This window comes from Panthera leo, chromosome C1 (assembly GCF_018350215.1).
Source record: "Panthera leo isolate Ple1 chromosome C1, P.leo_Ple1_pat1.1, whole genome shotgun sequence".
Taxonomy (NCBI): domain Eukaryota; kingdom Metazoa; phylum Chordata; class Mammalia; order Carnivora; family Felidae; genus Panthera; species Panthera leo.
Genome location: NC_056686.1, coordinates 103,885,098 through 104,454,408, shown reverse-complemented (window position 1 = coordinate 104,454,408; position 569,311 = coordinate 103,885,098). Strand labels below are relative to the sequence as shown.

At 43.3% G+C, this 569,311-nt stretch overlaps 23 protein-coding genes, 6 long non-coding RNA genes, 13 other non-coding genes and 3 pseudogenes across 77 annotated transcripts; 23 read left to right on the top strand and 22 right to left on the bottom strand.

Moving 5' to 3' along the window:
- Positions 1-17,745: 17,745 nt before the first annotated feature.
- Positions 17,746-26,179, bottom strand: PLEKHO1 (pleckstrin homology domain containing O1). The gene is made up of 6 exons (XM_042953819.1): positions 25,964-26,179; positions 25,241-25,387; positions 20,933-21,073; positions 20,111-20,215; positions 19,635-19,736; positions 17,746-18,534 (listed from the first exon to the last, which is right to left on the bottom strand). Exons 1-6 carry the CDS (start codon positions 25,988-25,990, stop codon positions 17,830-17,832), a joined length of 1,227 nt encoding a protein of 408 aa, XP_042809753.1. The 5' UTR covers positions 25,991-26,179; the 3' UTR covers positions 17,746-17,829.
- Positions 26,180-31,637: 5,458 nt separating this feature from the next.
- Positions 31,638-96,674, bottom strand: VPS45 (vacuolar protein sorting 45 homolog). Of its 2 annotated transcripts, none has more exons than XM_042953817.1 (15): positions 96,458-96,673; positions 95,684-95,818; positions 92,712-92,772; positions 89,684-89,763; positions 88,069-88,137; positions 87,814-87,951; positions 87,272-87,382; positions 84,867-85,001; positions 84,188-84,301; positions 83,624-83,791; positions 74,295-74,453; positions 73,984-74,091; positions 73,039-73,160; positions 57,093-57,224; positions 31,638-32,001 (listed from the first exon to the last, which is right to left on the bottom strand). In XM_042953817.1, the coding sequence occupies exons 1-15, from the start codon at positions 96,548-96,550 to the stop codon at positions 31,914-31,916; spliced, it is 1,713 nt and encodes a 570-aa protein (XP_042809751.1). In that variant the 5' UTR covers positions 96,551-96,673; the 3' UTR covers positions 31,638-31,913. The 2 variants fall into 2 exon arrangements, with proteins under 2 accessions (XP_042809751.1, XP_042809752.1); XM_042953818.1 differs by lacking the exon at positions 31,638-32,001 and adding an exon at positions 41,615-42,496 and having other exon boundaries at positions 96,458-96,674.
- A 49,983-nt stretch (positions 96,675-146,657) lies between these two features.
- Positions 146,658-199,621, top strand: OTUD7B (OTU deubiquitinase 7B). Of its 12 annotated transcripts, XM_042953810.1 has the most exons (14): positions 175,205-175,219; positions 175,962-176,017; positions 176,832-176,933; positions 177,665-177,814; positions 182,542-182,730; positions 184,542-184,769; positions 186,223-186,324; positions 187,131-187,258; positions 190,989-191,101; positions 193,016-193,143; positions 193,449-193,598; positions 194,190-194,304; positions 196,087-196,171; positions 197,155-199,621. In XM_042953810.1, exons 4-14 carry the CDS (start codon positions 177,730-177,732, stop codon positions 198,361-198,363), a joined length of 2,532 nt encoding a protein of 843 aa, XP_042809744.1. In that variant the 5' UTR covers positions 175,205-175,219; positions 175,962-176,017; positions 176,832-176,933; positions 177,665-177,729; the 3' UTR covers positions 198,364-199,621. The 12 variants fall into 12 exon arrangements, with proteins under 12 accessions (XP_042809747.1, XP_042809740.1, XP_042809739.1 ...); XM_042953806.1 differs by lacking the exons at positions 175,205-175,219; positions 175,962-176,017; positions 176,832-176,933 and adding exons at positions 152,753-153,551; positions 153,979-154,132; XM_042953805.1 differs by lacking the exons at positions 175,205-175,219; positions 175,962-176,017; positions 176,832-176,933 and adding exons at positions 152,753-153,831; positions 153,979-154,132.
- On the bottom strand, positions 159,068-172,878 carry LOC122228654. The gene is made up of 3 exons (XR_006206699.1): positions 172,712-172,878; positions 162,156-162,198; positions 159,068-159,224 (listed from the first exon to the last, which is right to left on the bottom strand). It is a non-coding gene; the product is annotated as an uncharacterized LOC122228654 (long non-coding RNA).
- Positions 199,622-204,747: 5,126 nt separating the features above from the next.
- Positions 204,748-212,546, top strand: MTMR11 (myotubularin related protein 11). Of its 2 annotated transcripts, none has more exons than XM_042953803.1 (17): positions 204,748-205,011; positions 205,370-205,460; positions 205,878-205,999; positions 206,223-206,283; positions 206,441-206,583; positions 207,053-207,131; positions 207,263-207,398; positions 207,648-207,735; positions 207,892-207,980; positions 208,066-208,190; positions 208,582-208,648; positions 208,896-208,966; positions 209,513-209,679; positions 209,978-210,151; positions 210,403-210,585; positions 211,084-211,377; positions 211,848-211,989. In XM_042953803.1, exons 1-17 carry the CDS (start codon positions 204,946-204,948, stop codon positions 211,908-211,910), a joined length of 2,019 nt encoding a protein of 672 aa, XP_042809737.1. In that variant the 5' UTR covers positions 204,748-204,945; the 3' UTR covers positions 211,911-211,989. The 2 variants fall into 2 exon arrangements, with proteins under 2 accessions (XP_042809737.1, XP_042809736.1); XM_042953802.1 differs by having other exon boundaries at positions 204,751-205,011; positions 211,844-212,546.
- Positions 212,547-213,552: 1,006 nt separating this feature from the next.
- Positions 213,553-218,231, top strand: SF3B4 (splicing factor 3b subunit 4). The gene is made up of 6 exons (XM_042953801.1): positions 213,553-213,653; positions 214,127-214,255; positions 214,726-215,268; positions 215,600-215,806; positions 217,493-217,666; positions 217,875-218,231. The coding sequence occupies exons 1-6, from the start codon at positions 213,620-213,622 to the stop codon at positions 218,060-218,062; spliced, it is 1,275 nt and encodes a 424-aa protein (XP_042809735.1). The 5' UTR covers positions 213,553-213,619; the 3' UTR covers positions 218,063-218,231.
- A 10,103-nt stretch (positions 218,232-228,334) lies between these two features.
- On the top strand, positions 228,335-241,533 carry SV2A (synaptic vesicle glycoprotein 2A). The gene is made up of 13 exons (XM_042953798.1): positions 228,335-228,421; positions 231,971-232,922; positions 234,221-234,401; positions 235,228-235,379; positions 235,494-235,627; positions 236,264-236,353; positions 236,593-236,703; positions 236,874-236,962; positions 237,265-237,429; positions 237,622-237,755; positions 238,672-238,878; positions 239,482-239,641; positions 240,042-241,533. The coding sequence occupies exons 2-13, from the start codon at positions 232,301-232,303 to the stop codon at positions 240,223-240,225; spliced, it is 2,229 nt and encodes a 742-aa protein (XP_042809732.1). The 5' UTR covers positions 228,335-228,421; positions 231,971-232,300; the 3' UTR covers positions 240,226-241,533.
- LOC122228648 lies at positions 232,834-238,858 on the bottom strand. Its single transcript, XR_006206696.1, has 4 exons — positions 238,575-238,858; positions 237,994-238,070; positions 236,602-236,691; positions 232,834-235,621 (listed from the first exon to the last, which is right to left on the bottom strand). It is a non-coding gene; the product is annotated as an uncharacterized LOC122228648 (long non-coding RNA).
- A 3,660-nt stretch (positions 241,534-245,193) lies between the features above and the next one.
- Positions 245,194-246,117, bottom strand: BOLA1 (bolA family member 1). Its single transcript, XM_042953799.1, has 2 exons — positions 246,020-246,117; positions 245,194-245,677 (listed from the first exon to the last, which is right to left on the bottom strand). The coding sequence occupies exon 2, from the start codon at positions 245,672-245,674 to the stop codon at positions 245,261-245,263; it is 414 nt and encodes a 137-aa protein (XP_042809733.1). The 5' UTR covers positions 245,675-245,677; positions 246,020-246,117; the 3' UTR covers positions 245,194-245,260.
- A 10,239-nt stretch (positions 246,118-256,356) lies between these two features.
- LOC122228643 (histone H2A type 2-B) lies at positions 256,357-256,855 on the top strand. The gene has a single exon (XM_042953796.1). It carries the CDS (start codon positions 256,408-256,410, stop codon positions 256,798-256,800), a length of 393 nt encoding a protein of 130 aa, XP_042809730.1. The 5' UTR covers positions 256,357-256,407; the 3' UTR covers positions 256,801-256,855.
- LOC122228642 (histone H2A type 2-C) lies at positions 256,855-257,407 on the bottom strand. The gene has a single exon (XM_042953795.1). The coding sequence runs from the start codon at positions 257,344-257,346 to the stop codon at positions 256,957-256,959; it is 390 nt and encodes a 129-aa protein (XP_042809729.1). The 5' UTR covers positions 257,347-257,407; the 3' UTR covers positions 256,855-256,956.
- A 220-nt stretch (positions 257,408-257,627) lies between these two features.
- On the top strand, positions 257,628-258,144 carry LOC122228644 (histone H2B type 2-E). The gene has a single exon (XM_042953797.1). The coding sequence runs from the start codon at positions 257,674-257,676 to the stop codon at positions 258,052-258,054; it is 381 nt and encodes a 126-aa protein (XP_042809731.1). The 5' UTR covers positions 257,628-257,673; the 3' UTR covers positions 258,055-258,144.
- A 17,917-nt stretch (positions 258,145-276,061) lies between these two features.
- Positions 276,062-280,523, bottom strand: LOC122228633 (annotated as a pseudogene).
- An 11-nt stretch (positions 280,524-280,534) lies between these two features.
- LOC122228634 (histone H3) lies at positions 280,535-281,148 on the bottom strand. The gene has a single exon (XM_042953786.1). The coding sequence runs from the start codon at positions 280,943-280,945 to the stop codon at positions 280,535-280,537; it is 411 nt and encodes a 136-aa protein (XP_042809720.1). The 5' UTR covers positions 280,946-281,148.
- Positions 281,149-281,952: 804 nt separating this feature from the next.
- LOC122228636 (histone H2A type 2-A) lies at positions 281,953-282,454 on the bottom strand. The gene has a single exon (XM_042953788.1). It carries the CDS (start codon positions 282,452-282,454, stop codon positions 282,062-282,064), a length of 393 nt encoding a protein of 130 aa, XP_042809722.1. The 3' UTR covers positions 281,953-282,061.
- A 335-nt stretch (positions 282,455-282,789) lies between these two features.
- Positions 282,790-283,279, top strand: LOC122228639 (histone H2B type 2-E-like). The gene has a single exon (XM_042953792.1). The coding sequence runs from the start codon at positions 282,809-282,811 to the stop codon at positions 283,187-283,189; it is 381 nt and encodes a 126-aa protein (XP_042809726.1). The 5' UTR covers positions 282,790-282,808; the 3' UTR covers positions 283,190-283,279.
- Positions 283,280-292,251: 8,972 nt separating this feature from the next.
- Positions 292,252-292,739, bottom strand: LOC122228638 (histone H2B type 2-E-like). Its single transcript, XM_042953790.1, has one exon. It carries the CDS (start codon positions 292,718-292,720, stop codon positions 292,340-292,342), a length of 381 nt encoding a protein of 126 aa, XP_042809724.1. The 5' UTR covers positions 292,721-292,739; the 3' UTR covers positions 292,252-292,339.
- Positions 292,740-293,074: 335 nt separating this feature from the next.
- On the top strand, positions 293,075-293,576 carry LOC122228635 (histone H2A type 2-A). The gene has a single exon (XM_042953787.1). It carries the CDS (start codon positions 293,075-293,077, stop codon positions 293,465-293,467), a length of 393 nt encoding a protein of 130 aa, XP_042809721.1. The 3' UTR covers positions 293,468-293,576.
- A 798-nt stretch (positions 293,577-294,374) lies between these two features.
- On the top strand, positions 294,375-318,733 carry LOC122225962 (histone H3.v1-like). The gene is made up of 4 exons (XM_042948643.1): positions 294,375-294,980; positions 295,200-295,264; positions 295,468-295,571; positions 317,565-318,733. Exons 1-4 carry the CDS (start codon positions 294,576-294,578, stop codon positions 317,981-317,983), a joined length of 993 nt encoding a protein of 330 aa, XP_042804577.1. The 5' UTR covers positions 294,375-294,575; the 3' UTR covers positions 317,984-318,733.
- On the bottom strand, positions 308,382-309,064 carry LOC122228640 (histone H4). Its single transcript, XM_042953793.1, has one exon. It carries the CDS (start codon positions 308,956-308,958, stop codon positions 308,647-308,649), a length of 312 nt encoding a protein of 103 aa, XP_042809727.1. The 5' UTR covers positions 308,959-309,064; the 3' UTR covers positions 308,382-308,646.
- A 96-nt stretch (positions 318,734-318,829) lies between the features above and the next one.
- LOC122228637 (histone H2B type 2-F) lies at positions 318,830-319,968 on the top strand. The gene has a single exon (XM_042953789.1). It carries the CDS (start codon positions 319,055-319,057, stop codon positions 319,433-319,435), a length of 381 nt encoding a protein of 126 aa, XP_042809723.1. The 5' UTR covers positions 318,830-319,054; the 3' UTR covers positions 319,436-319,968.
- Positions 319,969-341,641: 21,673 nt separating this feature from the next.
- Positions 341,642-370,493, bottom strand: FCGR1A (Fc fragment of IgG receptor Ia). The gene is given in 8 exon segments (XM_042953762.1): positions 341,642-341,871; positions 341,874-342,076; positions 343,068-343,352; positions 344,556-344,807; positions 349,483-349,740; positions 350,476-350,496; positions 350,901-351,068; positions 370,301-370,493. Coding segments are annotated over 7 exon segments (1,128 nt in total). The 5' UTR covers positions 350,932-351,068; positions 370,301-370,493; the 3' UTR covers positions 341,642-341,793.
- Positions 344,737-345,502, top strand: LOC122228621. Its single transcript, XR_006206687.1, has 2 exons — positions 344,737-344,829; positions 345,195-345,502. It is a non-coding gene; the product is annotated as an uncharacterized LOC122228621 (long non-coding RNA).
- On the top strand, positions 363,785-363,855 carry TRNAG-CCC. Its single transcript has one exon. It is a non-coding gene; the product is annotated as a tRNA-Gly (tRNA).
- On the bottom strand, positions 369,794-369,865 carry TRNAE-UUC. The gene has a single exon. It is a non-coding gene; the product is annotated as a tRNA-Glu (tRNA).
- Positions 370,494-370,790: 297 nt separating the features above from the next.
- LOC122228618 (myomegalin) lies at positions 370,791-421,422 on the top strand. Of its 5 annotated transcripts, none has more exons than XM_042953757.1 (7): positions 370,794-371,076; positions 400,904-401,051; positions 411,198-411,433; positions 412,523-412,574; positions 413,616-413,860; positions 418,248-418,481; positions 421,191-421,422. In XM_042953757.1, the coding sequence occupies exons 1-7, from the start codon at positions 371,010-371,012 to the stop codon at positions 421,280-421,282; spliced, it is 1,074 nt and encodes a 357-aa protein (XP_042809691.1). In that variant the 5' UTR covers positions 370,794-371,009; the 3' UTR covers positions 421,283-421,422. The 5 variants fall into 5 exon arrangements, with proteins under 5 accessions (XP_042809695.1, XP_042809694.1, XP_042809691.1 ...); XM_042953756.1 differs by lacking the exon at positions 421,191-421,422 and adding an exon at positions 419,778-419,905 and having other exon boundaries at positions 370,797-371,076; XM_042953759.1 differs by lacking the exon at positions 421,191-421,422 and adding an exon at positions 419,778-419,905 and having other exon boundaries at positions 370,800-371,076; positions 413,616-413,803.
- On the top strand, positions 376,210-377,457 carry LOC122228620 (60S ribosomal protein L35a-like). Its single transcript, XM_042953763.1, has one exon. The coding sequence runs from the start codon at positions 377,095-377,097 to the stop codon at positions 377,425-377,427; it is 333 nt and encodes a 110-aa protein (XP_042809697.1). The 5' UTR covers positions 376,210-377,094; the 3' UTR covers positions 377,428-377,457.
- TRNAH-GUG lies at positions 380,413-380,484 on the bottom strand. Its single transcript has one exon. It is a non-coding gene; the product is annotated as a tRNA-His (tRNA).
- On the top strand, positions 381,488-381,561 carry TRNAN-GUU. Its single transcript has one exon. It is a non-coding gene; the product is annotated as a tRNA-Asn (tRNA).
- Positions 421,423-423,615: 2,193 nt separating the features above from the next.
- LOC122225961 lies at positions 423,616-429,955 on the bottom strand (annotated as a pseudogene).
- Positions 429,956-430,483: 528 nt separating this feature from the next.
- LOC122228616 lies at positions 430,484-438,197 on the bottom strand. 4 transcript variants are annotated; one of them, XR_006206681.1, is made up of 4 exons: positions 435,582-435,805; positions 434,867-435,276; positions 433,582-434,318; positions 430,484-430,706 (listed from the first exon to the last, which is right to left on the bottom strand). It is a non-coding gene; the product is annotated as an uncharacterized LOC122228616 (long non-coding RNA). The 4 variants fall into 4 exon arrangements; XR_006206683.1 differs by lacking the exon at positions 435,582-435,805 and adding an exon at positions 437,997-438,197 and having other exon boundaries at positions 433,582-435,276; XR_006206680.1 differs by having other exon boundaries at positions 433,582-435,276; positions 435,582-435,810.
- On the top strand, positions 435,946-439,946 carry LOC122228617. Of its 3 annotated transcripts, none has more exons than XR_006206685.1 (3): positions 435,946-436,025; positions 437,757-437,868; positions 439,416-439,946. It is a non-coding gene; the product is annotated as an uncharacterized LOC122228617 (long non-coding RNA). The 3 variants fall into 3 exon arrangements; XR_006206684.1 differs by having other exon boundaries at positions 435,954-436,021; positions 437,749-437,868; XR_006206686.1 differs by lacking the exon at positions 435,946-436,025 and adding an exon at positions 436,994-437,182.
- Positions 439,947-453,791: 13,845 nt separating this feature from the next.
- TRNAE-UUC lies at positions 453,792-453,863 on the bottom strand. Its single transcript has one exon. It is a non-coding gene; the product is annotated as a tRNA-Glu (tRNA).
- Positions 453,864-454,306: 443 nt separating this feature from the next.
- LOC122228611 (transcription initiation factor TFIID subunit 4-like) lies at positions 454,307-493,308 on the bottom strand. Of its 7 annotated transcripts, XR_006206674.1 has the most exons (5): positions 493,064-493,308; positions 488,389-488,466; positions 481,264-481,393; positions 477,474-477,548; positions 476,698-477,367 (listed from the first exon to the last, which is right to left on the bottom strand). XR_006206674.1 is itself a non-coding variant. In XM_042953751.1 (3 exons), exons 2-3 carry the CDS (start codon positions 481,366-481,368, stop codon positions 480,718-480,720), a joined length of 543 nt encoding a protein of 180 aa, XP_042809685.1. In that variant the 5' UTR covers positions 481,369-481,393; positions 488,389-488,462; the 3' UTR covers positions 480,656-480,717. The 7 variants fall into 7 exon arrangements, 2 of the variants coding, with proteins under 2 accessions (XP_042809685.1, XP_042809684.1); XR_006206676.1 differs by lacking the exons at positions 476,698-477,367; positions 477,474-477,548 and adding an exon at positions 454,307-455,171; XR_006206677.1 differs by lacking the exon at positions 488,389-488,466.
- On the top strand, positions 456,074-456,146 carry TRNAV-CAC. The gene has a single exon. It is a non-coding gene; the product is annotated as a tRNA-Val (tRNA).
- Positions 458,294-459,006, top strand: LOC122228612 (annotated as a pseudogene).
- On the bottom strand, positions 460,719-460,792 carry TRNAN-GUU. The gene has a single exon. It is a non-coding gene; the product is annotated as a tRNA-Asn (tRNA).
- Positions 461,493-461,564, top strand: TRNAH-GUG. Its single transcript has one exon. It is a non-coding gene; the product is annotated as a tRNA-His (tRNA).
- Positions 467,128-467,201, top strand: TRNAN-GUU. The gene has a single exon. It is a non-coding gene; the product is annotated as a tRNA-Asn (tRNA).
- Positions 480,172-482,094, top strand: LOC122228614. Its single transcript, XR_006206679.1, has 3 exons — positions 480,172-480,580; positions 481,583-481,684; positions 482,055-482,094. It is a non-coding gene; the product is annotated as an uncharacterized LOC122228614 (long non-coding RNA).
- TRNAV-CAC lies at positions 480,660-480,732 on the bottom strand. The gene has a single exon. It is a non-coding gene; the product is annotated as a tRNA-Val (tRNA).
- Positions 493,309-493,404: 96 nt separating the features above from the next.
- LOC122228607 (neuroblastoma breakpoint family member 6-like protein) lies at positions 493,405-520,257 on the top strand. 8 transcript variants are annotated; one of them, XM_042953738.1, is made up of 9 exons: positions 493,405-493,840; positions 503,123-503,331; positions 505,233-505,332; positions 507,589-507,824; positions 511,459-511,510; positions 512,447-512,610; positions 513,254-513,409; positions 514,185-514,304; positions 519,556-519,730. In XM_042953738.1, exons 2-9 carry the CDS (start codon positions 503,154-503,156, stop codon positions 519,687-519,689), a joined length of 1,140 nt encoding a protein of 379 aa, XP_042809672.1. In that variant the 5' UTR covers positions 493,405-493,840; positions 503,123-503,153; the 3' UTR covers positions 519,690-519,730. The 8 variants fall into 8 exon arrangements, with proteins under 8 accessions (XP_042809672.1, XP_042809676.1, XP_042809675.1 ...); XM_042953742.1 differs by lacking the exons at positions 493,405-493,840; positions 519,556-519,730 and adding exons at positions 502,596-502,742; positions 520,220-520,257; XM_042953741.1 differs by lacking the exon at positions 493,405-493,840 and adding an exon at positions 502,596-502,742 and having other exon boundaries at positions 513,305-513,409.
- Positions 520,258-543,259: 23,002 nt separating this feature from the next.
- TRNAE-UUC lies at positions 543,260-543,331 on the bottom strand. The gene has a single exon. It is a non-coding gene; the product is annotated as a tRNA-Glu (tRNA).
- A 4,856-nt stretch (positions 543,332-548,187) lies between these two features.
- TRNAV-CAC lies at positions 548,188-548,260 on the top strand. The gene has a single exon. It is a non-coding gene; the product is annotated as a tRNA-Val (tRNA).
- Positions 548,261-556,130: 7,870 nt separating this feature from the next.
- On the bottom strand, positions 556,131-556,294 carry LOC122229094. The gene has a single exon (XR_006206951.1). It is a non-coding gene; the product is annotated as a U1 spliceosomal RNA (small nuclear RNA).
- Positions 556,295-569,311: the final 13,017 nt, after the last annotated feature.

The window sequence follows — 569,311 nt, the reverse complement described above, 5'->3', positions numbered from 1 at the left end:
TAATGAAAGTCAACCACTATGAATAGTTCTTGCGTACTCTTCTAGACATTTTTGGTGCCAGTATAAGCTTATAGGGGTGTTGCCAGGTGAACTGGGGAGACCCTAGGCCCTGGGGCCTTGACCCAGCCAGAGTAGAAGGAGTGGCTTCTGAAGGTTCTTGGTCTGGTCACAAGAAGGAATTCAAGAACAGACACAAAGCACAGCGGATGAGTAACACCAGCAGAAAGTTTATTAAAGTGACAAGTACACTGGAGATATGAGGGCTGCAAGCTTTTAGAGAGAGAGCTATGTACCCTGGGGTCGGGTTTCTGTTGTTTATTGACAGTCATTAACTAGGGGATAGAACACTTACTACTTGGGGCTGCAAGCAGGGCTTCCCAGTTTTTTTTTTTTTCCTAATTTGGTCAGGGGTTTCCCCATCTTGGCTCCCACCATCTGGGGCCTGTGTGGTTTGATCCGGCTTCTTGTGTGGACTGCCTCTGCCAGGACAGGCCTCTGACCTTGCCAATAGCTGGCCAGCACTTCCTCTTTGCTGACCTCCAGGTGTCCTGTTAGAACCTAACTAACTGCCTGCTCTAACATAGCAGAGATATTGTGGGTTCGGTTATAGATCAGTGCAATAGCACTAGTTCAATGAATTTTTGGTTTCCCAGTGCATCTAAAAGTTATGTCTCTACTATACTGTAGCCCATTAGATGTGTAATAACATTGTGTCAAAAAAAATTGTACATGCCTATGAAAATCCCTTTGGAAACTTCCACTTGACTTTACCTCCCCCAACTCCCAAGTATATAATCAATCTCTCCTCATGGTCCCAGGGCAGCTCTTCCTACCCATGGGTCCTGTCCCCATGCTCTAATGAAATCACCTTTTTTGCACCATCCCCTCCAAAAAAATTATGCATGCCTTAATTAAAAAAAAATTATTGCTAAAAAATACTATCATCTGAGCTTTCAGCAAGTTGTAATCACTGGTCACAGATAACCATAACAAATAATAATGAAAAAGTTTGAAATATTGTGAGGATTACCAAAATGTGATAAAGACAGGAAATGAGCAAACACTGTTGGTAAAATGGCGCCGACAGACTTGCTTGATGTAGGGTCGCCACAAACCTTTAGTCTACAGACTGAAGGCAGTGTTTGTGAAGCACGATGAAATGAGGTATGCCTATTATTTTTAACATTTTGTGAAAATAATATTTATTTGTATTAAGAGAAATATTAAAATATTTTTCTTTTTATAAAATGGGAACACACTATGCATGCTGCTCTCCCTGTACTAAGTCACTTAAACATTATATTGTGGTCCATTGAGTGCATGTGGTCCATTGAGTGCATACCATAATTTATTTATATTGGTCTCCAAACTGATGGACTTTGGGGCTGTTTCCAGTTTTTGATATTTGAATTAGATTTTATCTATTTTTATTTTTATTTTTTTTGTTTTTAAAAATTTCTTTATTTTGAGAGAATGTGTGCGTGAGCAGGGCAGAGGCACAGAGGGAGGGGGGGAGAGAGAGAGAGAGAGAGAGAGAATCTCAAGCAGGCTCTGTGCTGTCACCACAGAGCCCTACAAAGAGGCTCAAGGCAGGGCTGGATTCCATGAACCATGAGATCACAACTTGAGAGCCAACACCAAGAGTTGGATGCTTAACTGATTGAGCCACCCAGGTACCACTAAAATTAGATTTTAAATAAGAACAGCCATATGAATTAACAAAGGAAGAATTCCAGGTGGTGAAAAAAGGTTTATACATAAGTGGGGATCCTAACATTTTTGTGACTGAGGAACTATTCTTGACTTGTCTAAGCCTTAAGGTGCCATATTTATGAGGGTGGAGGTGGGAGAGCAGAGGGCGTTTATGCAGACCTTTAAGTCTACGTGTAGAATTGGAATGTGACTTAAGAGCTGGGCATTTCTTTTTTAACTTAGTTATTTTTATTTTGGAGAGAGAGTGCAAGTGGGGGAGAGGGGCAGAGGGTGAGAGAGGATCTCAAGCAGGCTCCATGCTGTCAGCACAGAGCCCAATGTGGGGCTCAATCCCACGACTCTGGGATCATGACCTGAGCTGAAACCAAGAGTCGGATGCTCAACTGACTGAGCCATCCAGGTGCCCCAAGAGCTGGGCGTTTCTAACAGGCAGTAGCCATTTCTTCACCAACTAAAGATCTTTCAGGGTAGGAGGTGTGAGTGCTGTGGGAACACTGCCCATACTCCCCTGTGGTTAGAAGTGCGTTCTTACCCATCCATAGCTGTCACCCTATTGCACCCTAAATCTGCCTGCTAGCATAATTGTTTCTCTGGGCACCCCAGCCCTCGTGAGAAACAGGAAGGATTTGTAAAAGAAAATAGGTGTGATGACCTGGATAGAAAGCTGTGTCGGGGAGGAAAGAGAAATGGGCCATTTGTGGAAGGCTGCCTCTTTCATTTAAGCACATTTGACTTCTCCCACTGCTGCTGGAAGGGTTTGTTCCCCAAGCACCTAGTTACCACTTGCGTGATTCTGGGAAAGTGTCAACATCTGCAAGTGTCAGTACCCCCATCAGGAAAATGGGCATAATAATTCCTGGTTGGCACAAGCATTGGGAAGGTTGAATAAGCCAATGGGTATCAAAGGGCCTATTGTACTTTTTTCCAAAGACTTGACAGAATGGAGTTTGTAAGGCAATATGTGATCCATTCCAAGACAGTGAAGCATAATCTATTCTTTCCTGGGATGTGCCTGCTGGTGGCCAGTGTAAGCCTCTCATACTCTCAGCCTGTGTGTGTGTTTTAAAGTGTATTTATTTATTTTGAGGGAGAGAGGGAAAGAGAGAGAGAGAGAGAGAGAGAGAGAGTGTGTGTGTGTGTGCATGAGTTGGGGATGGGCAAAGAGAGAGGGAAGAGAGAGAGAATCCCAAGCAGGCTCCACACTCCATGGTGAGCCCAACGGGCTCGATCTCACAACCATGAGATCATGGCCTGAGCTGAAATCAAGAGTCGGACACTTAACCGACTGAGCCACCCAAGAGTCCTCAGCCTGTGTGTTTCATTTAAACCATGCTTGAAAGTTCATCACTTTAGGAAAATATTACCAGATTTCTTTATGTTTGTATATCGCTTTGTGGCTGGCAAAGAGACCTTAGCAACAGTGATCTAATGTGAACCTCCCAGCAAACCATCCGGTGTAAGAAAGGCATGTCTTATTCCCATGTAGCAGGTGGTGTAACTGAGGCTCAGAGAGACTGATATAATGAAACTGAGACTCAGGGAAGACACATAAATAATAAACACTGGAGACCAGGAATAGGTCTCCTCTAGGCTACTTACAGGACTCAGAAGGTGAGAGGTAGCTACCCTGCTCTTTATCGACCTAGGCTTGGAATTCCTGAGTCTGTTTTCCCAATTTTACCCAATCATATTTTATATCCTAGTAAAATGTATGCAACTTTAAAAATAGTTTTTACCCCAAATAGCCAAAGCAATCTTAAAAAAAGCAAAGCAAAGCTGGAGGCATCACAATCCCGGACATCAAGTTGTATTACAAAACTGTAGTCATCAAGACAGTATGGTACTGACACAAAAACAGACACATAGATCAATGGAACAGAATAGAAACCCCAGAAATGGATCCACAACTATATGGCCAACTAATCTTTGACAAAGCAGGAAAGAATATCCAGTGGAAGAAAGACAGCAAATCGTGCTGGGAAAACTGGACAGTGACATGCAGAAGAATGAACCTGGACCACTTTCTTACACCATACACAAAAATAAATTCAAAATGGATGAAGGACCGAAATGTGAGAAGGGAAACCATCAAAATCCTAGAGGAGAACACAGGTAGCAACCTCTTTGACCTCAGCGGGGGCAACTTTGTACTAGATCTGTCTCTAGAGGCAAGGGAAACAAAAGCAAAAATGAACTATTGGGACCTCATCAAGATAAAACGCTTCTGCACAGAGAAAAACAATCAAGAAAACTAAAGGGCAACCTACAGAATGGGAGAAGATATTTGCAAATGACGTGTCTGATAAAGGGTATCTAAAAATCTATAAAGAACTTATCAAACTCAACACCCAAGAAACAAATAATCCAGTTAAGAAATGGGCAGAAGACATGAACAGACATTTTTCCAAAGACATCCAGATGGCCAACAGACACATAAAAAGATGCTCAACATCATCCATCATCAGGGAGATGCAAATCAAAACCGTGATGAGATACCAATTCACACCTGTCAGAATGGCTAACATTAACAACACAGGAAACAACAGATGTTGGTGAGGATGTGGAAAAAAGGGAACCCTCTTACATTGCTGGTGGGAATGCAAACTGGTGCAGCCACCCTGGAAAATAGTATGGCGATTCCTCAGAAAGTTTAAAAATAGACTACCCTATGACCCAGCAATTGCACCACTAGATATTTACCCAAAGGATACAAAAATACTGATTTGAAGGAGCACATGCATTCCAATGTTTATAGCAGTGTTATCAGCAATAGCCAAATTATGGAAAGAGCCCAACTGTCTATTGACTGATGAGTGGATAAAGAAGATGTATATATACAATGGAATATTACTCAGCCATCAAAAAGAATGAAATCTTGCCATTTGCAATGACATGGATGGAGCTAGAGTGTATTATGCTAAGCAAAGTAAGTCAGAGAAAGACAAATACCATATGATTTCACTCATATGTGGAATTTAAGAACAAAACAGATGACATAGGGGAAGGAAGAAAAAAAAGAGAAAGAGGCAAACCATTTGTTTATAGACTCTTATGTTTACGTTTATGTTTATAGACTCTTAGGTTCTCTGATAGAAAACAAACCGAGGATTGCTGGAGGGGTGGTGATTGGGGGGTGGGCTAATTGGGTGACAGGCATTAAGGAGGGCACTTGTTGGGATGAGCACTGGGTGTTACATGTAAGTGATGAATCACTAAATTCTTCTGAAACCAATATTGCACTGTATATTAACTAACTAGAATTTAAATATAAACTTGAAACACAAAAAAATACTTTTTCATTGAAAAAAATAGATACCATTGGCAAGATATTTTAGTTTACACCTTAAACACCTTAAAAATCCATGGACTCATTTGATTCTTACAGTAACCCTACAGGTAAGCAGAACAGACATGAATAATTCCACTTTGCAGATGAGGAAATAGATTTAGGAATTGAGACCTGTCCAAGGTCAAAAACCCAGCAAGGAGCAGAGCCAGAATGGGAACCTGGGTTTTTGGTCAACAACTTCAATGCCTTTTTATATTTTCATTATTGTTATTAGGCTTTTATTATGCTTTTAAAATCAAATAACCTTGTGTAGACATTCATTACAAAACATTATTGAGTACCTTTGTAAACTGCTCAGCATCTAGTTGGGAGAAAAGTAGATAAACAAAGAGTTGCAATAAAAGACAAAACAAAGTTTGCAATTTGGAGATTTCACAAATGGTTTTTAATGACAGCATGATGACAGCTTTTACTCAAAAGGTAATAATCACAGCTGACTTTTGTGAAAAGTGGGAGAAAGAAGCCACACACACATACCCGTGTGTAACTACCCAACCCACCCCAACCCCATCAGTGAAAATCCGAATCTTACATTCCAGGAAGTAAGTGGCATTTTCTTGGCATGTTAATCTGTAGGAAATTACAGGCCGAGGTGTTGTGGTGTATCGGCAGAGAATGTCGAGTAGATTACTGGGTTATGTTAACTTTGATGTCGCTGCCCAGCATTGTTTTGGTCTTTTTCTTGCTAACAGATACATTTACTAGATGTTAGCTTGACAACATCATGTGAAAAAGGGGAATTTACAATAATTTCCTTTGCAAACAGCTTATTTCTTGCTTGATAATAAAGACTTTGCTTATAGAAGTCCCTTTGCTATTTTTAGGGGTAGCTCAGGTGGTTAAGCGGCCAGCTCTTGATTTTGGCTTAGCTCCTCTCTCACAGTTTGTGTGTTCAAGATCTGTGTCGTGCTCCGTACTGACAGTGCAGAGCCTGCTTGGGATTCTCTTTCTCTCTCTCTGCCCCTTGCCCACTCGTGCTCTCTCTCAAAATAAAGAAATAGACTTAAAAGAAGGGGGCACCTGGGTGGCTCAGTTGGTTGAGCGTCTGACTTCGGCTCAGGTCATGATCTCACGGCTTGTGGGTTCGAGCCCTGCATCGGGCTCTGTGCTGATGGCTCAGAGCCTGGAGCCTCTTCACATTCTGTGTCTTTCTCTCTCTCTCTCTGCCCCTCCCCCGCTCACACTCTCTCTCTGTCTCTCAAAAATAAACAAACATTTAAAAAAAAATTTTAAAAAGAAGGCCTCTTGCTATTTTGGGGCCTCAGTTGCTTGTTGGTCTGCTCACCTTCTGAGTTCTCCAGGGTAAATGTGACCTGGAGCAGATTCTAAGAGAGGAGGGGGTGGAGCAAGGCTTTGAGATCAAAGATTAGACAGAATAGTATCTTTGGAACACTAGATTTGGAATTAAAAAAAAAAAAGCAAAACAATCCTGTATAGTGAAGAATTAACTTTTTTAAAGTTTATTTGTTTGAGGGAGAGAGAGAGAGAGAGAGTGCAAGCAGGAGAGGGGCAGAGAGAGAGGGGGAGAGAGAATCCCAAGCAGGCTTCATGCTGTCAGCGCAGAGCCCAATGCAGAGCTCGAACTCAGGAAGTGTGAAATCATGACTTGAGCTGAAATCAAGAGCCAGATGCTTAACTGACTGAGCCACCCAGGCACCCCAAGAATTGACTTTACCCAAAGAGAGGCATGGCTTTTGCCCTCTGCTACTGGGAGGTGATCTCTAGGTACCTAGAATGTCCTGCTTGATAGGAGTGTCTTTGCCCTGGGGGTGGGGGCTGGCTACTGGGCAGTCTGACAATGTGATTTGTGATGGCTTTGAAACATGCTGTATCAGTTCCAACCTCCAGAGGAGCTGGAGACTATGGGTCAGCAGTGTAGGTGGTGTCTGATAGAGCCCCGATAAAAACTCTGGACACCAAAGACTTGGGTAAGTGTCCCTGGTTGGCAACACTCAAGTATTGTCGCACACTGTAGGTGAGAAGAGTATATGCCATCCAGGACTCCACAGGAGATGACCAGAAGCATTATGTTTGGGCCCTTCCCAGATTTCACCCCATCTGTCTGTTTTTTTTTTTTTTTTGGCTGGTTCTGGTTTGTATCCTTGTAATAAAACTTTAATTGTAAGTACAGTGCTTTCCTGGTTCTGTGAGTAGTTCTAGCAAATTATCAAACTTGAGGAGGTAGTGGGAACCTTGAACTTGTGATGAGTGTCTGAAGTGAGGGCACTATGAATTTTGGCCTACCTGTGGTTTACAGCTGGTGTCAGACATCATTGCATTTCCCAAAACCTGATTTTAGATTCAGATTTTGGCACTTTCTAATTTGGTTACTTCTGTCAGCTTCGGTTGTGTGTGTGTGTGTGTGTGTGTGTGTGTTTATCCTTAATTTGGGTATCATCTCTGTTCTATTTTCCACACAGGGTTAATTCTTAAGATCAATAAATAAATAAAGTATGTAAAAGAATATGCTATTTAAAAACTGATGGGCCGTCAAGATATATCAATATCATTACAATGGAAGTAAATGGTGTGGATGAATGTAGCAGAGGTTTGCGTGGGACTTTAATCATTCATTCATTGCACAAATAATTGTTGCATTAAATATTGTGTGCAGCGCACTGGGAGAGAACAGTGAACAAGTCAAGATCCTAGGCAAAAGAAGCAAATAATTAGACTGTGGTAATTGTTGAAGGAATTGAAGGGAGCAAATAGTAATGTGACATGGAGCAAGTCATCTGAAGGGGTACTCCCCCTGGAAGAGACAGAGTGACCAGTAAAGAGCTCTGAGAGCTGACATTTGAATAAAGATTTTAAGGAAGAGAACTAAAATGTTTTCTAGGTAGAAGGAATAGCAGGGGCAAAGGGCCTGAGGTGGGAAGAAGATTGGTGTGTTTGATGAATAGGAAGGAGGTCTGTGCGGCTGGATCAGGATAACATAAGGTGGGAGGTGTGCATGGGTCAGATGACAAAGGGCTTTATTTTCCAGGGAAAGGAGTTTGGATTCTTATTGGATTTTCATTTTAAGAGTGTTGTGAAGCTTGGATGATTTTAAATAGGCAAATTACAAGAATTGCAGGGGCACCTGGGTGGCTTAGTCGGTTAAGCATCTGACTTTGGCTCAGGTCACGATCTCACAGTTTCGTGAGTTCCAGCCCGGCATTTGGCTCACTGCTGTCAGTGCAGAGTCTGCTTCGGATCCTCTCTCTCCCCCTCTCTCTGCCCCTGCCCTGCTTGTTCTCTCCCTCTCTCAAAAACAAATAAATAAACATTTAAAAATAAGTAAGTAAATAAATGCCTTCCTTTAAAAAAAAGTTACAAGGGTTGCTTCCCCAGTTTCTGAATGGGGAAGAGTTGAAGCAGAGACAGAGGTCATCAGGAGACCATGCAGTTATTTGGATGATGACGGCCTGGCAGGGGAGAGATAGAGAAATGGTCAAATACTAGATATGCTTTTAAGGTAGAGCCAAAAGACTTGCACATGGATTGTTGCACATGTTGCACATGTTGGCGCTGAGGAGGTCAAGAGGAAGAAAGGTATGTTGGTTGGGTCCTCTAGGAAGTAGATGCTGAGGAGTGGGGAGTGTAAGAGCTGTAAGGAGGGGGTGTGCCTATGATAGGAAAGGGGAGAGGAAGCAGGCTTGGGCAGGGAGAGCCTCGGTCTGAAATGTAGATGAAACCTTGGGCAACCCACCGGGGAACCCCAGAGCAAAGATTCTCAAGAGAGGAGTTCCCATTGCGCAGAAATGTTCAGGCCCTCACCACCCCTCACTCTGCCGTCAGTCATGGGCACGGGGTGGGGTGGGGGGTGCCAGGAGGGGCGTGCCCTGGCTTGAAAACTGAGACCAAGCCTGAAGCTTCCAGCAGCTGAGGGCTGATAGCTGACTGCCCTTCTTGCAGCTGCTCAGCAAGCTCTTTCCTGAAGGCACATCTAAGCGGGCCACCACAGTCCATCCCTTGTACTGTGTGGACCCACTTTCCAGACACATACGAGGGGTAGTCCTTCCTCCTAGTGAGCTCTCTTCCTAAAGGGACCTAGAAAAGGATGGCTTAACCAGAGGCTGTTGCTGTGGCGGGTCTTGGGCTGCAGCTGGTAATTTATTATCTTTCTCCTCCATTATCCACTGTCATCTCGGCTGGTGTTGATGGCTTACCTGGTGGAGTCACCCTAACCCTGATTCTCGAGGCAGTCTGAGCCCCTGATAACCTCACCCTTCATGGGCTGTGCTGTGCTTGCCATTCACATCACAATTAGACAACAGAGCGCCAAGAGGTGCCCATGTGGATCACCTGAGTTCCATACGTATTCCCGCCCCAGGTGTCGCAGCATTCCACCTCCTTCTGCTGATCAGTCTCGATATCCCTGTCAGTTCCCACTCAAAGCCACAACCTTGTGTGTCACCCAGGATATAGACTGGAGCAGTATTCCTAAGTGTCGAACATGTTGTTTCCAGAACGAAGAGGTCCACCAGGTATCGGGCATGTAAGATGCAGCAGTTTCTTTATAGGGGATGTCCTAGCATGCCTCTGACCACTGGATCCCCCAAACTACTGATGGGGGAGACCCCTAGAATCCTCATAGAGTTTATACCCCACCCTCTTGAGTGAATGTGTCTTACCAAGGCCTCCAGGTGTTAACCACCTATTGCCCATTCTCTACAATCAGCACAATGTTATTGATGCAGTGGATCAATGTGATGTTCTCTAGGATGTCCACGTGGTCCAGATCTTTCCTGAATAGATCATGACATAGATTGGGAGAGTTATTACAGCCTGGGGGAAAAACTAAATGAATGTTGTTGTTCAGTCTGTGCGAGGGCTGTTTCTGGTCCTCTTTCCTGACTGAGATGAAGAAGAATGCAGATGTTAAATCCCTGGCCACATGTCTTGTGCTTTGAAGCCATGTTTATATGCTCTAGCAATGAGACCACATCCAGCACAGTGGCTGCAATCAGGGCTTGACTTGAGTTGGCTGTAGTCTAGTGTCACTCTCCAGGATCCATTTCTTTTCTGCAGGAGCCAGTCTGGCAAATTAACCAGAGGTATGATAGAGACCACTATCCTTTGAGATCCTTAAGGGTGGTGCTGATCTGTCTTTCCTCTCTAACGGGATATATATTTTTTAAATTGAAGTATAGTTGACACACAATGTTATATTAGTTTCAGTGTACGACATGGTGATTTGAATATATGCTATGCTTACTACAAGTGTAGCTACCATCTGTTACCATACAACACTATTACAATACATACCATTGACTACATTCCCTATGCATACCTTTCATCCTTGTGAGCTATTCATTCATAATTGGAAGCCTGTACCCACCCACCCCCACTCCCCTTCACCCATTTTGCCCATCTCCCCCACTCTCTTCCTCTGTGGTAACCACCAGTTTGTTCTGGGATATTGTTTTTTATTTGCCATCATGCTTTGAAATTACGTGAGTGGGGAGAGAGGCACAATTTCAGAAGCTTCCCCACTGTGATAGCTCTTACAGTTTATTTTGAGAGAGAGAGTGTGCATGAGCTGGGGAGGGGCAAGGAGAGAGAGAGAGAGAGAGAGAGAGAGAGAATCCCAAGCAGGCTCTGCACTGCCAGCGTGGAGCCTGATTCAGGGCTGATGGGCTTGAACCCATGGACTGTGAGATCCTGCTCTGAGCCAGATCATGGCCTGAGCTGAAATCGAGAGTTGGATGCTTAATGGACTGAGCCATCCAGGCCTCCCCCTCATCCCACCCCCCGTGACAGCTCTTACAGAAACCAATGACCCAATAATGTAGGGGCTTTCCTAACAGCCAAATATATCAATTGCAGTTACACATTCAGAAACTGGGGCAATGACCACCAGGTGGGGCCATGGGCCCACGGAGCACCTTGAGATGGATGTCAGCCAGGACTCCATTTTGACTGGGCCCATAGTCCATCACTCTAGTGAGGGTCCACAATGACATTTCAGGTCTCGAAATACCAATATCATTTCAGACCTTATGTTGTACTGGATATTCCCTCTCCCCTAGTTTACAGTCACCGAAGTAAATGCCTGTAAGTCCCTTTGAGAGAAGGACTGGTGGAATTATCACAATACATACTTGCTGTAGGGTCCTTCCTCCTGGGGTGGGGGCGGGGGGGTGTGTTCAGCCACTTTTTCATTCAATAGATTTCAGGTCTGAAAACTATTTCAGGTGTAGGAACTGGGCAAGAGATCATGGCATTTTTAAAGTGTCTTTAAAAAATTTTATATTTAACTGAGGTTAACATATATAATAAATATATAATAAAATTTATCATCTTATCCATTTTTAAGTGTGCAGTTCAGTAATGTTAAGCATATTCACAATGTTGTGCAACCCAGCTCTAGAACTTTTTCTTCTTGCAATACTGAAACTCTGTCCCCATCAAACAACTCCCCATTTCCCCCTTCCCCCAGCCCCTGGAAACCACCAGTCTACTTTCTGTTTCTATGAATTTGACTACTTTAGATACCTCATGTAAGGGGAATCATACGGTATTTTTTTTTGTCTGACTTAGCTCATGTAGCATAATGTCCTTGAGGTTCATTCATGTAAGTATATGACAGATTTCCTTCCATTTTAAGGCGGAATACTATTTCATTATATGTATATAGCACATTTTGCTTAGCCATTCATCCTTTGATGGACACTTGAGTTACTTCTATCTCTGACCCATTGTGAATAATGCTACTATAAAGGTGGGTGAGCAGATATCTCTTCAATATCTAGCTTCAGTTCTTTTCGATATATATCAGGAGTGGGATTGCTGGATCATGTGATAATTCTTTTTTTTTTTTTTTGAGGAACCGCCATATTGTTTTCTATAGTTGGACACACCATTTTACATTCTTACCAACAGTGCACAAGGGTTTCAATTTCTCCAGTTTCTTCTGGCTGGAGACTGTTCCTGTCTCTTTATGATTTCCCCCTCAAATTTTGCTTGAAAACTGGTTCCTTTGTTAGTTCCTTTCTCTTTCAATACCTTATCATTTATAGCTAAGAAAAGCATATTGGTATTGTCAACATTCTCCTTGGAAATCCCCTTAGCCACCTCCAACAACTTCATTAGGTACATTTTCTATTTTCCAAGTACCACAGATGATGGTTTCATAAATTATTCCACCACTACATAACACAGGTGACCCTTTCTCGGAGCATCCAACAGCAATTTCATCCCTGTTCATCCAGCCTCTACTAATAGTCTTTTTGCTGCCTGCCCTTATAGCCTCTGTCTGCTCCCTGGTCCCAATGCCAATGCCATGTGTTTTAGGTTTTAATTATGACAGTATCCCACTTCCTCATACCAATTTCTGTTTCCATATCTACTGCTGAATAACAAACCACTTCCAAACTTAGTGGCTTCAGACAACAATGATTTATCAACTTCTCACAATTCTGTGGATTGACTGGAAGGTTGGCCGTCTGGTCTTGCATCATGTGCTACATTTAGCCAGTGTTTGTGTGGAGGCTTGGATGTTGGGATGATTCCATGTGGTTTCAGGACCTCTTTCCCCATGTGGTCTCACATCCTTGAGCTAGCCCAAGCTTCTTACATGCAGCTGAATTTTAAGAAGCCCAGGCTTCTTACATGCAGTGAGGGAACTGCAAGACCTCTTAGGGTCTAAGCTCTGGAACTTACACAATGGCACATTCTATCGGTGAGATCAAGGCAAACCCAGATTCAAATGGCAGTTGGAGAAATCTTGAGCGGAGGATGGTAAACTCACATTGCAAAAGAGCATGGAGGAAGGCTGATTCACCAAGAACCATTGTTTAAAGATCTTCCACATTTATGTTAAGTTTAAGATGCCTGTAGACACTGAAGTAGAGATGTCAGATAGGCACGTGGCTGTAAGTGCCTTTATTTCAGAGGTGGGTTTGGGCCCGGAAGGTAAATCTGGGAGTCCTCCACATATAGACATGCTGCTTCTGTGGGTTGTCCTGCCCACCAAGTACCTGGTTCCTGCGTAAATCTGGACTGTAGATGAGGCAGGATGTGAGCCGAGTGCAGCCCACTGCAGCCAGAGCTGGGTGAGGCTGGGGGAAGAGACACCTGTTCTTGAAGTGACTCCAAGTCCCCTTACCACTTGGGCAGAGCCTTGTCCTTCCCTTCCCATCTCAACAGAGCCACAAGTGCCAGGGATGGGGTTGGGACAACTGGCCCGCACGCAGAGGACATAGGACAGGGAACCTCCCTACTGCCCTGTTTTTGCCACCTAAAGAAAGGAACCCAGGGAATGAGGGCCACATTGCCCTCCATCTTTTTTCCTGTGGTGCTGAGGTTGCTGCCAGGTCGGAAAGCTGCGAAAGCAACCGGATTCTACCACTTCTGACTATTTCTTCTCATTCTTCCTCTAGAAGACAGTAAGTTGGGCATCATCGCCATACTTCGTTAACCCAAACCTGATCGCCTTTGTTTTACTGTGTTTCTTGGGAGGAAGGAGCTGTTTGCTCTCATTGTTTTCATATCTGGAAGAAGGAGGAGCAAGAGTGAGGTGGAATCTAGCATTTCTGAAAGAAAGAGGGGAGTTCAGAGTTACTGCAAACCAGCAGGAAAGATAGGGGAGACAACCCCAACTTGTCTGAAGTAAAGAGGAAGAGGGATGATGAGTTGGAGATGGGTGCAGGCCCAAGATTCCAGTGCTACCCGCCCTTCTGAGTTCCTGGGCTCCGTATTGTCTTTCAAAGAAAGAAAACTGCCAACTGCCTGCCGTATGGCTCTGCACCAACCTCCACCCTACTGATCACTTAAGAGGAGATGGGAATCTGTATTCTTCCCAACTTCAATGCAGTTTTCTGCACGTTTGTCAGCTCTCCAAGATCCTATTTTTAAACTGGTCCTGCTAATCTTTGCCTTCTCCCCTGCCTGCTTCCAAGGCCAGGGTTGAGTTGGGGTGGGGGTGAGGTGCCTACAAGAGTTTCTGGCTCCACCCTTCATTTCCTGGGCTGAGCTGGGTTGCACTAATTGACCTCAAGGGTCTCAGCTGTGCTAAGCTGGGTGTTTGTTAGATCTCGTTAGGCTTGTAATTAGTGCAGAAAATCTAGGTCAGAGGCAACTGGTTGGAGTGATGGTCTCAGGGGGGCGTGAATAAAGGCGGGGAATAGCAAACAGGTTCCTCCTTCTGGGGGGGGGGGGGTGAGCCGGGGACAGGGAGCTGTAGGGCTGGTGTCATCCACACGGAAGAAGGGACACAGGGTCTTGTGCAGAAAGGTGCTCAAACTCTAGGGTGTGTGCGTGTGTGCTGGTGTGTGTGTGTGTGTGTGTGTGTGTGTGTGTGTGTGTGTTTGCTCCCGCATTTACTTGGGTTTCTTTCCAACCTCTCCTTATATGGTGTGGCTCCAGAGCAGGCTGGAGATTGGCTGCCGTGGTTAGGAGCCTGGGAGCTGGGAAGAAAGGAGGAAGAGAAGCGAACCGATGGGGGTGGGGTGGGGGTGGGAATGGAGTGAGAAGGGGAGGGGGCTGGAGCCAAGCTTGGGGGTTACAGACTGGGGCTAGGTCTGCTTGCCTGAGAGGTGTAGAAAAGGGAGAGATCTGGGGTGGGGGGACTGGTTTTTAGGGGAGGCTGAGGGGTAACATACTGTTGACAGAGGGGCTGGGAGAGAGGGCAAGAGCTGTTTCCCTGGGGTTAGAGCTCCAGGCTGGGCATGGCATGGTTTCCAAAGGCTTGGAGTAGTAGTTAGAGAAACTCATGGGGTTGTCTCCTTTTCTTCTCACCCTAAACATCCTATAGCTATGCGAAAGAGCATGCACAGGAACCCATCAACTCTTCAGGTGGACACCTCAGACGTTTTCCTCCTGTTCCCCAAATCCCTACTTAGGTGAATGGAGAAGAACAGGCAGAGTTGAGGAGAATGTCACTGAAATATGAAATGGCATTTTGTTCTTCACCTGTCTTTACTCCTTACTCAGCTTCGACTCGGTGTCCTGGATTTCCTCACCGCCCCATCCTAGGACATCCCAAAAGATTCTCCCTTTTCCAGTTCATTTTTGCAAGAAAAGATGTAGCACACTTGATGGAGGAGAGAAAGGGAGGAACAAGAAATACACATCCTGGAGAATGTCTGTTGGCGACCGTGTAATGAGCAAGTTGGCTCACATCCCCTACTCTGTCTACCCGGTTACCCCAGAACCCAGCAATTGGGAGGGAATGGGAGCAATTCGGCAGGCAAAGAAGTTGGGATGACGGAATGAATGAGGGGAGAGAGGTCCTGGGAGAGGGGGAGCTAGGGTCCCAGCTGTTGTCCTCCTGTCCTTCTGCCTGTGCTTGCTCTGGGTTAAGAGACCTTGCTAGTGCCCACTTTCAGGGTGTGCTTTAAGCTGGGTTTCTAATGGGAAGGCCAGCTTGATGCCAATCTCTGCAGTTCCTGAAGACAGGAGGTCTAGCTTTCCCCCTCTTATCTCCAGCCTTACACAGTCCCTGGCACTCTCCCCTTGAAGAAAGGGTGTGGGCACCGTGTGTGGACTCAGCTGATTTACTAGAACAAAGTGACAGTGATCCACCCCATGCCCCAGGCCTCGTTCCAACTGTCATCTAGCCCTCGTGTGCATAGCCCGAGGAGTCGTTTCACTAATAGCAGCAGCTGCAGCCACAGTGGCCATTTGCTCAGGGCCAGTAGCCTTTCATTGGCCTACAGGCATTTTCCACGTAATGTACGGTCTTTGCCTGGCCCACAATAACTCTCCATTTTGCAGATGAGGAAACTGACCCTCAGAAAGTTGAATGCCTTGCCCAGGGCATCATGACTGAAAAGTCAGAATTGGAACCCCAGATCTGTCTGGTTCCAAAGCTGGGCTTGATTTTACTACCTTGTGGCCTGGAGACAGCAGGAGCCCAGTGTCTGGCTCTTAGTCTCCTGGGGGCCCTGATCTTTCTTTTCTGCTCTCCTCACCTGTCATTCTCCTCCCAGTGTCCCCCTCTGTGCTCTAGCCCCCCTGGGAGCCACAGGTAATTGGCATGTTGGGATATACATGTCCTTCTCGCTCTTGTCTTTTTCTTCATTGTGAGGGAGCAATAAGGAAGAAAAAGAGGAAAAATACTGGTAAGATAAAATTAATACAAAGGTGGGACCTACACAAAGAAAGTAAATTTTCCTGATTTGACAATGGGTAGATCTGCTGAGTTTAGGAGAGGAAGGCCTGTTTGGAGGAAGGCAGGTCTGCAGACTGATTTCCTCCCATGCTACCCCAGGAGATCTTGGGGACAACATTCAGGTGGTGCTCTGGTGCGCTGTCCCTCACTCAAGTAGGATACACATTCCTCAGGGAAGAGACTGGTTGAGAGATGTACAGGCTAGATCTAGGGAAAATCTTCAGGATCACATGGTGCAGGGCTAAAAGCAAGAACTTCTCTTCCACAGAGACCATTTAACTTGGAGACAGTCCCCCATCATACTGATACAGGAGGAGATCATACATACATGATACAGGAGGAACAAATCCCAGAGCAGAAGAATGGGAATTGAAGCGTCTGTGTTCCACCCAGAGGACTCTCCTTTTCTCCTTCCTACCCCATTTTCCTGAATGTCCCAACGGGGCAGACTCATCGCCAAGACCGACAGTCTGTCCCGGTGTTACCCCGTCTTCCTTCTCACCCCCAGAGAGGCTCTAGGTCTTGGAGGCCAGAGATGTAGGGAAGAGGGGCTAGCAAGGGGCACATATACTTCAAAGTGGTTTCTAACCCCTCTACTTGATTCATGAAGCTCTGTCCCCTTCTTGTCAAAAACCACTCTTGCCTTCCCAAGTCTTCTCTGGACCCAGTCACTGTTGCTGACTTGATCTCAGGGACTTCAAAGGAAAGAAGCAAACAAAATACAAGGAGCGTGTGGAATCTACCATTAAGAATGCAGGGGGGCCTGGCCAGGAGGGTGGTGGCACGAGCATAAAGATGTTTTGCCGAAGTTGGGGCTTGATGAGTGTTGGAAGACAGGTTTGAGGAAGGAGAGGGAGAGGCTACAGAAGCCCTAGCTTGGCCAAAAAGAGGAACACGGGCATGCTTTTGGTTTTCCCCTCAATCCTGCCCAGCTCGCATTGCAAATCAGTTTCATTCTTAGTGGGGTTCTTCTGTGGGGTCAGCTGTCCCTAGTTCCCCTGCACTGGGCCCCCCTCACCAAAGGGCCAAACCAATGCCATCTGCCCAGCATTGGATCTTTGAGTCAGTAGTGGGAAGGCTGTGGGAGATTAAAAGGAGAAACCCGGCAAGAGATCCAGACAGCTCAGTGTCATTCAGAGGCTATGAGGCAAGAAGCTGGTGTCTTGTGGGATCCCACACACCCTGATCAGGGCTGGGGCAGATGTCACTTCTGTGTGCACACACAGGTGGCAATGGCTTCCCTATCCCTAGGGCTAGAGCTGGGTAGCTGACATGCCACCCTCTGATAGAAAACTGGGAATGGGACATAGGAGAAAAACCCTTCCCCCAAACTCAGGAGCTTACACATGTCCTCGGGAGCAGGCATTCCCCGCCATGCCTCAGAGGGGTGGTGTGTGTGGATGGCCAGACTATGCCCGTATCCCCCTCTATCTCTCCTCTAGGTGAAAGCTTTTTAGCATTGCTGTAGGGGTCACCTCCTCAACCCTGAGGCAATTTAGGTGTCCGAGAGACAGGGACAGGGAAGGGAAAGAGGGTGGGAAGAGGACTGGGCATCAGCATGCGCAACGAGTTTCTTTTTTTCAACTGAGGTAAATAAAAAAGCTTTATCCTGCAACACTCGGAGATGAGTCTGTGCACCCCCCAAGTCCCGGCCACCGTCCCCCTGCCTTTACATCAGGCTCTTGCGGTACTGACTGTGCTGAGTGCCTGGTGTGAGGTGGGGGCTGGGGGCCTGAAGGTCCATCTGTCTGTACAGGTCCCTCAGCTCCCTGACCTCCTGCAGCACCCTCTTCGCCTGGCTCCAATTGGACGAGGCCTCTCCAAGCAGCCGCTCGGTCTCCAGCAGCCTCTGCTCGGACTCCGAATCGGGAGGGGACCGAGGGGGGTCCTTGGCCTTTCGCTTTCCATCTCCCAGTCCCTGAACCTCTGCCAGCAGCTCCTGAGTCTTCTCCAGTTTCCTGGCTACCAGGTCCTGGATCCGGGACAGCTGCCCCGGAAGGGATGGAATGAAGGCTGGGGGGTCCTCGGCCCGCAGCTGGGGGCTGCGGGCGGGGGCGGCGTCCCGCTGAGACAGGATCTCCTCCAAGGAAGCGCAGCGGCCTTTCTCCGTGGGGGTCAACTTCTTGGGTGCCTGGGGGGTGTAGGTGGCCCCTCTGTCTGGCTTGTCCCAAGCTCGGGGCAGGCCGCTTGCTCGGTCTGAGGAGGGCTGGATACGGTCAGAGTCTGCTCTCCGCCGGCTGCCTGCCAGCGGGGCCACAGACTTGTCCAGGTCAACCCGGAAGCTCTCGGCACAAGAGGTGGGTTCCTCGGGAGAAGGGTCTTCCTCCTGGATCAGGTCCAAGGTCAGCATCCCATCCGAGGTAGAGGTGGAAGCCTGGAGGGGAGAGGGCGGGAATGAAGGGGAAGAATTGCCAGCAGTGGGCCCTTCGGGACTGACTGGGAGAGAGACGCAAACTGGTCACTTCCCTCCTCGACGTGCCTTCCCTGAATGAGAAGCACGCCATCCTCACCAAGCCCTTGGGCTTTTTTACTTTTTCTTACTCCTTTGATGGTGGTTTGAACCTTTCTCTCATTTTTCTGTGATCTAAAGTAGCTTCTGCTGGTTTCCCCAATTCTCCGCTTTACTATGAGTTTCCTGAAGAGTGTCTTTCTCCTCTGTCTAGTGGACTCTAAGCATCGAACTGGGTCTGACACACTCAGGATACTCCACACAGCAAGTAACTGTCCTCCTCCACCTGTACCCTCAGAGCCACACACCTCAACCGCTTCTGCTCCTGACAACCCTGAGCCCCTTGCCTTAAAACAAAACTTGTTCTATTTCCAGAATACTGTAATAAAAAACTGACAGGGGTGTTCGGTACCTCATGTGGATTGATACATAAATTGCTTCAATCCTTCCTCACAGCGACCCTTCAAGGCGGGCACGATTAACCGTCCCGCTTTAAGGGCAGTGACGTGCAGCTTCAGGGAATCACACAGAGAGAGCAAAGCGCAAAGCTAGGCCCCAACCCAGTTCTGCCCGGTTCTACTGTACCCGGCTGGCTCTCTCCCTAGAGACCGAAGGCTCGGACAGGGAAAGGAACCACACTTTGTGTGTTACAGTGGTTCACAGTGAGCCTTCCTCCTGGAGACGACTGCAGTGCTTAATGCTGTCACCGGCCAGAATAGCCAGCCGCTGCGGGGTCGCTTACATTCCCTGGAACAGCATTCACCTCTTCTACTCCTTCACTTTCCTTGTGGGTATATCTCATTTCCCCACAAAGGATGAAATGAGGGCAAGGACTTTTGAACTCATAAGGTGCTAAATATTTTTGATATGGAGGAATCAGGCAGGGGGACGGGTAGAGGGACTGCCCCAGCCTTTGACCTTGGTACCACAAATGCCTCTGGTGGGCGGTCTCAGGTACCATCATGTCTGACATAGATGTGGAACCGGCCCTTCCACAACTTTTACTTTCTTACAATCTTACGTACCACGGCCATTAGGTGTCCCCGCGTTGGGGGGCGGCGGGAGTGTTGGATTTTTGCCCTGTCTCGAGTGGGGTGGGCGAGATAGCTGTCTTCCTCGACGGTGACCTGAAGAGATGCACTGTGAGTCATGGGTGCTCTTCAGAGACTCTGTCCTGACCCAGCAGCCCCTGAGGCCTGCACCTGCCTGGACTGGGAAATAAACCCACCCCATTAACTGCTTCTGAGAAGATCCAAGGGCAAGGCATTTACCGCACATGCGGGGCCTCTGGGGCTGGCCCCATGCATCACAAAGCAGGGAAAGAGGCGTTGTGGCAGAGGGACTTAGAAGGTAGGAGAATGGGGTTTTTAAAGGGAGCTAAAGAAGTGTAGCTGGTGGGGGGAAGCATGTAAGGGGGGGCCGCCCTGTAATCTCCCCCTTTAGTGAGTCACAATTACTGCCTCTGCGCCGGTGTTCCTCCCCTCCGGATGAGCCCCCTGACCTCATCCAAGATACGGTTCTTGGCTCGGGTGATAGCAGAGTTGAGGGCATTGATCCACAATTCCTTCTCTTCTGGACTAACTGCCAGGAAGATGAGGCTGGGAGCCTGTGGGGGAGACATTCGTGGTTCAGCCAGGGCTTTGCGGTTGGTGCCTCACTATGACAGTGAAGAAGTTACTGTCTCGTTCCCTCAGACCCAGCTCCTAGAAGGAGAGGCCTTCTGCTTCTGGAGTCATCCATAACCTAAGGAAACCAGCCTTTCTTCCTAGAAGGGGCCACAGCTTAGAGGTTGCTTTAGAAATGACCAGGGAAGAGTTAAGAAGGGTAATGGATACTAATATGGTGCTGGAGAGAATGAGAGGAGGTTCGGTAAAGGACATGTACCAAAGTAAAGATCTTTAAAGGTCTGAGTAAACAGAATGTGACAGGAACTTCCCTGAGGTCCCTCAGACAAGAGAAACTAGATTCAGAACTTCAACCACCCATCAGGGTACAGGGAAAAGTGATTTTCTCCCAAGAGATGTATGCGTGTGCGTGTGTGCATGCATGCGTGTGTGTGTCTGTGTGAGAGAGAAAGAGAGAGAGAGAGAATGAGAGGAGAGAGAGATATGATCTTTGTGGTCGGACAGTTTAAAGGCTGGCTTGCCCGGAGGGAAGGAAATGGCCAGGATATTCTGGGGTTAAATAACAAAAGTTGGCAGGAGAGCAAGTCCAGCCTCTGAACCTGGAGTGGAGAGGGAGAACCCGCAGAGGGAAGGGTTTCTCCCCTGCCCCCTACACACAAGCGGGCTGAGGTTCCCGGGGCGGAACATACGGGACATACCGTGTTGCCAGGCTGCTTGGAGTGGGCAAGAGTAAACTTGCTATGATTTTTCTTGCTCCTGCTCTTGGATTTCCGGAGCTCTTCGCACTTCTCATAGTCACTCAGGTCAAATACCTCTTGAATATTTTTCTCATCTTTTACCTAGGGGAGGGTTAGAGGGGAGGTGCTGAGGAGAAAATTACTTGGTGCCTCCCCCAGAGTGTTAGTTTAGCCCTAACTTGGGAAGCAGAAGCCTGAGGAGAAGGGAGGGATGACAGGACAGGGGGGCTGTCCTACCCAAGGCCCGCTCGCAGGCCTTGCCCTGACTCCTCAGGCGGGCTTCCGTTTAAACCCCTTATCGGCACTCTCTTCAGCTAAGCTACTTGTTTCCGGAGCCCCACGATGTCACTCTGACCCTGTTTTGTCCTTCAAGACACGGCTTAGACGGCTAGTAGGTTAATCCTATCATCCTGAAGAAAGCAAGACCTGGATAGACGTGGATGCTGATCATCCAGAGGGAGGAGAGACCAGCAGGGCCGGCATCAGGGCATGTCTGGAGGCAAAGGCCGCCTCTGGGCGCCCCCATCTTATTAAACATTTGCACTGCTGCTTTAGTACCTGACCTGACTCCCTCCTCAGATCTACACTATTCTAGAGTCATCCACCTCATTCCTTTCAGGAGCTTCAGCACCACAGAAACAGCGTTCCCCTGTGTTCAGTTTGTTCAGACATGCTGAAAAATACACCTGTAGTTAACCCTCCTTCTTCCCTCCAAGGTACTCTGGCAACCCAACCTAGCCCCTGCAGGCCTCAAAAGCCATTTAAATCATCCACCTCTGGGCACCTGGGTGGCTCAGTCGGTTAAGCGTCTGATGTCGGCTCAGGTCATGATCTCATAGTTGCTGAGCTCTGTGCTGCCAGCTCGGAGCCTGGGGCCTGCTTCTGATTCTCTGTCTCCCTCTCTCTCTGCCCCTTTCCTCTGCTTATGTGCGCACACACTCTCTCTCTCTCAAATTAAGTAAGTAAGACATTAAAAAACAATCCTCTACCTCTCTCTAGACAAAGATGCACTTATACTGTCCCTGGAGGACAAAATTTCAGACTTGTATTCTGCTACTTCTTGCCATTGTTCCAATTTGAGAGCCTAAGCCCCTTACTGCCGGGCAGTTCTTGTGTCTAAACGTAGCCTTTCCTGCATGTGGTATCTATCTGGCACCCTGGTTCTACCCTTAGCAGCTGTAGCCAGCATTTGGCTCTGAACTCTCTTGCGGAAGGTCTAATCAGAGACCACAATCCTATCCATATCCTCTGACCCAACTAGCCTTTGCAGAGTGCCACAAATTCCAGTAACATTTCTGCCAAGGTCTGTTTTATTTTTTCATTATTAAAAAAAATGTTTATTTTGAGAGACAGCAAGTGAGAAGGGGAGGGGCAGAGAGAGAGAGGGAGAGAGAGATTTTCAACGCAGGCCCTGAGCTGCTAGCACGGGAGCCCGACTTGGGCCTCAAACTTATGAATCGTGAGATCATGGCCTGAGCTAAAATCAAGAGTTGGGACACTTAACTGACTGACCCACCCAGGAGCCCCAAAGTCTGTTTTAAGACTTGCTGCAGGCCCAGCGGCTGATGCAGAGGAGGGGGGCTAATTGCACAGCCTCATTTGGGTCAATGACTGCTCGTATATCTGTCTGTTTGCCCTGGCACAGGGCTGTCCCTTTCCCAGGGCTCCCTGGCTTTGGGCCGGGAAGTGACCAGAGGCCTGGGAGGATTGTGGATGGAAGTGAGGAAGATGTCAGCAAGGGGATCCGAGAACAATTCCCAGAAACACGGGGCAGGGAGGCAGGGTGATGCATCAGGTCACCTGCCCTCCCTCCTCAGATTGGAGGCTATCAGCAGAGACCAGAAGCCCTGGAGAGGAAAGTGCTGGGTGTGTATATGCAACCAGGGAAGGAGAGTTACTTGTTCTGTTTCCCTTACAGGAAGGGGAGAAGGGAAGGGCAGGAACACGGCTGACAAGGAGCTCCAGGAAGCAGGGGACAGTGACAGGGGTCGGGCCCTGACAGGGCAGGGGTTCCCAGGGAAGATGGGTAACTCCAAGGCCCTTGTTCTCTGCTGTACGGTTTTTCCTCCGTCAAGTTCCCAAAGCCTCATTTATAATTTCCCATCTTCCAGAGTGAACCTTTCTTTTCCCCGGAGCCTGCAGAAAGGGATTTTCCCTTGCCAAAACAGATGCCCTGAACCCAGTCTCCTCTACCATGAGATCTCCCGAAGATCTAGTTCCTGTTGCTCTACATCAACCCCATGATCATAAGGTGCCCTTTGAGAATGAGGAAAATGATTAATAACAAATACAGAAGGATTTCCTTGGTGCAGGCAGTTGTGGGAGATCCTGCCTTTATGATAAGTAACGAAAAAAAAAAGACCACTGAAAAATCAAGAGGAGAGGGTTAAGAATATTTTTGCACTAACACATAGGTTACAAACATTATACTTTGCATTTCAAACACAGATCTTGAATCTCTTAGCTCCGGAGCTTATGGGAAGTGGACAGAATAGAGCCTAGAATCCTGGGTCAGCTTCACCCTCAGCCCAGGCCCGTTGTGGCACGGACGGGCTCCCAAGAAGAGAGGTGACAGTAGGCTGGTTCCCACTTCTCCTGTGCCTTTCTCAGCAGGAGCAGTGGGCCCCGTGACCAGTCAGATGCTCCTGACTCACAGGACACCAGGCATGGGAGGCTGAGGTCATTCCATCCTTCCCCCTGTCTCCGTACTCCTTCCTCCACACACAAGAAACAAGTATGCTCTTTTGCCCCCCAGACTCTGTTCTTGGGACGAACATAAACAAGAAAAAAAAATGTCTTCTTTCTTCTACCCCTTTCACTGTTCTCATGGTTCCCCTCTGACGTGTAGGAAGTTCTCTCTGACTGCTCACCAGAGTTTCCTGCCATTATGAAGTTTGAGGAAGACAGGAGATACACTTTGACACTTGCTTCTTAGTATTATTTTTTAAACTGGAAAGCCAGCCAATTATGGAAAAACCTTCTATAGGATTTGGGATTGGGTAGAAGTGGCCCTTAAAAATAAATCCTGCAATCAAATTCTTCTCTCACCTCCCTCCATCACCAAGTTCCTGGCTTAGTGTAAACAGTAAGGCTGAAACACCCTGAAGGGGATGTCTCTCTCTGGCCCTGACACAGCTTTGTTCTTCCCTACTTGCCTAGGTAGATGTTCTGTTCGGATGAATACTTTCTCTAGGACTGCGCGTGTGGCTGTTTCAATACCATAAAAGGATTTATTTACCTAAATATAGTCTGCAGAAAGCAGAAGAGGTTAGAACTCAGGGTGGACTCCCAGGAGCCTCCAGGGGTTAGGGAACACGGGATTGGGGGAAGAGGGGCCCATCCTACCAGGGGCGCAGGGGACAGTCTCCCAGGCTATGCTGACACAGTCTCAGAAGGTAGGGGCTGGAATGACTTCTAACTCACGGAGGGGCAACTCAGTTTCTCAAGTGGTACGGGTCTCTCGAATTATAGAGATAAAAAAGAGTCTGGATTCAATGATCTGGGCTCAGGTTCCGAATGTGGACTGTGGGCTTCATTTTAACTCTGCAGAGACTTACAAGAGTTCGTGACTCCATTTGTCTCCTTTCTGATACAAATGGGGGAAGTTGGGAATGGTGGAGAATACGTTCCTTGCCTTTTTTTTTCTTTAAATGGATTAGGAAGCATACTGGCTAGGAACCTTGGCTTCAACAGAAACAACTACACTCACAGATACTCTACCTGAGGTCATGTGAGGATGACCCAGGGCTGTGCATGTTTTCTGTGATTGGGACAGCTGCACTGGTGAGATGACCTGCGTAGACCTTCCTTCTAGAGACAGGAAAAGAGGAGGCTAGCTGGCTTAGGGTTGGGGGGGACAGGAAGGGGTGGAGGAGAAGCTGAATAGAGTTTTTCAGCAGCAGTAGCAAAGAAAAAAAAATCCTACCTTCAGCCAGCTGCCAGGACGGGGTACGGGGCAACAGAGGACACTTAGAACTTTTGGGACCTCTTGCGAGGGGGGTTATTGTCATTGCCAGAAAGGTGTTTGCAAAGAAAATTCATTAAATAAGATGCACACTCAACTTCGAATTCCAACCCGGGTCTTCTAGAGAAGGGGTGACCTCTCTCTGCAGATCTGATGGGGGTAGAGACCAACCGAATTGCTGAACTTGCTTTTGGAACAAAATGGGGGTTGAGGGCAGGGGGAGGACGGAGATAGGGAAGTCCCCTGTGGAGGGACAAAACGGGGAATATGAGAAAACGGGGACAGAGGTGGTAAAGGGCACCTACCTCCTTCTCAGAGATGTACAGCTGGTCCCCCTTCAGCACCACATAGCGGTTTTTCCAAATCTCCCTGAAAATCCCTTTCCCGCAGAATTTCCGGACCCAGCCGACCTTCTCCGGAGGTGCGGACGGATGGTTTCCATCCTGAGGCCCCTGCCCCCGTGCAAGAGCAGAACCGTCCGGTTAGGGGGCTATCGCTTTTCCCTCCTCTCGTTCCGTCCCTCGCGACCCCCCTCGGCTCCCCTCGCCCCTTCTTTCCCGCGACCGCCCCCTCCCCCCACCCCCTCCCCAGGCTGGACTCAGGGAGCCCAACGTTCGCTCCCCACTTCTCGGCAGGTCTGCGCTCGGGGCAACTCTCTCCCCCACGGCCGCCCTCCCTCGTCCCCCAGATAAACAACTCCAAGTGCGAGAGCGGGGGGCCAGGGCCCAGCCTGGGTGGAGGGCAGCCTCGGGATCGCCGCCGGGCCCCCCGCCCCCGCCTGCAGCCTCGGGCCCCGCCACGCCGGGAGAAACGGCGTTTCATTTTCTCTCTCATTGTCTCCTCGCCGCCACAGAGCACACGCAGGAGGCGGCCGGGAGCCCGGGGGAGGGGGCGCCGTGGGGGGGGGGGGGCGGCGGGAGGAAAGTGAGCCAAGTCCGCGCCCCCGAGCCGAGTCCCCGCACGGAAGCCCCCGGGGCGGCGGGGCTGGGGCCCTCGGGGCGGTGGGTGGCGGGCGCGGGCGCACTCACCCTCTTTGCGGAATTGTTCTTCTTCATCGTTCCGGGTGGGCGCGGGCGCGGGGGAAGGGGCGGCTGGCGGAGCTGCCCCCGGCGCCGCCGCCGCTCCGCCCTCCCTCTCCCGGACGCTCCCCTTCTTTGTAGCTCCGGTTACACTAGAGGCCGGCCTCCCTCGCACTCGCACACACACGCACGCCCGCTCCCCGCCCCCCGGCGCCCTCCATCCCGGCGCCCACGCGGCCCGGGCCCCCGCGCGCCCCCGCTGCCTGCTCCCCGGCCCGGCCCGCGCCCTGCCGTTCCATCCGCCGGCCCGCTGACGTTGCGAGTTCAGAATAAAGGGCGAATCGCGGAGCCGGAGATGGTGCGCTCCCCCACCCCCCCTCCTTTGTTTCTGACTCGCTGAGGGTGAAGAAGACGGACCCAAACCCAGCCGGAGAGCGGCTCCCCGGGGAAGGGGGGGCGCGGGACCCACGCTCGCACCTGCGGCCCGAGCGAGAGGTGGGGCCCGGGAGACCCCCACCCGCACCCCCCACCCCGCCGGACCTGCCCGGACAGACCGCGGAGGCAGCCGGAGCGGATAATAGGGAGAGGTTTAGGAAGACCGAGATAACCCAGATCGAGATTGGCTCCCTCCCAAACAGAAAACAAAAACAAGAGCGGGAACTGGCATCTGGAATTCACGATCCTTAGGTGGCAGAGATAGTGGCCTGGGTAGGTCAGACGTTGGGGAAAAGTTTTACGTTCCGGGAGCATGGGGGTGTCGATGTGTAGGGGGACGCGTTGAGAGTGGAATTAATACTAATGCACAATTCTGCCCGTTTACAAAGCCTCGGGCCTTCTTTGAGCCTAAGGATGAAGTGGATAGAATGATCTCCATTGCACACAGAGAAAAGTGAGACTCAGGATGGCTCAGGGATGTGCAGACACACATGCTAATTCCTGGCAGGAGGAGATTTCTCTGTCTCCAAAGCCATTGTCCAGAATATCATGTGGCTTTAAATGTAAGCTCCGGGGGAGGCTTAAACTTCCTACGACCCTGGGTATCTCTTCCCGCCGCACTGACATGTAAACATCCCATCAGAGTCCAGTGGAGGGAAGGGCTCAATGCCCAGAAGATGCTCTGATGACTGGGGGAATGGCTGCTGATGCCTCCTACACCAGATCTGCTTCAGAGCTTACAGACCAACATCTTAGTAACTTCATTCCTCCCCACTCGCCCCCCCCCCCCCCCCATACATATTTAAGGGGAGGAGGCGAGTCAGGAGACCCAGGTTTGGGCACTAGTTTCATCATCACCACTTTGTGGCCTTAGGTCGTGACCGAATTTCTTTAGGCCTCTGTGCCTCCATGTATTAAAAGGTGAGGGATGAACCACCACTTCCATCAACAAGCAAAGGGGACTATCAGAGGTGACCTGTGAAAGTCCTATGAAAATATGCAAGTGTTGCCCTCTAGGGTCAATTATTGAATAACAGCAAGCAGACACATCTCCTGGCGTATGGTAGACACGCAATAACCACTAAATGAATACTAATCCCCGGCACACAGGAGCAGGGAAAAGGAAGAACTCTTTTTTCTGGAGATGTCTCCAGATAAAAGGAAGTATTGGCCAATTTTGTGGTTTGAGGAATGGGGTGGGCTCAGCTTTTTCTGGCATCTGTCAAATGAACAGGGGCTTCTCTCTTTTTCTGGCACCCTCCTTTCCTCCTAATCCAACAATATTCCTCTTAACCTCTTTTCATTTACCATACTAATTAATTCCTCTATTTTAGTCTGATAAAGAAATTTATCCTTGCAAAATGCTCTTGTACATCATTTCTTTAAATCTTTAGTGCCACCTTGTGAGGTATGTAGAATAAATATTATTCCCACTTGGAAAATGAGTAAACTGCTCGGCGAATCAATCGGCTTGCCCAAGTTTACCCAGCACGTTACTGGCTAAATGGATTAGAATCCAGGTTTTCAGACTCCAGCCTACCGTTTAGGCTTTGTACACACACACACCACACCATATACACACACAGCCCCTCTCCCCTTCCCACCATCTGTATTTCTCAAGAATAAGAAAATCCAGGGGTGTCTTCATAATGAGGAAGCAAAATGTCCCAGTGTACTAGCCTGCATGATCTTTTGAGGGCTTGCTGGCCAGATAGATCAGAGCAGTCTGAATTCAGAGTTTAAATAGATTCTGGTGTATGGGAAACATGTAATTCATGACTTGCCCCATCTTCCTTCTTTCCCCTCCTTTTAGTCAACAAATATTTGAGTGTCTTCTCTATGCACGGTAGTGGGGTCCTTGTGTGTGGCATCAGGCAGGTGCTGGAGCCTTGTGGAACATCAGGCAGAGGGACTGCTCGGAAATCAAAACCCTCCAAAGTAATTTTCAGATTCCAGAACAGATGCATGTGGGCTGGAGAACCTTTCTTGCCTATTTGCTCCTTAAGATGTTACATAAATCTCTGGGCTTCTCCCCCCGCCACTAACCTGCACTGCTGTACTGCCTCATGTTATCCTGCCCCTGCCTTCCCACAGTTTTGTCTCCCCTGGTCCTATTACGCACGCCTCTTCCCCTGTGCCATACTCTTCCGGGGCCTATTCTCCAACTGACTTCTCTCCCACCAGGTGATCCTCATGGCACCTGAATTGGGATCTATTGGGATCTATGACTTAGGACTGTTTCCAAAGACCAGTTCTTAAGTGAGAAATCTCAGAGTGAGAACTTATGGGCTCTTTTGCACATTTTCATAGCGCTGTGTCTTCAGTGAGCTTGACACTGCCATACACATAAACCACAAAAATACGTTAATTTCTCTTTTTGGAGATAAGATACTGGGAGGACCTGTGATGGGGTTACCCCACTAACAGCATCACCATGGATAAGATACAACTGCCAGTTTTCATTCTTCAGTTGACTTTTTTTTTTTAAGTTCATTTATTTTGAGAGAGGGAGAGAGAAAGTGTGGGTAGGGGCAGAGAGAGAGAGAGAGAGAGAGTGTCCCAAGCAAGGTCTGCACTGTCAGACAGGAACCTAATGTGGGGATCAAACTCACGAACCATTAGATCATGACCTGAGCTGAAGTCGGATGCTTAATGGACTGAGCCACCCAGGCTTCGGTTGACTGTTTTATAAGCCAGTCCACTTGAGGGAGGAAGAAAGGAGCTCTCACCAGTGAGGATTTGTGAGTTGCTGCCTGCAAGTTTACTGGGCAAAAACTGTCATCCAAAAAGTTGTTCGCCTAAAAGCAGCGCCTCGTCTTTTGTAGAGTAACTGGGACATTTGACTAGGGCATTTCAATCTGTGGAGGAGAGGGCATCAAAAGCACATGAGACTTTAACTAAAATGCTGTTTTTTAAAGGGTAAAAATGAAAGGCCACTAATAATGTGATCAGCTCTGTAAATCTTAAATAAAAATTTAAGTCTTTCATCCTCAATAAATACCAGGGGCGCCTGGGTGGCTCAGTTGGTTAAGCGTCTGACTTGGGCTCAGGTCATGATCTTGCGGTTCGTGGGTTCCAGCCCCGCGTCAGGCTCTGTGCTGACAGCTCAGAGCCTGGAGCCTGCTTTGGATTCTGTGTCTCCCTCTCTCTCTGCCCCTTCCCTGCTTGCACTCTCTCTCTCAAAAATAAACATTAAAAAAAAAAAAAAAAGAAATGCCAACTTCTGGCATCAAACATCCTGAAGTTAAGGCTCTGTCTCTTTCTCTCTTTTTTAAAAATTGTTTATTTATTTATTTTTGAGAGAGAGATATCATGACCTGAGCCAAAGGCAGACGGTTAACCAACTGAACCGCCCAGGAGCCCCTGTAAGGCTCTTTTCTTAGACTTGGCACTGTCAGCTGGGTAGCAGAATGGAAGCGGGCAAATACTCAGGGCAATGGTCTAAGAAAAGTCTCCATTCTTACTCTTCTTATTCCAAAGAGTTATCTTGCCTCGAGGAAAGGAAGCACAGGTCTTCATGCTTGGAGGGAGGGTTCTGTTTATTTGAAAAGACTGTGTAACTTGCTGCATTTAAAATACTGTCTTCCCCAAATGTCATATGACTTCACTCATAGGAGGACTTTAAGACACAGAACAGATGAACACAAGGGAAGGGAAGCAAAAATAATATAAAAACAGGGAGGGGAACAAAACCTAAGACTCTTAAATATGGAGAACAAACAGAGGGTTGCTGGAGGGATTGTGGGAGGGGGGATGGGCTAAATGGGTAAGGGGCACTAAGGAATCTACTCTTGAAATCACTGTTGCACTATATGCTAACTAACTTGGATGTAAATTTAAAAAAATAAAAAATAAAAAATAAAATACTGTCTCCCCAAGTGAAGGCTATCTCCCTTTTTTAGGATTATAAAAATTGGAAAAGTAGAAAAAAGTACCTAAAGTGACCCACCAAAAAAAAAAAAAAAAAAAAGAAAAAAAAAAAAAAAGAAAAGAGAAGTAAGACCTAGCTCTGAGCTATACTACGGCCAAAAGCCTTAGGGCTTCACATGACTGGAAGTTAAAGAAACAATGATGAAAAGGGGGAGGAGGAATGGGAAAAGGGGGATGGATGGAATGACCTTTATTTTCCCTTTTATTTCTTGAGTCCTGATTAGTGCAGTGGGAGGGTTGACAGGAATCCAAACTTTTTATGTAGTGATTTTTTAACCCCAAGTTGGAGATAGGAATCAGTCTTACTGTCCTATTTGTAGTCAAATTTCATTTAGTGTTTACAATGTTCTAAGTGCTTTATATGTATTATCTCATCTAATCCTGACGATCCTATGAGGTAGTTTATCACTTTTACATATATATCATATGTATATTTATATTTATATTTATATTTATATATCATCGCCAAAGTCTGATAATTGTGACAGATTTGAGCCTAGGGTATCTGAGGCTAGAGAATATTTTCGGTTCCACATGAAAGAAAGGTTAAAAAACATATAAAGGGCCTACAGAGAGCCAGAGAGGGATTGTGCTGTGTTTTTGCCATGATCTGAGGATGCTGTAATCTGGCATTAGTGACATCAGCTTCCACTGCTTTCAAGAGAACTGAAATTGACACCAGAACTTATCATCTGCCTTGACATTAATTTTTTGAAGTTTATTTATTTAGAGAGAGAAACAGAGCATGCGTGCGGGGGAGGGGCAGAGAGAGAGGGGAGAGAGAATCCCAAACAGGGTCCGCACTGTCAGCGCAAGAGCCCGATGTGGGGCTTGAACCCACAAACTGTGAGATCATGACCTGAGCCAAAGCCAAGAGCTGGATACTTAATCGCCTGAGCGTTGACATAGTTTAAATATCCTCTGGATAGAAGTGATGCCTTCTCTCTGTTTGGTGTAAAGCCAACTCATGCCTCATCTTGCGAATTCCCATAAACCCCATTAACCCCAAAGAAATAAAAACTTGTATCTTTTCACAAAATGGATTTTTATTGTAGTCATACATGGTTTCTCAGTGCCACAGAAAATTGCAGTGTAGGAACAATTTTTGGATGGCTTTCTACAGAAACATGATGAGTTTTCAAAAATGAGGTGTGCAGGAATGTGGTTAATGAAAAGTAAAAGGGGTCAAGAGAAGGGAGGATGTGTAGTGTGTGCATCAAATGGTTTACTTTTTAAACCCCTCTGAGCTCTGATAACCATTTTCTCAAGTGAGATCCCAACAAAATTCATCAGAAACCAAAGTGATTGTGCTGTCAAATACAAGGAATATATCTGTTTATTTGATAAGGAAACCACGGGAAAGGTGGGTCAGGACCGGCACAGAGTTCTTCTCAACTTGTCCCTGGGAGTGTGGGTGTCTGTGCCTACAGTTCAGGAGTGAGCAGGCTACCTGGAGGTGGGTTATAAGGACAAGCGTGAAACCCAAGGCTCTCCTCCAACACCTGCGGCCGGTGGGGAAAGCCTGCAGGGAGGTTGAGGGCGAGCTGCGCCGGCCTCCTCACCCTGCGCCTCCTCTCCCCGCGCCGGTTCAGGTTCACCGTCTGCTTGTGGACCTCGCTGTAACTTGAGAGCTCTCCTTGCTTCTGCTGTGCAGTCCGGAAGCCAGAACTTCCTCTAGGAAACTGACCGGTAGACTTGAGGTTACTCAAAGGGGGAAAAGAAAAAGCATCTCCAAAATAGAAGATCTTGCCTGTGACTTGTGACTGGATGAAGGAGATCGTGAAGAGTATGCAAGGATTACTGGCCTGGTGTGCGGGGCACTCAGACATCCGGGCTAGGAGAGCCCTCCCTCTGTGCTCCTCCCCAGGGTTCTCATGGGGTTTTTTAGCACTAAATCTGCAAGATCTGGTAAGGCTAAAACTTCCCGTTTGAAATTTCTAGTTAGGAACCCAGGAGTTTTAAGCGCAAGGCTACTGTATTAACTGAGAACCACGTTCCATCAAGCACCTCTTATCTGTACTCTCGACATGGCTTCAGAACTTGGACTGTGTCCCTTCAGTCTCCTCCTCAGCCAGTGTCCTCTGCAAAGTGGCACTAGAATTCATTTTCTAAAATACAGACGATATCCTATTGCATATTTCTGCCTCTTCCACTTGAAGACCTTTCTTTTGCTTACAGAATGACGCACAAGTTAAAACTTGAGGCCCTTCACAATGTGTCCTTGCAATAACTCATACTTGTATTTATTGTGTTCTGAGAACTGTTTTAAGCCATATGTGCATGTGTACATATGTGTGAAATAGACACTATTATCCTTATTTAAAAGATGACAAAATCAAGCTATGGAGAGGTGAAGTGATTTTCCAAGGTCACCACAGCCAGTAAGTGGCTTAGCTGTGACTCAAACCCAGGCTCTGGAACCTGTGCCCTCGGGCCCACATATACTGCCACTGGATTGTTCCCTTGCTCGGCTGACTCCACTTCCCACCCTGCAGCCCCGAGAGCGCCCCAACACTTGCTGTCCCCTAAACACCTCATGTGCGTTCCCACCTGTTTGCTCTTAGGTCCTGTGTCCAAAATGCTAGACAGCCCTTCTCTGTCTGACGAAATCCTGTATATATATTTTTAATGTTTGTTTATTTTTGAGAGAGGGAAAGAGAGAGACAGAGCACTAGTGGGGGAGGGGCAGAGAGAGAGGGAGACACAGAATCTGAAGCAGGCTCCAGGCTCCGAGCTGTCAGCACAGAGCCTGATGCGGGGCTCAAACCCACGAACCATGAGATCATGACCTCAGCTGAAGTCGCACACTCAACTGACTGAGCCACCCAGGCGCCCCTGATGAAATCCTTTAAGGCTAAGGATTAAAAGCCACCTTTTCTGTGAAGCCTTCTCAAACTCCTCCATGCTGGACGGATCCCTCCCACGGCTCTAATCACTTTCTGGTGCTATTTTAGCTCTGTATGATTATTCCATAGGTACTCCTCAGTTATTTCTGTCACACTAGACTGTGAGGTGCTTAGGGTGGGTCTGAGAGTTCTTCGATCTCCAGGGTGGATCTCCAGCATTCACTGAGCACAGATGCTGACTTCTAGCAGGGACCCAATAAAGGTATACTGAATAAGTGAATTCATTTGAATGGCTCCTGTTGGCAAAAGAGCCTTTGCTGTGATATAGGAGCTCTGGGGGCGGTATTTTTAAGTGCCACACTCACGCTCAGGAGACAGACCTGTAGCAGAGGGTTGGGAGGGGTGATGGCCAGGTCCCTTATTATTACTACTGTTTTGCAGTTTTAGACCTGTCAGATTTGGCACTTGGAGGATTTAAATGAAAACTCCTTTGCAAAAGAAAAAAAAAAAGATGAAGTAGAGGGAAAGGAGTAGAAGCTAAATTCATTTATTCCGCTACTGAAATATGGGCACATCTGTCTGGCCTGGTTTTCTGGCCAGTAGGACTGGAGACACGTGGAGGACAGAAAACAAGTGTCAGGAAACGAAGTAGCACTGCTTTCTTGAAAGACAGCACAAGAAGTCTTTGGTCAGTGATGGTTAAGAATGAAACAAACCTGCTGGGAAACCCTACGGGAATTCAGCGGTGACCTTTATTTGCTTCCCTTCAGACTCTGCTACCGGTGCAAAGAAAAGAAGTAACTTAACTGAAATTATACTTAATGATCCTCCTCTGCGTATCAATAAGACCCCACATTTTTGACTGCAAAGAGAAAATACTATTTATATTTGCCAAGTCTAATTTTATTTCCTAGGGCCATTGTGACTTTTAAAAAGTATCTATTTGAGGACTTTGATGAGTCACTGTGGAATGCTTAACAAATTATGGGCGGTGAACATATTGGTATCTATACCCCAAATTTAGACTATGTTTATGAAAAACAACAAAAGAAGGATTTTTCTTTCCTAGCTTTGTTTTAAATCAATTTCGCTTACAAAGCAAACTAAAAAGTCCCCTTCTCCTGTGGTACTATAATCTAATTCAATTCAGCTCAGTTCAATTCAATTTAACAAGTGTTTTACTGAGCATCCGTTATGAGGTAGGTGTTGAGCTGGGTGTACAAAGGATCACTTGTTAGGATTCTTACCTTTAAGGGACTGTCTGAGACAGATACAGTCACAACTCAATGTGAGACAAGATATAAACAAAGATGGTTCCAGAAGCTAACCCAGGAGGTTAATGCTACTGCTCGTCTTGGTTTGTGCTGTCATGATTCCCAACTCTATGGCAAGAAGCAAGGTGGGCAGTAAAAGGCCCCGATTTTAAAGTGAACCTCAAGAAAGGCTTGCATCGCACATTGAGAAGAGTTTCTTCACTTTCTAGTCTTTGGTAAGGAACTAGAGACTATCACTTACAGGATTTTAGATTTTCATTACTAAAGTAATTTCGTTGAACAACTGTGTTCTTAAAGCTACATAGCAAGACTGTCTATCACCTACATCTTCCTCTTTTTTCACTATATTCCACAGGTAGAAATTATATGGGATTTTTTTTTTCTTTTTCTTTTGAGAGAGAGAGACAGAGAGAGAGCATGAGTAGGGGAGAGGGGCAGTGGGAGAGAGAGAGAGAGAGAGACTCTTAAGCAAGCTTCCACACTCAGCCTGGAACCTGATGTGGGGCTCGATCCCGTGACCTGAGCTGAAATCAAGCTCAAATGACTGAGCCACCAGGGTGCCCCTATATGAGTTTCTTAATAATAAGAAAACCAAAGACACCAAAGGAAGCTAGAATCAAATGTGAAGGGGAATAATGAAACAAAATGAATGGAATTTATGGGAAGCAGGAACCTAGAAAAAGACTTTCTGGAAAATAATGAGAAAAAAACTTGAAATGTTTGCCTTAATGGAGTAATAATCTTCTAATTACAGCCAAACACTAGAGATGCTGGAATATAGGAGTGGGTCAGAGAGAAGGATGTGACGGAGCATTTAATAGCCCAGAACACTGAAGTCTTCTCATTTTCCACTGCTTATGGCGCTCAGAGCTGCTCTGATATCTTGTACCTCTTTGCTTTTGCACATTCTATTCCCTCTGCCTGGAGGACTGCCCATTTGTGTCATACTTTATCTGAACTATGCATCTTTTACAACTCAACTCTCATATTATCAATCCTCTAGGAATTCATTTGTCTACATGTCTTTTTTCCACTGAAGTCTATAAGCTTTTTGAGGACACAATACATGAACACATTCTTTTGGTAAAAGTTTTAAATGGTACACATAGAGCTCAGGTCTTCCTGGATTCATCTCTTCCCCATTATTCTTTCCAGAGGACAATTTGATTAGCAAATATTTGTTAAGTGCCTACTATGTGCCAGGCCCTGTTGTGGAAGCTGTGAATATAGCAATAACCAAAGTAAAAAAGTTCTCTCATGGAATTTACATTCCAGTAAGGGAAGGGGAAGACAAAGGAAGTTAATAAGTAAAATACAATAATAATAACACAACAAAAATAATCATGGTGAACTCCTAACACTGTAGGTGAGGTTCTGTTCTGATGAGATAAAAACTATCCCACTTTACAAAGCAACTGAGGTACAGAGAAGCCTAGGTCCTACATCTTGAGAGTGACAGAGTTGGGATACAAACCTAGGCAATCTGGCTTCAGAGTTTATTCTTGTAAGCAGGATACAGTGGTCTGGGGTATGTCAGATAAAGAAAGCGCAATGGGGAAAAATAAAGCAGGTTTGAAAGAGAGGTGGAGGTGGTGTTAGTGGTGTGAGATCTTAAATCCTGTGGTCAAGGAAGGCCTCACTGAGAAACTGACATTTGAGCCATGACCTGAATGAAGCAACAGAGAAGATTATCTGGGGAAAGAGCAAGTGCAAAGGAACCAAGGCCGTGTGTGCTGGGGAACAGAGAGGAGGCCAGTGTGGCTGGAAGTCTGGGTAGTGAGAGAGGAGACAGAAGGAGATGGATGGGAGTAGAAGATGAGATCATGTGAGGCCTGGTAGCTTGCTGTAAGGATTTTGATTTTTACTTTGAGTAAGAAAGAAAACATCTGGAAGTTGTTTATTTATTTATTTTGAGGGGGTGCGGGGGGGGGGGGGGAGAGATTCCTAAGGAGGCTCCACGCTGTCAGCGCACAGCCCGATGTGGGGCTCGAACTCATGAATGGTGAGATGGTGACCTGAGCCAAAATCAAGAGTTGGATGCTTAACCAACTGAGCCACTCAGGCACCTCACATCTGGAGGTTTTTGTGCAGAGATGTGACATGCCCTGAATTACGAATTTTCACAGGGTCACTCTAGTGATACAGAGAAGGTGAGGCAGTTGTAACAATCCAGGTAGAAAATGATGGTGGCATGGACCAGGGCAGTAGTAGTGAGAGCGTGTCAGATTCTAGACACACTTGGAAGCAAAGGATTGTAAGATTTACTGATGAATCAGGATGCAGGTGTGAGAGAAAGAGGGGAGTTGAGGAAACACCCAGGTTTTTGGCCTAAGCATACTAGGAGAAGGATGGTATACAATTAACTGAGGTGGGAAGTCTGAGGGAGGATTAGGTTTAGAAAGATATATCAGAAGCGTGGTCTTGATCATGTTACATATGGATAATTAGACACTCAAACCGAAGTGTCAAGTAGACAGCTGAATATACAAATCTGGAGTTTGGGGAAGAAGTTCAGACTAGAAACAGTAGTTCTCAATGGGGAAAGGGGGGCAGAGAGGTGTCATTTTATCCCCAGGGGATATCCGGCAATGTCTGGAAACATTTTTGGTTGTCGTAACTGGTGCGCTCCGGCATCCAGAGGCTAGTGACGTTGCTGAACATCCCACCGTGCACAGGACAGTTCACTACGACAAAGAATTATCTGGTCCCCAACACTGATAGTGCTGAGGCAGAAACTCTGGACTTGACATACACATTTGGGAGTATGTAGCAGAGAGACTTTAAAGCCATGAGCCTGGAGAAGACTGCCAAGGGAGTGGGTACAGAGGAGAAGACTAAGGACATCTAAGCACTAAGGAAGTCTAAGGACAGTGTTCTAGGGGTTCCAAAAATAGGAAAAATGAACAAAACTGACAGAGCAGGAACGGCCAGCGAGACAGGAAGACCGGGAGACTACAGTTTCTGGAAGCTAAGGGATAAAGGTGTTTCCAAGTGAAGGGACTATTAACTGTGTCAAATGATGTTGACAGGTCAAGTAAAATGAGTGCTAAAAGTTGACTCTGGGTTTAGCCATGTGGAGGTCCCTAGAGACCATAGTGGGAGCAATTCTGGAGAGTGATGGGGGTGAAAACCTGAACAGAGTGAGGTTTAGAAGAATATGTGGGTTCAAGAGAATATGTCAGGAGAGGAATCAGGGACAGTGACTATAAAGAGTTCTTCAAGAATTGTGCTACAAAAGAGAACAGAGAAATGATACAGGACCTGGAAAGAGATAGGAGGCTACCGGAGGGTTTTTAAGGGTGGGGGAAAGTCAGTAAGTTTCTATGAATGATCCACTAGAGTGGGAAAAACTGATTGAGGAGAGAGGAGCCAGTTTGGAGTCATATCCTGGAGTAGGTGAGGGATAAGACCAGGTGCCTATGAGGGGGGCTGAGCTAGGCTAGGAACACTGGTCCCAGGGGACAGGACAGATGGAACTAGCGGGGGAGGGGCAGAGAGAGAGAGAGAGAAGAGAATCCAAAGCAGGCTCTGCGGCGTGCCCAGTCAGTGTGAGCTTGACAATGCGGGGCTCAATCCCACAACCTGAGCGGAAATCAAGAGTCTGACGCTCAACTGACTGAGCCACCCAGGCGCCCTGGAGGCAGTATTTTCTTTAAAAATTTTACTGTTTATTTATTTTTGAGAGAGACAGAGAGAGAGAGAGAGAGAGAGAGAGCGAGCATGCAGGAAGAGGTGGAGAGAGAGGGAGACACAGAATCTGGAGCAGGCTCCAGGCTCCGAGCTGACAACACAGAGCCCGACACGGGGCTCAAACTCACAAACCATGAGATCGTGACCTTAGCTGAAGTTGGACACTTAACCTGTTGAGCCACCCAGGCGCCCAATAAACTAAGTTTATTTTCTAAACTTATTTGGCTATAGAATCCTTTTTTAGTGGAATACCTATCAATACTAAACAAATGCCAAACACATTTTCTATAGGACAGACCTTGGGAAACACTGAATTAAGACAAAATATTTCCTTGATTATAACCACTTCCACTGAGGAATTGACACTTTCTTACAAACAATGTAGCCTATTAAAAAACATAGCTTCTCCTTCCCAGTTCCCACCTTAGCACTAGACACCTGACTTATGGGGAAAAAAACCAAAACCCTAAAAGCAAAGCAAAAGAAAACAAATAAACAGGAGCCCTTGGCTTTATTTTCTCACTGAGAAGAAAGAGGACAAAAGCCACCAGTGGGATTCTGCCTGTAGCCAGCATTGTGCGTATATCATTCACTGGAGGGCCGTGTGAGGAGAAAGTACTACCCTTGGAGTCCACAGGGCAGAAAACAGACTCCTCAGGGACACAACTGCCTGTAATATCAGTTATACAGGGGCCTGAAAGGAGGTTATCAACCGAAAACCAAAAGAGCTAGAGATACACTTTCTCACCACTGGGAACATTCAAGACCACATCAATTTCTCAAAGCAACCACAACTACAGGAGTAGAATGGTGACCACTACAAAAAAATACAAGAAGCAAAGCCCCAAATAACCTGCCTGCAGCAAGCATGGCTGTGGAAGGCTCTGTGCTGGCCTATTAATTACACAGGTGCTGACTCTGGGAGCCTCAAAGGGGACATTTTAAGTGAGCACAAACGGAACCTGAGCTACTAAACATTTTTGTCCTCACAGACCACAACACAAAGGTCATCTGGCAGCTGGGCTACTACCTTCATAGTAAATTTTATCACTGCCCTGGTGTATTCCTACTTGGGATAATAACAGAATTCTGCTCTTGAAGGGTTTCAAAACAAGTGCTTGAAGTATGGGTGATGGCAGAGGTGGTTGATGATGAATATCCAGAGTTCCCCAAATAGAAGAGCAGTTAACAGTAGCAGCAGCAGCAAGTAACAGTTATTGACTGCTTCCCCCACGCCAGATTCTCCTGCAAGCATTTCATATATGTTCTATTATCCGTTCAGCACCACAGTGATGTGAAAGAGCCATTATGGACCTCCATTTTACAGCTGAGACACTGAGGCACAAAAAGGTTAAATAATTTGCATAAAGTCATATAAGTGGACACATGGCAAAACTGGGATTTAAAAAGGTAGTCTTGGCACTGGAGTCCATGCTCTTAAGTGCTATGCGAAACTGCCTTTTTTTTTTTTTTTTTTTTTTTTAAGAGAGGGAGCATGCCTCAGTGGGGCAGAGGGGCAAAGGGAGAGACAGAATCTTAAGCGGGTTCCATGTTCAACGTGGAGCCCCACGCGGAGTCCAACTGGGATCATGACCTGAGCTGAAATCCAGAGTCTGAGTCACCCAGGCACCCCTGTACTGTCTTTTAAAAGATGAAAGGTACCAAAAAGTGATGTGTAAATCACAGGTCCCATTCAACCCCAGAGGCTCTAATGACAATCCCTGTGAAAGAACAGGTGTCCTGGTGGATACATCACTCAGCTGAGGAAGGTAACAGAGTTTTGGCAGAGGAAAGACAACTCAGGGCTGTGCTGACAATAATCAACTACTTGAGTATTTAATAATCTCGGTGACATAAAAATGATAACTTTTAAGAATCTGTAGAACATTTCAGTATTTTTTATCATAAAAAACAGAAATGTAGATCATAAGGGTGCCTGGGTGGCTCAGTCGGTTAAGCATCTGACTCTTGATCATGATCAAGGTCGTGATTTCATGGTTCTTGAGATCGAGCCCCACATCAACACCTGTGCTGACAGCCTGGAGTCTGCCTGGGATTCTCTCTCTCCCTCTCTCTTTCTAAAAATGAATAAATAAACTTAAAAAAAAAGAAATGTAGATAATATATGAAGTAAACAGGTCACTTTTGTGTCACTACACAGTTAGAAGTTTTGAACTTTTCCTTCTATTTTTAACTTTCTATTGTTTAATCCAACAAATCCTGAAACAAATATGCAAATACAGATTGGGTCTTACACACTACACAAAAAGGCATACCCTATAAACTTGTAAACGACGAGAACATTTTTCTAAAATGCAACATCCTGACTATGAGCAACAGAAACTATTCAAACAAGCTTATGTAAAAGAAAAAGGTGTATTAGATGGCGTGGGGCTGGGGGTAAGCTGAAGCGATGGGAGGGAGAAGGGGATCAGTATCTCCCTCTGACTCTCTTGTCTCTATTTGTGTCTCTCTCATTTATTGGTTTCTCAACTTCACAGTGTTTATCTGCTTCTTTCTTCTTTCTCTGATTTGAGTTGAAGTTTTTTTTTTTTAACCAACCTCCATACAAATTGATGATTTTTGATAGTTTTTTTTTTTTTTTTTTTTTTTTTTTTTTTAAGCAGGCTCCTCATCCAACATGGGGCTTGAACTCCCAACCCTGAGATCGAGAGACTGAGCCAGCCAGGCATCCCAAGAATTGAAGATTTTTAAGTTTATTTTTAAGAATCAAGTGCACATAACCTCAGTGTTGCATGGACATGATGTGAAGGTTAAACTGGTAATAAAATCTTTGTGGCTGGAAAATTAGTAATTTAGCATCTTAAAAATATTTGGGGTGCCTGGGTGGCTCAGTCGGTTGGTCATCCATCTCAGGTCGTGATCTCACGGCCTATGAATTCGAGCCCCACGATGGGCTCTGTGCTGACAGCCCAGAGCCTGGAGCCTGCTTCAAATTCTGTGTCTCCCTCTCTCTCTGCCCCCACCCCTCTCACACTCTGTCTCTCTCCCTCACTCTCAAAAATAAATAAGCACTAAAAAATTTTTTTAAAAAATATTTATGTTCTGTGACTCTTGATCTCAGGGTTGTGAATTCAAGCCCCATGGTGGGTGTACAGCTTACTAAAAAAAAAAGTAAAAAAAAAAAAAAGTTTATGCTCTTGGAGGCAGTAATTTCACCTTAACATTGCTAGCAGTGCATGAATCTAGGATCACACAAATTTGAACTTGATTTACAGGTTTGCACTTCCTTGTCGTATGACCTAAGGCAAATTATTTCATTTCTCCATGTTCTTGTTTCTTCATTTTAAAATTGAAATCACAACACTGCCTCTTGGATCACAAAGATTAAATGAGATAATATATGTAATGAAGTCACCAGACTGTCTGGCATCTAGTATATGCTCAATTATTATCTCAAGTGAATGAATGGACAAGTATATAAGGATGTATATAAAATAATGTTTATTACAGCATTATTAATATGATTGAAAAATTATAAACAATTAATACCAAAGAATTTTATCCACCACTGTAACACTTAACACTGTAGTCTTAAGATAGCTCCTGGAACACAGTAGGCACTCAATAAGTGCTGAATGAACAAAAAAGGGTTGGTTGAATAAATTGGGGCACAATCAGACAACAGAATGCTATTCAGTCACTCTAAAAATGACATATGTTGGAATTTTCATTGAAAGTACATGTATAGTACAGTCCTTTTGTTTAAAAATATATGTGTGTACATTAATAGAAAAAGGTCCAAAAGGCTATACATACATCAAGATGTTGACATTTCCTATGGTGGGATTGTGGCAGTATGGATATTTTTATTATCTTATTTTTGCTTAGCTGTATTAAATTTTTTTCCTACGAGTATTATGCATTGATTTTGCAGTGAAAAGCTATTTTTAATTTTAAAAATATATGTTCCAAATGCACAAATAAATTGGAACCAAGAGACAGACCTAGATTTGAATCTTGGTTAAATCCAGTTTTTTCAAAAAGCATCTTATTAGAGTTATTCATTTATATGCTTATTTTCCCATTGGACATCGAAATCCTTAAAAATATGGAACATGTCTCCACGTTTGTCTCTTTGTAGCGCCTTTCACAAAACCTTACATGTTATCAGTGCTCAGTAAATGCTTGTCAGTGACAGGCAATACACCCCACCACAGCTCTTGCAATGGTGTCTAACGCGTTGGTCACAGCAGCAAAGTAACTCCCTCTAGAATCTCTACGGAGATGGTGATGGTTCCAACACTTTTAAAAAACTGATCCTGAAATGCCCATAAGTGAACAAGAGTGTCCTCTGGATTCCTCTTCCTTTGAAATGCAAATTCTGTTACAGGATCCTAATTTTTCTGTAAATAATTCAGAGATCGAACCAACTTGTGGTTACAGGAGAAGGTCCAAGTTTCTAGTGTTACTTGTTTAGGTAGAAATCTATAAAGTACCTGTTGAAGATATTAATCAGCCCCCTCCCAGCTTCACGTTTATTTACAGAAATCCAAAATGCCAAATGTTTTCTAGGCCCTAAAACGTACTCTCTGCAAAAAAAAGTACTCTCTGCACTGTAACTTACTTACTCTGTCAGGATTATATTATTACCAACCCTTAAGTTATCATCTTAGGTAGTGATGAAACTAATTAAGAGTTATAACTAGTTAATCAAGTTAACCATTTTTTATTCAAAGAGCAACACTGTCTTAAATCTCATTCTTAATTATATTTGGATGACAAAAATCTTAAAACAACACTAAATGATTCCTCACTTTTGTACTATTTTTTCCCCTGCTTTGGTTTACAACATATCTTAGTAGGCAGAAAGCTTCACATATTTGTGAATTTGGTAAAAACAAATTCTGCCTACCTTATAAGTGATATTTATAAGCAAGGGATTAGAAAAATCATAGCTAGATAAATCTTAAAATATTCTTTCAGCTAAGTGCTTAGTTGCCCAGACTGGAAACACACCATCTGAGTTCAATTCCAGCTTTGTCGCCTATTAGGTCTATATGACTTTGGATAAGGTTTTCACTTCTCTAAAACCTCAATCTCATCTGGAAAATGAAGTTGATGATAATAATAAAAATATCTACCTCGTTGGGTCGTTACGAGAATTAAACAAAACTGAATGGATAAAGCAGTACTATCCAACAGAAATGTAAAGCAAGTTACAAATGTGAACTGCTATAGGATTCTAAATGTTCTATGACTATATTAGAAAGGTAAAAAGGAAGGTGAGATTAATTTTAATAGCATATTTGGCTTAACCCATATATCCAAAACATTATCAACATCAAAACATTATTAATGAGATTATTTTACATTTCTTGTTTGGTATTAAGTCTTTGCAATTTGATGTATATTTCATATCGGCAGCACACCTCAAATTAGACCAGCCACATTTCAGGCGCTCAGTAGCTACATGTGACTAGTGGCTATCTTCCTGGATAGCACAGGTATAACGTGCTATCTAGTGCATACTATGGCTAAATAAATTTAATTCTTGGTATCATCATAACTCCCTTTTTAGGAATTGCTATGGATTTTTCTCCAAGTATGTGACTCATAACACTAGCTAATATTGGGTGGTTCTGGAACAATGGCGTTAAAAAACACTGAATTACATGGTCAGAAAACTATTCCTTCTAAAATTATTTTTTCATCTTTCTGACCATATTGAGAAAAAAGTGTCAGTTTGATACTACAAAACTTTGTTTTTAAAATTTAAATTTCTTATCGATATATAATTCACAGACACGAAATTTACCAATTTTAAGGGTGTTGTTTGATGATTTTGACAAATGGATACAGTTGTGTAACCACTTCCCTAATCAAGATACAGAACATTTCTATCACCTGGGCCAAGGCTTCTTAAAAGCCAGGAAAACTAGTGCAACCTCAACAACAAGAGCCCTGCAGTCAACCCTGTATCTTTGAATACATACAGACTGCTTTCTGGAAAAGTTCTACCAATGTATATCTCTAAGCAATACTGAAACAGCCTCACTGCACACTTACCTTAAGGAAATAATCAGAGATGGGACAAGGGTTTCTCAATACACAAGATGTTTATTGCCATATTACTTATATCAAATAAAAATTGTAAACAATCTAAATATCTAATAGTAATGGTTAAAGATATATTCTTAAAACTGAAATTATATAGCCATTAAGATTATTTTAAATAATTTTTAATAACATGGGAAAGTGTTCTCAATATAATTAAAAGTAAGAAAACAAGTAGAAAACTGTATAGACAATATGGTCCTAATTATGTCAAAAACAAAACAAAACTCAAAGAACTTTAGGTAAAGAAAAAACCAGAGGGAATATGCCAAAATACTAACAGTGGTTAATTCTAATTGTGGTGTTATGAAAGGTTTTTACTTTAATACTTGAGTTTTTCATTATAATGAGAATGAACTACTTGGTGGAGGGAGCCTATTTTTCTTTATTTGTTTTTACTAGTTAGAAAATAGTTGAAAAATGGGACCATTAATTATTCTGCAGGCGTATAGCTAATGAGGGTTTAACTGAATCCGGTAGCATTACAGAGAACCTACTATGTATAGTCGTTATTATCAGATTGAAAGGGAATTTGGCTGTAAAGGGATTGTTGATCTGGGGTCACCTTCTAGCAGGAAACGTCTTCCTCCTTGTTAAAATTCTTAAGTAGTAAACTGACAGCACTGGAGACTACCGTGCTCTCTTCACCCAAGTTCAAGTGGGGTTCAGGGAAGGGCAGCTACAGCAGGAAACGTAGCTTCCCTGTTCCCCTCCACTTGTATCCTGAATTCCGAGAAGACAGAGGGATTTCTTCTACTGAGAGAACAATTCCATCCGTATGGATCTGGTTCTTGGCCTCTCAGCTCACATGGCTAACTTAAAGTGTCAATTGCGGCCAGCAGGGACTAGAACTCTTTAATATTGATTGACTTGTGAAGTGATAAGGCAAGCCAGCTCAAATCCCTAACCAAGATGCTCATTTATTTGCAAGGTAGGATCATGTGCATTAGAAACACAAGAACAACAGATCAGTCTATTGTAGGTGAATAAATAATGGGTATGGTTCATTTAAATACACCTAGGAATTTGCATTTTTCTATTAACACATGTTTATTTTGAACATTTAAGAGAAATAATACCTCTCTTGAGCATATTAGCTTTTAAACATATTAGCCAGGGTGATCCTGATAAAATATCAGATGTCATGGTTCTGCTTAAAAATCTACAAAACACACAAAAACTTGCACCTAAATGTTTATAGCAGCACTGTTTATAACAGCCAAAAGGTGGAAACAGCTCAAATGTTCATCACTGACAAACAGATAAACAAAATACAGTATAGGCATACAATGAATGTAATGTATGCAGCATTAAAAAGGAAGGAAGTATCGGTATAGGCTACAACATGGAAAACATTATACTAAGTAAAAGAAGCCACTCGCAAAAGGCAATATATATTATATGGTTCCCTTTACATGAAAAGTTCAGAACAGGGAAATCTACAGAAACAGAAAGTAGATTAGTGGTTGCTTAGGCCTGGAGGGGAAAGGGGTTCTTTCTAAGGTCATGAAAATGTTCTAAAGTTGACTGTGGCTAATGGTTGCACATATCTGTGAATACACCCAAACCATTGAATTGTATACTTAAGGGATGAATTGTATGGTTCATACGTTATAGTTCAATAGAACTGTGAAGAAAACCCAAACCCTTCAATGCTAACTTACAGTGCAAACCAGTGCTCGAGACAGTGGACAAGACCTCCCCTGTCAGGTTCCAGATTCCTCTCTGACAGCACATCTCCCTCTCCTTTCTCAGCCTCTCCTGTCTCCTCAGACACACTGCATGACTGTGCCTTAGGACATTAGCTCTGCTGTGCCTGAAATGTTCTTCCCTCCATCTATTTGGTTCACTCCCTCAACCCCTTCAAGTCTTTCCTCAAATCTCTTAATGTGGCCTTTTCTGACACCATGCTGAGGAGGGTAACTTACCTCCCACAGCCCCCATGCAATACCAATTGCCCTTTACCTTGCTTTGCTTTTTTTCTCCCATAGTATTTGTCACCTGATTTACTATCAAGTTTACTTATTAAGTTTATTGTTTATTTCTGTCTCCCTCTGCATTAAAATATAACTTTCACGAGGGCTAGGATCTTTATGTTATTCACGGAAGTATCTCCCATGCTCATTTACTGAGCTGAATTTATTTGCTGAATGAGTGAGTGAACTATGAACTTTATGCTGTTCTCATGTGTTCAATATATATTTATTTATGAATTCTAGAACTCTCAACTAGGGCAATAAGACTTCTGACTGTTCCACACAGATGTTGGCGAAAATCTCGGTTGTGCTATGGAACAACTCATGTCATATACAATTCCTAGAAGTTGAAATTTTGACCCCCACCCACTCCCCGACCAGCAATTGAGGGTATATTAGGCCAGTATGACTAATGAGACAAATGAAGAAGGAAGTTGGTAGTGGTGGTGGTGGTGGGGGGTATTAATTCCTATCATAAGAAGGGAAAACACTGAGACAGGAGACCACAGTGTACACACTGCAAACCTGCATGGACCCCAGAGACACAACGGACTAACCATTCAGGGAAAGCACACCTGTATGTGTTCAGATCTCTGCTAAATCCACTACCCAGATCCTTTTTAGGGCAGGTTCTCTGGAAAGAAGCATGAAAATTATGCCTTTAAAGAGGTCTCTGTGACCGGTTAGTATCTTTTTTTTTTCTTTGTATTTCATTATGCACAAAAAAGAGAAGGGAAAGTAAATCAAAATTCATATTAAACTTCATATGGCTATGGAGAGGAGATAATATTGACTGCCTCTCTTTATCTGGAGGCAATTTTATTAAGAATGTTGCTAAGGAGATAATTAGCTTCTGCAAAATTCCTTGGTGTCTTAGCAGCAAATACATGCCTTCTATTTTAAATGGTGTTTAAATCAGGGCGCCTGGGTGGCTCAGTCAGTTAAGCAACCAACTCTTGATTTCAGTTCAGGCCATGATCTCACCATTCATGGGATAAAGCCTTGTGTGCTGGGCTCTGCACTGAATGTGGAGCCTGCTTGGGATTCTCTCTCTCCCTTTTTCTCTGCCCCTCCCTGACTCTCACTCTCTCTCTCTCAAAGTAAATAGATAAACTTAAAAAAAAGTTTGTTTAATCTTTTAAACAAGATTTAAATCTTGTTTAAACCTAAACAAAGATGATCACAATTACACTTAGAGCAGGACCTATAGAAACAAACCCTGTAACTACAGAAGGCTGTGGAACTCTGCTTCACTGTAACCAGTACTTGAATCACGGAAAAATGTTGTCACAAAAGAATTTTTTTAGAGAAAGAAGATGCTTATATACTACATTAACAAAATGAGAGATAAAAAATGATACGATCAGATCACTTCACTAGATACAGAAAAAGCATTTGACAAAATTCAACATCCATTTTAGATAAAAATTCTTAATAAAGTGGGTGCAGTGGGAATGTACTTCAACATACATAATAAAGGTCATCTATGACAAGCCCACACCCAACATCACAGTTAACGGTGAAAAGCTGAAAAGCTTTTCCTCTAAGATCAGGAACAAGACAAGGATGTCCACTTTCACCACTTTTATTCAACATAGTATTGGAAATCCCTGCCAGAACAATTAAGCAAGAAAAAAAAAAAAAGGCATTCAAATTGGAAAGTCAGAAGTAAAACTGTCACTTTTTGCAGATGACATGATATTATTTACAGAAAACCTAAAGACTCTACCAAAAAAATATTAGAATAATTCAGTGAAGTTGTAGGTTACAAAATCAATAAAAAGAAATCTATTGCATATCTATTCACTAATAATGAACTATCAGAAAGAGAAATTAAAAAAACAATCCCATTTACAGTTATATCAAAAAGAATAAAATACCTAGGAATAAATTTAAGCAAGGAGGTGAAAAGACCTGTACATTGAAAACTATAAGACATTGATGAGAGAAAATGAAGACATAAATAAACGGAAAGATATTCCATACTCATGGATTAAAAGAATTAATATTGTTAAGATATCTACACTACCCAAAGCAATCTACAGATTTAATGCAATCCCCATCAAAACTCCAATGACATTTTTCATAGAAATAGAATAAAAAAATTTGTAACCACAAAAGACCTTGAATAACCAAAGCAATCTTAGGAAAGAAAAGAGCTGGAGACAATGTGCTCCCTGATTTCAAAATATATTACAAGGCTATAGTAATCAAAATAGTATGGTAGTAACACAAACGGATCAATGGAACAGACCAGGGAGTCCAGAAATAAACTCTTGCGTATATGGCCAATTAATTTATGGCAAAGGAGGCAAGAATATACAACGGGGAAAGGATAGTCTCTTCAGTAAATGGTGTTGGGAAAACTGGACAGCCACATGCAAAAGGATGAAACTAGACCACTATCTTATACCACACACAAAAATAAACTCAAAATGGATTAAAGACATGAATATAAGATCTAAAGCCATGGGGCACCAGGATGGCTCAGTTGGTTAAGTGTCCGACCCTTTTTTTTTTTTTTTTAACATTTATTTATTTTTTGAGAGACAGAGAAAGACAGAGCAGGAGCTGGGGAGGGGCAGAGAGAGAGGGAGACACAGAATCCGAAACAGGCTCCAGGCTCTGAACTGTCAGCACAGAGCCCAATGTGGGGCTTGAACTCACTAACTGTGAGATCATGACTTGAGCTGAAGTCGGACACTTAACCGACTGAACCACCCAGGTGCCCCAGTGCCTGACTCTTAATTTTGGCTCAGGTCATGATCTCATGACCTCAGTCATGAGATGGAGCCCTGCATTTGGCTCTGTGCTGGGTGTGGAGCCTGCTTAAGATTCTCTCTCCTCTCCTTCTGCTCCTCCCCTGCCCACATGCACACACGCATGTGCACTCTATCTAAAAAAAAAATAAAATAAAAAAATTAAAAAAAGATCTGAAACCATAAAACTCCTAGAAGAAAACATAAGCAGTAAGCTCCCTGACATTGGTCTTGATGATAATTTTTTGGATTTGATACCAAAAGCAAAGGCAAGAAAAAAAAATAAACAAGTGAGACTGCATCAAACTAAAAAAGCTTCTATACAGCAAAGGAAGTCATCAACAAAATGAAAAACCTACTGAATGGGAGAAAATATTTGCAAATCATACATCCAGTAAGGGGTTAATATCCAAAATTCATAAAGAACTCATATAACTCAATGAAAAAAACAAACAAACAATTCAATTAGGGGTGCCTGGGTGACTCAGTTGGTTAAGCAATCTGACTGCAGCTCAGGTCATGATCCATGGTTCATGGGTTCAAGCCCATGTTGGGTTCTGTGCTGACAGCCCAGAGCCTTGAGCCTGCTTTGGATTCTGTGCCTCCCTCTCTCTCTGCCCCTATCCCATTCATTCTCTCTCTCAAAAATAAACATTAAAAAAAATAATTTGATTAAAAAATGGGCAGAGGATTTGAATAAACATACTTCCAAAGAAGTCATACTGAAGGCCAACAGGTATGTGAAAAGATGTTCAACATCAGTAGTCATCAGGGAAATGCAAATCAAAACCACGATGAGCCATTACCTCACACCTGTTAGAATGGCTATTATCAAAAAGGCAAAAAATAACCAGTGTTGGCAAGGATGTGGAGAAAAGGGAATTCTTATGTACTGTTGAGGGAATGTAAACTGTTGTAGTCTCTATGGAATAGAATATGGAGGTTCCTCAAAAAATTCAAACTAGAACTACCATATGATCCAGCAATTCCACTTCTGGGTATTTATGTAAAGAAAACAAAAACACTAGCTCAAAAAGATATACACACCCCCATGTTCGTTGGAGAATTACTTTCTTTTTTAAAAAAATATTGATTTATTTTGAGAGAGAGAGCATGTGTGCAGGCAGAGACAGAGAGGGAAAGAGAGAATTCCAAGCAGGTTCCATGCTGTCAGCACAGAACCGGGCTTGGGGCTCGATCTCATGAACCATGAGATCATGACCTGAGCCCAAATCAAGAGTCAGATGCTTAACCAACTGAGACATCTAGGCACCCTGCAGAATTATTTTCAATAGCCAAGATAAGAAAACAACCTAAGGGTCCATCCATAGATGGATGGATAAAGAAAATGTGGTGCATATCTATACAATGAAATAATAGCCATAAAAAAAATGGAAAGTTGCCATTTGTGAAAATATAGCTGGATCTTGAGGGCATTATGCTAAGTGAAATAAACCAGACAGAGAAAGACAAATGTTGTATGATCTCACTTATATGTAGACTCTAAACAAAGCAAAACAAAATAAAACAAAACTAAGCTCACAGATACAGAGAAAAGATTGGTAGCTGCCAGAGGCAGTGGGTGGAGGGGTGGGTGAGATGGGTGAAGGGAGTTGAAAGGTGCAAAACTCATTTTATAAAATAAGTAAGTCAGGGAGATATAATGTAAAGCCTGGAAACTCTAGTTAATAATACTACATTGTATATTTGAAAGTTGTGAAGAGAGTAAACCTTAAATGTTCCCGTCACAAGAAAAAACATTTTTTGTAACTATATATGCTGATGGATGTTAACTAGACTTACTGTGGTGATCATTTTGTAATGTACATGCTGTATACTTGAAGCTAATATAATGTTATATATCAATTATACCTCCATTAAAAATAAAGGTACTTGAGAAAGTGCAACTTAAATTATAACTTTTTTAAAAAACTTTTGTGTTTCAGAGTTTATTTATTTATTTTGAGAGAGAGAGAAGCAGAGGGAGAGGGAGAGAGAGAGAATCCCAAGCAGGCTCTGCAGTGTCAGCACAGAGCCCAATGCAGGGCTTGAACTCATGAACTGTGAGATTATAACCTGGGTCAAAACCAAGGGCTGTACGCTTAACTGACTGAGCCACGGAGGCACCCGTAAATTATAACTTTGAATGGCAAGTTGAATTTCAGATTCAACTAATGTATATCTCCATTTAAAATCTTGATGTCTTAGGGCGCCTGGGTGGCTCAGTCAGTTAAGCATCTGACTTCAGCTCAGGTCATGATCTCATGGTTTGTGGGTTTAAGCCCCACATCAGGCTCTGTACTGACAGCTCAGAGCTGGAGCCTGCTTCAGATTCTGTGTCTCCCTCTCTATCTGCCCCTCCCCTGCTTGTGCTCTGTCTCTCTCTCTCAGCAATGAATGTTAAAAAAAAGTTTAAAAAAATCTTGATGTCTTTTAGAAATAGAAGGTATCCCAGGATGAAGATTATTAAAATTGCTACATGAGAGATAAGGTTGCATGTAATTTTCTAGGATGCAGGAGATCATTTTTGACCTACTTACCATTACATTAAGTATCTTGGCCCAAATCATAAACTAGTAAGTGGTGGTATCTGACTACAGAATAAACCTCTATTGATCTAAGGTTTTACTTAAGAGATCAGGGAAATCAAGTGACCTGTATCCCAGAAATATCCTGCAACAGGCATTTCCCACTCTAGAGGGATAGTAGTTCCTCTGTCAGCACATCACACTCCCAGCTATGAGACATGATTTCTTTCCTGTTTATTGAGACATCTATTAATCCATAGCCTTGTGGGGTAGCCCATACCACATCTTACATGATTCCAAGTATAAAAGGAGGGCATTCATCACTCACATCTAAAAGTATACTATCTCCTGATCACTACAATCTCTTAAAATAGTACTTCTGTGCCGTTGAACTCTTGGGGTCAATGCCGTGTGTCACTTATTTCTTTGGACTCTTCCTTAAGAAATAACCCCCATATTACATGGGGAATTGCATAATATACCCCTTCATAAAAATTAAACCCCAACAATTTACAGAAACAAATTATTAAACTTACTCTCCCCCAAATGAAGGTTTTATTGCCAGCTCACAGCAGCCCTACTATATCCAGTTATGAAACTGATTAAAAAAAATATTAACCTAACCTTTCCACTTACTGAGAGTCCAAGATTTCAAAATATATTAAGAGATGTGGACTTATGCAACATGCTTAGCAATACCCAAGGTAGCCCACGTTCATCATGAAAATGGAGCCTTTCCACTAAAAGCTGAAGCTAAGTTGCTTTTGATTATTTAGGCCTTTATGATAATTGATCTCTAAAATACAAATTCCACTATCTTTTTACTGATAATGATAAATTTCACTATCTATTAACTAGAGGTTATATATTTATGAAATATATATGATAAAAACCTGATTGATGATTTTATCATTTTGTAAATGATAAAAACCTGATTTTGGATAATTTTTGTATTGCAAACATTAATTAACTTTTTTTCCAGGTTGGTAGTTACCATAGTAACTCCCTCCTTCTTAAAAAGTTTCATTGGTGGGGTGCCTGGGTGGCTCAGTCGGTTAAGCGTCCGACTTCGGCTCAGGTCATGATCTTGCGGTCCGTGAGTTCGAGCTCCGCGTCGGGCTCTATGCTGACAGCTCAGAGCCTGGAGCCTGTTTCAGATTCTGTGTCTCCCTCTCTCTCTGACCCTCCCCCATTCATGCTCTGTCTCTCTCTGTCTCAAAAATAAATAAACGTTAAAAAAAAAAAAATTTAAAAAAAAAGTTTCATTGGTTAGGGCCAGCAAACAATCCTGTTCAAGATTTTAATGAACCTTCTATTGCTGAGGCTATTAGCTCAAACATAATTCAGTGTACTGCTTAGCACACTGTTAGGTCAGATGAGGAAATACCAAATCTGGCTAGTTGGAAGACTCTAATCTAAAGCTTTTGCAAAAATGCCCCACTTTCTTATTTTTACATAAAAGATTATTTGCTCAGGAACTAGAAAGTATTTTAGGTTATAGAATTAATGTGATTAAAGAAAAATGAGGAATTTGAAAACATGAGGGAAGAAGAAATTAACAAAATATCAAGAAAATTTGAAAAAGAAGCAAAAAGAACTTATAGACATAAAACTATAACCTTTGAAGTTAAAACGTGAATGGACAAATTAAAATAAACACAGATTAGACACAGATGAAGAGAGAATTATTGAAATGGAATACTGATCTGAAAAATTACACAGATCTGCAGCACAGAGAGATATGAATTGATAATATAAATGAAAGGTTAAGAGACAAAACATATCTCATAGGAGTTCCAGAAGGATGGAACAGAGGAAACGGAAAAGCAGCAATGTTAAAAGAAATAATGACTAGAAATTTTCCAATAATTTTGCCAAACATGAGTTTTCATGCCAACTACTATAAATATAAATTCACATTCAGATACATAATACTGAAACAAGAATATCAAAGACAATCTTAAAAGAATCAGAGAAGAATATATTGCCTACAACCCCAAAAAATAATTATATTGAAAGGAGACTTAACAGCAACAATTAAAAATAATATTCCATTTCTTCTGACTTTTAAGTGCTGACAGTAAATTATCAACCTGGATTTCTAAACTTAATAAACTAAGATATTTTTATAAAAAAAATCAAATTGACTAGTAGCTAAAAGAACTACTAAAGGATTTTTAAAAATGTTTTTAATTTTATATTTGAGAGAGAGAGAGAGAGCGTAAGCAGGGGAGACAGACTCTGAAGCAGGCTCCAGGCTCTGAGCTGTCAGCACAGTTTGACGCAGGGCTCAAACCCAAGAGCAGTGAGATCATGACCTGAGCCAGAGTCGGATGCTTAACCGACTGAGCCACCCAGGTGCCCCAAGGATGTTTTTAATAAGAAGAAAATTGGATTAGAAAGAAGGAGCAGAGTGAAAAAGCCAGTGTTGGGGGGCAGGGGAAGCAAATACATAATGACAACTGAAAAATAATGATGATGATTAACCAAATTAATCATAATTATAAAAACAAGATGGAACCAAAATGCTAACTATGATAGCTTGTCAGTTGGGAGGAAGCTGATCAGAGATCCTTCCAATCATTCCAAGATCCTTGTATTATTTGTGAGAAAGGCAGAAATAGATTACTTTTAACCTGTTTCTTCATTCATTCAACAAATATCTTTTAAGGGCAGGTAAAACTAATCTGTGGTGACAGAAGTCAAAATAGTGATTACTTTGTGAGAGTTGTGACAAGGAGGGGACATGAGGCATAAGGGAGACTTCTGGAGATGCTGGTAACATTCTACGACTTGGTTTGGGTAGTAGTGACATAGTTGTATTCACTTTGTCATATTTCATTGAGCTGTCTGCTTATCATTCATACACTTCTCTGTATGTAATGAAGTATGCAAGTATGTATTTCTATAAATTATAAAAGGAAACTACCTCACAATTTACTACAAAATAAAATTTTGATGGATTATAAAGCTATAACTTTAAATGCAAGTCCTAAAAATGGAAAAAATAGAGGTTAGCATTTACATAATTTTGGCTGGGAAAGAACTAAGAATGGCACCAAAGGCAGAAATCACTGGTAGTTTTGACCACATAAAAGTAAAAATAAAATATAATAAAAACTTTTTTTTTAATATATGAATTTTATTGTCAAATTGGTTTCCATACAACACCCAGTGCTCATCCCAAAAGGTGCCCTCCTCAATACCTATCACCCACCCTCCCCTCCCTCCTACCCCCCATCAACCCTCAGTTTGTTCTCAGTTTTTAACAGTCTCTTATGCTTTGGTTCTCTCCCACTCTAACCTCTTTTTAATAAAAACTTTTATACAAAATACTGTGAATACTATAAAACGGATCATCAAACAAGAAAAAAGATTTGCTAAAATATGTAACAAATGGTCAATATCCTTAATTATATAGATATAATTAATAAAAATCATTGGCAAAAAATAACCAAATTGTAAAATGGGCAAAGAATATGAACTGGGCAAGTAAATAAACTTTAAAAAAAAAAAAAAAAAAAGGAGTGCCTGGGTGGCTCAGTCAGTTAAGCATCTGACTCTTGGTTTCAGCTTAGGTCATGATCACACAGTTCATGAGTTTGAGCCCCACGTTGGACTCCGCACTGATAGCGAGAAGCCAGTTTGGGATTCTCTCTCTCCTACTCTCTCTGCCTCCCCCCACCCCCCACACCTGTGTGTGCACACTTGTATGTGCTGTCTCTCTCTCTCTCAATAAATAAATAAACTTAAATAAACTTAAAAAAAAACTTAAAAAAAACCCAATATGAACTAGCAATTCAAAAAGAGCTATATAAATGGCCAGTAAACTCTGGAAAACTGACAAAGCAGTTAAGTAATTTGCCTAAACAGTAAGAGGGAAAGTCAGGATTCAAACTCCGGTAATCTTATCTTTCAATTAATATTTGTTTAATGAATGAATGATTATATACTTAACACTAAAAGATGTATACATCATAGACTACAAAATTCAGGTCATAAAACAGAATGTATAAGATATCCCTTTCTGCTGATACACTCACATAAATCAGGCTCAGAAAAAAAAAGGTCTCACCAGGGTGGCTCAGTTGGTTAAGCATCCGACTCTTGGTTTCAGCTCAGGTTATGATCTCGTGAGTTTAAGCCCTGCATTGGGATTCTTTCCCTCTGCCTGCCCTTCCCCCACTCATGCTTTCTCTCTCTCTCTCTCTCTCTCTCTCTCTCTTAGAATAAATAAGTAAACTTGATTCAGAAAAAAAATGTGCTGGAAAGATCCAAGTGTAACAATGGTTAGATTATAGAAGCTTTTTTTTCCTCTTTATATTTTCTGAATGAAAGAATTTCAGAACAAATACGTATTACTTCCATGATAAAGGGGAAAAGTTATGTTAAAAGGCCAAACAGCAATACAAACACAAAAGGACACAAACACCTCTAAATGACTCCTGATGTATCCATGTGTTCCTGGCTCAGCATGGATAGATCTCTCAGTGCCCCATCGTTAAATTCAACTATCACACCACGGTTCTCCATCTCCTCCTATCTTTCCTACTCTTAGTTTTTTGTTTTTTAAAGTTTATTTATTTAAGAAAGAGAGTGAGAGAGTGTGCACGAGGGGAGGAGGGGCAGAGAGACAGTAGAGAGAATCCCAAGTAGGCTCTGCCCTGTTAGCATGAGCCCAAGGTAGGGCTTGATTTCAAAACCTGTGAGATCATGACCTGAGCCAAAATCAAAAGTCGATGCTTACTTGACTGAGCCACCCAGGTGCCTCTCCTACCCTTAGTTTCCAAATTAATCTTCCTAAAATACTGTGACTCTCTTGTAATTTCTATTGCTTAAATACTTTCAATGATTCTTCATTTTCATTCTCAGCCTGGAATTCAAGGCCTTTCACAATTATAGCATTCAGTCAACGTTTTCACTTATGGTGCACATTCCAGCTGGTTGACTATTTGCTCTTTTCCTATGCATGTTGCCTACAGCTTCTGTAACTTGTTCATGTGGTTAACTCTGCCTAGAATGTATTCTTCCTCTTCGTGTCCGTTTTCCACCCATGGCTCAGCTTATGCACTATCTTCTCCATGAAATATTTGCTAATTTTTCTTAGTCACACTGAGAAGCCATGGCTCTTTAGTCTGTCTCTCCAGGCACTTACTTTGTTATTTTTTTCATGTTCTATCTTTCCTAACAGACAATGACTTCCTTGAAGTAGGATCTGTATCTTATTTATCTTTGTATTCTTCTTACTACTTATTGAATAAATGTAATTAATAAACAAAATAGAAAAACTCATGGAATTCAATACGATTATGCTTTAGTATTTTCAAAGTGCCAGTCTGTGGCTATTAGATTTCTCCTTTTTTGAACATAAGAAATATAAAGTGTTAACAGTACAGGCTAGTCCTTATACTCTAGGTCTCTTGAACTAATTAAGTGATTTATGAACCTAATGGGAGTATAGATCCTTCATTTCACACAAAGTCTAAATTGCTCTATGAACTGGTGCATTTTGGTCTAGAGCAGTTTACTCAACATTGACCTTACCTTTCCTACATAAAAGGAATTTAAGCTTTATTCTCTAGGAAGGGGAACAGAGTTGTAGGATGGAATGTTCTCCCTTACCTTTTTGTGTTATGCACTGTGGTTCCTCCCAGGACAATCCTCACTCCAGGAGTGGTACGGTTCAGGTTATAAACTGTTAGAGCCTCTTCATAGGTGGCTCCTCCAATTATAAACACAACGATATCCTGAGGTCTGCAATAATGAAGGAAAGTCAGTATCATAGGATAAGAGGGGAAAAAGGCAAAGATTTGTTGTTACTATGATATGCACAGTTTTAATTTCTAAATCTTTCATTTTTGGTGGAAGAAGCAGAATTAAAGCAGAATAGAATAAAAGGCTTAAAAAAAGTTTTAATTATCTGAAATTGGCAGGAAACAGAGCAGGAAATGCTGAATAGTGATTTGCTTTCTGTTTTATGAGCGGATGTCTTATAATTTCTGTGCTGTGGATTTCAGAATAGCACAATAGTGTTTGCTAGAACCAAATGTAGAAATATTCTTTTATATTCAAGAGGCTTCAGAGTACTTCACTGTGACATGATATCAATATAGCAGTAATTTATGCTTGTACTACACAACTCCTTTCGTATATAAGCCCTTTATCAAATACTTAGTACAGTGTCATTACAATGGCCTCTGTCCAAGGACCTTAAAGTATTTTGGAAAGTACCGGTATATTAGGATGTTCCCATAAGATGGAAACTAGAAACATTTAGTATTTTGAGTGTAAAAAGAGATTGGGACACATAAATAATGACACTTCTAGGAAATCTACCTCTTTGTAAAATCTTTGTTCTTGAATCCTTTGAAAAACCAAGAAAAAAAAAAAAAACCCTGAAAACAAACAAATGAAAAACTCTTGCGTCTGGTTTTGATACTGGAGATACTGACACATCAACTCAGTCACTTGCCTCACTTACCCACTGTGTGGGTAGCACAGTGTAGTTTTACGTGTTCCAACCTTTATCAGAATGGCTTATAACAAAGTTAAGTGGACCTCGGTGGGGAGGGGGGAAAAAAAGTAAGGACCTCCTATTGGTCCCTTCTGTAGATACTCACAAGAAGGAGACCATATCATTCCAAAACTGTTAAAAGTTTGCCTTGTTTTTTCTCATGCCATCAAAAGAAGATACAATTACTTAATTTTAGTAGGCAAGTAATTTTATTAAATGACTTAACTGCACATTATTTAAAACTACATCAAGCAGAAGCATCCATTTGGAGGTTATAGCACAAAATTAAACAGAAACATCTTTAATCTTATGTGCTTATGTATAAATCGTGAAAAAGAAAACCTACATTTCCTTTCTGTTCATCTCTTTCTAAAACACCATGAAGGAATTAGCTGAGAGAGTATTTATTCTTATGGCACTTCATGGAAACAGAATCAGATATTATGACCATAATTAAAAATGTTCTGAGAATCTGAATTGCAGAGACACCCACTAAGAGGCTCCAGATGATGAAAAGGTAGTTGTTTTGCAACTAATTAGGTAGAGAGTCAATCATGACATTTCTGTGTGAACTTGGAACTTAAAATCATGCCTTTAAATACTAAATTTACTTTTTAAGACAAAATAAACTTCATTTAAGTCTACTTACCTGAAACGATGTACTTAGCACTACAACGCTTTAGGAGTTACTTGCTATTATATATTCTATAATCGTTTTTGTTATTTTAAAATATGCTATTTTAACCTAGATAAATGTTTGCATATGGTATAAAACACAAAAAGGAATACTATAAAAAAAGTGAGTTTCCTCCCTGCCACAGTGCTCTCACACTTCAATTTGTGTAGAGGCAAACACTACTACTTGAATCTTCTGTGTTCTTTCATAGATATTATCTATGGTATATATGCAAATATACACACATATACATATTCACATACATATATATACACACTACATATATATGTATATATATTTATAGCACACACACATAAATAAAAGCATTTTATGTGCACTGTTCTGCTCCTTGCCCTTATCTTGGATCTAGTGTGCATTTTAAAAGCTTATTCATTTATTTGGAGAGAGAGCGAGCACAAGCAGGGGAGGGGCAGAGAGGGAGAAGAGAGAGAATCCCAAGCAGGCTCCGTGCTGTCAGTGCAGAGCCCAACGTGGGGCTCGGTCCCACAAACCATGAGATCATGACCCGAGCCCAAATCAAAGAGTCAGACGCTTTGTCAATTGAGCCACCCAGGCGCCCTTTAGTGTGCATTTTAAACTTTGGTAGATGTCACCAAGCTGCTCCACAGATGTCATTCCGCCAGCAACTCAGCAAAGTGTCTATTTCTCCACAACCTTTCAAGCACCATGTATTATCAAGACTTTTGATCCTTTTTTTTTTTTAATTTTATTTTAGAGAGTGTGTGTGAGCAGGGGAAAGGGTCAGAGGGAGAGAGAGAAAGAAAAAGAAAGAGAATCTCAAGCAGGCTCCATGCTTAGTGCAAAGCCTGACATGGAGCTTGATCCCACGACCTGGGATCGAGCTGAGCTGAAATCAAGAGTTGGACACTTAACCGACTGAGCCACCCAGGCTGCCCAGTCCTTCTAAGTTGACTAAGTTGATCACTTGTTCCTCCTAAATACACTTTCTTCACTTGGTTTCCAGGGCATCACATTCTTGGTTTTCTTCTTACTTCATTAGTTGCTATTTTTCAGTGTTCCTCGATGGCTTCACCTCATCTCCTTGACCTCTTAATGGTGGAATGCCAGAGCCCAGTCACTAGTCCTCCTTTCTTCTTCATCTACACTTACTCTCCAGATCTACTTTGCCCAGTGTAGTTACCACTAGCAACATATGGCTATTTAAATTAATTAAAATAAAATAAGGGTGCCTGGGTGGATCTGTGGGTTAAGTGTCTGACTCTTTGATTTTGGCTCAGGTCACGATCTCATGGTTTGTGAGATCGAGCTCCATATTGGGCTCTGCACTGACAGCAAGGAACTTGCTTGGCATTCTCTCTCTCCCTCTCTGCCCCTCCCCCACTCACACGTGCTCTCTCAAAATAAATAAACATTTAAAAATTAATTAAAATAAAATAAAATAAAATAGTCAGGGAGCACCTGGGTGGCTCAGCTGGTTAAGCATCTGACTCTTGGTTTCGGCTCAGATCATGATCTCACAATTGTGAAATCAAGCCCTGTGTGGGGCTCTGCGCTGAGCATGGAGGCTTCTTAAGATTCTCTTCTTCCCTCTCCCTCTACTCCTCCCCTGCTTGTTCTCTCTTTCTAAAAAAATAATCGGGGGCACCTGAGAGGCTCAGTTGGCTAAACGTCCGACTTCAGTTCAGGTTGTGATCTCACAGTGTGTGAGTTCGAACCCTGCGTTGGGATCTGTGCTGACAGCTCAGAGCCTGGAGCCTGCTTTGGATTCTGTGTTTCCCTCTCTCTCTGCCCCTCCTCTGCTCGTGCTCGGTCTCTCTCTCTCTCTCTCTCTCTCTCTCAAAAATAAATAAAAACATTAAAAAATCAATCAATCAATTAATATTTAGTTCTTCAACAGAACTAGTCACATTTCAAGTACTCAACAGTCACATGTGGCTAATGACTACCTTACAGGACAGCACAGAGCACATTTCCATCACTGTAGAAAGTTCTACTGAGCCTACTGATTATCCCTAGATGATCACACCCAAGTTGTATGGTTTCTAAATACATCTCTCTGCTGATGACTCCCAAATCTCTGTCTCCAGCCCAGACAGACCTCTTTCCTAAATGCCAGCCTTAAATATATATTTACTTGACACTTCTACTTGGATGTTTAATAAATTTCTCAACTCAAATGTTCAAATTCCTAACCTCCCCCAAGCTTGTTTCACCTATAGCTTTCCCCATCTTAGTTGACAGCCAGTCTATTCTTTCAGTTGCTTAGGACAAAAACTGGATTCATCCTAACTCCCCTGTTATGGCTGGAATGAAGCAGATAAATTAGAGACATAGTGAGAGAAAGAGAGGGAGAAGTAAGCATGGGCCAGACCATGGAAGGCCTTGAGTCTTCTAGGCCATGGGGGAGTCACTGAAGGGTTTTAACAGGTACCTTGATCAAATGTGCTTTTTTGAAGGACAATTTTGGCAGTTGTGTGAGAATGGACTGGGGGATGCAGGTAGGAAAAACTGGGAAACAAAAGGCTATTGTAAGACTTCTAGAAAGACATGGTGAAAAATGGAACTAAAGAAATACCAGGAGTGTAGAGAGGGACTGGATATAGAAGACACAAAAAATGAGGACTCTTCAGAATTTGGTCAATGATTAAATGTGGAGGATGAGGATAAAGGGAGAGGACATGATACGTTTAAGTTTTCTGGTTTTGGTGACTAGGTATAGTGGTTTAGGTTTGAGAAAGCAAGCAAGACTGATTTACTGAAAATAAGACAAAAACATGTATTGGAGATACCTGTGGAGCATCCCAACAGAGACGTCCACTAAACATCTATCTGGACATTTAGGCCTAGTGATTTCCCTGAATACAGGTGGCAGCTGAAGCCATGGGAATAGAGGAGTTCTTTTTTTTTTTTTTTTTTAACTTTTGAAGAAAGTTTATTTATTTTGAGAGAGAGGGAGAGAAAGAGAGAGAGGGATAGAGGGTGTGACAGGGGAGGGGCAGAGAGTGAGGGAGAGAGACAATCCCAAGCAAGCCCTGCGCTGTCAGCGCAGAGCCAGACATGGGGCTCAATCCCACGAACTGTAAGATCATGACCTGAGCTGTAACAAAGAGCTGGACGCTTAACTGACTGATTCATCCAGGAGCGAGGAGTTCTACCTAAGGAGGTCGTGTAGTATGAGAAGAGAACCCAAAGACAGAGCTTTGGGGAATCTTTAACATCTACAGGCTAAGCAAGATGAATAGCCAGCAAAGGTAACTGAGAAACTATCAGAAAAGTAGAAGGAGAACCAGAAGGGAGTGGCCAATGGACAAGTGACTTTCAAGAAGAACAGAATGGTTAACAGTGTCAAATGCACAGTGGGTAAGTAAGGTGAGGACTGAAAGAGACCGTGGTGCATGCTGCTGTGATGTGCATTTGTAAGAAAAGTCTTAGTATATTATTTTGGAGTAAGAACCCAGGCTGCATGGATTGAAGAAGTGAAGACAGTGATTTCATTCAAGAAGGCTGGCGGTGAAAGGAAGGAGACAGAGAAGAATGCAGGCTCAAGGGCTTTAGAATTATTGCTTGTTTAATAGGAGAAACCCGAGTATGTTCATAGTCTGTGGGAAAGTAGTTAGACAAGGAGAGGCTGAAAATATAGGAGGGAGGGAAAGAGAAGGAGGGAATCAACATAGGAAGGTCTCAGGAGATGACAGGAGTCTAAGACAAGAGTGTTGACAGAGTGATTAGCTCCAAATAGGAAAAAAGGATGTATTTCCGTTAGAGTGGAGGAAGGACATAAAGGTAGGGATATGTAAATAAGTTTATAAAAATGGGGGCTAGACACTGAGGGAGTTAATGTCTGACAGATTCAACTTTTTTCTCTAGGAAACACTCCTGAGCTCTGGGGTGGATTAGGTAATTTGTAGAGAATGGAAAACATTCAAAACTGATGTGGAGAATGAGACAAAGAGAGAGAATCAAGGGTACATAAAAGTTTGAGTATCTTTCATGTTTAAAAGACACTTTTAAAAGTTTGGTTGGCTCAGTCGGCTGAGCATCTGACTTTGGTTCAGGTCATGATCTCTCGGTTCATGAGTTCAAGCCCCCTATCTGGCTCTGCTGACAGATTTGGATTCTGTGTCTCCATCTCGCACTCTACCCCTCCCCTCTCTCTCTCTCAAAAAATGAATAAATGTCAAAAGAATTTTTTAAAAAAGTTTGAGTGTCCTGGAAGGCCCAAGTGAGTTTAGAAATAATGAATTTGTAGTGGCACTAAGCTATAATTTGTGTTATTTCCTCTAGTATCACAAAGAAGTAGATACCAGCCTTTAGGCTAAGTTATTAATCCAGTATTAATCTAGTGCTTTAGGCTGTAGGGAAAGAGGTTCTTTGTAAACTTGCAGGAAAGCATTACCTGAATCACTAAAATTCTCTATACCATCAAGGTTTTTTCCGTCAAGTCCTTGCCTCCAGTTACTGGCCAGCTTTTTCTTGCAGAGAAAGGTCATTTGCTTAATAAATGCTGTATGATTATGATAGTAATATTTTTTCACCAAATATGATTAGCTCTTAATTATTTGGGGACTGAATATTCAGGCAAAATACAGGTTCTCTTCTTTTTCTCCAACTGACATCAGCTGTTTCAGTTCTGACTAATACTTCTACAGAAGGGGAACATGAACAGCTAAAACTCAAGTTTAGTTCTTGTCAGATCTTTAGGAAAGATTTTTTTCTTTAATTTGTTTTATTATTTTGAGAGAGAGAGAGAGAGAGCACACACATGTACATACACGGGGGAGGGACAGAGAGAGAGGGAGAGAGACAATCCCAAGCAGGCTCCATGCTGTCAGCGGAGAGCCCGATGAGGGGGTCAATCTCATGAACTGTGAGATCATGACATGAGCCGAAATCAAGAGTTGGACAAATCGATTTCTTAAGGGGATCAAATAAGCTACAGTTGGCTATAATTTTAAATATGGACAGGAATCTCTGTAACCTTTATCATAGCATTACCCTCATGGATATACGCAATTTCTTTTTAACACCAAACTATGAAGGATATAAGTTTTTAATTCTTCCCACTATATTGATTCAAGAAGTACCAATGAGCTGAGATAATAATGGCTTCCCAAATACAGTCATTACTGGTTTAATATTCATTAAAGGAAGTGAAGAATTAGTTCTGTGGAGGAAAAAAATCCAGTGTTGGAAGAATGTGCCATCAAAGAGACAGAAGACATTCTGTCAATTGTTTGGTCTATGTTGTAACCATCTGAGGTCAGCCTAGGTGGAAAATGGGTAAAAAAGCAGTTACACTGTTCAGAGAAGTAATAAAATTCTCAAAGCTGAAATGAAATTCCATTCTCAAAAAAATGAATATTTTTTTACAGTGAGACTCTTTACATTGAGGGACAACTCTAGACCTGTTATGCAGTTTATCTTGAGTAAATACTCATGAATTGCACAGATTATTTCATTAAGAAAAAGGGAAGGAAGTTTCTCCCTTGCAGGGAGAAGAACCAGACAGGAACACTTCTGTTTTGAGCTTCTGATCTGATAAGTCAATTTAAAAAGCAGCTGGGCAGACTAATGAGGATCATCCTGGAAAATATTTGTTGATTTTCTATAGCTTCCCTCTATTTACCTCAAGAGTACATCTGTCTCTTATGGAAAAGAAAGGCGAGAACTGGGAAGGAATAAACTCAAGCAGACTCCGAGTAGAGTCTGAGAATTCCACCCTCTAGCCTGACAATTTCAGGGTGCCAAAGTATTTTCGTGTTACTGGAGAGGGAAGAAATGTCACAGACAGTACCTGTGGGTGTAGGTTATATTAACATAAGGACAAAACTTAGATACAGGGATAGACTCTTACAGTCTGACTTAATTGTGTACTTAACAAAGATGACTATGTCACATTTGGTTATGAAAACATTAATAAATGTTTTCCTGAGCCTCCTACTACTTATTCAAACTGGCTTAAGGAGGAACATCAACGGGAAAAAAAAAAAAATCCCTGACATTTTTCATTTTCATTCCTTTCCCTGGTGAATTTTAAAAGTAGATGTTCTGATGGGGCCAACAGTAAAATACACGACAAATCATTTTTATATGATGGTTAGAGCTAAGTGGAATACACAGGTTCAATTCTTTGTACACATTTTGCTGTGCTCTGTAATTCACCATAGCAACCAAAAGCATTAATTAATGCAGGCAACAAACATTAGAATAAACAGCAGTCAGTTCATGCTGTATATAGATATACAAGGATACCTTGAGAACTCAACCAATTTACACCTTATTTTATTAGAAAAATAAACAAAAAATTCTCACATATAGTATTTCTGGAAATCATTACTTCCATACATGAATAAGCTGAGTAGAAAAACTTAAACTTTTAAGAGGCAATATTTTATCTACTTTGTGGACCACTGTGTTTATGGCTAAAATTTAATTTTTTGAATACACTTACAGATAGTAAAGATCTTATGAGAATTTACTGGAAAAAAGGCCAATGTTAAAGGACTGCTGCCTTTATAGAAATAAAAATAAACTGCTACAACAAGATTCTACTAAATTTGTGTAAACGTGAAAAAGTACTTCCGTTTTGAATTGACTATGGAATGCATGACCAGATAGCTCCATTTTCTCACCAAATGTTTAAGTTGCTTGTTTTTATCAGGGACAAGAAGCAATTCTGGAGTGAGAAAGAAAAATGAGCCTGTTAAATAGGCTATGTGGGAGTCCCATCTGCAGAAGAAAGATCAAAACTCAATTTGTAGATATGGCTATACTGCCAAACAGGTAAATCATGAGTTTAATAGCTAAGGGCTAAAACATTTCTACAAGCGTTCCTGGTTTTGCAAAAAAAAAAAAGTTGTATTCTTGCCACATCTCCTTTGATACTTTCTAATAACAACAAAACCAAGGAGCTCTATCATGATGAGACTTAACTTACATAAAGATGACTAAAATCAATGACTCTTCTCAATGTGATGATCCAAGACAGTGGCTACAACTGAGAATGAGGCCAAGTGGAGGCAAAATACTGTGGACAGTTGATGGCAAACTGTAAAAATCTCAATTTTCTGGAAACATCAACCAATTTTATCCTTTAGTTTAAACTTTCCAACTGTAAATCTTGTCATTTCAACTGTTTTAAATGCCTACATAAGAAATTTGACAACATCTATTGGACACCTATTTGTAAAGCACTGTGTTAAATATTGTGAAAAACCCAATATTAATAAAACATAGTTTTTACTTCAAGATTATGATACCTAATGCAATATCTAATGGGAAAGATAGGTATGTATACATCTAACTACTGTCTCAACATCCAGAGGTAACCACTATTAACATTTTCTTCTTAATTCTTCAAGAAATATTTACTGTATACATAAGCATATATGTGCTTGCATATATATTATACATATTATGCATGCCTGTAGCCAAGCAGACTTGTTTATATACACATACGTATATAAACACATTTATGCTTAGATATGTTTTTCTACACAAAAGGGATATTATAGCATCTTGTTTTTCTATCCAATGTATCTTAGAAAGTTTTTGTATCACCCCAAGAAGAGTTACACCATTTTTTAAGAAGAACACATAGCACTGTACTACAATTTAGGTAACAAGTCCTCTACTGATGGATATTTAGCTTGTTTCTGTTTTTCATTTTTAAATGTTTATTATTGTTGAGAGAGAGCGAGTGAGTAGGAGAGGGGCAGAGAGAGAGGGGGACAGAAGATCAGAAGCGGGCTCTGTGACAGCAGAGAGCCTGATGTGGGCTCGAACTCACGAACTGCGAGATCAACACCTGAGCTAAATTCCAACACTTAACTGACTTGAGCCATCCAGGCGCCCCTTGTTTTTTTTTTTTTTTTTTTTCCTTAAGTTATTACAAATAATGTTTTGGTAACTATCCTTGTTTATAGGTGTTTGTGTACTTGCACAATATATCTACATGGAATTGTTCAGTAGGTCTTTTTTTTTTTTTAATTTGTTTTTGAGACAATGCAAGAGACAGAGTGCAATCAGCGGAGGGGCAGACAGAGGGAAACACAGAATCTGAAGCGGGCTCCAGGCTCTGAGCTGTCAGCCCAGAGCCTGATGCGGGGCTCGAACTCACAAACCGTGAGATCATGACCTGAGCCGAGTTGGATGCTTAACCGACTGAGCCACTCAGGCGCCCCTTCAGTAGGTCTTTTTAAGGCCTCTGTAGTCTTCCTTCTGTTAAGCGGGGCCAGAAAGTGACATAGGGATCTTCTGCGCCCTCCTCTGTTGTTGTGTAACCAACTTCCCTGCCTTCTTCAATGTTTCCATTAACCTAGAGGCTCATGATGCAGTTGCAGTGTTTTCTCCTGACCTCTTTTCTTGGTCACTCTCTTATTCCCTAAAGACTTTAGCTCTGATTTATTGTCCTCCTTTTCACTGTTGTTCCTTTCAGGATTTTCAGTGACTTTCACATCAATGTGGATTACTCATCTTCTATCCTGGTCTCCTCATCCAGGATGATCTGTTCTTCCATCCCACATTACCAACATCCATGATTATACACTTGATCTTAACCAAAAGGCCGAGAAGTGATCCAACATCCATGATTATAACACAAACTTTTTTACTACAAGTATGTGCACTGTGAAATCTTGAATCCAAGATCTGTTTCTCCAATAATTACCTCCTTAACTTCTAATTCACTTATACTAATACTTCAACTATAATAATTCTTTGACGTCATCAAGACCTCCAATCCACTCAACAATACTTTATTCACCATCCAATAACCTCCTTCTGTTTTCAGTTCCCCAAATCCTGGTTGGGCCCAGCTATCACCCTTATCCTCATTTATTCATTTAAACTTTATTTTTTAAATTTACATCCAAATTAGTTAGCATATAGTGCAACAATTAGATTCCCTAATGCCCCCCACCCATTTAGCCCATTCCCCCTCCCACAACCCCTCCAGTAACCCTCTGTTTGTTCTCCATATTTATGAGTCTCTTCTGTTTTGTCCCCCTCCCTGTTTTTATACTGTTTTTGCTTCCCTTCCATTATGTTCATCTGTTCTGTGTCTTAAAGTCCTCATATGAGAGAAGTCATATGTTATTTGTCTTTCTCTGACTAATTTCGCTTAGCATAATACCCTCTAGTTCCATCCATGTAGTTGCAAATGGCAAGATTTCATTCTTTTTGATTGCCGAGTAATCCTCCATTGTGTGTGTGTGTGTGTGTGTGTGTGTGTGTGTGTGTGTGTGTGTATCACATCTTCTTTATCCATGCATCCATCGATGGACATTTGGGCTCTTTCCATACTTTGGCTATTGTTGATAGTGCTGCTATAAACATGGGGGTGCATGTGTCCCTTTGAAACGGCACACCTGTATCCCTTGGATAAATACCTGTAGTGCAATTGCTGGGTCATAGGGTGGTTCTATTTTTAATTTTTTGAGGAACCTCCATACTGTTTTCTAGAGTGGCTGCACCAGCTTACATTTCTACCAGCAATGCAAAAGAGATCCTCTTTCTCTGCATCCTCACCAACATCTGTTGTTGCCTGAGTTGTTAACGTTAGCCATTCTGACACGTGTGAGGTGGTATGTCATTGTGGTTTTGATTTGTATTTCCCTGATGATGAGTGATGTTGAGCATTTTTTCATGGTCTTCTTTGGAGAAGTGTCTATTCATGTCTTTTTTTTTTTTTTTTTTCTATTCATGTCTTTTACCCACTTCTTCATTGGATTATTTGGTTTTTGGGTGTTGAGTTTGAGAAGTTCTTTATAGATTTTGGATATTAACCCTTTATACAATATGTCATTTGCAAATATCTTCTCCCATTCTGTAAGTTGCCTTTTAGTTTTGCTGATTGTTCCTTTGCTGTTCAGAAGCTTTTTATTTTGATGAAGTCCCAATAGTTCATTTTTGCTTTTGTTTCCCTTTCCTCTGGAGATGTGTTGAGTAAGAAGTTGCTGCTGCCAAGATCAAAGAGGTTTTTGCCTGTTTTCTCCTCAAGGATTTTGATGGCTTCTGTCTTACACTTAGGTCTTTCATCCATTTTGAGTTTATTTTTGTGTATGGTGTAAGAAAGTGGCCTAGGTTCATTCTTCTGCATGTCGCTGTCCAGTTTTCCCAGCACCACTTGCTGAAGAGACTGTCTTTATTCCACTGGATATTCCTTCCTGCTTTGTCAAAGACTAGTTGGCCATATGCTTCTGGGTAGCCTTATCATTTAATCTAGTATAGCCAAAAGTTGCTGGAGAAAACCACTGGGCTCATGGGCTCTATTTTATTTTATTAAAAAAATTTTTTTTTAATGCTTATTTATTTTTGGGAGAGACAGAGCATGAGTAGGGCAGGGGGAGGGGCAGAGAGAGAGACACACACAGAATCCGAAGCAGGCTCCAGGCTCTGAGCTGTCAGCACAGAGCCGGACGTGGGGCTCGAACTCACAAACCGTGAGATCATGACCTGAGCTGAAGTTGGATGCTTAACCCACTGAGCCACCCAGGCACCCCTCATGGACTCTATTTTAAATTAATGACCACAAAACTCTAATGGGCACTCAATTTGGCTTGAAGTCCTACTTACATTTCCCTAGTAAATTTTATTCCTATCCTGCAAGTTGAGTTTCACAGTATTTTCTTTTTACCCAACCTCAGCTGATCACCTGACATCATGTTTTCCTGAGAAAATACAAGCAATCAGATAAGCTGGCCCCATATTCTCACCATCAAAACTGTTAAGAAGAAAAAAAGTACCTCTGCTTCCAAAGGCTCCTCTGCTTATGCTCTGGATTCCCTATAGGCTTCATTTCAGCTCTTCCTCTTTCTCTTCTGTATTTTCTACTTTTCTTTGCTTAGGATAATTCTTTTTTTTTTTTTAATGTTTATTTATTTTTGACAGAGAGAGAGACGGAGTGCGAGCAGGGAAGGGGCAGAGAGAGAGGGAGACACAAAGAATCCGAAGCAGCTCCAGGCTCTGAGCTGTCAGCACAGAGCCTGACGCGGGGCTCAAACTCACGGACCATGAGATCATGACCTGAACCAAAGTCGGCCGCTTCACTGACTGAGCCACCCAGGCGTGCCTCTTTAGAATAATTCTTATCAGATTCTAATCTCATTAGGAATGCTCTAGCTCTCTTACCCTTGAGCCCACACTCTCTCCTAGCTACCATCTACGTTTCTCTGAGACCTTCATGAAAAAAATTTTTTAAAGTGTTATATACATTTGTTATCTCTATTTTACCTTATATCCCGTAACCCTCACTAATTAGGTTTCCAAGCTCACTGAAACTGGGGAATAGGTCCCCAAAGACCTTCTTCATGTTGCCAAATCTGATGGATTCTTCACTGTTTTCAGCTTTACCTCTTCAGAAGACTAGACTTGGGTTACCACTTACTTCTTGGTCTTTATGACACCATGCTCTCCTGGTTTTCCTTCTACCTTTTTGTCTCCTCCTCAGTGTCTATTTCTGGCTCCACGTCTTCCACTCAATGCTCAGTCCTGGACTCTCTTCTTTTCTCTTTCTATGTTCTCTCCCTAAGTGATCTTATATATCTTATATCCTGTAGCTTTAAATATTACCAAAACCCTGTTGACTCCCAATTTGGTATCTAACATTTCATCTTGGTTATCTAATAGGCATCTGCAACTTAACAACTTGATTCCCCCCAAAACCTGAGAGTTATTCTTGACTTCTCTTTTACCTTGTCCCATCAATCTACTCCATTAAGTAAGTCCATTGAGTTTCTCTCCCAGCCTCCTATCCAAACCTCTTTCACTCCTTACATCGACTATTAAAACTGACTCCTAAGTAGTCTCCCTGCTTCTATTTTTGCCTTTAAAAACCTGTTCTCAAAAAAAAAAAAAAAAAATCCATTCTCATACAAGGTGATCTTTAATAACTAATTCAGTTCATGTCACTTACATGCTAAGCTCTTCAACAGTTCCCTATGACATTTAAAATTTAAAACCCCTCTTAACCAGGGCCTATAAGACCCTATGTCATGCAGCCCCCACTTATTTTTTCCACTTTTTTCCCCCTTCCTCGCTTTGCTCCAACCATACTGGGCTTCATTCTGTTCCATCAACTTGCCAAGTTCTCTCTTCGAGGCCTTTGCTCTGACATTCCCTCTGCTTGGGATGCTTTTTCTCCTAATCATTTTGTGATTAGCTCTGTCTTATAATTCAAAGCTAATCTTAATATCATTGCCTCAGAGAGGTTCTCTCCATCTAAAGCAGCCCTCCTCACCTCTACAAGTTACTTTGTAGTTTATTACCCTATTCATTTCCGTAGCACTTGTCTCATTCAAATTATATTCTTTGTTTACTGTCTCTAGCATGTAAGTTCCTTAAGGGCAGGTAACTTGTCTTTCCTGTCACTTCTATTTCCCCAGCATTTACAACAGTTTTTGACATATCGAAGGCACTCAATAAATATTTGTTACATAAAAGGATGGAGCAATTGAATTATTAACTGTATTTGTATTTAGGTAATAGTGACAAATGCTAACAGAGGCTGACAACTCAGAAATGTGCATTTTGTTGGCAGAACATCATTCTGAGCTTTGTTTGGAAGTGAATCACCCAAATTAGAAAGGTTTGCTGTTATGAACTAATCATACACAATATACTGTTCTGGTGGTATATGGTGTCCCTTTAACAATAAGTAGCTAATTGCTTGTTTGATAATTCTTTTTCTTTTTTAATTTTTTAAAACATTTATTTACTTTTGAGAGAAAGAGAGAGAGATAGAGCCTGAGCAGGGGAGGGGCAGAGAGAGAGGGAGACAGAAAATCTGAAGCAAGCTCCAGGCTCTGAGCTGTCAGCACAGAGACCGATGCAGGGCTCAAACTCATGAACCATGAGATCATGGCCTGAGCCGAGGTCAGAGGCTTTACTGACTGAGCACCCAGGCGCTCCTGTTTGATAATTCTTATATGAAATTCGTTAAAAAAGTAGTATTTTTACTTTTATCATATTAATTAGAAAGCTATTTAATAGAGTTCTACTGTTTTTCTTTTTTGAGAGAGTGAGAGTGCACATGAGTGGGGGAAGGGAGAGGGAGAGAGAGAATCTTAAATTCTATTTTTAATTTTATATAAAAAAATGTTTATTTATTTTGAGAAAGAGACAGAGCAAGAGCGAGCATGCATGCATGGGAGGGAGGGGCAGACAGAATCTCAAGCAGGCTCTGCACTGTCAGCATAGAGCCCAACGAAGGGCTCGATCCCAGGAACCACGAAATCATGGCCCAAGCCGAAGTCTAGGGTCGGATGCTTAACCAACTGAGCCACCCAGGCACCAGAGTTATACTGTTTTTCAGAAGCCTCTAAGATAGGTGAATAGCTTTAGGCTGGTTTTCATTCTTTCCACTTAGCTGACAGTTCTACATCTTGATGTCAAGGTCCTTAAACATTTTATCTGAATGAATGTACTGTTTGAATTTAGGCCCAGATATTCTGCCTCTCAACCTTGGATTTTTTTAAAAAGATTTTTTTTCTGTTGTTACCAAATTACAGTTTTTATTTTAAAGGAACAAAATGGAAAAAGAATACATTTTATCATATAAAAGAGTTATCTATGTACCTCAAAACATTCTTCTCCTTTCAGAAGTTTATTGTATTTATAAAACACTAAAAGAGTCTTCCAAGACTCTTAGATTATGATTAGCTAAAATAACAGAAGAATTCTATCAATAGTAACAATTCTCACATCAATCTATCCAATAGGGTTCCATTACATATATCAGGTTCTTTATAACATGAAGCTCCAATAGAAAAAATATACAAGAATAAAATTTCTAACAACGTAGACTTTGTGTATATTTCAAATTTCAGGTTGGTCTAAGTAAGTTGTTCTGGAGTTTTGTTTTTATTAAAGCTAACAAACCACTGGATTAAAACTGCTTCCTTCAGTTAATACCCCCAAAGCAAGCCATCCTTTTCTTCTATGTAACAAATGGCCTTTGCTAATTAGATCTGTTTGTATGCTGGCCACATGTGGCAAAGTCCAGTCCTCCCCCAAAATAGTAACAACCTGCTCTGGATGGCAATCAAGTCGCAAATCTATTTTTGGCTTTAATGTTTGAAAGTCCAAATGTGAAATGCCATGGAACTGAACCTTAAATGGCTTAAGTGAAGTCATCTGATATGAAAGGACAGAATACAAGTATTTGGGGTACTCTAAAACACCTGTTTCTTTGTTCCGAAAGAAATAATGTTTCAGGCCTAGCAAGTGAATTTATAGCTAACTTGGACACACATAAAACCAAAATGAATCTCAGAACTGAAACAACAAGGGAGGAGGAGTGGCACAATATAATCTTAATTGTAGTCTCTTACATCACTCTACATTTCCTATTTTCTTAGTGTTTATGGTTTTTATTATGAATATCTTCGTTGTCTTACCTGTCTCTGAGTGTGTTGGGGCCTAGATAAGGGTACAGGTTTTCCTTAAGCTTTCCTTTGATGAGATGGTCCAGGGTCTCATGTAGGAAAGGTTGATGTTGAGTATACACATTTTCTACTCCCTAAGACAGGGAAAGATGGTTCTTATATCATTTTTGGGAAATGTGTAATATAAGAGTTAATGATACTCATCAGAAAAGGACATGCATTCAATAGGTTTTTCATGGGATAGATTCAAATAGGAATTTTAGAAGAATGCTATGGTTAAATCATTAAAAAATTTCTTTTCATCAATCAGAAATGTTCCAATCTCATAAAAATACTGTAATTTAAACCTAGCTATTAAAGAAGAATTTAAAAAATGGAATGACTTAAATCCTTTATCATCTCTTCAGTGATTCTCATCCTTTTGTGAAAATGTTACATGACAGGTAGAGCAAATAAAAGGAAAACGCGTGTAGGAAAGGAATCTAGAAACACTCAGGAAAATGGAAACATTTCAGGAAATCTAAGAAAGGCTTGCAGATTAAAACTAATTTGTTACCATCTTAAGAAAATGGTTTAGTATTTTTAAAAGATCTACAATTGTTTCCTTTATCTTTAACTTCCTTCAAAGAAAAAATACCAAACAAACCTTGAATTATAAACAAATGGAGTAAAATGGCCATGACTAACAGAACTGTCTGTCTTTTTACTCTTGGGTATTTCCTAGAAATATTTCGTTATTCCCTATTTGGCTGTTTGGTCCAATGCTGATGCTGCTCCAATATAGAAAGTATTTGAAGAAAAGGCTTTCAGGAGGATGTCTGCTTTAATTTCATTAAATTGACACAGTACTAAGTCAGCAACAATCCTGAAGTTGCTTTGAAGATTGTATTTATGCGCTCTCAGCTGTAGGGGCTTCAATGGTTTCTCCTTTAGGAAAGCCCAGAGGACATGCCATACCTTCAATCCTTTGAGGAACTGTTTGGTAATAGCCACAGCGTCTTTGGGGCTGAAGAGGTCACTTCCTCTGACCCGTTTACCGCCATATTCAACTATTGCAGACACAAGCTATAAGGAGAAAAAAGAGAAACTATCTCTTACTGCTTGGGGATAAGGAGACCCATTTCATAAGAAAATACCTTTATTAAGGAAATGAGGACATGAGAGGACAGAATTATACATTTTTGTTAAGTAAAACGTTATAATTCTCCTCTGTCAGAGCTAAGAATGTTACTACCTATTTGGTGGGATTAACATACAGATTTGGTTACCTTTCGATACTTCTCTGAAACACCTTTATTCCTGAGGTCCATCATTAGTCCTGGCAGGCTGTTGCTGCTGTGTCGCTCATAATGTAGAGCATAAAGCATCACTAGGCGGGCAGCGTCAAACTCTGTCACTTTGGGGTTCTGCAGAAGCCTCTTTACATTCTGAAAAAAGAGAGAGCTGACATTTATCTCCCCTTCACTTGAGTCAGGTGTAATATCTTAGATCTAATAACTATTGAATGGCAGTGATGCATCTGAGTTTATGACTAAGATTACCACTATGGCAATGTACAGGTCTAGGTTCGGCCATTGTTTCAACTACAGAAAATTAAATGCCTTTGCCTAAGATATGAAGCAAATAAGAAAAAAATTCCCACTGTAATTGCTTTAGGACAATAGTGAATTGAACAATGAATGGTTCTTCCTTTCTTTCCTTTGATGAGTTGGTCTGTGGTCTCAGGTAGGAAGGGTTGCAGTTTCCTTGCTGAAACAAGGAACACACATTACTTGTACCGTTTCAGTCAATACAGCTCACAAAGGAACTGACCCGGTGACTTGAACAAGTATGGCCTAGTGTTAGTGATTGACCAGTGACATGGAGATGAGTAGGGGGACTGGGCTTAATCTCCAAGAAGCATCAGATGAACGCTATGTCTCAACATGGCTTTCAGATATACAAGTATGTAGAGCATGGGATCTTTAAACGGAACACTTAAGATTTTAAGAGGGCAGGTATTGACAGCAAAGGGAGCTCGACAAAGTCATTTAGGTTTTGCTGATGCTCAAATTAAGGGACTTCCCTATAGTATCTATTTATATTTATTATGCAGCAGAATAAGTTAATCCAGGCCGATAAATACTTTGTGATCTCCCTCTAAGCATGAGGCACTATGCCAGGCACTGGAGGGGATACAGAGATGAGCTAGACCCAGTTTCTGTCCTCAGTGAGTTCAGACAAGGAGGTGGAGGGGAATGAAACACTTATAGCCTATTCTGCTACGGAGCATTTTCTTGAAAGCACCTTAACTCTATGAGATCATTAAAATATGGGAATAGTGTCAGTTTAACACAGAAGGCATATTGCTTTATGGGTAGTTTTTTGAGTGTTTTAATATTAAGAAGGGAATAGGGACAAGTTTCCTCTTTAAAGACACTATGTTAAGAAAAGGATGCAAATCCTACACAAGTGTTTTCTGCAAGAAGTAGCTGGTTTGTAGCTTTAAGACTGCTGTACATTCCACTGTATTAAGCTATCTGGGGAAAGGGCAAGCGCAAATGAAAAGGATGCAAAGATATTTCTCTGAGTTAAAAAGCAAACAAAACAACAGCCCCAAACTGACAGATATCCTCATATTATATTTTTAATTTTGGTTAAACTAGTTTGTATGAGAAACAAAAGTTTTTGTAACCTTACATCGTGAAGACTAAATCATGAACCCCAGGAATAAGGAAAGCTACAAAGGATGGGCTGAGTGTATTTATAGGTGCAAATGCCTGTGGAGATTTAATTGTGCTAATATTTTTATTAGGATTGTTATTGTTTTTATTAGGGCTTTGATTACAAAGTTATATAGATTTTTTTAGTTATGCAGATTTTTAAGTGACCTGCTTATAACTCTATTTTCCCAGAACACTTGGTTATTTTTATTTTTTTAAGTTTATTTTTGAGAGAGAGAGAGAGAGAAAGTGTGAGTAGGGGAGGGACAGAGTGAGAGGAGAGAGGGAATCCGAAGCAGGTTCTGTGCTAGCAGTGCAGAGCCTGATGTGGGGCTTGATCCCGTGAACTGTGAGATCATGATCTGAACCAAAATCAAGTGTTGGACACTTAACTGACTGAGCCGCTCAGGTGCCCCAACTGGTTTATTTTTAGTACATGATTTTGCACAGTGGGAGGTTTTTCTGTTATAATACAGAAACATATATACAAAGCAAAACAAGAAACAGAAACTGAGAATCAGCGCAATGGGGGGGGGAAGGGGACACAAAGTGACGAAAAGTACATCTGCTTGCTGAGAAATCAAGAAAGACTTCATGAAGGAGGTGACATTTGCCAAAGGCCTTAAACAATCAGTGAGTGTTGGAATTAGTCTGAGAGACTAAAAGAGGAGATGCTCTTAATGGGAATAAGGAAATCAGAGAAAGAAATGGTTGGGTTGAAAATCTGGCAAAAGCCTTGATGGGCACTGGGTTCTGAGGACATAGCAACATCCAAATGGAACTTTACAACTTATGAGATGCTTTCACATACCTTATCTTTTTAATACTTCACAACAACCAGGTCTAATGTTTAAGAACTCTTCTGTTCACACCAAAGAGGGACTGTGATGACACGGGGGATCTCCCAGGTGTCTCCCAAGTAGAATGTTCTCTGGGGAGGATCCCTATTGTTGCTTTTCTGTGTGAAGATTTCACTAGCATCATCTTCAAGGGATCAAAAGGGAAGAAATTTCTCTTCTGTAGACTTAAACCCTGCAGCCATAAGAATTTCCTTGCTTTTTTTTTTTTTCTTTTGTGGTACCCTTTCCAGAGCTGTCACAGAATACAGACTACTTAGAGTATCTGTTCAAATTTGCCACTAGTTTCTACCATACTATGAAGACATTTCAGAGTACCAATTACCATCAAGTAAGAATAGCCAATTTCATATGTATCTCAATCAACTTAGCATAAGCTTAAAACATCCATCTGCGATCTCTGTTGTCACATTTCTCATAGGCCAATGTTTCACTCTGTGCCCTTGCAGTCACTGTCTTTTTACCTTAAATCTTCTTAATTTATATACCCTTCAGCAAATCTGAGATACTCAAGTAACTATAAAACCACAGAACTGGTATGGAACAGAGACTGCAGCAATCAGCCTGTACCCTTCCCACTTGCTCCCTTTCTAATTACTTTCACTTGCATCCTGACTCTTGGCTCTTTCCCATTAAAGAATCCACTTCTCTTCCCTGAGATCTGGTGCTGGCATTTAGAGTTCCTGGCTTGACTCTTAGTTCTCCCTTGAGGACATGGGCCAGAATCTGATGCAGGATGACTTGAGTAGACTTTGTTTACTTTTGAGCCCTTAAGCTGCAACCCATGACTCAGGTCAGTGTTCCAGCTAGACTTATCTATTTCCTCATGAGAAGAAACCTGTAGGTACAAGCTCTTTCCTCTCTTTCAGCTGTGTAAGTCCTTGAAGAAGCAGGCCCTTCTGTGAGTTCGAGCCCCGCATCGGGCTCTGGGCTGATGGCTCAGAGCCTGGAGCCTGCTTCCGATTCTGTGTCTCCCTCTCTCTCTGCCCCTCCCCCGTTCATGCTCTGTCTCTCTCTGTCTCAAAAATAAATAAACGTTAAAAAAAAAAAAAAAAAAAAAAAAAGAAGCAGGCCCTTTTTGTCTGCCTGGATCCAAGGTCACCCTTTGACTTAATTTTGAACTATTTCACTCATGGCTACTTGACTCATCAACTTGACTGACAGTGGCATACACTATACTGAGATTCCAGGGTACTAACCAGAGAAGAGGAGAAAACATTCTGAGAGACTTCTAATTACATAGAAGGTTATCTGCTACATGGTGGTATTTATATGTTGGAAATACGAGTGAATTACATAATGAACTTCTGGTTTCTCTTTTCTTATTAAATTTTCCATAAGTCTTGAGACTTTCAAGAGAGAAAAGTATACATCACATAATAACAATGGCCGAGTAACAAGAGAAACAGAAAACTATTGTCCCCTTAAGAAGACAGGATTCAAACATAAAATTCACTGAATTCTAACATTCATACAGGCTTAATGAAGGAATAGGAAAAGAAAAGCAAAAGCACTATCTCTGAAGGTCAAGTTTCAAAAAGTAGCTAATGTTCACTCAAAAAAATGAATTAAAAAACAATTCTTCTTTTCTGATATTTAAAGATCCTTCCCATTGTTTGGGGCTACTTTTCCATTTTCTTCCACCAAAACTAGGATGACATAACACAACGAGAAAAGTTTTTTATAATGACATAGCTACATGTTAAACCACTGTACAAATCACAGGTGAAGTCAACAACTAAAAATAGTCCTTAATTTCTGCTTCAATTTAACCAAAAGAGTAAGAACTCTACCTTGTTATCTCTCTTTTCATCTTAAATCTACTCAATTTCTATACTTTTCAGCAAATCTGAGATACTCAAGTAACTATAAAATTACAAAACTGTAGTAAAATTGTCAATGAATACCATTATAAGCCAGCAGATTAGAATGGCAAGATGAAATTGGCAGAAGCCTTCAACATGCTGATATGATAAAAAAAAAAAAAAAAATGAGTCTAATCTGTTTGAGAGAACAGTGTTGTGGGACTATAAAGAACTTATCCAGGAAAAATGATAGAAAGTAGGCAGGACCCAATTCCAGTGATTGGTAATACATCTGAGTCAGTATTCTTTTTCTTAATATCTAGTCAATATAAAAATTAGCTTTTGCTGTTCCACACTGTTTCTGAAACACTGGCTAAATGTTGGTTTAGACAGAAAAAGATCATTTTTATTCTTAATTGGTGAAAGTAAAATTGTCACCTCAAGGTGTCCCAAACAATTTTGTTATGATTTTAATGAGAAGCAGAAAAACCCTTCTGCAATCAGGGAGAGATCTGAGGTGATGAGTAGACTAGAAAACATGTCCTGGATACCACAAAGAAAATAGAATGTGTCATCAGATAATAATACTGATAATCATGACAGTTACTACTTACTAAATGTTGTAAGTACCAGGTACAATATTAAGTGCTTTATATGTACTAGCTCACTGAACCCTCAGAAAAATCTTTAAGGTAAGCACTATGATTTTTTCCTCAGTTTACAGGCAAAAAGACTAAGCCTTAGAGTGGTTATCATTTTCAAACCCAAGCCATCAAAGTCCTAAGCTCTTAGCCACTACTCTATACTGCTTCAAACAGAACTGTCCTCTTCATATTTCTAACAAGCATTTATCGAGTCTTTATACCAGTAATAGGATGATTTGAGATCTCTTACCCAAGGTCAGGAAAGAAGGATATAAAATAGTTCCTCCTTTTTAAAAAATTTTTTTAATGTTTATTTATTATGGAGAGATAGAGAGACACAGAGCACAAGCAGGGGAGGGGTAGAGAGAGGGGAAGACATAGAATTCGAAGTAGGTACCAGGCTCTGAGCTGTCAGCACAGAGCCCGACGTGGGTCTTGATCTCACAAACTGCAAGAGCATGACACAAGCCGAAGTTGGTCGCCCAACCAATTGAGCCATCCAGGTGCCCTGACTAGTTCCTCCTTCTAAATGAAAGCTATGATATGAGACATGGAGTTGGGGGACTGCTTACTTTCTGAAGATGTTTCTCTTCATGGCATGAAAATAAATCTTCCTCACTAATCAAATGAGTCTTTACTGAGGCTATGGATATGTTTCAATGATGTACATTACAGTTTGGTTCCAGTGAAAATTCTTCTAAATCAAATTTTTGGTAGCCTGTAGGATAACTGGTTAGAAGTGGAAGCAATTTATAGATTAATTTTTAGTAATATATGAATTTTTTCCCTTCACTATGATATAGTTACTATTCAATAAAGCAAACCCCATTCTACTCAAAAACCTCAATTCATTGCTTCATGATGTATTATCGTCTAAGGTCAAGCCAAGGAATGCTATAACCCATCTCGGGGTCAGGCCCCTGGCATCTACTCATTACCAAACAAAAGCTCCCTTCATAGACTATTTAAATCATGTTGCCAAAGAAATCTTTTATGGTGGAGGAGTCCAAATCAATTGCTCACTGTAAAACCCTAACAACATGGGCAAGAAAACCTTCAAAGGATAACTTTCTAAGATATAAAGTGGACCACAAATGGAATTCATATTTTAAAGTATCTATTTTTATCTCTTAAAGTGAACAAGAAATAAGATTTCAGGCAAGGAATTACAGTAACCTTGTCCAACTGCTTTCCATATAGTAGAGAGATACAAATAAAGATACTAAAACTGGCTAGTGATTAAGTTTGGTTCTATTGTTTCAAAGAGAAAAATAAAATGATAAAGAAACAGAAGGAAATTTATTTATTAAACTTTTTTTTTATTTGAGAGAGAGCATGCATGAGTGGGGGGAGGGGCAGAGGGGAGAGGGGGGAGAGAGAGAGAGAAAGAGAGAGAAAGAGAGAGAGAAAGAGAGAGAGAGAGAGAGAGAGAGAGAGAGAGAGAATGTTAAGCAGGCTCCATGCTCAGCATGGAATCCAACACTGGGCTAAATCCCATCCCTAGCTGAAGTCAAGATCATGAAGTCAAGATCATGACCTGAGCTGAAGTCAAGAGTTGGACACTCAACCAATTGAGCTACTCAGGTGCCCCAAGAAACAGAAGGAAATTTAAATTTAATTAAAGGACGAAATTTTGTTTTTATTTAATGAGAGAAGAAAATTCATTTTATTGAGAAAAATAAAAAGTTTTCATAGGAATACTTCTATTAGACCCACAAAACAACTGTGAAGTATTATTAGTAGTATTGCTTAAAGTAGTTGGTCAAGTTAAATAGATTGTGATACATCTTTATGAAGGAATACTGTTTAGTGATTAAAAAGAGAATGAGGGGCGCCTGGGTGGCTCAGTCGGTTGGGCGGCCGACTTCGGCTCAGGTCATGATCTCACGGTCCGTGGGTTCGAGCCCCGCATCGGGCTCTGTGCTGACAGCTCAGAGCCTGGAACCTGTTTCCGATTCTGTGTCTCCCTCTCTCTGACCCTCCCCCGTTCATGCTCTGTCTCTCTCTGTCTCAAAAATAAATAAACGTTAAAAAAAAATTTTTTTTTAATAAATAAATAAAAAGAGAATGAGTCTCCGAGATACGTGGTTAAGTGAAAAAGTAAAATGCAAAACTATGTGTACAGTATGATATCATTTGAATTTAACAAAGAGAGAGATACACTCACTCATGCAGACTTGCATCCACAGAACAACTGTAAGGGTGTATGTGAGGCTGGTAACTGACTCAGTTTTTACTACACTCCTTTTGGTGAACCAAGTACTTATATTATCTATTTAAGAATTAGAATTTAATACAATTTAAAAAATAATAAAGCCAGCCTAAAAGTTCTTTGAAAAGATTTAAGGAATAAAATTCAAAGTGATGACAGAAGTACTTTCCATAAATATAAAGCAAATAGCATCATTATGATTTTCAAAATGATGGTGTTTTCAGAGGAAATCTTAATAAACACTAAAAAGTAACAACTATAAATCCCAGTAAAGACTTCGCTATAACTAAAGCAACCACAGGTGGATGGATTTCTTTGTTCTGGCTGTACCATATGTTTAAAACATGCTTATAGAAGAAGAAACAACATTTACAAAGCACCTATCATATGTGAAGGATTTTGCGTATCTCACTGAATCCTGGTACAAATCTAAAAGTTTCAAATCTTTATCCCTGAGGCTTGGGAAAAATAAGTAATTTCCTCAAAAAAAAACCTCTGGTATGTAGAGACAGAATAAAAGCCAGGATGGTCTGGCTCCAAAGCCTGTGTTGTTTCCATTATACCACACTGGCTTTATTTTATAAAGTTGAATTGTAGCCGGGAAAGAGAGAGACTAAGTTATAGAATACAGGGCCCTATAAATAAGGAAATGTACTTCTTATGGGAGTGCCTTAGAAATGGCCATCTCCCTAAGGACTCTCATTCCCAAGTGACTTATTGCCAGTGACACCACATTGTCATTTCTCAGGAGCCTTGGAATTATTGGATTAGTTCTGTCTTGTTATCCTTATATCCAATCTGTCGCTAAATTGTTGTTTTGTCCCTTTGAATTGTCTCTCAGATTTGCCCTTACTGTACATTTTTAGTACTATCACTATGAGTCTACCAGCCTAACTTCAGTTGTTGTTGTTTTTTTTTTTTACCTCCAAAGCATCCTTACTAGATTAAATTTCCTAAAATACTGCTTTCATCATATCGACTTTCTACAAATGACCCCACAATGGATGTCTTTGCTTATCTCAGCAAGTGCAAATTCCTCTTACAGGCTTCTTCATAAACTGGTTCCTGTGTACCAATCCAATTTTATCTCCTATTTCTCTTCCACACCCACTCTCACACTGCTTATTACTTTTTTGCATACTTCTGCATCTTTGCTTTTCTGTTAACCCTGAATGAAATCCTCCTCCAGATTCTGTTCATTCTTGATGGTCCATCTTAATATCATCTTCTCTAAGGAACTGTTCTCAATAACCTCAATCTTATTATAGTCAGCATCACAATTTTGACTTAATTAAATATTACCTTAAAACACTAAGCGTTTCTTGTGTTTTAGTTTTGTCCCTTCAACAATGCTGCAAATTTCTTTAGGCCAGGGTCTGATTATGTCCCTTTTCTTCTAAAATCCTCTGGCAACTCTCAACATTTTAAGATTAAAGCCCCATCTCCTTTCAGTGGCCATAATTGGGCCCCAGTCTTTCTGGCTTATCTAAGACCACTCATCTTGTACCTTGCACTAGCTACATTGAATTATTCTCTGTTCCCTTAACCCACCCCCCCTCGCCCCCCGCCATCTCCATGCCTGCATTATCTCTGCTAAGAATTTCCCCTCTTGTCTCTGGTTGGTACACTTCTACTCTGTTTGGTGCACTCCTACTTATTTGTCCAGACCCAATCTAATGTCATCTTCTTTAAGAAGCCTCATCCTTAGGGAAAACAGTTGTCCTTCCTCTGTATTTCCATATCCTTTTGTAAATACCTCTAGTATAACAGCACTTATCATATGGTAATTCCTGGTTTAAATTTCTTTCTCCCCTACTATCATGTGAGCTCTTTGAGGAAAAGTATGGTATCTTTTTCCTCTTCGTACCTCTGGATCCTTATAGCACTACGTACACGCAGCAGGCATTCACATGTTTATAGACTGAAGAGCAAGTGTTCAATAATAAAAAACTTAGATAATACTTTTTAATATATATTGCATCTTTAAATCTTCCTTACAACATTGTGAGATAAATATCATTTACAGATGAGGAAACTGGCTCAGAAAATAAGCCAACGGCTCCAGGTCACAAAGCCAGTAAGTGGCAAATGGCCAAAATCCAGATCTTCTGATTTTGGTCTAGAATTCTTTCTAGTAGCCTAGGATGCCCTCCTAAATACTCATTAACTGCCTGAACCCTCTGCTACTGCACATTATTCTTCTCCTATGGCTCTTGTATCTAAAATCAAATTAATCTGTGTTCTTGTCTCAACTCCTTGTTAGACAATAAATTCCACGTTAGTGAAGAAGGATTACTTTTGCCTTCGTATCTCTTGTTCTGCCTGGCACAGTGCCTTACACATAGTAGGTGCTCATCAAATTGGACTGAATAGATACCTGGAGAGCACTAGAATGGTCATTCTGACAGGCCAGTTCCTGCTCAACTTCTGAAACCTCCAGCAGATTCCGCTCACTGACCAACCGAGACAGCTCTCCAACCACTGTCACATGCTTTGATACCGTCCCAGACATCTTCTTAAACTGTGGGTAATTCTCAACAAAGGCCTGCCATGGGAAAGACATCAATTGGGGGTTCTGTTATTTGACTGAGGATAGACATGTATGAAGAAGGGAAAAAATAAGCAGGAATTGTTCTGCCCAGACTAAGGCATCTACCAATCACATGGTATTTTGTTTATGCTTAAGAAGATAAGAACTGGTATATGTCAATACACTGACTCTTTAAATAGTCCAAATGTGACTGAAGAATGGAAAAAAGTACATGGCTTGTTATGAAGTTTTCACTATACTGTTTCCTAAAGAGAAATAGTACAGAAAATTATTTCAAACCAAACAAATGAATGTAGGCAGAAATCAGACTGAGAATATTCTAGAAATATTGCTTACATGAATAGTTCCAAAGTCTTGCATGTTAGTCATCCATGAACATGTTCAATTTACCTTCATGTCTGCTATTGATTCTAGTTTTTGCTGTTCTTTTGGTTTCTTCTTCTGAAAGTCTTCCATGAGATTCTTTATATTGCTACCAATCTCAGCAAAGTTCAGGTACATATTCTGTGAAAAAGGAAGTTGGAAACAGTTCCAGCAATGAGTCTGACTTCCAGATCATTTAAAAGAAGTGAGAAATGGAAACCAATTTGACAATAAATTTCATATATTGGAAAAAATAAATAAATAAATAAAAAATAAAAGAAGTGAGAAAGAATCCCAAAGACAGAATTGAAAGGCAAGAAAATTCCATTATAATGACCAAATCTGGACACTGGCCAGGACACGGGTGATGAATGCCATTACTATTCTCACAAAGGGCTACAGAAGGGAAGGAAGTAAATAAATCGGGTTCTAATTCTGAGAGTATAAAACTAAATATGTGATTTCTATGGGAAAAAAACTGTTAAAGGGTCAGAATCCAAATCTTCTGAGATGCAATTTATCTACAGGATGCCTCAACAACCTTCCCCATGAAATCCCATACCTGTTTTCATTCAAACAAGTCAACACCGGCCTTCTTACATAAAAATAATGAAAAACAATGAAAAAAAATTTTAACCTACATTAGTCAACACCAGCCTTCTTACATAAAAATAATGAAAAACAATGAAAAAAAATTTTAACCTACATTAGCATAGAATTCATCGTTTTCAGCAGATAGGACCACCTCTCTTAAGTCTTTACTGATCCCCGGCACTCTGGAAAGATCAATCCGATTGTTGTTTATGCCCAGTAGTTCATGGACCATGGCCTGATATGTCCACTAAATGAAGAAGTAGGACAGAAAAATTGGTAACTGGTAAAACATGGAAATAGCAAATGTTCAGGAAAACAAATAAAAACTGGTAACATTCTTAGCAACTAGTCTTCTTTACACAGAGGCTCTTTATTTAGTTCAAGTTTTATTAATACTTTGTGTTATACTAAGCATTAAGACTTACTGTAGTTGGTTAAACTAAAAGTCAAAATACTTTTATTAGAGTTTACACTTTTGGAAGAGGGGCAGCGAGATTAATATTCCTGATAGAAAGAAAACAAATTAGATCTATCATTAGCTCTACTTTTTGCCTGTGAATTAAGAGTATATTTTTGGCTTCACAGATAGGGCTATATTGGTACTGCAGTTACAAGCTGTACCATTTCCTGTACGCTTCTGTGGTTTTCTGCAGCATGAGAAGTGTGTTCTTGCAGATCTGAGTGGTGCTATATTTATCCTGGGAACACTAATATTATCAGAAAAAAACCTTGTAAGTTGATCAAAACACACATATTCAGAAGCTTGCCTCTGTATCCATTTTATTTCCTATTTTTCCTTAACATGAATTGTGAAGAAGGATTGGTTTCCATTCTTACAAAATGTGAACTTATTTGGCAAAAATGGAAAGGAGAAACTCCAAATTTTGCCTTCTCACCATTTATGGAGAATGGGTTACTTTTAGTCCTAGGTCCTTTAGACAAAACTAAGTATTTTCCAGCCAATTACTCTCTAACTCTATAATCTAAATGCTAGAAAGATTTATACATTTCACCTTAAGCAATATAGATTTATTAAGAAAGAACTTAAGAGGTTATAAAAGAAGGTGCTTAATTTCCGAAAATATTTGCCAAATGAATCCTTAAAAAAGCAAGTTTCATTGGGGTATGTAAATTAAGTACAACAAAATGTTTATGCTTCCATAGACAGCATCCTGTGCATGCGTCTACCATTAGCACTTACTCTATAATTAAAATTATCAGTTGGAGCACCTGGGTGGCTCAGTCGGTTAAGTGTCCTGAGCTGTAGGTTAAAGTTGGGCCTATATTGTGAAGGCTCTTAGACGCCAAGTTCAGGAGTCTGTATTTAAGCCAGTAGGCAAATGGGAAGCAATGAAGATTTTTGAGTCAAGAGTAAAAAGATCAGAACTGTGCTTTAGGAAAATAATTTAAGGGACGCCTGGGTGGCTCGGTTGGTTAAGCATCCAATTCTTGATTTCGGCTCAGGTCATGATCTTATTGTTTTGTTGGTTCAAGCCCTGCATTGGACTCCGTGCTGGCAGTGTGAAGCCTGCTTGGGATTCTCTCCCTTCCTCTGCCCCTTCCCCACTTGTGCTCACTAGCGCACGTGCTCTCTCTCTACATATAAATAAGTAAATAAATAAATAAAGTAATTTAACAACACTGTGGAATATATTAGAGTGGGAAGAAATTAAAAGTGGAGAATCAAGCCCCTTCTGTTTCAGCAATCTTGGAGCCTGTGAAGGCCTGCTGGGAACAGGATTCCTAAAATGACAAATATGCCTGGAAGGCTATCAATGCCATTTTTGCTGACCATAAGCAGGGTCTCCAGAACCAGAGGGAGCATACAGCTCTTCTTAAAACTGAAGGTGTTTATGCTCAGAATGAAACTGAATTCTATCTAGGCAAGAGATGTACTTATGTGTACCAAGAAAAGAACAACACAGTGACTCCTGGTGGCGAAACGAAGAAAACCAGAGTAATCTAGGAAAACGTAGCTCCTATTCAAGGAAACAGCAGCATGGTTCATGTCAATTCCAAAGCAACCTACCTGCTAAGGCCATTGGACACAGAATCCATGTGATTCTGTATCCTCAAGGACTTAAACTTACTGAAAAGTAAATAAATAAAAGTGTAGATCTGTTTTCTTATAAAAAAGGAAAATAAGAAATAAGAGTGAGGAATCAAGTAGATGACTATTTCAGTAATCTTATAAAAGATTAAGGGTTTATGACAAAGTGACAGCAGTATGAATGGGAAATTGCAGACAGACACTGGAAAAGTAGAATCTACAGAACCTAGAAGTTGCCTTGATTAGAGGTGAAGGTGGTGGTAGAAAGGGACAGAAAGGATAAAGCAGAAGAAAGAATCGAAGATAACTGTGGTTGATACCAAAATAATAGGAAATACAAGGCAAAAAAAAGAAAAGCTGAAAATAAGGAGGAGAATACATGGATGACATTGTTCATTTCCACATTGGCATTTTGATGAATACCACATGAAATTGTACTTCTATTATGCTAATAAAGGGTTCTGCACCTGGTTTAGCAATGGGGTGATGGCATCATCGCAACGATCTAAAATAAGCAGCAACGGAGGAACCTCAGTCCGCCGGAATTCAAACAGTTCATATTCTTTAGTTATTACTTGCTGTGGATGAGAGAGAAAGAGGATTTGGTCAACCAATTAGTTACAGACAGAGATGATATAAACATAAAATTAATACATAAAATACACATTTAACAACAGTTCTTTGCATCTTCACAGGCTTTCCAGAAAAGGATTCAAAAGCTTGACAACATCTGGTAGCGTCCTGTTTAAGAGGTTAGTATTTAAAACTCTATTTTACCAATGGCTTAACTGGATCAAAATAGGTTAAATAGCTTGCAAATTTTTTTTGAGTTAAGCCTAAGAATCTCAGCTCTAATTTGTTGCTTTTGGTTTTTTATTACAAATATCTACCTCTTTGCCAGTAAACCTAACATATCACCTCATTGGTTATAGACAAACTATTCCTATAGTTTCTGAAATATGATAAGGAAATGAATGGTCTTTGGAACTGGGGATAGAAAAAGCCATACCTTAACACATTCTGCAAGTCTCTTTGCTGACTCTGATGAAAGCTGATAACGAATCATGGGACACTTCTTCAGAGATAGAAGGAGAGCCGTCAGTCCTTGAGTTGTTCTGGATAGCTGGGCTGGATCCCAATTTCGACCCTTTTTGTTAAAAATATATTATCAGAGAAAATATTTGAATTTTTTCTTACAAGTCCAATTACTTGCTGAATTAACTCCCACCTGATAAACTTATTTTTTTATCCTTTCATTCCATACCTGGCAGCAACCCAAAATATTGAGGGAAAACAAATGTGGATTCACAGCAATGTAATCCCCATAAAATTCCTGCAAACGAAGCACAAGATCAGTCATTCGTTTCATAAATTCCAACTGATGATAAAGTAACATTTTCATATGTAATATAATACTATGTGATATAATCAAATTTGAGCAAATGCAGGGGGAGCAATGTGGGGGAATAAAATAATTATAAAATAGTAGCAATAAAAATAAATCTTTTAAAAAACAAAAAACAAAGTTGTAGAAGTATAAATATTACATTTCTGGAGACTTCTGTGCACATTTATCAATTAGTAAAATTAAGACACTGCTATAGGATATACAATGTCACACACAGATGAAAAAGAACTTTGCTGTTCAGTGTATTCTTTTTTTTTTTTTTTAATCCAGTGTATTCTCATGAGGCAAAACATGATTTAAAATAGGTCATTCTTGGGGCGCCTGGGTGGCTCAGTCGGTTAAGCGGCCGACTTCAGCTCAGGTCAGGATCTCGCGGTCCGTGAGTTCGAGCCCCGCGTCAGGCTCTGGGCTGATGGCTCAGAGTCTGGAGCCTGCTTCCGATTCTGTGTCTCCCTCTCTCTCTGCCCCTCCCCCGTTCATGCTCTGTCTCTCTCTGTCTCAAAAATAAATAAAACGTTAAAAAAAAAAAATAAAAAATAAAAAAAAAAATAGGTCATTCTTGGGGCGCCTGGGTGGCTGAGTCGGTTGAGTGTCCGACTTTGGCTCACGTCATGAACTCACGGCTCGTGGGTTCGAGACCCGCGTTGGGCTCTGTGCTGGCAGCTTGGAGCCTGGAGCTTGCTTCGGATTCTTTGTCTCCCTCTGTCTCTGCCCCTAACCCACTCGCATCCTGTTTCTCTCTCTCTCAAAGATAAATAAACATTAAAAAAAATTTTTTTTAAATAAAAAAATAAAAATAAAATAGGTCATTCTTTTTCATTCCTTTACCACCTAGCACATCCTTCTGAAAATCCAAAACTCATTTATTTGCTGCCCTATTCTTTGCTTAGGTGATAAATGTATTCAAACATCTGTGATAAATGTATCCAAGAACACTAAAGCGTTTAAGTAAAAGGTAACATGGTATGTTCTAATGCCACGTATTCTATACCATGCAGAATAAATATTTAGAAGTTACCAAGTTTTAACCTAATGACAAAAGTATGCTTTTTACCTCCCAGACAGAGCAAGATAATCACAAACAGAACTTTAACAAACCTCACTCACATCCTTTACTTTCTATTCTTTTCCAATCAGACATAGCCCTGTAGATGAACATTCTTATAATGTGGTTCATAAAACTAGCAGAAGATATATCTGACCCTGTCCCCAACCCTATGAAACCCTCTTTATCCATGCAGTAGGATCCAATTCCAGTGCAATCTCCTTATTTGCACTGATTCCTCTAATTTTGTTTTCCCTCAATTTGATACCTCTTACAAACTTTCTAAATATGAGAATAGTTTGATGCAATGCACATTTATTGTGTCTGATCAACAGCCTCCCTTGAGACAGCACTTTTCTTATTTTAGATGCAAATCTTTAAAAAGGGCCAATAACAAGAGATGTGTTAGAGGACCAATACGTTTACCTGAACCTCAGCCACGACTTCCTGTTCATCAGCTTCAGCTAATGACTTCACATCACTCTTGCTGATCACATTACTGAAATCTGAAACAGACATATGAGTTGTGGCTGATTCAAAGGAGATCACCTCTGCTGCAATTAGACGTAAATGGGCTTGACAGTTAAAGCCTAATGACTAAGTGAAGTTTGGTATACATTGTGGTATATGTCAAAGTCAAACACCTTCAAATTGAAATGAGTAGCACAAATATGTTTAAATCCATAAGTCCATAATAATACTTAAAAAAAAAAAAAAAAGACCACTATGTAGGCATTGGAGGATAGCAGGAAGCAAGTCCTTAATATTGAAAATAACAATGGAAAGAAGTGCGTCTTCTTCTCTCAAATACAAACTGTACCACCAGAGAGAAGACGAGGGGAAATTCCTCTTTATGGAAATATTCCAACTAAAAAAATAAGAAATGATAATGATAGAATTAAAACATCATCATTTTTATCAAACACTAATGAATCAATGATGGACCTGGGCACTGAGCACCAACTGCCGCTGATATCACAGTAAGAGATAATCATTGAAAGCACACAACACTGACTATCAAATATTCTTGCCAAAAAGAAATCAAATCTAAACCTAATTAAGCCTCTATATCCAGGTACCAATTTACAAAACTAGAGGATAGAGGAATATTTTAAACTGCAAAGAATTTGTTAAACCACCCCATGGGGATACAATCACCAAGATGCAGGCTGTCAGAAACTTTAACAGAACAATGTAGTTTCTTCAATAATAAATTGCCCGGGGCGGGGGGGGGGGGGTGGGAAGGGGGGGGGAGAGAGACAGAGAGAGAGAGAGAGAAAGAGGAAGAGAGAGAACATCTAAAGAAGATTAAAGAAACTGAAACAACATATCAACCAATAGATATGTGTGGATCTTACTATGATCCTAATTCAAATACAAAAACAGTGGGGGAAAAATAAGAGAGTTTGAAATTTGAACAGTGAATGAGTATTTGAAAACAGGAATCATTTGTCATTATTGGGAATAATAATGGTATCTTTAAAAATGAGTCCTTATCTTTTAGAGATGCATACTGAAATATTTAGGGATGACATATGTCTTAGATCTCCTTCAAAATACCATTGGTGTGGAAGTAGGTGGCAGCACCATAGCTAAAACAAGACAGGCTGTGGCAAAGCAATGTTTGAAACTGGGGGATGGGTACACTGGAATTTATTATATTATTGTCTACTTCTGTATATAGTTGAAAACTTCCATAATAGAAATAGTTTTTATTAAAATAAAGGAAGGGAGGAGCCTATCATACAAGATGTTTAGTAGACATAAAAATGCAAAAATGAAATTATAAAAAAATGAGATGAGGGGTGGCTGGGTGGCTCCATCAGTTAAGCATCCGACTCTTGGGTTTCGGCTCAGGTCATGATCTCATAGTTTGTGAGTTCAAGCCCTGCATCGGGTTCTGTGCTGACAGCGAGGAGACTGCTTGGGATTCCCTCTCTGCCTCTCTCTGCCCCTCCCTCACTCGTGTTCTTTCTCTCAAAATAAAAAAAGAACGAGGAGACTAGGCAGTAGATTTATTATTGGTTATTAGTCTTAACTGCTGTATCAAAGAACTCTTTAGAGGAAAAGGGAGCCTTTCATCTTGTGACCTACTCAATTTTTAACTGAGAGACAGCACAAGAGTGACTCCATTAGATGTCTACTTAAATTCAGCAATACAGGGAATGTCTCTCATATACATATATATGTCATTGAGTACAAGTTTCTACACTTTCCTAAGTATCTGGCTTATAGTCACTCTAGAAAACATTTAGCAGTTTCTCTTTTTTTAATTTCTTTTTAATTTTTATTTTTAAATTTATTTTTTATTTTACTTATTTATTTATTTTTAGTGTTTATTTATTGTTGAGACAGAGAGAGACACAGCATGAGCAGGGAAGGGGCAGAGAGAGAGGGAGACACAGAATCTGAAGCAGGCTCCAGGCTCTGAGCTGTCAGCACAGAGCCTGATGCAGGGCTCAAACCCATGAACCCGTGAGATTGCGATCTGAGCCAAAGTCAGATGCTTAACCGACTGACCTACCCAGGTGCCCCACAAATGTTAATTTTTGGTACCATTATTTATTGTTGCATATTGTTGCATATCGTTACATAGAAAGTATGTATATCTTAGAGTATAATCTAAACCCTAAAAAGCCTTCAAGCAAGCTTTAAAATTTCTCAAATGTCCTACATACTGAGAATTAAGTTTTGTCTTTGTTTTGGAAATGGCACCAGATAAACTATACCTACTAATCCTATAAGGATCAATAATGACATCTAGAGGAGAATGGATGTAACTTCTAAAGCAGAATGTATTACATAAAAAAATAAAAAATCATATAAAATGTATAGTAACTGCAAACCTAATTTATTTCCACGACTGTACCCTCCCCAAACTCCCCCCACAAATTATGCACATAAGAGGTATCTACTGAATAACTTGTTCTTTCAACCATTACATAAAGTAGCAAGAAGTGTTATGTTTTCATCTGGTATGTAAAATAAATCTTTGCTCTTCCAACACACTCAAGTATATCCTCCCTCCAAGTAATTCAGATTCTGTGCCTCAGTTCATGAAAAGTACAAAATAGGGAATAAATGTACCCTTTCTTCTTCTTCTTCTTCTCTTCTTCTTCTTCTTCTTCTTCTTCTTCTTCTTCTTCTTCTTCTTCTTTTGCAGAGGTGGGATGTGAAATTTGGCTACTTAACAACTTTTGCCTTGCAAAGAATCTTGAAAGGCAAAGGAAAACTTAAAAAATAATTTTACCTAATCAATGATGAAAAAAGTCATGCTCAGCTTTCTAAAATAGAATGTTAGCCATAAGACTTTTAATACTTTGAAAGGACATTAAAAAAATCAGACTTATATAGAGATGGATTCACTTAACTTATTGATGATATGAAGCACCTAACAGGAAAAAACTATCTAGAATACAGTTACATGATTGAATAGGTGAAATAATATACTTACAAATAAAATATATACTGTATTTTGGTCTCCGGAGCTCTTGAATCAGATAATCCACATTCTCCTAGAAAAGAAAAAATAAATAAACAAATAATATATGAGGAGAACTCATATATTTAAGTAAAAAATTAATAAATATCATCCATTGATTTATTTCAGTATCTAGTGAGAATCTACTGTGTGCTGAGGTCTAGATTAAGTGTTTGTATATTGCAGGGGTGAGGGCTGGCAGTGAAAAAGAGATACATTAAGTATTCAGGAATCAACTATAACATTAACTAGCTGTATTACCTTGGCCAAATTAAGATTTAAAAATATTAAAAACACAGGGATGCCTGGGTAGCTTAGTCGGTTAAGCATCCAACTTCAGCTCAGGTCATGATCTCACAGTTTGTGAGTTTGAACCTTGCATCAGACTCTCTGCTCTCAGCACAGAGCCCGCTTTGGATCCTCTGTCTCCCTCTCTCTCTGCCCCTCCCCTGCTCGCGTTCTGTCTCCCAAAAATAAATAAAACATTAAAAAAATATTAAAAACACAAATGTGGAACTACAACATAAAATTGATAGTAATTCTGCAAATTTGCCTCAGGCTGCTGGCCTGTAAATTATTCATCCAATCAAAATTCTTAAAAAAAAATTTTTTTAATGTTTATTTTTGAGAGACAGAGACAGAGACAGAGCATGAGCAGGGGAGGGGTAGACAGAGTGAGAGGGAGACACAGAATCTAAAAGCAGGCTCCAGGCTCTGAGCTGTCCGCACAGAGCCCGACGCGGGGCTCAAACCCACAAGCTGTGAGATCATGACCTGAGCTGAAGTCAGGACGTTCAACTGACTAAGCCACCAGGCGCCCCCTAATCAAAATTCTTATATAGACTATCAAAATGTAGCTAATTCTTTAAAAACCAACATTCAAGAGAAAATATACTTAATTGTATTTACTTTGGCTTTTAACTTATTGGGACCTAAGATTATACAACTGTAATGTTTGTGAAGTATTTGCACACAGTAGGTTAAGACTACTATTTAAAAATAAATATGAAATCTAGAAGTAAACATAAGAATTCCAATTACTTAAGATCATAATGCAGGTTTTTAATCTATTGTCGATAGAAATTTAACTATTAACAAGTTAAATTTCAATATGAATTTAGTCCCCAATCTAGACATGATATAAAATAGTATTGAATGTTTAAAAAATCACACATTTCTTTAAAGAATTAAAAATAACGTAAGCAATGTACATTACTTGTTAAATGGGAAAAAGGTTTTTAAAATTGTCATTTAGATTAAAAAATACTTTGAAAGTTAACTTTATAATTTTAAGGATAAATCATTTTTAGTTTGAGCGAGTATATATATATAGCTGTGAAAGAGGTTTTCTCACGAAAAATCTTAGGAAATGGACTAGATGATCTCTAAGATCCCTCTCAGCACCAAAATTTCAAAAGACCTACAAATGTGAAACAACTAGAAATGACTATAATACAGTATTAAAGCATTCATTCATTCAGGAACTGTTTATTGAGGTCCACTATGTAGCAGGCACTGGAGACATAGCAGTGTGAAAAAACAGACACCACCTCTGTTCTCATGGAGCTTACTGCTGGTAGGTAAGACAGATATTAATCACACAAACCATATGAAACTTAGACTATGACAAGCAATAGGGAGAAGATGGTGCTGTAAGTGCTTGTAAGAGGGGGCTTTGGCTTGGTCAGCAAAACCAGGGAAGACTTTCTGGAAGAAGTGAGTAAGATCCAGGTTGAAAGAAGAGTCTGTTCAAAAGTCCTGTGGCATGACAGAATAAAGTGAACTGAAAGATTAATGTATCTAAGAGCAAAAGGGGGAGTGGTTTGAAATGAGGCTGTACAAATGACAGGAACTAGACCATACAGAACCACAATTAAGGAGTTTTGTGTTTAGCATAAAAACAATGAAAAGTCATTCAAGGATTTCAAGTGAGGATGACATGAGCAGATTTGTATTTCAGAAAGTACATAATATACAAGCATGGTAAAACAGCTCATTGGAGTTGGTGAACATGAATATAAAGAAAATATACAGGGGCGCCTGGATGGCTCAGTCAGTGAAGTGTTTGACTTCAGCTCAGGTCATGATCTCACAGTTTGTGAGTTCAAGTCCCGCGTCAGACTCTGTGCTGACAACTCGGAGCCTGGAGCCTCCTTCAGATTCTATGTCTCCCTCTCTCTCTGCCCCTTCCCTGCTCACACTCTGTCTCTCTCTCTGACTCTCTCTCTCTCAAAAATAAATATTGAAAAAAAAAAAAGGGAAATATACAAAATAAGCCTGGAATAGTACAGGATTTTTACAGGAGGACTCAAGCTAGATTTATATGATGATGGATGAAGATGGACAGAAGGCTAAAGAACAAATGGAGAAGTAGGGGAGGGGAACAAATAGAGAACAGGAATGAGCATGTAGAGGGATGATAAAAAGGCCTAGTTGGCCATAGTGGAGGAGCAGAGATTGGACACAGGAGGCTGTATATATAAGGGCAGACCAAACCAGCTAAAGGAGGATTTCAAGGACCGAGCTACTAGATATTGATTTAATCATGGAAGTAAAAGTGAGCCATTATATGTTCCTGTGCATAGAGGCAAATAAAATGATACCGACTCAAGATACTGGTGTAGCGTGCAAGATTAAGTGGCAATGGTGTTCAGTGTAATAGGTATGGAGGTTAATCCAGGAATTAATCCAGGAAGTGATGTGCGTCTCTGGCAGGATAGTGGCTCTGGAAGTGGCTGAGAACCTAAAAGGCATCTTGGAGGAAAAACGGGCTATAAGGAGTGAACTGAGATGTGGAAAGGAGAAAAGTCAAGGTTATAACTCTGATGAAGCCAGTTAAATATGATGCCACAAATGACGATAATACAAATTTATTTTGCCTTCTTAATGCTTTCAGATCATAGTGTTCTGTATTTAGGCAGATGACAGCTCAGTTTATGTAGTACCTTTGTAGGTCGAAGAAAACAAATTGCTTTCAGATGTTTCATGATCTCTCGATTTTGAGAATCAATGCGTTCAAAAAGGTACACTTCTTTCTGAAGAATCTCTGATTGTGTGTATACCATACTCACAATGCCAGTCTGTGAAGAAAAAGAATCAACTAATATTATGCTAGTTAGAAATAATATAAACAAGCAACAATACTTAAGACTTAAAAAATTATTTTTCATTAATACTTAGCTGGATAACTTAAACACTAACATATGTAATAACACTTACTGAGCATCCAAAACATATAGGTAAGGTACCAGGATGAACAACATATTCTCTCTGAACACAATCCATACATTTCCAAAACAAAAAATTTTCCCCATCACCTTAGAGAGTTTTTTAGAAAAATAATTCTGTGACCAACAAATAATAACCTGTCATCTCAGCTTGAGCACTAATAGCTTTATTTTAAAAACACAACGCTGAGTGGAAATAAAAGTCTTCCAAGTGCTCTGTCTCACATATTATTTCTTGCCAGAGACATTTAGAAAAGGATTCCTGACTCCAATAAATTGTTCCGGGTTACAAGAAGAAATCTCTGGTAGTAGATGGTAGAGCCATTTAGACCGAAAACGTACTAGACAAGCTTTATACCACCTTTCAGTTCCATCCAGAACTGACTCTCGCTTCGAAACCTTTCATAAATACTAAAATCCTACAGCGGAGTGGGAGTAGCTATCGTAAGGGAGGGAGGGTTCCCTCACAAATACTGAGCAAAGCAAACTCACCGTCTCTTTATCCATGAGAAGTACTTTCATACCCGGTCCGCTGTCCTCTATCATTTTGGAAACGTACTGCTTCACAGCAAAAACCACGTTCATGGTAGCGAATTGACAGGTTAGCCCCACAGCCCTTCCCGCCCCCTTTTTTCTGGCTAAATTAACCCCCGGCCTTTTGGCCGGGTCTCGGTGGCTTCCTCCCCGCCGGGCTTCGGCTTCCGGAAGTCCGGGCAACGGCGGTGCTGGGAGTTGTAGTTCCGCTGCGCGGCGCGGGCGACCCAGCCGCCCGGCGGAACGGAAAAATCCCGCTGAGACCCCTGGGCTGCGACGCTCGGCAGTGATTCGCCGCCACCCACCGCCAGCCTGGAGGTGTGTGAGGCCTGGACTCGGACTTGCCGGCCGTGGTTCCGGGGTGCCCCGGCTGCGGCCGCAAGCCTCTCTTGCTGGCTTGGGGAGAGGGTAGCCCCTCGCGTGGTGGAGGAACTTGGCGTAAGGTTGGCTTGGAGGCAAGAACAACAGAGTGTGGCCGTGGTCGCTGTTTGCCACGAATATTTTCCTGGGGGCAGTGAAGGATTAAGGGAAGAGAGATGGTGTAATGCGCCCGGCCGATCGGGAAGGTATTTGCTAAGTAATGGCCGAAGTTCGTCCTCCCCGGCTTCACCGTGTCTTTAACAAGACGAGGACAGTACTCTTGCAAAGTGAGGCCCGACTTGGTTTTCCGAAGAGTGAGGAGCACGTGAAATTGAATATTTGTTGAATGATAGAACAAAAGGAATGCCCTTGAGGGATGTTTTAGGACCGGCCTCAGATCCTCCCGGAGGGCCTGGAGCTGAGTCGGCCGCGGGGACTGGCAGCACGGGCGAGCGACCCCAGGTTCGGCACCCTGGGGGATTGGACTCTGCGGGCTCCTGCTCGAGCGGGGAGCGAGGGACCTGTGACGCTGACACTGCGGGCAGGAGCCTAGTTAACAGTCAGAAATGGGTAGGGGGTACGTATGCACTAGGGCTACAGCAAAGTGGCGTGGGGGTTGTAAGGGAAAACACATTTTGATTTAAGAAACAAAAACTTAGCAGCAAAATGAATCTTAAAGCCATCAACTTCTAAACGTCTGCAATTGTGTTTATACCCCAAAGGTCTTCTCTTTATCATGCCATTTCTCGAAAAGGAGGGAAATGTTAGTTTTCCCCCCGCACCTTTACGTTGGGGAATTGAAAAATCAGGAAGATAATAAGAAACAACAAGAATCTACAACTATAATTGCTTGTCAATATTTCCATTAAAATAATGACCATTGTTGGGGTCTGTTTAATCAATAGTTTCAACATTACCAAATCAATCATTCTTTCGTTATATTTTAAGAAGGATTCAATTACAACTAGACCCAGAGCACGTTAACATTAATCTGGCTATTAAGATTACTTTATAAAACTTTATATCCAATAATCAAATCCTTTCAGGGAGATGGGAAGCCACTTGAAATATCCTAGATGTTTGTCACTTCTGAAATTGTGAAGAATGTGTCTTATTTTCTTTTCAACTTTTCTACCGTGTAAATAAAACTTATCATTGGGCTTTTATCCATTTTTGAGTTATGTTTTGAAAGAAAAGTTAATATGAAAATGTGAACTTTAAAGGGATACAAATGAGAAAAATCTAACATAAGAAAATTCTATTTATTAATTTAAAATATTACTTAAAAACTTAAATACATTAAATATTTAAAATACATTACAGTTTAAAATATAGAAAACAGTGAACCAGTGAAACACCTGCAAATTTTGTAAGTTAATCAATGTTTGAAAATTCACCACTTTCCTGTGTCCCTTGGTTTTTGTTTTTTCTTACCTATAATTTAGACTTCAGTATAAGATTGTTTTCCATTTTATACATTTTTTTTAGAAGAAACAAGGAAAGTCTTGTCTATGAAATTTGTGCTTTATTAGGCAGTAGTCAATCTGTAAGCAATACATGGCAAGAAACTGCATTCTTTATTTATAGTTGGACAATTCTAACATTTTAAAGGAGATAGAAAATGCCTATTTTGCACAAGGCTTAGCAATTCATTCCATTGCCCAGGAAGTTCCATGATATCAGTGGCACTGTTATTTTGTACATTGATAAGATATGGAATGTAAACATTTTGTACCAAAGTTGTGATGTATTTAAAGGATGCTGTGATAGTCCTAAAGTTTGAGAGCCTATTCCCTTTCTGAAGAAAACTACAAAAGCCATTTTAAATGTCTTCAGATTAAGAACTTTGTATCTCTGTCTAAAATTAGGACTGGCACCAATGATGAAGTCCAAACTCTTGCTTTGAGACTCATCCAGGATATACCCAGAGTAACTTGTTTGGTTGTAGGCAAGACACAGCAAATTCAGAAGCCAATATGAAGTGCCTTACTTATTTCTTTGTTTAAATTTACAGTGTAAGTAAACTGTAATAACAAATATTTTCAATAATAAAGGCTTCTAAATTAAAAAATCATGACATTCTTCAATTATGATTGCGTTAATTATAAAAGTTTCTAATGCAATTACTTAAAAGTTTACTTTTGCTTAGGTCCAAGAAATCAATGCTTTAAGGGTACAAAACAGGAAGTTAAAAAATACTGTATTTACATTTGTGTAGACTTGTAAATATGTGTGTAAGTGAAATAAACAGGAATGATTACCTGAATAATTACATGTGCTCCAACTTTCTACAAAGTGTAATGTAATGTAATAATAAAATAATATAGAGGTTTAACTACCCATTTGATATTTAATTAAAATCATGTTTTTCCTGCAGAAGAACTCAAAGCTTGATATAAAACAAAGGATATGTAAATAAGCTTCAGTATAATTATAATTAATTGTATGGCTAACTCCTATTAGTTATCTTAGATTGTTAATTATCTACTATTGTTCTTTGTTGCTGTGTGTTAACATTTCCCCAACAACCCCTGGATAGGAGAAAAGTAAAGATGAAATTCAGTGAGACTTAGGTATTAGATTTCCTACTTGTTAGCAATTGAAAAAGTATTTGGAGAAAGAATGACAGTATTGCCAAGTGTCAGACAACTAGTCCCTGTGCAGTGTTCTTTAACCTCTAACCATTTTCTCATCTGATAAATGGTAATGATTTACTTTAGGAAATTGTGAGAACTTAATGAAATAATGTGCAGAAAAAAAGTGTCTGGTACATACTAAATGCTCAGTAAGTATCAGCTTTAATTATTTGAAATCAAAAGGTAAACATACCTTTTAGCTTATTTTTTTACATAAGATGTATTTTATTCCCCTTTGACAAGAAAATTTTTAAATGTCAATTTCAGAATTTGTAAAGGACACCTTCCAAATATAATTTCCATAATAAGTTTATCTTGCATTATCATACAGTAATAGAAGTGTTGATGGGAAGAATTGGGCTGCTCTTTCATAATTTGTAAACCATACAATTTTCACAGAGAGAAAACTTAGGAAAAATATGCTTCAAGTTACTTAGTGATTACCGCACTTCAAATCAAACAGCATTTGTTAAGTTTTTGTCACAGTTGGTAGTTTAGTATTGAACTTTATGGCAGCAAAAATATTGAATTGCTTTAAATCATTAAGTAAAAATTATGTGCACGGAGAGTGCTGTCTGCACATTGAGTAGTTTGCATGGTTTCACCTTTCTGATGGTGATGTTAACTTTGATCACTTGGTTAGTGGTCTCTGCTGGGTTTCTCCACTGTAAAATTATTTTTCTCCTTGTAATTAATAAATATGTGGAAATAGATAAAGGGGATTAAGAGGTAAAAACTTCCAGTTACAGGGGCGCCTGGGTGGCGCAGTCGGTTAAGCGTCCGACTTCAGCCAGGTCACGATCTCGCGGTCTGTGAGTTCGAGCCCCGCGTCGGGCTCTGGGCTGATGGCTCGGAGCCTGGAGCCTGTTTCCGATTCTGTGTCTCCCTCTCTCTCTACCCCTCCCCCGTTCATGCTCTGTCTCTCTCTGTCCCAAAAATAAATAAAAAACGTTGAAAAAAAAAAAAAAAACAAAAAAAAAAACAAAAAACTTCCAGTTACAAAATAAATAAGTCATGGAGATGAAAAGTACAGCATAAAGAATATAGTTCATAATAACGTAATCATGTACGGTGACAGATGGTGATGACACATCATTATGAGCATTAGTAATGTAGAGAATTGTCGAATCAATATGTTGTACACCTGAAACTAATATAACATTGTATGTCAGTTATGCTTCGATTAAAAAAATCTAGGGGTGCCTGAGTGGCTCAGTCAATTAAGTGTCCAACTTTGGCTCAGGTCATGATCTATCTCAGCTGGTGAGATCGAGCCTGGAGCCCTGCGTGAGGCTCCCGCTCTCAGCGCTCTCAGCGCTCTCAGCGCTCTCAGCGCAAAGCCTGCTTCAAATCCCCCACTCTCTCTGCCCCTCCCCTGCTTGCTCTCTCTCAAAGATAAATAAATAAATAAATAAATATAAGTAAATAAATAAATACCTGCGGTTTTAAGCAGACTTCTTAGAAATTCAAATTCAAAATAAAGTCTTTTCATTATCTTTTTATGTTATTTTTTAAATTTTATTTTTTTATTTTATAAAATACGTAAACCTTACATTTCCCCCCAAACTCCTCTTCCTGCCTTCCAAATGTTCTGTCTTCAGGCAAAAAATAAAGTCTTTTTAAAAACATCTATACTTGAAGCAAAAATAAACAAAAATATCACATGGAGAGATGCCATGATGTGTTGCAAGTGTCCCATTTCTCCTCATACTTGTGATACCTGTTAATTTTAACTGGAATCCATGGACAGTTCTTGCCTGCAAACATTGGTGTTTACCTGATGGTAATTACTTTCCTCATTTCTTCTACGGTTATTGTTTGGAATTCTGTAAAAAAGAGCTATACTCCCCCCCCTCCATTTACTTATTCAATCACTTATTTACGTCAGACTCATGGATATTTAAGAAAATGACTTTTTTTTAAATTTACATCCAAGTTAGCATATACTGAAACAATGATTTCAGGAGTAGATTGCTTAATGCCCTTACCTGTTTAGCTCATCCCCCCTCCCACAACCCCTCCAGTAACCCTGTTTGTTCTCCATATTTAAGAGTCTCTTATGTTTTGTCCCCCTCCCTGTTTTTGTTTTTGTTTTTTAATGTTTATTTATTTTTGAGACAGAGAGAGACAGAGCATGAATGGGGGAGGGTCAGAGAGAAAGGGAGACACAGAATCCGAAACAGGCTCCAGGCTCTGAGCTGTCAGCACAGAGCTCAACGTGGGGCTTGAACTCACGGACCGAAAGATCATGACCTGAGCCGACGTCGGATGCTTAACAGACTGAGCCACCCAGGGGCCCCTCCCCCTCCCTGTTTTTATATTATTTTTGCTTCCCTTCCCTTGTGTTCATCTGCTCTGCATCTTAAAGTCCTCATATGAGTGAAATCGTATGATATTTGTCTTTCTCTGACTAATTTCGCTTAGCATAATACCCTCTAGTTCCATCCACATAGTTGCAAATGGAGAAAATTACTTTTAAGTAATAGGAAGGATATATAGAACTTGAGAGTGCAGGCTCTGGAATTGGGCAACCTGGACTCGATTCTGCTGAACACTAGTTGCAGGACTCTGGCAGGTTACATAGCCCCTCCAGGACTCAGTTTCTTCATTTGTAGACAGGAGAAGGTAATACCTACCTCAGGTTGGAGTGAGCATGAAGTGAGTTAATACCTGCAGTTGTTAGCCTAACTTTAGTTACTTTTTCCTAGCAAATATTTTGCACTGTGTTTACTGTTTATAAATTTCCCCACCTACAAACTGAATATAAAAATACTTGACACACAGATGGTAACCATGCTTGTGGTGAGCATAGTGTAAGGTACAGACTTGTTGAATCACTGTGTCATATACCTGAGACTAACGTAATGTATGTCAATGATGCTTCAATTAAAAAAAAAAAAAGGGACAACACCAGAGAAGGAAGAAATGAAGGTGAAATAGCAATAAACAAACAAATACATTGTCATGTGCTTGCTCTCCTGAGATATTATTAAAATTCACAAAACGAATTTAAAAGTGTACTGTTAAGAAGGTGCATAATAAGTTCTTATTTAAAAAAATGATTGAGCCAGAATATTGTAGGGTCTCTTTTATAATCATGATTCTGTTCTTGGATTACACTGGTTAGAAATGTAAATGACCAGGGGTGCCTGGGTGGCTCAGGTCATGATCTCACACTCTGTGAGTTTGAGCCCCGCATCAGGCTCTGTGCTGACAACACAGAGCCTGGAGTCTGCTTTGGATTCTGTGTCTTCCTCTCTCTCTGCCCCTCTCTCACTCATGCTCTCAAAAATAATAAACATAAAAAATTAAAAAAAAAATGTAAATGACCATGAAATGTGATAAAATTATTTAAAAAAAAATTTTTTAACATTTATTCATTTTTGAGAGACAGAGCTTGAGCAGGGGAGGGGCAGAGAGAGAGGGAGACAGGATCAGAAGCAAGCTCCAGGCTCTGAGTTGTCAGCCTAGAGCCTGGCGTGAGGCTCAAACCCATGAACTGGGGGATGATGACTTGAGCCAAAGTCAGCCGCTTAACCAACTGAGCCACCCAGATGCCCCGAAATCATTTTCAACATTTTAGATATTTCAAGACAATAAGCAAGCCATGTGAAGTAAATACGAGAAAATGCACGTTCTTATAAATCCTTAAATTTCATTAGTGGTAAAGGAATTTTAATTATATTTTTTATATTGAAATAATTCCTTTAGAGATGGCTCATTATTGACTTGATCAAACATTTGATTAGGATTACTTGTTTTTCTTCACTAGAAAGAATATTTGATATTGAAAAAAATAAGATAAAAAATATTTTGTTTGCACATCTTTCTATTAGAAACAAATGAAATTTAATGTAGGAGGTTGTTCAAGATTTATTTTTTTTAATGTTTATTTGTTAGAGACAGACAGAGAGACAGAGCGTGAGTGGGGGAGGGGGACACACACACACACACACACACACACACACACACACACACACAGAATCTGAAGCAGGCTCCAGGCTCTGAGCTGTCTGCACGAATACAGACTTGGGTCTCGAACTCAGGAACTGTGAGATCATGACCTGAGCTGAAGTTGTACACTTAACTGACTGAGCCACCAAGGTGCCCCAAGATGTCTCTTAATAATATTAATAAATAAAAGCAAACATCTTTTACTGTGTTTTTACTATGTGCTGAGACCTTTACAAATATCTGTCAATTTTTGCAACTTTCCTTTGAGGTATTGTCTAGATATTACAGATAAACTGAGGTTCAGAGAAGTTAAATAACTTTTCTAAGGTGACACAGCAGCAAATTGAAAGAAACATTTCTTTTTCTGTGGGTATTTTACCATATTTCTTTGTACAAGTCCTTTCCGCACATCCTTTTTAGGAAGTGGATTGTCATTTCTTCGAGGATAAAGGTTGTTTTTTTCCCATCCTTTTCACCTAGTGCAGTCCTGTGCACAGAAATTACCCAATAAATATTTCATGTTGGTGATACTCATCACTGGACTAACTTCGACAATGGCATGTTAAAGTGTAGAGTTTTACATGGACAGTCCAAACAAAGAGATCAAGATACTTATCCAGATGATTTATGCCAGTAATTTTATTGAATGATACGGAATAAATTCTGGGAAAGATATCATGGGTTTTCTTTTTAAATTCCCAAGTACATTACAAGGATGTAGACTTAACCGTTCTGGCACTCTAATCACAAATGACATGAATTTTGTTTTTTTCTAGCTGCTAGCTGTGATTAAAGAGAATGAACTTCATAAAATTGTTGATTAAGTACTTGAGAAAGCATCAGTTTTCAAAAAGTGTTTAATTTAGCTTTGAATTTTTTCAGTACTCAGACAGAGGGCGCCCTTGGACCACCAAGAAGGTATCAAGAACTAAAGCAGCTTTTTGACATTGCATGATGGCTCACTAAGTAACGGTTACGTGATTGAAGGAAAATATATTGTTTTGGTCAAAATAGATTACAAAGTGCTTTGCTATTGAGTTTCATCTGGTTTTGGCTTTATATCTTATTGAAAGATTTGCAAACATTTACCGCTTTCCAATTTTTTCATTTCTTAAGGAACTAGACAAAAGTAATTGCTATAGGGTTCAAATCAACAAGCATTCAATTTGGGAGGTTTGTTTAATAAATATAAAGTCATATCTAAATTTGAAGGCTGGAAAAGTGATTATAACTTCTCTTCATGTCTGATTGCAACTGACAGTAAATCGGTCAATATGAATATGTATGTGTTAGGCTATGTGCTCAGTACTTTCTGTGCATTATTCTGACAACTCAATGACGTAAGTAGTGCTGTTACCCTCTTTTTGAAAATGAGAAAATTGAAGCCTAGAGAGGTTAAGAAGATTTCCATTAAGAAGTGACAAAACTGGAATTTGAACCTGGAGGTTCACCAGCATCCATACTTATAGCCAGAATACTATATTGCAAATGACAGTTTCCCCTATTCATGGCACAAAATATACAACTAATGGTGAAATTGGTTTTTTTTTCCCCTTTAAATTCCAGTAATTATTGAAAGAATACAGCAACATCAACACTCACCGTGGTTTAATTTAGGAATAATTTTGGGAAATCAGACTCTTTATTCCTGGTGATATAGTCATTTAAATTCAGATGCTATAGACTGACTCAATTCCTGGGAACACTCAAGTTTGCCATGATAGAATGCAAAGAACACTGAATTGAGAGCCAGGTAATCTGATGTATAGTATATTTTACTACTAATATCTGGGTGAGTTTCAGAAATGATTTTAGGGGTGCCTGGGTGGCTCAGTCAGTTAAGCATCTGACTTACGCTCTGGTCATGATCTCATGGTTTGTGGGTTCAAGCCCTGCATCTGGCTCTGTGCTGACAGTGCAGAGCCTGGAACCTGCTTCGGATTCTGTGTCTCCCTCTCTCTCTTTGCCCCTCCCCTGCTTGCACTTTGTCTCTCAAAATTGAATAGATGTTAAAAAGAAAAAAAAAAGAAATGATTTTAGCTCATTAGACCTCTGTCTTTCAAATGAGGGGAATTGGCTAGAAAACCTCAGTTCATAAACCTCTGAGTTTTAGATTTTAATGTGGAAATCATCTTCTTTGTTTTATATCTGCATATGGTATATATCTTGTTCAATTTCTGGGAGCAGTATATTCACATAAATCTAATAATGCCATGCATCTGCCTTAGCACTGGTATGGAGCCCCCTACCCCCACCCCCCACAGTGTAAGGCATCTATGGAAGCACTTAGTTCTCAGCACTGGTTACTAGAGGTTTTGTGGAGGGTATTCATTCTTTCAACCAGCACTTATTGAACACCTACTGTGTGCTAGCTATGGAAATATAGCATTGAGCAAAACAGACAAATTTCCTTATTTTATGAAGTTTACAATCTTAGGACAATCAGACAAAGAAAATACATAAAATTTATGGTAATTAGATGATGATTCTATAGAGGAAAACAAAATGGCTTTATCCAGATGATAACCTTTTTAAAAAAGAGATGGGGATTATAGGCATGTGTAAGGTTTGTAGTTATACACAGATGGTCAGAGAATCATTGACTGAAAAGTAGACATCGAGCAAAACCCTGAAGGGAGTGAGAGGAATAACCTAGGTGGTATCTAAGTGAAGAACCTTCCAAATAAAAGGAAGAGCAGTTGCAAAACCCCTGAGGTGGGAGTGGCCTGTTGGTCAAAGCGCTAAGTGGACAGCGTAGCTGGAGCTGAGGCGTGGGGGGCAAAGTAGATAATGGGGAACAGTGTGTGCAGGACCCTACTGGCAGGGCACTGATTTTTATTTTGAATGAGCTGTAAGTCCCTGGAGAGCTTCACGGAGAGGATCGATGTGGCTGTTGGGTTGGGAATAAACTGCAGAGGGCAAAGGTAAAAAGGGAGACTAGTTAGGAGTATTTACATTAACCCAGGTGAGAGATGGGAGGCCTTAGCCAGGCAGATGGAGAAGGTGGGGGAAGGATTCTAGAGATTGAGGCAGCATTAGCTGAGAGTTTGGATGAAGGATATGTGGCAGGGGAGTCCCAGCAAGATGCCAGGTTTTTAGCCTGAACAACCGGCAGGATGAAGCTGCCATTAACTGAGGAAAAGCAGCCTTTACCCCTTCCAATCCCGCTGTTACTGCATCACACATATGCCACACACCTAAAATGCTACAATAGGCAAGATTTAGCTTCTTCCTTTCCCCATCCATCCTGCGCGCTGTAGGAACTAAGAATAGGTTGTTTGGACTGGGGAAAAGCGAAGGCTACATCAATATTCAAAGGTTAAACATACTTTGCATGTATTGTATTTCTGTAATAGGGATGTGCCTTTGTATTTGATTGGTTTTGAAGTTTTTTAAAGTGTATTTATTTATTTATTTATTTAGAGAGCTAGAGGGCAAGCAGGGGAGCAGCAGAGAGGGAGACAGAATGCCAGGCAGGCTCTGCGATGTCAGCACAGAGCCAGATGCAGGGTTTGAACTCTCCAACTGTAAGATCATGACCTGAGCCAAAGTCAAGAGTCAGATGCTCAACCGACTGAGCCACCCAGGCGCCCCTGAAGTTGTTTTCAATGGTTCGATACACTCGGAATAGAACTACAGACATTATTTCCTCTGCTTTATTAAAAATGCTTGTAATGTTAATTATATTACCTTATATCTCTTTGCAATTGATGTTTATACCTTCTGTAGGATAAATATAAAGCCTTTTTGTTCACATTTATATATTCTTGAGGACTTGCTGTAGGATTGCAGGAAGTTTAAAAATTGGCAGTGGAGTGGATTTGTATTATTACTCTGATCTTAATGTTGTAACATACTGATTATGCAAGATATATAATTAGTTTGTTTTTGTTATTTAACATGCAGGACTTAACAACACAAACTGGGGATGGTATAGGGTACAAGAAGGAAACAAGTAAATCACTATCTGATTAAAACATTTAATTCTAATATTGGCAAAATTCTCTATAAAATTCGCAATGCCTTTTTTTCTCTGTTGCCAAAAATTTCCCTCAACGTTGGTATGTGTCTGTTGAATAGTATTTCTAATTTTAAGAGTTTAGTCTAAAAACAAAGTGTAGGGTGTCTGAGTGCCTCGCTCAGTTGATTGAGTGTCCAACTCTTGACTTCAGCTCAGGTCATGATTCCAGGGTTGTGGGATTGAGCTCTGTGTTGGTCTCTGTGCTGAGTATGAAGCCTGCTTAAGAGTCTCTCTCTCCCTCTGCCCCTCTCCCCAGCTTGTGCTCTCTCTTTCTCTAAAATAAAAACAAATAAAGTGTTACCTTTTTTTTCAATGAGAATTTGAAATCTGCATCTAAAAATCCTTATTATCCCTGATCCCCTTGACACTACTAGGTAATTTTTCTGTTAAGGATACAGGGGCGCCTGTGTGGCTAGTGGGTTAAGCTTCCAACTTTAGCTCAGGTCGTGATCTCGAGGTCTGAGAGTTCAAGCCCCGCATCGGGCTCTGTGCTGATAGCTCAGAGCCTGGAACCTGCTTCAGATTCTGTGTCTCCCTCTCTGACCCTCCCCTGTTCATGCTCCATCTCTCTCTGTCTCAAAAATAAATAAACGTTAAAAAAATTTTTTAAAGGATATTGGCTACAAAAATACTACATAAATATAGTGATATATAATTTATCTATTTTAATACTGAGTTTCCTCCCCCACCAATTTAAAGGCACACAACTGAAGAACCATTTCACAGGTTAATACATCTTGTCTCTCCTTCAAATTTTAAACTCTCATTTTTTCACCTTTATGAAAATGGAAAGAGTAAAGGAGTGATTTTATAGACATTGCAGTATTGGGTTCTTATAAATAGTTTTCTTTGTCGCATATCCTTGACTTTCATGTAAGCAATGAATGAGTTTGGTCATTGCACACCTGATTTTGATAAGTTTTGTGTTTTTAACTCTTAGAATGGGTTAGCCATCACATACATGTACAAAAATATGATCTAACTAAACCTTTAACAACTCTCAAATTTGAAAAAATATAATTGTGTGAGATTTAATTTCTTCAGACCAATTTTTTTATTAAAAAAATTTTTTTAAGCATTTATTTATTGTTGAGAGACAGAGAGATACAGAGAGTGAGCAGGGGAGGGGCAGAGAGAGCTGGAGACACAGAATCTGAAGCAGGCTCCAGGCTCTGAGCTGTCAGCACAGAGCCCAACGCAGGGCTCGAACCCACAGACCGTGAGATCATGACCTGAGCTGAAGTCAGTCGCCCAACCAAATGAGCCACCCAGGCGCCCCTCTTCAGACCAATTTTTGTATATATTGTTTTAAATCACCAAATGCACCTGGATCCTTCACTATGAAGAAAGGGGCTTCTGGTATCATCTGGAAATGTTATAATGATTATAACTCTCATTGAGCTCATGAACCTAAAATTAGAGAATCTTAAGAATCCTATAAGTCGGAAGGGAATGTAGAAATTACCTGGTCTGATGTAAAAGTCTCTCTTCATCTCTGGCACAACATCATTCATTATTTGCTTAGATGTGCAAATAGGAGTGATGTCACTAATTTATAAGAAAGCTATTCCATTTTTGAAGAGTTCAAATTGCTAAAAATCTATTCCTTATATTAGAGCTAAAATCTATCTCTGTCTACTTTTTACCCTTTGCCCTTGTCCTTTAAAAACTACATGAAATAGGGGCGCCTGGGTGGCTCAGTCGGTTAAGCATCCAGCTCTTGATTTTGGCTCAGATCATGATCTCACTGTTCATGGGATGGAGCCCCATGTAAGGCTCTGCGCTGACAGTGTGGAACCTGCTTAGGATTCACTCTCTCCCTCTCTCTCTGCCCCTCCCCTACTCGTGCACACAGCTCTCTCTCTCTCTCAAAGTAAATAAATAAACTTAAAAAAATTATAGAAGCTATAGGAAATAAATTTAAAAAAATTTTTTAGGTGTGCCTGGGTGGCTCAGTTGGTTAAGCATCCGACTTCAGCTCAGGTCATGATCTCGCGGTTTGTGGGTTCGAGCCCTGCGTTGGGCTCTGTGCTGACAGCTCAGAGTCTGGAGCCTGCTTCTATATATTCTGTGTCTCCTCTCTCTGCCCTCCCCCCACCCCGATCATGCTCTGTCTCTCTCTGTCTCTCAAAAATAAGTAAATGTAAAAAAAAAAAAAAAATTTTTAATTAAAACAAATTTTAGTGCAAGCAGGTGAGGGGCAGAGAGAGAGGGAGACACAGAATCCGAAGCAGGCTCCAGGCCCTGAGCTGTCAGCATAGAGCCCGATGAGGAGCTCGAACCCACGAATTACGAGATCATGACCTGAGCCAAAGCCACATGCTTAACTGACTGAGCCACCCAGGCGCCCCTATAGGAAGTAAATTTTAAGCATCTTTCATATCAGTAGCAACTTTTGGGTTCTTCCCACCAACTATTTTTTTCTGTAGCTTTGAACATCTTAGGTTTGTTCAATATTCTTTATATGACATGGTTCTTAAGGCCTTCCTACCTAGCTGACATCCTCTGAACTTACTGAAGTTTACCAGGGTATCATGTCAAGCAGTAGTTGTTAAATTTCAGTGTGCTAGAATAGATTCACTTGGGATGCTTGTTAAAAATGGAGATTCTGATTCAATAGATCTGAGGTGGGGCTCTGGAAGCTATACTTTTAATTAGCACCCCATGGTCATTCTGATGCAAAAGGCCTCCGGACTTCCCTTTGAGAAATATTGTTTCAAAATGTAATACTAACATCTCTGAATTCCTTCCCAAAAGGCCTCAGCTGGTGGGAAAGACAAATGTATAAAACGACCCTTACAAGGCAGAGCAGGGTGAAATGAAAGTGAGGTCCACTGGCTGGAGAGGGCATGCTGATCTTTAGGCCAACAGGTGGGGCAGGTCTTGGCAGAAGTTGGCCCTGAAGTGGCCAGGGGAATGGTTCTCTGAGTGGAAATGAGTGTGAGGGGAGGGGTAGGAGGAAATATATATATATATATATATATATATATATATATATATGTTTATAATATATATGTGTGTGTATATATATATATATATATATATTATTATTATTATTATTATTTTTGCCAAAAGGTAGCTAAAAAAAAAAACCTACAAAACTATCTGCTTGTAAGGTAAACAGAACTCTTAGAAATAACTTTGGGGTTGAAATGAAAGAAAATAAAAATTGAAATTAAAGACAACACTAAGAATGTTACACAGCAAAGCCTACAGCATACAGAAAATAGTACTGAGAAGAAAACATACAGTGTTAGAAATGCACTTAGAAAACATGAGATGTTGATGTTAATTAATGAACCAAATGTTGATCTCAATAAGTTAGACAAAGAACCTCACTAGCAAACCTGAAAAAACAGAGCGATGGAATGAAAAGAGAAAATGAAGTCGAAAACAATCAAACGTCTACTGACTAGTGTATCCAAAACTGATTCTTGGAAAGACCAGCAAAATAGACAAGCCTTGGGCAAGTCTGATCAAAAAAGAAGAAACGATGGAGAAGGAGAGAAAATACCAAAAAAAAACGATGTTAATGATGAAAGGGGGACATAATCGTGGAAATAGTGAAGACATAAAAAGCATGAGAATGGATTGTGTAAAGGTTTGGAGCAAAACACATAAAATCTAAATGGAACAGAGGAATTTCTAGGGACATAAAACTCAAAGAAATAGAGAATCTAATAGGCCAATAACCATAGAAGCAATTAGGAAGTAAAAGGAATGTATTTTTTTTTAATTTTTTTAACATTTATTCATTTTTTTGAGAGACAGAGTGACAGCACAAGCAGAGGAGGGGCAGAGAGAGGGGGAGACACAGAATCCGGAGCAGGCTCCAGGCTCCGAGCTGTCAGCACAGAGCCCGATGTGGGGCTCGAACTCATGAAATGCGAGATCATGACCTGAGCCGAAGTCGGACACTCAACCGACTGAGCCACCCAGGTGCCCCAAAAGGAATGTATTTAAAACAGTAATAGTAAAAGGAATAGTAAAATAATGTATTTAAAATAGGAATAGTAAAGGAAATGTATTTAAAAGGAAAAGAGCACAATGAGTGGTACACTTAAAGATGGTTGAGATGGTAAGTTTTACTTACATATTTTTTTACTGCAATTGAAAAAATAATTTTTAAGGGAGAAGAAAAGACCTTAGGTCTTAGGGGTTTTATGCACAAGTTATAGAAAACGTTTAAGAAAGAGACAAATTCATTTGTTGCACATCCTTATGACATGGAAGATAATGAAATACTTGCAATATATTTCTTAGGTTAACCTAACCAAGACAAGGAAAGGAAAAAGTACAACACAAAAAAGAAAAACTCATGTCAATATCACTTATAAATACCAAAATAAAAATTCTAAAGCAAATATAAGCAACTTAAGTTCAGCAGTGGATTAAAAAGAAAATAGATCGTAGACATCTGCTAGACCATAAGCTCCAGGAGGAATCTGCCGGGTCCCTAATACATGCCAAATGCTTGACATATATTAGGTACACACATTTTTGTTGAACTGAGTGAATTGAATTAACCAAATAGGTTTAATTCCAGGAATGCAACGTGAAATGTATGGTTGACATTAAGGAAGATGTTCATTATACTGAAAGAAATAAAGAATAAGAAGATAATCTTGTAAGACGCTGAAAATTCTTTTGATAAATCTCAACTCCCGTTCCGGATAAAAGCTAGTCTAAGCTAGGAAAAGGAAGTTGCCTTAATTGAGGGCCATCTGTTAAAAAGCTTAATTAAACATCGCACTTTATTATGAAACATTAGAAGCCTTTCATGAATAAGATGAAAATGGCTGCCATACCTACTGCTATTCGACAGTGATCTAGAGGTTTTAGCCAATGTAAAAAAAAATAAACAAAAGAAATAAGTGCTAGAAAGGAGACAAAAATTATTATATGCAGGCAATATGATTGCCTATTTAGATAATCTAAGGCAACGAATGAAACACTAATTAGAATTAATAACAGTGAGGTAAAATGGCTCCATATAAGATAAATCAACATCTTCCTGTATGCCAGCAATAACTAATGAAAAAAATGTAATGGGAAAAATATCCCATTTATAAGAATAACAAGAATATACACCCAATAAGAAATATTGACTTATATGAAAAATATTGTACATATTTCCTGAAAGACAATTTAAAACATTTTGAATAAATAAAGGGATAATGTAATCTTGGATGGGAAAATTCAATATTACGATGATGTCAGTCTTTCCTATTAATCTGTAAATTCAATGTAATCTCAATCAAAAGCTCAGTGGGAATTTTTTTGGGGGGTAAGGATTTGACATATGAAGAGAGAATATAGAGAGGGATAGACAATTAAGAAAAAATTACTTTCAGAGAGCAATGGGTAGCAGATGAAGTTGCCAGGACTTGCCGTATCAAATATCAGACTGTCAAGAATAATTAAGATAGTTTGGTAATGCCAAAGGTAAGATGAATAGATTGGAATAGAGTAGAATGCACAGAAACAGACCCATGTTTAAATGGAAAGGTACTCTATGATAAAGGTTATATTTTATTTTATTTATTTATTTAAAAATGTTTAATGTTTATTCTTCAGAGAGAGAGAGAGAGAGAGAAAGAGAGAGCATGAGTGGAGGGGGGGGGGGTGGCAGAGAGAGAGGGAGACAGAATCTGAAGCAGTTTCCAGGCTTTGAGCTGTCGGCACAGAGCCTGACGCGGGGTTCAAACCCATGAACCATGAGATCATGACCTGAGGTGAAGTCGGACGCTTAACCTACTGAGCCACCCAGGCACCCCAGTTCACTATTATTTTCAAAGGCCTGGACAGAACTGTTTATATTGCTTCCATTTAAATCTTACCTAATGAATAATTCAATTCTAGGAAAGAACTAAAGACATATTAGCTCAAATTCTTCAGTTCTGTGGGTATTGTTAAATTGTTGTGGGACAAATATTTGTTAAGTAAGATGAGTTAACGATTGTAATCAATATGAAAATCACTTTAAGCTTACCTTAATTTCATGTTTTTCTTTCTGGATTCACTCCCTCGTGAATCATTCCATTAAAACAATTTTTCTCATATTCACCGCAGCTTTTTTTAGGATCATAAAAATGTCAGCAATACAAAAATGATTGATTACATAATGATGGCTTCATTTTTGAGAATATTGAACAGTCTCAAAAGTTAAAACGATGAAGAACATAGAAACATGGTAAATTCTCTCAAAAGAACAATAGATGAGCAAATATCAGGCAAAGATGTTTCATGGGGGAGGCGGTGTGATGTCATGAAAAGACACTAACTTTGAACCCAAAGCAACCAAGTTCTCAATCTCAGTTTTACTCTAGCACCAGCTGTGTGTGGCTTGACTTCCTAGACTTCAGCATCGCCATCTGTCCAAAGGGTATATTGTTAGCTGCTCTGCAAGTTTTTTTCAAGATGTGAATTAAACCTCTACCTAGCACAGCCCCTGGTACACAAGGCACGTTAATTGAGCACCTACCACTATTGCAACCATGAAGCAGACTTAAACCTTACAGGAAGACAGTAGAAGAATACACATATGATAGCCCCAGTGCTAAGGGTATGGTTGGCATGTGGGTTTTCTCTTTTCTAGAAACTGGAGCCCAGTTGGCTAACAGTTCTGTGTTAGAGGATACGGGGGATGTTCTACTAGATGTCGCTGTATTTTGTCAGTGAGGGTGCCTGTGTCACTCACACTTGCACACCGTGTTCTTCTCCCTGAGGCCCAGGCTACCTTTTTCTCCCCAGATGCTGCACCTTTGGGTTCAATCTCTCCCAAGCCTGGCTTTGACTGGAATACTGTGTCTCTGATTGCTCATTCCTCCCAGGCCTTTTGCATTTTAGGAATTTATTTATTTATTTTTTTAGAGAGAGGGAGTGCAAGTGAGCAAGGGGCAGAGAGAGAGAAAGAGAGAGGGAGAGAGAGGGGAAGAGAGAGAAGTGGGGGTCACCCAATGCAGGGCTTGAGCCCACTTAATACAGGGCTCGAGCTCACCGGATGTGGGACTCGAACTCCTGAACTGTGAGATCATGACCTGAGCCCAAGTCAGATGCTTAACAACTGAGCCACTCAGGCGCCCTTAAGAATGTTATTATAGGGACTCCTGGGTGGCTCAATTGGTTAAACGTGTAACTTCAGCTTAGGTCATGATCTCACAGTCTGTGAGTTTGAGCCCCATGTCTGGCTCTGTGCTGACAGTTCAGAGTCTGGCACCTGTTTTGGATTCTGTGTTTCCCTCTCTCTCTCTGCCCCTCCCCCACTTGCATTCTGTCTCTGTCTCTCTCAAAAATAAATAAATATGAAAGAAAAATTAAAAAAACAAAAGAATGTTATTATGAACCACTATGGGGAGTTACAAAGAACAGGCACTGAGAAATTACAAAGCACATGAAGGTCTTATAGGAGTGACCTTTGGAATTAATTTTGACATAGTAACTCAAGGGTGAAGCTCCCTGTGATAAGCAGAATGATGCCCCCCTCCCAAAAGATGTCTACATTAGGATTAGGACCCTTGGAACCTGTGAATATGTTGTGTTAGATGGCAAAGGAGAATTAAGATTATAGATGGCATTAAGGTTGCTAATCAGCTGAACTTAAAATGGAAAAGATTATCGGTGACTATAGTTAACAATACTGTATTATATATTTGATAGTTGCTAAGCAGTGGATCTTAAAGGTTCTCACTACAAGAAAAAAATGTAACTATATGAAGTGATGGATGTTAACTAAACTTATTACTTGACTTATATTGTGGTAATCACTTTATAATATGTATATATATCAAATCACTATTTTGTACACCTGAAACTAATACAATGTTGTCTGTCAACTATATCAATGAAATTGGAAAATGTAAAAATAAAATTTTTGCAGTTCAAAAAAGATAGCAAGAATACTATCTGGGGGGGCCCAATCTAATCACAAGGGTCTTTAAAAGTGTTTTTTTAAGGAAAATATTCCAATTATAAGAAACGATTTTAGGAATGACTGATTCTGATAAAATGGTTCTGATGACAACCAAAAAGTTAGTATGTGTTGAGTTAGTATGTGATTTGTTAAGCAAAATCCTTTTGAACTAAGCCATAAATGGGGCAATGCTCCTTGAGACCCTTTAAGGAGAGTTACAAGGTTAAAAATTATTTTCAAAAAGTTTTAAGGTGAGTGGGGGGAAGGATTAAATGGCTGATGGGTATTAAGGAGGGCACTTGTGTTGAGCACTGGGTGTTAGAGGTAAGTGATGAATCCCTAGTCTACTCCTGAAAACAATATAACACTATATGTTAACTAACTAGAATTTAAATAAAAATTTGAAAAAAAACCCACAACCCCCCCCCCAAATTTTTAGACATGATACGCCTTTCCCCCCCACTCTGTTGATATTATACTGATGGTGCAAAAGCAATGGTAGGTAAAACCGCTAGTCTCTTAGCACAGATTAAGTGCCAAACTATACCATGCAGTGGTCATTGTATTCTTCAGCACCAGGCACTTGCAGAAACAAAGGGCGGGGAGGAGAAACAAAGAAGGAAGAAAGGAAAGGAAGAAAAGGAAAGAAAGAAAGAAGGGAAGAAGGAAGGAAGAAAATGAAAAAAAGAAAGGCCAGTTTCACTTAAGACTGATCTTGATGAAGCAGGAGAAACTATTTTATTAAATGTTGACCCCTGAGGTAGGTGTGTTTTTGACATTCTGGGGAATGAAATAAGAATGCAAACACTTCTGCTGTATACCAAAGTGTGATGATTGTCTTGTGGAAGAGCCTTTGTGCAATTGCTTGAATTGTGAGCTGAACTAGCTACATTTTTGGCCATAGATGCCATTTTTACTTGAAAGAACACCTGATGGGACTATGGCTGAGACAGGTATATGGTGGACATTTCTTGAAAATGAACACAGTGAGCCTATCACTTCAAGGTAAACAACTGACCAAATCTGTTGCCAATGATAAAATCTGAGCTTTCAAATATAACAATTTTGGAAAAATTGTATCTGCCATTGTGAACTTGAGAGCTTCCTGATACTTAAAGATTTTCTAATCAGGGGCACCTGCGTGGCTCAGTCCGTTAGGTGTCAGACTTCAGCTCAGGTCATGATCTCATGGTTTGTGAGTTCGAGCCTGTGTTGGGCTCTGTGCTGACAGCTCAGAGCCTGGAGCCTGCTTCAGATTCTGTGTCTTCCTCTCTGTCCCTCCCCTACTCGCACTCTGTCTCTGTCTCTCAAAAATAAAAACAAGTTTTTTAATTAAAAAAAAAGATTTTCTAATCAGATCATATTCATAAATGAATTATCTTGCTATTATACAATGAAATGTGTTAACATTTGGAAGATCTGCATAATTCAGTGACCCAATATTTTTGACAGGACCAATGCATGATGTTACAAAATAAGCATGGCTAAAAGATCTATATTCAAAGAGCAAGATGGACTCATGGGTTTTAATGTAACAGTGTGAAAAGTTCATTGTATATGCTTTCAGATTCCACATTGCAACTAACCTTTTAAAAACTACTACTTGTTGAGTTTTGGGGTAGTATCAAAGAAGAATACTCAACCTTTTCCAACAACATATCACAACAAATTGATTGTAGAAGTGGATATGAGAGAGAATCCAGATATCGTCTGTTAAGCCATGTATTAAAGAGATTTGCAAAAATGTAAAATAATGCCGTTCTCTAACTAATTTTTTATTTTGGAAAAAATAGTTATTTTTCTTAAAATATGTTATCTATTTTAGGCTCCTGGGTGGCTCAGTCAGTTAAGCTTCCGACTTCAGCTCAGGTCACGATCTCACAGTTTGTGAGTTCGAGCCCTGCATTGGGCTCTGTGCTGACAGCTCAGAGCCTGGAGTCTGCTTCAGATTCTGTGTCTCCCTTTCTCTCTTTCTCTCCCCGACTTGCACTCTGTCTCTCTCTCTTTCAAAAATAAATAAACATTAAAAATTAAAAAAAAATGTTATCTATGTTAACATATAATGAATTTATTTTAAATGAATAGTTTAAAAATATCTCAGTTTTAATTTTTAATATGGTAAATATCAATAGTTATAACCCACATAATCAAAAACTCTTTGAGGTCCTCAATTTTTTTAAAAAGATTATTTATTTATTTTGAGAGAGAGAGAGAGAGAGAGTGGGAGAGGGGCAGAGAGAAAGGAAGAAAGAGAGAATCCCAAGCAGGCTCCCCACTGTCATGGTGGAGCCCGATGCAGGGCTCAAATTCATAAACCATGAGATCATGACCTGAGCCAAAATCAAGAGTCAGATGCTCAGCTGACTGAGCTACCCAGGCACCCCTTCCTGTTGATCTTATGATGAAAGTTGCTAAAATTAATTACACAATGAACATTATTAGTACTTTAAATCATGGTGACATTTTTTAAAGGCAGTTAAGTAAATATAAAACAGTGAAACCGCAGTATTCAAAATATGCTACTGCAAAGAAGTCAAAGTCTACATTTATATTTATATTTTTGGCCTGATCTAATGCCATAACAACCCCATAAACATACAAAAAACTCAAGAGGTTGCATTCAAGCATTGGAACACAGATTTCTAGATTATTCTGACAGAGTCCAATTATGCTAAAAGCCAGAGGGATGAGCCACTTCAAATGTTGGCAGAAATGATTTCTTTTTTTAAAGTAGCTCTGTCAGCCGGAGAACAGAAAAAGGACAAACTTGCTGAACGAGGATGGGTTGGAATAGGCCAGAATTCCTGTCTTAATTCTGTACTTGGCATTTCTGCTGTAGCTCAGAGAGGCCTAAGTATGTGGGAGATCTATAGGCCTGTCATCTACATCAAACCCAAAGTGCTTATGTGAGCAATTTTTAAGTTTTAACTGCAAGTATGGTATGGGTTATGACCTTAATGGATAGCAAAGGAAATGTAAGATTTTGTGTTTATTATTATATTTCAACAGACTGCTTTGGTTACCTAATCTATGAATTGATCATAATACCTCCTCATCAAATCCCATAGACATACGATCATCGGTGCCAAACTATGTATATGAAAACCTTTTGAGAAATGAAAAGTGTTAAATGAAAGATTTATTATTATTTTTTTTTAATTTTTTTTTTTTAACGTTTATTTATTTTTGAGACAGAGAGAGACAGAGCATGAACAGGGGAGGGCCAGAGAGAGAGGGAGACACAGAATCGGAAGCAGGCTCCAGGCTCTGAGCCATCAACCCAGAGCCCGACGCGGGGCTCGAACCCACGGACCGCGAGATCGTGACCTGAGCTGAAGTCGGACGCTTAACCGACTGAGCCACCCAGGCACCCCGAAAGATTTATTATTAATAATAATATGCTTAGAGACATTTTGGTATTGTGGTTTTGGAGTTAGACTGGTCAAGGCTTAAATTCTGGCTTTACCACTGAGAATCGTGTAAAGAAACTTGAAATAAGTTTCTTTAGCCTGTGTGACCCTCAGTTATGTCCAGTAGAGTATATATAATACTATTTACCTCATGGACTACTGTGAGGATTAATAAAGTAAAGTGCTTATTACATAGTAAGTGTGCCTAACCATAATAAAGTTTTCTGTTATCAACAGCTACAATAATAATTATCCTAATGTTAATTTTATACCTTAATGATAGGGGTTAGCAGGGACTAAAGATATCTCATATCCTGCCCTGTTATTTACCACAAGCCAGTTCTTTGAGGCATAGAGCCACTTGGGTGATACTGAATATCATTTGAGGACACAGCTAGGATTCTTATCTTCCCCCAACTATTTCACTTACTTGTCTGGACAGCAGGGAAAAGAATGAGGTTTGATGGCTGGAGGAAAAAATAGTTTGTCCTCAAAAAGGCCCTATATAAAATATGCGTATTATTGATTAGTAGACCTTTTCTGGGCAAAAGTTTAAAAGGTGATAGGGAGAGAGAATCTTAAGCAGGCTTCATGCCCAGTGCGTAGCCGGACATGGGGCTGGAACTCGCAACTGAGGTCATGACCTGTGCCAAAGTCAAGAGTTGGACACATGCACACACACCCACACACACAAAAAAAGAGTTGGACACATAACCAGCTGAGCCACCCAGGTGTCCCACATATGTACATGTTGACTCACTGTTGTACACCTGAAACGAATGTAACTGCGTGCCAGTACCAGTAACCGTTTAAGGAAATGGGCTGGTGGAAAACGCAAAATTGTGTTTATGGGTGTTCTTCACAGCATTATTTATAATAGTGAGAGAGAAACAGCAAGTTAAATGTGTAACAATAGAAATTGCTTAAATAAAATATGGCCTAGTCATAGAATGTAAGAATATGCAGCTACTAAAAGTCATACTGGAGGTAAAAAACTCAAAAGTCTTCAGGTGCTTAGCCAGCAAACTAAATGTGCAGTGCATCTGAGTATAAGGCCGCTAGTGAGTGGTCTGTGTTTAACTGGACAGTTACTGTTCCACCTGATGGCACTAAAATTCAAATTATAAAACAATACTATTGTGGTTGACAAAAGGCAAAGTCTGAATTCTGCCCACAGGCTTATCAGCTTGAAACATCTACTGGTGGGGAATATTAAAGTGTGGGAAAATATACATGGTATACTTTTTTTTATTTAAAAAAATTTTTTTATGTTTCTTTTTGAGAGAGAGAGACAGAGTGTGACTGGGGGAGGGGCGGAGAGAGAGGGAGACACAGAATCTGAAGCAGGCTCCAGGCTCCGAGCTGTCAGCACAGAGCCCGACGCAGGGCATGAACCCACAAACTGTGAGATCATGACCTGAGCCGAAGTCAGAGCTTAACCGACTGAGCCACCCCAGGGGCCCCTACATGGTATACTTCTAAGTGACAAAAGCAAATAAGAAAAGGATAGGTAAAGGATGATTTCAATATATTTTTTTAAAGTATGTGTGTTTATAGACATATCCCTCTCCTGTCTGTTGGTTGGTCTGTCTTATCTATCTGGAAGCATATTTGTCAAAACAATAATAGCAAACATTTACATAGACCTTACTTCATGCCGGGGATTGTTTTAAGCACCTTACACACGTTAACTCATTTAATCCTCAGAACAATAATACATACTATCACTGCTTCCATTTTACAGATGCTAAAGCTGAGACACAGAGAGGTTAAGTAATTTGCCCAAGGTTACACAGCTTGAAAGTAGTAGGGGTGGGATTCAAAGTGAGGCAGTAGAGTCTGAGCTCTTAACTACTATGCTATGTTAAAACCAAAAGGGTTTGACTTGTTTGAGGGTTGTTTTTTTTTTTTTTTTTTGGCATAGTTATTATTTTCTTTATGTGGCTTTTTTTTTTTTTTGGTGGTTAAATTTTTTCTATAATAACCATGTATTTTATAATCAGAAAAGGCACCATGTTTTTTGAAAAGTGTACACTTATTGCCTAGGCTGGTGTTCCCTTTGGCTTCTTCAATTACTGTTCTCTATTAATGAAAATTAGTTTGTCTGATCTGCTACCTGAAACCTTATGCCCTGAGGAAATAAAAAAAAAAATAGGACAGATACATTTTATGGAGGTGGAAGGAAGATCACATCATTAAAGGCTCTGTGGGACATCAGAAGAGCATTGAGCTAGAAACAGTAAGACTAGGTTAATGACTGCAAAGCGGTGGCTGTCCCTGCAGATAAGTTTTGTTTGGACCTGGCCTTATACCTCATTTAAAATATGGTAATATTATTTAATGTATCACTTTCATGTCACTTAACATTTTCTTTAATTTATTTAATAAATATTCATTAGATCCCTCTTTGCTAGGCACAAACAAACATGCAATGAAAAATCATATAAGGAACCTGTAACTTAGTAAGGGAAATAATACTAGGGATACTACTACTAGGGATACTACTAGGAAATAATACTAAGGGAATACTAGAATATGATCATTACCAATGGGGAGAGCTTAATGATTTTTTTCCAGCTTTATTGAGATATAATTGATATACAACATTGTGTAAATTTAAGGTGTACCAGGTGATGATTTCATACACGTGTATGTTGCAAAATGTTTACCACCGTAGGGTTAGTTAACATTTCTGTCACCTTACACAATTACCATTTGTTTGTGTGTGTGGTGAGAATATTTAAGATCTACTCTCTTGACAGAGTCTGACTGTATAATATAGTACTGTTGACTATAGTCCCCGTGCTATACATTAGATCCCCAGGGAGAACTTCATTTATCCGAAAAGTTTTGACCCCCTGCCAGTGATTAACATGTTCCAGGTACCGGGAAGATAGCAAATAATGAAACAAATAGTCTCTGTCCTCAGAGAGTTTACATTCCAACATTGAAGACAGAGAAGTAATTACAAAGCAGTCTCGCATAAAGGCACAGAAAAAGAAAGAAAATGCTCCAGCTCAGATTATAACCTGGCAAAGCCAGGATACCAAAAACCATACTAATTAGCACCAGAAAAGAACACCATAGGGCATTCTTAACTTATGAACACATGTGCAAAATATGAAATATTAGCAAAGAGAACCAACAATGTATTAAAAGACCAGGCAGGACTTATTCAAGTTTATAGAATGTTTCAATATTAGAAAGTCTATCCATAGAATTCAGAATATTAATATACTAAAGAGGGAAAGATCATTTTAAGAGTTGGATAAAAAAGATTTGAGAAAACGCAATGCCATTCCTGAATAAATAATAAAAATTTTTAGCAAAAAAAAAATAGAAAATTTCTTTAAAAAAATTAAAAAAAAATTTTTTTAATGTTTTATTTATTTTTGAGACAGAAAGAGACAGAGCATGAATGGGGGGAGGGTCAGAGAGAGAGGAGACACAGAATCCGAAGCAGGCTCCAGACTCTGAGCTGTCAGCACAGAGCCCGACGCGGGGCTTGAACTCACAGACCACGAGATCATGACCTGAACCAAAGTCGGATGCTCAACCAACTGAGCCACCCAGGTGCCCCTAAAAAAATTTTTAAATGTTTATTTATTTTTGAGCGAGAGGGACAGAGTGGGAGCGGGGGAGGGGCAGAGAGAGAGAGAGGGAGACAGAATACGAAGCAGGCTGCGAGCTGTCGGCACAGAGCCAGAGGCAGGACTCAACTCACAAACCATAAGATCATGACCTGAAGTCAGACGCTTAACCAACTGAGCCACCCAGGCACCCCAGAAATATAATATTTCTTAACTTGATTTGAGTTCTTAATGTATACTCAGACATTATACTTAATGGTGCAACTTCAGAAGAATTTCCAGACAAGAAAATTTATCACCACTAATTCAACGTTTCTTAGAAATCAAACCAATGCAATAATGTGAGAACAATAAGAGGTATACAGACTGGAAAAAGAAAATGTGTTTATTTGAAGATGGCATGATGATCTACATAGAAAAGAAAAGAAATGGGCAAACTATTGAAACCAATCAGACCAGGCTGACAAGATCAGTGTACAAAAATAATGTTTCTCAACACCAGTAGCCGTCACTTTGAAAATGAAATAGTAAAAAAATTCCTTTCACACCAAATGTAAAAAGGTATAATATAATAATCTAATCTAATATTCTAAATCTACATACTTTAATAATTAAGTGAGCAGGGCACCTGGGTGGTTTAGTCGGTTGGGCATTGGGCTGGGTTTCGGCTCCTGTCCTGAACTCGAGGTTTGTGAGTTTGAGCCCCGCAAAAGGCCTCACACAGATAGTACGCAGCCTGCTTGGGATTCTCTCTCTCCTTCTCTCTCTGCCCCTCCCCTACTTGTGCTCTGTCTCTCAAAATAAATAAGTTAACTTAAAAAAAAAAAAAAGAAATTATTAAGTGAGCAGTAACCACTACGTTCCCTACAAAAAAAAAAAAAAAAAAAATCACATAGCAGGGCCTGGGTGGCTCAGTCAGTTGAGCTTCCGACTTTGGCTCAGGTCATGATCTCACAGCTTGTGAGTTCGAGCCCCCTGTCGGGCTCTGTGCTGACAGCTCAGAGTCTGGAGCCTGCTTCGGATTCTGTGTCACTCTCTCACTCTGCCCCTCCCTCATGCTCTGTCTGTCTCTCTCTCTCTCTCAAAAGTAAAGAAAACATGAAAATGATTTAATGTTTTTTTTAATTTTTGAGACAGGGAGAGACAGAGCATGAACAGGAGAGGGTCAGAGAGAGGGAGACACAGAATCTGAAACAGGCTCCAGGCTCTGAGCTGTCAGCCCAGACCCCACTGCAGGGCTCAAACTCATGGACCTCGAAATCATGACCTGAGCCGAAGTCAGCCGCTCAACCGACTGAGCCACCCAGGCACCCCATATGAGAACAATTTAAAAAGACCCACATAGGGGAGCCTGGGTGGCTCAGTCGGTTAAGCCTCCGACTTTGGCTCAGGTCATGATCTCACAGCTTGTGAGTTTGAGCCCCACATCGGGCTCTGTGCTGACAGCTCGCAGCCTGGAGCCTGCTTCAGATTCTGTGTCTCCCTCTCTCTCTGCCCCTCCCCTGCTCACGCTCTGTCTCTCTCTCCTTCAAAAATAAATAAACATTTAAATAAGTAAATAAATAAATAAAAAATAAAAAGACCCACATAGATTAGCCATAGTAAGCATCAAAAGATATCAATTACAGATACTGCAGATACGGGCGGCCTTTTGCAAGAGCAGTTTCCACGTACTGGTGGGAAGGGAAGTCAAATGGAAGCAGGCTGCCGGTGAATGGAAGGTGAAGAAGGAGAGAACAAGAGATGGGGTGTTACACTTTGAGAGGCTTGCCTGTGAGGGAGATGCAGGGTCCAGAGAATGTTTTATGGGGCTGGGTTTTGTTTTGTTTGCTTTTAGATGAGAGTGATATGGGCTGAATGGAAGGATCCAGGAGAGATAGAGTAATGAAAGATACAGAAGAAAGAAGAGAAAGGGAATACTAATGATAAAAGTTCCCTGAGGAGGCAGCAGGGGTTGGGACTTTGTACAAAATGGGGTGGGGGGGGTGGGAGGGGTGAGGATTAGGGGGATTAACCTTGAACAGAAGGGGCATTTACTTTAAGCCCTGAAGGAAAGGCGTTTAACCAGAAACTTGTCTAAGATGAGGATTTATTCAGCTGTGCATTGTTTTGTGAGTTCAGGGTCTGGAGGTGAGGGAAATGCCTTCCACTCACACCAAGGCCTCAGTTAGTTTTCTCTGTGAAGTGGGCAGTTTGGTCATCTTCTGAGAAGGAGCAAGGTGACAGTTATAAAGGGAAGATGGTGGTGAGTGTTGGGCATAGTGACTGAAGGAATCAGAGAAAAGTTCTAAATTTTAAGTTGATACTTAAATCTTTACATGGTCCACAGGTGTAATTTTCTTCTCTCTGTTTTTTAATGTTTATTTATTTTTGAGAGAGAGAGAGAAAGTGCAAGAGGGTGCCCAAGCAGGGGACGGGCAGAGAGAGGGGGGCAGAGGATCCGAAATGGGCTCTGTGCTGACAGCAGAGAGCCCAATGTGGGGCTCGAACTCATGAACCATGAGCTCATGACCTGGGCTGAAGTCAGATGCTCAACCAACTGAGCCACTCAGGTGCCCCGCACAGGTTTAATTTTATCCCATTATGCTTAACATGTAGTAGCAGAGAAACTAGCTTTTGGAGATTACATATAAAATAGGGATAAGAGAGAGCCACGGTACCAATGGTTTCATTATGGGATCCAGGGTCCTTGGAGGGAAAGTGTTGCTAAGAAAGTTCAGGTGGACTCAGAGCAGAAGAAGACATGTAAGAATGTGAGACTGTTCTGGTGGCAAAGGACAGGTGTGGAGACTATGGGAGTGGGACAGCTGGAGGGGTAAGAGATTGCTGCAGGTTGTGGATTACTAGACTTTAAGACTTCAGAGACGACAGTGTGGTGCAGTAAAAAGAGCACAGGCTTTGGAGAACCCATTGTGGCTTCCTTGCTATATGGTTTAGGAGAAGTTACTTAAATCTCTCCGACCCTCTTTCTTTATATGAAAAATGGGAAGGCAGGACAGTGCTACAACCAAATTGCTTGTCCCCAGAGACTGTGCAGCCTGAAAGAATGAACGACCTCTGCTGTAGGCAGCTGCAAATAAATATATTCCTAGATTTTCTTTGGGTTAAACTCCCAAAACTTCTGGAATCTTCAGTAAGCTCATTCTTGAGCTATTGGTAGTGCAAATCTAAAACAACCTTGAGTTATAGGATCATATCTGCAGTCATTTGTTGCATTTACTTATCTGCTGGAGATAAGATTTTAGAATTTTGAGAAAAACCTCACTCGAGTTACAACGCAAGTGTAGACATGATTGTTAGCATTCCAGAGCCTGCCAGTGTCAGAACCAGGGGCAATGGGTTTGTTTAATCAATCAATTGACAGTTTGTGAGTGGATGGTCACCCTCTCAACATGCCACAGAATTTATTTTATCAATGAAAGCTTCTTGTTCAACTTGTTACAATTTTGATAAAAATGATGATTTAATGATCTGCCTAAACAAATACATTTCCCCCATATCTTGATGAGACTTGGGAAGAAAGCTGGGTTTCCTAACTCATCATTAATTATTCATGATATTTATTGACTAAACCTGATACTAGAGATTACTAATACATAATTTTAATTCATAAAAACAGTACAATCCTTAATTTTTCTTTTACCTAGTATTTTCTCCTAATCTGGCTTTGCCCAGGTCCTCCTGGGAATCACAAAACCTTGTATCAGGCCAAATAATCTTGGTAGAATTTAATCCAGTAGTTAGTATAGTTTAAACAGGGCTCTCTAGAGCTTGTAATGCCTGCTTGTGTTTCATTTTATGGTGTCTATTATATCAAGGATATCATTGACAACTGCATCCTTGCCAAACTTGTTTGATTTAAAACAATTAACTCTTTGGGGCAGAACGGTTACGTATAGTGGATTTAGTGAAAACACGAATGCTATTGAATATTACCTACTATCTAATAAATTAATAGATGTTTCTATCTAAAGGAATTCCGTGTCAAGTTATGGTTTTGTGATTTGGGTATTGATCTATTACTTTGGCTGCTTCAGAAAGCTGCTTATTTTTTTCCTAGTATTTTCTGTCCATACAGGAAATTGTATGGAAATGTGTCTGAGAAATTCTTTTGCTAGTTAACATCTCAATAATTTGAACTTACCAAATTAGTTGAAGAAGTTTCTTTACTTTTCGACTTGAAATCTTCCATGATAGAATAGAACGAATTTATATATTTTGTAGGGAAGTAATAAAGAAAAGAAATATTTCCAATTTGGAATTTTAAGAAAATGCTCTTTTCTTGGCACTCTTCTTTTAGCACTAAAGAATACTAGACGAGTAGCCATTTATTATAGGGAAACTTCTGTGGTAAATAAAACTGGTAATGTTGAGCTGATCCCTTTACATTTGTGCCATGGCTTACCTATTACATATCTCTATGGTATTGTGATTATTTATTTCCTCTCTGCCTCCCCTTCAGAGGATGAGCACCTTAAAGTTAGGGATAATAGATGAGGTTTTGTGGTGATGGTAGGGTTTGGAGCTGAAGGCCAAAAAGAATTCTTGAAGATGCCTCTGGTGCAAAAGAGTGATTTTACTAAAGCATAGGGACAGGACCTGTGGGCAGAAAGAGCTGCCCTGGGACCCTGAAGAGAGACTGATTGTATACTTGGGGGTCAGGGAGGTAAAGTCAAGAGCAAATTTCCAAAGGGATTTTCATATGCTAAAGAAGAGTGCCCCAGGCTACTGGAGGCCTAGCTATTGTCAGGCTAAGGCTTTTTCCCTCTAGCAAAGTGTTAGCATTAAGACAGTAAGGAGTTCCTGGAGAAATGTTTTACTCTGCCTGCCTCAAATAAGTATTTGTCCATGGGCTGCAGGTTATAAGGAAGTTTAATTTTACCTGCCATTTCCTTCTGCCTTTGTTCCCCACATCACTATGGAGGGGAGGGTGATATTAGGGCTCCAGGAAACTGAGTCTATAGGTTTCTGGAGATTAGGCTATTGATAAGATTGCCTTTTTCTTGCAATTTACTAAGGTATTTGTAAATGTGTCCTGCAGGACTTGTTATCTCTATCAGTGAACCATTTGTTTTCTTTCCTTCCTTTTGTTTGTGGGCAGCCAGGAGTGCCTGAGGATTATCACATATACCCCACCTGGGGGAGGGGTGTGCTAGCTTGTACTTTGCCCTCAGACTGCCTTATGCTCCCTCCTCAACAATGACCTAATCTTGTACCCCTAGAACCTAGCTAATGGGGTGCCTATCACATATAAAAAGCACTCAATATGATATGTTTGATTTACAGTACATTTGATTTATGTTATCTGAAGACTGAAAGTCAAAGATTATTTAAGCAGAAGCACATATGATTAATGGCCTACATTGGTTGTACATATTGCATAGCTTTGAAATAATGATATAATCTAGAAATTTAAAAATGTTTATCTTAAATAAAAGATTTTCAAATATAAATATATTTTTGATTGCATATTACAGAAATCCAGGCCCCCCTCCCCCCCCCCCCCCCCCCCCCCCCGGGTGGCTCAGTCGGTTAAACATCCGACTCTTGGTTTCGGCTCAGATCATGGTCTCACAGTTCATGAGATCGAGCCCTACATGAGGCTCTGCACTGATGGTGCAGAGCCTGCTTGGGATTCTCTCTCTCTTTCCCTCTCTTTTCTGTCCCTCCCCTGCTCTCACTGTCTCAAAATAAGTAAATAAGCTTTAAAAAATTACAGAAATCCCAATGGAATGAATTTAAGCAAAAAGGGAGATGTATTGGCTCATAATGCCAAACTATGGAAAGGGCAGTAGTAGAGTTGTTCTCATTGATCACTGGCTGCAAGAACTTTGGTATCATTTCTTTCTCTTCACTTCTCACCTCTGCTTCTCTCCGTGTTGGCTTTAATCTTTTAAGTTGCTCTGAACATATTTCAACCATAGCCTTAAGTAGCTCTGAGCTTATACCCTTAAGACCTCATAACCTGAGAAAAATCCAGTTAGAAAATCCCAGGAAGGGGCTCTGATAGGTCAAATTTGGGTTATGTGTCATCTTTGTGCTAATCACTGAGGTCAAGGTGGATGAGATATTATGTTTAAAACAATCTGGGTCAGGATCTCGTCTCTGTGACATTGGAAGTGGAACACTGTTATTGGCAAGTCCCTCCAAAATCACAGGGTTGCAGTAGGAAAGAGACATTTCCCCAAAGTAAACAAGTACTGTTATAGCCAGACAAAACAATAAATATTCATTGCATGGCCTATGACACATATTTCTAGTTTTTCTCTACTATTTGTTCTGCCTTTCTTCCCTAGTAAAATAATCTCTCATTTTAACTTGGCAAATGGCCACCCAGAATAAACAATACATTTGTAAGCTTTCTTTCTTTGCAGCTGAATGTGGTCATGTGACCAAGTTCTGGCCAATGGTGAAAAACGGAAATGTTGTGTGCAACTTCAAGGGAATGTTCTAAAAGGAAGGAACATGTACTTCATTCCTTCTTTTTCCCTTTGAAGAACGCTGGAAAGCTCTTACTCAAGGCCTCACTCAAGGCCACTCTTGCTTCAGATTTCTCCAGATCCCTTTGCAGCCCTGTAACTAGACTCTCCCAGCTCTGCTTCCCTTCTACTGTTTTGTCCCAAGTATGAACACAAGCCCTTGACCACATCTCCTTCTCCAACCATGTAATTTTTATGGAAGCTTCCATGTTCTTATATAACTCCATTTTCCCACCACAGTGGTTTCTAGGCCTGGACACCTGACCTAAACATAATATGTCACCATCCCCCACACTGGACAGATTTCATTGCTCTGGCAATGGTCACCTGACCCAATATGGTCCAATCAGAGCCCTTCCTCCAGATTTTTAACTTAGACATGGAAAGCTGGTCTCAGGGATTCTCTGGTGGAGAGCATTGGGAGATGTGAGGCTCTGGAGTTGTTATTACCTCTTGTGTGAAAGAAGCCGGTGTGTATTGTGTGAGAATAAAGCTCAAAAGTAGAAAGAAGTCATGATGAAGCCTGGGAGAATTCTGGAAACATTTCAGTCCTTGGTTTCAGTCAGTCCCTTCTTCTTGAGGTCACTTGTATGTACAGATTTATATCCCTCTACTACAGAAATTTGTTCTGTATATTTTTACAACTCTTGTCACATAATGTCATTCAAGCTAAATTCCTAAAAGATCAAGAATAATTTTTCTAGCTTTTGTGAAAACCAGGGAAAACAGCAGATAGATCAATGTCTTTAACTCTCTTTGGTGTTCTTCATCAAGCCATCTGTTCCTAGGTTTTATCACCTTGTACTCAAAACCCTTATCCTCTTTATTGTTCTCTTCCTATTTAAGCTAATGTCCCCTCATAAGCCTGTGAGATCCTTTATTCCCCGGAGTGCAGAGGCAATAATCAGGGACAAGCTCCTGCCAGAAAAATTGTTACTTCAGGCATTATAACTTGACCTGGTCTCATCCTTTTCTTTTTATTTCTTTTAAAATTTTTTTCATGTTTATTTTTGAGAGAAAGAGGCAGAGAGTGAGAGGGGGAGGAGTGGCAAAGAGAGAGGGACACACAGAATCTGAAGCAGGCTCCAGGCTCTGAGCTAACAGCACAGACACCTCAGTGGGGCTCGAACTCATGAACCATGAGATCATGACCTGAGCCAAAGTCGAATGCTTAACCGACTAAGCCGCCCACATGCCCCTGCCCTGGTCTCATCCTTAACAACAAAAATGAAAATGGCTCTAATTGAAGGGTCTTAGAAAAGCTAAGCAAGGACTAGATTTAATTTGTAGAATGGAGTATTTATTCCATTGCTTAAAAAATGCTTTTGTGAGGCGCGTGGCTGAGTCAGTTGAACGTCCGACTTTGTCTTGGGTCATGATCTCACAGTTCGGGGGTTCAAGCCCTGCGTCGTGCTTTCTGCTGACAGCTCAGACCCTGGATCCTGCTTCAGATTCTCTGTCTCCCTCTCTCTCTGCCCTTCCCCTGCTCACACTCTGTCTCTCTCTCTCTCAAAAATAAAATAAAACATTAAAAAGATTTTTAAAAGTGCTTTTGTTAATATGCTACATAGTGGCGCTCCATTGAGAGATGAATGCCTTTCATATCCCTGGCACTGGGCAGTAACTGATGTGTCAAAGTTAGGAAGGAATAGAAACTAATATAACATTGCATGTCAACTACACTTCAATTAAAAAAAAAAATCTAGGAAGGAATAGTATTGCTTTCAGCTAAAGGAGTTAAATTCTGTCTTCACTCGCTAATGTGGAGGAGGAAGTAGGAAATGTTGATGTCACTCGGTCAGGTCTTCTATACCATTTAGTATTTCAAGTCAGTACTTTCTGCTTCTGCTTTTAGAACATAGACCAGGAAAGAGGAGTCTCTCTGTCTTTTCTAATTCCCCACTGCCAGCTATCATCTAATTTGTGATAAACCTTGTGCCACAACAAAGGCAAACAATAAAATCTTATTAGACACCGGTGTTCTTAGCTGCAGCTCGTGCTGTTGCTGCTGCTACTGATGAGAATGTTCTGATCTTTCTGATAAGAGACTCCTCAAACTCTTCAGTAACAGACCATCTTGAGATGTCTCTTTTTTCTTTTGGGTTCTTAAAAATACATACCATTGGACATAAGATCATCTAGCGAGATATCATAGAGCTGAATAAAACTGAGGGTAAATGGAGAGGGACTCCTGGCTTGCCCAGCAGAGAGACTCCCATCCCTCGTTAATGGTTTGCAGAGTCTGTTCTAGAGCGCTGGCGATAAGACGTCATTGCATGGCCTGTGGTTTCTCTCTCTCTCTCTCCCTCCCTCTCTCCCTCCCTCTCTCTCTCTCTCTCTCTTTTTGTTGTTTATTTATTTTTGAGAGAGAGACAGAACGTGAGTGGGGGGAGGGGCAGAGAGAGAGGGAGACACAGAATCCGAAGCAGGCTCCAGGCTCTCAGCTGTCAGCACAGAGCTGGACTAAGGGCTTGAACTCAGGAGCTGTGAGATGTTGACCTGAGCTGAAGTCAACACTCAATTGACTGAGCCCACCAGCCGCCCTGACCTGTGGTGTCGCTTTATGCCCATAAGTCTACTGTCTGCATTTCCAATGAGCTTCGAGGTGATGTACTGTTGCCGGTCTGAGAACCAATGAAGTACATGCTCTGCTCATGTGAGCCCATGTGGATGCAGCTTTTCTAGACCATCCTAGTTACCAAGGACTGGAATTGTTCCCTCAGCCAGATCGATTGTTTTTCAGACTCAGGCATATGATTTTATAGGATTTGTCACAGGTGAAGACTGTGGACTAACCCTGACTCATCACTTCCATTCTGAATTCTAGACTCAGTCTGGGAAGCAGGAAGAAAAGTAAAGAGAGAGGAGGGGTGGGTGGTGGGGGGTAGAGAGAGAGGCTAGATTTTTCTTCATTTTTGAGTAAGAAACTGTCGTTGCTGCAAAATGACTGTTAGATGGTGTATTTGGTGGCAAAAGAAAGTCTAGAGGAACCACTGGGTCCGTAATGATGAATTTTAAATGTCCACATTTAAATTAAAATTTAAACGTCTTTCCCTTTTGCCTCTCTTGAGGAAAGCCGAGTTTGCTGGCAATATGCATGTTTTAATAATCTTACATGTTTTTCATTAATATTGTCGACTAATTAATAGATTGATTTCATCATCTGGAAAGTATTCATTGAGCACCAGAGTCTGAATTCCACCAGGCTGGTGCCGTCATGGAGCACCAGCAAGTTGCTGCTCTTTCACTAAACCTGAAAGGTTAGTGGGCTTAGCCCATGTTTGCTCATCCCATAAAAGGGCCTCTGGGACTCAGTAAACTCCAGCGCAATGATTAAGGCAGGTATGAGGTGAAAGGGTCCACTGCTACAAAATGAAATAGACTGAGTTCCTGACCTCTGATGTCATCTTCTATTTTTGGCTCTGAATTTGACCCTTGGACTTCATGACAAGATTTTGCTTCTCTAGATTAATACTTAACCCCTGCCACACCTCCCCACATATAGTTTTACACTCACCCTCCAGCTTCATTCCTTGCAGCTGCTGTGAGTATATACCTTACTCAGGTCTTCTTGGCGCCTAGGACCTGAGCCCAGCCTCCTTCCTCCCCACCCCCATTGGAAAAAAAAAAAAATCAGACATTAAAAGCCTTAACAATACACTATTTGATACAGCAAAATGGAACATATTTCCTGTTAAAGTATATAAGCCAATAGGGGAAAAAATCTGAGTCACTTAAAAAAAAATGATTAGAGTTTTTTTTTTTTTTTTTTCCTTTTGAGAGAAAGGAATATAAGAGTCAATTCATTTGCTATTGAATAAAACACCTTTTAAACTATGTACTTAAAAAGTACATTACTTTTGACTTACCAGAGGCTGGTTAATGGAAATGGGAGGAGGGAGATTGAGGCCAAGGTGAGGGGAGGAGGATGGGAGGAGCAGCCCCAGCAGAGACCAGAGCTTCACTAGACAAGGCCAACTAGAGGCCAGCATCCACACCCCTGTTTGGAAACTAGGAAATCAACAAGTGCCAGTAACTATTTTGCTACACCAAGCATTGTTAGGAAAAGTGTGATCTTTAGATACAGATCATCATTTGACAGGGGTCTACTTGGTTTTAGAGAAAATTTTCTAGGTAAGTCAGTAGCTGTAAATAAAAATCTAGGTTTGTAGTCAAAGCTTTTAATCAATAGCAGAGAAGAATATTTTGTCTTTTTAAAAAAATGTTTATTTATTTATGTTGAGAGAGAGAGGAGGAGCAGAGAGGAGGAACACTTGGGAGGAGGAGAGACAGAGAGAGACAGAGGGAAAGAGAGAATCCTAAACAGGCTTTGTGCTGTCTGTGCAGAGCCTGACATGGGGTTCAATCTCATGAACCACGAGAGATCATGACCGGAGCCGAAATCAACAGTCAGACGCTCAACTGACTGAACCACCTAGGTGCCCTTGTCATTTTTTTTTTTTTTTAATTTGAAAGTTGAATTGGTTTTATTAAGTGATTCACGAATTGGACAGCATCCCACCTAGCAAGTAGAGGGGCTCTCCATCATATTTTCCCTTAAATATATGGTTCTCTAAACCCAAGAACTTTTTATTTTAAATAGGCCCACCTCTGACATTTGTGGGGCCTGGGGCAAGAGTATAAGTAGAGACACATATACTATGTATCTAAATATTTAAAAACTAACAAGTTGTTAGATAAAATTTTTTTGAGTTTATTTATTTTGAGAGAGAATGAAAGCATGAGTGGGGGAAGGGCAGAGAGAGAGAGAATCCCAAGCAGGCTTCAAGCTGTCGGTGCAGAGCCTGATGCGGGGCTTGAACTTATGAACCATGAGATCATGACTGAGCTTCAATCAAGAGTTGGATGTTTGACTGAGCCACCTGGGTGCTCTGGGGTTATAGCCAGGAATATGGCAGCGTAAGGTGAGCTGGCCCATCGCTGATAAAATTTACCCTTAGGACTCTGGACCTAGGGAAGAGGCCCTCATAGGCCCTGGAAGCTGTCTCAGAATATTGGGACTGAGAATTCCAGACTCCCAGGCACCCAGAGGGTGCTGCTCTAGAAAGGGTTCCTGGCCTCCAGATGTGCCTGTCTCCAGATTCTGTGGACATCTCAACCTATAGGAAGAGATAACGGCCAGGGGAAGGTCAGAATGATGCCTTTTCAAGATCAGGGCTCAGAGCAGAGATGCCCCTTGTGTGGGCCCGAGTGGTATGATTTGTCACCTGGGAATCACCCTTTATAATTTCTACTGTATTACTAATACCCTGTCCTTGTCTTTTGCCTCTTTTCTTGTCTACTGTCTCCCCTTAGAACACACAGAAGTTACCTATTCTTCCGCTCAGATACTAGTTTTACAAAATAGGACACAAGAATGGTGTCTTCCATTATTTCTCTGTTTGATTCCAATTCCCTCCACTAATTATCTGGGACCTTTCTTATTAGCAAAGTTTACCCATGGGAGGCCTGTCATGGAAGAGTGTGTGTGTCAATAAGTCTTGGGCAGAGACATGGTGTTTTCTTTTTACTGAGGAGAAGGCCTTTGGAACTGTTCTCAGGGTGGATGGCAGATTCTACCCCTTGGGTAGAGGGGCGGTGGCCCCAGAAGCATTCATACAGGAAGAGGAGAATCCTGCCTGCTGGCCACAGCTGGAGGACCAGAAAATGCATGATGGACCAGGCCTCTAAGCGGACCATTTTATTTTATTTTATTTTATTTTATTTTATTTTATTTATTCATTCATTTATTTTTTAAATATTTATTTTTGAGACAGAGAGAGACAGAGCATGAGCATGGGAGGGGCAGAGAGAGAGGGAGACACAGAATGTGAAGCAGGCTCCAGACTCTGAGCTGTCAGCACAGAGCCCGATGTGGGGCTGGAATTCATAAACCTCCAGATCATGACCTGAGCCGAAGTCTGATGCTTAACTGACTGAGCCACCCAGACGCCCGTATTTTATTTTTTAAAGTTATGTATTTATTTTGAGGTGGGGGGCCATCAGAGGGAGAGGGAGAGACAGTATCCCAAGTGGGCTCTGTGCTGTCAGCATAGAACCCAACTTGGGGCTTGATCTCATGAACTGTGAGATCATGACCTGAGCTGAAATCAGAGTCGGATGCTTAACTGACTGAGCTACCCAGGCGCCCCTGAGCAGACCACTTTATAATGAAAGGAAAATGAGTGGTGCCTGGGTGGCTCAGTTGGTTGAGTCTCTGACTCTGGGTTTCTGCTCAAGTCATGATCTCACAGCTTTGTGGTTTCAAGCTCTGCATTAGGCTCTGTGCTGACCAGAGCCTGCTTGGGATCCTCTCTCTCTCCCTCTCCTCTCTCTCTCTACCCCCACCCCCTCCCCCACGCCGTCTCTGTCTCTCTCAAAATAAACTTAAAAAAATAAAGTTTATAAAAAAATGAAAGGAAAATGAAAAATGAACATCAATACCATCACCACATATGTATTTATTTAGTACTCATATAGTGGGCACAGAGTACCACACAGGGCCCCTGTCATACTCACAGGGTGAGAGAGTAAAAAGGGAATACACACATTTCACCGAATTGTAACCTATGTTGGTGTGAAGGTTACAGTGAGATTCAAAGGAAACTGCCTGAAACCCTTTCTCCAGTAGGGTTAAGAGCCCCCTCCCCGACTCCAGGGATTCTGGGGGTAGGGGGTGTGCCTTATGCTTTTCCTTGTTACTGATTGGTTCAACGGATGTATCATTTTATTATCTCTAGTGTGCTGTTGCTGTTTTACATCACATTGTCCCAAGATGCAAATCAACTTCTTTAATTTTCCCCAGAAAATACTCCTCACACAGGATATTAGTGTATGTGTTAGGCTTTGCTGAAGATTTGGAGGCAATGGGGAAGTTTTAAATGTTTATTTATTTTGAGAGAGAGAGAGAGAGAGAGAGTGTGTGTGTGTGTGTGTGTGTGTGTGTGTGTGTGCAAACAGGGGAGGGGCAGAGAGAGGAAAGAGAGAATCCCAAGCAAGCTCTGCACAGAGCCCGACGCAGGGCTCAATCTTACGAACTGTGGGATCACGACCTGAGCTGAAATAAAAAATCAGACGCTTAACCACCTGAGCCACCCACTTGTCCTGGGGAAGTTTTATATTGCTGTATTACTTGGTCTTTTCTCTTCCGTTAAAGACTTCTCATTTTCCTGACCATGGGGCTTCCCTTTTATAATTTGATTTTCCTTATTGTATTATAGCCAAGGACCCACTGATGTGTCCTTCTGAATTATGGATCTTCTGTTTCAGTTCCCATCCTGAGACTCAGAAGAACTGACAGAGGCTTACAATGGCCACCTCTCCCTTATTCCAACTCTGTGAGGGGAAGGAGGCAGTGTGAGGAATGTTTCCTTTGCTATATAAATTACATCATCTCCTTTAAAAGGCAGCATCTATAGTCAGTTTGGGTTTAACATTTTTTTTAATGTTTATTTTTGAGAGAGAGAGACCTACTGAGAGAGAGGAAGACACAGAATCTGAAGCAGGATCCAGGCTCTGAGCTGGCAGCACGGAGCATGACACGGGGCTTGAACCCACGGACTGGGAGATCATGATCTGAGCCAAAGTTGGATGCTTAACCAACTGAGCCACCCAGGTGCCTCAGTTTGGACTTTAAATGACAGTATTTTCTTTCTCAGTTTACACAATGGTCCTAAAGGAATGTGTAATCTCTCTAAACTCTTTTAGTCCCTCAGGGGTATTTAGGGCCAACCACATTTAAAATAATAATAATAATAATAATACTTATTACCATAAACATATTACAATACATAAGTGTAATTATAATTATATAATATTTTATTTTATATTATCAGGCACTTATAATAGTAATAATTATGACAATAATTATTATTGGCAGTAGATAAATATTTCTTCAAGGACAGGACAATTGAAGGCTTTTGAGCAAGGGAACGATTGACCAGACCATAGTTTTTAGGTAGGGCCTGAAGGGTGGTAAGAGAAGAGAGAGATTAAAGGCAAGAGAACAGTTGTGGAGTTATTTTACAGTACTTTCGGTCAGAGGTAATGAGCTAAGACCGTGGTTGTGGAGAATAGATGCAATGACTCAACACAGAGGTATTAACAAATGGATTCAGACATTAAAAAACAAAAAACAAAAAGCACCTAGCCTAAGTTTAAGCAGGGACACTAGTGACAGGCTGAGTCTGCATGGTAATCTAACTGTAGTTTTGTTATTTGTCCAGCGGGTAGGGTACCCACTGGAATAGGCCAGAGCAACGCCAGCCCACTGGGCTGTGTTTTGGTGTTAAGTAACCATCATACCTTCTGAGTGTTAGAAGCTACTTGCTGCATAAGGGCCTGTAAACACTAATCATCTAGTGAAGGAGGGGAGGAAGAAACTAAAAATCAAAAGGAAAGTCTTGCAGGAAGCAGGAAATCAACAACAAAGTGTACTGTATGGGCAGTAATAATTGGCCCTTTCAGCTGCTTTCAGGAATGAATGTCTGTAGTCAAAGGTCACATTGTCTTTTTATAGTCTACATCACCTTCCATCTTTCTTCCTGTATAAGGTAAAGGACATGTGTCAAGCAGAGAATGATTTGGATTACTAATGTCTAGTCTTGCTCATGAAAGCTCCCTAAGGGCAATGATTGTATCTTTGCATGCCTCACACATGGCGGGGGCTTAAAAATATCAACAGAATTCCCTGAATTGTATTAATTCCCATTTTGTTGAGCTTTTGTCCCTCCTGTGGAGGATCTAGACAAGGAGGCCAGCAGTCTGGTGCTTTATTCAGTATCCTTTACTGGCAAGTAAGAGCAGAGCTCTCCTGTGGGGAGCTAGCCCACTTAGAAATTATGGCAGGGCAAGCATCCCTGATTAGTGCTTGTGACCTTTGTCTAACTGGGTCTCGTTATTCAGCCCTTCAATTTTGCCTTCCTTTCTCTTCCCATAGCCAATGCTTTCTTTTGAAATGTCCCTTGGGTCTTACACTTTTCTCTTGGGTGCTTCTATAGTACTTTACTCATTTATAGGTCCCTCCTGAGTTCTTGGTCTTGTTCTACCAATTTTTCCTGCCTTTAGGGCTTCATCTCTTCCTCAACTGAGAAGGTTCCCTAACACATGAGGGTAAGTGTAACCCAAGGTAACCTATGTCGTGGCGACACTTTTCAATTCCAGATTTTTTTCCAGCTGAAAAAACTATCATCTGTTTACTTCTCTGTGGGGAGTTGCTATGATCCGCAGGCTTGTTCATAGACCGTAAGTAATGTGGGAACTAATGCTGATCAGCTTGGTAACCTGGAGAATGACAGAGGGCACATCACTGAGGAAGATTCTAGTAGATGCCAATTAGATATAGTCATTCAACCACAGAGTTCTCTCAGGCAGGAATAAAAGCATATATGTATAATTTAGGAAAAAAAATGTAGCATGCAGTACCTAAAGAGCTCAATGTGCACTGTGAATCACATAAAAAGGGGCAGTTTGGTGCAGTTTCAACATCTTCTATCCCCTGAATGCTCTGTCAGTTTCCAGTAGCCTGAATTTGGCCTGCCTCCCAGTGCTGACCTAGTCAGGGGACACAGTGACTTAGTCACTCCATTCCCCGGCCTCTCCTCATTGCCTCAGCCAATGTTTTGGCTGTCTAATTATTTGCTTTTCCTCCAAACCTGAGGGTGTGTCACCTGTGAAGTGGAGATGAAGCTGACCCACCTGGCTGGCATTCTGATCAGGTAAGGTTGCAGCTGCTCTCTTCAAAGCCTCAGGAACTGGCTTCTCTTCCTTACCTACCTATTGGTAGGCCTCTGAGGGCTACACGAAGCCCATTCTTACACCCTCAGGGGATTTGTCAGGACCAGAATAGGAACACACCCAATCTTGCCAAGAGCCCTTTAGATAACGTCCTAACACAGCTCTCCTGGGAACCAGCACTTGCAATAATTGAGAGCTGATAAGTCCTATTTAACAACAAAGTACCTCCAGTGATCTTTGGTGTTCAGAGGGCCTGGCAGCAGGGACTTTCTAGCAGAAAGTCCTCCTAATGTCTAATGCTAGGAACCCTTTAAAAACAGTGTCACTGAACTCTTCTCTCTGGCTATTTTATTATTCCTAGGTTTTTTCATTAATTGATTAAATAGCTGACTTACTGGTAAATACCTGTGAAAACTAACAATTCAACCCAACTCTCAGATTCCAATTGGTAAAGACATTCACAGCTTGGGATTTTATAGGAAGTCTTTATTAAATTTTTTTTTTTTTTTCAACGTTTATTTTATTTTTGGGACAGAGAGAGACAGAGCATGAATGGGGGAGGGACAGAGAGAGAGGGAGACAAAGAATCGGAAACAGGCTCCAGGCTCTGAGCCATCAGCCCAGAGCCCGACGCGGGGCTCGAACTCACGGACCGTGAGATCGTGACCTGGCTGAAGTCGGACGCTTAACCGACTGCGCCACCCAGGCGCCCCTATAGGAAGTCTTTAAAAGGAGATTATACGGGTTGGGCCTTGAACTCCAGGGAGAACGTTTATGGACCGAAGAGAGAAAGTTGAGTGGTAACATGGTTGTGTGTTCTTACTGGCTTGCACTTGACCGCACATCTCTTGTCCAATTCTGTGTTCAGTGACATCACATTAGTAGCATGAAATTGTCAGGGGCAGGAATATTTACACCATGGAAATTGGTAAATGTTTTAACTCAGGATTTTTTCCTCCTGGAAAGCTGGTTGTTAGTATTTACCAGCACACCAGTGGTGCTAAAGGATGTAGAACACGAATGTAGAGACGGAAATTAGCAAGCCACACTCTGGAGTTAGGACTAGTCTGGGGTCAGGTTGTGTAGGATCTTACAGGGCTGACAAAGGAATTTTGACTTCATCCTATAGATATTGAGGAGCTGTTGATGGGTTTTTATTAGTTGAGATGCTTTTGGTTACAAGTGATAGAAAAACTAAATTCAAAATGGCTTAAACAATAAGGAAGATCTATTATCTCATATAATAAATATTTCAAGGAAGACCACTCAGGATTGGCTAAATCAGCAGTTTGCCCAAGACCCAAATTCCTTTCATCTTTTTGCTCAGCCATCCTTAGTATGTCAGCTTGTCCCTTAACTGGAACAGCCATTCCAGATTCAACAAGATTCAGCGGCAGAAGAGAATCTTTTCTTATTTCTCTGAGTCTCTTTTTAAGATTGAGAAGGTCAAGCAGATTTCCTTGAATCTCACATTGGTCAGAACTTTATCACCTGCCTAAACCAAGCACTGACAAGGGGAATGGAACCTCATAATTGGCTTAGATCTATCAGTGTTTCCCCGTCTCCTTCCCACTCAGCCTCTAGTCCTCCACTGGAGCGAATCTCCCCTTGAAGCCCATGGTTATGTACTGAAGGGTGGCTACTTGAACATAATCAGGGTTCTATAAGCCAGGAGGAAAAGGGCGGATGGAAAATATCAATGAAATATTTTAGGAAGCATAATCTAGCAACGATGCACAGATAGAGGGCCTAGGAATACAGAGACCCAGTTATACTATTATGAGTCTGGATGTGACTCTATAAAAGGAGTCTGATATGTGCTCCCAAAGCAGCGGCTCTCAACTGTCCATTCATTTATTCATTCACTCAATATTTAATGAATGGCTACCATGGGTCAAGCACTGTGCTACATACTAAGATAAAATGGTGAACTTATAGAGCTTCACAATCTAATGGATGAAGCAAATATCAATAAAATAATCCACAAGTAAATGTAAATTTATAACCTGGTCAAGTGTTACAAAGGAAGCCAGGATATTTGTTTTCTCTTTTTAAAGTTGAGATAAAATTCACAGATTTTAAGTATACAATTTGATGTACATGTGTACATTGTAACAACAAGATATAGCACATTTCCATCATGCTAGAAAGTTCCTCTGTGCCCTCTTACTATTCAATCCCCACACCCCACAAAGGCAATCATGGTTTGATTTCTAGTATTTCTATTATCATGGTATTATTTCTATTATTATCTATTACTTTTGCCTATCCTCAAATTTCATATAAATGGCTTCTTTTGGTCAACAAATGATTTGAGATTTATCTATGTTGTTGTGTTTACAGGGAGTTCATTTTTTTAACTTGTGTTCCATTCCTTGATCAATTTATTTGCCTCTTTTTTCTGTTGGTAGACATTTGAGATGTTTCTAGTTTGGGTCTGTTATGAATAAAGTGGTTTTGAATATTCATGTATAAGCTTTTTTGGGATATATGTTTTAATTTCCATTGGGTAAATACCCGGTAGAATTGCTGGATAATAGGGTAGAAATGTGTTTAACTTTATAAGAACCATGCACGTTAGAACTAACAAAATGAATTCAGTAAAGTTGCAAGATACAAAATCAATATACAAAAATCTGCTGCATTTCTATACACTAACAATGAACACTCAGAAAAAGAAATTAAGAAAACACTCCCATTTACAACTGCATCAAAAAGAATAAAATACTAGGAATGAACTTAATCAAGGAGGTGAAATACCTGTACACTGAAAACTATAAGACATTGATGAGAGAAATTGAAGAAGACACAAACAGAAAGATATTCCATGCTCATGGGGTAGAAGAATTAATATTGCAAAATGTCTATACTTACCCAAAGCAATCTATAGATTCAATGCAATCCTGTCAAAACTCCAGTGGCATTTTTCACAGGAATAGAAAAACAATCCTAATATTTGTGTAGAACCACAAAAGACCCTGAAGAGAGCTAAAGCAATCTCGAGAAAGAAGAACAAGGCTAGAGGCATCACACTCCTTGACTTCAAACTATATTACAAAACTGTTGTAATCAAAACAGTAAGGTATTGGCATAAAAACAGACACATAGATCAATGGAACAGAATAGAGAGCCCAGAAAGACAACCATACATCCATGGATAATTAATATATGACAAAGGAGGCAAGAACATGGAATGGCGGCAAGGACAGTCTCTTCAATAAATGTTGGGATGGGCGCCTGGGTGGCTCAGTTAGTTGACCATCCGAGGTCACGATCTTGGGGTTGTCAGATCAAGCACCACACCAGACTCCACATTGAGTGTGGAGCCTGCTTAAGATTCTCTCTCTCTCTCTCTCTGCTCCTCTTCCCCACTTGTGTCTCTCTCTCTCTCTCTCTCTCTCTCAAAAAAAAAAAAAAAAAATGTTGGGAAAACTGAATAACCACATGCAAAAGGATGAAACTAGATCACTATTTTATGCCATACACAAAAATGAACTCAAAATGAATTAACGACTAGAATTTAAGACTTGAAACCATAAAACTCCTGCAAGAAAACATAAGTAATAAGCTCCTTGACATCGGTCTTAATGATTTTTTGGGTCTGACTCCAAACGAAAAAATAAACACTAAAAAGCTTCCGCAGAGCAAAGGAAATCATAATGAAAAGGCAACCTACTAAGTGGGAGAAAATATCTGCAAATCATCTATCCAATAAGGAATTAATGTCCAAGACATATGAAGAACTCCTACAACTAAATAGCAAAAAAATAATAATCTGATTAGTTAAGCGGGCAGAGGATTTGAACAGACATTTTTTCCAAAGAAGAAATACAGATGGCCAACAGACACATGAATAAATACTCAACATCAGTAATCAGGGAAATGCAAATCAAAATCACAATGAGCTATCCCCTCACATGTTAGAATGATTACCATCAAAAAGAAAAGATAACAAGTGTTGGCCAGGATGTGGAGAAAAGAGAACCCTTGAGCACTGTTGGTGGGAATTTGAATTCGTGGAGCCAGTATGGAAAACAGTATGGAGGTTCCTCAAAAAATTATAAATAGAACTATCATATCCAGCAATTCCATTTCTCAGTATTTATCTGAAGAAAATGAAAACACTAATTCAAAAAGATATATGAACCTTATGTTTATTGCAGCATTATTTACGACAGCCAAGACATGGAAACAACCTAAGTGTCCAGTGATAGCTGAATGGATAAAAAAATTATGGTATATGGGATGCCCGGGTAACTCAGTGGGTTAAGCATCTGACTTCAGCCCAGGTCATGTTCTTTAGGTTTGCAAGTTCGAGCCCTGCATTGGGCTCTCTGCTGTCAGCGTGGAGCCCACTTCAGATCTTCTATCCCCTTCTCTCTCTGTCCCTCCCCTGCTTGTGCGCTCTCTCAAAAATACATAAACATTTAAAAAATAAAAAAAACCTGTGGCATACATACATACATACACGTATATATATGCAAATCTCTGTTATATATATATATATATATATATATATATATATATATATATATATATTGGAAGACTGCTCAGCCATTAAAAAAAAAAAAAATGGAATCTTTCCATTTGTGACAACATAGATGGACCTTGAGGTCATTATGCTAAGTGAAATAAGTCAGACAAAGACAAGACAAATATGATATGATTTCACTTATCTGTGGAATCAAAAAAAAAAGAAAAGAAAACCACCACCAAAACAAACAAAACAAAACAAAGAAAAAAGTTGAGCTCATAGATACAGAGAATAGATTGGTGGTTGCCATAGGAGAGGGGAATGTTGGGATGGGTGAAAAGGGTGAAGGAGGTCACAAGGTACAAACTTTCAGTTAAAAAACAAGTTACAGGACTGTATATAAAGCATGGCAACTACAGTTAATAATACCATATTGCATATTTGAAAGTTGCTAAGAGAGTAAATCTTAAAAGTTCTCATCGCAAGAAAAAACTTGTAACTACGTGTGTTGATGTTTACTAGACTTCATGTGATCATTTTACAACATACACAGATATTGAATCATTATGTTGTTAACCGAAGCTGCTATAATGTTGTATGACAATTATATCTAAAAAAAAAAAAAAAAAAAGAAAAGAAAGAACTGTGGATATTTAAAAAATATTTAGTTTCATGGTTTTCAGTCCCCGAAATTCTGAGTTAGTCTGTCTGAGGTTCCTAGGCATATATTGTGCGTTGTTTTGAAACTCCACAGAATCACTGGTCTAAATTACGGTGGTGGTAGTGGAAAGGAAGTTATTTTGGTTTGGTTTTCTGTTCCACCACAAAAGCATATAAATGCAAACAATTGCTGTTTTTTTTTTTTCCCTGGTGAGCTGCAAAATAGCTTTCTCTGAACATTACCCCCCCCCCCCACCCCCCATCCATTAGCCACAGTGTTGAAACAGTCTCTTCCTTTTAGTTTCTCCGGTGAAATGTAAAGCTCTATATTTTCAGTTCTTGCTTAAAGTGAAGTGAAAGCTCTGGGAACTCCTTGGAGCAGCTCTGTGAATTGCTAAGATGAGTAAATAAAAACATGCCCTTAGGATGGAAGAGAACTTAGTACTAAATGGCAGATGAGGGTGTGTGGCTGGTACACTGGTAGGATTTTCTCTGTCGCTTTTACCTTCATCTTTTTCCTATTCTTTTACCTGGCAGCAAAAAATAATCTGCTGTGTTCTGGCAGCTGACAGTGACATCAGACAGTTGCTTCTGAATATTCAGCTTACTGACGGCCCAAATGGCTGCATATCACTACAGAAGAGGTGAGGACCTGACACGTGGGAATAGGAAGAGAGTCACTTAATGGCTTAGGGGCTGGCTGAGCTGGGACCAGAACCCAGGTGGCTTGGCTCCCATCCTGGCTGACCACACCGCTACCCACACAGCCTGGGCTGACCCAAAACAAGCAGCCCATTGAGCAATCGCACAAACAACAATGAGTGATGGACGGTCAGAGCAAGAAACAGGCACAGAGCAACTGCCAGCCCATCACTTCCTGGCCCCTAAATTTCCAGGCAAGCCTGTAAAAAGTGTGGTTACTTAATTGAGTTTGGCCCAGCTTTCAAATTTGGAAACTTTCTGTGGTCACTGCCAAGTAAAGGCCTGCCTTGTAATGAGGGTGGAGAGTGCCTTTGAACTCCATACCTGGTTCTAATAACGTAGTGGTAGTGGAATTAAGACTGGGAAGAAATAGTTAACAGATGAGCATAACCTCGCCCTGGGAGGACTTTGGTGAAACAAAACCGCTTTAGCTTTTTGAGGCTGCTCCTTTGTGACTCTGTTCTCCTACCTCAGATTTAGCCAGCAAAGGGTGGCCGTGATCAGTGGAGTTCAGTTAGAATCAACTTAGATGACCAAGTCTCATTCTACCCTCCTCCTCAAATTTGCCACTGAACAGTAGCCAAAATTCGTAGTCCCCGCATGCTTGAAGCCCAGGCCAAATGGCTCTGCTTGCCAACTTGTACTGTTGGTCCTGGGTGTGCCTCCTGCAAGGCACTCTGACCTGCTTGGCCTTGGTATGGCCTTAGGCCCCGCCCTGAATCAACTCTAAATCCTGGGTGTCCTCAGGAGATAGAGCTGCCTGTCTGGGCAGTTTCCTGTTTCAGATGTCCATTTTCTAGTCCTGAGCTGGATAATTCCAACAGGTCTATGCTCCACCCCTCCCATTTAGAAACTGAGGACTTCAGGAAGTACTGAGGGGGAAAGTCGAGTATAATACAGTGTGTGTTTTAAAATAGGCCTAATGGGCGCAATTTAGACAATAAACATTTTGAATATGCAGATCAGGTGCCACAATGTTAGGAATCTGAATTAAAATTCAGGATTTCTTTGGTCAGATTACAGCTGGGGCTGGCCTCATTTTGTGTTTGTCATAAAGAGGTATTGCAATATTCAATGGCTCTGCTCTCCTAATATTTAGTTATACATTCAACAAATATGGAAGGTCTGCTTCTATATTTTGAAGAACAAAGCTTATGCTCTTATAGCCATAGCCCATTGTAACTCACATAGCACACATGTGAGTTCTGTTTCATAAAACATAGTTGCATGCGTTTTACTAAAATGTAAGAAAGATCCTTGGTGCCTGGAATTATGTCTTTAAAATTTTTTTTAATATTTATTTTTGAGAGAGAGAGTACAAGCAGGGAAGGCAGAGAGGGAGACAGACAGACAGACAGACAGACACACACACCCTACACACACGTTTCGAAGCAGGCTCCAGGCTCTGAGCTGTCAGCACAGAGCCCCACGGCGGGTTCAAACTAACAGTGAGATCACTACAAGAGCCCAAGTCGGAATGCCATGCCTAATCGACTGAGCTACCCAGGCGCCCCTGGAATTATGTCTTCTTATACATTTTTGTGTCCCCAATATCAACACAGTATCTTGCACATAGTAGGGACTCAGTAAGTATTTGTTAAATTGAATTATGCTGGAATGCTGTTAAAGGGCATTATCAAGAACAGCGATACTCGACTTCTTTCCATCGGGCTAACAGTCGGAGGCGGACATGTCCACAGGGAAGGGTATGTTCACTTCACGAGTGATTTAAGGAGACTTGCAAAACTGGGTGGAGACTGGTCTGGAAGAAGTATGGTTAACTTTCCTCTGGTCAGTCCAGAATGACTGCGCCGAGTAACTAGAACTTCACTGTTCTCGTTCCAAAGTATTATCACCCCTCTCACCTTTCCAGAACTATTCGCTGCTTTCTGCTTTTTCCCCAAAGGGCTGGAGCCAACTGACTCTACCTCAAAGTCTCAAGAGCCCACCCTGCACTCCTGCAGCTCCGGTTCAAGAACTCTCCAGACCCGAGGCCTTAGGAACGCGGTCCTGGAAAACATGGGGTCACGCGCGGGGCAGGCGCCAAACTGGCCACAGCCAGGGGAGCGGCACTAAAGGCGGGGCTGCTACGGGGCGGGGCGGGGCGAGGCCTGGGGGCGGCTTGGGTGTCACCACCAACACGCTCCGGCCGGAAACTGGCGCTAGTTTCCGGCCGGACGGCCGAAAGCCACCGATCCCGAACCAGCTGCCGGAGCCGTAGTGGCGACGGGGTGTGGAGGAGGCAAAAAGCCACTGGGGGAGGCCAGTCCAGATCAGTGCCGTCTGGCTCCGGCTCCTGATCCTGTGCGGAGCAACAGCCGCGGTCGCAGTCTCCGCCGCCGCCTCCGCCTCCATCGTCGTCGGGGGAGGGGCCAGCCGGACCCCGGGGTCACAGCCGAGGAATGAGGAGAGGCGGCCGGGCCCCGCGCTCCGCCCCGGCCTAGGGCCTTGCCCCGGGAGCCGCGAGGGTAACGGAGCCCCCTGCCCTGTCACCTTCCCCCGTCTGCTCCCGCCCTTCCCGCCTCTTCAGGACTCCCAAACTCTGACCCTCCGATCTCCACTGTCCCCCTTCTCCTTTCCGATGATATTTCACCCGGAGCCACCGCCTCCGGTCACCCTCTCCTCGCCCTGACTGTTCCTTGCTTGGTCCCAACCTTTTCCCCAGTTACTCCTCCCTTTCACCTGCGTCCCGCGTTCCTAGCCCCCCGGCCCCGTTCCCGGCCTCCCTTCCTAAGCTGTGCTGGGCAGTGTGGACGGTCCTCCCTTGTCAGCGAGACTTTCGGGAAGGGATGGTGGAGTTTTAAGGTGGTTGGAGTGCAGGCTACCCCCTATCCTACCCGCGGAGGAGGATAAAGTTCATTGTAAAAGTCTCAGTATAAAAGTACAACGAAAAGAAAACAAGCTTGTTCTTCCCTGTAGAGAGCCAACTGAGGTGCGTCCAGTAATGGAGGAAGGGAGCGAAAAGTGTGCGAGTGTGAGAGCGAGGGAGAGGGGGAGAGAGAGAAGGATTGATTGATTGATTCTAGGGCAGGCTTATGAACTTTAGAAAAAAGAAAAGTTGCTCTGAGCCGATGGAAACTTTAGAAGCTGATGATGAGTAAGCCGTGGGCTGCGTGATCTCACTCCTCTTCTCATAATTACTAGGTTAACGGTGTGGCTCCGGTCGGGATGGAATGGGATTTGTTTACTGGGCCGGCATATTTTTAGCTTGTCGGCTCACAAGGACCAGAGCTCTGAGTGTCTCCGAGTCTTTCCGAGTCTCTTTCCCTCCCTGCCTCCCTCCCTCTCTGTCTAGGTAGTCTGTCTAACCTAGGTGGTTCCTCTGGGCACAATACAGATACAGAAATTAAGTTGAAAGAAGTGAACTGGTGAAATTGTGTGTACGAGAGTCTCCCCACACTCTTCGGGGGGTTTCCTTTTCATAAATGCAAAGGCGAGAATTAGCAGGACTTTGACTTTTATTTTCGTTATAGTTTGGTAACTGTGTATACAATATGCTTTTTAGAAAAATCAGATGCTGATCATTTTTCAGTCTTTGGCTTGTCATACTTAGTATATTTATTTAGGAGGTCTTGGAGGAGGCTGGATCCTTTTGTGTTTCAGAATCTATTTCTAAGGTGGGAAAGGACAAGAAGAGGGAGTGATAAGGCTAGTCCAAAAAGGATAGCAAATCCTACATTTTAAATATTTAGAAAATTTCCTTCCTAGTGAATGAGATTGCATTCCTGGTGGGGTGAGAAGACAGCAGGGACTTCTGCTGGGTGACTTGGGAGACTCACACTTGTAATTAAACGTTTGCTGTGCGTAATTTACAAACGAATATATTATACTCTTTGTCCTCATTGTTTTTCTGAACAGTTCTTTTAAAGTTTAGTATCCAACCTGCTCTGCTAGTCTATTGATATTTTGAAGGCTGAACAGAACTGTAAAATAAATGAAATTGATGTTGCTCATCTGGCGTCTGAATACCAGTCTTGTTCTAATTTCCACTAGCTACCCGGCATGTCTCAGAGTACCTCCCTGAGTAAGTGGCCAGTTACTATGTACTTAGTGATCACAGATGAATACAAATATTAGCTCATGCTAGGAATAATTGAGAAAGTAAATATGCTGAAAAGATCTTCCGAAACTGAAATAGATTACTTTTCGATTTTATTCCATTCTGGATTATCAGCACCTTTCTGCCGATAATTATCCATTAACATGAATAATTTAGAATTGAACAGATATCCACTTTGGGCATTAAGCATTCAAGCAGGAAGGAAAGATGGAAAGACGATAATTTCCAAACCATTACTAATTTTTTGTTGTTGTTGCCTCACTTGACTTATCCCTTTCATTTAATGCCAAAGACTCCCTTGTGGAAAAAAAAGTAAACCTTTGCCAAAGAAAGGGTTGTCTGTTGACTTGTATAAGGCAGGCTGAACAGTAATGAATGGTAATTGTTAGTTGGACTTGATAGGGTTGTGTCACCAACAACTTGGAAATATTCCTGAAGCTTTAGATCCTTAATCTCCGTCTTTTGGGACCCCTATTGAAAAAAGATTTAATTTGGAGGGTAACATCACATTTTTAAAAACCACACACACCCTCTTTGACTATTAATCATTGTTTTAATTTGTGAGTCGGTTGATGCCAGTATTAGTGATGTCTGGGAAATTCTATTTATGTCAATGAGATAAATTAGGGAAGATTTCTGAATCAGCAAAATTGGAAATGGAATTGGAGACTATGGATTAGAGTCCTAAAGAAGCTTGACCTGTGGAGTTAGATAGAACTTGGCTCAAATCTTGATTATGGTTTTTACTATGTGACCTTGGACAATTTACTTCTACATTCTTATTTATAAAGTATGTATGAGCATTCAGGCAAATGAAATAGTTATTCTTTATTAGAAGTATACAAAGAGAAAAGAACTTCCAGGCAGAAAGTATGTTTATATCTATTTATATCAACTTCTACACTTATTATTCTGTGGCTGGTGGGATGGGATGGGGCTGCGGATTGAAGCAGTTGAATAAACCTAGGAATAAGCAAAGGGCAGCCTAGTAGTCTACCACTATTCCCATTTTGCAGAAGGCATCGTTTGGGTTTTTGATTCAATATATGTAACTGAGTGAATTATGATGGAATAACAGTATTAAAAATAAATTTTCAGATTGTTATGGGGATACTAAGTGCCACTTGTGAAAGTTTTAGAGCTTCTCAAGCATGGCTTAAGCATGCTATGGATTCTGGCAGATTCTTGTAAGGCTTCTTGTAAGGAGCACCTCCTCTTCTTACCCCCAATCCCATCGAGGGAAAATCCTGAGACAGTGCTTTTGAGGTGTGCCTTCAGCAATGTCTTCCCTGTGGGAACTTAGGAGCTGTGAAATCTTCTCATCAGCCCCCAATAAATTCAGAGAATTAAATTCTGTGTAACTGGAATAAACGTGCAGGGCAGTTTTATGAATGCCTGAATTCAGTAGATTTTTTAATATAATAGAAGAAAGTTTTTTGTTTCTTTTTTTAATTTAAGTAAGAAATACTTGCTGAATAATGATTGAGCACTCTTGTGGAGAAAGCTGTCTCCAAACTCCAGTGGTGGACTTTGGGAATATAGAAAAGATATAAAGATGGGTGTCCTTGCCCTTGGGACAGGACTCTATATACCCATCACAACGGGTATATAAAAAGGGACATCATACTGTTATAAGCTTTAACATTTAGAACACAACATGTAAATGAAAGCAAGTTTAATGTGCTACAAATGGAGTATGTAGAGGCTAGAAAACTTGAAGTAACAAGGTAAGAGTCCGTGAGATCAATTAGGAAAGATTTCTGAATCAGCAAAATTAAAACAAATTTTTTTCTTTAATGTTTATTTCTGAGAGAGAGAGAGAGAGAGAGAGTAGGGGAGGGGCAGAGAGAGAAGAGGACACAGAAACCAAAACAAGCTCCAGGCTCTGAGCTGTCAGCACAGAGCCTGATGCGGGGCTTGAACCCATGAACCATGAGATCATGACCTGAGCCAACGTCAGACGCTTAACCGACTGACCCACCCAGGCACTCCCTGAATCAGCAAAATGTGAAATGGACTTGGAGGCTATGGATTAGAGTTATAAAGAGGAATGGCCAATAGAGTTAGATCAAACTTGGTTCAAATCTTGACTGTGATCTTGGACAGTTGTCCGTCCTTATCTATGAGATATATGTGAGCATTCAAGTAAATGAAGTAGCTATAATGTGTTAGGAGTAAAAGAAAATAAAAGATCTTCCAGGCAGAAAGTATAGAAGGTACAGTGTGCAGTGATGATGTGAATGACTAAGCTGTGTTTGTTGGGGGAATAAATGAGAGGGGCTGGAGAGAATGTGGGTGGTCAAGTCATGGGTAGAGCAGGCAAGAGGGTGGAGGGGACTCAGAGGCCAGACTCTGTTGGGTGTTGATGGAAGCGTCAATAGAGTCATTGTAGGTCCTTGAACAAAGGATGGATTTAGTGAGAAGTATTGAGCCTTCTAGTCCAGGAACTCAGGGACAAGGAGTCAGGCGGCCACCGGTACATTGTAACTTCAGTTTCTCTCCTGGACCATCTTGGTGTAAAGGGACCATCCAGGAGACAGGATTCCTTGTAGAAGTTTTTGTGTCCATACACCTTACTCACCATGCTGAGCTCTGCTTGTGCCTGTCTCTTATTGTACTGGCTTGTGGGTTATGGCTGGATTCTCCTAAAGAGCTTATGGTAAGGACAGTGTTATGTTTTAGGTGCATTTAACTTTCAGTTATCTCTGCTATTGTAGGGCACACCAGTATATGTAATTCAGAACTTAATATGGAAATTTCTTGGTTTGAAAATGCATTATTTTTTAAGCCAGATTTGTTTTATTTATTTATTTTTAAAGTTTATTTATTTTGAGAGAGAGAGAGAGAGAGAGAGCGAGAATTGGAGAAGGGCAGAGAGAGAGGGAGAGAGAGAATCCTAAGCAGGCTCTGTGCTGTTAGCATGGAGCCCAATGTGGGGCTTGATCCCAGGAACCATGAGATCATGACCTGAGCCGAAATCAAGAGTTGGATGCTTACTGGACTAAGTCACCCAGGCACCCCATAAACCAGATTTATTTCAATGTTGTTGAGGATCATACTAATGCTGATAATGAATTTGCATTCCTAAGCCTATGTTACCTGATGGTGAGGCGGGTATATTGATGGCAAAGAAGAGTCCACCTTGGTTTAAAGATTTTCCTCAGAAATCCTTTAAAATAGATAGTTAAGACTGGACTATACTGAGTATGTTAATGAAGATGAATTTCTTTTCAAAATCTGTGCAAGTCCAGTATGGCCACCTAAGCTGTCTACCTTATGCCTGAGAGTGATTTATAGATGATGCCTATGTTGTAGCCAGAATGAGTCCTCGGTCACGGTATATCTGGAGGAATCCTATCGTGTTGTGTTGCCTTGTTGAAGATGAATGAAGGTAGCTTTTTCGAAGGACTTGGGCTTTGTAGAAGCTTTTCCAGATATCAGCTCTGCTAATAATCTGTCAGGTTTTTCCTCCTGAAGTAAACTTGTTTGAAAATCTGGCCAATTAAAAAAAAAAAAAAGATATGGGGAGCAGTGTCCACATGTAATAAACAAAAAAATCACACGGCTGTTCTTGCAACATGTTCTTTCAGTTGACTTGCTTGCCTTCACCACTGCCTTCCCCCACCCCTGCCTTCCCCCTACCTTCTCATAGTCATTACCAAACTATGTGCTTATGATGTCATGAGCACAGGATTATTATTTACTTCTTGAGTCAGGAGTTGTAGTATTTATGAGTGGAAATCAGAGGTGGAAGTCAGGAATCTTAATTTATACAGTTTAGTTCAGGATTATTTTCAGTTGTGTTTTTTAGGATTATGTGTCATCTTTTTATTTCCTCTAAGAAATAGTTTTGGATAGGGAAAATTATTAAGCTGTTATTTTTAGTGACCTGCTTTGAGTTTAGTTTTATGCTGGTTACTGCAGAGGATTAGGAAAAATGACGATTTTGTGCCTTTGGAGAGTTTGCAATCTAGTTGGGAGTAAGGGGTATAAGGAGGAGTGAATACCTGTTGAGCCTCTATTATGCCAGACAGATGAAACAAAGAAAATGTGAAATTATTATTTTTAAAGATTTTTTTAGTGTTTTTATTTATTTCTGAGAGACAGAGAGAGAGAGAGCGAGCAAGCAGGGGAGGGGCAGAGAGAGAGGGTGACACAGAATATGAAGCAGGCTCCAGGCTCCGAGCTGTCAGCATAGGGCCTAACATGGGGCTCGAACCCATGAACCATGAGATCATGATCTGAGCCGAAGTTGGACACTTAACTGACTGAGCCACCCAGGCACCCCAGAAAATCTGAAATTATATTATTGATTGCATAGTACAGACCTCATACCATAGACTGTACTTGGGGAAGAGCGCTCAGGTAGTTATGAATATCACAGAGAAATTGTAACTTATTCCAGATCTTAAAAAAAGAAAATTGTGTCAGTTACAAGGGGTGAAGGTGAAGCAAATAACAACAACAAAACCATTTCATTTGGAGCTGAGAGGGATCAAGCAAAAGCCTGGACCAGGTTTGGGTGTTCTTGGGGCAGTGATGAGACTGTCCTGAGTATCAGTGAACAGTAGTGACATGAGGTGCTTAGGTTGGTTTGGAGCTGTGTTTTATAGGGGTCTTATAAGGCAGGCTTATCAGTTGAGATTTTAAAGGATAGAAAATAGTGAAGCACTATGAATTTTTGAGGAGGATACTAATACGATAGTAGGAACCAGATTGGCTGGGAGGGAAGGGAGATTGGCACCCGGGGTGTGTGAGGTAATGAGACCTGAGTTAGAGTTGTAGAGGGTGCGATCAGGAGAGAAAAGGGGGAAAAAGAGATTGTGAAGGAAAAATTGAAATTCGTGAGGACTGGATGTGGCAGATGGAGAGTGATCCATCAAGTTTTTTAGCCTGGGTTCTGAGACATTGAGATAAGGAAGGTAGGAAGGTTTCCTCATTTTTGGGGGGAATTTGATGAGTTCAGCGTCAGAGGTATCGGATATAAAGTGGTAATGGAACGTCCAAGTGAAAGCTCTTCTAGTTCCTAGAGATGAGCCTGAAGCTGGTGGAGGACGAGGTTAGTACAGTTGCAAGTGTGGTTTTGTGGTGCATCAGCATGGATGTAGTGGCTGTAGCCAAGAGAATGAATAAGCTCTCTGACGACTAGAGTTTAGGAAAAGAGCAAAAGGCCAGAGATAGTGGTAACGATACACTAATACACTATTCTGTAGGCTTTAGGCCATTTTAATGGACTTCTTCCTTGTTCTTCCTTCCCCGACTCCAACAAGCATCCTTTGAATGCCTCCTACCTTGTAAGCACTGTCTTAGGCACCGAGGAAACAGATGAGTCAGACAAGGTCTCTACCTACAAGGAGTTTATGGGTCCAGGGGGAGGAGACAGATGCATAAATATATAGATGTAATGAAGTGTGGTAGTTGCTGCAATAGAAGTATGTAGGGGGGATTCTAAGGGCCTAAAGGTCTGTTCTGCCTTGGGCATGCAGAGGTTGGAAAGTGCTTCCCAGAGATGACATTTGAGCTGAGTCTTGAAAGATGAGTTAAGGGTGTACACTATGGAAGACGGGGAGAGGTACACTCCAGGCCGAGCAAACAGCATGAACAAAAGCTTGAAGGAACGAAACAGCCAGACTTCTTCAGGTAACTTGGGACAGCTTTAGCTTGTGCTGCAGTAAATGATGAGCATTTCAGGGTTTTTAAGCATCGGGTGATAAAGTTTCATGTTCTAGAAAGATTATTTTGTCAGTGGTGTAGGGGGTGCATTGGAGAGGAACAAAGCAAAAGCCTTTTTAAATACCTTCATTATGCTTAACAGTAACAAGTTTGTTACTGAATGATCCTGTTTGTAGACTCCTAGAATCTGAGAACTACAGGAACTGTTTCTCATTCATTTTCAAAGGGAATACTTGAGATTTACTCAGGATCACAGAAGTGGTTTTGTGATAGTTTGTTCTGGAATTCAGTCTTCAGTGGCCGTAATGTGGTTGGTGGTTAATAAATGTCATTTCACCTCTCTAATTCCCTCACGTCCCATTCCAGTGTTTGTTATGTCCTGCCACACTGCATTGTGCTAGAAGACATTCAAGTCCATTGTTGTTTTTCTCAGTCCAAAGTGAACAGTGGTATTTTCCCAGGTCTGACTGAGGAAGGTCTGCCCTGAGAGTACCTGGGAGAATAGGGACTTTTGACCTGGGGCAGTTGGGTGCCCTGGAGTGGAATGAATTGGATGTTAGGATTATTCATCTGTAATGATTCAGATGTAGAAGAATGTCAAGGTATTTGTTTTATTGAGTGTGCAGATGTAATTTTCTCTCCTGCTAAAGTTCCCTTCAAGTTGTTTTCTTTTAAACTTAATTTTAAATTGTGCCAATGAAACTTTGGTAGAAGAAATGGGCTCTAATAAATTGGTTACCTCCAAAAACTATATTTATCTTTACTAAAAAAACATAAGATTTGACATTATACTTGTATTCTAAATCTTCCTTTCCTGTGTTTTTAATTTCTTTGGGTATATATATATATACATACATATATATATATATACACATATATATATACATATATATACGTATATATATGTATATATATATGTGTATATATATATATGTATGTATATATATATGTATATATACATACATATATATACGTATATATATGTATATATATATGTATATATATATATATGTATGTGTGTGTATATATATATATATATATATATATATATATATATATATATTATTTTATTTTATTTATTTTTTTTTTTTTAAAGTAGGCTCTAGGCCGAGTGTGGGGATTGAAGTCACAGCCCCCAGATCAAGAGTTGCATGGTCTACTGCCTGAGCCAGCCAGGTGCCCCTTCATTGGGTTTTTGTGAAAGGAAATTGTTTGGGTTTAAAGTGCTAAGTGAGAGTTTGGGTTTTTTTGTATTGTAGTCATTTTGCTGGAGAAGAACAGGATAGAAGGATATCTTGGAGGTCCTTAGATTCCCTTGGGGGAACTTGGGACACAAGGGGATGTGGAAGGATGGATACGTTCCATTGATAAGTCTTCCTCAAAACTTAACTGAGTTGTGATTTCTTTACTCTTTTCTGTGGGCTCTGTCTCCATCTTCTCCGGAGACGGGTCTGGGTTTGGAAACTGTCCACTTTGGCAGAGCTGCCAATTCTTAATTCTTTCTCAAGTGGGCAAGGGTACATTCTGTTTTTGTTTGTGAGTGTTTGGGGGAGGGGGAGGGAGAGAAGGCACAGAGTAACTACTCACAGTGAGTCTTCATCTGAATTCCTATGTAACTGGAAGTTTCCTTGGCTTTGTTTTGGGGAGATGACTTGGTAACACCGGCATTTATGTTGTGTGGGAGTGTGGTTGTCACTTCCCTCAGATGTCTGATTTAGGATGGCCATAAAAACTTCCTTCTTGTCCTTATCTGTCAGCCTTTGCCCCGCCCTGGTCTGAGTGCCTTTTGTGCACACTGCTGGATATTAAGCATCCCGTTCAGTTTAGAGCTGAACTGATTGAGTGTTCCCTGAAAGTTTAGGGAAACCATCTTGCTCCTGACTGTTACGTTTGGGTTAATGACTCCAGTATTCTTCCAGTCACCTGGCCCTTTCTTAATTTCAAAATTTTGAGTAATGAGATATTTTGAATATTTAGAAAAGTCCAGGGGAAAAAAACTAACACATTTTTGAGCCCATAACCGAAATTTAATGGATATTAACATTTTGTCATATTTGTCTTGGATCTCTTACTCTTTTTAAGATATAATGTTAGATGTAGCTAAGGCCTCCTCTGCATCCTTTCCCCTTTTTTCTTTCTTGGGAAATGCTTACTGGCCTGATTTGCTATGTATCATTCAATTTCATGTTTTATACTTTATATATATATTTTTTTAATTTTTTTTAACGTTTATTTATTTTTGAGACAGAGAGAGACAGAGCATGAATGGGGGAGGGTCAGAGAGAGGGAGACACAGAATCTGAAACAGGCTCCAGGCTCTGAGCTGTCAGCACAGAGCCCGACGCGGGGCTCGAACTCAGGGACCGCGAGATCATGACCTGAGCTGAAGTCGGCCGCTCAACGGACTGAGCCACCCAGGCGCCCCTATACTTTATATTTTTAATGTATTATATATACATAAACAACATATAGTTTTGTTTTGAAATCTTGCATAAATAGAGTTGAACTGTATGTATCCCTTTGCAACTTTTTCTCTCAACATTGTTTTTCATCCGTCTACACGTAGATCTAATCCATTTACTCACCTAATCTTTAAGCCTCTTTCCTCCATTGCCTTTTTCACTTGTCCTGTGAAAAAATATCCTACCCATTAAAGTCCCAGTTTAAAGCATGTCTTCCATGAAAACTTTCCTGTTTTTTTTTCTCCAACAGGAGAGTCCCCACTTCTGAATTCTCCTGTCATTTTATCCATACTTGTCTGGTAGTAGTTGTATATTTTTGTATTTTTGCTTATTTGTGCCCTTGGCATGCCACTTCTACTACACTGTGAGCTCCTTGACAGCAGAGAAGTGTCTTTTATCTTTGTATTTTTCCTGGGGCTTGCCACAGTAACTCATACATGGTAGGCATTTAGTAACTGTTAGTGACTAAATGGTTAATGAATAAAAAAATAAAGACAATCCTTTGCGTAGGTGAATTGTTAATTAGGAGTGTGAGAGTGGGCCTCCATGAAAAATCAGCTTATAAAAGAAAGATTCAGCACTGAAAATTACATAAAATGCACATAATTGGGTGAGAGTAGTCAAGACTAACTTCCTGCAGGAGATGAGAGCAAACATTCCCTGAGAAATGAAATGGGAATTGATCGGTGATATCATCCAATGAGGAAACTCCTGGGAATTGATCCTGATGGCATCTGTGAGGCACTGTGCTCCTGTGGCCAGCCTCATTTCACTAGCTATCAAATTCTGCTGTTGTCATCAAGGTCTTGACACCCTCACTGGAGATGGGACACTGGCTGTTGAGAAAAAGCAGCCTCTCTGTTCACTTAATAAACACTGCTGAGAACCAGGAATTCTTTGGCATCTAAAGAAGAAAGGCTGATATACCCATTCGTATATATGCTTTTAACACTTCCCTTTTTTTATTGAAACCAGATTGAATCTCAGCAGAATATTTTGAAGCTTTTAATTCTAGAAGGTATATTCCCAATATAACATCGTTTTGGCCTCATAGAAGTTCTTCTTTCCCCCGCCGAGTAGAAATTAAATATTAAGTGGAACTGTATGAAATTGCAGTTTTTAGATAAAAGCAGTCAAATATTGGCAGTTGTGTATGGTCAGACCTTATGTATCCAGTCTTGATTTTCTCCTGGTCTGCAGAACATTGTGGACCTTTTTGAAGTGGATAATCCCAAATCCAGTTTGTCTTTTGTAGTTATGTTAAGCTCAAATTTTTTAACATTTATTTTTTTAAGTTTATTTATTTATTTTGAGAGTTAGGGGAGAGGGACAGAGAGAGAGAAAGAATCCCAGGCAGGCTCTGCACTGAGCCTGACAGGGCTTGATACCACGAACCTCGAGCTCATGACCTGAGCAGAGCATCATGACCTGATGCTTAACTGACTGAGCCACCCAGGCGTCCCTTAAGCTCAACTTTTTAATAAAATGTTTTTCAGCACACATTTAGTATACTTGGGAATGTTGTGGGTAAATGTGTGAGGGTTGTAGGCCAGAGTACACTGTGAAAAGTAAGTCCGAGATAAAAAAACTTTTGCTCTCAATAGTTAGGCAGAATTGATTGAGTTGGCTTTAATGAGCATAGTTTCTTTGAATAACTGACACCCCCTCCCCTCCCCGCCCTTCCTGCCACCCCCATGTCTTCTCTCTAGTCTTGATAAGGGAGAGCTGGTGGCGGGGAAAACCATGGAAGAGAAAATTACCTGTGGCCCTTGATTGTATTTGGAGACTAAGCAGGGAAGAGGGTATGAGCCCTGGCTCCTAGCACCAGACTCTTACTTTGTAAACTCCAAACAGTTCTTAGGTTAAGGGGGGCAGGGGTGGGGGGGTGGGGGGGAGGGAGTGGCGGGGCGGAGCTCAGGAAGTGGGATGGAGAGCAAAGACACAAAGATAGGGGGAGTTAGCAGTATGGAATAGGATTGAGGAACAGGAATGGAAAAATAAGGATAGTTAAAGAGGGTCTGTTTCCTCTTATCCTTCAAAACCCTGTTACAAGTCTTTATAAACCTTGTACCTTGACTATATCCCAATTGCCTCCAGGCCACATACCTACTTGGAAAACATCATATATAGAATTCAGCTTTGAAAGTATTGGTTTTGTGTTCAAAAATGGTTCTTTGAGAAGTCAGGGTCATTTTAAATGAGTTGGTCTACTATTGTCCTTTGAATCATTAATAAATGACATTGAAGGAAAAGAAAATCCCTCTGAGCCTTTAGTATGAGTAAGTCTTGGTCTTTACGTGAAGATAGTCTTGTGTGAAGAATTGAGGAAGACAATGGTCTTTCATTCTATCGTGCTGCTAACAAAAATATTTTGGACAGCGAGTTCTCATTTATTTTTAAAACTTACCTGCTCTTATGAATTCCTTTGTATTTGCTTACATCTTCTTTGAATTAAGAGCTCACCTGGCTGAGTGTTAGAGTACTCATTCATTTTCTGAAGTTTTCTGGACATTACTAAGGACACAATTATCTGACATGAAGAATACTTGGTCGTGTTTAGTGACTGGGGATACAGACTTCCCATACTCCTCAGAATCCTGAAAATAGAATTTGAAAGTTAGACTTAATATTTGCTGCATCCTAGTTTCTTTGGTTGCCTAAAATAAATTCCTAGCTGTTTGGCACAAGGTGACCTCTCATTTTAACATTAAATTCCTTCTCTCTCACATCATCTTTGAAGTTTTTTGTAATATGCCAGTTCATTATGGAAATTAAGATGAAAAAAATTGTCTACACAAATTTCTCTTGATGTTAGCTGCCAGGTTGAGACTGAATTCCTTTCTACTGAATACCTGCTGTGTACTGGAATTTGGACAGAAAGCTCTAAGGAGATGCCAAGGACGTGTTACCCCAGTAAATAAACAGATAGTAGGAGAATCAGCCCCTCGGGAATTCATGTTCTGTGTTAAATGGGAAATAGTTATATATACATAAATATGTATATAGAAAAAATGTGAAAAACAAATAACAACTGCAAAGTAGTATGTATACCATCATACAGCATTTTAGAACCTAAAGGAAATTTACATATTGTCATCATTTTCTAGGTAGGGAAATAAGGTCCAGAAACTTTGACTTGTCCAAGGTAGTAGTTACCATTAACAACAAACATTTTATTGAGTATTTGCCCAATGAGAAGTTAGGCCTCGGTATAGAAAGAGTTCAAGTCAATCAAGAAAAATAATTGTTGTGAAGACTGAATATTTGCATAGAAAGAGAAATAGTAACACAAAGTCATGGGTGCTAAGTGTCAAGTGAGGAGTACTGTTATACAGAATAATATACAAGTTTTTTGTTTTGTTTTGTTTTGTTTTGTTTTTTTAAAGTAAGCTCTTTGCCCAACCTGGGGCTTGAACTCACAACCCCCAGATCAAGAGTCACATGGTCTACCGACAGAGCTGGCCAGGTACTCCCTGGAATTATATAGAAGTTTAGAGTGAGTAGATAAGGGGAAATTTTACACTTAGGGTAACCTAGACCTTAGAGAAGAGAGAAAACGGTAATTTAGGGGGAAGGCATTAGAGCAGTGCGTATTTAGAAGGCATTTAAGGCATGGAACAGTGAACTGAGCCCACCTTGTCTTGAGGACAGAGCAAGTAGATGAACGAGATAAAGTTGGAGAGTTAGGTAAATTGGAGAGGGCCTTAAATCTCAGGCAGGGAAATTTGGTTTGTACTTACAGTGAAAAATCCCCAAGCACAGAATTGTACGTGTAAATGAATATTTTAGGAAAATGGATTTCAGTTATGCAGTGTAAAATGGAAGAAGAGAGGCCAGGTAGAGACTGTTATAATAGTCCTGGGGAAAAGGAGTCTCTACAGGGGTGATGGTAATGGAGAAAGGGAAGAGATTCAAGTGATTTTGAAGAAAAAAAATAGACTTTGGTAACTGCTTTTATAGTAAGAGGAGATGATAGTGCATATGTTCTCAGTCTGGGTTATAGCAGTAAAGGAGCTGGGTTTGGTTGGTTTCTGATACATCTACTCTGCAAAGGGATACCTTGGTGGAAGCCTTTGGAGAGGACTGAGTCTGGACCAGTATTCTCAGTACTAAATATGTAGTTTAAGTGACCGGTTTAAGTTTGCAGACTTCCTAAGTTAGTAGAACTTGGCTCAGAGCCCATTCTTTTGACTGTTGTTCAGTGCTCTTTCTACTATATCCTATTGCTTAAGAAGAGGTGGGTCAGGTGGTTAAAAATGAGGAGATGCCTGGGAAGTGAAATGGGAAGTCAAAGACCACATTATGATGAGGTTTAACCACAAGCCTTTTCAGTTCTGCATAGGTTTTCCTTCTCTTCAGACACTAAATGTGTACACTGTTGGGCTCATAATGCAACAGTGACCCGCATTCCTTAGAGCCATCTTCTGACATTCAGTTCTTCGTAGTCAAGGAAAAAGATTCCTTCCGATTTTGGATTTAATTGTGTTGTACTCTCTGACTTCCCATTTTGAAGATGAAATGTCTTTTCCTTTGCGTGTAGATAGGATGCTCTGGTTATAGGCTGTAGGTGAGGTAGCCTCAAAGGCCCCATCAGTCTTTTTGGAGTAAAGGGAGGAGGAGAGTTTTGGACCCAAATCTTTTAAGCTTATTTACCCCTGTCAGCAATTAAGAACAATTTACTTACACAGGTCTTATTACCTAAAAAGGTCAGAAAATACTGTGAATCAATAGAGTGTTTTCGCTAATAGGAAGTTTTAGAGAACTGAATAGCCTTCTAAAAAATCCTTTATATTTGGTTTTTAAATACATAGTCTGGTATATTTAAGATGTGACTCAGTCTTGCTTCCTTTCCTTTCCTTTCCCTTCCCTTTTCCTATTCTGCCAGGCTTTTATCTGCCTGGTAACCGATACCTGAAGACTCACACTAGCATTTTCTGGATCAGCTAACATTTATTATGTACCTACTACAAGGGTCTATTATTAATTTGTTTATTACTATTATTTTTTTTAAGTTTTTATTTACTTATTTTTGGGAGAGAAAGAGAGAGGGGGAGGGAGGGGAGTGAGTGCACAAGCGGGGTAGAGGCAGAGAGAAATGGTAACAAAAGATCTGAAGCAGGCTCTATGCACACAGCAGAGAGCCCGATGTGGGGCTCGAACTCACGAACCATGAGATCATGACCTGAACTGAAGGCAGACGCTTAAACGACTGAGCCACCCAGGCGCCCCACAAGGGTCTATTATTTAATTTCATCTGCCAAGATGAAATATTCCTGGATCTTATGACTAGGGCCCTAGTAATAAACATTTTCCAGTGCTTGGCTTCTACAGTTCTTACCCCACATATTTATTTATTTGGGGGGTGGAGGGGCAGCAAGAGGGGGAGAGAGAGAGAATCCCAAGTAGGCTCTGCATGGCCAGTGTGAAGCCGGATGCGACCCTAACTCACAAACTGAAAGATCATGACCTGAGCTGAAATTGAGTCGGACGCTCAACCAACTGAGCCACCCAGGCACCCCGATTCTTACCTATTTTAGTCTTTGCCATGGCTCATCTGTTATAACTTCTGACCTGGCAGGGAAGTGAAAGGAAGAAAATTTTACTATTTAATAGTGAGACCCTACTGTGAGTTATGCTAAGTACTTTATATATCACCTCACTTAATACTCATAACAGTTCCGTAAGATAGATATTTTATGCCTATTTACAGATAAATTCATCTAAAATACTTATTTTGTTTATATATTTATTATGGTGTTAATAAAATATTTATTAATTCAGCCAAGATATTCAGGTACTGTTTAAGGTGCTGAGGATAGCACAGTGACTATCAGATGAGGTCCCTGCTAAGGCACAGAGAAGTTAAATAACTTGCCCAAGGTGACATAGCACAAAAGTGACAGAGCTAAGCTTTATGTATAGATCTGGTGGATTCCAAAGGGAATGTATGTAACCACTATAACATGCTACCATTTACATATATTGCATGTTCTGTGTGATTACTTAAGTTATAAAGATAGGTGGGGCTTCTAGTATTTCTTTGTTTAAAAAGATTCTCCACGAATCCAAGAAAAATCTATCTTAGTGCCAACAAGCACACCTGCCCAATGATGCTTTTCCTCTCTTCCCCTCCCCCCTTCCTACTCCCTCTCCACCCACTCATACCTGGGTATAAACTGGACAGTGCCACCTGCTTTGGAATTTGGATGTGTTTGTGTTTTGAGGACTGGGAGAGTTTTGTTTGTTTCTTTGGCTTCCTGAATGTTCCTTGCCCACTTGCAAGTGCTTTCTTGTAACATGATGGTGAGTAATATGTTGTTAATGTCGTAATGTGGTCATACCGGTTGGAATATTTTTTTTTCTTTTTCCCCCAGTTCTCTCTGTTGAGTATGTGAGTAGGGACTCTTGGGTCAAACTTTGGCAGTTCATTCAAATAGAGAAAGCTTTCTATATTTGGAGGACTAGAAAGTAGTCTCGAGGTTGGGAAGACTATTAAAATCCAGTGTCTTCTGCCCAGCTGAAATTTAGTTTTGTTAGCATTCTAGGTTTATTCTTTAGCTAGTGTGATCCAAGAGAATACTTATTTTAGATCATGACCATTATCACCAGATGCCATATCTAGGCTAGATGGTATTTGTTCTGGAGTTAGGAGCTTAAAAACAGGCACACAGGTTTTGTGGTAAGCATTACCTAGTAGGTCGGAAGCATTAAAAAATGATTAGGTCTGTGAGAGTGAGAAGCGGTGTTCCAGTTGAGTTCTAGGGATTAATTAGATAGGGTGAAGGGGGCTAGTGTTAGAAGTGGTTTTGGGGACCCAAGTCAATTAAGAGTTGGGATTTAGGAATATCTGTGCAGGACACATAAGGTCAGTGAGATGATTTATGTGGATGTGACTAACCTAGTGCTTGGTCCTTGATTGGTGCACAGTAAATATTTGTTAAATCTTTAAAGGTACTTGAATGGTGAGAGTTGTCAGTTTGTCTTTCTGCAGCAGCTTTCTCATCAGTAAGTATTCCTTCTTTAGAAAAATATTTATTGATCCTTTAACTGTGAGTAAAACATTGGGAAAGGGATTGGGGTATTGGAGATTTATATCAGATTCTTGCTGAAACTGCGGTCTTAGCATGTACAAATTGAATCAATTAGGCCTAGCATTTAAGGGCATAATTTAAGGGGAAATTTGTGATTTTGCTTTGCTAGAGTCAATCCTATGCTTTCTTGATAGAAATAGCTTCTTGATCTTGTGATAGAGTTGAAAATGCTTGCTTTTCAATTCCAGTTAAACTGGGTTCGATTTTTCCTGTTTGAGATAGTTGCCTATGATGTTTCCTTTTATTCTCCTTATTTTTTTCAGTGAATGAAGTAATACATTTGAAAGTATTTTGTGAACTGCAAAGCTAGCAGTTGCTATCACCACCACCACTACCAATAATAATGCTAAAAATATTAATGGGATAGGACTCATTTTAACAAGGGTTGATTTCCTGGATTAATTTCGAGGAGAAAAACTCAGGACCATGGGATATTTGCTGAATGACTTATGTACTGATTCATACTATTTGTACTTTTTGTGGAAGAGAGAAGGAAAAGCAGAGACCTGTTACCCTGAAAACTTAGCATGGGGCTATGTCATCATGAAGGGTTGCCTATACTACTTAGACATACTCTATTGTGGCAAGAAAGGTAAATAGGATTTGTCATATGTTTGACTTCAGAGGCTTCTCGTACATTCTACTGAAGTATCTATCTACATAGGAAACAATTCATCCTAGTCTGTTGGTAAGATCAACCACATTCCGTTATGGATCCTATACTGATAAAATGTCTCTGCCCAGGACAGTATGGCCTCCCAAAGTGGTAAGATTAAGGAAACAGTACCTTTGACCAAATTATCTGGCTAGTTGTTACCATCAAAAGCCTTTACAGTCAACTTCTGATGATTGTCTTTCTTGGAGAAGAACGTGTGATTTTAATTCAGAAGAGCAAGTTGTTTAGTAAATTTGAAAGACGCTTACTTTACAAGTTTACATCTTTTTCTGTTTCTGGTGCCTAGAACTCAGTAAATCTTTGAATAAAGGAAGTTAGCTGATACCTATCTTGGGGTTTTCTCTGGAACCAGCCCATCAGATGAATGTCTAGGCTGTTGGCTTATTGGTTTATGCATCCCCTTCACTTAGCTGACTGCCTGGCACAGAGTGGGTCCTTGCTAAGTGCTTACTGAGTGATTGAGTCAGGAGGTTAAGGTTTTCATTATGGGAGAATTGCACTGACCTGGTGCTGTTGTGCTGATGGTGGCCCTTCCAAAGAGGAGGAAGAAATGTAGCTTTCCTACAGGTCAACATGAATCAAAGTGAATGTGAGGAAAGTGATTGCTCGGATGCTTGCAGGCATTTTACTTTTTCGGACAAGGAGAAGTATTGTGTTAAAAGTTGATGCTTTATTTCTCTCTTGGTTTTTATTTTATGTTTTATTCTGTTCAAAATTGGTTATTGCTGTGATTTCATAACAGCATAAGAGTACTATGTTATAGCTTCAAACTGTCCATAGAAAAGAAAAAGAAAATCTATCTCTTTGTCAACACTTAATTTTATCCTACCTTGTTCCTACAGAATTTCAGGCCTCAGGGATATAGTGATAGAAGAATATTTTCAAATCCAGTTTATATCTCTAGTGGTGATGAACAAAACAAAAACGATGATTTGATTTTAGCATGCCTTCCTGATTGTCTAATGTAGATGATTGCCATTAATATGGCTTGCTTAAGTGATGAAATTTCCTAATTATATATCTTTTTCTTTGGTACACATCTGTAGAAGTGAGAGATTTAGCTGGGTGGCAGGAAGAAAGGAAGTTTTCATAGATAAATCCACAAAGGGATCACATGGAAAATCGAAAGTCATTGGTATATGTAAAGTCAGGTAAAGATTACTAGTATAGGAGTCAACGGATTTATAGTCCATACACAGCATTAGTTAGCTCTGTGACTTTGGGCAAGTCACTTAATCTCACTCACCTGGTTCTTATGCCTTCGTCTGTAATTTGAGGGTTTGGAATGAAGTGATCTCTGATGTCCTGGTTTTAAAGTCATAATTCCAAAGTGCCAAACAAGGAAAGCAAACTGACTTTCTGCACCTCACCACCAGGCTTATTCCACATAAACCCCAAATGTGAAGGGTTAATTATGTAAAAATAGAAGTGTATAGTCTACATTCCTAAATAGACTAGAATTGTCAGATTGTATTATATGCTCATAACTAATTTTATGTGCTTAAATATAAGAGGCTTGGTTGCTTTTAAAAGAAAAATTATGGGGCGCCTGGGTGGCTCAGTCAGTTAAGCATCCGACTTTGGCTCAGGTCATGATCTCTTGGATCGTGAGATCGAGCCACGTGTCGGGCTCTGTGCTGACAGCTGCGAGCCTGTAGCTGCTTTGGATTCTGTGTCCAGAGACAGATTCTCTCTCTCTGTCCCTCTTCCGCTTGAGCTCTGTCTCTGTCTCTCTCTCAAAAATAAAACATTTAAAAAAATTAAAAAAAAATTATTACTACAAAAGGCACAACATACACAAATGAAAGAGACCCAAATAATGCTCAGGATATCTTGGGTTGGAGTTTCTGCTTCTTAATGTTTATTTATTTACTTTTGAGAGAGAAAGAAAGAGAGCATAGGTCGGGGAGGGACAGAGAGAGAGGGAGACATGGAATCCAAAGCAGGCTCCAAAGCGGTCAGCTCAGAGCCCGATGCACAGGCCTTGAATTCAAACTGTGAGATCATGACCTGAGCCGAAGTCGGGTGCTTCACCGACTGAGCCACCCAGGTGCCCCTGGAGTTTCTGCTTCTTAATTTCAACCCAGAAATAGAAATATGTGTGTATTGGTTGAGTTCGTGGGGAAGTGGGGAGGATGGTGGTGGCCGGTAGTGTGGATGAACATGGGTAGTATTTAAAAAAAAATTTTTTTAATGCTTATTTATTTTTGAAAGAGAAAGAGAGCACAAGCAGGGGAGGGGCAGAGAGAGAGAGGGAGACACAGAATCTGAAGCAGGCTCCAGGCTCTAGGCTCTGAGCTGTCAGCATAGGGACACGGGACTCCAGTCCCACCAACCATGAGTTCATGACCTGAGCCAAAAGGGGATGATTAACCAGCTGAGCCACCCAGGTGTCTCGGATAGTATTTTTAATAGCAGAATATTAAAGAATTCTTTAGTCTGTGGAGTTTACATGGCTAGACTGATTTGATTTTACCATAATCCCCCAGAGAACTGATATGAACCCTGTATTCAAACTCAGAATACCTAGGTCCAAGCTCCTTGCTATCTGGGTATCATTTAAGCTTTGTAAGCTTCTCTGTGTGTATGTATTTTCCATCAGAGAAGAGGGGATTAAAAATCTCAAAGAGTATTTAATTTTTAAAATTTGTATTAAATGAGGCCATATTTGTGAAAGTGCTTTAAAAACAAATCACAGCAAGCTATATTCAGCCATAATATGTTTGTTCATATAGACCTTGATTATATGTGTCTGTGGGGTGAATGATGACATTTGGAACCAGTAAATAATTCACAAGCCTGTTTTAGATATAGATTAGTTCTCAGTCATCCATACACATGGACTAGCATGAATAATTTAGAACTACAAATATTTGTTGGTCATCTAGTATGAGCCAAGAAATTTTTTAGGCCTGGTTAGAATGTTTGTTTTCAAAGTTTATCATTTTGAGAGAGAGAGTGCATGAGCATGCATGTGGGAGGGGCAGAGAAAGAGGGAGGGAGAGAATCCCAAGCAGGCTGTGCTCTGCAGGGAGCTCGCTGTGGGGCTCTATCCCATGACCACAAGATCATGACCTGAGCAAGATTGTGACCCGAGCCGACATCCAGAGTTGGAAGCTTAACTGATTGAGCCACCCAGGTGCCCCTAGAATTTTTTAAAGCATAAAAGAAAGGTGCCAACCTCAATGATCTTAATTCTATCTAGAATGTATGTTGTTTTCCATCCTGATGATCTCTTACACATACCAATTTGAGAAACTTCCCTAACCCATCCAGGTAAACCAGTTGTTCTTATACCTCTTCCTACCCCACTGGGCACAAATAACATGTTTAGGTTTCTTCCAGCAGCCTGGAGTGCCCTGAAGGTAGGGCTGTAGCTTCACTTGTATCTCCAGAAGCCCTAGGGCGGTGCCTGGTACATGGCAGACCCAGCTTGGTAACTTTTTTTTTTTTTTTTTTTTTTTTTTATTTATTTTTGGGACAGAGAGGGACAGAGCATGAACGGGGGAGGGGCAGAGAGAGAGGGAGACACAGAATCGGAAACAGGCTCCAGGCTCCGAGCCATCAGCCCAGAGCCTGACGCGGGGCTTGAACTCACGGACCGCGAGATCGTGACCTGGCTGAAGTCGGACGCTTAACCGACTGCGCCGCCCAGGCGCCCCCCAGCTTGGTAACTTTTGATTGAATGACTGACTGATAGTCAAATTGAGAGATAAGATGTATCAGGAAGTAATGTTACAGGGCAGTATTTGATAACAGCAAGTGCCAGTGAATGTTGCACATACTGGGCCTACAGGAATTCAAATGAGGTCTAGGTATGGCTGGGACAGGTAGAGAACTTTAAACATAATGATAGTAATAAAAAGTATCTTCCTTTGAATGGAGTTATATAATTTTGTAAAAGATAAATTTCTTTTTTAATTGTTTGGGGCTTTTAAAAACTTAGTAGTTGTGTGCTGAAGGAAGTTAATTTATCAGAAGTTTACAAAATGAGTAAATTTCCTGTGGATAACTAATTATAGATACTCAGTAATTAAAATTTTTTTTCCTTCTGCTATTTCTCTCCTTGAATAGATGTTCTGTAATTGATGGCAAAATGACCAATAATTAGGAATCAAGAAGGGGAGAGAAGATTGTCAGCTACTAAATGTTTGTGGGTTGATCCTAGAGAAAGAATGTGTTTTATTATGATGCCAGCCTCTGTTGATTTGTAGTATTTATTTTTTCTCTCATGTCAAAAGTTTAGTAATCAGAATCTTTAAGGGCTTAAGTAGAACTTTTATTTTTTACAGACTATTCTTTTAAAAGTTGAATTTAATGAGACTCAAACCTTGAACTATCGTTGACCCTAGCTGAAAGGGAAAAGAAAAAATTCGTTGTGTGTGGTAAATAGAAATACTGGTCTGGATCTAAGAAAATAAACATTATCATGATTTCTGTTTCTATTCAAGTTTCTGTTGTTGTGCCAATTTTATGACTCTCTCTGCCCTTATTTTTCTAAAGGTCACTTCCATTGTACAAGTCTTCCGAATTATTAAATTTCCCAAATAACTGTAATCCAAAGAGCCTTTTATCAGTAGCACTAAAAAGAGAAATGTCAGTTCATAAGGAGTTCTCTGTGAGCTTCTCCCTGATCTCTGTATTAGCATTTGGCTGTTAATAAATTTGTCTCTTAGAGATTCATTTCTGCTATTTGTGGGCCTGATTTAAAAAGCTAGAAACTTTTTTTTTTTTAAGTAGGCTTCATGCCCAGCACAGAGCCCAGTGTGGGGCTTGAACTCACAACCCTGAGATCAAGACCTGAGCTGAGATCAAGACTTGGACACTTAACTGACTGAGCCACTGAGGTGCCCCCAAAATCTAGAAACTTTTTAAAAAATAGTTAAATCTTGTTCTTGTTCTGCATGTACCACTGATAGTGATAAAGCCACAGGACCAATTCTTGAGTCCTTACTGGGCTGTATCCACACAATAGCATATGGTAAACCAATACATTGTTTGGGAATGGTAAATTATATGATAGAGTTTTTTTGGGTTGAGCTTTTTCTCTTAAGTTTGATTTAGGGAGAGAAAGTGGATTTTCCTTGGGTATATACTATAGTGGTGGTAGAAAACAATCCAGAATTGTGCAGGGTGAGTAGGAGGAGATGTAAACATTTGTTTTTGTCCCCCCAAAATAGACAACATGCATGAAATTAAGAGACTATTCTAAAATCTTTGAATCTGGAATGAATAGAGTAGTAAGGGGGAAAGGTGGGGAGGAAGGACTGGTAGATTAAAGACATTAGGGTTTCAGTAAATATGTGTGAATTTGCTATTCCTGGAAATTTGGGAATAAATGAGCTATTCAGCTGTGTCTGTATGTCCGGGAGAGTACAGATAGTTTTCTTTTGCTGTTATTTTTGAGGGACCGTCTGGTAGAAGGTACAACCAAAGGAGGCCCTTTGTGAGTTTTCTTTGAGGCTCAAGGAGTTGAAAGACACTGGAATGGGAATGATAGACTGGGTCCTGTGTGCGTGTGTTGACTGTGCCTTGGAAATGACTGGGAGACCTGAGGGTTTGTTAAGGAGGAGTGGTGAGAGCTTTTGGAGGAAAGATACCACGGGCTGTATTGGGTAGCAGTGGAGTGAGGCAGAGTATGTGGGGGGAGTTAGGCAGAAGGAAGGCAGCTGACCTTTTTTTTTTTTTTTAAAATTTTTTTTTTTTTCAACGTTTTTTATTTATTTTTGGGACAGAGAGAGACAGAGCATGAACGGGGGAGGGGCAGAGAGAGAGGGAGACACACAGAATTGGAAACAGGCTCCAGGCTCCGAGCCATCAGCCCAGAGCCTGACGCGGGGCTCGAACTCACAGACCGCGAGATCGTGACCTGGCTGAAGTCGGACGCTTAACCGACTGCGCCACCCAGGCGCCCCGGCAGCTGACCTTTTTTGAGGACTTGCTGTGTGTGTTAGGCACTGCCCTAACGTATCTTCGGATATTTAATCCTACCAAGAGGTCTGAAATGCAGATATTTTCTCTGTTTTATACATAAAGAAAGGGAGACACAAAATGGTTGTATTACTTACCCATGATAACATAGCCCTTAGTAGTAGACTGGGATTTGAACCTAGATCTGCCTGAATCCAGAACCATTTCTCTCTCTCAGTGTAGTGTTGAAAAGAGTTGAAATAGGGCAGGTGGACGGCACGTGCTTTTTCAGTCCTCCGCGCTGGATGGGGTGTGCTGTAGTGCCAGGTCCGGTCTTGGGGGTCATATAGGCTGGGTTCATGAAAATCCTGGTCCTGCCGCTTCTTACCTGTGTAATCTTGAGTGGATTCCCTAACCTTTGTGAGCTTTGGCAACTTCATCCATGAGGTAGGGTTAATGATACAAACAAACCTCTTCGTGTTGCTTGGATGTTAAAGTGAAATAATGTCTGAAGCTTTAATGCATGTTACTTCCTGTCACTTCTTTTTTTCCTTTTAGAGCCATCTTATCATCTCTGGGTTGTAACATAGGTCTACACAGGTCTCTTTCGTATGGAATTTGGTCATGTTCTCTTTTTTCTAAGAAGGTTGTATTTTGTTTCTTTCACTTGGAACGATCCATATTAATTAAAAACAATCTGCCAACAGAGTCTTTCATTTTTCCCTCCCACTAATCAAGAATTGTGTGAAATTTCTAAGGCTTTTTGTCCCTCCTCTTTCTCCCTGTCTGGATTCCTTGGGACTGACATCATAGACATGGAGGAGTCTCTGACCTTTGAAAATTCTTGACAGCCTTAAGTGTTGTGGTTTTCCAGTGAGTTTTGGGAGGAGTTGGAGGGGACTCAGACACAGCTGTAGTGCATCACTGGAACCGGGAGAGGGTATAATGTGAGAACGTGGATGCTTTGGGGGAACGTGGCAGACGAGAAAATGTAGGGTCAGTAGTTTCTCAGACATTTTAACATAGCTCTGTTATCTATAATCGGTATTTAATTTTGGGTCATTTTTCTCTGTTACTAAGTAGTTGGGCCCTCAGACCATGCAGACCGAATGTAATATTAGTCTGAGTTAAACAGTGTTTAAGGAAGAGAAATTTGTTGCAAATAAGATCATGTAACAAGCACATGTCTTTACAATGACCACTGTTTTAGATTTACCTGTTTACAACACTGATTATCTGATTATCATCCATTCTAGTGTGTGTGTGTGTGTGTGTGTGTGTGTGTGTGTGTGGTGGAAACAAATGTGTAAATAAATACAAGTACTCTGGTGTGATAAATAATATAATAGTGGTAGAGTACCAGGTGCAGCAGCAAGGAGGGAGTGGGCAACTTAAGTTGGGAAGCCAGAGAATGTTTTGAAAATAAGGTAGTACTGAGTTAGTCTTATAGAAGAGATAAGAATTCACCTGCTAGGCCATAAGTCATTCCAGGCAGAGGGGACAACATAGGCAAAGGAACTGAAATGTGAGCACATGGTGTACTTGGGGAACTACCAGCACAGAAAGGGGAATGGTGGCAGGTGAATAAGGCAGGAGGGTCAGGGAGAGCCAGATTGTGAAGGAATCTTAAGTTTTAGTCATTGAAGAATTTAGAGCAGTGAGATATAATACATATTCACATTTTAGATTGACCAGCCTCCATAAGCAAGCAATGACTGGAGAGAGGAGGAGGGAGAAATTAGGAAGCTGTTTCCTGGAGTGCAGGTTATGAAAATCTGAGAGAGAATAAGAGTTGTAGCTTATGGAGAGTGTGGGATGGATCGGAGAAATTTTAAAGGGAAAATGAGTAGCACTTCATAATGGACTATTTGTGAGTGAGGATAAAGTAAGAGAGAAGTCCAGGGTGGCTCCCAGGCTTTTGTGATTGATTGGATGATGGGGGGAGGGGCGATGGTACCATTTGCTAGAATAGGCGTACTGGAAGAGGAGTACTTTGGAAGGGGGAAGGACAGATATGAGAGAATGAGATTTTTTTTTTTTTATTAAAAAAATTTTTTTTTTAATCTTTATTTTTGAGAGAGAGAGACAGAGTATGAGCAGGGGAGGAGCAGAGAGGGAGACACAGAATCCAAAGCAGGCTCCGGGCTCTGAGCTGTCAGCACTGAGCCTGACGCAGGGCTCAAACTCAGGAACCGTGAGATCATGACCTGAGCCACACAGGAGGCCCCTGAGATCATGTTTTTATGTGCTGTGTTTGAAGGGCATGTAGGAGGTGAGGTGGAGAGTTTGGGGCTGTGAATACGTTTAAGGTCATCAGCATCGAGTGCTGAGGGGCATGAATGACGTTTCTGGTGGAGGTGATATAAAATGAGATGAAGGCCAGAGGTAGAGCCTTGGGTGCACTCACCCTTGGTGCAGGCACAGGAAGAGGAGTCCGCGAAGGTGACCAAGACACAGAGCCAGAGAGGCAGGAAGAGTGACCAGCGTCAAGTGCTACAAAGAGAGAACACTTCAGATAAGCAGTAAGGGTGATTGTGATGACCTTACTGTAAGTCAGTGCCACTCACTCTCCTTCAGTAGAAGCACATTTTGGCAGGATGAGCACTGCACCTAAGGTGAGGAAGTGGCATCAGTGGATGTTGTCGCTCTTAAGGAGTTTTGCAGGATGGAGGAGAAGAGCAACTGGCAGGTGGGGACAGGGGAGGAAACACGAAGGAATCCCTCTCGCCTTGTTTCATAATTTTTTTCTGTGAAGTCAGAGGCAAGATCACATGTTAGGAGTAAGGGAGGTGATGAGGATTGGGTAGGAGAATGGTGGAGGTGTGGGTCAGTAGCCGAGAAGATGGGTTGACTTGTACCAAAGTCAAGCGGAGACAGCAGTGTTTCATTGAAAGTAATGAGACTGGATACCATTAATTTGTAGTTGGGTTGCCCTGCGTGGTTATGTGATCTCGTCTTGCTCAGGAACCTCAGATAGCAGAGAAGTTGAATGGGAGAGCCATCCATATCGGGCCAGTGAACTAGACGGACAGCAGAACTAGGCTTTTACAGGAAAATAAGTGATCGGTCTTTGGGTTCATATTCAATTAGGCAAGAAGGGACAAAGTAGCATCTATCCATTTTTCTTCATCGCCACTGCTGTCATCCTCGTCCAGCTCACCATCACGTCTTTGCAATAATTTCCCAACCAGTTTCCTTAAATCCGTGTGTTCCTTCCACATTCTTCTTCTCACTACAACCAGGGAGATCTTTTGATATTTCAAATCTGATCATGCCCAGTCCCTACTTCCAACCCTTCAATGGCTTCTCGTTACTTTTAGGATAAAATCTCAATCTTTAACAGGGTCCACTAGGCCTCTCCTAATTCTCATTTTGTACCATTCTCACCTCTGTGTTTCTTCCTACCACAGAACGTTGAGCCAGGTTTCCTCTGCTTGGGGTATGCTTTCTTTCCCAGCTTGTCTCCAATTTCTACTCATTCCTTGGTCCTTAGATGTAATAGCACTTCCTTGGGAAAGCTTTTCCTGACTCCCTGTAAGAGATAATACCCATTTCCTGGGCATTTCTTTATTATAATCTTCTATGAAATTTTGTGGGTTTTTTTTCCCCCTCCAGACTAGAATCTTTGTGAGGATAAAGATTGTATCTATCTAGTTCATTGTTGTGTCTCTAATCCTGACCATAGCGCACCTAACACATAGTAGGCACTCCATGATTTTTGTTGAATTAGTGAATAAGGTGAATAAGGAATTGGATGTCTTAGTCTGAGGTGAGGATATCTTGAATTAAGAGAGCAGGTTTAGTAGTGGAGAGGGAAGGCTGGAAGCAAGATGAGGTTGTAGCCAAAGTAAGGTGTTGGAAGTTGAAAGTACAGAGGTGCAGTAATTTTAGGAGATGGCAGGGTCCAGGACTGGGGCGTTGGAGTGGAGATGGAGGTCTTTGCATTTGATGAGATTATGAAACTCTCTGGCAGAAACGTTGGATGGATTGTGCAGGTGGGTGTCAGAATTGCTGAGGAAAACGGTAGGATTTAAAGTGAGAGCAATATAAGGCAGGAGTCTAGGTCTTTAATAAATATGAGCGAGAGGCTCAGCCCTTTCTTAGAATTCAGTGGGTAAGAATCAGGGTCATTTGGGGTTCAGTAATGCCACAGTGCCTTGGGAGGCAGTGTGGTGCAGTAGAGAGAGCGTGTGTCCAAAATATCTGGGTTCAGACTTTGGGCAACCACCTGACTTTTTAAGCCTTATATTTGTTTATTTGTAAACAACCCATTTTTCTGTGAAGAAATGCTTTCTCTAATCCTTTTCTATGAAAATGCCATCATTCTTGGGAATAGATTTTATTGTTCCAGAGAAGAGAACAAAGGCCATTATGTGAAAGTTACAGAGGGAGGTGGGCTGGTGATTTAGTTTAGAAAAGCGTTTTCTCACAATTAGAGTTGTCCAACAATAAGATGGACATGTGGCAAAGGAATGAGTTCTCCATCAAAACTTGTATCGATGTGGAGGCGGGCTGACTTCTCTGTCAGAGATGTGATAGAAGGGTTCCTGCATGGGGGCAGACACTGGATTACGTAATCACTAGTCTTGTCCACTTGGAGGATTGGTGGGTTTTGACCCCAGTTGAGATTTGTCTATACATGATTCAATCAACATATGTTTGAGTGCCTCTTCTGCTTTGCGTGAAAGTTTGGAAGCCAGTGTTTTCTTTTTTTCGTTCCTGTGTGCTGAGACAGAGCCCAGGACTGTGTGTCTTAGTCTGTGTTGTGGACATTTCCCATTTGGAATTTGAGAAGCGCAAGCCCGGTGTTGCTGGTGATGTAACAAAAGCTACTGTCCTCACCTGGTGGGTGGGGTTAGGGTGGAGTCTGTGGCCGCACCTGGAGGCATCAAGTACAACAATGTGCTGCCAAGAAGTTTGGTTTAGTATTTGAATTTTTTAGCAAGTAATTCTAGATAACCGTTGGATCTCTACATTACTTTCCAAAACTAATTTTTGGAAAGAATGACCTACTATGTTGGCAAATGAGATCTGTAATGCCATGGCATGGCATTGATGGTTTTCACTGGTTTCTTAGTCACAGGAGCCTGTGTCTGGCTGGGTGGGAAATTGCCTACACGTGTGTGGCTTAATCAACTCTTGTCTCTTATTGCTGACGGCCGTTTGTGTGTTTATTGTACATCTCCCACATTCTTTCAGAAAGTTATAGTGGCTTTCCTAAGTTCCTTTGCATATTTTTTTTTTTTTAAAGAGAAAATTGAAATTCATTTTGCTGCTCTGCTCTTGGTTTAGCATTAGTTATGCTTTTAAGTTATTTGGGCTGCACCCATCTCCTGTGACCTCTGAGACAAGGACTAAAATGGTCTTGGAGAAGAAATTCTTCTCTGTATCAGGGGAGGGGGAAGCCACTCATTCATTTATGAATTCTGAAGGGATTTAACTCTTAAGTATAAATTGTAAGAAACTAATTATAACTCAACAGTTTGAATTTGAGGTATGTTGGGCCAAAAGTTCCTTATGCATTGGCAGCCTTTTCTCACAATTGTGATACTGAAGTGGAAGGAAATTAGACATTGATAATATGTAGACCGAAAGAGAATGTCAGGATCATGTCAGGCTGTAGTGAACTGAAGTTCATTTTTTTTAACCCTGGAAAGGATCTTAGAGGTCATCAAATGCAAGTCTAGGATATACAAGAGGCAACTGAAACCCTGTAAGTAATTTGACCAAAGCCACCCAGCTAACATACACAGGTGTAGGTCAAAATCATACGATCCGAGGGTGGTGGAAGTAGTAACAAAAAGGAGAGTTTCTGAAACTTGGGAAGATGGATTAGGACCATCTAGAAATAGAGGGATTATATAAAGCATGAAGGACCCTGAAATTTCTTATCTGCTAACTTAAGCTGAAAATTGATTGGTTTGGTGGTGGCTGGTGTGGAGGTTCACTGAGTTAATCATTTACTCATCAGGCATTTACTGACTGCCTACAATATTGTAGGTGCTGTGCTAAGTGTTGGGGCTACAAATATGAATAAAACACGTCCCTGCACTCATGGATCTCTTGTACTACCGGAATCGTACAAGAGAGAATACTTTGTATTTTGCCCTCTCTCTCAAAAAATTCGGTGTCACCAAGTTAGTGACCTACTGGCTTTATGACCCACAAATCATTGCTGTTTATTTGCCTTAATATTTCTAAGGAATGCAGAAAATCAGGATCTGATCATACCACTGAACAAGCTGTGTCCTGGGGTAAGGGGCGTTTGAAGAAAAAGTATCTGAGTCACCCTTAGACTTCAGGTTGTTTACGAGAAGATGTTTCTGAAGAGAGTCACCTGAGTCACGTTTTACCTTTGAGAATTCTACTTTTGGCCTTCCCCAAAAAAGCAAGGGATTGGTGGGTGTGGTAGGACAGGTGTGTTATGGTTACTGTAGGAACAAGCCGTCTTCTCCAGAGAACTAAACCGGTCTACCGTGGCCAAATTTGGTTAGAGATTGTTCTTCACTTTGTTATTGCTTTCTCAGCTGGGACTGCCAACTTCAGAGGAATGTGGATTGGTGCCAGGCTATCAGGTCAGGGACAGAATTTCTGCCAAAGTCAAGTCTGAAAGAGGAGATCTTTTTCAGGTGAACTTATTTGGTTCATTTGTCCTGGGTGGAGAAAGGCATGTTTCCTGGGTTCATGAAGTCAATGGACAAAAATGAACTCTGTGTACCTTTGGGATCTCTACTCTGCTTTGTGTAATAGCTTATTGTTTCATTTTGAGTAGTTTTAGCTGTCAGTTTGCTCCTTCCGTGTCCACAGCCAGGCTCAGAACACTAGTCAGCTCTAAAGTTATTCAGTGTATAGTATTCATTCAGCAAATATTTACTGAGGGCCTGTATGCCAGGCACCGTGCCAAGTGATACATGATGAGGATACATTAGTGAACAAGACACACAAGCACTCAGCTTTCAAGAAACTTAAATATTAGAGGAGGAGACCAGACAGCAATGAATTAAAATAATTTCAGGGTATAGCAAATGCCAGGAAGGAAATAAACAAGGTGGGGAGTTCTTCAGGGTGGGTAGTCTGCTGTTTCCTTCTATTAGTTTGGGTAAGCAAACTGATGGAGGGAAATGGAATACTCTAGAAAGACAGAAGAAAAGCATTGAGAGTGACATTAAGTTTTGTGATTAATTTAGTAGTTAAGAAATTAATGGGGAATTAGGAAAGTAAATGTTGCTCTTCATAATAAATTCAACTGAAATGAATGAGGCAGGATAGTTTCCCCATTTGGTTAGGAAGCTGCGGAAATTGGGCTGTGATCATCCTGTCTCAGTGTAATTTGAGCCTTATGTGTTTATTTCCTCCTCAGGTGGAGGGCTGAGTTTTGATCTATGTCCACCCTATCTCAGCTGCCTGAAAGTACTTAATGATCACATGACCCTGGACATGGATGCTGTCCTGTCGGATTTTGTCCGTTCCACAGGCGCAGAGCCTGGGCTGGCCCGAGATCTCCTGGAAGGTAAGGAGTCATGAGGGGAGCATGAGAAGAAAGTAAAAGACTATAGTGGGGGCGCCTGGGTGGTTCAGTCAGTTAAGTGTCCAACTTTGGCTCAGGTCATGATCTCGAGGTTTGTGAGTTGGAGCCCTGAGTCTCTGTGCTGACAGCTCGGAGCCTGGAGCCTGCCCTCCCCTGCTCACACACTCTCTCTCTCTCTCTCTTTCAAAAATAAACATAAAAAAATAAAACATAAATGAATAAAAGGCTATTGTTAGGATGACTTGGAACAGTTTAAAGTGATCCGAAAGGTACTTTGTGTATGGCAGGCCTTACATTTAAGTTGCTTCTGATGACTTTGTGTATGACTCACCATAATTTTAAAATGCAAATCCCCCTTTTACCTTGAATTTTGGGGGTGGCTTTCTCCACTGTCAATTTGTGCTATGGTAATGCAAGTGAAATTTTATATTAGTCCACTAAGAGTGTAATTCTAGATCTGTAAGGTTTCCTCTTTATAAAAATGACTTTTGGGTTTTTGTATTTGGAATCATCCGTGGTTTTGTTTCTTTTCTTCCCTAATTTGTATAGATGGTTCTTTGTCGAGTGAATTAAGTTAATGTTTTCATTTTGCTGCCTTCGTTTACTTATATCTGTATATACCCATAAATGTGAACATTCTAGACTTTAAGATCCTCAAGGCTTGGAATCATGTCAGTAGAATCCTTTGCTTAGAGTCATAATTAACAGATGTTTTTTGACGATGGAAGTATATAATGATACAAATGGGTAAGCCTGTGGAGGAAGGGGCAGGTTAGGTTGTTAGCCTTAGCAAGGTGTGACAATTTGACATTTGCTTCTACCTGTTAATTAGGAGATGGAAGGTCTGGGTTTAAACTCCAGTAATCTAATTCAGGATGACTCTGCCCTTGACTGGCATTTTCAGTTTTATCTCCTGCCACCTTCTTATGTTTCAGCTTGGCCCCACTTGTCACCTTTCCCTGGTCACATTGTTTTTGAAGTCTGCAGTGTCTCTTCCTCCTTTGTTCTCCCCAAATTCTCCTCGTCCTCCAGGATTCAGCTCAAACGCTTCCTCTTCCTTTTGTAACATGTGTTGAATGCTGTACGCTTCAATATGTGTGAGGTACTTGAGATAAGATTATTTTATTCTTAAAGTCACTCTGCATTATAGGTTTTATTATCCCACTTTACAGTTTTAAAAACTGAGGTTCAGAGAAGTTAAGGAGGATCTGAACTCAGACAATCTGGTTTCAGAGGCTGGCTCTTCACAATTACGTTACAATTAATATCGATGTAATCCCCCTCCCCTCCCCCCCCCCACAGTCTTGCTTACTCGCGCGTGCACACACGCGCACACACACACTTCTGTGTTATGAAGGAAAAGTTGAGAGGGTAGTATGGAAGTATAAGAGAGAAACCTAATTTAGTTGTAGGATACAGAAAGGCCTTTCTGAGAAAGTGACATTTGAGCTGAACCCGGAAGAGTGCGTGAGGGTAGCAAAACAAAGGGATGGACGAGAGAGTATCAGTACAGAAGCTTACGCAAGGACCCCAAGGTGAAAGAGAGTTTGGCACGAGGTAGGAGGAGTGGAGCAAGAGTGGTAGGAAATGAGTAGAGAGGCAGGAAGCAGAATACGGGGGCCTTTGTAGACTGTGGTAAGAAGTTTCCATTTCATTCTGTGTTCAGTGGGAAGCTGGTGAAGCGTTGTAGTCAGGGGAGTGACATGATTGGATTTGAGCTTTGGGTGAAGGCTATAGAATGGATCAGAAGGTGGCCAGAGAAGTGGTCGACCCAGTTAAGTCTGTTGCCACAGTTGAGGTGGGAGATGATAGTGGTGCTGTGGTGGCAGTAGAGAGAGAAGTGGATGGATTTAAGATAGGATTTCGAAGGGAAATCAAAGGGCCTGATCCTCATTTTCCCCCCTGCCTTTGTCTTTCTCTCTTGCTTTTTCTTTAAAAGCTAGCTTTGGTTGTAGTGTAAAGAACAGATTTGAGAGGGGAGATATTAGCAGAAGAGAGACTAGCTGAGCCCCTCCCAAAGACCAGGGGATGATCATGAGACGTGCATGGGGCAGTGACAATAGAGATGGGCAAGAAAGAACAGATTTTGAGAGATGTGTGATGAGCGCAAACATTGACTAGGTAGTGAGGGAAGAGGAGTCAGGTTTGAGTAGTGAGGAGCTGAAGACGAGGCCAGTTTCTGGCCTGGAGGGCTTGTGATGCCATTACGGATTTGGCATCAAATATAGAAGGAGATGAAGCAAGTCTTAGGAAGAAGGATGATGAAGGGGGGCGCCTTCGGTTGGTGGCTCAGTCAGTTGAGCATCTCACTTTGGCTCAGGTCACGATCTCGCGGTTGATGAGTTTGAGCCCTGCCTCAGGCTCTGGGCTGACAGCTCAGAGCCTGAAGCTTACTTAGGATTCTGTATCTCCTTCTCTCTCTGCCCCTCCCCTGCTCATGCTCTGTCTCAAAAATAAATAAATGCTTAAAAAATAAAAAGAATAAAAGGAGGAGGAGGATGGACATTCAGTTTTGGACAAGCTGATTGTTAGGAGGATCTGATTTTAAGGAGTCTACCACAGTGTTGGAAATGCAGAGTCAGTGTTCAGTACGGTGTTCTGTATTTCCAACTGTGTGGTAAACCTTCATTCGTTCATTTGTTGAGTCAGGAAAAAAGTCCTCATTCTTCAACAAATATATATTGAATACCTACTATGTGCCAGGTTCTAGGTGCTTGAATAAAATAAAACTGGCCTTATATTATAGCAGGAAACACAGTCAATAAATAATAAACATGATAACCAAGTCATTGGAAAGTATGTTATAAGGTGTGAAGTGCTATGGAAAATGATAAGGGAAATGGTGAGATAGGTTGTGATTTTTACTTGGGTAATCAAGGCAGGCCTAATTAAGAATGTGACATTTGAACAAATACCAGAAGGAGATGAGGAGTTGTCTATGTAGAAAAAATTGAGGAAAGAGCCTTTTAGGCAGTGGGGATAGTTGGTGGAAAGTCTAAAGGTGGGAGCAGTCTTAGCTGTTTGTAGGAAAACGGCACAGAGGCCAGTATGACTGATGCAGTGTGAGCAAAGGGAGTTGGAAGAAATAGTGAATGTAATGGTTCAGAAGTAAATTCATTAGGCATTAATGATTCATGCAGCTTAACTGGAGAATTATAATATCAAGACATCACAGCAACAGCAATAAATACATATATAAAGCTTTCTGTGTACCAGGGCTTTTAATTCATTTATCTTCATAACAGCCCAGCATGGAATCATCTCCATTTTCATAGTCAGGGAAATTGAAGCACAGAGAAAAACCTGGAAAAGTAGGCCAGGTCATAGAGGCGCCTGGGTGGCTCAGTCGGCTGAGCGTCCGACTTTGGCTCAGGTCATGATCTCAATGGTTTGTGGGTTCGAGCCCCACGTTGGGCTCTGTGCTGACAGCTCAGAGCCTGGACCCTGCTTCGGATTCTTTGTCTCCTTCTCTCTCTGCCCCTCCCCCGATCACACTCTGTTTCACTCTGTCTCCCAAAAATAAATAAATGTAAAAAAAAAAAAAAAAAAAAAAAAAAAGTAGGCCAGGTCATAGAAAGCCTTGAATGTCCGACACAGGAGTCTAGAATTTATTCTGTAGGCGGTGGCAAGAAATTCACGATTTTGATTGTGGAACTGAAATGATCAGAATTGTGCTTTAGGACGCCTGGGTGGCTCAGTCGTTAAGCATCTGACTTTGGCTCAGGTCATGATCTCATGGTTCATGAGTTCAAATCCCACATTGGATGAGCTCGTGCCCCACATCGGGTGAGCTCGAGCCCCGCTTCAGGTGAACATGAGCCCACTTTGGGTAAAAAAAACCCACGAGCCCCCACTTCAGGTGTGCCCTGGTTCATTCTCTCTCTCTCTCTCTCTTTCTCACTCTCTCTCCCCCCCACACACACACACCCACCCTTTGCTCACTTGTGCCCTCTCTCTCAACAACAAAAAAAGAACTGTGCTTTAAAAAGATTAATCTCATGGGATACTTTAGAGTGGATTGATGGGACACTGGGTGATAGGAATTGAATTAAGTGGGTAGCAGATGGAATAGAAGAGAAAAAAGTGTGAACGATATGATTTATTGAGTAATACAACTGGAGAAGGCAGTAGAAAAATCTATTATGACAAATCTACCATTTAGGGTCTTTTCTTCAGTAGAGTAGTGATTCTTAAATTTAGGGGCAGTTAACATTTCCTTTTGGTAAGCTGATGACAGCTGTCAGCTCCTTCTATAGAAGAATGCTCATACACAGTTTCAGATGGTCTAGGACGTCCTAGAGCATGTCTAGGCTAAGAACTCTCTGGATCTCAGAACTAAGAGACCTGGGCTTTCGTCGTACTTGTCCCTGGTGCAAACTAGCTCATTCTTTCTTTAGGCTTCCTCTGTGTTAGCTGTCAAACAAGGTCACTAGGTCTGCGTGGGCCCTTTCAGTCCAGAGACAAAGTGTCAGTGCTCACAGAGCTGACTTAGCAAATAGACAACAAGTAAATAAATAAATTGTGATACCGCACAGTGAAGTGTTAATGAAGAAAATTAAAGCAGGGTAAGGATTGGGAGAATGATGGACACGCTCATGAGCACATGCTTGCTAGTTTTGAGAAGGTGGTTTGAGTGACCGTTCTAGGTCTTTCCTCGATCTCCCTGTACTCTGAGCACCCAGTTCCCTTTTTGCTTTATCTCCTGCCAGGAAAGAATTGGGACGTGAGTGCTGCCCTCAGTGATTTTGAACAGCTACGTCAAGTTCGTGCTGGGAACCTGCCGCCACCCTTTAGTGAAGGGAGTGGTGGCTCCAGGACCCCTGAAAAAGGGTTTTCTGATAGAGAGTCTGCCCGCCCTCCCCGGCCCACCCTACAGCGGCAGGATGACATCGTTCAAGGTACTGGGGTAACTGAGGGGGTGTTTCTGTAGATGGAGTAGAAAGGAAGAGAGGGGACTGCTGAATGGAGTCATCCTTTGGAAATGACCCTATTCCTCCCCTGCCAAACTGAGGTGGCCTCAGTGTGTCTTGGTGCATTATGGGGATTACCCTGTATGAAGGTACCACACTGTCTCACTGCATCTTGAATATTACTCTGTAGTAAGGCCTTTTGCAGATACTGGGAGAGAACTAGAGGAAGGAGAACAATCTAGTTGTTGTGATAAGGTACATAAAGGTAAAATTCAAAGGATTATGGCCATTTACCTCTTTGGTTAATATTTGTCAGTGTCTATCAAAATTTAAAAATGCATGTGTACTCTGACTCAATTTGATTTCTAGAAATTTATCATATATGTGTATGTGCATGTGGGCGTATATATATGTCCTTTAAATAAATATATACATGCATACATAAATAGACACATACACATATGTGGCATAAAGCTTGGAAATGAAAGCTTGAAAAAAAAAGGACAAGTTAAAGCTTGAAAACAGCCTTTAATGTCCATTAAATAAATTAAAATCTTCTATGTTGTGGAGTACTCGGCAGCCATTGGAAAGAATTAAGTAGAACCTGATGTGCTGTTTTTGAACCATCTCTAAAATCTACTGAGAGAGGTAAGATGTAGTAGAGTTATATGGTGTGTTCTTGTTAGTGTTTTTTAAAATTTTAAAAGCTGTATGTGCTTCTGTGTGCATAAAAAATTCTAAAAGGATCCAAAAGTTTGCTTCGGGGGAAGGGATCAGAAATTTTGAATATGAGGGAGATTTCTTTGTAATACTTTGCACCTATTGATGGTATTTTGATTTTTTACCACGGGCTTATGGTACTTTTTATTTTTTTATTTTATTTATTTTTATTTTTATTTTTTGGTACTTTTTAAATACTTGAAAAAAATGGTTTAAAAAAGAACATCACTATGAAATAACTTTAGACAACTGTTGATTGACTTTGTGTGTCATCTCTGGCAAGTATTTCATTAAGAACTACTTCCCAACATAATTTTTAGCGATTTTAATAATCTTGATATAACTCAAGCCATGCAAAGGAATTGTAACATGACACTGAGCAGATTGTGATCACAGAATATCTGCTGGGGAATTGTAAGTGCCATGTAATTGAAACAAATGAAATGATTGGGGGCACTGTCTATGTTATTGTCTTTCTCTGTAGCATGTTAAGTGAGAATGACTGTACCTCTACAGTTCTGATAAATATGAGTATCGAGAAAAGTTGTAGTAAATAATGTAAGTAAATGATATTGATGGTAGATAAGAAAGTTCCCGGGTGATTTATTATTAATTTTCTATAATGGAAATGCTTTCCTATGTTCTCCAAACAGTGAGAATTATCAGAGTGATTATTTGATTCAGTCTAGCCAAACGAAAGCCCCACTTCCCTTATTTCCTCTTTTTCCTACCAAACAGTGACCAAGTTGCCAACTGAATGAGTCCCTATTATGTTGGGAAATGGAATTGAAAGAAGATAGAATCATGGGGAGAAGTTCAGGCAAATTCTCTTAAAAAGGGTAGAAAGCGGAATATATATTTGGTGCTAATATAAGTGCTTGCAAAAATACTACTTTCTATATTTCTCCATTTGTATTTGGCTTGAGAAAAAGGGTTGGGAAATGTGGCAGCCAGTTAGATTCAGAGCTAGCCCCTGTGTGCTAGAAGAGGTAACCCTTGTCAAGAGGTAACTATCACCATGTGAGTGGAAAGTTCTCTGGGCTGTGTATGTTCTAAGGTAACTCCATTTCTCATTGCAGAAAAACGCCTGTCTAGGGGCATCTCCCACGCCAGCTCCAGCATTGTTTCCCTGGCCCGATCCCATGTCTCCTCCAATGGTGGGGGTGGGGGGAGCAGTGAGCACCCCCTGGAAATGCCCATCTGTGCCTTCCAGCTTCCAGATCTCACTGTGTACAACGAAGACTTCCGCAGCTTCATAGAGAGAGACCTTATTGAACAGTCCATGTTGGTTGCCTTGGAACAGGCAGGTCAGTGAGTGCTTCTTTTCCCAGGCCCTTCCCTCTGCTTTCCACCTGGAGGCAGCCACGTGGAGGGGCTGGCCTTGACCAATAGCTTCCAGTCTAAATGTGGGATCTGACTGCAGTCAGAGTCAGGAATCAGATAAACATGCACCGAGCTAGGTGCTTCTTCTCAGGACACATATTAGACACTTTCCTCTGGAAGTTTCCTGTTTGATGGAAGGGAAACCAGATATACACATGAAAGGCCCAGTCATCAATGCCTAAAAATCCAGACATGGGGAGAAAAATACAAACGAATTACAGTTGGCCTGGAACTCCTTGTGACCAGAAAGACCCAAACTATAGATGATGTATGATGGTGATTAATTTAGAAGTTCCATTTGTTTACATGAACCTTTCCCAAAAGATTTATTTGCCTTTACAATTGTGTTTGTCTTAAATTATTGTTAAAATTAGTTAATATGATGGGTTGGGGCTGCTGGGAATTCTGGGAAAAGCTAGTCAGGTATTAAAAAACTCCCTTGGAAGAAAGACTGGGGCTAGGAAGTAGGGGCATGGGTAAGAAGCTTTCATTTTTCATTCGGTAACTGTGTGCATCTATTTATACTTTTTTAAAAAGTTAGCACGTTATCTGGCTTAGTGACATTATAGGCCAATTTTTCTTTCTGTAGACTTTTCGGTAATTCAGGAAAACTTTTAAACATGATTCATAAAATACTGTCCTCATATGAATAATGGGTTGGCAATTGTGGATGACTGTACAGGACAGACTCATTTTCTTAGGTGTTTCATGTACTTTGCTTGTTGCTCATGTTTTTAAAGTCATACCACATACAAGCTGACAACGCTGACTGTCATGTATGCAGATGATACTTACATGACACTTGGACTATATGCTTTGGTTTTTCTTTTACTGATGTTGGGTTTGTGCTGAGATTCACTGGCACAATATTCCCTGGTCTCCGGAGCAGAGTGAAGGAATCAGAGCCAGACCAAGTAGCCAATACAGATTTCAACCTGTGACTTTGGCCTCCTCATCTAACGCAGAGTTGCTCAATCTTAGCACTGTTGACATTTAGGACCAGATAATTCTTTGTTGTTTGAGCTGCCTGGTACATTATATTACGTTTAGCAATCTCCCTGGCATCTGCCCACTAGATGCCAGTAGCATCCCCCCTACCAATTGTGACAACCAAAAATATTTCCAGATACTGCCAAATGTCCCTTGGGTATTGATGAGATCAGTGGTCCCCGTGTAACAACTGCTGATCTAACCAATCATGCTCTCCAGCTTCTGATGGACTAGGTGTAAGTGACGAAGGTATAAAGACAAACAGAGATGATTTTATTCTGGGTAGGCTTCCTACCCAAGTTTGGGTGGAGGCAAGTTGGGAGTTGTTTGAGGGCAAGGGGGTGGGAAGGATAATCTGCTCCTCTCCGTTTCCTCCTTTTTCTGTAGGGCGTTTGAACTGGTGGGTGAGTGTGGACCCTACCTGCCAGAGGCTGCTTCCTTTGGCAACTACTGGGGATGGAAACTGCCTTCTCCATGCAGCCTCCCTAGGTGAGTCTTGAAGATGGTGTTCCATACCCTCCGAAAGCAATAGAATTAAATCTCATGTGCAGGACTTGATCAGGCTAACCTTGATCTTAGGCAGAAGTAATGATACAGTGCGTGTGTACGTGCTCGTGTACGCGCTCGTGTGTGTGCACATGCACATGGGCATGCGGGACGGGATGGAGGAGAGCTCTGCCCTGGATTTTCAGCCTTGTTCAGAGGACATATGGAGAAGCCAGGACTTAGCATGGGCCCCGCTCCAAGAGCTGCCCCCCAGAAGTAGTGAGCAGCAAGCATACAAGCGCTATAGAGCTATGTGTGGATATCATTCTACTTAATGCTTACTCTTCTGGTATATAAAAAAGATGTGTTTTCATCGGTTTCTGGGATATTTGCTTACTTTAATTGTACAACTTATTTATAATTCAGTGTCTTTTGCCTTAGATCTTTAAAAAGTCTTCATTTTCCAACCATCCCTCCAGCTTTGATGCTGATGGCCATGTGCCAGACCCATCTTATCTGCTGCTACCCTGTATTTTAGTTTGTTGGACTTATGTCGGGAATAAGGGGCTCTCTATCAGGAGTTTGTAGGACGTGGTATATTCCCCCACTGTTAAGTTCTCGAAGTTCCTGAACCTCCAGAGTGGGAACATCTTTTCTTTCATGATTAAGTCGCTCTCCCCTATGTCACAGTGGGTTCTTTGAACCTGGCCTTCAGCCTGATTTCCTTCATGGTAGGGTATGTGCATCATAATTAATAAGTGGTGTGAAGTCATGGTAAAGTGTCCTACTGATATGTTTCCTTGCCACAGGCATGTGGGGTTTCCATGATCGGGACTTGATGTTGCGTAAAGCTTTGTATGCACTGATGGAGAAAGGAGCTGAGAAGGAAGCATTAAAACGGCGCTGGAGGTGGCAGCAAACACAGCAGAATAAGGAGGTGAAGGAGTTTGGGTGGGAGCACCTTACTCCCCAGAGTTAGCTACACAAAATGCTCTGTGCTTCCCAGTAGGCAGTGTCTGCTGGGGTTTAATCAGTTGGCGCTCCTCTTGTAATCCTGGAAATTGTAGAAAATGCAGACGATGCCATAGGGCCGATGCCTGCCTGATACAGTCACGAGAACTAGTGTGGGGAAGCCGAGACCTATAGAGGAGGTAGCTAATGTTGTGCTTCTCATCGGGTAGGTGCTCAGGAAGCCTTCAGTAGCAGTCTTTTGCAAAATAAGATAATGACAAGTCCACAGGATTTTTGTATTGTTTTGGGTTTTTTGGCCTCTAATAAGGCTAGACCAATTTTTAAGGACTTCTGTGTTTTCAATCCTTATAAAAATGTAAATGCTTAAAAATGTTGTTGGCTGTATGTACTATTTGCTTTTCATGTACTCTGTTTGAAAATCTTAAAAACATGCCTGTTAAATTGAGTTTTAATTGTACTTTTCAGGGGTTCAGCAGATGTTGAGACTGCTTTTGTATAAGAAAGTAACAATGGACTGTTTGTATTTTCTGTGTACTTTCCATCCCCATAACAGGGGTTGGGCAAACTATGGCCTGTGGGACAAATCCCACCCACGGTTTTATAAAACAAAAAAAAGAAGAAGAAAAATTTATTGGAACACAGCCCTGCCCATTCATTTATGTGTGTTTGTTTATGTTAAGTGCTTTCCTCATGTAGACTAGAACAGCAGCAGAATAGAGTAGTTGCATATGGCTCGCAAAGCCTAAAAGATTGACTGGCAGTTATGACAGAACAATGAAAGAGTTTGCCGACCCCTCACTTTAATATAATAATGATTCTGTACATTTCCATAAAGATAACAGGTCTCCCTCTTTCCTTTTCCTCTGGTTTTCTCTGTCTTCTGTGTTTATCTCATGCTCTTTGTGTGTCTTTTTTTTTTTTTTTTTTGGCCATTTTTATGGCTGGGTGCTCTGGCCTAAATATGGGATTGTCTTTTCAGAAACTTTCCTTTTTCTTTCCATCTTCTTTCTTGTCACCTTTTATTGCTGTGTAATAACTGGCCATTGTATAGAACTAAGAGGTTCTGTTTTGTTTTTTTTTTTTTAGTTATTAGAATTTTATGTCCTGAAGATTAAAATATGTAGGTAGAATGTGTCATGTTTCTTTCTTAAAAACAAAGAACCGTCGTTAAAATTAGGATAGTATTAAGATCAGAGTGCTGTCTTTGATCACCCAGTCTTCCCCAGAGAATTCCTGAGGGGAAATAGACGCACAGGGGTGAGGCCAAGTGGACGGCCCTCTTCACTACCACCGAATCCCACGCTCCCTGGTTAGCTGACACGGACCTCGTGGAGAGCTCCTTTGGCCTGAGCCAGAACCGGCCTCGAGAACCGGCCTTCTTCACCACTGACTTCACTTCATACCCGAACCTTACATTTGCCTACTCCAGAGTCCAGAGAAGGCCAGACTAGAGCATTTAGCTATTAAGTAAAAGTTCGATACTGAAAATGTGGCCTAGAAAAGTGTTTTAGTTGAGACCATTTAAAGTATTATACAGCACCTTGGATGTGGGAATGGAGGGAGGTGTGAGGGACTGGGGGGTAATCAGGACCAAATACCACACAAACTAAATTGGTTTTGATTTCTCAGGGCTTCTTGTTTTGTGTTGAAATTGGTGTCAACCAATTCAGTGAGGATGGGGTGCCTGACTGGCTCAGTCAGTAGAACATGTGGCTCTTGATCTCGGGGCTGTGAGTTTAGCCCCACGTCAAGTGTAGAGATTGTTTAAATAAATAGACTTAAAAAAAGAAAAAAATCAAAAAAAAACCAATAAGTACATTCTCAGGCTAGAAGAGTACACCATCTAGTGGCTGTGTGTATAAAAACAGGAAGCTGAAATAGGTGAGAGGAAGACGGAGAGGGACCAGAGCACCCAGTATGTATTGCCTGTGCATTGTTCTTTTTATTTTTAATAGAAAACTTTGTTACAGAATTTTACAAACAGAAAATAGCTTTGTCACTTTTTTGTTATTAAGATTAAATGTGCTTATAACAGCTCTTTAATTCTAAAATTTGTTCCTCATGCCCTTCACGTTTCCAGTGTGACTCTTTCTACTCTGTCAATGTGTGTTTAAGCAGTATAAACTCATGTAAATATTAGCGTAAGCCAAATACAATTAACAACACAGACTCATCTCCCAAATTATCATGTATATTCTAAAGCCAAATGATATTTTTAAATTATTTGTATCACTTCTCCCATTCCTTTGCTAAAAATTATAGTTTCATTCAGCATGCATTTCTTGATTACTGATCACATCATAGGCACTAGCATGTTGCCTAAAATGTGCTCCTGGCCCGTAAGAGTAGTAGTAGGAGACCGACATGTAAATACATAATTGCACCAAGGTAACAGGTTATGGTTTCTGTGATGAAGTCTATATAGCAGTTGAGGAGGGAGACCACAAAGGCAGGAGTGGATCTACCCGGAAGATTTAGGAAAGGCTATAGAGAAGAAAATACTTGAATTCTGTCCTGACAGTGGAGAAACTGTTCACCAGGTGGCAGGGAGTAGGCTGCTCCAGACAAGGAACAAGCTAGACGAAGGCTCAAGCACAAAGTAACACAGTGCATTCAAGGAATTACAGATAATTAAATGATGCCTTCGAGAGGTGGGTAGGGGCCAGGAAGTGGACTTTGTATGCTATGCTTATGGAGTTTGAGCTATATCTAGTAGGTAACGATGGTTCTGAAAAGAATTTGTGACAGGACGCAAACATCAGATTTTAATTTTGGAAAAATCTTTCTGTTAGCATTGTAGGAGGTGGATGAGAAGAATGCAGACTGGAGTAGTGATACCATTTAAGGGTCCATCACAGTAGTTCATGCTTTATCATTGTTGACTAAGGAATCCAGGTGTGGAATGGGTACAAGGAGGGGAGTCTTTGGTACCCTCCCTGGTTTCTAGCTTGGGTGTTTGGCTGTTACTCTGTGCTCTTCACTAAGGCAGGGATACAGGAGGAAGAGTGGGGTGTTGGAAGAGGTAGGAGTTCAGTTTTGACTCCATAGAGTTTGAGATAGTCATGGGCAGGTAGCCATCTTCAGTAGGCAGCTGGATATGAATATAGAAATTAAGACGAAGTCTGGACTGGAGGGGACATTTTAGAGTCCTGAGCATATAGATGGCAGTAGATGAGATTATGGCAGTAGAAGAAATCACCCAGAAGGGAGCAAGGCTGCTGATATTGTTGACACAACACCAATATTGCTAGGGTGGACAGAGTTGAGAGAGACAGGAGAAAGTAGTATTGTGGAAGCTAAAGGAAAAGGAAGTTTAACAAGGAGTTGAAATCTGTGTGAAGGCTGAGAAAGATGAGAACCAAAGAATCCACTGAATTTGGGAATTAGAAGGTCATTATCCTTTGCCAGAGTCGGTTAGGTGAAGTCATGTAAATGGGGTAAGGCGCGTAGGCTGAGGAAAGAAACAGAAGCTAGACCGCAATGGGCTAGAAAAGAGTGGAAGAAGAAGTGTGAGAGAGAGCAGAAACTTCTGTGGATCTTGACTAGGAAAGGGAGAAGAGTTGTGACTTTGTAGTACACATTATAAGCCAAGGCCAAGAGAGTAGGCAGTGGGACAGTGTGACTGAGTTGAACAGCTACTGCCTTGAGAACCTAGCCTCTAATTGCTTCATCTCTCCTGCCTGTCTTTCACACAGTCAGGGCTGGTTTACACAGAGGATGAGTGGCAGAAGGAATGGAATGAGCTGATCAAGCTTGCCTCGAGTGAACCCCGCATGCATCTAGGTACCAACGGAGCCAACTGTGGTGGGTAAGTATGGCTAAGTGGGGGAGTAGAAAATAATCTTTACTGAGTCCTCAGTGTCCAAAGAACTTGAGGCCAAGAGGATTGTTAGAAGGAAAGAGAGGGGGCATCGCAAGGGCAAAGAAGGGTGTAACAGCATGGTATGTTCTAGGAACTACAAGCAGTTTGGCGTTGCCAGAATACAGAGTATGTAGTATAGAGTGATAGACTAGGCTGGGTAACCACAGTTTCGTGTGCTATGCTGAGGTTTCTGTTGTGCCATGTTAAGGAATTAAAACCATATCCTATCCAGATGTTGAGAAACTTCAGGACAGACAACTCTCTTCCCTCAATAAATACATTACAAGAAAAATAGAAAGGGAAAGGGAACCTAAGTTTAAAGACACTTAGACAAATCAACTAGTGGGAACCTATGGACATTTATGACAGTTGGGGGAATGTAAACAATGTCTACATGTTTGATTATTGTTAAAATTTTGAAATGTGATATTTATGGTTGTGTGGTTGTTTTTAAATGTCTTTTATTTTTTAGAGATAGAAACTGGAAATTTTATGGATGAAATGATATGTCTAGGATTTGATTCAAAATAATCTGGTGGGGTGGGGGTGTGGGTGGGAGTTAACAGGGAAATAGATCAAGGTCTAGGTGAACACAACCTTGACCATGTGTTTTATAATTGTTGAAGCTGGGTGATGGACACATGAAAGTCTAGGTGTAATATTCTTTCTAGTTGTGAATGTTTAAAATTTTGAAATTTTCTGAAACACAAAGTTAAAAATGATAACCTAGCCAAACTTTATTGTGCATAAGAATAATCTGGGAGACTTGTTAAAATGTAGATTTGGGAGGGGCGCCTGGGTGGGTGACTCAGTCGGTTAAGCATCCAACTTTGGCTCAGGTCATGATCTCACGGTTTGTGGGTTCGAGCCCTGCGTCGGGCTCTGTGCTGACAGCTCAGAGCCTGGAACCTGCTTCAGATTCTGTGTCTTCCCCTCCCTCTGCCCCTCCCCTGCTCATGCTGTGTCTCTCTCTGTCTCTCAATAATAAATAAACGTTAAAAAATTTTTTTAAATGCAGATTTGGGGACCTTCACTCTAAGGAAGTCCAGTTGAGTTGGACTGAGCTCAGGCCCAGAAATCTGCATCTGTCCCAAGCACCCAGTGTTGAATAACATTGCTTCAGGGGGCAGGAAGCCACTGTATTGTGCGCATGCGAGTGACGGGAGCCAAAGTCATGTATTTGAACATACTGCCAGCAGAGTGGGTGGAGAAGTGGAGGGCAGTGAGACTGGGTACAGTTGTGGGAATCCAGGAGAGAGGGCCATGGGTGTGACTAAGCAGTGGACTGCAGACAGGCCAGAGGAGGTAGATACAAGAGACACGGAAGAGATGGAATTGGTCAAGCCAGGTGATTAACTGAAGATTAAAGGGTAAATATTTCCCAGATTTCTGATTAGGCTACTAGGTAGATGGTGAGGTGAGATACTGTTCTTCACGGAATGGACCTTGGAAGAGGAATTTTTGTTTCTTTTGTTTGTGTAGGACATGATGCATATGTTATGTGGGTGGTTGTAGTGGGTAAAGCGGAACTACACAGCTGTGTACTGAGCTATAGCGTAAAGCGAATTGGGGAAGGCTGTTGAACAAGATTGGTTTTAGCAGAGGGATTACCTCCAGATTCCTAATACAACTTTAACTTTAGGGCCTTCAGATCTCTTTTCTTGGATTTCCCCATCTGTGAAATGGGATTAGAAATAGCCATGGTAGCATAACATAATCAGGTATGTCCGTGGCAGCCTTAAGATGAGAAAACCAGGAAAGGACATTCCTCTTTTTTGTCTTTGCACAACTGATCTTCAAGGGCGTCTTGTTGTGTTTTCTTCCCCTTCCCTTCCACAATCTCCTCTCCTGTAACTCTAGGGTGGAGAGCTCAGAGGAGCCCGTGTATGAGAGCCTAGAAGAATTCCACGTCTTTGTCCTTGCGCACGTACTTAGGAGGCCCATAGTTGTTGTGGCCGACACCATGCTGAGGGACTCTGGTGGGGAAGGTGAGTCAGTCCTCATGCCCTGAGCACCTTCTGTTTGCAGAGCCTTGGCTGAGCACTGGGAGGAGGGAAGGAAGGGGCTACGTAGACCCCTGGGGAGAAGCAAGGTATACATGAGAACAGTGCAAAACTCTCAAGAGATTAAGAGCAAAGTGGTTGGGATTAATTGATGAGGCTTCTTAGGAAAGAATGATGAACAGGGGGTTAGAATTAATGAAAGGGGAGGAACTCACTTGGTAGAGTGGGTGTGGGGATTACCCTGTAGGCAGGAACACATCCTGAATAACAATCTTTGTGGTTTGCTGCAGCATTTGCCCCTATTCCCTTTGGGGGAATCTATCTGCCTTTGGAGGTCCCAGCCAGCCAGTGTCACCGCTCCCCTCTGGTGCTCGCCTATGATCAGGCCCACTTTTCTGCACTTGTGTCCATGGAGCAGAAGGAGACCGCCAAGGAACAAGGTGCTGAATGCAGTGTTGGTGTCTGTGGTGTCTTTTGGTGCTTTCTTCTCACTTGGAGAAACTGAAATGGGAGAGAATGTAGCAGGAAAGAATTAAGTGACATGCAAACCCAGACCACGCACATTGATACGGTTTTACTAAGCTAAAGATAAACCGGGGTTTTTAAATTAAAAATAAATACTGTTTTTAAGAACAGCTTTGGGGAGAACACAGTAACCTGCCTGTATTTACTGCTCCCCATTCTGGAGTAAAGAGCGAATGTATTAAGGACACAGAACCTTCCAAGTGATGCTTTGCTGTATTTGCCTTATTCCTCGAACCCACATTAACTGGCAAGACCATCGTGAGTGTTCCTTGACTGACTGCTGGGGAGTCATGGAGATTAGTGGCCTAAATTGTGTGCTGGCTCGTAAGGGGAAACCAGTCTGTTCATTTTTAATGCCTGGGGATTTCACTTGTGAAACCTGAGAAGCGAGCTCATTAGAGACCTGTGATACAATTCAGCCTCCTTTTTAATGAAGTTCGTTTGTGTTCAGTTGCCTTCCTCTCTCCTCAAGAAGACTCCTTGACGACATGTTTCTTCCTCCCCAGCTGTGATCCCACTCACGGATTCGGAGCATAAGCTGCTGCCCTTGCACTTTGCTGTGGACCCTGGAAAGGGCTGGGAGTGGGGCAGAGATGACAGTGACAATGTCCGATTGGCCAGGTGAGGCAGGCCCACCTGCTAGGTGGCTGCAGTCTCTTCCACAAAAAGCATCCATTTCCCTGGGAGTTTCTCCTCAGCCCACAGGGAAGACAGTTACATCTTGACTCCAGTGTTTTGGGGAAGATGGAAAAGTGGGGGACGTATTGGGCACCAGGAGTCTTGCAACATGCAGCTTGCCTTGTCTTCCCACGAAAGAGATGGGAATCTAGGATCTCAACTTGGTCTTTCCTTATACTATGAAGGGTGTTCTGCTGTTAAACCCCACAGTCTCCCAAACAGTGATCAGAAAATCAAGATTATCAAATCATGGGGCTCAGTCGGTTAAGCGTCTGACTTCGGTTAAGCGTCTGACTTCGGTTCAGGTCATGATCTCGCGGTTTTTGAGTTCCAGCACCGCATCGGGCTCTGTGCTGACAGCTCAGAGCCTGGAGCCTGCTCCGGATTCTGTGTCTCCCTCTCTCTGCTCCTCCCCCGATCGCACTCTGTCTCTCTCTCAAAAATAAACATTAAAAAAAAAAAAAAATCAAATCACACTTTTTTCCTAGCCCAAGTGAGAGGGTGTTTATTTATTTATTTAAAAAAAAATTTAGGTTATTTATTTTGAGAGAGAGAGAGAGAGAGAGAGAGAGCGTGCCTGCGCATGAGTGTGGGAGGGGCAAGAGAGAGAGGGAGAGAGAATTACAAGCGGGCCCTATGCCACGAAGAGCTGGATGCGGGGCTTGATCTCATGAACCATGAGATCATGACCTGAGCTGAAATCAAGAGTCAGACGCTTAACCGACTTAGCCACCCAGGCACCCCTATTTTAAAAAAAAATTTTGAAGATTGATTATTTATTTATTTATGAGAGTGAGTGAGTGAGTGAATGGGAGAGGGGCAGAGAGAGGTAGAGAGAGAAACCCAAGCAGCCTCCTCACTGCCAGTGCAGAGCCTGACTCGGGGCCCAAACCCATGAACCATGAGATCATGACCTGAGCTGAAATTAAGAGTTGGACACTCAGCTGACTCAGCCACTCAGACGCCCCTAAAGATTTTACCCTTTAAGTGATCTCTACACCTAACACAGGGCTCAAACTTACAAGAGTCGCAGGCTGTACTGACTGAGCTAGCCAGGTGCCCCATGAGAGGGGTTTTTAAATAATTGGCCAAAGTGGTTTGCTCTGGATTGTTGCCTTTCTGGAATTTAAATAGCCAGAAAGATTTGTTCTCCCTGCCCGTCACCCTCCCCCAAGCCCCCCAGTGGGTTTAGTCTTCTACCTGAGCCCTCCACAGCTTCCAGGGAACAGTGTATGAATATAAAAGTTCTGCCCTTCCCTCTGACACAGTGTTTCCTTCTTTGGGTTCCCTGACCCTGGGGATCCAGTTGAGAGGGTTTGATTTAAAAATTCAGAGTTTATGGCTTTTAAAGTATGTTCTCACCTACCTATCAAAAACTCTCTCTTAATATTTATACTAGCAGCAGTAATAATGGCTACTGTTTAGTATTTCCTGTATTCCAGACATTATCCTGGGTCCTTTCCAAATACTGTTTTAATCTTCATAACAACCCTACAGGGTAGATGTTATCTACACCCATTATCAACCCCAACTGAGTTTTAGGGAGGGTGAAGTGGCTTGCCTCCGGGCCATAGAAACACTAATTGGTGGACCTAGAATTCAAACCCAACCTCATCAGAGTCCCAAGCCATGTAGCCCTCTCCCATCCTATCTCCCAGCTGGCTCATACTGCTTTGCCTTTTAAAGGTCACAGTATGTTTTTAATTCTTTTTCTCCTCCTCACAGTGTAATCCTGTCCCTAGAGGTCAAATTGCACCTGCTGCATGGCTACATGAATGTGAAGTGGATCCCAGTGTCCTCTGATGCACAGGTGAGGACTTCTGCGCCCTCATTTGCAATGAAGGGAAGCCAAGGAGACCTAGTGGTGGTCTCCTTCTGAATCCCTTCCGAATGATAGCTTGTAATTCAAGGTTAGGAATAACTGGGTAAGTTCCAAAAGACACTTTTTCCTGCCTTTCTATCTGTTAGTGCCCTCTGTTTTCCATAGCTCCTCACCAGCCAAGCTCTACTTTGTGATACTAAAACACATTCTTCAAGAAAAGTTTCCTAGATACTTTGGTGAACTCGAGATGGTCATTACTTTGTCCCAAGCCTTGTATGTATAGACCTCTGTGGTGGTGGGTACCAGAGGAGACAGAATAGCTTAAGAGATCTCGATCCAGGAGGTTCGGGAGGCTGTCATCATTATGCATAGAGCAGGAACACAGGAGCAAAGGCAAACTGACGGACTCCAGTGCTGAATGTCTAAAAGTTGGGGGGATGCAGAATGGTCAGACCTGGCTATGGTTAGTCAAGACTTTGTTGAGATTACCTCTGGGCAGAATCTGGTATAGAGAAATTTATAACAAAGGACACACTCTAGTGTCTATGGATATTCTTCCTCCTTACCCAGAGGCCGTGTATTGTGTTAGTTGTTCATTGCTGCAGAAGAGCCTCAGGCTTCACTTTGACATCTCCTTATTACAGGAGGGAGTCAAATTGCGGGGGCGAGGTAAAAGTTAGCTAGTAGACACATCGCTCCCTGGTCCATGGGAGAGCTGACCGGAGCTGAGAAAGGACAGTGCCCTCCTAGGTAACCCCTCACCTGCCATGACAGCAGCCCTTCTCTGAAAGTAGGCAGGCTCTCCAGGGATGGGGTTTATAGGGGGGTTAGCAGCCCTTTTCCACCTGGCTAATGCCTGTAGCAACGCTGCAGCGAGTCCCATGAGCCAGAGGTATGAGCTAGGGGTCCCCAGGGACTTCCCTCAACCAGACCAATGGGACAACCATAACACTGCTCTAATTTCCCCTCAGGCTCCCCTGGCCCAACCTGAGTCCCCCACAGCCTCAGCTGGAGATGAGCCCCGGTCCACTCCTGAGTCTGGGGAATCAGACAAAGAGTCCGTCGGCAGCAGTTCCACGAGCAATGAGGGCAGCAAGCGGAAAGAGAAGGCAAAACGAGGTCGAGAGAAAGACAAGAAGAGAGCAGACTCCGTGGCTAACAAACTGGGCAGCTTTGGCAAAACCTTGGGCAGCAAGCTCAAGAAGAACATGGGCGGCCTGATGCACAGCAAGGGTTCTAAGCCCGGAGGGATGGGAGCAGGGGCGGGGGTAAGCAGCGGCACTGAGACACTGGAGAAGAAGAAGAAGAACTCCCTGAAGAGCTGGAAGGGGGGCAAGGAGGAGGCAGCTGGGGACGGGCCTGTGTCTGAGAAGCCCACGGCGGAGTCTGTCGGTAACGGAGGGAGCAAGTATAGCCAGGAGGTGATGCAAAGCCTGAGCATCATGAGGATTGCAATGCAAGGGGAGGGGAAGTTTATTTTTGTTGGAACCCTGAAGATGGGTCACCGTCATCAGTATCAGGAGGAAATGATCCAGCGCTACCTTTCTGATGCCGAAGAGCGATTCCTGGCAGAGCAGAAACAGAAGGAAGCAGAGAGGAAGCTCCTGAATGGAGGGCTAGGCGGCGGGCCTCCTCCAGCCAAAAAGCCAGAGCCAGATGGTGGGGAGGAGTTGCTGACTGCCCCTCCAGCAGAGTCCAAGGTGATGGCATTCTCTGCTGGCTACCCTGGGGGCTTTACTGTCCCTCGGTCTACAGGGGCTGGGGTCCACTGCCAGGAGCCCCGGCGGCAGCTGGCAGGGGGTCCTTGTGGGGGAGGCCTACCACCATATGCCACCTTCCCCAGACAGTGCCCTCCAGGGCGACCCTACCCCCATCAGGACTGCATCCCTTCTCTGGAGCCAGGCAGTCACTCCAAGGATGGCGGTCACAGGGGTGCGTTGTTACCGCTCCCCTTCCGCGTGGCTGATTCCTATAGCAACGGCTACAGAGAGCCCCCTGAGCCAGATGGATGGGCTGGAGGTCCCCGGGGGCTTCCTCCGGCCCAGACTAAATGCAAACAACCGAACTGCAGCTTCTATGGACACCCGGAGACAAACAACTTCTGCTCCTGCTGTTACAGGGAAGAACTGAGGAGGAGGGAGCGGGAACCCGGTGGGGAGCTGCTGGTGCACAGGTTCTGAGTGGGGGAACCTTGGAGGGCAAGGGGGCTAAACAAAGAGAGTTAAGCTCCACTAATTGGCTCATCAAGACCCAGCCCCCATGCAAATGGGGCAAATGCAGAAACGTTGGTGGGAGCCTGGCTGGAAACTTTGAAGTGGGTGCGCGCTCGCTCGAGAGCTGCCAGGCTGGCAAGAGCAGGGCAGGGCCAGACGGTGCCTGGAGGGCTCCACTGGTCCTTTGCCAATCTTGATGGGACTGAGGAAGTATGGGGTGGGGCGGGGAGATGCTGATTCTGTCTCATAACTGCTTGGGTACACCCCAGGACCTAAGGGAAAGGGGAAGGTTTAGTGTGTGGGAGTGGGGAGGTGGGCAGAAGTGGGGGGGGGGAGCAGGCAAAGGAGGTTCTCAGTCAATAAAAGAAAAAACAGACCAAAGTCCTTGTAGGTTGGAAAAAAGCACATGACGGTGGAGTTGGGAGTGTGGAGGGAAACTGGGAAATTAGATAAATTTGCTATTGGTTTGAATTAAGGTAGGAATTAGGGTTGGATAAATTCTTCCTCCTGAAGGATCTGGAAAGACTAGGCAGTAATGTGTGCTCACAGGTGCTTATTAGGAGGGGGTTAGTTGAAATTGGTTTGTTGAGATGGGAAAGGGAAGAACTTCAAAGGGGAATCCTTTTCCTCTCGAGTTTTATTTCCTTCTAAACAGTCTTGCTGATCGCCCTCTATCTTTTCCTCATCCTTTTTGAGGGCTGAGCCTCAGCTAAGTTAAGATTGTGATTTTTTTTTTAAACGACTTTAATTTTATTTAAATAAAAAAAGTTCCCTCTGGGGAAGGGAGGAGTGACAAGAAGAGCAGCTGTGTGGGCTGAATCTTCTCCAGGCAGCGGGAGCACAGGTGATCCTTTTGTAACTACTTAGCAATAACCACACAGTGAGGTTTGAGTGCACCCCGGGAAGGGTGGGAGCAGGACAGACCTCTGGCCGGACTGTTTTAAACAAAACCAAAAACCTAAATAGAACACTACCATCCTCTGCTGCTGCATTTCTGTAGAAAGCAACTTATTTTGACTTTTTTGTTTTTAAGGAAAAGAAAAAGACCCCAGTGAGCAAAAACGTTTTAAAAAAGTGGTTGTTTTTGTTTTTGTTTTTTCCTATTTAAGTGATTCTTTCTCCTTCCTCTCTACTTTTGGAGAATGAACTTAACATCCCGGCTTCTTTTGTTAAGCCATAGCTGACCTTAATCTGTGGTTAGTTTATTAAAATAATTAAAAAAATACTTTGTAAGAAGACATATTTTTGATAATAGGATTGATGTTAAAACGCGGGGGTAGGGGTTAGGGGCAATTTATAAAAAAGGTAGTTAGAGAAATATATTTTAGTGAACTGTAACCACAGATCACAGATTCCTCCCAATGAGCTGATATGTTCTTTGGGTTTTCCCCCTTCCCCTGACTCAACCCTTTTCCCCAGGGGGTGGAGTGGGCCTATGGACACAGAAGGGGAAGCCCCTTTGCGTTTTGCACAAAGCACAAATCTGGCCAGCCTTCACTCTGGCCAGCACCATTTCTAAGAGCTTTAAACTGGAGAACCTATCCTGGGCCAATTTTCCTTTTTTTTTCTGGGGGAAAAAATCAACTATGCAATTGTATACACTCCTGGGTGCATACGAAGAAGGGGAATAAGTGTACTTAAGTGTCCAGAGTGTTAATTGGGGCTATTTTTCTGTACGTGGATTTCTCTTTTGAGATATGTACTCCTAACCCATCTCATGGACTGTAATCCCACATTTGCTCTAAACCGGACGAGGGTTGGATGTGTGTGTTGGAGACCTGTAATTGCCATATGTTGCTTCTGCCCAATCAGGAAAGTTGTCATCCCACCGTACCCCTTGGTAACAAAGCCCATCAAGACCATCCTCTTCATTGGAACTGCTCACAATTTAGCAAGGTTACTCTCTCCTCAGCAAACTTGAAGGTCACTTATTTTTTAAATCTGATGTCTGTTGATTTAATAATTTCCTATAGCTATTAATATTTAGGCTTTTATTTGAAAATAGGATGGTTTTAAAGAAGCAATGAGGTCAAAGGAGATAGGTTCCAAAGGAGGGGATGTATATATTTCTGGGCAGGGTGGGACTAGTAGGAGATGAGCGCTTCCCTTGGGTACAAAATGTAAGGGGTATTGAAAATCTCAGTAATTAGGACGAATACTGTTTTAACACAGTGTTTCAAAAATAATGCAAAAATATCCATGATGAATAAAATACCAAAATCTTGAAGACAGAATCCAACGGGACTGAGATTAGGGTGAGGGAAATAAGCTGAATTGAGCAGGTTGAATCCTATCTTTAAAATTTTGATACTTAGTGGATTTGATACTGTGGATTTTTTTTTTTTAATTTATTTTTTTTTTTTAAAGGGACGTCCCTCTTAAATTTTTTTTTTCAACGTTTTTTATTTATTTTTGGGACAGAGAGAGACAGAGCATGAACGGGGGAGGGGCAGAGAGAGAGGGAGACACAGATCGGAAATAGGCTCCAGGCTCCGAGCCATCAGCCCAGAGCCCGACGCGGGGCTCGAACTCACGGACCGCGAGATCGTGACCTGGCTGAAGTCGGACGCTTAACCGACTGCGCCACCCAGGCGCCCCAATACTGTGGATTTTTTACGTTGGTCTTGATTTTCAAAAAATACTGCACTAAGATAGTAGGTTGGTTTATTGAGTTTTGGGGCACCCTTTAAATTCTGTGCCCAAAGTGAGTGCCTTGCTCACCTCACTCCATCTCTGGGGTTAGAACAACACTGGTGAGACTACCACCTCGTGAAACACTGTCCCCTGAGGGCACCCGAACAACAGGTGGCTCCAGCTCACACCTTGCACACTCACCCTGCTTTCCCATAGGTGCCGTCTACCGCATAGGATTCTGGCCTGGACCAATAAAAGTGGAAACAGACCAGGGGTTTTCCCAGAGAATAAAACCAGGAAAGTTTTGATTCTCCACTGGACTGCTGTGTTTGGGTTTGATTTGTTATTAGATTCTAGTTAATACTTTTGTTTTTAAAAACTGAGGACAAATGAACAAAAACAGAAACTTTGTGTCATGTTTGTTTTTGTTTTGATTTATAAACTAACCAATCTCAATTCCTTTTGGCCTCTTTTCAAATAAAAACCGTGGAAATTCTGGGGGTGGCCTAGGGGTGAGTATGATAAAACAGGGCTTTATTTGGGCCCTATGGCTTTTTATTCAGAAATAAATTATTTTTGTTTAATTTGGAAAGGTAACTATTTATTGAGGCATTAAAAAAAATTCTCCATTCTAAGGATGAGGGACCCTGAGTCCATGGATGTTTTTCTATAGGGATGAGTAGACTGTCTTTGCTTTATTCTTTGAGGGGGTTGTGTGGGATGGAGGGTGAAGGAATAATTCCTGGAGAATGAAAACAGACTCTGGTTGGTTTGTGGTATTTTGGGAAGATGAGGGGGTGGGGGGAGAGGTAGGCCCATGCAATTACTGTGCTCAAGAGAAGGGAGGAGAGGGATCCGTGACGTTGGCCCAAAATGAGCAAGAATTCCTTGGTTAAGGAAGGGTACGTCGGTGAAGGGGGAGGCAGATCCCGTAACCCTTGCTGAGGGATGGTATCTCTCAGGCTTAAATAAGTGCACTTAGTTCCTTTAATCCAGGGCATTGGGGGTGTCTACTGAGGTTTTTATTGGAGAAGGGAAATACTTAGGGTTATTTTTCCCCTTTGAAGACAGCGCTACCCCTCCACCCTACGTTCTCCACCCCAGCCCTGATGCAGCAAGTATACTATAGGATAGGCCTCCAGATTCCTACCTTAACCTGCGCTCATTTTGTTGAGACTTAAAAAATTTAATCAAAAGTTTTTCCCTCATACAGGATTCTATCAACAAAATAAAAACATTATATAAAAACATGTTTTTAAAGATTCAATCTCTTCATGGAGTGGGGATGGTGTTAAACTCGGTGCTGTACAGAGCCCTCTCCTGTTGGCTCAGTTTCTTAAGAGAAACTAAAGCTCACAGACCAATAAAACAAAAATCAGCCGTGACTCCGTATTATGCACTTGGGAGGTGACACCTAGGCAGGAAAAATGGAGCTGGTTCTGAATGATCTCTGAGAACCTAGCTTTTGCCATTCTTGCTCCTTTCTAAACAACCACACATCTAAGGTTCGTCCCATTTCATCTTTCCCATTAGAGGTTCTAAGATGATTGTCCCTGCGTTCCTTGGACACCAGTTACTCTGGACTTTGTGTCCTCTTCTTTCTCCAAGCAGTCAGTGCCCCAGACACACGTGAGAAGACAATTAGAAGCCCCTTCCTGGCCTGCAGAATCACCTGCACCCCAGATTTTTCCGATTTTTTCCCCCTCTCCTCCCAAGGCCCTTCAACTGCAGATTCAGTGACTTGTCCAGGCACTCTTGTCCCTCTCACTTTGTGGATACCCAGCCTGCAAATCGCAGGGTGTTTTGCCCCTGTACTTAAGTTGAGTAATGAAATACTTCTTATGATGTAGTCCCTCACGTAGACTTTCTCCAAGCCACCGCCCTTCCCTGGCTACGTGGGTAAGGGGCGGTGGAAAAGGAACGGAAGCCGGCTGACACTGGCCGAGGGTAACGTGCAGAGCGCTGGGGGGTGGGGAGGACCTTGGCCTCTTTCTGTGCTTATAACTGGATCTGTGACTCATCTTGTGAGTCACTCAGCTCCACCTCCCTCCTCCAGCTGCCCCTCCCAGCAGCCTTCTCTCTTGGCACAAACCTGCAGCTAGACCAGGATTCTGAAAATGGAAAAATCTGATACAGCCCTTGCTTCTACATCCTTCCTTCCATCCACTAAAACCTCCACTAGTGTGTGGGGTACCGAGAGATGGTCCTCCTAGGACTTTGCCCTCAGCTGCCGCCCCTTTGCATTCCTTGCACTGATCCAAGTCACCCACTTTTTTCTGCCTTCCACCTCCTCCCATTCCCTTGATATTTTCCCACTGGATTCCTCTGCTGCTGCTATACCTCAAAATATTAAAGAATAGAATGAGGCTCTTGAATGCAGGGTGGTGGGGAGAAGGAAAGTGGATAATGGGATTTAAAAATTGTGGTTACACAGCTCTTCCTACTGCAAGAAACCTTGGGAAGGATTTTTTTCCCCCAAGAGATTGAGGCGCATGGAAAGTAGGTGGGGTTGGGGGTGCTTGGTAGCTTTTAGGACTTCTAGAATAAGGCTTCTGGGCCACCTTCCTAGCAGGTGTATGCCTCTTTGTTCCAAATTAACTTCCTGTCTTATAATATCCTCACTATTTCCATAGTAGCAGCCAAGACAGGGAACTTTTAAAGCCGAGGACGGAAGGGTGTGTGTGCTGAGGGGAGGAGAGTTGAGTGTCACTTTGGAAAACTGGGGCCCCCACCTAAGGACTGCTACCTCTGTACAGACTCAAAATCAATAAAATAGCAGCTCATTAACCCCTACTTTGTATTTCATTTCCTGTCTTTTTCACATCTAAATGCAGATTTTTGCTTCCGACCCAGGCACCATCAGCTGCAGTTCCTTTATTTCCCTCCTAGGGTCCTCCCCACCCATCTCTGCTTCTCTAGTTACAGGGGGTAAGGTTGGGGGGTGGGTCTGTTGAACTGATAGAGGTTTTCAGCCCTCAACTTTCAAGGTTCTAAACATGAATCATTAATTTGGAGATCTGGTGTCTGGGTTGCAGGGAGGGGTCATGTACCTAGAATGGGCTCTGGTTTCCCACTGGTGTGTGTGTGTGGTGGTGGGTGGGGGGGGAGGGGGGTAAGATCTTTTCCTTGGGCCTGCCCCAACCCCAGAACTTGCACGTAAACACACCTGTACTTGTGTCTGCATCCTGGAGATATTTCAAGTTCTCTCCCCAATATTCTCACTGCACCCTCCACATGAGGTATGTTTAATGCTCTCTGGAGAAGAATATACAAAATGCTTTAACTCAACTCCCTCATTTCTTGGACCCCCCCCCCCCCCCCCCAGGCAAAACTCCCCTGAGGTCCGATTTCCTACTACTTTTGCCAGGTGTGTGTGAGGCAGTAAAGAGGCCCGAACTGCTTTTGCATTCCTCCCACCTCTCCACACCCTTTAAGAAGACAAAAAAATTAAGCCCAAATTATCCCAGGTTAATATTCAGCATTACTGCTCCCCTCAAATAGTTTCCAATGCTCGTGAACAGAAAGCATAAGATCTGGGACTGGGGTAACGAATCTGGGCATTTTTTTCCCCAGTCACCCAGTTTTTTCCTCACCTTTTCCAGGCTCCTCCACTTTCTCTCTACTTTTCCAAAATTGTGTGTATTCCCCTTTAAGGGGCTGGGCATCTCTCCCGCCCTCTCCAGAGTCGACTGAAGTTTCCGTGGAGCCTCCTCTGGCTGGGTTGGACACACCTTTCAAGAGACCCCTAATCGAGCTCCAAGCACCACAACCGCTCCTTACCCTAGTGCTGTCCCCCTGCCCCTCTCCCTCACCTACCTCTTCTCAACTACAAGATTCAGCCTCTCCCCCAAAGGGCTTGAGCATCCTAAAGGTTTCCCACCCTTCACGGCTCCGTCCCCGGATGGAGCCAGAGAAATGTGGTGGGGGGGCCGGGGCCAGAGTTTCAACATCGCCCCCCAGAAGGAGGAGCCAGAGATGGGGGTAAGGAGAGGAAACTTGGGCTTGGGAGGGAAGGGGACCGTGGGCAGGAGGGGGTGAATGAGGAGGATTGGGAGATAAAAGGGGGTAAGAAAAAGATCTAGAGGAGGATGGTGTGGTCCCATATCAACTTTGGTTGATGGAACTTGGTCTGTCTTTTTCACAGTCTCAAGTTCATTGTCTCATTACCCATTAACCAGCCCCTCCCTTTACTGTCTGCCAACTGGGTCCTAAACTTCCCGGCAGCCACTGATCTCAGTTTCCCCTGAGAGCCTGAGTGTAGGCCTCCAATGGTGGCTGCTGAGGTAATCCCAGGTCCCAGAATTGGAGAGGCCTGGGTTTAACCCTACACCCTTTGCAGCACTCTGGACCAAAGTGTGTCCAGAGGACTGGGATGCTGGAGCCCAGGAGTCAGCAGCTTGACGGTCACGTGGCCTCTGGATGCCTCCCAGGTAGTAGCTTCCCTTTCAATACTTCCAACCTGCAAAGACTCTTCCAAATTCCATCCTGCTCAAATCTTGCTTCAAACTTCACCAAAGATACCTCTGTATTCTTCTACCCACTCAAAGTGCTTCTGCCTCAGGCTGGCTCTCTTCCCTGTCCAGAGCTGACTGGGAACATGGACCTTGATGGTCCCTGTTTTCTGGACTCTGTTACTCTTTTTCTCATTTACTTATCCAATAAGTATTTGAGTGCCTACTATGTACAAAAGAATACAAATGATCCCCTCCTAAGCTTTCTTTCTAGTGGGGTTAGGGGAGGATCTTAATCTTCCCTCTTTGGATCCTCCTGTCTCAGAAGACTCGGTGTATACCAGTGTGGGCGACACTGGGAATAGTCATAACCTAGCTTTCCTTCTTCCCCTGTAGGGGAGCAGATCCTAGCATGGGCCCCAGGGGTGAGGAAGGGGCTGGAACCTGAATTGCCTGGAACTCTGATCTGCACCAACTTGAGGGTCACCTTCCAGCCCTGTGGATGGCAGCGGAGTCAGGTGAGATGGACAGGGCAATGGAAAGGACAGTTAGTGAGAAATGGACTGGGGGGTCTAGAAGGATTTAGACAAGTGAGACAGGGAGAATTATGCTTAAGGGCTGTCTTTTGAATGTATCAGGGATGGTCAGTTGGGATTATCTCTTGGGAGGTTGGGGGTTGCCAGGGTAGGATAATGAGCAAGATTTCAGGTGTCTTCGGCATCAGTCGTGTGCTTCCTCTAGGAGACTCCCCTGAGCAGCGAATATGATTTTGCCCTGGTCAACATTGGGCGATTAGAGGCTGGTAAGTGGGTGGTGGGGTGTTTGTGAAGGGGCTCACTGGGGGCTCACCCTTTCTCAATTCTCCGAGGGCAACAGGGATGGAGTGGGATGGGCCGGAAGACTTCCTTGTAGAGGGACTCTGACCAATGGCTACACTGCTTTCTAACTCTTGACTTCAGTGAGTGGCCTGTCCAGAGTCCAGCTCCTCCGTCCAGGGTCCCCACTTAAATTTATCCCTGAGGAGATTCTCATTCATGGCCGAGATTTCCGGCTGCTCAGAGTTGCTTTTGAGGCTGGAGGACTAGAGCCTCAAGCCTTTCAGGTAAGAGACCTTCAACCCAAAGACTCCTCTTCAGAGCCTTGGGGATCCTTTCCCTGGTATTCCCACTACTGCCCTATCTTTTACAACCCCTCTCATCATTCTGTCTGCTTCTCTCCTCAAGGAGAGGCTAAAAGCACAAGAGTAAGGGGCCTGAATTCTAGCCCTGGGGTTGCCAATTATCAGGAGTGTGACAGTGGGCAAGTTTCTTCCTTTGAAAAACAGGGAGGGCTGGATGAGACTGTTCCTGAGATTCTTCCCAGAATTCACATCCTGTGGTTCCATGATTCTGGATGTGTTCTCCTGAACCCAGGCCCCATGACCTGTGGAAGCTCCCTTCCTCAGCGACTGTCTTTGCTATTGTCCTGTGTCTCTACTGGTGGCAAAGACAGTTGAACAAACATGGGCCCTACTTCATCCTCTACACTTCTTCAGTCTGAGCCAGAAGGCTGTGATGTCCTTTCCTCCACAGGTGACCATGGCCATTGTCCAAGCCAGAGCTCAGAACAGTCAAGTTCAACAGTATGCAGGGATACCCCTGAGCAAGGCTGGTGAGTGAGGGTGCTTTAGGGTAGGGGAAAGGTAAAGAATCTGAGAAAGCAGAGGCTGGCTGTAGACAAAAGAGCTGAGAAGCTCTCTCTGGTTCCTCTTCCTTTTTTTCTGTGCCTCACTCCTGTCCTAGGCCAGAGTACAGGGTCCAGAAAACCACCTGTTCCCCTCTTGGAGACATCAGAAGACTGGGAGGCTGAGCGGAAAAAGCAGGGGGCCAGGGGCTGGAGGGTCAGCACCATCAATGAGAGGTTCGACATAGCCACCAGGTGATCCCCAAGTCCACCCTAACCCCTGCTGCCCTCCCAATCTTCCCACAGTTCTTAGATCCTCTAAAGCTAGGACTTCCCACAAATTCCAGCCTCTAAGGACATCCACAAAGCTTTCCCCCTTACCACCTAGATCTCCAAACTTGAGGTTCCTGGGAATAATGCCCTCCTAAGCAACTTCCTGATAATGACAGGTTGCATTATAATGAGGTCACTGAGCTAAGCTGTGACACACTCTCAATTTCACAGCCTCCCCCGTTACTTCTGGGTCCCTAAGCGAACCCTGGACAGTGAAGTCAGGAGAGCCTTTGGCCACTTCCATCAGGGCCGTGGACCGGTCAGTATAAGCACCAGGGTGATGGTTTGGGATTAGATGATTATGGGGGAGGGAGGGGTCAGGGAGGGTCATTGTTGAGGGAGGTCAGTGTGGGGGCAGGACAGGGTGGGGCTAGGAGTTTCTCCCATGGTGATCCTAACCTCCCACCATCTGAAGCGTCTGTCCTGGCATCACCCTGGGGGCAGTGATCTTCTCCGCTGTGGTGGCTTCTATACAGCCAGCGACCCTAACAAGGAAGATATCAGGTGAGGGAAGGTTTGATGAGTAGAATCAAGGGTTGGAGGTTCAGGGCAGATTCGTTCCCTTACGTTGTGACTCCCTCCCTTCCAGAGCAGTGGAGTCGATGCTTCAGGCTGGGCATTCAGACGTTGTCCTGGTGGACACCGTGGATGAGCTGCCTAGTCTCGCAGATGTCCAACTTGCCCACTTGAGGCTGAGGGCCCTCTGCCTGCCTGGTGAGACAACCTCTGGGCCCTACCTCCATCCCAGGTCTGCTGACCCTAACCTGGTTTTTCCCCTTTTGCCTGTTACAGAAGAGTAACCAACCCTGCAGCCCAATCCTTCGTTTTCTATTCCACTCTCATCTCCCACAGACTCAGATTTCCTGTCTTCCTGACCTCAAAGTATCCTCTCTCTTTTTTGTAGCAGCTTTATTGGCTGACATATAATTTACATACCATAAAACCCACCCTTCGCCCATCTTAAGTGTTTGGTTAATTTTATTACATTTACAAGGTTGTACAACTATGTATGATTCATTTTAGTAGCCTCAGGAGAAGATCCTGAATCATGAATCCTGAGTTCTCCCAATCTCTTTGTCCTTCTGACCCCTCTACTCTCTCTCAGATTCATCTGCAGCTGAGGAGAAATGGCTCTCAGCCCTGGAAGGAACACGATGGTTGGATTATGTCAGGTACTGTCTCATGTTCTAGCTATGTTTTATAATTCAACCCTCCCCAACCTTCTGTTAACTTGAACTCCTAAATGGCCTTCCATTAACTCTTCTCTTTGGTTTCCCAAGAAGACTCTTTTTTTTTGCTGCTCCTTAGAAGGAGGAAGGGGCGGAATTTTGGAGTCTGCGTCTATTCCATCCCATGACCCATCACTCCCTTCCTCCAGGCTTATCATTCTTCTCTCCTTTTTCTCCTCTGCCCCACTAGGTCTTGTCTTCGAAAGGCCAGTGACATCTCAGTCCTAGTGACATCCAGGGTTCGCTCTGTAGTACTACAAGGTGAGTTTCTTGGGTTAACCTACTCCATTCCTTCCTTTTTCCTTTACTCACCCAACTGGGAGGGAGACCTAGAAGTTTTCCTTGTCCTCTTCTAGTGCTAGGACCTTATCCTGTTACTAGGAACTACCCATGGGCCCTAAATCATTCTTCAGTGCTACCTGTGCCTCACAGTAGTAGTCCTACTACTAGCTCTAGTGCTGCTACAGTCTGTGGTCCCTAACAGTAGGGTTATTCACCTTCTGTTCTCGTGCTTCCATCAGTGGATGGTGACCGGGGTTGGGGTGGGAAGAACAATGGAGAAGCTGGTTTGAGATTTGTGATTCTACCTCCTGCACGTGAAGCTGGGTATTTCAATCCAGGTGGAGTCTATGGACTGAATCATTCAAGGTCTTTATTTTCTCTTCTATTTGCCCTCTCAATCCTACCTACCAAAACTTTAACCCTCTGTACCTCTCTCTTCTTCTTGCCACGTTTCCTTTCCTCATTTTCTTCTGCCCTAGTTTCGTGGCCCCTCTTCTTTGTCCCTTCTCCCTCTTTATCACCCAGAGCGCGGTGATCGTGATTTCAATGGCCTCCTCTCTTCACTCGTCCAGCTGCTTTCAGTCCCTGAAGCCCGAACACTGCTTGGCTTCCAATCACTAGTGCAGCGAGAGTGGGTGGCAGCTGGACACCCCTTCCTGACCCGACTTGGGGTAACTGGAGCCAGTGAAGAGGTGAGATCATGTTGGGAGAGTAGTGGGGGGAGGTATTACCAAAGATGTAAGGGGATGAGAAAACTATATAGTATAATCCACTGGAGGTGAAATCAGGTTAGAAGGTTCCTGAGATTAGGCTAAGCTTGAAGGGAGACCTAGATGAATGAAGCACCACAACTCCCTACTACCCTCAATCGGATTTCCATTCCCTGATCTTAGTGGCCCTGTTGTCTGTGTCTCTCGTCCCTCGTCATTGTCATCCTCCTCTTTTAGGTGCCCACAATCCCTCCTAACCTCTTAATTTCCTCCTTCTCAGGCTCCAGTGTTTCTCCTCTTCCTTGATTGTGTCTGGCAGCTCCTCCAGCAGTTTCCAGCTGAGTTTGAATTCTCAGAGTTTTTCCTTCTTGCTCTTCATGACAGTGCCAGGGTTCCTGACACCCTCACATTCCTGAGAGATACTCCCTGGGAGCGTGGAAAACAGGGTGGACAGGTCAGTGAGTTCCAGTTTTGATTTGTCTTTTCTTTTCCTTGAGAAGTACCCTCTGAAGTTTAGTCTTAATTTATGGAAAGTGAGGTCTGTGGATGGGAAAGGGGGAGGTTGGTGCCCATTCTCACGACTGGACTTTCACCCTACATCTGATTCCCAGAGGAAGAGGTGAGCGTCTCATGATTTCTATACAGACTTGGGAAAAGGATTCTTTTATTTGTTTTACCATCCTTTTTCTTGTTTTCTCTGTCCAGTTCAACTCCTATACACAAATCTATAACCCAGGGTGCTGCCAACCCCCTGCTGGGAATTCTGTTAACTCGCAGCTATCTGTCTGGGACTGGGATTTACGCTACAACAGTGAACAGATACTACAATTCCATAATCCTGGGTATGACCCAGAACACTGCCCAGATTCCTGGCTTCCTAGACAGCAGGTGAGATGTCTACACTTCCTAAATTCCTTTGCCTTTCTCACAGGCTCATCCTTTTAGACAAGGAGAAGTAGAAAGACACAGTTCCCATGAACTCATGTCTGAGTTCCCCAGGGAAAGCTGCCCCACACTTCCTCTGTAGCTGTCACATGTTTTGCTCTTCATGACAGTGCCAGGGTTCCTGACACCCTCACATTCCTGATTAGGCAGAAATCCTAGAATAGCACAGAGGGCAGCCTTCTTGTCCTCATCTTTATTAGTTTTTGTCTCTTACATACATTTTACAAGTTTCCCTAAAATTGACTTTCATGAGACCTGAGGCCTAGTTTGAAGTTTGAAGCCTAATGAGGAGAGAAGATAGAGTTCTCAGGGGGAGGCCTGTAGTTCAATCACTAATGCAGTGTGAGTAGGTGGCAGTTAGACATTCCTTCCTGACCCATTTTGGGGAAAGTGGGGTCATCTAGTTTCTAGGTTGCCAGTTGATTTCTCTTTTCCTTTTAGCCAAGCTTCATGGTTCCTGGACCCCCCAGTTCTGTGTGGCTCTTCTCCAGAGGGGCCCTGACTCCCCTCAATCAGCTCTGTCCTTGGCGGGACAATCCTTCCCTGCTGGCAGTCTCTTCTCGTTGGCTCCCTCGAGCAGCTATCTCCTCTGAAAGCCTGGCTGATCAGGAGTGGGGGCTCCCCTCACATTGGGGGGCTTGCCCTTTACCCCCGGGGTTGCTGCTGCCTGGATATCTGGGACCCCAGATCAGGCTGTGGAGACGCTGCTACTTGAGGGGAAGGCCTGAGGTCCAGGTGAGGAGGGAAGACAGGGATTGGGAGTGGGAGAATGGAATTGACTACTAAACCAGATGTTTCAGGAGAAAGCAAATGTTTCTAGGAGTGGAAAAGCAAGGGCCTGGGAGATCGAGAAGTGAAGTACCATTCCTATTGGACTCCAAGTGGATAGGTTTGGGAGAGTGTATGTGGTGGGGATGCAGATGGTTGTTGCTCAGATCAAGTAGAACCTAAGGCATAGCTGGAGGGGGAAGAGAGAATTAAAGATGCCAGCGGTGATGGTAACTAGACTTGTCATGGGGATCACTTGGTAATGTATAAAAATGCCAAATCACTAGAATATGCACCTGAAACTAATAGGATGTTGTAGTTAATTATACTTAAAAAAAAAAAAAAATGATGCCAGTAGTGGACAGAGATCTCAGAAACAGGGAGCTAGAGCTACAATAATATTCCTCTCTGCCTCTCTTTACCCCCTCCCCAGAAAGGCCTCTCAGCTCCCACAATCTCTGGCCTCCAGGATGAGCTATCCCATCTTCAGGAGCTTTTAAGGAAATGGACACCAAGAATATCTCCTGAGGATCATTCCAAGAAAAGAGACCCAAATACCATTCTCTCCCAATCCCGCTGAAATTACTGTCTTTTTTTTTAACCGACTGAGTGACCCAGGTGCCCCTTAATTACTGTCTTTTTTATGGGCATGGCAGAGGGTGGTCCAGAGTGAGGGAGGGTTCTAACCTTCTGATTCTTCTTATCTGGTCTTGCTGTCTCAGCTTTTGACACTCCAGCACTCAACAAGCTCACTGACCTTTCTGTTGCAAGTGTGTGGTGCTAACCTTCTCCAACTCTTGCCCTGTCCTGTTTGGTTCAAGATAGGTTTCTTGTGGTTTGAGGAATTAAGAAAAAAAAGCAATCTAGAACATGATTACCTTTTTTCCAGGGCAATTTTATCCCTTTGGATATCCAGCTGTTAAATTGTGAGAGATGCTGTCCATCAGTCTTAACACGATGGCCTACAGACCTCATTCTCACCTCCTCTTGCTGCTTCCTTAATTCCAATTTGTTTCTTCCCTTTGGTTTTCTATGGGCACGCAGTGGGTATGGGAGACGCACTGTCTCTTCCAATTGTGTATTTTATACACTGACATTTCTATTTAAGGAGTTCATTAAAGCACAGTATTTATACACATTGCTGACATTATCTCTTGCGTCTGAATAAAAGATCCTAGGTAAGGGGTGACTGTGTGGCTCCCTAGTCAATAAAGCATGTGACTCTTGGTTGTGCTCAAGTCATGAGCTCCTGGCTCTTGAGTGTGAGGTCTACAGCTGGCTCTGGGCTGACAGCACAGAGCCTGCTTGGGATTCTCGGTCTCCCTCTCTTTCAAAAACAAATAAACATTAAAAAGACCCTAGGTAGGAAAGGGGTGGGTGCGAACCGGGAGAGGATGGCACCCATCATACTGTCCTTAAGGAAGTAAGGGGATAGGGCAGGTCAAGTCCACATGCAATTGGGAGAAGGGTTCCCTTCGAAGGAGCAGACGGGCCAAAAGCACACCAAGACGTTGTTGCCGGGCCCAGGGTGTTCTGAAGGTAGAAAGTGAGGCCTCTGGGCTTCAATGTCAACTACTCCTCAGCTTTGGCCACTCTCCATTTCGGAGCCCCAGGTTCCCGTCAGGAGCCCTCACCCCCACCCACACGCAATAGGACTAGGTGAGCTAGACGTTCCGCTTCTTTCCCATGAAGGAAAACCAAACACCTCAAGCCCAGGCTGGGGCTGAGGCCACCGCTGTCCGAGGGTTGTGGGCCGGGGTGGGAGCTGCCTCCGCGTCTAAAGGCAGCAGAATCCCTCGGGGGGGGGGGGGGGGGGGGAGAAGGACACCCTCCTCTGGGGAACAAAGAAGGCTCGTTTGGCAACAAAATATAAAAAAGTAAAGTTTTGTGCTTTCAGCTTTTGAATTTCCATTTTTGGGAGCAGTGTGATCCTTTAGCGTCCAGTACTGCCTTCAGAGGGTCTGAGCATTTGCATCCCGCTTCCCTCGCTTTCACCGCTCGCGTGAGCACTTCCTCGCAAGGCCATTGATGGGAGGCGGCCCACCGAAACGCGGGAAGTCTCCGCCTTTCCTAAGATGGCCGCGGCCGCTTCCGGCTCCTCCCCCGCCGCGGCCCTGCCCACTGCCCTCACGTCCGCGTTCGCCCCGGAAGTGGAAGTAGAGTTCAGAAGGCGGGACCGCTGCCTGGAGACGGCGGGAGCTCTTTCGCCATGGCGGCCGGTCCGATCTCCGAGCGGAACCAGGGTGATTGGAGGGGATGAACCCGGAATAGGCCCACGAGGGCTGGCAGGCATCGACTAGGGCCAGCAGTGTCTTCGCCTGGGCAGGAGATCGGACCTCCCCTGGAGGGCGCGAGACCGGCCCCCGTGCCTGCCGAGGGAGGGTGGCCGAGTGTAGGCTGAGGCCTGTAGGGGTGGTGCTGTCTGTGCCCAATCCCTTCTCCCTTCCCATTCAAAAAAAAAACCCCAAAAAACAAAAAAACCCCACAAAAAAACAAAAGCCAAACCAAAAACAAAACAATTCACCAAAATAATTTGTAGCAGAACCTTTAGATTTCGGAAGGCTCTTTAGTTCCTGGAAAGGGAGGTGTAAGAGTTTAACCGAATTTTCTTTTTTTCTTTTTGCTCCTATACTCCATCTCCACTCCCAATTCCTCCGCCTGTCATCTCCTTCCTGTCATTCTTTCATCCTTGGCCTAACCTGCTTCCATCCTCTAGATGCCACTGTCTACGTGGGAGGCCTGGACGAGAAGGTTAGCGAACCACTGCTGTGGGAGCTATTTCTCCAGGCAGGGCCAGTAGTCAACACCCACATGCCAAAGGATAGAGTCACAGGTCAGCACCAAGGTGAGTACATGACAAGAGGTGAGTTTATGTATTGAGGGGACAAACTGCTGGTGGAGGGCTCCAGCAGTATTTATTTATAGATGTTTTGGAATGAATTCTCCGCAGATTCTTTTTTTTTTTTTTTTTTTTTTTTTCATTTTGAGAGAGTGCAAGCCAGCGTGAACAGGGGAGGGGCAGAAAGAGAAGGAGAGTCCTAAGCAGGCTCCACACTGTCAGCACAGAGCCCAGTGTGGGGCTTAAACTCATGAACCTGAGATCATGACCTAAGCCAAAATCAAGAGTTGGATGCTTAACCGACTGAGCCACCAGGAGCCCCTGCAGATTCTTTTAAGCATAGCCCACAGCTTGTTTCTGGAACCATTCATTCCCAATGGAAACAAAGTCGTTATTTCTTGTGGTTTGGAAGGTGAATGAGTTATACCCCATTTTGAATCACTTAAGTTGTTAATCTCCACTCTTTTACTTCCCAGGGTATGGCTTTGTGGAATTCTTGAGTGAGGAAGATGCTGACTATGCCATTAAGATCATGAACATGATCAAACTCTATGGGAAACCAATACGGGTGAACAAAGCTTCAGCTCACAACAAGAACCTGGATGTGGGGGCCAACATTTTCATTGGCAACCTGGACCCAGAGATTGATGAGAAGCTGCTTTATGATACTTTCAGCGCCTTTGGGGTCATCTTACAAACCCCCAAAATTATGCGGGACCCTGACACAGGCAACTCCAAAGGTTATGCCTTTATTAATTTTGCTTCATTTGATGCTTCGGATGCAGCTATCGAGGCCATGAATGGGCAGTATCTCTGTAACCGCCCTATCACTGTGTCCTATGCCTTCAAGAAGGACTCCAAGGGCGAGCGCCATGGCTCTGCAGCTGAAAGACTTCTGGCAGCCCAGAACCCCCTCTCCCAGGCCGACCGCCCTCATCAGCTGTTTGCAGACGCACCTCCTCCTCCTTCTGCCCCCAATCCTGTGGTGTCATCACTGGGGTCTGGGCTTCCTCCACCAGGTAATGCTTTTATTCAAAATACTTTTGTCTTGTGTTTGGGGTATGGTGGTGGTGGAGCAGGAGGAAGGACAAAGGACCTGATGAAGGGGGATGTGGAGTCAGTAGGTGAAGAAAGAGGGATTGAGGGGTGATAGTCGTGGTGGGGAAGAAGGCTGTTGAGTTTCTCCAGGAGGTTGAAGTTGTTGTTCAGACTTGTCTAGTATTGCTTCTGACTTTGAAGAGCTGGGAGGAGGGGAAACAGCTTTTCCTGCCTGAAGAGGCCAGACGGAACAGGCTCTACAGACATTCTCTTCTCTCCCTGTCATTAACTTTTCTTCCATTTCCTCTATAGGCATGCCTCCTCCTGGGTCCTTCCCACCCCCAGTGCCGCCTCCTGGAGCCCTTCCACCCGGGATACCCCCAGCCATGCCCCCGCCGCCTATGCCTCCTGGGGCTGGAGGACATGGCCCACCATCAGCGGGAACCCCAGGGGCTGGACATCCTGGACATGGACACTCACATCCTCACCCATTCCCACCAGGTGGGATGCCCCATCCAGGTGGGTATTCTTTGCTGGGAAAGGGAGGGATGGCCTTGGCAGAGGAGCTTTACTGCCACTTATGCTCCTGTCCTTGTCCCTCAACAGTGATAATAATAGCCCCAGAGCTCAACTTTTCTTCAGTTTTTCATATAAAACACAAAATACTGTTCTCTGTTTACTTTAACAACTATCATCCTGTTTCCTTTTTCTGATGTAAGTTTTTCCAGAGAGTATAACTGTACTTGATTTTTTTTTCCTTTCACTTAAAAAAAAATTTTTTTTAACGTTTTATTTATTTTTGAGAGAGAGAGAGACAGAGTACAAGCGGGGGGGAGGGGGGGGGCGAGAGAGAGAGAGAGGGAGACACAGAATCTGAAGCAGGCTCCAGGCTCCAAGCTGTCAGCACAGAGCCCGACGTGGGGCTCAAACTCACAAACAGTGAGATCATGACCTGGGCGCAAGTCGGATGCTTAACTGAGCCACCCAGGCGCCCTTCCCTTTAACTTACTTCATTTTTCTTCTTTGATTTCTACCCTAAAGCAGTGACCTAATTGCCAAATCTAGGGGACGCTTCCATTCCTTATCTGGTTTGCCCTTTGGTATACTTGAAATTGGGCATGTTGTCCTGTTTGAAAATCTTGTCTGTTGGTTTTATTGGATTCTTCATCTGTCTCTGACTCCTCAGTCTCAGTCACCTTAATAGGCTTCTTTTTCTCCCCACGTAGCTAGGTTTTTATATTCGGTTCTCTTCTCCACATGGCTCCATTACTTGTACACTGATGCCTCCTAGATAAGTGTCTCTGGTCTGTGACCCTTAATCTTGCTGTGTGATGGACCTCTCCACTTTTCTACCTCTGTCTTCAAACCTGTTCTTCTTCTAGTATTCTTTGTTTTCAAATGCTTAATTGAGAAATCTGAGAGCCATTTTAAACCATTTCCTGTCACCCCACTCTAGATACCAAGTCTTATTAATATCTCTGGCATTGGCCCCACTGCCAGTGCCCTAGTTCAGGCCCTCTTGTACTGATTATTTCACACCTGATTTACTGTAGTAATTTTCTCATGCTTTGCCTCCAGTTTCTCTATCTTTGATCCACTTGCATAGAGTAATTCTAAAACACAGATGCTCACATACTCTTGCTCAAAATTCTTCTGTTGCTCCTTTTTATCTACAGAGTGAAACTCAAACTTATCACCGTGGCATTCTAGGCTTTTTGTGATCTGGTGCCTGTTCATTACTCCCATGACTACATGCTGCTGCTCTGCATTTCTCTGAGTTACTGGTTTTCCCCAAACATACTGTGCTGTTTGATGGCTCTGTGATTGGCGCATGCTGATGTCCTGCCTGGGATGCTCTAGTCTACTTTGTTGTCCACTTGAAAAATTCTTACTTACTCTTTAGAATTAGATCTTTGCTCAGACAGTGTCTCTGCTACCTTCCCAAATCCTGTCGTCCCTCTGTTCGTTACATACTTCTGCAGCACCGTGATACTGTGAAAGTCGTGGAAGGAGCAAGGTGGGTGGGTTGGTAGTTGATTTGTTTGTAACCTTAGAATGGGGTTGAGGATAACGGCACTTTGTACCAGCCCTATTTTCCATACTCTTCTTTTCCTGACATCATGTCTTTCTCTATTTTGTTCTCTTTTTTTTGCTTTTTGTATGCCTTTTGTCTCCTTTCTCTTTGTGTCTGTTTTTTCCTCATAGGGATGTCTCAGATGCAGCTGGCCCACCATGGCCCTCACGGCTTAGGACACCCCCATGCCGGGCCCCCAGGCTCTGGGGGGCAGCCGCCACCCCGACCACCCCCTGGAATGCCTCATCCTGGACCTCCTCCAATGGGCATGCCCCCTCGAGGGCCTCCGTTTGGATCTCCCATGGGTGAGTAGGATTCAGCCACCCCCCCCATCCTCAAATGTCATACTCTTGCAGCTTCTTTTGTCACGCTCCTGTCCCCTGCCCTTTCTTTTATTTACATTTCTGCTCATGGTGTCCCTGCCAGTCTTCTCTGTACATTCTCCCAACATCAACTAGTACCTGTTTCCCAACTGTTACTGAAGTCAGTCAACTTTTCTTTTTTTGTGTGCAGGTCACCCAGGTCCTATGCCTCCACATGGGATGCGTGGGCCTCCTCCACTGATGCCTCCTCACGGGTACACTGGGCCTCCACGACCCCCACCCTACGGCTACCAGCGGGGCCCCCTGCCTCCACCCAGACCCACCCCCCGGCCTCCAGTGCCCCCCCGTGGCCCACTTCGAGGCCCTCTTCCTCAGTAATTTCTCATTCTCTTGCCTCCTGTTCTATCTTCCCAATATTTTTTCAAATCCTTGGACCAATCTGAGTTGCTGTAGCTCCTTAGGGCTAAGGCACTAATCCCTCTCAGGCCTTTTTTTTTTTTTTTTTTTTAAGTGTAATTCTTTTCACAGGAGGTTTTTTTTTTTTTTTTTTTTTATGTTGGTCCTAAGTGTTTTACAAATGCACAGAGAAAATAAAATTAAACTCCTTGTTTATTCTTTGTGCTCTTTCCCTCGGCAAAATAACTTCTCTGTTTTCTCTAAGAAGAGACATCAGTATATTGGGAAAAGAATGGTAAGGTAGGAGGGAGCATGCTTATTCTATGTTTTAAGGCTTACATTTAGCTTATAAGCTGGAAACCCTAAGTACCCGTGACATAGGGTTTTTGTGAATATGAAGCGAGAACAGAGGTGAAGTTCCTGGAGATAATGCTGGCAAAAACAGGAAGGAAGATGCACAAAGCCATCCACTGCAGTCCTGCTTGTAATGGTAGTAGGTTGGAAACCGCTCTCCTCTGTTGGTCAGGGACTGGTTGAATAACTTGGTAAATCTACACAGCAGCGGTAAAAAGGAGAGAGAAGACTACCTACTGTTTTAGAGAGACCTCCAGGATACATTAAGGGAAGAAAGTAACAAGCCAAACAGAACGTCCTATGCTCCCTCATCTAACATACGCATTTATTTACATTAAAAAAACCAGATAAACCAAAAAGGAAATTCATACACTGGGATGGGGAGGGGAGCTAGACTTCTCTGAGCATACTATGTTAAACTTGGTTTACTTCGACACTGTGTACATAAATGTCTTACATAATTGCGAAACTGTTGAAATTGGGACCGTTGGAACTCGGTAAACCTACATTTTCTTCCATGCTTTCCCTTCAGACATCATAAATGAGGAATTTGGATCTTACTCCTATTTTTTTCCTCCTCAGTCCTTCCACACCTGACTTACATCCCATGGAAATCTGTCTTCAGAGACTTTGAGTAATTAGACCAAATCCAATGGCCTGTTTTCTGTTCTTTGCTGTATTTAATCCTCTTACGTCACCACTTTCCTAAAGTTCTCTTTCTGGTCTACACGACCATGGACTTTGCTGATGTCTAGGCAAGAAATGGTGCACCCAGCCCTCTCGTTCTCTTGCACCATTCTTTAAAAAAAAATTTTTTAATGTTTATTTATTTTTGAGAGAGGGAGAGACGACAGAGTGTGAGCTGGGGAGGGGCAGAGAGAGAGGGAGACACAGAATCTGAAGCAGGCTCCAGGCTCTGAGCTATTAGCACAGAGCCCGATGCGGGGCTCAAACCCACGAACTATGAGATCATGACCTGAGCCGAAGTCGGATGCTTAACTGACCGAGCCACCCAGGCACCCCTCTCTTGCACCATTCTTACGTGATGTGGTACCTATAAGACCTGCCAGTGGCAGCTGAATGATACAGAGGTGTGCAGAGTGCTTCTGTTCTGGTGTTACCAAGGCAGTGGGCTGACACGTGCCATTATTACGACACAAAATATTCTGGGAGCGTGAGGAAGGGTATCCCGGCATGAAAAATCTGAGAAAACTTCCAGAAAAAAGAGTGATAAGTTCAGATGTAATGTCAAAGGAAGGGTAGATATTTCCCGGGCGAAGAAGGGGAAGCTCCCTCCTGGTGGACTGGATGCTCCCGAGCAGAAGCCGAGATTGGTCAACAGCACTATAAGTGATCCACTAGAGCTGCATGGCATTGGAGCTAGCTGGGGAGCTCCTGTTGATAGGGCTTCTCTGCCCTTTCTCATGTGGCCCAGAACCATTCAAAACCGCACACTGAGGCAAAGGGAGGAGGCTGCTTCGGACTGGAAGCTATTGGCTCAGGAATTCTAGCCGTCCTGGGATCTGCTTAGCGGCCCGGAGTGCTGAGAGAATTGCCATCCGAGCACCACTGGCAGGGCACACTGGCTGGGAAGCTGCTATCCATGAGGGAAAGCCACAGGGAGGATTTGAGCAAGGGAGTGACCGATTTGCGTTTTAGAACTGTGGTAGTGGGGGGAAAAGATCTGAGGGAGAAGACCGGGCAAGGAGCCAAGCAGGGCATTCGGCAGTAATTTAGGGAGAGATGCAGTCCTCGAGGGCCGTGATAGAAGCCCTATGGAGAGGAGGGGATGCACTGGGGAGGTATTCTAGAAGGCAAAAGAATAAGGTGAGGTGTTAGATTGGATATAGTGGAGGAAAGGGAGAGTGGAATCAGGATGAGAGTATGCAGCAGGAAGAATTTCCCGGGAGTTGGGATGGAAATGGTAAATTAGGTTTGGCATATGTTGACTTTCAGGTGAATTGTGGCACAGGCAAGTGGGGTCACCTAGTGGGCATTTGTCAAAACTTGGGGAAGATTCCACGTGATCATTTCACACAATGAATGGCTAAGGATGCCAGGCTTCTAAATCGTAATGGGCTTAATTGACTTCATTTCAAACAGCACTGCTGTGCAGTTACTTTGATGTGGTCATAAGCCGAGGCACTTGGGACCTAGCATAGTTGGCCGCTGGCTCCGAGCCCAGGTGCCCGCGGCCAGTACTCCAGCAGCCCCAGGTGGTAGCAGGCTTTGTCTCAGTCCCTGTGTCCTTTCTGCCTCCATGGCATCTATCAAATGAACTGACTTCTAACTGATCCTTGGTGAGGACTTCAAGGACTGTTAACCTTATGCTGAAGATTTCTAGCGTGTTTTTTCATATACGCTCCTGTGTGGTATTTTTGGCTCTTATCTGATAGCATGTTGATGAATTCACACCATCGAGGAGTAAATTAGTGCCTTTGCTGAATTCCCCACATCTCTCTTTGGAACCACTATTTCCTCAGGCATTCATTCGCAGAATCTTGGAGCTTTCATTCATTCAACACTAATTTTTGAGTGCCTCCTCCAGTCAATGAGGTTGACTCCCCCAGACTCTCCTCCAGCTCTCCCGCCCCTGGCTCCTGCAGATACTGGTGCTCAGCAGTTCTCTGTGCAGGCCCAGTATTGCTGGTACATTTTAGTACTTCAGTGCACACATCTGTTTGTTATTCACTAAACCAGGGCTTTTCCACTTTTTTTTTTTTAATCATTGCCCCTCTACCACCACGGCTGGAGACATTGTTTTCAAATTGCCCCCTACCCCCGCATGACATTTTAAATCACAGATATGCTATATATGTCTTTTTCTCTAAATTTTTATTTAAAAGTGGAGGAGGGCAGAGAGAGGGAGGTTCCAGGCTCTGAGCTGTTGGCACCGAGCCCGATGTGGGGCTCGAACTCTCCAATGGAGAGATCATGACCTGAACTGAAGTCGGACACTTAACCCACTGAGCCACCCAGGTGCCCCTGTGCTCTATATCTTTTTATGTACTAGGGCCCTTTGGAGGGACACAAACCATTGTAATATCTAAGATTCCTGCTCCCCAAACCAGTTTTTGTCCCCTTTGGGGGGGGGGATACCACTCCCATTGAGAATGTGTGGGACCATTGGTCCTTAATGTTTTGTGGGCCCCAGACAGCCCTTTGAGAACATGACAAAAACTGTGGACCCTATCCAAGAAAAATACATACATGCCTGTATTTCCAATATCCTGAAGCAAAAATTACATAAGGTTCATAGATCCCAATCTAAGTATCCTTGTATTACACTGAATCTCTTCAAGAACCCTGAAGGAATCTCATTCTATTAATCTATCTCCTGAGAGTACCCGAGATGCCTGGCATATATAATAATTGTAAAAATAGTAACAGCTAATGTTTACTGAACTCTTGCTAATATGCCAGTACTAAGTGTTTAATATTGTACTAAATGTTTATCTCAGTTAATCCTTGTAACAACCCCCTGAGGTAGGTTTTGTTATTACCCCCATTTTAAGATCTGGAAATGGATATTAAGTTATTTGACCAAGGTCACATGCTACGAAATGATAGATGGAATACTTGAACGAAGATCTGCACGAATTCTAGAGCCAGTTGCATAGTCATACTATATTTACTGAATAGATTCTTGTTGAATGAATGAATGTTTTCCTTTGCTATTAACCAGCTTTCTTAAAGATAATCCCTCTTTAACTGGGTTATAAATTCCTAAAGGATAGGAGCTTTTTTTGTGCTTTTTTTGCTTCAATTGTTAGCATCTCTCACTGGAACTTTATGGTATCTTAGAAGTGCTATCATTGACCCCATTTTGTCCCTCAGTTTCCCCATCCTGACAATCTCCTGTGCTTAGAATGTGGTGGGTAGAAGCAGTGATAGAATACAGGGTGATGGGTAACTGGGCAAAGAAGCTACACTAGGAAGCTTTATAAGGCAGTGGTTAAAACACCTGGAAAGCTCTAAAAGCCAGAGACCTATATACTGTATGAATCTACTTAAATGAAGCTCTAAGACAAATCTTAAATTTTTTTAATGTTTATTTATTTTTGAGAGAGAGACAGAGACAGAGCACAAGCTGGGGAGGAGCAGACAGAGAGGGAGACACAGAATCCGAAACAAGCTCCAGGCTCTGAGCTGTCAGCACAGAGCCTGACATGGGGCTCAAACCCACAAACTGCAAGATCATGACCTGAGTCAAAGTTGGATGCTTAACTGACTGAGCTACCTAGGCACCCCTAGAAAAGACAAATCTAATGTATGGTGACCAAAAGGAGATCAGTAGTTGCCAGGGATGGGGATATTGACTGCAGGGGCAAGGGGATTTTGGGGGGCAAAGGAAATGTTCTTTATCTTGATCAAGGAGGTGCTTACATGGGCGTATACTTTTGTTAAAACTCATAGAACTATATATTTCATTTTTTTATTTTTAATTTTTAAAAATGTCTATTTATTTATTTTTGAGAGAGAGAGAGAGAGCTCAAGCAGGGGAGGGGCAGAGAGAGAGAGAAAGGAGAGAGAGAATCCCAAGCAGGTTCGGTGCTGCCAGCACAGAGCCTGACTTGGGGCTCGATCTCACAAACCACAAGATCATGACCTGAGCTGAAACCAAGAGTCAGAGGCTTAACCGACTGAGCCACCCAAGCGCTCCACAACTGCATACTTTAAATGGATGCATTAAAAAAGCATTAGGTCTCTGAATCTATATTGCCTGGGTTCCATTTTTAGTTTTGCCACTTCTGAGTTGTGTGATCATATCAAGTTACTTAACCATCCAGTACCTCAGTCTATCATCTGTAAATGGTGACCATCTCATAGGGTTAATGTGGAGGTGGGGTGAGTTCATCAATGTAAAGTAGTGAGAAAAGTGCTCAAGTCAGGTAAACGCTCTAATGAGGCTAACCATCATTACCAAATACCCACTTATCACCTCCTGGGCCATAGTCTTATTTCCACACTTAATATAAGCCATTGTGGAGAAGAGCTGAGTCTAGGGATAGGAACAATTCTAGACTAAAAATGGGGCAACTCTTAGTAGGTAATTAAATTATATTCTTTGAAACAAATTATTTACCTATTAGTTCAACACTTATATTTAATGGGAGTAAGCAGAAATTTATCATATATACTAAAGGTAATAAAATTGAACTTATTTGGAATAATATTTCATTAAGTGTTTACTTAAGTAATGAAATTAAGTATATATTGGGGATATAGCAGTAAATATGTCAGATGAGGTCCTTATTCCTTTAGAAATGACAGTCTAAGTAGGAAAAGGCAAAAAATAAAAAAGTAAACAAAAATAATAATTTTAGATAGAGATATCTTGTAAAAAAAAAAAAATAAGGCAGTATGATAGGATACTGCCTGGGAAGTAGGGAGGGTCATCTGAAGGGTGACTTTTTAAAAAAATTTAATATTTATTTATTTATTTCTTTATTATTTTTTAATTTACATCCAAGTTAGCTAGCATATAGTGCCGCAATGATTTTAGGAGTAGATTCCTTAATGCCCCTTACCCATTCAGCCCATCCCCCCTCCCACAACCCCTCCAGGAACCCTCTGTTTGTTCTCCATATTTAAGAGTCTCTTATGTTTAGTCCCCCTCCCTGTTTTTATATTATTTTTGCTTCTGAAGGGTGACTTTTGAGTGGAGACCTGAATGGTAAGGCAAAGATCTGGGACAAGGGATTTCCAGGCAGCAGGACTGCAAGTGCTAGGGTCCTCTGATGGATTTGCAGTGGGCATGCTGGAGCCGTAGCAGGAGACCAGGGAGGCTGAAGAGATTCAAGGAAGAGGGTTGGGGAGGCAGGCAGGGGCCAGATCCCACAAGGCCTTTTAGGCCTTGATTAGAAGTTTGGATTTAATTCTTAGTACAATGGGAAGGCATTGGAGGATTTAAAGAAAGGGGAGTGGTAAAATCTCATTAAAACTTTTCCTAAAAATTGCAGTTTAACATGTTCAGAAAAACACCTAGGTCGGGAGTGAATTTTTATATATGTATGCACCCTTTTAACCTTATATCATCAAGATGTTGGCACATTTCCAGCACCCGGAGGGCTCCCTTGTGCCCCTTCACAGTCAATTTCCACTTCCTGGTGGTAGCCTTTCTTTTCTTCATCACTGTAGATAAGTTTGCTTTTCCTTTGCACTGTATACAAATGGGTTCATAGAGTATGTACTCCTTTTGGTCCAGCTTCTTATACTCAATATTTTGTTTGTGAGATCTTTTTATCTTGTTGTATATAGTAGTTCGGTCTCTTAAAAATTTGTCAAATAGTATTCCTTATATGAATATACCACGATTTGTTTATCTAAATGTAACCATTCTTTGGCTGATAGGCATTTGAAGTTTTTGAATCTCATGAATGAAGCTGCTATGAAAATACTTGTACCTGTCTTTTTAAAAAATGTTTATTGGGGCGCCTGGGTGGCTCAGTCGGTTAAGCCACCGACTTCGGCTCAGGTCATGATCTCGCAGTCCGTGAGTTCAAGCCCCGCGTCGGGCTCTGTGCTGACAGCTCAGAGCCTGGAGCCTGTTTCAGATTCTGTGTCTCCCTCTCTCTGACCCTCCCCCGTTCATGCTCTGTCTCTCTCTGTCTCAAAAATAAATAAATGTTAAAAAAAATTAAAAAAAAAATGTTTATTTATTTTTGAGGGAGAGAGAGAGTGGGAGCTGGGGAGGGGCAGAGAGAGAGGTGGGGACAGAGGACCCCAATAGGGCTCTATGCTGACAGCAGTGAGCCTGATGCAGGGCTTGAACTCATGAACTGCACATTCATGACCTGAGCCAAAGTTGGACGCTCAACTGACTGAGCCACCGAGGCGCCCCTGTACCTTTTTTTTTTTTTGCCTGTACCTGTCTTTTTTTTTTTTTTTTTTTTTTTTTTTGTGGTACATATGCACTAATTTCTCTAGGGAGAGAGTATCTGCTAAATCAGGTTTGATTTAGAGGATCCTCCTGACGACTGAGAATAATGGGCAGAGCAAGATTGGAAGTAGGGAAATCAATTAAGAGGCTATTGTGGCAAAGGACAGAGATGATGGTGGCTTAGACTAGGGGACAGTGGTAGAGAAGTGGTAGATTTAGAACATGTTTTGAAGTAGGGCTGACAAGGCTTGATAAGAGCAAGAAAGGAAACAGGGCAACTGCAAGGTTTCTGGCCTGAACACCTTGATGAAGAGTTGAGAAAGACCTCAGTCTGAAGTTTATTTCTGGGTGTTACATTAGAGATGCTGATGAGATATCCATGTGGTGATACTGAGTTGACAGGTGGAGATTTTGAGTTTGGGCTTGGTAGAAAGGTCTGCACTGGAGACATAAATGTGGGAATCGTCACCACATAGACAGTACGACAGGCATGGGATTACCTGAGGTGACAAGGGAGAATAGAGTAGGTGGAAGGGGGAAAGGGGCCAGGACTGATCCCCTAGGAACTCTTATGTTAATGGACCCAGCAAAGGGGACAGTGAAGCAGCTGGTGAGCTGCATGGGTCTGTGGTTCCTGGAAAAAATGATGAAGTCTTTCCTCAGCATTGGAAAAACATATACAACCTTTCTCTCTAAGATTACAAGATTTCTATTTTAGCAAGTAAGGGATAAGTGGAGAATATGCAAAGTCACCTTAAAGAGAAAAACTGGCTCCCTGCCAGCAAGGCTTGGCTGTAACCTAATTGAAAATATTAACATATTTAAATAAAGAATGTATCAACCTGAAGAGGGGTCAGCAATGGAAATCTAGTGAAGGGAGAGTCGCTGAGGCTCACACAGGCATAGCCTTTCCAAGTACCATCCTGGAAAGAGTGCTTTAGCCAACAGAATGAGAGTAGTCCAGGAGGATTGGCAAGGCTGCCCATACATAGAGAGGGGAGTGGAGAACTGTAGCCAAGAAGAGTTTTCTGAACCCATTGGCACAGCTCCTTCCTGGGGATGGCCAGATGCCATTAAAGATAAAAATATTCCTGTTCGGTTATGTCATTGTGCATCTATATGTTGACATTCTGATTTGGCTTAAAGAAGAGAATGTGCTGGACGTGAGTCTGAGCAACGGAAGATTTCTCATGGTAAATGAATACGTATGTATTATGGCTTTATGTTTCAGTAAATTGTAAACTTCGTTGGCACAAACAGGTATTTCCAAGATGTAGTTTTGAAGTCTGTGAAACCCAGGCCCACATCCCTATGAGAAATGATGTAAGTATAGCCATTTTTTTTTTTTTTAATAATTAAGTCAGAACAGCCATTTCAGAGGAAATTCCTTGCACATCTTGTTTTCTAAACGTTTGAACCTGGGCCGAATTGCCAATATTCCAAGATGTCCACGAGAATGAGAAAATCTTTGAAAAAACTGAAAAAAGTGAACTTTTGCCTGGTCACCACTTCTCCCGACCAGTCAAGGAAGTACAAATCTAGCCCAGCTCATCAACACCGATGAACCTCTTTTTAAAAAACTTACCTAATCTTCCTCTTTTTCCTCAATAAAAACCCTGAGCCCACTTCCTGTAATTGGGACACTATTTGGGTTTCAACCTAAACTATGTGCCCTGAATTGCAATTCTGTGATATGAAATAAACACTTTGCCTTTTGAACTGGTTTCTTGTTTTTAGACTGAAACAAGTCTAAAAGTTAGTGGTAAATTCAACACTGCAAACGCCACCTGTGAGCTCTCTTGGGACACAGCCCGCCAGGCCTCTTCATGTAACATATTCCAGCATTCTGAAGCCTACATTTTTATCAAAGTAGAATCACACACTATTAAATCCGAAAGGGAGCTGATACAGCCTCTAGTGCAAGCCTGGCATTTTCCAGATGAGAAAACTGAGGCTCAGAGAGGCAGAGAACTTGACCCAAAGCTTATGGAAGTGAGAACCCAGGTCAGTGCACTGTCCAGAGTACCCTAAGCCCTTACCTAGAATAGGGAGACACATTCAGTATGTATATCCCCAAACCACCCAGCTCCCCTCACCTCTGAAGCAGGGTCAATCACCTAGCAGGACGTCTTGGATCTCTAAGCCCAGGTTGTTGGTACAGGGGCAAAGCAAAGAACTGAAACTAGTTCAATCCTTCCTGCCCCAGAAGCAGGTGTGTGTGTGTGTGTAGTAAAAGGAATTGGATAGAGCATTGAGGGAGGGAGTCCCTCTTTGAGTCATTGGAGCAAATTAATAGAAGGAGAAGGTAAGGTCTGTAAATCCCGCTCAGCTTCGTCCCCCACTCACCTCTGCTGCTACCAACTGAATGGAGGATGGGAGGTCTGCACTGGCAGTAAATAACCAGGACTGTTTCTGGTTCTGGAAAAAGATGGCAGGGATCCAGGAGTCTCACCTCTTGACAGTTCAGGATTAAAAACTTTGTTATTCCGGCGTTCTCTAAAATGGCCAGGTAAACTCGGATTCTGAGCACTCTGGATCCGGAAGAGGGCTGTGGGAAAGAGGTTTGGCTGGGAGTAGAGGAGAAAGGGAAAAAGGAGGGTGCTTTGGAGGCAGAGAACCCCTCAAATTTGTGAGTCCTGCCCTACTAGGAATGGGGCGCTGAGAAAGGGTCTGCCTCTTTCCCCACCTCCCTTTCTGCCTTCCCACTTGTCTCCCTGACAGTATTCTTCCCTTAGTTCCTTTCATCTTTTATTCGGAACGGGCTGGGAAGGGCTGTGTGTGTTATCTCCAGCTGTGCCTGTGACAGTCCCCTCTGCTGCTTCATCGTTGCTCCCCGGTGCCCTGAGGCCCTCCCCATCCTCTTTTCTTCTGCCGCTCCCCACCACCCCCAACAATGGTCTCTCCCGGTGCTCGGTGGCGCTGGGGGGTTGGGGGGAGGGAGGAGGCGGGCGGAGGCGGGGCCGGAGCGTGGGGAGTGTGTGTGGGGGGGCAGGTCTGCATTGCCGCTTCCCCTGGTACCCGGAGCAGTCGACGCTGCCGCCAGCCCCGCGGCCGGGACCCCCGCCCTCACCCGGGACTGCCTTACCCGGGGGCACCCAGCCCAGGTGAGACCCCTCTCTCAAGTCTCTTACCTCCACCCCGCCCGGGGCAGAAGCATCCTTGCCTTGCCTTGCAGCCATTTTATCCTCCGATGCTTTGCTTGTGGGGAGGGTGACAGTCCCTGCTGTAGGGGTAAGGGGGCCGGTGGTGGTTTGAAAGGACATTTAATTAAGTTGCTGTGCTGATCAGAATATATATATGGAATAAGGGTGTTTTTCTCTACCTTAGCCAAGTCCCTAGTACGCTCTCAGATATTGACAGGTTTGGGGGGGAGGGGGATTTAGGTGAGGTAGGGTTCCCTCGAAGTCCAATGCCCTCCTCACCTTGCACGCCCCCCACCCCCGCCGTAAGTGACCTTGGCTGGGGCCAGAGAATGGATGCTGCCTCAGTCTGCTCCCCTGCACTTGGGCGGGGGTGGGGGGCAGTGGAGGAAGGGCAGGTGAAGGAGGGAGGGAAGGTAAAGGAAGAATGGAAATGCTGGGTAGAGAGATGGTAAACGACCAAGGTCGGGGGCACGCGTAGCGGGGCGGGGGGGGGGGGCACTTGGGCAGTTGCTCCTGGGTGGGGGGAAGGGGTGTTGAGTGATGATGGGCACCTGCCCAGAGGCAGGACTAAGCGGGGGAAGACACTCCGAGAATGGATTCAGTCAATTCTAGGGGCTCCTCTGTTATGCCAGAGCAGAGGCGAGACGGGGTGGGGGATGCTGGGGGCTGTCGCGGCAAATGCTGGTAGGGGCGGTCTCTTGCCTTTGCTTGTGGAGGTCTCTCCCTGTCTCCCTGCCCCTGTGTTCCTCTGTTGTGTGCATTTTCAGCTGACACCTTTTTCCCCCTCCGAACTGTGAATGCTCCATCTTCCTAACCCTTGCGGTAGGATGTAGGGAGGGGAGGTGCAGCCTTGGGCGTCCTGGGTGGGGGGCTGAGGCTCAGTCACCCAGCTGTCACAGGGAGCGGTGCTCCAGCACACCCCGCTTCCTTGTACCCTCCCCCCTCTCCGTGGTTGTTTTGACAAGTGACTGCTTCTTAATGACCTTGCCACCTGGGCTAGGGAGGGTTGGGGAATCCGGGTGACCCCCAAAGTCAGGGACTTTGATTGGGGGTGGGGGCTTCTGGACCCTCCTATAATCCAGGGCAGAGTGAGTCCTCCTGAAGGGAAGCATCTGCTCGGGAGCCCCTCCCCCCTTTCTGCAGGAAAATCTCCCGGGCACATTTTTCCGGTCAGGTGGAGCCGGCCAACCTTAAAGGGCCGTGTAACCCGGAGTCTTGTCTCCTATAACCTCCACCTCTCCAAGCCCCATCTCTCTCCCACAGGCTTAGCCACCCTGTGCTGCTTTGGGAGCTAAAAATAGCACCACTTCCTCACCAACTCAAAGAATTTGTCTTCTTTCCCTTCTGACCTCCTGGCTCATTGGCCCTGGGGGAGCTGGCTGTTGAGACATCCTATCCTGCTGTGGCTCTGGGAGCCTTATCTACCCTCCATGCACCTCTCAGGGGTAAACAGTGTTGATAAACACAGGATGTGTTTCCTGATGGGTCTGTCTCCTTCAGGGTTTGGGGAGCCGGGGGGGGGGGGGGGGGGGGGGGGGGGGGGGGGGGGGATCCTAGATGGGAAGGAAAGGAGAGGAAAGCAAATGGCCATGCAATGGGGGGATTCCACTTTCCTCTCTTGCATGGGGGTGGGTTTGGGCCTTGAACCATAAAGAAAAGAAGGTGACACAGGGGTCACTGGTTTTGGTCATTGTGGTCCACTGCTTACATCTGGCCTGAGGGGCTAAGGCTATGCTTGCCAGTGCTTCTCTCTGAGCCATGTAGCATTACTTATCCCCTTCTACCAGGGCTACCGTGTGTGCGTGTGACATTTAATGAAGGCCCTGGATGGGTGGGAACAGGAGGCAGGATATTTTTAGGGGAATGATCTCTGATCAGAATCTAGTCCTACTTCTTCTGCTTCTCTGAATGAAGGCAGTGGGGGGGGGGGGTGTTCTCCTATGTTTCCCTCTGGAGGATGTCTTTTTTGGGGGGGAGGCCCAAGGCCCCCTTCATTCTATACTGGCCTCCTACGCAGTGCGGTATTTGTGGACTCCTTTTTCCTTGACTCCTGGAGGAGGAGCAGAAAGGATTAAGGGGGATTAGGAAGGAAGGCCCTGGAGAAAGGAGGTGTAGCTATAGACCTTAGCCCCCAATGCTGAAAAAGTATGTATTTGATCAGCCATTTCTGTTCCTGCCCCCACCAGGGAAGGGGCTCACGGATGATGTCCTGAAGGAAGGTGGCAGGAGCCAGACATCACCTCTTCTCCATGACCTCAGGTTCCAGGTTTCCCTTTTTTTTGAGTCTTCCCTTCTTTGTCTGGAGGGAGACAATGTGGGCCCATCTGCTGGAACTAATTTGAACAGAGAGGTCTTGGGACTCTGTTTTGGGAGGATACTGGACAACAGCATCCAAGTATGACCCCTACTCTTCCCTTGCTGCTTCCTGTTTCTTTCACATTTTTTTCAGTCTAATAGGAAGGAAGGAAACTAATTTATAGAATATCTACTGTGAGGTTGGATTCTCTTGTGGACTCAGAAAACTAAAGATTATTACCCCCAGTTTAAATATAAGGACACTGAGGTTGAGGGAAATTAAATAATTTGCCCAAGAGCAGTTAGCAAGTAAGTGACAGAGCTGGGATTTTAACTTAAGTCACCTAACTGTCATGTGCTTTGCACTGAACCAGCTTTCCCTTGCCAGTATCCCTTTCTGCTCCTTATCCTCATAAGCATCCAGACGTGGCTTTTGTTCTGGGGTCTTGTGAGGGAGTAGAGGGGATCACACTGTATTATTATCATCACAAAGAGCAATAACCAACATTTCTTAATCGCTTTTTATGTGCTAGGTACTATGGTAAGGAGTTATACACATTATGTCATTTAATCCTTACTTTCCCCTTCTTAAATAAGAGGAAACTGAGGCCTGGCTGTATGGGGAGATGGCCGAGGTCACTTAGCTAGTAAGTGCTGAAGCAAGAAGCCAAACCCAAGTCTGTCTGACCCTGGAAGGGAATTTTCACCCACTGAGAAAACCCTTCCTTGTGGGAACCTGAGGGGAGGACCCCAAGAGCCCCATTTGAGATGCGATCAGTGGATTGAAGTCACAGGCTGGAGGACTTGATTCTCCTTTTACACATTCTCCCCCCAGCTCTTCCCCCAGTAAGCAAGCCAGACCAGACTAAAACAGAGAATTATGGTTTCTCATATTTCCTGTTTTGTTCTTTGCAGTTTGGTGGTAAAGCAAGGGGTCTGATCTTGATGTGGGGCAGGAGATCAGAAGGAGGGCTCTAGATAGGTGACCGTGACTCTGGAGCATATCTCATAGGCCTGATCTCCAAGGTCAAAGTGAGGGAATTTATACTGAATGATCCACAGCTGGCCCAGGTAGGCATCCCTTTTTAACTGTGTGCAGGCTTGAAGCAAGGAGACCATCCGTATCACATGGTCTTGGTTGGGGCTCTGTATTGGCTTTCTTTACCATTTTAGGCCTCACCACCTCCTTTTTTCCCCCCCTCTTATATTTTCTAGATCTCAAGAGGCTTCTTGAAGAGAAGTAGGCGGCCTTTCCTGTGTTATCCTGGCTCCCCATCTTAGCTTGCACAACCTAGCTCCCCCTCCCCTTCCCATTCTGCTGTTCCCCTTTTCCCTTCCCCATGTATCCAACTGAACTGGCCAGAACTCCTCTCCCTCCTTTCCCTTCCTACACACTCACTGGCCAGGTCCTATTTGCTCCTATTCTGTGCCCAGAGATACTTGAATCCACTTCATCTGAGTAACTGGGGGAAGGAGTCTTTCTGACTTCACAAGTCCTTGAGCAGGGAGTGGAGGAGTCTAGTGAAGCATTCCCAAAGACCCATCATGGAAGAAGGCTTCAGAGACCGGGCAGCTTTCATCCGTGGGGCCAAAGACATTGCCAAGGAAGTCAAGAAGCATGCGGCCAAGAAGGTGGTAAAGGGCCTGGACAGAGTCCAGGACGAATATTCCCGCAGATCCTACTCCCGCTTTGAGGAGGAGGAGGATGATGATGACTACCCTGCCCCTGCTGATGGCTATTACCGTGGGGAAGGGGCCCAGGATGAGGAAGAAGGTGGTGCATCTAGTGATGCTACTGAAGGCCACGACGAGGATGACGAGATCTACGAGGGGGAATATCAGGGCATCCCCAGGGCAGAGTCTGGGGGAAAAGGCGAGCGGATGGCTGATGGGGCTCCCCTGGCTGGAGTAAGGGGGGGCTTGGGCGATGGGGAGGGCCCCCCTGGTGGCCGGGGGGAGGCACAGCGGCGGAAAGAACGGGAAGAACTGGCTCAGCAGTATGAAGCCATCCTACGGGAGTGTGGCCATGGCCGCTTCCAGTGGACACTCTATTTTGTGCTTGGTCTGGCACTGATGGCTGATGGTGTCGAGGTCTTTGTGGTGGGCTTTGTGCTGCCTAGCGCCGAGAAAGACATGTGCCTGTCGGACTCCAACAAAGGCATGCTAGGTAAGACACACTGGGGGGCCCTCCAGCCCTGTCCTGCCCCAAACTCTAGAAAAACCTCTGCTCCTGAGAACCCCTGTCCTTACCGCTCCCTAGGACCCCGATCCCAAGATGTCCCCAGAGAGCATGGAGTTCCTCTGCATGCTCATCCCTCACAAACCCTCCTCTTGGGGTTGGGTCACAGTGAGGTTGTTTGTGCAAGAGAGGCTTGGGGAAGGGCAGCTGGGCTGGGGCTTGGGGCAGTGGCTGGGTGGTGGTCTGCTTAGTTAGTTCTGCAGGAGGTGGCCATGGTGGGATGGGCCCCTGTTGGGTGTTTCTTCAGAGACTTCCCTTCTGTCATCTTGCTCCTTTTCCCTGATCAGGGAAACAAGAAGTCAGTGTCCAAACTCCCTAGTTTAAATGAGTCAGTTTAGTAGGGTGGGGATCGGGGAGGAAGCCCAGGTCTGCCTTCAGCCAGAGAAATTGGCCATGCTTGCTCTTGGCAAGCCTTGGGAGTGTTCAAGGGCCAGTGAGTGGTCTCTAATGGCTCTTCCTGATGTGGACCCTGGGGGAGGAAACCGCCTGGACTCACCCACAAAAGGTCTCTTGGTCTTGCACTGCTCCCAAGTTGCCATGAGATGTTGGGGAGATCCCCACTCCTTGGGGCTTGGCTGAAGCATGGGTAAAATGCAGAGTTTGGAGTAGATTGATTTTTAGAGTCATTCCAACTCTGAATGTAGGAAGGAAATAAGGAACAGGAGAGTTTTAGGAACAGAAGCATTGGAGCTGGGGGAGTAAAGCACGGGTTCTGTGGGGGGGATTTTGTAGGGGGGACTGAAGAAATGGAGGTGCTTTCCTAGGGACACAGGAGATCTCTCCTGCTGCTTTCAGGACGTCAAGGCAGGGAGGGAGAGGGGACCCTGGGAAGGTCTGGGAATTTGGGTAGATCCATTACTCCTTCTAGGCAAGCCAGAGATGGGGGTGTGTTGTGTGTGTGTGAGAGAGAGAGAGACAGAGACAGAGAGACAGAGACACAGTGAGAGATGAGAGCAAGCAAGAGAGAGCAGGAGGGAGAGAAAGAATTCTGGGGGTCTCCCATGTCTGCATTCCTGCCTTTGAATCTCTGGTCTACAGAGATGACATTCCGTGAGTAAAGACAGAACTCTCACTTGCTCTCATCTCTGGGTAGACTTACCTATCCTAGAAGTCTTCCAGCTCCTCAATCCATTCTGCTGCAGCTCTAGCTCATTTAATGCTCAAAAAGTGAGCGAACTGAGGCGTGTCTGCTCATACCTCTGCTGTCTCTGTTTCCCTCCCTGCAGGCCTTATAGTCTACCTGGGCATGATGGTGGGAGCCTTTCTCTGGGGAGGTCTGGCTGATCGGCTGGGTCGGAGGCAATGTCTGCTCATCTCGCTCTCAGTCAACAGCGTCTTCGCCTTTTTCTCATCTTTCGTCCAGGGTTATGGCACTTTCCTCTTCTGCCGCCTCCTTTCTGGGGTTGGGTGAGTGGCCACCTCCTAAGCCCCTGGAGGCAGTCCTGAGGGAGGACTGTGCCTTTGTCGCTGTTATGTTTCTAGAACCCAGCACAGTGCCAGGCACACCAGATGCATCTCAAATATGTATGAATTGAATGAACTCCTTTCTCCTACCGTCTTTAGGCCAGCTTCCCCCTGTCCTGGACCCACCTACCGCCTGCCCAGAGCACCATTCCATGTCTCGTCCACTCCTGAGTCCTCCACCCCACCCTCCAGTTCCATTCTGAGCCTGGCTCCATGACGAGAGGCCTGGTGGGTCTCAGCTGTACCCCTGGGTGCCTGTGAACCCCGGAGTTATCCCCTTCCGAGTCTCCATCTTTCCTGCATTTGACAGCAGACCTTTCTGTTAACACCCACAGCTGCCAGAAATGTGACACGTTGACCCACCACACTCCCACACTCCCTGAGCCGTCTGTGTGCATTCTTTGCCCTGTCTGCAAGCTCTTTTCTGGCCTGTTCCCGCATCCCTGCCCTCGGACTCCTCTTTGCCTAGCTTTTTCCTGTGGGGATTTTCCCTCTTTTCTGTAATCATCTTCTGTCTCTTGCAACTCAGTAGCCATCTTCAAGGTTCAATGTTTGTTCCTTCCCTTCCCCTCAGACCTCCCTGCCTGTTCCCCAGGGTCTTGAGGATGGGTGCATAACAGCTGGTGGTGAGGGAGTGTATAGGGCACTGTGTGAGAAGTCTCTTTAACAAGGTGTGGAAGATGAAAGGCACTTGGGGATCCAGAGCACTTGGGCAGGGGATCGGAAATAGGGCCCTTTTCTAATGCTGAATTCTCACAATGCTCCCCAGGATTGGAGGGTCCATCCCCATTGTCTTCTCTTATTTCTCGGAGTTTCTGGCCCAGGAGAAACGTGGGGAGCATTTGAGCTGGCTCTGCATGTTTTGGATGATTGGTGGAGTGTATGCAGCTGCTATGGCCTGGGCCATCATCCCCCACTACGGTAGGCAGTCCCCGGGGAATGCACCCCAGCCTCTCTCCCTCTTCTCCTGTGTGCCCTGTGGTGGGAGCCCCCAGCCTCTGGCCTTTCTGCTGATGCTGTGACTGTCCCTGCCAGGGTGGAGCTTTCAGATGGGGTCCGCTTACCAGTTCCACAGCTGGAGGGTTTTTGTCCTCGTCTGCGCCTTCCCTTCTGTGTTTGCCATCGGAGCTCTGACCACACAGCCTGAGAGCCCCCGCTTCTTCCTGGAGGTGAATGGGGCCAGGGCTAGGCTGGGGGAGGGGCAGCAGGGGGCTCTGTGCTCAAACACTCACGGTGGGTTTGGTTTGTGGGACCCTCACAGGGCCCATACTCCTGGGGACTTTATCTTGCTTCCTTTTTCTTACATTGTATCTCCAGAGGGGCTCTGTGGGTGGAGAAACCAGGGTACCTGCCCAACCATGGGTGGTTTAAGATGTTGCAGGTGGGCGCTCTGCCCCTGACTTTATCACTCAAGAGAAGTTCCTACCCTGTGCTTCTTCCTCCTCCAAGTAGATCTTGGTCCAGAAGCTTAGGATGCTGCCCCTCCTCTGACAACCTCCCTGCCCCTTGCCAGCAATTCCCTTGTCTTCAGTTTTCTCTTTCCATTGTTCCAGGGGATCCCTAGGACCTGTAGTTGTAGCTGTCTCCTGGACTCCCCCTAGGCTTGCTCAAGTCTTACTCCATTTTGCTGTACCCCTGCTTGGGGCTCTTTAATTGTGGGTGATGTACACACCCACAAGTCAGAGGTAGGGGTGGGAGACTTTTTGTGTCCTGTGACTACAGAAGCCACACTGGAGGAAGGGGGTCTATTACCCTGGGTCAGGGAGGAGCTAACCTGGAGGTGGGAATTATGTCTGTGGCTCCAGAACGGGAAGCATGATGAGGCCTGGATGGTGCTGAAGCAGGTTCATGACACCAACATGCGAGCCAAGGGACATCCTGAGCGAGTCTTCTCAGTAAGCCAAAGCCCCTCCCCTCAACCTCCAAGGCCCTCAAGCCCCAGCCCCACCCAGCCCCTCTCTGGATACCACCCCCTGCTTCCCTAGACATCTCCCACCACATTCTCCCTCAATGTCTTCTCTCAGAGTATCACATCCACCCCCTGCCGCCACTTTGCTACTGTTTTGAAACTGAAGCCCCTGGATGGGGTTGGGAAATAGACTATGTGACTGCTAACCGCTTCTCTTGACCCCAGGTAACTCACATTAAGACAATTCATCAGGAGGATGAGTTGATTGAAATCCAGTCAGACACAGGGACCTGGTACCAGCGCTGGGGGGTCCGGGCCCTGAGCCTGGGAGGGCAGGTAATGAAGGACGGTGTGGTGAAGAGAGGGAAGGGAGTGGGAGAGGCGGAGACAAAGGCCTGTTTGTCGGGTGAACTGAAGGGAAGGGGGACGGGAGAAAGTGGGGGACCTGGGGTGGGAGTGTTAGAAGTCAGTACAGCTGCTATCTGACTTTGTTTTGTTCCACCTAGGTTTGGGGGAATTTCCTCTCCTGTTTTGGTCCAGAATATCGACGCATCACTCTGATGATGATGGGTGTGTGGTTCACCATGTCATTCAGGTGAGGAGGTGTGTGGGGGCAGTGGGGATCTAAGTCCTGAGGGATGAACGGAGGTTAGACAGTCTGGGGTGGGGTGGTGGCAGGGAGACTGTTAGGCCAATGGAGGAGCAAATGGCTGGGAGATGAGAGTACAGTGGGTGGGCAGAAGAACCTGAAGTCCCTGAGACCAACAGCAATGAAGGGAGGAGTGCTGAGGGATGAGACTGGAGAGGCAAGCAAGGTCCTGACTCTCCACCCCCTCATTCTGGACCCTCTGGTTCTAATCGTGAGCCCATCTGATTCCATCACACTTGACTCTTCAGCTACTATGGCCTGACTGTCTGGTTTCCCGACATGATCCGCCACCTCCAGGCGGTGGACTACGAAGCCCGCACCAAACTGTTCTCTGGGGAGCATGTAGAGCATGTGACCTTTAACTTCACTCTGGAGAATCAGATCCACAGAGGGGGACAGTACTTCAATGACAAGTACGTGGGGACGTTTACATTTCACTTCTTCCCTGTTCCTTCTACCCCTTGTCTCTTGCGTGGGTCTGGGAGTTTGGAGACAGGGTCTTTGGGAGTAAATACCTGTGGTTTCTCCTCAATTCCAAGGGAGTGAGTCTTGGAGGAGGGTATGAGGGTAAGGGGGAAGTGTTTCTCATCATCCTGGCCTTACAGGTTCATTGGGCTACGTCTGAAGTCAGTGTCCTTTGAGGATTCCCTATTTGAGGAGTGTTATTTCGAGGATGTCACTTCGAGCAACACATTTTTCCGCAACTGCACATTCATCAACACTGTGTTCTATAATACTGGTAAGATGCCTTGGCTGGTGCCTGTCGGACCAAAGGGTTGAGTGGACCTTGAAGAGGGGAGAAGAAACGTTCCTCACTCCCTAGTTCAGGGTTCACAAACTGAGCTCTCTGGGGCCCTGTAGGAAGGTGGTGTGAGGGCCTATTATCTACCACCAATAATTCCAAAAATTGAACGGACACTGAACATTTTTCTGTAATAGTTTTAAGAATATCTGGCAAAAACATCAAGTTTCTTTACCTTTGAGCTGGAATTAAAGCAAATCTGCATTATTATCAGCGTACTTCTGAAGTGGGCAAAACTCATTCAAACAGGGCCTTCAGGGGAAAAACAACAACAACAAAAAAAAGGAATATTTTCTGGGTAAAAGGTTGCGAATCATTACATTAGTCCGGTTTTTTAAAACAGTGATTCTCAAACTACATGCACATGAAATGCTACTTTGCCAGCTAGACTGAGGTTCCCACCCCTAATGGAGCACTGGGTGAGTTTTTCCCAACTTGCAGGGAAAAATAATGGAAAGGGCTTTTAATGATTTTTAATATTTTGCTTGGTAATTTTTCCTAAACCCATGGCACTGCTACTGCTTATAGTCAGCTAGGGCAGACCAAAAGAATGAATAAGAAGCAAAGATTATTAATGAGAAAACTTGGAAACAGCCAGTCCCACTGTTTCATTTCATAGACTATGGTCATTTTCTGCTGTAAAGATTTCTAGTTCCTATGGTGATATTATTTGACGTTTTACAATGAAGGCCCTGAGCAGTTTTGAGAGCCCCTTCCCCGCCGCCCCCCCCCCCCCAACCCCGCCCCGCAACTAACCCCACAAAGGCAGAGTCCTGAGCCATAAGCAGTAGCAGCTTCCCCCTCCTTCTCACATTTGCCGTGACTGCCTTCCTGTCTTGGTTTTTGCCCGCAGACCTGTTTGAGTACAAATTCGTGAACAGCCGTCTGGTGAACAGCACGTTCCTGCACAACAAGGAGGGCTGCCCACTAGACGTGACAGGGACTGGTGAAGGCGCCTACATGGTGTACTTTGTCAGTTTCCTGGGGACGCTGGCTGTACTTCCTGGGAATATCGTGTCTGCCCTGCTCATGGACAAGATTGGCAGGCTCCGAATGCTTGGTAAGGGGGTGGGTGGGTGGTGGTGTGTCAGAACTGATAAGGGGGCTGGGGAGCAGGGTGAGGCTGTCAACAGGCTTCTTACCTTATTCTGAAGGAACAGCTTAGCTAGAGAAGGTTCTCGCTCTCGTGTCTTCTGCTTAGGTCTTGGCTGCAAGATGGGGTGGGGCCAGACCTGGAAGTTTCTCTGAGGGAAAAAGGAGGTAGACAGATTAACAAGTGCACCGGCTTTGAGGTTATGGGTGTTGGATCTCAGCTCCACCACTTAACCTTGGCCAAGTTACTTTATGAGCCCAGCTGTGTCATCTGCAAAACGGGGGTGATGACAGTACCTACCCCATTGGGTTGATGTATTAGATGAATGCATATAAAGCATCAAGCTGCTTGACCCATAGCTGTCATTGAAGAGATGGTTGTTACTGATATTATCAATAAAAATATAATTATAAGGAAGGATGGGGATGGGTGAAGTGCCTTCCTTTTGAGTACTCTGGGAAAAAGATCTCATCTTGGGCTTCCCTCAAACCTAGTTTGAGGGCACAGGGTGGGTTGTGGATGAGCATCACTTGGCCAGGTTCATGCCACTCCCTCATTTCCTGGCTCTAGCTGGCTCCAGCGTGATGTCCTGTGTCTCCTGCTTCTTCCTGTCTTTTGGGAACAGCGAGTCAGCCATGATCGCTCTGCTCTGCCTTTTTGGGGGGGTCAGCATTGCATCCTGGAACGCGCTGGACGTGTTGACTGTTGAACTCTACCCCTCGGACAAGAGGTAGTTGGAGTGTCGTGGGGGCAGGGCAGCCGGTTTAGGGTCTACACGGCGGTGGCGGGAAAGTGGGGTGAGGAGGCAGCTGAATGGGAAATCATCCGTAGGGTTAACAGGATATACTTTCCCATTGAGTTTCTGCTCTAAGAGCTGGTAGCTTTTGTATTCACTCCTTGCAGCCTGAACTATTAACCTAATTTTTTGGTCTTCTTTTCCCTTTGCCTCCCAATCTGTATTCCCTGATGTACATGCCTCACCTCTCTGATCTTTCCATCCTTCATCTCCCTTTTGCACACTGCCTGCCATCTCTCCTTCACTTTCCCACCTACTCACCTGTCCCCCGCAAACCCTCCTATGCCTCTTCCTTTGTCTCCCCTTTGCACCGCACTGGGGGTCTCCTGAGCAGGACCACGGCCTTCGGCTTCCTGAATGCCCTCTGTAAGCTGGCAGCTGTGCTGGGGATCAGCATCTTCACATCCTTTGTGGGAATCACCAAGGCTGCCCCCATCCTGTTTGCCTCAGCTGCCCTTGCCCTTGGTAGTTCTCTGGCCCTGAAGCTGCCCGAGACCCGGGGGCAGGTGCTGCAGTGAGAGGGTCTCAGGGCCTTTGAGGGTGGCAGGCACACTGTGAGACCAACAGCTCCTCCTTTTCCCTCCCTGCCCTGCCATCCTGGCCCCAGAGCCCCCACTCCCCACACCCCTGTGTTCAGTGTCTTAGCCATGTGCGTGTGCGTATGCATGTGTGTGACCCCGTGGGCAGGGATACAGGGAAGGCTCCTTCATCCCAGTTTTGGGATGTAGCTCTACTCCCCACCCCTTGACGTGCACACCCTTCTCCCCCAGTGTTAGTGAGGGGCCCTAGCTCTTCCTGGCTCCAGGGGCTCCAGCACAGGCTTCCTGCCCTCCCCTTCATTCCCTCTGCCTAGGCCCTGGTGAAACCGTGGGCATGTGGTTATGCTGGGAGCTGGGGCTTGGTACACCATGGACCAAAAGAACTTCTTAAGAGTCAGAAAGGCCGCAGGTGCCCTCTCACACCTGTTTGATGCTGGGGGAGTAGCAATAAACCTCAGCCCCCTGGCCTCCACTTTCCCCTCAATTTGGGCTATAAGTAAGAAGCCTGAATTTTATCAAATTAGCTTTCTGATTCTTATTTATTTATATATTAAGTTCTGAGGCAGCTCAGCAGGACTGTGTGTGTGAATGCATGTGTAACACTTACGTACGTGTGTGTATGTGCCGTGGGGCAGGGTGTCACCATACTGTCCTAAGATACAGCCAAGGATAATCTCAGTGGACACACACACTACTCTGCCTCCCACAGTACCTCCCCTAATCTTATTTTTGTGCCAGGCCTGGGAGGGAGGTGCCCCAGGCCAGGCTAGGATAAGAGTCCCACAGTCTAGAGAGACCTGAGGGCACCTGACAAGGTCCAAATCCTCCCCTCCCTCAAGAAGCACAGTCCTCTGGAGTGAGAGGCTCCACCCACTATAGCACAGACAGGGACAGCACAGCTGCCCTCCCACCCCCAACCTGTCCCCTCACACGCAGGGTAGCAGGGGAGGGAAAGAAACCAGGCATATGGTCAAACCAGCAGATCAAAAAGCACAAGGAGCTGGGGCAGGAGGCAGGGGCCCTCCCAGGGACTCCTCTGAAGGGGGAAGAAGGTTAGACAATAAGCCAGGGACCCCTAATGTGGGACCAGAAGCCTCAGTTTCCCTGTCTCACCCTTTCTACAAGATACCCCCTGTAGGTTAAGCTGCCCTTGCCCCACCCCACTCTGTGTGGCTGCTTTCTTTGGTGCCCTCCTGCCCTCCACTGTAGCTGTGATGTGTTGTAGTTTTTAGCTGTTTGTAAAACGTTAAAAAAAAAAAAGTGAAAAGGAAAAAAAGTGAAAACAACAACGAAAAATCCAAATTCATCTTCCTCATGCTGCGTCTGGTGCCCCCACCCTATAGTCACTCCCCCACATTTTGTAACACTGACCCAGGTGGGGACTGTTTAACTCTTTGGTATCTGTGCTCAAAGGACTGCCTTCTCCAGTGCCCAGTGTATGAGTGTGTACCCCCTTCCCTCACCCTTCATTTGCTGGACGCAGCCTTCTCCCTTCTACCCCCTGGAGGGACCCATCCATCTCTCCTGCTCTCCTGGGACACCCTAAACCCAACTCTGTTGATGTGAAAAATGAAATGAAAAATATTGATGAAAAATAAAAAGGAAATAAATCCTTAAGATCCAAAATGGCTACATCTCCTTCTTTGCCACTCCACCTACATCCTCTGCCTGCTTGGAAGGAAAGGTGGTAAGATGGAAATGCCATTCCTCTCTCCCCAAACTGAAAGCCAGAATAATATGATGCACCATATTTATTTCCTCAATTGGCCACTTTATCCTGACCTTTTCACTTCTACAGATGGAGGGTCCTCTCAGTCTCCTGGATTTGAAAACTTGGAGTAATGTCCTGCAACTCGATAGCAAAAACAACTAATAACCTGATTTTAAAAGGGGGCTAAAGACTTGAGTAGACATTTCTCCAAAGAAGAACACAAGTAGCCAACAGGTATATGGAAAAATGCTCAACACCACTAACCATCAGGGAAACGCAAATCAAAACCACAATGAGACACTTCACACCTGTCAGGATGGCTATTACCAAAAACTATCCCCCCCCCCCCAAAAAAAAACCCAAACACAACAAAATACTAAAGGTGTTAGTGAAGATGTGGAGAAACTGGAACACTAGTACACAGGGGGAACGCAACATGATGCAGCTGCTATGCGAAAGAATATGGAGGTTACTCAAAAAATTAAAAATAGAACTACCATATGATCCAGCAATCCCACTTCTGGGTATTTATCAAAAGAACTAAAATCAGGGGTGCCTGGGTGGCTCAGTCGGTTAAGCGTCAGACTTCGGCTCAGGTCATGATCTCACGGTTTTGAGTTTGAGCCCTGCGTCAGGCTCTGAGCAATCAGCACAGAGAATGCTTTGGATTCTATGTCTCCCTCTCTCTCTCCCCCTCCCCTGCTCGCGTTCTCTCTTTCTCCCTCTCTCTCTCAAAAATAAACATAAAAAAAAAAAAAACCTGAAATCAGGATCTTGGCAACATTAGTACTCCCACGTTCACTGCAGCAGTATTCACAATAGCTAAGACATGGAAATAACCTAAATGTTCATCGGCAGATGAACTGATAATGAAAATGTGGTATATATACACAATGGAAAGCCATTCAGCTTTTAAAAAGGAAATTCTGCAATATGTGATAATATGAACCAATCATGAGGATATTAAGTCACATAAGCCAGTCGCAGAAAGTCAAATACCAAATAATTCTATTAGTTAGCTGAAAATAGTCAAATTCATAGAATCAAAGAGTAGAATGATGGTTGCCAGGAGCAGGGAAGAGAAGGAAATGGGGAGTTACTAATCAAAGAGCATGAAGTTTCAGTTAAGCAAGATGAATAAGCCCTATAGATGTGTATGACTGTACCTAGTCAATGATAATGAATTGTATTCTTTATTTATTTATTTATTTTTTTAACGTTTATTTATTTTTGAGACAGAGACAGAGCATGAACGGGGGAGGGGCAGAGAGAGAGGGAGACACAGAATCGGAAGCAGGCTCCAGGCTCTGAGCCATCGGCCCAGAGCCTGACGCGGGGCTCGAACTCACGGACTATGAGATCGTGACCTGAGCTGAAGTCGGACGCTTAACCAACTGAGCCACCCAGGCGCCCCATGAATTGTATTCTTAAAAATCTGTTGAGAGTAGACCTTATGTTAAGTGTTACCACCATAATAAAACAATTTACAAAAATAAAATTAAAAAAACCCTAAATCAAAACAAAAATTTATGAGCGTTTCTTGAGGATAGAGCCAGTTTGCCTCCAAATCTTCGTGTGTCTTTTAAAGATAGATTCCAGATTCCATTCTTGTGGAATCAGAATTCCCCCTCCCCTTTTTTTTAAAGAGAGGGGACCTAGAATCCACATTTGAAACAAGCTCCCATGGGAATTCTTATGTTAGGCTATCTGGAAATCAATGCCTGGGTGTTACCCCTGACTCTCCCTTTTTTTTTTCTTTAATGTTTATTTATTTTTGAGAGACAGACGTGAGCAGGCAAGGGGCACAGAGAGAGGGAGACACAGAATCTGAAGCAGGCTCCAGGCTCTGAGCTGTCAGCACAGAGCCCTATGTGGGGCTCAAACTCACAAACCGCGAGATCATGACCTTAGCTGAAGTTGGACACTCAACTGACTGAGCCACCCAGGAGCCCCTCATATTTCTGTTCTAATCAAGACATTTTCTGACTTTTTATGGTAGCTCTCAAAACTTTTTCCTTTCCATTCCTACAGCTGACCTTGAAGTCAGGGTCCCATCTTCACTCTTGGTTGCTCTCTATGCCTCCAATCTCCTATGCCAACCTCCTTACACATCACTGCCAGAAGGATTTGCCCCAGAATGCTCTTTGGCATGTCCTTCCTCAAAACTCTTCAATGACTTCCTATTGTCCAACCAGATGCAGTCGAAACTTTAGCTCAAAATGGTCATGATGTATGTTAATCTTTTTCTTTAGTATCTAAATTCTCTTGCCACATTAAGGTCATCAAGGTGCTTATCTAGACATCACTTGAGCTCCCCTCAGAAATAGGACTTTAGAAGGCTTGTAAGAAAAAGGGCTATATAAAGTTTTCTCCATCTTCTATACTCATATTCCATGTTATCTTTTCACTGCCTTAATGTGTTTTCATTTGTCTTGTAAGGATTTTTCTGTTTTCTTTTTTAAAGTTTATTTATTTTGAGATAGAGCACAAGCAGGTGAGGGGCAGAGAGGAGAGACAGAATCCCAAGCAGGCTCTGCACCATTAGCACGGAGGCCTACGCAGGGCTCAAACCCACAAACCGTGAGATCACGACCTGAGCCAAGATCAAGAGTCAGGTGCTTAACCAACTGAGCACCCAGGCACGCCTCATAAAGGATATTTCTGAGAAACAAATGCAAATCCTTTTGGAAATGGGTAGGCTGACAGAAAACCAAACATTCTCCCAGTAGGAAATTCAAATATACTTATAACTCCTGCCTCGTCCAATCGGTGGCTGCAGTTTCTATGCTTTTGCTTGAGCTCTTCCCCCTCCTTATAATATCCTTCCTCTCTTTTCTGGTTTAATTCTGTGCTTTCCTTTAAAGATCCAATTAGGTCACTCCCCACAATGAAGCCCTTCTTGCCTATTCTAGGCTACAGGTATCTTTTCCCAAGAACATCTGTAGCACTCATTCAACAGGCCATTATCAACACAAAGCAGTGTATCTCCTATGATAATTTATCTTTTAATGTACAGGATAATTTCCAACTCATCAGGTCTGGTGATTCCTTAGTCACAATTTAACATAAAACGACTACGCAGCTTTTCCTAAATAGTCCAGGGCAAGGGCAGTGGTGAGTGATTCTCTTTCCTTGGATAAGCTTTGATCTGAAATGAGTTGCTATCTCCAGAGGACATGTACGTGCTGGCTGAATGGGGCCCAAGGATCCTTGTCCCTTACAAACACCAGACCGTATTGAAGGGAAGAAAGCCCGTAGTTTATTCCCAAACCATTAGGATCCTAGTCTTCCCTCTCTGGGGGCTCAGGGGGTTCCGCGAGTTTTCTTGCTCCCACCCAGGCAAGGGGGGCTTGCGTCCAGTTGAGGGTTCTCCTTCCACTGGGCGGGGGTCCGTGCCTGTATGGCCAATGCGTGGACCGGCCCAGCCAGCTCCTCAGACAGCGCAGCGTGTACCAGCCGGTGCCGTTGCAAGGGGCTCAGTCCCTCAAAGCGAGAGCTCACCACCGCCACGCGGAAATGTGTCTCGCTGCCCGGTGGGACCGCATGGCCGCCGCTCTCGTTGCGCAGCTCCAGCACCTCAGGGTTCAGGGCCTGCTCTAACTTCGTGCGAATGGCTGCCTCGACGGGACCGACAGTCCCCAACCCGGCGCTGCTCCGGGACGGACAGACACGACCGGCCATCGAGAACAGGCGCCCGACCAGCTGCACACTCAGCATCCGCTAACGCAGAGACAAGGCCCAGAGCAGTGAGGGTCTGGGCCTTCCACCTGGTGAGAGCCCCGTCTCCCACCTCCAGCCGCCCACGTCCACACCCGGCTCCCGCACGGTGCCCGCCTCGACTCTAGACACCGCCCCTTCCCTCTGGGTGACGCGGGGGGGGGGGGGCAGGGTTGGCCTCCAGCCGCGGACAGCAGAGGAGCGACGGGGAGCAAGGGTTGGAAAAGGCCTCCGAGAGGCACGTTTAGCAGGAGTGGGCTGGAGGTTGCAAAGGTAGGGTATGTGCAACTCCGGGTTGTGGTTGAGCCACTGTCCCCTTTGAACCCCAGGCTGGGCCTTTTCTACCTTCCACTCAGCCTTGGCTACCGCAGTCGTCGCTCAGAAACCCGACTCCTGAAGTTCTCGGCGAAATGCGGACCCCGCGTCTTGAGGCACGCTGGGAAATGGAGTTCTGACTACGCGATAGTAGCCTGGGCAGACGCCACGTGATGCCCCGAGGTCTCACGGGAATTGTAGTCTATGATTTTATTTTTTTCCCCCAACTCGTGGTTTTAGGTTTTGAAGCAGAATGATGCAAAAAACGAACAAAACAAAACAAAACAAAACAAAACAAAACAAAACAAAACACCACCGCCGGGGATTCCTGCGCAGTTGGGACTGCTGTTATTTGTTGCATTTTATTGTCATCTAGCTGAATTCCTTTATTTTATATACGAGAAAATGGAAGCCCATTTCATTTACTGAATACATAATTACTGAGCGCAGACCAGTCCTGAATAAAGCAGGCCCTGTCTCAAGGAGTGTACAGAACCCTGAAGATGAGCAAGTAAGCAGGCAATTACAATACCGTGTGCTAAGTGCTATGATGGGACTGGGAGAACAGGATTCCAAGTAGTCATGTCTCCCAGATTTGGGGGTGCAGAGAAAACTTCAGAGGAGATTTTAGGGTAACAGTCTAGAAGAGAGAGCACGAAAGCCTATCTCAGCTCCTCTCAGTCAGGCTGTGGTAGTTGCACGTGCAAAGGCCAGAAGAGGGAACTTTGGGGGAGTGGTTACTTTAGGTGTAGTTAGGTGTAGTTGGAGCCCACGGGGCAGAGATGATGGCGATGGGAAGTAAGTAGGAAGGCCTGCCTGGGAGAAGGCAGGGGCTAGACCATACTGGGCCTTGTGGGCCAGTCTTTTTCCTGGGAGCGATGGGAAGCTAATGAAGATTTTAAGCAGGGCTGTAACAGGATGAGATTTTTTTTTTTTTTTTCCAAGATGATATATAAGCTTTTAATTTGTATTTTATTTTGTATCTTTAATATTTTATCGATTATATCTCCATATATTCCTAAGTATTTTCCCCAACTTCTAATTCGGGAAAAATGTCAAAGCTGCAGAAAATCCAAAGCAACGTCTTCTACCTTTCACTATTTTTTACATTTATATATAATATACATATATACTTATATATTTAAGTACTTTGTATATATCTATATACTTTAAAAATATATTTATATACTTTTTTTGGTTGAACCACTTGAAAATAAGTTGCAGATAGCAGACATTTCACCATTAAGTACTCCAACATATATCTCCTAAAAACAAGAATATTCCCCTATATAACCACAATAAACTTATCACACTCAAGAAATTTAACATAATGACATGTATTTTCCCTAGCCTTAAAAATTTTTTTAAAAACTTTCAGAAAAGCTGCAAGATTAGTACAATGAGCACCGTTTACCCTTCATCCAGATTCACTGACATTTTACCTGACTTGCTTTGTCTGTCTTTGAATTTGTATGTATATAATAACAATAATGAAATAATTATTATTTTTGCTGAATCATTTGGGAATTAGTTGCAAAAATGTTTACATTGCACCACTATCTACTTCAGCATGTATCTTCTGAGAACAAGGACATTTCCCTACATAATCACAATACCGTTACCACACTCAAGACATTTAACCTTCATATAATACTATTATCTATAGTTGATAGTTGATAGTCAGATTTCTCCAGTTGTCTCATTAGTGATCTTTATAGTTTTTTATTTTTGGAAAGCCAGTCAAGGATCATGCATTGCATTAAACCATCTTTAAATTTGTGTTTTTGCAAAGATCACTGGCTGCAGTGTGAATTGTCAGAGAGGTTAGAGAGCAAGCAGGGAGAGCAGCTGGGAGGTTACTTGTAGCAGTCTAGGTGAGAGATGATGATGGCTTGGATCAAGGTGGCAGCAGTAGAGGCAGAGGTGGAGAGAAACTGTGCTTACAAGATATATATTAGGAGGGAATTCACAGGATGTGGTGATAGGTTAGTTATGGGAGGGGAAGTGTCAAGGATGAGTATCAGGTTTGTGCATCTGGATGGATGGCATTAGTTCCATAAGATATGGACTACTGGGGGGGCACCTTGGTGGCTCAGTCAGCTGAGTGTCCGACTCAAGTCATGATCTCACGGTTTGCATCTGACTCAGTTTGCATCTCTCAGTTAAGCATCTGACTCTTGATTTTGGTTTGGTGATCTCACGGTTGGTGAGTTAGAGCCCTGTGTGGAGCCCCGTGCTGACAGTGCAGACCCTGCTTGGGATTCTCTCTCCCCCCCACCCTCCTCTCTGCCTAGCCTCTGCTCATGTCCCTGTGGGCACACATGTGTGTGCTCTCTCTCTCTTTCAAAATTAAACCTTAAATTTTCTTTTTTTAAAAAGAAGCTTGGAATTTTCAGTTATGCCCTCATTCTCTTGAGAAGGGAGAGGGGCTGAAAATGAAGTTAATGATCGATCATGCCTACATGATGAAGTTTCCGTCAAATCCCAAAAGTATGGAGTTTGGAGAGCTTCTGGGTTGGTGAACATGTGGAGGTGCCGGGAGAGTGGCATGCTGGAGAGCCCCTTCCCATATACCTTGCTTTATCTCTTCTATATGGATGCTCAGCTGTATCCTTTATCATATCCTTTTATAATAAACTGGTAAATGTAAGTAAAATATTACCTTAAGTTCTGTGAGCTGCTCTAGCAAATTTATAGAGCCCAAAGGAGGGGTCAGTGGAACCTCAATTTATAATCAGTTGGTCAGAAGCACAGGTGACAGACAACCTGGGCTTGTGGCTGGCATCTTAAGCGTGTGTGTGTGTGTGTGTCTGTGTGTGTGTGTGTGTGTGTGTTGGGGTGGGTGGGGCACAGTGTTATAGGACCGAGCCCTTTAACCTGTGGGATCTGATGCTATCTCTGGGTAGAGAGTGTCAGAACTGAATTAAATTGTAGGCCAGGGTGGGGGGGTGCCTGGGTGGCTAAGTCATTTAAGCACCCAACTTCAGCTCAGGTCGTGATCTCATGGTTTGTGAGTTCAAGCCCTGCATGGTGTGAGGTCCAGCCCGACTTTGGGGCTTCGAGCTGACAGTGCAGAGCCTGTGTGGGATTCTCTTTCTCTCTCTCTCTCTCTCCCCTTCCTCACATGCATGCTCTCTCTCTCTCTCAAAAATAAATAAAAATAAACTCATAAAAAAAATTGCAGACCACCCAGCTGGTGTTGCAGAAAATTGCTTGGTGTGGGGAAAAAGCACACATTTGGAAGTGAAGTGTTTTATGTGACTAGTGAAGGAGATTCACAGGGAAGAAACACATAGGAGATAGACTGAAGTAAGGTTTTCCCTGACACAAGTGGAAAATTAAGTTTTTCCAATATATGATCCCTCATTCTGATACACAGATTATCCAAATGTTAACATTTCATCAGGTTTGCTTTATTTCTATGTATCTATCTACACACATATAATTTTTTTGCTGAACCATTTGAGCGTAAGTTTCAGAGATAAAGCCCCATTTACCTCTAAGTACTTGGGATGGTTAATTTTATGTGTCAACTTGACTGCGCTATTGGGTGCCCAGATATGGGGTCAAACATTATTCTGGGTCTTTTTGTAAGTGTGTTTTGGGATGAGGTTAACATTTAAATTGGCAAATCAGATTGCCCTTCCTAATGTGGGTGGGCCTCGTCAGTCAGAGGCCTAAATAGAACAAAATGGCTGACCATCTTTGAGAAAGAGAGTTCTTTCCTGCCTGAGTGCCTCTGATTTGGGACATTGGCTTTTTTCCTGCCTTTGGACTCAAACTGAAACATTGACTCTTCCTGGGTCTCCAGGCTGCTGGCCTGCAGACTGGAATTGCAGCATTGGTTCTCTTTGTTCTCAGGCCTTTGGACTTGGACTGGAACTACACCGTCAGCTCTCCCGGTTTCCAGCTTGCTGACTCACCTGGCAGATCTTGGGACTTGTTAGCCTACATAATCGTGTGAGCCAATTCCTTATAATAAATCCTTCTCTATCTCTCTCTCCGTATATTTCCTATGTGTCTGTTTCTCTGGAGAACTCTGATATTTACTAATGAGTATTTAGTTAAAAAAAAACATTTTCTCACATAACCACAATGTAATTGTCACACTTGGGAAATTGACATTGATATAGTACTATTATCTAATATACAGATCTTACTCAAAATTTGTTAATTTTCCCACTAGTGTCTTTTGTATAAAATGAAAAAAAAAATGTTCTGGTTCAGGATCCAATCTGGGATCACATGTTGTATTTAGTTGTTAGATCTCTTTGGTCTCCATTAATCAGGAATAGTTCTTTAGTCTTTGTCTTTCATGACTTTGACATTGTTGGAGAGTACAGAACATTTATTTTGTAACGTCCCTCAATTTGGGTTTGTCTGCAGATTTAGGATATGCATTTTTGGCAAGAATACTGACAAATGATATTGAGTCCTTCTCAGTGAACCATACCAGTGGGCATTAGCTTGATTTGTCTTATTGCTGATGATAATTCTGATCATTTGTTAAAGGGATATCTTTCAGTTTCTCCACTGTAAAATTCTTTTTCCATTTGTAATTGTGGGTGATATTTTGAGTCTATGTACTATCTTGTTTCTCATTAAGCTTTTGTCTACTAATTTTAGCATCTGAGAAGTGTATATGAAGCAGGAGTTATTGAAGATGGAATGAGATCATCATGGATGGGTGGGTGAGGAAGTGGGTAAGGGTGAGAGAGCATATGGTGAAAAAGAATCCAATTTTCTATTAAATCACTTTGGCTAGCATGTGAAGATGGTATTAGAGGAACAGGAAGAATAGAAAAGCCGTTCACAGTAGTATGGTGAAAGATAATCTGAGTGAAGGCAGGAGATGGGCTAGAGAGAAATAAATTGATCAGAATGCTGCTAAAAAAGATAGAATCTATAGGACTTGCTTTTGGTCAGGGCTTTGCAACTTGCTAATCCAGCAACTGATAGGGAATGTTGGGAGGCTGTGGTTGGAGAAGGCCTTGCTAGGGAGGTGATTTAATCAGAGATCTGAATGATTAGGGGGTAACTAACCATGAGGAAAGAGAGATCTGGGCAGAGGGAATGTATTCATTATGTTCTGGATGTGTTATGTTAAGCTCAGTGTTGGCATACTTGTTGTTCTTAAATGTATTGGATGGATGTGTGAACTAATGTGCAAATAGAGAGGGCTGATGTCATTGTTATTTCTGTTGCAAAAATAAATGGAAGCTTTGTAAATTGCAAACTTCACGGGGCAAGTTATAGTGTCTTTGTTTTTAATAAAAACATAGTAAGAATAATATCTCCTATTTAGTGAAGGTTTGTCTTGGCCAGATTGAAACTTTTAGAGGCTTTGAATATTAAAAGATTATGGTGGCCACCTCAGGTGTAATTAAACAAAACAAAACAAAAAACCAATAAACACTAATCTGTGACATGAGGATGGGGTGTCTAACAAATACTCATTTCCCCCCATGATGATTACTTCAATATTTGATCATGAAAAACTTAATTTGTGCTTATTGATGTATAATTTACACATAAGGAATTTACAAATCTTAAGTGTACAGTTTAATTCTATATATGAATACATGCATATCAAGATACAGAAAATTTCCAGAACCTTGGAAGGCTCCAGGGAAATCAATACCACCTCCCCACAGGTAATCATTATTCTAACTTCTATCACCATAGATTAGTGTTGCCTATTTTAAAACTTCATATAAAAAGAATCACATAGCATGAATTCATTTGTGTTTGTCTTCTTTTGTTCCACATTGTCTGTGAGATTCATCCAAGTGCATTGCATTTCTGTTTGCTGTATATCCAGGAGTGGAATTGCTAGGTCATATGATAAACCTAATGTTTATTTTTATGTATGTATGTATGTATGTATGTATGTATGTATTTAAGCTTATTTATTTATTATTGAGAGAAACAGAGAGAGCACAAGCAGGGAGAGGGGTTAGAAAGAGAGGGAGAAAGAGAACCCCAAGCAGACTCCGTGCTCAGCACAGAGCCTGGTGCAGGGCTCAGTCCCACAACCACGAGATCATGACCTCAGCCAAAATCAAGAGTCAGACACCTAGCAGACTGAGTCACTCAGGGGTCCCCCTAATGTTTATTTTTGAAATGAAAAATTGGTTCAGGGGCACCTGGGTGGCTCAGTAGGTTGAGCATCCGACTTCGGCTCAGGTCACGATCTCACGGTTTGTGAGTTCAAGCCCTGCGTCGAGCTCTGTGTGGACAGCTCAGAGCCTAGAGCCTGCCTCGGATTCTGTATCTCCTTCTCTCTCTGTCCCTCCTCCACTTGCACTCTGTCCCTCTCTCTCTCAAACATAAATAAACATAAAAAAAAATTTTTTAAAAGAATAATTGGTTCAAAGAATTTTGGGGATGCCCCTGCTCTGTTGGTGCTAGGTACTTTTCTAAATGTTTTACATTTATGAACTCTCTTAATTTTTACAACAGCCCCATGAAGTACCTAATATTACTTTTTTTTTTATGTTTGTTAGTTTTGAGAGAGAGTGAGCAGGGGAGGGGCAGAGAGCGAGGGAGACAGAGGATCCAAAGAAGACTCTGCTGCTGTCAGTGCAGAGCCTGATGTGGGGCTCGAACCCATGAACTGCAAGATCCTGACCTGAGCTGAAGTATGACACTTAACTAACTGAGCCACCCAGGTGCTCCATCTACTGTTATTACTTTTGATTTACCAGTGAGGAAGCAGAGACGCTTAGAGGTTAGGTAACTTGCCCATGATCACATATCTGGTAAACAATGCAGAGTCAGGCTGTAGAATTTGGGTTCTTAAACATTAAGCTATTTGGCCTCCTAATACAGCTTTGGGACCTCTCAGGTTCCGGGCTCTGTATTAGGTTCTTTACATTTATCATCATTTATTCTAACAAGTCTGTTATGGCTGGATATATATATATATATATATATATATATATATATATATATATATATATTTAGTTGTTTAATTGACGAGCTTCCAGTATATCTTCCATCACTCTGGCTATCACAGTCTACTATTTATAGGTGGCATTTGGAGAATGGTTCTCGAGTAAAGAGAAATATTTTTGAAAAGAAGACACTAATTCCTTAAGAGTGTTATTTCATGTATTCATGCCGAAAACATTTAATTACCTTTTTAAGAGCCAGGTAGAAGGAATTAAGGACTCAGATTCAAAGATGAAGAAGATGAAGAAGATTCAAAGATGGTCTCTCCCTTGAGGTGGTTACAGAAAGGAAGTGAGACCAAAGCCAAAGCAGAGTGGTAAGCACTATCACCAGGATTTGAACACAGAGGTGGGTACACTGAGGCTGTGTGCGTATGGGAGTAGGGAAGGCCTCATGAAGGAGGAGGTGATGTCTGGGCTGAAACTCAAAGGATGAGGAGGGTTTTGCCAGGTCAAGAGGAAGATGAAGCCTTCTAATCAAAGGCAAGTGTACATGCAACGTTAGGGACCTATGGAAAGGTCCTAACTGAATGGTGTGCAGCTCAGTATGGAGGAGGCTGGAGGTGGTGGTTGTGGTGACAGAGGTGGAGGGAGAGGGGAAGAGAGAGGACTATGGAATGGGGCTAGAAGGCAAAATAACGGTTTGATTAACTGGATTCCTTGGGAAGGAACTCAGTTGCCTTTGGTTAAAAATCCCGGTTGCCTTTTTGTTAAAGGAGGTAAGATCCAGTCTGTTTGTCTGTGATGGTGTACTACTTTTACGGATGGCCTGCTCTACTTCACGTTTTAATAGCTCTGGTAAGAATGCTGGGAAAAGAGCTCTGGGGAGCAATAGATAGTAATTGAGCCTGGTATAATTTGTGGGAGATTGGCCTATCTAAATTGATCTAATAAGGTTTTATAGCTGGATGGAATCTAAAATATTAAATCTAATTTTCTCTCATTCTCTTTCTCTCTTTACCAGAGGAAGAAGGGGAGGCTGTGTAAGTTAAGTGGCTCGTGAAGCCCAACATCTAGTGAGTGAAGTAGTGTAAAGAGCACAATTTTTGAGTCAGGCAGACCTGAGTTCTAATCATGTCTTAGTAAATGGCCATGTCACCTTCAGCAAGTGCCCTAACTTCTCTGAACCTTACTTTCCTTTTCTGCGAAACAGTTACATCTACTTCATAGGTAGCCCCCATCATAGGGCTTATCACATAAGGTTCCATATATTCTCTTTGCCCTTCATCTTTCCTAACAGCACAGAGTCATTGTGATAGAGGTAAAAAAGAGATAAAAAGTGGAAGAGTTGGGGAGGTCAGTGCCCCCTCAAGCAGGGTCTCTCAAGCTACCAGAGTTATAGTAGCCCCCCCCCCCCCCCCCCCATTTGGACTGTCTGGGTTCAGACCCTGTAGGTCTGAAAAGTTGACACTGTCAGAACTTCCAGCGTTGATTGGCTCATTGGGGAGAGACTCACACTAACAAAACAGACAAGAAATTTATGAATAGTCTAGGGTGCAAATTCATTAACTTCTAGTGATGTATCTTATAACTAGCTCATGCATTCTCAGTCTCATATTTTTATCTTGAAGTAGAATAATCAGAAAGTTGTCGAGCCCAGTATCTGAGCTAAGAGAGTTGGGCAGTCTTCAGAAATATTTCATCCAGGTTGTAAGAAAGGCTGATGATTTCACAACCAAGGACCCTTGGTTGTGTGTGTGTGTGTGTGTGTGTGTGTGTGTGTGTGTGTGTATTCACAGTGCTGGAGAAACAACACATTCCTATTGTAATTGCCTCATTTACACTCTGTGTGGACTACATCTTTCTATTAACACATGCATCTTCTGAAATGATATAATTGATTGAGTTAGAATTACCTTCAGGTACATTCTGCTATTGAAAAAGCACTCTCCCATCACCTTTGATTGGATCTGGGTGTTTCACATGTTTATACCAACATTCTTACCAGCTATAGATAGCTGATATTAACTTGCAGACTTGAGATTTCCTCTATTTTCTAGAAGCATCTCATGACAGCTCTTTGCACTAGTCTCACTTATCTGTATACCCATTGTGTGGTAGGTAGCATGTACTTGATAAATGTCAGTTCAATAAAGGTGAGGATAAAAGAGAGGACATCAGAAATGGGCTCGATGAATAGGATTTAAGTCCTCCAGTCCTCATGGAACACTCAGGAGAGGGTGCAAATGGTGTGAGGGATGTAGAACCACCCAGGATGGGAGGCTGAGGAGGAAGAAACAACTTTCCAGAAAGTTTCTTTAGAAGGCAGTTGGAAGATTAGGAAAACAAGTGTTACAGGGCTGTTGCTGAAATCTAAGAGAGCAGTGAGGAAGCAGACAGGAACATGGATTAAAAACTGAAGAGATGCTAAGTAAGTAGCCAGATACCCTGTTGAGATGCAGGTGAGTGGATTCTAAGTGTAATTTGACCATAAAGAGCAAACAGAGGAGGTAGGCGGTTGTTTGGGTAAGTTTGCATCTGGATTGGACGAGTTGTTGGGACAAATGAGTTGAGGTACCCACTAAGCAGTTTGGTGTAAGGGTCTGAGCTTCTAGAACAAATCTGGGATAGTTGAAAGCATGGAAGTGGGAAGACTCTTCAGGAAGAGCGAAGAATGGAGGGGGGTTTTGTGTAGGGGGCAGAGTCCAGACAGACACGGGAATTTAGGGCCAGGTAGAGGAAAAGGAGCAGGATGGGGAAAGTCGGGGGACATTTTGAAAGCCAAAGGAGCAAGTTTCAAGGCGGTAATCGGATGCCTCCTGGAGGTCCAGAGGAGGAAGACAGATCTTTTTCAGTCCTTGGTTACAGTGTATTCCGAGGAGCGGGGAAGGCTGGGGGTGGGGCTAAGCCACACCGAAGGCCACGACTAAATTGCATTGAAAGCAGACGGCCTTAGTAATTTTTCTGGGAGTTTGGCTGTGAAGAGACAGAAAAGGCGGGACTTGGAGAGTAATTTAAGGCTCAAGGGGATAACTGGCTTCAGAATCCCTACCCTTGAGTGGGAACAACTCTGCATCTGCTGGAGGCCCCTCTGCAGGCCTTTTGGGTCCTTTTTAGGATTTCCCTTCTAGCTCTAAACTGGAAAAAAAAGAACCAATTCTCTCCCCCCTCTCCCCACCCCCCACCTACCTCCGCCTCGCCTTCTCTAAACTGAAAACAAAAATTGCCACTCAGTAAAACGCAAAACCAGCGTTTTGTCCGAAACCTTTCTTTCTTTAAAAATCCTCTCATGCAAATTAGGAGCTTTAATGTGGCTCCCAGCGATTGGTAGGTACGTACGAAATCCGTCATTTCCTTGTAGTGCAGGATGCAAACGAAGAGTCCGCTTTCTGCCTTCCGATTGGCTGTTTGATTGGTCTACTTCCCTTTACCCCTCCCGGTAGCTCTTATAAATTACACCAAATTGGTTATCCTTTCCACTTCCTTCTCCTTGAATAAGAAGCTGTAACTGCAGTTTTGGCCGTAATGTCTGGACGCGGAAAGCAGGGAGGTAAAGCTCGCGCCAAGGCCAAGTCGCGCTCGTCCCGCGCCGGCCTGCAGTTCCCGGTGGGCCGAGTGCACCGCCTGCTGCGCAAGGGCAACTACGCCGAGCGGGTGGGGGCCGGCGCGCCGGTGTACCTGGCGGCAGTGCTGGAGTACCTGACGGCGGAAATCCTGGAGCTGGCGGGGAACGCGGCCCGCGACAACAAGAAGACGCGCATCATCCCTCGCCATTTGCAGCTAGCCGTGAGAAATGACGAAGAGCTCAACAAGTTACTCGGGGGTGTCACCATTGCCCAGGGCGGCGTCTTGCCCAATATACAGGCGGTCTTGTTGCCCAAGAAAACGGAGAGTCACAAACCTGGCAAGAACAAGTAATTAGGAAGCTTGAGACCATCCCCACTAACCCCAAAGGCTCTTTTAAGAGCCACCAAAGTGTCAAACGAGGGGCTGATCACGAAATAGCGCATTAGCTCTTTTTTTGAAAATTTGGGTGGCTCTAAAAAGAGCCTTTGGTCTTTGGCTTGTCATGGTTTATTTGCTTTTGGCTTTGTGGCTTTCGGTTTTCTTTGGTAAGAGAACGGCCTGGATGTTAGGCAGCACGCCGCCCTGGGCGATGGTGACTTTGCCCAACAGCTTGTTCAGTTCCTCGTCGTTGCGGATGGCCAGCTGCAGGTGGCGGGGGATGATGCGCGTCTTCTTGTTGTCGCGGGCCGCGTTCCCCGCCAGCTCCAGAATTTCCGCCGTCAGATACTCCAGCACCGCCGCCATGTAGACCGGCGCGCCGGCCCCCACCCGCTCGGCGTAGTTGCCCTTGCGCAGCAGGCGGTGCACTCGGCCCACCGGGAACTGCAGGCCGGCGCGGGACGAGCGCGACTTAGCCTTAGCGCGGGCCTTGCCTCCCTGCTTTCCGCGACCCGACATGACTGAAGGTGAGGCTACAACACCTAAAGCTCTGAACCTCACAACAAAACAGGATTGAAAGATCAGCGATTGAAAAGCCTTTATAAGCTTTGCTAGGGGTGGGGTCAGGAACGAGTTTTTCATTGGTCCTAAATTGGCTCCAGAACTAGCCAATAAGGCCAAGAGTAGGTGCTGTTACGTAGTTATTACTGATAACGCAAGGTCCCTGCAAGGCCCAATGGAAATGAAGGACTTTTGGAGCCCTAATTTGCATACGGTGGTTATAAAAGGATCAGGCCCGCCCATTCTCGCACTTCTTTTCTTTGCTAACGCGTGTGGTGTTGTACAATGCCTGAGCCGGCAAAATCCGCTCCCGCGCCCAAGAAGGGCTCGAAAAAGGCTGTCACCAAAGCCCAAAAGAAGGATGGCAAGAAGCGCAAGCGCAGCCGCAAGGAGAGTTACTCCATCTACGTGTACAAGGTGCTCAAGCAGGTGCACCCCGACACTGGCATCTCGTCCAAGGCCATGGGCATCATGAACTCGTTCGTCAACGACATCTTCGAGCGCATCGCCGGCGAGGCCTCCCGCCTGGCGCATTACAACAAGCGCTCGACCATCACGTCCCGGGAGATCCAGACGGCCGTGCGCCTGCTACTGCCCGGCGAGCTGGCCAAGCACGCCGTGTCCGAGGGCACCAAGGCCGTCACCAAGTACACCAGCTCCAAGTGAGTCCCTGCCGGGACACGGCGCTCGCACGGGTCGCCGGCCGCTTGACTCCAAAGGCTCTTTTCAGAGCCACCCACCTAATCACCAGAAAAGAGCTTTGTTCACTTATTTTCCCCTCACTTCTTTCTCACAAAGTAAGTTGTTTTACTTGCGAAAGGTCATGGAAGATGGCACACGTAGTATCTAAGCCTTTCTTAAACTTGAGACTCCTGGCGCGTGACTGGCTTTGCTTTTTAATCTAGAGCGCGTCTTAAAAACTTTTAACTGTCTTAGTTTTTCTAGAAATCCTTTCGAATTAAGATATTGGAGAATCTGTTCCTCCTCACCTTCCGTCCCTAGATTATTGTGTCCTGGTCGTTCTGTTGGGTGTATGTTTCATCGGTGTTCTAAAACGAAATGAGTGATTTCGGTCATCCTCACTTAAGAAAGAGTCCCAGGACAACTAAGCCCCGGGGGCCGCGGATATTGCGTCAGAGCGCTGAAGAATTCTTCCGAGCGTTTGGCATCTGCCTGGGTGCCCAGTCACCAGTTCTGCCCTGCGGTGTGGCCTCCTGTGGATCCCAGCGGTCTGGGCGTTAAGGGTGGAGCCTGTGCTGCCGGGTCCTAGCCTTTCCCTGATTGGACGACATGAATATTTAAAATCACCCGCCGGCTCCGGAATTTGTAGATTCTGGTTTCCGCTGCTTACTTTGGGTCTTTGAAATCCCTGTTATTTCTCGGTTTGTGGATCGTTTTTGCATTTAATTCTTCTCGGAACGCTCCGGTTTTAGGTCACTGCACGGCGCTGGTCATTGAGGTCTGGGCTCAAAAGCCACCTCTCGGAGGCCTTCCCAAGTCCCACTCAGGAATTTGCGCCTCTTGTTCCTGCCTGTCATCCGGTCTCATGGTTTTCTCTTCCTCCTAGCAGCCGTCAGAAATTGGTTCGTTTCTTAGATATGGTCTTTGTTCTCAAGCCCTTAACAGAGACTTTGCTGGTCTGTTTTTCTGTATTGTCCATGCCAATCAGTGCCTGGCACAAAGCGGACACTTAAATACTTACTGAATTATTAAGATCTGTCGAATTAATTTTCCCACCCCATCCTTTTCTTAATCGCTCCCGTGGATGGATGGGTGCCGTTCATTTCCATTAGATACATGTGAAGACATGAAAATGGAAATGTTTTTGGAGCTCTTTGCCCAAGTCCGTCCGTGGTCACCTCAGGGCAAGATCTCTGAGGAGGCCCGTGTTAAGATTCTTTTTGCGCCAAATAGGTGACAATGGTTGGTTCTCCCTTTACGCTCCTTAGTGTAGCGTAACCTCTTTTGGATTTTCGTTAAATTCAGAGCATTGAATCCTTTTCCAGTCTCCTTTTCTGAAACCCATCACTTCCACCCTGATCCTCTGTTCCCCATGGAGATGAGCATTTAATTTACACTCACCTTCTCATTTATCAGGAAGCCCTGAAAAGATAGACCCTGTAAGACAGGCAAGGTTAATAACCCTTTTGCAAAGGAGGTTGAGAAAAGCAATGGGATTGGTTCACTGGTCATGCAGCCAACTTTTCCACCTTTGTATCCTCAAATGCGTGGACAATTGCATTTTAGTTTTATTTTGTGTGATTACAGAATGTTCACAGTCTTTCTGTCCAAGCCTTGATTTTGCTGATGAAGACACTGATCAGTTATTCAACTCTGCTTTTGGCTAAGGGGTTCTGGGCTTGATCCTAAGAGTTTTGTGAATTCAGATGGACTCCAGACATCATGAACTGAATAAGTCTTCTGTTTCCCACATGTGTGTTTTCAAGTGTGTGTAGATGCTATTGTATTAATAAAATTACCGATTAATTTAAAAGCTTGGCTGCTTTCTTTTTATCTGCAATATATTTTCTCATTAAATGAAGTAAACAGATACAACCACTGCTGGGTCTGTGGAAAAGGATAAATATTTATAAACCATTGGCCAAAATTACTTCTACCCAAGAGGTGCACTGGGGTTGAAGTAGCTTGTTATGAGGACACTGTTAATGTTTAGTCATTTAAAAAGACATGACCACAAATAACAAGCATTATAAACAAGGTAGAAGAAATAAAGTCCTTAAGAAAGTTTAGCTAACACCTATAGAGCACTTAGTATGTGCCAGACAATGTTCTCCAGGCCCTTTATACATATTGACTCATTTAATCCTCACAAGAACCTCATGAAATAGTTATCATTCTTATCTCCCATTTTATAGTTGAGGAAACTGAGGCATAGAAAGACTTCTCCTCAGAAACTCTCCAGAGAATAAACTGCTAGTTCAGGATTTAAGGGATTTGAGAGAGTAAGATCAATCTCTGAAAACCTGGATCCCTCCTTGGATTTTGGGAAGAAATTATCTATGCTTTACAATTAAAAGGAATATCACCTGCTTTATTCTTTTCAGGATGTGCCCCGTATATAAATCTATGGTGGTGGTGGTGGCTGAAATCCTTGGGGAGGGGACTGAGGGGGTTCTGGTTCTCCATCGCAGAGGCCATATCTCAACTTGCTTATCAGTTGGAATCCCTTCACTAATATGAGAGAGTCTTGGTTACTGGTTTCAGGCTCCTCCTGGGCATGGTGTTCACTAGCAAGGAAACTGCAGAGTGGGGAAGGGGAAGAGGTGATAGAATTTGAAATTTTAACTCCAGAGGGGAGCTAATTAGTGATAGTGAGTTTAATCTTCCTAAAGAACCTTTTTCATCACTTCTTTCTCCTGCTCAGACATCTGTTGTCTATTTGCTTATGTTGGGGTTAACAATGATTGTTATAATAATTGCCTCTACTTATTGAGCACTTAACTACTTCATGGTTCTCTGCATTGCATCATTCGATCTATAACTGGCACCACTGAAGTAGATTCCATTATCATCATCCTTATTTTCTAGATAAAGGAAACAGCCTCAGAGAAGTTAAATAACTTGTCCAGGATTGTTTAGGAAGTAAGTGGTGGAGCTATAACCCAACACACATTTTTAAAAAGCTTGATATTCAAAGCTTTCCAAAATCTGCCTCTTCCTCCTTTTATAGCTGTGTCTTCTACTGCTCTCCTCTAGGGTTAGGTGGGTTTTCTGCTCTGCTTCAAATGGTCTGTTCACCTTCCACTAAACCCATTTGCTCCTTCCCAGGTCTGGATTGGATTGCTCCTTCCTTCTGGCTTGGCCAGAGTTTTCTTTCAAGCCAAAGTCATACCTTCCAGCTCAAATGACATCTCTTCCTTCATTTCTCTATCATACCCACTTGCACGCACCTGTTCTATTCAAGTGGGAGAAAGTGTTAGGGTTGCACCTCACCTCTTCTAGGCTCAAACCTCTCGGATATTCCATGTTCTCCTGCTAGAGTAATCTTCCAAGCACAGGTCTGACCTCATCACCTACCTGCTGATAAACCTCCAGTGGCCTGTATCACTGCCTCAGTTTGGCCTTCAAGAGAAAAAAAATAAAATAAAACAGAAAACGTAAAAATTTATCAGTAATTCTTATCATATTTGGTTTCACAATGTGGCCTGGGGAGGGGACCTTTCTTTAAGAGGGAGGTTAACATAGCTCATAGTACAGGTAATCAGTAATTCTGACACAGAGAGTAGTAAGCCTGAAGGGCAGCTCTGTTTGGGTTTCAGCAAGTGACCCTTAACTGCAAGACTGTCCCTGTGCCTAGGGAGACTAGGTTTCATCATTTCATATGGGCAATGGAAAATCTGTGTCTACTAATTTTGTAAATCTATTAAGTATCTATTGATATTAAGTTCTATAAGAAAGGCTCTCTAGGATCATTCCTCTTCTCTGACTCCTAAGCATTGCTAGATATGATATCATTGATTCATTTTTTCATTCAAAAATTGGTTGAGTGTGTTAGATATCAGGCAATCTGCTGGGCAGTGAGCATACAAGATTCAACAGAACAGAGTGGCTTCTGCCTCCCTGGACTTTTAGTGCCTAGGAGAGAAGTTGGATATTAAACCAGTGACTATAATAAAGTATGATGAGTGTTAAGTGGGATAAGTGCCCGCACAGATAGTGCGATGGAGGGAGGCCTAACTTGACATTGGTGGGGGCGAGGAAGGCCTCTGGGAGGAGGGGACTTTAGGATGAGGCCTGAGGTGGATGGGAAGGAAGAGTGTTCCAGGCCATGGGTGGCATGGGCAAAGGCCTGGGGGAGAGCAAAAGCCAGCTGGCTCAGAGAAGTAGGAGGAACTGCAAGAAGCAGTTTAGAGGACAAGTTTAGGTAGCGTTTGGAGGGCAAGGAGGAGAGCACAGTAAAACGAGTTTACACCGGAAGGCAGAGCCCAGACCTTGCCAGATTAGACCAGACATATGGAAACAGACTTTAGAGAACCCTATTAGCTTCTAAGCTAATGTGACTATGGAGACAGGAAGGAGCCAAATAGCAGTGAAAACACAAATGGCAGTGAAAACACAGTCTCAGAGGCCACAGGGTCTATGTCCATTAAAGCACTTTCTGGGGCAGATGGCACCCTGGCCCTCAAATGGGTATCCATTCATTGCAATGGGGTATCCCTTAACATAGAAATGGCTGCATCAGGCCATCCAGGCTGATACCAGCCACCATGGCACTCTCAGGAACCATGAGATTTCGAGGGGTCTGTGAGATTCATAATAGGTCAAATGTAAAGGTTTGCTAATGTCCAGTGCTGGTTAAGGTTAGAGAAATGGGGTAGTCTTATACACTATTAGTGGGAGAAGAATGTGGTGCAAACTTTTTAGTGGGTAATGTAACAATATCACAATTCCCTTTTCATATACGAAACAAAACAAAAATGTCTACACAAAATCCTCCAAGATACTTATGCAGGGAGGGTAAATAGCAGCTTTTTATTTCTATTTTCTATTTTTTCCTACTTTTTTATTATTAAAAAATTGTTTTTAAAGTTTATTTTGAGAGAGCGCGCGCACGCGCACAAGCGGGGGAGGGGCAGAGAGGAGAGACAGAAGTCTCCCAGGCAAGCTCTGTGCCATCAGCGCACAGCCAGATTCGGAGCTCGTACTCACCAACCAACCGCGAGATCATGACCTGAGCCGAAATGGGAGTCAGACACTTAATTGACTGAGCCACCCAGGCACCCCTCTACTTTTTAAAAAGTTTATTTATTAAAATTTTTTTTAACGTTTTATTTATTTTTGAGACAGGAAGAGACAGAGTATGAACAGGGGAGGGTCAGAGAGAGGGAGACACAGAATCTGAAACAGGCTCCAGGCTCTGAGCTGTCAGCACAGAGCCCGGCGCGGGGCTCAAACTCACTGAGGGCTAGATCATGACCTGAGCCGAAGTTGGCCGCTTAACCGACTGAGCTACTCAGGCGCCCCTATTTATTTACTTTTGAAAGAGAGAGAGAGAGTGTGTGGGTGCGGGAGCCAGGGAGGAGCAGAGACAGAGGAACAGAATTCCAAGCGCAAAGTTTGGAAGTCACAAACTGAGATCATGACCTGAACCTAAATCAAAAGACAGCCGCTTAACCGACTGAGCCACCCAGGTGTCCCAACAGCAGCTTTTTATTAAAAGCATATTTTTAATTCTTGATAATTGAGAAATTAAAACATATACACAGAGGGGAAGATACCCATTACCCAACTTCATCAATTACCAACTTAAGACTGTCTGTCCTGTATCATTTTGAAGCAGATCACAGACAGCATATTATTTCATCCATAAATATTTCCTTATGTATCTCTAAAAGACAAGGACCACAATACCAAGTCACATCTAAACAAATTAACAATAGTTCCTTAATTCATCAAATACCCAGTTGGTGTTAAACTTAATCTACATGTCACAGCTTTAAAAAAAATGCTTGGTTTAAATCTGAATCCAAATAAGTTCTGAACATAATGGTTGGTTGACACGTCTTTCAACTCTAATATATGTTTCCCATCCATCTCTATTTTTTTCTTTTTTTAATTATTTAAAAAATTTTTTTTAATGTTTATTCATTTTTGAGAGACAGAGAGAGCATGAGCAGGGAAGGGGCATAGAGAGAGGGAGACACAGACTCTGAAGCAGGCTCCAGGCTCTGAGCTGTCAGCACAGACCCTGATGCGGGCTTGAACTCACAAACTGTGAGATCGTAACCTGAGCCAGAGTCAGACGCTCAACCGACTGAGCCACCCAGGTGCCCCCTTTTTTTCTTTTTTAAATGTTTATTTTTGAGAGTGAGAGAGAGTGCGTGAGTAGGGGAGGGGTAGAGAGAGAAGGAGACACACAATCAGAAGCAGGCTCCAGGCTCCGAGCTGTCAGCCCAGAGCCCGACACGGGGCTCGAACCCACGAACTGAGAGATGATGCCCTGAGCCGGAGTCAGACGCTTAATCGCTTAATCGCTTGACGGACTGAGCCTCCCCAGGTGCCGCCATCCCTATTTTCGTGTAATTTCTTTGTTAAAGAGACATGGTTGTTTTTCCTGTAGAGTTTTCCAGTTGGGATTTTGCCTATGGCTTCCCTGTGATGTAGTTTGTTGTGATTCTTTGTCCCTTTATGTTTCCTGTAGAAACAGAATAAATGGAGCAGAAGGTGATTAGATTTAGATTCATTTTTGTACTTTCTGGCAAGACTGCTGCACAGGTGGTGCTATTTTTTTTTTTTTTTTCTCTATCAGGAGACACACAATGTGTAGTTGCTCCCCTTTTTGTGACAATAGCTGTTGATGCTTAATGCTTGGATCCTTTAATTCATTAGTGGCTGAAAAATGATATTCTAGCACTCCCCCTTAATTTTATTAGCTGGCAAGCTTCAATAAAGAGAAAGCAGTATTATTTTTAATATTAAACACTCAGAAAGTACTTAACTATCTAATAGGTGAAAAGAGAGTGACAGGATCCCTTTTGATATAAATAAAAAAGTGTATGTATGTATTGGTATGTATACATGCATATATGAAGGAAATATTTTTCTGGAATTTCATATGATAAAACTCATAATAGTGGCTAGTCATAAGGAGAAGAGTGTGGGTAGCCCAGAAGGAGGATTTTACTTTTTCTTTATATCTTTCAATATTATTTGAATTTTTCATGAATGTATGCTTGAAATCATTGTCAGCAGAGGTTATTTGGACAGTGGGGTTATTGGCCTTAAGGAAAAACAAAAACAAAAACCAAAACCCGGTGCTGTGAGAATATTTTTGGTGAAAATAATGCTTCAAATAACTATCCTAATGCTTGGCATCTAGTAGACCCTCAATTCATCTTCATTAATTCTGAAAAACAGTTTAAAAAATCTTCAAGAGGGGTGCCTGGGTGGCTAGTCGGTTAAGCACCTGACTTAAGCTCAGGTCAAGATCTGTTTGTGGGTTCGAGCCCTGTGTTGGGCTCTGTGCTGACAGCTCAGAGCCTGGAGCTGCTTCAGATTCTGCGTCTCCTTCTCTCTCTGCCCCTCCTCTGCTTGCGATCTGTCCTCTCTCTGTCTCAAAAATAAATAAACGTTAAAAATTTTAAATAAAAAAAATAAATAAAACATCTTCAACAATATAACCAGCACTCAAACTAGACAGCAACAATGGACTCCAAGTGTTCCTGGGACTTGTGTATGGACCTACAGGTCTAGGATTGGGATTCTGCTAGTACAATCACTTAAAAAATCGTGAACATCAACTTTAAAAGAGTTATGCTCTGAAGTGATTTTCCTAACTAGTCAATTTTGCTGCTGAGGCCTCTGTCATAGATTAGGTCCTCAGCCAGGTCAGGAGAGCCAGTCAGGCTCTTCAAGGAGGACTGACTGGGTCATGGAGGGGTGTGAAATCAGGTGATGAGAGTACAGAGGATTGGCCCTGGACAGTTGGCATGGGTTACTGAGCAAGTCAAGAGCAGTATTTGGGGAAGGTTATTCTGACCCTCTTAATCTTTACTCTGACTGAGCCATGCAGGATAAATTGGTGCTCCTAAATGTTACTCTTATTTTTCTGAAATTTGCAAATCACACATAATCTGAGGATCTTTTACTGTATTTGCTGTATATATTTAGTAGAGCCACTGCCCTTTTTTCTTATTTATTATTCCTTTGTATGTTTATTTTTTACTCCCTTGCAGACAATCATTCTAATTTTGCTTCTATGTGTTTGTGCAAAAGGTGTATTGCTTTCTATGCATTAAAAATAATTATTCTTGGGGTGCCTGGGTGGCTCAGTGGGTTAGGCATCCAACTTTAGCTCAGGTCACAATCTCGCACTCCGTGAGTTCGAGCCCCGTGTCTGGCTGTGTGCTGACAGCTCAGAGCCTGAAGCCTGCTTCAGATGTTGTATCTCCTCTCTCTGCCCCTCCCTGCTAGCATGCCCTCTCTCTCTCTCTCTCTCTCTCTCTCTCTCTCTCTCTCTCTCTCTCTCAAAAATAAACATTAAAAAATTAAAAAAAATTATCCTTGCATACTATATATTGCATTTATATGGTATTTTTGAAATAATAAATTACAGAGATAAATAGATTAATGGTTTCCAGGGAATGGGGGTGAGATGGGAGGTGGTTGGGAAGAAACTGGGAAATTCTTTTGAGATGACTGAATGGGACGGTATCTTGATTGTGGTGGTGGTTACACGAATTTACACATGGAATAAAATTGCATAGAATTACATGCACACACGCATATGAACTCAGGTTAAAAAAACATGTGAGAAGTCATTAAGGTCTGCATATTAGTTAACAGTAATGTACCAATGTCAATTTTCTGGTTTTTGCTATTGCATTGCAGGTATTTAACACATCACCATGGGAAGAGGCTTAGTGAGGGGCACATGGAACTCTTTGTACTGTTTTTGCAGCTTCCTGTGAGTCTATTACCATTTCAAAATAAAAACTAAAAAGCTACAGAACATACTTTACTAGTAATTAAATAGATGCAAAGGTAAAATAGAATGTCATATATATTGTTTTCAATAGAAAAATTCTTCTTTGGTGCCAGACAATGTTTTATTTTTTTTATTTTTTTATTTTTTTAAATTTTTTATTTTATTTTTGGGACAGAGAGAGACAGAGCATGAACGGGGGAGGGGCAGAGAGAGAGGGAGACACAGAATCAGAAACAGGCTCCAGGCTCCAAGCCATCAGCCCAGAGCCTGACGCGGGGCTCGAACTCACGGACCGCGAGATCGTGACCTGGCTGAAGTCGGACGCTTAACCGACTGCGTCACCCAGGCGCCCCAATGTTTTAAACACTTTACACGGATTACCTCATTTAAAAAAATTTTTTTTTAACATTTATTCATTTTTTGAGAGACAGAGAGAGAGCACAAGCAGGGGAGAGGCAGAGAGAGGGGGAGACACAGAATCCGAAGCAGGCTCCAGGCTCTGCGCTGTCAGCACAGAGCCCAGTGCAGGCTTGAACCCATGAAACACAAGATCATGACCTGAGCCAAAGTCGGATGCTTAAACGACTGAGCCACCCAGGCGCCCCTGGATTACCTCATTTTATTTCCCTAATAATCTATCTAATAACCTAATAACCCTATCAGCAGGTAGCATCATTATTTCCATTGTACAGATGTGGAGACAGAACCACTGAGGGGTTAAGTCACATGTCAGTAAGTGGCCAAGCCAAGATTAAAAGTCAGAGTCTCTTTTCAGTCATTATGCTATACTACTAATGTCAAAGAAGCAAGATATTGAGGCAGCATTTACAACAGTTAACAATATTGTAAATAACCAAAAATGTAGGAATGCTGAAATAAATATAGGAAAAAAAAATCATCCTATCTTAATCAACCTGCAACCACCACTTAGCTATTTATTGATATCAAGCCATATTTACTGACTAGTTTTCAAAGAGGAAGAACATATACCAGAGAAACAGTGAAGTGTCTCACCAAACAAGGAAAAACCAGAGTTAATAGGTTGTGGGAAGCATGGACTGTAGAGTTTTGATGGGCTTAAAGCAAAGCAGGCCTGTGTGAAAGGATGGACATCAGAATTAGGCTTTGAAGTGTATCCAGGTTCCTGTTTCCTTGGAAACCACAAAGTTAAGATAAAGATGAATGTTGTGTTTAGAAACCTCTTATTGAAGTTTTGTACTTGGGTTGAAAATCAAGGTCTGTGTCAAAGTGATTTAGGTCCTCCTGGCGGGAGGGGGATGTTTCATTCTAGTTGATGTGATTTCAAACTGAAAAGGTTCTGGTAGTCTGTGACTTTTAGAACAGATTTCTCAGTGAATAAGAAAGCAGTAGTCATTCAAAGAAGGGGATTGTGACAATATAGCTGCAGCATGTCCTTGAGACCTATGTTTCCTGCTATTTCTTTGGCTAGCTGTATCTATTATCCCAGCCTGATGAATAGCAGAACACATTTTTACTTTCTCAGTTCTAGTTAATTTCTACTCTCTGAGAATATATGTAAGTGGGATCGTGTTTTATATCTTATTCTATGTTTTGCTTTTTCCCTTCTCTAATCCTATTTTAAAAATTGGCCTTTCCTGCTCATTCATCTCCCACAGAATGCAACCTGTGTCTGTGCTATCCCTGTTGTGATGTGAACATTCAATCTGTTGATTGAACTGCTGCATTAAACTGCATGATGGGCAAAACCACATTTCATCTCCTCACTCTCAGTGACAAACATCCAGGTTTGCTCTAACTCCCCATCACAAAAAGTGCTACAATGAACATTGTTGTACATTTCCCTTATGGACCTAGGTAAGAATATCTTTTAGGTAAAAACCCAGGAACAGAACTGCTTATTGAGATCCGTTTATTCTTTTTTTTTTTTTTTTAATTTTTAATGTGTATTTTTGAGAGAGACAGAGATAGAGACAGTGTGAGCAGGGGCGGCAGAGGGGCAGGAAGAGAGGGAGACACAGAACTCCAAGCAGGCTCCAGGTTCTGCACTGTCAGCACAGAGCCAGATGCAGGGTTCGAACTTACGAACTGTGAGATCATGACCCCAGCCAAAGCCTAGCTTAACTGACTGAGCCACGAGGCAAGCCCAGAATCTGTTTATTCTTAACTGAACAAAGAGTACCAAGCTCCCCTCCAGAATGGTTGCCCCAGACTTCCAACACCATGGTATCAGTGCTCCTCTGAGCCTACTTCCAGACCAACCCTTGGGTCATCCAACTTTATGAGTTTTTCTACACTCGCTGGTATAAAGTGATATCTCATTATTCTTTTCATTTTTGTTTCTTTGATTATTAATCAGTTCAAGCATCTCTACATGAGTTCGATAGCTTTTGTGTTTGTTCTCTTGTGTATTGCCTGTTCATATCCTTTGCTCCAACATTGTTTCTAGAATAAAACCTAGCCTCTCCCTAGTTTGGCATGGAGTCCCTGGTACTAAAAGCTCACTTTTTTTTTTTAAGATTTTTTTTTTAAGTAATCTCTACACCTACGTGGGGCTCAAACTCACAACCCTGAGATCAAGAGTTGCATGCTCTATTGACTGAGCCAGAGGCACCCCTAAAGCTCACTTCTCGTCACTGCCCTTTGCCCATGCTACATGTGGCCCCATAAAAGTTCTTCTTTGTTTTCATTGTCTGTTCTGCCTGGATTACACCACCTTCTCCTAGCCCCCAATGTAAACATGCCTCAAAACCTAAATATTCTTTAGAACCCAGCTCAAAATATCACCACCATATTTGCTCAGCTGGAATGGACCTTTTCCTCTCAGCTCCCACAGAGCTCAACCTACATTTCCTTTAGTCATCTACCACGATAAGGCTTCTACTCTAGCTACTGAGGTGGGTATTACCTCCCTACAAAGACAGGCATAGGTTTGTGCAAGCATAGAGAGATTCAGAAGGCATATTCAGAGAAATATTAAGATTTATTAAACATGAGTAAGATGATTTTTACTTTGTTCTTTGTAGTTTCCTGTAGCCAGTGGTTTTTTCCTAACTATAGATTGTAAACCATTAGCGGGTTATGAAATTGATTTACTTGATAGAGGTCATCTTTTTACTTTTCCCTTTTTTTAAGAAGAAGATAGAGTATATCACAAATAGTATCATTTTGTGAAACTTGTTGCAATTTATATATATATTTTTAATGTTTATTTTATTTTTGAGAGAGAGAGAGAGAGAGACAGAGTGCGAGCAGGGGAGGGGCAGAGAGAGAGGGAGACACAGAATCTGAAGCAGGCTCCACGCTCTGAGCTGTCAGCACAGAGCCTGAAGTGGGGCTCGAACCCATGAAGCGTGAGATCATGACCTGAGCTGAAGTTGGACGCTTAACCGACTAAGCCACCCAGGTGCCCCTTCAATTTATATTCTTGTGTAAAGGCAATGTAAAATGAATTTCTTACTGTGAGTTGAGGTCAAGAGGTTTGTTCTACTGTGCGGAAGGGTCACAGAACATATTCCCCCAATATATGCTACTTTGGCATATTGATATTTTGAGCTGTAGGCTCAAACAACAATGTAAGGACAGATTTTCTCTGACCCTCCCCTCACTTACCTGCTTCAAGATACATCCTCCAGAAGGAACTCAGTTGTCATAAGTCCCTTTCCTGGGAGTTTCATCAAGCAGGGAATATTACCCCTTATCACAGGAGAACTCGACTCCACAGCCAGACAAACTTTGTCACAAACTCTCATATCTCCCGTGTATTCTTCTAAGGGCCCATTCATCTTTTAAAAAGGCATTTACTGTCTCCTAAGAGGCCTCCAGTTCCCCTCCTCTTTCACTATTAAGATGGTATTTATGTCTGAATTCTAAGCCACCTTGGGGAGTTAATTATTTTTCCCTGGGTGTCTCCCATGTATACATAAGGTATGCATGTTAATAAACTTCTGTTTACAGGTACCTGGGTGGCTCTGTTGGTTGAGTGTCCAACTTTGGCTCAGGTCACTTTCTCACTGTCTGTGAGTTTCAGCCCCGCGCCAGGCTCTGTTGCTGACAGCTCAGAGCCTGGAGCCTGCTTCGGATTCTGTGTCTCCCTCTCTCTCTGCCCCTCCCCTACTCGCATTCTGTCTTTCTCTCTCAAAAATAAAATAAACATTAAAAAATATATTAAAATAAATAAATACATAAATTTCTGTTTGATTTTCTCTTGTTAATCTGTCTTTTATTATGGGAGTCTCAGCTAGGAATGCAGAAGGACAGAGGGAAAATTATTTTCTCTTCTCTATAGTACAAATATATACATATTTAATGTTTATTTATTTTTGAGAGAGAGACAGAGTGTGAGTGGGGGAGGGGCAGAGAGAGAGGGAGACACAGAATCGGAAGCAGGCTCCAGGCTCCGAGCTGTCAGCACAGAGCCTGGTGCGGGGCTTGAACCCATGAACTGCAAGATCATGACCTCAGCCGAAGTTGGATGCTTACCGACTGAGCCACCCAGTTAACCCCCCTACAGTACAAATACTGATATTATTTGTATCTATGTGTAATCACTTTCCCTGGAAACCTTGAACCTAATACAAAAGAAAAGTAAAACACAAAGCGTAGGCTCAAATTCCATCCTGGTCACTTTTTAGCTGGGTGACCCATATCCCCAGGGGGCTCATCTTCACCAGAAATTTCCCTATCTGTAAAACAGGAATAAAAAGACCTACTTCCTTTCCAGGGTTATTGTAGAATCAAATGAGAAGACATAAGGGGAAGGCTTTTGTGAGTCACAAAACATCCAGGAACCCAAATATTCTTATTGTCTGGGTCACAGTCTAGAAGAATCTCTAGATGCTACTCCTCTAGATTATATAATGTACCCATTGTTTCCCGTGAGTCTTTCCACATCCTGATTGTGAGGTTCCCAAGGTAAAGATCTAGGACTTGTACTAGTTAGTGTTTATCAGAATGTTAATGAAATGACTAATAATTATTACTTTATTGCCATGTTGAGATTCTGCCCTAAGTACTTTGCATGGACTGTGTTTATCTCATTTCATCCCTATGGTAATCCTATGAGGTATGTAGCTTTCTTGTCACTATTTTACAGATATTCAAACTGCAACATCAAGCCCCTGTTGTAGTAGCTCTGTCTTTTCTCTTCCAGTTTTTCCCAGACAAGTGAATCTGGGGAACAGTTTCCTAGTTGTCCAGTTTGGGCCTTCCCCAGGTCACCAGAGGTATCTAGCCAAGGGCCACAGACGTCTCTGTGTATTGCTCTGAAGGCTGGAGTTTTCTAAGTGGAGACAGCCTCCCCTCTGGCCCCCACATTGTCGGACACAGGGGGTGTGAGTAAAAATGCAAATCTGTTCCTCGTGGTTTATACTCAGGTGTAACTGACAGACAGAAGGGCCTTTTGGAGATGGAAAGTGCAGGGGCACCTAAAAAGAGAAAATTAGGGGAAGTCTGGTTCTGCTTTGAGAAGGCCCTCTAAGAGGCTCTGAGCTCAGAATCTGCAGTGGGTTGAATAGTGTCCTCCCAAAAGTCATGTCCACCTGGAAGCTCAAAATGTGACCCTATTTAGAAATGTCTTTGCAGATGTAATTAAGGATGTTTAGATGAAATTCTCCTGGATGTAGGATGGAATAAGAGAAAGGAGTAGGAAAAGAAGACATCCAGATGGCCAACAGACAAATGAAAAAATGAAATGAAAAATGAAAAACTGTTCAACATCCCTCATCATCAGGGAAATACAAATTAAAACCAGATGTTGGTGAGGATGCAGAGAAGGAGGATCTCTTTTGCACTGCTGGTGGGAATGCAAACTGGTGCAGCCACTCTGGAAAACAGTATGGAGCTTCCTCAAAAAGTTAAAAATAGAATGACCCTATGACCCAGCAATTGCACTGCTCGGTATTTATCCATGGGATACAGGTGTGCTGTTTCGAAGGGACACATGCACCCCCATGTTTATAGCAGCACTATCAACAATAGCCAAAGTATGGAAAGAGCCCAAATGTCCATCGATGGATGAATGGATAAAGATGTGATATATATATATATATATATATATATATATATATATATACACACACACACACAATGGAGTATTACTCTGCAATCAAAAAGAATGAAATCTTGCCTGTGCAACTACATGGATGAAACTGGAGGGTATTATGCTAAGAGAAATTAGTCAGAGAAAGACAAATATCATATGACTTCACTCATATGAGGGCTTTAAGATACAAAACAGATGAACATAAGGGAAGGGAAGCAAAAATAATATAAAAACAGGGAGGGAGACAAAACATAAGAGACTCTTAAATGCAAAGAACAAGCTGAGGGTTTCTGGAGGGGTTGTGGGTAGGGGGACCGGCTAAATGGGTAAGGGGCATTAAGGAGGACACTTGTTGGGATGAGCACTATGGGTGTTACACATAGGGGATGAATCACTGGAATCTACTCCTGAAATCATTATTGCACTCTATGCTAACTGACGTAGATGTAAATTAAAAAAATAAATAAATAAAATTAAAAATAAATAAATAAGTAAATAAAAAGAAACAGACAGACATGGGGACTCAGGAAAAAAAAGAGAGCGAGAGCGAGAGCGAGAGCGAGAGCGAGAGCAAGGAGCGGGAAAGACACAGGGGAGAAGGCCATATGAAGACTCAGGCAGAGATTGGAGATTTTGCTGCCGGAAGCCAAGGAAAGCCAGGAGCCACTTGAAGTTGAAAACGGTGAGGAAGCCCCGCCCTTCTGAGGAGGTCTGAGGAGGAGCAGGGGTGGTGGGGTGGGGGGCACATGAGGAGAGCATCACAGGGCTGAATTTTACAGACTAAACAGTAAGCCTGCAAAGTGGGGGACATACGTGGACGGAAGAAAGGGTTATGCCCAGTCATGGGAGTAGCTGTGAATTGCAGACATTGGGTAGGGCGAGAACAAACTTGTGTAAACAGGGGAATGGCTAATGAGCATCTAATTAAAAGCCAGGGAAGGTTTGCAATTTGGGAATTGTAAGGGTATTTACCTTCATAATTTTGTTTCAACTTTTCTAAATAGCTAATGATAGTCTTACATATTTTCCCTATTGTTTATTTTGGATCAGACTTGGGCTTGTCACTTCATGGGAATTGTTTTCTTTAAACGTCTCCAGACACCACCACTGGGCAGGTACTGTTATCTCCATTTTACAGTTGAGGAACTGAGGCCTGGTGAGATGAAGCATCTTACCAAAGCCTCATAGGTAATAAGAGGCAGAGCCAGGACTCCAACTCGAGTCTGTGGCCTTGCACTTAGCCTCTGCTTCTCTGTACTGGTCATGACACATGGGCATGTGTTTCATTGCTGAAGGTAACAGGGTGGAGGAGATGGAGAGTGTAAAGCTCAACTCTGGCACAGGGTAGACGTTTTTCTCCACTTGATAGTGGTGGTGACAGGTGGACTGTGGGTAAGCAGGTATCAAAGGGTCTGTTGAAGCAGCAAGGCCCTCAACCCTGTACATCATGAACCTCCCGTCACGTCCCCTCTCAGCTGCCAGGATGTCCTCTTCACTTGATGTTTTCTGCTTAGGAATTTGAACTTTGGAGTCCTAGCATTTCAGGCGGAATCCTGGGTCATGGCACTCACTAGCTGTGGGAGCTTAGGCAAGATACTTTAAGCTTCCTAGCCTGTGAAACGATGAGAAAACACCCACCTGCCTTGCAGGGTTGTCGTGATGATTAAAAGAGAGATGCAGTAGAAAGCATAGTTAGAAGTGACTGAGCCACGGGGCGCCTGGGTGGCTCAGTCGGTTAAGCGTCTGACTTCAGTTCAGGTCATGATATCGTGGTTCCTGGGTTCGGACCCCGTGTCAGGCTCTTTGCTGACAGCTCAGAACCAGAAGCCTGTTTCATATTCTGTGTCTTCATTTCTCTCTCACAAGAGGGGATTCTGTGTCTCTCCTCCCCCGCTCAGGCTCTCTCTCTCAAAAATAAAATAAACATAAAAAAAGTGACTGAGCTTGATGAACATGAGTGGTTATCATCATTTCTGAACGGTGTGCATAATACAGTGCTGTTGCTACCACCTATGCCTCCTTGGGACATACGCTGTCCTGGTGGTCCTCATCTGTCTCCAGCTATCCTCTGTCTCCTGACGTTCCCTTCCTCTACCAGCCCCCTCACTGCTCCTGCTTGCCCAGGGTGCTGCCTCAGCCCTCTTCTCTTCTCCTGGACTCCTGGCTACATCTCATCCAATTCCCCGCCTTCTGTTAGCCCTTATTCCCTTATCCTTCTGCTAAGGTCTTCTCCCCAAAGTATTTCCAGGTGAGCCCCTTTACTGAATAGATTAATATTCAGAATTCCTGGTGAATGCGTCCTTCTAGATGGTTAACAGGATTCTCAACATCAATGTCAGAAGGGCCTTTAAGCATCTTCTTGGTTCCAAAAGCAGTTTGTTCTCCCTGAATTCTTCACCTTAGTGAAATCTTCTATCATCTCCTAGTTCCTTGGGTCAAGGAGAATCTCCTTTTTCTCTTGCATTCTCCAAATGCCTAAATCACCACATCTTATCAACTTTACCCCCTACAATTCCCTCAAATCCATCACTTCATCTCTGTCCACTCCTAGTTGCTGCTATAGCTGAGGCCACCATCAGCTCTGATTAAAGGATGCAAAGTCCAATGAACAATACCAGCTCCTTGGCTGACAGATTTTCCAACCAGGTTGGACATGAGAAGACTTTTGAAGAGAACATGAATTGCTTTTTGCCTGACTTTTTTTTTCTTTCTGACTGATCTGAAAGTGGGAAATTACTTAAGTACCTAAAACAATTAGATTTTGATGCTGACTTAAAAATTTTTGGTACTAGTTTTTGGTACTAATTTTCACCCTAGTTTCTCAAACCCACAAAGACATTCCAAAAGTTTCCTATTAGGCCTAGGAAGGTTGGATTTCACAGGATAATAGCAGGGATGTCAACTTTGTCCTATTGCCAAACAGGTGTCCAAGTTGTCACTAGAATGCCTGTGGCAATTTGTGAAGCCCTTGAAGGCACTGGGAAATTCCTCATAGTCCTCCCAGAATATGTTCACAGTGAGAATCAGATTCTGTTGCCCTAGCCCCTTGAGGCAAATCACCAATATGGCAGCTGATAGGTAAGGCAGCAGTGTCCTGCCAAAGCCTGACCCTCTGCTGGGTGAGAAAGACTGGGTCAATAGGCTCCAAATCCTCAGAAAGTGAGTGTGCATACACCTGCTTCCACGCCTGTGGTTTGCTGGCCCTATTTGAAGACAGGGGGCTCAGTCAGGCTGAATAGAGAACACTTCCATTGTCAAGACCCAGACCTGCTGTTGTGTAGGAGAGCTGAAAGATTTTTAAAAAAATCTTTTGTACACTCTGAGGAATACAGTTTTAATGATCTATACACAATGCATGAAAAGTGCCCTTATGAAAAAGTGCCCTTTTTCCCTGTACAAGGAGCGTCCTCCAAGTACCCTCACATTTGCCCCAGCGGACTATTTGGGGTAATCAGAAGAGACCCCGCCTCCTTCTGGGTGTCTCTTCCCTTACCCCTAGGCCTAGAATTTTGTTCCCCATCCTCAACCAGGCTAGTTCCTGCTCCTGAGCTTCCCTGAGATGCTCAATAAATAAAAATTCATTTGTTTTATTCAACAAAGAAATGAATATTTATTTGCCACTCTTACAAAATCTCATTTTTGACTGGACTCAGACGAGAGGTAGAACCTCTCAGAGAAGACAGCCTCTGTCTCTTGGCAGTCCATTCCTATGGCCTCCTTCATTCTCTTGGCCAAAAGGTTAGCATTTTCTGCAGGCTCTTCCTTATTTGTCTTCATGCACTGCTTGTTCAAAGCAGTACCCTGACATCTGTGTTGGAGGACACATGGAGTGAGAAGACGCCAATCTTGGCCGCTCAGGTACGAGGTTTCCTACTTTGTTTAGGGACTTTCTCACAACATCCTGGCGGACATCAACTTCCTTAGAGAGATTGAAAACTTTGCGGATTCTGCTAGGTCTTTGGGGCCCGCAGGCGACAAAACACAGTAGGATCAGTGAGTCCAGGAGTATCCTTCTCCCCGTTTTTTACAATGACCAAGTTGAGAACACGGAGATTGGCATCCGCAATGCAAGCCTGAACAGATCTGTGCTTTCTTTCCCCAGAGTCCTTCTGGGTCAGTGGCAGGAAGGCTCTGTATTCGGCAGCAGGTGGACACAGCCATGGGTCAAGACACCCTGCTTCGTGGGGAAGCCTTGTTTGTCATTGCCACCACTGATTTGGAACACGTAACCCTTACACTCTTCACCTAGAGCATCAGCAGCAACTTCTGTGACTGTTCGCTTCTCATAAAAGGCATGAAGTTCACGTTCGTCGTCCACTTCAATGAGTTTCTGGCAGCCAGTAGCCGGGAAAGAGTTGTTCAGCTAAGGATGATAAGAGGGGTGGGGTGGGGAGGGAAAAGTCTTAAGAAAACTGGAGAACCACCTACAAAGGTAATTCCATTGCAAAAAGCCTTTTATGGAACCCTCAGAAAATGAGCAGAGATCCTGAAATATCGGTTTTACTAGCTAAACGTGTGTACACAGTAACGCACAAGCACTGCACTAAAAATCAAGCTAATTTTTCCTCCAGCATTGCGGAATGACCCCAGAGCAAAGAGCCCTCCACGGCTCTATAGCCTAACAGAGCAGGAAGCCCAGTTAGGGGCCGCCAACTAGGCAGCAAGGCCATATCTCTGAAAGGCAGATTAGTGATGCAGACGAGGTCCATCCTCTGAGGGGCTCACCTTTGACAGGAAACCAGTTAAGACCACCCAGGGAAGGCCACCACTGTCCCGCACCAGTGAGGGGCCAGGTCCTAACTCCCCCGTGCTCTTCCTCCTCTGCTTTCCTATTTTCCTTCCACACCCTGCAATCGTGGATTTGGGGAGCGAGCGCTCCACTTGTTGTGGTGGGAGGAGCACACGTGGGTAGAAACGCGAGGAGAGGGGTGAAGGCAGATCATAGCCATTCCCACTAAGCCAGGAACCCCTGAACTGCCTTAGCCACGGCAGATGCCCGCAGGCTGTTCTCAAATCTCAGGGCCACGGGCAGGTCTTGGGCATCTTTGGTATTTTAGGTTGGTTGAAGCTGATGTAGTATCAGTTTGAGGCATGGGATCCTGAGGAGGAAGGGCTCCGGCATGGAAATCAGGGGTCTGCTGAGCCACTAAGGGCTCTGCCACTCTGGAACGTAATTCTCCCTTTGAAGACTTCAGGCTGCACTTTTGGGAACAAATTTCAACGGACAAGAGACGCGGGCTGCAAAGGGGTCATCCCTGCAGAGCTCCAAGTCACTGCTACTTCTGCTTGTAACTAAGTCACAGGGGATCCCATCACGTACTGTTGGTCTGAGCAGGGAATGAGGCCCCGGGCAGAGACCATGGGGCCTGTATTGATTTCCTAGGGCTGCCCTCACAAGATACCAGACTGCCTGGCTTAAACAACAGAAATTTACCCAGCTCCCAGCTCTAGAGGCTAGAAGTCCAAGATCAAGGGGCACCTGGGTGGCTCAGTTGGTTAAGTGCCAGACTTTGGCTCAGGTCATAATCTCACCGTTTGTGGGTTGGAGACCCGCGTTGGACTCTGCGCTGTATGGAGCCTGCTAGGGATTCTCTCTCTGTACCCCCGCCCCTGGTGCTCTCTCTCTCTCTCAAAATAAATAAATAAAAACTTACAAAAATTTTTTTTTTTTTTGTTAAGAAGTCCAAGATCAAGATGTCATCAGGTTTGGTTTCCTCTGAGGCCTCTCCTTAGCCTGCAGGTGGCTGCCTTCTCACTGTGTCCTCTTATGGTCGTCCCTCTGTGCTAACTGTGTCCTGATCTCTTATAAAAAAGACACTACTCATATAGGATGAGAGCACATCCTAATGACATTTTAACTTAAATGCCTCTTCAAAGGCCCTATCTCCAAATACAGTCACCTTCTGAGGTACTAGGAGTTAGAGCTTCAACACAGGAATTGCTGGGGGCGGGGGGGGGGGGGGGGGGGGGGGGGGGGGGGGGGGGGGGGGGGGGGGGGGGGGAGGAGAGACACAATTCAGCCGGTCACAGGGCCTATTCTGAAAATCTCTGAGTCTGGGGCTGAAAACTGGGGACCCTCTGGCAGGAGCAGAAAAAGTTTTCTTCCTTCCTTCCTTCCTCTCTCTCTTTCTTTCCTCCCCACACTCCTTGCAAAGGGCAAAAGTTTTCAGAAGTTATCTCTGCCTGTTTCTGTTCCCCTCAGTGAATTTTCACCAATCTCTGTGTGAACGAAACCACCAACTCTGGTCTCTTCCGGGTGTACATAAACGACGATCAAGGATAAGAGGTGTCATCTGAGACGCACATAGCTGCTAGTGTTTGAGTTCTTGCTCGTGTAATGCCAGCTTCCCAAGGTCCTGCCCCACTCTTCTAGGTAAACAGACTCATTTCTAAGACCCCGAGAGGCGTGAAGACTTCCATTTCATCTGGTGTAATAAGAGTGGCCCCTCGGAGAGAAACTCAAGCCTCCGCCCGCACAGATGCTGGGGCAGACAGACGTGGGCAAGGAGGGGAAGGGAGCAGGGCGTGCTCTGCCTTCCCTTGGTTCCAGCCGCCCGAGAGCTTGAACTACTGAGCGCCCCCGCGCTGGATAACTCAAGTACCTGCACAAAACTCCTCAAATGTCTCTGCATGTGAGGTTGTCCTCCCGGAAGAATCGCGAGTCTCCTGCTGTGGACGTGAGCAGGGAAGGATACCGACCAGTCGTAGCTCCCGGGGAGTGGTGTCGTGTTGAGGAGGCCTTTGAATCCCGGTCCATCTTCCCACCGCCGCTGTTTTAGCGAAACCCATAGGACTGTCAGAGCTGAATGCTGGGCCACACAAGCCAGACCCTCTTTGTCCTGTGTGTTCCTGCCCGGAGCTGCCCAATCCTACCTTCTTCCTTAAGGTTCCTTGGCATTCAAAACAAAGGGCGGGGCGGGGCGGGGGGAGAAAGGCGGGGTGAGAAAGTGCAGAGCGCGAGACCTCTGAAGGGGATGAATGGCACCCGCTAAGTGTCCCGCTGCCCGGGGCAACCTGGGCGTTACCGACACCCGACGTGCAGGCGGGGTTTGGGAATCCCGACAACGACCTAGCAGAAACCTGGCGGTACCAAGGTGGCGGGTGGCGGATTTGCCCCCTCCCACCAGCCGGAGCGCCGCGCCTCTGGGGGCCACTTCCGGCGGGGGTGTGGAGGCCGCGGGAGCACGGCTCCCGCTGGGGAAGAAGCCCGGCCAGCCGAGTCCGGACCGCTCCCTAGGGACTCTTCGTCGTCTTGGCCGGTCCTGGAGCCCAAGGCCCCTCGTCTCCTGTCCCGACAGCTTACAACCCGGGGGTCACCGTGGGGCACGTAAGGACACCCCAGGAAGAGAGCACGCATGCCCGCCCCACAGAAGCCGAAGTGGGGGTCCTGGCCGCACCCGAAAAGGGAGCCAACAAACAGGACGGGACGCCCCTGGACTCGGCGCGTGGCCCCACGAGCTACCTGCCAGGAGACCCTCAGCTTTACCCGGCTCTGGTGCCTCATCCGCGCGCGGGGTGGGGTGGGGTGTCTGCTTTGTACAGGGGAGGTGGTAGAGTATGAGAGCGTCGGCCGGGAGAGAGCGAAGACGAGTGGCACAGCTTCTTTCAGGTGCCGTCGTGGGTGGCTCTGAAAAGAGCCTTTGGATGGGATGGAACCTCGAGCCGAGCGCGCGCTTTTAAGCCCGCTCCCCGCGGATACGGCGAGCCAGCTGGATGTCCTTGGGCATGATAGTGACGCGCTTGGCGTGGATAGCGCACAGGTTCGTGTCCTCGAACAGCCCCACCAGGTAGGCCTCGCTCGCCTCCTGCAGCGCCATCACGGCCGAGCTCTGGAAGCGCAGGTCCGTCTTGAAGTCCTGCGCGATCTCGCGCACCAGCCGCTGGAACGGCAGCTTGCGGATCAGCAGCTCGGTGGACTTCTGGTAGCGCCGGATCTCCCGCAGGGCCACGGTGCCCGGCCGGTAGCGGTGCGGCTTCTTCACGCCGCCCGTGGCGGGCGCGCTCTTGCGGGCCGCCTTGGTGGCCAGCTGCTTCCGCGGGGCCTTGCCGCCGGTCGACTTGCGGGCGGTCTGCTTTGTACGGGCCATAGCGAACCAAAACACCAACTCACCAGCGCAGCGGCAGCGAGAGTAACGGGACCTCGGCCCGCCGCCTCACTCTTTATAGGCACCGTCTTCTTCCGATCGGGCGGGGCGATAATTGAAAGTCCCGCGCTGGCTGTCCATTGGCTGTGACGTCACCCGCCCTGGCATCACTCATTGGCCTGGGCAGAATCCTCCCTACCCCGCCCACCCGCCTCGCTTTCTACTTTCCAGTTCTCCAAGTCTTTCTCCTACCTTGTTTTTCCCCTTTTCGGCGGGCGGGGAGGGAGGAGGGAGGAGGGAGGAGGGAGGAGGGAGGAGGGCGGAGGGCGGAGGGCGGAGGGCGGAGGGCTCATTTTTGAGCTCAACTCTGTCCGAATCTTCCTCCCTGACCCTTTTACCCCTTTGCCGCGCAGTACCCTCTTCCTTCCCTCGCGGGCTCCCCAACTCCACCTCACTCTTCCGTTTGCTCCCCGCCCCCCAAAGCGCCTTGTCCCTTTCTAAGGGACCCCCTCGTTGGTGTGATGGATCTTCTTTTCCCGCCTCGTCAGTACTTCTCGGATGGGAAAGTTGTCGGTCTCACCCCACCGCCTCGCCTCCCGAGCGCAAGATCCCGCCTCCGGGAACCCAAGCGGGGACCTATCCCTCCGCTGCGAAGGCGGCCCCCTCACTTTTACTTGAGACAGCCGGATCAGCTAAGCCAAGGTCAGGGCCGCCACACTCCCGCAAGCTGCCAGCTCCCCTGCCGACTGGGGGGTGCACGTGTGTTGGGTAAAGGCCTCGCGAGCCCGGGAGTCGCGTACTTGGCACCCACTCCCGAGGGAGGAGCCCGGGGGCCACCCAACAGTACTACTTCTAGCGCAGTCGACCGTGGCTGCGCCCAACGGGCTCTGGCTCCTCTCGCTGCCTTCAAGTTCTAAGTAAGATCTACGAGAGATGGTTGAGGCGCAGGATTTGAGAGGCCAGGAGCGGCTCGGCGACTACCGGCCAATAGTGGAACGGAGAAGAGTCGCTACTGTGAACAACTCTTTATTTGAAAGGGTGGGTGGCTCTTAAAAGAGCCTTTGATTTCACAGGTACCCCTTCGCCACCAGGGCTGGCTGAGCTTCCAGGACGCCGGCCTCACTTGCCCTTTGCCTTGTGGTGGCTCTCCGTCTTCTTGGGGAGCAACACGGCCTGGATGTTGGGCAGCACGCCGCCCTGGGCGATAGTGACTTTGCCCAACAGCTTGTTCAGTTCCTCGTCGTTGCGGATGGCCAGCTGCAGGTGGCGGGGGATGATGCGCGTCTTCTTGTTGTCGCGGGCCGCGTTCCCCGCCAGCTCCAGGATTTCCGCCGTCAGATACTCCAGCACCGCCGCCATGTAGACCGGCGCGCCGGCCCCCACCCGCTCGGCGTAGTTGCCCTTGCGCAGCAGGCGGTGCACTCGGCCCACCGGGAACTGCAGACCGGCGCGGGACGAACGCGACTTAGCCTTGGCGCGGGCCTTGCCTCCTTGCTTGCCACGGCCAGACATGACGGCGACCCTCACCGCGACCACCTCCCGCTTGACGACCGAGTAAGTCGCCGCAAACGCGGCCGCTTCAGCCTTTTATAGGCAGAACCCGGATTGTCTACGGAGCACTTTGATTGGCTAAGGCAGATCTTTGTTCTGACGACCAATAGGCCGGCTCGGCCAGAATCCGCTCATTTACATAATCTCGTCCCCCTCGCAGGAGCGCGGCCGAAAACTCGCGAATCACGACGCAGCGTAACCAGGACCTTAATTTGCGTGGGGCCTCTTTAAGTACCGAGTCGCTTCCGGTAGCCTCGGCCCTACGGTGGGGTTTGCGTTCCCGGTGGTCGGCGTCCGTGCCTCGTGCTCGCCGCTATGCCCGAGCCGGCAAAGGCCGCCCCCGCGCCCAAGAAGGGCTCGAAGAAGGCGGTCACCAAAGCCCAGAAGAAGGACGGCAAGAAGCGCAAGCGCAGCCGCAAGGAGAGTTACTCCATCTACGTGTACAAGGTGCTCAAGCAGGTGCACCCCGACACCGGCATCTCGTCCAAGGCCATGGGCATCATGAACTCGTTCGTCAACGACATCTTCGAGCGCATCGCCGGCGAGGCCTCCCGCCTGGCGCACTACAACAAGCGCTCGACCATCACGTCCCGGGAGATCCAGACGGCTGTGCGCCTGCTGCTGCCCGGCGAGCTGGCCAAGCACGCCGTGTCCGAGGGTACCAAGGCCGTCACCAAGTACACCAGCTCCAAGTGAGTCCCTGCCGGGACACGGCGCTCGCACGGGTCGCCGGCCGCTTGACTCCAAAGGCTCTTTTCAGAGCCACCCACCTTCTCGGGGAAAGAAGCTGTTTGTTTTCTCTATTATGGTTCCTAGTTTGCCTTTGTGGTTTTTCTTCTAGTACACTGAATTGTTTTGTGAAGCACAAGTGACCGTTCCTTTTCCTTTTTAGTTAGGTGATAGAATAGTTCCTGTGTACTTGGGTAGAAGAACATAATGGGAAGTGGTATTATGTGGTTTGTAGAGGACTGCCCTTGAAACTGGCTTTGGCTTTGCTGCGTAGAGTTGAACGTGTGCGTTGCTAAGTCGTTAACGTTGAGAAATGCTGTGTTTGTTTTCATTAACTTAATTATTCCGGGTAAGGAAGTTGTCAGGTTAACAAAGGTGCAACCATCTGGTTGGTGTTCCCGATTGGTGAAACGGTGGTGGTACTTCAGTCTTTCCATCATGTGCTTTAGAGTTGTGAACTAAAAAGGATAACTTTTATTTTTGGTTCCGACAAATTCGTTGACTCGGTATCCCTGATTCACGAGCACCTGCTCTTTTTTTTTCATTCATGAGAAGATTGAAGCGGATTTTGATACCTAGTAATTAACCGTTAATGCTGGTGCAAATCCTCAAAATCTGCGATATGGTCATGATGAGAATTATTAGAAAAGCTTGTCCAATTTGAAGGCTATTTCCACAGAATGGGTACAACATATGCGTAATTTCTGAAGCAGGAGAGTGTAAAATGCTAGCCGAGTAGAAAGCCCCAATATGGCTGGGAAAGTGAAAAGGAGTTTGATTGGCTTGAGAGTTTGTTCTGGGTGTTTTGGGAACTCTTGGATTGTTTTAGGCAAGGATCTGCACACATGACCTCATTAGCCTTAACGATTACTCTGGGGGCATTGTAATTGCCCCCTCTCTGTAAAGAAAGGCTTCATACTATTCATACTTTCTGATCTGTAATAAACTTCTGCCTGCTGCTCCTTACCAAAAAAAAAAAAAAAAAAAAAAAAAAAATTACTCTGGTTGCTTAGTGGATCCAGATTCTAGGTTGTCCATAGTAGAAGCAAGAAAACCAACTACTAGGCTATATAGCAGTGTTGTGAAGTAGAGCAGTGATTACTAAAGTCTGGTCTCAGATGAGCAGCGTCAGTATTACCTGAGAATCAATCAAAAATGAAAATTCCAGGCCCCACTAATCAGTGTTAACAGGTCATCTGGCTGATTCTGATGGTTGCTAAAGTGTGAGAACCACTGGTAGTCTAGACCTGTTGGATTGGAGTACAATGATAATGGTGATGGTTAAATATGTTGGAATTAGGATTAGATTTTGGAGGTAAAAGTGATAGATTTTGGTGAGGAATAAGATTTAGTTAAAAGCAAAACCCCTAAGTTTTTTATTTGAACATCTGGTGCTATTAATTAGGATGACTATTGGGAGGAGGTATGGGTTTTGGGGCACTGAAAAGTGATCTAGAGTTCTGAGTCAAATTTGAGAAGCTTTTATATTCAGGTGGATATATGGCGTTGGCAATTTGAGAGTGCATGTAGTACTCAGGGAAAAGAACACGAACACAGAGGAATGGGGACGAAGGACTATCACCTTAAAGTATTCCTCCAGACTATTTCTCCTTGTCTCCTTAATGTATTCTTTAAAAAAAAAAAAAAAGTTTATTTATTTTTGAGAAAAAGAGAGAAAGAATGTGAGCAGGGGAGGGGCAGAGAGAAAGGGAGACACAGAATCTGAAGCAGGCTCCAGGCTCTGAGCTGTCAGCACAGAGCTGCATGGGGGGCTCGAAATCACCAGCTGTGAGATCATGACCTGAGCTGAAGTTGGCCGCCCAACCAACTGAGCCACGGAGGTGCCCAGCTTTAATGTGTTCTTGAAAATGTTATTTCTTCTTATGTGCTTGTCATAAAATACAACTTAGTAGTTGATAGTCCTATAATAATATTACTGTAGCATTTATTTTTCTTATTCTGTTTTTCTAATAGCGTTCTGATTTTCATTAAGGAATCCACCTAATCCCTTGTTTCTCAGATTGGACTGTCTATTGTAATCACCTGGAGAACTTTAAAAAATACTGATGCTTGGATGACATCCCCAGAAATTCCGATCTAAGTGGTTTGGGATCTAACAGTCTGCACTTGGGTGATTTTTAAAAAGCTCTCCAGGGGTCGCCTGGGTGGCTCAGTCGGTTAAGCGGCCGACTTCAGCTCAGGTCATGATCTCGCGGTCCATGAGTTCAAGTCCCGCATCAGGCTCTGGGCTGACAGCTCAGAGCCTGGAGCCTGTTTAAGATTCTGTGTCTCCCTCTCTCTGACCCTCCCCATTCATGCTCTGTCTCTCTCTGTCTCAAAAATAAATAAACGTTAAAAATAAATAAATAAATAAATAAATAAATAAATAAATAAAAAGCTCTCCAGGTGACTTTAACGGGCAGGGAAATTTGAGAACCACTGCCACATGTGTTTCCCAGAAAACAAATCTTACAGGGTTGGCCTGATTGGTTGGAGTGTAATTCCAGCCCCCTTTGCTTGTTGATTAGTTCAGAAATCTAGACCAATCTGATTAGCACAAACATTTCAGAAATTGAAGTAACTGAGTAAGGGAATGTAGATTGCTTTTATCTTTTGGGAAAGAAGTTTCTTTGAAGGGCAAAGGAGGATGGAGTGCTCTGGGGTGTGAAGGCAAAGAAGAATATTAGACAACACTAGAAGAAGGAACATCTTCAGGGGAGAATCAGTGTTCTGAGCCACTCCTGGAATTCAGCCAACCTTGGAGCCCTGCTGTACCTTCGGATATCCGGTTAAGCCTGTTTGTCTGACATATTTTTATTTCAACTACTTTGACTCTTGAAATATTTGAGAAATAATAGCACATAATTTCCCAGCATAAAAAATGATAGGCCTTTTGTCCTGAAAGGTCTCAGAGGATAAATAGGGTAGATAAGAAAAAATAGAGGGGCTCCAACTGCATGTTTGGAGTAAGTCTCCAAGTGTTAAAATCAGTATGTGACCAGGGCCAGAGGTTAATATTACCATCAAGAAGGAATGTCTGAGATTTAAACAAATCACAGATGTGATTTAAAAACTTAAACAATATAATTCTATTATTTAAAATTGTAGTATTTCTATTAGTTTTTTAGGGCTGACATAACAAAGTACCATGAACTGAGTGACGTAAAACAACAGAGATTTATTCTGCAATAGCTCTGGAGGCTAGAAACCTCAAGGTGCTGCTAGGGTCCTGTCCCTCTGAAGGCTCTCAAGGAGAATCCTTGCTTATTTTTCACCTTGGGTAGCCTCAGCTATTTTTTGACACGTGACAGCATAACTCTGACTTCTGGCTCAGTTTTCTTCCTGTGTTTCTACATCTTCATAGGGACACTAGTCACATTGGATTAGGGTCCACCCCGACGACCTCATTTTAAATTGATTACAGGCATATGTCATTTTATTGTGCTTTGTAGATACTGCATTTTTTACAAATTGAAGGCTTGCAGCAACACTATATGGAGGAAGTCTGCGCCATTTTTCCAACACCATTTATTCACTTAGTGTCTCTGTCACGTTTTGGTAATTTCACAGTATTTCAGACTTTCATTATTATATTTGTTATGGTGATTGCGATCAGTGATTACAACTTGCTGAAAGCTCATGTGATAGCATTTTTTGGAAATAAAATGTTGTAATTAAGGTGTATATATATCAGGGTTGTTTTTTTTTTTTGACATAATGCTATCACACACTTAATAAAATACAGTATAGTGTTAACATAACTTTTATATGCACTGGGAAACCAAAAATGTCACTGGACTCGCTTGCGGTAGTCTGGAACCAAACCCACAGGATCTCAGAGACATGCCTGTACATCTCTGCAAAGACCCTATTTCCAAATAAGGCCACTTTCTAAGGCACTGGGGAGTCAGATTTCAACATCTTTTCAGGGGACACAATTCAACCCATAACAGCAGTCAACAGCTTTGGTAAGCTGAATATGGCCCTCAAATATGTCCACATCTAAATCCCTAGAGTCTGTGAATATTACATGGCAAAGGGGATTTTACTGATATGATTTGGAAATAGGAAGATATCCTCAATTATTTGCGGGAACCCCAAATGTAATCACCAGGGTCCTTATCAGAGTAAAGGAGAAAGGCCAAGAAGAGAAAGAAGGTGATAAAAGCAGAGAGAGATTTGAAGATGATGTGATGCTGGCTTTGAAGAGGAAAGAAGGGACCAGGAACAAAAAAAGCCCCTGCTAGAAGCTTTTTGAAAATGTTTGGAAATGGATTCTCCCCCTAGAGCTTTTGGAGAGAGCAGTCTTGGTTTCCACTTGGTGAAACTGATTTTGTACTTCTGATCTCCAGAAATGTAAGAGCATACATATGTGTGTTTTAAGCTACAAAGTTTTTAATACAGTTAGGTGACCTTAAACAACACACTTTAACTGTACAGTTCCGTTTATACACATATTTTTCGATAAATACAGCACAGGGCTCAAAATATATTTTCTCTTCCTTATGATTTTCTTAACATTTTTTTCTTTAGCCTACTTTATTATAAGACAATAGTATATAATACATATAGCATACAAAATATGTGTTAATGACTAATGTTATTGGAGAGGATTCCTTCCAGCCAACAGTAGGCTTGGGGAAATCAAAATTCATATGCAGATTTTTGACTGCTCAGGGGTCAGTGTCCCAAGACCCTTGTTGTTCAAGGGTCAATTGCAAGTTGTTACATCTGCAAAGACTTTGTAATTAAGCCATAGGAAGTTAATACAACAACTATATTATAGGATATTTTTTGACAATTGGAGAAATTTGAATATGGATTGTGTATTATTTAATATTAAGTCATTATTAAATGTGTTGTATGTAATAATAGTATGTAATTGTATAGGAGAATGTCTTTATTTTTAAGGGAGACATGCTGACGTATTTAAGGAGAAGTGTCAAGCTGCTTACAATTTTCAAATTGTTTAGAAAACATGTGTTCATGGAAAGTGATGAAGCAGGGCACCTGGCTGGCTCAGTCCATAGAACATGCAACTCTTGATCTCAGGGTTGTAAGTTTGAGACCCATGTTAGGTGTAGAGATTAATTAAAAATAAAATCTTTTAAAAAAAGGTGATAAAGCAAATGCAGCAAATAGTAACAATTGGTGAATCTAGATGAAGAAATGGTTGAACATCCAGAAACTTTTCTATAGGTTTGAATTCCCCCCTCCTTCAGAAATTTTTTAAAAGTTACAATTAAAGACTTTAAATACTACAGAAACAGCTTTCATAGACATCCCATTTTGTTTGTGCAGTAAATCTGTTAACTGATACAATTTCTTTAAAAAAAATTTTTTTAAATGTTTATTTACTTTTGAAAGAGAGAGAGAGGTATGAGCAGGGGAGAGGCAGAGAGAGGGAGACACATAATCCGAAGCAGGCTCCAGGCTCTGAGCTGTCTGCACAGAGCCTGGCACGGGGCTCGAACCCACAGACTGCAAGATCATGACCTGAGCTTAAGTCGGACACTTAACCGACTGAGCTACCCAGGTGCACCCTGATACAATTTCATCATGAATGTGTAAGACTTTTCACCTCATCAAAAGGCTTATGAATGTTTGACAGTGATCATATACTAACCAGAACTTTGAATGTTATCCTGTTTATCATACTTGCTATAGTCATTAGTGGTAACGGTGACTTAAGTGATAGCACCTGTCCAAGGATGCTCAAATGACATGGGCTTAGACATTGGGTTATTCTGTCTTCTAAAATCTGAGGTTGAAAGTGGAGTTGGATAGGGGAATTTAGTCACATCCTGAGACCACAGCTAAGTCACTTCCAGGGAGAAAATGTATCTTGATGTGTTATAGTGATTCTAAGTGCTTTCAAAAAGAAAGGGTAGATCATCTACAACAGAGCAAGAGCCAGATTTTATACACCTAAACCCCTTTCTCTTCCCTGAACTCCAGATTCTCATATATCATATTCCTGTTTGGGAATTTAGTATTTCCTTTTCGATATTTCCACTTGGATAGCTACCGGGAGTCTCACAATTTTTGTCCAAAACAGTACTCTTGGATTTCTCCCTCCAAATCTCTCGTCTCTCATGTCAGTAAATAGCAGCTCTTTCCAAGTGCTCTCGCCAAAAACCTGCAATTAATCTTTTATTCTTCTCCTGTCATAACATTCAGCTCATCAATTTAAAAATATGTCCAAGATTATCAAATACATTTGAATATATTATCAAATATATTCAAAATGTACCAAAATATATCTTAACTACTTCTCAGATCTCCACTGGTACCACCTCTCTCTCTCCTGAACTACTACTGTAGCCTCTTTGAAATTCTCCCTGCTTCTACTCTTGTTCTCCTATAGTCTATTTTTTAACATAGCATCCTGGATGAGCTTAAAAAAAAAAACATCAAATAATGTCATTACTCTGATCAAACTCTCCAAAGGCACTCCAACTCCTTTATGACAAAATCTTTGCCATGGCCTATGAAGCCCCCATGATCTGTCAACTACCTCTGTGATCTTTTCTCCTTGCAGATATTTCCTTTGTGGACTGTGCTTCAGCCACACTATTGCTTATTGCTTATTCCTTAAACTCTCTAACCTTGTATCTGCCTCAGGGGCTTTGCACTGGATTTTAGAATACACAGTTCTTAGAATACTCTTCTCTAAGATAGCCTATCTTACTTTCTTCAGGCCTCTGCTCAAATATTAACAGATCAGACCTATTGTCCACACTCCTTTCCATATTCTGTGGTACTTCATAACACATATATTCCCCTGAATATGTTATTATGCATTTCTTTCATTTTTTTTGTTTTCAGCATCCATTAACTAAAATATAGCTTTATGTGGATAGCGACTTTTCCTTCTCTGTTTACTGCTGCACCCCCAGCATGTTTTATTTATCTGAGGGTGAAAAATGTGTTTTTTCCCCCCTCTCCCTTATTGCAGGAAAATGTGTGCAAACATACTCCTAGTGGAGCCTGAACAGGATATTTGTTTTGCTTTCACACCTGTAAGTGTAAATTTTGGTGCTAAAGGGAACTATTGATAGGTAATACAGTTATAATGAGTCACCTCCACCTTTAAGAATTTGCTGTTTTCTGCTTTCCTACCCATATCTGGAGAATCTTCAGAACCAGAGGTGACCACACCCTCCCCCACATGTAATTACAGTATTTGCCCAACATCCTGTGTGCCTCTTAATATGTTTTCATTATATTCCTACCCTGTAAATGCAAACCTTCCCCTATTTTCTTTTCCCTTCCCCATCTCCATAATTTACCTGAACTTTTCAAGCTTTGGCCTTCTTTCTAATCTCTTAGTAGATCCAAGCAAGGACCAAGCAAGACATGTGCAAAAGTAGGGAAATGTTTCCTGAGACCTAAGCATTGGAAAGAAGGGATGGCTTTAGCACAATACTAGGAAATAAGTTACCGTTTTTTAATTGGGCAGGGCAGATAGGACGGTCTCCCAATAATATCGGAGATTTTATGTAGGTACATAAAAAAAGTATATAAGCAAGGGGATGAGCTAGGACACTTGCAGTGTGCTTAATTTTTTTCCAGAAAGTTTCATTTTTGTGCCTTTTAGTACTTTATTTTCTGTTCTCATTTGACCTCTTTAAAATGTGTTTCCAAACCTTAATAAAAGTAGAAAGGCAAAGTCTTAGGCTGTATTTGGTGCCCTGGATTAATGAGAGAAAAAATGAAGCTAGTTTTGTATGTAATATTATGAATAATTCTGGGAAAAGACAATTTAGGAAAAAGGAAATGTCTGGATGGTAACTGAAAACTGCAGATTGTTACCAAATAACATGGCAACTACATAGCCAGTATGTCCGTTATGAAACATGAATCACCTGGTGTGTCCCAGAGGTTCTCACCCCACCAATCACAGTGCCCCAGTGATTTGGGTTCAGTGGAAGTATGTGGGGGTTAAGGGATAAACCCACTGATTGATTCAGGCTCTAATGGCCTTTGAACTGTTTTAGGAAACACTGCTTTTAAACATCTAACTCAGAAATGGAGAAGACCTTTTTTATTCTCTGATATTTAGTGCCCCTGTTTTCAGAGAAGAAGAAAATGAACTGCTCTAAGCAAACGGTATTTTTTAATATTTATTTATTATTGAGAGACAGAGCAGGAGCATGGGAGGAGCAGACAGAGGGGGAGACACAGAATCTGAAGCAGCTCCAGGCTGAGTGGTCAGACAGAGCCCGAGGCTGAACTCGAACTCACACATCAGGAGATCATGACCTGAGTCGCAGTCAGAGGCTTAACGACTGAGCCACCCAGGTGCCCCTAAGCACACGATATTTTTAAGACTTAAGTAGTTTTAACAATGTTTCTGGACATTTTATGATTAACAGGCCCAGGTTCTGGATTCATAAACCCTCTTTCCTCCTCCCTTACCCAGGTTGGAAAACAGCAAAACTACAACTATGGAGAATGTAGGTTATCAACCTGAGCAAAAAGGGTTTATTATAAATGACTGGCTTTTGCATTATCTTATTCTGACAGTTTAACGTCTCCAATTTAAGCGGTGAGTACGTACCGATTCAGTGTACCTGAAAGAAACACCGAATTGGGGCAAAAAGTGTGTAAATTAGAAATTACTTCAATCACAGAATCAAGATATCGAGGTACCGAGAAAAATTTATTTATGGGTGCTGGGCGTGGTTTCAGAAGTACTGCTTTCCATGTTTACAAACACATTAACTTTCCAGAGTGAGAAAAATGCAATTACAATAAACAGATTCAAGCTAATTACCTTACAGCAAACACTCCTTAGCACTAATTTCTATAATCATGAATATATTTACACGTTGACTGCCATGCATTGCTGACCGCTTCACTGTTAAAGCTGAGTTACTTTTCAAAACATATACACGTACTCTAGCTCTCCACAATGTTAGAAGAATCAGGTCCAATCTTAGAGTCCTTTTTTGTCATCCAAAGGAAAAAGCTGACATTAAAAAGAATAAATAGCATGAAAAAATAATATTTTGAAATAAGGGAAAACTTTCCCGAGAAGGTGGGTGGCTCTGAAAAGAGCCTTTGGAGTCAAGCGGCCGGCGACCCGTGCGAGCGCCGTGTCCCGGCAGGGACTCACTTGGAGCTGGTGTACTTGGTGACGGCCTTGGTGCCCTCGGACACGGCGTGCTTGGCCAGCTCGCCGGGCAGCAGCAGGCGCACAGCCGTCTGGATCTCCCGGGACGTGATGGTCGAGCGCTTGTTGTAGTGCGCCAGGCGGGAGGCCTCGCCGGCGATGCGCTCGAAGATGTCGTTGACGAACGAGTTCATGATGCCCATGGCCTTGGACGAGATGCCGGTGTCGGGGTGCACCTGCTTGAGCACCTTGTACACGTAGATGGAGTAACTCTCCTTGCGGCTGCGCTTGCGCTTCTTGCCGTCCTTCTTCTGGGCTTTGGTGACCGCCTTCTTCGAGCCCTTCTTGGGCGCGGGGGCGGCCTTTGCCGGCTCGGGCATAGCGGCGAGCACGAGGCACGGACGCCGACCACCGGGAACGCAAACCCCACCGTAGGGCCGAGGCTACCGGAAGCGACTCGGTACTTAAAGAGGCCCCACGCAAATTAAGGTCCTGGTTACGCTGCGTCGTGATTCGCGAGTTTTCGGCCGCGCTCCTGCGAGGGGGACGAGATTATGTAAATGAGCGGATTCTGGCCGAGCCGGCCTATTGGTCGTCAGAACAAAGATCTGCCTTAGCCAATCAAAGTGCTCCGTAGACAATCCGGGTTCTGCCTATAAAAGGCTGAAGCGGCCGCGTTTGCGGCGACTTACTCGGTCGTCAAGCGGGAGGTGGTCGCGGTGAGGGTCGCCGTCATGTCTGGCCGTGGCAAGCAAGGAGGCAAGGCCCGCGCCAAGGCTAAGTCGCGTTCGTCCCGCGCCGGTCTGCAGTTCCCGGTGGGCCGAGTGCACCGCCTGCTGCGCAAGGGCAACTACGCCGAGCGGGTGGGGGCCGGCGCGCCGGTCTACATGGCGGCGGTGCTGGAGTATCTGACGGCGGAAATCCTGGAGCTGGCGGGGAACGCGGCCCGCGACAACAAGAAGACGCGCATCATCCCCCGCCACCTGCAGCTGGCCATCCGCAACGACGAGGAACTGAACAAGCTGTTGGGCAAAGTCACTATCGCCCAGGGCGGCGTGCTGCCCAACATCCAGGCCGTGTTGCTCCCCAAGAAGACGGAGAGCCACCACAAGGCAAAGGGCAAGTGAGGCCGGCGTCCTGGAAGCTCAGCCAGCCCTGGTGGCGAAGGGGTACCTGTGAAATCAAAGGCTCTTTTAAGAGCCACCCACCCTTTCAAATAAAGAGTTGTTCACAGTAGCGACTCTTCTCCGTTCCACTATTGGCCGGTAGTCGCCGAGCCGCTCCTGGCCTCTCAAATCCTGCGCCTCAACCATCTCTCGTAGATCTTACTTAGAACTTGAAGGCAGCGAGAGGAGCCAGAGCCCGTTGGGCGCAGCCACGGTCGACTGCGCTAGAAGTAGTACTGTTGGGTGGCCCCCGGGCTCCTCCCTCGGGAGTGGGTGCCAAGTACGCGACTCCCGGGCTCGCGAGGCCTTTACCCAACACACGTGCACCCCCCAGTCGGCAGGGGAGCTGGCAGCTTGCGGGAGTGTGGCGGCCCTGACCTTGGCTTAGCTGATCCGGCTGTCTCAAGTAAAAGTGAGGGGGCCGCCTTCGCAGCGGAGGGATAGGTCCCCGCTTGGGTTCCCGGAGGCGGGATCTTGCGCTCGGGAGGCGAGGCGGTGGGGTGAGACCGACAACTTTCCCATCCGAGAAGTACTGACGAGGCGGGAAAAGAAGATCCATCACACCAACGAGGGGTCCCTTAGAAAGGGACAAGGCGCTTTGGGGGGCGGGGAGCAAACGGAAGAGTGAGGTGGAGTTGGGGAGCCCGCGAGGGAAGGAAGAGGGTACTGCGCGGCAAAGGGGTAAAAGGGTCAGGGAGGAAGATTCGGACAGAGTTGAGCTCAAAAATGAGCCCTCCGCCCTCCGCCCTCCGCCCTCCTCCCTCCTCCCTCCTCCCTCCTCCCTCCTCCCTCCCCGCCCGCCGAAAAGGGGAAAAACAAGGTAGGAGAAAGACTTGGAGAACTGGAAAGTAGAAAGCGAGGCGGGTGGGCGGGGTAGGGAGGATTCTGCCCAGGCCAATGAGTGATGCCAGGGCGGGTGACGTCACAGCCAATGGACAGCCAGCGCGGGACTTTCAATTATCGCCCCGCCCGATCGGAAGAAGACGGTGCCTATAAAGAGTGAGGCGGCGGGCCGAGGTCCCGTTACTCTCGCTGCCGCTGCGCTGGTGAGTTGGTGTTTTGGTTCGCTATGGCCCGTACAAAGCAGACCGCCCGCAAGTCGACCGGCGGCAAGGCCCCGCGGAAGCAGCTGGCCACCAAGGCGGCCCGCAAGAGCGCGCCCGCCACGGGCGGCGTGAAGAAGCCGCACCGCTACCGGCCGGGCACCGTGGCCCTGCGGGAGATCCGGCGCTACCAGAAGTCCACCGAGCTGCTGATCCGCAAGCTGCCGTTCCAGCGGCTGGTGCGCGAGATCGCGCAGGACTTCAAGACGGACCTGCGCTTCCAGAGCTCGGCCGTGATGGCGCTGCAGGAGGCGAGCGAGGCCTACCTGGTGGGGCTGTTCGAGGACACGAACCTGTGCGCTATCCACGCCAAGCGCGTCACTATCATGCCCAAGGACATCCAGCTGGCTCGCCGTATCCGCGGGGAGCGGGCTTAAAGCGCGCGCTCGGCTCGAGGTTCCATCCCATCCAAAGGCTCTTTTCAGAGCCACCCACGACGGCACCTGAAAGAAGCTGTGCCACTCGTCTTCGCTCTCTCCCGGCCGACGCTCTCATACTCTACCACCTCCCCTGTACAAAGCAGACACCCCACCCCACCCCGCGCGCGGATGAGGCACCAGAGCCGGGTAAAGCTGAGGGTCTCCTGGCAGGTAGCTCGTGGGGCCACGCGCCGAGTCCAGGGGCGTCCCGTCCTGTTTGTTGGCTCCCTTTTCGGGTGCGGCCAGGACCCCCACTTCGGCTTCTGTGGGGCGGGCATGCGTGCTCTCTTCCTGGGGTGTCCTTACGTGCCCCACGGTGACCCCCGGGTTGTAAGCTGTCGGGACAGGAGACGAGGGGCCTTGGGCTCCAGGACCGGCCAAGACGACGAAGAGTCCCTAGGGAGCGGTCCGGACTCGGCTGGCCGGGCTTCTTCCCCAGCGGGAGCCGTGCTCCCGCGGCCTCCACACCCCCGCCGGAAGTGGCCCCCAGAGGCGCGGCGCTCCGGCTGGTGGGAGGGGGCAAATCCGCCACCCGCCACCTTGGTACCGCCAGGTTTCTGCTAGGTCGTTGTCGGGATTCCCAAACCCCGCCTGCACGTCGGGTGTCGGTAACGCCCAGGTTGCCCCGGGCAGCGGGACACTTAGCGGGTGCCATTCATCCCCTTCAGAGGTCTCGCGCTCTGCACTTTCTCACCCCGCCTTTCTCCCCCCGCCCCGCCCCGCCCTTTGTTTTGAATGCCAAGGAACCTTAAGGAAGAAGGTAGGATTGGGCAGCTCCGGGCAGGAACACACAGGACAAAGAGGGTCTGGCTTGTGTGGCCCAGCATTCAGCTCTGACAGTCCTATGGGTTTCGCTAAAACAGCGGCGGTGGGAAGATGGACCGGGATTCAAAGGCCTCCTCAACACGACACCACTCCCCGGGAGCTACGACTGGTCGGTATCCTTCCCTGCTCACGTCCACAGCAGGAGACTCGCGATTCTTCCGGGAGGACAACCTCACATGCAGAGACATTTGAGGAGTTTTGTGCAGGTACTTGAGTTATCCAGCGCGGGGCGCTCAGTAGTTCAAGCTCTCGGGCGGCTGGAACCAAGGGAAGGCAGAGCACGCCCTGCTCCCTTCCCCTCCTTGCCCACGTCTGTCTGCCCCAGCATCTGTGCGGGCGGAGGCTTGAGTTTCTCTCCGAGGGGCCACTCTTATTACACCAGATGAAATGGAAGTCTTCACGCCTCTCGGGGTCTTAGAAATGAGTCTGTTTACCTAGAAGAGTGGGGCAGGACCTTGGGAAGCTGGCATTACACGAGCAAGAACTCAAACACTAGCAGCTATGTGCGTCTCAGATGACACCTCTTATCCTTGATCGTCGTTTATGTACACCCGGAAGAGACCAGAGTTGGTGGTTTCGTTCACACAGAGATTGGTGAAAATTCACTGAGGGGAACAGAAACAGGCAGAGATAACTTCTGAAAACTTTTGCCCTTTGCAAGGAGTGTGGGGAGGAAAGAAAGAGAGAGAGGAAGGAAGGAAGGAAGAAAACTTTTTCTGCTCCTGCCAGAGGGTCCCCAGTTTTCAGCCCCAGACTCAGAGATTTTCAGAATAGGCCCTGTGACCGGCTGAATTGTGTCTCTCCTCCCCCCCCCCCCCCCCCCCCCCCCCCCCCCCCCCCCCCCGCCCCCAGCAATTCCTGTGTTGAAGCTCTAACTCCTAGTACCTCAGAAGGTGACTGTATTTGGAGATAGGGCCTTTGAAGAGGCATTTAAGTTAAAATGTCATTAGGATGTGCTCTCATCCTATATGAGTAGTGTCTTTTTTATAAGAGATCAGGACACAGCACAGAGGGACGACCATAAGAGGACACAGTGAGAAGGCAGCCACCTGCAGGCTAAGGAGAGGCCTCAGAGGAAACCAAACCTGATGACATCTTGATCTTGGACTTCTTAACAAAAAAAAAAAAAAATTTTTGTAAGTTTTTATTTATTTATTTTGAGAGAGAGAGAGAGCACCAGGGGCGGGGGTACAGAGAGAGAATCCCTAGCAGGCTCCATACAGCGCAGAGTCCAACGCGGGTCTCCAACCCACAAACGGTGAGATTATGACCTGAGCCAAAGTCTGGCACTTAACCAACTGAGCCACCCAGGTGCCCCTTGATCTTGGACTTCTAGCCTCTAGAGCTGGGAGCTGGGTAAATTTCTGTTGTTTAAGCCAGGCAGTCTGGTATCTTGTGAGGGCAGCCCTAGGAAATCAATACAGGCCCCATGGTCTCTGCCCGGGGCCTCATTCCCTGCTCAGACCAACAGTACGTGATGGGATCCCCTGTGACTTAGTTACAAGCAGAAGTAGCAGTGACTTGGAGCTCTGCAGGGATGACCCCTTTGCAGCCCGCGTCTCTTGTCCGTTGAAATTTGTTCCCAAAAGTGCAGCCTGAAGTCTTCAAAGGGAGAATTACGTTCCAGAGTGGCAGAGCCCTTAGTGGCTCAGCAGACCCCTGATTTCCATGCCGGAGCCCTTCCTCCTCAGGATCCCATGCCTCAAACTGATACTACATCAGCTTCAACCAACCTAAAATACCAAAGATGCCCAAGACCTGCCCGTGGCCCTGAGATTTGAGAACAGCCTGCGGGCATCTGCCGTGGCTAAGGCAGTTCAGGGGTTCCTGGCTTAGTGGGAATGGCTATGATCTGCCTTCACCCCTCTCCTCGCGTTTCTACCCACGTGTGCTCCTCCCACCACAACAAGTGGAGCGCTCGCTCCCCAAATCCACGATTGCAGGGTGTGGAAGGAAAATAGGAAAGCAGAGGAGGAAGAGCACGGGGGAGTTAGGACCTGGCCCCTCACTGGTGCGGGACAGTGGTGGCCTTCCCTGGGTGGTCTTAACTGGTTTCCTGTCAAAGGTGAGCCCCTCAGAGGATGGACCTCGTCTGCATCACTAATCTGCCTTTCAGCGCTTCTACACAACAGCACGTCTGGGTCTTGACAGTCAAAGAGTGCTCCACTCAGCCTGACCGACTGACAGCCTGACATAATGAAAGGGCTTTCTGGGGTACAATCTGAGGCTCTCAGGGGTGGCTTGGGCAGCATCTCGGGCCCAGGAGTGGCTGCACAGACCCTGGAACCTGTGATGTTGCTTACAGATATCAGTCCTTTCTGTCCTGTGTTAGCCTCAATATCACACTGCTTTACTTTAGCAGCCAAAGCACCTCTAGCCTCAACAAGTCTCCCTGTCTGAACCCCAAAGGGAACTTTAGTGGCATTGTTTATACCCAGTCAGGAATAGAATAAAATCCATGTTCCTGTGACTGTAAAAGCCTACCCTCCTAGCAATCTTTCAAATCTTTCTGTTTGTTAGGAGAACAGCACAACCTGGGGACATCAATAGAAGAGAACAATTTATTTTTATTTTTTTTTTAAGTTTTTTTAAACGTTTATTTATATGAGAGAGAGAGAGATTGCAAGCGGGGCAGGGGGAGAGAGGAGAGGGGGACAGAATGTGAAGCAGGCTCCAGGCTCTGAGCTGTCAGCACAGATTTAAATCTGCCTTAGGGTAGTGGGGGACGGGTATGTGTGCATGGGTAGAGGTAAACGATGAGGTATGGCCCTGTTGACATTACCCTTTGCTTCCTTGGAAGAGGAGTTGGCCTCTGGGTTCACACCCTCTCCTGGTCCTCCTTATCCTTCTCCACGTCTGCACCTCCATCTCATGTCCTCCTCTATCTCTGCCAGGCCCATCAATATTCCTGGCCTTGGCTTTGTTTTCCCCTGCAACTCAAGTGAGATCATGGATTCCCTGCCTGCCATATCTCTGCCTCCCTCAAGTGCTCCCGAGTTGGTATCTCCTGCTGAGCCCACCATCCTGAGCCCCACACCAACATTTCTAACTGCCTGGTGGCCAGGTCCTTCTGGATAGGTGCTTCTAACTCAGCATATTTCCAAAAGTGCATCATCTTGCTTCCCAAAGCTATTTTTCTCCTTCCATGTTCCCCATCTTACTGAAAGATACCTTCATCCCCCGGTCTGTTTAGGGCTAAGTTCCTTCTTCTTCCCCTCTGTCCAAATTTCATGAGTCACCAAATGTTATGACATCTACTTTCTGACTTTCAGTTCCATCACTCTTTCTGTATCCATCCATGGTCCCTTCGTTAACTGAGGCCCCACCCACCCTGATCTGGAAGATTAAGTGTCCACGCTAGACTCTCTGCCCTGCCACTAGGCTTCCTGTCTGTGTGAGAGCTGTCTCTTTTAAAGAACATTTTTTTTTGAGCCTGTCACTCTCATGCTTTAATTTTTTCCACCTCCTTCCTGTTCCCTTCAGGTTAAAATCCACCTTCTTCTGCATAGTAGTTCAGAGCAATGGAGGTTAATAACTAGTAGGGACTCTGCAGTTAGACAAACCCCAATTTGATGGGCTTGCCCCTATAACAGGTATGTGACTTTAGCAAGTAAATCTCTATAGGCCCCACATGTCCCATTTGTAAAAGGGACAATAACACCTTGCTAATAGTGTTTTGGGAAATATTAAAAGTGATATTTCCTATAAAGGACCCAGCACCGTGTCTGGTTCAGAACAAACATTCAGTTAATTGTAGGTACGCTGTTAACCGTGATTAAATGGAAAAGATCCCAGGAAGAAGAAATAGACCTCTAGTTGGTGGTGTTTCTCAGAGCCTCCCTGGCTTTCTGGTGCTCTGCCAGCCAAACAAGTGGGTTCTAGCCCCATAGAACATCTGCAGTCCCCAAGTATACGATGTCTTCACACATTCCATTTCTTCTGTCTAGAATTTTTCTGTCCTCCCCCTTTTTGTAGCCCCAAAGAACCCCCACTCGTTCTTTAAGACCCAGCCTTATGTAGCCTCCCCTCCCCCTTCTCTTCTTCGTCCTCACCTCTTTGGGCCCTCGTCTTTGCCTCTCCCTCTTACACCCCTTCCTTACACCCCTTCCTATACTGTACCCTCAACATGAGGCCAGCAGCATTCCTCAGGGGGAAGATCATCTGTTTTCTCTCTCTTTGGTCCCTGTGGCATTAGCACCCACACAGTGCCTGGCGTGCCACACGTGGTCAGGCAACGCTTGGCGAGGGGCCTGCTTCATCTGCCCTTTGACTCTTGCCTTATATGAGAGAATTGGGAACAAGAGGCTCTAGCTTTTAAGGTCCTTGCAGTCACAGATCAAGAGCAGGTCTGAACTGGATCTCCGCAAAGAACCTCCAGGGTCCTTGAGGGGGGTGTCCTGGAACATGGGAGCAGGAAACTGCCCACGGGCAGGGTGTCTGGAAAAACTGTTCCTGTGATAGTAACTGAGAAGAGTTCACTGAGATACTCCCCTAATCTCTTCCTCAAAGCAGATGATCTGGAGCAGAATGTCTGTCTTTATTTCCCCAAGACATCAGATTCAGCCCTGCTGATAGGATTTGTTTGAGATGTGATAGGAGAATGGGGGTGATCAGTGCAGAGAGAGTAGTGTACATAGCAGAAGTGGGTAGAGGAAGAAGGATGGCAGAGAAGGGATAGAAAATGAAGTCCAAGGTCCTTGCTGCTACCAACTGGGGCAGAGGCCTGAGTCCTTTGTGGTAGGACCAGGACTCCTACCCCTAACCAGGGAAAGTCTCCAGAGAGAAAAGACTGGGATCTCCATTTCCTCATGTGTAAAGCAGGATCATAATTGTACCCACTTCAGGAATGTTACAAGGATGAAAAGAGACCGTACAGTCCATACAAAATGCTTGGGACAGAGCCTTACATGTGGTCATTAATCAGTATTAATGATATCATTAACATTGACAATGTAAATATTAGTGGCATTAATGTGAATTGATGTAAGTCCAAGTTACAACCATGTCATAAAACATGAAATTGATGAATAATTTTAAATACATGATGAGCTTCTAGACTGTGTGGCCCAGGCAGTAATAATATCCAGGTTCCTAGATGGCTGATGGCTCATGTTTCACTCACCTCTCCTCTCATTCCATTTCACAATAACCCTGGGAGGCAAGAAGGGATTTTTTTTTTTTTTTAAATTCCTGTTGAATAGTTGATGAAACATAACCTGGTGAAGGAAACACACCTGGGAATATGGGTCACCCAGCCAGAAAATAGCCTTGAACCTGAGTCTTGTATTTTGCTTTTCTTTTTGTAGTAGATTCAATTCTTCAGAAGAAAAAAGCAATACGTGCGATAATTACATACAGAGAGATACAATATCACTGTATCAGTAGCTCTGATTTCTGCTGACTTCAAGCCACAGTAAGATACAATTTTACAATACTACCTATTGCATATTCACACTCATCTAAAAATCAAAACCAGTTGTACAAAAGGATTTCCCCCCATCACGGGATGCACCCTGATATTTTCAATCTTATTCTGCTTCATTAATAAAAGATACTGGCTCCCATTTTCTTTTTTAATTTTTTTTTTAACATTTATTTATTGTTGAGAGACAGAGAGAGATGGAGTGTGAGCAGGGAAGGGGAAGAGAGAGAGGGAGACACAGAATCTGAAGCAAGTTCCAGGCTCTGGGCTGTCAGCACAGAGCCCAATGTGGGGCTCAAACTCACGAACCATGAGATCATGACTGGAGCTGAAGTCAGACACTTAACCGACTGAGCCACCCAAGTGCCCCACTGGTTCCCATTTTCTAAATTGACTTTACCACCTGCTAATGGGTTATAACCTGCAACTGAAAACCACTTGCGATAGGGAAAATTACGAAGAACAAAGTAAAATCCCCACTCAGATGAAAAATTGTTCTTTTGTTGAGCAGGAGTCCCAGCACCTCTCAGACCTGGAAGCATGTGTATGCGCTTACAGAAATGGGAATCCGTTCTTCAGACCGCATAAGAGTACATGCACTAGAATGGAAGGCATGCTCTGGTAGGTGGCAGAAAAGGTGCAGATGAGTTCTCCGGAAGTTCAGAAGGAAAGGTCACTTCTAACCGCGGGTATCAGGGAACGCTTCCTGTAGGAGAACTCGGGCTGAGGTAGGGAGTCTAACCCAGGCAGGGGAAGCAGAAATAGGGAGAACTGTGCATGGTGGCTGGTCCACGGGGTGGGGCCAAGGCCAGGAATGGGAAATGACTTTTCAGTGGTGGGGACTTTGAGGCCAGCTTAATGGGAGTCTTTTTGGGGAGTCAGCGTGCCAAAGTGGGGGGGAGGTGCAGATTTTATTCTGTAAACAGTGTAGGAGAAAGGCTTACAAAAGAGGAAGCAAAATATTTAACATATGTAGAGATGCTCAGAAATATTAGTGATAAGAGAAAAGCAAATTAAAGCAATAGAAGATGTCACTCTACTCTGGATGCTCTGGGAAATATTGGAAAGTTGGATAACGCCAAGGCTTAGCAAGGATGGAGGGCCTAGATGGTCGGTGCCCTGCCGGTGGGGTACGGACAGATGAGGGCAGCCATTCTGAAAAGCAGCCTGGTGGCCAATTAAGGACACACATGCTAGAAACCAACAATTCTGTTTCTGGATATTTATTTGAAAAGTCTCACACAGGTCTATGAGGACACATGACAAGGATGATGGGACGTTAGAAACAATATGGGCATTCGTACTGGGAGAGTGGATGGAGAAAGTGCGGTGGATTCGCTCCATGGAGGACTGCAGCAGGAGGAAACACATAGGAAGGACACATAGGAAGGACAGACCTTTGGGGCTCAGTTGGTTGAGTGTCCAACTCTTGATTTCAGCTCAGATCATGATCCCTGCGTTGTGAGACAGAGTCTTGCATCGGGCTCCACACCCAGTGTGGAGTCTGCTTTAGATTCTCTCTCTGTCCCTCTGCTCCTCTCCCCTGCTCACACACTCTCTTCTTTCTCTAATTAAAAAAGGAAAAGGGACAGATCTTAAAAACATAGTTCTAAGGGAAATAAGATAATACATGGAATTTGATTTATGGGGTGCCTGAGTGGCTCAGTCGGTTAAGCATCCGACTTTGGCTCGGGTCATTATCTCATGGTTCAATGGTTCAAGCCCTGTGTTGGGCTCTGTGCTGACAGCTCAGAGCCTGGAGCCTGCTTCGGATTCTGTGTCTCCCTCTTTCTCTGCCCCTCCCCCATTCATGCTGTGTCTTTCAAAAATAAATAAAACACTAAAAAAATAATAAAAATAAATGGAATTTGACTTAAAACAATACTATTTATGTAAATTAAAAATACATTAGGGGCACCTGGGTGGCTCCATTGGTTAAGCAGCTGACTCTTGATTTCCTCTCAGGTCGGGATCTCATGATTTGTGAATTCGAGCTCTGCGTTGACAATGCAGATGCCTGCTTGGAATTCTCTCTCCCTCTTTCTCTGCCCCTCCCACCTCCCAAATTAATAAATAAACTTAAAAAAATACATTAATATATTTTGCAGTCATACATAGAAACAAAAAGAAACTTTAAACAGTAGTTTTCTCTGTGGAGTGAAGGGATGTTCAGGAAATGAGGATAAAAGAGAACAAGGGAGGGAAAGTTTTGATATTTTTGAATGTAGAAGATTGCCTGGGCCTGGATGGGGGAACGGACAGAAGGAGGTTGTTGTGGCAAAAAGTAATCAAAGATATCTCGAGACCGTCCTGCCTGAGTGACTATTGGAGGATCCTGCCATCTTCATAGGAACAGGCAGCCGGGGGCAGGGGGTGGGGGGTGCTGCTGAGGGGTTCACGTCAAGCCACACTGGGTCAGAGCTGTCACCAGGCAGTGGCAAGTGGCTGTGTCCTTCAGGCAGCTGGGAATGTAGATCTGGAGGTAGGTCTAGAGACCCAGCTGGATTCTCTCATCTGCCCTTAGGAGCTAGAGAAACACTTGGGAGTTCCTGGGAAGAGCTTCCAAAGAGATGGCCCGAAGGACAGGCCTCTTAGGAACATCTATACCAATGAGGGATCTGGTAGGAAATGGAAGCTGGCATAAAGTTTTGTCTCGAAACCAGAGGAAAAATATAATGAGAAAATTAGACCAGATGAGGTCCTTTCCATCATCCACATGGAATGGTTTCATTAAATGAATATGGCAAATGTATTCAAAGATCCTCATATTATTTGCGATTTGAAAATTTTAAACAAATATTTTAGTGAGATTCAGGAGCACCAGGATGTATCAGAGAATCTAAGTTATTCAAGCAGCTTAAACATCAGTTTCTTGCTTTGAAAAATAAAGGTATTATTGACTTTGTGGGGTTGTTCTGAAGATTTGAAATGGTACATAGTAGGTATTCAATAGATGGGAACTATTATGCATTCTTTTATTTAAAAATTCAAATCAGGGGCGCCTGGGTGGCTCAGTCGGTTAAGCATCTGACTTCATCTCAGGTCATGATCTCAAGACTCATGAGTTTGAGCCCCACGTCGGGCTCTGTGTGGACAGCTCGGAGCCTGGAGCCTGTTTCGGATTGTGTGTCTCCCACTCTCTGCTCCTCCCCCACTCACACTCTTTCTCTCCTTCAAAAATAAACATTAAAAAAAAAATTTTTTTTTTAATTCAAATCAAAGAGAAGTATCTCAATTTAACCCAAATGCCCACTTCAAATTTAAGGGAACCAGGGGCTTCTGTGCCTCTTGTCCTCACCATCTCTTTTTCCGATCTTCCCCAGTCCTGCTGCCACCATTCTTGGCCAGTGTCTCCATAGCTTACAACAGCCTCCTAACTGGTTTCAGTTTCTCATTCTCTGCTCCCTGCAATCCAGCTTGCACCCAAGAGTTCACCCTCAACTTGCTCAGAATCAACACAGATCTGCAAGCTTTATTCCATTGGGTCTAATCTCTGTCTGGTCTCAAGGTTCTCTAAGAGTCAGCTCTTTAGGGTATGCTTAGCTGTGGTATTGTGATGTATAATAAAAAATATATATTTGGTCTTTGTCCCAATTAATCTCTCTCTTTCATTCTATATTATATATATATATATATATATATATATATATATATATACTTCTGTATCAATCTGCCTCATTTTTATTAAAGGATGCACAGTTTTTCATTTAATGGATGTTTCTTTAAGGGTATTTATTTTTTTTTAGAGAGCGCACCAGCAGGGGAGAGGGGCAGAAAGAGAGTGAGAGAGAGTATCCCAAGTAGGCTCCGCACTGATGAGGGGCTCGATCCCATAAACCGTGAGATCATGACCTGAGTGGAAATCAAGAGTCAGTCACTTAACCGACTGAGCCACCCAGGTGCCCCCATTTAATGGATGCTTTTTAATTTATTTACTCAGATTCATATTAATGGATATTTAGGTGTTTTCCAGATTTTTACCACTAGAAACACAACTGCAATTTATTATCCTTGTGCATATAACTTGGGGGTACATTTTTCAGTAATTTTGATGGCTATTGCTAAATTGTCTTCCAAAAGTTTTGGTACAACCGGCTTCGGACATCAGCAAACTTAAATTTGGCCAGGTTGTTATTTGGGTCTGACTCTCATAGTCCCTCTCGAACATCAGGATGAGAACAAAGTTAGATGCTTCCTGATCTTGCAAACTTTCTTTCTTAAAGTAGCAGGTCCTCTCCAGCCGACCAGGGCTAAACTGTGAGCTTATGAGTAAGTTTTCCTCCGCCAGGTTTTGATTTTGGGTTTCTGTTTCTTTCGTTGAGAATCTTTTTCCTTTCTGCTCTTTCTTTGCTACTTTGTTTTTGTGTCTAATGTTTGAGACATTATTACTATATTTGGTCTTATTGCATTGTGAAGCAGTGGAAAATGAAGGATGTCAACAGGATGTCCTCCTCGGCCCTTTCTCACCCCATTCCAGGCGGGTCCTTGGCTCTGTAGGCTCAGAAATTTCATTTTCTTGTTAGCCTGGGTAGGTGGGCTCTGAGGACCTAGATCCCACTGACAAGACTCTCAAGGGACAAATGCATAAACCCTAATAATAATTGTTATTATTAATAGGTAGTAGCATTTATTGAGTCAAAGTGCTGCTTTATAAATATGAATACATGTTATCCACATAAAACCCTCACACAGTAGGTGTTCTTTTCCTTTTAAATGCTACTGAGAAAGAAAATGAGCTTCAGAGATTAAGGGATTTCCCACGGTTTCATTGTTAGTAAATGGTGAAGTTCAGATCCTACCCTGAATTGTCTGGCTCTGGAAATCATGCTCTTAATCTCCAACAAGAAACATGATTTGTTCCTTAGCTCCCTGCAGGCAATTCTATACCAAAAGCCAAACTACGGCCAAGAAGTTGGGGAAGAGCATGGAGACAGATGAGCTCAGTGGCTGCCATTACTCAGCCAGGATACTGTCTCACTGTAAAGGCTGCCTTGTTGCAGGAACTGGATATGCTCACTAGAGTCAGGTTACCACCTGCCCTGGAGGGTACCTGGATGGTCCCAACCCCACGGTTGTGTCTCCTCCCACCCCCCTTGTTTCCAATCTGCCTCCAATCAGCCCTCTTCCGTAATATAGTTGTGGTAAGAAATTACTTTGCCATAATCATGGCTTCCTACTCTACTACCAGACAAGCAATCCCAGAGGTCACTGAACAGAAAGCCTCATAGGCCCAATGAAGACAAATATATCAAACCACACAGACAATTGAAACTAACAGATAAAACAAGAAGGAGGGGGAAAGTGATGGAGGAGGTTAACACGCTTAGAAGAGGGTGCAGTGATGGTGGAAACACCACTTGGCGTCCAACCCTGGACTTACACAATCTTCTGTCGTGCCTCTGTCTGCAGCACCAGTCTTCTGTACTGGGGCTACACTTAAAAGGTTGACAGCTGAGGACAGGCAAGGAGGCTTACCGGATGGAAGGTGCCTGAAGCTAATTTATGCTCCCAAGATCAGTGAGATAAGGGGCAAGTACACCTGGCCATAGTTGTGATTCACCAATAACCTGTAGAATAGCTATGGATTTCTCTGTGTGTATGCATGCAGAGGACACATTGGGCCATATCAGGAATTACCAACAGATGGCTGATTTAAGGTTTGAATACTGGGTACCTCATGTACCTCATGAATATTCAACATGGTGTGTATTATTAGGTCTTTCTACTCATTCCTATATCTATGTTTACCACACATGCTCTACTTAAGTTATGTATTTAGTGAAAGATAAAATGGGAACAAGGATCACTATTAAAATCACTGTAAAGAAGGTGCGTCATTAATAGGTAAAGGATGATATATTAGAGAAACTTAAGAAAAAAACATCCATTGGTTACAAAATTCAATATTAAAAATGCAAACCAATAATATTTAGGAAAACAAGCTGACTAGTTTTCGTTCATATATCTTCTATGTTTGCCTCAGATGCTTTGAAGAAATAAGCTGTTTTACTTTTTTCCTCCTGTAATATTTTGTACTACAGAAAATTTGCTAGGCTCATTCACCTAGTGTTTTTCTTTTCCCCTTCAAAGAAAGCAAAATGTAACATTTTGGGAAACAATTTAATTAGGGCCATATCTACTCAGATTTAAATACTTTAGTTTCATTTAAAGAAACTATGTTATGTAGACCAATGGTTCTCAAACTGGGTATCATAATCACCTGAAGGATTTGTTAAAACACAAATTGCTAGATCTTACCCCCTAGAATTTTTCACTGAATAGATCTGGGGTGGATCCAAGATTTTGCATTTCTAACAAGAAAAAGACACACCTGAATGAACTGTTTCTTGAAGACTTGCTTCCATGATGTTATAGTTTGATCAGCTTTTGTAGAAGCTGACATCTGTATTTTTGCAATGTTTTCACTGAAAGACAGTTGTCTTCCCACATCCTTGACTCAAACTGTCCCTTGAATATAGCATTGAAAAAAAAGCACACTCAGCAGATAATACGCCAAACTTGCTTTTAGAAACTGCAGTAGTGATCTCATCTGTTCTAATAACCTGGATTTCTCTTGATTTTAAATGCTCTTGCACCTTTTGAAGTGAGAATTCAGACTACAAAACATCGTCCATTGTGAAGAGGGCCCTTCAGCCATCTAGCCCACACCCTCTTGTAGAGGTAGGAAGTGAAACCCAAAATAGAGAATTGAGACTCAACACCACGGGGGGGGGCCAAAGGCCACCTCTAGATTGCAAACCATTGGGCTGCCCCCTCTCCCACTTCTCCGAAGCAAGTGTCGTGAGCTGGATAGCTAGTTCTTACCTTCCGCAGCCCAGCCCACCGATCACAATACAGCGCACCCAAAAGCAAACAGAAAACATTGCTTAGATCTGGAGTACAAGACCTTTTAAAATGAATCAAAAAATGGAGCAAGCACATGAAAGGCAGTTTTTAGTGAACGACTTGGGTTTTTTATTTTCTAACGTTTATTCATTTTTGAGACAGAGCATGAACGGGGGAGGGGCAGAGAGAGAAGGAGACACAGAATCTGAAACAGGCTCCAGGCTCCGAGCTGTCAGCACAGAGCTCGATGCGGGGCTTGAACTCACAGACCGCGAGATCACGATGTGAGCCGAAGTCGGCCGCCCAACCGACTGAGCCACCCAGGCGCCCCACGACTTGGGTTTTCAGGGCTGTTAACACTTCACGAATGCCTACCTCTCACGAACTTCCCAAAACCTGACTCTAGCCCAACTCCCAAAAACAAAGTTACCAAAGTTCTACCCGAGCATCCAGCTCTTCCGAAGACCAGATGGTTGGCCCTAAAAAGGGCCGTTGGCAGGATGGATGCAGAAATGAAGCGGCATCTTAGCCTCCGAAACCATACAGGGTGCGTCCCTGTCGCTTCAGGGCATACACTACGTCCATAGCCGTGACCGTCTTGCGCTTGGCGTGCTCAGTGTAGGTGACTGCATCCCGAATGACGTTTTCCAGGAAAACCTTCAGCACGCCCCGGGTCTCCTCGTAGATGAGACCGGAGATCCGCTTGACTCCTCCACGCCGGGCAAGGCGCCGAATTGCCGGCTTCGTGATCCCTTGGATGTTGTCTCTCAAAACTTTGCGGTGGCGCTTGGCACCCCCCTTGCCCAAGCCTTTGCCGCCCTTTCCTCTCCCCGACATAGCGAGAATCAAGCTGGAGACACAACCTTCGGTGAGAGTAGGGCGGCTTTACCCCCTAATATAACAGAGCACCGGACCAGATTGAGAACAGAAGGCGAGAGGCGGGAAGCCCGCCCTAAATTGTCCCCGCCCGCTCCGCATTGCGTCATTTCTTCTCTGTTAATTTCCTACCCGTTCTTCCGCCCGCTGCACCGCTCCCTCTAATGGCAAGTGGACTCTTAGTTTAAAAAAAAATTTCCCGGCCATAGTCCTTGGGAGAATACAGATCCATCCAACGTGAGGCGTCCGGATGCCGCAGCCGTTTTCGCTTCTCCCTCCATTTGTGGATTCCCCCAGGGTGTAAAATTTAGGCTAAGGGGAAAGGTCTTTCTGGAGTGAGAAGACCAGAGAAAGACCAAATGGAGTCCAGAGACGGGAAGAAGAGGGCGCCAGTGCCTGGTCTGATCCCGACTAGAGGGTCACAGGCTTGTGAGGCATGGTTACATAAAACAGCAACAAAAGCAGTTCCGATCATTTGGCGCACCTGGAAGGTGATGTCAAGAGCAGCCGCTCCTGGGCTGTATGTGGAGGGGGGAAGAGGGAGATCGCCTTAATTTTGGAGTCTAGTCTGTTTTGTTGATATGGGGCATGGAATTTCACCTCACCCAGGTCAGATCCTAGGAGAATTGGTCTTAGAATATTTGCAAGCCTTCTCAAGGAAGTCAGTGAGTGCAACGCACTGTCATTCAAAGCTCTGGCGAAAGAAGCAATATATACAGAAAGAAGACTCCGTTTCCACAGATCCTCTGAAATCAACCCTTGCTTTCAGCCAGAAATCAGTGACCCAACTGTGTGCCCCTTGAGGAGCCAGCAAAGTTGGATGAATTGGTTTTCTCAAGGGGAAATCTCCTTTTTGAAAGTCCTTACCAGAAACTGCCCTATGAAATTGACAGGGGTCCTTTACTGAAAGCATGTTCCTTACTTTACCAGGGCCTTCTTTTGGAGAATCTATCAGAAGATGTGGTTTCTGCATCAGAAAGAATTGTCCTTTTTTTTTTTCTAAAGGATGTTTATTATCTAAGAAATGTTTGTTTATTTATTTATTTATATATTTATTTTCAGTTTATTTTGAGAGAGGGAGTGCACAAGCGCCAGCGGTGCACGGGCAGAGAGAGGGAGAGAGAGAATCCCAGGCGGGCTTAGCATTGTCAGCGCAGAGCTGGAAGGGGTATTCCATCTCATCAATCTGGAGATCATGACCGGAGCCAAGATGACTGAGCCACCCAGGCGCCCCTATCTTAGGAAATCTTATATATATGCCCCTTTTTGCTCTCTTCTGGCTCCAACTACCTTCTATATGCTAATGAGTCCCAGTACTGTATCTTTATCAGACTTCTAGGCCCAAGGCATATAGATCCTCCTGGTTGTTCTTTAGTCATTTTAAACTCAGAAATCTCAAAATGATTAAACTTCAAAGCTCGAAGGTGTGACTGTGATGGGGACTGAGGGAATTCCTTTTCCTTCTTCCCCAGCCATACACTTTGTTCTCTGCTCATTGAATGGGTTCACCAGGCATGGCTTGTCTAAACCAACACCCTGGGATTCACAATAGATGTTGGTTACAAAAATGAAAGGAATGTTGAGAAAGAAGATACATTTTTAAAATAGCCTTTTTTCTTTATTTTTTTACAGACAGGCTGTATATTAGTTGAGTTGTGAGCATTCAATTCTAATTTTCCCCATAAATCAAGGATAGCGTCATGCTAATATCTGCAGCCTGAACATTAAAAAGAAACAAAACAGGGGCGCCTGGGTGGCTCAGTGGGTTAACCATCCGACTTCGGCTCAGGTCATGATCCCGAGCATAGTTCCTGAGTTTGAGCCCGACATCAGGCTCTGTGCTGACAGCTCAGAGCCTGGAGCCTGCTTCAGATTCTGTATCTCCCTCTCTCTGCCCCTCCCTTGCTCATGCTCTTTCTCTCGAACATAAAATAAAACATTAAAAAAATTTTTTTTAATAAAAACAAAACAAGTCATTTCTGTTGAAAATAAATAAATATAACCTTTAAAATTCTTGCACTATGTAGCTTAAATCTCATGAGACTGGTTAATGGAATAAAAATACTTTTCATCTGTATAGCTTTAGAATACTGTGAACATTCCTTGAATCTACTGCATTCCATTGGGATGTGTTGCATTGGAAAAACCAGACATGGTATAAACTTCCTTCTCCCTCTTAGAGTCTGTGGCTGGACTAGGAATTAAGCTCATTGAAGACTGATCAAAAAGGAAAAAAAAGCATACGGATTTTAATATTTTTATGTGTACACAGGAGTCTTCAGAAGGAAAATGAAGACCTGAAAAGGCTGTGAGGCCCAGAAGGTTATACATACTTCTAAAAACAAGGAACAATAAAATCTGGGAATATGACCAGACAGAGGGGCTTGGGCTACAGACAGTAAGTTGTGGGACAGTGACTGGGAAATATATGGCAGAAACTAATGGTATCTTCTGAACCGCTTCAAACTGAAATCTGCTGTAGAGGAGGCAAAATTTACCTCTTCCCTCTTAGAGTTTTTGGCTGGGCCTGATGATTGACGGAAGACAGATTAACAGGAGAAAAGCATACAAACATATTTACTGTAAGTTTTACTTGACATGGGAGCTCTCATGAGGAAATGAAGATCCAAAGAAGCAGTTAGAGTTGACTGCTTGTGTATTGAATTGGACAGAGAGTAGTAAATCATGCAAATGTCACAAGGTGAAAGTGCTTTGGCTACGGCAGTTCATGGAGGAAAAAGAACGAGGAAGATCAGGGTTAGTTTAACAAGGTTTGTTTGTGCAGATTTCTCTTGGCTTCAACTCCCTGTCCTTGGTGAAAACAATGTTGTTTTCCTCCTGGCCTATGGAAGACCTCGTCCATGGGGGCGGTGGGGGCGGGGGGGGGGGGGGGGGCGGGAATCTCCTGTTTTCAGGAAGGAAATGGAGGTCAGAGAACTTCTCGCACCTGCTGTTTTTCAAGTGCCTTCAGCTCAAAATAATCATTATGCCAGAGTGACATAATTTAGGGGTGGCATATTCTGTCACTGATGGGGTTCGGGACATGCTGCCCCAAAACATGGCACATTAATATTGAATATTCTAAGTCAGAGAAATTTTGAGAAAAGGACATAAGCAGGAAGGTCACTCTGACCCTTCCCCAAAGCCCTCTTCCCTAAAACAGGTCATAAAAGCCTCTTGTGTCTTCTCTATATGATTAGAGGGATAGATAAGGAAGAAAGGAGCATCTTTATCTCTAAAGACAAAGGGACATACAGAAGAATCTTAACAGGCCTTGCTGCTTCCTCTGGTGTATTAAACTTATTTCACACTCTGTAACCTACTGTATTTCTACATGAGTGCCCACAGTTCATCACACCTAGCATAAAAATATTCAGGTCTGTTTCTTTAGGTCTTCATTTCCTTATGAAGTTTCCTGTGTCACATAAAACCTACGTTAAATAAAACTGTGTGCTCTTCTCCTGTTATTCTGTATTTGTTGGTTTGACTTTCAGACTCAGCCAGGGACCCTAAGAGGACTAAGGAAAACTTTTTCCTCCCCTATGCTACCCTTCACTGTATAGTATAAGCAGTAATATTAAGGTAAAAAGGGGAAGTGATTTTTTTTCATGTTTATTATTTTTTTTAATTTTTAAAAAATGTTTATATATTTTTGAGATAGAGACAGAGTATGAGCGGGGAGGGGCAGAGAGAGAGGGAGACACAGAATCAGAAGCAGGCTCCAGGCTCCAAGCTGTCAGCACAGTGCCCAACGAGGGGCTCAACTCATGGACAATGAGATCATGACCTGAGCCAAAAAGTCAGATGCTCAACCGACTGAGCCACCCAGGCGCCCCAAAAAAGTGTGGGGGGAGTTTTTATCCAATGAGCAAGATGTTGAAGGAATGAGTTTATCTCAGAATGGGATAAGGAAAGAAGCTCAAAATCCCGTGGCTTCTGAATTTGGTCCAGGGCTACTGACCTCTTAAGATGAAAGAAAATCATTTCACTCATATGTCGAATTTAAAAAACAAGCAAACGTACAAAGAGGGGCACCTGGGTGGCTCAGTCAGGTAAGCGCCGACTCTTGGTTTTAGCTCAGGTCATGATCTCACTGTTCATGGGTTTGAGCCTCAAACCAGGCTCCATGCTGCTGGTGTGGGGCCTGCTTGTGATTCTCCCTCTCCCTCTCTCTCTCTCTCTGCCCCTTGCCTGCTCTCATGCGCATGCGAGCACACACACACCACTCACTCTCTCTCTCTCAGAATAAACTTTAAAAAAAGAGGTACAAAGAGAAAAAAAAGAGACAAACCAAAAACAGACCCCTACCTATTTCCTGGAAATCAGAACATACTGTTGGTTTCCAGAGAGGAGGTGGGTGAGGGGTGGGTGATAGGTGAGAGGGATTGAGTACATTTGTCTTGATAAGCACTGAGTAATATATGGAATTGTTGAATCACTATATTGTGTACCTGAAGCTAATATAACATTGTATGTTAAGTACACTGGACTTAAAATTAAAAACTAAAAATCAGGGGCGCCTGGGTGGCTCAGTCAGTTGAGCGTCTAACTTCTGCTCAGGTGGCGATCTGGCGGTTTGTGGGTTTGAGCTCTCTGCTGTCAGCCTGTCAGCACAGAGCCTGCTTTGATTCCTCTGTCCCCCTCTCTCTCTGCCCCTCCCCCACTTGTGCTTGCTTTCAAATTAAATAAATAAAATAAAATAAAAAATTTTTAAAAACATGAAAGGAAATCAGGCACATGGCCTACCCAACCCACAAACCAAAGATTCAGTCTCATCTTGGGGGTATTTGAACCCGTGGGGGTACTTGTAGTCGAAGACTAAACACAAACTGGCTTCCCAGAACATGTAGTTAAAATTTTTTTTAAATGTTTCTTTATTTTTGAGAGAGAAACAGAGCTCAAGCAGGGGAGGGGCAGAGAGAGAGGGAGACACAGAATCAGAAGCAGGTTCCAGGCTCTGAGCTGTGAGCACAGAGCCCGATGCGAGTCTGGAACTCAGGAACAGCGAGATCATGACCTGAGCTGAAGCTGGACACTTAACTGACTGAGCCACCCAGATGCCCCAGGAACGTGTATTTTAATTTAGTCCATTACTTTTGTACTAAAAACAAACACATGCACACACAAAACGTTATATTTTTCTTTTACATGTTTATTTCCTGTGGCAAATTTTAGGCTTCTTATGCTATTTCCCCTCTCTCAGTACTACATAATGAAACTTCAGGGCTCAATCTGGAAACTGCAGATTCTTATTATTTCTAGTGAAAGAAACTTCAGAGGTATCAGTAGGAGAAAAAGAATCCCCATTTCCCCACAGCTACAGCAAAGCACGGGTTCTTCTGGCTCGTCAATTTACTTCTGATAGAGTAGTGTGTTGAGAACACTCACAGCAATCACCCCTTCAAGGTCCTTCTACCCAGACCTACCTTCTACTCTGACATGAGACAGATTAACAGAGAAAATAAAATTTAATTTGGTATGTACAGGGAAGTCACGCAGACCATCTATGATGGTAGCTCTCATCCTGAAGCAGGCCTTCCATCTAAATTCTCAGGGGCATCTGGGTGGCTCAGGCAGTTAAGCCTCCAGACTTCAGCTCAGGTCATGATCTCAGGGTTTGTGAGTTTGAGCCCCGCGTCAGGGAGAGCCTGCTTGGGGTTCTCTCTCTTTCTCTCTCTCTCTCTCTCTCTCTCTCTCTCTCTCTCTCTGCCCTGCCCCGCCCCCACCCTCTGCCACTTCTCCTTCTCCCTCTCAAAACTAAGCATTTTTTAAATTAAAAAAAAATTGTTTTAAATAAATTTTCAGGTAAACAGTTTTTCCTGAATCTGCTGGGTTTTGATCACTTTTTAACTTGAAATAATCTTCATGCCAAAGTGGCCCATCTTGGAGTGGTCTGCCTTTGGCATCTGTAAATAACAGATTGTTCTATTCTGAGAAATGCCAGAGGAAGAGGTTTGGAATTTTCTGATTCTCTATATTATAAAGAGAAAATACACCCCATGACTATTGGATTCTATATGAATATACATTGTAGGGGAGCAAAATTTTGCTACCTCCAAATATGTTTCTTTGGTATGTGGATTATTTTAGGCCGATTATTTTTTTTTTAATTTTTTTTTTTTTTTTTTAACGTTTATTTATTTTTGAGACAGAGAGAGACAGAGCATGAACGGGGGAGGGGCAGAGAGAGAGGGAGACAGAATCGGAAGCAGGCTCCAGGCTCTGAACCATCAGCCCAGAGCCCGATGCGGGGCTTGAACTCACGGACCGCGAGATCATGACCTGGGCTGAAGTCGGACACTTAACCGACTGAGCCACCCAGGCGCTCCATTAGGCCGATTATTTTTAAGAAGCAGAAGACTCAAGAAGTTTTTCTTTTTGCCTCCCTCCTAACTGCGTAAGAGAATTTAGATAGAGGACCTGCTCTAGGAGGGGAGCTATCACCATAGAGAACTACTGTATAATATGAACTAGGTGTTACAGATAGGGAAGAACTTAACAAAGTCTAGTTGCTAAAATCCCTTTCTATGCTCCATTGTTTCTCTCTGGCCCAGCAAACATTTGTTTACCAAACGTTTACTCATGTTCATCTTCTTGTAATGGTCTTCCTTCCGTTTGCAGTCCCAGACCTCAACCCCCTTGTTAGCTATCGATGGCACATAAGCCTGAACTGCCTGGGGGGCCTCACATTCTTCTATGATTTTCTCCTGTTAATCTGTCTCATGTCAATTTAATTCTTAGACCAGCCAAAAAACCTTGAGGGGTAGGGCAAAGTTTTTCCTCCCTAACAACAGCTTGAGAAACTTTTTCTTATTTAAATGAACACCAGGGCCAAGAGTACATAGATTGAAAAAGAACACTGCAAAGAAATGTTGACACTTGTGTAGGCTGCTTTGGGCTGTCATCCAAGACTCCCCCCCCGCCCCCCCCCCCCCTTGGTAGTTTCCTCTTCTGATGGGAATAGTTTAGTGGAGAAGTTTGAGAAACATTGAGTCATTTGATTGCATGACGGGAAAATTCTTCATTGCTTTAAGATGTACCCCAAGGCTGATGAAACTGGAAATCCACTATAATTCCATTATTTTCCTTTAGAATATTATGCAGGCCTTGTTACTTATCCAGGACAAGCCATAATTTCTCTGAGACTCAGTTTCCTTATCTGTAAAATGAGGAAAGTAACATCTACTTTACAGAGTTGGGATTAAATGAAGTAGTGTATGCAGAAGAATTTTTAAATACCAAGTAGTGCTCTCTCTGTGTTAGTTGTTATCACAAACTGGCCACAGGAAGGGGTAACAGTTGTTCATATCAGTTAACACTTTTGCAAGACATCTTAGGTCTCCCTAGAGCAGATTGTGCTGCTGATGGGAACTCTTGTAGATACAAAGTTTCTAAGTTATTTAGTGTTCAGGAAATCGCCTCAAAATCACTTGCCCCTAGCAGGAAGATGGTAATTCATATTGACACCATAAAGTAAGTTTTAAACTTCTTGGGCTTGATTTTGTTCACAGGTGTGAGTTACTAAAGGTTTGGATGCAAGGCTTTTTCAATAGAATAAACATACGATTAAAATTTTTATATTAAGTATTCACCAATTTAAGCATTGGTAACCTTACATCACTTGTTTCATGACATGCAGTTTTCCAAGCAATGCTACAAAGCATATGAAACAACTGAAAAGCAGAGGATCTTCGATTTCTCTATAGAGAATAAAAAAGATGAAACCTTCAGGTGAAACTTTTAGATGAAACTACTTAATTGAAGGAAACCTGTTAGTAACTCCGTAATCAACAAGTAATTTGTTTACTTTGAAACTTTATTTTAGTTTTTAATCTGACCGACCAGCAAATTGACTATTTAGAAACTATTCACCATTATAAAGGAGAAAATAACGTTTCTCGTTTTATATTCCCTGATTTAGACGCGTTTCGTCTCTTGGACCTAATTGGCCATTGAGGGGAGGGAGGCGCGTTCCAAGGTGAAAAGGTTAAAGAAAGGGGGAAGGCTCAAGGCTCTTCTACACTGCAAGTCGGTGGTGATCAGCACAGGGCTTCGGCGTAGTTCCGAAGTTGGGTAAAGGTAAATTCAGTGTTTGGTTCTTTCAACTGCATATTGTTTTGTTGAGTCCCAGTCATACTGTAATGCAACTAACGCGCTTAGCAGAGGGTGAGGCGCAAAATGTTAGCTGTGGTATTGGAGTTACAGTAACAACTAGAAATGTAGACTGAAACCTAGTTCATGGGAAGGCACGCTTTTATTTCGAAGGAACCTGAATCCCAAGCTTGCAAAAACACTTTCAAAACTGCTCTTACAAAAGTGACATCAATTTAAAGGAAAGGCCTAAAAAAAAAAAAAAAAATCTGTGACCGATAAAATTACAGAAAAGTACGGAAAGATGAAGTAATAAGGGAAAGAGATTAGCATTATAATCTTCTACCCGAGTAAAAAAAGGATTGAAATCTAGCCAATGAGATCACAAGTCTGGAAGTTCTTAACCGTTCTGGTCCAATCAAGAGGAGGCTACGTCTATAAATATGACTGCCTAGTACTTCTTGGATAAAGCCAGTAAGGCACCATGGCCCGTACAAAGCAGACCGCCCGCAAGTCGACCGGCGGCAAGGCCCCGCGGAAGCAGCTGGCCACCAAGGCGGCCCGCAAGAGCGCGCCCGCCACGGGCGGCGTGAAGAAGCCGCACCGCTACCGGCCGGGCACCGTGGCCCTGCGGGAGATCCGGCGCTACCAGAAGTCCACCGAGCTGCTGATCCGCAAGCTGCCGTTCCAGCGGCTGGTGCGCGAGATCGCGCAGGACTTCAAGACGGACCTGCGCTTCCAGAGCTCGGCCGTGATGGCGCTGCAGGAGGCGAGCGAGGCCTACCTGGTGGGGCTGTTCGAGGACACGAACCTGTGCGCCATCCACGCCAAGCGCGTCACCATCATGCCCAAGGACATCCAGCTGGCTCGCCGTATCCGCGGGGAGCGGGCTTAAGTCCTGTGCTTTTAAGTGGACCACCTAACGGCTCTTTTCAGAGCCACCCATTTTTTCACGAGGAGTAGCTGTATCGCCTATCTCACCTGGCGTGGGTGTGCTGTTGTGCTCTGGGTAGAGAAATGAGGGGAAACTCGCACGTGGTGGGTAGGAAGATCACAATGTCTGAACTTTGGTCGGCTGACAGGCACTAGCGGGAACAGCTGAAGCTGGGCTTAGATCGCTTTTGCCTAAGCTTTTACATATGTTGAGTTACAGTCTACAGCGTCAGCCTTACTAGTTTGAAGGAAAACTTGCAAGGGGGTGGACTTTGCTCTACTAGTCGTTTGTAACGTTAACACGCTACTCGTACAAAGCGTTAGCACGAATCTGGATATAGAAACGAAGCGGGAAGGCGGTCGTGTGGATTTGTGATAACTGCCGGGTTGGGGATTTGGGTTTTCAACTAGATTTTACAGTTAAGACTAAGCTGGATGTAAGTCCTGGTTTGCAAATGGGAGCCTTTTTCCTGGTTTATGTGTCTTAAGAGTTGTATGGATCTAATATCTAATACCCTATTGCATAAGACAGGCAGCGCAAACACGAATAGGAATTTGAGGGAAATGCTGATGGGTTGGTTTTGGTTTTTTTTTTTTTTTTTTTTGAGATGTTTGTTACTGCTCCGAAACCCAAAGGCAAAACAAACTTCCACAAAGTGTAGGAAGTGATGCAAAAATAGAAATGGGCGCTTCAGATCTTTACCGTATGCAAGTACAACTGAAAAGTAATAACCATCCCCAAACACCCCAAACAGGTGAACTATAGTTTTACGTAACTTATTGGTTGGTCTGAAACGGAACATTTCAATTGGCTAAGAAGACGTTTGCTCTGATAGCCATTAAGGAAGCGCTAGCAGAAGCTATTATTTGCATAGACTCCACCCCTGTATGACGACCTTGTTGGAAATTAACCAATAAAAATGCAGTCCTATGCGAGCCTTCATTTGCATACGGGCTCTATAAGTAGCGCGTAACGAAGCCCCTTGAATGTAGTCCGGATCGTTTCGCCTGTGTGGCGTTTCTTCGAGCAAAAATGCCTGATCCAGCGAAGTCGGCTCCCGCTCCCAAGAAGGGCTCTAAGAAAGCTGTTACGAAAGTGCAGAAGAAGGACGGCAAGAAGCGCAAGCGTAGCCGTAAGGAGAGCTATTCCGTCTATGTGTATAAGGTGTTGAAACAGGTTCACCCGGACACCGGCATCTCGTCCAAGGCCATGGGCATCATGAACTCGTTCGTCAACGACATCTTCGAGCGCATCGCCGGTGAAGCCTCTCGCCTGGCGCATTACAACAAGCGCTCGACCATCACGTCCCGGGAGATCCAGACGGCGGTGCGTCTGCTGCTGCCCGGCGAGCTGGCCAAGCACGCCGTGTCCGAGGGCACCAAGGCTGTCACCAAATACACCAGCTCGAAGTAAGGGCGTGCAAAGGACGCAATAGAACAGCTACTTTTACCCCAACGGCTCTTTTCAGAGCCACTTAACTTGTCACAGGAAGCGGCTGTCCACACTTGTGAAACGCTTGGGTGGCTTTTAGGTTGGGTGGGCTTGTGGTCTCAAATATTTGGGCATGGGGTTAGGTTACGACTGATCAAGCTTGCCCTGGTTAAGACCTGGAATCTCCTATGGTGTGGTGGTGTCCCCCTAGTGGCACGACTCTTCTGGTAACAACTCGTCCTCAAAATGGTCTCTATCTACTTCTAGAGGAAACTGAGGTACAGGTAACAGTAAGCAAAGTTGATGCAGTTCTGGGTTTTTTGATTTCTGGCGGTGGGGTGCTGTTCTACTTTATTAACGCTGTATGTCAACACGAAACTTAGGCCAGCTGACGTTTGTTTTCCTTAGTATACAGATAGCTCTCTGTTCCCCACGGTTTCTTAATGTTCCAATCTAACAAACGCTTCTAGGCGTTTGTCACAAATGGTTTCTAATAAAGTCTGCTTTAGTCTGTTGCCCTTTGTGGTTCTGATCTAGCAATCTTCCCCTCGTTTCCTTCTAGCCCCATACCTCAATCAGGTACAGATTTTTGCCCCCATCCCGTGGGATATGGGATATTTTGTAATACCTACAGACAAATCCTCTCTTGGGAGGAATGCTAACGCATTAGTGGGTAAGGGCCAGGGATGCCGGGAAACCTAACCTAATGTACAGGACTGTGCCTACAGCCAAGACTTCACCTGGCCTGTAACCTCAGTCCTCCTGTGGTATTTGGTAGACCAAGCGCCCAGACTTCCCTTCCATCAGGATTTAATTCTCATTTGGGTCAAACCTTCCCTCAGCCCCACCACCTAGCGCATGTTCTTGCTCCTGGTGAAAGCTGAGAAGAACACAGATTTGCTGTGGTTGCTTACACTCCCACAGGAAAACTATCTTCTCCAGGGCAAGGACCTTGTCGTCTGTAACAATTTCCTAGCTATAAAAGCCACTTTGCTGCTTGCTAAGCCCTCCCAGGTGCCTCTCCTTGAATTTCCTGAGAGATTGGAGGTGGGGACTCAGGGAAGTGGTTTTTGGTGTTCTCAGGTGCATTTATTTAAAAAAAAAAAAAAAAAAGGATGATGTGCAAATGGCCACAGTTAGCATATAAAATGGCTTTCTAAAGATCCCTTAGTTCAAAACTTGCATAACCTGGCCAATCTTGCCAGGTTGGTGAATGTTTGCCCAGTAAAACCTACCCCTAAGTTAAAGGGAAAAAATCTTAGTTTCAGATTCATTTGTCAAGATTTGAAATTAGGCCATTATTGATAAACTTTAAGGAATTGACAAGTTTGCACTTAAAATGAATTTTATAATGTAAGAGTTCAAATTTACATCCAATTAAAGTTACATAAAATGGGCTATATAGGATTTCTTTCTTTCACTGGGAAATGAAGATTTTCTGAGTCATTTTCCCTGGCGAGAGGAATGACTCACTGAAAATTATAATTTCCCAGTGAAAGAAAGGAAATCATTATGCAGCACATTTTATGGTAGGAAAAGTTAAATGAAAAGGCCAGGGTGGTGTGCCTTCTACTCAAACCATCAGAGACCCTATCTGATCTCCTCCCCTAGGATCCTGAAGTCCCAGAGGACTAGCGACCATGTTTTTCATGGTCTTTTGAAGTTGTTAAAGCATTATCAGTTGGCTCACCTGATCAGAAGCTATCATGAGTCACTCAGGACTAAAGGATTAAGCCCCAACTCCTTATCCTGAAACTAAAGGCTTTCTGCCATCTGGCCCAAACTTCCCTTCTTCAGCTGTTCATTTTCCTCAGCTTTCTAGCATAGCCCAAATGCTGTACGCACTGTCCTATAGCGCCTCTTAAGGTCCTCTTTGTGCTTTTGTTATGTGGTCCTTCTAAACTGTGTTACTCTGTTGCCCGCCCTCTCGACTACTCAAAGCCTGTCAACCTGGCAGTTCTTTAAACTTTTTAATTTTTAAAAATATTTTTGAGAGAGTGTGTGTGTGAGTCCCCGCTCATACACAGCGAGACACAGAATCGGAAGCAGGTTCCAGGCTCTGAGCTGTCAGCACAGAACCCGACGTGGGGCTCGAACCCACGGAACGCAAGATCATGGCCTGAGCTGAAGTCAGACGCTTAACTAACTGAACCACCCAGGTTTTCCACAGTTCTTTAAAATCTTCCTCAAATCTCACTCCTTGAAGCTTTTCCATCCCATTATAGCTCACAGGAAATCTTTCTCCTTTCAGTGCTTAAGGCTTTGTTCCTTGCACAATGAATTTGCAATTAACTGTAACTTTGTGAACTGTGGAGCCCTGTTCCTTACTTTCTTTTTCGTTGTTTTTACATTTTCTTGTGTTTGTCTTCTATTAGAAGACAGGGTCTACTTTCTTTAAAAAATCCTTCTTGGGATCTCTGACAAAAGCTGTTCCAGTGCCCATTATAAAATAGCATCTTGATGAACATTTGTTGACTGATTGCTCAGACCACAGAACACCAGAAAATGGACCTGAAGGTGGTAAGTTCATGTACTCCAGTAAGGTTTTTTCTTCTACTTTTTCCTAATGTTTCTTGCTCCTATAACCTGAAACACTTTTATAATAATTACTGACCCAGTTAAAACAACAATTGGAGATTAAAAACTCCTGGGGCGCCTGGGTGGCGCAGTCGGTTAAGCGTCCGACTTCAGCCAGGTCACGATCTCGCGGTCCGTGAGTTCGACCCCCGCGTCAGGCTCTGGGCTGATGGCTCGGAGCCTGGAGCCTGTTTCCGATTCTGTGTCTCCCTCTCTCTCTGCCCCTCCCCCGTTCATGCTCTGTCTCTCTCTGTCCCAAAAATAAATAAAAAAAAAAACAAAACAAAACGTTGAAAAAAAAAAAAACTCCTAAGAGGGGCAGATCGAGTACTGCGCTTGATAGCTCCCCTTCATCCAATGTATCTATGTAGCCAAAAGGACAGGATTAGACTGGAGCTTTTTCAGCCTAGTTTAGATGTTGCGTTTCCAGTCCTGTAAACAAGGGTGAGGAGGGAGATGCGTTCCAGAAGATGAAAAAAGTTTGTGGTCTTAAGATAAGGAGCTTTGGGGTGCCTGGGTGGCTCAGTCGGTTGAGCGTCCTACTTCGGCTCAGGTCATGATCTCACAGTTTGTGGGTTTGAGCCCCACATCAGGCTCTGTGCTGACCGCTTGCTCAGAGAACTGGAGCCTGCTTCGGATTCTGTCTCCTTCTCTCTGCCCCTCCCCCGCTCATGCGTTGTCTCACTCTGTTTCTCAAAAATGAATAAATGTAAAAAAAATTTTTTTTTTTTTAAAGATAAGGAGCTTTATATATCCTTATATATCCGATCCAGTGAGCATTGCAAATGTAGAAATAGTCTCGGTCTGGGTCAGGTCAAATGTCATTAAGCTTGGCTTATTATGGGGCATCTGGATGGCTCAGGTTCAGTGTCTGACTTCAGCTCAGGTCATGATCTCACGGTTCATGAGTTCGAGCCCGCGTCAGGCTCTGTGCTGACAGCTCAGAGCCTGGAGCCTGCTTCAGATTCTGTGTCTCCCTCTTTCTCTGCCCCAGCTCCACTCTGGCTCTCTCTCAAAAATAAATGTTAAAAAAATAAAAAAAAAAATTGGTTAGTCATCATTTTAAGGTGATGAATGGATTGTGGTATCTATATAAACTTAAAAGATGACAATTTAATCTTGCCATCATTTTTAGACAAATATTCATTTTAAAATGATGCATTTACTAAAAGTGATTTAAGAGTCAACATATTTAAATTTGGATGACTATAATTTAAGCACAGGGCAACAGATGGGAATTAAGATCTCTTTGGGGGGTATAAAGTGGGAATTATCAAAGGATGTCAATCTTTTTTTTTTTAACCTTTACACCCCACGTGGGGCTCAAACTCACGAGATCAAGAGTCTCATGCTCTTCTGAGCCAGCCAGACATCTCCAAAGAATGTCAATCTTTAGCAAGGAAGGAACAAGACTAGGGAATTACTAGATATTATTGAAGATTGTTTCCACATTTCATAACTATTGTTGAGCCACTATATGATTTGGCAAAAATAGAGAACTTGGTAAAATATCCTAGAGCCCGTACTGTCAACATCAACAAACTTCTGAAAAGTAAAAGCAGGGTCGTGTTTTCTTTTTGTGTGTGATCAAATCTCCATATCGAACATATCAGCAAAGCAGTGAGATGGGTAACAAGATGTAAATACATCTGCTAGAGGGAATTACACTAGTATACAGATAATTATAATTCAAGGCAAAATGTGTTTTTCCCAAAAGAGGGGGAAGAAGGAAATGTTCTCAATTAAGGGGAATGACAGGTTGCATCTGGCTGGAGGGCTCAGGAAAGCTCCATGAGGATCATTTCCATCACCTGTGTAGGTGATGGGGCTCTATAGGTGCCTTCCTTCCCAAGTACATGAGGTTCAGCTGGAATATTGTTTGCAACCAATATATTAAGTATCCTCTGGGATTTTTTTTTTTTTTAAGTTTTAGCTTTATTCAATTTTCACTGCAACCTCTTTCAATTAATCGTCTGATTTTGGTAGATGAAATTCTCCATCATTCTATATTCTGTGACTAGAGGTCATTAATTGTGCACCCCTCATCCAGGTTGTAACATTTTCCTTTCACCTTTAATGTATCTCTTAAAAATTTTTTTTTTATTTTCACAGACTATTTTATGTCCTTATATTGAAAAGTTCTGGCTTCTCCTCCTGCTTACAAAACCTTTCAAGTCACATTGTTCTTGGCTCCTAACCCTTCAAACCTGCTGAAGCTTTGTTCACCACAGTGTGGCTTGAGAGAAATTTGACTTTCTTGTTCCCTGTGAAATTAATTTTCTCTTTCCGGGGGTGATGATAATAGGGTGAGTGAATAACAAACCTTTTCTCAATCACCCATGATTTATCAGAAAATATCGTTAACTCAAAATGTGTCAAGTCTCCAACCACACCTTGACACTTGTGCCACTGCCCTGTGCCCTAAGCCACCACCACCTCCCCAGGTGCCCAGGGTGGTTGCAACGGCCTTCTGCCTAGTCTCCTTGCTTTTGCCATCTACCCTCTCTGTTTTCCACAAAACAGCCGGAGTAAACTTCTTGAAACGTGAGTCAGATCCTGTTACTCCCACGCTCTCCTCCCCATCTGAACGCCACCCCCTACCACCCTCCCCACCACCCCCTGCACCAACCATGGCTTCGGAGTGAAGGTGGCATCCTTATGATGGCCCACCTACCATGTCTTCCTGCTCTCCCTTTTGTCTGCTCCACTGCACTCCCTGGTCTCTCTGTTCTTACTTGAATACACCCAGACCGCCTATCCCCGGGCCCTTCACTTGCCATTTCCTCTTCTGGGAAGCCTGTCCCCCCCAGATACTTAGGCGACTGGCTTCCTCATGTCTTTTAGGTTTCTTCTCAAAGGGTCCCTTACCGTCTTACCAGTGAGGACTTCCTTGACCAGCTTATGTAAGATAAGCCCACCTCCTCCTCCGACTTCATAATACTCTTTATTCCCCTACCTTGCTTAATTTTCCTCCATGTATCATCTGAATAATGTGTTTATTACTGAATCAGAGTCTACTACTCATAAAAACTGTTCTTTGCTTTTTAAAATATTTATATTTTGGGAGAGCACAAGCAGGGGAGGGGGGTAAGAGAGAGGAGGACAGAGGATCTAAAACAGGCTCTGTGCTGACAGACTGACAGCAGTAAGCCCGACGTGTGGCTCAAACTCACAGACTGCAAGGCCATGACCTGAGCCAAAGTCAGATGCTCAACCAACTGAGCCACCCAGGTGCTCCCTTCATAAAAACTATTCTTACCTGCTTACTGTAACTCCGTGCTTTCTGAGTGCATGGCTTCTCAGTTAAAGGTTAATTTACCAGCTTCTCTTGTATCTAGGTTTGTCCATAAGACAAAGTTCTGGGCCAATGAGGGGTGAACGGGCACTCCTGTTCTATATTATTTCAAGTTTGTGCCCTAAGAAGGAATAGGTATGTGCCGCCCTTACCTTTTTTCCCTCTCCTCTGGCTTGGTTGCAAAGATGATGGCAGGCACTGTGACAACCACCTTGGACCCTGAAACAGAAATCTTGTGGTAAGGATGACTGAACTATGCTACTAGCTCTGGACTATGATGTGAGAGATGAACTTGTATCTTCTTTAAGCCACTGTTTTTGTTTTTGTTTTTGTTTTTTAAAGATTTGTTACAGTAATTTAGGCTGTGCTCTGACCCATTGTCTGACTCTCCTCTTACCTTCCTAGAGTAAGTCCTACGAAGGCAGGTCTTTTTCTTTCTTTTCCTATCCCCATCACTTAGAACTGTATCTGGAATACAGTGGGTGCTCAGTAAATATTTATGGGATGAGTGGATTGATGAGAGAGAAGGGTTGAAAGGGATGGCAGAGCTCCCAGCCTTGGATGTAACAAAAAATGACTGAGTTTGAAATCTTTTGCTCTCTGAGTTGGGAACAGCACAACACAGAGTGAAGGTCTAGGGGAGGTTGTTAACAACCATGGTCCACAAAGCAGTTTAGAAGCTTCCCAGTGTGAATTGTTGGATATTTATACTAACCTATACTAGTTCAGAAGCAGTAAGAGGGTGGAAGAAAACTTTCATTTCCTCTACTCTCAATACTTCTGGCCCCCAAATGTGTGGGTTTTCCACACCAAGCAATTCTACCTGGATTTAGCACAGATACCACAGATTATGGGCTCAGTCCCATAAGGCTGCCCCCCACTTCAGACACCAATCACAGTAGTGGGTTCCCAGGTTACTCACACTTCTGTCAGTTTTGGTTACAAATCAGGCGTTCCCACCACCCCCTCATCACATTTGATAAATTGTTGCAATGACTCTCAGAACTCAGGGAAACATATTTACCAGTTTATTGCAAGGGATCTAGGAAAGGATACAGATGATCAGCCAGATGAAGATAGGGCAAGATCTAGAAGGGTCCTGAGTGCTAGAGTGTCTGTCCCTGTGGAGTTGTGGTGTCCACTCTCTTGAAATGTGGTTTCTGAACCCTACAGTTTAGGGATTTTTACGGAGGCTTTATCAAGTAGACACGATGGGATCATCAGCTCAATCTCCACACCTTCCTCCCCTCGAGGATGGGGGGTGGGGGAGGCTAAACATTCCAAGCTTCTAATCAAACTTTAGCCTTTCTGGTGACCAGCCTCCATCCTGAAGCTACCTAGGAGCCCACCAAAAACCATCTCATGAGAACAAAAGACACTCCCCATTACCTAGGAAATTCCAAGAGATTTAGGAGCTCTGTGTCAAGAACCCAGGTCAAAGACCAAATACAAGAAAAGATGTTCTTGACACCCTTATTACCCAGAAAATTACAAGAGTTTTAGGAGCTCTGTATCAGGAATCCTGTCACAGTCCACTCTCTTGTCTCTAGCCATGGACCCCTTACAGCAAACTGATTATAATAAAGTCAAAGATACTAGCTGAAAAGGCAGCTTCCTGTAGTGATGAACATTAGCAGTGAGTCCCAGTCCCCCCCTCCCCCCAAGAACTATATGACCTTGGGAGAGTTTCTTTCCTCCTCTGAACCTCAACTTCTTCCTCTGGGAAATGAGAAAAATAATGGAACCTACCTTCTAGGCTTGTCATAAAGACTGAATGAGATTATGTATTGTATGCACTTAGTAGGGGGGCTGGAACATGGTGAATATTTGATCAGTGTTTCCCTCACTGTGAGTATGGGTAGGAAGGCACTTCCTGCATAAGTACCATTGTACCCCCAAAGCACATTTCCCTTCCTAACAAGCACCGCTTTAAGAGATTCCTAGGGATTTGAGAGTCCCTTCCCTAAGGATCTTGCATTGGAGCAATAAGAACTTCTTTTTCTTTCTTTCTTTCTTTTTTTTTTTTTTTTAAGTTTACTTCTTTGAGAGAGAGAGGGAGAGAATCCCAAGCAGTGAGATCATGACCTTACAAAACCAAGAGTTGGATACTTAACCAACTGAGCCACCCAGGAGCCCCAAGGACTCCTTTTTCTAAGGAGTTCAAAACCATTACCCAAGAAGGCAATTCAACAATTTACTTGTTGGGCCTTTGATTCTGTAGAACCTTCAAGTGTCTGCTGTGTCCTGATAGGAAAAAAAGCATGCATTAGAAAACAAAAGACCTTATTTATAGTGTCTGTTAGTAGTGCTCTATAAAGACCTAAATTATCTGGCAAATATCTTTTTTTTTTTTTTAATCAGATGATGTTTACAATACCTCCCATCAATGCTCTCAGGAAAAATGGAATACTTTCATTAAATACTCCCTTGCTATTTCTGATTTCTGAATTGAAACCTCTGGATTTTGAGAATTTAACACAGGAGTAAGCCAAGTGAATAAAAATGATGTAGGGTACACTATTAGGTAGCACAGAGAAGGACACACCTTATAACAGAAAGGAGAATTGCAAATATTTGGGAAATTTTTTTAATGTTTTTATTTAGTTTTGAGGGGATGAGGAGCAGAGAGAGGGAGACACAGAATCTGAAGCAGGCTCCAGGCTCCGGGCTGTCAGCACAGAGACCAATGCGGGGCTTGAACTCCCGAACCACAAGATCATGACCTGAGCCGAAGCTGGGCGCTCAACCAACTGAGTCACCTAGGCGCCCCAGGAAAAGTTTAAGTTAGAAATTTTAAAATGAGCTTGAGGAACCAGGTTGATGACTTAGGAGTTGATCATTTCTGCTTGTTTAAAGTATTTCACATTTTTCCTCTCAGTATTTTCAAGATGAAACTCTTGTTTTTGCCACCTATTCAGGAACCAGAGTTTTCCCAAGAATATAAGGAAGACTTTCTTATTTTTATTTTAGAGAGAGAGCATGAGTGGGGAGGGGCAGAGGGAGAGAGAGAATCTTAAGCAGGCTCCATGCCCAGTGAGAAGCCAGCCACGGGGGTTCCTGGGATCTGATGACCCTGGGATCATGACCTGAACTGAAACCAAGAGTCAGACACTCAACCTACAGAGCTACCCAGGTGCCGCGGAAGACTGTCCTATTTAACTACCGTCCAAGAAATAGTGAACAAGGCAGATGATAGTTCTGAGATCTCAAGGTTTCTTTTCTTTGGCCAACAACACATTATGTAATAGGTGATCTATTTCAGATGATTGTACTAAAATGAGGTACAAGAATCTAGAGAGAATCTCACTATCAACCAATCCAAGGAACTTTGCTTAGATGGCCAAAGCCAGAAACAGAGAGCAGAGGATGGAACTAATAGGGCTGAAGCAGTTCTCCAGTACTTGACTTTTGAGGACCAAACTTAGATGCTGGCCCACTGTCTCAAGGTAGTAAAGAGGTAGTGGCTTGGGATTGGTTGAGTATTTTGAGAGAGAGATGGAGAGAGTTGGAGATTATCTTGGGACTTGAACAGTCCCAGGCCCCCAGAAGAAGGAATCTTGTGGCAAAAAATGGAGAATGCAAATTAGTGAAATGAAGTAAAATAAGGAGCAAATTATCTCTGTTACTTCACATGATCAAGTGCAGTAATCATAAACTACCAGAAGGTGATTATGGGAGAAATCCATATCGCTTTTTTGACATCCAGGTTTTTAACATTCAGGAGAACAGAATATACCTAAAGACATCTGCTTCATTTTTGTTTTGTTGAAGGCAATGATGTTTGAGCATTGTGTAAGTCTTAGTTTCTAGCTGGTGGAATTCTAATTTTTTTTAATGTTTATTTATTTTTGAGACAGAGACAGAGTGTGAGCAGAGGAGGTGCAGAGAGACAGAGAGGGAGACACAGAATCTGAAGCAGGCTCCAGGCTCCGAGCTGTCAGCACAGAGCCCAACGTGGGGCTAGAACTCATGGGCCGCGAGATCATGACCTGAGCTGAAGTCGGACACTGAACCGACTAAGCCACTCAGGCACCCCTCCTCTGATATCTTTTTAAGTGTTTGAATTATCTTGTTCATAATTTTCTTCACATTACTATCAAGGGGCTGGGCAATAGAAATTGTTCCTAAATGAATATCTTTTTTTCAGAAACAGCAAGTATGTGTAGAGAACACAGTTGTGGGATTAGCAGGAAAGTTAACCAAGGTAACATTTGAATTTCAATTCTTGGCCTAGAGAAAAAAAGGTAAGAAAACTTTTCATTTTCTGAGGAAAATAAATGTATTTCATGGTATCATGACCAGGGGGTGTATTTAGGCGGGAAAGGGGCATAACAGATAAATCTTTGCACTAATATATGCAAATCATTTATAGTGGGAAAAAGCAGTCTCCAGAATTGGCATATAAAGTGGGCTAAAACTTGTTGAGGATATAGAGGATTTGAACAACATGGTTAACACAATTAGTCAGAGCTATACTTACACCCACCCCATCTTGTACCCAAAGTAGAAAATGTACATTTTGAAGCCACATAAATACTAATAAAAACTGACCACATGTGAGAAGACACAACCTTAATGAGTGTTGAAAAAGTTGAAACCATAGGGGACACATACACTAATCATTTGCAAAGATATAACTAAAAATATTCTCCTTGATCTATACTTTTGGGAAAAGCACATGGGCTAAGGAGGATATAAAAATAAAAATGATATAATTTTTAGCATCCAATTATAATAACAAAGAGAGCATGCTATATTAAAACCTATAAGAAGAGGACAGAGGAAAATTCAGAGCTTTAAAATGCATTTCTAAGAAAAGGAGCACTATTAGAAATAACAAAGCAAGATTTTACCTTAAAAGCTAATAAAGGGACAACAAAACTTGAGTAGGGGAATAAGTTAGGCTCAAAGCAGAAATGAGCAGGGGCACCTGGGTGGCTCAATTGGTTGAGCATCTGACTTCAGCCTGGTGTGGTTTTGTTGTTCCTGAGTTTGAGTCCCATGTCAGGCTGTGTGATGACAGCTCAGAACCTGGAGCCTGTTTCAGATTCTGAGTCTGCCCCTCTCCCACTCATGCTCTGTTTCTCTCTCTCTCTCTCAAAAACAGAAAAAAACATTAAAAAAATTTTTAAGTAGCAGAAATGAATTGAATCAACCATACTTCCTCACTCCCCAAAATAGGATTCATCAATAAAACCAAAATCTGGTTCTTTGAAGGAAAATTAAAGGGTTAACCCTTTGATAATTTAACATTGAAATAGAAAAAGTACACCAATATGTCAGCAACATTAGATGCAGAAGATTTTCTAAGTGGTATGTGTATTTTGATACATATATTTGCAGATGCAGACAAAATATTAGATTTTTAATACAAGTGATCAAAGTTGCCCTAAGAAAGGTAGAATGACTGAATAAAAATAGCTGTAGGAGAAACGGAAAAGAGGGGCAATGATGTACTCTTAAAAACAACTCCAGGTCCAGAGAGTTTTACCAGACCCTGAGGGAAGAGACAATATTTATGCAAATTGATCAAGATAATGGAAAAAAATGAAAAGCCAGCTGCTAATATTATGAGGCAGTGACGGAAACAGATACTATTAAGATTAAGTGAAATAACCTGTACAAAGCAAATTAAAAAAAAAGAGTATTTGGTAAATAAAGTTAACCCATAAAAGTTAGATACTATGAGGCCACAATATAGATTTCACAGTGGAATGAAACGTAATTGGGATAAGAAATTGCAGTTCAAGGAGCTAACCTTGCAGGGTTAAGATTTGAATTCTAGTTTATCAGGCCCAAAGCCTGTGAAATGTCAAGATGTGATTGAATTCAAGTTAGGAAACGATTATTTTCTAAAATAAATACGGAACCTATAAACCCATTGCCAATAAGGCCATTTCTTGCCCTTTCAGAAGAAATGGTCTTCAGTCACAGCCAGACCCCAGAGCTGTTTCACTGGAGATTATGCCACAGCTTCCTCAAAAGGATATTCTCAGAACCACATTTGGGGAGCTTATTTCTCTGGAATGTATAGACCGATTGGTCTTCCTTAGAGATTTTCTGTCTCCAGTAACTCACTTAGGTTTGGGAAACTCTCCCTTTAACACATGCTCCCTGTCCACAATTTATTCTTCTTCTTTTTTTTTTTTTTTATTTTTTTATTTTTTTAATGTTTATTTATTTTTGACAGAGAGAGAGAGAGAGAGAGAGAGAGATTCTCTCTCTGATTGGGGGAGGGTCAGAGAGAGAGGGAGACACAGAATCCGAAGCAGGCTCCAGGCTCCAAGCTGTCAGCACAGAGCCTGACTTGGGGCTTGAACTCAAGAACTGTGAGATCATGACCTGAGCCAAAACCAAGTCAGAAGCTTAACCAGCTGAGCCACCCAGGCACCCTGGTAAAGTCAGTATTGTAATGATGTCAGTATCTCTCCCTCACCCTCACTCCCCAAATCTACATATTTATTGCAATCCCACTCCAAATCCGGTAATAGTCTTAGGAGAATTTGACATAGTTTAACACTCTTTCTTTCTTAAGACACTTTCTTCTCTGTTTTCCTCTTATCTCATTAGCTATTCCTTGTCAATATCCTCTGCTGCCAAGCCTTCTACACATTTAAGATTTGGTACATCCCAGGGTTCAGCCTTAGGCTCTTTTCTATCTGTACTTTCTGCTTACATTGTCTTTTCTAATCCCATGACTCTAAATACAACATATATATGATGATTCTCAAATTTTTAGCTCTATCCCAGGATTGTTCTCTGAGCACCATTCATATTCCATTGCTTTTTCAAGTTACACTTAAATGTCAAACAGGAATATTAATATGTCCAATACAAAACTTTTGCTTCTTGCTACTCCTCTCTCCTCTATTACACCAACTTGCTGTTTCCCAGTTAATGGAATCAGTTTATTGCTCAGGCCCAAATCTAGTTTTTCTGACTCCTCTTTTTCCCCACATTCCCCACATTTAATCAATCATAAAGCTGGGGGGGGGGGTGGGGAGGACACTTCCTACAAAATATATTCCAAATGTGACCACTTCTCAACACCTCCACTGCTCCCTGTAAATCCAAACTGCCATTATCTCCCACCTAAATTCCTAACTGGTTTCCTTGCTTCCACTATTGTGGAAGTCTTCCACTATTGTGGGGTCTGTGTCTAACTGGCCTGGTGGCATTCAGGACTATTGAACACCTTCCAGCCAATTGCCAGCTGTGACTCCATTCCATCTGGTTTTCGGGCAGGTCTGGCTACCTTGGACTTCTGGGATGAAGGTTGGGGAGATTTCTAAATCCAGAAGGCTCTAGGGTTTCTCCCCAGTGTGGTAGCAAGTGATGTGGAAGTGTTGGGGTTCAGAGCAAAAGGTCAAGAAAGAATTCTTGAGACATCTGCAGTGCCAAAAGATAGTTTTATTAAAGCACAGGGACAGGACTCATGTGCATAAAAAGCCGTGCTTGGGGTTGTGAGGAGTGACTGATTATACACTCTCAAGTTGGGAGAGGGCTAGGGATAGCATAAGTCTTAAGGAATTTTGGAAGCAAGGATTCCAGGACCTATGGTTAGGAAAAGGCCATTTATTACTTTCAATAAAATCTTAGTCATGAGCCCCTTCAGATGTAGATCAGGGGGCCATATGCTTTGAGGATGATTGCTAACATATATCCGGGTGGGGGGTGGGGCGGGGGTAGAGATACAGGGAGTTTCTGAAGGAATTTTTATATGTTAAGGTAGACCTGCAGGATCCTGGAGGGTGGGATAATGTTAGGCCAAGATTGCCTTTTGCCCTTAGCAAAGTATTAACATAGAGGCAGTTGAATTCCTAGAGGAAGGTCACTCTGCCTGTCTCAAGGACTTGCCAATGGACTGTAAGTTATAAGGAAATTTTCTTCTTTTGCCTCTGTTTCTCACATCAGCCAGGAAAGACCTAGAATGGGCCCAACTGTTCCCGTTTTACCTCAAACCAGTCATCCACTTTAGGGATTCCTCTCAAGTTAGGAACACTCTGAGTGTTCTGGAATGGGCCTGAACTCCTGTAGAAGCTCAAATAAGTTTAGGGCTTTCCTTATGGAACCTGGAAGATGAAAAACGACCTCCAACTGACCCACCCTCCTCACAACCAGTTAGTTGCCTGCTCTGCTCCATAACTGTCTCCTCTGGGGTGTCCTACTTAGCTCTGTAAACCCTGGGGATCATAGAATGTGCCCCAGAGCATCTTGGATGGAAGACTTGGAAGGTCCAGCAGACCCTTGGGTATTGTCCCTGCTGAGTCTGAGATCGATGAAAGAACACCCTCCCTCCCTTCCCCAACACCTGCCACCCTCCTCCCTGCCGGCTGCATCAATCCCCTCCAGTGTTCTCCGTCCTGGAAGCTCTAGTGATCCAGGACAGAATAGGCCTTTGGGTGAAGCCCCGTGGTTGCCGAATGCATTTCAGAGGAGCCCTTGAAGAACCTGGGGGCTCACTGCCCACCGCCCAGCGGGTTCTGCCAGCTCAGGCTCCCTTCCTGGCTCTGCTGGGAAAGTCATCTGTGTTTGACTGAACGGTGGTCATTCATTCGCTCCCCACCTGCTCCTTCCCGGTAGCCATCTGCTCCAGCCCCCTGGATTCTTGGGTCTCCGGGCAGGTCAACGCCCGCCCCTTCCCGCGGTCTCCCAAGTCCTCCTCTCCGCGAGGTGGCGCCACGCCAAGTCCGTGAGCGGGCGGGTCGCCGCGGCCCCGGAGGAATTTTTCAATTACGCAGTTCCAGGAAGCCGCCCCGCAACCCCCGCTGTCTGGTGTGCCGCCGTACTTCCTGCCGCTGCCGACCGGGCCCAGGGGGGAATCCGGTTCTTGCAGGTACCAGCCCAGAGCAAACAAGTACTTCGCCTTTGGGGGACCGCCCACGAGTTGGGTGCTCTTCTGGGTACCGGGACGAATCGGACACGCGCGACTCCGTGCTCTCCGCCACCTGTTCGCCGCCGCTGCCGCCGACCCACTCGAGAGCTCATTTCTTGCCCCTGTCGGCTCTGGGGAAGCCTTGAGGTCTCTTACCAGGTCTGGCAGGTTGTGAAAGCGAACGACGAGCCAAAGTAGCAATGTGCACAGGCGGCCACAGGGTGGAGCGAGCGGCCCATACCGCAACTACTGCCTTGGTCTGTCCATTCAGGAACCGGTTCTAGCCATTAACTGAATGTAGAGCTTTAAGTAGTATATTCGTGGGGCGCCTGAGTGGCTCAGCTGGTTAAGCCTCCCACTTCGGCTCAGGTCATGATCTCACAGTTTGTGAATTTGAGCAACCCCCCCCCCCCCCCCCCCCCCGTTAGGCTTTGTGCTGCCGGCTCAGAGCCTGGAGCCTGCTTCAGATTCTGTGTCTTCTCTCTCTGCCCCTCCCCTGCTCATGCTCTGTGTGTCTCTCTCCTTCAAAAGTAAACACTTAAAAAAAAAAAAAGTGTATTCGGGACCTTTAAGATGCTGCTTTACAGTAGAATCTACTAACACATGCCAGTTAGGAACAGGAAATGACTGATGAGTGACAGAAGCAGGTTTGCAACCGAGTGAAAATGTGAACACAGATATACAGTGTGCAGTACTTTTTTTTTTTTTTGTAAAAATTAACGAAAAAAAATTCTAAATTGTTCAAGAAAATGTAAAACCAACTTTCTAGGAGCTGTAATGTGATGGGTTAGAGGTAAAAGGTTTCAGCTCTTTTGAAATCAGGCAGAATATGAAACAGAAACACTAAATTGGGTGAATGAACTATTCCCCCTCTCCCTTTACTTAGAATACTGAAAATGCAGGGGGACTGTTCTTTAAAGCTGGTTGACAATTCCCGGAGTGTTTTTATGTATCTTAACTCTATGCGCTGGCGTCTGTGCTGTTTGCACAGTATTTCCAGCTTCTGTAGAATTTTACATCCTCTTTGTGGTTGAATGGAGCTGAGTAACTAGTGCTGACCAGTGAGGTGGAAGTGTCGTGAGTCACTTCTGGGCTGGAGCATTGCATTCCTGGTTTGGGATGCTCCATGCTCTCAGCTTCCACACAACTGCTGACAGTGTTCCTGCAAGCCACCCCCCTCCCCCCCCCCCCCCCCCCCCCCCGCCCCACCTCCCATCAGCCTCCTGGTTTGACCTTGGTGTAGCATGAATAAATGACCAAACCCTGTTGGCTTCAGGTGCTCAGATTAAGGAGTTGTCACCCGAACGTCTGCCAGCCTATTACACAGCCTGATGCATAGATGAGTAAATCAGGTATAGGGCTGCGCATGAGTTTGTTGCCTAGATGACATAAGGTGCACTATTTCTTACACTCTTTGCCTTGCTCTCAGGACTCTCTCTCCAGAGCTAAACCTTTTTTTTTTTAATATATGAAATTTATTGTCAAATTGGTTTCCATACAACACCCAGTGCTCATCCCAAAAGATGCCCTCCTCAATACCCATCACCCACCTTCCCCTCCCTCCCACCCCCCATCAACCCTCAGTTTGTTCTGTTTTTAAGAGTCTCTTATGCTTTGGCTCTCTCCCACTCTAACCTCTTTTTTTTTTTCCTTCCCCTCCCCCATGGGTTTCTGTTAAGTTTCTCAGGATCCACATAAGAGTGAAAACATATGGTATCTGTCTTTCTCTGTAAGGCTTATTTCACTTAGCATCACACTCTCCAGTTCCATCCACGTTGCTACAAAAGGCCATATTTCATTCTTTCTCATTGCCACATAGTACTCCATTGTGTATATAAACCACAATTTCTTTATCCGTTCATCAGTTGATGGACATTTAGGCTCTTTCCACAATTTGGCTATTGTTGAGAATGCTGCTATAAACATTGGGGTACAAGTGCCCCTATGCATCAGTACTCCTGTATCCCTTGGGTAAATTCCTAGTAGTGCTACTGCTGGGTCATAGGGTAGGTCTATTTTTAATTTTTTGAGGAACCTCCACACTATTTTCCAGAGTGGCTGTACCAGTTTGCATTCCCACCAACAGTGCAACAGGGTTCCCATTTCTCCACATCCTCTCCAGCATCTATAGTCTCCTGATTTGTTCATTTTGGCCACTCTGACTGGCGTGAGGTGATATCTGAGTGTGGTTTTGATTTATATTTCCCTGATGAGGAGTGATGTTGAGCATCTTTTCGTGTGCCTGTTGGCCATCTGGATGTCTTCTTTAGAGAAGTGTCTATTCGTGTTTTCTGCCCATTTCTTCACTGGATTATTTGTTTTTTTTGGGTGTGGAGTTTGGTGAGCTCTTTATAGATTTTGGATACTAGCCCTTTGTCCGATATGTCATTTGCAAATATCTTTTCCCATTCCATTGGTTGCCTTTTAGTTTTTGTTGATTGTTTCCTTTGCTGTGCAGAAGCTTTTTATCTTGATGAGGTCCCAATAGTTCATTTTTGCTTTTAATTCCCTTGCCTTTGGGGATGTGTCAAGTAAGAAATTGCTGTGGCTGAGGTCAGAGAGGTCTTTTCCTGCTTTGTCCTCTATGGTTTTGATGGTTTCCTGTCTCACATTCAGGTCCTTTATCCATTTCGAGTTTATTTTTGTGAATGGTGTAAGAAAGTGGTCTAGTTTCATTCTTCTGTTTGTTTGTTTGTTTGTTTGTTTAATAATAAAGAAGAGGCAAGGTCTTTGCGTGAGAAGTGTCATCAATTCTGCTTTACCTCTTACGATACACCAAGATTCAGAACATCTCAACATGGGCCAACATATTTATCTCTAATACCTAGCTTTGTTCTTAATACTCATAAGTATAAGAGAGACACAAAAACCTACCACTGGTCTATAGTGCCTCTGTCTCTGGTAAAGAGATTTTTTTTTTTTAATCCCCAAGGCAATGAATCATGATTTGGGATGGGTGTGAAAGATACCTTTCTTTTGCAAACTGGGTGAGGGGTGTGTGGGAAAGAGTATGTGGAAAAGCAGAAGCAGCTTCACACACTTACAGAGGGCATGTCCTTAGGCGACACAATACAATGGAAGCCCCTGCATGGAAGTTGACAGTTGGGAGCTTGATTCCCTTAAAGCTGTCATCGCCACCGTACCTGCGAGAACACCAGCTATCCCCGTGGGTGCACACACTCCAGGAAGGCGCTGATCAGTGAGTAAAGCAATCCATATGTAGGACAGTAGGGGGTGGTGGAGACTTCAGAACAAAGTGCTGCGTGTTTCTTGTTTCATCATTATTGAGTAAAATTCTATTGACCCATTTATTATTATTATTATTTTTTACATTTATTTATTTTTTGAGAGACAGCCTGAGCAGGGGAGGGGCAGAGAGACAGGGAGACACAGGATCTGAAGCAGGCTCCAGGCTGTGAGCTGTCAGCACAGAGCCTGATGCGGGGCTCAAACTCAGGAGCTGTGAGATCATGACCTGAGCGGAAGTGGGACACTCAACTGACTGAGTCACCCAGATGCCCCTCTATGGATCCATTTCTTGATTTCTGCAACTAAAATTTTTAGCAGGCTTATGTTTTGCTTCTAATGTGAACTAGTGAAATTCCAAAGCCTGACCTTAAAATGGAAGTCTTCATTATTCATAAAAGTACATCTAGAATCACTGAAGATGTTCCCTCTCCTTTACAGGTAGAGGGAGAGAGAACATTTTGCATCATAAACAGCTCAGTTTGATACGGTGTTAAAGGACATTCGCAGGAATATCAAGCTCGTTCTCTTGTCAAAATGGAGACATGTGTGCATATTTTTTACTGTTACCAACTTGTTTTGTTCTCCATTAACCATGTCCCAAGGGTGCCTGGGTAGCTTAGTTGGTTAAGTGTCCAGCTCTTGATTTGTGCTCAGGTCATGATCTCAAGGTTCATGAGTTCGAGTCCCACATTGGGCTCCACGCTGACAGCGAGAAGCCTGCTTGAGATTCTCTCTCTCCCTGTCTCTCTGCCCCTCCCCTGCTTGTACTCATAAATAAATAAGTAAATACATACATACATACATACATACATACATACATACATAGTCCTTAGAAGTGTTATTGGGACAAATGGGTCTTATAAGACTCCAAAGACTATAAATTTTGCAATGGCATACAAAATACTCAGACTGGACTCTGGGAACAGATACTGGACAGAGTTTGGGGTGCAAGATGTTTATTAAGGATGAGCTCCTGTGAAAGGAAGAATGAAGAGGCAGGACTGGGCAGAGGAAGAAATCAGACGGCAATGAAAGCTTGATAGAGCCTAGACCAACCCACTGAGGAGCTCTGGAATAAGTACTGCTCACAAGCCTGTCCTGCTTTGGGCTGAAATGGCCTGTTTTGTTCAGGCAGGAGATGCTGGATGTTCCAGGAAGGGTAGGACTTTGGGGGGGTCTCAGCAGGGGACAATTTGCCTTCTGCTGGGTTTTACATTTGTTTCGCTTCTCTGCCTTTGGGCCCCTCTCCCCAGTTGGATCCAATATTTTCTGTGTGTTTCCAGCACTGGATGGAATAAAAATAGAGTGAGCCCTTAGATAGGGGCAAGTGCTAGGGTCAGGGCACCCAACCCCCATAGGGAAATTGGAGACCTGGGCACCCACCTGGAGAAAGTATTGGGTGGTATCAGGCCTTGACCAGACCCAGCACTATGGCTTGGGGAACAGACAGGTAGGTGTCAATTTGGAGCACCCCAAGAACTATTCCTGTCATAGCTATAGACCAGAAATAAGGATAGACTGAAGTGCAAATTGTTCAAATGTTAGACTAGGCAGTTAGGTTCTAACAGGATACCTGGAGGCCAGCAAAGAGGAAGTCATGGTCAGCGTTTGGGAAGGCCAGAGGCCTGTCCTCACAGCACTCCTTAAGAAGCCAGATTAAACCAGACAGGTCCAACAAGGCAGGTGCCAAGACAGGAAACCCCTGGCCAAATAAGGAAGAGGAGAGAAAACCTACCAATTCCACTCCAAATAATGAATAAACCACACCCTTGTTAATAGCTGTTGATAAAAATAGAAACCTGAACCCTGGGAAGTTCTCTCTCTCCCTCCCACTCTCACCTCAAGAGTCTACTTTTGTTCAGGTTCAGGAGTGAATGGTCAAAGAATCCTTGAGACATCTTTGGTGCAAAAAGGTGGTTTTATTATAGTACAGGGACAGGGCCCATGGCAGAAAGAGCTGCACTGGGGTCGTGAGGAGTTGCTTTCAAGTTGGGAGAGGGTTAGGGATAGCATAAATCTCTGAGGAATTTGGAAGCAAGGTTTCCAGGACCCTGAGGGGCTAGCTGCTGTTAGGAAAAGGTCATTTATTACTGTCTAGTAAAAACTCAGTCATGAGACCCTTCAGATGTGTATCAGGGAGCCATATGCTTGGAGGATGATTGCTAACATATGTCTTGGGGGCAGGGGGCAGAGAGAAAGGAAATTTCCAAAGGAATTTTTACAGGACCCTGGAGGTCGGACTAATGTCAGGCTAAGGTTGCCCTTTGTCTCTAGCAAAGTATTAACATCAAGGCAGCTAAGCTCCTTGAGGAAGGTCACTCTGCCTGTTTCAAGTACTTGTCAATGGGCTGTAAGTTGCAAGAAAGTTTAATTTTTTTTTCTTTTGCCTTGTTCTCTACATCACTTTTACTTTAATAAACTTTCCTGCTTGTATCGCTCATTCACTGTGATGTGTCTGTCCTTGAATTCTTTCTTGAGACAACCTTTGGTGACATCTTTGGGAGAGGCTGGGTCAAGGCCTCAGGATCCAGCGTTCTGCCCAGCTCACCCAGCAACACAAGAAATTGACTTAATCAAACCAATTATTTAAGCAGTACAGGTGATTAAAAATTGTGACAAAGACACAAGCATGGAAAAATCTGGAGAGGAAGCACAAAAGAGGAGAGTGGGGAAGGACAAGGCTCTTCATGATGCTTTACTAATGACTATCCCCATTCCAACTTCACCCCAGGCCTTAGCGTCTTTCTGCCATCTTCTTCCCCTAGGGAGCCCTTTCCCTGAAGTTCTATCCACCCTGTGAGGGCTGGCAGAGAGCTCTCTCTGTGAATGTCACTTCTACTTCACTTCCCAATTCCTCAGGCTAGAGTGTCCTGCAGGTGGTCCCAGAGGGTCTTTGGGTCTCTTTCCTATGGGATCATTTCCTGCCATCCTCGTTTCTGTTTTCTCAGTCCAAGACACCAAACGATATGTGCAAACTCCTACTGTTATATATGACCATTTCTTTTAATACAAATGTTGGGAGTTGTTGCACATCTATTGAGATGATAATTATCATACCTTGTTCTGAAAGGGAGAACCTTCTCATTGTCCACAGACTAGGGAAGCAGTGGGCTAAGGTGCTCTTCCGTCTAGTCTACTTCACATGCTGAATTGCAGAAGAGTGCTTCTGAGGTTGTGGCTGGTAAAGGTGAGCCCTGCCTTGTTGAGCCAGGACAGAGGCTAGGCAGGGGTGTGTCCTTGTCTGGCAGATAAACTACATTAAAAACAAAAACAAAAAAATCTAGGATTTGTTGCTAGGTTTGTTTATAGCCCTTTTGTTTTTTTCAAACCTTTAGGAAAGTCTTTTCACATGTTGTAGCTTTATTTCAGAGCAGCAGGAAAATATTTTGCCTCCAAACGAGAGCCCGAGTGGGAGAGTAGCATATCTTGAAGCTAGGTAGTAATCAGCCAGAAAATCAGAAGGGGAGAGTACATCTCTGGCAGAGAGAGCTGGGGCTTTCCAATGTCAGCGCCCCTCCCCACCTGCAGCCCCTCCTTGCAGTGCCTAGCTGGGAGGTCTGGGTTGAATTTATTAAGGAAAGCCTCTGTTAACAGTTCTTCTGTCTTCCTGTGGGGTGGGGACTGGGACAGGCAGGCAGGGCCCCTGTGTCTCTGGGCAGAGAGGTTATGAGAAAGCCTCATAGGAAAGGACAAAAATAATGTACCCATCTCTCCTGGGGAGGAATGGCCCTGTGGCTCTGCCAGCTGTGTGGGTGCGTCCCCTGCTAGTGTGCTGAAGAGAAAAGCCACCAAACAACCACGCTGACTCCAGGGAGGTGTGAGCGCTCCTGCCACAGTCTCTCAGGAGCCATCTGTGAGATCTATGCCCTTTTCTGAGATCTATGCCCTTCTTTGAGATCTATGCCCTCAAAGGCATATTCCCTTCTTTGAGATCTATGCCCTTTTCTCTTCCTGAGATCCATTCTCTCTTTTTCTGCCTCCTTCTCCCTCTCATTCTGTCTTTCTCTGTCTTAATCTCTTGTATACATGTACACACCTTTTCACCCTGTCCCTAGAAATATATTATTGCTCAAACCAGCTAGTAGGATAAGCAGGTTAGACTGCATTTGCAAGTTTTTCAAGATTTCTTTAGAGTAGGCTTCACCTCAAATCATCCCTGATTACCCAGATTCCAAGTTAATCTCCACCGAAGTCCATTCATTTGTTTGCTTTATTTGATTGAGTGAGTCAGATTATTATGGGACTCACAGTTCAGTGTCTAAAGTTCCGGCTGTTTGTGCCCCAGTGCTTGCCCGGAGAAGAAGAGGGAGGGGCTGTCTAGACCCGTGGGCACCCACTGGGCCGCTACTGCTGCCCTCCCTCTAGGGACTTCTGGTGTATCCTTTCTTGCAGCTGTTCTGGTTCCTGACATTTCAGCTCTAAATGTCTTCTAAGTATCTATCTTCTTGAAGGTAGGAAGTTACATTTTTCTTAGGACCAGAGCCCAAAGAGATTTCTAAATTCCACTGTTTCTGTTTTTGCAGTTCCTTATGTATAATCATACAGAGAATGGTGTCCACCAAAAATACCATTCCCACTGCCAGATAGAAAAGGATGTGAAACCAAACAGGAGTTGGTGTCTGGAGGCCTGAAAAAGAAAATGACAAAGAGAAGAAATGCTACTTAGAACCCAGAGGGATCTGGCTGAGAGTTCTGCTTGGGGGAGAAAGCTAGCTGACACCTGATATGCCTGTCCCCAGTGGAGGACTGGTCATTTCAGGGGGCAGAGAGGTGCTCTACCTGGGTTATGTGGTATAACAGACCGTGGGCAGCCTCCTCATTACAGCTTAACTGCTAGGGCCCTGTCAGTGGACTTCCTAGTTTCTGACATAAATGCTATTTCTATGCCATTTAATGCTTGAAATAAATTTGGGTTGAAGATAAACTTTTTTCCCCAGAGTCTTTGTTTTGGAGCTCACAGTTTCTGCACCCCAGCCAGATAGAGACACTTGGGCAAGTATTATGTGCAATCCACAAAATCCCCATCTCCCCAATTTACTATGTGAGCTCCTGGAAATAAGAATTGCACCCCAGTGTCTTCATATCCCCATACCATGACAATAGATGGGAAGAACTCAATATATTGCTGATCAGACTTTTGGGGTTGAGGGCAGGAATGAGGGGGAAGGAAGGAGAGAGGAGAGAAAATAGAAAATAAAGAAGGAAGAAGGAAATAAATGAAGAAAGGAAAGGAAATGAAGTTTATGAGAATAAGGAAGTTATGAATCAAGAGTGAAGGGGTGCCTGGGTGGCTCAATCAGTTAAGTGTCTGACTTCGGCTCAGGGCATGATCTCACAGTCTGTGAGTTCAAGCCCCACCTCAGGCTCTGTGCTGACAGCTCAGAGCCTGGAGCCTGCTTTGGATTCTGTGTCTTCCTCTCTCTCTGCCTGTCCCCTGCTCACACTCTGTCTCTCAAAAATAAACAAACATTAAAAAGAGAGAGAGAGAGAGAGTGGAAAGGCCTGTTCATGGGTTTTTCCTGAGTGGGCCATGAAATCCCCTTAAACAGACCTCAGCCCCAAAGGAGAAAAGGGCACATCTTCCTCTGTGCCTGGCAATTCCCCTTATTCTCACTCACCAAGCACTTGAAGTTCCAACTCAGGGCTGCGCTTGACAATACTGCCATCTTCTGTGGTAGCCTCACACCAGTATAGCCCTGAATCTTCTCTTTTAGCAGTTAGTATCTGGTATCCAGAGGATGTGTTCCTGCTCATCAGGGTCTTGCTGCCCGTGTAGAAGGAGAAGTAAAGTTGCAAACCAGGTCTCTGTAGGAGCAACTTTGTTTCACAGCTCAGGTTGACCAGATGCCCCTCCAGGAGTGGTAACGACAAGGATGCTTTTAGCACTGGGGCCAGAAATAGCTCTAAAGAAAAAGTTGATGAGGACAGGGTTGCCTGCTTCAGTGTCAAGGTTCTTCTTACAGAAGATATACCCCCTTCCTTCTCGGGAACCCTGCTCCTGGAGAATGCATCCATGGACAATTTGTCCCACTTCCAGCAGAAAGGCATTCTTGGGGCTTCCTCATAGATATACTTACAGTTACCAGCTTCCTCATTTCCTACTGGGGAGAATACCTTCACACAGTCCATGCTTCCCTGAATAGCCATGTTACTGATTATATGACCGTGCCCTTTTGGTAATGGTTGCCCAGGAGTGGACACTGACCCCCACACTAGCCAGTTCAGTGACTCGTTGCTTGTGTTACTGACTCAAAAGATAATCTGGGAAAATCCTCTCTTTCCCATAGGAATGAATTATTTTTCAGACAGAAAACAGTTGCTAGTAGTTAAGTGTACTAATATGAAAGAGTTACCATGAAGGCCATGTGCAAACTGGAACAGAGGAAACTGCTTAGTTAGCAGATAGATGTTCAGAGAGAAGTAAAACCAGAGAGGCTTCATTGCCCCTGCCAGATAGAAAGTATAATCAAGTCCTAATGTCTTGGATGGCAGACAAGAAATGGATGGCTTCCATTTCTTTTTTTTTTTTTTTTTTTTTTTGATGTTCATTTGTTTTTGACAGAGAGAGAGAGCATGAGCAGGGGAGGGGCAGAGGGAGAGAGGGGGACACAGAATCCAAAGCAGGCTCCAGGCTCTAAGCTGTCAGCACAGAGCCGGATGTAGGGCTCAAACTCACAGACCGCGAGATCATGACCTGAGCTGAAGTCGGACGCTCAACCGACTGAGCCACCCAGGCACCCCATTCATGGCTTCCATTTCTATGGAGATTTTATGAGATTGCTTTGAGTTATTTTCTAATAACTCTCCCACCCATCTGGGGTGAGTCTATTCCTTGCACCTGAAACAAAATTGATGAAATAGATCCTTACTATGCCCTGGCCTTCACTTTAGCTCCTGGGATTACGGATGGGGTGCTGTGGTTTACTGGAAAGAGCAACACACAGACCTAGGAGACTTCAGTTCTGGTCCCGGCCCAGCCACTGGTCATTGCATGGCCTTCAGCGAGGCAGTTACCTCTCTGGAACTTAGTCTCTTCACTCACAAATTGAAGTGATGATTTATGATGGCCCTTAAAACTACAGCTCTATGACTATTCAGACACATACCTTTCACAGTGATAGAGACTCCTGGTGATGTGTAGCGATGCCTTCCCATGCCTGAGCAGTGATAGATGCCATTGTGACTCAGGCTGGTTTTCAGAATGGTGAATTCAGAATTCTGAGGAGAAAACTTAAAGGCCTTGTCATTTTGGTAGAAAACCACATTGTATACCGGCTTATTCTTCCATCCATGACACCTTAAGGTCAGAGGTTCCCCTTCTGTGAAGACTCTGCTTTGGACCTGGAGCAGTAGCCAATCTGGAAAATGTAGACCCAAAATGTATGTATACAGTGGCAGAGGTACAAGGAGGCTTTCTTATCTTTTTCTCTTTATAACATTCCAACCTTATAACTCTGTTGAATTTGAGGCCTGTTGCCCATTCCTCAACTATCTTTAGCTTTGCTGGGAAGAAAAGTCTTTTCCAGCAGTTGTGCACACAGCCCCTTTTATATTCCCTTTCCAGATTTCAGAAGTTGGTTGGGACAAAATTAACTTACTCTATGTGGTAAGCAGAATTCTAAGATGAGTCTTAGGATGAGTCACACTCTTGTGTAATTCCCTTGACTGTGACTTTCAACAGAACATAGCAAAAGTTGTGGGGTGTCTCTTCCATGATGACGTTGCATTTTATGACTCTGTCTTAGCTGACTGGACCGAGAAGGTCTCCCACTGGCCTTAAAGAAGTGAGCTGCCATGTTGGGAGAGGGCCATAAGGGCAGGGGCCTGCCTCCAGAGCTGAGATCGGCCTCCACCTGACAGCCAGCAAAAAGATGGGGACATCATGTCTACCACATAAGGAACTGAATTCTGCCAATGACCATGTGAGCTTGGAAGAGTTGCAGGAAGGAACACACCCCAGTCAATACCCTGACTGCAGCCTCTGCAGACCACCCAACCAAGCTGTGCTGGGAGCCCTGACCCATGGAAAGATAATAAATGTATGCTGTTTTAAGCTGCTGTCTTTGCGGTAATTTGTTACACAGCAATGAAAAACTAATACACTCCAAGTCCTGAGCAAGTTATTAATGGGATCCCAGGTGCTAAGACAAACACACAGAACAGCAAACATATCCAGATGAATATATGCTTCTAAATTGATAGAGGACACACACATCTGTGCAGATCAGTGACAGAGCTGGTAAAAACAAGCCCCACATCCAAGGAGCCTTCCCTTGTGATGCACACCTCTACACACAACTAAAGATGCTTCCTTTTTCTTTCCCTGGGGTAGGTGGTGTGCCTAAATGAGGATGAGGTTCTTAAAGGACAAAAGAGAAGGGACAGTAGTGCTTTTTCCCCCTCCGGAACTTACCTAAGAATGAAAGGCAGACACTCCAGTGCTATATGTAGCATGTTTTTATAGTTTTGGATGCTGCCACAGGGTTTCTAAATATAATCAATACTCTTCCCTCCCTTATTCCTGTTCCCGGCAAAATGGTGCTCAAAGACTATACTGCCCAAACACACCAACCCTTTTGCTTTATACGTCCACAGATTTTAATATACCTCCATCAGAAACGTCAAAAATACTAGTAATGATATAAAATATTCGAATGACACAATTAACAGAGTTGACTTTGTGGATTTATATAGAATGCTATAGCTTAGAGAAAATTCGTGTACTTTCCAAACACACATGCAACAGGTGCAAGCATGGACCACATATTAGGCCACAGGCAACTTTCAACAAATACTAAAGACCTGACATCATATTTAACATAAATTCTAACCAAAATGCCATAAAGTTAGAAAACGATAACAGAAGCCACCCTCCTAAAACTACCTGTAAATAATTCATAAAGAAAAAGAAAAAAGAATACACGCATACTAATGAAAATTAAAAATATTTAGCCTTAAATGATCATGGGAGTATTATATATCAAAATTTGTAGGATGCAGCTTTTGGCAGACATTACCAATTTCCTACTCAGAAGCCATTCTCTCCATCCTCATTGCCTTGGAGCAGGATGGGGACACTCATTCTAAGCCATATAATTAGGACGTAGGTCCTCGACCAGCTGTTTTTTTGTGATCTCACACACAGATTTAAATGAAGTGACTGCGAGCTAGGGTGACTGCAGTTGAATCCTCCACTGCTGATTAACTGTGGTAAAACATTTTTTTAATGTTTATTATTTATTTTTGAGAAAAAGGGACAGAGAGGGCACGAGTGGGGGAGGGGCAGAGAGAGGGAGACAGAGAATCCCAAGCAGGCTCCACGCTGCCAGCTGGAACCCACGAACCATAAGGTCCAGACCTGAGCCGAAATTAAGAGCCAGATGCTTAACCGACTGAGCCACCCAGGTGCCCCTGTGGCAAAACATTTTTAAATAGGGTGTAGTGAGCACCAACCCAAAACCCTGATGTATTGTACTACAGGAAATGTAAGAACTTTTTTCACTGAAAAAAGAAAACAACATAGATAGTGAAAGGACAAGCCATAGAGTGGAAGATATTTGCAACACTTGAAAAAGGATCCATATCCAAAATACAGAGCTCCTACAAGTCCATAAGGAAAGACAACAATCCGGAAAAACTGGCAAAAAACGTTGACAGGTACTTTACAAAAGAGGACATCCAAAGAGGCAATAAACATGAAGAATGCTCAGTATCATGAGTCATTAGTTTTAACGCAAATTAAAACTATGTGGTAACTGCTGCACATGCAACAGAACGGCTAAAATACACTGAATGTTGATGAGGAGGAGGAGCAACCAGAACTCTCATGCACTGGTGGGGGTGTAATATGCTGTAATCACTTTTGAATACTAAAGCTGAATGAATATATGCACATTTTGTGACCTAGCAATTCCACATACGTGTACATATGTGCACCAAAAAACCATGTATAAAAATGTTCACAGTGAGGGCGTCTGGCTGGCTCAGTCAGTGGAGTGTGCAACTCTTGACCTCAGGGTTGTACGTTTGAGCCTCATGTTGATGTAGAGATTACTTTAAAAAATAAATAAAATCTTTACCCCCCAAATGCCCACAGTGGTGCTATTTATAAGAAGCCCAAACTGGAAACAACCCAAGAATGCATCAATAGCATGAATTAATATGGAATATTGAATAGTAATGAGAACAAATGAATTGCAACTTTACAACATGTATGAATCTCACAATGAACATGAGAAAAAGCAGCCAAACACAAGAGTACATACCCTACCATATCGTATTCATTTATACGAAGAAGTTAAAGGACAGGCGAAAACCTATGGTGTTAGAAGTCATCATTGGGGGTAGTGACTAGAAATGGGCAAGAGGGGGGTCTTGGGGTGCCTGGGTGGCTCAGTAGGTTAGGCGACCAACTTCAGCTCAGGTCATGATCTCGCAGCTCCTGAGTTTGAGCCCCGCATCGGGCTCTGTGCTGACAGCTCAGAGCCTGGAACCTGCTTCAGATTCTGTGTCTCCCTTTCTCTGACCCTCCCCCGTTCATGCGCTGTCTCTGTTTCAAAAATAAATAAACATTAAAAAAATTTTTAAAGAAATGGGCAAGAGGGAGTTTCTATGATTTTGGAAATGTTCTATTGTTCTGTGTGCTGTTTATTTGGTGAAAAGTCACTGAGGCGTACACTTAAGGTTTGTTGTATGTGTGTTATACTTCAATAAAAATTTACATTAAAATGTAAGAGATCCATAATATAATAATATATAATACAATGTTAAAAATGTAAGAGCTATTATTCTCAAGAAGTCACCAATGCTGGGGTTTCTGGAGTCTGTGCAGAGGTAAAGAAAAATGGTCTCTTCCCAGCCCTGCTTCATTTTTTGTCACTTGAACCACGAAACACGACTGCTTCTGCTTGAACTACACACAAAGTCTCTTGCTAAAACAGTTCTGTCGGCTTGCCTCACACCTGTAGCCTGGGATCTGATTCCCAGAATCCAAAGAGACTCATGAGGAACACCTAGCATTTCCTCTCACATTCCCAGTATTTTAAAACACATTTCCTCCAAAGGCAACCTAGTCCACATTAATCTAATTCTGCTCCCAGCATAAAGTTTTACATTATCAATTACACAGAAGTTTTACCTTAATGGTTTTGATTAATGAAAGAACACATTTGAATGATCTGTATTGACAATGAAACATTTTGCCCTAAAGAGTATTGCGGTTTCCATTTCTTAACAAATAGAAACCTTTTACAGATTTAAGTGGGTAGTGGGGTTTTTCCCCCCTTCTTCTATCCATCGTTGTTTAAAATGCTTCAAGTCTCACAGTAATTTCATGCCCAGAATATTATCTTACAGATATTCTATGAAATGTGTCCCAGACTATATGTATAGAGATGTGTATTACAACATTGCTTGTAAAAACAAAAAACTGGAAACACAGAAGTTTAGTAAAAGGGAGAATGGCTAAATCAGTTACAGCACAGCCATACTGGCAGACATTTGAAAGTTCGTGGCAGATTTCTAAGGATTTAAACAGACCTCCAAGGTATTTTAAGTGATGAAAGCAAGTGATAGGACAGTATATAGAGTAGTCTACCAACCACTTTTTTTTTTTTAAGTTTATATATATTAACAGTTTTGTTTCTACAGAAGGCGACTGTGGGACTAGGAGTTTGGGATGGGAAAGAGACTTCACTGTTCATCATTGTTCATTTCTCTGAATTCTTATTTACTATGTGCAGGCATAACTTTTTCAACAAAGTTACATAATTTTAAATAATAAAACCTTAGAGTCTAGGTTTTACTGGAGACACCCTGCTCACAGCTGTCCCAGTTGGTGTGCTGTTGGGGCACAGTTTAAGGACCCTAATGTGATTTTCTGAGTGTCTTGACTTAATTTCACCTGGTAGGTGCATAGACCTGAGACTCATACGTACTCCAATAAATCAAACACATACATGTGGCATCCAGAAAGAAGAAAACACAAAGGAAGACCTTGTGATTTCCAGCTCTCCTGCTCCATGCCATACTTACCTCTGTGGATTTCCAGCCGTACTGGGTCACTTGGCACTGAGAGACCTGTCTGGCACCTGTATTCACCAGTGTCACTGACACTGGCAGCAGCGATTCTGTATCTGGGGGTCAAGGTCTGAAAGGCTGTGCCATTGAGAAACCACCGTGTAGAGCTGTTCCCAGGCAAATGGGGTCCCTCACACCATAAGGTTATGTTTTCCTCTTGAAATACACTGACCCATGGAGGCTGCAAGGTGATCACTGCCTTTGTAAGGTCTGCTTGGGGATAAGCAACAACAACAAACAAGTGGAACAAAAGGAAAGTCTGAACAATTGGTAAGGTTTTATGGATAGTACAAGGACAAAATATGTATTTAGATGAGATGGAAAAATAAGCAAGTGGGATCCTATAAAAGCCAGCCATTGCAAGTGTCCAGACCCCATGCAGAGAGCTCTGTTCATGTTATTAAATCTGCATCTGGCTGTTGGAGATTTGGGGTTCCTGAGAAATGAATGACTAATTTATTAGTAAACTAAGGCAAGCTGATTGGGGCTGGTTCTCTTATACTCTGGGCTATACTGTCTCTGAGGGTTAATCTCAGGCCTTAATTAGCATCTGCATCAGAAACCAAGGCTCAAACTCCTCATTTCAAAGCCATTGGTACCTGTTTGGTTCTCTCTGAGAAGAAACCAAGCACTCAGCTTTTTCCTAAAAGGGACTGGTTTGGGAAAAACCCAGCAGAGCTACTTCTATGTTTTTGCAATTCTGGCCTTTTCCTGTTATTATGTACACACGTAGGCAATTCAGTTCAGAGGTCAAAGCTTTTGCAGAAAATTGTAGAAACCTTAAAACCCAGCATTTTATCAAAATCATACCCTAAATATAGGGGATTTTACATACTTTGTAATTCCCTCTTCTTTCTATCCTCTCCTGATAACTCTCTTCTTCAGGATAACAAAACCCATGTGCAGGGATGTGGCAGAGGAAGAGAAATTGAGTTTAAGATTACTCACCCGCTTGCGCACCAGCTAGAACTGTAAGAGACCAAAGAACAGGGACATAAATTGGTCAGCGGGAGATGACAAGGAAGGGAGAATCAAGGAGACAAAACTAACGTAGACTCTGAGGGGCCAGGTTAAGTCTCTTGAGTCTTTCTCTATTCCCTTTCCCCAAATCAGGGGCTAGTGGCATTGAACAGCCTATAGATGGTTATTAATGAGGCTTTATTTTAACATGATGCTTCCAGGCCTAATGTTACCTCAAAGTCTCTCTTCCCATCCTTTTGATATAATAAGCATGAATAAACCATGGAAGCACAAATATGGTTGTCCCCATACTTATGAGTTCTAGCCTATGATACCAAAGGAAGACAAAAAGTCTTGAGTCCCCAAAGCCAGAGCCAGTACCCTTCTAGCTATCCCCTGTAAGCCCAACTTACCCCAAAGAAGCAGAGCCGTCAAGAGCCACATGTTATTTCCAAGCTGATGGGAACAGTGAAGTCTGTAACATGCAAGACATTGAAGAGTTTCTGCTGGAAGCTCTGAAGCCAAGATTAGAAAAGAGGAAGGAAACTGCTTCTTCTGACCACTTTCATCACACTCCTTTTCTGGGAAATACATCCTTAATTCTTGAGTCATTCTCTCCTTGTTCTCAAACTTCTTAGCCTATCTCCCTTAGTTTGAAACTCTGGGTTTGGGGTTTATGAAACTCTCGGAATTCAAGGGAAAGACTAAAGTTTTTATTGATATTCTATTCTGACTGTATTCTCCCTTTACTAATTATTTGAGTCTAAAATATGGCAAATCCTCATTTCTATTTTTTTAAATCTTTATTTATTTTTGAGAGAGAGAGAGAGAGAGAGAGACAGAGTGCGAGCAGGGGAGAGTCAGAGAGAGAGGGAGACACAGAATCCCAAGCAGGCTCCAGGCTCTGAGCTGTCAGCACAGAGCCCAATGCGGGGCCCAAACTCAAGAACCATGAGATCATGACCTGAGCCGAAGTCAGATGCTCAACCGACTGAGCCATCCAGGCACCCCAGCAAACCCTCATTTCTAAAATTGCTCCAAAGACTGGCCAGTGCCTCTAAAACTTTATCATTTGAATCCAGATTATTCTATATCGACCTGTATGTGACCCGTGATGAGTAACTCATTTATAAGAGCTCCCCTACTACAGTCCAGCCTCTATTCCTCTGGGAATACATGCAGGATCAATGTCCCATTTTTATTTTTTTAAAGCCACTCCCTGAGAGACATTATGAATTTGGAGTGTTTATCTTGGCTACATCAAAGAAAATCAACTGTTTAATGTAAATGCTGTAGAGAAGAAAAATAACTCACATACATGAATGCAAATGTCCCTAACAGGGGAGCTTCAGAGTATGGGGAGAAGCTCTATGCTATCAAAATGAGTTGGTTCCTAAGGCAGAGTTGTTTAGATATAGAGGGATTTTTAGGTATTCTATTCAGAAAGAAAGAAAACTAAACAGAAACTAGAATGTGTCCAATGAGTGCAAACACGGACTTGGGTAGCAATCTCACCAACAGAGAATTAAAATGATGACAAATAATGCTGTAGATTCCATTACTGGCCCCAATTTCTCCCCCTTCCTCAATCAGCATTGCCTCCACACCCCCATGAGAGGCTAAGGATACTTCTTTGACCTTTGACTTTGGCTCATCCACATGACTTTCGGTGCCTAATGAAATGTGGATAGAAACAGCATTGTGTTCATTCTGAAACCCCCTGTGCTTCTGTGATTGTCACAACGAGAACACATTCTGACTAGCCAGCTATGTTGTGAGGCAGAGCTGTCCTGGCCATCATAGCCTGAAGTAGAGTTGCCCAAACTGGCCTGCAAACTTTGAAAAATAAAGGCATACTATCATTTGCCACTGATTTTTTTAGATTATTATAGAGCAATAGCTGACTGACACAATTAAAAGCAAGGAAGAAAGGTCTAGGGGGTCCCAGTTCACTGAAACTTACATCCAAAGCCTATATTCATAATTATTACACTATTTTATCTCCAGTTTTCCACTGTGTAGATGTTTCATAATTTCACCACCTCTCTTAATGGGCATGGAGGTTATTTCCAATGTTTTACTGTTATCACCAGCACTGCAATGAATAGTCTAGTACCTATCTTTTATTATTTTCAGAGGACACATTCCTAGAACCAACATTGCTCAGTCCAAAGAAAAGTACATTTTTTTTCTTTAGATAGATGTTGTCTGATTATCTGCTATCATTATCATCATTGCATATATTTATAGACTATTATGTGCCAGCCAAATATGCTTGCTATATCTTTTCTTATTTACCCCTCACAACAAACTATGAGTAGACACTCTCGTCTCAATTTTGCAAGTGAGGAAACTAGGGGTACCTGGGTGGCTCTGTCAGTTAAGCCTCTGACTCTGGCTCAGGTCCTGATCTCACAGCTCATGAGCCAAAGCCCCATGTTGGGCTCTGTGCTGACAACTCAGAGCCTGGAGCTGGCTTCAGATTCTGTGTCTCTCTTTCTGTTCCTCCTCTACTCACACGGTCTCTTTCTCAAAATATATCTCAAAATAAATAAACATTTTTTTTAATGAGGAAACTAATCAAATTCTTTTGTGTCTTTTTTATAGATATTCATATGATCTTCTAATGTTTATTTCTTCCTTTCTGATCCTTATATGGTTATGTTTCCATAGGATTTGAGTATATATATTTTTTTCAGGAAATAATGCTTTATTTCTTAGTTTGCTAAATCACAAATGGATGTTAAATTTTATTGAAAGCTTTTACTCTATAAATTGAGACAATGTGCTTTTTCTCCTTAAATTTGCTAATGTGGCTAATTATATTTATAGATTTACTATTATTAAAAATACTCTTATATTCCTGGAATGCCTGGGTGGCTCAGTTGGTTGAGCTTCTGACTTTGGCTCAGGTCATAATCTCATGGCTGGTGGGTTTGAGCCCCCTGTCGGGCTCTGTGCTGACAGCTCGGAGCCTGGAGCCTGCCTTGAATTCTGTGTCTCCCTCTCTCTCTGCCCCACCGCCCACTTGCACTCTGTCTCTGTCTCTCAAAATAAATAAACGTTAAAAAAATACTCTTACATTCCTGAGTAAATCTAATTTCAGCATGATTTATTCTATATTTTTAGATATTAATGAATTTGGTTGCCAGTGATTTGTACTTGAGATTTCTGCATTTACATTCATCATAAATTGCACCAGAAGTTTGTCAACACTATTAGTCTTTTCAAAGAACCAACTTGAGATTTTGTAAATTTACTTATTGTATCTTGATTTTTCTATTTTAATTATTTTTTTCATTTGTTTATTTATTTATTTATTTATTTATTTATTCATTTATTTTTGAGAGAGAGAGAGAGAGAGAGAGAGCGCATGTGCATGTGTGTGCAAGTGGGAGCAGGGGAGTAACAGAGAGAGAGAGGAAGAGAGAATCTCAAGCAGACCCCATGCCCAGTATGGAGCCAACACAGGGCTTGGCTCAGTCTCAGGGCTGTGAGATCATGACCTGAGCTGAAACCAAGAGGCAGGCTTAACTGACTGAGCCACCCAGGCACCCCTGCTCTTATCTTTATTATCTTCTTTCTCCTCCTTTCTTTGGGTTTATTTTGTCCTTTTACTAATTTTAAGTCTTATGCTAAAGCTATTAATTTCAGCCTTCACTTTTTTTATAATTTATTTTTTAATTTTACATCCAAGTTAGTTAGCATATAGTGCAACAATGATTTTAGGAGCAGATTCCTTAATGCCCCTTACCCATTTAGCCCATCCCCCCTTCCCACAACCCCTCCAGTAACCCTCTGTTTGTTCTTTATATTTAAGAGTCTCTTATGTTTTAGTCCCCCTCCCTGTGTTTATATTATTTTTGTTTCCCTTACCTTATGTTCATCTGTTTTGTTTCTTAAAGTCCTTATATGAGTGAAGCCATATGATATTTGTCTTTCTCTAATTTTGCTTAGCATAATACCCTCTAGTTCCATCCATGTATTTGTAAAAGGCAAGATTTCATTCTTTTTGACTGCCAAAATATATATACCACATTGTATATATATACCACATCTTCTTTATCCATTCATCCATCGATGGACATTTGGGCTCTTTCCATACTTTGGCTATTGTTGATAGTGCTGCTACAAACATTGGGGTGCATGCGTCCCTTTGAAACAGTATACCTGCATCCCTTGGATAAATACCTAGTAGTGCAATTGCTGGGTTGTAGGGTAGTTGTGTTTTTAACTTTTTGAGGAACCTCCATACTGTTTTCCAGAGTGGCTGCACCAGTTTGCATTCCCACCAGCAGTGCAAAAGAGATCCTATTTCTCTACATCCTCGCCAACATCTGTTGTTGCATGAACTGTTCATTTTAGCCATTCTGACAGGTGTGAGGTGGTATCTCAGTGTGGTTTTGATTTGTATTTCCCTGATGATGAGTGATGTGGAGAATTTTTTCATGGGTCAGTTGGCCATCTAGATGTCTTCTTTGGAGAAGTGTCTATTCATGTCTTTTGCCCATTTCTTCACTGGATTATTTGTTTTCTGGGTGTTGAGTTTGATAAGTTCTTTATAGATTTTGGATGCTAACCCTTTATGATATGTCATTTGCAAATATCTTCTCCCATTCTGTCGGTTGCCTTTTAGTTTTGCTGACTGTTTCCTTTGCTGTGCAGAAGCTTTTATTTTGATGAGGTCCCAATAGTTCATTTTTGCTTTCGTTTCCCTTGCCTCTGGAGACATGTTGAGTAAGAAGCTGTTGCAGCTGAGGTCAAAGAGATTTTTGCCTGCTTTCTCCTTGAGGATTTTGATGGCTTCCTGTCTTACATTTAGGTCTTTCATCCATTTTGAGTTTGTTTTTGTGTATGGTGTAAGAAAGTGGTCCAGGTTCATTTTTCTGCACGTCTCTGTCCAGTTTCCCAACACCATTTGCTGAAGAGACTATCTTTATTTCATTGGATATTCTTTCCTGCTTTGTCAAAGATTAGTTGTCCATACATTTGTGGGTCCATTTGTGGGCTCTCTACTCTGTTCCATTGATCTGAGTGTCTGTTTTTGTGCCAGTACCATACTGTCTTGATGATTACAACTTTGTAATACAGCTTGAAGTCTGGGATTGTGATGCCTCCAGCTTTGGTTTTCTTTTTAAGATTGCTTTGGCTATTCAGGGTCTTTTCTGGTTCCATGAAAATTTTAGGGTTGTTTGTTCTAGCTCTGTGAAGAATGCTGGAGTTAGTTTGATAGGGATTGCTAGCCTCACACTTAATATAAAAGTATAAGAGTTTCTTTTTATTGTAATTACTGCTATTTTTGCTGCATTTCATAACTTTGGACTCATGATATTTTCATTACCAATTACTGATAAATTTTAAAATTTCCTTGACTTTTTATATGGAGTTTTTTTCTTCTATATGCCGTTTTTCTTTTTCCATTTCCCTCTTCTCATGGTTTAGAATTTTCACATGCTATTTCTATTCTTTACTGATTCTCCTAAAAGTATATCATGCATATTTTATATAAGAAATTATAAAGATCATCACCAGGATGAAAACTCAAAGAAAAATCCTTTCACCAACTTCATGCTCTAGGCAGTAGCAAAAACATATTACCAAAACTCATTGTTATGGAATTCTAATGTATAGAAGGTTTCCTATAGAAGCTTCCTATAGGAGCTTCCTATAGGAGCTTTATTGTATCACTTTTTCCCTCAGACTATTTCAACTTAATGCAAATCTAAGATGTTATCTGCATACTATCAAAACTTTCAACATTCTATGCAAAAGAAATGACCTCTTTAATGACAACAGAATCCAGAATTTCTCAGAACTTTACTATTGGTGATACTATTGGTGGTGGTGATTCCTTAATATTCTGAGGAATTAGTGATGAATGATGGTGATATTTTCCTTGCAGTAACCTATGAGAGGAGACAGACTGGAGTAGTGGTAAGGAACTACAAATGAAATTGATGTCTGAAGATCATTTTATGATGCAATACTACTTCACCTATGCTTTAAGCCAGAGCAAATTTATTTTTCATTTTGGTAGCTCTATTGCTGGAGGCTCTCTGCGGTCTATGGGTCAAGTAAGGCAAGAATTTCCCTCCTACACAGGACATGAGGGGTGAATGGCATAATTTCAGTTCTATCAATTTCTCTATCTCCTAAGAGAACAATCCTCCTTTCCTGATTCCCAATCCATATACTTAATTGTGTCTGATGTCTCTGGAGACTACTTTCCACCTAAATATTGAGACTACAATACTAAAGCCAGCTAGATATAGATATAGATACCTATATATAGATCTATCTATCTATATAGATAGGTAGATATCTATAGATATAGATATATATAGATATAGGTACATAGATATATATCTATAGACAGATAGATAGATAGATATCTATACACATATAGATATATATTTGGGGGATATCATTTTTGAAGCAGGAAATGAGATGACCATTCAAATAGGAAAGAATGGTAATGACCATTCCCAGATTCAACATTAAATCATGGACAGACCTGTTATATGGGCTTTGTCATGGTCAGGAGTGCCAGAAATTAGGTTTCTTGGGTCCTCTCAGTCTAATATATTCTTACAGTTGGAAAGGATCCCAGGATTATCCTGCTGTAGGGTCATCACCAAAAGCATCTCTAGGATAAAAACCAATGGAGAATTTTTCTGTTGCTTGCCTGAAATCCTAAGTCGATCTTATACTTTTATAGTCATTTGACAGCAAAACCACTTTCTTGTACTGATTCAGCTTCTGTTTATTTAAATCTTTACTCCTGTCACTTGTAGGCACTTGATGGAACAAGTGCTATGACATGGGAAAGCTGTAGGTAGGTGGGCAAGGGGGTCCTATATAGTTGGTTAGGAGGGCATATTTGGCTTTCTTCTGGTTGGTCTCATTGGAAGCATGAACAAAAACTAGGGAAGCTGTCTTATTAATCAAATCTCACAATTGGGGCCAATTTTTACCGGGGTTATTGTTTCACTTCTTGAACTGTTTGCTGGAGACAACATTTTGACTTTCTACAACTATGACTTGTAGACTGACTATGACTTATAGGTTGACTTCCTGGGCTAGTTAGTATAAATAACAGATTGGTCTTCAGGGCTGGCTGCTGCAGATTGTGGCTCAGAATTCTATTTTTATATATGGTCTGGCCATTGTCCCACTTACATATTCAGTCTCTCATCTAGCATTTACTATAATCATACCTTTCTTCCCATCACTTTCCTGAAACTGCTCTTGTCAAGGCTGCCAAAAATTAATTTTGCTAAACCCAATGGTCAACTCTGACCCTCATTTAATCTAATCTATCAACATTTTACAGTTGATCCTTTCCTCTTCCTGGAAACATTTTCTTCCCTTGGCGAGGGAAAAAAAGAAATTCTGAAATGAAATAAAAATAGCTAAAATTAAGAACTCAGTGGAAGAGTTCACAGCTGAAGAGAAAAATCACAGCTGAGGAGAAAATTAGTAAGGCAGAATACGGGGAAGGAGAAAAATTCAAAATGTAGGGCAAGAAAAAAAATGTAACATTAAACACACAAACAAAAAATAGGAAAAATAGAGTGAGAAAGTATACCTTGAATTTTGGTTAGAGCCTTGGAAGGAGAAGAGACAGAAAACAAGGCAAAGGCAATATTTGAAGAAGCAATGTTTGAGAGTTTTCCAGACAATGTGAAAGACACAAATCAGCAGATTCCAGAAGGCCAACCAATCCCATGCAAGGTGAGTAAAGGGACACCAGTACTAGAGAAATCAAAGTAAAACTGCAGAAAATAAAAAAAAAAAGACAAAAATTGTTTTATATATGTATCTATCTATATATAAATATATAGATAGATAGAGATACACACACACACACACACACACACACACACACACACACACACACATTACATTCAAAACAGCAGCAGTCAGACCGTTGACTGATTTCTGAAAAACAAAAATCAAATGCAAATATCCTTTATGTTCTGAAAGACAGTTAACTGCCTTCTAGACTTACATACTTAATAAAAATAGTCTTCACTAATTAAAGTAAAGTAAACACAGAAGAAAAAAAAACCTGAAATAGTTCTTCACAAGCAGACTAACACAAAAGAAATTTCTAAATGATGTTTCTCAGGCAGAAGAAAAATTATTCCACATGGAAAGACACACACAGAAAGAAACCAAGAGAAAGGACAGCCATAAATACATGGATAAATCTAACACTAATCGTATAAAAATGTGTAAATTGTCTTCGGAACTTAATACTCAGAACTATAATAAAGGATAACAGCATATATGTAGATGAGACTAAATAAAATAAAAGTATTCAAATGTCTATATACTGTTCAGGATGAGGGAAATGGAATAATTATTATTATGCTTGATACATTAAGGACTAAAATTAACCAAAAAAAGAAAAAGAATTAAAGATTAAGATTGTAATTTCTAAATTAATCACTGAAAGAATAGAAGTAAAGTGAAATACAATGAAAAACAGAAGGAAAAATGGAAGCAAAGTATATAAAACAATAAAAAAGTTATAATAGTTTAAAAGATAACTAATCCAAAGAGAGGGAGAGAGAAAGAAAAACATGGAACAAGGAGGACAAATAGAACAAATAAAGATAGGTTTAAAATTAATTATATCAGCAATTATATTAAAGGTAAGTAGACCAAATTATTCAGTAAAAAATAAATATTGCTAGACTTAATTTAAAAAAAAAAAACTATAAATATGCTGTATTCAAGAGACATGCCAAAACCATAATGTGATAGGTTGAAAACAAAAGGAGAGAAAAGGAGCGTTACTAAATACATTAACCAAAAGATAGCTACATTAATAGACTTTAAGGCAAAAAGCATGACTTCAGTAAATATCTCTAGTGAATATAACTATCCATTTTTAACTGCTTTTTACGCTATTTTGTTATCATGGGTAATGATATGTAGATTAATCTCCAAGAGCCATTTTGTTAGACAAAGAGCTTTGATATTTTCTTCTTCACCCTCCAACTGTAAAGGTACAATAAACTAATAAATCTTTAAAAATACCTTATCTTTCAATTTGTGTGTGATTACTGTCATGTTTTAATTTAGGAAAATTCCCTGGCACTGAAGTCAGAACTGCTTCATAGGTGAATGCTCAGTTACTAACTGCCTGGCGTCAAGGGAGACCGCAAGAAAGAACCCAGGATGACACTGCCTCTGGCGTGGGGATGGATAGATGGTGGTGCCAAATTCCTTGCCTGCCTTGCCCAGTTTTCTGCTGCTCTTTTGTCTCTGCCTCCCACAGTGTATCAAATGCTCATCTATGTGGCTCCTCTGATGCCAACTACTTCCCTCATCACTGGGCCAACAGCAGGAGGTATTTGGTCTGGAACAGTCTTCCACCACCCTATCAAACTTCCAACATTGTCCCCCAACCTCCACCCCCTTAGTTTTGCCTTTTCAGAACACCAAAACTGGGGATGGCCATTTCTGTCCTACTTGTTTTGGTATCCCCGAAATTACTGTGTTTCCTATGAATGTAGCAAAGAAACAGAGGTTGATATGGTCCTGCACTTTCAGCCTTCTGGAGCTGCCATTTTGGACAGAGTAGAGATAAGCTGGACATGCTTCTGCTTTGGCAATTATCCACATTATCACTTGATGTGATTTCATTTGTGAAGAGTGGTCAATCAGGGTGTTCAGCTGTTAACTGAGTGGTCAGCTGTTAAAGTTGGATTGGCTCTAGCACTTCCTAGCACTTTGCCCACTCTTCAGTTTCTCTCTCGTTCTGAACAGTTTTTATTCTGCATTTGCTGTGCCCACCTAAGGCAGAAAGAAAGTGAATACTCATCTATGTGTAAAGTAACTGTAGCTGTCTGATAAGCAGTTGGAAAAGGCAAATAATTAGCATTCAAAAGGAACAACTGACTTCTCAGATACTAGGTTCCTGAAGTTAACTTAATGTATGATTTTGACCATTCATGATGTAGTGACTTTTAGAGAGAAATTTCTTTATTGCTCAATTTCTCAACTTTCTGGTCCAATGTAATATATAGGAAGTTCAAGAAAAGTTTATGGAATGGCAATCTAAAGGAGAGAGTAAGACATTCTTTATGTTCCTCAAGTCTCCTACGGATACATTTACACGTATCACGACAACAGAAAATCAGAAGAATACAGGCACAACAAGAAGGGAAATCTGGCTTTGTTCCAAAACCAATTTCCAAAGAGAGAAACACACCGCAGTTATTCTTCATATTCTAGGAGGTGATGTCATGATATCAGAAGTTCTGCACACAATTGTGGCAAGGATATTAGTTCCAAATGATGCATGTCCCAGCAACACACCAGAACTTACTCCATACCCTAGAGGAACAGTTGTGCACCTCATGCTAAGCACTGATCCTTCCATGATCACAGTCCTGTCTCAGTCCCAAGGTGGCATATCACTGTGTAGACACACTTTTTAATAGCTTTTTGTTCCCCAAACGCTGCCCATTTTATTCTTTTTCTCCCTTTCCTCAAATGACTGCAGTGAGTTGGATCCCTGTCTGTTGGATCCTTGCATAGAACAGACTTGCCTTTGAAGTAAAGATTCATGTAGAGGTGAATGAATTACTGTGGTGGAGAAAAAAAGAAAAGAAAAACAGTTATATGTATCGGCCTGCAACCAAAGTTGGCGCACTCAGGTGGAAGATGAGAGGCTGGCTGTTGAAGCACCCACATTCTTCAGCTTGTAACACATCCAACATGTGTCCAACACTGGATGAGGTTTCTTCTCTCACAACCCATGGCAGGTCCTTAGGCTTCATCTCCTGGGCTTCTTTACAGAAATGGAGCTACCTGTCCATACCTGGACTCGGTGAACACACGGTCCCTGTTACACTAAGCAGCCCATTCTGGAGTTTGATCTGGGATGGATGAGAACCTCAGGTGGGACCTGCTCCTTCTAAAGGATACAAATTATCAGCTGAAGAATACAAAATTGTCCCTGTGTGGAGACCCCTGTGCTCCTCGGACACCTCTGAAGCTTAACTGCTAAGAATTTCCAGAAGACCAAGTTTCAGAATGTTTCCTGCAGGGAACTTCCTACAGAGGCCTTTTGGTGGCCTTTAACCCAGCTGTCTGGAAACGGACTTGGTGAAATTGCAAAGTCAGAAAGCCAGGTTTACCAGCACAGTGATGCATTTTGTTCTTGCTTCCTTATTTCCAATCTCTGCCAGAGATTTGTGCTTCTGCAACATGTACATGTGTTTCAAAGCCATTACAAGTCCAGAACCCACCAACTCCAGGGGCTGACCACTACAGTTCTTTACCAACGCTTCCTCTGGTCTCCAGGGCTCCAATGACCAAGGGAGGGAGGATTGCTGTTGGTTAGCTACTGTGGTGGGTGATGTGGATTTAGGCTACAGGTATGTCCAGCTTTACATCATGGAGTGATCAGAATGCAATGTGGCAAATGGATTGGAGTAGAGTAGACTGGCTGTAGGAGGGCCAATTATTTTTAACCTACTTATATGAAGGAAGGAAGAGGTGATAGATGGAAGAGTTTAGTAATGAAGTGTCAGTGAGCCTACAGAAAGCCAAATAAATTTAAGCACTATTTATTAATTATACTAGGAACAAATTTCTGTGTTGGAAGGATGAAGAGTTTATCCAAAAAGAATAGTAAGATCTGATTTGGGCAATAGGATGGTTGGGGTGAGGGTAAATGTACTATGCAGGGGCAGGAACAGATTTGGCTGTTGTTTTGATGATTGACTAAAACATTCGAGATAATGCACTACTATATTTTGGGACACACTGTGCCTGGGTCTGATCTTAGAGGTACAGAGGGTGGTGTGTGATGCTGACAGGGAACTAACTCCCTGGTGCGTTGAGTTTTAGCACTTGTGACTCTGAGATGCATATGAGGCAGTGATTTGTAAATCAGGAGTTGTGAGTTGGAGGTGCAGATCTGTAGTTTCAAAAGAGACGTGGGGATAAATGTACCCCTGGTTGATGCAGGTGGTAGTTGAAAGCGTGTTGGCCAGAGCCGGTGTGTGTCCTGGGCGTTGGGCAGAGGGCAGAGGGAGCCAAAGCTCTTCAAGGTCGAGGTGATGGTTGTTTTCCTTGTTGAGCTCAAGTTTATGACTCGGCCTCCACCTAGCTTGCCTTCTTCTAGCAAGAGAGGCATCATTGCACCTCTGTGGCTCCTGTCCTTCAAAAAGTCATAAATGATTCCTAGTCCCAACGTGTGGGGGAGCTATCCAGGTTCCTCGCTTCAGTTTAATTTCCCCAGGGAAATTTGAAGAAAGAAATCTCTCCATTATTTGAACTTCAACAAAAGACCACTATATTAATATTTCAACATAAAGTATTTCTTTAAAATAGTCTACTCCTGGGGTGCCTGGGTGGCTCAGTCGGTTAAGCGTCCGACTTCAGCTCAGGTCATGATCTCACGGTCCGTGAGTTCGAGCCCCGCGACGGGCTCTGGGCTGTTGGCCCAGAGCCTGGAGCCTGCTTCCGATTCTGTGTCTCTCTCTCTGCCCCTCCCCCGTTCATTCTCTGTCTCAAAAATAAACTTAAAAAAAAAAAAAAAAGCTGCTGAGGATTCAACTCAGTTTAAAAAAATAAAGTAAAATAGTCTACTCCTCATACAGCTAGTAAATCAAAGCCTATTAACTTGAGAAAGCGGATTCTCCCAACATTAAATGCAAACTTACTACTAATCTTTTCATATCATATATCCATGCTAAGGTTTTATACACCTTAAAAAGCAGACACATTATAATGATTATAAGACTGATCATTACTCTTTTACCAAAAAAAAAAAAAAAAAAAAAAAAAAGCTACAAAGAATTAACTACATGGACCAAAATTTATGTCTTCATTATATCTATCTTGATTCTGTCCTTTTCTCTCTTTTTGGTTACTAATTCTGGTTCTGATTCTTATTTCTTTCCTGGATTGGAATTTTACTTACCTCACCTACAAGTTAGGTTACCTTCCCAAGTAACCAGGTTACCTTCAGGAACCACTAAGAAAACAGTTTGAGGTTAATAATTGAAGACTTAGGAACAGAAACAAGGAATCTGGATGAATTTATGTTTTTCTGTTGGAGTCTGTTACGCAGTTTGAAAGAGTTAACTTTTTCAGAGTTAAGAATTTGCACAGACAAATCAGATATTTTGATAGTTTTGTCTAGTATAAGTTGCCTATAAAAACCCATGCCCCTAATAGTTATTAGCCAGCACTTGAAAAAAACCTCTTACAACTATTGCTAAGTCTTTCTGGACACACCACCTAAACTTCACCTACGTAACACAGGACAGCATTGGTGGTTCAATGGTAGAATTCTCGCCTCCCACGCGGGAGACCCGGGTTCGATTCCCGGCCAATGCAGCAATTTCCTTTATAGTTTGTCCCACAAAATTACACCGCACAGGCAAATACGGTCTTTTAGAGTTTTGGGTTGTTACTGCTCCAGTGCTTGGCATTCAGCAATCATTTAGTGAGTCTGACTTTGAAAGTGGGAGTGTCGGGGCAGGGCGGGGCGAAAGGGTTTGCGATTTGGACCTAAGACCACAGTTACTTTCAGCCTTTCCCTTGGAGGCCCCACGGAACCCAAAAAGCTACCAGGTCACCTATGCCCTTGCTGGGCTTTGGGTTGGCCGCTGGGCCACGTGTCAGCACAGAGCGAGGATCGCGACACCAAAGTCCCGGGAGGACAATAGCCGCGGGGCCCCGCAGACACCCCTGAGCATGAATAAAGGTGTAGGCTGGTGAGGAGGAACTCGCGTGGACCCGAGGGGAGCTGCTGTAAACGCGTAGGTTCACGTCATCAGCCGCCGCCGCCCGCCGCCGCCGCCTGCGCGCCTCCCGCGGGCCCGTGGCTGTTCCCGCGAGGATGCCGCGTGCCTGGCAGCGTGCCCCAACAGGTGTTAGCCCTAAAAGTAGACTTTTAATAAGGGAAAAAGAACTGAAGACTCTGGGAACGGTTGATCCGGGTTTGTTTTCTACCTCTTGGACGCTCCTTCAAAGGATTCCCATTTGAGGGCACTAAGTGCGTGACTGCGTTGGAGACTGCGGGTGATTAATTTTCATCTAAGAATAGCTTAAAATTTAAGTTTTTAAAATCTATTTTCAAACCAGCAACATTTCACTCTTTAAGAATAAATTTATTCATGTTCAAGGGTTTCCTTATTCTGATATTATTGTTGCATCCACACGACTCCTGAAACAGAATGCTATGGGCACCAGTGACAATCACAACAAAGTTTATTACAATAAGAGGCAAGGCCAACCGATCGGGACCAACACTCTTGATAAGAGTGCGGCCTCGAACAGCCGGGGTACAGAGTTTTTAAAGCCGATCACATCGTTTTATCATTACCTGGGAACAGAACAGAGAAACAGTTCCCAGATGAGTTAGGAACAGTTGCCAGATGAGTTAGAAACAGTTGCTGAATGAGGTGATTATTTTAGACTTTCTGCCTAAGTTGCAACCAGTGGATCTCCTTGACCTTGCCTCTGATGCTCTTTTCTTTGAGCTTTTGTTTTCCTTCATTGGTAAAGCCAATGTTCTGACAAACAAAGCTGTTATTTTTCAAGCTACGCATTAGCCCTACACTACAATTTAACCTTTACATTATGTCTTTGTACGTTTGTTGTAAACTGATGGTGATATTTTAAAGTCCTTTCTTGGCAATATTGTGTTGAAATCATCAGGATGGTTTTACTATTTTGTTTTAACTTGTCTGAGAATCTTTGTCTTTGTCCAATAAACATTGTAATGTGATACATAATTTCTTGTTTTTAAGATTTTTCTCTAAACAGGAATCAGGCCTAGGAGACTTGATTTTATTATAAAAAGGAAAATGATGCATTGCTTATGTGACAAGGCACACAGAAAGGGCTCATCAGGTACCAGGGATTGACCATGGATGATCAACTTCAAAACAACACCACGGTAAAACTATTAGACTTTAAAAATAAAGAAAACATCCTCAGGTGCTCCAGGCAAAACTATGAAATAAGTTACAAAAGCAACAGAATTAGATAAGCACTAACATAGAAAGCAAGGCAACAGTGGAGCAGCATTTTCAAGAAACTTCGGTAGAGAAGGGCAAATCACAGATATCCTATCCAGCCAACCTCCTTTTCAGTGCTCGTCGAGGTATAGGAGAATGGCTCTTTTATGGCACTCTGGTGACCCTGTACTTCTCCACATGGGCCACAGAGGCAAGGTTCAATGTTGTTTGACCCAAATCTTGGCTGAATATCCCCTTGGAACATGGAAAGATAGGCAGTCTTGTGAGGTGCTACTGTATGGCTATTTCTCACTGATCTCTTGTAGTAGGTTGCCTGTCCTGGGGCAAACTATAAGCAGGCAGTTTCACCTGTCTCCCTGGTTCTGGTGAGACCCGGAAATTTCCACCTTGCCTCCACCCCTGTAGGATGCAACTACAAGCTATCAAACTGCTTGACAGCAATATGGAATTAGCTCCTTCATGACAGAGTGAGCCACCACTTGTGTTTTCTTGTCATTTGATCCCTCCAGTATGGTGTCCTGCTATGGGATTATACATGTGGGGAGCTGACAACATACTACACTTGCTTATGCTGTGTGTCTAAGTAGTAACTACCTCAGTTCATTTAAGATTTTTGTCTCCTTACTGGTCAATTCTACAGAAGTGTGACAAACACAATCTAATACTGCCTAAGGACTGCTAGACTGCATGATAAATTTGGTGCTCAGTGCAGGGGCAGTAAAGTCCCAGTACTTTCTCGGCGAAAAGACAGAAGGGAGTGCATGGGGATATGAGAACGCTCCCCAGGATGATCTCCCCTAAGTGGTCATTATAAAAAGGAGAGTAAGGACCTTTTGACAGTCCCCATATGTTGATAGACAATTGGAGGTTGAGCAGTGACAAGGAAGGATTGAAAGCAGCCACCTAAATGGTGCTTTAGCTATCACTAAGTTTGTTGAGATTGAGTGGATAACCTCTTAAAACCAAAAGCAAGTATACAGGCTGTGCTTACTTTAGTGGGACTGCTCCCCCATGGCCCCCACTCCATCCCTCTCTACCCCTCACCCTTGACCTCAGGCAATAAGAAGCCTCCTCACTGCTCCAATGGGCCTCACAGACTAGTCACACCGCCTCGCTCTCCCTGAGCTCTTTGTCAAGGAGATAAAATGGTCTCCAGGCTGCTGTGTAACCGGTCAAGCGCAAGTATTCAACTCCTTGGTCTGTGTTCCTATAAGACAGAGTGTGAATTCAACTGACAGAGTTTGGGTAAAACTTCTAAGAAAAAGAAATGAAATTAAAGTTAAGAGTATGGCTTCTATACCAAATCAATGTACAGTTGTGCAAATGTTTAATGGAAATCAATGAGTTGCATGATTATACTATGAATGCTCTTAAAGTATTAATGGAGACTCTTCTGTCCAGGGCACTGTCATGTATTAAATGAAGTGCTAATGGGACAAACTCCCATTGTAGCAAATGTAGCAAATGGTGACATTTGCCACCAGAGGATGGCTCAAAATTTAGCATGAGTAGCTAAACCCGCTGATGTCCAAAGTTTCACTGTATAAATAATGTCATACTGACTGGCAAGTCAAGAATTTTACTTTCAATGGCTCTGACTGCAGTGTTATCAGATCTCTGCCAGGAAGAGTGACTGATATACCCCACCAATTTTCAGTAGCTTGCTTGCCAAGTGAGGTTTCTTGGGACTATAGAGATAAGTCCTTCTGACAATACTTAATCCCTCTGGCAGCCAAAAGGAAAAACAGCAAAACAAAAAAACTGCTTTTTCGCACAAAGAAAGGAACTCTTTCTATACAGAAGCCACCACTGTAAAGCTAAACTTGTAAGTCCTAACAAAGTTTGGCCTGTTTGTTTTACAGTAAAAATTGTTCTTCCACTGTCTTCTGTCCTCCATACTTTTTGATGAAAAATCTGCATTATGGATAAAATTTGAAAAGTACAGACAGAACATTAAAGCAATAATTTCCATTGCCCCCAAACTGAACTCTCCAAAATAAACAGTATTTAATTTATGGTGAGTATAATTTCCAAAGTGATGGAATTAGAGCACTTACTAGTAGTGTTTGGCCAGAGAAACAAAGAATTCTCAAATCTCATTCTGCCAATGACCTAGGTTCCCTGGTGGGTGTGGGGGTTCCTGAGGGAGATATGTATACAATGAAAAGCGGCAACATGTATATAATCACAATTGTTATTGGTAGGGTTTATGCCCCAGTAGAGGGAATCCCAGTAAACTGGTCAATTCAAGGTCTTAGAAGATTTTCCTGCTAAGCACAAAACAACCTTAACCAAACTTCCCCAAATGAATCTGATGCTGCAAGTCCTCTGAGAGGAGAGAGCCAGAAAAAAGACAAATAGATGCAGGGTTGGAGGCTCTCCTTGACACCAGCCAGGCGGCAGGTTTTGATGCTCAGATAGAAAAGGGGCAGCAGTAGCCACACCCCTTTGTATAATATTTTAATATAGTGTGTCCTCAACCATTAGAAAAGGAAGCTCAGGGGTGCCTGGGTGGCTCAGTCAGTTGAGTGTCCGGCTTCGGCCAGGTCATGATCTCGTGGTTCATGATCTAGCAATTTGTGGGTTCGAGCCCCACGTCAGGCTCTGTGCTGACAGCTCAGAGCCTGGAGCCTGCTTTGGATTCTGTATCTCCCTCTTTCTCTCCCCTCCCCTGCTCATGCTGTCTCTCTCTGTCTCTCAAAAATAAATAAACGTTAAAAAAGTTAAAAAAAAAAAAAAAAAAAAAGAAAGAAAAGGAAGCTCAGTATCTATCCTAATACGTGAAGAATCAGAGTATTTGCTCCTCCATTGGGTATTAAGGGTTGGGAAAGAGGGAAAAGCAGACAATTTTCCTTTTCCATATGAACCTTCCCTTTACTTTTCTGATGTCATTCCAATAAGAGAGATATATTAGGTAAGTCCTTCAAAAGGCCATTTTCCCCCTATGGTCACTCCTGTATATCATGCTGGGTCAGGAAACGGGCAACCACTGGCTCTAAGGTATGTCATTTTACTATAGCATAGTCTTCTAAAGTGTGTGAGAGCATGGTATAAATTCAGTTGATCTCAGGACTACACTAACAGATCACAACACCTTCCCATTTTACCTCCTTTTTTGAATTATAAATAGCTGCATTATGGTATGTATTACCACCTAGTTGAACATAACTCATCAGGTAATGTTATACAGTGCGCAATACATGACCAGCACAGGCCAACTATATCAATGTGAATAATGTAAGATGTGTAATTTTATTATTAAATCTTATTAATCTTTTTATTATAATTTATATTAACTTATTATCATTAAATTTCCTTTAGAGAAATAAAAATATAGAAAAATTACTGATCCAATAAAGCAATTTCCCTCCACTAATGTCCTCATAAAACAGATAAAATGGGGGTGCCTGGTTGGCTCAGTTGGAGGAGCAAGAGACTCTTGATCTCAGGATCATCAGTTTGAGCCCACATTTGGGTGTACAAATTACTAAAAATAACAAAATAGACTTTAAAAAATAAGTAAGTAAAGATAAAATAAGTCTTATCTTCCTTCAAAAAAATAAAGTGGCCATCAAAATGAAAATTAAATTATTGAAACAACTCTCTGATTTTTAAAAATCTGTTCTGCTTCCAACCACTTTTAGGTCTTCACAAGTTGAAGTGCTCATTTATTTCTGCCAACACTTCCAAAGATGGATTTAGGAACCCTGCTGTGCACAACTTTTCCAAAGTTCCTAAAGGTGAAATGTGCCCATGAAACTATCCAAGCAACAGCTCCATACCCACAGAATTTAGAACTGGTGAGACCACGGTAAGCAAAAAAGGCAGACTTACATTTTTACTGCGACTAATCTTACCTGGAAGAAAAGGTAAATACCAGAACAGATCAATTTGAGATTCAATTCAAGATATCTGAAATACTTCCAGTTTGTCTCTTGTGGACTTAAAGCCCATGGGGGAAATTGACTATGAAGAGGTTGCTTGATGGTAAGTAAAGTTTGGAAATTATGTTTAAGAGATTGATAATTTCTAGTGTTAATTTTAAGCGTGGGGGGGAGGGGGGGAAATGAAGCGTCATACAGGTGGGGGCTTATAATTGGTGCTTATAGGTTCGCGGGTAGTGTAATTGATAGTTTGAAATTCACACTCCATTTCACCTAGTAGTTCTGCTTTCTGGCATGTATCCTCAGTGAATAGTTAACTCCATTTTCCCGCCAATTTGGGGGAAAATCACAGCAAAACTCACTGCTCCCGGTGAGGGGTGGGGCAGCCCAGTAAGAAGAATCCCATTCCCTGACCGGGAATCGAACCCGGGCCGCGGCGGTGAAAGCGCCGAATCCTAGCCACTAGACCACCAGGGAGCTACCAGCCGCCTTTTTTTAAGAAACACAAGTACTCTCTGCGTTAAGCGGTGGCTATTTCCCGTCTGCTCGCTCTGGGTGACGCGCGCCCTCTCAGCAATTGTCCCCTAAGGCCGTTCCCTCTATAAAAGGTGCCCCACAGCAAAGACCTTACACTGTGGGGGACAACGATTGCGCCCCGGGGCCCTGCCAGGTCAGAAGTCGCCCCGTCCCGGCCGCACCCGTGGCCGCGTGTGGACACAAGGTCACTGCGAAGAGGCGGGAGGGGAGGCGCCCGGACTGAGACCCCGCAGTCCCCAACATCCCCCCAAAGTTTGGGACGCAGTGACGGAGGCTGCGCGGACCGAGACGTTTTTCGAGGCAGGCTTGGCGGCCCTGGACTGGACTTGGGCCCCCCCCCGCCCCGAGCCCGCCGCGCCTGCACTTTCCACCTACTTCGGCTGCTGCTCTGCACGCTCAGGGCCCACACAGAGTGCTCTTCGACGCCGGCCTTCCCCTCACGCCACACGCCCGCTTTGTCCGAAAATCCTGCTGCTGCTTTTGTTAATTGCCGTCTCGGAGCCACACAACCGGCTTGCTGATTCGGGCGAACGACTCTCCCGACACAGGCGGGGAGAATGACGCCACTCGCGACCCCGCTCCACTAGGACTTCGGGGTTTGGGGCCTTTACCCTCGGGACCCGGGGCTGGGCCGCCGTTGAGACTTTCTGGGCTCTGCCCGTCAAACTAGCCTCTTCCGGGCCCGGCCTCCAGGGTCAGGGGCAAGGCCGGGGCCGCTCGGCGCGCTGCGCCCTCTCTCTCCGTCTGCCGCGCCCCGCACCCTTGCGTACGGCCTGCGGATGAGCCCCCCGACGGCGGCGTCGATTCAGTGTGTCCGGCGCCGGCGACGCGCAGCTGCGCGGTGCACGCGGATGCACGCGGCGAACTTGCGACCCCGCCCCCGCTGCCGTCGCGGCCCCGCGAGCGTCACCCGCGGGCCGTAACGTCCCGGCCCGACTGAGCTGCCCTGACGCCCCGGAGGGAGGGACCCGGAGGAGAAGGGCAGCCTCCCCTTTCAGCCCTGTCCAGTGTTAGGCTCCCGAAGCGTCGTGGAGGAGACAGAAACGGAGAGGTGGAAACAGAGCCCAGGGGAGGGAGGAACTCCATGCGACTTTCCTCCTCTGCAAACAGCCAGAAGATGAAATCGGCGTCTCGTCCCGTCGCTGGTGAAGGTGAGTTCCGTCTCCGTGGGGGGGAGCCAAAGCCTTGGCCCGGCTCCCAGTGAGTTCCTTTTGGCCCTTGAACGTCTCTCCCTGGGTTTCTTGTGGATTCCAAGGATGCACCTGGCAGGTTTATTTTTAAAGCATGTACTTTAAGATTACTTTAAAATCTTTTGGCGAAGGAAGCAGTGTCTGATGAGTTTTGGATGAGGACTTTCAGGTGTGGGGAAAACTAGCGAAAGCAACTGTGGTTGAGAATCTCACACACCCAGGAAGGGCACTTCAGCCAGGTAAGTGTGTCTCTTAGGTTCTGCCCATTTTATTTTAAATGCACTGTTGGTCGAATTTCAGATGAATTTAGGACTTTCATGATAAATATTTTAATGTTAGTAGTTTTTAATTTAAATACACATTTTTAAAGTTACATTAAAAACCCACGAAGCCCGCCATTTTTACAAAAATGAGAAAGAAAGACGATGTATATAAATGAGAAAGCCTCAGAGAAATGAGGCCTTTAAGTATTGGTTGTTTCCACTAAAGTTTTTTTGTTGTTTGTTTTAGTGGAAAGTTCCTCTTTCCTCAAATCTGACAATTACTACCATACCCCAAATTCCTCTTTCTACAAAACCTGACAATCACTGCAAGACCCAACATTCACCTTTCTAGTTCCAACCTACTCTTCCCTACACCTTTCCTCAGCATCCCCCTCATCTTTTCTAACACAATAAAAGTCAATTCCAAAGTCAGCCTTCAACTTTAACACTCAACTATCAGTCCATTAAGTTAGAGGCCCTCCCTGGGACTTTATCTCCCTACAAAGAACAGAAAATTGCAAACCATTGTATTCGTGGTCATAAATAATAGTCATTGGCCTGGAAAATGAACTTTTTTTTCCCCAAGAAAAATCTATATTCATGGTTAAGTGTTACAGACATTTTTTATTTCATCAGCTCTAAAGGTAACTGGAGATTTCTTTTTCCTGGGGGCTGTAATAGAGGATCTTTGGCTAAGGGATCAGCCACAATCTGTAAGCGCATATGTCCTACAATGAAAGGAGACAACTTAAGCAGCCACAGATCTTGATTTGCGTGGTGGCTACTTTGGTATGTATACATTTCAAAATTTATTGAGCTGTGTGAAGTCAAACCTGGAAGACTTTAAGACTTACTATTAAGCTGTTTATTACTATAAACAAGATAGTATGGGAGTGGCAGAAGGACACATTATATATAGAAATGGAACTGAATTGAAACACCTAAAATAGACCTACCCTAAAATAGACCCACCCTCTCTGGTCAAATTATTTTCCAAGAACAGATACTAAAGCAATTCAGTGGGGAAAGGAGGATCATTTCGACAAATAGTACTGAAACAACTAGAGATCTACATAGTGAAAAACCCTGCATTCCCTACCTCCCAGTATGCACAAAAGCTAATTTAAATTGGATCATAGACCAAAACATACACACTAAACTGTAAAGTTTTAGAAGAAAGTACATGAGAATCTCCTTATGACCTGGTGGTAAGCAAAGATTTCGTAAATATTACACAAAAAGATAAGTAAAAAAGAAAAATGACAAATTAGACTTTAATAGTATTAAGTATTAAAATGATAAATTAGACTTTTAAAAAATTAAAGTAATATTAGACTAGAGGCTCCTAGGTGGCTCAGTCGATTAAGTGACCTACTCTTGATGTTGGCTCAGGTTATGATCTCACAGTTCATAAGATCAAGCCCTGCATCTGGTTCTGTGCTGACAGAGTAGAGCCTGCTTGGTATTCTCTCTCTCTCTACCCCCCACCCACTCTCTCCTTCTCTAAAAATAGGTAAACTTTAAAAATAAACTAACAGGAGTTAGCGAAGATGGCGGCGTAGGAGGACGCGGGGCTCACAGCGCGTCCTGCCGATCACCTACACCTGCCTAAAGAACCCAGAAAACCGCCAGAGGATTAGCAGAAGGGAGTCTCCGGAGTCAAGCGCAGACTAGAGGCCCATGGAAGAGGGTAGGAAGGGCGGCGAGGCGGTGCGCGCTCCACGGACTGGCGGGAGGGAGCCAGGGCGGAGGGGCGGCTCGCCGGCCAAGCAGAGCCACCGAGTCTGGCTGGCAAAAGCGGAGGGGCCGGACAGACTGTGTTCCGACAGCAAGCGCGACTTAGCGTCTGGGAGGTCATAAGCTAACAGCTCTGCTCGGAAAGCGGGAAGGCTGGAGGACAAAGGGAGGGAGAGCTGCTGAGCCCCCGGACGGCAGAGCTCAGCTTGGCGGGGAACAAAGGCGCCAGCGCCATCTCCCCCGCCCATCCCCCAGCCAAAATCCCAAAGGGAACCAGTTCCTGCCAGGGAACTTGCTCGCTCCGCGCAAACACCCAACTCTGTGCTTCTGCGGAGCCAAACCTCCGGCAGCAGATCTGACTCCCTCCCGCTGCCACAGGGCTCCTCCTGAAGTGGATCACCTAAGGAGAAGCGAGCTAAGCCTGCCCCTCCAGCCCCCGTGCACCTTGCCTACCCACCCCAGCTAATACGCCAGATCCCCAGCAACACAAGCCTGGCAGTGTGCAAGTAGCCCAGACGGGACACGCCACCCCACAGTGAATCCCGCCCCTAGGAGAGGGGAAGAGAAGGCACACACCAGTCTGACTGTGGCCCCAGCAGTGGGCTGGGGGCAGACATCGGGTCGGACTGCGGCCCCGCCCACTAACTCCAGTTATACACCACAGCACAGGGGAAGTGCACTGCAGGTCCTCACCACGCCAGGGACTCTCCAAAATGACCAAACGGAAGAATTCCCCTCAGAAGAATCTCCAGGAAATAACAACAGCTAATGAACTGATCAAAAAGGATTTAAATAATATAACAGAAAGTGAATTTAGAATAATAGTCATAAAATTAATCGCTGGGCTTGAAAACAGTATACAGGACAGCAGAGAATCTCTTGCCACAAAGATCGAGGGACTAAGGAACAGTCACGAGGAGTTGAAAAACGCTTTAAACGAATTGCAAAACAAAATGGAATCCACGATGGCTCGGCTTGAAGAGGCAGAGGAGAGAATAGGTGAACTAGAAGATAAAGTTATGGAGAAAGAGGAAGCTGAAAGAAAGAGAGATAAAAAAATCCAGGAGTATGAGGGGAAAATTAGAGAACTAAGTGATACACTAAAAAAAAATAATATACGCATAATTGGTATCCCAGAGGAGGAAGAGAGAGGGAAAGGTGCTGAAGGGGTACTTGAACAAATTATAGCTGAGAACTTCCCTGAACTGGGGAAGGAAAAAGGCATTGAAATCCAAGAGGCACAGAGAACTCCCTTCAGACGTAACTTGAATCGATCTTCTGCACGACATATCATAGTGAAACTGGCAAAATACAAGGATAAAGAGAAAATTCTGAAAGCAGCAAGGGATAAACGTGCCCTCACATATAAAGGGAGACCTATAAGACTCGTGACTGATCTCTCCTTTGAAACTTGGCAGGCCAGAAAGGCTTGGCACGATATCTACAGTGTGCTAAACAGAAAAAATATGCAGCCGAGAATCCTTTATCCAGCAAGTCTGTCATTTAGAATAGAAGGAGAGATAAAGGTCTTCCCAAACAAACAAAAACTGAAGGAATTTGTCACCACGAAACCAGCCCTACAAGAGATCCTAACGGGGATCCTGTGAGACAAAGTACCAGAGACATCACTACAAGCATAAAACATACAGACATCACAATGACTCTAAACCCATATCTTTCTATAATAACACTGAATGTAAATGGATTAAATGCGCCAACTAAAAGACATAGGGTATCAGAATGGATAAAAAAACAAGACCCATCTATTTGCTGTCTACAAGAGACTCATTTTAGATCTGAGGACACCTTTAGATTGAGAGTGAGGGGATGGAGAACTATTTATCATGCTCCTGGAAGCCAAAAGAAAGCTGGAGTAGCCATACTTATATCAGACAAACTAGACTTTAAATTAAAGGCTGTAACAAGAGATGAAGAAGGGCATTATATAATAATCACAGGGTCTATCCACCAGGAAGAGCTAACTATTATAAATGTCTATGCGCCAAATACCCGAGCCCCCAGATATATAAAACAATTACTCATAAACATAAGCAACCTTATTGATAAGAATGTGGTCATTGCAGGGGACTTTAACACCCCACTTACAGAAATGGATAGATAATCTAGACACACAGTCAATAAAGAAACAAGGGCCCTGAATGATAAAAATAAACTAACATTAGTCTAATTAAATAATAAATCAGACTTTAACATTAATATTAAAATATTGAATATTAAATTATAAAATAATTAAAATAATAAGAATGTCTTCTCATTAAAAGATAACCATTAAGTGAAAATAAATCGCGGACTAGGAAAAAGTATTCACAAAACATATCTGACAGAGACCCTGTTCCAGAATATAAAATGACCTCCTATAATCAATATTAAAAGCTGAAGCACCCATTTTTTAAAATGGGCAAAAGCTTAAATAGACACTTCAGAGACGAAGATAGACTAATGGCGAGAAGCATATTAAAGAGTACTCAATATCATTAATTGCCAGGGAAATATATATTAAAACTTCATTGAGATACTTCACCCAGTAGCATGGCTAAAATTATAAAGTCTGAAAACATCCAATCTTGGTGAAGATTTTTAGTGGGAATATGTCATAACCATTTTGGTTTGACAGTTTCTTATACATTTCAACATAAATTTACATAAATATCCCTTTATTCATGTAAATTCTTCACCTAGATATTCTTCCAAGGGAATTGAAAACATATGTCCATACAAAAAAAAAAAAAAAAAGTATCAGGAATGTTCATAGTGTTTTTTGTTCACAAGAATCCAAACTAGAAACCACTCAAATGTCCATTATCAGGAACTGGTAAACAAATCATAGTATACTCATATAGTGGAATACTATTCAGCAATAAAAAGGCATGAACTTTTGATATAAAAAACAGACAGAGGCGCTTGGGTGGCTCAGTCAGTTAAGTGTCCGACTTCAGCTCAGGTCATGATCTCAGGGCTCATGGGTTTGAACCCTGTATCAGGCCCTGTGCTGACAACTCAGAGCCTGGAGCCTGCTGCAGATTCTGTGTCCCTCTCTTGCTCTGCCCCTCCCCCGATCATGCTCTGTCTCTCTCAAGAATAAACATTACAAAAAAAATTTTCACAGACATCATGCAGAACACAGCAGCATGAGTACTCCATGATTCAATTAAGGTGCAAAATATCAGAATGATGATTTTTGAAAATAGTGCAGAGGATAATGACAATGAGGATGATGATTCTACTAGATAATGACATTATTGATTGAGTAGCTGCTAAATCCAGGCACAGCCAACAATGACAGAATGAAGTAGATTACTCTTATTAGCCCCATTTTACAGCAGAAAGAATTCAGGCACATAAAGTTTAAGTTACTTAAGCTTTTCCAAGGCCACACAAGGGCTGAATCAGATTTACAAACCAGTGCCTGTGCTCTTAAGCACAGATTGATCAGATCTTTCTTCTCGGCTTTAGGTATTTCTGGTTTTCTCAGATGTAGGGAGGAGAAGAGGAGAGAAGGAAAGAGAGGCAAAAGAAGGAATAAGGGATAGAAACACAAAGATATGTAGTCAATGAAGAGCAGAGCAGGAAACTATTATGAATATTTTTACATCAAAGGTTATAAAAATTTCTGGGAGGTTGGTGATCTGCAAACAAGCCAAAGATTCTTAAGCCAAAGTGATTAAATATTGGGCTGAGGTCAGGAAATGAATCATAGATTCTAGAGCTGAAAACTAAAATATTAAAGCATCTAGGAGAAAATGTAGGAAAATATATTCACAGTCTTGGGTAGGAGAGATGTCTTAGAGTAAGATACCTTAACAGTAAAAGAAAAATAAAGAAATTAAATTTCATCAAAATTAAAAGCTTCTGCTCATCAAAAATCACCATTAGAAAGTAAAAAGGCAAGGCCTTTCTCTTTCCACCATCTTGGAACCTGTGGAGGCCTGCTGGGAACAGGACTCCTGAAAAGACAAATATGTCGGGAAGACTGTGGTCCAAAGCCATTTTTGCTGGCTATAAGCAGGGTCTCCAGAACCAGAGGGAGCATACAGCTCTTCTTAAAACTGAAGGTGTTTATGCTCAGAATGAAACTGAATTCTATCTAGGCAAGAGATGTGCTTATGTGTACAAAGCAAAGAACAACACAGTGACTCCTGGTGGCAAACTGAATAAAACCAGAGTAATCTGGGGAAAAGTAACTTGTGCTCATGGAAACAATGGCATGGTTCGTGCCAAATTCCGAAGCAACCTTCCTGCTAAAGCCATTGGCCACAGAATCCGTGTGATGCTGTACCCCTCAAGGATTTAAACTAACTGAAAAGTAAATAAATAAAGGTGTAGATTTGTAAAAACTAAAAAATGAAAGAAAGAAAGAAAGAAAGAAAGAGAAAGGAAGAAAAAGAAAGAAAAAGAAAGAAAGAAAAAAAGAAAGTAAAGAGGCAATCCACAGAGTGGGAGAAGATGTTTGCAATATTCTTCTCTGAACACGACTCAGATATTGAATGGATAGAGAACTTTTAGAAATCAATAATAAAAGCCAAAACATTTAAAAATTAGCCAAACACCAGAATAGTCTTTCTTCACAATATGGACCATAATTTCTAAATAGGCAAAAGACATAAGAATCTTGTGGTGCCTGGGTGGCTCAGTCAGTTAAGCATCTGACTCTTGGTTTCAGCTCAGGTCACAGTCTCACAGTTCATGGGATTGAGCCCTGCCTCAGGCTCTTTACTGACAGTTGGGGAGCCTGCTTGGGATCCTCTCTCTCCCTGTCTCTCTGCCCCTCCCCAGTGCACTCTCTCTCTCAAAATAAATAAATAATAAAAACGTTTAAAAAAGAAGCCAATATCATTATGTATTAGGGAAGCACAAATTAAAGCCACAGTGAGATCCTCACAAGAGTATGCACTCACAAGAATTAGTAAACTTTTAAAATGGGAGAACATCAACCTCTGACAAGAATGTACAGTAACTATATCTTGTTGCTGTTGAAAAGGTAAAATCTCACAGTCATTCCGGAAAACTGGCAGTTTTTAATAAAGTTGAATTTACATCTATCCCATGACCCAGCAATATCACTATGAAATATATACTCTGAAAACGAATGCACAAGTATATGTATAACAGCTTTGTTCACAATAGCCAAAACTAGAAATTATCCAAGTATCCATCAATGGCAGTATGGTCACACAGGAATAACACTCATCAAGAACACCATAATAATATATTCAATAGCATGAATGGATCTCAAAAAATGTTATTATGCTGCATGAAAACAAAAAAAATAGGCAGACACAAAAAAAGTATATTGTGTGAATTTTAAAAATAGTCAACACAAAACTACAGAAATCAGAACCAGAACTGTTTATATCTACTTAATTTTGTTTTTGTTGAACCATTTAAAAAAATTTTTTAACGTTTATTTATTGTTGAGAGACAGAGCATGAGCAGGGGAGGGGCAGAAAGAGAGATACGCAGAATCTGAAGCAGGCTCCAGGCTCTGAGCTGTCAGCACAGAGCCCAACACGGGACTCAAACTCACAAACCATGAGATCATGACCTGAGCCGAAGTTGGACACTTAACCAACTGAGCCACCCAGGTGCCCCATTTTGCTGAACCATTTTAAAGTTAAGTTATATCATGATCATTGAACCTAAATACTTCAGTATGCAAATTACTTCATTGACTCCGATATTTCTTAATCCAGTCTTTCAGTCCACTTGAGTGGGGTCAGCAAACTTTTTTGTAAAGTGCCTGATAGTAAATATTTTAGGCTTTGCTGACCATATGGTCTCTTTTGCAACTGCTCAACTCTACCGTTGTAACACAAAAGCAGCCACAGATAATACATAAATGAGTAAGTATGGTCGTATTCCAATAAAACTTTGTTTACTAAACAAGTTCTGAGTGGGATTTGGCCAGCAGGCCATAGTTTAATGACCCCTGCACAAAGATCACAGTTGTTTTTCATGCTCAGAGTACCACAGCTCATGCCAGTGGGAATTCCTTCAAGCTGGCTATGTCTTTTGTTAAGATCATAATAGATTGTTAGTGAATCACTGGTTTCTGATCCAAGCTTTCCCATGCTTACCCTGTAATTCCCCAGCACCATTCCTGGAAGAGGTAATTTCTTTAAGAAATTTTGATTCATTTTTGTAGGGAATGGTATTAAAGATAAAAACCTGGACACTATGAATAACCATGGAACTGTGGGTGATTTGCTTTTAAATCAATTCAGTTCTAAAGTAAATTGTAACTGAATGTATATATTTTACATATAGAAAATGTTCATTTAAAAATAATCGTGACTTGGGGCACCTGGCTGTTTCAGTTGGTGGAGCATCTGACTCTGATCTGGGGGTCGTAAGTTCGAGCTCCACATTGGGTGTAGAGATAAAAACTTTAAAAATAACAATGATTATGCCTGTTTTGGGCCTTGTAATTCTTCTCGCTGGGACTGAAAATCTTGATTGCCATTTAACAAAGTTGCTTATCTAACTTGTGGCTAAAATGTAAATAAAGTCCTTTCAAAACAACAAAAAGAAATCAGAAAGATTTGCTTAAGTGAAGGGAAAGTAGGTGGGAATCTTTTGGAAAGGGCTGTGCTGACGTTTCTGGGCTGAGGGAAATTTTGTATAGCTCTTATCTAGGTGTGGATGTGTTTACATGAAAAATACTAAAGGACACACACCAATTGCCAGCAGGTTTGCGCTGCGCAGTGATCGCATAACGGCTAGTGCTCTGCCTTGTGGCCGCAGCAACCTGGGCTGCAGTCCCAGTCACGGTAGTGTCAGGCGTTTGTCAAAATTCATTGGGCTGTGCGTTTAAGATTTGTGCGTTTTATTCTTTGTGAATTGTACTTCAATATGTACTATTAGCATAAAAATTGGGTGGGGAATGCCGAGAATGGCATTGAATCTAGGTTTTGTTTATTAGATTTTATTGTAAAATACCTTATCGAATACAAACTGATAAAAAGCTCATTTGTCACAGTGTCTAAAAAGGCCCCATCAACATTTGAAATATTTTAACCAGAAAAACGGTTATGGCTACACCGTTACATAAGCGGAAGCTACCGACCGCGCTTTACCTTTTGGGATAGTTCTGCGCAAGCTCAGATATGGGGCATGGTTCTGGAAAACCGAATACCCAACCGCCCTTTCTCCTGCCTGCAAAGTGCTGGAGAGCCACAGCAAACCCCGATCTTAGGCCACAAATACTGGTGAGGGAATTAAAAGAGAGGCTGGAAGATGTACCAAATTTTGTCAAGGAAAAAAAAGGGACACCACATATTGCCGTGACTCGGATTCGAACCGAGGTTGCTGCGGCCACAACGCAGAGTACTAACCACTATACGATCACGGCGCGCCATAAACCTGTGCCTTCTGAAGTGAAATAAAAAACAATTCTCATGTCTCAGGATCTGGCCAGTGCATCTCCACAGGTCTCTTGGGGGGTGGGGGGGGGGGGTCTCCTTGTCCTCCGCAAAGCCTCGCCTGCTTCTTTCCCTTCTAAAGTTTCCTTTTTGGCCCCGACCCTTTTCCTGCTCCCTCCCCCTAACCCCATCGGCCCCACTAAAGTTGGAACACAGTTGATTTGAGCGCTTGGAGCTCCAGCGGCACAGATGGTGCACTGTAGGCCCCTCCATTGCCCAGCCCATGGGATGTTGCAGGCTTCGAAATCAATTGCCCAAACTAAAACCTTTTGAAAAGAATTTCCCCTTTTTAAAAACACTTCTATTTCTGCTCTCAGAGTTCCTCAAAGGACTAAAAGCTTAAAGGCGACAAGGAATAAACGATGACCAAATGAGAAAAGCAAAAGGCTATTTATACGCCTTGCAAGGGCGTCAGCCATGGTCACTTGCGTTTTAAAAGAAACGAAGGCAGCGGGAGCAGTGGAAAAGGTTTATAGTAGAACGGGGGAGACTTAAGGTGTGCCATCTTTGGAAGCTGTTGGCGTGGAAAACTATAGGCGGTTAACTAGAAGCTGAACATCCTGAATAACTGGATATTCAGACTCTCCAATGCATTATTAATTCAACAAGTCCTAATTGAATGTCCTGGGCATTCAGCTTCCCTTGGGATTCGCTCGACTCAGGCTGGGGGTAGAAGGATAGAGGAGGGGTCGCAGTCCGGGGGGGGGGGGGGGGGGTGTCTCTGGAGGTTCTGGATTCTGTGATTGGTGAGGGGACAGGGCGGGGCTAAGCCATTTGGGTGTGCTAGTTTCAGAATCACTCAATGTACCGGTTTCAAACATGACGAACAACTCGATTAGATTTACTAATCTTAAGTTTTTCGAGGCTTTGGAGCCTGCCCAATCTCTTGAGTAAGAGATCACTCTATTTTAATGAAACCAAAGTGTACGTTGTGTCTCTGTGGCGCAATCGGTTAGCGCTTTCGGCTGTTAACCGGGAGGTTGGTGGTTCAAGCCCACCCAGGGACGTAATGGGTATTTTTACAGCAGCAATTTGGTTCTCTCAGATTCGCTCTGGCAAAGGACAAGATACTTGCTTTCCCTTCCTTTCAAGTGACATAATGGCCCCTTCCTGTGCTTCCATGACCTCCCAGAAAATCTGCCTGGAAGAGACATTGCATTTCTAAAAACAGGGAACAAGAGAGGCCTGATGCAATCTCTCCTCAAGAGGGTGTGTTCTGGGATGAAGTCATGTTTCTTTGGGCTAGTAGCAAATTTTACATACTTCAGTTTTTCAAATGTGTACTAGTGTCTTGCAGGATATGTGTGGGTTTAATAATTGCTCAATTAATAATGCTAGAGTCATTGGCACAAGCACAGACACTCAGATCAATGGAACAGAATAGAGAACCCAGAAATGGACCCACAAACGTATGGCCAACTAATCTTTGACAAAGCAGGAAAGAATATCCAATGGAATAAAGACAGTCTCTTCTAGTGGTGCTGGGAAAACTGGACAGCGACATGCAGAAGAATGAACCTGGACCACTTTCTTACACCATACACAAAAACAAACTCAAAATGGATGAAAGACCTCAATGTAAGACAGGAAGCCATCAATATCCTCGAGGAGAAAGCAGGCAAAAAACCTCTTTGATCTTGGCCGCAGCAACTTCTTACTCAACACACCTCCAGAGGCAAGGGAAACAAAAGCAAAAATGAACTATTGGGACCTCATCAAAATAAAAGCTTCTGCACAGGGAAGGAAACAATCAGCAAAACTAAAAGGCAACCGACAGAATAGGAGAAGATATTTGCAAATGACAGATAAAGAGTTTGTATCCAAAATCTACAAAGAACTTATCAAACTCAACACCCAAAAACCAAATAATCCAGCGAAGAAATGGGCAAAAGACATAAATAGACACTTCTCCAAAGAAGACATCCAGATGGCCAACCAACACATGAAAAAATGCTCAACATCACTCATCATCAGGGAAATACAAATCAAAACCACAATGAGATACCACCTCACACCTGTCAGCATGGCTAACATTAACAATTCAGGCAACAACAGATGTTGGCGAGGATGCAGAGAAAGAAGATCTCTTCTGCATTGTTGGTGGGAATGCAAACTGGTGCAGCCACTCTGGAAAACAGTATGGAGGTTCCTCAAAAAACTAAAAACAGAACTACCCTACGACTCAGCAATTGCCCTACTAGGCATTTATCCAAGGGATACAGGTGTGCTGTTTTGAAGGGACACATGCACCCCCATGTTTATAGCAGCACTATCAACAATAGCCAAAGTATGGAAAGAGCCCAAATGTCCATCGATGGATGAATGGATAAAGAAGATGTGGTATATATATACAATGGAGTATTACTCGGCAATCAAAAAGAATGAAATCTTGCCGTTTACGACTACATGGATGGAACTAGAGGGTGTTATGCTAAGTGAAATTAGAGAAAGACAAAACTCCTATGACTTCACTCGTATGAGGACTTTAAGAGACAAAACAGATGAACATAAGGGAAGAGAAGCAAAAATAATATGAAAACAGGGAGGGGGACAAAACAGAAGAGACTCATAAATATGGAGAACAAACTGAGGGTTGCTGGAGGGGTTGTGGGAGGGGGGATGGGCTGAATGGGTAAGGGGCACTAAGGAATCTACTCCTGAAATCATTGTTGCACTATATTCTAACTAATTTGGATGTAAATTTTAAAAAATAAAAAATAAAACAAGTTAAAAAAGTGCTAGAGTCATGATCATTATTATTTCTTGCATTATTTTTAATGAAGGCATTTCTTCCTTTGTACCAATTACTCAGCCTTTTACATGCTGTTTTTTCAAGTAAATTGGTCTCGTGATAATCTAATAATTCTGTAGTCATCATCCTTGTACTCATATTTTTTGCCACTTGTACAAGTATTTCTATAGGATAGAGTCCTGTAAATGCAATTGCTCTATCATAGTGGTTACAATATATATGTTTCTTAATGTAAATCATAAATCCTGTAAATTTGCCTTCCACTGGAGTGGTACCAATTTATCGTTCATTTTATTTTTCTAACTAGGAGAATTCTTTTCCTCGTACTCTTGCTAGCACAACAAATTTCCATAAATGTATACATGATAATCTAATAAGGGGAGTGTTGTCCTCTGACTTAACTAAGGCGGAGGTACAAAGATGACATGATGGGCATTAAGCAGTAGGATATCTGCACCTGCTCCTCGACTACACTGCCAAGATATTTTTGTAAAACTGTAATTGATTTCTGTGGTGACCTCGTCAACCAGAGCCAGAGAAGACTGGCCAAGGTGAGGAAAAAACTCACTGGTCCCAAATATTTGTTCCTCTTCCCCTTTCTCTAGAAATAGCAAGGGTGAAAGAGTAGGTTGTTTATATTAGTCAGGATTCTCCAGATAAAATGAATCAATATAGAACTAATATAGACAACATACTAATTCATCCTTGGCCCTTCAGATAGATAGACAGACAGGTAAGTAAGACTCATTTTAAGGAACTGGATCACAGGACTATGGAGGCTTTACCCTTGCAAAGTAGGATGGCAGGCTGGAGACCCACAAAAGGCTACAGTTTGGCTCCAAAGGCTTTCTGCAGACAAAATTTTCTCTTCTTTCAGAAAGATTAGTCTTTTTCTACTAAGGCCTTGAACTGATTGGATGAAGCCCACTCACATGGAGGGCAATCTGCTTTAGTCAAAGTCTGCTGATTTACATGTTCATCTTATCTGAAAACACCTTTACAGGAACATCAAGAATATTGTTTGGCCAAATATCTAGGTGCTGAGACCTAGCTAAATTGACATACAAAATTAACCATCACCTCCGCTATATTTTTCCTTAATAGTTTTTTGCACCTATTTCCACAAAAATTCACACACCTGAGACACATCATTGTAGCCAGGAGAATCCTGCACCTGACCGGGTCACCTTGTGTTAGAGGTTTTTTCTGTCGAATCTCAGGAGCAGAATTTGAGCTCTATGACTTTTATATACTACTACATGTAATTCTTGGACAAGTCTTTTTCTCTAGCATTTGTACATTTTCAATCATTTTCTCCCGCCAGTGGTATCAAAGTAGAATTTTGGTTTTGCTTTTATAAAATAAACATCCAGAGATGATCTCTGTTGGGTGGTGGTTCACAAGGATCCACTCTCTGGGATCCACTCTCTGTTAGACAGTAAATGACAGATAATCTAACCTGCAAGTCTTTTTTTTTTTTTTTTTTTTAATTTATTTTTGGGACAGAGAGAGACAGAGCATGAACGGGGGAGGGGCAGAGAGAAAGGGAGACACAGAATCGGAAAGAGGCTCCAGGCTCCGAGCCATCAGCCCAGAGCCTGACGCGGGGCTCGAACTCACGGACCGCGAGATCGTGACCTGGCTGAAGTCGGACGCTTAACTGACTGCGCCACCCAGGCGCCCCCTGCAAGTCTTTTTTGATTGGCTATTTGTCCTGAGGGTTTTGGTATTTCCTGGTGTGTGAGTCTGCAGTGCTGAGAATTTGTTCACACCTTATCTAACACTAGATAAAATTCTTTGGACCCCAAAGTCAATACTATATATAACAAGAATTATCTCCATACACAGTAATTCTCCCCTAAGAACTCTTAACTTTAATAAATTGCTCTACATAATGGAGATCTTAGAAAAGAAAGTTAACTGAATTTCTGGTATCTGTTAGTCTGTTTTCTTAGTATATACTGAACTTACTAAACGGTAGAATAATTTCACAACTATTTAAATCAGGCTAGAAAAAGGAGGGAAAAGACATTTATGTCATTACAATTAGACAATTAAATCAACAAATAGGGCTTCTGACAATTATATAAAGCAAGATTTAATAATTTCTAGAACTGTTAACTAGTTCATTCTGTTATTAAGAGAGAGAAAATCCTTTTACAATGGATTTTTAAAAAGTGGGTAAAATTCAGTGACCACAATGCAAAAGATTCTGAGAGGGTCCTGCTGGACTGAAAAGGGTATCACAAAATTACTAAGATTTTCAGCAATGAGTCTTCTCCAAACACAATTATTTCCTTTTATTTTCCTTGCAAACAATTATTTCCTTTTATTTTCCTCACTGATAAGCATTTTTAATAAATATCATTGCCCCTTTTTCTTTAAATAGTGTTATTGCTTTCTGTAGTTAGTTCTTTTAGAATACCCAGTAGTTGTAGGAGTTTTTTCCATTATACAAATATAAACTGCTTTCTAAGAAAACAAATTGGTATAATTTGTTTTCTTCTGGAGGATATAGACAAATTAGGTCTCTAGCAATTTGAAGGACTGCCCAGAATGGTTTATATAACTTATATGAATTGAAATAATAACTTATATGAATTGAAAATAAGAGAAATTAAGTATTTCAACCAAAAAAAATTTTACGGTTCTTAAATTTTCAGAGAGTACTGGGCTCCTTTCAATTTTCACAGGCAACTGTTTTGTGCTTTTTCTATGTGATTCCCTGACATTATTCTTTTTAAGTAATCAAATGACTTATGCTTACCTAGGAGAATAAATTTCAGTATCAGTTTGGCAAACCTTAGCTAATCAAGCAGCCTTTTAATTATTTTTACTTAGAACAAATGTAAAGTACACTAAGTGTGCAGTTAAAAGTTACTTTATTAATTAAAGTAAACCCACCTGAGTAAACCACTACCCAGACTAAGGTACATTATATTTTCAGACTGTGGAAAGCTTCCTCATGCCTCTTCTCAGGCAACATTCCACAGGGTTAGCCTTCCTTAAATGTCTATCACCACAGTTTTCCTTATTCTTTGCTTTCATGTAAATGCAATCAGAAAGCAAATACTCCAGGGCCTTTTTCATGGGGCGGGGATAATCTGACTTGTTCACTGTAAACTATGGTATAGATACATCCATTTTTTAAAAATTTAAATTCTAGTTAACATACATCCATGTTTTTTTCATAAGTTTTTACTGCTGTGTGTGTTCCATCATACAACTACATCACAATATATTTAGTCTGCCGTTGTTGGACGTTTGAGTTGTTTCCAGATTAGAGTCATTTAGAATAAAGCAATTATAAACATTATTTACATGTCTTTTGGTGAACATATGCATACCTCTCTCTAAAGCAGTGTTGTCCCATAGAAATTTAATGCTACTATTTGCAACTACGTGGATGGAACTAGAGGGTATTATGCTAAGTGAAATTAGTCAGAGAAAGAAAAAAATCATATGACTTCACTCATATAAGGACTTTAAGACACAGAACAGATGAACACAAGGAAAGGGAAGCAAAAATAACATAAAAACAGGGAGGGGGACAAAACATAAGAGATTCTTAAACATGGAGAACAAACAGGGTTACTGGAGGGGCTGTGGGAGGGGGGATGGGCTAAACGGGTAAGGGGCACTAAGGAATCTACCCCTGAAGTCATTGTTGCATTATATGCTAACTTGGATGTAAATTAAAAAATATACATATAAAAGAAGTTTAATGCTAGCCACAAATGTAATTTTACATTTTCTAGTAGCCACATTAAAAAAGTAAAAAGAAATAGGTGAAATGATTTTAACAATATAATTTAGCTTGATATAATCCAAAATATTACCATGTCAACATATGGCACTAGCCATAGTGGTCAACAGCTCTATGCAGCTAGTGTTTACCAGGTTAGCAGCATGGTTCTAGGCTATTTAGCTAAAATTGGCATTGTTGGTTCACAGAATATATACATATATGCCTATTTTCCTATCTATATTTATATCCATTTCTATGCTTATATCTGCAGTTGCCTTTAGTAGACACTGCCAAATAATTTTCCAAAGCTGTTGTGCCAAATTACACTCCCACCTGAAGTGAACAAGACAATTATCAGTACATAATTCACCCTTACATATGAGAGGGAACTGTTGATCTTTAAGTAAAGCCTCCCTCCAGAAAATTATATTAAAACAAAATAGGTGAGAGGAGAGAAAAGAAACACAATCAGGGAATAATGGATCTCTCTCTTTTTACTTTTTTTCTTTCTTTTGCTTTTCATAAGCTGATATTCTGGAATCTCTAAAAGGACAGGTTAAGCAATCTGCCCTGGGAGCAATTTCACTGGGTTATGAAGGAAACCAATTTCAGTGATGTGGAGGTTTTCTGGATAGCATTGAAAGTTTAGCTAAAAACTGTACATGACAAGTTATCTCTGCCAGTGTCCATCTGTTGGAACCTCTGTATTTGAAACCAGATTTGAATCTTTTCCTTTTCAGAATTTTTGAGCTACCATTTGGTCAAAATTCTGTTTCAAATGGAGCCAATTTGACCATGAGAGCCTCAGGCTCTTTTTGATACATCAATTGGATATTACCACAGGATAATGGTTCTATACCAACTTTTAAACACATGAATATTAGTGGAAGAAGACCAGAAAAAGTATGAGATCATAAGAAGTATGGAATCCACTTCATACCCAGTTTTCTAGTCAGCCTTGGCCTAAATAGGATAATAAGGCTCAAGAATCACTTTGGTCAACCTTAGCTAACAGGTGAACTTTTTAAAAATCCTCACTTCAAAATCTTAAATCAGCTTTTGTATGGCTGGCCAGTAAACACTAACTACTTAACTACTCTGATCTACTCTAGGTAGCACATTTTTGCTAATCTGTGGAGTATCTAAAACTTGAGCTGTTTTGTTATTTGAACGAAAGTCGGTGGTAAGTTATACACCACATGTTTCTAGTTTAAGAACAACAAGCCAGAATAGAAATTCTCATACATTACAAACTGGTGAAATTCAGAATCTTGGATCAGATCCTTAGCATGTTAGGTTCTTAATAAAATATGAGAGACTGCCTTTTTTTTAAAAAAAGGTTTTGTAGTAGTAGTAATAATAGTAAGAATGGCTACATGACCATGGTCCAGGTAGCATTTTGATGTGGTGAGCAGGGGAAAGTCATTTGATTACTGAAATTTATTCTCCTAGGTAAGCCTAGGCTAGGATGCAAATTAGGTTCACCTTAGGAAACTAGAAAAAGAACAAATTAAATTGTAGGTAGGCAAAAGAAAAATAATAAACATCAGAGCAGAAGTCAATGAAATTGAAAACAGGAAGACAGAGAAAAGCAACAAAGCTAAAAGCTGGCTCTTTGAAAAGATCAATAAAATTGATAAACCTCCAACCAAGCTACTAACTGATAAAAACAAAAAAGAGAGAGAAAAGGTACAAATTATTACTATAAGAAATGAAAGATATGGGGAGTCTGGGTGGCTCAGTCAACTAAGCATCCAACTTCGGATCAGGTCATGATCTTGAGGTTAGTGGTTTGGACCCCCACATTGGACTCTGCGCTGACAGCTCATAGCCTGGAGCCTGCTTCAGATTCTTTTGTCTCCCTCTCTCTCTGCCCCTCCCCCACTTGTGTGTTGTTTTTTTCTCTCTCACTCAAGAATAAAAAAATAAACATTTAAAAATTAAAAAATGAAATGAAAGAGGCCATCAGTACTGATCCCAAGGATGTTAAAAGGGTAATAAAGGAATATTATAAAAAAACTCTGTGCCTACAAATGTGATCACTTAGGTGAACTGGACCAATTCCTTGAAAGACACAATCTACCAAACTCACACAAGGAGAAATAGATAATCTGAACAGACATATATCTATTAAGGAAATTGAATCAACAATTAATAACCTCCCAGAACACAAAGTAGGTTCAAAGTATTCCCTGTGACATTTTGGGTGCTCTCATACTTTTGGCTTTCTACTTATTTGACAACATTTTGATGATGGTCTCCCTTTTTTTTTTTTTTTTTTAATTTTTTTTTTCAACGTTGTTTATTTATTTTTGGGACAGAGAGAGACGGAGCATGAACGGGGGAGGGGCAGAGAGAGAGGGAGACACAGAATCAGAAACAGGCTCCAGGCTCTGAGCCATCAGCCCAGAGCCTGACGCGGGGCTCGAACTCATGGACCGCGAGATCGTGACCTGGCTGAAGTCGGACGCTTAACCGACTGCACCACCCAGGCACCCCATGGTCTCCCTTTTTTGAGGAAACGTGAGATTCACAGTCCCTTATTTACTACTAATATTTAAGTATTTTTATATTAATCTCTGTACATCATATTCTAAGATTGACACACTTCCATGGAAAATTCAGCCCCTGAGCCACTGGAAGACAGGTACAATTTAGTCTTTAAAGTCAGTTCCCAGTCAGTGTATAGTTAATAAACCTGTTTTAATTCTGTGTCTAAACCTCTGCTTCTGCATTCTCCTCCTTGTGCTTCACCTCCCACTTCTGAGAGGTCTTGGAGATCCATTTTGCTTTTGTTTTGCTCCGGGATACCCTTTTGCTCTCAAGACATAACTTGGGGCATGAAGGGGACAGATAGCATGTAGAGTCAAAGCCAGAGCTTTTCTGGGCTTAGCCATTTGGCTCCCGTTAAAGGTTGAGTCCTCTCTATCACCATTCAGGTCCTACCACAAAACTTCATCCTTCTGTGTCCTCTAAGGACATTGATTCTGTGACTTCCATTCTTATACTGCAATCTCATCTGTGCAATAGAGAAATTAGCTTTGCAAAATTCAGTAATTTGATCACCCCAGCGTGGCTCTAGGCTCCTCTGATGGCTGTCTCTGCACACTCCTCGAGGGAGTGCTTGTGGAGGCTCCTGGGCTCTGCTTCAATGCTAACCCCTCGGCCTCCCCAGAAAAGACCCCTTTCGGGGTCCTGACCAGAGACTGATGGAAAATGTTCTCTCTTCTTCCTCTCTAACTGTGAACACTCATTTCAATGTTGTCATACACTGTAATTCAACATCCATTTTAAATCTCAGAGGACATGAATTTGGGGGCTTTGGCATCTGATGGTTTGTTTCATCTTGCCGCTTCCACTAGCTCTGGCCTGTCAGTCAAATTTTGAGTTTTTACATTCCAGTTTCCTCCTCTGTAACAACAGAGATAACACTGACATTGAATTGCTGCTACAAGAATTAAATTGCCTATTATACTTTATGCCAATTTACTTTTACTATTTAACTTGCATTTTTAACTATTTTAATATTATTTTACTATAATCACACTGTTCTGTTTCCTTTGTCTTTATTTTTTCAGTTACATCCTGCTTAAGACAATTGATTCATTCTGGTATTTCAGCTATGGTAGTGACAAAATTAATTTTAAAAAGAATCTTTCCTTAATAAAAAAAAAAAAGGTGACTCAATATAAAGAAGACATTAGGTTATCAGTGGTAAAGGAACATGGATATGGCCAAATATGAAAGTGTTATTCCATGAAGTTTGAAAAACATGATTTGGGCTCATTTTTATGGGATATCCTCCCTCCTTCTTGTCACTCCAGGCGCACTCCTTCTTGCCCTAAGTCGGGAAGGTGGGAGTTGGCTCAGCTGTCTCCTCCATACAGTCACTTTTTCCTTTGTGCCCCTCAAGGGAACTCTCTGTTCAGACCATTAGGAAATATCAAGGTCCCTAAATACTTCCAGTTGGGAGATGTGATTCCTTCATCCCTAGAGCCATGGAGTCTGTTTCTGGGGAGGACTAAATCGTTTTGTTCTTTCTCTTCTTCATTTCGTCCATTAGTTGCCAATGTTAACCTTCTCTTTCTTTTCAGCATCAGGGAGGCTGAGCCAGGAGGGGACGGCAAATCTTGGTGAAGGCTTCTTAGTGTGCGCTGGCAGGCTGGCCAAACCCGAGGGCTCTGGAGGCAAACTGCCTGGCCCTGAGTGCTGGCTCTCCCCGTCACAGGGCTGGGCCCCTTGGAAAGTCAGACCAGCCTTTCAGTGCTTGAGTGTCCTCACCTGCAAGCAGGTGTAGGTTAACACCTACACCGTCTCGGGGTTGTTATGGGGACTATATCAGTTATCCTCAGTACAGCACCGAGGAACTGCGTGCTGCTCACACGGTGACGCTCGCTCGGAGAAAACCGCCAGTATCACTGTAACTAAGACTTCCGTTTTCACTTCTAACTGCACCACTGCTGACTTTCAGCATTCCCCAGAATAAATGAGGAGTGTTAAATGGTTCACTTGGGCTCTTCTTGTCCGTATTAGTGACCAACACCTGGAAAACTGGTTGCTTGATAATTTCCATGGTGAGTTAACTGATGAGACAGCACAGCAGGTAAATGGATCCAGCTTGATCAAATTCTCGGACCTTGGACAGGCGTGATGAGTGTTCAGCTCATGGTAAACAATCTTTTGCACCTGCTTCTAGCAAGAGCTTTTAATAGTCAGACTTATCCCAAAGTATAATAAGAAAAGTCCCAATTATGTACCGGTAACCTATTCCTTTTGTTGTTGTTGCTTTTAAGAAATCAAAGTAGGAAAATTTAATTTACCTGGAATTTGTAGATTTCCTCTTTCAGTTATGATGGCAATTCTGCAGTAAACCAGCACAGACACTGAAAACAGTAGATCAAATCTGGTTTAAAGGAATTGTTAGAAGTCTTTGGAAGGCTACCAATGCAACTAGGACACACAGAGCCAGCTCAAGAGAGAGAAAGGGAGAGAGAGAGAAGCTCATTGGAATGAAACTAATTTTCTGCCTTTTCCCCTCAGGCATTGGCCAGTTCTTGGCACAGGACCCAGAGACTGAGAAGCTGGGGAGAAGGCAGCTACTAAGAATCAGAAAAAATAGCAGCACTTTAAATAATCCATGAGGAGGGGAAAAGGGAGCCATAGAGGGGGCTGGAGAGATTTGTGGGGCTGTCCAGGTATTCAGACTTGAGGAGTCAAGATCCTGGAGTGCATTGGGATGTGAACCAGATAATCGGAAAGGGTTTGCCCTTGTTAACCTTAAAAATAAAACTGCCAGTTATTTTACCAGCAAAAAACACGTTTTTTCAAGAACAGTAGAGAATTGCAATAGGTAAGCTATAGCAAAACCATAGGCAAGTCCACTCAACAAAGGAGAGGGGTCTTTTATAAAGTGAAAGGGGAAGTTAGGTAGGTGTTACAAACAAAAAATCTATTGGAGTAAACTGGGGATTCAAAGTATAGTGGCTTTTCATTGGCTGAGTTGTGACTGTTTCTCATTAGCTGGGCTACTGCTGGGGGAGGAGGAAAGCCTTTCTTCCTCCTGCTGGAATAGTAAAGTAATATCCACTTGCAAGGTCTGTCTCATCCTTTTGGTATGGCAATTTGTGACAGCCCCCTCTACCAAATCTCCCATCTTCACCTTAGCCAGGTTTCAAGTTACTAATTTTCACACCCTCAAGGCATTTGCAAATTCTGCTATAGACAGGCAAGAAGCTATGAAGGCAAGCAGAGTACCGCTGAAAGAAGAGCAGTTTTCAGTGGTACATGGTGCAAAGGAGATAGATACAAATTGAGGTTCAGGTCTCCCCAAAGAGAAGGTACTGCTCAGATGGCAGCCCTAAAGATCTACCACCTAGGAATGTAGGCAAAACCAGATATAGGCTGAGACTTCCAAGCAGTGCAAACTGTCAAATAGCTTAATTATGGAATGGATTGAGGTGATCTGCCTCTCTATAATCTCTCCCAAAAAGTAACATTATCCAAAGGCTCCATGGTTCTTCATACATCAGGACCATCACTCAATCACATTTTTCAGGCATACAAAGAGATGAACAAGAGGGGGACGACAGGAAAGCAAACAATAGAGACTGATTCACAACATGATTGAGCTATTGGACTTACCAGATAGGAACACTCAAATATATATGTTTTAGGCATTCAAGGACGTAGATGACAAAATGGAAACTTACATTAGAGATTAGGAATCTATTGAAAACTCAAATGGAAATCCTAGAACAAAAATATGTGATAACTAATTTTAAAAAGCAACATATGGTTGGGGCAGCTGGGTGGCTCAGTTGGTTAAGTGTCCAACTCTTGATTTTGGCTCAGGTCATGATCTCCCAGTTTGTGGAGTTGAGCCCCACAGCAGGCCCTGCATGGAGCTTCTTACTAAGAGTATGGAGCCTGCCTGGGATTCTCTCTCGCCTTCTGTCTCTGCCCTTTATCTGCTCTCTCTCTCTCAAAATAAATAAATAAAAACTTAAAAAAAAAAGTAACATAGTTTTAACAGCAGTTTGGACCCAGTTGAAATATATTAGTAATTGAAATAATAAGTATAAAATACCTAGCTGAAGTATAAAGAGCTAAAAGGAAAGGAACTTCAGAGCTTCAGAGGGGAGAGTTTTTAAAAAGTGCAAGTCATGTTTTTAAAGGGCTAACGTATCTGTATTTGAAGTTTCACGTTAAAGGAGATTGAAATTGGGTTGAAATCAATTTTGTAAAATGTAATGGCCAATTAAAAAATAACTGATGAACTATCAAGCCAAATGTACAAGAAATTCTGTCAACTCCAAACAAAATTAAAGACAAGAGAACTGTATCCAGGCATGTGATTGTAAAACTACTGAAAATCAAAGGCAAACAAAATCTAGAAACACCTGGAAGAAAACAACTCATGTTATATTCATTATTAAAGGGCTAAAATACTATAATTTTCAATCTGCATTTAATCCCTGACAAAATATCTTGCAAAGTGAAGGTGAAATAAAGGCTTTTCCAGATAAGCAGAATACCTTCAGTAAAGGAAATTCAGAAGATCATTCTTCAGGCAGAAATGATCCCAAGGGAACATGGAAAATGAAAGAAGGAATGAAAAGCAATGGATATGTAAAATATGTGATTAAATCAAATAAATATAACTGTCCCAAGCAAAAATAATGACTGTGTGATTTGAACATATTTTGAAATATAATGAATGATAAAAACTCAAAAGGCAGGAGAGTAAATGGAATTAATATTAGTAAAGCCCTAGTGTTGCCCACTGAACTGGGGAGACCCAGGGCCCTGGGGCCCTGTCCCAGCCAGTCCCAAAGGTGTTGCTGAAGGTTCTTGGTCTTGTCTCGAGAAAGAATTTAAGAACAGACATGCAACACAGCAGATGTGCAACACAAGTGGTAATGATTATTAAAGCGAAAAATGCACTCTCAAGGTATGAGATATGAGAGCAGGTGAGCTAAAGAAGGAGGGAGGGAGAGGGGTTGGGTTTCTATTTTTTATTGACAGTTATTAACTAGGGGATGGACTATTGTTGGGGCAGGGATTTCTTAGAAGCAGAGTTTCTCACCTTTTCTTCCTTATTTGGTCAGAGGTTTCCTATCCTGGCACCCACCATCTGGGGCCTGTCTGGTTTGATCTGGCTTCTTGTGGAGTGGCGCCAGGCGCGACAGGCCTAGCTGACCATGACTTCCTCTTTGTTGGCTTCCAGGTCAGAGCCTAACTTAACTGCCTGCTCTAACACTAGCATAGTTTAGAAAGTACAGAAGTTCTAATTTATATTAGAGTCTTTCATTTAGATTTTACAGAACACATAAAAGTAAAATAATGTGTATCAGAATGAAACTAAACGCTGAACAATTATTTTTATGTAATTCCAACAGTTTAAAAAATATACATAATCTTGTTTTTATGCTAACAATATGTTATTGTGATACAATTTACAAACAACGCACATATATAAAGTGTACAGTTTAATGAATCTCGACAAATGTATACACCCTTGTAACCATTAGCCAGACCAAACTTTATAGAACATTAGCTCAAGAAGTTTCCCTCATGTAAGCTTCCAATCAAAATATCCCAGAGAAACTACAACTCTTCTGATTCCTATGACTACAACTTAGTTTTGTCTGTTCTGCCTTTTCTGGGACTTCTTGTAACTGGAATCATACATGAGTAACACACAGGAACACTAAAATAGCTATGTTTTAGATATTTAAAAACATCTTTTTGCAGAAGCATCTTTTGCTGAACATACTGTTTCCATGTTATCCATGTTATTGTGAGCATTTGTCATTTGGTCATTTGTATTGCTGAGTAGTGATCCAGAGAATATAAAAGTTTATCGGTTCTGGGGTGCCTGGGTGGCTCAGTCAGTTAAGCTCAGGTCACGATCTCATACTTTGTGAGTTCAAGCCCTACTTTGGGCTCTGTGCTGACAGCTCAGAACCTGGGGCCTGCTTTGGGTTCTGTGTGCTTCCACTGTCTCTGCCCCTTCCCTGCTAGTGCTCTGTCTCTCTCTCACTCTCAAAAAAATGAATAAAACACTAAAAAAATTTTTTTTTTAAGTTTATCAGTTCCCCTGTTGGTAGACATTTGGGTTGTTTTTAGTTTTTGCCTAGTATGAATAATACTGCAATAATCATTTTCTGGAATCTTTTTGGATGTATACATTCATTTCTCTTGGGAAATAAATAGGAGTACTATTATTGCTGGATCATAGGGTTAAGTGTATGTTTAACTTTATGAACTCCCCAAAAGCTTTCCAAAGTGGTTGTGCTAGTTTACAGTCCAACTAACACCATACAGCAGTATCATTACACAGTCTACAAGGAGTTGGGGGAGGATTGGGCAACAATAACAACTTTCAAAATTAGTCTTTCCAGACGACCTTTCTTCATATTCTTCCAAATCCTTTGAAGGATGTGTAGAGATGGCCATGGTCACACCAACAGGTTTACTACCAGCCTATCTAAGCCTGACAGCAGAGCCATAGAAACAGTAACCAAGGCAACCCAAGTATTAGGCTCTTAAACCCTCGATGGGAATCTGTCAGTAGTATGGTGCAGCCAACAAGCACCAGCTCTCAAGGTAGCTGTTAAATTCACAGGATTTTGTCATCATTAAAAATTAAAGTATAGGGACACCTGGGTGGCTCAGTTGGTTAAGTGTGCAACTTCAGCTCAGGTCATGATCTTGCAGTTTGTAGTTTTGAGCCCCACATCAGGCTCTGTGCTGACAGCTCAGAGCCTGGAGCTTGCTTCAGATTCTGTGTCTCCCTCTCTCTGCCCCTCCCCCACTTGCACTCTGTCTCTCTCTCAAATATAAATAAACATTAAAAAAAATAATAAAGTGTTCGAACTTACAATTAAATAAATTATAACAAAAACAAAGTAATAAATATCCAGAACACATCACTTCCTAATTATTTCACAACATTTTACTATTATCTATGCTCTTGGGGTTCTTTATGTGTATTATATTTTTTAACTAAATTAATTAAATTAATTTTTTAAATTTAACATAAAATTTGCCATCTTAAAAAAACTTACCATCTTCATCATTTTTAAGTGTACAGTTCAGTGGCATTAAGTGTGTTCACACTATTATGCTACCATCACCACCATCCATCCATAGAACTTTTTTCCTCGTTTAGCAAACCTAAATTCTGTCGCTAGTAAACAATGACTCCCCATTTCCCCCTGCCCAGCCGAATAAACAACATTCTTTTTTTAAATTTAATTTAATTTTAAATTTACATCCAAGTTAGTTAGAATATAGTGTGACAATGATTTCAAGAGTAGATTCCTTAATGCCCCTTACCCATTTAGCCCATCCCCCCTCCCATACCTCCTCCAGTAACCCTCTGTTTGTTCTCCATATTTAAGAGTCTCTTATGTTTTGTCCCCCTCCCTGTGTTTATATTATTTTTGCTTTCCTTCCCTTATGTTCATCTGTTTTGTCTCTTAAAGTCCTCATACAAGTGAAGTCATGTATTTGTCTTTCTCTGACTGACTAATTTCGCTTAATCTCCTCTAGTTCCATCCACGTAGTTGCCAATGGCAAGATTTCATTCTTTTTGATTGCTGAGTAATACTCCATTGTATATATATACCACATCTTTATCCACTCATCCATCGATGGACATTTGGGCTCTTTCCATACTTTGGCTATTGTTGATAGTGCTGCTATAAACATGGGGGTGCATGTGTCCCTTTGAAACATCACACTTGTATCCCTTGGATAAATACCTAGTAGTGCAATTGCTGGGTCATAGTTGTATTGCTGGGTAGTTCTATTTTTAATTTCAATAAATAAAAAATTTTAATTTCAAAAAATAAAAATAAATTCTGTCTCTATGAATTTGAATATTCTACGTCCCCATGTAAGTGGGATCATATGGCATTTATCCTTTCATGACTGGCTTATACCACTTAGCATATTGTCTTCAGGGTTCCTCCATGTTGTAACATGTGTTAGAATTTTCTTCCTTTTTAAGGCTGAATGATATTCCATTGTATGTATATACCACATTTTGTTTATCCAGTCCTCTGTTGATAGACACTTGGGTTGTTTCCACCTTTTGGTTTCAGTAAATAATGTTGCTGTGAACATGGGCATACAAATATCTCCTTTCAGTTCTTTTGGGTATACACCCAGAAGTAGAATTTCTGGATTATATGGTAATTTTATTTTTAATTTTTTGAGGAACTGCCATACAGTTTTCCAGAGGGGCTGCACCTTTTTACATTCCAAAGTGCACAAGTGTTCTAATTTCTCCACATTCTTGACAACACTTGTTATTTTGTTATTCTGGGTTTTTTAAAAATAGTAACTATCCTAATAGTTATGATATGAAGTGGTATATCTATCATATTTATATGGTGGAAGGATTATATCATATATAAATACTATATCATATCCCAACTCTATATTCAGTGATGTCTTATTGGTAGCTTAAAATTGGCCATGGTGATAGTATTTACTCCACAGACATAGCCAAATGCTACAAATCAGGATTTTATCCCTTGGAGTACTTGTCATTAAACACTTACCAGCACACCATTGAAACGGAGGCCTAGAGAAAGAAAGAAAGAAAGAAAGAAAGAAAGAAAGAAAGAAAGAAAGAAAGAAAGAAAGAAAAAAAGAAAGAAAGAAAAGAGAGAAAGAAAAAAGGAAAAAAAGGAAAAGAAAAGAAAAAAGAAAAGAAAGAATAATGGAGGCCTCGGAAGGAAGTGGAAAACAAGGTCAGGTGACCTTTTATATTTGTGATTCTCTTGACAGTCTCAGCTGCGGTGACCAAACTGTTGCTTGCACTTGCCACCCATTCCCTCCATTCCATCAGCTAGATTTTACTGGGCTCTGCCACAGACCATTTTCAATGGCTTTTGGGCATCCCAGGCAACTGTCAAAGATGAGTGAAAGAATAAATAATTCTATTAGATTTATAAATGAACACCACATTAAGTATCCATATTCAAGGAGATAAAGTGTTTTGAGGACTTTGACGAAGTGGAAAGTAACTTACAGAGCCAGAATGAAAAACAGACATAGCAGAGTATAATGTTTATAGAGATTTTTTTAAAGCAATGCAAAAACAGTCATCTATAAGTTAAGTGAAGTTGGGAGTTTGGAAGTTTAAAATTACTTCCTGTTAGGTGTGCCTGGGTGGCTCAGTTGGTTAAGTGTCCATCTTTGGCTCAGGTCATGATCTCACAGTTCCTAAGTTTGAGCCCCACATCCGGCTCCATGCTGACAGCTCAGGGCCTAGAGTCTGCTTCAGATTCTGTGTCTCCCTTTTTCTGTCTCTCCCCTACTTACACTCTGTCTCTCTCTCTCTCTGTCTCAAAAATAAATAAACATTAAAAAAATCTTTTTTAGGGGCGCCTGGGTGGCGCAGTCGGTTAAGCGTCCGACTTCAGCCAGGTCACGATCTCGCGGTCCGTGAGTTCGAGCCCCGCGTCGGGCTCTGGGCTGATGGCTCGGAGCCTGGAGCCTGTTTCCGATTCTGTGTCTCCCTCTCTCTCTGCCCCTCCCCCGTTCATGCTCTGTCTCTCTCTGTCCCAAAAATAAATAAAAAACGTTGAAAAAAAAAAAAATCTTTTTTAATTACTTCCTGTTAAATAAAACCCCCACATGTTCTCCTACTGCAAGTGAAAGAAATTTAACATTGCACTAAGATATATTAATTTTTATGGGGTTAAAAAGTAAGACATCATTATTCTAAATTTATTAGTTATACTTAGTTTTTGGTCACTATTCCCTTGAAAGGATCTAAGGGGTAAAATTTCGACAGTTCCCAAAGAGGAACAGTAAAAATCACTAGAGGCTTTTAAAAATTCATGCATGAAGAGCCACAGAATTGTTTTTATTGAAACTATCTTCAAGAAAATAAGGGTGTTGAAAAAAAGATTGTTGTTTGAGGTTTTCTGTGCAAAAGCAAGATTGAACAAAGAGAACATGCTTAGATTTTTCTTTATAAATTGATTGGCTGGGGTGCCTGACTGGCTCAGTTGGTGGAGCGTGCTACCCTTGATCTTGGAGTTGTGAGTTTGAGCTCCATGTTGGGTGTAGAGATTACTTCAAAAAAAATTGGTAGTATCAGTAAAAGAGTACCCAGATAGTAAAACTGGTTGGTGAGAGAGGTGGTCTCCATTGATAGAGACATCCAGGGAGAAACAAGCAGTTTTGTGTTGAGTATGGCAGGCCTTTAGAAGACAGGGCTTTCTCAGGTTCTGTGGCTACCAACACATTCTAATTCTCTGATTACAATTTGAGACCGGGAACCGAGAGTCCTTCCCATGGCACTATTGTTGATGTCCCAGTGACTAGATTTGAGCTCTGGCATTTCAAACTTTGTTTCTGCCTTCATAACTCTCAAAACTTGTGGGTGACAAAAAGGCCTTCTGATTTCTAAAGGAACACTCCCAGGAAACTTTATCTCAACTGTAAGAATCAAAAATACTCAACTCTTACTCCAGTTTAAAGCCCATTTGGGGCACCTGGGTGGCTCAGTTCGTTGAGCGTCCGACTTCGGCTCAGGTCATGATCTCACAGTTTGTGGGTTCAAGCCCCGCATCGGGCTCTGTGCTGACTGCTTGCTCAGAGCCTGGAGCCTGCTTCAGATTCTGTGTCTCCTTCCCTCTCTGCCCCTCCCCTGCTCACACTTTGTCTCACTCTGTTTCTCAAAAATAAATAAAATGTAAAAAAAAAAAAAAATTTTTTTTAAAAAGCCCATTTGATTTCATTTGTTTCATTATTTGCTTGTTGGTTGGTTTGCTTTTTAAAAAAAATTTTTTTTAATGTTTATTTATTTTGGAGAGAGACAGAGACAGAATGCGAGTGAGTTAGGGGCAGAGAAAGATAGAGACACAGAATCTGAAGCAACTCCAGGCTCCAAGGTGCCAGCACAGAGCCTGACGTGGGGCTTGAACTCAGGAGCTATGAGATCATGACCTGAGCTGAAGTCAGATGCTCAAACAACTGAGCCACCCAGGTGCCCCAGGTTTGTTTGCTTTTCTAAAATACCTCTGGGTCCTGCTCTTCTCCCTCATGGCACCATCTCCCCCTACTTGCTGTATCTTTCCTCCAACCCATGGTCACCAAGGTCCTCATGGCTGAGGGGGAACTCTTCACAGGAGCACATCATAGGTTTCGCTATTTACCTCCTGGCAGGTTCCCCACTCCCTTCCTCTGTGCTCCTATGGGATCCTCTTTAATGATCCAGCTCTGTAAACTATCATTTTGTTTTGATTACTCTAGGCAGCTTTGGAAGAAAGCCTGGCCATTGTGGAGACCCAGACACATTTCTCTTCCATCTTTCCTTTTAAAGGAGGCAGTAAGAGGATTCTTCCTGAGAAAATGCTGCAACTGAAAGCTGGAATGCATCAGCCCCTAGAGAAGGGACCTGCTGAGAGGAGAGTGGGTGAGCAGCAGACTCAGCCAGAGGAGACAGGGTCCTCTGCTGTGTCCCACAGCAGGTAAGAGACTCTTTGTTTAGACACTCCACTGTCAGAATTAAATCATTGCCCTCACGGCAGCTTTCAGGTCTGCATCCAGACTCTGTAGCTTAATTATAGGGCTGTCTCTTAAGACCCTCCTGAAAAGTCTTTACAGAAAAGCCTATACGGCTTTTAGTATCAATTACTTTATATTATTCAGAGAAATTTGGTTTTATTCTAAATAACAATGCATGTATTCACCAAATATATCACCTTCAAGGATGTTTGGGATTTCATGGAATTCTTCCAGTCATGTGAGTAGCGTCTCTTTTCTGCATTGACAGGGACACCTAAGAATCTCCTGTTCTGTCAGGAGATTTCAGGACAATCAGATTGTCCCTGGTTTCTGGTCTGGCAATTTTGATAAGTTCAATTCTTTTTTTTTTTTTTTTAACGTTTTATTTATTTTTGAGACAGAGAGAGACAGAGCATGAACAGGGGAGGGTCAGCGAGAGGGAGACACGGAATCTGAAACAAGCTCCAGGCTCCGAGCTGTCAGCACAGAGCCCGACGCAGGGCTTGAACTCACTGACCATGAGATCATGACCTGAGCCGAAGTCGGCCGCTTAACCGACTGAGCCACCCAGGCGCCCCGATAAGTTCAATTCTTAAAATAAGCTTACAGAATTGTCAAATAATGGCTGGTTGGCTTGACTTGTCAGCGTTTTTAATGGCTGAATGTTTATAGCTTTTCAAAGGCATTAAAATGATATGGAGTTAATGCATTATACATTTACCTGTGAACACCAGTTACTGACATACTACATCATAACTAACTTGCTTAGTGGTTGGAGCACAGCTTTAAAGGTGATAAAATTCAGCTTCATGCTCCATTGGGTACTGTCAATATGTACCACTTAAATTTTCCTGACCCAGAGAAGAATGTTAGAGCTAAAATAACCTTAGAGTCACTTAGTCTCATTTCCTCATTTCAGACCTGAGAACATTCAGGCCCAAAGATATGGTTGCTTGATCAAAGTTGAACAATAGCCTTTTTTGCAGAAATAATATTAAAATCTTGGACTCTTAATTCACAAAGCCTATACCTACTTTGTGAAATACATTTAAAAAATCATATTCTCATGATTATTTTCATAAAGTCTTTATTTTTAGAGCAGTTTTAAGTTCAGAGCAAAACTGAGTGGAAAGTACAAAGAATTTCCATATATACCCCGTCCCTGCACATGCATAGCCTCCACCCCCACTATCAACATCCTGCACCAAAGTAGTATATTTGTTACAATCCATGAACCTACATTGACACATCATTATCACTGAGAGTCGTAGTAGTTTACATTAGCGTTCATTCTTGGTGGTGTACATTCTTCGGGTTTTGACAAAAGTATAATGATGTGTATTCACCATTATAGAAACCTATAGAATGACTGTTCATTGCCCTAAAAATACTCTGTGCTCTGCCTATTCATTCCTTCCTCCTTCCTAATCCCTGGCAGCCACTGATCTTTTTACTGTTTCCATAGTTTTGCCTTTTCCAGAATGTCATAGAGTTGCAAGTATACACTATGTAGCTTTTTCAGATTGGCTTCTTTCATTTAATAATATACAAATTTTGGTTCCTTCATGTCTTTTCATAGTTTGATTGCTCCTTTCTCATTAGTGTTAATAATACTACATTTTTTTCTGGATGTGCCAGTTTATTTATAAATTCACCTACTAAAAGATAAATATCTTGGTTGCTTCCAAGTTTTGGCAATTATGAATAAAGCTGCTATAAGCATTGTGTGCAGATTTTTATGTGGACATAAGTTTTCAACTCATTTGAGTAAATAGTGAGGATACAGTTTCTGGATCATATGGTAATGGTATGTTTAGTTTTGTAAGAAACCACAAAACCATCTTCCAAAGTGGCTGTAGCATACTCAGTCACCAGTGAGTGAGAGGATCTGCTGCTCCACATCCTCACTAGTATTTGGTGTTACCAATGCTCGAGATTTTTACCATTCTAACATGTAGTAGTGTCTCATTGTTATTTTAATTTGCAACTCCATAATGACATAAGATGCTGAGGATTTTTCTTTTACTTATTTGCCATCTGCATATCTTCTTTGATGTCTGTTCGGGTCTTTTGCCCATTATTTGATTGGATTGTTCATTTTCTTGTTGTTGAGTTTGGGGAGTTCTTTGTATAATTTTGACAACAGTCCTTTATCAGATAGGTCGTTTGCAAATATTTTATCCATGTCTGTGATTTGTCTTCTTATTCTCTTGACCATGCATTTTGCAGAGTGAAAGTTTTAAATTATAATCAAGTCCAGATTATTAATTATTTATTTTATGGATTGTGCCTTTTGATATTTGTGTCTAAAGAGTCATCACCAAACTCAAGATCAGTTAGACTTTCTGCTCTGTTATCTTTTAGGAGGTTTATATTTTGTGTTTTACATTTAGACCTATATGTATTTTGAGCTAATTAATGTAAAGTTCTGTCTAGGTTCAATTTTTTGCAAGTAGGTGTCCAATTGTCTAGCACCATTTGTTGAAGGATTATCTTTTCTTCATTGTTCTGCCTTTGTTCCTTTGTCAAAGATCAGTCAACTGTATTTTTGTGGGTCTGTTTCTGGGCTGTTTTGTTTCACTGATTTGTTTATTCTTTCACCAATGTCACACTTTCTGGATTACTTGTACCTTGATCATAAGTCTTGCAGTCGTGGTGTCAGTCCTCTGACTTTGTTCTTCAATATTATGTTGGCTGTTCTGCTTCTTTTGCCTCTCCATGTAAATCTTAGAATTGGTTTGTCAATAGCCACAGAATAACTTGCTGGGATTTCGATTTGAATCTTTGGATGAAGTTGGGAAGAACTGACATCTTGACAATGTTGAGTCTTCCTATCCATAAACATGGAATATCTTTCCATTCATTCAGTGCTTGTTTGATTTCCTTTTATCAGAGCTTTGTTATTTTCCTTATATAGATAGATCTTGTACATATTCTGTTAGAGTTTTACAAAAGTATGTCATTTGGGGGTGCTAAGGTAAATGGTATTGTTTTCAGTTTCAAACTCCACTTGTTAATTGCTGGTATATAGGAAAGCAACTGATTTTTGTATATTAACCTTGTATTCTGCAACCTGACTTTAATCACTTTCTAGTTCCAAGAGTTTTTTTTGTCAATCCTTTCAGATTTTCTACATAGACAATTGTGTCACTTGCAAACAAAGACAGTTTTATTTCTTCCTTTCCAATCTGTAAATGTTTTATTTGCTTTTGTTTGTTTGTTTCATTGCATTATCTAGGACTTCCAATATGATGTTTAAAAGGAGTGGTGAGAGGGGACCCCTAACTTTATTTCTGATCCGAGGGGAAAAGCTTCTACTTTCTTACCACTAAGTATGATGCTGGCTGTTTGTTTTTTGTAAATATTCTTTATCAAGCTGAGGAAATTTTTCCTTCTATTCTTAGTTTGCCAAAAGTTTTTTTTTCTCATTTCATCATGAATGGGTGTTGTATTTTGTCAAATGTTTTTTCTGCATCTATTAATATGATCATATGATTTTTCTTCATTAGCCTGAATTACAGCAATTGATTTTCAGATGTTGAAGTCAGCTCTCCATTTGGAATACATCTCACTTGGTGTGTTACATAATTCATCAAATACATTGTTGTATTCAATTTACTAATGTTTTGCTGGAGATTTTTGTACCGGTGTTCATGAGAGATATTGTTCTGTAAGGTGTTTTGGTTTTTTTTCTTATAATGTCATTGTCTGGTTTTGATAATAGGGTAATGTTAACCTCATACAATGAGTTAGAAAATATCTCCTCTGGTTCTATCTCCTATAGAAAGCCTGTAGAGAATTGGTATAATTGTTTCCTTACATGTTTGGTAGAATTCACTGTGAGCTCATCTGGGCCCAGTGCTTTCTGTTTTGGAAGGTTATTAATTATTGATTCAGTGTGTCTAATATACATAGGTCTATTCATATTGTTTATTTATTCTTATGTGAACTTTGGCAGATTGTGCTTTTCAAGGAATTGGACCATTTCATCTAGGTTATCAAATTTGTGGCCATAGAGTTGTTCATAGCATTTCTTAATTATCCTTTCAGTGTGCATCAGCTCTAGAGTGATCCACTCTTTTATTTCTGGTGTTAGTAATTTGTGATCTTCTCTCTCTTTTTCCTTTTCTCTAGCCTGCCTAGAGGCTCATTGAGTTTACTGATCTTTTCAAATAACCATATTTTTTAAAAATTACCTAAATAAATTTTAATTGTCATTGTAATAAGTATTATTTATTATTGAGAAACTGGATGGGAATAAATAATAAACCTATAGAATCCAGAATAATAAGTGTATTCCAGAAAAAAGGCCTTGCCTTAAAAGTGGAATAGCCTTGTTTATCTCAGAGACCCCTAAAACTCAGAGCAAGAGGATGCATGGTACTGATAAAGAACACTAGAGTGAGAATTTGGAACCAAACTCTCTGTAATAATGATCCTTCCACCAACTAATGATGGAAGCTCAGGTGTATTTCTCCCCACTCCAACTTTACTGAGATATTATCAACATATATCAGATACATTTCTTACACTTTGTGAGTCTCAATGTCTTCATCTATAAAATAAGATGAGGCCTTTTCCTGCACTAGTATTGTCCACATCTTGAACTGGGATGTTAAAGGGTTTATTAACTTAGTAATTGCAACCAGGACCAAGTCTTAGCCCCTTGTGCACGTCTGTATCTGTGTATGTGTGCATGGGTTTTTTTTTAAGTTTATTTATTTATTTTGAGAAAGAGAGAGAGAGGAGGGCCATAAAGAGAGGGAGAGAGAGAATCCCAAGCAAGCTCCATGCTGTCAGCGCAGAGCCTGATGCGGGCTTGAACTCATGAACTGTGAGATCATGACCTGAGCCAAAACCAAGAGTCAGATGCTTAACCAACTGAGCCACCCAGGCCTCCCCACGTGTGTGTTTTTTGCAAGAGAACACTATGTCAATATTATATCCTGAGGTCTCAGAGCTGAAAGAACAGATAGGAGGAGCATCTTCTTGGTTAGAAAAAGAGAGTAATGAGAGGTGATGAGGGGACCTGGGTAGCCAAAGTTGGTATAAATGAGAAAGTTAGAGGGAATTGAATGTCAAAAATCTAGAAATAGCAAGATTGAAACCACTAAATCACTAAAATATTAGTTAGAGTTTTTTGTGCACATAAAAGTAGTTTGCCACTGGGAGCTCTCAAACCAACAGTGGAATGAGGCTCAAAGGTATATTGTTATAAGACACCTTATCTAGTGAGAATGCATACGTTATTTATTATTTCCAATGATTGGTTACATCATTAGAGTTTTCCTAATGATTGAGGATTGGTTAAAAGTGACCACCTCATGCCAATTTGGGGGAACAGCTTGAATTTCATCTGTGATTTTCAGAGGCATGTGCAAGAAGTGGCCCAAGGTAATTTTCGCTTGTTTTGCAGAATAAGCTAGGTTTGGATTCAGTAATTTTCCTAATAGCATGACAAAAATATCACGGTCATTATCTACTTTAAAATCTGTACTGTTGTATATGGAAGTCTAATCTCCATTGTCTGAGTCAAACCAAAGTGTGTGATTATAGAGTGAGTCTAGAGCATGCCCTAAATTACATCCAGTACCATGAAGGCTTGCTGTGCATAGACAGATTGCCAACAATGAAGTTTGCAATGATTATGGGCCATCCTTCGGCTTCCAAAGTTCCTCCCAGTACCAGATTAACTGGCTGTAAGTATTAATTGAATGGCCAAGGCATGGATACCAAACCTTTTTGTAAAGCCATTTTCCGGTCATTCAAGCATGTATAGGAGCTGGTTCTAACACTGAGAGTCTTCCTGAGCATTTAAGTGTCTACATAACCAACAATCATTTTGATTAGTAAAGGAAGGTATGCATTGAATGGTAGGCCTTAGTGGGTAGAGAAAATCCCTAACAGAAAAAGGAACATGGGTGTGAATGTTCTGTATTAGTTTGTAAAGCAGTAATATCACAGTAATTGTTATAAAAATGAGTCCTGGAAAAAGATAGGGGATCTAACAGAATCTTGTTCTGTGTTCTTTGCCTTGTCTGCTTCAAGGGAAATTTTTTTTTCCTGGAAATCCTTAATGTTAAGTTAGCTGTAGGTTGACAAGTCCAAGAGTTGAGGGGGAGAGGGTTTCTCTTGGATTGAGAGACATGGACCCAAGGTTTAATACCCTGTAATTTAACTAGTGTATGAAAAAATAGAACCTGGTAGAGCCCTTTTCATAGAGGTTCAAGTGTTGTTTTTCATTTATATCTGTTTCAGAATACCCAGTCTCCACGTTCCAGTGTATGAAGTATAAAGTTTTCACCAGGCACAGAAGGTCTCTAAAAACCTCCTTGACCTGTTGAATATAAGTTTTTGAATATTGCATCAGTACTTTAAAGTCATATTAGAATTTACAAGGGCAGGATGTGCATGGGGCTTTATCATTAAAGGCATGGATTCATAAGGTGTTAATTTATGTTTCCCAAAAGGTGTTGATCTCACGGTCATAAGGCCTAAGGGTAACACTTTAGGCTAAGGTGTTCCTGTGGTTTCAGTCAATTTTGCCAGTTTTACTCTTAGGATATCATTGGTACATTGAACCTTCCCTAAAGACTGAGGGTGATAGAGACAATGATAGTGTCATAACGTTTGAATAACCTTGTTTAGTTGTTTTATAACCTATCCAGGTAAACTGAGTCCTTTATCACTTGAAATTTCGTCTGAGATTCCCCACAGTGGAAAAGGATTTTCTAATAATTTCCTTGCAACTGTGGTGATCATCAGCTTGCCAACATGGGAATCCTTCTACCCATCTAGAAAATAGATATACCATTACAAGTACATAGTGATAGCCCACAGAAGGAGAATTTTGAAAAAGTATCAAATGAAAATGTTCAAATGGTCCAGACAGTGGGGGAGCAGCCCCTGGAATTAGGTTAAATGGTTTCTCCCAGGTTATATGATTGACAGGTTAATCATTGAATATAAACCCATCGTGCGAATTTAGAACAATCACCCCACTAATATTTTTTCAGAATTCAAGACATTTGGTCAATTCCATGGTGGGTAGTCACATGAAGCACTTGCAAGAGTGGTGATGGAGGGATTCAGGAGGCACCAGCCAGTCATGTGTACCCTCCCCAAATCCTCTTTTTATGATAAATCTGTATCCTTCTTGGTGCCACTTTTGGTTTTCAGCATCAGATACCATTTTTTGTCTATTACACAGTTGTCTTAAGTAATCTGATGTGGATCTACAGTGGAGTATATAGGTTATGGAAATTCAGGAGAATGGCTTTACCAAAAGGTTTAGTATCTGTCCCTTGGCCATTTTATGGCGTTTATTTAAAGTTCTGGTACCTTAGGAATCTCTTGAGTAGGAACCTTAGCATGAAAGTCAGCCATTTGTTTTGGGGGGCACCTGTCTGGCTCAGTCGGTGGAACACGTGACTCTTGATCTCAGGGTTGTGAGTGTGAGCCCCACACTGGGTGTAGAGACTACTTGGGAGGAAAAAAAAAAGTTTTTGTTTCCAGAGCATACCACAGTGATGAACTACTCTGAAGATATACCTGCTATTGGTGTAAATATTTGCAGTTTTTTCTTTTGTCAATTCACAGGCTCCAGTGAGAGCCAAACAACTCTGCAGGTAGGGCTGAATTAAATAAAGGAAGGGCTCTTCTTTCTAGTAATTCATGTTGTGTAGAGACAGCATATTTGTCTTGATATTTTCCTTCAGAGTTTTTGGCATAGAGTACTAAATCCAGACAGGCCAATAGGCTTTCTTGTAAATCTAATCTAGGAGTTTGATTTGAGGAGACCAATTCAACAGTTATGAGTCTCTCCTTTGTTTGATAAGGCTAGGAAGGTAGCAAGATTTGAGGAGACGCAGGAAAGAACACTCAGGAGACAGGAGGAGGATCTCACAAGATGTTGTCTACTAGCTGAGAAATGGTATATATGCTCAGTGTTTGGCAAACTTTCTACAGCATAAGGAACCTATAGATTTATTTCATTTCCTGAACAAGTTTCAAGGAGAATTCCATAATTTTAGCAGATGCAGCTACGCCCTTTAAACAATTTGGGTATGCCCTGGCCTTTGGATGCAATTGTAAGCTATAATAGGCTATAGGTCTATTTTTTCCTTCATTTCTTGAGTAAGGGCTCCCAAAACTGATTGTTACATTCTTGAACAAACAACGTAAAAGGTTTAGTATAGTGAGGAAGTCCCAATAAAGGAAGATTCGGTAATGCCCATTTAATTTCAGTAAAGGCTTCCTCACGTTTGTTTTCCAAGGAAGAGGTTCTTGAGTATTAATCTTAGTTCATAGAGTAGAGAAGCTAACTAGGAAAGGTTAGGGACCCAGGACTGACAATATTCTGCAAGTCTGAGGGCATTTATATTTCACAGAGCTCCCCAAGTGAGGACAGGATCTTTCTTAGGGGCAAGGGTTTTTTGCATCAGTGGAAAATGCATACGATCCCTGAGAGGGCATTTAGGACAGGAACACAGTGAGAGATGAGTGGAGGTTTGTAAGAACTTCTCTTTTCCAGAATTGGAAAAATGTTTACTGAGAGTCTCCTTTGTGTTCGGCTGTGTCCATAAGATGACCAAAATACTCCAGGCTCTGAAAGAGCTCTTAGTCTAGGAACCAGCATCTGCCTAATGATGTGAGAAATGTTGGTCAGAAATGTGAATAAAGTATAGCATCATTTAGAAGGTTCAAATAGAGTTTGATGCTTCCTGGGGGTGACCTGTCCTGATCCCCATCCTGGCTCTTTCCAATGCCTGGATTAATGTTCTAAACCAGTGACTCTGGGCTTCAGGAAAATTTCACCTCCTCAGGAAATAACTAGCACCCATGCTCCCTGTTAGCACAATACAGATTACACTGCCAAGGTCTCCAAGAGAAACTGGTGAAATCAGAAGCCATTGATTCTGCTCTGGCACACCTGCGGAAACCGAGGGGACGTCAGGTTGGTCTGATAAATTCACCATTACCAAAGTAATGATAATATGTCTTTGATAAGTTAAATGCTTTACTGGGATTGCTGTCCTCATCCCAACATTTAAAATAAAGTTTGGGGCGCCTTGGTGACTCAGTCAGTTAAACATCCGACTCTTGATTTCAGCTCGGATCATGATCTCACTGTTTGTTAGTTTGAGCCTCACGATGGGCTCTGCACTGACGGTGTGGAGGCTGCTTGGGATTCTGTCTCCCTTTCTCTCTGTCCTTCCCTGCTTGCTATCTCTCTCAAAATAAATAAAAATTAACTTAAAGTCAATCCTGACCATATTTCTAAAAAGGCAAAATAGTCCTTTTGACCTCATTTGCAGATGATGAAACTGAGGCACAAAGTAGTAAAGTGACTTTCCAAGTTTGCAGTGGGAGCATAGAGCATACTGGGGCTACAGTCTAGGCCTGCTGCTTCCTGCTTCATCCGTCCAGCTGTGTTGCCTCCCTCAGGAACAAGATGAACTAAAACCTCCTCTTCTACTCTCCTCTATGACAAATAGTAGTCGTGTTGGCCAGGATATTATGGGATACTAAATTGGTTCAGATCATTTCTTGGAGATCATTTTTCAGATCACTCTTTTGAACCCTACAAGCAAAACACTGCACTAATTAGTTACACCAGAGCATACAGACATGGTAGAATACAGTGGGTAGACTAAAGGAGCTTGAAGATGTCCTAGCAATGGAGCCTTAGCTATTTATAGGAAAAACATAGATAGGTCCATCCTGGTGAGAGAACAAGTGGTCTCTTCTCACATGATGGTTTTCCTTTCGACTTTCCAATTAAAGCCTGACTTTTTTTTACTGTACTGAAATGGTTTATTAAACTGAAGAGATGGATTGGGAACAGATTTTAAAGCAGAACTAGGGAAGAAAAGCTGATTCCATTTTCAGAAGTACAAGCCTGGGAAAAGAAACTTTTAGAAGGAGGCTTTCAAACAGAAGAAGGCTTAGTTTTCCTTTCTTCATTCCCTTTGCCACATTCAGGTCCCTAAACACGTGCTAATTCAGTGTAGGGGTTTTGGGGGTGAAATTCTCTAAGTGTCTTCTGCTGAAGTACCACAACCTGTCAGTCTCCTCTTTCCTCACTTACTGTTTCTTCCCCTCTTTAGGAAATGCCATTCCTTGATCCAGGATCAGGCTCGAGAGTTGACCCACCTGCGGCAGAAGATGAGAGTGGGGAGAACTTTCTCTTCCCTTCTCATTCAGCATGTCAGGAACACAGTGAAAACCTTTGAGGAGCTCCTCAGCAGCAATAAAATTGACCACTGCATGGAGCAACGCTTCCGTGAGCAGCTGGCCAAGGGGAGCCAGCTGGCAGAGAGCCTTGCCAGCAAATTCAGCACAGGTAAGCGCACCCCAGGGCTCAGGAAGACTTTCAGTCCCTCCCAAGGACCAAGGCTCAGACCAGCCCATATCCATCGACAAGTGACTTTTCAATCTGATGTCCCGCTCTGTAGTCACCACCTTGGAAGCATGGTGGAGTCAGGACTGGCTGGTGAGGAGCACTGAGGAGAAGCACACCGGATTGAGGATGCCCAGATGAAGGCCACAGCCCTGCCATCTCTCATGGGATGTGGCCGCTCGGGCAAAAGGCATCTCTGGTGGGTGATAGCATTTATCTGAAACTAACTGGCAGAAAGGGAGGTAGAACAGGGGCAGCTGGGTGCTGTGAACAGAGCCCCGAACCAGGATCTGAAGACCCTGGCTCTAGCCTGTATGTGTTCATTGCCAGCTCCGGATACGTTCATATTTCTCTTGATTTCTGTTTCCTCACCAAAAAAGTTAGGTCAAATAATACCAGCATGATTGTCCCAGGGATCAGATCAGCAATATTAATCAGTGCACTTCAAAAACATGATCAAACAACCATGCTGATTTGGGCATAGTTTAGACACTGTATAGACTGGTACCTGGTTGTGGGAACATTAGTTAGTTCAGGTGCCTTTTTCATAGAATAGTCCCTGGAGCACCAAGGGCGCATAGGCTTGAGGCCACTGTGTGGGCTCCTGGTGGCAGATGCAGAGGTGGGACAGGGATGTCTGTCACCTCTACAGAGATAGGAGTAGGTTCTGCGTGAAAACTGTGGCCGAGCACACAGAGGCAGGACTGGGAACCAGCTCTGTGGCAGAACTGGGAGACTCTGGTTGGAGTGGTCCAGAGCCACCAGACAAGTATCTCAAGACCTGTAGGAAAAGAGACATTTAGCTTTTGACTCTGATCCAGGGCAGAGCAAGTAAAGATAATGGCCTTTGTGGTGGGCTCAGGAAAGCCCACCAGACAAGTTCTCCAATGTCTCCTGAGAAAATTCAGAGTATCTTGGACTGGAGCATCAAATAGTCACGTCTCATCCCAGAGAAAATTCAGAGTTTGTCTGTAATCTGGGAAATAAGACCTGCTTAAATTATGACTGGTCCTTTTTGAATCTGGTTTTCAGATGACTGCACAAGTGAGAAGAATCAAACAGGACACATGCTGCAGACCCTCAGGTAACTCTAGATTCTCAGGGGCTGTGAAACATAATCTGATGAAGGATTTATAAGCAGGAGCTCTCACATACCATAAAAAAACAGATGGCTGATTATCATTATGTCTCCTTGGTGATGAAGTGGTCTCGTTTCTTTTTTTTTTTAATTTATTGTTATTTTAGTCCCATTCTCATATTCAATCACCAATTTAGCAATACAGAGCTGCTCTAACCTTAGGAGTCTTCTGTACCCCCGGGGATCAGCTCTGATTTCTCTCAGATCTTTAAAGACCAGAGTGAGGGGTGCCTGGGTGGCTCAGTCGGTTGAGCATCCGACTTCGGCTCAGGTCATGATCTCGCGGTCCGTGAGTTCGAGCCCCGCGTCGGGTTCTGTGCTGACAGCTCAGAGCCTGGAGCCTGTTTCAGATTCTGTGTCTCCCTCTCTCTCTGACTCTCCCCCGTTCATGCTCTGTCTCTCCCTGTCTCAAAAATAAATAAACGTTAAGAGAAAAAAAATTAATTAATTAATTTAAAAAAAAAGATATACAAAAAAAAAAAAAGTAAAGACCAGAGTGAGATTATATCTGGTTTCTTTAAGGGTGACCCAAGAGGTACTGGCACATGATAAATAACTACAAATTTTTCTTGCAAAAAAAGAAATTTATACTCCATGACCATACTTAGGGAAGGAAGTCTAGAAAGTACAAGACACCTAGGAAGCCGCATTGCCTTGGGAAGCAGTTTTAAACAGGCCACTGCAAATACTACTGAGCACATCGTGTTCACAGAGTGCGAACCTCTGGTTGTCTTATGAAGGAACCATGAGTATTATTTAAGGGGCCTAATGGGTCTTCTCTCTTCCTCAGGATGTTTGTGGCCAAGGCACTGGGCAACTGTTGTCCTCCCCTGTCCCCCACTCTCCACCCCCAAACAAATGGTTTGCCTTCTCCTCTGAAGGAACAGTCTCCTTGACTTCTGGGGCTTCTCCCATGGGCTGCCAGATTGCTACAGCTATGTCATTCAGGTGACCTTTATTTTCCCTCTGTCTTTCTTACCCCGCCAGTATCTTAAGGGAGATGCATACAAAGGGTAAAGTGCCAGAAGCTCTAAAGACCAAACAGCAGGCCCAGCCCCAGACTCTGCCCCAGATCCAGTCCAGCAGCCATGCCCAGTCTGCTGCCCATCACTCCTCCAGCAGCACCTCCCTGCTTCATGAAGAGCAAGAAGTACACCCTGCAGTGGCTGTGGCCAGTGAGTACCCAGACAGCATCCTGTTGCCAGGTGCTTGCTCCTTTGTCTACACCAAGAGTAGGTATCTTTGCAGCCAGGCCCTACAGATCCCCTGTGATGTACCTGGTGGGGGGGCACAGGTCTGGGACTCGGTGCCAAGCACAGGCCCCAAGGGTGTCAGGCAGCTCTTCTCCATTCCTAACCCCACACGTCATCAGCCACTAGACCTCCTCTGACACATACACGGTATTGGACTTGAGGGGAGGGGTCATGAGTTGGGAAGGGAAAGGGGCAAATGTTCCCTTATCACTGCAATCCCATCATATCATGTTTCAGGCCATGGGCATGAACATCACTAATATTGGGTCTCTGATCTTGGAATCTCTGGGGTAAACAGTCACAGTTCTTATTTTCTGTTTATTACTAAACATTCTTTATCATTTGTGGATTTATAGATCCCATCCATCATTCTAATGATTCAGCTGTAATGTCCTCTGAACCCTCAGTATCTGGGACGTGTCTCAGGTTCAGGCTGAACTCATCGCCAACTTGCCTCTCCCCAGAATTCCCCAAGGAGGGCACTTGGGTAGCCTTGGTGCGGAGGAGGAGCAGCATACATTTAAAATCAAACCTTCATTTTCTCCTGCCCAGCTTTCTCTTTAATTTTCCTCCTGAGAAAAGCATTTCTGTTTTTAGGGAACTGTATCAATCAAATTCTGGTGTAAATAATACTGAGAAACCAACCTTAGTCTGATTTTTTTTTTTTCCTGAATTGACTGTTTTAAGCAATGAATGAGCCATATTGGGATTTGACCTGATACTATTCCTGTTTCTCATTTTACCCTGAGGATCAGAGCAGCATAATGTTTCCCCCGGGATTATAGCAACCAAGGAAAGAAAGGAAATTCACATTTATTGAACATCTGGTATGCTCACATTACTAACTATGCATCTTGCCTCATTTAATCAGCATAACCATCCCCTCAAGTAGTTGGTGGTGTCCCAGTTTTACAAGGCTGAGGACACTGAGGCTCAGTGAAGTCAGGACACTTACTGAAGAGTGGCCAGCTTGGGATGGCATTCACTGTGAGCCTGAATCAACAGCTCAGACCGTCCACTGCATGGTAGCCTGAGCAGTCAGGGACCAAGCAGGGAGGGCGTCACCTCTTTGCACACGTCTTTTGCTGGGTTTCTGGAACCAGTGTTTTCCCCACTCCACTCTTTCTGACAATGGTGTAGCCTCTGCAGATGAGACAAGTCCCTATGGACATTGCACTTTCGTCCACGGATTTATGAATGAATAAGCTGTCCTTGATGTGTATGTGACATCTTCCAAGGGGCCCAGGGGAGTTTTACCTGCATCCTTGAACTCAGTTGCCCAGAGTCACTTGACCCGAACTCAGGGCCACCCTGGGAGACAGCAGAAGGGCAAACACACGTTCCCCCTCACCGACAATTCCCGCCACAACTGGTAGGGAAGGCCACATCTCAAGTGGCCTCATCGCATGGCATCACCCCTATTTTCTGCCACCTTCTTCTTCTCTGAGGGAGATTGAAACCCTTCTTTGTTCCATCTGAAGTCATTATCCTCTCAGAGGGGCATTGGCTTATCACTGCTCCTCCTCTGTTTTTTGGACCAAACTTTGTAGAACAGTTAACAAGCAGTGTGACTGGTGGGGCAGCTTCCCGGTGAGGTGAAACCCTTCTCATGAGAGGCTGCTCCCTGTTGCTTTCTGCGTACAGCATAGGGCATGTTTTCTGTGCATGTGGCGAGGGGAGACTGGGACATGAAATGCTGATCACTGTCACCGATGGACCTGGGACTCCTGTGGCCGTGGTTGAGTGTCAGCTGGTTTTCTAGGGAGGGGATAAAGGAGGTTTGAAAGGGGGTGGGAAAAGAAACAATAAATTTAGTTTACATTAAACAAAAAGAAGAAAGGGGTTGGGAATCACCTTTTGATTGAGTTCCTACATTGTGGGGCATTGTGTTAAAGACTTAATGGTAGGCTACCTTATGCTTTTTTTTCACAGTGATGCTAATTATAACTGGTTTTATGTAAGACCATACATAATGGAAGGAGAAGACCTACTGGATATTGATTCAAGTGCATAGTTCCTTAGAGGAACTTGACTTGGTTGGAAAACAAGGACTTCACTCCTATCTGCTTAGAGGAGAAACTTGCCAGACAATTTAAGCTATATTTAAGAATTATTTTTACAGTCTTGTGAGCCATTCTGGGTGAGATCCAAATCACCACTTGCCTTCCTCAGAGACCCCCTCAGCCTCAGTAGGCATCCAGAGTAGGAGGCAGGAGGAGTGGGAGCCACCAGGAGCATCACCCTGTCTCAGTTCTCTGCACAACGGCCATAACCGGAGGCCATTTTCCCTTTCTCTTCCTCCTCCAACAACCCCCAATCGAGAACAGTCTCAGGAAGGATTAGCCACTGTGTCACTGGCAAGGGCATAGACTGTCCAGTGAATATATTACCTGTTCACAGACTAGCAAAATGCTCATCTCCTTAACCTTGTGATTTGTAAGATCTGTAGTGATTTCTGCTATAGAAGGAGACATTTCTAAAGTGCCTCCATAGAGACAGGCAGGAGAGTGGCCCCTGTACTTTTCCTGTGCATATATTGTGACCCTCAGATAGTACATCTAACCACCACTTCTTTGTTTTTCCTTTTTTTAAATTCAAGTATAGTTAGCATACAGCGTTATATGAGTTTCAGGTGTACAATATAGTGATTCAAGAATTCAATACATTTCTCAGTGCCAATCATGGTAATGTACTCTTAATCTCATCTATGCCACCATCCTTCACCCACCTCCTCTCTATATTTAAGAGTCTGCTTTTTGTTTATTTCTCTTTTTTTTTTTTGTTCATTTGTTTTGTTTCTTAAATTTCACATATGAGTGAAATTATATGATATTTGTCTGCTCTGACTTCTTTCACTTAGCATTATATCCTGTAACTCCATCCATGTTGTTGCAAATGGCAAGACTTTGCAACAAATGGCTGAGTAGTATTCCATTATATAGAAATACCACATCTTCAAGGCACCTGGGTAGCTCAGTTGGTTAACTGTCTGACTTCAGCTCAGGTCAAGATCTCAGGGTTCATGGGTTTGAGCCCTGCATCAGGCTCTGTGCTAACAGCTCAGAGCCTGGAGCCTGCTTCAGATTCTGTGTCTCTCTTTCTCTCTCTACCCCTTCCCCCGCTCATGGGTGGACACTTGGGCTGCTTCCATAATTTGGCTGTTGTAAATAATGAAGCAGTAAACATAGGGGTGCATGTATCTTTTCAAGTTAGTGTTTTTGTTTTCTTAGTGTAAATACCAGGTAGTGAAATTATGGGATCATATTGGTAGTTCTACTTTTAATTTTTTGAGGAACCTCCATACTGTTTTCCACAGTGGTTACACCAGTTTGCATTCCCATGAACAGTGCACAAGAGTTCCTTTTTCTCCACATCCTCACTCGCCAACACTTATTTCTTATGTTTTTTGTTTTAACCATTCTGATGAGTGTGAGGTGGTACCTCATTGTGGTTTTGATTTGCATTTCTCTGATAATGAATGATGTTGAGCATCTTTTCATGGGTCTATTGGCCATCTGTATGTCTTTGGGAGAATGTCTATTCATGTCGTCTGTCCATTTTTTATTGGATTGCTTGGGGGGTTTGGGGGTTGAGTTATATAAGTTTTTTATATATTTTGGATATTAACCTCTTATTGGATACATCACTTGCAAAACATTCTCATTCAGTATGTTGTCTTTTTGTTTTGTTGATGGTTTCCTTCACTACACAAAAGCTTTAAATTTTGGGGTAGTCCCAATAGTTTAATCTTGCTTTTGTTTCCCTTCCTTATCATGAAAAATGTTGCTATGGCTGATGTCAGAGAAATGACTGCCTGTGCTTGGGGTGTCTCTCACATCTGCTCTGGTCTGAATTCCATGGATTACTGTATTAGTTTTCTAAGGCTGCTATAACAAAGTATCACAAACTGCGTGTTTTAAAACAACAGACATTTGTTTTGCCCACGTTCTAAAGGCTAGAAGTCTGAAATCAAGGTGTCAGCAGGGCCATGCTCCATTTTCCTTGCTTCTTCCTAGTTTCTGGTGGTTGCTGGGAGCTTCCCTTGGCTTGTAGAAACATCTCTCTGGTGTCTGCCTCCTGACTCCCTTGTCGTGTGGTTTTCTCCCGCCGTGTGACTCTATCGGTGTCTCCTCTCCTGTCCTTGTAAGGACATCAGTCATATTGAATGTAGGTCCATGCTAATCCAATATATTCTTGTCCTAAATCATTTCATCTGCGGCAACCCCATTTTCAGATACGGTCACATTCTGCGGTTCCAGGTATGGACATGACTTTGGAGGACACTATTCAACCCAGTATAATTATTTTTAAAACGCTTTATTTCTGACTTCCCATCCATTTCTTCCTCACATTCCTTTCTGGACAGATGTCAGCGCAGCCACTCCTGCTGATTCAGCATCATTGCTCAGCGACCATTCAGATGCCAGATCCGCCCAGCCCTCCTATCCTCTGAGTGGCACCACACAACTGAGTGGGACACCAGAACCTGGGTACCATGGCAGCAGTGGCCCATGGGATGAGACGAGGCCTCAGAAAATGAACGCGTCTGGGTGCCTCTCCTCCTTCTCCTCATTGTACCAGCCCGACTCCAAGCCTTCTGGTAAACACAAAAGAGTAGATGGTGACAATGGAGCTTATGGATGGGGGTGAACACATTCTTCCTGGGCCCAAGGATTCTTATTCCCCTGTTAGATCCTGGCTCACAGAAGTGGGTGAGATGAAGGGACAGTATCCTGTAGCTCAGCCAGAGAACAAGATTCCAGCCCAGTGCTGGTCCTTTCTAAGTGCGTCTCCCATTCCCCTTACCCAGAGATTCACGCTGAGCAGGAGAATCCAGGAAGTCAGGGACATTCTGAGGTGCTCTACAGACAGGATGAGTTGCCTCGTATTCATATGCTCCCTTTGCCCTGTGCTACAATCTTCTGCGGCCTACATGTAGACTGTTCTTGGAGTTCCCAGCTCAAGCTACCCTGGGGAAGATCTTCCTTCAGTCAAGAGCTATTTATTGCAGGATGGGAGACTATTTCTACAGTTATACACACATGCCCTTTGTATGCAATTACTGAGTCAGTCTTGCCTCTCAAATTTTGCTAGTAGTTTAGAGCCAGGCATCCTGGCACCAGTGACCCAGGGTGCACCCATGGAGAAGAATGGCTTGAAGGAGCTCAGTTCCTGGGACTGAGACAGTGTAACAATAAGACATTTGAAATTCTCAGAAAAACCTGACCCTAAGCAAGATGTCCTAGTGGATGATGCCTATTCTTGGCCTCTTTCCCCTTCCCTTTGTGCATCCTCTGACTTCTTCAGAGGTGCTCCTTTCTTCTCCTATTCCTCCTTCAGGTCCTGATACCTCCCCAGGCCCTTCCTTGTCACTCTTCACCAAAAGTGGTTAAAGGAAAATACTCAGCATCCCTTATTATTCACTGCCTGATTTAATTTCATATGCATTTACTCTAGCCTTTCTATTAGTGGATGGGTGGTAAAGGTTTTCAGTCAGGGATCATCAGGTAGGATAGGTATGAGGTAGAGAGGAGGCCTCTGGACTGTGACCAAAGGAGGTAGACCAACTGGCCAGTCCTGCCTGGAGACCTGTAGCAGTTTCCACCCTTGTTTTCCAGCCCAGCATCCATCTCCCTCAGATGTACTCAGCCTTCATCTGGGAGGAGGCCCTGATGGAGTTTCCTTCCAGAGGGCCATCTTGTGTTTGAAAGCCCAGGAGCTCTTTAAACAAAGCTGCCTGGTGCTTCCTGGTGCCCAGGTGAGAGAAGGAAGTTGACAGGAGTACAGGGACGGGCAGGGATCTTGCAGAGAAGTCCTGGGCAGGCTCCATAGCTGCCTGTGAGCAAGTGGCCTTCCTCACCTCCTACCTCTCCCATGTCTTGGTGGGATGCAACAGGGGCTGACCTACTGGAAAAGAACCTTGTTGAGATCCAGAACCTGCGCCAGCGCCTGGAGGAGTCTGTCTACATCAACGACCGCCTGCAGGAGAGGCTGGGACACGTGCTCAGCAGTGCCGACTGAGAAGAAAGTAGGAAAGGCCAAAACTGGTTCCGTCCACATCTAGAGTCTCACAAGGGCATTTAGGTTTGCAGTTAAAAAGCACATCAGTGTGCTGTACCCTAGTCTTCCTCACAGTCCACCAGAGAGGGAAGCAGGGCAGGCGCCATTGTCCCTACTCTATAAATGAAGACACTGTCTTGCCTGAGGCAGGGCTGTGTCTCACGCCCAGCACTGTCTGACATGATGCCCATTCTTGTGACTCCCTGTACATCCTTGTGCCACACCTGGCTTCTGGCCTGACTGGCAAGTGGTGGAACCAAGACTTGCCATGATACCCACTTCAGCCGAGGGTGGACCACATTCCACCTTCACGCCACCACCACAGGCTCTGGGTACCACCTGCCACTTCCCATATGCAAATGGCCCATGTTCCTGTGCTTTCCACATGATGCTCTCACTTGGAGACTGGTACTTCCACATCCCTTCTCCCTTGCCAAGCTCAGAAGAATGGCGACCAGGGCCCCTACAACCTCACAGCGGCAGCTGAGTGGTGGGCAAGTCCGTCCCGCAACTGCAGCCACTGTGCATGAGTGTTTGGTCCAGCGTGGTGTGACTCAGCCACATCACAACCATTTCCCAGTTCAGGCAGCCCCCAGGTTTTCTGCATGGCTGAGCCTGAAACTTTGGTGTATACAGGAAAGTACATCTTTGAGAGCATCTGTTTCCCAGATGTATGACTTTTTTTTTTGTTTTTTGTTTTTTTACTCCCTGTGACAGTATCCACCTCTGGCTTCCATGGGTAGAACCCAGAGTCTGTGCCTCAGCTCTGCAACTAGAAAAGGGCCTTTGGGAAAGCAAACTGGAGCCTTCAGGCTGACAGAGGGCAAACCCCAAACTTGGTCACTTTCATGTTGCACCTTTCCACAGCAGTACCCAGTTGCAGAAGCAAGCAGAAGAGGCTGGAGAGTAAAAAAATTGCCCAGCCCCACACGGGCCAAAATTTTAAGTTATTTTCAATTTGGATAAGGCTGCTTCTTATAAGGGCCTGTCTACACATTCCTGGACTCTAAACTCTAGGAGTCACTAGCTCTGGGAAATTCACATTTCATGTATTTGTCCCTTGCTCTGTGCAGATAACCAGGGAGTCACTGGCTGCGAACTGGATACCAGCTTGGTGTCTCCCTCCCTCCCTTTCCATTTCCAGCTGAGTGTGAATAAGGAAGGAAAGGGATGTCAGTTTCTGTTTGGAGCAGTCAGTGTAGAGAGTTCCCTGAGCCCTTCCTTTGCAGCTCTGTCTCTCCTTCCGTAGGCAGTGCCCAGTCAGCTCCAGAGGTCTCCCCGGCCACCCCTCACACATGCGCTCAGAGTCACTCTTGCTGCTGTGCTCAGGACACCTTGTGACATGATGTCTGGAGGATCCGGAAGAACGTTCTCCAGAACTTTCCCAGCCCTGTCAACAGCATTCTTGGGTGTGAACTTGGAGGCATCGACATTACCTTTAAATGAATGGATCAAATTAATAAATTCTTATTTAAAAATTATTGTTTACATATATTTATTGAATTCCTATAAAGAGTAAAATTTGTGAGGAAAGAATAAAACCCATAATGGCCAGAAGTTCATAGAAAAGGTTAAAGAAAAAATGAGATGTCACTATTAGTTACTTAATTTTTTTGCAGAGCACTTCTTTATTATGACAATATATAAAACAAATATAACTTTAAATGTTTATAACTACAACTGTACATTACTAGGACTGCTAGTATTGTTCAGCTTGCTCAAATTTAGGGGAATAGCTTATATGTAATTCTTGAAATTCACTGACCATCATAAAAATGTGGGATTGAAATGCATGTATACATTTTTCGTGTATATAAATTTCACTCTCCTGACTTTATTCCCAGTCTCAGCATTTTCATACATCTTTGGGGAGTTAACCAAACTCAAGGCCTTTTGTTCCTAAGAGAACTGGCAAGGTTATGTTTGCCAATGGCAACATCCTTAAAAGTTAATAATAATCACTGATCACCCATAGATTTTTTACCTCATTCCTTCTTTCTTTAGGGCAAACGAGCTTTTACCTGGGCATTCAGTCCAACCCCTAAAGACTGAATATCCTTCAAACACCTCCCTGAAAAGCACTGTAGGGGCACGTGGGTGGCTCAGTTGGTTGAACGTCTGACTTCAGCTCAGGTCATGATCTCATGGGTTGGTGAGTTCAAGCCCCACATCACTTCGGATCCTCTGTCCCCCCCACCCCCCGCCCCCCAACCGCCTCTCCCATGCTCACGTTCTCTCTCTCAAAAATAAACATTTTAAAAAATAAAAACAAAAAAATTAAAGCACTTTAGCCATTTCCTTTTTTTTTTTTTTTTTTTTTTACTTTATTTTTTAAATTTACATCCAGGTTAGCATATAGTGCAACAATGATTTTAGGAGTAGATTCCTTAGTGCCCCTTACCCATTTAGCCTATCCCCCCTCCCACAACCCCTCCAGTAACCCTCTGTTTGTTCTCTATATTTAAGAGTCTTTTATGTTTTGTCTCCCTTCCTGTTTTTATATTGTTTTTGCTTCCCTTCCCTTATGTTCATCTGTTTTGTCTCTTAAAGTCCTCATATGAGTGAAGTCATATTTGTCTTTCTCTGACTAATTTCACTTAGCATAATACCCTCTAGCTCCATCCACATAGTTGCAAATGGCAAAATTTCATTCTTTTTGATTGCCAAGTAGTAATACTCCATTGTATATATGTACCACATCTTTTTTGTCCATTCATCCATTGATGGACATTTGGGCTCTTTCCATACTTTGGCTATTGTCAATAGTGCTGCTATGAACATTGGGGTGCATGTGCATGTGCATGTGCCCCTCCGAAACAACACCTGTATCCCTTGGATAAATGCCTAATAGTGCAATTGCTGGGTTGTAGGGTAGTTCTATTTTTAGCTTTTTGAGGAACCTCCATACTATTTTCCAGAGTGGCTGCACCAGTTTGCATTCCCACCAGCAGTGCGAAAGAGATCCTCTTTCTCTGCATCCTCACCAACATCTGTTGTTGTGTGAGTTGTTAATGTTAGCCATGCTGATAGGTGTGAGGTGATATCTCATGGTTTTGATTTGTATTTCCCTGATGATGAGTGATGTTGAGCATTTTTTCATGTGTTGGTTGGCCATCTGGATGTCTTCTTTGGAGACATGTCTATTCATGTCTTTTGCCCGTTTCTTCACTGGATTATTTGGTTTTTGGGTGTTGCATCTGATAGTTCTTTGGATAGTAAACCCTTTATCTGGTATGTCATTTGCAGATATCTTCTCCCATTCTGTCAGTTGCCTTTTAGTTTTGCTGATTGTTTACATTGCTGTGCAGAAGATTTTTATTTTGATGAGGTCCCACTAGTTCATTTTTGCTTTTGTTTCCCTTGCCTCTGGAGGTGTATTGAATAAGAAGTTGCTGCAGCCAAGGTCAAAGAGGTGTTTGCCTGCTTTCTCCTCTAGGATTTTGATGGCTTCCTGTCTTATGTTTAGATCTTTCATCCATCTTGAGTTTATTTTTGTGTATGGTATAAAAAAGGGGTCCAGGTTCATTCTTCTGCATGTCGCTGTCCAGTTTTCCCAGCACCACTTGCTGAAGAGACTGTCTTTATTCCATTGGATATTCTTTCCTGCTTTGTCAAAGATTAGTTGGCCGTTTGTGGGTCCATTTCTGGGTTCTCTATTTTTTTCCATTGATCTGAGTGTGTTTTTGTGCCATAGCCATTTCCATTTTTATAGTAAGGTGAGGATTGTACCCCTCAACCTGAAAGTCTTTAACCTTGAAGTCATCAATTGTCTCAACTTTTCAAAGGATCTTAAGCTTCGGGAAAGGCCTTGGTTCTCACTAAAGCTGCATTTTCAGCAGCTCAACATGACTCAGGTAAATATGTGCATCTCCCAAAGTATGTATGAAGTCACTGGGCTTCAGGCCTGTGGTGTGTACCATCCTTTAGGTGAGCAGGGCATAGCTGGCGACATTGGAGGGCACAACCAGGCCCATGTCTCCTGAGCTCCGGTATAGCTGGCAGGACAGCTCACCATTTTCCAGGTAGAACTGGCAAAGGGAATGGCAGAGAGGAGCCATTAAAGGAAGATCTTTTGGATTCCACCCACACAGGATGATTCTTCTGTCATCACAGTTGGTTTTGATTGTGTCAATTACCTTTTGCAGTTGGTCTACTCCTTGACCAGAATAATCGGAATTCTTATCTTTGTATTTTCCATTGAAAATTATAAACTGGGCCTAAGTCCCCTTCTTCTCTGTTGCAGAATACTGGCTGTCCAAGAGGTCTCAGGACCCATTTGAGTCCCAGATTTTCACTCCCTTGGAAGACCGTTCCCAAGCGTTTGTGGATCCCTTGATAAACCACAGCAACTCCTCCAAAACACCCTTCTAGAATACAGGTTTGGTTGTCAGCAGAGGAAATTCATCCCATGGGCTGGAGTGCACCTGCATACCCAGCACCAGCAGCATGCTGATACCTGTGTGGTCATCCTTCTGGAGCCCACAGTGCAGGATGTGCTCCGTCTGCCCCAAGTACCGCAGCACCCTGTTTGGTGGTGGCCAGAGATCCTGCCCCACTTCCACACAGGCGGGCTGAGACCTTGAGCGCTGCAGGTGGGAGCTGGGGGCCAGTGTGGTGCTGGCACAGCTGCAGGGCCCGGATGGGACCCCATCGGGGGGCGGTGAGCAAGGTGGTACGGGCCCTTCCACACCTCTTTTCCCACTGTGTCTGCGGTGACCTCTCTTAGCTATTTCTGTTTCAGACAACTAGACTGCAAAGGCTCAGGGAGTGTTAGAGCTATTGAGAGTGGGACTGTGGGACTCCTTGACCCCATCACGTGCTTAGAAAGAACAGAAAAACTATCACGCATCAAAAGGTAGTAGGATAAAATTTGAAAGTGTTAATGGAGACCATTTGCCAGACCCAGGTGAACTCCAAGAGAACGATGGAGTCATTCAAAGTCATGAAGATCACAAGAGTTGCCTCAAGCCTGGAGAATAGCAATTGTCAAATTTTCAGAATGATGGAAATAATATATTTTAATATCTATAGAAGAGTGAGTTTTGGGGGCGCCTGGGTGGCTCAGTCGGTTAAGCGTCCGACTTCGGCTCAGGTCATGATCTCACGGTCCGTGGTTTCGAGCCCCGCGTCGGGCTCTGTGCTGACAGCTCAGAGTCTGGAGCCTGTTTCAGATTCTGTGTCTCCCTCTCTCTCTGCCCCTCCCCTGGTCATACTCTGTCTCCCTCTGTCTCTCAAAAATAAATAAATATTAAAAAAAAAAAAAAAGAGTGAGTTTTGTTTTGATCTTTTGCAAACCAGGAAAAAATTGATATTAACTCGATGGTATGTGAGCACATAAAAAGGATGGTCACTGATAACACAAATGGGTTCACCAAGGTAAGCCACGTGACTAAATTAGCAAGTCAGAAGAATTGGCCTCAGAGAGCTGAGCCAGGGAGAAAAATTAAGCCCATGTGCTCTACAATGGTCATGGCCTAACTTGATTTTATTATTTTTTAATGCTTGTTTATTTTTGAGAGAGAGAGCATGGGATGGGGTGCAGAGAGAGGAAGAGAGAGGATCCCAAGCAGGCTCCACACTGTCAGTGCAGAGCCTGATATGGGCCTCGATCTCATGAACTAAATTTAACATTTGATTATTCACATGACCTGAGCCAAAATCAAGAGTCAGAGGCTTAACCGACTGAGCCAGCCAGGCACCCCAAGGATACTACCTTTATCAGGAGTTTATCACAAGGGCACCCGCACTACTTCAGCAGCTCCCTGCAACCCTCACCAATCTCCTACAAATGTACCTGGCACATCCCCTGATGCCTGCATACTAAATTCACTTTCCTGGAACTCAGCTTTCACTCTTATTTCACTGAACCCAGATAAGTGCAAGGTGACTAGGGGCCATTATATGTCCCTAGTGAGCAGCTCCACCTCAGATACCAATAGTGATCCTCCTCCACCTTTGCCTTAGATCTTTTTTTTAAGTTTATTAATTTTGAGAGAGCAAGAGCGAATAGGGGAGGGGCAAAGAGAGAGGGAGAGAAAGAATCCCAAGCAGGCTCCGTTCTGTCAGTGCAAAGCCCCACACAGAGCTTGAACCCACGAACCACGAGACCATGCCCTGAGCAGATGGGTCCGACACTTAACAAATAGCCACCCAGGCGCCCCCAGCTTTGCCTTAGATCTTAATGTCAGTGTGGGCGGTGACTGGGCTCACCTTCTTGCTGACAGCTCCCAAGTGCTAAGAAGCCAAATTCTCCTCTTCTTTATCCCCTTCCCAATCTGGGCTCATCAGAGCACTCCAAGGAATTCTGAGAAGGCTCTCAGATCCTCTCAATCCCAGCTTCAAAAGCTCAGACTGAAGGTAGAACAAAAGGAGTGACAGTAGTTTTCATAGAACCAGAAAGAGAAGCGACAGAAGAGCTTGCATTTCCAGGAAGATTGTCCTTTCAGATAAAGCCTCCAAATAAAGTGGCCCTCATTTCATGAGCTGCAAGTGACTAGGGCAAGACAAATGGTACCTACATTTAGAGACTCCAGTATACCTGATCATAGGATACAATCCCAGTCCTCACTGGAGGGGTTATAGAATATAAAGACTGTACTCTGTATTACTTTCCTTAAAAAAATAACAAATCCTGACATCTTAAAAACATCTGGCCCCAAAGATTCAAATCAGATTTCATGGGTCTTCACTGTATTACTTATAGCTGCTTGTCCACCATCTGTGGTAGGGTCTGGATTGCCACTATTATTTTGTGTTTTGCTTGAGGCAAACAATGTGGGCTCTCAGGTATTTAAGCCATTCTCAAATTCTTCACCTCCTAACACCCTAATAATAAAATCTGTCTCATCTGGTGGTTGAAAGCATTGTGATAGTCTACAGAAAAATCACCAAATTAATAATGGCAGTGCATCTCATACTTGAGATCTCTTGTGTTTGGCAGTGCTTTATAATTGCAAAATGCTTTTACATGCATTACTGTTCCACTTGATATGCATCAGTTTTTTGCCTTCTCCAATCACTGCGGACTAAATCTTTACTTTCTCGGGAGGGATTTCTCAGACCTTATCCTCTCAGCTTTCCTTCTCAATCCAATCTCCCCTGTCTTCACAAGGATGTGGACATTGCCCTCAGCAACCCAATCTCCTTATGTGGTTAGCTTCTGTTTTGTTTTAATGGAGGGATGTTTGGTTAGGTCTTCCCCTCTCCAGTCTTCTCTCTTTCTCTCCTGCAGTGTGAGCCAGCCCTTTGTCTTAGTTACTGTTGGGCACGCTCACCTACCATCAAGGCGTGAGCAAGAAACCAAGACATACTTATCAGAAAAAGGATCATTTTAATCAAGATGCTGTTGACAAGATGGCTTTTCTCACGAGGTCAGCCCAGGGCACAGAGGTGATCACATCTGTGGCTCTTGGGTCCACTTCTTCCTTATTGCCACATGGAGCTCAAAGTGGAGGTTGAGCAAAAGAAATTGGAGTGACAGTAGCTTTCATATTAATGAAACCTTCCGGTTGGAAGGAGACACAACAGTTTTACCATTATTCTTTTTTCTATCCCACATATTTGTCAGTCACTAATGCTTTTGTGAGGTCTTACTTCAGGGTTTGGCCATGAGGATTTGCCTTGCAGACCTTCTTAATACATGGAGCTTAATTGACCAAGGGCCCCCGTTGCTAGGCTTTAAAATGGTCTCTGAGACCACACCTCCCATGCACTGCTCCCTGCCAATAGCTGGGCGCAGTGGGGATGCTAAGACAGCCCCATTCCTTGGGCAACACAGGACTCTTTGTTGGCTGACTTTGGCTCATTGACTCCGTGATGAATTTATAAATCGTGGCTGAGTCTTGGGCCCCTCCCCCCAGCCTTCTCTCCTTTTCTCTTGTATTCAGATTTGCTTTGTGGCCTAAAGGCCTTGCCATCCTCCCTGAGTATGTTCCTATTTTCTTTCACACAGGTGTTTTCCCTAATAAAGCCCTTGCACATTTAATCCTAGTCAGCATTTGCTTCCTGGAGAATCTAGAATAGGCAGAGCTGGCATCCTGTCAGCCTCTTCCATCTCTGTGTGCTGTGTGCACTTTGAGCTCTGTTTTGTTTCAGATGTAACTGTACTGTTACTTATCTCTCCTCACCCTGCCTCGGAGCCACAGGAGAGTCTGTTATTAGTAGCACATTTATTACGCCCATAAACACATAAGATGCTGTGTTGATCACCCTTTATTAGCTTATAGTCACCAGGCATACACCCGTGAGCACAGGACATTCAGAGAGAGAACAAAACCAGTAAATCAGAACAAAGTGAAGGTATTTCCATCCTTATGAGTCACACAAATGGGAAGGTTTACAGGTTTGGCAGCCATTTGGTTTCCAGACTGAGTGGGGATAAGGCTAACAGTTGCCACTGTTCTAATCAATCTTAGTGATTGAGTGAAATCAGGCTCTGAATGCTGGACAGGGAGAGCCACTGAAGTGTCATGGATGAGTAAAGGAGAGCCTCTGCCTTCAAGAAGTCCTCACGCCAGTGGTAACATGACTTCAAAAACCAAGGAAGCACTGTAAGCATAGTGACAAAAATTGTCTAGGGTATAGTGAAGGCACAAAGGCAGATGGGGTTATTTCTTAGGAAAATAGGAAATATTTCAGAAAGGGGCTAAGTTTGAAAGCTGCAGTTTCTCTTGACGCGTTCCATATTGGCGCCACAGTTTATTTGCCATGGTTGAAGCATGAGGTGCAATGTGTTGATGGGCAAAGGGAGAGCCATTGCAAACTATAAGGACTTTGCGCTTGAGAACTCTGTGCAATGGAAAGCTTAAAGGTGCAGGGTGGGAAGAAGTGAGACAGTCGCCTGGGACTGGGACAACTCTGAGGCACAACAAATTCCAGAGTTCTCCTGAGTATCACACCAACCTACTGTCAATGAGACTGACTGAAATCTTTCTTGGTTTCCTCCCTTTGCTTTCCTCCTTCCCTCACTCTATTCCAGATGCTCAGGGAGGACTGTCTTAATAAATCACGTGCATGTAAATCCTCACCTCAGGGTCTGCTTTTACTAAACCTGCCCTCAGACACCCCCAATTCCTGACATGTTCATCTGATTCACAAATGCTCTAACTGAAAGTAAGAGCCCCCATATCTAGGCCTAAAGAGGAACTGTTGGTCAGAGTTCATGGCAATCCTGACCTGGAGTTAGGTTTCTCCTTAGCATTAGGTTCTAGACCTGTGCTGTCGTAGGTCTTCCACGTGCTCCATAGCTGCATCTGATGGCCTCGTTGGAAGCTGTTGTCACCTGGAGGACTTGAGAGTGTGTACTGGAGGGAAGTCAGTCCAGAAATAGATGGAGAGGGCAGGGTTTCAAGACCTGGAGCATCAGATGTCTTAAGTGTCCTTACCTCTGATAGTCTGTCCCTCTTTCCCAGGGAGAGCCAATGAGGGCTTTAACTCTGGGGCTTCAGGGAGAATTATATACACAGGAGAGTTCCCTCCAAGAATGATGGGCAACTGAAGACCAATATTCAAGAGGAGAGCCTCAAGAGGTTCATTCTCAACCACCCAGTGCCAAGAAAATGGAAAAGGGAAGAGGTGGGCTTCCAACACTCCACCTGGGCTCCTATAGGTTCAGCAACTTTTGAGGTCAGAGGGGGCTATGACAGGGAGAAAACTATCTCAGGTGTGCCCGAACCGCCTGTTAAGATGGGTAATTGTGGGTTCAGGGAGAGGAGAGCAATGGAGGAAATAAGAAACAACAGAAGAATGAATGAATGAATGAATGAATGAATGAATGAGAATTGCTTTGGAAAACACATTCCATATCAAATTTGGGACCAGACTGCAATTCTGCTTAGTTGTACTATTACAATGACCAGGTCACACGCTATTTTGAAGAAGTCAAGGATTGAGACCAGTCCACCATCATCACATCAGCCTACTCCCCACCCGCTACATATCCAGGGAACCACAAAGTATTTATTGCTTTCCAACCTGCTTCTTTAGCTTGTCATAACACTTTTGAAATCCATCCATGTTGTTGAACTATCAGTTAGTAGTTCCTTTTTTATGGTTGAGTACTGTTCTATGAACATCCCACAATTTGCTCATACTCCGGTTTGTGTCCTTCCACTGTCCATCTCTACCCCCACCTGTCCCCCTCTTTGTCTCCTTACTGCTTGCTCTGTGTACCCTCCTACTGTCATTCTTTTGTACTTTGCCTTTGTTATGTCAAGTTTTCAATACAGCAAAATGCAACTCACTTGAATCTTGAAGGCGTGAAAGAGGACTTAGGTATGATTTAGCTTTGGATAAAGGAAGTCCATGGGCCAGTTTTATAAACATGCACAGAGATGCAGGAAGGTGAAACAAGAATTGTTAAGACAGCCATGGCCCTAAGGGAGAGAATAATTTGTTGTCAGAGGCAGAGCATTATCTTCGTGCTATCGCGGGAAAGACAGAAGGCAAAGCCAAGGAAAGGGTGAGGTTAAGGAATTTGTGTTCTCAATCTTGGCTGCAACTTATATTCACCTGAGGGGTTTTAAAAATGGATATCAAAACTTATCATTAGAAATTCAGATTTATTTGATCTGGGATGGGGCTTGGCATAGAGTTCTAAATTCTCCACAGATGCTTTTAACAAACAGCCAGGAATAAGACTTGTTTAGCATTGCAGATAAGCCAGCTACAAACCACCCCGCAGTGTGCATCTCATTCACAGCAGAGACTGAAAATCAGGCCCTTTATGCAGTTTGCATTCGCCTCTCAGGGGTGATGGTGAGAGAGCCTGGAACAAGGATCAGTGGAAAAGCAACAGATGAACCATGTCAATAGTGTTTCCTGTACAGATATCCTTCTTCTAGAAGCATGCTCCTTACATTTGCTTGACCACAACTCACAATAAGAAACACATATTACACTGTGATTCAGTTCATACATGTAAATAGTTAAAATTTTGCAAAATTATATTTACCCTTACCATGTGCAATGAACTTTCATAATTTTGTACTAAGTTGATTTCCTAATCCACCCATGAATTGAGAACATAGCTTGAAAAACATGGATTTAAAATGTTTTCTTAAAAGAAAGAAAGAAAGAAAGAAAGAAAGAAAGAAAGAAAGAAAGAAAGAAAGAAAGTTTTATTTAGGCATATTTTAAAAGAGAACTATGAGGACTTACTTGCCTCAACAATTCTCTAAATAGGAATTGAAACATATGAAAGCATTTTTATCTCTATGCTGTCCTTTATCATGCCATAAGAAACTTAAGAAGAAACCACTGTCTGATGAATAATCCAGAGGATGACAGGAGAGAGAGATGGCTTAAAATGCAACAGCTGAAGTTTTTCATGCTATTCTTAGAATGTTCCTACAGTGTAATGAGATATAAAGTCCCGTTGGAGAATATTGATCTCTGGGTAAAAATTTGGTAGACATGGTTTAGGCTAATCCTTTTGCCAATTCTTTTTTGCTTTCTCTGATGATTCCTTTCTCTTCTGAACCTCTCCAAAAGAACACAAGACTTCTGTGAAGGCTTACTCCTTGTCCCCACAAAGGTGACCCAGTGCCTCTCATGACTGTTGGCTCCTTCCAGACTGGAGCCTTTCATGTCTCTTCTACCAGACTCTCGTTTCTCACCAAATGGTTGTGTGTCCTTAGCTACTCCCTCAGCCTCCTCAAACCACTGTCCCCTAATCTGTGGATGATGGAACTGGACTTATTTGATCTCTAAAGGCCAACTAAGCGTTTACATTCTTGGGCTCTTTTTTGACTCCTTTCCCTTCTCTTTAAATAGAAAGGAAAATCTAATGAAGAGGTGTGTTCTCTGTAAAATGTAACAGGCTGTTTGTAAATGTGCATATTCAAGATTAAGCACCTCTCTTCCTCCTGCAAAAGGGAGAAGGCCATCACTTTCTTTAGAAAAGAAGGATCTGGAGGGAAACCTGGGTGGCTCAGTCGGTTAAGCGTCTGACTCTTGATTTCGGCTCAGGTCATGATCTCAGGGTCGTGGGATCGAGCCCCACATTGGGTTCTGTGCTGAATGTGGAGCCTGCTTAGGATTCTCTGTCTCCTTCTGCCCCTCTACTCCTCCCCCACTCTCTAAAGTTAAAAAATGTAAAATAAAAAAAAGGTCTGGAGAGCAAACTGGCAGCTGAGGAAAGAGTGGTAGGGATTCGGCTACCCAGTCTGCAGAAGCTGTGAGCAGGATATCACCAACTCCTGGCAGTGAACATGGAGTCCTGCATCACAGGAGGGAACTTATCCTCGAATTTACCAGTAATGCTTTCCCCTTCCAGGCTGCTGCTCACCACTCAGCCTGTTTTCTACAGCCTCTCACTGTGTTCTTGGTCTTGGTCTTTAGGACTGCATGGCTCTCACTCCAGCCATCAGTAGGATAAAGACTAAAAGATTCTCATTGAGGTTTCTTCCATTTTCTGTCTGCAGATCAAACCTCAGTGGATGCTGCCAGATACTCTAGTCCTGTGAACTGAGACTTCCAGAAGCCAGGCAACAAACAAACACAATCTTACCCTCGAAAGCTTCAGGAAGTAGCAGCCTGGTTAGTCTCTCAACTCTGAGGGCTACCTGTCTCATGAGCAGAATCTGGGCCCTGTCTCTGCAAACCTACAGGGCGGCCCAGAAAAAGTCAGTTATGTCCTGTTGGGGTCTGTGGAAAGTTAGGAAGCCATTTCCACTTCTGGATTATCATTAGCCAATGCTAAGCAAAATGCACTCAGTCTGCATACATAATTTGTGATCCTGCTTTTTAATGAGGCTCAGGTAAACTTGCACTGGCTGTAGTACAAGCTTTTTACTTCAGCTCCTGTGCTCAAATAATCAACTCAAGGTAAAGAAAACCCTGCCCCTATGACAAATCAGGCAGCCCCTAAATGGGCCCACTGGATCCCCTCCAGTGCTAGTATGAGAACACTATTGTGTGGTGTTGGAATGCTGGCTAGATGGTGGGAAAACTGGCACAGGGTCAGTGAACACTGCTTTTAGCCTTCACCTGACCCTGGGGCCGCTCATTTAGATCATTGTCAAGATGGGCTTTGTCTAGACCATCGTAGCCAAGGAAGACTTCAAAGAATGTAAGAGACATATCAAAATACCACAGAAGGGGCACCTGGGTGGCTCAGTCAGGTGAGCGTCTGACTTCAGCTCAGGTCATGATCTCGTGGTCTGTGGGTTCGAGCCCCACGTCGGGCTCTGTGCTGACAGCGCAGAGCCTGGAGCCTGCTTCAGATTCTGTCTCCCTCTCTCTCTGCCCCTCCCCCACTCATGCTCACTCTCTCTCTCTCTCTCTCTCTCTGTCAAAAATAAATAAACATTAAAAAAAAATACCACAGAAGACCTAGAAGGGGCCTCCAATGGAAAATCATACTATTTCATCAGATGACATTTAGTAGAATAGTCATTGTGGCACAGTGGGTTAAGGTCAAAAATTAGAAGCTACATGAGGGCCCATCAATAGGACAAAGGGGAAATAAGTCATGGCATATTCCAGCAGTGGGTCCTATAGAGCAATGACGAATGGATGGACCACGCTTGTCATCTGGAGCAGAGTGCTAAAGGTTATGCCTTTGAATGACTACAACCAACCTTGAAGATGGAGGAGGACAGGTCAGAGGAGGAAACAAGGAAAACCTTGGGCTGCTCTACCTGAGTCCTGATGACACCTGGAGCACAGGGACTTCCCAGAGGAGGAGTGCTAGAGAGAGATCATTGGTCCATGGCAGGCCTGGGTCCCAAAGTGGACAGGGCTGGTCATAAAATAGTTCCTTTAGTTTGTCCTTGGAAATCCAAGATGAAGTCAGGGACACTTTGAGCACTTGGTGGTAGGAAATAAAGGAGTCACGTATGGACCCACTTAACAGCAGAGGAAGTTGAGACTACAAAGAAAATGGTGGCAGGGCTGAGAATAAATTGAGGCCTTCTGAACCCAGCTGAGAGGGGTGAGAGCTCACAGTCCCCAACAGGCAGCTCCATGGGTACAGCGAGAAGGCCAGTCCTGGAATCGGGCTGCAGGACAGTGAGACCGTGTAGGCAAACCAGGGAGGCTCTGTCTTCTCTGTTGTCCCTGTAGCCTGAGGGAGCACGAGTGGGGAAAGGAAGAAAGTAGAGTTGGACAGCAAAAGAGATGTATGTTTAGAAGCTGCCTGGAAACCATCCTGAAGGGAGTCACTTTGCTCCTCTGCACTTAGCTTCTAGACGCAGCTGCAGGCAAAGACGGAGGATGGCAGAACAGAGCCAAACCACAGTAGTTCGCAGGAGGCTGCACACAACAGACACAAGCAAGAAAGCGCCAGACCCAGGTCCTGGGCCTCCCGGATGGGGGAGCCATACCACTCTTCTGATGGTCTCATGTGGACCTTGACAGCAGAAAATGCCATTTGGATCTGAAAAGAGGCGACACTGTATTTAAAAGCATCCCAACCCCTGCTCCAACTCCTTTCCTCTGTTTCTTTCTCTAACTCATCTTCTCTCACACTCCTGTTCTTTGCTCTCTTCTGCCCACCTTTTCCCTTTTTACCCTTTGCAGCTACAGTTTTAGGAGCATTTGCACACTGGACATGAAAATGGCTAGTTCTTCTTGTCTCTCTCTCTCTCTCTCCCTTTTTTTTTCTTTTTTTCTCCTTGTCTCTTCAATGAAATGCCAAAAGAAAGATGGAATCCTCAGAATCCTTGATGGGTTGGTCGGGAAGTGGAACTCCAAGGGGACCTGAGTGCCATCACAAGAGAGCTATTTCTCCACAGAAGTTCCTATGTTAAAGGATGGGGGCTGGGAGGGAGTGGGAGTCTGACCAACCACTGCCCCAAAGCTGGGGCGTGAGCATTTATGGGCCAGCAGATGTAACATTAAGACCAAGCCCTTGTTGAATCTCAGAATTTGGCAGCCTAGATGGACACGCTCTCACCCATCACCAAAGAGGGCCTGCTGGCTTACCTTTCCAGCTTAGGGTCAATGCCCCAGCCCTGAGAGCTCAAGTCAAGGACAGTGATCCTGGAGCACTCACAGAAGCACCCAGACCCAGGGAGGGCACACAGGCATCCCCACTCGCCCAGTGCTGTATAATAGTCACTTCGAGACTGACCACACATGTAGCACTCTGGACTGTCAAAAATAGAACGTGGATTGTCATTGTCTGTTCTCCTGCAGAAATAGTGTGGTTTTGTTCTCCCCCAGTGATAGCTATCTTGGAAAACCATGTGGTGGATGAGGTTTCCTGAGGATGCTCCTTTTCCTACGTAAGAAAGTAGGAGATAGCTAAACGATCCGATGGGAGGAGCTCAGGTGATCATTCTTCGAGTCGCACAGCTTTGGCCCAGGCATTGACTACTGAGATGAGCAGCTCTCTGGGAAACAGAAACCAGGTGGAATGAATTCAACAGATATTGGAGGCTCAACAATCAAAAAGCCAACACCAAATTAACATAGCTAGAAAGAGCAGGAAATAGCTCCCATACCTAGGGCCGGAAAACCAGAAAGAATATATATAAAGGGATTGTAAAGTCTGGACGCTTGGAAGAGAGGCCCCGTGAAGCTGGAACCTGGAGCTGTGAGGTGAAGCTGCCGTCTAGCCATTGCTGTTACCTCAGGCAATCAGAGGGGACAAAGCCCCCAGAATCAGGACCCAAACCTTTGGGAGGAGGCTCAGTACCTGGCTGAGGCTGGCTCCTCAGGAATTCGAAGGAGGGACCCTGCAAAGCTTGCAGCTGAGGAGAAGGGGAAGTCCACCTTTGGTAGAACCTCCAGAGTCTAAACAAAACCTTGCAGCGCTGAGATCCAGAGGGGACATCACCACACTGCTGCAAGAGCTCTGAAGAGGCACCCGTTTGCCGCCAGGACTCAGAACAGGAGGCACAGGGCTGCTGACGCGGATATCTCTGAAGGGGCACACTGAAAATCCTTCTGGGAATAGGAGGAAAACACTAGAATCTGGGGCCAACTGTAACTACTGGAAACAACTGCCAAGATGAAGCACTATTGCTGAAGTGATGTAGAAAAGGAACAGTGAGCAAACAAGAAGAAGCAAATCCTTCTCATTTTCCTGCCTTCTAGTGCTCCCATTAGCAGACTCAAATGGGAGAGAGCTGGTTTGTAGGTACTCAGGAAATCAGTGTTTGAAGCTGACATACAGTAGCTTCAAATTCATTGTATGTTTATTTACTTTTGAGAGAGAGAGAGAGAAAGAGAGCATGTGAGCAGGGGAGGGGCAGAGAGAGGGAGACACAGAATCTGAAGCAGGCTCCAGTCTCCGAGTTGTCAGCACAGAGCCTGACATGGGGCTCAAACTTATGAATCCTGAGATCATGACCTGAGCTGAAGTCAGATGAGCCAACAGCCACCCAGGCGCCCCAACAGACAGTAGCTTCAAAACCAACACATCTCACATCCTCAACACAGGCTCTCTCCTTTCTTCCCAGAAGTCTTTTCTCTTCTCAAGATCCATAGCTAGCATCTGGTCCTCCCCTAAATTCCTGCATGAACATCACTTCTTATGTTTGAAAAGCTTTGTTTTAAGTCCTCCTCACTGAAGTTGGTTACCCTAACTAGGCCTACTTCTGCCCTTGTGAATAGGTCTCTCTGTTCCTTTTCCTCTGGTTTCAGTGACAATCTTGAGTGAGAGAGGGACTCAAAGGATGAACAGATGCCGATTCTAAAACAGCCATTTGGGATGTGGCCTGGTCACTAATGGCTGTTGTTGCTAGGATAGGAGTAACTCCAGCATAAGTGACGAAGAGACAAAGTATCAGGGAGCCGGGCTCTGAGTCTCTCTGTCTAAATACCCTGGTAATGCGACCACCACCCACTGGCTCTGAGCCTTAAGAAAACTGACTCATAAAGTCACCTCATCATTAGGGGGATCAGCTGAGCTTAGAGCTGGCAATACTATTTGTAATCGAACATTAAATACAAATGTTAAAGGACCGTATGTGATTGCTGATCATCTACTATGCTACTTTTATAATCAAGAATTTCTAATATATTATCCAAAAAAACCCCATTATTTGCCACTGGAAAAAAAATCAGACCTATATTCTTTCATCTTAAAATGGGAGAGTTTGTGAAGATGGTTTTGGTGTAATTCCGGTATTAATATTCTATCAGATTAAATATAAAGAATATTTTAAAAATCTGAATCTACTTTCAGTTGATAGAATTCAATAGCATGTATACAAAGAGTACTTAAAAAATTGGCAGTCATCATTAAAGGAAGACATTATCTTCTGGGCAGGGGATGTTCCTTAGTATTTAGAGGTAAGTAGTCTGGGTGCAATTTCCTGTGGCATCCTCAAAACCTGAACACCTGAGCAAATACATTATTTGGCCTCCGTAATCTTCAGCTTCTTTTCTGATAAACTAGATGCAATAATAACACTTCCTCAAAGTTAGTAGGAGGTTTAAATGAGTTAATGTTTAGGGGCACCTGGGTGGCTCAGTCGGTTGAGCATCTGACTTTGGCTCGGGTCATGATCTCATTGTTCACAAGTTCAAGCCCCCCACCAGGCTTGCTACTATCAGCTCAGATCCTCTATATTTCAGATCCTCTATCCTTCTCTCTCTCTCTCTGCCCCTCCCCTGCTCATACTCTCTCTCTCAAAAATGAATAAACATTTTTAAAAAAATGTCTTTTTCCAACACAATGGCAGGTCCCATTATTACTGGAGAAGAGAGTTCAGAAATGTGTTTGAGACATTTCACAATGCAATAGCACAGCATAGCTAGATGTGGAGCAGGGTAGAGTAAGGCACAACTTTCAAAAGTGATTTTCCCTTGTCTTTCTGCCTTCGCTTTTTAAAAATCATTTTGCTGCACGTGTGGAGGCACTCAGGATCAAACATGTGGTACCAACAGTCTAGCAGCAGAGCCACAGAGACAGATGGTTACTCCAGGACATCCTCCTCAGTCTCAGGCTTCAACCTCAGTTAGAACGGAGAGACAAGGTGGGTCAGATAAGTCCCTCCCCTGCCACACTCGAGCATCCCTTGACAAGCTCAGTGGCAACATCACTAAACACCACTCACATGCGGAGCATGGGTTACGCCCCAAATACCCAAGGGCCAGATTTTACCATGCTCTATAGAAAGGTAACATTCTTGGACCACATCCAGGGGCTTTGTGGCAACCTCCCTCCAGCAAATCAGTCAAGATTCCTCCTGAGCCCTGTCACGTTCGGTGTATTGGTGACCTGAATAAAAGAATAAAAGAATGTCATCAGATGTGCAGGTCATCATCAAAATGGGTGACCGCCACTATCTTAAAGGAGATTAATTGTAAAGTGACCTTAGGCAGCCAAATGAAATGTAAAACAAACAAGTATAAGAATAACATCCATGCAAACAAAAAAACAAAGCAAACACAAAAGCATCCCACAGGCAGAAGTGGTAGTGGGAAGTGAGACATTAGAAGGTCAAAACTGACCTCAATTTAAATGAAACATCAATATAGTCCACTGTGAGGAAAAGGACAATAGTATTGGAGTATATCAAGAAGAATATCAGAAGTCAGGGGGATAAAACCTTTTACTGGATTCATTAGTCATCATTAAGTAGAATATTACATTTAGTATTTTTTTGAAGAGTGTGAAAATTTAAAAACTGGAGAGGACTCAAAGAAGAAGAAGAAATATCTAAAACTCTAATTTTTTATCAGAGGAAAAAGCCATAAAATCTGTTTTGGTTAAGAGAATGAGGGATGACTTTATATCAGTCCTCGAAAATGGAGGGGAGGAGGTGAAAGATATTGTACTTGTATATAGAGGATTGAACAAGCAGTAGTATTGTAGATTTTTTAAGGTGGTTGGTTGGCAGTTTGGGCAGAAAGGTACCAGAAGACTGCAGATGGCTATTAAAATAAGCAAAGGCCAGAGTGTACACTTTTAGAGCCGTTGCATTGGGTGTTGGCTTGGCTAGACAGCCAAAGGAAAGAACCTCCCTGGATAGGAAGCTCTCCTTATATTCTACTTCTATGCTTGTAACGCCAATTAACTGGCAATTTTGTTGGAGCTCGGACTGCAAGCAGTGCCTCAGGCTCTAAGCTCTGGCTGTTGAGGCTCCTGCTCTGTAATCAAGCCCTCTTAATTGTCCTGGGTGCTAATGAAGCTTCTGACTACAGATAGGATTCTCCAGAGACTCTATCTCAACAGTAAATATCCTCCTCCCCACCCAATTAAAAACCCATTTGTTTCTATCTTCATTTAATCCATTTTTTCTTTGGTCTCACACTCCTCTGGATGGTCCTCATCCTCCTCTCACAGCATCCTCTGCATAGTTAGTTGATAAGTCCTCCCCATCTGAATAGATCTGACATTAACCATGCCATTGTTCTATCTCCCATGAGGGGTTGCTCTAACGATCTCATGCTCCTCTGGAATCCTCTTTTTTGACCTGACTTTTATCAATCATGATTTCTTTCAGCCCACCGAGGTGGCTTAGCAAAAAGCCTAGAACTATGGAGATCCAGACTAATCTCTGTTCTCTCTTTCACCAAGAGAAGACAATAACAGAAGACTTCATGAAGAAATGATCCATATGAGAGCTGAGATCACCTAACAGAGCAGAAGGAAAAAAAAATGGAACAGAAGGAGCCAAAGACCCATACTAGGGAAGCAGTGTTTTCCTTTGTTTCCCAAATCAGGTGAAACGCTCTTTCCTACAAACAGGGACACTACCATTGAAAGACCACCATGAACAAAGGACTTGCCTGCTTCAGCTGAGTCACTCTTACTGCAGTTAGGGCTTTGGGGGTCATCACCTCAAGTTGTTTGCTTAATGGTGGGGTTTTTCCTTTGCATGAAAATCTGGGGAATTTGTCTCAAATGTGGTTTCTCAGGCTCTATACCCAGCTATTTTTTTTAATTCAAGTATAATTAAAGTACAGTATTATGTTAATTTCAGGTGTACGATATAATGATTCAACAATTCTATACATTTCTCAGTGCTTATCACGATAAGTGTACTCTCAATCCGCTTTACCTACTTGACCCATCCCCCCACCCACCATCCCTCTAGCAATTGCCAGTTTGTTCTCTATAGTTAAGAATCTGGGTTTTTGGGGGGTGCCTGGGTGGTTCAGTCAGTTAAGCATCTGACTTTAGCTCAGGTCATGATCTCACAGTCTGTGAGTTCAAGCCCTGTGTCGGGCTCTGTGCTAACAGCTCAGAGCCTGGAGCCTGCTTCAGATTCTATGTCTCCTGCTCTCTCTGCCCCTCCGTGCTTGTGATCTATCTCTCTAAAAAATAAATAAAAAATTAAAGAATTTTTTTAAAAAAAGAGTCTTTCTTTTTCTGTTTGTTTTGTTTCCTAAATTCCACATATGAGTGAAATCATATGGTATTTGTCTTCCTCTGATTTATTGCACTTAGCATTATATCCTGTAGCTCCATCCCATGTTTTTGCAAATGGCAAGATTTTGTTCTTTTTAAGGCTGAGTAATATTCCATTGTATATACATATCCTTTTTTTTTTTTTTTTTTTTTTTGAGAGAGAGAGAGAGAGAGAAAGCGCAAGAGTCAGGGAGAGGGGTAGAGGCAGAGAATCCTAAGCAGGCTCCACATTCAGTGCTCAGCACAGAGCCACACACAGGGCTCAATCCCATGACCCTGAGATTATGACCTGAGCCGAAAGCAAGAATCAAATGTTCAACCGATGAACCACCCAGGCACCCCTGTACCACATCTTCTTTCTCCATTCCTCTGTGGATGGACACTTGGGCTGCTTCCATAATTTGGCTATTATAAATAGTACTGCAATAAACATAGGGTGCGTATCTTTTCAAATCAGTGCTTTTGTTTTCTTTGAGTAAATACCCAGTAGTGGAATTATTAGATCATATCGGTAGTTCTATTTTTAAATTTTGAGGAATTTCCATGCTGTTTTCCACAGTAGCTGTACCAGCTTACATTTCCATCACCACACACTAGGGTTCCTTTTTCTCCACATCCTCCCTCGCCAACGCTTGTTAGTTCTTGTGTTTTTCATTTTAGCCATTCTGACGAGTGTGAAGTGATATCTCATTTTGGTTTTGATTTGCATTTCCCTGATAGTGAATGATGTTGAGTATCTTTTCATGTGTCTGTTGGACATCTTTGGAAAAATGACTATTCATATCCTCTGCCCATTTTTTAATTTGATTATATGGTTTTTTGGTGTTGAGTTGTATAAGTTCTTTATATATTATCAATATTAAGCTCCTTATTGGATACATAATTTGCAAAATATTTTCTCCCATTCAGTAGATTGTCATTTTGTTTTGTTGATGATTTCCTTCACTGAGTAAAAGCTTTTTATTTTGGTGTAGTCCCAATAGTTTAATTTTGCTTTTGTTTCCCTTGCTAAAGGAGACATATCTAGAAAAATATTTCTACATCTGATGTCAAAGGGGTCACTGCCTATGTTTTCTTCTAGGAATTTTATGGTTTCAAGTCTCACACTTAGGCCTTTAATCCATTTTGAGTTTATTTTTGTACATGGTATAAGAAAGTGGTCCAGTTTCATTCTTTTGCATGTAACTGTCCAATTTTCCCAACACCATTTATTGAAGAGACTGTTTTTTTCCCTTGTATATTCTTGCCTTCTTTGTTGTAGATTACTTGACCATAAGTAAAGCATAAGTTTATTTCTAGACTCTCTATCCTGTTATATTGCTCTATGTGTCTATTTTTATTCCAGTACCATACTATTTTGGTTACTATAGCTTTGTAGTATATCTTGAAATCTGGGATTGCAATACCTCCCATTTTATTCTTTTTCAAAATTGCTTTGGGTATTTGGGGTCTTTTGGGTTCCATACAAATTTTAGGATTATTTATTCTAGTTCTGTGAAAAATGTTGTTGGTGTTTTGATAAGGATTACATTAAATCTGTAGATTGCTCTGAGTACTAGAGACATTTTAACAATATTTGTTCTTCCAGTCCATGAGCATGGAATTTTTTCCCATTTATTTGTGTCATCTTCAACTTCTTCCATCAACATTTTATAGTTTTTGGAGTACAGGTCTTTTACCTCCTTGGTTAAGTTTATTCCTAGGTATTTTTATTCTTTTTGGTGCAACTGTAAATGGAATTTTTTTTCTTCCAAGATTTTATTTAAATTCAAGTTACTTAACATATAGCGTAGTATGGGTTTCAGGAGTAGCATCTAGTGATTCATCACTTACACATCACATCCAGTGCTCATCCCAACAAGTGCCCTCCTTAATGCCTGTCACCCAATTAGCCCATCCCATCACCCATCGCCCCTCCAGCAACCCTCCATTTGTTCTCTATAGTGAAGAGTCTCTTTGGGTTTGCCTCCCTCTCTGTTTTTATCTTATTTTATTTTTCCTTCCCTTCCCCTATGTTCATCCTGTTTTGTTTCTTAAATGCCACATATGAGTGAAGTCATATGTGGAATTATGGCTGATTGACTTATTTCGCTTAGCATACACTCTAGTTTCATCCACATCATTGCAAATGTCAAGATTTCATTCTTTTTGATGACTGAATGTGTGTGTGTGTGTGTGTGTGTGTATATATATATATACCTATATATATATATATATATATATATATATATATATATATATATATACCACATCTTCTTTCTACATTCATCAGTTGATGGAAATTTGGGCTCTTTCCATAATTTGGCTATTGTTGATAGTGCTGCTATAAACACTGGAGTACATGTGCCCCTTAGAATCAGTATTTTTGTTTCCTTTGGATAAATACCTAGTAGTGCAGTTGCTGGGTCATAGGGTAGCTCTATCTTTAACTTTCTGAGGAAGCTTCCACACTATTTTCCAGTGTCGTTGCCCAAGTTGTATTCCCACCAACAGTGTAAGAGGAATTGTTTTCTTAATTTCTCTTTCTGCTGCTTCACTATTAGTGTATAGAAATGCAACAGATTGCTGTATATTAATTTTGTATCCTATAACTTTACTGAATTCATTTATGAATTCTGATGGTTTTTTGGTGGAATCTTTAGGGATTTCTATATATAGTATCATGTAATCTGCAAATAGTGAAAATTTTACTCCTTCCTGACCAATTTGGATGGCTTTTATGTCTTTTTCTTGTCTGATTGCTGTGGCTATGACTTCCAGGACTGTGTCGAGTAAAAGCAGTAATAGGGGCGCCTGGGTGGCTCAGTCGATTGAACATCTGACTCTTGATTTCAGCTCAGGTCGTGATCCCAGGGTCATAGGATCAAGCCCCACATTGGGCTGCATGCTGAGTGTGGGGCCTGCTTAAGATTCTCTCTCTTTCTCTCTCTCTCTCTCTCTCTCCCTCTCTCAAAAAAAAAAAAAAAAAAAAAAAAGGTGATAAGATTCGACATCCTTGTCTTGTTCCTGATCTTAGAGGAAAAGCTCTCAGTTTTCACCAATGAGTATAATATTAGCTGTGAGTTTTTCACATATTCCCCCAGATATTTTTAATAAGTACACCAATGACTATGATGCTGGGATTGGGAGCTTTCTCTACTGACGTTAATTTGAACACCCAGAAACTCTCCTGGTTAACGCTTCCTTCTATTTTATTTTTATTTAATTAAATTTATTTATTTGTTTATTTATTTATTTATTTATATTTCCTTCTCTATTCTTTCTCTATTCCTTCCTGCTCTATGTAAGCAGAATAAGCTCAAAGAGGATAGTGAAGGGGCACCTGGGTGGCTCAGTCGGTTTAGTATCCGACTTCAGCTCAGGTCATGGTCTCAGCTCAGCTTAGGTTCATGAGTTTGAGCCCTGCGTTGGACTCTGTGCAGACAGCTCAGAGCCTGGAGCCTGCCTCAGATTCTGTGTGTCTCTCTCTCTTCCCTTCCCCTGCTCACACTCTGTTTCTCTCTCTCTCTTTCTCTCTCAAAAATAATAAAACCATTTTTTTGGGGGCGCCTGGGTGGCGCAGTCAGTTAAGCGTCCGACTTCAGCCAGGTCACGATCTCGCGGTCTGTGAGTTCGAGCCCTGCGTCAGGCTCTGGGCTGATGGCTCGGAGCCTGGAGCCTGTTTCCGATTCTGTGTCTCCCTCTCTCTCTGCCCCTCCCCCGTTCATGCTCTGTCTCTCTCTGTCCCAAAAATAAATAAAAAACGAAAAAAAATTTAAAAAAAAAATAAATAAAATAATAATAAAACCATTTTTAAAAAAGAGGATAGTGAAATCATCCACTAAAGTGTTGCATCCACACGACTCCTGAAACAGAATGCTACGGGCACCAGTGACAGTCACAACAAAGTCTATTACAACGAGAGGCAAGGCCGACTGATTGGGACCAACACTCTTGATAAGAGTGTGGCTCCGAACAGCTGGGGTACAGAGTTTTTAAAGCCGATCACATCGTTTTATCTGGGAACAGAACAGAGAAACAGTTCCCGGATGAGTTAGAAACAGTTGCCAGATGAGTCAGAAACAGTTATTGAATGAGGTGATTATTTTAGACTTTCTGCCGCTAAGTTGTAACCAGTGGATCTCCTTGACCTTGTCTCTGATGCTCTTTTGAGCTTTTGTTTCCTTCATTGGTAAAGCCTGATTCGCAAGAGTATGAAGTATGATTTACAAGAGTAAAAGCAAGGCTGTTATCTTTTGGCCTTCAGTGTCAGAACAAAGTTATTATTTTTCAAGCTAAGCATTAGCCTTACACTACAATTTAACCCTTACAAAAGCATATGCGGTATGTGATGAAGCTGGTATTCACATCTTAGACTGCTTTTCCCAAGGCTGTGCTTTTATTTCTTCAGCACAGACCCAGGATGGGATTTGTGGACAATATCCGTAAGAGTTAGTTATTCCTGGTAACTGTTACTTATACATTCAACAACTATTTACAACAATGTTTTATCTGGCAGTTTCTTGTGGAGGCACTGGGGAGATTGGATGAACAAGGCAGACAGCGTGCCTGCTCTCAGGAAGATGGTTTCCTGGCACAGGAGCCCAGTATTTTATAGATAACCACACCAATACATTTTAATTATGACTGTGGTAAGTTTTACTTAATACTTGTGTTCCTTCATCCCATTGTGTCAGCCACAACTGAAAATTGACTGAGTATAAATAATAGGACTATAGAAGTGTGATTTTAAAAATGCCCCAGGAGGGGCCCCTGGGTGGCTCAGTTGGTTAAGTGTCCAACTTTGGCGCAGGTCATGATCTTGCGGTGTGTGAGTTCGAGCCCTGTGTCAGGCTCTGTGTTGACAGCTCGGAGCCTGGAGCCTGCTCTGGATTCTGTCTCCCTTTCCACCCCTTCCCCATTCACACTGTGTCTCTGTCTCAAAAATAAACATTTTAAAAAATGTCCCAGGAAAGGCTCTTTGTTTTAACAGTGGAAATACCTATGTTTGTTCCAAGGTCCCCTGAAATTTAGATGTGGGTCCCTGGGGGGTTGTTATATCGTTTGGACAGAGAAGCTTGAGGCCAAGGTTTGTGTGGTGATTCTGATGCCATTTAGTGGTGGGGGAGTTTGGGAAGATCTCTTAGTCTCCGGGCCTGTTTCCTCGTCAGTAAAATAAGGTTATTGTTCTAGCTCTTCGAGGTCTTCTCCCACTCAGTTTTCTCTGAGTCCGTGGGGAACTGTAATGTGTATTAAACGTGCCCTGGGAACTGCTGCTGGGACCTGACCTGGGCCCTATGGTGTGTGTTTCCTCTAATAGCCTGAGCTGAGCCAATGCCCTGAGAGTCCAGAGCTGAGAGAGAAAATGGAAGAAAGTCAGCAAATTTGGAGGATGAAAATTATCTGAAGAAAGCCAAGATAATGGCAGAGCATGTGGTAGCCAACATGACAAGAATAAAGATGGTCTTCAGGCTGGGTTCAAAAAAATCAGGGAACCCTAAGGAATGCCTGTAGCATCATCGGGCTCCTCAAAGAGCATCCTAAGTGAAGCAGTGAGAACTAGGAGAGTAACTTACCCAAAGTGAACTTGTTGTAAAGGAAAAACATCCTTGGTGTGTCTCCTCTAGCCTCAGTATTACAACACTAATTTATTTCTGACACCAGATATGTGAGTTTTCCACACGTCAGTAATTCTGCAACACCAGTTGGGTGTCTTACAATTTAACTCAATTCGGACACTGACTAATGGAGTTAGTGTCCGATCCCACAAGAGTTCAGTCCCTTCAGATTGTCTCTTTCCCATTTCAGATACCAATCACCAGTCCAGGTTATTAACCACGCCTCTGACCCACCAGCTATAACCCAGAGGTTCCCAGAATCCCTTCCTTGGGTTAAGTTAGTTTGCTAGAGTGTCTCACAGAACTTAGGAAAACAGTTTACTTACTAGGTTACTTGTTTATTATTTCAAAATATAACTCAGGAACAACCAGATGGAAGAGATGCATGGGGCAAGGTATATGAAAAGGGGCGCAGAGCTTCCACACGCTCTCTGGGGTTGCCAATCTCCTAACACCTCCCTGTGTTCACCAGCCTGGAAGCTCTTAGAGCCCTATGGTTCTGGGATTTTTGATGGAGGCTTCATTATGTAGGCATGATTGAGTAAATTATGGGTTATTGGTGATTGAGGCAATTTCCAGGCCCTCTCCCCTCCCTAAGGGTAGGAGGGTAGGACTGAAAGTTCCAACCTTCTAATCACAGTTCCACTGGCAACCAGTCCTCATCCTTAGGGGCTTTCCAAAAGTCCCTCCATTAACATAAATTCAGGTGTGGTTGAAAGAGGTTTGTTGTGAATAACAAAAAACACCTTGGAAAACTTAGAAGTATTGGGCTAATTCTTCAAAAAACACAAGCTAGCAAAACTGAATCAAGATGAAATAGACAATCTGAAAATCCTATAAAGATTGAAGAATTGAATTTGTTTGTTTTCTTTTTTTAAGTAGGTTCCACACCCAGCACAGAGCCCAACATGAGGCTTGAACTCATGACATGATGCTGAGATCAAGGCCAGAGCCAAAATCAAGAGATGCTTGACCAAATGAGCCACCCAGGCATCCCTGAAGAATTGAATTTGTAATTAAATAACTCGCCATAAACAAATCTCCCAGCCCAGATGGTTTCACCAGAAAAGTCTATGAAACATTTGAAGAAGAAGTAACATGAATTTTGATGAGGGGGCGTGAAGCAAACTGAGGACAAAGCAGAAGCTAACACCCCCCACGCACACTCCCCCCCGCCCCCACACTAGGTGGGACAGGTATGATATTCCTTGGACTCTCCTGGCTATCCAAAAACAGGAAATGACAAAAAACTGATAAGAGTCTCCACCTGTTTACCAGAAAGAGGCAATCCCATCAATAGCCTAAAGTCCAGGAACTCCCTACAGTCTTAATGTTAATGCTTTGCTAGAGGGAAAAACAACCTTAGCTTGACAACAGCAAGGCCTCCAATAAGTCCTTAGCATGTGAAAGTATCTCTTGAAACCCCCTCTTGACTTCATCTCCCCACACTCCATAAAAGGGTCACCCCCATACTTATAGTGCAGCTCTGCCTGCCCAAGGGTGCTGTCCCCATGCTTTAATAAAGCACCTTTTTGCACCAAAGGTGTCTTCAAGAATTATTTCTTGGCCATCAGCTCTGAATCCCACGAACCCCCCATCACCCCAAAACTTCATCAATTTTACACAATCTAATCTGAAATATACAAGAGGAAGGAACACTTTCCAACTCATTTTATGAGTCTACCATTACCCTGATACCTAAACCAGGCAAAGATAGTACAAAAGAATACTATAAACCAATAGCCCTCATGAACTTAAATGCAAAAATTATCAGCAAAATATTAGCAGATTGAATCCAGCAATGTATAAAAAAAAGTATACACCATGACAAAGTGGGATTTATTCTAAGTGTGCAAGGTTGGCTTAACACTAAAAAATTAATTGGTATAGTTTATGGTGTCTGTCTTTCAATCGGCTGGGGGCCCCCAAGTGTGGGGTGACCATCAGGTAGTGTGGTAGAGCCCCTCCCTAAGGAATGTGGTGGAGACCTTCTCAGAACAAAGGAAGGCAACACGCAACTTGGCCCAATGAACTCCTATACACATATGCATAACTCTAACAGACTCTGCAACTTCGACTGTGTCCAATCAGACTCTATGTGTCACCATATACAGAAGACAAGTCGAAATTGCATAAAAGCCCACTGCACTTGAGGCTCTGCTTTTTTGGGGTCTTAGCCCACTGAGCCTGTGGCGGCATGAATAAAACTGCTTCCTGGAAAGAAGAGCTTCCACGTCCCATCTCTGTGTGAAAATCCTGCTACAGTGGAAGCTGGTGGCTTGAGCGGTGAAAAGATTCACCCAAGGCAGAGCGAAGGAGAGAAGAATACACCACAAGGGGGCTACAGACAGGTCAGCAGAGCAGAGTGTCTGCAATGAGGCCGTGGGTGGGGGCTATTTTTAAATGTGGAAGGTGAGGAGTATGGGTAGGTAAGGCATTTCCCCTTTTTTTTTGAACTGTGCCTGGTTGTAAGTAGCCCATTGGTTAGTCAGGGCCTATGGATATGTTGAGATGGGTTGCCTGGTGGTGGGCCTGTCTGTATTCAGCCAGAGAGTCACTGAGGGCTCTTTCTACATTCCATTGCTCACGCACACCTGTTGCCTAAAAGTGGCCTCTACATATTTCACTATATCAACAGGCTAAAGAAGACACAACATACTATTACACCAACTGACGCAGAAAGAGTATGCAACAGAATCCAATACCCATTCATGAATAAAACTCTCAGATAAATAGGACAAGAGAGGCAGTTCCTCAATTTAATAAAAACCATTTACAAAAAACCTACAGCTAACATTATACTTGGTGGTGAAAGACTGAATGCTTTTCCCCAAAGATTAGGAACAAGAAAATGATGTCTGTTCTCATGACTTTAATCAATATCATACTGCAAGTTCTGGCCACTGCAGTAAGGCAAGAATAAAGAAATAAAAGGCATACAGATTAGTAAGGAAGAAATAAAACCAACCCTATTTGCATATGACATTACTGTCTATGTAGACAATTCCAAGGAAAAAAAGAAATCCAGAACTAATAAATGAGTTCAGCAAGATTGCAGGATACAAGATCAACATACAAAAATCAACTGAATTTCTATACACTAACAATGAGTACTTGGGAATTATTTAATTGAATTTAATTGAAGTTTAAAAACAATATAATTTACAATTGCTCCAAAGAAAATGAATTACTAAGGTATAAATCTAACAAAGCAAATAAAGGATTTGTGTGCTTAAAATGACAAGATACTGATCAAAGAAATAAAAAAGACCTAAATAAATGGAGAGGTATACTCTGTCCATGTTTGGACATCTCAAGATATTAAAGATGTCAACTTCCCCCAAACTGACCTATAGGTTTAGTGCAATTCCTATCAAAATCCCAGCAAATTTTTTTGGAGACATAGATAAGCTTGTTATAAAACTTATAAGGAAGTAACAGACTCTCAAACAGCTAATATAATCTTGAAAAAGAAGAATAAAGTGAGAGGAATCACTCCTGAAATTAAGGGTTATTATATATAGTAAGCAATACAGTGTGGTGTTGGTGAAAGCATAGATATATCAATGGAACAGAATAGAGAACCCACAAAATAGACCCACACGCGTATGTTCAACAGATTTTTTATAAAGGTGCGAAAGCAATCCCATGGAGGAAGGATAGTCTTTTTCAACAAATGATACTGGAGCAATTGGACATTGATAGGCAAAAAAAAAAAAAAAAAAATGAGCCCCAACTTAAAACTGTTCAGGATTTAGGACTAAGCAAAGAGTTATTACTCTTGGCACCAAAAGCATGATCCATTAAAGGAAAGATTGATAGATTGGACCACATCAAAATTAAAAACTGTTGCTCTACAAGACTTTGTTAAGAGAATGAAAAGACAAGGAGAAAATATTTGCAAACCATATATCCATGAAAGACTAGTATCTAGAATATAAAAAGAATTTTGGGGCGCCTGGATGGCTCAGTCGGTTAAGCATCCGACTTCAGCTCAGGTGGTCATGATCTCACAGATCATGAGTTTGAGCCCCACATCAGCCTCTGTGCTGACAGCTCAGAGCCTGGAGCCTGCTTCTGATTCTGTGTCTCTCTCTCTGCCCCTCCCCCGCTCATGCTCTGTCTCTTGGGTCTCAGAAATAAATAAACATAAAAAAAAAAAAAAAAAACCTCAACAGTAAAGTAACAACCCAATTAGAAAATTAACAAAGATATAAACTGATATTTCCCCTGAAAGGATATAAAAACTGCAAATAAGCATGTGACAAGCCATTACATCACTAGCCATTAGGCAAATGCAAATTAAAACCGCAATGAGATATCATTCCACGTATCTGAAATGGCTAAAGTTAAAAATACCAAATACTGCTATAAAGAATTTCATTATATGCTCCTATAAAATTGTTAAATGCTGCTTAAATATGTAGTTAGCTACTCTGTGCTTCCTAGTAAAGGTAAATCTCATGACAGTCAGATGTTCAAACTCTAAACTTGCCTCATTCTGATTTTCACTGATCAACCATAATGATAATGATAATGATAATCCTTAATGATAATGATAATCAACCATAATGATAATCCTTATATAATTTTTTGGCAATAAAACATAACCAATAATAGCTACCGTAAAGTAATATTTATTATGGCACAGTTTTCAAATATTCTCTTATAAACTCATCTTTTACTATTAGAGCATTCTACTCAGATGACTCTGGCAAGATCATGCTATATGGCTAAAGGTCTGAGAGTGTTAATTTTTAGCTGTATAAATAGCATCTTTCCTCGAGGGAACCTATCTTTCCTTCATTCAAAGGGCTCTATGATTGTGAATTTGTTAAGGATTTGTGGCTATTGTGATTCAAGTCAGACCTATGTTCACTAGACCTAAAATATTTCTGTTTATACAGATCAAGTAAAATTCTAATAGGTTACCCATCTATTTCAGATCTGGGGACACTGATGAGTTCATGATAAAGAGTGGTAAGCCATTCTGACTAGTGCTTCAGGTCTGCTACCCGTTGTATTAGCTGTGACCACTTTTTCTTTAGAGATTTATCATTGTCATGTGACCCTCTCAACGCCATCTTTCCATTATCCCCATTAATTTCAGGAATCACAGTTCAATGGCAGCAGCTCCCACTGTCCTTCAAGAAATAGCCACTACAGAGTCCTTTGAAGATGCAGAGACAACCCTCTTGAATATATTTCTCACAACCTTGTTGAAAATAGTGTTCTTCTCGACCTTTCCAGAGAATATAGATAGGGGTGAGTGAGCTTGTCTTATATGATAAATCCTCTCTAGTATCCTGATCTCCCTAAGCTTTTGGATACTTTCCTCTGTAATATACCAAAGAAGTTCTGGCGTTTAAACTTCATTTACAATAGGCCACTTTTGGTGCAAGTTTTCGGTCAACCAAGCAAGTGAACAGTGAAAGCCTCTTGAGTAAATGCTTTGCTACTGCATGCCATGAACTGACAGTATTTCCTGACATCAGGGTCCTTAATACCTTCAAATCTAAACAGGTCTAAGACCCCATAGCAGATAATCCAGAACACATTCTCAGAAACCATACCTAAGCTCATATTCTTCCAGGACCACTTCACTTATTGTAACTCAGTTCTAACCGAGGATGTCACTACAACAATGTTAACACAATAGAACAATGGCACCTCACAAAGAAATAAGACTGGGAACTTCAGCAAATTGCATCTCTGCTACCATGTGACTTTCTCACGCCTACACACATACACACACGCACATACACACACACACCTTACTCCCTCCTGACCATTTGTTGGGTCAGGCATTTACACTGATAAGTTATTCAACAAAATAAGACAAGATTTGAACCACCTGGTAGGCCTCAGTGTCCTGTCTTACTTGCCTCACCATCCTTCTACTTTCCTCTCATCAGATTCTCGGTTATTCCTGCCCCTGGAGTATGTCCTTCAAGCTTGTGGCCCTTAAGCTGAGAATTGGGATATTGTTTACATTTATTCCCTGGCTAGAAATCAACTCAAAGGATGGCATTCATTGTCAATCCCAGGGCTTTTTTGTAGAAAAAAATGCTTAGAAAAGTAATGCTTGAATATTTGCTTTTCCTCCAAAGAAAAAACCTGAAGTGATACTGCTGATGTCTGTGAAGTTAACTGTGAAGTTAGCTGTGGGAAGCATGCTAAAAAACTGAAGCTCTTGAGTTCACCATGGGGCTAAGGAGAAACAGCAGTAAAAAATGGTTGGAAGGAAGCTTCTGCGCCCACAAGACACCTTACTTCAAGCAAGGGGAAGTAAAATTTAACTGGGTTCTGGTGTCTTCTCAGTTTGCAGATGGGATTTGCAGAATCTTTCATTCTGAGGGAGGTAAGGAACAAGTTAGGGGAGGACAGTTGGCCTGCCAGGCTAGCCCTGAAATCACTTAACAGGGATTCTCACAGGCCCCCAAATGTGTTCCATGATAGGACTTCCCTAGTCACGTCTCCAAGGTCCAAAGCCTCCCCAGACTTACAGAGTTAGAGGACCCTAGACAGGCATAGGATGAAAGAAACACCAACAGCTAGTTGTAGCAAGAAACACCAACCATAGCTAGTTCTATGTTCCAGAGTATGGCACAAAGACTTCAGGGTCACCTGTCCCTTGGACTATAAACTCAGTGCTTGGTGGCATAAACCCACTTAGAATCAAAGGCTTCCTTTTGAGTTTTTTCAGGTAGATTCCTTACACTGTTGGATTTTGCTATCATTTGATCAGTGATCTCATTCTCGTTGCTTTTATCATTTAAATTAGATAACAAAAAGCTCTAATGAGTGGAGTATTGGTGGACTTAACTGAAATATTTTCATGTGGAGCTCCAGAAATAAAGATAGAATTTGTCTGCGAATTTGTTTTCTTGGATTGCCAGAATTTGGCTCTTTGTAACTGTGTATGCTTTCTTAGAAGGCAGGCTTGGTATGCTCAAACCCGGTTTTCAACTCTTCTTGCCGCCTTCAGCCAGCTTGAATCTATTTCCAGGGTTCTTTGGAGTCCAAGGATGCAAATGAGGTCTCTTATATTTCTTGCATTTTCAAGCAAGGCCCTTCAGAAAAGAATAAAGTTTTTCAAAGAAAATAGTTTTTACTCAGTTTCTGAAAGGATATTTTTTTTTCCATTCAAATATAACTAACAGTGTTATTATTAGTTTCATTTTTCACATGTAAGGCAACTTCTCCACTGTAATGGCTCCTAACCCCTTCCTGAATACAGAGATTTCTGCTGTGTCAAATTTAGGGCATGTGATATGCAAAATTCAAATGCATTATATACCAGGAGCAAAGTCTTCAGAAAGAACTGAGACAGCTTCAAATGAGAGCTCAGCTCTCCAGAGGCCCCTGCTTGGGGGCTTTATTGCCTCTCCCCTGGAAGGGCCCAGGATTTTCACATCCTGGATTCAGAATCCCACATCTCAGGCGGGACTCCTGATTTTGAACAAAGCACAAATTGAAAGTTTTTACCCCTTGGACCTTGGAGCTTCTGGAAGCTGCAGAAACTGGGGGACTTGCACAGCTGTGAGGCATGAGAGAGCTACTTGCAAGCCAAGAGCAGTGGGACTCCCCACCTCCCCCTTGTCTTTCCCTTTCATTCCTCTCAAGCTGCAAGGCTCCTCTCTTGCCTTTCTTTCAGAAATAGAGGGTCCTTTGCTTTCTGTCATTTTTTAAAATTCTATTTGACCAAATCTTTCAATGTTTATTTTTGAGAGAGAGAGAGAGAGAGAGAGAGAGAGAGAGCGCGCGAGGCAGCGTGCAAGCGGGGGAGGAGCAGAGAGAGGGAGACACAGAATCCGAAGCAGGCTCCAGGCTCTGAACTGCCAGCACAGCCTGGAGACAGCCTGGACCCGGAGACCTGCCCCTGCCCGCCCCCCACGTGGGGATGAAGATCCAGATTCGTGCATGTGGAACCATTAAAAAAAGGTTCCCTGACCGGGAATCGAACCCGGGCCGCGGCGGTGAAAGCGCCGAATCCTAGCCACTAGACCACCAGGGAGCTGACAGCCGCTTCTTTTTAAGAAGCACGAGTACTCTCCGCATTAAGCGGTGGCTATTTCCCGTCTGTTTGCTCTGGGTGACGCGCACCCCTCTCAGTAATTGTCCCCTAAGGCCGTTCCCTCTATAAAAGATGCCCCACAACAAAGACCTTACACTGTGCGGGACAGCGATTGCGCCCCGGGGCCCCGCCAGGTCCACAAGTCACCCCGTCCAGGCCGCACCCGTGGCTGCGTGTGGACACAAGGTCGCCGCGAAGAGGCGGGAGGGGAGGCCCCCGGAGTGAGACCCCTCAGTCCCCAACATCCCCCCAAAGTTTGGGACGCAGCGACAGAGGCGGCGCGGACCGAGACGGCTTTCGAGGCAGGCTCGGCAGCCCTGGACTGGACTCGGGTCCCGCCCCCCCCCCCCCCCCCCCTGCCCGCGGCCCCCAGCCACACGCCACATGCCTGCTTTGTCCGAAAATCCTGCTGCTGCTTTTGTTAATTGCCGTCTCGGAGCCACACAATCGGCTTGCTGACTCGGGCAAACGACTCTCCCGACACAGGCGGGAGATCAGTTTAACGCTGGCACCTTGGCTCCCTCTCCCCTAAGTCTAGGGATCGTGGGTTTGAGCCGCCGTTGTTCTTTTTCGGGGGGAGTGGTGTTGCGGGGGGGAGTGAGGGGGCGGCTCTGTCCCTCTTCCAGGCCTGTCCTCGAGGGCAAGGGGTTAGGGCCGGGGCCCCTCAGCGTAGCTCCTCTTGCGGGGTGTGGAATCCCACGTGCCTTCCGTTTCAGCCAACAGAGAGGCTCCAAGGACCGCTCGACTGGGTTTGCGGGAACCCAGCTGATCCAAGTGTATTAGTTTGTGGTTCTCGAGCCCCGATTGCCCGTCTTGCTCCTGGAGGGGAAGGTTCAAATACTCCTTCCTCCTGTCCACGTACAACCACAGAGGGTCCGGACACGACAGAAAGACAGTGAATCCTCTCCCCTGGCTGGGGGTGGTAGGAGAAAAATAGAATTTGGAGGGAAGGAAAGGGGGGAGGGTGACCTAAAGAAATTCAATGATGGAAAGCTACTTTGAAGGCCACATCTTTTGGAAGCAGGTCCTCCGGTTGCTGGTGACGATGGTGCATCCCTAACTGCATTTTGAGCCAAAGCAGAACAAAGCAGAGCACTGTGGGCTGATGTCCAGTGAATATGCTGCCCGCACTTCCTTCGGGTTGGAGCACTTGAACTTTGAGCGAGAAGGCCACGCGGTAACCATTGCACTGAGATCAACCGCTGGAGAAAATGGCATATTCTTCGCCAAACTTTTTAAGCTGTGCTTCTAAAGGAAAAAGAGAAAGGGGGAGAGGGACAAGAAAGAAAAGCAAAGAAAGAAAGAACATTAGTCTTTCCCAGCATTGGTCGGCTAGCATTTTGCTGTGAGGTGAGCTTGAAAACCCCTCCAGGCACATGCTTTCTGTGAAAACCGCCTTTACCTCTTGACCTGTCCTAGGTTAAAAATCGCACTCCTTGACCTGTTGAACGGGAAAATTATAAAAGGCAAATAAAAGAAGTGTCAGGTATTGTAAAAGGTAAAACAAAACTGTTCTTCAAAACGAATCTCAAAAGGGATGAGGAGGAAATCGAATAATCATGAAATCTTCCTGCACTGTCTCTGGCTCCTGAATAGATTTATACTTACTCTATGTGGTCTTCGAACGAATTCATTCCAGGCAGGGAATCGTGGATTGGCCTGTATTCGTGTTCGGTATTTTAAAACAGCCAAATGTCCTAAGATGTGGCCTTTGCTACGGTACTGACTAAAACACACAGGCATGATTAAAATATTGGACTAAAGGAGCCGAGTAGAATAAGCGATGGCGGCAGGAATCGGAAGGACCCCTCTGCCAGGAGGGCCGCGAAGCGGCACAGAGCCAAAGGGCTGGCGGAGGAAGAGCGCGCACCCGACGTCTGCCCCGGGGCCCCTCGTCCTGGAGGCGGACACCCTGCGTTCGGTGCGGTTCCCGAGGCCAGGCTGCTGAGGGCGCCAGGGTCCTGTCCTCGGGGGAGGTGGGGAGGCGTGGGGTCCTTTGCCGGGACCGCTCCGGGGGCGCGGGCTCCTCGCCCGCAGGGACGCGGCTGGTTTCAGGGCCTTGGGCAGTTCAGGCGAAGTCGGCGGGCCCGACGGGTGTGGCCGAAATGCCATTTTTGAGGGTTAGAGCCGGAGGCCCGGCCGCCTGCCTCGTTTCCGTAGTGTAGTGGTTATCACGTTCGCCTCACACGCGAAAGGTCCCCGGTTCGAAACCGGGCGGAAACAACTTCCTTTTACGACCCCCTCCTCCACGCCCCCCCCCCCCCCCATATCTATTGTCCTTTAAAACGCAAAAAGAGCGATGGCTTGAGCCAAGGCGGCCTCGGCGTGCGCTGTTGCGTTTCCATTTAGAAAACTAACACAAAAAAACAACACAAGCAAGGCCGGAGTCCCACCGCCACCTGAAAGCCTTCTCAGCACTCGACTACCAGGCCTGGTCGCTGTGTGTCTGCTCCCAGTCACCTTGGAGAGCAGGCCACACCCTTGACTGTGCCCCAGGACAAAACTCAAAAAAATTTATAGGAATACCAAAGTAGCCAGTATCCAAGAAGGTACACTGTGACAATGTCTGCCAGGCATGCAAGAGGCAGAAAAACAAAACCCAAAGGAGGAGAATAAGCAATTGAAACTGAACGAGAGCTAACAAGATGTTAAAACTAGCAGAGAAGACTTTAAAATAGATACTATGTGTTACATATGCCCAAAGAGTTAAGTTGGAAATGTGGAACATACACAAATGACCAGTATCAAAGTTAAAGGAGGAAACTATAACATCTGAGTTAATAAATTCACCAGATGGAATTAAGAGCAGATTAGACATTGTGTAAAAAAATATTAGGGAACATAAAGCCATGAACAATGGAAATATCCAAAGTGAAACGCAAAGAAAAAAAAAACCTTTTTTTTAAAGTCTTTTTTTTTTTTCCTTAACGTTTGTTTATTATTGAGAGACAGAGACAGAGCATGAGCATGGGAGGGGCAGAGAGAGGAGGAGACACAGGATCCGAAGCAGGCTCCAGGCTCAGCTGTCAGCACAGAGCCAGACGCAGGGCTGGACCTCACAAACCGCCATAGCGTGACTTAGAGCCCAAGTCGGACGCTCAACCTACTCAGGCACTCAGGCGCTCCCAAAAAGCTTTTAACTTAACATAGCATCAGTGAATAGTAGGGCAACTTTAAAAGGCCTAATATATGAGTGATTGGAATCCCTGAAAAGACTGCAGGAGAAAATTTTTTGAAGTAAAAATGTTTGAAGAAGCAATAAGAGAAAATTTTCCAGTCATAATGAAAATTATTTTTTTAATTTAATTTTCTTTATGTTTTATTTCTTTTTGAGAGAGAGAGAGAAAGAGTGTGAGTGGGGGAGCGGCAGAGAGAGAGGGAGACACAGAATCCGAAGCAGGCTCCAGGCTCTGAGCTGTCAGCACAGAGCCTGATGCGGGGCTGGAACCCACGGACGCGAGATTATGACCGGAGCCCAAGTCAGAGGCTTAACTGAGCCATGCAGGCGCCCCTCAGTCATAATGAAAATTATAAACTCACCCACCCAAGGAGCCAAATGGATACAATGAAAGAACACAAGGACTATTTAAAAACTCACACCAAGTTACATCATAACTAAATTGCTCAAATCCATGGGGGGGGGGGGTTGGTACCTTTAAAGCAGCCAGAGGAAAAAAGACATGGTACTATGGAAATTCGTTAAGGGAAACCTCACTGAAATGTAGTGGGGAGGTTCAAGGCGGGGGGGGGGGGGGGGGGGGGGGGAGGGGCTCTCATGCCTTACCATTTGCTCTCAGTTCCAAATCCAACTGTAAAAGGTGGACCTTGCAGGAGGACACTACTTTTGCTACCCTGCAGAAAAATGAGAGGCTTTTCTCCGGGCAACAGCCCAGCCAATGAGACAGTCACAACTCAGCCAATGGGAAGCCCCTATACTTAAAACTCCTAGTTTGAGCCAAAGTAGTTTTTATTTATAATAGTCTTCCCAACTTCCCGCTTTCCTGTATAAAACAGCATACCTCTCTTTTGTTCTGTGCACTTGTCTATGGGTTTGCTTTAGCTTGCTTGTCTGGGATTGTAATTCTCTGCTATTCCTGAACAAACTGATCTTTTGCTGGTAAAACAACTGGCAATTTTGTTTTAAGGTTAAGATACATACAGAAAAAAATAAAGATGATGTCAGACTTCTCATCAGAACCAGCACAAATGATAAGACAATTGAGGGCATTCTGGCGCGGAGTTGGGCGGCGGCGGGCACAGCTAGCGGGTCGGGCGCGGAGAGGGGGTGCAGCTCGGTTCCCCACCCCTCACCCCTCCTCCTCCCCCTCAGGCGCGAGCCCCACCTCCGCCGGCCAGGCCGACCTGGCTGAACTATCCCCTGCAGCGCGAGCCCGGGGCGGCTCCGGGCGCCCCCCAGCAGACCTCCCCCCATCATGGGCAGCCAGAGCTCCAAGGCTCCCCGGGGCGACGTGACCCCCTCGGAGGCAGCAGGCGCTTCCCCTGCTAAGGCCAACAGATGGAGAATGACCACGTGAAAAGCAATGGAGACTTCTTCCCCAAGGGTGAAGGGGAATCGCCCCCCATGAACGGAACAGAGGAGGCAGCCGGGGCCACTGGCGATGCCATCGAGCCAGCATCCCCTAGCCAGGGCGGTGAGGTCAAGGCGGATGTCCCCGCCAAGGAGACCCCCGAGAAGAAGAAGAAATTTTCTTTCAAGAAGGCTTTCAAATTGAGTGGTCTGTCCTTCAAGAATAATCGGAAGGAGGGTAGGGGTGATTCTTCTGCCTCCTCACCCACAGAGGAAGAGCAGGAGCAGGGGGAGATCGGTGCCTGCGGGGAGGAAGGCACAGCCCAGGAAGGGAAGGCTGTTGCCGCCCCCGAGGGCCAGGAGCCCCAGGCCAAGGGGGCAGAGGCTAGTGCTGCCTCCAAGGGAGGAGACACCAAAGAAGAGGCAGGGGCCCAGGCTGCAGGGCCATCCACTGCCTCTTGGCAGGAGAGTGGCCCTACTCCCGCCAGCGAGCAGAATGAGTAGCTGGGTGGGGGCAGGTGGGTGATCTCTAAGCTGCAAAAACTGTGCTGTCCTTGTAAGGTCACTGCCTGGACCAGGTCCCCTGACTGCCTTCCTGTGCCCAGAAAGGAAGGGGCTGTTGCCCCCTCCCAGCCACATTCCCTCTCCTTTTCCCTCCTGTGGATTCTCCCATCATCCATTTGGCCTTCCTCTTAAGGCCAGTTGAAGGTGGTCCCTTGCAGTTTCCCAAGTTAGGTTAGTGATGTGAAATGCTCCTGCTCCTGGCCTTACCTGTCCTGTCCCCACCCCTGCAGAAGGCAATTGCTGGTTTTCTTCCCCAATTCTTTTCCAAGTAGAAAAGACATTTTCCCTATTCCCCAAATCCCTGAGCCGGATGTGGGGTGCCTATACCCTCAAACCCTGAGTGTCCAGCCTCCCCCTCCCCCCCCCACCCCTGTTGAGTTTTTAGTCTCTTTTTCTGTGCCTAGTGGCACCTGGGCTGGGGAGGACACTGCCCCTGTCTAGGTTTTTATAAATGTCTTACTCAAATTCAAACCTCCAGCTTGTGAATCGACTGTGTCTCTTTTTTGACTTGGTAAGCAAGTATTAGGCTGGGGGGGGGGGGGGGGAGGTCTGTAATGTAAAACAACTTCTTGTTGTCTTTTTTCCCCCCTCCCATTGTTGTAAATAACTTTTAATGGCCAAACCCTAGATTTGTACTTTTTTTTTCTAACTGTTAAAAACATTCTCTTCCACCTGGTTTTACTGTAACATTTGGAAAAGGAATAAATGTCCCTTTAGAAAAAAAAAAAAAAAGACAGTTGAGCAACATCTTTAAAGGATGGGGGAGGAATTCAACGGTGGAATTCTTTGCCTCCTCCCCCCCCCAAAGTCTTTCAAAAATGAAAGTGAATAATGACATTTACAGACATACAAATGCTGAAAGACTTCATCACCAACAGATTCACATTGCAAGAAATGTTTAAAAAGTCCTCTGGGAAGGACACTGATACTAGATGGGAATCTGTATGTACCCAAGGAGATAAAGAACAACAGAAAGGATATTTCCATGGGAAAATATAGGATTTTTTTATTATTACTTAAATCCCTAATACCAAGAGACAGATTAAACAAAGGTAATGACAATGGATTGTGAGGTTTATAACACACGCAAAGTAAAATGCATGACAAAACTAGCATAAAGGCTGGCAGAGGAGAAATGTGAAGAGATATGAGATCACTTAAAGGCAACTGTGGTTAAGTTACAGATGTATATGCTATGAAGCCCAAAGCAGTAGCTGAAATAACAAAAGAGAGAGTTATAGCTAATAAACCATCAAAGGAGAAAAAGTGGAATCCTATAGAAACCATGTAAAGACTAAAGACTATGATAGAACAATTGCATTCTACCATGTAGATGTGTATACAAGTATTGACTGGATATGACGGCAGTATTATTTATAATAGTAAAAGCATAAAACCAAATTAATTTCAAAACTATATGGAAAGGCTTAAATAAATATTAGTACAAGCAAAGAAACCTCGTTGTTGAAACGAACTCGGGGTAACGATGTTTACTCTTGAGGATTCCTGGTGACCTCTTTTCCTCCCGAGGTCTTTGAGGATCCGTGATGATCTTGACTTAGGTCCTTCTGTTGTGCACAAGACGAATAAGGACAGGAGGGTAATGGAGGAGTTTCTCTGCCTTTAGGGGAGGGGATGGACAAGATAGAAAGAAAGGACTTTCACGATCTAAAACAAAAAAAAAAACAAAAAAACAATGGGTGCGTCCCTGGGTGGGCTCGAACCACCAACCTTTCGGTTAACAGCCGAACGCGCTAACCGATTGCGCCACAGAGACCCGCGGAAGCACACGTTTTCATAGAACAGAGAGCAAGCACTCACGCAACGCTAGGGGGAGCCACCCGCCTTTTCCGGACAGCACTGCAGGCTCCAAAGCCTCGGAAAATCAGAGTAGAGTTGGGATGCAGTGTTCGTCCCGTTTGAAACCCGTGCGTTGGGCGATTCCAAAGGCAGAAGGACAGCCAGCTGAACAGCCTCACCCACACCTTGTTCCACACTCGCGTCAGATACCAGAGCCCCCCAGAGACGCCCAGGGCTGCGACTCCCCGAGCCTGATGCAAGAGGTGCCCAAGAGAAGCTGAACGCCTCGTGGGTTCTCGTGATGGCTCCTCGGGTTGTGCCGTCTTCACCCGCCCATCTGTGCTGATGGCGCTCGGCTCAGCCGCGGTCGGTGGGGTGGGAGCCGGAGTGAGAGGTGGGGGCATCAAAAGGAGAAACGTATAGAGGAGGGAAAGAAGCGGGGGAGGCATGGACACCGCAAAGATACCCCGCAGAGGCCTGTGCAGACGCACGGGCTGGGCTGGATGCAGGGGAGATGATAAATGAATTCGAATGGGGAGGGGGGAAAACGAAGGCAAGACACGAGGGAACAGCACGAGTACCTGCAGTTATCCAACAACAAAGCAGCACAGTAACTGGAATGAATTTCATCCCATTTGTCAGAGCAAGAACTGAGTTCATCGCCGGCAGTGTGGCGCGCCGTGATCGTATAGTGGTTAGTACTCTGCGTTGTGGCCGCAGCAACCTCGGTTCGAATCCGAGTCACGGCAAGGCTTTCCATTTTACTTTGTGTTTGAAACCACACGGGCCGCTCTCCTTACCTGCACGCAAAGAGCCACACTTTTCGCAGGCCACCACCAAGTGCAATACGGTCAGGAGGAAGGAAAAAACAAACAATAGTGCACTAAGCTCTATGCAGCGCTGTCCCAGGGAAACCCTGGACGCGCTCCACATCTCCCAATTTAACAGAAAATATCTAAAGATGAAGTGGAAGCTCTCAATGATCCCTGTATGTAGCTTCCACTAAGGAAATGGTCTAGTCTTATGGAGGGTTGTTTTTTCTTTTTTCTTTTCTTTTCTTTTTTTTCTTTTTTCTTTCTTTTTTTTTTTTTCTTTTTTCTTTTTTTTTTTTTTTTTGGTTTGTTTTGTTTTGGTGGAACTATTTCAAACATTAGTGAGACTGCTGTACACAAACAGAACATATTTTAAAGAGTTTGCCATACACTCCAAACTGGTCGTGGTCTACGTTGTAGTCTCTAACGTTGGATAGTCAATTTTATCCTAAAAAGGAAATTAGTAATGTGTATTCACGGAACAAAATGCCCAAATCATTAATGGACAGCTATTTAAATATTGAAATGTTTAATCACACCAGGATCGAGACAAATTTTCTCTCATCCAAGCATGGCCCTTTGATACACTTTCCAGGTAATGCCTATCCATCCTTGCTATTTTAGGGATGTCTACCCCCACAGATTAGGCTTGTCCTTTCTTCAAATTCACATGAATGAATATACACTTTTTCTAACTAACCATTATCAAGCAACATCATGTTTTTTATATGTGTTATTGCATCTGTCACACTTTCATTCTGGTGTTAATGATAATGGTGTAATGATAAGTATACCAGCGTAAAACTAAAGACCAATGACAGATGCTTAAGTAATTTCAATATACCGTACTTGGGGAAAGGCTGGTAAAAATGTCATTCTACTAGTAATTTGTGGATATGTGAATACATGTCCGTTAAAGGAAAGGGAGTCATGGACAAAAACAAATCTGCAAGAAAAACAAGACCACCATTCTTCTTTCCTGGAGGTGCTAGAATGGAGGAGTGGGGAGGACGGTGAGGCATGTTGGGGGAAAGTGGGATTTTTTATTGCCACTGGAGAGTGCGTCCTTCTCCATCATTCCTCCGCTCTCCAAGGCCCCGCGAGAGCTGCACGTGCCGACGGAAGCGACGCCGAGAAGTGGCCCTGGGCGCAGAGTCCGGGCTTCTGTTGGACCGCTTGCCAAGGTGTCTCTTCTGGGTAAGAGCGACCCCCACAGGATATTCCTGCTCTTCCCTGGGGTGCGGTGGGAGAGACGCTGACTTGGCCAGCTCCGGGCGCCGCAGGCTCTGGCAGCTCAAGGAGAAGCAAGGATTACGGGCTCGAGCCGGGCCCCTCGACGGGCTGGGCCGTGAGAACCAGCGCGGGAACCGGTTGCCTCCGACCGCAGTTCCTCTCTCCTCCCGTTGTTACAAAAGGTTGCTCCGCAAGCATGGGAGAGGCGACGGGTCCTTTCCGCGGGTTTGGGGGTGCGGGTAGGGGTGGGGATGGGGGGGGGGCGGCGGGAGACGGCGGGGAGAGGACGGGGAGGACGGAGAGGGCGGCTTCCTGTCCCCAAGGACACAGCGGGAGTGGGAGAGAAGCAGCGGGAAGGAGAAGCCGGGTGAGAGGCGAGGAACCATGGCCAGCCGGGGCAGGAAGACAAAGGGCGCGCTGGCCCCGGGAGCCTTCCTGCGAAGACAGGTTTCTGGCCTCCTTGCTCCTGGAAGGGGTGCCTCCTTCCGACTTGATTCCAAAGGAAATGTGGCGCTGGAGCGGAGGCCCTCCGGTGACGTCCCGCGTGCTTTCCCACCAGCGGACGCCGTGTGGACTTTGTCCTGCTGGCCTGCGAGGAGCTCCCAGCCTGGTGCTGAGCTCGCTGGGCCAGATCCTGGCGCCGGAGCTCCCGCAGACAGGGCGGGCTGCAGGGAAAGAGCAGGTGTAGCTCTGGCACCTTTTGGACAGACAGGGGGTGTGGTGCAAGAAGCAGTTACAAGCATGCACTTCCGTCGTGAAAGAGGAGATCCAGGAAGACGAAGGTGCAGACCCGATTTCCCAAGCAGGGCTGAAAGCGACGCCAGGAGGGAGAATCGCGCCTGACCCACCCAACCTCGGTGTTCCCGCACAGACATCAGCATCAAAGAGGCCTTGGGCTCCTGGGGCTTAGAGCCTTGAACCTGGCGCGCAAGGGCACCTTATGACGTGGGCGTGCGGTAGCTGCAAATGCTTGTCGTTAAGGTCTGGAGTAGGAGAGATACGGAATTGGTAGAGTTGTCAATCCTGGGGGATGTTGGATCCACCCCGGGACCTTCTGCAATTGGTGCTGGATAGATTGTGGGTCAGGTCCCTGCCCAGGAGGAGTGAGGAAGGGGAATGTGTGAAGGAGGTAAGTGTTCAAATATGACAAGTGTAAGTGTGTGTGCGTGCGTGCGTGCGCGCGCGCGCATGATAGGCTCTCGGGGCTTTTTTAAATGCCATCTAAAATATATAAAATCAGGGTGCTTGGGTGGCTCAATCGGTTGGGCGTCTGACTTCTGCTCAGGTAATGATCTCACAGTTCCGGAGTTCGAACCCAGGGTAGGGCTCTGCACTGACAGCTCAGAGCCTGCAACCTGCTTGGAATTCCCACTCTCTCTGCCTCTCCCCTGCTGGCACCCTGTCTCTCTCTCTCAAAAAAAAACCTATTTAATAAAAAAATAGAATAGAATGCCATCTAAAGGAAGCCAAATATTATGGGAGAATCACTCACTGGAGATAGCCTTGGGAAGACTGTAATTCAGAAAATACCTGTGCAGGTTATCTATGCCGACTTTCACTAGATCCAGTAAACAGCTCTTGCAACCAGGGGCAAACTGCGTTGTAGAGATTTCCAAAAGAGTCATTTTCACTCAGCACTTGACAGGTTTGAAGGATAATTTCTGAATCTTCCTGTGAACATGGAGTATTGCTAACACCATCATCCCAAGTCCCTAATAGATTCTCTTAAGAGCATTTTAGAAGTATTTTTTATTCCTTGTCATTGATAGCTCCTAAGACTATTTTGATTTTGAGAAGAACATATCACAGATTTTTAAATTGTGACTAAAATTCTAGAGCTCATAGAGAATTTGGGAGAATATATTCACAATATTTGGTACAAAGATTTCTTATAGAACATAAAAAGGCATAAATATAAACAAAAAAAAAAGCTAAAAAAATTTCACCCAAATTAAACACTTATACTCATGAGAAATCACCATATGAAAGTCAAGTCACAAATTGAGAAAATATATTAGCCACATTATTACTTTAAAATGTCTCAGGGGTGCCTGGGTGGCTCAGTCTGTTAAGCCTTTCAAATTCTAGATTTCAGCTTGGGTCGCGATCTCATGCTTCATGAGATCAAATCCCACATAGGACTCTCAGCTCAGAGCCTGCTTGGGATTCTTTCCCTCTCTGCCCCTCCCCTTCTGTCCCTATAAATAAACAAACAAACAAATAAATAAAATGTCTCAATTATTTTTATAAATCAGTGGTAAAAAACTAAACCAAATAAAAATAGGTAAAATATTTGAATAGTCTTTCCTCAGAAAGTAAGATATCTTAATGACCAAAAGTTATCAGAAATATTCCGGATATTTTTACTCCTTTGGGAAATACAATTAAAATATAAGGAGATATAACATTCTACACCCTCCAGCATGGCTGTATTTAAAATAATTAATACACCAAATGCTGATAAGAATGTAGAGCGATTGCAACTGTAGTTGCTGGTTCAAAATCATTCTAGAGGACTATTGGCAATCTCTTTTTTTTTTAATTTTTTATTTTGGAGAGAGAGAGAGAGATACAGAGTATGAGTGGGGCAAGGGCAGAGAGAGACACAGAATCTGAGGCAGGCTGAGCTCTCAGCACAGAGCCTGACCTAAGGCTGGAACTTGCAAACCATGAGATCATGACCTGAGCCAAAATCAGAGGCTTAACTGACTGAGCCACCCAGGAGCCCCAGTGATTTCTAATAAAGTTAAACTCCATGACCCAGCAACTGCAGTGCTTCTATGAGTGTACAAGTACACAGAAAGTCCGGCACAGACTATGCATCAAAACACTAAGAATATTCATCAATAGCACTAATTAATACTAAATAACACCAAAGTTACTCCAATAATATCCAAATCAAGAAGTGACGTACATAACAGTATGGACATATTTAATGAACATAATGTTGCATGAAAAAAAGACAAATGCAAAAAAATACGCATTTATTTGTTTGAATTTCAAGAACAAGCAATTGTAACCTATAGGAAATAGACCTCCAAGTGATAATTAACTAAGTGAGATAGGGTCTGAATTGCCTGGAAAGGGGATCAGTGTACACTTTTGGGATCATGGCAATTTTTCGTAACTTGATTTGGGTGATGATTTCATTTGCCCACATTCAACAAAGTGTACACTAAAGATTTGTGATTTTTACTCTATGTGAACTATAGTTCAGTAATTTACTAGTCCCATAAAAACTAGTAATGAATGGCAGATGAAGACAAGCTGAGGTAGACCAGGACCGCTTGTTGGCATTTTATTAAACTCGAAAACTCGTTCTCGTTTAGTGTAAGCCCCTCCCCACCCCCTCCGCCACACACACACACACAGATATTTGAAATATCTTTACCAGAAAAAAAGGCTATGACCGCACTATTTCGTTAGTGGAGGCTACAGGCAAGCCTCCCTGAAGGCGGTATTTCACCTTTGGGATGTTTTCTGCTGGGTAGTGAGACGAGGAAACTCCCAAAGTTTCGCTTTGGCTGGCGGCCTGCCAGTTCGTGCACCGTGGCATTTACTCCTCTTGTGGCCGTGTGGCTCTGTGGGGTCAGCCCTGTACTCTGCACCCAAGTATGCTGTGCTCCAACTGCTGCTAACTCTGGCGCTGGGATGACGAGCAACCCAAAAAGATGGGTCAGACACTACTTTGCCGTTACCGGGTTTGAACTTGCAGCCACAAACGCCCTAACCACTGCACAGTGACCATGCACCACAGGCCTGCGGGCCGCCACTGCCAGATACCTACAGTTTGTTCTTACGTAAACATATTCACACTTCCTTTGCCCTTTTATTCTTGGACACCTACAGATGTTCGTGCTGTCCTCTTTCACGCTCTTCTCCGTTTCTCCCTCCCCATTCTGTTCCACAAAACAATTTTCCCATCTCCCATCCGGGCAGGTCTCTTCCGTCTCGTCCATACTTCTCCTTTCCACGTTTCGTGTTTTCCCCTGATCTCCTTCCCACCTCCTCCTGGTCCCGCCCCCCATAACCTTCCCTTTAATTTTCTGGTTCCCGCCACAGCAACGAACAGTCCGGCTGGCTGCCCTTCTGCCTTCGGAATCGCCCAAGGTAAGGGTTTCAAACGCGAGTAACTAGCCCCGTCGACTCGTCCTCCCGGGTTTTCGAGGCTTTGGAACCTGCACAGTGGTCCTGCCGAGGTGGGTGGTTCTCCCCGCGTGGAGTGCATGCTCATTCTTTATTGGGATGAAAAGTCAGACTTGAGCGGGTCTCTGTGGCGCAATCGGTTAGCGCGTTCGGCTGTTAACCGAAAGGTTGGTGGTTCGAGCCCACCCAGGGACGTAATGTTTGGGCTTGAAAAGCCTTTGTCCTGTGATCTCCTTCCCTTTAAGAAGGAGAAGACGTCACTTATATTACCATTCTACGTCTGGTGCACTTCGGGGTCCTGTGCACCTCGGGATCCTTTATTGCACCGTCTAGATCCTTTATGCGAAGGTCATCCCAGATCCTGGGAAGAGCTATTTAAAGCATATGTATGAAAAAGCAAGAACAAGCAGAGCTGTCCTCTGCCTCACTTTCCATAGAAGTTTCTTCTATCGTTTGTACTAGTGTTTAACACTCTGTGTGCTTTTGAAATTAATTTGGTTCTGTATTTTTAACATTACAAATAATGCTGTAGTCTTCATTTCTGTCGACATATCTTTGACCGCTTGTACAGGTATTTCCATAGAGTCCTGGAAAAGCAATTACTCTACCACAGTTTTTACATGATTCCACTTTCTCTCCTTTGTGGTCTTGTTATAAATCTTTTTTTGTTATTTCAGCGACTGCTTTGGGCTTCATAGCATATACATGTGTAATTTACCAGTCTCCCTCCAGTTGATCCCATGCCTCTTCCCATTTCTCCCCTACCCACCTTTATGCTATTTTTGCCATGCTTTTTACTTTACATATGTTATAAAATCCACAATCCATTGTTATACTTTTGCTGAAACTGTCATGTGTTTTTTTTTTAATTCTTTTAATGTTTATTTTTGAGAGAGAGAGAAAGAGAGTGTGAGCAGGGGAGGGGCAGAGAGAGAGGGAGACAAAGAATCTGAAGCAGGCACCAGGCTCTGAGCTGTCAGAGGCAGGTCTCAAATTCACAAGCAGTGAGATCATGTCCTGAGCTGAAGTCAAGCCCTTAACTGACTGAGCCACCCAGCGGTCCCTTAAACTGTCATGTTTTTAAACAGATTTAAATAATAACAAATCTTATAAAATTTCCCATACAGATATAATTTCTGTTGTCCTTCATCCCTTCGGTACTCCAGATTTCCATGTGGTATCAATGTCCTTCTTCCTGGAGGAGTCCTCCTGGTGATGTAGTCTTTTAGCATTTTTATGTCTATAAATGTCATTATTCACCTTCATTTTTGAAAGAACTTGATGGCGGGCAGGCATAGAATTCCACATTCCATTAGGGGGAAACCCTAGTCCTTTAAAGATGTTTTCTGGGGGCACCTGGGTGGCTCAGTCCATTAAGCATCTGACTTGGGCTCAGGTTATGATCTCACTGCTTTTGGATTTGAGCCCCAAGAGCTCTGTGCTGACAGCTCGGAGCCTGGAGCCTGCTTTGGATTCTGTGTCGCCCTCTCTCTGCCCCCTCTCCACTCATTCTCTGACTCAAAAATATAAACCTTAAAGATGTTTTCTACATTCTCACTCACGCTGGTTCTGATAAGAGCTCTGACCTTTATTTTTGTTTCCGTATGGACCATGTCTTTTTCTTCTGGCTGCTTTGGAGATTTAATCTTTTTCAGTGGATTTGAGCAATTTAATTATGATGTGGTTTTATGTGGTTTTCTTCATGTTTCTTGTGCTCAGGGTTCATTTGACTCCCTGGATCTTTTCAGGAACTCCCATTATTCATGTTTTAGGACTTTTAAAGTTGCCCTACTATTCATTGATGCTATGTTCATTAAAAAAAAATTTGTTTCTGGGGTGCCTGGGTGGCTCAGTTGGTTGAGTGGCTGACTTCGGCTCAGGTCATGATCTCACAGTCCGTGAGTTTGAGCCCCGCGTCGGGCTGTGTGCTGACAGCTCAGAGCCTGGAGCCTGTTTCAGATTCTGTGTCTTCCTCTTTCTCACCCTCCCCCGTTCATGCTCTGTCTCTCTCTGTCTCAAAAATAAATAAACGTTAAAAAAAATTAAAAAAATTTGTTTTTACTCTGAGTTTCATTTTGCATATCTTCAAATGTTCATATCTTTATGTTCCTAATCTTTTTTTCTGCAGTGTCTAGTCTGATAATTCCATTTGGTGAATTTATTATTGCAGGTGTAGATTTATTTAGTTTCTATCTCTAAGGTTTCATTCTGGCCATTTGTATATGTTCCACATTTCTACTTAACTCTTTGGACATATATAAGTGATAATAACTGTCCTAAAGTCGTCTCTGATCATTTTAACATCGTGTAAATTCTGGTTCAGTTTCAATTGACTGATTATTCTCTTTACGGGTCACGTTTTTACATGCCTGGCATTGTTTGATTGGATCCCAGACATTGTCAAAGTTTACCTTCTTGGGTACTGGCTATTTTGGTGTTTCTATACATATTCTTGATTGTTATTCTGGGGTATAGTTAAGTGACTTATAAACTGATCCTGTTGGATCTTGCTTTTAGGATTTTTTAGGTGGTTCAGGAACAGTGTTCATTCTAGGACTGATTATTTCTTACTACTGAAGCAGAACAAATTATGCATAGTTCCAGTCTACCTAGTGGGAACAGGCACTCTTTCCTGCCCTATGGGAATGCCAGGCCCTGTTCCATAATCTTTTCATATGTTTCTTCCCATGACCTCAGATAGTTTCTTCACAAGCATGAGCTCACTGATCAGGGACTGAGCTCATGATCCACAGAGTCCTGGAGATGGAATTCCTGGCTTCTCTCTCTGCCCAGCTGTCTCCTCACTGGTATTGTGTCCTATGAACTCTGGCTGTTTCTCCTCAGACCTCAGCTTCATCTCCTCAATACAGTCTCTTTGTCTGCCTCCGATCCCTTCCTGTACCACATCTGGAAACGATTTTGCACCTGACAGTGTAAGCTGGGACAACCATAGTTCTCACCTCTTTCTTTCCCATCTCTTGGGGGTTGCTATTCTTTGTTGCCTGATCTCCAGGATCTTGAAAACCATAATTTCATGTATATTATCTGTTCTTGTGTTTCTTTTATTTTCAAATGAGGCTAAATCTGGTTTCTGTTACTTCCCCTCTGCTAGAAGCCAAAGGCTTCTCTATATTTTCTTAGTTTGACTTTAGTAAGAGTTGCACCGATTTATGTTCTGATATATTTTTCAAACTCAGTGAGAGGGCCTTTTTCTTCATACTTTTGCCTGCACAACAAACTTTCTATATACCTGATTGTATAGAAGGGGAGTGGTGCCTTCCTGACTTAACTAAGAGAGGTACAACAGAAAGACATGTGGACGTTATCCAGAGATACACTGTTGCATATGTTCAGCAGCTAAACTTCCAAGATATTTAGAAAGTCTTCCAATAAACTGCATGCAGAGAAGAGTGACTAGAGTAACCTCTCTGATAATTTCCTGCCAAGCAGTTTATCCAGTAGGACAAAAAACTGACTGTTCCCAGACATATGATCCTCCTCCCCTTTCTTTATAAATTGTATTTTTGCCTTTATTTGGATGCAAACAATCTAATAACTGTTTCCCCTCCTGTAGAAGGGTGAATTAGCATGTGGGCGACTAACTCCACATTTTTCCTTGTCAGTGTTTGGTTGTTTCTGCAAAAATTATCCCATTTATACAACTCATCAGAGCCAATAGAATTTGGTACCTGACAATGCATCTGTGTAGACAAGGATCTTTCAGCCCATATTCCATTGGTCCTTCTGTTGAATCTCATCAGTAAAAATGAAAGTTTTGGCTTTTACACACTCAGTCAGGTCCTTGGATTTAATGTCTATTTATCTGTCTACCTAACTATCTTATTTGTACATGGTTGATGTTCCCTTCCATCAGTAACATCAGTGTGGATGGTTTGGGTTTTTTATTTTGTTTTTTTGTTTTTTGTTTTAAGTAGGCTCCATGCCCAGTGTGGGGCTTGAACTCACAACCCTGAGATTAAGAGTCACTTGATTTACAAACTGAGCCAGCCAGGTGCCCATGGTTTGGGTTTTCATATCGTGAAATGAACTTCTTATGATAAACGTGTTTGTTATTTGACAGAGATCCATCTCTGCTAGGTGACAGATGACAAATGTGGCCAATATGACTTCCCCCAAGGCAGTTACCTATCTATGTGCCATTGACATGTCCACATTAATCTTGGGTATTTTACTGATTTATAACACAACTAAATTTTCTAGGATTTCATTCTTTCTGCAGCCAGACCTAAAATCAGCCATTTCTCAAAATCCCTGGGTCATTACAGGGGTAACGATTTTTATTTTTATTTTTTATTTTTTTTATTTATTGTTTTTTACATTTTTTTAAACGTTTATTTATTTTTGGGAGACAGAGAGACAGAGGGCAAGCAGGGGAGGGACAGAGAGAGAGGGAGACACAGACTCCGAAGCAGGCTCCAGGCTCCCAGCTGTCAGCACAGAGCCCGACGTGGGGCATGAACCCACAAAGTGCAGGATCATGACCTGGGCCGAAGTCAGACGTTCAACCGATTGAGGCACCCAGGCGCCCCAATGATTTTTAGAACCCAAGATCTGAATGGCAGCTGTTCTCACTGATACTGTGGTGTCAATGCCTCTCAGCAATAAAGACAAGAGACCCTACAGATATCTCTGATTCCAAACCATTACCACACAGTTCTTTCTTCCTTTCCCATGACATATTTTTGCTTCTCTCACAGTGAGAACACTGATTCCCACAGTATCAGCATATTTGCTCATTTGTTGTCTTATAGTAAATTCAAAAGAGTTTCAGAATTGGTCCACAATATAATTCCCAACAAAAAAATTCAGTTTAAGTATGAGATTTCTTTAAAATCTCTACAAAGCACTCCATTAGCGGTGTATTGGTAAAACATAGAGTTTTCCTGTGATGAAAATCACCCACTTGAATCTAGACCACTTTAGATTGACAGGCAAAATTACACCTATTATTCAGCTACTATTATCTCTAGTACTCTAACCTAAAGAGAAGGTTCTACAAAGATAGGAGGGGTTGGGAGAGAGAGTTGTTGATCTTTCCCCATAGGAATAAAATGAAAGGGGAGGAGGAAGCAGGGCCTCAAGGCTCTAGATACCATGAGCTAGGGGGTTGGACAACTGTAGACCAAACACCTAATTGTGTGAATTTGTCAGAGTTCTGAAACCTTTCAAACTTCTTGTTGTGTGTAATTTTTGGCCACCCTTCACGCATTCACCAACATAAACATACATCGATTTCCATACCGTGGATACTAATAGCACTAAGTAACGTAGTAGAGGTCCAATTCCTTTATCAGCAAAGTAGGGGTCAGAAGTGTTCAGAACCAGAATTCTGTGGTTCTTTAAGGAGTAATACAGCACATAGTCCTTACATCATATACCCCTCTAGTGGGGTCTGGGGCAGTACCCCATAATCAAACATATTTATATTCTTACTGTGAAATGAATGTATATTCTCACACAGTGGCCAACTGAAGTCTTCAAATAGCCTCGTCAGCTCAGGAGGTAAACATGGGGCTCCTCTCTCTCCTCCCTCTATGCATCCTCATTCTCACCAATGTTTAAGTTTTTCTTCAAAATGTCTTTCATCCTGGGACTGCAAGCTGGTGCACCCACTCTGGAAAACAGTATGGAGGTTCCTCAAAAAACTAAAAATAGAACTACCCTACAACCCGGCAATTGCACTACTAGGCATTTATCCAAGGGATACAGGTGTGCTGTTTCAAAGGGACACGCGCACCCCCATGTTTATAGCAGCCAAAGTACGGAAAGAGCCCAAATGTCCATTGATGGATGAATGGATAAAGAAGATGTGGTATATACATATACAATGGAGTATTACTTGGCAATCAAAAAGAATGAAATCTTGCCATGTGCAACTACAAGGATGGAACTAGAGGGTATGTTGCTAAATGAAATTAGTCAGAGAAAGGCAAAAATCATATGACTTCACTTATATGAGGACTTTAAGAAACAAAACAGATGAACGTAAGGGAAGGGAAACAAAAATAATATAAAAACAGGGAGGGGGACATAAGAGATTCTTAAATATGGAAAACAAACAGGGTTGCTGGAGGGGTTGTGGGAGGGGGGATGGGCTAAGTGGGTAAGAGGTACTAAGGAATCTACTCTTGAAATCATTGTTGGGGCGCCTTGGTGGCTCAGTCAGTTAAGCGTCTGACTTCGGCTCAGGTCATGATCTCACAGCTTGTGGGTTCGAGCCCCATGTCAGGCTCTGTGCTGACAGCTCAGAGCCTGGGGCCTGCTTCACATTCTGTGTCTCCCTCTCTCTCTCTCTGCCCCTCCCCCACTCACACTCTGTCTCTCTCTCTCTCAAAAAATAAATAAAACATTTTAAAAAATTTAAAAAAAAGAAATCATTGTTGCTCTATATGCTAGCTAACTTGGATGTAAATTAAAAAAATAGAATAAAATAAAATGTCTTTCATGCATCTTTTACACTTAGTCATCCAGATAGTCCCTTATATCAGTCTCATCATTCATGTCTGCACTCTCCTAATTACTTTCTCTGATTCTAGCATCTCCACACTATCAAATGTCTTATCTTATTACCCAAAAGTTCTATTTTCATCATGTCCCCACTCTGTTTATGAAAACTTACTCTCCACCATCTGCTATACAAACTCGAAACTCCTCGCCCTGCCTTTGTAGTTCTTCTAACTTGTGACTTCTCTTTCTTATCCAATATTAATTCCCAGAACTCTCTTATACAAATCCTTCCCTAGAGTCAGGCTGGCCCCTTCCTGACCCCAATCCTGGACCAGGTACCCTCTACACAAGCACATGTCTTGGCCTGGTGTGCCCTCCAGATTTCCGCAAGGCACAGTTAACTAATCATTTTTCCTCAGTAATTCAGGACACTTGATAAGATCTTATGATAATTCAGGTTAAGGTGAGTGTAAAATCCTCGTAAACTAACAAACCTATTTGGTGAAGAAATTGTCAAGCACAGGAAAAAAGGATCTTAGAGTTGAAATGATTGAAAGAGGCAACTGGTGCAAGAATCTTTATATATACATATATATTTTTTTTAATTATTATTTATTTTGAGAGAGACAGAGACACAGTGTGAGTGCGGGAGGGGCAAATAGAGGGAGACACAGAATCCCAAGCAGGCTGTCAGCACAGAGCTAGACACGGGGCTTGAACTCATAAACCACAAGATCATGACCTGAGCAGAAGTTAGACACTTAACCGACTGAGCCGCCCAGGGCCTCTGCAAGAGTCTTTTCGACTACTGACACATCATGTAGTTTCTGCTCAAATGTCTTGTGAGGAGAGCTCATTCACTCACATCAGACATTCTATCTGGTGGTTAGGAAAGTACCTGTATGTTTGGCCAACACCTGGTATCCTGCACTTTAACCTCCCTTGATACAACCAGTATACAGTTGGCCTCCCTCCAGCCAGTCTAGTTGACTCCAATATTTTGCCACATTGCATTCTGAGTGACCCTTCTACACCCTAAATCTACATACCTGCAGCCCAACTCCATTTAGTGTCCCTGTATTCCTTCTCTAAAATGGCTGATACCTTATGATCTATATCCCGAAATGCTCATCATCTTAGTCTCTTGCCACTTCTCAGATCTCCACGTGTTGGTCACTCTCACACTTCTAGGCACGTGCTTCCCTCTATGGGGAACCGTCTCTCCCTGCCTCCTCTTCATTGTTCTGATTCATTCTCATTTTTCAAATCTCATCCCAGAAGTCATTTCCTTTGAAAGATTTTTCTGACCCTCTAAACTGACTTAGATGCCCTCTGATGTATTTATTTACATTTTGACATTAAGAATTCCCCAATGAAATAACTGTCTACTTGTCCTTATTTTCCAAAATATTGGAAGTTCCTAGAAAGCCAAGTGTGTGTGTAAGTACCTAATATATCCTCAAGACCTAGCTTTAAAGAATGGATAAATGAATAAGAGAATAATTCTCTGTCTCTTTCTCTGAGACACACAGGAAAAGGAATTTAGCAGGACAGACAGGAGAAGCAGTCTACAAAGTAGACAGATCCTAGCAGAACAGTTAGGAAGGATAGAGAATAAAATCAGCATAAATAAAATTTTGCTTGGAAATAAGATAAAAACAGTCCTGAATGGCTCTTTAGGGCTAAGAATAAGAGATAATAGGTGGGAAATATACAGACAAGAGAGGGAAAGAGTAGAAATAAAATTTCATCTCTGCCCCCCCTAAAGTATCATTCCATAGTTATCAGCCTCTTCTTTATCCCCCATCCAACCCCTGTTGAAACCATTAGGCATGGTTCACATACTGAACATGAGAGCCAGTGGAACTTCTTTGTCAAACCCAATAATCAAAGGGACCTAGTTGGAAGTTACATCATTTTATATTGGATTTCTACTCCAAAGGCATAGTTTAGCTCTCCCTGTGATTCCGTCAATTGGAGGAGAAGTCAAGAAGCATATGATACATTGGTAAGACTCTGAATTTTAGAAACAGATGTAAGGGGAAGAATTTTTGGCACTCTAAGATTAAGAAAATTCACTGGACATTATAACCATACCTGGTTCACAGAGTAAGTCCATACTGCATGTTTTTCTATGATAGCTAATTTTTGTTTCTCCAAAAGTCTTATGAGCCATCTCCTCCCAACATTATCTTAAGGTCCAGGGATCAAAGCTCTGGACTAGAAATTCAGAAGCAAAGTTCAAATCTCAGTGGGACAAGAATCAGAAAGTAAGTAAAGGAACCAGTTTAGATATTCCAACATACATCTGGGAATTCTTACCCAACAAGGGTTGCAACATGAAATCATGCCTAGGTCACTTAGACTTGGCAAAAGACAAAAGCTTCTGGGGTGCCTGGGTGGCTCAGACTGTTAAGCAGCTGACTTCTGCTCAGGTATGATCTCACAGTTTACAAGTTTGAGCCCTGCGCTGGCCCTGTGCTGACAGCTCAGAGCCTGGAGGCTGCTTCAGATTCTGTGTCTCTCTCTTCCCCTCCCCTGCTCACTCTCTCTCTCTCTCAAAAATAAATTTAAAAACATTTTTAAAAAATTAAAAATAAGACAAAAACTTCTTTAGGAAATTGCTTCCCTGGAAAGGAATGATAGTTGTGTTTATTCAATCCTTCTGTTCCACCTCTAAACCTGCCTGCCCCACAAGAGCTCCCACACCAAGGTAACCACCAGCTGTAGACCTCAAAATTGGATCCTGGGATCCTGTGAAAGTAGATGGGGTTGTGTCCAGCTGTGTGACTTGTCTTTGGTGTGAGTTTCTAACGTTAGCCAGACTTATGAACATGCAGAGGTGGAGAAATCAAAGAAATCATAAGATCTCTATGTGGAAAAAAAGGGACACTAGGAATAAATTACTTGAGAGTAATGCCCACTCAAGGGAAGGATAGAAGAATAGGATGAAAACAGGCTGAATGAATGACTGCAGGGAATAATCCCTAGGTAGAAGTGAATCACTACTTACTGGGCTAAGAGCCATGGGGATGTGCAACCAAAATTCAGCCCTTTTATCCATCACAAGTTTCACAATAGGATTGCTAAAGTCTGCTTTAGTCTGCTTCCAACAGCTTCTGGAAGTCAAGGAGCCTGAACATAAAAATTCTATCAATTGGGGCCTTCTATCCTATACCGGAAGCCTGGCCCAGGGACTGGATTGCAAACCCAGTTGTTGATCCTCTAGGATATCCGCTAGCGTAGACTTATGGTCACCAGTTCTTCCAAAAAGGTGTTCAGGACCCTGCGACAATTCAGGAGGCTGAACATACAGGAATGTGCCCAAGTTGCTAAAGAAAATCTGCGTGATACTCTTGCCAGGTGACCCAGGGAGACCCTGAGGCTCCGACCTGGCCCGTCCCAAACAGGTTGGCAAAGGTTCTTGGTCTTGTCATGAGATAGACGTGCAACACAGCAGAGTAGGGACACAAGTAGTAAAGTCTATTACTCTTGGGATAGAGAGCAGGGAAGCAGGAGGGAGAGGGAGGTGGGGAGAGAGAAGTTCAGAGAAGGTGGGGTTTAGGTTTCTATCTTTTATTGACAGTTGTGAATGAGGGGGTAGAATGTTCATTACTTGGGGTGGGGATAGCTTGGAAGCAGGAGTTCTCATCTTTTTTTCTTTATTTTGCCAGGGGTTTCCAACCTACTTCATCAGCTATCTTGGGCCTGTCTGGTTGGATATAGCTTTTTGTGGCTTTGTTTTAGAGTGCTGCCAGGAAGGGCCTATGACTCTCCTGACCTCTGGTCTGGCTCTGATCTCTTCATTGTTTGCCTCCAGACATCCTCTTGGAACCTAACCAGCTGCCTGTAACAATACTTGTACTTTCTATTTCGATGTCTCTTGTGAGTCTCTGGAAAAGACCAAATATTGAATGATTCCTCTTTTAATCTCCTTTGTTTTAGAGACAAAGAGCAAATAGTGAAACTTCACTTCGAGATTTCTTTCCTTTATCATACCTTTGGCCATGAAGGGAAGCCAGTTCGGTGCAAAGCAGTCTGACTACATTATGGATAGACCTAAGACAATTACACCTGTTAAAAAGAAAAACACAGGCCCAAGATAGTGTCACTTGTCCCCAGGACAACCAAGACTTAATTGCAGTTTCTGCCTCTCCGAGAGTAGAATTTGAAGCCAATAGGGGCACCTGAGTGGCTCAGTTGGTCATGATCTCATGGTTTATGAGTTGGTCTGTGAGTCTGAGCCCTGCTGAGGGCTCAGAGCCTGGAGCCTGCTTTGGATTCTGTGTCTCCCTCTCTCTCTCTGCCCCCACCCCCCACTCATTCTCCCTTCCTCTCTCTCGAGTAAATAAACATTAAAAAAACTTTAGAATTTTAGGCCAATAAATCTGGAACTTTCTGGTCAGCACCAATGAGTTAATCTGTCACCTGGGCCCTCTCCTTTCCCTAAAGGAAGATGAAGTAATCCACCTAATTGGAATCCTAGCTACTCCCCCTAAGGAAAGATGACCCAGTCTGAAACATCCTTTCTTTTCTTTTGCTTAATACCGTGTTGTCCCATTCTTTCCTATAAAAACCTTGCAAAGCTCCCCTCTACTTGTTAGCTGGGATATTGCCCGATTCATGAATTACTTAAAGCCAATTAGACCTTCAAATTTTGTTTTTTAATACAACTCTACTCAATGTAATACTTTTTTGCCCTCTGCCTTTGTCTAAGAATCATATTTAGTTCTTTCGTGCTCAGCTTGGTACAGGTTTGTACTGCTCTTAATATTTAGCCCTTTTCTAATATCCTATTGTAACTGAAATTTACTTTTATAACAACCTGAGAAGACTTGAATCCATTATAATTAGCAGTGTGTAGTCTTATGTTGGGGATTCCTGACCCAGTTGGTTTCATTTCTATATCATGTATTAAAAAATTTTTTTCCTTATGTTTTTCACTAGACTGGTTTACATAGATACAATTTTCTGTTTTCCTATAGCATTTAAGAAAACTCCATTTTCCTGATATATTTCCCAATATATTTCTGGGTCCTGGGTACATAAGACTAGGCATTCTGTACCTTAGTTCAGGAAAAAATTAACATGGGTGCTCTAAGCAAGGTTCTTTCATACTTGTCTTTCAGTTAGTTTCTGCTTCCCCACACCCTTTCCCTTGTCCACCTCCAGTGGCTTACACTCTCAGGGATTTACTGAAAGTCTTTTCATCACACTTTCTCTTTGCATATGTAAATAAGGTTGTGTTGTTGAAAAACACATATAGTATCTTTGAGTGAGTGTTGGGTTCCTTAGTTCGGTAACATACAAAAATATATACTTTTAATTGGTATGCATATGGAAATATTGACTCTGGAAATCCTTGGCTTGAGATCCAGGTACAGATTTAGATATCTTTACCTTGGCTTTGTCAAGGAAATAACCTTCTTCTGTGATTTTGCTATGGAGTCAAGGGAAATTGAGCCGTACCCTTAGGCAATACTTGAGATACACAATCTTTTTATCCAGTGTGAGCCTATGGAGAAGATTCAGGTGCTAGAAGATAAACAAAGGGAATTTTAAGGGATTTCCTGATATAAAGTCCAACCTGAATGGGGTATTGCTGTGTTTCTGGGGGTGGGGGGAACAAGGTAACACCCTGGCCTCCTCCTCAACCTGCTTATGAGAAGACAAATGAGTACTGGCTCATAGGTAGTGGTGAGTGAGTAGTAATTGTACTTTTTCTCATGGTTCCTGAGAATCACAGGTACAGCTAGTCCTTCCCAATTTCCCAATCCCTTGCCTTTTTTCCTTCTGTTAGGAGGATTAACATTGAAGAAAAGGAAGCTGTTTCCGCCTTGTTTCGAACCACGGAATTTTCCCATGTGAGGCGAACGTGATAACCACTTCACTATGGAAACCAGACAGTCAGCCTGGCTTCCTGCTCTAACCCTGAAAACCTTCAGTCCTGCCACTGCTGTTAAGCCCCAGTCTGTTTGGTTGAAAGACGGGATGAAGTCAAGTCCCAGGTTCTCTTTAGAGGAAAACGCTTGAAGCGAGACCTTGGGTTTCTGAGGTGAATAGAGGGGAGCCGCTGGCCTGGCTTCTCATCCCAGCTCTCCTCTCCCAGCCTGGCCATTACAAGGACACTGAATCCTGACCTCCCATATTTTAGGGGCTCAGTGCACAGCCACTTCTGCAAGCGTCCCTGGGTGCACACCAGACTTTGGGGGGTGAAAAGGCAAATCCTAAGTATGGAGACAGCGCCACAAAGTCTCCTGGATTGGAATCGAACCTGAGCAGTAGCGGTGAAAAATCCAAATCCCATCCCACCGATCCGATCCCGGGGGAATCCACCCACACAGGATCCCTGCTTCGGCCCCTGCAGATGAAAACCCTGAAAGTCAAGGTGACATTTCCCAGGCGGACAGAGCACAAGCGGAGGCGATTCCCAGCGGCGCGGGTCTGAATGCAGCCGCACAAGGCTCCCAGCCCTTGCCCTGCTGCTCACCACCTCTTCCAGCCTCAGCGACCCCTTGGGCCCTGACCACAAGGTGACTGGCCTGTGCCACACTCTAGTCCAGCTGGAGCCGTGTGTGTTGCAGAGCCAAGGCCGTGCTCTCTTTCTGAGCCTCCTTTCCTGATGGGTAAGGTGAGGACTCCGCTCTCAGCGGGGGGAGGGGCGGAGTCCCTCTACTTGGCGACTTCCGAAGTAGCTCCAGAGCTGTCCTGATGACGGCACGGGGACGGGCTCCTTTGGTGTCCCCATGGGCTCATTAGGTGGAGCCTGAAACTCCTCACCTACGTGTCTTTGGCCCGGGTCCCAGGTGCAGCTGGTTTGTGTTCTTTGCCTTAGTCAGGCAAATAAATACACCTGTTGCGCAAGTGTGCCGCCCAGGGAAGAACGTGCTGCTTTTCAGAGCCACGGTCGCTGTGAGCCCGTCGGGCAGACGGAGGCGCCAGATGAGCAGGTCAGCGGATGCGTGGAAGTAAAGGTAACCTGCAGTGGGCCTCGTCCTGCGTGCCCTTGTTGGAGTGACTAACTGGGTGTGGCCCGCTCTCCAAGGTGACTGGGAGCAGACACACAGAGGCCAGGCCTGGTGGTCGAGTGCTGAGAAGGCTTTCAGGTGGCGGTGGGACTCCTGCCGTGGTTCTTTTTGCGTTTTAAAGGACAATAGATGGGGGGGGGGGGTGGTAAAAGGAAGCTGTTTCCGCCCGGTTTCGAACCGGGGACCTTTCGCGTGTGAGGCGAACGTGATAACCACTACACTACGGAAACGGGGCAGGCAGCCGGGCCTCCGGCTCTAACCCCCAAAAGTGGCATTTCGGCCACAACTATCGGGCCCGCCGACTTCGCCTGAACCGCCCAAGGCCCTGGAAACAGCCGCGCCCCAGAAGCGGCCCCGGCAAAGGACCCCGTGCGGCCCCGCCCCGGAGGACGGAACCCTGGCGCCCTCAGCAGCCTGGCCTCGGGAACCGCACCGAAGGCAGGGTGTCCGCCTCCAGGACGAGGGGCCCCGGGGCAGACGTCGGGTGCGCGCTCTTCCTCCGCCAGCCCGTTGGCTCTGCGCTGCCCCGCGGCCCTCCCGGCAGAGCGGCGTCTCTTTCGTGTCCTCTGGGCGAAGGGGGTCCCTCGGGCTCCTGCCTGCGCTGCTTTAAAGCCACTGACAGGAGGCCCGCGGCCAACAAGCTCCAGTGAAATCTAGGTCACGGACCAGAGGGATGAAAAGGAAGAGCCAGAAACCGAGTTGAGTGGCACCGAGCGGAAGAGTGGCAGAGCCGCGACTGGGGAGGGAAGGTCTCTTCCTACCTGGCGTTTTGAGTGATTCTTGGGTGGGCTGCCTTGGAGTCTCCCGAATAGGCTGGTGGTGAGACTCGGTGTGACCACAGCCACCTTCAGGGGGGCCTTCAGCATTGGGAACAAAGTGAAGACGAAAAGCCTGGAAAAATAGGTATTTTTAAAGCTGTTTCCTCTCTCCCTCCCGCATTGGAGTGTGTACGGTATTACTGCGTGATCTTGATTGCACTGTAATTTAGCACAACGACTTTCCTAATATTTGGCAGTTTCTCATACAGTGAAAAACCTGACCTGCCCCGTTACCTAGGAATATTGCTATTCACTCCCCCAGAAAAATGAATGCCAACATCCAAAGAGGCCTCTACACCAACGTTCGTGCCACATCATTCATACCAGGCAAAACCGGATACAACCCAAATGCCCATCAACAGAGGTGATACACAAACCCTTGTATATGTTTAGAATGGATTAAGTACTCTGTAGTAAAAACATCCAAACTATGGTTTAGGCGGTAACACGGATAAGCCCCTCGCATAGTTATATGTAGCTATCTGATACTCCTGGGTGATTCCATTTCCAGGAGAGAAGAGTGGTTCCCCCTTTGAAATAATTTGCCGGGAAACTTCCTGGGTTGATGGCTATGTTGCATATATTAGTCTGGCTGTTAGTACAAGCATTTACACGTTTATCACATTATTGCACTGTATACTTGGAATATCTTAACTCCACTTACCCTCCTCATTTTTGAGTTATTGGCATTAATTTTATTTCAAAATACATTTTATCTATTTTATTTTTGACAGAGACAGTGACAGTGCGTGAGCAGGGGAGGGGCAGAGAGAGACGGAAACACAGAATCCGAAGCAGGCCCCAGGCAGAGCCCAACGTGGGCTCAAACTCGTGAACTATGACATCATGACCAGAGCCAAAGTGGGATGCTTGACCAACTGAGCCACCCAGGCACCACTCAACATACATTTTAAAAACATAGGCATTCTTACCATTGCTCAGAGAGTCCTATTTATTTGACTTAGCCACGTATTTTACCTATTCATTGCCCTTCCTTCCTTCCTTCCTTCCTTCCTTCCTTCCTTTTGCACAGTTCCCCTGTGGCCTGTGCAGTTACTTCTGCCTGAAGAGTTACCTTTTGCACTTTGCATTTCTTTTTCGTTAGCTTATGTGGAAAGGTCTTCACTTCACTCACCCTTGAAAGATACTGGGTCGGGGGCAGCACGTGGTGGCTGGAAATCATACTGAGGTCCTTCATACTGAGGGTCCTCTCATACTGAGACCTTCATTGAGGTCTTCTTTTTCATGTTTTTGCTGAGATTTCAGCTCCCAATCTTTGGACGATGTCATAGGAGTGTCCCCTCCTCCCCACACCCCAATCTGGGTGCTGCTGTGATTGTTTTCAGCTGCCCTTGGTTGTTCAGCAGTTTAGGGGTGTGACCTTCTTGTCCTTACCTGGCTTGCAGTGCACCGAACTTCTTGCACATGTGGTTGGAGAGACCATGATGATTTTTCTTTGATTCTCCATGATATAGTTTCTGCCCCACTTTCTGGTCCTCCAACCCCTGAGACTTTAATTACACACGTGTTAGGACTTCATGACATGGCTCATTATCTTTGTTACGCTCTTAATATTTCTTCCTTTTGGCTCTGTATGCTTCAGTCTGGAGAGTTTCTTTCCACTTACAAATTTCGAGGTTAATACTCTCTCTACCATTGAGTCCAAGCTGCAGTTAAACTGACCTGCTGACTTTTTTAAAATGCCAACTATTACATATATTTAATTTTCATGAGATTTTAAAACTAGATTCTATTTCTCTGATGCAATATTTTATCTTGTCATCTATTTTCTGAACAGCTGAATCATATACCACTTCATCTTTTTTTTTAACTTTTAAGTAATATATTTTTTCAAGTTTCAATTTATTTATTTTGAGAGAGAGAGAGCGAGACAGAACAAGCTCGGGGCAGAGGAAGAGGAAGAGGGAGAGAATCCCAAGCAGGTTCTGCCCCATAGATCTCACCAACCTTAAGATCATGACCTGAGCCTGAGCCAAAATCAAGGCAGATGCTTAACCGATCGAGCTACGCAAGTGCCCCTGATTTTTAAGTAATTTAAAGAAATTTTATTCAAGTGACCTGTACACCCAACGTGGGGCTCAAACTCACAACCCAGAGAGATCAAGAGTCACGTGCTCTACCCACTGAGCCAGCCAGGTTCTCCTAAAACCTACCGCTTTGAGTTCTTATCTGAGAACTCAAGATATCAAGAGGCAATTTCTACGGTTTGCCTTCTTTCTCTTGCTTCTCTTCCTTTACAATCCTAGAATATTGTGATTGAATGATGAACCCGTGGTGTGAAGGACAGCCAGGTTGGAGATGTTGTTTCTCTGAAGATCTTTCACCTTCTCCCCCAGCAGGCAGCAGAGGGGCGCATCACCTCTAATCCTTGACGAAGCTGATTTGCAGCTGGTTCGCCCTCAGGGAAAGCCTCAATCTACAGCTAGTTTGCTCACACTGCTGTGCTGCAGACGTCCAGGGCTCCTACCTGCGACCTTGGTATGTTTCCTTGGGCCCCTCCTCTTCCATGAATCCTGAGCTTCAGTTTTTATCCCCTAAGCACCACGGTAGTGCTGCAAATTCCACTCTCTTTCAGCCACACTCTGCTGGCCTTCCAAGCCCCTTTGATGCACATAGCTTAATTTGCAAATGTATTGTGGGGAACTTCTGTACCAAGCACCCAGCTCACTTAACCCATTCCAGGATCTTGGCTGCTCAAGTCTGAATCCTTGGACAGTTCCATATGCCCTTCCTCTTCCCCCCCCCCCCCGCCACCCCCCGGCCCCCCAACTTCTCTGTCCAGACCTATGAGATCACTTAACATGTTGTTTTCTCTGACTCTTAGTAGCTTCCCTCTCTCCAGTTTCTCAGTCTCCGGTTCCTGCCAAGAACTGGCAAATGCCCTGAGGGGATAACGCAGAAAATTAGTCTCATTCCATTGAGTTTCTCTTCTCTCTCATCTCTCCCCTTGAGCTGAAGGACTGGTGGGTCCTATCTGCATTGATAGTTCTCCAAATCTTCAAGCAGAATTCCTTCCATTCAAACTTCATTCATTTCTTTTCAGGGCGAATGCTGTTCTGCTACAAATACTCCATCATCACTGAAAGGTGAAATCTACAATTTCCAGACAAATCACATTTTCTTCCTCCTTTTTTTCTTAAAATAAGGTGGGGGGGGTCACTGGTGCATAGCTGAAGTTTTCTTTTAGTACCCCCCGGGTAAGTCTGACTGGATATCAAAAGCTCTTGCTAGAAGCACGGGCAAAAGATTGTCTACCTGGAGCTGAACACTCATCACGCCTGTCCAAGGTCCGAGAATTTGATCAAGTTGGATCCAGTTCCCTGCTGCACTGTCCTGTCAGTTAACTCACCATGGAAATTATCAAGCGACCAGTTTTCCAGGTGCTGGTCACTGATACAGAGGCGGAGAGCCCAAGTGAACCATTTAACACTCCTCATTTATTCTGGGGAATGCTGAAAGTCAGCAGTGGTGCAGTTAGAAGTGAAAACGGAAGTCTTAGTTACAATGATACTGGCAGTTTTCTCCAAGCGAGCGCGAGTGTCACCGTGTGAGCAGCAAGCAGTTCCCCGGTGCTGTACCGAGCATAACCTATCTAGTCCCCATAACAACCCCGAGACGGTGTAGGTTATCAGCACCCCTGCTTGCAGGTGAGGACACTCAGGCACTGAAAGGCTGGTCTGACTTTCCAAGGGGCCCAGCCCTGTGACGGGGAGGGCCAGCACTCAGGGCCAGGCAGTTTGCCTCCAGAGCCCTCGCGTTTGGCCAGCCTGCCAGCGCACACTGAGAAGCCTTCACCAAGATTTGCCGTCCCCTCCTGGCTCAGCCTCCCTGATGTTGAAAAGAAAGAAAAGGTTAAAAGTAAGGCCTACTTAACACTGGCAACTAATGGACGGAATGAAGAAGAGAAAGAACAAAACGATTTAGTCCTCCCCAGAAACAGACTCCATGGCTCCCGGGATGATGCAATCACATCTCCCAACGGAAGTATTTACTAAATCTTGATTCTTTTTAATGGTCTGAACAAGGAAGTTCCCTAGAGAGGCTCCCCAAAACAAACAAGAACAAAAACAAAAACAAAAGAAAACAAATCCCGTCAAGTGTGCCTTTTATGTTCAAAGTGTGGAGCAGACAGCTGAGGCCCTCTCACCTACTTAATGCCTCAGGGCAAGAGGGAGTGCACCTGCAGTGACAAGGGGGACAGAGGAGATCGCATAAAAATGAGACAAAAATCATGCTTCTCAAAGCTCATTAAGGAACACAGCACTTTCATAGTTGGCCACAGCCATGTACCTTTATCACCGATTACCGAAGAGTTTCCATACTTTGATTTACAGCTTCTACTTAGTAAATTTCTTTTTAGACTCAATTGTATATCAGCGTCGTAACGGAAACACCACTAGGAATAGCCACAGGCAGGATGTAACTAGAACATAAAAGGAGATAGTAGTGTTGTGACAGTCAATGAGGGAGGTGATGAGCGGAGCCCAGGAGCCTCCCTCCACAAGCCTTCCCTTGAGGCATGGGCACAGGCAGCCTTCAGAGGAGCCCAGAGCCACGCTGGGGCTGGGTGATCAGTGCAGGAAAACCCTGGCCAACCAACCAGGACGTGGAATGGTTCTTCGTTACCAGCCAAGGGAAAACCCGACAGTCCCCCTCTCGATGATCACAGCTCAGGGGAAGCGGCGACATCAGTACACACACAGGAGCTGCTGGTGCTAGGGACGGACGAGGTGGACTAAAATGAATCTAATGCTGAGCGAGATTTCAGGGCCTTGAAAGAAAAAAGTCTTATGTGTAAGGGGTTCAGGAAGATTGCAGTGTGGGCAAGGTAATGAAGAACGGCACATTGATAGGTTGGGAAATAAACTGGACTGTGATTTGGTACTGCTCCCGTGGAAGGCAAGTTTGCAGGACTTCCCCAAAGTAGCAGCATATGAACACTATACTACAGTCATTGCACTTCCAGTTCTGTACGCTGTAGAAATACCTGCACAAGTGGCCAAAAATATGTGTACAGGAATTCGTAATCATAAAACCATAAAACCAACTTAATTTCAAAAGCAATATGGAAGAGGTTAAATAAGTATCACACATACTGTGGAAGAAATGCCTCTGTCAAACAAACGCAGAGGACAATGATGATGAGGATCCACTGATCACAACATTATTGATAGAGCAATGCCCAAATCCAGGCACTCCCTGGGGACGGGACACCATGCTTGGCCTCCTACTCCCCATGAAAAAGAACTGAGGCACATCAACACCAAAGGCTGGCGAAGATGGGGGAACAACAGGAGCTCTCACTTACTGCTTGGTGAGAACGCAAAATGGTACAGCCACCGTGGAAGGCAGTCTGGCAATTTCTCACAAAACCAAAAATGTTCTTAATATAGCAGCCAGCGTTCGGGCTCCCTGTTAGCCAGAGAAGTTGAAGTTATGCCCACACAGAAACCCGCACACGGATGCCTACGGCAGCTGTACTCACAATTGCCAAAACTTAGAAGCAACCAAGATGTCCCTTACAGGTGGAGGGATAAAGGAACTGTGACACACACACACACACACACACACACACACACACACACACACACACACACAATGAAGTAGTATTTCAGCACTAAAAGGAAATGAGCTGCCAATCCACCAAAGGACATGGAGGAATCTTAAGTGCGTATTAGTAAGTGAAACAAGCCGATCTGAAAAGGCTACATACTGTGTGATTCCAACTACACGACCTTCTGGAAAAGGCAAAACTATGGAAACAGGACAAGGATTCGTGGTTGCCAGAAAGGGGGCGCAGAGGATGTTTGGGCTAGTGAAACTACTTTGTGTGATACTTATAACGGTGGACACATTTCCGGATACGTTTGTCCAAACCCACCCTGCAAGAGTGAACCCTAATGTAAACTATGGACTTTGGACAGATTCCTGAGTTGGCACAAAGGCACTGCAGTGGGGGGTGTTGACAACCAGGCAGGCTATTTGTGTTGGGGGGGGGAGGGCAGGAAGGGTGTGGGCAATCTCTGTCCCTTCCCCTCAGCTTTGCTGTGAACCTAAAATGATCTAAAAAATGAACAATTAGCATTTTTTTCAAAAAACGCCAGCCCCCTAGACCAATTTTCCCAAAGCAAGCAGCTTGAACAATGAAGGCAATCATGTTTAGAAATTAAAAAAAGAAAAAAGATGGGAGTCACAAAAAGTTTCACTTACTCATCCAATCTTTCAGGGAGGACCACAGAGTTTTACCACACTAGGTAGAACCCGGGTTCTTCTATCTGTTTGAGAAGCTGGCATTGTAGAGGTATAAAGCTCATAGGCCAGCAGATACCGTCAGAGAATGAGGTTCGGGAGGTGGGGTGGCTCTGAACAGTTAGGTGCTGTAAGGTGGCTAGGACCCAGAATCCAGTAATGTTGTGTACTTTATGTGAGGAAATGTGCAGGTGCGAAACTGCAGGTAACAGGGGAATTAAGGTAAACGTGAAGCAGCCTGTCCCTGGGTGGGCTCAAACCACCAACCTTTCAGTTAACAGCTGAACACACTAACCAATTGCACCACTGAGACTTTACTGGGTGGCTTTTTGGATTTCATTGTGTTGGCACTTCCACCCAGGATGTACGGTTGCCAGTCCTGTAGGAAAACTGCAAATTTCAAAGCTTCAAAAAATAGATTAGAGAGATAAATGGTGTTGTTTATCCCATTTGAAACTGGTATGTCGGGTGATTATGAAACTAAAAGCACAGAATGGCTTGGCCACAAATTGCCCCTTACCTGTTCATTGCCAGTGCCTTCAGAGAGATCACGGGCTCTGATACCCTGGACCTGAGCCACATAGGGTCCTTAGGAAGCTCAAGGCCTGGTGGGCTCCCATGATGGCTCTTTCTGTCACTCTGCCCTCACCCAGTGAGAGAGTTTGCCCACCCTTCCAAGAGGCCTCTGTGTAGATGTGTTGCTTTGGTTCCTATGTGTAGCACGGGAGCTCCAGGGGCAGGGGTCGTTCTGAAGGTCCGCCTTGTTGCCCCTCCCTGAGAACAGAGTCTGACACTCACCAGAGTCTGACACCAGGAAGTTCTGTTAAGACTTGTTGAATACATTGTTGTCTGTAGCTTTTAGCCCCATGAAGAACCCTGAGAATGGAAATGAAAAGTTTTTCAAAGCCCAAAGTTCTTTGTAAAAAGCTTTTATCCAGGTTGACTCCTCAGCCTCCCCAGCACCAGGCAACAGGAAAAGCCTACAGTGGACCCTCTGCCCAGGAGGCCCCTGCCCCCTTTAGGAGAGTTGTGTCCTCATTGTGGTAGGTGGGTGGACCCCTGAGGGTGGGACAAATCAGTGGGGGGTGGGGAGGGGGGAAGGGGGTGCTTGGAAAAGGGCAGTGAGACCTCCTAGGAGGACTTGTGTCGGGACAGAAGCCGGATCCAGAGAGGTGGGAATTGTTTTTGTTATATAGCAGAATAGGGAAGGAGGGTCTGAGCTGGGGTGGGAGAGAAAGGAAGGAGGAGGGGGTGGGGGAGAGAGACCCAGAGGGAGGAAGAGATGGGGAGGTGATGAAAGAATTTATACTTACATCCCTCCCTCACTTGCCCTCTCCTTCTCCCTTTTCTTCCCATCCTAACAGCTGAGGAATCCTGATGTAGGGAAATTTAAGAAGACCCAACTAATGTATGCTCAAGAGGGCAAGCTCTATGTTGTAAAGATGGTTTGCCCTGGAGGGTGGGGGGGTGGGTGACATAGATAAAAGGGATTAAGAACACTCCTGTCATGATGAGCACTGAATAATGTATAGAAATGTTGAATCATTATACTGTACACGTGAAACTAATATAAGACTAATTAATATATATTTCAATTAAAAAAAAAAGAAACAATGGTTCTGCCCTTGTGTGGCTTTGGCTAAACACACTTCAAGTGTCTCCCTTCTTTGTTCTATAAAATGGGACTAATTAAGAGCATTTTACTTCATTCTATTATCAGATGTGTTTTGACTTAGTTACTATTGGATCAGTCATGTTAAAAGCAGTAGAATCATGAATATTACTGTCATTATCCTCCTAATCTTTTGACAGCCACTATCCTTATTTATTTCACAAATATGTTTTGCTCCTTCTAGAAATTACTGTAAATGGGATCACAGGGTATGTATGCTTATGTCTACTTCTCTCTATGTAATGTCTTTGAATTTTATACATGTCATTGAGTAGATCAGCTTTTCATTCCTTTTTATTGCTGAGAAGGATTCTCAGCATAATTGCATAAATATTTCACAATTTCTTTACCATTCTCCTGATGATGGATATTTGGGTTGTTTCCAATTTGAGCTGTTACAAATAAAGCTGCTATGAACATTCTCATTACAAGTGGGTTTTTTTCTTTTTTTAAAAATTTATTCACTTTTTGAGAGAGAGAGAGAAAGAGAGAGAGACAGTATGAGCAGGGGAAGGACAGAGAGAGAGGGAGACACATAATCCGAAGCAGGCTCCAGGCTCTGAGGGGTCAGCACAGAGCCCAACTCAGGGCTCAAACTCACAGTGAGATCATGACCTGAGCCAAAGTCGGTCGCTTAACCAACTGAGCCACCCAGGCACCCCCAAGTGTTTTTGTAGACACTTTTCCACCCCATTTCTTTTGGATAAATACCTAAGGGAGGATTTGATGGAACCAAAGAGGGAGAGGTGTATGTTTAATTTCATAAGAAACTGACAAAATGTTTCCCAAAGTGGTTGCACCATTATAGTCATGCCAACAATGTATGAGAGTTCTGGTTGTTGACAAAAATTCCTTGACAGAACTGTCAGGGTCCTCTAAACTCTCTTCTCAAGCGGGCCCTGACCTTCAGCCTTTGGAGTTTGTTTTTGCATTGTCCAATTTTAGCAAGAATCCTGCTAAGTCATTTTAACCAGAACCCCCTCCATGACATCTGGTCAGGTTCCTTGTCCTCCGTCCCTGGGTGATGCCTGATGACTTTGGCAGGCCTTCAGCAAGAGCCCCTTGGGCTGGTTTAGCCAGAATCTCCCCCGCTTACCCCTGAAGTTTCCTCTTAGTAAATTTTCACTCATTAACCCTCTCTCTGGTCCTGCTCTGGGCTATACGTTCCCACTCTCCCTTGTTGTATTCAGAGCTGAGCTTGGTCTCTCCTATTACAAAACCCCATTTTAGTAGTCCTCCTTAATAAAGCCTACCCTACTGTTCTTTAACAAAAGTCATGTATGATTTTTTATTTTGTTTATTCTATTGAGTGTAATAAAATCTCAATGTGGTTTTAATTTCCATTTTCTTAGTTTAGGGGCACCTGGGTGGCTCAGTCAGTTAAGTGTCTGACTTTGGCTCAGGTGATGATCTCATGGTTTGGGAGTTCAGGCCTTGCATCGGCTCTGTGCTGACAGTTCAGAGCCTGGAGCCTGCTTTGATTCTGTCTCCCTCCCTGTCTGCCCCTCCCCTGCTCTTTTTCTGTCTCTCAAAAATAAATCAACGTTAAAAACTTGAAGAAAAAAAAGTTTGCTTAGAAGAGTTTATGGTAAGTCTTAAAGTCAGGTAGTGTAAGTTTGCCAGTTTTGTACTTTTTTTTTTTACACAGCTCAATAAAATTTGAAATATGCATAGATATACACACATCTATATGTATATCTATGCATATTTCAAATTTTATTGATATATGTACATATATATGTGTGTGTGTCTGTATATATATATATATATATATATATATATATATATATAAAATCATCACACAGATCAAAGAATGCTTTACTCTGCTCCTCTCCAATATTGTATCTGTGTCCTTACATGTACTGGTTGATCATATGGCTAAAGATACTCTTTTGTATTCTCTGAAGAGAATAAATCTTCAGTCATCTGCAAAGATAATGGAGAGACACAATGTCTACAAAATTTAGCATTTCCTCTAGATTTTTCTTGAAATAAAAGTTAGTTTATTTTCAGGGCCTTTAAATTACTTCTGATCATGGGGGCCTGGGTGGCTAAGTCATTGAGTGTCTGGCTCTTGGTTTCGGTTCAGGTCACAGTCTTATGGTTTGTGAGTTTGAGCTCCAAGTTGGGTTCCGTGGGGACCGTGCAGAGTCTGCTTGGAATTCTCTTTCCCTCTTTCTTTGCCCCTCCCCTGCTCCTGCTCTCTCTCGTGCACACTCTCTCTCACAATAAATAAAAACATATCATTTCTGATCATGAAAAATAATGTGTTGTTTAAGTTTTCTGCTTCATTCTAGGGACAGTCTGTTTTTATTTTCTTATTTGAGAGAGAGAGCGCACTCCTGTGACCTGGGGACAGGGGCAGTGGGAGAGAGAAACTCAAGCAGGCTCCATCCTTAGTGCAGAAGCTGATCCCACAACCCCTGGGATTAGGACCTGAGTCCAAACCAAGCATCTAACACTCATCAGCCCAGTCCGCCCCCCAAGTGAGCCACCCAGGTGCGCTTGAGGAGAAAGAATCTTATGGGGAGTCCCATTTGCTAGGCCGACTGTCAAACATGAGCAAATTGGCAACTCCAGGATAGCTGACTTTTTTTTTTCTTTTTGGCATATGAAAGAAGATAGGGGAGAGGCTTAGATACTGCATGGGAGATACAATATGGGGAAGAATAGGCTGGAACCAGTAAACTGGTTTTAGGGTTTGGCCGTGGATGTCAGATTTGGGATAAAAAGAGGTTATGAATAAGACAGGAAAAACGTTAATAGAGAAACATCAGAATTTAAAGGCTTTGATGCTTTATCATTGATTCTTCTTTGCCATCTGTGTAAAAATAGCAAAAGGTGTACTCAATGTACTAGATCTATACATATCTCTAGATCTTTGAATGTTTATTTTGAGAGAGAGATGGAGAGAGAATTCCAAGCAGGTCTGCACTGATGCAGGGCTCAGACCCCCAGAACCATGAGGTCATGACCTACATGGAAACCAAAAGTCTTACACTTAACCAACTGAGCCATCCAGACGCACAGATATTTTTCGAATGCATATTTAAATAAGTTCCTCAATTCATTGAAAGTAAGATAGGCCCAAGTAGGAGTCAAACCTACCTGGATGAAGGGCCTCTAGGTGTGTGACATTCTCAACTGTAGTTGCTGTGGCCTCTCCTAATGGGATGGAGGCCCTTAAACGTGGGGCGACCCAATGTAGGGGGGGAGGGGGTCAGTGTTGTTGGCAGTGAAAGCATTCACGTGAGGCAAAACAAAGAAAATAGAAGTTTATTGAATACACCGCAAGGGAGCTACAGATAGATCAGCAAAGCAGACTGTCTGCAATGAGGCAGTGGGTGGGAGCTGTATTTAAAGGGGGAAGGTGAGGAGTTTGCGAACGTATGGCATTTTCCCCTTTTTGGGAACTGTGCCTGGTTTTAAGTAGCCTATTGGTTAGTTAGGGCCTATGGGTATTTTGAGATGGGTTGCCTGGTGGGCCTGTTATTCAGCCAGAGAGTCGCTGTGGGCCCTTTCTACATTCCACTGCTCACGCCTGTTGTCTAAAAGCGGCCTCTAACAATTGCTTTTGCTAGTTTTCCCCACAACTGAAAGTCCTCATCCAAAACTCATCAAACACCGCTTCCTTCGCCAAAAGATTTTAAAGTAATCTTAAAGTACGTGCTTTAAAAATAAACCTGCCAGGTGCATCCTTGGAATCCACAAGAAACCCAGGGAGAGACGTTCAAGGGCCAAAAGGAACTCACTGGGAGCCGGGCCAAGGCTTTGGCTCCCCCCCACAGAGACGGAACTCACCTTCACCAGCGACGGGACCGGACGCCGATTTCATCTTCGGGCTGTTTGCAGAGGAGGAAAGTCGCACGGAGTTCCTCCCTCCCCTGGGCTCTGTTTCCACCTCTCCGTTTCTGTCTCCTCCACGACGCTTCGGGAGCCCAACACTGGACAGGGCTGAAAGGGGAGGCTGCCCTTCTCCTCGGGGTCCCTCCCTCCGGGGCGTCGGGGCAGCTCAGTCGGGCCGGGACATTACAGCCCGCGGGTGACGCCCGCGGAGCCGCGACGGCAGCGGGGGCGGGGTCGCAAGTTCGCCGCGTGCATCCGCGTGCACCGCGCAGCTGCGCGTCGCCGGCGCCGGACACACTGAATCGACGCCGCAGTCGGGGGGCTCATCCGCAGGCCGCACGCAAGGGTGCGGGGCGCGGCAGACGGAGAGAGAGGGCGCAGAACGCCGAGGGGGCCCGGCCTTGCCCCTGACCCTGGAGGCCGGGCCCGGAAGAGGCTAGTTTGACGGGCAGAGCCCAGAAAGTCTCAACGGCGGCCCAGCCCCGGGTCCCGAGGGTAAAGGCCCCAAACCCCGAAGTCCTAGTGGAGCGGGGGTCGCGAGTGGCGTCATTCTCCCCGCCTGTGTCGGGAGAGTCGTTTGCCCGAATCAGCAAGCCGGTTGTGTGGCTCCGAGACGGCAATTAACAAAAGCAGCAGCAGGATTTTCGGACAAAGCGGGCGTGTGGCTTGAGGGGAAGGCCGGCGTCGAAGAGCACTCTGTGTGGGCCCTGAGCGTGCAGAGCAGCAGCCGAAGTAGGTGGAAAGTGCAGGCGCGGCGGGCTGGGAGGTGGGGTGGGAGGGACCCGAGTCCAGTCTAGGGGCACGGAGCCTGCCTCGAAAGCCGTCTCAGTCCGCGCCACTTCCGTTGCTGCGTCCCTTGTCTTTCGGAATCATTTGGGGGATGTTAGGGACCCCAGGGTCTAAGGCGGAGCGCCTCCCCTAGGCAACCTCGTCCACTCTTTGCTGAGGAAAAGAGTCGATGAAAACTGGCTTAAACAAACCAGATGACTCCAAGAGCCTTCCTTTTCCAGAGTCTCCTCCAAAGCTCCAGAGCCAGTGATAGTCATGGCCTTCCCCCAAGTGCTGCTAATACGTAAGCATTAAAAATGAGCCACGTACCAAAAGTCTTACTTAGATGGGGCACCTGGGTGGCTCAGCCGGTTCAGCGTGGGAGTCTTGATTGTGACTTGGGTCCTAATCTCAGGGTTCACCGGATCGAGTTCCCCTGGTGGTCTCTGTGCTGGCCTTGCGGAGCCTGCTTGGGATTCTCTTTCTCCCGCTTTCTGTGCCCGTCCCTTGCATTTGTGCGCGCTCTCTCTAAAATAGTAAATAAACATTGGAAAAAAAGGTCTTGCTTGGGGGAGTGTAAAATAAACATGATTTTCTTGTACAGGCTGCTCTCCACTTGGGGCTCATTCTTGTCCTTAATTTTGCCAGTACCACCGAAGTCTAGGGCCTACCCGCACAGAAAAGTCTGAGGCCCCTCTCTGTAGCTTCCCTCATGTCCATGCCAATTCCTCCACACAACCTTTCCTTGGGCTGCTAATGTCTCCCCAGCCACGAGGGTGTCTGCTGGGCCCCACAGCCTCTCTCCTTCCTGGACTTCCCATTTCTTGATAGTCACTCTATAGTGAGACACTGCTCAGTGGTCAGCCCAGCCCAAGATCCAGCATGCTAATCAGTGACCGGATGACACTATATTCCAGATATTTGCCAGCAGAAAAAAAGTAACAATGGCTTTGGTTTCAAGTATTCAAAAGGACCCACCATACTAACCTGTCCTTTCAAAGACAGAGCTCTAAAAAATCTCTTGTTTAGACCTCAGTGTGTTTTGCTCTGGAATTAACCTAAGGGGGTGTAGTTGCCCTTTTTTCTTTTTAGCATTGCCTCCTGAGACCCTCAACCCTGTAATAACTTGTGCTGCTAGTGCAATAGATAATCCAACAGAGAGAACACTGGGCACATAAAAGTGCAAGGAAAACCCTCCTTTGACTGGGAATGGAACCCAGACCTCCCGCATAGAAGGCCAGAATTCTACTAGTGAACCACTGATGCTTGTTTCTCAATTGCTGGAGTAGGTCTAATCAGAAAGAGTGTCTGGAAGGACTTTGAAAAAGCAATTCTAAAATAGCTTTACACAGCAGTTCTCTCTGGAAAACAGAGGTAGCATATAGAAAATACCTGTAGCAAAGGCTGTCTCAGGGGATTTCTGTAAGGCAGCACTGTAAAGTAAAGTAATGGCACTCAAATCAAAATATCTGATTTGAAAGAGCCTAATTCTGGGGGTAGGGAGGAAATCTCTTTCCAAGTAGATTAATAGACTTCTAGAAAAGCATCAGAAAATAGGTCACCTGGTTGGCTCAGTTGGTGGAACATGCTATTCTTGGTCTTGGGATTGTGAGTTTGAGCTCCATGTTGGGTGTAGAGATTACTTAAAAATAAAATCTTAAAAAAAAATCAGCTCTTGTGTCTGGTCCTTAAGCTAATGTAGACCTAGGGAAAGTTAATTCCCTCCCTGCCTAAAGCTATCTCTTTGCCTTCTCATTGCTGAGTACTTCCCAAACCCTTTCCTCCCATTTTTTCACCAGTTCTTCACCCAGTGAAGGTTCAGGAGGCTGGATCTTTGGGTATGTGCTGAGTTACTGAGGAAAATCTGGGTGGTAACTGAGTTCCTCACCTCTGAAGCTTCTTTTGAGTGTCTAGAGAAGACCAAGGATCAAACAGCCCTGCTTTTAAACTGTGAAGTTTTGCAGAGACCTATACAGGATGAATAAAAGTGAAAATTCCAAGATTTCTTTCCTTCATGACGCCATCTTGGCCAGAGAAGGTGGCCAGGGAAAAACAATTTGATGTTTCCTGTAGACGCTAAAATATTGTTTCTTCAACCAGTTTAAAAACTTTCCCCTCCCCTCTGTCTTTAAGAGTCATATTTTCACTTTTTTGCTTACAATTAGCCTGGTACAGATTGTACTGTTCTTAATATGTAGTCCTTTTCTTTTTTTTTTTAATTTTTTTTTTCAACGTTTTTTATTTATTTTTGGGACAGAGAGAGACAGAGCATGAAGGGGGGAGGGGCAGAGAGAGAGGGAGACACAGAATCGGAAACAGGCTCCAGGCTCCGAGCCATCAGCCCAGAGCCTGACGCGGGGCTCGAACTCACGGACCGCGAGATCGTGACCTGGCTGAAGTCGGACGCTTAACCGACTGCGCCACCCAGGCGCCCCTATGTAGTCCTTTTCTGTCTAACACACTGCTGTAGCTGAAATTTACTTTTACACCCACTTTGAGGGGATTTGGATCCATTATAATTGGTTGTATTTAGTGTTGGTTGGAGATTGCTGAGAGTTGTTTTCACTTCCACTACCTCTGTGATTTTTGTCCTTAATAATTTTTCCTTGCCTATTTTAACTGGTCTGTTTCGAAAGAATTTTGTTTTCCTATTGCATTTTTTGAAATTTCATGTCACTGATTAGTTTATGGATTTCATAGATCCCAGGTACAGAGGATAAAGCTAACTTTGTTCCTTAATTCAGGACACTTGATGGTGGGTGCCCTGAGCAATGAATGCCCTTTCCTCCTTGTTGTCTTTCATTATTTTCTTGGTTCATCCCACTCCCATCCCCCCACCCCACCCCTGGGAGCACATACTCTAAGGAGTTTAGTATATGTCCTTTAATTCTAACTTCTCTTTGCATATTTAAATGTGTGTGTCTTTAAAAAAATATGTGGTCCTCTCTTTAGCGGGGATTGGCTTAGAACCACTTTAAATGTAGATTGGCTCATTCAAAATCCATTTCACCTTCCTTCTAGTTGAAGAGTTTAGAAAACTAAAAATCATACTTCTCAGACTTATTTGCAGGTTGGGTTCTGGGTAGAAATTATGTTCTACCGATTAGATCCGCTCATGTGTTTTTGGCAAAAGTGAGGAGAGGCAATCTTCCTATTGCTGTTGCTGATGGCAAGCAAGGTTATGGAACCATGACTCTTTAGAGATACTCGTGGCTGGCAGCCTTATTCTCATGGCTAGTCACCAATTTAATTTTTTTTTTTTTAACGTTTATTTATTTTTGAGACAGAGAGAGACACAGCATGAACGGGGCAGGGGCAGAGAGAGAGGGAACACAGAATCGGAAGCAGGCTCCAGGCTCTGAGCCATCAGCCCAGAGCCCGACGCGGGGCTCGAACTCGCGGACCGCGAGATCGTGACCTGAGCCGAGGTCGGGCGCTTAACCAACTGAGCCACCCAGGCACCCCGGCTAGTCACCAATTTAGAGTGTGTGTGAGGCAGTGGTATTGGCAGCAGTCAAAACTTCCTGACTCCTAGGCAGCAGGTAGGAAAGGCATTGAATTTCATGTACCAGTGCTTCCACCTGTGTTCTACTTTGCCAGCCCTTCCAAGGTGAAATCAATAGTTTTCTAAACTGAGCTCTAACTGATTCAATAAGATTATTCCATAAATATTTTTTCTATTTCCTAATTCTTCCTATTATTACTGTTTTCAATATTTAGTTCATCATATTCATCTGCCGCATAGAATACTGTGGCATGTCTCTACCATGTTTATTATCTATTCCCACATTTACAGGCATCTGGTTTGTTCCCACCTCCTGAACACTACCAGCTAAAAAGATCTTTCCTATTCATGTCTCATCATGGAATCAGGAAACACTTTCTCTATGGTATACACACAAGGGTAGGATGGCTGGAGAACACTTACATGTGTTCCAAATGGTGATGCTAGTTTACTTCCCAAGTATAGAAAAATATACAGCAACACATATGGTGGCTGAAGACCAAGTTTGTGCTTTGTCTGAGTCTTACTCCTTGAAGATAAATTCCCAAAAGTTTGCACCACCCTAACATGTTGGTTCCCAATCATCAAGGTCCTGAAGGCATCTGGACCACACTGATCAAAGGAGTTAATCAACCAAGAGCAGTCCTCTCTCCCTTGGCCATTAGGACCATACTGACCCTGAGAGGTGATGGGAGAAGATTTGCAGGGCCCAACCTCCAGGGACAGGGTTCAGTTGAGGCAGTGGGCACTATACTTGTGTTAGCTTTGAAACATGGATTCATAATGAAAGAACCAAGCAGCCTCTGCCTGTGCTCAGAAATTAGGAAGTAACAACTCTGGTGTGCCTGACCTTCTGGCTTCTGAATTAATTCAAATCTGTTCTGTAGCAGCTGGAATAAAGACCACTAAAGATTCCTCTGAGGAAGTTCCTGGAGGAAATGTCATAGAACTTGGTCTTAGAGGAATTCTTAGTAGTCATGTCTTCAAGGTGCCATTGGAGCATGGAGACCTTTGTTCAGGGGCAATTTTGGATTGCAGACGTCAGCTGGGAATTTCTAGCCTCTTTCAGTGTAGTTCTCTTCCAATTGGTTCTTTACAGACCAACCTCCAAAAACAGAAGGGCTCTCAGTGTAGTTGGGAGCTATGGGGTCACTGAATCTTGAACCTGAACTATTGGGAATGTTATGAACTATGCAAGCAACCTTGAATTCAGACCATTGATAGTCCAGTGGCAGTAGTTGTCGCTTCATGTACCCAGGTTTGATTCCTGGCCAATGTGTGTGTTTGCTGTTGACCCTAACACAGTTCATTTGCTGCCCTTGCAGAGCATCTGTGGGACTCTTTGTGCATGCAAGATTAGAACAGTAATCCTTTTTACTACCTCTGCTGGACTGTTTATTTTACTAAACAGGACTGTTTACTAGTAAACAGGACTGTTTACTAGATTTGTAAATCTAGTCTACGCAGAGATCTAGCATCTAGAAGCTGTCAAACAACAACAAAAAGGGAACCTGGCAATTATTTTGGAATAAAAGATAGTCAAGAGTTTGTCTGAACCATAGGTTGACAGCTTTGGGGGCCAAACTGTGATTCTGGAAGGATTAAAGCTTGGCCTGAAGTATAACAACCACTCCTCCAGGTTGTATCTTCCAAGATGGGAAGTTAAGTTCTGGTGTGTTTCTGTAGTGTAAAACATTTAGAAATAATATCCTTGCCACATTTGCCTACAACTCCAAGTGATCTAGAGAAAGTATCATCATTTAACTTTGATTTGCATGCTGGGCCTCCGGCTGGCCACCTGGTAGCTTCTCACTGTGCAGTAGGGATGCAGTAACTGAACCTCCAGGAAGGAGAGTAGCTCTGGGGTGGGCCAGATACCCCAATAATACTAAAGACATTACAGGTCCAGGGAAGGGCAAGGCTTTTAGGCAGTAATCCATATATTGCTGACAGGAAGCTGTGAAGAGTGTGCTTGCGCCTTGTAGGCGGGTGAAAATCAGAGTCTAAATCAGGAGCCTGTGGCTTACAATAAAGCCAGCTGCCCTGTGCTCAGCCCCCTCAGTGGTGCCATTTGGCTCCAGAGAGCCATAGCACATGCAAAAAAGGAGAAAAGGCTGAATGAAGCACTGGCAGTTATTCCTAAATCTAGACAGATATAGTAATGTGCAAGTACAAAGCAGAAAAGAAGGATGCATGGAGACAGAGTCTGTCTGACTCTGTATAGCACATACTATAAATGTATTTTTAAAAATTATCAACTTGGGGGGGGGGCGCCTGGGTGGCTTAGTCGGTTGAGCATCCGACTTTGGCTCGGGTCATGACCTGGCAGTTCATGGGTTCCAGCCCCGCATCAGGCTCTGTGCTCACAGCTCAGAGCCTGGAGCCTGCTTCAGATTCTGTGTGTGTCTCTCCCTCTGCCCCTCCTCTGCTTGCACTCTGTCTCTCTCTCTCTCAAAAATAAATAAGCATTAAAAACAATTTTTTAAAAATCATCAGCTTATGTTTGTAGGTAGCATTAATTATGAAGCTGTAGGACTGAGGATTTGGTTTCTGTGCCTGTGGCCCCTTCCATCTTCAAAGGCAGCAATGAAGAGTTTCTCCCTCATTGAATCCCTGACAAGCTTTGAATCTCTCTGACCCAGACACAGATTTAAAGAGTTCATGTAATTATGTCAGTCCACCTGGATAAGAACCCCCAATTAAGGACAACTTAATTACATCTGCAAAATCTCTTTTGCCATATAACATAGCATAATTATGCAAATAGCAATCATAAGAAAGTTGGAATGACTAAACTAGTACCAGACAAAAAAGACAGGAGACTTTAAAACAAAAAATGGTAGGAGAGATAAAGAGTGACATTTTATAATGATATAGAGCCTAATCCATCAGGAAGTTATACTACTAATAAAAACATTTGCATCTAACAGAGTCCCAAAGTACAGGAAGCAAAAACTGACAGAATCAAGGGAGAAATAGGCAATTGAACAGTCATAGTTGGAGACCTCAATACCACACTTTCAATAATGGGTAGAAGATCCAGGCAGAAGACCAACAAGGAAATAGAAGATTTAAATAACATGACCTAACCGCCATCTATACAACACTCTACCCAATAAGTGCAGAATAATACAATTTCTCTCAACTGCACTTTGAACAGTCTCCAGGATCAACATGCACTAAGTCATAAGAGAAGCCTCAATACATTTAAAAGGACTGAAGTCACTTAATTTGAGACATCTCACAAACCAATACTATCACATAGCCTAGTTGCAAGTGGGCAAGTGGGATGGGTAGTCTGTCTGGTCTTCTTTCACTTGGTCATGAGTGTTCAGTGACACAGATGGAGGTGGCCATGGTCACGCATGTGTGGGCCACTAGCCTGGAAAAGCAAAGTAGCTAAAGGGAAGAGACAGATACTCCAGAGAAGTTTCTCTAGTGTCAGGCTCACAAAACCAGGAAGAAAATGATCTGTAGGAAGTAAGGTGTCAAAGGATCACTTTCTCTCTTACCTGTGTGGCTCTTTAAAACCTTGGCCTCAGGGTGCCTGGGTGGCTCAGTCGGTTGAGCATAGGACTTCGGCTCAGATCATGATCTCTCAGTCTGTGAGTTCGAGCCCCATGTCGGGCTCTGTGCTGACAGCTCAGAGCCTGGAGTCTGTTTTGGATTTTGTGTCTCCCTCTCTCTCTGACCCTCCCCCGTTCATTCTCTCTCTCTGTCTCAAAAATAAATAAATGTTGGGGCGCCTGGGTGGCGCAGTCGGTTAAGCGTCCGACTTCAGCCAGGTCACGATCTCGCGGTCCGTGAGTTCGAGCCCCGCGTCAGGCTCTGGGCTGATGGCTCGGAGCCTGGAGCCTGTTTCCGATTCTGTGTCTCCCTCTCTCTCTGCCCCTCCCCCCTTCATGCTCTGTCTCTCTCTGTCCCAAAAATAAATAAAAAACGTTGAAAATAAAAATTTTTTTTAAATAAATAAATAAATAAATAAATAAATAAATGTTAATAAATAAATAAATAAATAAAAATAAAACCTTAGCCTCTGTGTCACTAAATCTCATTGTACAGGAATGATGTGGACCACCAGTAACCACCATTGACCTATCACCTTGATTTTTACCGTGCTCTGAGAATACAACCGCAAGTCAACAGATATGGGTCAACACAAACTATCAATCAGTGTTCTACAAAAACAGCTCTGGACATGAAGAATAACATCAGTTTATAAGTCAGCCCAAGGTGGCCACAACATGCATTCAAAGACATATACAAAAACTCTTTCAGTAACTTTGACAAGTGGGAAAGATACCCTGTGGAGCTAGAATGAAATTCATAAGTGACAATCCCAAAATACGTACATAGAGTGGTTCCTGGGTGGCTCAGTTGTCTGACTCTTGGTTTCGGCTCAGGTCATGATCTTATGGTTTGTGAGTTCAAGCCCCTCAAGGGGCTCTGTGCTGACAGCACAGAGCCTGCTTGGGATTCTGTCTCCCTGTTTTTCTGCCCCTCCCCTGCTTGCTCCCTATTTCTCTCTCTCTCAAAAATAAATAAATAATTTTTTAAAACCCAACAAAATAGGTATATAAAGATTATGACACAAAGCAATCCATACATACAGGAAGAGGGTGGGGCTAGGAAGAAGGATGTCAAACTTGACTTCAAGTTTAATGCAAAGCCAATAAGCTTCCTCAGTGAGAGAAAAGAAGCAAACATAAGCCTGTGGCAAGAAGAAAATTGAGATACAGGATAGAAATCCTTATAAATTAATTATCCACACATTGAGTTATACTCAGAAATTTTTCCTATAATATTAAACCAGTGTGGAATAAAACTAGAGAAGCAAAAAGAACACCAAGACTATCTAAAAGTTTTAAATTTTTCATGAAGGAAAAGTGAAGTGACTTCAGGACAGTCCTTAAGATAATGAAAGATTTTGGGAAAATATTGATTCCTTCATATTTTCTGTGCACTTACAAGAATAAACAATGAAAAATATCCTTAAATTTTAGAAAGAGGTAAGTCTGTGGTATCAGTACATGGCCACACAAATACTGAAAATGGCTGCTGGGGATGGGGTGGTCCCCACTGGTGGTGACCTTCAGAACAGACCAGGTGATCTTATATATCAGTATGGCCTCAGCAATTGGAAGACTGGGGCTCCTAAGATTCCATGACACTCCCTACTTTCCAGTTCTGTTATTGTGACTCCAGACAGTTGCCCGGCAGGCTGGATGCTTCCTCTGGCACTCTTATCAGAGCCTAAGCTGCGCATGGTAGCCTTGGCTCTGAGCTCTGCTATCTTATGCCTTATTTTTGTGGTTGAGAATTCTTAAGAGTTGTGGAATGCTGACAGAGTTTAGCCCCAAAGTAAGTATGAATTACATCTGCATACTTTAGCGTGTTTAGTCCATTTTTTCCCCTTAATGAAACTTTGAGGTATAATTTACATACTATAAAACTCACCTATTAGAGTTGTACAGTACAATGATTTCTAAGAAAATTTTTAAAGTTTATTTATTTTGAGAAGAAGGGGCAGAGAGAGAAGGAGAGAGAGAATCCCAAGCAGGCTCTGCACTGCAGGGCTTGAACTCACAAACTGTGAGATCATGACCGGAGCTAAAACTAAGAGTTGGATGCTTAACCAACTGAGCCACCGAGGTCTGTGTGTAGTAATTTACCAGCAGTGCAACTGTCACCATAACCTATTCACTTGTTTATGATTATTTGTTTGGGCTTCTCCTTCCTAGGTTCTGGCTCTACTTCTGCCACAGCTGCAGCATGGCAGAATCTCTCACCACTTTCTCTGATCCAAGGACAGAAATGAGCATCCTGGAAACCAACCAGTACTTGCTCTCCCAGCTGGCAAAAACCAAACAGAGCTTCCGAGACCTCACAGAGAAATTCCTCACATCCAAGGCTACTGCTTACTCCCTGGCCAACCAGCTGCAGAAATACAGTAAGCCCAGTGTGGTCACAGTCACCAGAGTGCCCATCTTCCCTCTGAGAAACTAAACACTCCCCAAACTTTATTCTTCTCTCTCCATCAAAACAAATCTCATCCTGACTATACCCCTGGAAAAGTAGAAGTGGATATGTTACTCTCAATTTGCAGAAGATGGAAACACTGAGGCACAAAGGAATGACGTTTATAGTGAGAGGGTAGGAAGGCATAGAGGCTAAACTGTGGGTTCAGGCATTAAACTGTCTTTTCTCTCTCAGGAACATGTATCAGACTCTATAAACATATAGTAACACTGTTGGCTTAAATATCTCAGGATTCAGTTCCAACTTTTTCTAAGTACCCGTTTGCAAAGCACTGTGCTAGCCATACTAGCATAATAGTGTAATAGCCTACCCTCCCTGCCTTATGGGAGCTTAAAGCTGTTTCCCACTCAGCCAGATACCTGGAGATGAGAACATCAATAGCAAACACCGAGGGAAGTCCTGATGCCTGGAGCCAGATTCTTTTCCCACATAAGTTCCAGGAAGCCGCCCCTTACACTCTGTGAGATTGAACGTATTTCCAGGAAAATCAGAGACTCTATAACACCTTTTTGATCTCTCCCTTGAATATGAACTTTGCAGACAGCAAGCTGGTCCAGGATCTGGGCTTTGAGATGCAGGGCCAAAATGAGAACGAGGTTAAGTGGGTGAGGCCTCCAGTCCAGCAGACCAGGTCTGTGTAGGAGCTGGCCCTTCCCTCTCCATGCTCAGCTTTCACATTTGGAAATCCTTGGACAGTCTCACACGTGTTTGTCCTGGGGGGTGGGGGTGTAGCAGTGGGAAGCTGTAGTGACTGAAGGAAACATGATGGAGTGAGGACACATGAGAGACAGGAACAGTAGAGGAGGATGCTTGCTGACATTGAAGTTGAGTTTGCTTTCAAATTCCTACAATTTTTCAGTAAATCAGTAGAGGATGAAATGTGCTTATCCAACTTACATGGAGAAAAAATTTTAAAAAAGCCTACTTATTAAGAAAAAGATGAGCTTTGGGGTGTGGAAGTATAAAGGGCTTTTTTTCTACATTGCTTATTATAAAATCACAATTGTAGAACAAATATTTTGGAGCTAGTAAAGAGATCTTGCCCTAGATCTTAGTGTAAAGATAATACAGTACAGCGATTATGAGCATGTACCCTGGGGCCAGACTTCTGGGTCCAAATCGAAGTTATCCTTTTTGTGCCTCAGTTTTCTCACCTGTGATGGTAGTAAGAATATTTGCCTTTGCAGTTAGTTGTGATGATTACATGATAATTCTCAAAAACCTAGGACAGTGCAATGGCAAGCACCGTGTATTCTCTCCCTCTAACCTAACACAACACCTGTTCGCATTTGAACATACGTCTTTCAGATTTTTTCCCCTCCATATACATTTTACACCCTTGTATCCAGATAAACTTTTAAATTTTTGAACTATTGAGGGGGTTATTGAAACTCTCAACGTGGGAGAACCATCAGTCCGACAATCTTCGGAGACATCCTAAATGCAGGAAATCACTACTTCACGCCCCAGGTTAATGGTTTATTTCAGAGGCTACCAAGCTTGGTAAAGTGGCCCAAGATTTGGAGTCAGACCTCAGGGGATGTGAATTCCTCAGGGATTGTCTCATTCCAGTTGAATCCAGTTGAGCAAGTTACCTGCCCATGAGCTTCTCTTTCCCCATGTCTAAGATGGGGAGCAATCAAGTGCCATGTAGCCTGGGAGATTGAGGAATGAAATGTGGAAATCCCAGCAGAGAGCCTGGTAATGGGGTTACATTTGTCCTTGGGGTGGACCCTGCCTCCTCGTGTGAAGGCAGTGACTAGAGCAGCGTGTCCAGCTTTCCACTGAGGCAGGTGTGTCTGTTTTTTTCAGAGAGTGAAGAGCACAAAGCCCTCATTGAATCCGTGCTGGAGGAGGGAGCGCGGTTTGAGGGAGAGCTGGCAGAGAAGAGGAGCCCAGCTGCAAGGCTGGGGTAAGGAGGTGCCTGTGCGGGAGGGTGTGAATTACGGTCTTAAGTGGGCCTTGTGGGCTGCTAGTATAGAGAGCGCATGTGCAAGGAGAAGGGCAGGAGAGTACCTGGCAGGCACAGAACCAGACAAAGACAACCGGCGGGGTTGTGGGAATGGGTGGGAGAACAGTCCGGTCTCTGGGGTTCTCTCTTAAATAGCATAAGAATAAAATGGAGACAGATGCCTGGGATGGAATACCAGCAATGTGGCTTCCAGCTGGGTGGCCTTGCGCAAATTCACTCAGCTTTCCTGCATTTCAGTTACCTCAGCTACCTCACCTGCAAAATAAAAATACCAACGGTATCTACCTCAGAGGGTTATGAAGATGAGACACATGATTACAGGTTAAAACCATCTCCTATGCATATGAAGCTCTCAACAAATATTTTCTGTAATCATTATACTTTTATTTTTTACGGGAGTGGTAGTTGTCATTAATGGACTAACATTTTCTACCATAAGAGAGATTTTCCCAAGTTTTCCAAAGTGCCTTTTTCATGATAAAAATGTTTCTCCTTCTCAACTTTGATTTTTTTTCTAAGTACCATACTATGTGGAGTACTAACTGGTAGGGCTGTTGGGCAGATAGATAATCAAGCAGTCTGGGAAAATGGATTATTAATGTGCTGAGGACTAGCCTTGTCCATCCTCAGATTGTTTCAAATATAGGGGAGATTGTGGGATTCCAGATGTCTTTTAACCCTTTGTTGAAAGGGAATCTGAGAAGCTCAAATGTATAAAACTTCCTAAAGCAGAGATACTTGATTGAAGAAGGCATAGGTCTGGAGCCTCTGTTGCTCCCTAGTCTATGCCTTCACCAACTCTGACACTTTTTAAGAGCTCTATGGAATAGAATTTGAAAGACAATCTGTAGAATATAATTTAGTAGACAGCAGGGAGGAGATTCAGGCATCAGATGAGGTAGACCTAAATATCTAGTCCAGCTTTAGGATTATGTGGTTCTAAGTATTAACCGAATGCCTACTTGTGTGTGTACACTCTGTTGGGTACTGTAAGTTGGGTACTACATGGCACTGTCTCTAGCCTCGCAGAGCTCACACTTTTAGATTGGAATCTGTGCATAATATTTGTATAATTAGAAAATGGTGAAAATCCACTTAGAGTGATGTAATTGTTACTCAGAACTTTATTTACTCTTAAGTGCCTCCTTACTGATTATTACTTCTTTTCACGTCACTCAAAAGAATGTTATCCTTCTTGACCTTTACATTGATTTTCCTTTTCATCCTTTGAATTAACACCACACGTACCCATCCAACACTTCCGTATCTGGTTTGTGCATGTGTGCGTGCAACTTTCTGTATAATGCTAGGTAGTATATATTCCATGGAAATGGATGTGGGCTGAATTGAGGAACTAAAGGGGCATCTTTTCAAAACAGAGCTAATAAAACAACTGTTGCGGCCGGCGCGACAAACACCGAGGTCAGGGTCCTGAGGGTAGGGGAATGCAAGAAGAAAAGAGAGAAGAGAAAGTTTGGGAACAGGAGGGTCCCCTGGGCTGATGGCCCAAGTGACGGCTTTATTGTTGCTGTACACAATCTTTTATAACCAGACTCTTATGGGTTAGGTCATTCTAAGAATAAACAGGTTTCACATAATTGCTGCCCACCAAAACATTTAGTTTTGTGTTTCTTGTGCATTTTCTAGACAGGTCACAAGACCTTGTTGATAAGATTGCTAGCAAAACACAATTCCCATGTTTGTTTCTATCTGACTCGGGGTAGAAAAAGGGAGGTAGCATTCTGCCAACACCTGCAGACCACAGACTTTAGGAATTAACTTTCTCAGCCTTGACAAAGCTTTTGTATGCCCTTGAAAGTGGGGGAATGGGAGGGGGAACCACCAGGTTGGCTTGCGTCAACAGGGAACGTTGCTCGACCCGGTCTCAGCCTGGCGCCGGGGCCCGGCCTCCCACATGAATGGGAGGGGGGACCACCGGGTTGGCTTGAGTCAACGGGGAACATTGCTCGACCCGGTCTCAGCCTGGCACCGGGCCCGGCCCCCCAGAAACAACAAACAAACCCAATGCTGTTTCCTCATTCCCTCTGCCACAGGCAGGCCAAGTCACATGACTTGTATAAGAATTCAAGTTGGGGAATTCCTTAGGGGCATTCTAAGAGATGTCTCTGTTGAAACTCCCACAACCTATCGTTCACTACATGCACTGTTATATTTTACTTTTCTTTCCTACCTTAGGAAACATGATACCCTAATTCAGGCTCATGCCCGAGAACTGACCCACTTACGACAGAAGATACAAGAAGGGAAAGGTGTCTGTTATCTTTTCATTCAGCATACGAAGAGCATAGTCAAGTCTTTTGAGGGCCTCCTCAGGAGTGCTGACATTCCCTACTACCAGGGACAGAGATTCTGTGAGCAGCTGGCCCAAGGAAGCCAGCTGGCAGAGAGCCTTGCCAGCAAACTCATCACTGGTAAGTTGGCTTACAGGTTCTGGAGACCCTTAGCTCCTCCCAAGGTCCTAGCCTCACATAAGTCTCCATGCTTCCACGTGGCTCTAAGAGTGACATTTTAGCCAGTTGTCCAGCTGTTTTGTGCCCTTCTCAGCCTATTGATAGTGATGCTATTAGGTAGAACTACCTAGGGGGACTCACCTGGGCCCAAGGTGAGCCCCCACAGACATTTCTTTCTTTTAAGGATAATTGATTTACACTAAGTTAGCCCACTGTAGTGTCAGTTCTGTGAGCTTTGAGAAATCCATACAGTGCTGTAAGCACTGCCACGATCAAGATATAGAGCAGTCCCATCACCACTCACAGTTCCTTTGTGCCTCTGTGTAGTCAGCCATTGTGCCCAACCCCAGTTACTGGCAATCACTGGATCTGTTTTCTGTCCCTACAGATTTTCCATCTCCAGAATGTATCAGTAGTTGGTTTCCTTTTTTACTATTAAGTACTGTGCCGTTATACGGACGTACCACTTTTATTTATCCATTCATCCACTGAAGAACATTTGGATTATTTCCAGTCTGGGGCTATTATGAATAATAGCTCTAAAGATTCACCTGCAGGTTTTGGTGTGAAAATATGTGGGGTTTTTTAAATGTTTGTTTTTTTATTTTGAGAGAGAATGAGTGGGGGAGAGGGGCAGAGGGAGAGGTAGGGACAGAGAGAGAGAGAGAGAGAGAGAGAGAGAATCCCAAGCACTGAGTGTGGAGCCTCACTTGGGGCTCGATTCCACGACTGTGAGATCATAACCTGAGCAGAAACCAAGAGTTGGACACTTAACCAACTGAGCCACCCAGGAGCCCCTGAAAATATGTTTTCACTCACTTCACTTGGGTAAATATCTAGGAGTAGGATTGCTGGGTCATGTGGTAAATGCACGTTTAACCTAGAAGAAACTGCTACACTGGTTTCCAATGTGGCTATACCATTTCAGATCCCACTGGCAATGTGTAAAAGTTACAGCTGTTCCCCAATATTAACTTTTGATATTTTCAGGTTGTTGTTCTTTTGCTTTTTGTCTTTTTAGCAATTGTAATAAGTGTGGGGAGGGCATAGCATTGTGGTTTAAAACAGATTTTTCTTTTAACGTTTATTCATTTTTCTTGAGAGACAGAGCACAAGTGGGAGTGGGGCAGAGAGAGAGGGAGACACAGAATCTGAAGCAGGCTCCAGGCTCTGAGTTGTCAGCACAGAGCCTGATGCGGGGCTCGAACTCATGAACCATGAGATCATGATCTGAGCCAATGTCAGATGCTTAACCGACCGAGCCACCCAGGCACCCATGCATTGTGGTTTTAATTTGCATTTCCCTGATGACTAATAATTTTGAGGTTCTTTTCATATGCCCGTTGACTCTCCTTGTATCTTTGGTGAACCAAGTGTTCATATTTTGTCATATTAAAATTGATTTGTTTGTTTTATTATTATCAAGTCTTGAGGGTTCTTTGCATTTCTGGATACAAGTACTTTATGAGATATTTAACTTGCAAATATTTTCTCCCAGTTTGTGGCTTATCTTTTCATTCTCCTAACGTATCTTTCAGAAAGCAGAATTTCTTAATTTTATGAAGTACAACTTATGGATCATGCTTTTGTAGTTATATCTAAGAACACTCTACCTAAAAATAAGGTTCTTTGCTTTTCCATATAAATTTTACAATCAGCTTGCCATTATCTGTAAACAACAACACAATCCTTCTGGGATTTTGAGTCACATTGCTTTCAATCTATGAAAAGTTTGAGAAGAATTGATATTCTTATTAATATTGAGTTTTCTAATGATCATAGTACCTTATCAGGTTGAGGAAGTTCCCTTTCTGTTTTTGTTTCTTTTATTCATATTTGAATGAACAAACGAATCTTTTGTTTTTTATTTTATGATAGTAACTGCTGACAACAGAGGAAAAAAATTATGTCTCCTAATGCAAACATGAGTAGGCATGGTCCAGCCAAGAAATGTTTCCAACTTATTTGAGGAAGTTCCTTTTTATTCCTTATTTTCTGAGTAGATGTTTAATTCAGTCAAATGATTTTTATTCATTAGTGAAATGATAATGTTTTTATTATGTTGAGTACTTTTATAGGGTCCTCTGGACGTTTTGAATATTGTATTGTAAGACCCTGGGTCCTGTTAAAATCTTCTGGAATTGTTTTTTTAGCAGGCAATCAACCCCATTAGGTTCAGACCAAATTCTGCCTCACCTTCTACAGGTAGTATCCAATGTCAAATCAGTGTTCATTGCCTTTGATACGTTGTTTCGGTCAGTCTAGCAAATACATTCCTTAGGTTTCTTCTGGACTAGTTGCTGGTTTGTGTGGTAACTCAGTTTTCTCATCCTTTGCCATGATTCCTTGGGTCTATTCCACACATATTCTGGGGATGAGCCCTGAGACTTTTATCAGCTCATAGACAGTTTTCCAGACTCTCTTCTCTCTGGTATTTCTTCCATACTTTCCAGTTTCCCAGGGTCCCTTTTCCCAGTTCCTCTGTTCAGAAAGAGTGAGTTCTCTCAGAGATTTCTCTTCTCACACTGTTTTGCTTTTCTTTATTTCTTTTCTTTTCTTTCTTTTTTTTTTTTTTAAGTTTATTTATTCTGAGAGACAGAGTGCACAAGGGCCGGGGAGGGGCAGAGAGAGAGAGAAAGAGAGAGAGAGAATCCCAAGCAGGCTCTGCACTGTCAGCATGGAGCCTGACCCTGGGGGACAGGGGTAGGGAGGGTGGTCTGGAACCCACGAACCATGAGATCATGCCCTGAGCCAAAGTCAAGAGTCAGAGATGCTTTAACTGACTGAGCCACCCAGGTGCCCCCTCACTGTATTGCAGTTCTGAATGACTGGGGCTACTTTAAGAGCAAGGAGGCAAGAAAATTGAGAAATAGAAAATAAATGGGGGTACTTTTCACACTTTTCAGGCAAGAGATCCCGTTTTCCTAGTTCTTTTGATCAGAGAGCTAGATTCTCTTTTGTGGTTTAAGGTTTAGGCAGTTCTGCAACTGGGCTGGTCTCTAAGCCGGGTCAGGAAAGAAGAAAAAGAAAAAAAGAGAAGTTTCTCTTCATGTTCTCCACTCGCTGACATGCACAGGTGCCTTTGTCCAGTCATTGGGTTGGAAGGGTTAGGAGGTTTCTCCAGAAGTTTTTGCTCCTTAGAGACTGCAGTGAGTTCTTTATGAAAGCCTAATAGGACACACAACCGCAGTTTAGCCATCTGCTATGGGGCAAAAATGAAGGTTACAACTGGAGAAGTCCAGAAGGCAACTGAACAAGTATTCCAAGCACTGGTGAACAGCAGACATTTTAAACTTTTTGCCTTGACTTGGTAGCAGATGCCATGGTGATTATTCACCACACCAGGATACAGTCCTAAGCCTTCTCTGCCAGAACATTCTACAAAATCCCCTTACAAAGGCTTACTGTCCAGTTTGCTCAAGAAAGCCTGCCAGGCTCCTTCTCTGAAGATACAGTCCTAAGCCTTCTCTGCCAGAGCATTCTAAACAAACGTGTAGAGTATTACGTCCCTGATCATATAGGCCCTAATATTTGTAATGTGTGAAATGGGATCTGCTCAATTTATGACTAGCTCTTTCTGTTTTTTGGTTCTCAGAAAATCACAATGATAAGAAGGATGAAGATAGACAGGAGCCACTGGCACCCAGGTAACTGAAGAACAAAAGGGCTGATAATAGAATGGTGAAGTGTAGGGAAGATTCCAGAAACAAACGACCAAGAGGCCAAAGTCCCAGATCTGAGGGAAAAAAAACGAAACCGCTAATTGTACCCATTTCATTCATTCATCATATAGTGATGTGTCCTTTTATTTTTTTTTAATTTATTTTTAATGTTTATTTATTTTTGAGAGAGAGAGAGCACAAGCAGGGGAGGGGCAGAGAGAGAGGGAGACACAGAATCCAAAGCAGGCTCCAGACTCTGAGCTGTCAGCACAGAGCCAGACATGAGGCACGGGCTCACACACCGTGAGATCATGACCTGAGCTGAAGTCAGATGCTTAACCAACTGAGCCACTCAGGTGCCCCAATGATGTGCCCTTTTAAACAATGTTGTCTGTTCACGGTAAGTTCTTGTATTGGTTACCATTTCTTAGTAATTCATCAAATTTAGTTAGCTAAAGTCAGTCTGACATAAAGGTAAACTAGCCAGAGATCCCTGGTGTCTGTGTTCTAAAAACGTGTATGGTAAAAAAAAAAAAAAAAAAAATCAAACTGAGACATTGGTCTCAGGAGCCAGCATTCAGTGGACGACTTCCTACGATAGTAAACAAAATTTGTCCGCAGCATTTTAAAACCAATATTCTAGGTCTCTGTGTGTCATAAGTGCCTTTTAGAATAGTTGAGTCTACTTCCTCATCCACATGTTATGAGGTCAGTACACTGAGCACCTGCTGCCCCCTTCTGTCCCAGTTCTAGGCTCATGAACCCGTCAGAAGTGGATTGCTATGCTTTCTCTCTCATCCAGATGGCCTCTTTGCTTTCTGTTATGGCTTCCAGGAGCTTCAGACGGGACCAGCTGCGAAGCTGTGGTTCCAGGTTGCCACAGTTTAATCTCCTGTCTTACCTCCCTGCCATCCTCCCCAGGCTCAGCAGGGGGCTCCAGGAGGAAGAAGTGAATGAAGCCCTGGAAGCCTCACTAGATGAACAGTATTTGACTCATTCCAGTCGCCATGACTCTCACCAGCTTCCCCGCAGCAGTTCCTTCCTGCTTGACATGCAGGAAGCCAGCTCTGCTGTGGAAGTCACCAGTGAGTACTTCCATTATAAAGAGAATAAAGGAACACAAGCCTGGAGAATAAAGCTCCAATAGTTTCTACATGCTTACCACCTTGGTCTAGGCTGAGTGAGACCATCTAGCAGGCAGGCCCTAAAGATTAACCTTGAAAAAGCTATCAGGCTGGACGCGCAGCTCGGACCAAGTTTCAAATACAGGTCCTTGGTGGGTCAGGTAATTTGTTGCATTGTTCGTGGTCCGCACCTCATCTCAGTCACTCTGTCCCCCACTGGCATCTGCAAGCTAATGGAGTCTAGGCAAGCCAGATTGGAGAATGGAGAGATGATGGTGGAGAGATATTTAGTAGAGACATTCCTTAGTACCCAAAAGTCTTATATAAGAGGTGGCCACACCTTTCCCAGTACTAGATAAGCCCTACTCTGAAGGCTGATTCCATATTTTACCACCTTATATCAACCTCCTTTATACTTCCCATATCCTTGTATGGGAGGTGGCCCTGTGGAGTTTGCTTAGCACTGGGTCATGCTTTGTTTGAAGGCCTGCAGGCTCCTAAAGGTGGTTCCCAGGTATTTCCTGATGAAAGCGGAAGTTGGCAGAAGAATGGTGCAAGGCAGGGATCTTGCTGAGAGGCCCTTGGCCACCCCATTAGTGATAAGGATTCTCCATCTTCTACCTCATTCCCTGTCCTGGTGGAATGGCTGCAGAAGATGAGATCCAGAACCTGCACCAGCACCTGAGGGAAATTCTTTTCATCAATGCCTGCCTTCAAGAAAAGCTGGAACATCATCTCAGCATTTCTGACCAAGGAGACGGTAGGGGAGTCCCAAGTCTGTCTGCTTCTGGCAATATGTATCTTTCTAAGGACTTGTAATGTGTTGCAGGGCTTCACAGATTTCAAGAACTTGACATGCTTTATACTTCACTTATTCTTACAAATGGCCCAACTAGGGAGAATAGGACAGGTATTAACATTCCTACTTTTTAGATGAGTAAATAGGCTCAGATAGAGGTTTGCCCCAAGACTGAGCTGTCCCTCCATCTTAAGAGTTATCTGACCTCCAAAAGCCTTCTTGTGACTCCTAAGCTGTACACTTTCTGCTGCTCTTCTCCTCTTGTGCAGTCATTCAGTAGAACCCAGGTTGCTGAGCACTCATTCAGCAGAGTGAGGGTCTCTGCTGCTGTCATCCTTACCCCCCTCCCTAATGTCTTGGTTACCCTTCATTGTTCTCAAGGTTGTTCCTCTCCACACATCTTCCTCTTACATTGCACTCACGCAGAGGCCATCATTTCCCAGTCTCTGGCTGGGCCAGAACAGTGACTGGGCCCCTTTCCATATCAAAGGAGCAACTATTTAATGAGAAAAGTCTCCTTCATAATTTCAGCTGTTGGGTGTGATAATACAAATGAATGAGCTGGCATTTGTTCAGGGCCTGGTGAAAATTCTGCCCCATAATGCTGAAGTTCCAACCTTTGAGTCCCCAGAGGTTTCTCCTGGGCTGAGACAGAAGGGGAAAAGGAATTGCAGAAAGCATTATCTTAAGCAAATGTGTGGAACTTGCCTAAACTGCTAATTATTTCCTGCAATAGGATATACTTCTGACTTCTACAGGGAGAACTTGGACTCCCTTGCCCAGCTGTACAATGAAAACAGAGATATCAGGAAAGAAAGTCTGAGCCTTCTGGCTCACCTGAATCGTATTTCCAGAGGTAAGTGGTCAAAAACCACAAGAGGAGGTCACTCTCAGAGCTTTCTTTTCTCTTGCCTTACCCAGCTATAGAAACAAAAGATGATGGGGAGGCCACAGCTACCCAAAGCCTCTTGACTCATAATTCTCATAGTTTTTCTCGATATGGTGAGGGCTACCTCCTAGGTGCTCCCTCTACAGGTCCCCAGACTCTAGGCTCCAGGAATGAATAGCTCTGGGAAATTCACCTTTCAGGTACAAACCACACCTCACTAATGCAAGGCTTAGAAGAAAAGAACAGTCCTCAGAGGTGAGAAGACATAAGAGAATACTTATTTTGATTGAGTAAAATTTGCCAAAATTAGATAAACTCTGTCTTAGAATGCTGAAAGAGCAAGGAAACAGAATTTAGATTCTAAGTCAGTAGTCTTTGAGGAAGTATGAGGACCAGAAAGGTGCCATAAGCCTAAAAGAGCAAAGCCCCAATTTTCAAACTGATGAAAATAAAAGTACTAAAAAATCGAAATAAGTATAGCTTATATTGGTAATAAAAGACAAACTTGTATTTTGTATAAAGAAAATAAAATATTGATACAAAATACAAACTATGTATTGCACTCAAACGATAACATTCCAGTCACCTTATGGTTTCCAACTCTTACCATTGAGGAGAAAAGCAAAACCAAACCAAATTACCTTCAGATTGGCAAAAATATTTACAAACCTGCAAAATACCTTCAGCCTATCCCCTATACACCAGGCTCAATATTTTTTGAGTTTTGCTGTGTGCAATGCCCACCTCAGTAGATATCCCTGCCAAATCTATTAGGGGCCAGTTTAGGTCACCTAAGATTCCATTTACCTTTTCGTGCCTGTGCTGCTTTTTTCCAAGGACTCTTCTGAATAGGATTGTCCTCGGATTACTAGAACCACTTGGCTGATGACTCAGAGAACTGGAAGGACCTGGGAGTTTCTGTCAATCCCACAGCACCCTTGACCCTACCTGTAAATTATTTACCCATGATTGACAGGTCCAGGCATAGGAAAGCCTAGCTACTTGACAGGAGGGGGCCTTTGTGGTGAATTAGCTTTGGAAAAAGGAAATGCAGAGGCGAGGTTTGTAAAGGCCCAGGTAGATAAACAGAAGGAAACTTTTCCCTTGGAAATCCAATTGAGAAAGAGAGAGATTCACCTGAGACCATAAGAAGGAAGATTAAAATCTTTAGGTCCAATGGGAAAGAAGCCATGGTAGCACAGCTAGAGAGAAACAAAGAGAACCATGGGAAATAGGGCAGCTCTCCTAAGTAGCTTTAAATCACGTCATTATAAGAACCTGGTTTTGCCTAACACAAATGCCTAGCTACCATACTAGAGATTCTGATTAAAATGGTTTCATGTGTGTTTGGGATATTAGTTTTCAACAGCTCCTAGGTGATTCAAATATGTGGCTACCAAAGGGAAGGACCGTCAGTCTACCACAGTCACCCAATACAGAAGCATCCCAGATGTACAGTTTCTTAGGAAAGCCGAACACTAGTCATTGATGGGATTTGCATTCCTCTCTCAACAGGCTTGTTTGTATAGCATGGAAAAAAGAGAAAAGAAGAGGTAGATATATAGATTAGACCTATAACCAGTCTATCTAGAGCAGTTTCTCGGATTTTTCTGATCACAAGACACAATAAAAAACAATTCTTTGTGATCCAATGTCATGTTAAAAAAAAAAAAAAGCCCTTACTGTATGTAATGGGTCTTATCTAGTATTTTCCTTCCTGATTCTTTAAGTAAAGTCTGTAGTCAAGTCTACAGTGTTGACTTGACAACCTACTAATGGTTACCAGTTGCAATTTGAAAAATTTTGCTTTTGATTAGTCTTTTCATTAAGCAAAATCCTAAAAGAGAGTACTAGGGGGGAATTTTTCCTCTACCTACTTAGGTTTGAATGGTCCAGAGACCTTGAATTAACTAACAATAGATAAACATGAGAAAAGACAAGGTTCATTTACACATGCATGTGGTAATTGCTTAATAATTAATAATTCCCAGAACACCCAGAGGTAAAAATTTATGTACCAATTTAACAAAGGGCTTCACTGGAAAGGTATGGAAAATTCTATTGAACTTTTTGATTCTCTTGGTAATGGACAGTCTCCATGGCAGCTGAATTCCCAGGAAGCTCCCTTGGAAGTAGGGTTTCATGTGGCACCTGTATTTTTGGTATGTTCTGCTCTAGTCAGATAAAGGAAATTCAGATAAGATTTTGAGGGGTTTTTTTAGGGGTTTTTTTTTTGTTTGTTTGTTTGTTTTTAGAGAGAGAGGGCGCATGCACGTGCGCGCAAGCAGGGGAGGGGCAGAAAAAGAGGGAGACAAAGGACCTGAAGTGGGCTTTGCAATGACAGCAGAGGGCCTGATGTGGAGCTCTGAATACAGAATACAGAGTGTAGGGGCGTACCTGGGTGGTTCAGTCAGTTGGGCGTCCAATTAGCTCAGGTCACGATCTCACAATTCGTGAGTTTGAGCCCCACGTCTGGCTCTGTGCTGACAGCTTGAAGCCTGGAGCCTGCTTTGGATTCTGTCTCTCTCAAAAACAAATAACCATTTAAAAAAAATTAGAAAAAAAGAAAATATGGAGTATAAATGGATCAGTCCAAGGTTTAACTTTGCTCTTTATTTGCTAATTTTCCCTTTTCTCTTTCTGATTTCTTTCTTTCTCTCTAATCTCTTTACAAGAATACTTAAATGAAACTTTCTATAAAGCTTTATTCCTGTCCTAAACATGGTACTCAATAGACTGTAGAGCCTGTTACCTTTTTCCAGATTGGAGCCTTTCTTCTCCCTTTTCTTAAATTTAGAGATTTAGTGAAAAGGCTTGAGGCATGGATTTTAGCCTCAGGTCTTTCATTTATAGGTCCTGTGGCTTTAGCTAATACTAATAGCCCCTTGATACTATGGCCAGAGGTAGAAGTTACCTACTAGGAGATAGCACCAGATTCCACAGGTTAGGGGTTTAGTCCTGTGCGACTGCACTCCTCTGCCACCCACTCCAGATGCTAGTAGCAAATCCAGGTTGTCACCTGTACATCTGACTGACTAGAAATCAGAGTTGACTGAGAACCCCCTCCTAGGGTTTAATTTGCTACAGTGGCTCACAGGACTTAGAGAAATATTTTACTTACTAGATTACTGGTTTATTTTATGTTTTTCAAATTATTTATTTAAGTAATTTCTGTGCTCAGTGTGGGGCTCGAACTCATGAACCCGAGATCAAGAGTTACGTGCTCTACGGACTGAGCCAACCAGGCGCTCTGATTACTGGTTTAAAAGTATTGGGGTTCAATACTTTTTGAGTATTGGGGTTTGGAGTATTGGGGTTCAGAGCCAATGGCCAACAAAGAATTCTTGAGACCTCTCCAGTGCAAAAAGGTGATTTTATTAAAGCACGAGGACAGGACCAGAGGAGCTGCACTGGGACTGTGAAGAGCAACTGGTTATTGCTTGGGAGTTGGGGAAGGTAAAAACAAGGAAAGTTTCCAAAAGGACTTTCATATGTTTTTTTAAATTTTTTTATTTTTTAATGTTTATTTATTTTTGAGAGAGAGACAGAACACGAGTGGGGCAGGGGCAGACAGGGGGAGACACAGAACCCAAAGCAGGCTCCAGGCTCTGAGCAGAGCCTGATGTAGGACTTGAACTCATGAACTGTGAGATCATGACCTGAGCTGAAGTCTGACGCTGAACTGACTGAGCCACCCAGGCACCCCAGAAAGGACTTTCATGTGCTAAAGAAGACTCACGGGAACTTGGAGGCCTAGCTGTTGTCAAGCTAAGGTTGTTTTCCCTCTAGCAAAGCATTAACATTAAGACAGTAGGGAGTTCCTGGAGGAGTGTCACACTCTGCCAGCCTCAAGTATTTATCAGTGGGCTGCAGGTTATAAGGAAATTTAATTTTATTTACACTTCTTTCTACCTTTGTTTCCCACATCAGATATAACTCAGGAAGCACGTGGCAGGGCTTGGGGAAAGGGTGCAGACCTTCCATGCTATCTCTGGGAGCTTCACTCTCCTAGCACCCCTATGTGTTCACCAGCCTACAAGCTCTCTGAATCCCCATCCTTTTGGGTTTTTAATGGAGGCTTTGTAACATAGGCATGACTGATTAAATCCTTGGCTGTTGATGGTCGAACTCCATCTTTAGCCCCTCTCTCATCCCCAGAGGTCAGGGGGGATGAGACTAAAAGTTTACAACCCTCCTGTCACATGGTCGGTTCCCTTGGTAATCAACCTCCATCCTTCTGGCACTTTCTAAATGTCACGTATTAATATATCAAAAGACTAATTCCAAGCGGTTTAGGAGTTCTGCCAGAAACTGAGACAAAGACCAAATTTACATTTCTTATTATAAACCACAGTATTACAGATGGTGTCTGAGGACCCTGCACATTCTGGGACTCTTCCTTTGGCACCACCCTCCTATTTAAAAAAAAAAAAAAAAGACATGTATTTAGGAGCAAGATTTCCATGCAAAATAACCTCTCATTTGTAGAACTGACTGCTTCTGACGGTACATATTTGAAGCAAGGCACATCTTTTGGAAGGTGTGAAAGGTCTTCATTTTTCTCCAGAAGAGTAGAATGGAGAGTAAACTGATCCTGAGGGGGAGGTGGTATGGATCTGGCTAACCCACTTGCAGCAGCATTGAGTGGGGCTCTCAGCACTATGAGGCGGTGGGGCCTTGTGTTCCACGTCACAGGGCAGTGGTTTATATCGGAACACTTGTCCTAGTTTGTCCTAGAACACTAGTCTGCTAGTACAACTCTTTCCAGACTGTAGTTTCCGACCATGGCTTCTCCACCAACTGCATTCAGGTTCCACATGGCCTCTTTTCTTCCTTAGCTGTCACTTCAGCCTCTGGTGTCAGCAGAACCAATAGAAGATTCTCATTTTAACTTAGCTTTTTTCCCCCCTTCTGTTTCAGGTAAGAACTAGGAGTGGAAATATGAAAAGTTCTTATTTCAACAAAGCTCAGTCATGAACATCATTCCCCCACTGATGAGAAACACTAAAACAACAAAACAGTGAAAGCCCCAAATCTGAAAGCGAGAGGGCTCCACCTCTAAGAATCAGATTTCTCAGCCACTTTGGGTTTTTACTCCCAACGGATAGTTTCCAGAAATCACAGCCCTTCAGCCTGCAAATTTGATAACTACGTAAGAGACACCAATACCTAGATTCACAGATAATCTCGAGATGCCCTAACCCTCTCCTCTCCCCAGCCCCATTCTGTGGACAACTGGAGTCAGCAGCAGCTGGAAGAAAATGTCCAGGATTTGGGTCAAGAGTAAGTCAGAATGACGTTGCAGACTATTCATCAGCTCTTCTGCACACGGCCATTTTCCTTGAAAGATGAAGATTCAGAAATCTCAGAGAATAGAGTTTATTTTATATACATTCTGTTGCCTGTCATTTTTTTTTTAACAAATCAAAATCACAAAACTGTCTCCAGCTAAAAGGAAACTCAGTATGTCCACTATATTTACATCCCAGAGTGATATCAACAAAGTCCAGGTGCATCACTTCATTCCAAAATTAAATGTTATTGAGGGGCGCCTGGCTGGCTCAGTCCAAAGAGTGTGCGATTCTTGATTTTGGGGTCCTGAGTTCGAGCACCCTGTTGGGTGTGTAGAGGTTACTTAAAATATTAAAAATTTAAAGGTTATTGAGTACCTGGTGTTAGGTACAAAAACTACATCGTGTTTCACACTCTGGGAACTGAGATAACTCAGGGAAAAATTCTGCCTTCACAGGCATCTGTAAAGTCTGTAAGTAGAGCAGCAGTCTCACATACCTAATTGTTGGGGACCCAAAGAAACGATGATATAATCTCTGCCAGAGAAGGATCCTGAGAGTTTGCTGTTCACCCTTATATTTCCCGTACAGGTCTAGCAGAAGTTCCATCCTAGAGGTCTCTGTTTAGAATACACAGGGAGAAACAGAGTATCTACATGGAACTGGTAGGTTTCAGATAACTCCACTCTCATTTGGGCTTTTGTTTGTTTTTCCTGAAAAATTCCTTATATTTGAAAATAAGTACCCATTGACTTGTCTTTTGCAAGCAGCTATAAAAGCAGGACATCTTATTCTGAAGCTTTGAAACACATAAAGTAGCCTTAAACTTACTAGATTTCCAGGCTAGAAGGCTGATCTGTGTAAGAAGGACAAACCCTGGGTGGCAGTGTCACAGATCAGGAATTCTACGTTCTCTCTTATCTGGCAAGAGAACGAATGCAGAAATGAAACCGAGAGAGGTAAATGTCTGGGAGGAGACAAGAGCCCCAAACGGGGATTTCCTCTCTGTATTGAGCTCTCAAGATTTTACATGTGGTGAATGTGCAGAAGGAAACCATCAGATAGTAACCATTAATCTGTGTTACATGTAGGAAGCAAAGGGTCTGGGGGGCAAGTGGTGTTTGAAGTTGTTTGAAGGCAATAAGATACTAGTGCCAGATGGAAAGTAGTTTCCTGTAGGGGATATAACTAATTAGCCGTCGTCTTTAAGATTGATGGAGCATGCAGCTTTAAGGAGAGCAAGTTACTCGTGATCCCATTATAATATCTCACTAGCTAACCTTGGGTGCTTTGGCCTGTGGAGGCGGCTTTCCACCCTAAGCCTTTTTAACCCATTTATCTAGGTGTAAGGAATTCTTGAACTTCCTTCCCATGTGGCAGGAAAGGATCCTTTAGATAGGTGTGTACAGCAGACTAGTGACTTACATTTTCTTGTACCAGTAGATAGTATTGAGGACTGTCACACCCTTCTGTAAGGGGGAGTCCAGGACTCAGCCGTTCAGTCTTCCATGTTTTACAGTCCATTTCCTTCAAAATTATTCACATTGAAACATTTCAAACTTACAGAAAAGTTGGAAGAATACAACTAACACCTGTATTCTGTTCATCTGAATTCAACAATTAACATTCATTTGCTTTTTCTGTCTACAGGCACCCATACCTGCATTCCTATTGCTTTAGTAAATGCAAGCCCACTTCGCGCCTAAATACTTCAGCATGTATTTCCTGATATTAAGGGCATTATCCTATACAACAATAATACAATTCAATTATCAAATCTAAGTACAATATTAATCCAGTAATGTTACCTAATATATGCTGCAGATATAATTTTCCCTTTGTTTAAAAAATGTTCTATCTATATAAACATGTATGTGTATACATACAGATGCATTTATTTTTAATTTTTTTTTTCCAACGTTTTTTATTTATTTTTGGGACAGAGAGAGACAGAGCATGAACGGAGGAGGGGCAGAGAGAGAGGGAGACACAGAATCGGAAACAGGCTCCAGGCTCCAAGCCATCAGCCCAGAGCCTGACGCGGGGCTCGAACTCACGGACCGCGAGATCGTGACCTGGCTGAAGTCGGACGCTTAACCGACTGCGCCACCCAGGCGCCCCTACATACAGATGCATTTAACATCTGTGTCTATATCATGTAAATATGAGAGAAAGATTAAGGATTAAGAGTGTGTATTGTGGTACTGATATTTCCCCAGCATCTAATTAAAGTTCCTAAATTGCACTTCCATCCTTACTACCTGGAACTGTCCCCAATGTCTTTGTTTTTGTTGTTTTTTTTTTTAATTTAATTTTTTATTTTTTTAAATTGATATCCAAATTAGCATATAGTGCAACAATGATTTCAGGAGTAGATTCCTTAGTGCCCCTTCCCCATTTAGCCCATCCCCCCCTCCCACAACCCCTCCGGTAACCCTCAGTATCTTCTCCATATTTATGAGTCTTATGTTTTGTCCCCCTCCCTGTTTTTGTATTTTTGTTTCCCTTCCCTTATGTGTTCATCTGTTTTGTCTCTTAAAGTCCTCATATGAGTAAAGTCATATGATTTTTGTCTTTCTCTAATTTCACTTAGCATAATACCCTCTAGTTCCATCCACATAGTAGCAAATGGCAAGATTTCATTATTTTTGATTGCCAAGTAATACTCCATTGTATATATATACCACTTCTTCTTTATCCATTCATCCATCAATGGACATTTGGGCTCTTTCCATATTTTGGCTGCTATAAACATGGGGGTACATGTGTCCCTTTGAAACAGCACGCCCATATCCCATGGATAAATACCTAGTAGTGCAATTGCTGGGTTGTAGGGTAGTTCTATTTTTAGTTTTTTGAGGAACCTCCATACTGTTTTCCAGAATGGCTGCACCAGCTTTCATTCCCATGTTTTTGTTGTTTCTGATGGCATTCCATTTTTGAAGAGGACAGCCTAGTTATCTTGTTCAATATCCTACCTTCTGATCAAACAACATTTCTGAAAAGAACAACACATTAAGTATTTGTGTTTTCTATAGCATCCTGTCCAGAAGTAAGCTGTCTAAGAACAAAGCAACAAAATGTGAATACTCTTACAGAGGAAATATGAAAGGAAATGCATCTGCCAGCAGGGTGAGCACTCTGTGTTGTGGCAGCAGTAACCTCGGCTCCGATCCAAAACTGTAGCATCTGGTGTCTGTCTGAACAGCAACTGACTCATCTTTCAGTTCGCTTTCAATCCCCAGCACTGGCTGTGACCCTGTTTTGCCACCAGGGATTTACCACTGACTCGTGGTCAGAAGGGAAGGAAAACCCACCCACAGTAAACACTCCTAGAGCCAGGTGTGTGGGAAACCTGGCTGTGCTCCACGTCTGCGCATGTGCAGAAGCTACTACAAAATGCTTCCTCTCAGGGAGTCTTGTCTGTCATTTCCGTTGATGAAATGGTGCTGTTGTAGCTGTTTTTCTGGTTGAGATATTTAAAATTATGGGGGCTTTTTAGGAGAAATGAGGATGAGCTTCGCGTGTTTTAATTAAAATCCAAACTCCTTGCCATAGGTCTCTATGTCTCCATTCCCCATCAATATGGACACTGTTTTGTTTTGTTTTGTTTTTAATGTCTATTTTTGAGAGAGAGAGAGAGAGCACAGGCGGGCAAGGGGCAGAGAGAAAGGGAGACACAGAATCTGAGGCAGGCTCCAAGCTGTCAGCACAGAGCTCATCGTGGGGCTCAAACTCACGAACTGTGAGATCGTGACCTGAGCTAAAGTCGGACGCTTAACTGACTGAGCTACCCAGGCACCCTATATAGGTACTAGTTCTAACACCATTTATTGAACCTATTTCCTTCCCTCATTAACTATTTTTTATGAAAACCATTTGACCAAGTAGATGTCAATTTCAGGGCTCTCAGTTCAGCCTATTTGTGTACCCTGCTGCCACTAGCACATTGCCTCTCCTACCATAACTTCTCGTAAGTCCTAAATCAGGTAGCACAAGTCCTCTAGTTCTGCTCTTCTTTTTCAACAGCTCAATTCTGAAAAAATGTAAAACTCTATGTAACAGTCACACAGATTAAGATGTGCTGGCATTTCATTCCTCTCATTTCAGTGTAGGACACATGCCCTCCTATGCACTGGTTGACTCCCGTGGTCAAAGATTCTCTATCGGGCCCTCTGGTAAGAATAAATCTGTTGTCTGCAGTCTGAGGAAGAGGCTAAGTGTCTACAACACTCAGCAGAGTCTGGATTTTTCCTGAACAAAAAAAATTTAGATCACTTTTCTGGCCTTTGATTTTAGGAACCGTTTACTATGAAATAAAGCCTTGTGTTATTTACACTTTTTCTTTCTAGGAACATAGGGGCCTATGGAAGATCTCTAATTGGCTAACCTGAGTGTGAGATCTGATGTTGCAAATTGGAGATTTAAGAAAAGACTTGACTTTTGGGGCGCCTGGGTGTCTCAGTTGATTAAGCGTCCAACTTCGGCTCAGGTCATGATCTCATGGTTCGTGGGTGCTGACAGCTCAGAGCCTGGAGCCTGCTTCAGATTCTGTGTCTCCCTTTCTCTCTGCCCCTCCACCTCTTGTGCGCTCTCTCTCTCTCAAATATAAATATGCATTAAAAAATTAAAAAAAAAAAGAGACAACTTTTTTTCTAAATATAAGAAGATGAAAGAGAGGCAAACATGCTGAGTGGAAAGAATAGTCTGGAATCAAAACACTAACGTTAGGATTTGGCACTGAATGTCAGATTTTGAGAAAGTGAGAGACTAGACTAGGAAAGAAAAAAAAAGATCTAGGAAAAAGAGATCTTTTCCTTAGTGGAAACAACAGATAATTAGGGTCCCTTTTATGACAGTGTTCATTTGCTAATATATAATTCTTCTTTTCCATCTTTGTAAATGTGATACTGTTGAGCTTAGTGTGTTATATGTTTTTCTGGAATGTATATGTTTATTATTTTTTAAGTAAGCTGTACACCCAACATGGGACTTGAACTCATGACCTTGAGATCGAGAGTGCCAGGCCCTACTGACTGTTAGTCAGGTGCCCCTGGAATGTATATTTTTAAAAAAAGACTATTATACTTCAAATATTCATCTGTGAACCTGCTAACCTCATACATGGCCCTATCTACTGTACATTGAGAGTAAAATGGGTCCCACTTGGGGATGTACCTGGGAAAGTGCAATTAAAATTAAGGAGAGGGGTTGTGAGGATATCAAGAATGATAGCTTTCCTTAATGTAGCAGTTTTCCTACTTCCTTCACACCTGATCTTCCCTTCCTTCCTCCCTCTCTTCCTCCCTTCAAAAGTTTAAGTAATTGCTACACTCACCCCGGGGCTCAAATTGACCTGGAGATCAAGAATCACATGCTCCTTCAACTGAGCCAGCCAGGGGCCTCCTTTCTTCTTTAAGTAAGGGCAAATGAAAAAAGTATTCAGTTGCACCCTTGGAATCCATAGAAATCCTGGCTAAGGAAGTTCAAGGCAAGATTGGGGATTGCCTACTCACTGGTAGCCTGACCAAGGTTGTCCGTCTGTTTACTTTGGCAAGGAGACTCAACTCACTTACACCAGACATGGGAAGACAGGGATCCAGATGAGGTTGATTTATGGTAACTTTAGGTCCTGAAATCTCATAGGCTTTCTTCCCTTCCTAACAGGAGGGAATGGCTGCCTTTCTTTCTGGCCAGGACTCTTTTGGGGCCCCTCGTGGACATGTCCGAGGTAGCAGCTGGCTTCTCCTATGTGTCTCTCCCAATCTGGTTGTTTCGAATGACCAGAAGTGACCCACGACATAACTCCCTGCCTGTGGGACCAAAAGGCTCTGGAGAGCAGTGCAAGCCACAGAGACTACAATCAGCGAGGTTGCTGATCATTCACTTGCTCCCTGGGTTTCAGGTAAAGAACAAAGTGCTATCTCTGTATCTTCTCTACAGGCTAAACTGAAAGAAGTGTGAGGTTCCAAAAGGGTCACGAAGAACCTTGCTGAGTTGACTCAAACTCCAGCCTGGCCTGGAAGGCCAGGCTTGAATGAGGCTGATTTTAGGATAAAAGCAAAGAAAAGGAGCAAAGGTAGCATAGCCCGAAGATGCTGAGACTAAAGTCTCAAATCTTAATCTCTGAATGAGCTCAGTGCCAAGACTTGAATCAGTTTCCCGCATTTATGAAGAGGGTTATTAACCCCAATTCAGCCAAAGGGCAGGAGTTTATCAGTGGTTCTTAATAGAGGGTCATCTTGCCCACCCCCGCCCCTTTTCCCACTAGGACGTTTAGCAATGTCTAGAAACTTTGGATTATCACGACTTGAGGATGTGTTTGGCTTCTACTGGCATTGAGTACACAGAGGCCTGGGAAGCCCCAGCCTGCAGTGCACCAAAATGGCATAGAATTCATGGGAAACCCCTCCACAACGAAGAATTACCGTATCAGTGGTGCAATGTTGAGAACCCCTGGTGTAGATCAATGTCCCCACTTTATCTACAAGACAACACTAATTACCAACTTCATGGACATGGAGTCTGAGGAAATCTGGTGTCAGAACGAACTTAGAGTTTGGCCGGGGCACACGGGAGGATGTCGGCATCAACTAAGTTGGGAGAGCTGGCAGGGGCAGCAGGCTGTAGGGGAAGGACACGGAATCCAGTTCAGGGCAGCCGAGGCTTCCTTGAAAGCCGTCATCGCCTCTGTCGCTGCAAGTCCTTTGGGGGATGTTGGGGACCGCTGGGGCTCACGCTGAGGCGCCTCCCCTCCCGCCTCATCGCGGAGACCTTCTGTCCTCACGGGGCAGTCTGGAAAAGTCTGGGTTGTGGACAAAGGCTGGTTATATACTACGAAGTTGGGGAGGTAAAGACAAAAGGGAGGCCTCCAGAGGGACTTTGCTGTGCTAAAGAGGACTCCGGAGATACCTGAGGCCTTGCTATTGTCCAGCTAAGGTGGTTTTTCCCTCTAGCAAAGCATTAGCATTAAGACCGTAGAGAGTTCCTGGGAAACGTTTTACTTGCCAGCCTCAAGTATCAGTCAATGGACTACAGGTTATAAGGAGACTTAATTTCCTGCCATTTCCTTCTGCCTTTGTTCCCCGTATCACTGTGGAGAGGCGATGTTGGGGCTCCAGGAAACTGAGTCTCTAGGTTTCCAGACATTAGGCTATTGATAAGATTACCTTTTTCTTGTAATTTACTGAGATATTTGCAAACGGATGGAGACCCAAGTCCTGTATGACTGTGATCTCTATCAGCTGGCCATTTGTTTTCTTTCCTTTCCTTTGTCCTGGGGCAGCCAGGAGTGCCTGAGAAATGTCACACACATCCAATGAAGTGGGGTAGCTTGCACTCTGTCCTCAGTCCATCCCATGATCCCTCATCAGAAGGACGGCACCCCCCAAGGGTGGGTGAGCTCAACTCTAAGGGAGGCGCAATTAATCGGCGGGTGCAAGAAAACTAGCCTTGGCGATGCACTGGCTGGGACTTGGAGCTCTTCCCCACCTTGGCCTGGGCTAGATTCTCCGTAAGGTCATGTTTTAGCCATGTCTCCCTTCAAGGAGGAATTCTCTTCATCCCTGGGTCCGCCAGCGTGTTGCAAGACGCAGATGCAGAAGCGGCTCCGAGGCCAGTCCCAAAGCTCCAGTGATGAAGGCCGGATGGTGGTGATGTCAGTCCCAGGGTCGCTTCTCAAACTCCGTGCCAACCACCCGGTCCTCAGGCTGGCCGCAGGAGGCCCTCCTGCCTGCGCGCGCTCTCTCCCCTTGGGGTCCCCCTCTTCTCTCCTATCTCCGTGCCGCACATGGCTATCTCCGTTCCGCACTCTATTCCACACTACCGGGCAGCGTGTCCACACTTACACACCACCCGCAGAGATGCAAATACCCACGGGGTTCTGGCTGAGCCCGCGCTCTTGCTGTCACCGCCCCCAAGGCGCGCTGTGGGCGGTGAATGACAGTCCCAGCCTCCGTGCCTCCCCTGGAGATGTGCTGGTCCGCCGAGCATCCTTGGTTCTCTTTGCGTGTAAACTGCTGATTGGGCGTTGGGAAGAGGTGCCCGGAGAAGATGCGGAGGAAGGGAGGGAGGTGAGTGGTGGGTGAGATCCACCCGCACAGGTGCCGGCTGCCGTTGTCCTCCAGTCGTCCCCTCTCCTGAAACAGGACAAACTTTTGTACGCCCTAGCCAACAGTGTTGTGCGGTAAATACATATTTCTCAACACATTTAGATATCGATTTTTTCCTGCCTTATTCTCTTTCCTCTTCTTGAACTCTAAATATATTAGAACTTTTGATATTGCCCTATATAGGTTGCTACAGTTCTGTATTTTTCAATTCTTTTTCTTTGTGCTTCAGGGAGGATTGATGAGGAACCATAACGCAAGTTGGGAGCCAAACACGAGCTAGCACAACTTCCCCCACCCCCAAGGTGGGGTATGTGTGATATTCCTCAGGCACTCCTGGCTGCCCAAGAACAAAAAAAAAAGGGGGTGGGGGGGACAAACGGTTAACAGAAATCACAGTCATACAGGACATGCGTCTCCATCAGTTTACAAATGTCTTAGTAAATGACAAGAAAACAGCAATCTTATCAATAGCCTAATCTCCACAAACCTATAGTTTCCTGGAGCCCCTAATATCACCTTCCTCTGCTTAGTGATGTGGGAAACAAAGGCAAGAAGGAAATGGCAGGTAAAATTAAGTTTCTTTATAACCTGAGCCCAGTGAGGCAAATATAGAATATAACACTTCTCCAGGAACTCCTATTGTCCTAATGTTAATGCCCCTGGCATCTTAGGAGTCTTCTTGTAGCATATCAAAAGGCCTCCCTTTCGTCTTTACCTCCCCCAACTCAATAGCATATAACCAGTCTCTCTTTACAACCCCAGTGCTGCTCTTTCTTCCCAAGGGTCCTGTCCCCATGCTTTAATAAAGTCACTTTTTAAAAAATGTTTATTTTTGAGAGGGAGAGAGAACACCAGTGGGGACCAGGGCAGAGAAAGAGACAGAATCCAAAGCAGGCTCCAGGCTCTGAGCTGCCAGCACAGAGCCTGCTGTTGTTGCATCCACACGACTCCTGAAACAGAATGCTATGGGCACCAGTGACAGTCACAGCAAAGTTTATTGCAACGAGAGGCAAGGCCGACCGATCGGGACCAACGCTCTTGATCAGAGTGCGGTCCCGAACAGCCAGCGTATAGAGTTTTTATAGCCCCAACCACATTGTCTTAGCATATGGGAACATAAAGGAACAAGTTCCAGGATGTGGGTGTTTATTCTAGACATTCTGTCGTTAAGGCGCAACCGGTTGACCTTCTCGACCCTGCATCTGGCGCCACTTCTTCCAGTATCTCTTAATCCCTTGAGCAATGAAGTGTTACTTACAGAAGCAGAACAAAGCGGTTAAGCTACAGTTTAACCCTAAACTACAATTTAACCCTTACATTCCCCCCTTTGTCTTGTTAATGAATAAATCCCTTGATTCATTATTAGGGACTAAGGGGACATAATTGGATCTAATCATCATAATTTTTACTTCACCAACTCGTCTGTTGACATACTGTACTACCCAATTGATAATGCACTGGCCGATAGTTAACCCAAGAAGTAACAATAGCAGCGGCCCAGCTATGGCAGTGAGCAACAATATGAGCCAGGGGGACCAAGAGAACAAGCTTTGGTACCAAGTATTCTTGGCCTGTCTGTCCTGTTCTCTAGCTCTAAGGTTATCTCTGACCAGGCTGAGAGTGTCTCGGATTACTCCAGAATTATTGGCATAAAAACAGCATGTTTCCCCGAGGGCCATGCAAAGGCCTCCCTCCTTCATAAAGAGTAAATCAAGTCCTCTTCTGTTCTGCAATACAACCTCGGCTAAAGAATCTACCTGTTGTTCTAGCCGAGAGATTGAAGTTTCTAAGTAGCCTAGGTCTAGGTCTACTTGCTTGCTCAAGGTTTTGAAATTTTGGTCTCCTACGACGAGTCCAGCAGTTCTAACAGCTGTGGATCCCGCAATTCCTAGTCCCACCAGAAGTGGAATAAGGATTGGGGCTGCCCTTTTTGTCCTGGATTGTCCTTCTAATAGAAGTAAATGTTCTCTCCCTGCCTCTCCGCTCTATAGGTATATTTGCGGGAGAATATGAACTAGGATACAAATCTCTCAGGTGCCGACTCCAAAGTACGCAGCTGCAATGCAGGGGATAATTCCCGATGAGCAAGCAAACCAGGCTCCAGTAGGGACTCAGTATGCTATATCTTGGGCGCTATCGGTATCTGAACTACTTGGAATGTACACTTCTGCACAAGAGTTTTTGTAAGGGGACGTCTGCCAATTATATTCTTGGGACACTATGCACCAACCCTGCCTTTGGAGGTCTCCTAGCATTAAAATTGGTCGCGAACCCCAAGGGTACAATGACATGCTTGGATTTTGCAATTTTATGACATGTTTTTCTATGTCTTGTCCAATGCTAGCATTTGTAGCCACTCCCACATAATATGGGGGTTTAGGGTTTAAACACAGCCAACAATCTTGTACAATCTCGGTGTGAGATGAATTCAGCCAGGCATACATAGAATTTACTACATCTAACCAATGCGTCTCAGGGGAGAATGGGTTTTGGAAATGACTTGTAGTGGGTAATTCTGACTTTGTGGGGGCACCCGATTGCAGGGTAGATTGGGAAGGGACAGTCAGAAGGAGCGGGGATAAAATCATGTCCTTGTTTGGCCTTATTGGATTGGGTGGAGTTCTTCTCTTAACCCTCTGTATAGTAAAGGAAGTGCCCTTATCAACTCCTGAAGCGTACATCCGGAGACCCCAAGTGTGTCCAGTGTCCCAAAAGGAGGGGAAAGTACTGGAACTAGAAACCTTTTTTAAACATACTTTTTGTTGGGTTACAGGTTCCTGGGGTCTCACATTGGGGTTTCGGGGTTCTAAGGAGAGTAATTAGGGGGTCAAGGCCCTGTCCTGCTAGCCAGGGGGCTAGCGTCTCACAACCCCACTTGGCGCAGTGGTACTGACCTTCTCCTTCACATTCATCTTTTTTACCTGCTGGGCAGCCGTACATCCCTGTTATACCTGCCAATTTTTGTTCTTGATCCCTGTATCCACATCCATAAGTAGTCATATAGGGGTTTTCTGGGACTGGAGGAACAAAACCCATTGGCTGTTTATAATTAGTAATTAAAGTTCCCTATGATTCACCCACTAGGTCACATAAGTCAAACAAAAAACAGGGCATAGTGGAGGAGGTATTAGACGCTACTACCTTTCCCGTGACTGTGTCCCTGAGTTCCCATCAGTATGGCCAAAAAGATAGGGGGTGCAATCTCATACAGTTTCCCAAGCTTATCATTATACAAACCCAGGCAATTATTATTATGCCCGCATTAGTCTTATCTTTAAAGGATCCTCTGGGTGCCTTTGGACCTTCCATTGCTGTTCGTTCTCTGGTTCCGTATCAGCCTGGGGTGTTTCTGCCCTCACGCAGTTTTCTTAACCTGAGAGTGATGAATCCAGGTTTGGACACCGTCTATCTTCACGGCTGTGGGTGTAGTCAGGATCACGGTGTGCGGTCTTTTCCAGCACGGCTCCAGGGTTTTAAGCTCGTGCCTCTTGACCCAGACTAAGTCTCCTGGTTGAAAGGGGTGGGGAAGAACAGGAGGATGAGTGAAGGCTTCTTTTAAGTCCCCGGTTATTTCCTTTTGTACATGTTGCAGGGCCATGAGTGAAGCCAGCAAGTGGTTCCTGTTCCAGCTGTTCCTTTACGTCGTCTCCTAGCCTCAGTAGGATAGGTGGAGGTCTGCCAAATAAAATTTCGTAAGGGGAAAATCCCTTGACAAATGGAGTACAACGCGCTAGCAAAAGGGCAAATGGCAAAACATCAACCCAATTTTCCCCCGTCTCAAGGGACAATTTGGTTAAGTTACAATTTGTAAGGTAACTTCAGGATCCTGAACCCACTTTTGTCCCGGTATCATACTTCCCCCTTTACTTGAAACCCACTCTAAATCTTTAGGAGTGTAACTGAGCTCTGGCAGAAGCAAGGGCTCTATTAAGATCGGTAGCACCAAAGAACCTTTACTTTTTAGTTAGGGCAGCTTCTCGGGCTGCCACCTCAGCAAGGCGGTTTCCGACTGCCTCTAGGGAGTCGCCTTTTTGATGTCCTGGGCAGTGAATGATCGTGAGTCTCGCAGGCTCCCAGATGGCTGCTAGAAGGTCTAGAATTTCAGCTTTATTTTTTCAATATATGAAGTTTATTGTCAAATTGGTTTCCATACAACACCCAGTGCTCATCCCAAAAGGTGCCCTCCTCAATACCCATCACCCACTCTCCCCTCCCTCCCACCCCCCATCAACCCTCAGTTTGTTCTCAGTTTTTAAGAGTCTCTTATGCTTTGGCTCTCTTCCACTCTAACCTCTTTTTTTTTTTTTTCCTTCCCCTCCCCCATGGGTTTCTGTTACGTTTCTCAGGATCCACATAAGAGTGAAAACATATGGTATCTGTCTTTCTCTGTATGGCTTATTTCACTTAGCATCACACTCTCCAGTTCCATCCACGTTGCTACAAAGGGCCATATTTCATTCTTTCTCATTGCCACGTAGTACTCCATTGTGTATATAAACCACAATTTCTTTATCCATTCATCAGTTGATGGACATTTAGGCTCGTTCCATAATTTGGCTATTGTTGAGAGTGCTGCCGTAAACATTGGGGTACAAGTGCCCCTATGCATCAGTACTCTTGTATCCCTTGGGTAAATTCTTAGCAATGTTATTGCTGGGTCATAGGGTAGGTCTATTTTTAATTTTTTGAGGAACCTCCACACTATTTTCCAGAGTGGCTGCACCAATTTGCATTCCCACCAACAGTGCAAGAGGGTTCCCGTTTCTCCACATCCTCTCCAGCATCTATAGTCTCCTGATTTGTTCATTTTGGCCACTCTGACTGGCGTGAGGTGATATCTGAGTGTGGTTTTGATTTGTATTTCCCTGATAAGGAGCGACGTTGAGCATCTTTTCATGTGCCTGTTGGCCATCTGGATGTCTTCTTTAGAGAAGTGTCTATTCATGTTTTCTGCCCATTTCTTCACTGGGTTATTTGTTTTTTTGGGTGTGGAGTTTGGTGAGCTCTTTATAGATTTTGGATACTAGCCCTTTGTCCAATATGTCATTTGCAAATATCTTTTCCCATTCCGTTGGTTGCCTTTTCGTTTTGTTGATTGTTTCCTTTGCTGTGCAGAAGCTTTTTATCTTCATAAGGTCCCAGTAGTTCATTTTTGCTTTTAATTCCCTTACCTTTGGGGATGTGTCGAGTAAGAAATTGCTACAGCTGAGGTCAGAGAGGTCGTTTCCTGCTTTCTCCTCTAGGGTTTTGATGGTTTCCTGTCTCACATTCAGGTCCTTTATCCATTTTGAGTTTATTTTTGTGAATGGTGTGAGAAAGTGGTCTAGTTTCAACCTTCTGCATGTTGCTGTCCAGTTCTCCCAGCACCATTTGTTAAAGAGACTGTCTTTTTTCCATTGGATATTCTTTCCTGCTTTGTCAAAGATTAGTTGGCCATAGTTTGTGGGTCTAGTTCTGGGGTTTCTATTCTATTCCATTGGTCGATGTGTCTGTTTTTGTGCCAATACCATGCTGTCTTGATGATTACAGCTTTGTAGTAGAGGTTAAAGTCTGGGATTGTGATGCCTCCTGCTTTGGTCTTCTTCTTCAAAATTACTTTGGCTATTCGGGGCCTTTTGTGGTTCCATATGAATTTTAGGATTGCTTGTTCTAGCTTCAAGAAGAATGCTGGTGCAATTTTGATTGGGAATGCATTGAATGTGAAGATAGCTTTGGGTAGTATTGACATTTTGACAATATTTATTCTTCCAATCCATGAGCACGGAATGTTTTTCCATTTCTTTTTTTTTTTTTTTTTTTTTTTTTTTTTTTTTTGGTAACGTTTATTTTTGAGACAGAGAGAGACAGCGCATGCACGGGGGAGGGGCAGAGAGAGAGGGAGACACAGAATCGGAAGCAGGCTCCAGGCTCTGAGCCATCAGCCCAGAGCCCGACGCAGGGCTCGAACTCACGGACCGTGAGATCGTGACCTGAGCTGAAGTCGGATGCTTAACCGACTGAGCCACCCAGGCGCCCGACCATTTCTTTATATCTTCTTCAATTTCCTTCATAAGCTTTCTATAGTTTTCAGCATACAGATCTTTCACATCTTTGGTTAGATTTATTCCTAGGTATTTTATGCTTCTTGGTGCAATTGTGAATGGGATCAGTTTCTTTATTTGTCTTTCTGTTGCTTCATTATTAGTGTATAAGAATGCAACTGATTTCTGGACATTGATTTTGTATCCTGCAACTTTGCTAAATTCATGTTATCAGTTCTAGCAGACTTCTGGTGGAGTCTATCGGATTTTCGATGTATAATATCATGTCATCTGCAAAAAGAGAAAACTTAACTTCATGTTTGCCAATTTTGATGCTTTTGATTTCCTTTTGTTGTCTGATTGCTGATGCTAGAACTTCCAACACTATGTGAAACAACAGCGGTGAGAGTGGACATCCCTGTTGTGTTCCTGATCTCAGGGAAAAAGCTCTCAGTTTTTCCCCCATTGAGGAGGATGTTAGCTGTGGGCTTTTCATAAATGGCTTTTATGATGTTTAAGTATGTTCCTTCTATCCCGACTTTCTTGAGGGTTTTTATTAAGAAAGGATGCTGAATTTTGTCAAATGCTTTTTCTGCATCGATTGACAGGATCATATGGTTCTTATCTTTTCTTTTATTAATGTGATGGATCACGTTGATTGATTTGCGAATGTTGAACCAGCCCTGTATCCCAGGAATGAATCCCACTTGATCATGGTGGATAATTCTTTTTATATGCTGTTGAATTCGATTTGTTAGTATCTTATTGAGAATTTTTGCATCTATATTCATCAGGGATATTGGCCTGTAGTTCTCTTTTTTTACTGGGTCTCTGTCTGGTTTAGGAATCAAAGTAATACTGGCTTCATAGAATGAGTCTGGAAGTTTTTCTTCCCTTTCTGTTTTTTGGAATAGCTTGAGAAGGATAGGTATTATCTCTGCTTTAAACATCTGGTAGAACTCCCCGGGAAGCCATCCGGTCCTGGACTCTTATTTGTTGGGAGATTTTTGATAACTGATTCAATTTCTTCACTGGTTATGGGTCTGTTCAAGCTTTCTATTTCCTCCTGATTGAGTTTTGGAAGCGTGTGGGTGTTTAGGAATTTGTCCATTTCTTCCAGGTTGTCCAGTTTGTTGGCATATAATTTTTCATAGTATTCCCTGATAATTGCTTGTATCTCTGAGGGATTGGTTGTAATAATTCCATTTTCATTCATGATTTTATCTATTTGGGTCATCTCCCTTTTCTTTTTGAGAAGCCTGGTTAGAGGTTTATCAATTTTGTTTATTTTTTCAAATAACCAATTCTTGGTTTCGTTGATCTGCTCTACAGTTTTTTTAGATTCTATATTGTTTATTTCTGCTCTGATCTTTATTATTTCTCTTCTTCTGCTGGGTTTAGGCTGTCTTTGCTGTTCTGCTTCTATTTCCTTTAGGTGTGCTGTTAGATTTTGTATTTGGGATTTTTCTTGTTTCTTGAGATAGGCCTGGATTGCAATGTATTTTCCTCTCAGGACTGCCTTCGCTGCATCCCAAAGCGTTTGGATTGTTGTATTTTCATTTTCATTTGTTTCCATATATTTTTTAATGTCTTCTCTGATTGCCTGGTTTACCCATTCATTCTTTAGTAGGGTGTTCTTTAACCTCCATGCTTTTGGAGGTTTTCCAGACTTTTTCCTGTAGTTGATTTCAAGCTTCATAGCATTGTGGTCTGAAAGTATGCATGGTATGACCTCAATTCTTGTGTACTTATGAAGGGCTGTTTTGTGACCCAGTATGTGATCTATCTTGGAGAATGTTCCATGTGCACTCGAGAAGAAAGTATATTCTGTTGCTCTGGGATGCAGAGTTCTAAATATATCTGTCAAGTCCATCTGATCCAATGTATCATTCAGGGCCCTTGTTTCTTTATTGACCGTGTGTCTAGATGATCTATCCATTGTTGTAAGTGGGGTATTAAAGAACTCTGCAACTACTACATTGTTATCAATAAGGCTGCTTATGTTTGTGAGTAATTGTTTTATATATTTGGGGGCTCCCGTAATTGGCACATAGACATTTATAATTGTTAGCTCTTCCTGATGGATAGACCCTGTGATTATTATATAATGCCCTTCTTCATCTCTTGTTACAGCCTGTAATTTAAAGTCTAGTTTGTCTGATATAAGTATGGCTACTCCAGCTTTATTTTGACTTCCAGTGGCATGATAAATAGTTCTCCATCCCCTCAATCTCAATCTGTCCTCAGGTCTAAAATGAGTCTCTTGTAGGCAGCAAATAGATGGGTCTTGTTTTTTTATCCATCCTGATACCCTATGTCTTTTGGTTGGCGCATTTAGTCCATTTACGTTCAGTGTTATTATAGAAAGATATGGGTTTAGAGTCATTGTGATCTCTGTAGGTTTCATGCTTGTAGCAATGTCTTTGGTACTTTGTCTCACAGGATCCCCGTTAGGATCTCTTGTAGGGCTGGTTTAGTGGTGACGAATTCCTTCAGTTTTTGTTTGTTTGGGAAGACCTTTATCTCTTCTATTCTAAATGACAGATTTGCTGGATAAAGGATTCTCGACTGCATATTTTTTTTCTGTTCATCACATTGAAGATTTCCTGCCATTCCTTTCTGGCCTGCCAAATTTCAGTACAGAGACCCGTCACGAGTCTTATCAGTCTCCCTTTATATGTTAGAGCACATTTATCCCTTGCTGTTTTCAGAATTTTCTCTTTATCCTTGTATTTTGCCAGTTTCACTATGATATGTTGTGCAGACAATTGACTCAAGTTACATCTGAAGGGAGTTCTCTGTGCCTCTTGGATTTCAATGCCTTTTTCCTTCCCCAGATCCGGGAAGTTCTCACCTATTATTTCTTCAAGTACACCTTCAGCACCTTTCCCTCTCTCTTCCTCCTCTGGAATACCAACTATGCGTAGATTATTTCTCTTTAGTGCATCACTTAGTTCTCTAATTTTCCCCTCATACTCCTGGATTTTTTTATCTCTCTTTTTCTCAGTTTCTTCTTTTTCCATAATTTTATCTTCTAGTTCACCTATTCTCTCCTCTGCCTCTTCAATGCGAACCGTAGTTGTCTCCATTTTATTTTGCAGCTCATTGATAGCATTTTTTAGCTCCTCCTGGCTGTTCCTTAGTCCCTTGATCTCTGTAGCAAGAGATTCTCTGCTGTCCTTTATACTGTTTTCAAGCCCAGCGATTAATTTTATGACTATTATCCTAAATTCACTTTCTGTTATATTGTTTAAATCGTTTTTGATCAGTTCGTTAGCTGTTGCTATTTCTTGGAGATTCTTTTGAGGGGAATTCTTCTGTTTCGTCATTTTGGATAGTCCCTGGAGTGGTGCGGACCTGCAGGGCACTTCCCCTGTGCTGTGGTGTATAACTGGAGTTGGTGGGCGGGGCCGCAGTCAGACCTGATGTCTGCCCCCAGCCCACCGCTGGGGCCACAGTCAGACTGGTGTGTGCCTTCTCTTCCCCTCTCCTAGGGGCGGGATTCACTGTGGGGTGGAGTGGCCTGTCTGGGCTACTTGCACACTGCCAGGCTTGTGGTGCTGGGGATCTGGCATATTAGCTGGGGTGGATAGGCAAGGTGCACAGTCGCGGGAGGGGCAGGTTCAGCTCGCTTTTCCTTCGGAGATCCACTTCAGGAGGGGCCCTGTGGCTCCGGGAGGGAGTCAGACCCGCCGCTGGAGGGATGGATCCGCAGAAGCACAGCGTTGGGTGTTTGTGCGGTGCAAGCAAGTTCCCTGACAGGAACTGGTTCCCTTTGGGATTTGGGCTGGGGAATGGGCGAGGGAGATGGTGCTGGCGAGCGCCTTTGTTCCCCACCAAGCTGAGCTCTGTCATCAGGGGCTCAACAACTCTCCCTCCTGTTGTTTTTGTCCTCCAGCCCTCCCACTCTCCGAGCATAACCTTCCAGATGTTAAGTCCCGCTTGGTGTCAGAACACACTCCGTCCAGCCCGTCCACTTTTGCAAGCCAGACTCAGGGGCTCTACTTGGCCAGTGGACTGCCCCTCCGCTCCGGCTCCCTCCCACCAGTCCGTGTAGCGTGCACCGCCTCTCTGCCCCTCCTACCCTCTTCCGTGGGCCTCTCATCCTCGCTTGGCTCCGGAGAATCCATTCTGCTAGTCTTATGGCGGTTTTCTGGGTTATTTAGGCAGGTGTTGGTGGAATCTAAGTGATCAGCAGGACGCGGTGAACCCAGCGTCCTCCTATGCTGCCATCTTCCTCTCTCAAGATTTGTGCTTTTTTGGCTGACACTCAGTACCCCAGTTTTTGTAGAAGATTTAAGAGTCCCTTGGTGGTGCTCAGGCATTCTGAATGAGAGGGGGGCCGCCAGCAAGATATCATCAACATACTGCAACAGAGTTACCTGCGGTTTGGAGATTCGAAATGGTTCTAAATTCTGGTGCAAGGCTTCATTAAAAAGAGTAGGAGAATTTTTGAATCCCTAGGGGAGTCGCGTCCAAGTGAGCTGTCTGGCTTCTCCCTCTTCAGGATCGGTCCATTCAAATGCAAACAGTGGCTGGCTTTGTGGGGCCAGTGGGATGGCAAAGAAGGCATCTTTTAAGTCCAGAACTGTATAATACACCTGAGAAGGGGGAAGCAAACTAAGGAGAGTATAAGGGTTGGGTACAGTGGGATGAATGTCCATTACCCTGGCATTTACTGCTCTCAGATCCTGAACTGGCCAGAAATCGGATGAGTTAGGCTTCTGGACAGGAAGAATCGGAGTGTTCCACAGTGACTTGCATGGGATCAAAATGCCTGAGTCGCACAAACTCTTGATGTGAACGGCGATTCCCCGCCTAGCCTCCCGGGACATAGGATATTGTTTCAGTCTTACTGGAAGCACGGACGCCTGAATTTCCACTATTATCAGAGCTTGATGAATCGCCAGCCCAGGTGGATTGGTCTCGGCCCATACCTAGGGGAAGTCTGCCTGGAGGCTTTTAAGGAGGGGATCGACTGTATGGACACTTTCATTGGGCACTGGAGTGAGCAGGCCCTCTTCCCCAAGTGGCACAGTCACCATGACTGTTGTTGGGCCATCCTGGCCAACTTTAACATGCATACCCCCTTTAGTGAATCTCAAAGAAGCCGTTAGTTTATGCAGTAGGTCCCTATCTAGTAATCCAGGGTAGGGGCATTCAGGCATGATTAAGAAAGAATGCGTAACAGTCTTACAGCCCAAATCCACTTTTTGTTCAGTGGTCCATTTACAAGTTGGAGACCCAGTCGCTCCCTGTACCAAGGTTGCTCCTCACCCGGTGGGGCCAGGATCTTGTTTTAGTATGGAAAAGGTTGCTCCAGTATCCGCCAAGAAAGTCTTAGGCTGGCCCTCTATATTAACAGTAACCAACGGCTCAGAAGGGGCCACCGAGCTGCGGCCCTGTCAGTGGGAATCAACTTCCATGATAGATGCCTGGGGTGACCGAGTTTTGCACTGGGCTAAGTTGGGCAATCTTTTTTCCAATGTCCCTCTTGCTTGCAATACACACATTGGTTTTTTCCTAGTGGCGCTCTAACCTTTTATGTGTCTTTTTTTTCTTGTCCAGACCGAAATTCTCTAGTCGCTTTGGGTCCCCTTCCCTTGCGGGCATCCAGGACAGCTGCTACCACCTTCATCATCTTTTTTGTTTGTCTTTCTTTCTGAGAATCCCTGTTGTTAAAGACTTTTGGGGCAATTTCAACTAGTTTAGATAAATTTTTTCCTTCAACCCCATCTAATTTTTTGTAATTTCTTTCGAATGTCTGAGGCTGCCTATGAGACAAAGGCCAGGTTTAATGCCCATCTAGTTTTAGGTGCCTCAGGGTCTACAGGGGTAAAGGTACGGTACGCCTCCATGAGCCTCTCTAAGAAGGCTGAGGGGCTCTCCTCAATTCCTTGAACTACTTTAGTTACCTTAGACATGTTTGTGGGCTGGTGGGCGGCCGCTTGGAGACCTCCCAGTAGAGTCTGGCGAAATAGGGTCAATGATCGCCTACCGTGAGGAAGGTTTGGGTCCCAATCTTCAGGGTGTGAGGAAGGAAAGACTTCCTTGAGTAAGGCGGGATCCTCAGTGGGTTGCCCATTTGGCCCCATCACCAGTTTCCGGGCCTCGTGACAGATCTTATCCCATTCCTCAGTAGTGAAGAGAACCTGCAAGAGCTGCTGGCAGTCATCCCAAGTTGGCTGATGGGTCACAAATATAGTTTCAAGGAGAGAAGTTAATGCTTGGGGTTCTTCTGAGAACAGGGGGTTTTGAAGCTTCCAATTATAAAGGTCGCTAGTGGAAAAGGGTACATAAGTCATAAAGGGTCGGACATCACCCTGCAGGGGTGGCCCTGGGCCGAAGGGGTAGGGCAGCGGGAGGGGGATGGAAGGAGGTTCCTGACCCGGTGTGAGACGGGCTCAGGGGAGTATCTCAACTTAGGCTTGCCTCCCGGTCTGAAGCATCCTGACCCATATTCTCCGGGCGAGAACTATAGGGCAGCAGGGGGTAACTTTCTTCTTCCTCCTCCGGTGCAGATTGTAGAGGGGACGGCCACTTAGTCCCATCAAGACTCGGACTTTGAGCTTCAAGTGGACGGCCAGTGAGCGGCAAAGCCTGTACCTTAGGGAGGCGAGAGGGAAGGAATGGTTTTAGCCAATATGGAGGGTTTTCGATGAGGGTTCTCCATGCCTCAATATATGGGACTTGGTCTTCGTGCCTGGAATAGACAATAGCATGAATCTTATATACCAAAGTCAGGTCAAAGGACCTCTGCGGAGGCCATTCGACCTGAAAGCTGGTCCATTCTACCTCACAGAGAGTTCAAAGGACCAGCTTCTTGATGTGGAAGCTGAAAACGGGGGCAGCTCTCCTACAGTCCTGGAAATGGGTTAGTATGAGACTCAGAGGGGTGGGGGTACTCTGATTTTGACCCATGACAAAGATAGCCAAAACTGACAAGGACACACAGACAGTCAACAGGAAGAAAACAATTAAGACATGAAGAGAACACAAGTTCGAGATCTCTAGGCCAGTAGGCCATGGCAGCCACCTGAAAATATGATCGTTTTTGACAAAAAAAAAAAAATCAACCCAAATGGGGTCCACCGGCGTCCTGGTAGGAGCCCTGACTCTGCGTCTATAGCTGGTACGGCAGACCCTCTTGAGTCATTCAAATGGCGCACCCCAAGAATTCCTTACCTCTCCCAATCCCAAGCCTCCTCCCAGGGGTCAGCGGAGCAATCCGAGGAAAGGGCCCTGTTTCAGACCTTTAACTTTCCTGGCCAATGCACCAAATGTTGCATCCACACGACTCTTGGAACAGAATGCTATGGGCACCAGTGACAGTCACAGCAAAGTTTATTGCAACGAGAGGCAAGGCCAACCAATCGGGACCAACACTCTTGATCAGAGTGCGGTCCCAAACAGCCAGCGTATAGTTTTTATAGCCCCAACCACATTGTCTTAGCATATGGGAACAACATAAAGGAACAAGTTCCAGGATGTGGGTGTTTATTCTAGACATTCTGTCATTAAGGCGCAACCGGTTGACCTTCTCGACCCTGCATCTGGCGCCACTTCTTCCCGTATCTCTTAATCCCTGGAGCAATGAAGTGTTACAGAAGCAGAAAAAAGTGGTTAAGCTACAGTTGAACCCTAAGCTACAATTTAACCCTTACAACATGGGGCTTGAACTCACACACCACAGACCACGAGATCATGCCCTGAGCCAAAGTCTGACCCTTAACCGACTAAGCCGCCCCGGTGCCTCCTAAAATCACCTCTTTGCACCAAAGAGGTTCTCAAGAATCCGACCACCATTTCAAAACCTCATCAGGATGATTTCTGTTTCTCTCTCTTGAGATTCATTAAATTTTTGTCATTCCATTATGCAGTTAAATCCATCCAGTGATTGTTTTTTGAGAACTTTTTCCAATTTCAGAGTTTACATTTGGTCCTTCATTTACTATTTCTATTTCCTGGTAATATTTTCTAACTTTTCATTTATTAAGCTTATATTTTCCTTTACAATCTTGAGATAGTTATTTATAATTGTGACTTACTATTTCTTGCCTCCTGTTTTCAACATTTGGGTGATCTCTAGGTCAGTCTCCTATGATTGTCTTTTCTTGAGTATGGGTAGAGTAGTAACAGTGTCGTTCATTAGAGTATTTGGGGTTGTATTGTGGATATCATGAATGGTACACTAGAGATTCTAGATTGTTACGTATTAGAAAAGCACTGGATTTATATAAAAGCAGGCCTGGTTCATATCAAACTGTAGACTCTCTCCCTTGCAATGGATGACAGATGAAATTTCAGTTGTCACTTTAGCTTTAGTTGAACTACTTGGAGTCTGCCTGACACACATTATGCAGGAGTCAGCCAGAAACGTGGGCAGAATTTTTTACACACAACTTAGAGCTTCTCTTCAGTGGCTTCCCCCCCCCCCACCCCCCACCCTGGGATTCCACCCCACCTCTTGATTTTTCAAGTGCTATGCTTACCCAAACATTGTCCTCTAATCCAGTAAGACAGTTTGGTTTTGTGCTGGAATTTAGCTGATCCAAGTGTTATGCCCAGAATTCGTGATCCCCAAAGACCACCAGGGAGCCGAGTCCGATGCAAAAGCAAAAGAGCCTTTATTCGAGCTAGCTCGAGCTCAATCCCCTACCTGCACCAATGCAGCGGTGAGATACCAGGGAGAGAGAGCGAGTTTCAAAAGGACAAAGGTTTTATTGGGGCCTAGGGGCAGTTGGTGAGGTAATGGCTGTGGCCTCAGCTGATTGGCTGGGGAAGGGTCGGAGTCCTGTTACGCAGGTCGCTGGGCGTGTTTTGACCAGGAAGTTTGAACGGGTGAGCGGGAGGTTACTCAAGGGGTGGAGGCGTGGCCTTGGTGAAGGACACAGAACAAGACGGAGTCAGCCGGCGTAGGCCCGCCCTTTCACAAGTAGGGCAGACCAAGGTGTGCTCTTGGCCAAAACTTTGCAAAATGGAAAAGTCACCATGTACAGTTCTTTGTGTCTACCCGCTTTTGTTCAGTCTCCCCAGCACCTTCAGATAATCTTTTAGAAACATACTTTGTCCCCAGTTTACAGATACTATCTGCAAGAGTTACTCTGAAGAAAGTTAGCAGCCATTACCAAAAGCTTAACTCATTCTGTCAGAAATGGCAGCTTAGCATATTGGGTTTGAATCTCTGCATGGCTGTCTAAGCTTGGGCAAGCTGCTTAAATGACCTCTAAAGTCACTCCTGCCCCAAGTGTGCAAAGGAGATATGACAAAAACCAGGGTGTATAGAGGAAGATAAATTAGGGGGTACATGTAAGAGGAGCTAAGTGGGTACAGTCACACCTTTGGGAAGGGATCAGAGTAGACCACCATCACTTTTCTTCCTTCATCATTCAATTTCAGAGACACCAGATCCTTCTGGCATTTCAGCTTTGTGGTACACCACCACACACCTTTGCACCCAAAGAATGGTCTTGTGTGCTGAGGCTTTTGATGAAAACACATTCCCTGACCGGGAATCGAACCCGGGCCGTGGCGGTGAAAGCGCCAAATCCTAACCACTAGACCACCAGGGAACTGGTTGGTGACCTCTTTTTCCTGCCCTCTGATGATAGCTCTATTGGAATGCTACTCTAGTTGTTTTCAGTCTCCCTATCCTTCCTTCCTTCCAGGGATGGACCTTTTAGGTCCTACCCTCCAAATTTTCCTAAAAGGCAAGCCCACAGGCTACACATGGGGTGCCCTGTCCCCCAAGTAATGGCCACCTAGGCAGCCAGGTGACCAAGTCACAGGGAATTTGTGCCTCTAAGACTACAAGTTCAGAACTGACCTGGAGATGCGCCTTTTCCTAGAGACATGCGTGAGAGATCAGGTTGCTGTGAGGGGGCTGCATGGGAGGCTCCCAAGGTGAGGAGGGGCTAAGCACTGAGACCTGGGGTCAATGACAACAACAGGATGGTGAGGTTTTAGGGTGATGGGGGGGGGGGGGTCCAGAGCTGAAAACCAAAAAAGAATTCTTGAAGATGTCTTTGGTGCAAAAAGTGATTTTATTAAAGCATGGGACAACCCGTGGGTAGAAAGAGCTGTGCTGCGTTATGAAGAATGATTGGTTTTATACTATGGAGTTAGGGAAGGTAGAGTCAAAAGGGAGGCCTCCAGAGGGACTTTGCTGTGCTAAAGAGGACTCCGGAGATACCTGAGGCCTTGCTATTGTCCAGCTAAGGTGGTTTTTCCCTATAGCAAAGCATTAGCATTAAGACAGTGGGGAGTTCCTGGGAAACATTTTACTCTGCTGGCCTCAAGTATCAGTCAATGGACTGCAGGTTATAAGGAGACTTAATTTCCTGCCATTTCCTTCTGCCTTTGTTCCCCATATCACTGTGGAGAGGTGATGTTGGGGCTCCAGGAAACTGAGTCTCTAGGTTTCTAGACATTAGGCTGTTGATAAGATTACCTTTTTCTTGTAATTTACTGAGATATTTGCAAACAGATGGAGACCCAAGTCCTGTATGACTGTGATCTCTATCAGCTGGCCATTTGTTTTCTTTCCTTTCCTTTGTCCTGGGGCAGCCAGGAGTGCCTGAGGAATGTCACACACATCCCATGGGATGTGTTAGCGTGCTAGCTTGTATTTTGCCCTCAGCCTGCCTGAGGCCCCCTTGTCAGAGATCTCTTTTAAGCAAGGCCCTGATCAGAACTCGGATTGTCGCCCCCCTCCCCCCAAAACATTTTGAGACTTACATTGTTTCCATCTCAGTTGGAATCCTTTGTTTCCAGGCTTCCAATGCTCAGAGCAAAAAACCTTAAGAGAGTTCTTTTTGACTCCAATGTAGTGCTCAACCCCCACATCTAGTTAGTCAGGAATTTGTGTTTTCCACATCTAATTAATTAGTCAGGAATTAATTCATCAAGTATGGATGTTGATCTACACGTTCCTCCTCTTTCTTGATTTCTGAATAGGTCAAACAATTCTCTTGATAAAAGTGGGGAGATCGATTTAAACAAGCGATCCTTGGCTCACTCAAGGTCTTAGGTTCCAGACAGTCTCAAGATGGTTGGGTGATGTGATCTGATGCTTGGGTCAAGAGCGAACAGTCAAGAAAGAATTCTTCAGACATTTTCAATGCAAAAAGGTGGTTTTATTAAAACATTGGGACAGGACCTATGGGCAGAAAGAGCTGCATTGAGATTGTGAGGAGTGACTGATTATATATAGAGTTTTCTATCCTATGGAGATGAAGGTGACATTAGGGCTCCAGGAAATTGAGTGTATAAGGTTCCTGGAGGTCTGGCGATTATTAACATTGTGCTTTTCTTGTAAATCATTAAGATGATGGGGAAAAAAACAAACCCTGACCTTGACAGGGAAAAATTATGTTATAGGACGGCCAACTGTAAAGGGTAAACACAGCTAGCTTCCTGTAGCCCAAGAGTAAACTATGACCTATGTAAGCTTAGAAGGACCCCAGCGTATGAGATGCTGAACCAGTGTTTGTTTTGGGCTTTCATAGAAGTGCTGCTCCTGTTCCCTAAATATTAGTTCTGCTTAAAACCACATTTGCTTAAGTTACTGGGAGATAAAACTCCCTCTTAACTGCTTGTTTGAGCTTCTGTACACCTGCTTGGCGTAACCACCCTTCCCCATTCTCGGGCACCGCATTCTGTTCGAATTAGATAGAAAACTAATATTATAAACAATATGATTCAGCATTCAACTAGCTAGAGTCAACAAGTTATATTTTAAAATTCTTCAGGACTGTGTGATTGGTGCCCACCTTATATTTTAAAGACCTACAACATTGTGTGATTGGTGCCCGCCCTTTCAAACTGCCACCCTTTGCAACCCGAGTGGTCAATACAGCCTTTATAAGACATTCCCAAAGCTTGTTTGGGGCCAGACTTTTGGGACCTGTTGTATTTCTCTGTCTGGCCCGGCTGCAATAAACTTGTTTTGATCCTGTTTTTGCTGTCTGGAGTTCATAAGCGATCGCGACCTACAACACCGACAGGACTGATAGGGAATTCCAGTCCCTGCCCCGAAGACTCTCCTTCCGGGATCTTCTTCCTGCCCCACTTGCCGCATGCCAAATTGCCACCAATGCGGAAGCAGCAGGCTATAGATTGCCCCCATGCTTATGCTCGGGGCTCAGATCTTTGGAGAGACCGTCTCCCCTGAGCCCACTGATGTAAATAAATCTCCAATCCTCCAAGATCTCCTGGCTCTGTAACAAAGACAGTGACACACTGATGGAGTTTCATATCCTGCATGACTGTGATCTTTTGATCTTTAGGGGTTGACCATTGTCTTTTCTTTGTTCCTGGGCAGATATTAGTGCTTGAGGAATGGAGGTGGGGTATGTAGGGTGTCACTTTGCCTTTCCCCTCAGCTTGCCTTTTGTTATCTCATCGGTGGAGGTGATGAGGTTTTGGGTGATAGTGGGGTTCGTGGGGTCCGGAGCCGATGGCCAAGAAAGAATTCTTGAAGCCGTCTTTGATGCAACAAGGTGAATTTATTGAAGCACGGGGACAACAGCCATGGGCAGAAAGAGCTGCCCAGGGACCATGAGGCCATGAGGAGAGACTGGTTATATACTATGGGGTTGGGGGAGGTAAAGTCCAGGGGAAGTTTCCAGTGAGATTTTCATATGCTAAATTAGACTCACAGGATAGTGGAGGCCTGGCTATTGTCAAGCTAGGGTTGTTTTCCCTCTACCAAAGCATTAGCATTAAGACAACAGGGGGTTCCTAGAGAAACTTACTCTGTTGGCCTCAAGTATTTGTCAATGGGCTGCAGGGTTTAAGGAAACAGTTCTATCTGCCATTTCCTTCTGCCTTTGTTCCCCCCATCTCTATGCAGGGGTGATGGAGACTTAGGTCCTGCAGGACTATGATCTCTATCAGTTAACCATTGGATTTCCCCCTTTCCTTTGTTCTTGGGCAGCCAGGAGTGCCCAGGAGTATCACACATGTCCTACATGGGGGGGAGGGGGGGAGATGTTTTCAGCCTGTCAGTTTGCCTTTTGCTCCCTCATCAGGGGTGGCTTGTCTTTGGCTCTGCCCCCAACTTCACTCTCTTACTGGCCTGTGTCCTGTGTGCACCTCCTCTCCTGTAGCAGAGTCAGGAGCCCCACACGTTCCTGTTCAACCTGCAGGGAAGCGACAGGTGGAGCCTTGGCGGAGTTTGGAAGGACCCGGAGAGGTGCGAGTGTGCATGGAGTGAGCTTGTGGTTTCCTCACTGACTGCAGCCATTCACACTCCTGTAGAGGAAATGGCACCCGCTCCCTCTCTTCTGTCTTGATGGGACCCCCAAATCCCACAAAACAGAAAAATGATGAATCTTCTCTAACTGGGCGGAGAAAGAGGAAGCTAGATCAAGGAGGGAAAGAAAGGGAATAATGGCATTAAATTTCCTGATCTAAAGCTACCATAAAGTCTGCCTCCTCTAGGAGCTGGCCATCCAGTCACTTACCAGAATGATATGGTCCATTCCTGTTCTGGTCTCCAGTTTGGGCCAAAGTTGAAAAAGGCCAACCACCTCGGTGGGGTGTCTAATAAAGCCATTAGATCAAATTACTCAGTAGAATTTTTGTTCTTTAACAGAGGCAAACCTGAAAATGTTTCAGACATTACTTTTCTCTGAAAACTATCCCTGCCTCTGCTGAAATTCACACTGTAAGACCTGGTCAGTACGGAAACTAAAGAGGCAAACAAAAAGGTTGGGGTGTTGCAAAAGTTGAAATAAAACTGCCCCTAAAAAAGAATCTAAGACCTATGAGGAGAAATCCTGTGATCACAAAATATGCACGGAGCGTCCCTGGGTCCTCCACCTTCTGGCATATCCTGAAACTCTTGTGGTTTATATTTGGCCTGGTCGCCTGATCAAGTGTATTTACTACAGGCCAGAAAACATGGTTTGGTCTATGTTGGATATTTGACATTTTCAAACAGACAAATGCCCTAAGATGTCAACCTCTGTTACTGAACCTGCTAAAAGACGAAAGTGTGATTAAAATATTGAACTAAATGAGCCAGGTAGAATAAGCGACGGCAGCAGGAATCAGAAGGACCCCACTTCCAGGAGGGTCGCGGCGCGTCGCAGAGCCAAAGTGTTGGCGGAGGAAGAGCGCGCACCCGACGTCTGCCCGGCCCCCCCCCCCCCCCCCCCCCCCCCGTACTGCAGGCGGACACTGCGTTGGTTGCGGTTCCCAAGGCCAGGCTGCTGAGGGCGCCAGTGTCCCGTCCTGGGGGGCGGGGGGGGGGTGGTAGGCACGGGGTCCTTTGCCAGGGCCGCTTCGGGGGCGCGGGCTCCTCGCTCGCAGGGTCGTGGCTGTTTCCAGGGCCTTGGGCGGTTCAAGCGAAGTCGGCGGCCCCATAGTTGTGGCCGAAATGCCGCTTTTGGGGGTTAGAGCCGGAGGCCCGGCTGCCTGCCTCGTTTCCGTAGTGTAGTGGTTATCACGTTCGCCTCACACGCGAAAGGTCCCCGGTTCGAAACCGGGCGGAAACAGCTTCCTTTTACCACTACCGCCCCACCCCCACCCCCCATCTATTGTCCTTTAAAATGCAAAAAGAACCACGGCCGGAGTCCCACCGCCACCTGAAAGCCTTCTCAGCACTCGACCACCAGGCCTGGCCGCTGTGTGTCTGCTCCCAGTCACCTTGGAGAGCGGGCCACACCCAATTAGTTACTCCAACAAGGGCACGCAGGACGAGGCCCACTGCAGGTTACCTTTACTTCCACGCATCCGCTGACCTGCTCATCTGGCGCCTCCGTCTGCCCGACGGGCTCACAGCGACCGTGGCTCTGAAAAGCACCACGTTCTTCCCTGGGCGGCACACTTGCGCAACAGGTGTATTTATTTGCCTGACTAAGGCAAAGAACACAAACCAGCTGCACCTGGGACCCGGGCCAAAGACACGTAGGTGAGGAGTTTCAGGCTCCACCTAATGAGCCCATGGGGACACCAAAGGAGCCCGTCCCCGTGCCGTCATCAGGACAGCTCTGGAGCTACTTCGGAAGTCGCCAAGTAGAGGGACTCCGCCCCTCCCCCCCCCCCCCCCCCCGCTGAGAGCCGAGTCCTCACCTTACCCATCAGGAAAGTAGGATCAGAAAGAGAGCACGGCCTTGGCTCTGCAACACACACGGCTCCAGCTAGACTAGAGTGTGGCACAGGCCAGTCACCTTGTGGTCAGGGCCCAAGGGGTCGCTGAGGCTGGAAGAGGTGGTGAGCAGCAGGGCAAGGGCTGGGAGCCTTGTGCGGCTGCATTCAGACCCGCGCCGCTGGGAATCGCCTCCGCTTGTGCTCTGTCCGCCTGGGAAATGTCACCTTGACTTTCAGGGTTTTCATCTGCAGGGGCCGAAGCAGGGATCCTGTGTGGGTGGATTCCCCGGGATCGGATCGGTGGGATGGGATTTGGATTTTTCACCACTACTGCTCAGGTTCGATTCCAATCCAGGAGACTTTGTGGCGCTGTCTCCATACTTAGGATTTGCCTTTTCATCCCCCAAAGTCTGGTGTGCACCCAGGGACGCTTGCAGAAGTGGCTGTGCACTGAGCCCCTAAAATACGGGAGGTCAGGAGTCCGGGTCCTTGTAATGGCCAGGCTGGGAGAGAAGAGCTGGGATGAGAAGCCAGGCCAGCGGCTCCCTTCCATTCACCTCAGAAACCCAAGGTCTCACTTCAAGCGTTTTCCTCTAAAGAGAACCTGGGACTTGACTTTGTCACTCCTTTCAAACAAACAAACAAACTTTGAAACATACCAAAACAGTTGCCAGAATGGTCACATCCTATATCCCTCACCCAGGTGCACCAGTTAACATTTCCCCACATTTGCTTTCTCATTCTCGCTCCACATGTACAGACAGGACTTGTGCAGTCATCTCCAGATGATTGTTTGGTCTGCAGTTGCTCCTTTGCCTTGGGCAGTGTCCCGCAAAACCAGCCTCTGCAGGACCTTTCCTCCAGGGCCAGGAGAGGGCTTTGTCCTCTGGAGGAGAGCCCTCCTGTTCCTTCAGGAAGCAGACACCTGTTCCCTTCAGGCTGTAGAGAAGCTTCAGGCAGGCAGGCGGTTCTTCGGCTCTCCTGGATAGGGCAGGCCAGGCGTGCCCTGTGCTTGTAGGAACACGTCCAGGTTGTCGTGCCCCAGCACCGGCTGCCCTCCGGACTCCTCCTGGTGGCTTTGGTGGGCAGTGGATCTAGGGTGAGCCTGAGCTCTAGAACCCCCCACCCGGGGAGAGACCCTTCAGGGAAGTGCAGCTGCTGCCCCCTGGATCCTCCTGCCCTCCAGGCTCTCCTGCCCTGCAGGGATCTTCAAGGGTCCTGGCCCAACAGAAGGTGAAGAATCCTTTCCCCGTGGTGGGAGGATGAGGGGGAGCGGGTGGGAAAATCTTCAAGGGGAAGGGGAAGTTTTCAAGAGCTTTCCAGGATTGTCTGCCTTGGCACTGTCAGGTAGGTGGCTGCCCTGTGATAATGGTGCTTGGTCTTATCTCGTCCTGTCCTTGAGCTTGTCCTGGCTCCACTCTGAGTCCAAGCAGACACAGGCAACCTGATTTGTGGTGTGTATTCAGTTGAGCCCCTTCCCCAAGTGGGGTAGTGACTGAACTTCTATTTCCAGGACCCAAGGGGGGCGTGCAAGGACGCTATTGATGGGGTTTTGTCCCCCTCACCCTTTTCTTTCTCTGCCTCTGCCCTTCCTTCTCTTTCTTTTCTTTCTTTTTTTTAAAGATCAAGAGTCCCATGCTCTACGGATTGAGCCAGCCAGGCACCCCTCCTACTTCCTTTCTTGCTGAATCTGTAACCCGGGAAAACAGACAAACAAAAAACCCTGTTTAGATGTAGATAAATTGCTCTCCGTGCACTCAGGTACAAGGGGAAAACATCAAGTGGATAGTAAGGATGAATCTCGAATACGTTTAAACACTTTAAAGGATTTTAATAATTTACATATAATGGCATAGAACATGTTTATATCATGTCATATTTCTAAAGAGGACTTTTTGTGTGCATCCGACTGGTTTAATAGTTGTGGCCTAAAACTGTTTTATGTTGTCTTCCAGGTTTTCTAATAATATAGAAAATATTGGTAGATATATTCTAGTTTATACAGGTCTTGGATTTATTTTCTCTTCAAATTCCTGGTGACACTTAGCCACCTAAATTTCCTATATTGGTTTTACTGGCCCAATAAGCGCACTTCAATTCCAATAGTATTTAAGGAGTTTATACAATATGAAATTATGTGTTTCAGTACATTAAAGAGATCATATAAGATTTGTAAATGGAGAGTAAGTCTTAGAAGTCTGGAACTCATAGTGACTTAATTATTCTTACAATATTTTGGGGTAAAAGTTTTTAGGTATTTTATATTCTTATATTCCACATTCATTTCTCCATTATGTTGAGGTCAATTTGCAATTTTAAGATCTACTGTTATCTTTACATTCTTCCAATGATATTAAATTGAGTTAATTAATGTATCATTTTAGCCTAGAGCATTTCTAATTAAGAGCAAAATAAAAAAACACTTTTTTAAAATAAAATTCCTTTAATATTTATTCATTTTTGAGAGAGAGACACAGTGCCTGCAGGTGAGGGGCAGAGAGAAAGGGAGACACAGATCTGGAGTAGGCTCCTGGCTCTGAGCTGTCAGCACAGAGCCTGACGCTGGGCTCACTCAGAACTGCAAGATCATGACCCGAGCTGAAGACAGACACTTAACCGACTGAGCCACCCAGGCACCCCAAGAACAAAACACTTTTAATATAATGCTGCTGCACAGCTGCACATATTTAGACATCATATAGCGTAGCCGTGGGCAAGAGGTTAGGAGGAGGTGTGGAGATCTTGAGGGGATATTGGTGATACCCTGTCCCAGGCATAGTCAACCATTGAATCCTTTCAACAGACCCACCTCATATCACTGTCCTCATTTTCCATGTAAGAAAACTGAGATCCGGAAAGATTAAGCAACCTGTCCAGTCACTCAGCCAGTGAGTGGGATTGGAAAGCAGGAATTTGGACTGAAGACATCCTGGCTCCAGAAGATAGGCTGAGAACCACAATGTTTATACTCTTCCTACTTTTAAAAACCGCTAAAAATGCTGGACAAGAAATTTAAGTCTATATAAATTCTTTTGAAAAAACACCTAGGAGGAACCATGCAACAGGCATAAAACTATCCGAACATCCTTATGACCCCACTGCCTCCCGCAAACCCTTCTTATGCCCACAAGTGCTCCCTCAAACTCTCCAACTTAAACACACTTCCTGCCAGAACCAGGTTTTCCCTCCCCTTTATGTTTTCCTCTCACCTACCCCACACCTCTTTCGTATCTATTCTGTTCTTTCACTTCCAGGACATTCATTTTTTAAGTTTAAAACTATGAAAAATAGGGGCGCCTGGCTGGCTTAGTCCATAGAGCATGCGACTCTTGGTCTCAGGGTCTTGAGATCAAGCCCCACCTCGGGCATCAAACAAACAAACAAACAGAAGAAGATAAGCATTCATCCGTATCCCACCAGCTGGAATTAACTACTTCTAACATCTTTACATATTTTTCTTCAAATCTATTTTTAAGTTGTTCTAAATTTTTTGCAAAAGCTATACATGGTAAAATTACACAAATGGTAAAATGCAAATGATGTACAAAATACGTATATGTAAAATTTTGAAACAGCTTAAAATAAAAAATAATTTTGTATGCATTAGGTAATTACTAATGGAGTCATATTTGATAAATCTATAGGGAGGATATATTTACAAATATTCTTTTATAAAAAACTGAGCTCTTATAGAGCCTATTTTTATTTGAAAATATTGAGTTTAATAGGGCATGAATTTCACGGAAGAAAAAGATACAAAACAAATATGGTGGGATTGTTCACTACATGAGTGACAGTTTTCTAAAAGAACTTTCCAAGGCTAATTAATACTAATTAATTACACTTCAGACACTAAAATTGGAATGATTTGTTTTTAAAACCAAATGTCTTAAGGTGTAATTTGTAAATAATACAATGGATCCATTTCAAGTTTGATGAGTTTTGACAGGTTGGATGTACCCAGGCAACCACTACCCTGTTCAAGAGCAAAGAACATTTCTATTGCTCCAAAATGTCTTCTTGTGCCTGTTTGCAGCCAATCCCCCACACCACCTCATGTCCCAGGCAATCAATGATCTAGTTTTGTCACTATGGCTTAGTTTTGCCTGTTCTAGACACTGACATGGATGGAACCACAGAGTATGTGTGGGAGGCCGGGCCCCGGTGCCAGGCTGAGACCGGGTCGAGCAATGGTTCCCTGTTGACTCAGCCAACCCGGTGGTTCCCCCTCCCATTCCCCCACTTTCAAGGGCATACGAAAGCCTTGTCAAGGCTGAGAAAGTTAATTCCTGAAGCCTGTGGTCTGCGGGTGTTGGCAGTAATGTTACCTCCCCTTTTTCTACGCCGAGTCAAATAGAAACATACATGGGAACTGTGTTTTGCTAGCAATCTATCAACAAGGTCTTGTGACCCGTTCAGAAAGTTCACAAGGTACACAGAACTAAAAGTTCTGGCTGGCAGTGATCATGTGAAACCAGTTTATTCTTAGAATGACCTGATCCATAAGAGTCTTATATTATAAAAGATTGTGTACAGCAACAATAAAGCCGTCACTTGGGCCATCAGCCCATGGGACCCTCCTGTTCCCAAACTGTCTTCTCTTCTCTCTTTTTTTCTTACATTCCCCTACCCTCAGGACCCTGATCTCGGTGTTTGTCATGCCGGTCGCAACAAGTATGTATTCTTTTTATCACTCAACATGCTGTTTTTGAGGTTCATCTTTATTGTTGCCACATATCAGGAATCTGTTCCATTCCATTGAAGAGTAGTATTTTTTTTGAATGAATATACCACAATTATAGCCACTCATCTTTTTTTCCAAAAATTATTTTAACATTTATTTCTTTTGAGAGAGAGAGAGAGACTGAGTGCAAGCAGGGGAGGGGCCGAGACAGAGGGAGACACCGAATCTTCCGATCCGGAAGAACATCCATTCTGCTCATCTGCTCTGCTCAGAGCCGGATGTGGGGGCCTTGAACTTAGGAACTGCGAGATCATGACCTGAGCCAAAGTCAGACACTTAACTGACTGAGCCACCCAGGCACCCCCCCATCCATTCAGCTCTTGATGGGCATTTGATATGTTTCCAGTTTGGGGGACTGCTATAAACAAAGTTGCTATAAACAAGTCCCTTGGTGGGCACGTGTTGTATAAATTCCATTTAAAATTTTTAATTTTTTAATACTAATTTATTTCGTGAATGGATGTTACACTCACAAATACAAGATTCACTCAAATGTTACAAAAAGTGTGAAGCAGAAGTCTATACACTTTACACTTCGTAATTAAGGGTTAAAAAGCTGCTCTTGGGTAGTTTCCTATTAGGACGTATTTACTATAAACCGTACACTATGCTAGGTGTGCTATTAGGTTATCTCACGTATTCTATGCAATAATTTCTCTATGAGTTGCTTAATATTATTATTTTCATATTTTTCTTGCAAAATTGGCCTAGCAATAGAAGGGGTTGGTTGAATGTCAAACAAAAGGCAAGTGGTGGAGCCAGGACTGGAAGGGAGGCCTCCCAGAGGTGGTGCTCCTCACCACAGACTGAACCTAACGTCTTCGTAATAACCTCGGTGTTTGATAGGCTTGGCAACCAATATCCAAGCACTGGTATCGGTCATTGCTGTCTGCTCAGAAACTCCTCCGTCAGGGAGCATAACAGTGCTGACAACGGAGACGGGGGAAATCTGTTAAGCACTCTAGAAACCCAAGTTTTCTCATCAGTAAGGCACTGCAAGTTGACTTCAGTCTTGGTTCAGATATTTTGTATTTGTTTATCCCACTGTTGGAGAGAAATTCAGGGCTCTTCATCAAACTAGGTCAGTCTGTAGGACCTACGACTTCTACTTTCAGTGTCCTCAATACTCGAGACGCATTCCAGTGTACTTTTTTAGTCTTCTTTGGACCTGCCCTTGTTTGCATACAACCCCTTCCCCAACTCTACTCCCTACCTCCAACTCAACTCCTGCTCCTAGTCTCTCCAGTGGTCTCAGCAGCTTCTGAATGCTGTTCCTGAGGTAGCCACCAGGGAGGCTTGATGGTTCTTCCCGCCATGGCCCTGCCGTTTGTTTTTGGCCAAGTAGTTTCTATTTGCCAGGACAACTGTGGATCAGAAGTGAGCAAGTTAAGAAGACATCCTGGGAATTGGCAAAATGTGCACGACTGTCAACACTGGACCTGGTTGGTTTTCTTATAAACCGGAGTTGGATATACCACCGCAACTGCATTTTCAGACAGGGAAAATCTAAAATTACTTACTTGAGAGCTAAAAAAGAAAAAAAAAAAAAAAAAAGTTACTTACAATTCTTGCTGCCCTCTTATTAAGGAAGTTTCCTAATTTGCCACACGACTGAAGCGTGTCAGGTGCAAACTGGAGGCTGAGAGAGAGCTAGTGTTTTCGTGTCTATAAAAGGTATCAAGAAAGAGCCTGAGAGAAGAGATGGAAGGAAGGGAAAACCAAAGCCAGAAATAGAAAAAGCTGCTTTGGGGTGGGAAGGATGAGTGGGTGGTGTCTCTGGGATTGGCTAGTAACGGCTTTAAGGCGTAAAAGCAAGACAGACACCAAACAAGGAAACTAACGCTTAAAAAATGAAGTCTTAGGCAAGGTTAGGTATTTAAAGAGTAGGACGCAGCAAGGCAGCCTCGTTGCAGCCTCTCACAAGAGGAGAAACTGGTCACCTTTCACTCCCAAGACTGTCTATTGTAGGTTTCTGGTTGGATCACAAGGCTTCCGGCCAAGATTCAGGTCTGACTGCGGTTCTGATTTGCAGGGAATAGAACATGTGTAAAATTCAAAGCTGTTTCCTCGCGTAGCCTAAACATGTTACATACGGAAACGAAGCCGGACCACGGTACAGGCAGTTTCTCCCTAGCTTTTGGAAGTGTGTGCACCACGGCCTTGGCCTACGCAGCACGAACCACCCACAAAGAGTTCCTTTCAGCCTGTAAACTAAAAAAAAAAGCACCTACGAAAAATCACACCCGTTCATGCGAACTGCGTGCGCTACGGTGCCTTCACACATGTTATATTCATAACAAACACACCTTTGACCTGAATGTACACGCAGGAGTACAGAACTTCCGTACCCCAAAACACCAATACGTAAAGCCACAAAATAAAACAAAGGCAAAACTCAAAAAGGTAAAAAGCTCACGAGGAACCGTAGCAACGCGTAGAAGCGGAAAAACCACACCCAACCAGCTTGATAAAGCCAAAACACCACGCCTTAGAACAGCACCCTCTTCTCTGTCTTTGCCACCATGAAGAATCAGGGGAAAGCGCGAACGCAGTCCCCCACTACCACAAATTATGCAGTCGAGTTTCCCACATTTGGGGAAATCGCAGGGGTCAGCACATCCCGAGTGCAATGGATAAGCCTCGCCCTGGGAAAACCACCTTCCTGATCATGGTATCTCCCCTGCCAGGTAAGTATGACTTCCGCCTCCTCCGCCCCACTACACCCTCTCACGCATGACACTCTCTACACACGGTCACTTCCGTCCACACACCCCCGAGCCTCCCTAGGACTTCCACACACGCAACACACGCACTTGCAACCAACAGTCCTGAAACGGCTCCCACAGCACGCGAGATCATACGCTATTTAAGCCGTAGTTACCGAAACAGCAGCCCCTGCGCTCCCGTATTTACATAGCACACGCCCTATCCGTGACGTCACGGGAACGCGCCTTCCCTCCAGCCCATGCCTCGCCCTTGCCCCCTCCTCAATATAGCCAGCCAACCCTCAGGAGGGTGAAATTGGCTTGTCCCTCTTTTCCTCCAAGTGCCCACCTGCTGGGGCAGAGGGTGTGAGTTCTGAACCTCCGGCCGGCGGGGAACCTGTCTGGCAGGCTGCTGGCGCCTGTGTACCTTTCTTTAAATAAATAAGGCCTTTTGCAGCGCCTGAGTGGCTCAGTCCCCTTAGGGTCTGATTCTTGGTTTGGGTTCTCTCGCTTCGTCTCTCTCTGCCCCTCCCCTACTCACAAGCGCACATGTGTGCGCGCTCGCGCTCGCGCTCGCGCTCTCTCTCTCTCTCTCTCTCTCTCTCTCAAAGTAAATAAACATTTAAAAAAATTACCTTTCAATGTGTAGGGCGCAACATTTAGGACTACAAAGGAAAGGGTTCCTTTCAAGTTCGGTGAGTTACCTCTGCGATGCATTTCAAAAAATTTTTGAAGCTATCCGGTATCGAAAGAAACTGAATTTATGAAACTAGACACAACAGCCAGGTGACTGCAAACCAACCCTTCTGTTTTTACCCCTATTGGTGTTCCAGGCTGGAAACCCAGCTTCAAGGCTATGTGAACATTAAAAGTAGATTCTATTCTGTTGCTCAAATCACAAAACATTTACTGAAAAGTTCTCCTCTGGAAACGGTAAGGCAAGGGCTCTGTGGCCACTGAGGCCACTGAAGGACATGGCAACAGGGATTAGGTGACAGTGTCGCAACTGAATGTGAATCAAGTTTGATCCAGACCCCATTCCCTGAATCCTGGCAGCCAGACGCACTGTCCAGGTGCGAGTGAAGAAATACTTTCCAGAGAATCTGACCAGCCTTGTAACAGAAACACCATGTCCGACTCCATATTGCTTCTATTTCCCTTGCTGCTGCATCTTACAGCTTAGAATTATCTGCTTGCTTAGCTCTACACTGGGCATGTGACAGCTAAGATTTGCAAAAGCTGCTTTGCACCTGAAATCTACCTCACCTGAGGAGACAAGGAAGTAGGTACAGAAAGGACTATGCTCTGTTTAAGATGTACAGGATCGACATGACCAGATTCCTGTACACAGAGATCACCTGACCAAGGACAAAAAACCTACACGGCCTCCCTCAGATGTCTGCAGATGTCAGCCACCTTTTGACTCCAGCCCCCTCCCACTTCCCCCTTTTGCCAACATAAAAGAAACTTGGATTTCATGCCAAGAGGAGATGGTTCTTTGGGAGAATAGTCCACCATTTCCTCGGTTTGCTGGATTTCTGAATAAAGTCACTTTCTTTGTCCCCACATCTTGCCTCTCCATTTGCCTGTCACACAGGGAGCAGGAAGAGCTTGGACTCGCTAACAGCCTGAGAGGAAAGACGTGGCATCAGCCTGTAAGGGATTGCCTGGAGAGATTTGGCCTTAGGTACTGCAGTCGGGGAAACAAACTTCAATATAAAACTGAGGGCAACTCCCAAAGACGGCAAGGAGAACTGTGGATTTACAGCCAAAGGAAAGAGTGAGGGAGTCAGTGACTGGCAAATTGCTACAAGGAACTTGTTTAGATATCAAGGATGGGGGGATTCTTGCTGGAACTGGGCTTGGAAGGCTGAGGACTAGGACTAACTGAGGGCCCCAGGAGCCTGACTTAAGTTAGTCAAGGAGGGAGTCCTTGCCAACCCTACAGTGACGCTCCTGTTAAAAAGCAAAAGCCAAGCAAGAAGAGCAAAGGCTTATTTATGCAGGGCTTGCGTTTTTGCAGAGACTGAAATGAAAGGAAGGCAGAGGAGTGGGAGAACTTTACAGTAGAAAAATGGGAAGGCTTCAGGTGTGCCCTGATTGGAGGCCGTTGGCATGGGTAAGCTGTAGGCAGGTATTAACCTTAAAAATAAAAGTTATCTTCCCAGCAAAAATGGGCTTATTTGGGAACAGCAGAGAAATGCAATCCAGGACATTCATGCTATGGCAGAGCCACAGGCAAGCTGAATAAACAAAGGAGGGGAATATCACTAGATGGAGGAGAAGGAGGCAGTTGAGAGAGGCTGTTTTGAAGTAAAGTCCATTGGAGAAAAGCAAGAGTTCAGGGTGATGACTGTTTCTCATTGGCTCCCTCCGCGGGGGGGTGGGGAGGGGGTGGGGGGTGGTCCTCAATTTCTTGTAGGAGATGCAATATACATTCTTCTTCCTATTGGGGCCTGTCATTGATGACTCTTTCCCGTTGAGAATTCTTCTGTTGGGGTCTACAATTGGCAATTCTTCCTTTAATTCGTGTTGAGTGCTATAGCTCCCCCTTCTGGCCTCCCAACTCCATTCTAGTGAGGTTTCCCGTTATTAATTTTCACACTGACTGACTAGAATTTAGAGGTATCCTGTGAGGTCGGTGGGGGTGCATACCTGGCTTTCTCTGGTTGGTCCTAAGTTGGAAGCAGGAACAAACACGAGGGAAATTATCAATTACCAAGTCCTGGCATTGTGGATGGGTGTACTGGCATGCTCAGACTGTTCTAACAGAACACCACAGACTGCCTTAAACAACAGCCATTTATTTCTCACAGTTCTGGAGGGTGGGAAGTCCAAGATCCAGGTGCCATCAGGGTAGGTTTCGAATCTGGCCAAATATGCTACCCCCAAATAGGCCACTTTGGCTTAAGGGTTATTTTCAGCGAAGGGCATGCTCGAAAAACAGATGCAAGAGTGCTCTGACCTCCTTTCCTCTTCCTAAGAGCAGAAGATAAAACTGCCATGGGAAAGATGCCCTCCCTATACCAGGAGGAGAGAAAGGTTCTTGTCACCAGATTTAGGAAGTCGAAGCTGAGAGAAATCTATACAAACAGACCTTGTTAAAATAACCCTGATCTGTCTTTTGCCTCCTCGTATATTTTGGTTCCTTTTCATAATTACTACTCTTTGCCGCACCTAGTACATGACCACTTAGGTCTAAGTACTTTTTGGATCTTTCTTCTTCCTTGAAAGCTCCCATGTGCATGGGAAGGATGTCTATGTTCTTCTCCTGCTAATCTGTTTTATGCCAACTTAATGCTGAGGCCCAGCCTGAGACCTTAAGAGGGTAGGGGAAAGAGTTTAGCCTTCCCTACAGCTTCCTTCTGAGGCCTCTTGTCATGGCTTATAGGCAGCCCCCTCTTGCCATGTGCTCACAGGACCTCTGCTAAGAAGAGGGGGAGGGGAGGGTGTTGCGGAAAACATATCTTGAGTTTTCACTGGCCCAGAGGTGTTAATCCAGGTGTAGCAGGTGGTGCTGGCCACAGCACAGACACCTCTTTGCTCCGCTAAAAAATAATCAAGAGCTATTTTATTATCAAGAACCATTTTGGGGGTGGCTGGGTGGCCCAGTGGCTCAGTCGGTTGAGCGTCCCACTTCGACTCAGGTCATGACCTTGCGGTCCGTGGGTTCGAGCCCCGCGTCGAGCCCCGTGTCCAGCCCCGCGTCTGGCTCTGTGCTGACAGCTCGGAGCCCGGAGCCTGCTTCAGATTCTGGCTCTCCCCCTCTCTCTGTCCCTCCCCCACTCACGCTCTGTCTCTCTCAAAAATAAATAAACATTAATTTTTTTTTTTTTTTTTTAAAGAACAACTTTGGCCAGAGAGTCTAAGGATCTTTGCTGGGCCATTACTGCTTTAGCAGATTCTGCAATATCTTTAAGAATTAAGAAGTTCCTGATCATAGATAGCCTCATTTATTTTTATCCCTTGTCAGGGAGCAGGGATCTGCCAGTAAGAGTGAATCCCGACTCATGAAAGCCTCCTGGTAGGTCCTCTCTAACTCACAATGTAAACAGGGATTCGGCCAATGAGATGTCTCATTTTGCTTGTGACAAGCTAGGGGCAGAATGAGATTTTGTCCTAGGCTTAAATAAAAGGTTGTTCTAAGTTCCAGAGGTTCCCCCCCGTTAGCAATGGTCTGGGGGATAAAGATGAAGGTGTTATCTTTCCAGGCCAATGCCAGAGTAAAGGAAAGGAAAGGAGAAAGGGTTTCATGTTTAGTTCAAGTATGAAATCTTGATCTGTTGTCTTGGGTGGGAGCAGTCTACCTCAAAGTCAACTGCTTCTTTTCATCACTTTGATTTGAAAGTCTCCAGCATCTACACAGGCCCAGGTATCAGGTGGAACGTTTTTTAGCTGTGTGATGTGTACCCAAGGGTCCATGCTTCCCAGTTTTGTGGCAGTATTTGTGGTCAGGGGCACTTGGTTAGATCCCTCCGAATGAGGCTCACGGGCTGTCTTCCTCTGATGACATTTCCAGAATACCCAGTCACCGGGCTACACAGACTGTGACCAACAGAATCTTTTAAATTGGGATCTGGGAAGTCTTCTTTAACCTACTGATGATAGATGTGCCTGAGCAGAAGACACTACAGACTTACAGCAGCTGGTAATCCTAGCACGAGGTGACAAGGGAACAACATAAGGTTACACACTGACAGAATTCTGAGAAGTCTGCAAGGTTTTCGTTAAGGTTTGTATTTTTCCAGTGATACGGAGATTGTGGGGGGTACACGGCAAGTGGAAAACACACTTTCTTTCTTCCTTTCTTTTTTAAATTTTTTAAGTTTATTTATTTATTTGGAGAGAGAGCGTGAGCAAGCATGAGCGGGGAGGGGCAGAGGGCGAGGGGGAGAGAGAATCCCAAGCAGGCTCCACACTGTCAGTGCAGAGCCCCATGCAGGGCTCGAACTCACCAACCGTGAGATCATGACCTAAGCCTAAATCAAGAGTCTAGACGCTTAATCCACTGAGCCGCCCAGGCCCCCCGGAAACACACTCTGTAACAGCTTTTTTTCTTACTGTGGGGGCATCAGCCCATCTGGAAAACGTAACATACCAGGGCGAGAATATATTGATGACCTGTACTAGGTGGCAACTGGATGAAGTCCAGCTGCAGGTGTTCAAAGGGTCCAGAGGGAGGTTTGAGGCCTTTAGAACAAAAATAGCTTTTCCAGGATTACAGACCTGACTGGTCAGACATTGCTGGTAGACTAATTTTGCAATTTTATACAAGTCTCCCCACACTATGGTAGGTGAAGGAATACAAAAACCAAAATACAGGATTTGTCAGAGAGCCCGGAAGAACAAACTGGCCGTCTTGGTTTTCCACTGGCCCCAAATGTTCTCGTACTTCACAGCCGTTGTTCACTCAACCTTACTTTTTCTGATTCAGGAGCAGACTGCCTGGCATGTGATGGGGCGTTAGGATGACAAAATCCTGGCAACGTGGGGCCATTCTTTGCGGAAGCAGAATGGGATTTCACCACCTGTGTCATCATCTTTATAGAGTCTGTGGCTTTTGTCTTGCATTTTAGAAAGGCTCCATTTCCCTTGAGCGGCTCAGGTCATGTTCTCACAGATCGTGAGTTCGAGCCCCGTGTCAGCTCTGTGCTGACAGCTCAGAGCCCGGAGCCTGCTTCACATTCTGTGTCTCCCTCTCTCTCTGCCCCTCTCCCACTCACGCTCTGTCTCTTTCTCTCAAAAAGAAGTAAACGTTACAACAACTGCTTTAAAAAAAAATTTTTTTTTAAACGTTTTTATTTTATTTTTGAGACAGAGAGAGACAGCATGAACAGGGGAGGGTCAGCGAGAGGGAGACACAGAATCTGAAACAGGCTCCAGCCTCTGAGCTGTCAGCACAGAGCCCGACGCGGGGCTCGAACTCACAGACCGCGAGATCGTGACCTGAGCCAAAGTCGGCCGCTTAACCGACTGAGCCACCCAGGCACCCCCAAACAACTGCTTTAAATAAAATAAGAACATAAAAAAAAATTTAGAAAGGCTTCCATCTCTGCTGTTTTTCTGCTTGGGCCCCACTTCCTCATGTTCCATATTTTGCCTCTGAATAAGCCAAAGAAGCCATGTTTCCACTTCAAGGGGGAAGCAAGAAAGTTAATCATCCTCTGAGTTTTGTCCTAGGCCCCAAATACCTGTTAACACCCGAGAAGAGCCAGAGCCCAAACATGTTCCAGGACATTAGCTTCCAACAAACCTTAGCTGATGCTGGCGTCAATAGCCCTGCCTTCGGGAATTTATGGAATAACTCCTATTGTTCGCCTGGCAGTCACCTTTGTTTGGACCCTACCTTGGATTCCTGAAGAAACATGTACTCTCCACTCTTCTCCAACATAAACCCCTAGCCCCAAGCAACAACGAGACTTTTTCTCCTTTACTGAAGTCTCAGAAGTCTTTCTGAGTCTCCCAGACACTTGGTCTGCTAGTCTCCATCTGTCACTCACCCTGTTCAATAAACTTTATTTTCACTTTCTCTGGCTCCTGTTTGATCTCGATCCTTCGTGAAACCAAGGACTCTCTTGGCTAGTCCTGTGGGACCCTCCCCAAGGTCTCCGGACCCAGCCTGCCTGCATCACCAGCATTCTTTAGATTTGCAAATTTATAAATATATTTTACACTTTCCAGAAGCACTTGCCTTTTTAAATTTTCCTAATGTGGCACTAACACAATTAAGTATCTTTTAGTTTCTCTGTAATAAGAAGCCAAAAGTAGATAAACCTATTATTTAGTCATTAATGTTTTGGTATTTTGTCTTATTTGGAAATGGTCTAGATATTTAATGAGTTTAACTTATCGTTTAACCCAACTTAGCAAAACTGTAAGGTTTTAGGTTACCAAAAAGAAAACTACTTAAGTAGACACAACATGAATTTATTTGGCTAAAGTTGATTTTACTCCAGTAGAGCAAAAGTTTTATATTTAATGCTGATAACTCTAAAGATGTGTCCGTTTTAATTAAACCATCAACCTTGGGGTGCCTGGGTGGCTCGGTCGGTTAAGCGTCTGACTTCAGCTCAGGTCATGAACTTGGGGTTTGTGTGTTCGAGCCTTTCCAAAATCCAGAGTCACTCTCAAAGATAGCCAAAACAAAGAGCCAACGACTTGCATGTTCCAGGCAGACAGAAAGCCTAGCCCAGTAATGCAAAATCAGACAAACAGGAAGACGATAGCTATCCGTGGGACAGAAAGGATCAATATAATGGGTTTGGATTTGAAAAGAAAGGGACAATGTGAAACTTTATTTTTCTTAGTTGGGCACTACAGATAGAGATCCAGAACTGATTCTGGTAAGAATTTTCACTCTGGGGGCACCTGGGTGGCTCAGTCGGTTAAGCGTCCGACTCTTGGTTTCAGCTCCGGTCATGATCTCATGGTTTTGTGAGTTTGAGCCCCCCACCCCCCATCAGGCTCTGCGCTGGGATTCTCTCTCTCTCTCTCTCTCTCTCTCTCTCTCTCTCTCTCTGTCTCCATCTCTGCCCCTCTCCTGCTCACACTGTCTCTGTCTCTCTCAAAATAAATAAATTAAAAAAAAAAAAAGAATTTTTGCTCTTCACTGGCTTCTGCCAGTTTTTTCAGGACCCCCTCCCTCTGCAGTATCCTCAGAATCTACCAGTTTCCCCTTGCCTATTTAAAGAATTATACAGCAGTTTACCAGAAAATCCCTCACAGTTTCATCAACTCTGGGAGGGGCCCACAGGGGCCCTCCTTTGAAGGTAGGTATAGGGAGTATCTGTAAGGCCATTAACTCGGAAGGCTTTGGCTTACAGTTGTGTGGTCTTTTCTGAGTGGAAAAGCAATTGGGACAGAGGATCAGTAGAATGAGTCCTCAAAGGAGGACAGAGGGGAGCAAAAGGAGTCACATCAGTGTTACAGTCTTTTGTTTTAGGTACCTCTTACATCCTTTTTCTCCATTAGCCTTCTGCAATGAATCTTTCAATGAATTGGAAGGCTTCTGGAGGTTTTTCTTGCCAATTAACACAGTTATCCCATTCTGTTTAATTTGAGAACCTTTACTTTTAAGTGCACTTCTTAAATTGTCTTATCTACTTGGAATGTTCCCCGTCGTGGCCATTGTAATTCCAAGTTGTTTTTAGTAAAATTTCGCCATTTCGACAGATATGCACAGCTCCTGGCACCATAGTTTTTAGACATAAAGTAAGCAGGTGTGCCAGAAGGTGGCGTGCTTGACTCTTTAGAATTTAAGGATCCTATTAGCTAAGCCCTGTTCACACAAAACAAGACAAACGTAGGCACTTCAACACACCAGCAGTAACCAAAAGATATTACTGGCAAAGAGAAGGCCCTGCACACCACCAGCGATTCCCAACATGGACTAAACCAGTAGACTCCAGTAAATGGAGACTGTGGACTGGAAAAGGAGACAGGACTCCAACGTGTACTTGTGGACTGAACGAAGGGCTAAGGACTGCCACTCTGTCGGAACCTCCCGTCAGTCTACACTACCCCACGACCCCTAGACTGGGAAACCAGTTAGATCAATAGCTCGAACACACACACAAAAGCGGAGCTCAAGCCAAGACAGACTTACCAGTAGTCCTCAGAAGTGGCGAGAAAGGCAGTGAGCTCACAAGGCACCATGCCTGTTTCTCATTGTCCCCGAATGCCATCAGAAGTACACTTTGGATCCCTATGCTGCACCAAATCTCTTAAAAATACCCAATTCAACCTAGTAAATTTGAAGATCTAGTTGGCTTCATTAAATGATTCATGAATCAGGCAGCAGCCCATCTAGCAAGTACAGGGGAACTCCGCGGGAAGTTAAACAGGCAGAAAGGTTTTTAAAGGCGGAAAGGGCATAAAAATCAAAGAAGAAAGGAACTTATTAGGGAGAAATGCATGATTTAGGCAAGGCTGCCCTCCTAAGGGGAAGAGGGAGGAGTGTACCAGTAAAGTTCCTAGTATTGACCAGGAAATTCCATGTTGACGGTTACAATGTTAAAGGTTACATTTCTGGGAGGTTGAAACTGCAGTTAGGTTAGGTGGGAAGTCCTGTCTTACTGACTTGGGGCCTTAACCCAAGTGATGCCATTTTGGGCCCGTTTTGTTTTTGTTTTTGTTTTTTTTTTTTAATATACTATTGCCGGGTGAACTGGGGAGACCCGGGGTCCTGGGGCCTCCTCAATCCAGCCAGAACCTGAAGGAGTTGCCAAAGGTTCTTGGTCTTGTCAGGAGAAGGAATTCAAGAACAGACATGTAGCACAACAGATGAGTAACAGAAGCAAAATTACACTCCTGGAGATATGAGAGCAGCCGAACTTGAGCTCAAGACAAAGAGCGCCAGTGAGAGTGCTAGTGACAGAGGGAGAGTGACAGCGGAGGGGAGTGAGAGCCAGAGCCAGGTGAACTGCCACACCCTGGGGGTTGGGTTTCTCTCTTTCATTGACAGTTATTGACTAGGGGGGCGGAATATTTACTGTTTGGTCCAGAAGCAGGGTTTCCTTTTTTTTTTTTTTTTTTTCCCCCCTCAATTTTCCCATCCTGGCTCCCACCATCTTGGGCCTATCTGGTTTGATCCGGCTTCTTGTGGACTGCCGCTGCCAGGACAGGCCTCTGACCTCCCTGACAGCTGGCCAGCACTTCCTCTTTGCTGACCTCCAGGTGTCCTGTTAGAACTTAACTACCTGCCTACTCTAACGATACCGAAACCAGACAAATGATCCAGGATGTTGAACTGGTCCGGGCTTGCTGACCAGCTCCTCAAAAATCAACCCTGGTGGAATTATAGAAGGAAGGAAGAAACATGCCTTACAGGAATTATAAAAGACTTCTAACCCTCCATAGAGACTGAAGGCCTTTTTGAACTGGTGTGTGTGGAAGGCTGATGTTCAGAGGTAGCAGTGAGACATGATGGAGAAAAGCATGTAAGTTCTGTTCTTGCATCTCACTCCCACAGCACCGGCTCTACCATTTCTTATCCCTTCAAGAAAGAAATGATCAGTGGCACATATTCAATTTGCCAATGTGGCAGGGGCAGTTTGAGATCTGGGACCCTACGTAAGGTTTGTTGAGGAAAATAGTAGATGAAAACAGGGGTAGGCAAACCTGATGATCCCTGGGTTTTCTTTTTCCAGAGTCTCCTCCTCCAAAACTCCAGAGCTGATGATTATCATGGCTTCCCGCCCGCCCCCCTCCCCCACCGTGCTGCTTACCAATAAGCATAAAAACGATGCACTAAATAGATTTTTCCCGGACAGACTATAAAACAATAGTAGTGAAAATGACTTTATTGTACATGCTGCTCTACACTCGGGGACTCATCCTTGATTCTACCAAGACCATCAAAGACTGAAGCCCACCTCTACCCAGTTCCCCTCATCACCCTGTGGATTCTTCCCCACAAGTCTCCTCCTTCCTGGGGCCCCTCATTTCTTCCTCTCCACTGGGGTGTCTGCCTAGCCCTCCCTGCGGCTTGTCTCAATTTGGGAATTTCATTTCTTGATCCCCACTCCATAGTGAGACGTGGCCCAATGGTCTGCCCAAGTCCAGCATGTGTATCAGTGACCAGATGACTCTATGCATTCCAGGGACCACCAGAAGAAAGAATAAAAGGAACACTGGCTTTAGACCCAAAGATGCAAAAACGTCAGAGACAGACCCGTCAGACACACCCGCACGTGAAGGACATACCTTCTCCAAAGTCCCTGTTCACACAAATTCCTCAACGTCTTCTGCCCCGGAAATAACCCACTTTCCTCCCCTAATGGGGCAGCTGTTCCCTGAAGGTCAGAAGCCCAGAGGGACCTAACTTGCCTGAGCAACAGACAGACAGTTCAAAGTAAAACTGCTGAACACACTGCACTGGCTGGGAATTGAACCCAGGCCTCCACCACTGAACCACCAATGCTCCCCCAAGATGTGCTGTACTAGGTCAAATCAGAAAGAGTCACCGGAAGGACTTGGAAAAAGCAATGGTAAACTAGATTTTCACAGTACTCACTGTGGACAACATGGTCAAAAAACAAAAAAGACACCCAGAGCAAAGGCTTGCATAGGAGATTTAATGTCCGGCAATGCTGTGAAGTTTTGGCTTCATAGCCAAATCCAAATATAGGATTTGGAAAAGTCTAATTCTGAAGTCGGCTCTTTACAAGTTGATAACAGAACTCTGTAGAAAAACATCAGAGATTCATGTTGTTTCTGGTCTCTGGTCCATATCTGCCGTGGACCCATGGAAAGTTGATTTTCACTTGCTGACACATTCTCTTTGCCCACCCATTGCTTGGTGGCTCCCAGACCCTTTCTTCCAAACTTTGAGACGAATACCAGTTCTCTCCCCCAAATAGGTGGTCAGGACCCAGTGACGGTTCAGGAGGCTGGACTGGTGTGTCTAACTTACTCCAGAAGATCTGGGCGATAACTGAGTTTCTCTCCCTCTATGTCTCTTTTGAGTCCCTGGAAAAGGGCAAGGATTGAATCTTGCTTTTACATTTTTCTGCCTGACACAGACCTCTATAGAAGCAAAAAAAAAAAAAAAAAAAAAAAAAAAAGAAAAATTCTCCTAGATTTCCTCCCTTCATCACATGTTCTGATCTGGCCACCCGGAAAGGTTGGTTCAAGGGGAAAAAAAAAAAAAAAAAAAAAAAGAGAGTAAATTACGGGTACTTATAGATGCCAGGATATTACCCCTCTATCTAATTTAAAACTTTCTTTGCTTTTTACCCTTGTCTGATATTCATGTTTCACTCTGTTATCCTTTTGTTTACAATTGGCCGGGCATAGATTTTTCATACTCTTAATACTTAACCCTTTTCTAATATACTGCTATATCTGGAAGTTATTTTTTTGATCCAATCTGAGAAAATTGGATCCATTATAATCTGCAGTAATTGGTGTTGTATTGGGGATTCCTGTCATAGTATTACTTCCACCACTTCAGTGTGTGGTTTCTGTTTTGCTTTTTAATTTAATTTTTTAATTTAAAATATTTATTTATTTATCCATCTATCTATCTATCTTTTTTCTTTTCTTTTTCTTTTTTTTTTTTTTTTGAGAGACAGCGTGAACAAGGAAGGGTCAGACAGAGAGAGAGAGAGTGTATCCCAAGCAGGCTTCACACTTAGTGTGGAGGGTGTAGGTGGGATTTAAAATAATTTTAAATGTAGATTGCTTCACTTAAAATCTATTCCATCCTCTTAGCTGAAGAGGTTGAAAAACTGAAAAAACTGTATTTCTCAGACTCCCTTGCAGGTTGGGTTCAGGATAGAAATGAGATGCACTCAAGAGAGTTGGCAGAAGTGAGGAGAGGCAACCTTCTCACCGCTGTTGCTGATGGTAAGTAAGTCAATAGGGTTATGGAACCATGAGTGTTTACAGACACTTTTGGTTGACAGTCACATTCTGGATTCTAGTCACTAGTTGAGTAGGTGTGAAAGGTGGTGGTATTGGCAGAGTTGAAGCTTCCTGATTCCAGTCAAGAAGGAAAGCCTCAGTTTTCTATATACCAATGCTTCTACTACTTCTTGCGCCCAGGGGTTGCAGGGAGGAGATGAGGACAAGGGAGGAAAGCACCTGAGCAGAGCAGAAAAATATTCTCAATGTTTATAAATAAAAAATGTGGAGGGGCGCCTGGGTGGCTCAGTAGGTTAAGCGTCTGACTTCAGCTCACGTCATGATCTCATGGTTTGTGGGTTCGAGCCCATGGTTTGTGGGCTCTGTGCTGACAGCTCAGAGCCTGGAGCCTGCTTCAGATTCCGTGTCACTCTCTCTCTGCTCTTCCCCCGCTTGCGCTGTGTGTCTCTCTCTCAAAAATAAAAAACAGGTCTCTGGGAGCAGGTTTCTGGGAGGTCATATTGTTGATTGGGTACACCATGATTCCCTAGTGTTTAGTATTCCCTAGCCTACTATGTTCAGGAGATGAATCTGAGAAGACTCCAAAGTTTAAAAGTCAAACTTCAATAACTAAAGCTCCTAGGATTATAGTATAGTACAGT

Excerpts from the sequence above, each read along its gene's own strand:
- PLEKHO1 (XM_042953819.1), bottom strand. The coding sequence starts at position 25,990 with ATGAAGAAGAACAATTCCGCAAAGAGG. Across the intron at positions 25,388-25,963 it reads AGAACAATTCCGCAAAGAGG|GGGCCTCAGGATGGAAACCA; the intron begins GTGAGTGCGCCC and ends GCACGGGGGCAG. Across the intron at positions 21,074-25,240 it reads TGTACATCTCTGAGAAGGAG|GTAAAAGATGAGAAAAATAT; the intron begins GTAGGTGCCCTT and ends ACCCTCCCCTAG.
- VPS45 (XM_042953817.1), bottom strand. The coding sequence starts at position 96,550 with ATGAACGTGGTTTTTGCTGTGAAGCAGTACGTTTCCAAAATGATAGAG. Across the intron at positions 89,764-92,711 it reads ATACAGTATATATTTTATTT|ATTTCAGTAATGTGATCAGC; the intron begins GTAAGTATATTA and ends TGTCTGTTTCAG. Across the intron at positions 87,383-87,813 it reads GACTTGCAGAATGTGTTAAG|CAAGTAATAACTAAAGAATA; the intron begins GTATGGCTTTTT and ends TCTCATCCACAG.
- OTUD7B (XM_042953806.1), top strand. The coding sequence starts at position 154,048 with ATGGAAGACGGGGAGAGGTACACTCCAGGCCGAGCAAACAGCATGAAC. Across the intron at positions 184,770-186,222 it reads GGTTGCCTTGGAACAGGCAG|GGCGTTTGAACTGGTGGGTG; the intron begins GTCAGTGAGTGC and ends CTTTTTCTGTAG. Across the intron at positions 193,144-193,448 it reads GAGGGACTCTGGTGGGGAAG|CATTTGCCCCTATTCCCTTT; the intron begins GTGAGTCAGTCC and ends GGTTTGCTGCAG.
- MTMR11 (XM_042953802.1), top strand. The coding sequence starts at position 204,946 with ATGTGGTGGGGGGGCCGGGGCCAGAGTTTCAACATCGCCCCCCAGAAG. Across the intron at positions 207,132-207,262 it reads GATACCCCTGAGCAAGGCTG|GCCAGAGTACAGGGTCCAGA; the intron begins GTGAGTGAGGGT and ends CTCCTGTCCTAG. Across the intron at positions 208,967-209,512 it reads TCGCTCTGTAGTACTACAAG|AGCGCGGTGATCGTGATTTC; the intron begins GTGAGTTTCTTG and ends TTTATCACCCAG.
- SF3B4 (XM_042953801.1), top strand. The coding sequence starts at position 213,620 with ATGGCGGCCGGTCCGATCTCCGAGCGGAACCAGG. Across the intron at positions 213,654-214,126 it reads GATCTCCGAGCGGAACCAGG|ATGCCACTGTCTACGTGGGA; the intron begins GTGATTGGAGGG and ends TCCATCCTCTAG. Across the intron at positions 215,269-215,599 it reads GTCTGGGCTTCCTCCACCAG|GCATGCCTCCTCCTGGGTCC; the intron begins GTAATGCTTTTA and ends TTTCCTCTATAG.
- SV2A (XM_042953798.1), top strand. The coding sequence starts at position 232,301 with ATGGAAGAAGGCTTCAGAGACCGGGCAGCTTTCATCCGTGGGGCCAAA. Across the intron at positions 232,923-234,220 it reads CTCCAACAAAGGCATGCTAG|GCCTTATAGTCTACCTGGGC; the intron begins GTAAGACACACT and ends CCCTCCCTGCAG. Across the intron at positions 237,430-237,621 it reads GGACAGTACTTCAATGACAA|GTTCATTGGGCTACGTCTGA; the intron begins GTACGTGGGGAC and ends CTGGCCTTACAG.
- BOLA1 (XM_042953799.1), bottom strand. The coding sequence starts at position 245,674 with ATGCTGAGTGTGCAGCTGGTCGGGCGCCTGTTCTCGATGGCCGGTCGT.
- LOC122228643 (XM_042953796.1), top strand. The coding sequence starts at position 256,408 with ATGTCTGGACGCGGAAAGCAGGGAGGTAAAGCTCGCGCCAAGGCCAAG.
- LOC122228642 (XM_042953795.1), bottom strand. The coding sequence starts at position 257,346 with ATGTCGGGTCGCGGAAAGCAGGGAGGCAAGGCCCGCGCTAAGGCTAAG.
- LOC122228644 (XM_042953797.1), top strand. The coding sequence starts at position 257,674 with ATGCCTGAGCCGGCAAAATCCGCTCCCGCGCCCAAGAAGGGCTCGAAA.
- LOC122228634 (XM_042953786.1), bottom strand. The coding sequence starts at position 280,945 with ATGGCCCGTACAAAGCAGACCGCCCGCAAGTCGACCGGCGGCAAGGCC.
- LOC122228636 (XM_042953788.1), bottom strand. The coding sequence starts at position 282,454 with ATGTCTGGCCGTGGCAAGCAAGGAGGCAAGGCCCGCGCCAAGGCTAAG.
- LOC122228639 (XM_042953792.1), top strand. The coding sequence starts at position 282,809 with ATGCCCGAGCCGGCAAAGGCCGCCCCCGCGCCCAAGAAGGGCTCGAAG.
- LOC122228638 (XM_042953790.1), bottom strand. The coding sequence starts at position 292,720 with ATGCCCGAGCCGGCAAAGGCCGCCCCCGCGCCCAAGAAGGGCTCGAAG.
- LOC122228635 (XM_042953787.1), top strand. The coding sequence starts at position 293,075 with ATGTCTGGCCGTGGCAAGCAAGGAGGCAAGGCCCGCGCCAAGGCTAAG.
- LOC122225962 (XM_042948643.1), top strand. The coding sequence starts at position 294,576 with ATGGCCCGTACAAAGCAGACCGCCCGCAAGTCGACCGGCGGCAAGGCC. Across the intron at positions 294,981-295,199 it reads GCCGTATCCGCGGGGAGCGG|GTAGCTCGTGGGGCCACGCG; the intron begins GCTTAAAGCGCG and ends GTCTCCTGGCAG. Across the intron at positions 295,572-317,564 it reads ATCCGCCACCCGCCACCTTG|AAGGCACCATGGCCCGTACA; the intron begins GTACCGCCAGGT and ends GATAAAGCCAGT.
- LOC122228640 (XM_042953793.1), bottom strand. The coding sequence starts at position 308,958 with ATGTCGGGGAGAGGAAAGGGCGGCAAAGGCTTGGGCAAGGGGGGTGCC.
- LOC122228637 (XM_042953789.1), top strand. The coding sequence starts at position 319,055 with ATGCCTGATCCAGCGAAGTCGGCTCCCGCTCCCAAGAAGGGCTCTAAG.
- LOC122228618 (XM_042953756.1), top strand. The coding sequence starts at position 371,010 with ATGCGACTTTCCTCCTCTGCAAACAGCCAGAAGATGAAATCGGCGTCT. Across the intron at positions 371,077-400,903 it reads TCGTCCCGTCGCTGGTGAAG|GAGGCAGTAAGAGGATTCTT; the intron begins GTGAGTTCCGTC and ends TTCCTTTTAAAG. Across the intron at positions 401,052-411,197 it reads TCTGCTGTGTCCCACAGCAG|GAAATGCCATTCCTTGATCC; the intron begins GTAAGAGACTCT and ends TCCCCTCTTTAG.
- LOC122228620 (XM_042953763.1), top strand. The coding sequence starts at position 377,095 with ATGTCGGGAAGACTGTGGTCCAAAGCCATTTTTGCTGGCTATAAGCAG.
- LOC122228611 (XM_042953750.1), bottom strand. The coding sequence starts at position 482,747 with ATGTGCAAGAAGTTCGGTGCACTGCAAGCCAG. Across the intron at positions 481,394-482,715 it reads TTCGGTGCACTGCAAGCCAG|GCTTTTCGTCTTCACTTTGT; the intron begins GTAAGGACAAGA and ends CTATTTTTCCAG. Across the intron at positions 481,156-481,263 it reads AGAATCACTCAAAACGCCAG|ATTTCACTGGAGCTTGTTGG; the intron begins GTAGGAAGAGAC and ends TCCGTGACCTAG.
- LOC122228607 (XM_042953738.1), top strand. The coding sequence starts at position 503,154 with ATGGCAGAATCTCTCACCACTTTCTCTGATCCAAGGACAGAAATGAGC. Across the intron at positions 507,825-511,458 it reads TGCCAGCAAACTCATCACTG|AAAATCACAATGATAAGAAG; the intron begins GTAAGTTGGCTT and ends TTTGGTTCTCAG. Across the intron at positions 511,511-512,446 it reads CAGGAGCCACTGGCACCCAG|GCTCAGCAGGGGGCTCCAGG; the intron begins GTAACTGAAGAA and ends CATCCTCCCCAG.